General features: G+C 41.5%; 34 protein-coding genes and 1 long non-coding RNA gene across 81 annotated transcripts; 21 read left to right on the top strand and 14 right to left on the bottom strand.

Annotated features, from left to right (window-relative positions):
* The first annotated feature begins 66,025 nt into the window (after nt 1-66,025).
* LOC135942983 (eye-specific diacylglycerol kinase-like) lies at nt 66,026-178,970 on the top strand. 9 transcript variants are annotated; one of them, XM_065489363.1, is made up of 23 exons: nt 66,026-66,213; nt 86,853-86,927; nt 87,672-87,911; nt 155,228-155,378; nt 157,517-157,720; nt 161,499-161,628; nt 163,324-163,451; nt 163,511-163,686; nt 164,109-164,283; nt 164,598-164,801; nt 168,777-168,987; nt 169,281-169,473; nt 169,535-169,637; nt 170,148-170,338; nt 170,645-170,742; nt 170,811-170,942; nt 171,693-171,906; nt 172,283-172,489; nt 172,781-172,822; nt 173,091-173,154; nt 173,513-173,670; nt 173,734-173,897; nt 174,718-178,970. In XM_065489363.1, the coding sequence occupies exons 2-23, from the start codon at nt 86,923-86,925 to the stop codon at nt 174,765-174,767; spliced, it is 3,240 nt and encodes a 1,079-aa protein (XP_065345435.1). In that variant the 5' UTR covers nt 66,026-66,213; nt 86,853-86,922; the 3' UTR covers nt 174,768-178,970. The 9 variants fall into 9 exon arrangements, with proteins under 9 accessions (XP_065345435.1, XP_065345437.1, XP_065345430.1 ...); XM_065489358.1 differs by lacking the exons at nt 66,026-66,213; nt 86,853-86,927; nt 87,672-87,911 and adding exons at nt 128,643-128,775; nt 142,852-144,071; XM_065489357.1 differs by lacking the exons at nt 66,026-66,213; nt 86,853-86,927; nt 87,672-87,911 and adding exons at nt 128,643-128,775; nt 142,852-144,131.
* Nucleotides 164,903-168,598, bottom strand: LOC135942986 (uncharacterized). Its single transcript, XM_065489367.1, has 10 exons — nt 168,245-168,598; nt 168,015-168,095; nt 167,800-167,957; nt 167,532-167,745; nt 167,272-167,413; nt 166,394-167,209; nt 166,037-166,328; nt 165,766-165,979; nt 165,238-165,379; nt 164,903-165,182 (listed from the first exon to the last, which is right to left on the bottom strand). Exons 1-6 carry the CDS (start codon nt 168,502-168,504, stop codon nt 166,985-166,987), a joined length of 1,080 nt encoding a protein of 359 aa, XP_065345439.1. The 5' UTR covers nt 168,505-168,598; the 3' UTR covers nt 164,903-165,182; nt 165,238-165,379; nt 165,766-165,979; nt 166,037-166,328; nt 166,394-166,984.
* A 7-nt stretch (nt 178,971-178,977) lies between the features above and the next one.
* Nucleotides 178,978-180,546, bottom strand: LOC135942988 (uncharacterized). Its single transcript, XM_065489369.1, has 5 exons — nt 180,415-180,546; nt 180,142-180,359; nt 179,949-180,092; nt 179,787-179,889; nt 178,978-179,729 (listed from the first exon to the last, which is right to left on the bottom strand). The coding sequence occupies exons 1-5, from the start codon at nt 180,416-180,418 to the stop codon at nt 179,569-179,571; spliced, it is 630 nt and encodes a 209-aa protein (XP_065345441.1). The 5' UTR covers nt 180,419-180,546; the 3' UTR covers nt 178,978-179,568.
* A 215-nt stretch (nt 180,547-180,761) lies between these two features.
* Nucleotides 180,762-182,868, top strand: LOC135942984 (ribonucleoprotein PTB-binding 1-like). Its single transcript, XM_065489366.1, has 2 exons — nt 180,762-180,997; nt 181,227-182,868. The coding sequence occupies exon 2, from the start codon at nt 181,241-181,243 to the stop codon at nt 182,510-182,512; it is 1,272 nt and encodes a 423-aa protein (XP_065345438.1). The 5' UTR covers nt 180,762-180,997; nt 181,227-181,240; the 3' UTR covers nt 182,513-182,868.
* LOC135942987 (ADP-ribose glycohydrolase MACROD1-like) lies at nt 182,560-184,266 on the top strand. The gene is made up of 6 exons (XM_065489368.1): nt 182,560-182,868; nt 182,990-183,109; nt 183,163-183,291; nt 183,584-183,700; nt 183,753-183,868; nt 183,925-184,266. The coding sequence occupies exons 2-6, from the start codon at nt 183,004-183,006 to the stop codon at nt 184,141-184,143; spliced, it is 687 nt and encodes a 228-aa protein (XP_065345440.1). The 5' UTR covers nt 182,560-182,868; nt 182,990-183,003; the 3' UTR covers nt 184,144-184,266.
* Nucleotides 184,267-184,995: 729 nt separating this feature from the next.
* Nucleotides 184,996-215,186, bottom strand: LOC135944083 (serine/threonine-protein kinase MARK2-like). 20 transcript variants are annotated; one of them, XR_010575272.1, is made up of 19 exons: nt 215,052-215,186; nt 214,513-214,755; nt 202,350-202,794; nt 196,554-196,703; nt 196,395-196,497; nt 196,198-196,334; nt 195,955-196,147; nt 195,682-195,902; nt 195,143-195,347; nt 194,719-194,831; nt 194,102-194,354; nt 193,327-193,530; nt 192,717-192,951; nt 192,022-192,195; nt 190,441-190,668; nt 188,578-188,613; nt 188,163-188,277; nt 187,998-188,076; nt 187,139-187,279 (listed from the first exon to the last, which is right to left on the bottom strand). XR_010575272.1 is itself a non-coding variant. In XM_065490799.1 (18 exons), the coding sequence occupies exons 2-18, from the start codon at nt 214,536-214,538 to the stop codon at nt 187,061-187,063; spliced, it is 3,057 nt and encodes a 1,018-aa protein (XP_065346871.1). In that variant the 5' UTR covers nt 214,539-214,755; nt 215,052-215,186; the 3' UTR covers nt 184,996-187,060. The 20 variants fall into 20 exon arrangements, 18 of the variants coding, with proteins under 18 accessions (XP_065346871.1, XP_065346875.1, XP_065346876.1 ...); XM_065490799.1 differs by lacking the exon at nt 187,998-188,076 and having other exon boundaries at nt 184,996-187,279; XM_065490803.1 differs by lacking the exon at nt 187,998-188,076 and having other exon boundaries at nt 184,996-187,279; nt 190,441-190,614.
* Nucleotides 215,187-215,490: 304 nt separating this feature from the next.
* LOC135944088 (nuclear speckle splicing regulatory protein 1) lies at nt 215,491-217,082 on the bottom strand. The gene is made up of 5 exons (XM_065490823.1): nt 216,926-217,082; nt 216,676-216,811; nt 216,420-216,578; nt 216,158-216,365; nt 215,491-216,101 (listed from the first exon to the last, which is right to left on the bottom strand). Exons 1-5 carry the CDS (start codon nt 216,940-216,942, stop codon nt 215,578-215,580), a joined length of 1,044 nt encoding a protein of 347 aa, XP_065346895.1. The 5' UTR covers nt 216,943-217,082; the 3' UTR covers nt 215,491-215,577.
* Nucleotides 217,083-219,042: 1,960 nt separating this feature from the next.
* Nucleotides 219,043-222,203, top strand: LOC135944086 (organic cation transporter protein-like). Of its 2 annotated transcripts, XM_065490820.1 has the most exons (10): nt 219,046-219,686; nt 219,735-219,948; nt 220,033-220,139; nt 220,195-220,349; nt 220,405-220,573; nt 220,623-220,770; nt 220,831-220,934; nt 220,987-221,207; nt 221,562-221,743; nt 221,804-222,202. In XM_065490820.1, the coding sequence occupies exons 1-10, from the start codon at nt 219,532-219,534 to the stop codon at nt 222,011-222,013; spliced, it is 1,665 nt and encodes a 554-aa protein (XP_065346892.1). In that variant the 5' UTR covers nt 219,046-219,531; the 3' UTR covers nt 222,014-222,202. The 2 variants fall into 2 exon arrangements, with proteins under 2 accessions (XP_065346891.1, XP_065346892.1); XM_065490819.1 differs by having other exon boundaries at nt 219,043-219,948; nt 221,804-222,203.
* A 3,401-nt stretch (nt 222,204-225,604) lies between these two features.
* LOC135944087 (organic cation transporter protein-like) lies at nt 225,605-228,664 on the top strand. Its single transcript, XM_065490821.1, has 10 exons — nt 225,605-226,089; nt 226,217-226,433; nt 226,496-226,602; nt 226,694-226,848; nt 227,205-227,373; nt 227,433-227,580; nt 227,640-227,737; nt 227,791-228,011; nt 228,131-228,312; nt 228,410-228,664. Exons 1-10 carry the CDS (start codon nt 225,935-225,937, stop codon nt 228,614-228,616), a joined length of 1,659 nt encoding a protein of 552 aa, XP_065346893.1. The 5' UTR covers nt 225,605-225,934; the 3' UTR covers nt 228,617-228,664.
* A 559-nt stretch (nt 228,665-229,223) lies between these two features.
* Nucleotides 229,224-237,201, top strand: LOC135942346 (uncharacterized). Its single transcript, XM_065488414.1, has 20 exons — nt 229,224-229,428; nt 229,617-229,839; nt 229,889-229,995; nt 230,053-230,207; nt 230,422-230,590; nt 230,648-230,795; nt 230,854-230,951; nt 231,008-231,228; nt 231,406-231,584; nt 231,643-231,818; nt 233,810-234,016; nt 234,402-234,612; nt 234,664-234,770; nt 234,823-234,977; nt 235,040-235,208; nt 235,263-235,410; nt 235,459-235,562; nt 235,617-235,837; nt 236,632-236,813; nt 236,883-237,201. The coding sequence occupies exons 1-20, from the start codon at nt 229,274-229,276 to the stop codon at nt 237,072-237,074; spliced, it is 3,327 nt and encodes a 1,108-aa protein (XP_065344486.1). The 5' UTR covers nt 229,224-229,273; the 3' UTR covers nt 237,075-237,201.
* A 1,500-nt stretch (nt 237,202-238,701) lies between these two features.
* Nucleotides 238,702-242,319, top strand: LOC135944085 (organic cation transporter protein-like). The gene is made up of 10 exons (XM_065490818.1): nt 238,702-239,006; nt 240,028-240,250; nt 240,371-240,477; nt 240,543-240,697; nt 240,875-241,043; nt 241,107-241,254; nt 241,307-241,422; nt 241,482-241,702; nt 241,753-241,934; nt 241,987-242,319. The coding sequence occupies exons 1-10, from the start codon at nt 238,837-238,839 to the stop codon at nt 242,215-242,217; spliced, it is 1,722 nt and encodes a 573-aa protein (XP_065346890.1). The 5' UTR covers nt 238,702-238,836; the 3' UTR covers nt 242,218-242,319.
* A 4-nt stretch (nt 242,320-242,323) lies between these two features.
* LOC135944092 (uncharacterized) lies at nt 242,324-251,082 on the bottom strand. Of its 3 annotated transcripts, XM_065490831.1 has the most exons (6): nt 250,949-251,082; nt 249,340-249,397; nt 243,219-243,875; nt 243,122-243,159; nt 242,986-243,068; nt 242,324-242,660 (listed from the first exon to the last, which is right to left on the bottom strand). In XM_065490831.1, exons 3-6 carry the CDS (start codon nt 243,545-243,547, stop codon nt 242,481-242,483), a joined length of 630 nt encoding a protein of 209 aa, XP_065346903.1. In that variant the 5' UTR covers nt 243,548-243,875; nt 249,340-249,397; nt 250,949-251,082; the 3' UTR covers nt 242,324-242,480. The 3 variants fall into 3 exon arrangements, with proteins under 3 accessions (XP_065346903.1, XP_065346904.1, XP_065346902.1); XM_065490832.1 differs by lacking the exons at nt 249,340-249,397; nt 250,949-251,082 and having other exon boundaries at nt 243,219-243,405; nt 243,505-243,946; XM_065490830.1 differs by lacking the exons at nt 249,340-249,397; nt 250,949-251,082 and having other exon boundaries at nt 243,219-243,956.
* On the top strand, nt 245,266-249,136 carry LOC135944089 (uncharacterized). Of its 2 annotated transcripts, none has more exons than XM_065490824.1 (6): nt 245,266-245,368; nt 247,256-247,393; nt 247,768-247,944; nt 248,000-248,147; nt 248,389-248,506; nt 248,560-249,136. In XM_065490824.1, exons 1-6 carry the CDS (start codon nt 245,281-245,283, stop codon nt 248,782-248,784), a joined length of 894 nt encoding a protein of 297 aa, XP_065346896.1. In that variant the 5' UTR covers nt 245,266-245,280; the 3' UTR covers nt 248,785-249,136. The 2 variants fall into 2 exon arrangements, with proteins under 2 accessions (XP_065346896.1, XP_065346897.1); XM_065490825.1 differs by lacking the exon at nt 245,266-245,368 and adding an exon at nt 245,916-246,260.
* Nucleotides 251,083-251,161: 79 nt separating the features above from the next.
* LOC135944090 (L-aminoadipate-semialdehyde dehydrogenase-phosphopantetheinyl transferase) lies at nt 251,162-252,623 on the top strand. Of its 3 annotated transcripts, none has more exons than XM_065490826.1 (4): nt 251,162-251,421; nt 251,542-251,737; nt 251,798-252,026; nt 252,088-252,623. In XM_065490826.1, exons 2-4 carry the CDS (start codon nt 251,544-251,546, stop codon nt 252,484-252,486), a joined length of 822 nt encoding a protein of 273 aa, XP_065346898.1. In that variant the 5' UTR covers nt 251,162-251,421; nt 251,542-251,543; the 3' UTR covers nt 252,487-252,623. The 3 variants fall into 3 exon arrangements, with proteins under 3 accessions (XP_065346898.1, XP_065346899.1, XP_065346900.1); XM_065490827.1 differs by lacking the exon at nt 251,162-251,421 and adding an exon at nt 251,447-251,465; XM_065490828.1 differs by lacking the exon at nt 251,162-251,421 and having other exon boundaries at nt 251,494-251,737; nt 251,822-252,026.
* Nucleotides 252,624-252,945: 322 nt separating this feature from the next.
* Pdhb (Pyruvate dehydrogenase E1 beta subunit) lies at nt 252,946-254,500 on the bottom strand. Its single transcript, XM_065490829.1, has one exon. It carries the CDS (start codon nt 254,390-254,392, stop codon nt 253,307-253,309), a length of 1,086 nt encoding a protein of 361 aa, XP_065346901.1. The 5' UTR covers nt 254,393-254,500; the 3' UTR covers nt 252,946-253,306.
* A 12-nt stretch (nt 254,501-254,512) lies between these two features.
* On the top strand, nt 254,513-264,675 carry LOC135944082 (death-inducer obliterator 1-like). Of its 3 annotated transcripts, none has more exons than XM_065490797.1 (19): nt 254,513-254,665; nt 255,198-255,319; nt 255,377-255,682; nt 255,737-255,921; nt 255,982-256,491; nt 257,637-257,997; nt 258,052-258,308; nt 258,356-258,565; nt 258,614-258,804; nt 259,927-260,102; nt 260,159-260,561; nt 260,617-260,770; nt 260,826-260,940; nt 261,059-261,686; nt 261,738-261,834; nt 261,944-262,152; nt 262,207-262,729; nt 262,785-263,000; nt 263,591-264,675. In XM_065490797.1, the coding sequence occupies exons 2-19, from the start codon at nt 255,199-255,201 to the stop codon at nt 264,269-264,271; spliced, it is 5,343 nt and encodes a 1,780-aa protein (XP_065346869.1). In that variant the 5' UTR covers nt 254,513-254,665; nt 255,198; the 3' UTR covers nt 264,272-264,675. The 3 variants fall into 3 exon arrangements, with proteins under 3 accessions (XP_065346869.1, XP_065346867.1, XP_065346868.1); XM_065490795.1 differs by having other exon boundaries at nt 261,044-261,686; XM_065490796.1 differs by lacking the exon at nt 254,513-254,665 and adding an exon at nt 255,036-255,116 and having other exon boundaries at nt 261,044-261,686.
* Nucleotides 264,676-265,070: 395 nt separating this feature from the next.
* On the top strand, nt 265,071-270,011 carry NKAIN (Sodium/potassium-transporting ATPase subunit beta-1-interacting protein). The gene is made up of 6 exons (XM_065488933.1): nt 265,071-265,637; nt 265,695-265,832; nt 265,883-265,963; nt 266,019-266,222; nt 266,347-266,407; nt 267,563-270,011. The coding sequence occupies exons 1-6, from the start codon at nt 265,584-265,586 to the stop codon at nt 268,162-268,164; spliced, it is 1,140 nt and encodes a 379-aa protein (XP_065345005.1). The 5' UTR covers nt 265,071-265,583; the 3' UTR covers nt 268,165-270,011.
* A 593-nt stretch (nt 270,012-270,604) lies between these two features.
* On the top strand, nt 270,605-273,515 carry LOC135942945 (tRNA (guanine(37)-N1)-methyltransferase). Its single transcript, XM_065489303.1, has 2 exons — nt 270,605-270,789; nt 271,194-273,515. The coding sequence occupies exons 1-2, from the start codon at nt 270,785-270,787 to the stop codon at nt 273,238-273,240; spliced, it is 2,052 nt and encodes a 683-aa protein (XP_065345375.1). The 5' UTR covers nt 270,605-270,784; the 3' UTR covers nt 273,241-273,515.
* Nucleotides 273,516-273,900: 385 nt separating this feature from the next.
* Nucleotides 273,901-277,612, bottom strand: LOC135942946 (uncharacterized). Its single transcript, XM_065489304.1, has 9 exons — nt 277,418-277,612; nt 276,985-277,366; nt 276,817-276,927; nt 276,456-276,749; nt 275,758-276,052; nt 275,638-275,703; nt 275,382-275,582; nt 274,572-274,917; nt 273,901-274,245 (listed from the first exon to the last, which is right to left on the bottom strand). Exons 2-9 carry the CDS (start codon nt 277,353-277,355, stop codon nt 273,941-273,943), a joined length of 1,989 nt encoding a protein of 662 aa, XP_065345376.1. The 5' UTR covers nt 277,356-277,366; nt 277,418-277,612; the 3' UTR covers nt 273,901-273,940.
* Nucleotides 277,613-279,272: 1,660 nt separating this feature from the next.
* Nucleotides 279,273-286,927, top strand: LOC135943056 (G-protein coupled receptor Mth2-like). Its single transcript, XM_065489448.1, has 7 exons — nt 279,273-279,450; nt 280,030-280,520; nt 282,985-283,260; nt 284,206-284,284; nt 284,848-285,044; nt 285,110-285,272; nt 286,229-286,927. Exons 1-7 carry the CDS (start codon nt 279,389-279,391, stop codon nt 286,515-286,517), a joined length of 1,557 nt encoding a protein of 518 aa, XP_065345520.1. The 5' UTR covers nt 279,273-279,388; the 3' UTR covers nt 286,518-286,927.
* Nucleotides 286,928-288,498: 1,571 nt separating this feature from the next.
* LOC135942196 (chromatin complexes subunit BAP18) lies at nt 288,499-289,639 on the top strand. Its single transcript, XM_065488194.1, has 4 exons — nt 288,499-288,644; nt 288,716-288,807; nt 288,870-288,968; nt 289,049-289,639. The coding sequence occupies exons 1-4, from the start codon at nt 288,627-288,629 to the stop codon at nt 289,296-289,298; spliced, it is 459 nt and encodes a 152-aa protein (XP_065344266.1). The 5' UTR covers nt 288,499-288,626; the 3' UTR covers nt 289,299-289,639.
* Nucleotides 289,640-290,147: 508 nt separating this feature from the next.
* On the bottom strand, nt 290,148-332,780 carry LOC135943939 (ribosomal protein S6 kinase alpha-5-like). 2 transcript variants are annotated; one of them, XM_065490605.1, is made up of 12 exons: nt 332,478-332,780; nt 312,491-312,559; nt 304,271-304,489; nt 298,506-298,621; nt 296,303-296,413; nt 295,986-296,069; nt 294,297-294,400; nt 293,844-294,156; nt 293,240-293,731; nt 292,953-293,159; nt 292,220-292,682; nt 290,148-291,486 (listed from the first exon to the last, which is right to left on the bottom strand). In XM_065490605.1, exons 1-12 carry the CDS (start codon nt 332,647-332,649, stop codon nt 291,125-291,127), a joined length of 2,712 nt encoding a protein of 903 aa, XP_065346677.1. In that variant the 5' UTR covers nt 332,650-332,780; the 3' UTR covers nt 290,148-291,124. The 2 variants fall into 2 exon arrangements, with proteins under 2 accessions (XP_065346677.1, XP_065346679.1); XM_065490607.1 differs by lacking the exon at nt 332,478-332,780 and adding an exon at nt 317,530-317,847.
* Nucleotides 332,781-332,788: 8 nt separating this feature from the next.
* On the top strand, nt 332,789-338,576 carry LOC135943940 (PHD finger protein 14). Its single transcript, XM_065490608.1, has 15 exons — nt 332,789-332,980; nt 333,625-333,777; nt 333,834-334,082; nt 334,141-334,269; nt 334,384-334,621; nt 334,679-334,783; nt 334,834-335,000; nt 335,053-335,224; nt 335,278-335,410; nt 335,562-335,748; nt 335,803-335,986; nt 336,052-336,154; nt 336,212-336,673; nt 337,654-337,950; nt 338,012-338,576. The coding sequence occupies exons 1-15, from the start codon at nt 332,941-332,943 to the stop codon at nt 338,024-338,026; spliced, it is 2,634 nt and encodes an 877-aa protein (XP_065346680.1). The 5' UTR covers nt 332,789-332,940; the 3' UTR covers nt 338,027-338,576.
* Nucleotides 338,577-338,779: 203 nt separating this feature from the next.
* On the top strand, nt 338,780-361,119 carry LOC135942150 (FYVE, RhoGEF and PH domain-containing protein 4-like). 3 transcript variants are annotated; one of them, XM_065488128.1, is made up of 10 exons: nt 338,780-339,037; nt 349,874-350,029; nt 350,093-350,232; nt 357,475-357,620; nt 357,788-358,040; nt 358,479-358,728; nt 358,786-359,042; nt 359,104-359,227; nt 359,396-359,625; nt 360,781-361,119. In XM_065488128.1, the coding sequence occupies exons 1-10, from the start codon at nt 338,924-338,926 to the stop codon at nt 360,839-360,841; spliced, it is 1,731 nt and encodes a 576-aa protein (XP_065344200.1). In that variant the 5' UTR covers nt 338,780-338,923; the 3' UTR covers nt 360,842-361,119. The 3 variants fall into 3 exon arrangements, with proteins under 3 accessions (XP_065344200.1, XP_065344199.1, XP_065344198.1); XM_065488127.1 differs by having other exon boundaries at nt 359,396-359,680; XM_065488126.1 differs by lacking the exon at nt 360,781-361,119 and having other exon boundaries at nt 338,781-339,037; nt 359,396-360,298.
* Iyd (Iodotyrosine deiodinase) lies at nt 360,157-362,954 on the bottom strand. The gene is made up of 4 exons (XM_065488129.1): nt 362,750-362,954; nt 361,819-362,049; nt 361,416-361,732; nt 360,157-361,358 (listed from the first exon to the last, which is right to left on the bottom strand). The coding sequence occupies exons 1-4, from the start codon at nt 362,937-362,939 to the stop codon at nt 361,176-361,178; spliced, it is 921 nt and encodes a 306-aa protein (XP_065344201.1). The 5' UTR covers nt 362,940-362,954; the 3' UTR covers nt 360,157-361,175.
* Nucleotides 362,955-363,084: 130 nt separating this feature from the next.
* Nucleotides 363,085-367,858, bottom strand: LOC135943067 (mucolipin-3-like). 3 transcript variants are annotated; one of them, XM_065489465.1, is made up of 13 exons: nt 367,620-367,858; nt 367,331-367,545; nt 367,082-367,273; nt 366,880-367,030; nt 366,642-366,829; nt 366,409-366,505; nt 366,236-366,354; nt 366,030-366,185; nt 365,839-365,946; nt 365,654-365,776; nt 364,725-364,931; nt 364,514-364,659; nt 363,085-363,617 (listed from the first exon to the last, which is right to left on the bottom strand). In XM_065489465.1, exons 1-13 carry the CDS (start codon nt 367,756-367,758, stop codon nt 363,575-363,577), a joined length of 1,884 nt encoding a protein of 627 aa, XP_065345537.1. In that variant the 5' UTR covers nt 367,759-367,858; the 3' UTR covers nt 363,085-363,574. The 3 variants fall into 3 exon arrangements, with proteins under 3 accessions (XP_065345537.1, XP_065345538.1, XP_065345539.1); XM_065489466.1 differs by having other exon boundaries at nt 366,036-366,185; XM_065489467.1 differs by lacking the exon at nt 363,085-363,617 and having other exon boundaries at nt 364,510-364,659.
* Nucleotides 367,859-368,062: 204 nt separating this feature from the next.
* LOC135942477 (ribosomal RNA-processing protein 8) lies at nt 368,063-369,769 on the top strand. Of its 2 annotated transcripts, XM_065488602.1 has the most exons (5): nt 368,063-368,203; nt 368,308-368,596; nt 368,960-369,121; nt 369,175-369,411; nt 369,522-369,769. In XM_065488602.1, the coding sequence occupies exons 2-5, from the start codon at nt 368,328-368,330 to the stop codon at nt 369,739-369,741; spliced, it is 888 nt and encodes a 295-aa protein (XP_065344674.1). In that variant the 5' UTR covers nt 368,063-368,203; nt 368,308-368,327; the 3' UTR covers nt 369,742-369,769. The 2 variants fall into 2 exon arrangements, with proteins under 2 accessions (XP_065344674.1, XP_065344675.1); XM_065488603.1 differs by lacking the exon at nt 368,063-368,203 and having other exon boundaries at nt 368,294-368,596.
* Nucleotides 369,761-370,531, bottom strand: mRpS28 (mitochondrial ribosomal protein S28). The gene is made up of 3 exons (XM_065488605.1): nt 370,233-370,531; nt 370,055-370,176; nt 369,761-369,996 (listed from the first exon to the last, which is right to left on the bottom strand). The coding sequence occupies exons 1-3, from the start codon at nt 370,488-370,490 to the stop codon at nt 369,816-369,818; spliced, it is 561 nt and encodes a 186-aa protein (XP_065344677.1). The 5' UTR covers nt 370,491-370,531; the 3' UTR covers nt 369,761-369,815.
* A 21-nt stretch (nt 370,532-370,552) lies between these two features.
* On the top strand, nt 370,553-372,167 carry LOC135942480 (peptidyl-tRNA hydrolase 2, mitochondrial). Of its 2 annotated transcripts, none has more exons than XM_065488607.1 (4): nt 370,553-370,648; nt 371,326-371,515; nt 371,569-371,675; nt 371,904-372,167. In XM_065488607.1, exons 2-4 carry the CDS (start codon nt 371,446-371,448, stop codon nt 372,087-372,089), a joined length of 363 nt encoding a protein of 120 aa, XP_065344679.1. In that variant the 5' UTR covers nt 370,553-370,648; nt 371,326-371,445; the 3' UTR covers nt 372,090-372,167. The 2 variants fall into 2 exon arrangements, with proteins under 2 accessions (XP_065344679.1, XP_065344678.1); XM_065488606.1 differs by lacking the exon at nt 370,553-370,648 and adding an exon at nt 370,707-370,843.
* On the bottom strand, nt 372,165-374,934 carry LOC135942476 (epoxide hydrolase 4-like). Its single transcript, XM_065488601.1, has 6 exons — nt 374,637-374,934; nt 373,606-373,730; nt 373,439-373,551; nt 373,216-373,378; nt 372,602-372,759; nt 372,165-372,540 (listed from the first exon to the last, which is right to left on the bottom strand). Exons 1-6 carry the CDS (start codon nt 374,883-374,885, stop codon nt 372,269-372,271), a joined length of 1,080 nt encoding a protein of 359 aa, XP_065344673.1. The 5' UTR covers nt 374,886-374,934; the 3' UTR covers nt 372,165-372,268.
* Nucleotides 374,935-375,784: 850 nt separating this feature from the next.
* Nucleotides 375,785-382,278, bottom strand: LOC135942478 (leucine-rich repeat-containing protein 56-like). The gene is made up of 7 exons (XM_065488604.1): nt 382,223-382,278; nt 381,840-382,082; nt 379,703-379,851; nt 379,469-379,648; nt 378,893-379,062; nt 376,982-377,101; nt 375,785-376,569 (listed from the first exon to the last, which is right to left on the bottom strand). The coding sequence occupies exons 2-7, from the start codon at nt 382,020-382,022 to the stop codon at nt 376,529-376,531; spliced, it is 843 nt and encodes a 280-aa protein (XP_065344676.1). The 5' UTR covers nt 382,023-382,082; nt 382,223-382,278; the 3' UTR covers nt 375,785-376,528.
* On the top strand, nt 378,164-378,740 carry LOC135942482 (uncharacterized). The gene is made up of 3 exons (XR_010575097.1): nt 378,164-378,321; nt 378,384-378,542; nt 378,604-378,740. It is a non-coding gene; the product is annotated as an uncharacterized LOC135942482 (long non-coding RNA).
* Nucleotides 382,279-384,012: 1,734 nt separating the features above from the next.
* Ir76b (Ionotropic receptor 76b) lies at nt 384,013-385,950 on the top strand. The gene is made up of 6 exons (XM_065489997.1): nt 384,013-384,348; nt 384,405-384,588; nt 384,704-384,894; nt 384,949-385,051; nt 385,111-385,300; nt 385,359-385,950. Exons 1-6 carry the CDS (start codon nt 384,289-384,291, stop codon nt 385,756-385,758), a joined length of 1,128 nt encoding a protein of 375 aa, XP_065346069.1. The 5' UTR covers nt 384,013-384,288; the 3' UTR covers nt 385,759-385,950.
* LOC135943463 (uncharacterized) lies at nt 385,923-390,611 on the bottom strand. Of its 4 annotated transcripts, none has more exons than XM_065489999.1 (6): nt 390,294-390,611; nt 388,634-388,779; nt 387,517-388,573; nt 387,116-387,467; nt 386,236-386,635; nt 385,923-386,177 (listed from the first exon to the last, which is right to left on the bottom strand). In XM_065489999.1, the coding sequence occupies exons 4-6, from the start codon at nt 387,224-387,226 to the stop codon at nt 386,014-386,016; spliced, it is 675 nt and encodes a 224-aa protein (XP_065346071.1). In that variant the 5' UTR covers nt 387,227-387,467; nt 387,517-388,573; nt 388,634-388,779; nt 390,294-390,611; the 3' UTR covers nt 385,923-386,013. The 4 variants fall into 4 exon arrangements, with proteins under 4 accessions (XP_065346071.1, XP_065346073.1, XP_065346072.1 ...); XM_065490001.1 differs by having other exon boundaries at nt 387,116-388,196; nt 388,253-388,573; XM_065490000.1 differs by having other exon boundaries at nt 387,116-388,403; nt 388,462-388,573.
* Nucleotides 390,612-399,153: 8,542 nt separating this feature from the next.
* LOC135943561 (ras-related and estrogen-regulated growth inhibitor) lies at nt 399,154-405,980 on the top strand. Of its 2 annotated transcripts, none has more exons than XM_065490154.1 (7): nt 399,154-399,344; nt 400,058-400,224; nt 401,007-401,143; nt 401,290-401,448; nt 403,677-403,820; nt 404,371-404,492; nt 405,492-405,980. In XM_065490154.1, exons 2-7 carry the CDS (start codon nt 400,134-400,136, stop codon nt 405,724-405,726), a joined length of 888 nt encoding a protein of 295 aa, XP_065346226.1. In that variant the 5' UTR covers nt 399,154-399,344; nt 400,058-400,133; the 3' UTR covers nt 405,727-405,980. The 2 variants fall into 2 exon arrangements, with proteins under 2 accessions (XP_065346226.1, XP_065346227.1); XM_065490155.1 differs by having other exon boundaries at nt 399,160-399,344; nt 404,354-404,492.
* Nucleotides 405,981-408,319: the final 2,339 nt, after the last annotated feature.

Below are 408,319 nucleotides of genomic sequence, written 5' to 3'. Positions count from 1 at the left end.
AAACCGAACAACGAACCGTGAAGAGTAGCTGTATGTCGATGGTGAACAAACCACACGCTGAAAAAGAGACTTTTCTTGAACGGGCCAAGTCGGAAAAAGCTCTCAGCTGAAAATTCAATTGATATAGTGCAAATATATTCAACCGTCGTTTAGAAATGAGCACACCTCTTGAGTTGTTCGTATTTCTAGACTGTTCTTATACAACCGAGTCACCAGGTCGGAAGTTTTTCTCATCTGTGGAAAAGTAGCATTAATTGCCAAGTTGAAGAGTTTAGAAAAAAATTAAGGGTTAGATATGGCATTTAACTGTACTATATTGGATTTCTTTTTTTTTTTTTTTTTTTTTTTTTTTTTTAGAGAAATCATGGGAATTAGCTAAAATAGTGAAGATTTAACACGGTTTGAAATAAATTAGAAGAGATCGAGCCAATAAAATTTAACATATACTGACATGTACAGTAAATAAAAATGATTTATATTAATATTTCAAATAATTCTTCTAAAATATTATTTCAAAATATGTATCTACCTAACATAAAATTAAAAATTAAGCATGTAATTAAAACATATCAACAATGAAAAATAGCAAATTTCGAAGTTTTTTTCTTAAAAGTAGAGGTATAATTCAATAATTAATCAAATCGACATAGGTAGTTTTTAGATGAGTATAAGGAAACACATACCTCGTTTTGGAGCATTCCGCAGCTCACTACTATGGAGGAAAACCTGTAGGTCCCATCCAAAGCCATGTATAATGTTGAGTAACACAAGCCACTTGCCAAATCACCGACATTTTTGATCCAGCAATAATAACTGGAGTTCACAAATCCAGCGAGGACCAACATGAATAGTTCCGACACATCAAGAAGAAGAAAAAAGCCTGAAGTTGAAGACAGTTTCTGTTGACTTTCTAGCAAGGATCGAAAAACATTGTGCAGTTTTCTGGCACTGTCACTGTCCATTTGCAAATTGCGGATTCTCTCATTCAAAGCGTTGAATCTGATTCTCAATTCAGCGCAGATGAAGCACACAAACACTTCAGAGAGCAGAGTGTTGGAATAAGCTATTCTAGCTGGAATCACAAGTTTCAGCACGGATAAATCATCTGCTCTCATGATAGTTGATATCAAGCGAATGGCAATCTGAATAAATGCCAGCAAGCAGAAGAAATATGCTCGAAGGTCCGACAAAGAGGTTGCCAGAATTTTGTCCACAGCTCGGAGATTCCTCAAGATGAAATTCAAAGTTTTAAGGTTGCGCATGCAATTGAAAGCAATCGCACACACATTGAAAAAATCCAAAACAAAGAAAACGTCAATGATGGTTGACGAAACAATTTCTCTGACCTCAGGTCCTCTCCGTGACCTTTTTTCTAGCCTAGACTGAACAGTGTAAACGACATGGCAGGCAGCTCCGAGCGACTGTACAACCAGCGAGTAAAGACGAGACCACTTGGAAAAGCGAAGCTCGTAATTTTCAAGCTTGGAAAATGGTAATACGCCGAAAACCCGGCAAATGCTCAAAAACGGAACCATACCAAGGACTAGATCGACTCACTGACCGTCGCTAAACAATACACTCTTTTTCTTGTCAAATATTGCACTATAGTCTTAACGCTAAAATCGAACATTCGATTTGTAGATTACTGGTGCAGAGTGCGCCACTTAAACTTATACATATATAGAATTGTTTTTTGTAACCTCTGCTCAGCACTTCCCGTGGGCTATGAGCAGGTCCCAATAACACCGGTGATCGGATAACATGGGGCCTGAGTAGCCGCAGAGGAGCTTGCAATGAATTTTTATTTTAATAGTTCGTTGAATTTTTAAAAATGTAAATATAAGTAAAAATAAAAGCATTTGGAGAAAGGGCAACACTTATAGTTGACTGTAAGACCCTGTCCAAAGGGAGAAAGCCGATATTAATAATCCAGACTATATAAAACAAAGGCACACTTAACAAACTTGTTATTACATAATACGCCTTGCAAAAGGAGGGAAACTGTGCCGCCGAGCGATCTTTCAGTCCAGATAATAATATTGTTCTACTCTTTCTCCACACGAAAGACAAACACGTTTTCCCGAGTTTGGTGCAGACAGATGGCTGCTGCAACCTGAGATGCAGCGAAATGAAATATGAATCAAATAGAAATGATTTGGCCTCTTTCAAAGAAGAAAGTCAAGTGAATTTTTGCTACTTTTAGGTGTGTTTTGCGCTTCTATTGCGTACATGCATGATTTAAATTTAGAAAAAGAAGCGTACATACCTGGGGAATTGGATTATACATATTGTTCATAATTAAAAAAATAAATTAAGCTATAAAAACTCTTAACATTTTGTGGTTTTATTATCAATTATGCAGAAACAGACGCCTAAAATTAGACAGTGCTTCTCGAATTAGCCTGTTATTCTTGTGATTCTGGATTGGTTTGCAATTTTATAATAAATCTTAGAAATTTCTCTTAGGAATTTGACTTCAGATATTATTATTAAATTAAGCGTTCTTCATAGATCATAAGATTAAAATAACGTTAAAATCTTTTCATATGAATATTTGTGTCCTCAAATCCTTTAAAAATATCTGTATGAGTAAACTCTATTGGAAAATAAACTAAGTTAACAAAAATCTGGATTGAATTTGCCTTTTTTTCTTTAATTTATTGCTTCAGTTGAGAGAGAATGAAAATGTAGTTTAAGATAGCTCCACCAGCCTAAAAAAGGCGAAGATAAACTTTACGTCGATAGGTAAAAACAGGCCACTTCCCGACAGAATGGAAAAAGGCGATTTTGAAGCCTTTGCCAAAAGTGAGTCGCCCGGCCACCGCGAGCGACTATCGGCCAATTAGTATTCTTTGCACCGCGTCTAAAATCCTCGAAAAAGTCGTCCACGACCAAGTGACAAAGTATTTGAGTAGTTTTGACGTGATAGATTCATTCCAGTCTGGATTTCGGCGAAAGCACAGTACAACAACAGCGCTTTTGAAAATTACTGAAGACCTCCGGGTCTCGATTTTCAAAGGCGAGCTAACGTTGATGATATTTTTAGATTACTCCAAAGCTTTCGATCTAGTCGATCACTCACTTCTTCTGATTAAATTACAGCAGTTAAATTTTTCAAAATCGGCAATAAATTTTTTTCACAGTTTTCTCAGCGGGAGAATGCACGCGATCAGGGGAGAAGGCGGAAAATTTTCAAAGTGGGTTGAAATCGAGGCAGGTGTCCCACAGGGCTCGGTACTCGGCCCACTATTGTTTTCCGTATTCACGCATGACGTCGTGCATCTCTTTAAAGGGCGCTGCAATTATCACCTTTACGCTGACGACATACAGCTATACTTGAGCTGCAGGCCAGATGAGATTGAAAATTCTGTCGCAGCAATGAATACTATTCTAAATGATGTTGTCATTTGGTCTGAGCGGCACGGGCTTAAGCTGAACCCGCGGAAAACGCAAGTTCTGCTGGTCGGGTCTGAGCGAATTCACTCTAGACTCGACCTACGGAACTTGAGTAAGGTGCGCATGATGGAGACGGAATTGCCGTATCGCGACGAGGTGGACGTTGATTATGTCGAGTTTGATTTCAGCGACCGAGTTAAAAATTTAGGCATTGTGTTCGACCGATACCTGTCATGGGAAGGGCAAGTCTCGCGAATTTTTCAAAAAGTCTTTGGCACGTTAAAAACTTTGGAGAAGTTTAGGAATGTGACTCCAGAAAAAATCAGAATTAAACTAGTCAAAGCGTTAATACTACCCCATTTCGACTACTCTGATGTTGTGTTTTGTAACTTGAGCGCGGCGCAGATCAATAGGCTGCAAGTATTGCAAAATCATCTCATAAGGTATATTTTCGGAGTGAAACGTGGTCAGCGACTTTCCCCGTTGTATAAAAAATGCCAAATATTAAATGTCACTGATAGACGTAAACTGCATGTTCTAGTCCAGACTCACAAAATTTTGTATAATAATAGTCCCCAATATTTGCGCAATCTTGTAACAACAATGCATGATGTCGATTTTTTGGGTAGGTCACGGGCGCATCGAATGCGACTTCGGGCCCCCTTTGTCAGTGTAACAGTGCCTGAGCAGTGCTTCCAAGTCATTTGTTATCGCCTGTGGAACAACCTGTCGCCGAATCTGTGTATGAATGGGAACTCAAGTGCATTCAAACAAAAACTGAGCCAAACATTTCTTGCCAAATACTGATATGATAGACTGATTTTTACTATTCCCTCTGTTATCAAATACAAAAAAATGCTTTGTTATATTTTTTGTTAAGTTCTGGAAGTGGATGTATGGGGCACAGTTGCCCTGCTGATCCGTAATAAACAAAATTTGAATCTAAAACCGAACAACGTACCGTGAAGAGTAGCTGTATGTCGATGGTGAACAAACCACACGCTGAAAAAGAGGCTTTTCTTGAACGGGCCAAGTCGGAAAAAGCTCTCAGCTGAAAATTCAATTGATATAGTGCAAATATATCAGCTGTCGTTTAGAAATGAGCACACCTCTTGAGTTGCTCCTATTTCTAGGTTGTTCTTATACAATCGATTCACCAGGTCGGAAGTTTTTCTCATCTGTGGAAATCAACTAAAATAGTGAATGTTTAACACGGTTTGAAATAAATTAGGAGATCCAATAAAATTTAACACACACACTAAACTATATTTCATTAAATTTTTGTAAAATATTATTTAAAAATATGTTTCCATCCTACATAAAATTAAAAAATAAGCATATAATTGAACGCGTAACGGGTAGGGCGTTACGCGTAACGGGTTGGGCGTTACGCGTAACGGGTAGGGCGTTACGCGTAACGGGAAGGGCGTTACGCGTAACGGGTAGGGCGTTACGCGTAACGGGTTGGGCGTTACGCGTAACGGGTAGGGCGTTACAAGTAACGGGTAGGGCGTTACGCGTAACGGGTAGGGCGTTACGCGTAACGGGTAGGGCGTTACGGACTGATTTAATGTCAAAAAGTCTTAATGACGGATTTATTATGTTTAAAATCGATAAAATATTATGTATTTTTTCCATTTCTGAGCTTATTTTAATTAATTCTACTTGGTACTATGATGCGAATGACATGCGGTTAAATTTCTGATGAGATAAATATATTATTTGTTGCTTCTTGTAGCGAAATAATGGAAATTGAAGAAATTATTTACTTAACTATACTGCCATTTTTAATTCGGGTAGGGCGTTACGCGTAACGGGTGGGGCGTTACGCGTAACGGGTAGGGCGTTACGCGTAACGGGAAGGGCGTTACGCGTAACGGGTAGGGCGTTACGCGTAACGGGTAGGGCGTTACGCGTAACGGGTAGGGCGTTACGCGTATCGGGTAGGGCGTTACGCGTAACGGGTAGGGCGTTACGCGTAACGGGTGGGCCTTACGCGTAACGGGTAGGGCGTTCCGCGTAACGGGTAGGGCGTTCCGCGTAACGGGTAGGGCGTTACGGACTGATTGATGTCAAAAAGTCTTAATGACGGATTTATTATGTTTAAAATCGATAAAATATTATGTATTTTTTTCCATTTCTGATCTTATTTTAATTAATTCTACTTGGTAATATGATGCGAATGACATGCGGTTAAATTTCTGATGAGATAAATATATTATTTGTTGCTTCTTGTAGCGAAATAATGGAAATTTAAGAAATTATTTACTGAACTATACTGCCGTTTTTAATTCGGGTAGGGCGTTACGCATAACGGGTAGGGCGTTACGCGTAACGGGTTGGGCGTTACGCCGAACGGGTAGGGCGTTACGCGTAACGGAATGGGCGTTACGCGTAACGGGTAGGGCGTTACACGTAACGGGTAGGGCGTTACACGTAACGGGTAGGGCGTTACGGACTGATTTAATGTCAAAAAGTCTTAATGACGGATTTATTATGTTTAAAATCGATAAAATATTATGTATTTTTTCCATTTCTGGGTTTATTTTATTTAATTCTACTTGGTAATATTATGCGAATGACATGCGGTTAAATTTCTGATGAGATAAATATATTAGTTGTTGCTTCTTGTAGCGAAATAATGGAAATTGAAGATATTATTTACTTAACTATACTGCCATTTTTAATTCGGATAGGGCGTTACGCGTAACGGGTAGGGCGTTACGCGTAACGGGTAGGGCGTTACGCGTAACGGGTAGGGCGTTACGCGTAACGGGTAGGGCGTTACGCGTAACGGGTTGGGCGTTACGCGTAACGGGTAGGGCGTTACGCGTAACGGGTAGGGCGTTACGCGTAACGGGTAGGGCGTTACGCGTAACGGGTTGGGCGTTACGCGTAACGGGTAGGGCGTTACGCGTAACGGGTAGGGCGTTACGCGTAACGGGTAGGGCGTTACGGACTGATTTAATGTCAAAAAGTCTTAATGACGGATTTATTATGTTTAAAATCGATAAAATATTATGTATTTTTTCCATTTCTGGGTTTATTTTATTTAATTCTACTTGGTAATATTATGCGAATGACATGCGGTTAAATTTCTGATGAGATAAATATATTAGTTGTTGCTTCTTGTAGCGAAATAATGGAAATTGAAGATATTATTTACTTAACTATACTGCCATTTTTAATTCGGATAGGGCGTTACGCGTAACGGGTAGGGCGTTACGCGTAACGGGTAGGGCGTTACGCGTAACGGGAAGGGCGTTACGCGTAACGGGTAGGGCGTTACGCGTAACGGGTAGGGCGTTACGCGTAACGGGTAGGGCGTTACGCGTAACGGGTAGGGCGTTACGCGTAACGGGTTGGGCGTTACGCGTAACGGGTAGGGCGTTACGCGTAACGGGTAGGGCGTTACGCGTAACGGGTAGGGCGTTACGGACTGATTTAATGTCAAAAAGTCTTAATGACGGATTTATTCTGATTAAAATCGATAAAATATTATGTATTTTTTCCATTTCTGGGCTTATTTTATTTAATTCTACTTGGTAATATGATGCGAATGACATGCGGTTAAATTTCTGATGAGATAAATATATTATTTGTTGCTTCTTGTAGCGAAATAATGGAAATTGAAGAAATTATTTACTTAACTATACTGCCATTTTTAATTCGGGTAGGGCGTTACGCGTAACGGGTGGGGCGTTACGCGTTATGGGTAGGGCGTTACGCGTAACGGGTAGGGCGTTACGCGTAACGGGTAGGGCGTTACGCGTAACGGGTAGGGCGTTACGCGTAACGGGTAGGGCGTTACGCGTAACGGGTAGGGCATTACGCGTAACGGGTAGGGCGTTACGCGTAACGGGTAGGGCGTTACGCGTAACTGGTAGGGCGTTACGGACTGATTTAATGTCAAAAAGTCTTAATGACGGATTTATTATGTTTAAAATCGATAAAATATTATGTATTTTTTTCATTTCTGAGCTTATTTTAATTAATTCTACTTGGTAATATGATGCGAATGACATGCGGTTAAATTTCTGATGAGATAAATATATTATTTGTTGCTTCTTGTAGCGAAATAATGGAAATTGAAGAAATTATTTACTTAACTATACTGCCATTTTTAATTCGGGTAGGGCATTACGCGTAACGGGTAGGGCGTTACGCGTAACGGGTTGGGCGTTACGCGTAACGGGTTGGGCGTTACGCGTAACGGGTTGGGCGTTACGCATAACGTGTGGGGCGTTACGCGTAACGGGCTGGGCGTTACGCGTAACGGGTTGGGCGTTACGGACTGATTTAATGTCAAAAAGTCTTAATGACGGATTTATTCTGGTTAAAATCGATAAAATATTATGTATTTTTTCCCTTTCTGGGCTTATTTTATTTAATTTTACTTGGTAATATTATGCGAATGACATGCGGTTAAATTTCTAATGAGATAAATATATTAGTTGTTGCTTCTTGTAGCGAAATAATGGAAATTGAAGAAATTATTTACTTAACTATACTGTCATTTTTCATTCGGGTAGGGCGTTACGCGTAACGGGTAGGGCGTTACGCGTAACGGGTAGGGCGTTACGCGTAACGGGTAGGGCGTTACGGACTGATTTAATGTCAAAAAGTCTTAATGACGGATTTATTATGTTTAAAATCGATAAAATATTATGTATTTTTTCCATTTCTGAGCTTATTTTAATTAATTCTACTTGGTACTATGATGCGAATGACATGCGGTTAAATTTCTGATGAGATAAATATATTATTTGTTGCTTCTTGTAGCGAAATAATGGAAATTGAAGAAATTATTTACTTAACTATACTGCCATTTTTAATTCGGGTAGGGCGTTACGCGTAACGGGTGGGGCGTTACGCGTAACGGGTAGGGCGTTACGCGTAACGGGTAGGGCGTTACGCGTAACGGGTAGGGCGTTACGCGTAACGGGAAGGGCGTTACGCGTAACGGGTAGGGCGTTACGCGTAACGGGTAGGGCGTTACGCGTAACGGGTAGGGCGTTACGCGTAACGGGTAGGGCGTTACGCGTAACGGGTAGGGCGTTACGCGTAACGGGTAGGGCGTTACGCGTAACGGGTAGGGCGTTACGCGTAACGGGTAGAGCGTTACGCGTAACGGGTAGGGCGTTACGCGTAACGGGTAGGGCGTTACGGACTGATTTAATGTCAAAAAGTCTTAATGACGGATTTATTATGTTTAAAATCGATAAAATATTATGTATTTTTTCCATTTCTGGGCTAATTTTATTTAATTCTACTTGTTAATATGATGCGAATGACATGCGGTTAAATTTCTGATGAGATAAATATATTAGTTGTGCTTCTTGTAGCGAAATAATGGAAATTGAAGAAATTATTTACTTAACTATACTGCCATTTTTAATTCGGGTAGGGCGTTACGCGTAACGGGTAGGGCGTTACGCGTAACGGGTAGGGCGTTACGCGTAACGGGTAGGGTGTTACGCGTAACGGGTAGGGCGTTACGCGTAACGGGTAGGGCGTTACGGACTGATTTAATGTCAAATAGTCTTAATGACGGATTTATTCTGATTAAAATCGATAAAATATTATGTATTTTTTCCATTTCTGGGCTTATTTTATTTAATTCTACTTGGTAATATGATGCGAATGACATGCGGTTAAATTTCTGATGAGATAAATATATTATTTGTTGCTTCTTGTAGCGAAATAATGGAAATTGAAGAAATTATTTACTTAACTATACTGCCATTTTTAATTCGGGTAGGGCGTTACGCGTAACGGGTGGGGCGTTACGCGTTATGGGTAGGGCGTTACGCGTAACGGGTAGGGCGTTACGCGTAACGGGTAGGGCGTTACGCGTAACGGGTAGAGCGTTACGCGTAACGGGTAGGGCGTTACGCGTAACGGGTAGGGCATTACGCGTAACGGGTAGGGCGTTACGCGTAACGGGTAGGGCGTTACGCGTAACTGGTAGGGCGTTACGGACTGATTTAATGTCAAAAAGTCTTAATGACGGATTTATTATGTTTAAAATCGATAAAATATTATGTATTTTTTTCATTTCTGAGCTTATTTTAATTAATTCTACTTGGTAATATGATGCGAATGACATGCGGTTAAATTTCTGATGAGATAAATATATTATTTGTTGCTTCTTGTAGCGAAATAATGGAAATTGAAGAAATTATTTACTTAACTATACTGCCATTTTTAATTCGGGTAGGGCATTACGCGTAACGGGTAGGGCGTTACGCGTAACGGGTGGGGCGTTACGCGTAACGGGTTGGGCGTTGCGCGTAACGGGTTGGGCGTTACGCGTAACGGGTTGGGCGTTACGCATAACGTGTGGGGCGTTACGCGTAACGGGCTGGGCGTTACGCGTAACGGGTAGGGCGTTACGGACTGATTTAATGTCAAAAAGTCTTAATGACGGATTTATTCTGGTTAAAATCGATAAAATATTATGTATTTTTTCCCTTTCTGGGCTTATTTTATTTAATTTTACTTGGTAATATTATGCGAATGACATGCGGTTAAATTTCTGATGAGATAAATATATTAGTTGTTGCTTCTTGTAGCGAAATAATGGAAATTGAAGAAATTATTTACTTAACTATACTGTCATTTTTCATTCGGGTAGGGCGTTACGCGTAACGGGTAGGGCGTTACGCGTAACGGGTAGGGCGTTACGGACTGATTTAATGTCAAAAAGTCTTAATGACGGATTTATTATGTTTAAAATCGATAAAATATTATGTATTTTTTCCATTTCTGAGCTTATTTTAATTAATTCTACTTGGTACTATGATGCGAATGACATGCGGTTAAATTTCTGATGAGATAAATATATTATTTGTTGCTTCTTGTAGCGAAATAATGGAAATTGAAGAAATTATTTACTTAACTATACTGCCATTTTTAATTCGGGTAGGGCGTTACGCGTAACGGGTGGGGCGTTACGCGTAACGGGTAGGGCGTTACGCGTAACGGGTAGGGCGTTACGCGTAACGGGAAGGGCGTTACGCGTAACGGGTAAAGCGTTACGCGTAACGGGTAAAGCGTTACGCGTAACGGGTAGGGCGTTACGCGTAACGGGTAGGGCGTTACGCGTAACGGGTAGGGCGTTACGCGTAACGGGTAGGGCGTTACGCGTAACGGGTAGGGCGTTACGCGTAACGGGTAGGGCGTTACGGACTGATTTAATGTCAAAAAGTCTTAATGACGGATTTATTATGTTTAAAATCGATAAAATATTATGTATTTTTTCCATTTCTGGGCTAATTTTATTTAATTCTACTTGGTAATATGATGCGAATGACATGCGGTTAAATTTCTGATGAGATAAATATATTAGTTGTGCTTCTTGTAGCGAAATAATGGAAATTGAAGAAATTATTTACTTAACTATACTGCCATTTTTAATTCGGGTAGGGCGTTACGCGTAACGGGTAGGGCGTTACGCGTAACGGGTAGGGCGTTACGCGTAACGGGTAGGGTGTTACGCGTAACGTGTTGGGCGTTACGCGTAACGGGTAGGGCGTTACGGACTGATTTAATGTCAAAAAGTCTTAATGACGGATTTATTATGTTTAAAATCGATAAAATATTATGTATTTTTTCCATTTCTGGGCTAATTTTATTTAATTCTACTTGGTAATATAATGCGAATGACATGCGGTTAAATTTCTGATGAGATAAATATATTAGTTGTTGCTTCTTGTGGCGAAATAATGGAAATTGAAGAAATTATTTACTTAACTATACTGCCATTTTAAATTCGGGTAGGGCGTTACGCGTAACGGGTGGGGCGTTACGCGTAACGGGTAGGGCGTTACGCGTAACGGGTAGGGCGTTACGCGTAACGGGTAGGGCGTTACGCGTAACGGGTAGGGCGTTACGCGTAACGGGTAGGGCGTTACGCGTAACGGGTAGGGCGTTACGCGTAACGGGTAGGGCGTTACGCGTAACGGGTAGGGCGTTACGCGTAACGGGTAGGGCGTTACGCGTAACGGGTAGGGCGTTACGCGTAACGGGTAGGGCGTTACGCGTAACGGGTAGGGCGTTACGCGTAACGGGTAGGGCGTTACGCGTAAAGGGTAGGGCGTTACGCGTAACGGGTAGGGCGTTACGCGTAACGGGTTGGGCGTTACGGACTGATTTAATGTCAAAAAGTCTTAATGACGGATTTATTATGTTTAAAATCGATAAAATATTATGTATTTTTTCCATTTCTGAGCTTATTTTAATTAATTCTACTTGGTAATATGATGCGAATGACATGCGGTTAAATTTCTGATGAGATAAATATATTATTTGTTGCTTCTTGTAGTGAAATATTGGAAATTGAAGAAATTATTTACTTAACTATACTGCCATTTTCAATTCGGGTAGGGCGTTACGCGTAACGGGTAGGGCGTTACGCGTAACGGGCTGGGCGTTACGCGTAACGGGTAGGGCGTTACGGACTGATTTAATGTCAAAAAGTCTTAATGACGGATTTATTATGTTTAAAATCGATAAAATATTATGTATTTTTTCCATTTCTGGGCTAATTTTATTTAATTCTACTTGGTAATATAATGCGAATGACATGCGGTTAAATTTCTGATGAGATAAATATATTAGTTGTTGCTTCTTGTTGCGAAATAATGGAAATTGAAGAAATTATTTACTTAACTATACTGCCATTTTTAATTCGGGTAGGGCGTTACGCGTAACGGGTAGGGCGTTACGCGTAACGGGTTGGGCGTTACGCGTAACGGGTAGGGCGTTACGCGTAACGGGTAGGGCGTTACGCGTAACGGGTAGGGCGTTACGCGTAACGGGTTGGGCGTTCCGCGTAACGGGTAGGGCGTTACGGACTGATTTAATGTCAAAAAGTCTTAATGACGGATTTATTATGTTTAAAATCGATTAAATATTATGTATTTTTTCCATTTCTGAGCTTATTTTAATTATTCTACTTGGTAATATGATGCGAATGACATGCGGTTAAATTTCTGATGAGATAAATATATTATTTGTTGCTTCTTGTAGCGAAATAATGGAAATTGAAGAAATTATTTACTTAACTATACTGCCATTTTTAATTCGGGTAGGGCATTACGCGTAACGGGTAGGGCGTTACGCGTAACGGGTAGGGCGTTACGCGTAACGGGTAGGGCGTTACGCGTAACGGGTAGGGCGTTACGCGTAACGGGTAGGGCGTTACGCGTAACGGGTAGGGCGTTACGGACTGATTTAATGTCAAAAAGTCTTAATGACGGATTTATTATGTTTAAAATCGATAAAATATTATGTATTTTTTCCATTTCTGGGCTAATTTTATTTAATTCTACTTGGTAATATAATGCGAATGACATGCGGTTAAATTTCTGATGAGATAAATATATTAGTTGTTGCTTCTTGTTGCGAAATAATGGAAATTGAAGAAATTATTTACTTAACTATACTGCCATTTTTAATTCGGGTAGGGCGTTACGCGTAACGGGTAGGGCGTTACGCGTAACGGGTTGGGCGTTACGCGTAACGGGTAGGGCGTTACGCGTAACGGGTTGGGCGTTACGCGTAACGGGTAAGGCGTTACGCGTAACGGGTAGGGCGTTACGCGTAACGGGTAGGGCGTTACGGACTGATTAAATGTCAAAAAGTGTTAATGACGGATTTATTATGTTTAAAATCGATATAATATTATGTATTTTTTCCATTTCTGGGCTAATTTTATTTAATTCTACTTGGTAATATGATGCGAATGACATGCGGTTAAATTTCTGATGAGATAAATATATTAGTTGTTGCTTCTTGTAGCGAAATAATGGAAATTGAAGAAATTATTTACTTAACTATACTGCCATTTTTAATTCGGGTAGGGCGTTACGCGTAACGGGTTGGGCGTTACGCGTAACGGGTAGGGCGTTACGCGTAACAGGTAGGGCGTTACGCGTAACGGGTAGGGCGTTACGCGTAACGGGTAGGGCGTTACGCGTAACGGGTAGGGCGTTCCGCGTAACGGGTAGGGCTTTATGGACTGATTTAATGTCAAAAAGTCTTAATGACGGATTTATTATGTTTAAAATCGATAAAATATTATGTATTTTTTCCATTTCTGAGCTTATTTTAATTATTCTACTTGGTAATATATGATGCGAATGACATGCGGTTAAAATTCTGATGAGAAAAATATATTATTTGTTGCTTCTTGTAGCGAAATAATGGAAATTGAAGAAATTATTTACTTAACTATACTGCCATTTTTCATTCGGGTAGGGCGTTACGCGTAACGGGTGGGGCGTTACGCGTAACGGGTAGGGCGTTACGCGTAACGGGTAGGGCGTTACGCGTAACGGGTAGGGCGTTACGCGTAACGGGTAGGGCGTTACGCGTAACGGGTAGGGCGTTACGTGTAACGGGTAGGGCGTTACGCGTAACGGGTAGGGCGTTACGCGTAACGGGTAGGGCGTTACGCGTAACGGGTAGGGCGTTACGCGTAATGGGTAGGGCGTTACGCGTAACGGGTAGGGCGTTACGCGTAACGGGTAGGGCGTTACGCGTAACGGGTAGGGCGTTACGGACTGATTTAATGTCAAAAAGTCTTAATGACGGATTTATTATGTTTAAAATCGATAAAATATTATGTATTTTTTCCATTTCTGGGCTAATTTTATTTAATTCTACTTGGTAATATGATGCGAATGACATGCGGTTAAATTTCTGATGAGATAAATATATTAGTTGTTGCTTCTTGTAGCGAAATAATGGAAATTGAAGAAATTATTTACTTAACTATACTGCCATTTTTAATTCGGGTAGGGCGTTACGCGTAACGGGTAGGGCGTTACGCGTAACGGGAAGGGCGTTACGCGTAACGGGTAGGGCGTTACGCGTAACGGGTTGGGCGTTACGCGTAACGGGTAGGGCGTTACGGACTGATTTAATGTCAAAAAGTCTCAATGACGGATTTATTATGTTTAAAATCGATAAAATATTATGTATTTTTTCCATTTCTGGGCTAATTTTATTTAATTCTACTTGGTAATATAATGCGAATGACATGCGGTTAAATTTCTGATGAGATAAATATATTAGTTGTTGCTTCTTGTGGCGAAATAATGGAAATTGAAGAAATTATTTACTTAACTATACTGCCATTTTTAATTCGGGTAGGGCGTTACGCGTAACGGGTTGGGCGTTACGCGTAACGGGTGGGGCGTTACGCGTAACGGGTTGGGCGTTACGCGTAACGGGTTGGGCGTTACGCGTAGCGGGTGGGGCGTTACGCGTAACGGGCTGGGCGTTACGCGTAACGGGTAGGGCGTTACGCGTAACGGGTAGGGCGTTACGCGTAACGGGTAGGGCGTTACGGACTGATTTAATGTCAAAAAGTCTTAATGACGGATTTATTATGTTTAAAATCGATAAAATATTATGTATTTTTTCTATTTCTGGGCTAATTTTATTTAATTCTATTTGGTAATATAATGCGAATGACATGCGGTTAAATTTCTGATGAGATAAATATATTAGTTGTTGCTTCTTGTGGCGAAATAATGGAAATTGAAGAAATTATTTACTTAACTATACTGCCATTTTTAATTCGGGTAGGGCGTTACGCGTAACGGGTGGGGCGTTACGCGTAACGGGTTGGGCGTTACGCGTAACGGGTTGGGCGTTACGCGTAACGGGTTAGGCGTTACGCGTAACGGGTTGGGCGTTACGCGTAACGGGTGGGGCGTTACGCGTAACGGGCTGGGCGTTACGCGTAACGGGTAGGGCGTTACGCGTAACGGGTAGGGCGTTACGCGTAACGGGTAGGGCGTTACGGACTGATTTAATGTCAAAAAGTCTTAATGACGGTTTTATTATGTTTAAAATCGATAAAATACTATGTATTTTTTCCATTTCTGGGCTAATTTTATTTAAATCTACTTGGTAATATAATGCGAATGACATGCGGTTAAATTTCTGATGAGATAAATATATTAGTTGTTGCTCCTTGTGGCGAAATAATGGAAATTGGAGAAATTATTTACTTAACTATACTGCCATTTTTAATTCGGGTAGGGCGTTACGCGTAACGGGTTGGGCGTTACGCGTAACGGGTAGGGCGTTACGCGTAACGGGAAGGGCGTTACGCGTAACGGGTTGGGCGTTACGCGTAACGGGTGGGGCGTTACGCGTAACGGGTTGGGCGTTACGCGTAACGGGTGGGGCGTTACGCGTAACGGGTTGGGCGTTACGCGTAACGGGTTGGGCGTTACGCGTAACGGGAAGGGCGTTACGCGTAACGGGTTGGGCGTTACGCGTAACGGGTGGGGCGTTACGGACTGATTTAATGTCAAAAAGTCTTAATGACGGATTTATTATGTTTAAAATCGATAAAATACTATGTATTTTTTCCATTTCTGGGCTAATTTTATTTAATTCTACTTGGTAATATATTGCGAATGACATGCGGTTAAATTTCTGATGAGATAAATATATTAGTTGTTGCTCCTTGTGGCGAAATAATGGAAATTGGAGAAATTATTTACTTAACTATACTGCCATTTTTAATTCGGGTAGGGCGTTACGCGTAACGGGTTGGGCGTTACGCGTAACGGGTAGGGCGTTACGCGTAACGGGTAGGGCGTTACGCGTAACGGGTAGGGCGTTACGCGTAACGGGTAGGGCGTTACGCGTAACGGGTGGGGCGTTACGCGTTATGGGTAGGGCGTTACGCGTAACGGGTAGGGCGTTACGCGTAACGGGTAGGGCGTTACGCGTAACGGGTAGAGCGTTACGCGTAACGGGTAGGGCGTTACGCGTAACGGGTAGGGCATTACGCGTAACGTGTGGGGCGTTACGCGTAACGGGCTGGGCGTTACGCGTAACGGGTAGGGCGTTACGGACTGATTTAATGTCAAAAAGTCTTAATGACGGATTTATTATGTTTAAAATCGATAAAATACTATGTATTTTTTCCATTTCTGGGCTAATTTTATTTAATTCTACTTGGTAATATAATGCGAATGACATGCGGTTAAATTTCTGATGAGATAAATATATTAGTTGTTGCTCCTTGTGGCGAAATAATGGAAATTGGAGAAATTATTTACTTAACTATACTGCCATTTTTAATTCGGGTAGGGCGTTACGCGTAACGGGTTGGGCGTTACGCGTAACGGGTAGGGCGTTACGCGTAACGGGTAGGGCGTTACGCGTAACGGGTAGGGCGTTACGCGTAACGGGTAGGGCGTTACGCGTAACGGGTGGGGCGTTACGCGTTATGGGTAGGGCGTTACGCGTAACGGGTAGGGCGTTACGCGTAACGGGTAGGGCGTTACGCGTAACGGGTAGAGCGTTACGCGTAACGGGTAGGGCGTTACGCGTAACGGGTAGGGCATTACGCGTAACGGGTAGGGCGTTACGCGTAACGGGTAGGGCGTTACGCGTAACTGGTAGGGCGTTACGGACTGATTTAATGTCAAAAAGTCTTAATGACGGATTTATTATGTTTAAAATCGATAAAATATTATGTATTTTTTTCATTTCTGAGCTTATTTTAATTAATTCTACTTGGTAATATGATGCGAATGACATGCGGTTAAATTTCTGATGAGATAAATATATTATTTGTTGCTTCTTGTAGCGAAATAATGGAAATTGAAGAAATTATTTACTTAACTATACTGCCATTTTTAATTCGGGTAGGGCATTACGCGTAACGGGTAGGGCGTTACGCGTAACGGGTGGGGCGTTACGCGTAACGGGTTGGGCGTTACGCGTAACGGGTTGGGCGTTACGCGTAACGGGTTGGGCGTTACGCATAACGTGTGGGGCGTTACGCGTAACGGGCTGGGCGTTACGCGTAACGGGTAGGGCGTTACGGACTGATTTAATGTCAAAAAGTCTTAATGACGGATTTATTCTGGTTAAAATCGATAAAATATTATGTATTTTTTCCCTTTCTGGGCTTATTTTATTTAATTTTACTTGGTAATATTATGCGAATGACATGCGGTTAAATTTCTGATGAGATAAATATATTATTTGTTGCTTCTTGTAGCGAAATAATGGAAATTTAAGAAATTATTTACTGAACTATACTGCCATTTTTAATTCGGGTAGGGCGTTACGCGTAACGGGTGGAGCGTTACGCGTAACGGGTAGGGTGTTACGCGTAACGGGTAGGGCGTTACGCGTAACGGGTAGAGCGTTACGAGTAACGGGTAGGGCGTTACGCGTAACGGGTAGGGCGTTACGCGTAACGGGTAGGGCGTTACGCGTAACGGGTAGGGCGTTACGCGTAACGGGTAGGGCGTTACGCGTAACGGGTGGGGCGTTACGCGTTATGGGTAGGGCGTTACGCGTAACGGGTAGGGCGTTACGCGTAACGGGTAGGGCGTTACGCGTAACGGGTTGAGCGTTACGCGTAACGGGTAGGGCGTTACGCGTAACGGGTAGGGCATTACGCGTAACGGGTAGGGCGTTACGCGTAACGGGTAGGGCGTTACGCGTAACTGGTAGGGCGTTACGGACTGATTTAATGTCAAAAAGTCTTAATGACGGATTTATTATGTTTAAAATCGATAAAATATTATGTATTTTTTTCATTTCTGAGCTTATTTTAATTAATTCTACTTGGTAATATGATGCGAATGACATGCGGTTAAATTTCTGATGAGATAAATATATTATTTGTTGCTTCTTGTAGCGAAATAATGGAAATTGAAGAAATTATTTACTTAACTATACTGCCATTTTTAATTCGGGTAGGGCATTACGCGTAACGGGTAGGGCGTTACGCGTAACGGGTGGGGCGTTACGCGTAACGGGTTGGGCATTACGCGTAACGGGTTGGGCGTTACGCGTAACGGGTTGGGCGTTACGCATAACGTGTGGGGCGTTACGCGTAACGGGCTGGGCGTTACGCGTAACGGGTAGGGCGTTACGGACTGATTTAATGTCAAAAAGTCTTAATGACGGATTTATTATGTTTAAAATCGATAAAATATTATGTATTTTTTCCCTTTCTGGGCTTATTTTATTTAATTTTACTTGGTAATATTATGCGAATGACATGCGGTTAAATTTCTGATGAGATAAATATATTAGTTGTTGCTTCTTGTAGCGAAATAATGGAAATTGAAGAAATTATTTACTTAACTATACTGTCATTTTTCATTCGGGTAGGGCGTTACGCGTAACGGGTAGGGCGTTACGCGTAACGGGTAGGGCGTTACGGACTGATTTAATGTCAAAAAGTCTTAATGACGGATTTATTATGTTTAAAATCGATAAAATATTATGTATTTTTTCCATTTCTGAGCTTATTTTAATTAATTCTACTTGGTACTATGATGCGAATGACATGCGGTTAAATTTCTGATGAGATAAATATATTATTTGTTGCTTCTTGTAGCGAAATAATGGAAATTGAAGAAATTATTTACTTAACTATACTGCCATTTTTAATTCGGGTAGGGCGTTACGCGTAACGGGTGGGGCGTTACGCGTAACGGGTAGGGCGTTACGCGTAACGGGAAGGGCGTTACGCGTAACGGGTAGGGCGTTACGCGTAACGGGTAGGGCGTTACGCGTAACGGGTAGGGCGTTACGCGTAACGGGTAGGGCGTTACGCGTAACGGGTAGGGCGTTACGCGTAACGGGTAGGGCGTTACGCGTAACGGGTAGAGCGTTACGCGTAACGGGTAGGGCGTTACGCGTAACGGGTAGGGCGTTACGGACTGATTTAATGTCAAAAAGTCTTAATGACGGATTTATTATGTTTAAAATCGATAAAATATTATGTATTTTTTCCATTTCTGGGCTAATTTTATTTAATTCTACTTCCCGCACAGAAAAATATGTTCCAAAGTTAACCCTGGGCTATACCATCTTCACCAAAGATTAACCGCCAGGAATGACTTTTTTATGTCCGAAAGTTAACTAATGTCACGCTTTTTCTTGTTCAAGGTTAACCTTTTTGGTTAATCAGAAAAAATATTCCTGGAATAACCCAGGAATATCCTTGGAGAAGAATTATTTTCTGCCTCTTGGATTAACCCTGGGTTATTCTTGGAACAATATTTTGGTTAACCTTTCGATTATTCTTTGAACAACTTTAAGCGTGACCTAAGTTATCCCTGGATTATTTTTTTAAGTTAACCCTAGATTGTTCCTAGAGAATAACCCTGGAATATTATTTATTTTATTTTTATTTTTTTGCTTTTGTTTAGGATTGTTGATTTAAATAGCAAAAACTTTATTCTTTATTACTTAAAATATAGCATAATTTATTTTTATCCAAACAATTACATACATCTTACGAAAAATTATGGAAAAATTACAGTTTCCGCCGGGCTACACAACTCGCCAGTTCCTGCAAGACTCCCATAATACTTTTATGTTGGATTCTCATAAGAACTGGCGAGATGTGACAATGAAGTCCGGCAGAAACTGAAATTTTTCCATTTACAAAATTTTCTAACACGCCGGTATCGTTTATCTTGAGGCCTAACTCAAAACTGAGGATCGCGGCAGCCGTTGGCAAATAAGCGTCCGACGCGTCCTTGTCTAGCCGATCCATGCAATCCGTCCGAACCGCCGGCTGTCCGATTGTCCTTCACTATCACTTTTGGCGTCTAGCGATGTCCGATGTCCGTTAAAACACTTTGAACTTAAACTTTGAACGGCCGTTGACGACTCGCTTGCGCTTGACTCTTTCGTTAGACTAGGGAAGAGAGCGAAGCAGGAATTATGGAAGTGGAAGTCGCCTGCTTGTTCTTGCCTGTCTGTCCTGCTGCCCGTCGCCCCCTCCCCCGCTCCATAACACAGGCAGGCAGAAGGCATTCCATGCAAGCGCGTGCATGCTTGTGCAGCCGCCGCTACCGCGCGCAGAATAAAATCGTCCTTTTAACCCTTTTTTGTCCTTCGTCATGACCAGATCTGTATTTAAAGATTTGCCCGTTTGTCGCTATATTTAATTAGGAAAATTTATTTGGCTTTAGTGATAGTAAATAAGTTTATTTAAATGAATTTAAAGCAAAGTTTCAACTTTTGACTCTGGGGCTTCATAAATTTTAGTTAAATAATCAAAAAATTGTTTGGTCGTAATATTTTAATTAAATACAACATCAAAAAATTATAAATAAATATTTGCGAGAGTATTTTTTGCGCGTACAAGTTTGATAAATCTATAAAAACGTGGAATGCGTGTATTTAATTATTAATAATTAAGAACCGCTAGAAATATCTGGGGAAGTAGTTAATTATTCTAGTGGGCATCTTGAAGAAATATTCCTGGAATATTCATTTGGTTAATTTTTTAGGTTAACCCTTGAATGATCCAAAAGAATATTTCTGGAACATTTAATAAGATTAATTTTTTGGGTTAACCCTGGAATGATCCAAAAGAATATTCCTGGAATATTTATGCATGGTTAATACAATTTTCACCGCCAGGAATATTCTAGGGATATTCCTGATGATTAATTTTTAGGGTGAACTTTAAATAATCTGTGGCTAACCTGGAATAATCGTGGAATAATCTTGGATTAATTTTTCGGACAAAAATCGAATAGCCCAAGATTATTCCGGATATTTTTGGAATATAATTTTCTGTGCGGGTTGGTAATATGATGCGAATGACATGCGGTTAAATTTCTGATGAGATAAATATATTAGTTGTGCTTCTTGTAGCGAAATAATGGAAATTGAAGAAATTATTTACTTAACTATACTGCCATTTTTAATTCGGGTAGGGCGTTACGCGTAACGGGTAGGGCGTTACGCGTAACGGGTAGGGCGTTACGCGTAACGGGTAGGGTGTTACGCGTAACGGGTTGGGCGTTACGCGTAACGGGTAGGGCGTTACGGACTGATTTAATGTCAAAAAGTCTTAATGACGGATTTATTATGTTTAAAATCGATAAAATATTATGTATTTTTTCCATTTCTGGATTAATTTTATTTAATTCTACTTGGTAATATAATGCGAATGACATGCGGTTAAATTTCTGATGAGATAAATATATTAGTTGTTGCTTCTTGTGGCGAAATAATGGAAATTGAAGAAATTATTTACTTAACTATACTGCCATTTTAAATTCGGGTAGGGCGTTACGCGTAACGGGTGGGGCGTTACGCGTAACGGGTAGGGCGTTACGCGTAACGGGTAGGGCGTTACGCGTAACGGGTAGGGCGTTACGCGTAACGGGTAGGGCGTTACGCGTAACGGGTAGGGCGTTACGCGTAACGGGTAGGGCGTTACGCGTAACGGGTAGGGCGTTACGCGTAACGGGTAGGGCGTTACGCGTAACGGGTAGGGCGTTACGCGTAACGGGTAGGGCGTTACGCGTAACGGGTAGGGCGTTACGCGTAACGGGTAGGGCGTTACGCGTAACGGGTTGGGCGTTACGGACTGATTTAATGTCAAAAAGTCTTAATGACGGATTTATTATGTTTAAAATCGATAAAATATTATGTATTTTTTCCATTTCTGAGCTTATTTTAATTAATTCTACTTGGTAATATGATGCGAATGACATGCGGTTAAATTTCTGATGAGATAAATATATTATTTGTTGCTTCTTGTAGTGAAATATTGGAAATTGAAGAAATTATTTACTTAACTATACTGCCATTTTCAATTCGGGTAGGGCGTTACGCGTAACGGGTAGGGCGTTACGCGTAACGGGTAGGGCGTTACGCGTAACGGGTTGGGCGTTCCGCGTAACGGGTAGGGCGTTACGGACTGATTTAATGTCAAAAAGTCTTAATGACGGATTTATTATGTTTAAAATCGATTAAATATTATGTATTTTTTCCATTTCTGAGCTTATTTTAATTATTCTACTTGGTAATATGATGCGAATGACATGCGGTTAAATTTCTGATGAGATAAATATATTATTTGTTGCTTCTTGTAGCGAAATAATGGAAATTGAAGAAATTATTTACTTAACTATACTGCCATTTTTAATTCGGGTAGGGCATTACGCGTAACGGGTAGGGCGTTACGCGTAACGGGTAGGGCGTTACGCGTAACGGGTAGGGCGTTACGCGTAACGGGTAGGGCGTTACGCGTAACGGGTAGGGCGTTACGCGTAACGGGTAGGGCGTTACGCGTAACGGGTAGGGCGTTACGCGTAACGGGTAGGGCGTTACGCGTAACGGGCTGGGCGTTACGCGTAACGGGTAGGGCGTTACGGACTGATTTAATGTCAAAAAGTCTTAATGACGGATTTATTATGTTTAAAATCGATAAAATATTATGTATTTTTTCCATTTCTGGGCTAATTTTATTTAATTCTACTTGGTAATATAATGCGAATGACATGCGGTTAAATTTCTGATGAGATAAATATATTAGTTGTTGCTTCTTGTTGCGAAATAATGGAAATTGAAGAAATTATTTACTTAACTATACTGCCATTTTTAATTCGGGTAGGGCCTTACGCGTAACGGGTAGGGCGTTACGCGTAACGGGTTGGGCGTTACGCGTAACGGGTAGGAAGTTACGCGTAACGGGTTGGGCGTTACGCGTAACGGGTAAGGCGTTACGCGTAACGGGTAGGGCGTTACGCGTAACGGGTAGGGCGTTACGGACTGAGTAAATGTCAAAAAGTGTTAATGACGGATTTATTATGTTTAAAATCGATATAATATTATGTATTTTTTCCATTTCTGGGCTAATTTTATTTAATTCTACTTGGTAATATGATGCGAATGACATGCGGTTAAATTTCTGATGAGATAAATATATTAGTTGTTGCTTCTTGTAGCGAAATAATGGAAATTGAAGAAATTATTTACTTAACTATACTGCCATTTTTAATTCGGGTAGGGCATTACGCGTAACGGGTAGGGCGTTACGCGTAACGGGTGGGGCGTTACGCGTAACGGGTTGGGCGTTACGCGTAACGGGCTGGGCGTTACGCGTAACGGGTAGGGCGTTACGGACTGATTTAATGTCAAAAAGTCTTAATGACGGATTTATTCTGGTTAAAATCGATAAAATATTATGTATTTTTTCCATTTCTGGGCTTATTTTATTTAATTCTACTTGGTAATATTATGCGAATGACATGCGGTTAAATTTCTGATGAGATAAATATATTAGTTGTTGCTTCTTGTAGCGAAATAATGGAAATTGAAGAAATTATTTACTTAACTATACTGCCATTTTTCATTCGGGTAGGGCGTTACGCGTAACGGGTAGGGCGTTACGCGTAACGGGTAGGGCGTTACGGACTGATTTAATGTCAAAAAGTCTTAATGACGGATTTATTATGTTTAAAATCGATAAAATATTATGTATTTTTTCCATTTCCGAGCTTATTTTAATTAATTCTACTTGGTACTATGATGCGAATGACATGCGGTTAAATTTCTGATGAGATAAATATATTATTTGTTGCTTCTTGTAGCGAAATAATGGAAATTGAAGAAATTATTTACTTAACTATACTGCCATTTTTAATTCGGAAAGGGCGTTACGCGTAACGGGTGGGGCGTTACGCGTAACGGGTAGGGCGTTACGCGTAACGGGTAGGGCGTTACGCGTAACGGGTAGGGCGTTACGCGTAACGGGTAGGGCGTTACGCGTAACGGGTAGGGCGTTACGCGTAACGGGTAGGGCGTTACGCGTAACGGGTAGGGCGTTACGCGTAACGGGTAGGGCGTTACGCGTAACGGGTAGGGCGTTACGCGTAACGGGTAGGGCGTTACGCGTAATGGGTAGGGCGTTACGCGTAACGGGTAGGGCGTTACGCGTAACGGGTAGGGCGTTACGCGTAACGGGTAGGGCGTTACGGACTGATTTAATGTCAAAAAGTCTTAATGACGGATTTATTATGTTTCAAATCGATAAAATATTATGTATTTTTTCCATTTCTGGGCTAATTTTATTTAATTCTACTTGGTAATATGATGCGAATGACATGCGGTTAAATTTCTGATGAGATAAATATATTAGTTGTTGCTTCTTGTAGCGAAATAATGGAAATTGAAGAAATTATTTACTTAACTATACTGCCATTTTTAATTCGGGTAGGGCGTTACGCGTAACGGGTAGGGCGTTACGCGTAACGGGAAGGGCGTTACGCGTAACGGGTAGGGCGTTACGCGTAACGGGTTGGGCGTTACGCGTAACGGGTAGGGCGTTACGGACTGATTTAATGTCAAAAAGTCTCAATGACGGATTTATTATGTTTAAAATCGATAAAATATTATGTATTTTTTCCATTTCTGGGCTAATTTTATTTAATTCTACTTGGTAATATAATGCGAATGACATGCGGTTAAATTTCTGATGAGATAAACATATTAGTTGTTGCTTCTTGTGGCGAAATAATGGAAATTGAAGAAATTATTTACTTAACTATACTGCCATTTTTAATTCGGGTAGGGCGTTACGCGTAACGGGTTGGGCGTTACGCGTAACGGGTGGGGCGTTACGCGTAACGGGTTGGGCGTTACGCGTAACGGGTTGGGCGTTACGCGTAGCGGGTGGGGCGTTACGCGTAACGGGCTGGGCGTTACGCGTAACGGGTAGGGCGTTACGCGTAACGGGTAGGGCGTTACGCGTAACGGGTAGGGCGTTACGGACTGATTTAATGTCAAAAAGTCTTAATGACGGATTTATTATGTTTAAAATCGATAAAATATTATGTATTTTTTCCATTTCTGGGCTAATTTTATTTAATTCTATTTGGTAATATAATGCGAATGACATGCGGTTAAATTTCTGATGAGATAAATATATTAGTTGTTGCTTCTTGTGGCGAAATAATGGAAATTGAAGAAATTATTTACTTAACTATACTGCCATTTTTAATTCGGGTAGGGCGTTACGCGTAACGGGTTGGGCGTTACGCGTAACGGGTGGGGCGTTACGCGTAACGGGTTGGGCGTTACGCGTAACGGGTTGGGCGTTACGCGTAACGGGTTGGGCGTTACGCGTAACGGGTTGGGCGTTACGCGTAACGGGTGGGGCGTTACGCGTAACGGGCTGGGCGTTACGCGTAACGGGTAGGGCGTTACGCGTAACGGGTAGGGCGTTACGCGTAACGGGTAGGGCGTTACGCGTAACGGGTAGAGCGTTACGCGTAACGGGTAGGGCGTTACGCGTAACGGGTAGGGCGTTACGGACTGATTTAATGTCAAAAAGTCTTAATGACGGATTTATTATGTTTAAAATCGATAAAATATTATGTATTTTTTCCATTTCTGGGCTAATTTTATTTAATTCTACTTTTGGTAATATGATGCGAATGACATGCGGTTAAATTTCTGATGAGATAAATATATTAGTTGTGCTTCTTGTAGCGAAATAATGGAAATTGAAGAAATTATTTACTTAACTATACTGCCATTTTTAATTCGGGTAGGGCGTTACGCGTAACGGGTAGGGCGTTACGCGTAACGGGTAGGGCGTTACGCGTAACGGGTAGGGTTTTACGCGTAACGGGTTGGGCGTTACGCGTAACGGGTAGGGCGTTACGGACTGATTTAATGTCAAAAAGTCTTAATGACGGATTTATTATGTTTAAAATCGATAAAATATTATGTATTTTTTCCATTTCTGGGCTAATTTTATTTAATTCTACTTGGTAATATAATGCGAATGACATGCGGTTAAATTTCTGATGAGATAAATATATTAGTTGTTGCTTCTTGTGGCGAAATAATGGAAATTGAAGAAATTATTTACTTAACTATACTGCCATTTTAAATTCGGGTAGGGCGTTACGCGTAACGGGTGGGGCGTTACGCGTAACGGGTAGGGCGTTACGCGTAACGGGTAGGGCGTTACGCGTAACGGGTAGGGCGTTACGCGTAACGGGTAGGGCGTTACGCGTAACGGGTAGGGCGTTACGCGTAACGGGTAGGGCGTTACGCGTAACGGGTAGGGCGTTACGCGTAACGGGTAGGGCGTTACGCGTAACGGGTAGGGCGCTACGCGTAACGGGTAGGGCGTTAAGCGTAACGGGTAGGGCGTTACGCGTAACGGGTAGGGCGTTACGCGTAACGGGTAGGGCGTTACGCGTAACGGGTTGGGCGTTACGGACTGATTTAATGTCAAAAAGTCTTAATGACGGATTTATTATGTTTAAAATCGATAAAATATTATGTATTTTTTCCATTTCTGAGCTTATTTTAATTAATTCTACTTGGTAATATGATGCGAATGACATGCGGTTAAATTTCTGATGAGGTAAATATATTATTTGTTGCTTCTTGTAGTGAAATATTGGAAATTGAAGAAATTATTTACTTAACTATACTGCCATTTTCAATTCGGGTAGGGCGTTACGCGTAACGGGTAGGGCGTTACGCGTAACGGGCTGGGCGTTACGCGTAACGGGTAGGGCGTTACGGACTGATTTAATGTCAAAAAGTCTTAATGACGGATTTATTATGTTTAAAATCGATAAAATATTATGTATTTTTTCCATTTCTGGGCTAATTTTATTTAATTCTACTTGGTAATATAATGCGAATGACATGCGGTTAAATTTCTGATGAGATAAATATATTAGTTGTTGCTTCTTGTTGCGAAATAATGGAAATTGAAGAAATTATTTACTTAACTATACTGCCATTTTTAATTCGGGTAGGGCGTTACGCGTAACGGGTAGGGCGTTACGCGTAACGGGTTGGGCGATACGCGTAACGGGTAGGGCGTTACGCGTAACGGGTAGGGCGTTACGCGTAACGGGTAGGGCGTTACGCGTAACGGGTTGGGCGTTCCGCGTAACGGGTAGGGCGTTACGGACTGATTTAATGTCAAAAAGTCTTAATGACGGATTTATTATGTTTAAAATCGATTAAATATTATGTATTTTTTCCATTTCTGAGCTTATTTTAATTATTCTACTTGGTAATATGATGCGAATGACATGCGGTTAAATTTCTGATGAGATAAATATATTATTTGTTGCTTCTTGTAGCGAAATAATGGAAATTGAAGAAATTATTTACTTAACTATACTGCCATTTTTAATTCGGGTAGGGCATTACGCGTAACGGGTAGGGCGTTACGCGTAACGGGTAGGGCGTTACGCGTAACGGGTAGGGCGTTACGCGTAACGGGTAGGGCGTTACGCGTAACGGGTAGGGCGTTACGCGTAACGGGTAGGGCGTTACGCGTAACGGGTAGGGCGTTACGCGTAACGGGTAGGGCGTTACGCGTAACGGGCTGGGCGTTACGCGTAACGGGTAGGGCGTTACGGACTGATTTAATGTCAAAAAGTCTTAATGACGGATTTATTATGTTTAAAATCGATAAAATATTATGTATTTTTTCCATTTCTGGGCTAATTTTATTTAATTCTACTTGGTAATATAATGCGAATGACATGCGGTTAAATTTCTGATGAGATAAATATATTAGTTGTTGCTTCTTGTTGCGAAATAATGGAAATTGAAGAAATTATTTACTTAACTATACTGCCATTTTTAATTCGGGTAGGGCCTTACGCGTAACGGGTAGGGCGTTACGCGTAACGGGTTGGGCGTTACGCGTAACGGGTAGGAAGTTACGCGTAACGGGTTGGGCGTTACGCGTAACGGGTAAGGCGTTACGCGTAACGGGTAGGGCGTTACGCGTAACGGGTAGGGCGTTACGGACTGAGTAAATGTCAAAAAGTGTTAATGACGGATTTATTATGTTTAAAATCGATATAATATTATGTATTTTTTCCATTTCTGGGCTAATTTTATTTAATTCTACTTGGTAATATGATGCGAATGACATGCGGTTAAATTTCTGATGAGATAAATATATTAGTTGTTGCTTCTTGTAGCGAAATAATGGAAATTGAAGAAATTATTTACTTAACTATACTGCCATTTTTAATTCGGGTAGGGCGTTACGCGTAACGGGTTGGGCGTTACGCGTAACGGGTAGGGCGTTACGCGTAACAGGTAGGGCGTTACGCGTAACGGGTAGGGCGTTACGCGTAACGGGTAGGGCGTTACGCGTAACGGGTAGGGCGTTCCGCGTAACGGGTAGGGCTTTATGGACTGATTTAATGTCAAAAAGTCTTAATGACGGATTTATTATGTTTAAAATCGATAAAATATTATGTATTTTTTCCATTTCTGAGCTTATTTTAATTATTCTACTTGGTAATATATGATGCGAATGACATGCGGTTAAAATTCTGATGAGAAAAATATATTATTTGTTGCTTCTTGTAGCGAAATAATGGAAATTGAAGAAATTATTTACTTAACTATACTGCCATTTTTAATTCGGGTAGGGCATTACGCGTAACGGGTAGGGCGTTACGCGTAACGGGTGGGGCGTTACGCGTAACGGGTTGGGCGTTACGCGTAACGGGCTGGGCGTTACGCGTAACGGGTAGGGCGTTACGGACTGATTTAATGTCAAAAAGTCTTAATGACGGATTTATTATGTTTAAAATCGATAAAATATTATGTATTTTTTCCATTTCTGGGCTAATTTTATTTAATTCTACTTGGTAATATAATGCGAATGACATGCGGTTAAATTTCTGATGAGATAAATATATTATTTGTTGCTTCTTGTAGTGAAATATTGGAAATTGAAGAAATTATTTACTTAACTATACTGTCATTTTCAATTCGGGTAGGGCGTTACGCGTAACGGGTAGGGCGTTACGCGTAACGGGCTGGGCGTTACGCGTAACGGGTAGGGCGTTACGGACTGATTTAATGTCAAAAAGTCTTAATGACGGATTTATTATGTTTAAAATCGATAAAATATTATGTATTTTTTCCATTTCTGGGCTAATTTTATTTAATTCTACTTGGTAATATAATGCGAATGACATGCGGTTAAATTTCTGATGAGATAAATATATTAGTTGTTGCTTCTTGTTGCGAAATAATGGAAATTGAAGAAATTATTTACTTAACTATACTGCCATTTTTAATTCGGGTAGGGCGTTACGCGTAACGGGTAGGGCGTTACGCGTAACGGGTTGGGCGATACGCGTAACGGGTAGGGCGTTACGCGTAACGGGTAGGGCGTTACGCGTAACGGGTAGGGCGTTACGCGTAACGGGTTGGGCGTTCCGCGTAACGGGTAGGGCGTTACGGACTGATTTAATGTCAAAAAGTCTTAATGACGGATTTATTATGTTTAAAATCGATTAAATATTATGTATTTTTTCCATTTCTGAGCTTATTTTAATTATTCTACTTGGTAATATGATGCGAATGACATGCGGTTAAATTTCTGATGAGATAAATATATTATTTGTTGCTTCTTGTAGCGAAATAATGGAAATTGAAGAAATTATTTACTTAACTATACTGCCATTTTTAATTCGGGTAGGGCATTACGCGTAACGGGTAGGGCGTTACGCGTAACGGGTAGGGCGTTACGCGTAACGGGTAGGGCGTTACGCGTAACGGGTAGGGCGTTACGCGTAACGGGTAGGGCGTTACGCGTAACGGGTAGGGCGTTACGCGTAACGGGTAGGGCGTTACGCGTAACGGGTAGGGCGTTACGCGTAACGGGTAGGGCGTTACGCGTAACGGGCTGGGCGTTACGCGTAACGGGTAGGGCGTTACGGACTGATTTAATGTCAAAAAGTCTTAATGACGGATTTATTATGTTTAAAATCGATAAAATATTATGTATTTTTTCCATTTCTGGGCTAATTTTATTTAATTCTACTTGGTAATATAATGCGAATGACATGCGGTTAAATTTCTGATGAGATAAATATATTAGTTGTTGCTTCTTGTTGCGAAATAATGGAAATTGAAGAAATTATTTACTTAACTATACTGCCATTTTTAATTCGGGTAGGGCCTTACGCGTAACGGGTAGGGCGTTACGCGTAACGGGTTGGGCGTTACGCGTAACGGGTAGGAAGTTACGCGTAACGGGTTGGGCGTTACGCGTAACGGGTAAGGCGTTACGCGTAACGGGTAGGGCGTTACGCGTAACGGGTAGGGCGTTACGGACTGAGTAAATGTCAAAAAGTGTTAATGACGGATTTATTATGTTTAAAATCGATATAATATTATGTATTTTTTCCATTTCTGGGCTAATTTTATTTAATTCTACTTGGTAATATGATGCGAATGACATGCGGTTAAATTTCTGATGAGATAAATATATTAGTTGTTGCTTCTTGTAGCGAAATAATGGAAATTGAAGAAATTATTTACTTAACTATACTGCCATTTTTAATTCGGGTAGGGCGTTACGCGTAACGGGTTGGGCGTTACGCGTAACGGGTAGGGCATTACGCGTAACAGGTAGGGCGTTACGCGTAACGGGTAGGGCGTTCCGCGTAACGGGTAGGGCTTTATGGACTGATTTAATGTCAAAAAGTCTTAATGACGGATTTATTATGTTTAAAATCGATAAAATATTATGTATTTTTTCCATTTCTGAGCTTATTTTAATTATTCTACTTGGTAATATATGATGCGAATGACATGCGGTTAAAATTCTGATGAGAAAAATATATTATTTGTTGCTTCTTGTAGCGAAATAATGGAAATTGAAGAAATTATTTACTTAACTATACTGCCATTTTTAATTCGGGTAGGGCATTACGCGTAACGGGTAGGGCGTTACGCGTAACGGGTGGGGCGTTACGCGTAACGGGTTGGGCGTTACGCGTAACGGGCTGGGCGTTACGCGTAACGGGTAGGGCGTTACGGACTGATTTAATGTCAAAAAGTCTTAATGACGGATTTATTATGTTTAAAATCGATAAAATATTATGTATTTTTTCCATTTCTGAGCTTATTTTATTTAATTCTACTTGGTACTATGATGCGAATGACATGCGGTTAAATTTCTGATGAGATAAATATATTATTTGTTGCTTCTTGTAGCGAAATAATGGAAATTGAAGAAATTATTTACTTAACTATACTGCCATTTTTAATTCGGAAAGGGCGTTACGCGTAACGGGTGGGGCGTTACGCGTAACGGGTAGGGCGTTACGCGTAACGGGTAGGGCGTTACGCGTAACGGGTAGGGCGTTACGCGTAACGGGTAGGGCGTTACGCGTAACGGGTAGGGCGTTACGCGTAACGGGTAGGGCGTTACGCGTAACGGGTAGGGCGTTACGCGTAACGGGTAGGGCGTTACGCGTAACGGGTAGGGCGTTACGCGTAATGGGTAGGGCGTTACGCGTAACGGGTAGGGCGTTACGCGTAACGGGTAGGGCGTTACGCGTAACGGGTAGGGCGTTACGGACTGATTTAATGTCAAAAAGTCTTAATGACGGATTTATTATGTTTCAAATCGATAAAATATTATGTATTTTTTCCATTTCTGGGCTAATTTTATTTAATTCTACTTGGTAATTTTATGCGAATGACATGCGGTTAAATTTCTGATGAGATAAATATATTAGTTGTTGCTTCTTGTAGCGAAATAATGGAAATTGAAGAAATTATTTACTTAACTATACTGCCATTTTTAATTCGGGTAGGGCGTTACGCGTAACGGGTAGGGCGTTACGCGTAACGGGAAGGGCGTTACGCGTAACGGGTAGGGCGTTACGCGTAACGGGTTGGGCGTTACGCGTAACGGGTAGGGCGTTACGGACTGATTTAATGTCAAAAAGTCTCAATGACGGATTTATTATGTTTAAAATCGATAAAATATTATGTATTTTTTCCATTTCTGGGCTAATTTTATTTAATTCTACTTGGTAATATAATGCGAATGACATGCGGTTAAATTTCTGATGAGATAAACATATTAGTTGTTGCTTCTTGTGGCGAAATAATGGAAATTGAAGAAATTATTTACTTAACTATACTGCCATTTTTAATTCGGGTAGGGCGTTACGCGTAACGGGTTGGGCGTTACGCGTAACGGGTGGGGCGTTACGCGTAACGGGTTGGGCGTTACGCGTAACGGGTTGGGCGTTACGCGTAGCGGGTGGGGCGTTACGCGTAACGGGCTGGGCGTTACGCGTAACGGGTAGGGCGTTACGCGTAACGGGTAGGGCGTTACGCGTAACGGGTAGGGCGTTACGGACTGATTTAATGTCAAAAAGTCTTAATGACGGATTTATTATGTTTAAAATCGATAAAATATTATGTATTTTTTCCATTTCTGGGCTAATTTTATTTAATTCTATTTGGTAATATAATGCGAATGACATGCGGTTAAATTTCTGATGAGATAAATATATTAGTTGTTGCTTCTTGTGGCGAAATAATGGAAATTGAAGAAATTATTTACTTAACTATACTGCCATTTTTAATTCGGGTAGGGCGTTACGCGTAACGGGTTGGGCGTTACGCGTAACGGGTGGGGCGTTACGCGTAACGGGTAGGGCGTTACGCGTAACGGGTAGGGCGTTACGCGTAACGGGTAGGGCGTTACGCGTAACGGGTAGGGCGTTACGCGTAACGGGTAGGGCGTTACGGACTGATTTAATGTCAAAAAGTCTTAATGACGGTTTTATTATGTTTAAAATCGATAAAATACTATGTATTTTTTCCATTTCTGGGCTAATTTTATTTAAATCTACTTGGTAATATAATGCGAATGACATGCGGTTAAATTTCTGATGAGATAAATATATTAGTTGTTGCTCCTTGTGGCGAAATAATGGAAATTGGAGAAATTATTTACTTAACTATACTGCCATTTTTAATTCGGGTAGGGCGTTACGCGTAACGGGTTGGGCGTTACGCGTAACGGGTAGGGCGTTACGCGTAACGGGAAGGGCGTTACGCGTAACGGGTTGGGCGTTACGCGTAACGGGTGGGGCGTTACGCGTAACGGGTTGGGCGTTACGCGTAACGGGTTGGGCGTTACGCGTAACGGGTTGGGCGTTACGCGTAACGGGTGGGGCGTTACGCGTAACGGGCTGGGCGTTACGCGTAACGGGTAGGGCGTTACGCGTAACGGGTAGGGCGTTACGCGTAACGGGTAGGGCGTTACGCGTAACGGGTAGGACGTTACGCGTAACGGGTTGGGCGTTACGCGTAACGGGTAGGGCGTTACGCGTAACGGGTAGGGCGTTACGCGTAACGGGTAGGGCGTTACGCGTAACGGGTTGGGCGTTACGCGTAACGGGTGGGGCGTTACGCGTAACGGGTTGGGCGTTACGCGTAACGGGTTGGGCGTTACGCGTAACGGGTGGGGCGTTACGCGTAACGGGCTGGGCGTTACGCGTAACGGGTAGGGCGTTACGCGTAACGGGTAGGGCGTTACGCGTAACGGGTAGGGCGTTACGCGTAACGGGTAGGACGTTACGCGTAACGGGTTGGGCGTTACGCGTAACGGGTAGGGCGTTACGCGTAACGGGTTGGGCGTTACGCGTAACGGGTTGGGCGTTACGCGTAACGGGTGGGGCGTTACGCGTAACGGGTTGGGCGTTACGCGTAACGGGTAGGGCGTTACGCGTAACGGGTAGGGCGTTACGCGTAACGGGTAGGGCGTTACGCGTAACGGGTAGGACGTTACGCGTAACGGGTTGGGCGTTACGCGTAACGGGTAGGGCGTTACGCGTAACGGGTAGGGCGTTACGCGTAACGGGTAGGGCGTTACGCGTAACGGGTAGGGCGTTACGCGTAACGGGTTGGGCGTTACGCGTAACGGGTAGGGCGTTACGCGTAACGGGTAGGGCGTTACGCGTAACGGGTAGGGCGTTACGCGTAACGGGTGGGGCGTTACGCGTAACGGGCTGGGCGTTACGCGTAACGGGTAGGGCGTTACGCGTAACGGGTAGGGCGTTACGCGTAACGGGTAGGGCGTTACGCGTAACGGGTAGGGCGTTACGCGTAACGGGTAGGGCGTTACGGACTGATTTAATGTCAAAAAGTCTTAATGACGGATTTATTCTGATTAAAATCGATAAAATATTATGTATTTTTTCCATTTCTGGGCTTATTTTATTTAATTCTACTTGGTAATATATTGCGAATGACATGCGGTTAAATTTCTGATGAGATAAATATATTAGTTGTTGCTTCTTGTGGCGAAATAATGGAAATTGAAGAAATTCTTTACTTAACTATACTGCCATTTTTAATTCGGGTAGGGCGATACGCGTAACGGGTAGGGCGTTACGCGTAACGGGTTGGGCGTTACGCGTAACGGGTGGGGCGTTACGCGTAACGGGTAGGGCGTTACGCGTAACGGGTAGGGCGTTACGCGTAACGGGTAGGGCGTTACGCGTAACGGGTAGGGCGTTACGCGTATCGGGTAGGGCGTTACGCGTAACGGGTAGGGCGTTACGGACTGATTTAATGTCAAAAAGTCTTAATGACGGATTTATTCTGATTAAAATCGATAAAATATTATGTATTTTTTCCATTTCTGGGCTTATTTTATTTAATTCTGCTTGGTAATATTATGCGAATGACATGCGGTTAAATTTCTGATGAGATAAATATATTATTTGTTGCTTCTTGTAGCGAAATAATGGAAATTTAAGAAATTATTTACTGAACTATACTGCCATTTTTAATTCGGGTAGGGCGTTACGCGTAACAGGTGGGGCGTTACGCGTAACGGGTAGGGTGTTACGCGTAACGGGTAGGGCGTTACGCGTAACGGGTAGAGCGTTACGCGTAACGGGTAGAGCGTTACGCGTAACGGGTAGGGCGTTACGCGTAATGGGTAGAGCGTTACGCGTAACGGGTAGGGCGTTACGCGTAACGGGTAGGGCGTTACGCGTAACGGGTGGGCCTTACGCGTAACGGGTAGGGCGTTCCGCGTAACGGGTAGGGCGTTCCGCGTAACGGGTAGGGCGTTACGGACTGATTGATGTCAAAAAGTCTTAATGACGGATTTATTATGTTTAAAATCGATAAAATATTATGTATTTTTTTCCATTTCTGATCTTATTTTAATTAATTCTACTTGGTAATATGATGCGAATGACATGCGGTTAAATTTCTGATGAGATAAATATATTATTTGTTGCTTCTTGTAGCGAAATAATGGAAATTTAAGAAATTATTTACTGAACTATACTGCCGTTTTTAATTCGGGTAGGGCGTTACGCATAACGGGTAGGGCGTTACGCGTAACGGGTTGGGCGTTACGCCGAACGGGTAGGGCGTTACGCGTAACGGAATGGGCGTTACGCGTAACGGGTAGGGCGTTACACGTAACGGGTAGGGCGTTACGGACTGATTTAATGTCAAAAAGTCTTAATGACGGATTTATTATGTTTAAAATCGATAAAATATTATGTATTTTTTCCATTTCTGGGCTTATTTTATTTAATTCTACTTGGTAATATTATGCGAATGACATGCGGTTAAATTTCTGATGAGATAAATATATTAGTTGTTGCTTCTTGTAGCGAAATAATGGAAATTGAAGATATTATTTACTTAACTATACTGCCATTTTTAATTCGGATAGGGCGTTACGCGTAACGGGTAGGGCGTTACGCGTAACGGGTAGGGCGTTACGCGTAACGGGTAGGGCGTTACGCGTAACGGGTTGGGCGTTACGCGTAACGGGTAGGGCGTTACGCGTAACGGGTAGGGCGTTACGCGTAACGGGTAGGGCGTTACGCGTAACGGGTAGGGCGTTACGGACTGATTTAATGTCAAAAAGTCTTAATGACGGATTTATTCTGATTAAAATCGATAAAATATTATGTATTTTTTCCATTTCTGGGCTTATTTTATTTAATTCTACTTGGTAATATGATGCGAATGACATGCGGTTAAATTTCTGATGAGATAAATATATTATTTGTTGCTTCTTGTAGCGAAATAATGGAAATTGAAGAAATTATTTACTTAACTATACTGCCATTTTTAATTCGGGTAGGGCGTTACGCGTAACGGGTGGGGCGTTACGCGTTATGGGTAGGGCGTTACGCGTAACGGGTAGGGCGTTACGCGTAACGGGTAGGGCGTTACGCGTAACGGGTAGAGCGTTACGCGTAACGGGTAGGGCGTTACGCGTAACGGGTAGGGCATTACGCGTAACGGGTAGGGCGTTACGCGTAACGGGTAGGGCGTTACGCGTAACTGGTAGGGCGTTACGGACTGATTTAATGTCAAAAAGTCTTAATGACGGATTTATTATGTTTAAAATCGATAAAATATTATGTATTTTTTTCATTTCTGAGCTTATTTTAATTAATTCTACTTGGTAATATGATGCGAATGACATGCGGTTAAATTTCTGATGAGATAAATATATTATTTGTTGCTTCTTGTAGCGAAATAATGGAAATTGAAGAAATTATTTACTTAACTATACTGCCATTTTTAATTCGGGTAGGGCGTTACGCGTAACGGGTGGGGCGTTACGCGTAACGGGTAGGGCGTTACGCGTAACGGGTAGGGCGTTACGCGTAACGGGTAGGGCGTTACGCGTAACGGGTAGGGCGTTACGCGTATCGGGTAGGGCGTTACGCGTAACGGGTAGGGCGTTACGCGTAACGGGTAGGGCGTTACGGACTGATTTAATGTCAAAAAGTCTTAATGACGGATTTATTCTGATTAAAATCGATAAAATATTATGTATTTTTTCCATTTCTGGGCTTATTTTATTTAATTCTACTTGGTAATATGATGCGAATGACATGCGGTTAAATTTCTGATGAGATAAATATATTATTTGTTGCTTCTTGTAGCGAAATAATGGAAATTGAAGAAATTATTTACTTAACTATACTGCCATTTTTAATTCGGGTAGGGCGTTACGCGTAACGGGTGGGGCGTTACGCGTTATGGGTAGGGCGTTACGCGTAACGGGTAGGGCGTTACGCGTAACGGGTAGGGCGTTACGCGTAACGGGTAGAGCGTTACGCGTAACGGGTAGGGCGTTACGCGTAACGGGTAGGGCATTACGCGTAACGGGTAGGGCGTTACGCGTAACGGGTAGGGCGTTACGCGTAACTGGTAGGGCGTTACGGACTGATTTAATGTCAAAAAGTCTTAATGACGGATTTATTATGTTTAAAATCGATAAAATATTATGTATTTTTTCATTTCTGAGCTTATTTTAATTAATTCTACTTGGTAATATGATGCGAATGACATACGGTTAAATTTCTGATGAGATAAATATATTATTTGTTGCTTCTTGTAGCGAAATAATGGAAATTGAAGAAATTATTTACTTAACTATACTGCCATTTTTAATTCGGGTAGGGCGTTACGCGTAACGGGTGGGGCGTTACGCGTAACGGGTAGGGCGTTACGCGTAACGGGTAGGGCGTTACGCGTAACGGGTAGGGCGTTACGCGTAACGGGTAGGGCGTTACGCGTAACGGGTAGGGCGTTACGCGTAACGGGTAGGGCGTTACGCGTAACGGGTAGGGCGTTACGCGTATCGGGTAGGGCGTTACGCGTAACGGGTAGGGCGTTACGCGTAACAGGTAGGGCGTTACGGACTGATTTAATGTCAAAAAGTCTTAATGACGGATTTATTCTGATTAAAATCGATAAAATATTATGTATTTTTTCCATTTCTGATCTTATTTTAATTAATTCTACTTGGTAATATGATGCGAATGACATGCGGTTAAATTTCTGATGAGATAAATATATTATTTGTTGCTTCTTGTAGCGAAATAATGGAAATTTAAGAAATTATTTACTGAACTATACTGCCGTTTTTAATTCGGGTAGGGCGTTACGCGTAACGGGTAGGGCGTTACGCGTAACGGGTTGGGCGTTACGCCGAACGGGTAGGGCGTTACGCGTAACGGAATGGGCGTTACGCGTAACGGGTAGGGCGTTACACGTAACGGGTAGGGCGTTACGGACTGATTTAATGTCAAAAAGTCTTAATGACGGATTTATTATGTTTAAAATCGATAAAATATTATGTATTTTTTCCATTTCTGGGCTTATTTTATTTAATTCTACTTGGTAATATTATGCGAATGACATACGGTTAAATTTCTGATGAGATAAATATATTAGTTGTTGCTTCTTGTAGCGAAATAATGGAAATTGAAGATATTATTTACTTAACTATACTGCCATTTTTAATTCGGATAGGGCGTTACGCGTAACGGGTAGGGCGTTACGCGTAACGGGTAGGGCGTTACGCGTAACGGGTAGGGCGTTACGCGTAACGGGTAGGGCGTTACGCGTAACGGGTTGGGCGTTACGCGTAACGGGTAGGGCGTTACGCGTAACGGGTAGGGCTTTACGCGTAACGGGTAGGGCGTTACGCGTAACGGGTAGGGCGTTACGCGTAACGGGTAGGGCGTTACGGACTGATTTAATGTCAAAAAGTCTTAATGACGGATTTATTCTGATTAAAATCGATAAAATATTATGTATTTTTTCCATTTCTGGGCTTATTTTATTTAATTCTACTTGGTAATATGATGCGAATGACATGCGGTTAAATTTCTGATGAGATAAATATATTATTTGTTGCTTCTTGTAGCGAAATAATGGAAATTGAAGAAATTATTTACTTAACTATACTGCCATTTTTAATTCGGGTAGGGCGTTACGCGTAACGGGTGGGGCGTTACGCGTTATGGGTAGGGCGTTACGCGTAACGGGTAGGGCGTTACGCGTAACGGGTAGGGCGTTACGCGTAACGGGTAGAGCGTTACGCGTAACGGGTAGGGCGTTACGCGTAACGGGTAGGGCATTACGCGTAACGGGTAGGGCGTTACGCGTAACGGGTAGGGCGTTACGCGTAACTGGTAGGGCGTTACGGACTGATTTAATGTCAAAAAGTCTTAATGACGGATTTATTATGTTTAAAATCGATAAAATATTATGTATTTTTTTCATTTCTGAGCTTATTTTAATTAATTCTACTTGGTAATATGATGCGAATGACATGCGGTTAAATTTCTGATGAGATAAATATATTATTTGTTGCTTCTTGTAGCGAAATAATGGAAATTGAAGAAATTATTTACTTAACTATACTGCCATTTTTAATTCGGGTAGGGCGTTACGCGTAACGGGTGGGGCGTTACGCGTAACGGGTAGGGCGTTACGCGTAACGGGTAGGGCGTTACGCGTAACGGGTAGGGCGTTACGCGTAACGGGTAGGGCGTTACGCGTAACGGGTAGGGCGTTACGCGTAACGGGTGGGCCTTACGCGTAACGGGTAGGGCGTTCCGCGTAACGGGTAGGGCGTTCCGCGTAACGGGTAGGGCGTTACGGACTGATTGATGTCAAAAAGTCTTAATGACGGATTTATTATGTTTAAAATCGATAAAATATTATGTATTTTTTTCCATTTCTGATCTTATTTTAATTAATTCTACTTGGTAATATGATGCGAATGACATGCGGTTAAATTTCTGATGAGATAAATATATTATTTGTTGCTTCTTGTAGCGAAATAATGGAAATTTAAGAAATTATTTACTGAACTATACTGCCGTTTTTAATTCGGGTAGGGCGTTACGCATAACGGGTAGGGCGTTACGCGTAACGGGTTGGGCGTTACGCCGAACGGGTAGGGCGTTACGCGTAACGGAATGGGCGTTACGCGTAACGGGTAGGGCGTTACACGTAACGGGTAGGGCGTTACGGACTGATTTAATGTCAAAAAGTCTTAATGACGGATTTATTATGTTTAAAATCGATAAAATATTATGTATTTTTTTCCATTTCTGATCTTATTTTAATTAATTCTACTTGGTAATATGATGCGAATGACATGCGGTTAAATTTCTGATGAGATAAATATATTATTTGTTGCTTCTTGTAGCGAAATAATGGAAATTTAAGAAATTATTTACTGAACTATACTGCCATTTTTAATTCGGGTAGGGCGTTACGCGTAACGGGTAGGGCGTTACGCGTAACGGGTAGGGCGTTACGCGTAACGGGTAGGGCGTTACGCGTAACGGGTAGGGCGTTACGCGGAACGGGTAGGGCGTTACGCGTAACGGGTAGGGCGTTACGCGTAACGGGTAGGGCGTTACGCGTAACGGGTAGGGCGTTACGCGTAACGGGTAGGGCGTTACGCGTAACGGGTAGGGCGTTACGCGTAACGGGTAGGGCGTTACGCGTAACGGGTAGGGCGTTACGCGTAACGGGTAGGGCGTTACGCGTAACGGGTAGGGCGTTACGGACTGATTTAATGTCAAAAAGTCTTAATGACGGATTTATTATGTTTAAAATCGATAAAAGATTATGTATTTTTTCCATTTTTGGGCTAATTTTATTTAATTCTACTTGGTAATATAATGCGAATGACATGCGGTTAAATTTCTGATGAGATAAATATATTAGTTGTTGCTTCTTGTAGCGAAATAATGGAAATTGAAGATATTATTTACTTAACTATACTGCCATTTTTAATTCGGGTAGGGCGTTACGCGTAACGGGTAGGGCGTTACGCGTAACGGGTTGGGCGTTACGCGTAACGGGTGGGGCGTTACGCGTAACGGGTGGGGCGTTACGCGAAACGGGTTGGGCGTTACGCGTAACGGGCTGGGCGTTACTCGTAACGGGTAGGGCGTTACGCGTAACGGGTAGGGCGTTACGCGTAACGGGTAGGGCGTTACGCGTAACGGGTAGGGCGTTACGCGTAACGGGTAGGGCGTTACGCGTAACGGGTAGGGCGTTACGCGTAACGGGTAGGGCGTTACGCGTAACGGGTAGAGCGTTACGCGTAACGGGTAGGGCGTTACGCGTAACGGGTAGGGCGTTACGGACTGATTTAATGTCAAAAAGTCTTAATAACGGATTTATTATGTTTAAAATCGATAAAATATTATGTATTTTTTCTATTTCTGGGCTTATTTTATTTAATTCTACTTGGTAATATGATGCGAATGACATGCGGTTAAATTTCTGATGAGATAAATATATTAGTTGTTGCTTCTTGTAGCGAAATAATGGAAATTGAAGATATTTTTTACTTAACTATACTGCCATTTTTAATTCGGATAGGGCGTTACGCGTAACGGGTAGGGCGTTACGCGTAACGGGTAGGGCGTTACGCGTAACGGGTAGGGCGTTACGCGTAACGGGTAGGGCGTTACGCGTAACGGGTAGGGCGTTACGCGTAACGGGTAGGGCGTTACGCGTAACGGGTAGAGCGTTACGGACTGATTTAATGTCAAAAATTTTTAATGACGGATTTATTATGTTTAAAATCGATAAAATATTATGTATTTTTTCCATTTTTGGGCTAATTTTATTTAATTCTACTTGGTAATATAATGCGAATGACATGCGGTTAAATTTCTGATGAGATAAATATATTAGTTGTTGCTTCTTGTAGCGAAATAATGGAAATTGAAGATATTATTTACTTAACTATACTGCCATTTTTAATTCGGGTAGGGCGTTACGCGTAACGGGTAGGGCGTTACGCGTAACGGGTTGGGCGTTACGCGTAACGGGTGGGGCGTTACGCGTAACGGGTGGGGCGTTACGCGTAACGGGTTGGGCGTTACGCGTAACGGGCTGGGCGTTACTCGTAACGGGTAGGGCGTTACGCGTAACGGGTAGGGCGTTACGCGTAACGGGTAGGGCGTTACGCGTAACGGGTAGGGCGTTACGCGTAACGGGTAGGGCGTTACGCGTAACGGGTAGGGCGTTACGCGTAACGGGTAGGGCGTTACGCATAACGGGTAGGGCGTTACGCGTAACGGGTAGGGCGTTACGCGTAACGGGTAGGGCGTTACGCGTAACGGGTAGAGCGTTACGCGTAACGGGTAGGGCGTTACGCGTAACGGGTAGGGCGTTACGGACTGATTTAATGTCAAAAAGTCTTAATAACGGATTTATTATGTTTAAAATCGATAAAATATTATGTATTTTTTCCATTTCTGGGCTTATTTTATTTAATTCTACTTGGTAATATGATGCGAATGACATGCGGTTAAATTTCTGATGAGATAAATATATTAGTTGTTGCTTCTTGTAGCGAAATAATGGAAATTGAAGATATTTTTTACTTAACTATACTGCCATTTTTAATTCGGATAGGGCGTTACGCGTAACGGGTAGGGCGTTACGCGTAACGGGTAGGGCGTTACGCGTAACGGGTAGGGCGTTACGCGTAACGGGTAGGGCGTTACGGACTGATTTAATGTCAAAAAGTCTTAATGACGGATTTATTATGTTTAAAATCGATAAAATATTATGTATTTTTTCCATTTTTGGGCTAATTTTATTTAATTCTACTTGGTAATATAATGCGAATGACATGCGGTTAAATTTCTGATGAGATAAATATATTAGTTGTTGCTTCTTGTAGCGAAATAATGGAAATTGAAGATATTATTTACTTAACTATACTGCCATTTTTAATTCGGGTAGGGCGTTACGCGTAACGGGTAGGGCGTTACGCGTAACGGGTTGGGCGTTACGCGTAACGGGTGGGGCGTTACGCGTAACGGGTGGGGCGTTACGCGTAACGGGTTGGGCGTTACGCGTAACGGGCTGGGCGTTACTCGTAACGGGTAGGGCGTTACGCGTAACGGGTAGGGCGTTACGCGTAACGGGTAGGGCGTTACGCGTAACGGGTAGGGCGTTACGCGTAACGGGTAGGGCGTTACGCTTAACGGGTAGGGCGTTACGCGTAACGGGTAGGGCGTTACGCGTAACGGGTAGGGCGTTACGCGTAACGGGTAGAGCGTTACGCGTAACGGGTAGGGCGTTACGCGTAACGGGTAGGGCGTTACGGACTGATTTAATGTCAAAAAGTCTTAATAACGGATTTATTATGTTTAAAATCGATAAAATATTATGTATTTTTTCCATTTCTGGGCTTATTTTATTTAATTCTACTTGGTAATATGATGCGAATGACATGCGGTTAAATTTCTGATGAGATAAATATATTAGTTGTTGCTTCTTGTAGCGAAATAATGGAAATTGAAGATATTTTTTACTTAACTATACTGCCATTTTTAATTCGGATAGGGCGTTACGCGTAACGGGTAGGGCGTTACGCGTAACGGGTAGGGCGTTACGCGTAACGGGTAGGGCGTTACGCGTAACGGGTAGGGCGTTACGCGTAACGGGTAGGGCGTTACGCGTAACGGGTAGGGCGTTACGCGTAACGGGTAGGGCGTTACGCGTAACGGGTAGGGCGTTACGCGTAACGGGTAGGGCGTTACGCGTAACGGGTAGGGCGTTACGGACTGATTTTATGTCAAAAAGTCTTAATGACGGATTTATTATGTTTAAAATCGATAAAATACTATGTATTTTTTCCATTTCTGGGCTAATTTTATTTAATTCTACTTGGTAATATAATGCGAATGACATGCGGTTAAATTTCTGATGAGATAAATATATTAGTTGTTGCTCCTTGTGGCGAAATAATGGAAATTGGAGAAATTATTTACTTAACTATACTGCCATTTTTAATTCGGGTAGGGCGTTACGCGTAACGGGTTGGGCGTTACGCGTAACGGGTAGGGCGTTACGCGTAACGGGTAGGGCGTTACGGGTAACGGGTAGGGCGTTACGCGTAACGGGTTGGGCGTTACGCGTAACGGGTAGGGCGTTACAAGTAACGGGTAGGGCGTTACGCGTAACGGGTGGGGCGTTACGCGTAACGGGCTGGGCGTTACGCGTAACGGGTAGGGCGTTACGCGTAACGGGTAGGGCGTTACGCGTAACGGGTAGGGCGTTACGCGTAACGGGTAGGGCGTTACGCGTAACGGGTAGGGCGTAACGGACTGATTTAATGTCAAAAAGTCTTAATGACGGATTTATTCTGATTAAAATCGATAAAATATTATGTATTTTTTCCATTTCTGGGCTTATTTTATTTAATTCTACTTGGTAATATATTGCGAATGACATGCGGTTAAATTTCTGATGAGATAAATATATTATTTGTTGCTTCTTGAAGCGAAATAATGGAAATTGAAGAAATTATTTACTTAACTATACTGCCATTTTTAATTCGGGTAGGGCGTTACGCGTAACGGGTGGGGCGTTACGCGTAACGGGTAGGGCGTTACGCGTAACGGGTAGGGCGTTACGCGTAACGGGAAGGGCGTTACGCGTAACGGGTAGAGCGTTACGCGTAACGGGTAGGGCTTTACGCGTAACGGGTAGGGCGTTACGCGTAACGGGTAGGGCATTACGCGTAACGGGTAGGGCGTTACGCGTAACGGGTAGGGCGTTACGCGTAACGGGTAGGGCGTTACGCGTAACGGGTGGGGCGTTACGCGTAACGGGTTGGGCGTTACGCGTAACGGGTGGGGCGTTACGCGTAACGGGCTGGGCGTTACGCGTAACGGGTAGGGCGTTACGCGTAACGGGTAGGGCGTTACGCGTATCGGGTAGGGCGTTACGCGTAACGGGTAGGGCGTTACGGACTGATTTAATGTCAAAAAGTCTTAATGATGGATTTATTATGTTTAAAATCGATAAAATATTATGTATTTTTTCCATTTCTGGGCTTATTTTATTTAATTCTACTTGGTAATATTATGCGAATGACATGCGGTTAAATTTCTGATGAGATAAATATATTAGTTGTTGCTTCTTGTAGCGAAATAATGGAAATTGAAGATATTATTTACTTAACTATACTGCCATTTTTAATTCGGATAGGGCGTTACGCGTAACGGGTAGGGCGTTACGCGTAACGGGAAGGGCGTTACGCGTAACGGGTAGGGCGTTACGCGTAACGGGTAGGGCGTTACGCGTAACGGGTAGGGCGTTACGCGTAACGGGTTGGGCGTTACGCGTAACGGGTAGGGCGTTACGCGTAACGGGTAGGGCGTTACGCGTAACGGGTAGGGCGTTACGCGTAACGGGTAGGGCGTTACGGACTGATTTAATGTCAAAAAGTCTTAATGACGGATTTATTCTGATTAAAATCGATAAAATATTATGTATTTTTTCCATTTCTGGGCTTATTTTATTTAATTCTACTTGGTAATATTATGCGAATGACATGCGGTTAAATTTCTGATGAGATAAATATATTAGTTGTTGCTTCTTGTAGCGAAATAATGGAAATTGAAGAAATTATTTACTTAACTATACTGCCATTTTTCATTCGGGTAGGGCGTTACGCGTAACGGGTAGGGCGTTACGCGAAACGGGTAGGGCGTTACGGGCTGATTTAATGTCAAAAAGTCTTAATGACGGATTTATTATGTTTAAAATCGATAAAATATTATGTATTTTTTTCATTTCTGAGCTTATTTTAATTAATTCTACTTGGTAATATGATGCGAATGACATGCGGTTAAATTTCTGATGAGATAAATATATTATTTGTTGCTTCTTGTAGCGAAATAATGGAAATTGAAGAAATTATTTACTTAACTATACTGCCATTTTTAATTCGGGTAGGGCGTTACGCGTAACGGGTGGGGCGTTACGCGTAACGGGTAGGGCGTTACGCGTAACGGGTAGGGCGTTACGCGTAACGGATAGGGCGTTTCGCGTAACGGGTAGGGCGTTACGCGTATCGGGTAGGGCGTTACGCGTAACGGGTAGGGCGTTACGGACTGATTTAATGTCAAAAAGTCTTAATGACGGATTTATTCTGATTAAAATCGATAAAATATTATGTATTTTTTCCATTTCTGGGCTTATTTTATTTAATTCTACTTGGTAATATTATGCGAATGACATGCGGTTAAATTTCTGATGAGATAAATATATTATTTGTTGCTTCTTGTAGCGAAATAATGGAAATTTAAGAAATTATTTACTGAACTATACTGCCATTTTTAATTCGGGTAGGGCGTTACGCGTAACGGGTGGGCCTTACGCGTAACGGGTAGGGCGTTCCGCGTAACGGGTAGGGCGTTCCGCGTAACGGGTAGGGCGTTACGGACTGATTGATGTCAAAAAGTCTTAATGACGGATTTATTATGTTTAAAATCGATAAAATATTATGTATTTTTTTCCATTTCTGATCTTATTTTGATTAATTCTACTTGGTAATATGATGCGAATGACATGCGGTTAAATTTCTGATGAGATAAATATATTATTTGTTGCTTCTTGTAGCGAAATAATGGAAATTTAAGAAATTATTTACTGAACTATACTGCCGTTTTTAATTCGGGTAGGGCGTTACGCATAACGGGTAGGGCGTTACGCGTAACGGGTTGGGCGTTACGCCGAACGGGTAGGGCGTTACGCGTAACGGAATGGGCGTTACGCGTAACGGGTAGGGCGTTACACGTAACGGGTAGGGCGTTACGGACTGATTTAATGTCAAAAAGTCTTAATGACGGATTTATTATGTTTAAAATCGATAAAATATTATGTATTTTTTTCCATTTCTGATCTTATTTTAATTAATTCTACTTGGTAATATGATGCGAATGACATGCGGTTAAATTTCTGATGAGATAAATATATTATTTGTTGCTTCTTGTAGCGAAATAATGGAAATTTAAGAAATTATTTACTGAACTATACTGCCATTTTTAATTCGGGTAGGGCGTTACGCGTAACGGGTAGGGCGTTACGCGTAACGGGTAGGGCGTTACGCGTAACGGGTAGGGCGTTACGCGTAACGGGTAGGGCGTTACGCGTAACGGGTAGGGCGTTACGCGTAACGGGTAGGGCGTTACGCGTAACGGGTAGGGCGTTACGGACTGATTTAATGTCAAAAAGTCTTAATGACGGATTTATTATGTTTAAAATCGATAAAATATTATGTATTTTTTCCATTTTTGGGCTAATTTTATTTAATTCTACTTGGTAATATAATGCGAATGACATGCGGTTAAATTTCTGATGAGATAAATATATTAGTTGTTGCTTCTTGTAGCGAAATAATGGAAATTGAAGATATTATTTACTTAACTATACTGCCATTTTTAATTCGGGTAGGGCGTTACGCGTAACGGGTAGGGCGTTACGCGTAACGGGTTGGGCGTTACGCGTAACGGGTGGGGCGTTACGCGTAACGGGTGGGGCGTTACGCGAAACGGGTTGGGCGTTACGCGTAACGGGCTGGGCGTTACTCGTAACGGGTAGGGCGTTACGCGTAACGGGTAGGGCGTTACGCGTAACGGGTAGGGCATTACGCGTAACGGGTAGGGCGTTACGCGTAACGGGTAGGGCGTTACGCGTAACGGGTAGGGCGTTACGCGTAACGGGTAGGGCGTTACGCGTAACGGGTAGAGCGTTACGCGTAACGGGTAGGGCGTTACGCGTAACGGGTAGGGCGTTACGGACTGATTTAATGTCAAAAAGTCTTAATAACGGATTTATTATGTTTAAAATCGATAAAATATTATGTATTTTTTCCATTTCTGGGCTTATTTTATTTAATTCTACTTGGTAATATGATGCGAATGACATGCGGTTAAATTTCTGATGAGATAAATATATTAGTTGTTGCTTCTTGTAGCGAAATAATGGAAATTGAAGATATTTTTTACTTAACTATACTGCCATTTTTAATTCGGATAGGGCGTTACGCGTAACGGGTAGGGCGTTACGCGTAACGGGTAGGGCGTTACGGACTGATTTAATGTCAAAAAGTCTTAATGACGGATTTATTATGTTTAAAATCGATAAAATATTATGTATTTTTTCCATTTTTGGGCTAATTTTATTTAATTCTACTTGGTAATATAATGCGAATGACATGCGGTTAAATTTCTGATGAGATTTTAGCGGTACAACAACGCGGTCCTGCTTTTTGTTGGAAGCCAACAATTGTCGGCGGTTTGAATTATTGTAATTTTGCATTATTGTTTAACAGCAGAAAGATGATTTTAAAATAAGAATTCAGTTTTCGTCCGTCAGCCACACGGTGCTGACGTGATTCGTTTAATAGTGCAGAACCCGATTCAAAGGGGTGAGTCCAACCGTCAGTTAAACTAAAGAATTTGTAACTTATTATTGTAAACCATTTCAGTTCTTGTATTTGATTAAGCATCCGATCGGATTTGCAACTGTAACATAATACACCAACCAAATTCTTCATCATTCCAACCCTCTTAATTCTCCCAAAGATCCCTTTCAAATTTAAATGTCAAGTATTGATTTGACCGTTCCTTAATATGATTGCGCAATTTGATAAATTGAGTTTTGTTGGTTCTGTACTGTTTTCGTTCTCCTTATCTTGCGTGCAAATTTTAAAATGAATAACACTTAGTGTACATATATATTAAGGATACATGATTATCTACTATATGTACTCAAAAAATATTATTTCACCCCATAATGTGACTGAGTTGATATGTATTTGTGTTTAAACAATTCTTTTGCTGATAAAAGCCAGTAATTCAATTTTTTATTTAACTTGAAGCCTGTCACTGAACCTGCTGCCTAAAATCGTTTATTGTTAGGTGATGAAGGGAAACAAAGATTAATTTAATAAATTCCTTCCAGCGAATCATAGCAGTAGTAAATCAACGTTGAACAGGCCGCAAGAGCAGAAAAACGCCTTCCTAGATAGGGCCAATTTGAAATTCGCTTGAAGCTGATATTGTTTACTAAAATTAATTACTTTAGTCGGAGAACATTAAAAAAGCTCTCCTTTTGCATTGTTTTACGATCTTGCAAACAGCTCCTGGGCCGAAACAGCCGCTTTACAGTACATTCTGCAACCCTTCTCGTACGAGAAAGTGTAATTTTATTTTTTTTAACCTCCATTCAGCACTTCCTGTGGGCAATGAGCTCACCGAGGTCTCAATAAAACTGCCGAACGGATATCATGGAACAAGTGGCCCGAGTAGCCGCAGAGGAGCTTGGGCCCAAGGTGGGCACCCCGCACCGAGGACTTTTATTGAAACGCCAGACATTTTTGTCCCTAAAGCCGCTGGAAAGTGGCGAGCCAGCGCCGGCGAGTTATTTGAGCATTTTTTCTCACATAATTTTCCCATTTATTTTCCACATAGTATAGAGCAATTCAGTTTGTGTTTGTGTATTTCTTTCTTTGTCTTAAATAATTAATCAACTCAAAATTGATTTATGCATGTAAATTAGTCTTTATATATTTTGACAATGATACAAAAAGCTAATGAAAAATCATTTTTCACTTTTCATTTTAGTTGAGTTATCAAAAAAATATAGCCAGTCACCGAGCCAATTGCCTAGAATTGAGAATATACATCAAGACATGAATTTGTTTAAAATTAGTTCCTTACCGCAAAAAGCAGTTGCAAATCGACATTAAACAGGCCGCAAGCAGAGAAATGTGCTTTCCTTGATTTTGCCAAATCAAAAAATGCTTGGAGCTAATTATGACACATTCATTTTAGTCAGTTTGGTGACTTTATTACCGCTTACCTCTTGCGTGGTTTTCTGATCTTGGCCATGTCGGAATAGTCGGCCCACCAAATCGGTCGTTTTATCCGCCTAAAAAATTGCTGAATATAACAAATATATTTGTTTTGCCACATGCCATTGACTCGCCTCGATTCGCAGAGTACCACAATTTCTAACTAGCCAACAAAATCTCCAAGAGCAGTCGAGGGAAAAGACAAGATTGAAGCACCATTCATTCATATAGAAATCAACCGATCGTCCGATGCAGCTCATGAATCCGTTCAACAGCCCTGATACGATCAAAAGGAACGCCTGCGTCAAGTCCAACAAAAGGAAAACTTTCACCGCATTTGACAATCGCGAATGGCTGTAGAGAATCGCATTGAAGATGTTATGGTAAATCCGAATCTCTTGAATTTGAGGTGACAGTTCTTTCAAGGCGAGGTTTAATTTAACGAGTCTACTTTTCAGCTCTAAAATGGTCAAAGAGATGAGCTGCTCGGTGACCAGGATCATGCAGTAAATAAACCTGGATAGCAAAGCGCTGCATGTCACATTCCTCTGGTCGAAATAAACTGTTGCTACGGTGTTGCGAAAAATCATCAAAAAGCAGGTGCATAAAGTGAAAATTTCTGCACGAATGTTGCCCCCCTCGACTCCCAAGTGTCGGTCGGCCAGAGACACAGCGGCCAGAGTCACGTCCAATACGGGACACATCTGCTGTGATAGAACAATGATGGAAATGACGTTGAACTCATCAATAGTGAAGCCAGTCAGAGCAGTGCCGGCTGTCACCATGATTCGAAAATCTCTCGTGTTTTTCTGTTGAGAGTAAAACGAGTTCATGTAGTATTGTATTGCGTATGAGCTGAACGCAGTGAACGCTGACATCTGAACAGAAAAGGCGATCAGACGCATCCATGTGGTTGTCCGAATTCCGTGCCTGGAAACTGTGACGAAAGGCACGACGCCGAAAATACGCGCTAAGTGTAAAAATGGAACCATTCTGACGACCAATTGAAAAAGAAGAGCTTTTGAGAACAGCCGCAAGGGAATCAAATATGTGATCAATATGTGAAAGAAGGATCAATTTTATTACTAGCGAAATTGACAGAGTGAAGAAAAGGTGCACTACACGAGTATTAAAAAAGGTTGAAAAAACATACTTGCCTCGTTGTGAAGTCTGCCGCAGTTAATTGAAATAAAGGAGAATCTGCATGAGGCTTCTACAGCGGTGTATAGCGTGTAAAAGCACCAGCTCAGGGGCAAATCACGATCGCTGATATGTGACCAGCAAGTGAGGTGCGAATTCAGAAATCCACTTATAGTTAGCAAAAACAGCTGAGATAAGTCAAAAAGCAGGAAAAATCGCACCGTTTTTGACAGAATCTTTTGTCCAAGCATGATATCTTTGTAAACATAGCATAGTTTTATAATTTTACATTCATTTGCGCTGGAAGTAGGAAAATTTCGTATTTTTCCATTCAATGCCTTTAGTCGTAATCTTAATTCAGAACAAAGTAAGCACAACAACATTTCTGCGAGTAATTTTTGACAGTATACTAAGCGGGCGCCGATGAAGAAATGAAGAGGAACGAATTTCAACAGCGAAATGGATAAGGCGCATCGCAAAACAGTAGCCGCCAAGACTAAAATTGCCAAATTAAAGGCCATTAGACTTGAAGAGGTGGTATGCAAGGTTTTGTCTGCACTGCACAGACTTTTCAGGATTGACATCAAAATTTTCGGCATGCTTTGAGAAAGGTGGATAATAGCGAAGAGATTGCAAATGTCAATTGAGAAGTTGCAAATGGAAGTTGCAGCCGATACGACCACTCTCACGTCATAGTTCGAGACGCTGAGCAACTGGTCGATATTGTATTTGCCCTTTATGTATTCGCCTATGTAGCCTAGGTAGCATCCAGTCCCCACTGACTGCAACACAAATGAGTACAAACGAGAGTAATTAGACGCTGATATGTTGCTTTTCCTCAGTCTCGAAAACGGAACAACGCCGAGTATTTGACACACACGCAAAAAGAACAACATTTTATAATTCGACGTCCGTCTGAATATTTTAATAAAAACGTTTATAGCTATAGCTTCGAACGTGCGGCCCCGTAGACTCATTATATTAATCGATTTACTTCGTGGCATCCGTCGTGAGGTGAACATTATTGAATTTGTTTTGACCGACGTCTCTTGAAACACTCATGAAGATTGAAACCGCGACATTTTTACTCGCTCTTATCAATATTACAATTTAACTGTTTTCGATCGACGAACGACTGATATATTATTATCTAGACCTTGCAATGAGCAATGACAAAATTAAAGCATTAAGAATAAATATTTTTGTTTTATCCAAATTTACTATTTGTTTCTTTACCGCTGACGCCTTTGTCTAGCCTAAAGTGTCCTATCTTTGAACTATTTTTTGAAACAGCAAATTAAAAATAGATATAAATAACAAATAACAATCTTAAGATACAAGGTCTCCATATTAAAACTGCGGCCCAAATTTTCTCTTAAGAATTTTACTTCAGATATTATTATTAAAAATTAGGCGTTCTTCATTTATCGCAAGCTTTTAAAATTACGTTAAAATCTGTTCATATGAAAATTTATGTCCTCAAATCCTTTAACAATATCTGTAAATGAAAACTCTATTGGAAAATAAACTAAGTTAGCATCAATCTGAATTGTATTTGCCTTTTTTCTTTCAATTTTTACTTCAGTTGAGAGAGGATGAAAATGTAGTTTAAGATAGCTCCACCAGCCTACAAAAGTTGAAGATAAACTTTACGTCGATAGTTAAAACCGAACAACGAACCGTGAAGAGTAGCTGTATGTCGATGGTGAACAAACCACACGCTGAAAAAGAGACTTTTCTTGAACGGGCCAAGTCGGAAAAAGCTCTCAGCTGAAAATTCAATTGATATAGTGCAAATATATTCAACCGTCGTTTAGAAATGAGCACACCTCTTGAGTTGTTCGTATTTCTAGACTGTTCTTATACAACCGAGTCACCAGGTCGGAAGTTTTTCTCATCTGTGGAAAAGTAGCATTAATTGCCAAGTTGAAGAGTTTAGAAAAAAATTAAGGGTTAGATATGGCATTTAACTGTACTATATTGGATTTCTATTTTTTTTTTTTTTTTTTTTTTTTTTTTAGAGAAATCATGGGAATTAGCTAAAATAGTGAAGATTTAACACGGTTTGAAATAAATTAGAAGAGATCGAGCCAATAAAATTTAACATATACTGACATGTACAGTAAATAAAAATGATTTATATTAATATTTCAAATAATTCTTCTAAAATATTATTTCAAAATATGTATCTACCTAACATAAAATTAAAAATTAAGCATGTAATTAAAACATATCAACAATGAAAAATAGCAAATTTCGAAGTTTTTTTCTTAAAAGTAGAGGTATAATTCAATAATTAATCAAATCGACATAGGTAGTTTTTAGATGAGTATAAGGAAACACATACCTCGTTTTGGAGCATTCCGCAGCTCACTACTATGGAGGAAAACCTGTAGGTCCCATCCAAAGCCATGTATAATGTTGAGTAACACAAGCCACTTGCCAAATCACCGACATTTTTGATCCAGCAATAATAACTGGAGTTCACAAATCCAGCGAGGACCAACATGAATAGTTCCGACACATCAAGAAGAAGAAAAAAGCCTGAAGTTGAAGACAGTTTCTGTTGACTTTCTAGCAAGGATCGAAAAACATTGTGCAGTTTTCTGGCACTGTCACTGTCCATTTGCAAATTGCGGATTCTCTCATTCAAAGCGTTGAATCTGATTCTCAATTCAGCGCAGATGAAGCACACAAACACTTCAGAGAGCAGAGTGTTGGAATAAGCTATTCTAGCTGGAATCACAAGTTTCAGCACGGATAAATCATCTGCTCTCATGATAGTTGATATCAAGCGAATGGCAATCTGAATAAATGCCAGCAAGCAGAAGAAATATGCTCGAAGGTCCGACAAAGAGGTTGCCAGAATTTTGTCCACAGCTCGGAGATTCCTCAAGATGAAATTCAAAGTTTTAAGGTTGCGCATGCAATTGAAAGCAATCGCACACACATTGAAAAAATCCAAAACAAAGAAAACGTCAATGATGGTTGACGAAACAATTTCTCTGACCTCAGGTCCTCTCCGTGACCTTTTTTCTAGCCTAGACTGAACAGTGTAAACGACATGGCAGGCAGCTCCGAGCGACTGTACAACCAGCGAGTAAAGACGAGACCACTTGGAAAAGCGAAGCTCGTAATTTTCAAGCTTGGAAAATGGTAATACGCCGAAAACCCGGCAAATGCTCAAAAACGGAACCATACCAAGGACTAGATCGACTCACTGACCGTCGCTAAACAATACACTCTTTTTCTTGTCAAATATTGCACTATAGTCTTAACGCTAAAATCGAACATTCGATTTGTAGATTACTGGTGCAGAGTGCGCCACTTAAACTTATACATATATAGAATTGTTTTTTGTAACCTCTGCTCAGCACTTCCCGTGGGCTATGAGCAGGTCCCAATAACACCGGTGATCGGATAACATGGGGCCTGAGTAGCCGCAGAGGAGCTTGCAATGAATTTTTATTTTAATAGTTCGTTGAATTTTTAAAAATGTAAATATAAGTAAAAATAAAAGCATTTGGAGAAAGGGCAACACTTATAGTTGACTGTAAGACCCTGTCCAAAGGGAGAAAGCCGATATTAATAATCCAGACTATATAAAACAAAGGCACACTTAACAAACTTGTTATTACATAATACGCCTTGCAAAAGGAGGGAAACTGTGCCGCCGAGCGATCTTTCAGTCCAGATAATAATATTGTTCTACTCTTTCTCCACACGAAAGACAAACACGTTTTCCCGAGTTTGGTGCAGACAGATGGCTGCTGCAACCTGAGATGCAGCGAAATGAAATATGAATCAAATAGAAATGATTTGGCCTCTTTCAAAGAAGAAAGTCAAGTGAATTTTTGCTACTTTTAGGTGTGTTTTGCGCTTCTATTGCGTACATGCATGATTTAAATTTAGAAAAAGAAGCGTACATACCTGGGGAATTGGATTATACATATTGTTCATAATTAAAAAAATAAATTAAGCTATAAAAACTCTTAACATTTTGTGGTTTTATTATCAATTATGCAGAAACAGACGCCTAAAATTAGACAGTGCTTCTCGAATTAGCCTGTTATTCTTGTGATTCTGGATTGGTTTGCAATTTTATAATAAATCTTAGAAATTTCTCTTAGGAATTTGACTTCAGATATTATTATTAAATTAAGCGTTCTTCATAGATCATAAGATTAAAATAACGTTAAAATCTTTTCATATGAATATTTGTGTCCTCAAATCCTTTAAAAATATCTGTATGAGTAAACTCTATTGGAAAATAAACTAAGTTAACAAAAATCTGGATTGAATTTGCCTTTTTTTCTTTAATTTATTGCTTCAGTTGAGAGAGAATGAAAATGTAGTTTAAGATAGCTCCACCAGCCTAAAAAAGGCGAAGATAAACTTTACGTCGATAGGTAAAACCGAACAACGTACCGTGAAGAGTAGCTGTATGTCGATGGTGAACAAACCACACGCTGAAAAAGAGGCTTTTCTTGAACGGGCCAAGTCGGAAAAAGCTCTCAGCTGAAAATTCAATTGATATAGTGCAAATATATCAGCTGTCGTTTAGAAATGAGCACACCTCTTGAGTTGCTCCTATTTCTAGGTTGTTCTTATACAATCGATTCACCAGGTCGGAAGTTTTTCTCATCTGTGGAAATCAACTAAAATAGTGAATGTTTAACACGGTTTGAAATAAATTAGGAGATCCAATAAAATTTAACACACACACTAAACTATATTTCATTAAATTTTTGTAAAATATTATTTAAAAATATGTTTCCATCCTACATAAAATTAAAAAATAAGCATATAATTGAAAACATCTCAATCATGAATAATAGCAAATATTGAATATTTTTTATAGAGAGATAATTCATTAATTAATCAAATCGACATATATTGTTTTAGATGTGTATATGGAAGCACAAACCTCGTTTTGGAGCATTCCGCAGCTCACTACTATGGAGGAAAACCTGTAGGTCCCGTCCAAAGCCATGTATAATGTTAAATAACACAAACCACTTGCCAAATCACCGACATTTTTGATCCAGCAATAATAACTGGAGTTCACAAATCCAGCGAGGACCAACATGAATAGTTCCGACACATCAAGTAGAAGAAAAAAGCCTGAGGTTGAAGACAGTTTCTGTTGACTTTCCAACAAGGCTCGAAAAACATTGTGCAGTTTTCTGGCACTGTCACTATCCGTTTGCAAATTGCGGATTCTCTCATTCAGTGCGATGAATCTGATTCTCAATTCAGCGCAGATGAAGCACACATACATTTCAGATAGCAGAGCGATGCAAAAAGTTATTCTAGCTGGAATCACAAGTTTCAGCACGGATAAATCATCTGCTCTCATGATAGTTGATATCAAGCGAATGGCAATCTGAATAAATGCCAGCAAGCAGAAGAAATATGCTCGAAGATCCGAAAAAGAGGTTGCCAGAAATTCGTCCGCAGCTTGGAGATTCCTCAAGATGAACTTCAAAGTTATGAGGTTGCGCTTGCAATTGAAAACAATCGCACACACATTGAAAAAATCCAAAACAAAGAAAACGTCAATGATGGTTGACGAAACAATTTCTCTGACCTCAGGTCCTCTCCGTGACCTTTTTTCTAGCCTAGACTGAACAGTGTAAACGACATGGCAGGCAGCTCCGAGCGACTGTACAACCAGCGAGTAAAGACGAGACCACTTGGAAAAGCGAAGCTCGTAATTTTCAAGCTTGGAAAATGGTAATACGCCGAAAACCCGGCAAATGCTCAAAAACGGAACCATACCAAGGACTAGATCGACTCACTGACCGTCGCTAAACAATACACTCTTTTTCTTGTCAAATATTGCACTATAGTCTTAACGCTAAAATCGAACATTCGATTTGTAGATTACTGGTGCAGAGTGCGCCACTTAAACTTATACATATATAGAATTGTTTTTTGTAACCTCTGCTCAGCACTTCCCGTGGGCTATGAGCAGGTCCCAATAACACCGGTGATCGGATAACATGGGGCCTGAGTAGCCGCAGAGGAGCTTGCAATGAATTTTTATTTTAATAGTTCGTTGAATTTTTAAAAATGTAAATATAAGTAAAAATAAAAGCATTTGGAGAAAGGGCAACACTTATAGTTGACTGTAAGACCCTGTCCAAAGGGAGAAAGCCGATATTAATAATCCAGACTATATAAAACAAAGGCACACTTAACAAACTTGTTATTACATAATACGCCTTGCAAAAGGAGGGAAACTGTGCCGCCGAGCGATCTTTCAGTCCAGATAATAATATTGTTCTACTCTTTCTCCACACGAAAGACAAACACGTTTTCCCGAGTTTGGTGCAGACAGATGGCTGCTGCAACCTGAGATGCAGCGAAATGAAATATGAATCAAATAGAAATGATTTGGCCTCTTTCAAAGAAGAAAGTCAAGTGAATTTTTGCTACTTTTAGGTGTGTTTTGCGCTTCTATTGCGTACATGCATGATTTAAATTTAGAAAAAGAAGCGTACATACCTGGGGAATTGGATTATACATATTGTTCATAATTAAAAAAATAAATTAAGCTATAAAAACTCTTAACATTTTGTGGTTTTATTATCAATTATGCAGAAACAGACGCCTAAAATTAGACAGTGCTTCTCGAATTAGCCTGTTATTCTTGTGATTCTGGATTGGTTTGCAATTTTATAATAAATCTTAGAAATTTCTCTTAGGAATTTGACTTCAGATATTATTATTAAATTAAGCGTTCTTCATAGATCATAAGATTAAAATAACGTTAAAATCTTTTCATATGAATATTTGTGTCCTCAAATCCTTTAAAAATATCTGTATGAGTAAACTCTATTGGAAAATAAACTAAGTTAACAAAAATCTGGATTGAATTTGCCTTTTTTTCTTTAATTTATTGCTTCAGTTGAGAGAGAATGAAAATGTAGTTTAAGATAGCTCCACCAGCCTAAAAAAGGCGAAGATAAACTTTACGTCGATAGGTAAAACCGAACAACGTACCGTGAAGAGTAGCTGTATGTCGATGGTGAACAAACCACACGCTGAAAAAGAGGCTTTTCTTGAACGGGCCAAGTCGGAAAAAGCTCTCAGCTGAAAATTCAATTGATATAGTGCAAATATATCAGCTGTCGTTTAGAAATGAGCACACCTCTTGAGTTGCTCCTATTTCTAGGTTGTTCTTATACAATCGATTCACCAGGTCGGAAGTTTTTCTCATCTGTGGAAATCAACTAAAATAGTGAATGTTTAACACGGTTTGAAATAAATTAGGAGATCCAATAAAATTTAACACACACACTAAACTATATTTCATTAAATTTTTGTAAAATATTATTTAAAAATATGTTTCCATCCTACATAAAATTAAAAAATAAGCATATAATTGAAAACATCTCAATCATGAATAATAGCAAATATTGAATATTTTTTATAGAGAGATAATTCATTAATTAATCAAATCGACATATATTGTTTTAGATGTGTATATGGAAGCACAAACCTCGTTTTGGAGCATTCCGCAGCTCACTACTATGGAGGAAAACCTGTAGGTCCCGTCCAAAGCCATGTATAATGTTAAATAACACAAACCACTTGCCAAATCACCGACATTTTTGATCCAGCAATAATAACTGGAGTTCACAAATCCAGCGAGGACCAACATGAATAGTTCCGACACATCAAGTAGAAGAAAAAAGCCTGAGGTTGAAGACAGTTTCTGTTGACTTTCCAACAAGGCTCGAAAAACATTGTGCAGTTTTCTGGCACTGTCACTATCCGTTTGCAAATTGCGGATTCTCTCATTCAGTGCGATGAATCTGATTCTCAATTCAGCGCAGATGAAGCACACATACATTTCAGATAGCAGAGCGATGCAAAAAGTTATTCTAGCTGGAATCACAAGTTTCAGCACGGATAAATCATCTGCTCTCATGATAGTTGATATCAAGCGAATGGCAATCTGAATAAATGCCAGCAAGCAGAAGAAATATGCTCGAAGATCCGAAAAAGAGGTTGCCAGAAATTCGTCCGCAGCTTGGAGATTCCTCAAGATGAACTTCAAAGTTATGAGGTTGCGCTTGCAATTGAAAACAATCGCACACACATTGAAAAAATCCAAAACAAAGAAAACGTCAATGATGGTTGACGAAACAACTTCTCTGAACACAAGTTCCCTCCATGACCTTATTGCTAGCCTAGCCTGAATAGTGTAAAGGACATGGCAGGTAGCTCCGAGAGACTGTACAACCAGCGAGTAAAAACGGGTCCAATTGGAAAATTGAAGCTCGTAATTTTCAAGCTTGGAAAATGGTAATACGCCGAAAACCCGGCAAATGTGCAAAAACGGAACCATACCAAGGACTGATCGACTATTTGACCGTCGCTAAACAATACACTCTTTTTCTTGTCAAATATTGCACTATAGTCTTAACGCTAAAATCGAACAATCGATTTGTAGATTACTTGGGCCTAATTTGGCCAACTTTTTGCCTCCCAGCACCAAGGCATTTTATTGAAACGCAAGACATTTGTCACAAAAGCCACTGGAAAGGTGCGTAAATCAGGGAGAGGCGAGTCAGCGCCGGTGCATCTCCCAGCTTGTTGAGCTATTTGAACATTTCGAAATTTTTCGAAAGTTAATTGGTGCAATCAATTTACAAAAACTAAAATCACATTGGAATGATTTTTTCTTTTAATAATTCGTTGAATCTTTAAAAATGTAATTATAAGTAAAAATAAAAGCACTGGGAGAAAGGGCGACACTTCTAGTTGACTGTAAGACCCTGTCCAGAGGGACAAAGCCGATATTAGTCCAGACTATATAAAACAAAGGCACACTTATTAACAAACTTGTTATCACATAATACGCCTTGCAAAAGGAGGGAAACTGTGCCGCCGAGCGATCTTTCAGTGCGGATAATAATATTGTTCTTCTCTTTCTCCACACGAAAGTCAAACACGTTTTCCCGAGTTTGGTGCAGACAGATGGCTGCTGCAACCTGAGATGCAGCGAAATGAAATATGAATCAAATAGAAATGATTTGGCCTCTTTCTAAGCAGAAAGTCAAATGAATTTTACTACTTTAGGTGTATAACGTTTTGCACTTCTATTGCGTACATGCATGATTTAAATTTAGAAAAAGAAGCGTACATACCGGGGAATTGGATTACTACATATTGTTTATAATTTTAAAAAATTAATTAATCTATAAAAACTCTTAACACTCTGTGGTTTAATTATCAATTATGCAGAAATAGACGCCTAAAATTAGACAGCGCTTCACGAATTAGCCTGTTATTCTTGTGACTCAGGATAGGTGTGCAATTTTAAAATAAAACTTACACTTTTGGTATAGGATGAAAAGAGCGGGTTTATTTCGTTTCATATGCTGTGGTACTTGTGCAGACGCAATTGACGAAGGAACCAAATATGCAAATACAACAATATAATTATGTGAACGGGACCGAAACCACTTAGATCGTGTGTGATATTATTTTCTCTGTGCAATTATTTCACTCTGACAATTACCCACCAATTATTTTATTTCTAACATATTATGGGAGCATTCATTGAAAAAATATTTATAAATGTATATTTATATTTGCACCCTGAAATTCCAAGAGATATCGGTTTTACACGATTTGATTTGATAAACATTGCACGATCGAACGCAATGTTAATACATATTATAATCTTCCTAATCGATTGTGTTAGAGTTGCCTGTATTTGCCTGGGAGCTAGTAATTCAAATTATCGAATTCCATAAACTCATTTAAAATTCAATTTACTTGATATGACTTTAGAAGGTTTCATCCACTCATCAGTTCTACAAGCATAAATCTAATAAATATTTATTCCTTAGCTACTATTCTATTCTACTATTCAAAATCGAAAAAATGTAAATCTTTTCTGAAATATTGCAGACACCATATCTGTGAGATATTTGATGAATCCATTCCTCTTGTTTTAAGTCAGTTGTGTAATGAGGAGAATGTAACTAATGATAGCTCCAGTGCCCTTTAAAGATTATGATGAATTTCCATGATTGATAAGGTCAAAGAAAACTGACCGAAAATAGGAGCTGCAAATCGATGGTAAAAAAACCACACGCAGAAAATGAAGCTTTCCTTGAACGGGCTAAATCTAACAAAGCTCTCAACTGAAAGACCAATTAATATACCTTACATAATTAGTTGTTAACGTGGATATAGTTGGAATTGGTAACGTGCCTCTTGAGCTGTTTGCCTTTCTTGGCCGTGTTTCAATAGTCGATTCACAAAGTCGGCCGTTTTTTCAATCTGCGTGAATAATAAAAAAATCTAGTTAAATTATCATTTCAAGTATCGTCATTTATGTAAGCGTGATGTAACCATTGAGGGTAAAAATGAAATCATTATGAGAGCGAACGCTGAATTTAGTCTTAGCTGAATCAAACAAAATTTACAGTAAAATTAAAAAATAACATGATGTATATATACGCTCTTAAAAAATTAATAATTATTATTTAGTATTACATTTTTTTAATAAAAATTGATAGAATTAACTTATAATAGCTAAGATCAAATTTCACGGGTTCGTGCAAATTTTGTCCTTTGAACCGTAACATTCCGTTTAATGCAAATTAAAATTTTAAAGACTGGTGCTTATATCTATGATATAGCCTTTACCTCGCTTTGAAGCCCTCCGCAGCAAAATGTTACTAAGAACACTCTACAGGAACCATCCAGAGCGATATACAGTGTGAAAAGGCACCACCCCGCAGCAATATTTTCGATCCGGCAATTGAAACAGGAATGGAGAAATCCGACAAAGACCGATATAAATATCTGCAGCACGTCAAAAAAGAGGAAAACGCGCCATGTCACCGACAATTTCTTTTGGATTTCAAACACCAATCGAAAAATCTTGTGCAGCTTTCTTAATTCGTTTCTGTTGCTTATTTTGAAGTTGCAGATCCGCTTATTAATTTCATTGGATCTAATTCTTATTTCCGTGCACATGTAGCACGCGTACACTTCGGAAAGCACCGTGATGCAGTGAACAAGCTTGGCAAAAATGGCTATTCTGAAATTTGTTTTTGCAATATTGAAAAAGTAGTAAGTAAAAATTTGAGCAAAGAATTGTAAGCAGAATAAAATTGACCTAAGGGCGGAAAGGGAAGTCGACAGAGTTTTGTCCACGATTCGAAGGCTTCTTAAGACAAACTTTAAAGTCTCAGCCGTGCGTTGGCAAGTGAAGATAATTACAAACATAGTGAGAATTTCCAATCCAAAAAAGATATTGTTGATTACTTTAGATATGATTAACCTAATTTCAGAGTTTAATCCCTTAGGGGTTTTTTCTGATGCTCTCATCTGATAGATGTAGCTTACATAACAAGTGACTGCGATTGACTGTACTATCAACGAGTAAAGACGAGACCACTTGGAACAGCGAAGCTCGTAATTATCAAGCTTTGAGAACGGTACAACGCCGAAAACACGGCAAATTTGCAGCAAAACTAGAACCATATCTGCAGGAAAGGTGAAGCAACTGACTGCAGCAATTCATGTTGGATTTGTTTTACTGCAATTTGTGCTATTGATCAGCTGACAGTTGTTTTGTACAGCTCAAAAAGACAATGTATGAGGAAAAGGTGTATAATCAGCTTTTGGCTAGATCACGCAGATTGAAATTGCTCCCGCCCCCTCATGCCTAAGTAATAATGTCATGGCATATTCAACCTTGTCAATTAAATATCATAGCAAAATGACTCATGCTGTATGAATGTTTTTTAATGTTTTAAACTTAAAATTATCTTGAAACCCAGAGCCAAAGGATTGCTCTGTGGCCGGATTGCTTTGCAAAAAAAAAGCTTATGGCAAATTTACAGTGAACAATGGCTCCATGTGTCTGTAATTTCAATCTTTTCGGCAGTATTTTGTTTATTTATTTATAATCACCAATATTATACATTATTTATATTATTTATTTCAAATCTTTGATATTTTTTGTTTTGAATATTGCAAAATGAACAAATTAAATAATAAATGCATGCATGAGCAAACTACTGACTTTAATTATGTTTGTTTGATCGTAATGCTCTTGGACGCATAGGTTCCTTTTATGTAATTATCCAATTTACTTGAAAGTGCACATAGATCGATTTAGCTTGAGACTGCGCTGCAAAGGTGCTGATTATCGCGAAGAAATGTCATCAAGTTTATACATATAACGTTAACTTAATTTGGAGTACTGCATATGTCTTTCAATAACAATTTCTGTCCCGATAATCAGCGCGATAGTGTCGTCCAGTGTATCCAGCTACTAAAATCATTAAATTTTCATACAACACAAGGCTCCCATTTTTTTTAATATCAGCATTGAGTTCAGAAAAAGTGGTAGATAAAGTATCATCCACTAAGAGGCTCCTCAAGACTGACTTTAAAGTTTCAGGAATGCGTTGGCTTGTGTAAATGATTATATGCAATTCAATTTGTTTATTCCTACTGTCATTAATATTCAATAAATTAATAAATAGTATAAAATGGCAAATTGCAAATTTGTTATTGCATCAAGTAGATATTGTATTCGCAGATGTTTTAATTTATTAATGTGCGATTTAAGAGAGCTGAGTATTGATTGGGTGGTTACATTTATTGAAACTCATTAGTATTGCTAATTGTATATAATTTAAATATAATTCATAAATAATTTGCGTGTGGACCATCAAGCAATATCTATGGACCATATTTAAGTAGTTTTAGCCTCAAAAATAGTTTTCGTAACATGTGCGACAGTTCAAAACCAAATATTACAGTTTTTTATTGTTGGTCTTCATACAACATTAAATAAAGGATATGATAGGTATTATAAAACCACATAAAATAATGAACAAACAAGCTGGCCGTATCATTTATTTTCCAGCAAGCCAGGAGAAGCGTTAATTCCGCCACGGTCAATTTTCCAATTTGGCTAAAAGCCATAAATAATGAAAGTAAAAAGCACAAATTAAATTAAAGTGGTTTAATGATACGCAGGCACACATACCAACGCAGGCCTTTTGGCATAAGCTGCTAGGCGTCATCCAATTTAAATAAGAATGCTGCCGTTTATCTATTTTTGCCGGATATTTGGGATAGTGCCTTACTCAAAACTTGAAACGCACAATTTGGCGGTCAGCAAATGGGCACGGCTTTATTCGCTCACATTGGAAATACTCTCAGCCGTCTGTTATGCCAACTACGCATATTTGTACACCAAATTCAAATACTTTGGCCCGATGAAAGGGTCCAACTACGATGTCCGGTTGATAATCACAGCGGCTTCTTCAATCACCAACTTTGCCCTCGACTTTCTAAACATAATCGCTCTAATTCACATGTCGCAAAAAATGCCGAGCACAATGCGGAAAGTGCTGAAAATCCTGAGATCAGTGGACCAAACCCTGGCGACCAACTCGTCCAATCCCAGGGCGTATTTTTTCATCGCTCTGGCTTTGTCGGCTCTTGTTTTCCGCTACTCCTTGTCGTTGTCCGTCGTGAATTCTGCCTGGTTTTACTACCTCATCGGAGCCAGGGTTGTGTACTGCTCTTACATTTTTTCAGAGCTGCTCGTGTGCTTGGTATGCACCGAACTGAGAGTCAGATTGGAGACACTGAACGGAAAGATCCGAACCTTGCAAGATCATTGCAAAGGCGAAATCAGGAAATTGAGTGACGCCTTTTACGCCATCACCAAAATTCAAAAGGATCTGGCGTATTCTGTGCGATTTTTCCTCCTCTTCGACTTAGCTCAGCTCTTTATGTTGATTCTGAGCGGATTTTTAAATACTAGTCTTCGATGCTCAAATTTTAGCAACGGCAAGATGACAATGAACTGGTGTGTCTACACATTTGGCGTGGCCATGGATGGAACTTGGCGCTTTTCCGCTATTGCAGCAAACTGTGGGAAACTGCAAAGCGAGGTTGGTGTTGATCAAAATAATTTAATCATACAGGTTACTTTTAACAAAATTTAAAAACGTGACTCGCTCTTTTGTATTTTAAGGCTGAGAAGACTGCCGAACTGGTGAACCGGCATGTGATACACAATCAAAATTACAAAAGGAAACAAGAAGTAAGAGGTATTTTCGTGTCCATGGCAGAGATAACTCCTTGATTTGGAAATTTTAGCTTCGAATATTTTTTGAATTAGCTTCTTTTAGAAAAGCATCATTCTCTGCGTGTGGTTTATTCAACGTTGACCTTCAGCTACTCTTTGCAGTAAGTTGATGGCACTAAAATTAATATAAACTATTTCATTTTTCCCTTTTTTTTGGACAGGCTGTTGGAGCTATCACTGGCTACGTTTTCCTCATAACTCAGCTATAATAAGGCTGTGTTTCGTATATTTTTCCAAATCAAATCAATAGGATCATATGTATCTAAGGTGTTATCAATGTAACCTATTTTCTACCTATGAAGATATCTTCAGCAACTTAAACTGGTATTTTGGCCCTATATACCCCGTATGTGTCCACAACCTCGTCTTATTCTATACTTGTAATGTGTTCCAAAACATAAGATGAATTAAAGACTATAGAACAAGATGTTCTTAACATGCTTGTAAATTAAACCAACAATGTGCATAAATATTTCAGACATAATTTTGTTTTGTTAAGCCAGATTATTTACAGGGACGAGGCTTAAAAAATACACGCCAAAATTAGCCTTTAAGGCGGCTATATACACAAACGATCAAAGTACAAATAAATTCAACTAGGTCATATAATTGATGGCGTATAACAAGTTGCAGATTATTTAGGAGCGAAAGAGAGTTCCCTTTTTAACCTCTATCCTCAGTAGAGAGCTTAATAGGTGCCAATAACTGCGCGGATAACATGGGGCCCGAGTGGCCGCAGTGGCGCTTGGACCCAATGTGGCCATCTTCTCGCGTCCCCGCACCAAGGTCTTTTATTGAAACGCTAGACATTCGTCACTAACAATAAAGCCACTGGAAAGGTGCGAAAACCAGCAAGTGGGGAGTAGGCGCCGGTGCGCCTCCCAGCCCGTTGAGCTATTAGAGCATTTCGAGTCATCAAATTAACCCTCTTTTGCCATCTCTGACATCGGGCCACCAGTAAAAGATCCCCGAACAGCTCAAATATCTCCCATGGCTTTGACACTCCTGAGCATGCCTGAGCCTGAACAGTGCGAGCCAACGGGCTGGTTACGACATATTACTTCATTTGACAATAGGTAAAATTGTTTCGCGGGGACCTCGCGCGTTAAAATCGCCTGGCAGTGCCGGTCGCGCGGCACAGGTGGCGTTTGCATGAAAGGTCCGGGCACGAGGGGAACCTTGACGCGGGATGTAGGCATCCGGGAGCGTCGCGATCAACACCGCCGACCGACAAAGTCGCAGCACTCGCAGCTGAGCGGGAAACACACGCTCGCTCATGGTGCCAGTCGGTGGTCGGTCGGACTCGCGCAAGTGCCACAGGTGTGTCCCGAAATCCAGTGTGTGCAGTGTTTGGTGTTATTTCAGCGTCTTCGACGGGGCTAATGACACCCCTGAATGCTCCTCTGCCTGAGTCTTGGTGAGCTGCACCTCTTTTTGCCATTAATTCCATTTGACTCCATTTCGGTGCTTATCAAAATTAAAAACGTTTTCTGCGCTTGCCAGCTGACGAATCGCTCGCTTCCTGTGCTAAAAAACAGAACGAGTATAGTATAACTGTGTTTTTCGTATTTTTCTTGGGAGACACGCCCACCTAAAGGTGACACCTGATGGTGCTCACAGGTGGTGTTGATTAGAAAAAGCTTGCGTGAGGCTAGTAATTATCTAATATTTATTACGTTGCTAGAAAAGCTTCGGATGATACTATAATAATTATAGCTTCACCGGTATATTATACAGTTTGATAATTAAAAGAGATTCATGTTAGTTTTAGAGAAAGTAGAATTTACCAACATTTATTATAGTCAAATTTTATACTTCCTGGAAATTAAATTTTTGCTTTTCTCTTGGACCATAATATTTAACAATTAAATTTCACTTTTAAATTTTCACTCTGTCATTAACTATTCTTATTATGCTTATTATGTCAGGAGAGGTTATTATTATTTCTTGTTTATTCTCATCATGTCATAATACAAATACAGTGCAAATATAGTACATGTCAAAGTTACAAATTAACGATGAGTAAAAGGCAACAAAAAAAGTTGAAAATGAGGCAAAATTCAATTGGTAGTTATCTTCAGACGCTTCAATGCAAATTTCAATAATGATCGGACATGAATTCGGGATCCCAATTTACAATATTTAGAGCGTGAAATTAATTGCAAAACAAATTAAAGCGACGTGCATAAAAGCGCAGAGCTCACCACGAAGCAAATTATGAAACACCTGATTGATTTATTCCGCCGAATCGAGCGTTCAAACGTAGTGACCCAGCTGCGGAGGTGCCGGAGGTGAAGTGAAAGTAGTATGGAGTGTGTTGCGCGCCGAAAGGTAACGCACGGCCGGCTCGGCTCGTATGAGTTCATCGTCAGCGGTCCGTTTAAGGCCAAGGCCCCGCAACAACTCAGCTTATTGTTCCTGAGCCTTTGCGGCTGCTATTGCGGTAACAAAACGTACTCTGCCTCCATAGAATATGCGTTTGCTTCAATCAAACGTAGGTTAAGCAGTCTTGCGGTCACCAGTCCTTTCAAATAACAACGTCATACTATTTACGTCGTTATAGTGACACTTAATATTACATGTAGGATTGCTTGCAAGGACATTTGAAGTTTGTTTTAGAATGTGATTTAGTTTTACAGAGTTGGCAGAGCCCAAGGATGTCTAAGAACAGAGTCTACTTGCTCTGTTCCTCTTTTGGCAGTGCCGCAGGCCAAAGGCAGTGCTAATTTTTTTCTATTATGAAAAGTTAAAAAGGGCTCAAAATTGCCAAATTGCTATGCTATAAGTTTTTTTTTGTCATGACAGTGGCTGGAAGTGACAAATGGAAAATATTTTGTTGATTTGGAAAGTTCCATATTTAAATTATGAGTAACATTCATCTGCGTTGATTTAGTTAGATTTAATTTCAGAAATAATTCTAATTTACGTTAAGTTTTTTAATTTTGAATTTCACCATTTTGCATTATTTTAATTTTTCCGTCTTAAAATGCTGGTCGCACACTCAGAGTCAACTACTTTGATAGAGTTTCTTCCGTCGCAAGTTATTTCGGCACTCTTCATATTATAATTGTGCGGTTTTGTCTCGCGCTGAGAATAGTGAGTCAGCGACACGACTTTTTAGACTGTTAATGTGAAATTAACTTTAGTTATAAGTGACGTTGCATAAAATACAAATAATAGCAGTTATTTGGCTCGTACAGAAGCCGAAATTTGCGCAATACAGAGCCAGTCAGGTGGGATGAACTCGTCTCGCCAAGCCTTGATGGTTTAATTTCGCTCTCGGTGCAGCTTTGCTTGATGCTTCTTGCTGCAAATAGAATTGAAAAAGGAGAACAGGTGCACGGCCAGTATGACAGCACTACATGCACATGTGTCTGTCGCGCCAGCACAGCACAGAGAGATGCTGCGCTGCAGCTTCGCATCAGACGAACAACACTCTGCCTGCAACCATTATTAAGCGACACTCACTTGCTTTTTTTGCTGCTCCAATCCAACCACGCAAATCCTTGACTCACTCTGACTGAATTTCGCCTCTCTACGTTATTTTGATCCTCTGTGCTAAACGCTTTATTGCTTCACTTTAATATGTCTACGTCTGATATTAATTTTTAGAAGTACGCCTGATCCATTCTCAAGTCAAATCTATGAGTTTTTAATATATTGATTTTACTGTGATAGGATTCAACTTGAAATTAAACTAATCGCATAGTTCGGTAAATTTGACTCAGTTTCCAACAATTATATTTTTACACAGGCAAGAAATTTTATTAAAGATTTTCCTTCCAGCGGGGAATTCCATTTCTTAGAAAGAGGTAAATTATGCTCGTGTGCAGTTCGCCTTGCAAGTTGCAGCATTTGATTATTTTACTCGATAATTTCAAATAAACCAGTTACAAAATTCTGATTTCCGCCAGAAGCACGATAGTCCCGTGGGAATATGGCGATATGTTTGTTTCCTGCTGGCGTTAGCAGCCACCCGTGCTGATTGGTTTGCGGTTTCCCGATTTTTCTTGAGCGATCACGCCACACTGGCGCCTACCGCAGATAAAAGTAGCGCTGAATTTTTTTACTGCCGCTTAATTGAATGGCTGAATTAGATAATAAACGCATCCGCTGTTTGCTCCGCGCGGGCCTGCTGCTCTGCTGGGCGGATTCCATGTGTGCCAAAGCCGCGCGGTGTCGCGAGCACATATGGTTTTGCAACCACGCCTGACGTCGCACGCTTCTTTGCGGCTTTGCTGCGTTCTATGGAATTGGACTTCCTTCTGATAAACCTCGTCTACAAAGATAATGCTGCGCGGGGTGCCATTTGTTCCAGCTGACTGCAATGAGAGGATCTGGATATGCGTTAACTTATATTATTTTGCGAGTGCGTATTCAGTTAACTGCAAAGAGAACTAATAATGAAGACTTTTTATTAAAAATACAGCTTAATTATCTTGGTAAATGAATGTCATTATATTTTTATTTTAATTAATACTAAACAATTCGAACTGTACAAAAATTAATCCGGATGAAATCATTAAAGTATACAAGTCAATAGTCGTTTTGTTTCAAACAAGAAGTTGCAGGTACTGTATTTTCAGTGAGCTAGGAAACTTCAAATATCTGGCTAACGGCCTTATAGAACCGCACTTGCACGAACGCCCTTTTGCAAAATCCGCTCAAAGCGCGTTGCGGAGAGCCTACTTAGCTGCATTCAGTACATTCTACTGGAGCCAGCGAGCCGAGCAAAGCGGATTTTCAAAGTTAGGCTCTATTTCTGATGGCCGAGCAAAACAAGCTTTGGCATTTCATCAGCACACTTTGCATTAAAAACGAACAAACTTTTCAGCAAAATAGCAATTACGAAGTTTGTGACCTAAATTAATCAAAATTTAATACTCCTCATTTAACTCCAATGCATAGTATATTCAAATTTACCATTGACTTCTAAAACAGACCACTTCATCGCTTCAAAATGTGATTTATTTTATGTATGCATGATGTTTAACTGCTGTTTTAAAGAGCAACAAGCTGATCGGTTTGGCTCTTGGGTGGCTCAGATGAGTCATGTGCAGTGTTTTCAGTCAACGTCAATTACAGCTGAGCTTTGATCGCTGTGCGTTTGCCTGGGTGAAAAGCTTAGTACCTTAAAGGCTGATCATCCGCGGTGAGAACTAAAAATACAATTTTGGAACGCACACCGCTTTATTTTAGAGAGGAAGAAAGAAGAATTTGATTTTAAAGTGAGTAAAAAACAATTATATAAGAAAAAGTTGCAACATGCCGTGCGACGAAAGATGTTTTGGAACATCAGAACTATCTTTCGTTCATTTTATAGTGAAAACTGTAATTGGAAAGATAATTTGGCTTTGATTAGTTTTAATTACAATCCTTGCAGAATTCACTGAGTTCGATTGAGATTTTCTAAAAAGGATATTTAAACTAATAAAAAGAACATTTAAATTGAATACCGAATCAGTAAATTTAGTAATATAATGCTCGTTTGTTCCATCTAAAATTTCAAAAAGGAAGAATGTGAAAATGAAATGAAATGTGACAAATTTTGGTTTTGTTTTCTTTGAACGTCATTGCTTTAAAACTTAAAATACAAAAGAAACTATCATTGGTTAATTTTTTCGAACATCTTCCCTTAGAAATTCTCTTATCAAAAACTAATTAAATATTGTATTATGCGTGTCCAAATTAATATTATCTAGCCTTATTAAATGCGTTCATAAACTGAATTTTTCAATTTTAAAAGAAGATAGTTCAGAAAATGATTGTCGTCTGTTATAACTCATCGTAGCACTTGGCATGAAAGCTTTTGTAGATACTGCTTTATTTGCGCGTCTTGTTCGTGATCAAAAGCATAAGTGCGACAAGGGGACAACCCTTTGGCCGGCTGCCTCGTCTTTGACTTGGATGCAAATTCCCCACTGCAAGAAAAAAGCCGGGACTAAAAGTCGTGGTCTAAGGAAGCTTCCTTTATTTTTAGCCGCGGCTTGTCTGCTAGCATTTTCTCCAAATCCTCTGGTCGCGCGTCGGGCGGTCGGCGGACAAAAGCGAAAGCGACGCGGCATCTCCGTTTGTTGTTGAGCGCGCGCGTTCAGTACGCGCGGTGCTAATAGGAGCGGAGCCGCAGCGCCGCCGCCTCCACCAAAGTGCTTTTATTCTTGGCTTTCAGACTCTCGCGACTTATTTATAGGCGGTGTCGCTCGTCTTTCGCTCTGCTTCGTTACTAACACCTGTCGCAATCCCGCCGCTGTTATTGTAAATATTTTGCGCCGCTCAAAATCACACTCTTAAGGGACTCAAATTTTTGGCTAAATTGGCATTTCCTATAATAAATCAAACTTGAGGTAGAAAAATAAATAAAATAATGACTGTAATATTTGCGCCACACTGAACTGGATATTCTGTTTTAGTAATTTTTTAATATTTTTTTTGTTTTCATGTTTACCATTATATTATTTAAAAACTCAAACGTTTGTGTTTTTTACCCAAACTTATCTAGCGTCTCAACAAATTTTAAATAATTTTTTTAAGGTGCGCCTGGTAAAAAAAAAATCGGGCACTCCTCGCTCTCCTTACTATATTTTTCGAGACAGTGCAATTTTTCGGTTATTCCACGAACGATGTTTTTTGGGCATTCCAATATCTGATAAAACACGGGACACAGAAACTAAAGCTGGTTTTGCATGTAAAATTACGATAGTCACCAAGAACAATTTTCGTTGTGATTTATTTTTTAGCTCTGCGGTAAGCTAGTAGATGACTTGTATTGTAATCAGCTCTCAAGTGAGAAAAATAACTCAACTATAACAGCTACTGATCTCTTGGGCTTATTTTCTTCTAAAGTGTAGATGTTTACGGAAACCCATTGCACATTGCAATTGCACAGCACGTAGGTGGATTTTTGCGAATTTGCACTGTTTGTGGAAGGCACTAGCTCTCTTCACGTTGTTCCTTTAGTTTGGCCCTCTCACGTTCTTTATTTTGTGCTGCGTGTGTACCACCGCTGGTTTAATTATTTTACGCCCTGTTTTATGTCTTTTTTATGCATACACGTGACAGCAAAACAAACATCGCGGCGCACGAGAACCGCCGGTCGCTATTCATAGAGAATCTTGCTGCCGCCGCCGCCGCTGCCCGCGGTCTATGTACCCACCCTTATGTACACACACACACACATGCAGCATATTTACAAGTTACAAACGCGCGCGTACATGCGTGCCTATACTACAGTGGACTTCTTTTATGAACTGGCACCACGATAACTTCATAACATTACTGCTCATCTTGTTGTGTTATTGTCCTCCAACTCTTCGCTTACAAAATGATTTAAGTTTTGTGTAATTAGGTTGCCTTATTGACCAACACAGTGGCATAAATTCGATAACCACGAAATAATTATACTGATCGAATCTCTTTGCGTTGATGAGACCGGAGACCGTAATGTCTGTTGTGATTTTGCTTTGAATTTTTAAAGTCTTTTTGTATTATGTGTTAAGGTTTAAACTGTGGTACTAGAGGCAGATTTTCTATTCTTTTCCCTTAAATTTGAAGCTATAGGCTAGGTTATTTATTCTTGCCTGACGTCATATACCTGAAAACAGGAAATTTGATAAGAATACTTTTGGTAAAAATTTCAAAATGGAAGGCAAGCGAAATAATAGTTAAAAAATGAATGATCATGGCACAATTTAATTTCTCATCACACTGAGCCGGACAGTTTATTTTCAAATCGCAGTGGGAAAACCTTTCTACTGCATGTGGCTTTTTATTTATAAGTGCGTGGCCTTGACAGTTATGAGTTCATATTGTGGCGTACATTTCTTGTAACTGATACCATTTTTATTGTTCGTTATTCTCTGTTTGTATCAAGTTGGTGCTTTCTCATGTTACGTTTTCCCGTGATATACTGTAGAAAGGACTAGAAGAATCCTACGGAGATTTTGGATTCATACTTTCAAATCGGAATTTTTTTTTATTTAGTCGGGTACTTGGTAATACTGTTATAAGCTCCTCCTACAAAATATGAAAAGATTGGCTTCAGCCTAGAAGGTTCCTGGTTCAAATTCTTGCCTAAGGTGGGCCAACTTTGTGCGGGACTTGCATGTAATGAGGCAGGAAGACAATTAATTAGGCTCGGGCATCGCAAGTGGTTGACCCGTCTGACCGCCGCCCGCTCCATTGACCTCCGACCTTCTCGCCCTGTCGCTGACAAAGATGAAAGAGAAGCTCATCTTTACTGCGGACAAAAGAAGTCGCGAGAGAGTAAATAATGCACGAGGGGATGGCCGGTGCGCGGCACAAAGCGGCTCAAATTAACCAGCGCAGTCTTTTAATATTATTTTCGATCTCACTCGAAGTAAAATAATCCTAATCTCGTATTTTGTCACAGCAGCGGAAACAAGGATATCGACGGATGCTGATAATTTCACTCCAGAAGTTGCAACCGGATTTTCCCTTCTTACAGATTGCAAAACATTTTTAAATCTCAAACCGTGAACATAATGGTTCTTTCGACCAAAGACTAAAAAATTTAGTTCACCAAAGCGAAAGAACTCTTTATCATTGTTAATATTAGAAAACTCTCTGCTGGTAATAAGAAGCGCACGAGGCGTGCAACCTGATCTCGAGACAAACAAGTCAGAGTAACAACACAAAGCGGTCGATTCGCAGAGGTGGTTCTGCAAGTTCTGGCCGAGACAATATAAAAGATGTGAGGCGGAGTATCATTGTATACCCGAGCCTGCTGGGTAATTATTTATCGAAATTGCGCTATCATTACCTTCTCGCTCATCGTCGGAGCCGGATCGATGTAGACTGCAACTAAATCCCGGCATTTACTCTTATGTGCGGTGCACGAACATATTTGTGTGAGTGTGTGGGTAATAACGTGCTACAATATGTATAGCCTGCGCTGCACACCGGGCCACATACACGGCGACGGTGCACGGGGTGGAAAATAATACACCGGTCGGAGCAGCGGCGGCACAATGTGAGCGTGACGTCAACCGCATTATGAGAGAGAGAGAGAGAGAGAGAGAGAGAGAGAGAGAGAGAGAGAGAGAGAGAAGCCAAGGCCCGGATCTCTCTCTACCAGAGTAAATTATTCAGTTTCAATAATAATACATGGTGCAATTGCACATTGTTAGCTCCAGTTTGCTCCATCGCACCGACTGTTTGCCCGAGTGAAGAGCACCAGATCATTATTTAAGCCCGACTCAACCCGTCTTGTACAGTTATACGAGTTCTTCTGCACCGTTTAAGCAACTGCGAAGATAGAATCAAGTTGACTTTTGAACCGATTTATATTTCCGACCTTGACGACCCGCCAGATTACCTTCCAGCCGTGGCGACACAATGCACCAATTGAATTTGGAGAATACTTTCTTCACGTTTCTGCCTTGAATATCTAATACATTCAAAATCTGCAGGATTTGTTTTTCTAAAATTTATTTTTTAAGTATTATTCGGAGAATCCCCGTAAAATCTTTAATTGAACATGAAAGAGAGGCAAACTTTGTGCTTGAAAATCATGAAAGACCGATCAAGACTGAAACTTCTACAACGCACTTGAAGCTCCTGGCTTTGGTCGAATTGCTGCTGGCTGTTGCGCAAAAGTGGCTTGATGTTAATCTGCGAGCGGCTCTAAAAAGTCACCCTTGTCTTCCGTTAATTGGGCAGTGTTTGCCAATCCACGTGCTTTCTCTTTCTCTCTCGTCAGCACAGCTAGGCCAGTCTCTCTCCTCTCACTTAATTGTAAGTACACGCACACATTTGTAGTAGTGCGTGGTGTGTGTATGCTCAGCTTACGTTGCAAGTTGGTCGGAAAGGGCACTCCGCCAGCCGCCAGAAAGGCAGCTCACGCGAGAAAGAGCACACACAAAGAAAGACTGCTCGAAAAGGTGGCCGCAAATCTTTCCTCTCTAATTCGCACTGCGCCACTGGCAAGCCAATCTCGCAACCCCAAACAACTCTTACAAATTATGATTCTGCTCTGGATTGACAACAATCAACGTTATTTTTCCGTGGGGCGTGCTAACGAGCCACACCAATAATAAACTGATAGAAAATGTTCCGCGAAGAAAACTGATTTATCTTCATATGTTAGTTTGGTTCGTCTAAAAAGATCGGTAAGAAAGAAAAAAACAGCTCCGATTTTAATGCGAGAAATTGATTAATTTATGACAATTTTAGCTTTCCTTTCATATCATTAATCAGTTTTATTCGCTCATTTTTTCTGTTATAATTATATAGTAGAGCAATCGTTTATATCATCAATATTGACAGCCCTAAGTGAAGTTTATCAATTACATCTCGATTTTATAGCTGCAATTATCCCATTTGCGCATTTATGCACGATTAGGATCAAATTAGCAGGGCTGGAGGAGGTTGGCGAACGCGATCGCGTGCTCGAATCAAGTGAAATTATGCCCGGCCCAATTGATCCTGTTCAAGCAGCAAGCGTGTCTCAATACACACGGAGAAAAATAAAAGTTGCTCAAGCGGGTGATTTGTCACGGTTTGCGAGTCACGGCCTCGACAAGACGGGAGTGCGTATCACACCGCGGCAGGAACAAAGGGCGCTTTGGGCTAGCCGTAAACGATGCGATCTACGTCGACTGTAGCCCGTTGTCCTTGACCAAAATTTGGGTAATGCTTGCTAAATGACATGAATTATGTTAAAAATATTTCTCAGAATTTATATTCAAACGCGACACATGAAGCGTTTACCAAGGATTTTTATTTCAATTTAAAAAAAACGTTTAATACTTCATGTCTTTAAATTGATTTTTACCCATTCCCTCATACTTTTTACAAAATTGGCCTCTCGGCTGCCAATTTCACGAGCTGCTGATTCAATTTATTCGCAGACGGTTGCAGCCTGGTCGTTTTTGCATTTTCCCTTTAGCGAATTAGGCCGCCGGTAGAATCAATTAGGGCGTGAGTGAGCATTTCTGTGGCACATGTGTTGCTCTCGGCCGGTTGCCGTGTGCTCTGCTCTGCATCAACTGCCTCGCCCGAGCGAATTTCGCCTCGCAAGATCGATAGCGGCGCAAAGTTCACGCGATCACCATGCATGCGATGCACACTGGCTGCGCCTCGGCAAACTGCACACATCATTTTTTTGTGCATTGCCTGAATCTACTACACTTTGTACTGTTATATAAAGACGAACTTTAGTCTTAAGAAGGAAATTCGACCACGATGGATTGAAGTATGTTTAACTGAGTTGTTGGAAATAAAAAAATCATTTAAATTAAAATAAGCACAAAACGAAGTGACCACTAATAATCCAATCTGGAAAAACTGGACATTTTTTAAAATCACTTCTTGCCATATGGTTTTCCAGCGCATTTACATTCAGAGTGCCGCACCTACAAATGCAGCACAAAATAAAAAAATAATTTAGCACAGTCAGAAACATTAAAGTAATGTAAAATCAAACAGTGCCTAAAGAAAACAAAACGATTTTCAATATTGTTTTCCGCATCAAAAACTTCCCTTGCACTACTTTTGCTCAAAGAGAAAGGTGTAGGGAGTTTTAGATTGAACTCGTCGCTGCATATTGCATATTTCTGGGAAGTGTCCGTTCACCTATAGCTGCTCCCATCTCGGAATTGCTTGTTGCCAACTTTAGCACCGACATTAAATTATCCCGCCATCAGGCCCTATTACACACACCTGGCAGTGGCATTAACCCAAATTCCAAGAACACGCGGCTGTGTACATAATCAGATTTTTGCGGACCGCTGGATGCGAGCCTTCGCGGAAAATCGCTTTTCCCAAAGGGCGCGTAAACAACAGGATTGAAGGGCATACACTGCGTTTTTTTCACGAGCGGAACTAAATCAATAAATTCTCTCGGAAAACCAAGTTTTCCCATCTGACTGACTCATCCACGCAATATTATTGTTCCAGTGAGCTCACCTGCTCACTTGTCACGCTCTCCCTCGACTCACAATTCAAGGTACAAAATTGTTTTGAAGGAATGACAGCCTGATCTGTTTTATTTCCATACTAAAATCAATTGAATTTTATATTAAATTCAATTTTAAAGTCATGTTTCTACTTTTTGAATAGGTTTTCGGGCAGCCTCATTTCATTTTCATCTGCCTCTTTTGTTTGATGAATTTGTATAAAAATAAAATTTAGCTCTTTAAGGGATGCGGAGATAGAAAAATTTGTAACTACTCTTAAATTTAGCAATGCTTTGTATAGTATAATACAAATTTCATCTTTCCTCAGAAAGCTGAATATTACGCGCAAAACTGAGAGCACTGAGACTGGGTTGATGGAGATTTCGCCCCCATGCGGGGTGCATAAAATGCACACGCAGGGCAAAATAATGTGATTCCCTGGTGGCTGGTTTATGGGTCGCGTAATGAGGCCCTCTTCATCGCCTCTCTTCTCAGAACCGCCGCCGGAAAAGCAGCATTTTCCGCGAACAACATTTCATCGCCCATCACAAAACGCATTCCACCCTTACAACCCTTCGGCTGGTTCACAGAATTCCCCGCCACAATGCTGATTTATTCGACGTGCACCCTACACTAGATAATTACCCTGCCAGCAATGCTGCTGCATCGGAAATTAATGTGCCTCTGTTCTCTCAATCACGGTGAATTCAAATCACATGCAAGTAAATTAGTGAGGTAGGAATAATAATTGCACAAGCTGGCTTAATTGGATTCAATTAGCTTTCTTCGTTCGTCGACCCGGAAAGATTATTTAATGCCATATATCTTTAAATATGAATTAAACGTATAGAATTGTGAATCGGAATATATCTGAAATATCTAAAAAAAACAGTTGGAGAATACGTTCCAATTTGTATTAGCGAGTCAAGGTCACCCCAGTATAATACATATATACTGGAGACACGCCACCCTAGCCTTTTCTTTCCTCCATTCGTGGATTCCGCCGGTCGAATTCCTGCATGCATAGAGCTGATATCAATGCGGGAGACATGCCGCGTGTGTGTTTATCGAAAGTGCCAATTCAACAAGGCCGATAGAGGGTAAACAAAAGCTGAATTGCGGCGGCCGATTGTCCCTGAGAAGTCGACTTTGCAGCTAGGGAACAAAATGGTAAATAGTATTGATTTCTGACAAAGAGCAGTGAGGGAAAAATATGTATCTTTGAGGTGGAGCTTGAGAATCGAAGCCAACTTGGCTTTAAAATGAAGGTTGAACTTGATTGAGCTGTTTTTGACTTGACAGACCAAAATACCAATTTCGCCTAATTTTAGTGGCAGAATTGATCAATAAAAATCATTGTTATTACTGTCAGAATGAGGAACTTTCACTGTGGGCTGCACTAGAGTGTTGCAACGCGTTTCTTCTTTGATCTGCCGAACCGCAAAATTTAAAGCCTTAAATAATTTTGTAGCAGAACGAAACGTTTAGAGCAGTCGGCCTTAAAATAGTAAAAGTTTGACGACACCGGTAAAGTGCCATGTAAAGGAGCGTAGAGAGGTCGTTTGAATAAAACACGCGCGCACGGCCAATTCATATTGCAGCAGAGTTTTTAGTGCGCTTGAGAAATCATTGTTTATTTATATTCGGAGAATTAAAAGGCGCTGCGAAGGTCGAGCAATGGCCCGGGAAAATGCGATCATCGCAGAGAGCGTGAACTAAGCGCAAATTAAAAAGTGTAACCGTCGCGGTGGCCGAGTCCTAGAATCAGGTCGAGGTGATTCACCTGCGCTGTCTTCGCGGAGCACACGCCGATATTCAAAGCGCCGTGAATATTCATTACGAATCCTCGCATTTGTGCCACTTTTCTCTTTTCGTCTTTCGGCCAAAGCCAGTTGCGTGCGGCGCAGCTTATCGTCGAACGAGACTCAAGTGGGCATAAAGGCGGATCCAAGCTCGCGCTCGCGACGACAAATTCATGCATAATTCAACGTTCTCGCCGCCTTAATCTTGCAATTAACTGCTCTGATTGGCTTTTTAACCTGTGCCTAGTGGGTTTTCAATTTGAATAAAACTTGCACGTTAACTTTCTAATAATACGTTTTTAACAGTTAAAAAAACATTGCTATTTACTAATTACCTGTTTTAAATTCGAAATAATGCATCACTCTCAGAAGTAGCAGATGATTTCCCTGGTGTGATGCCTCGGTTGAATCCCTATATGGAATTTTATCTCACATCCCTCCCTGTGTTTGAATGAACACGACTGCTTTCAGTGGATCACGTAATCATTTCATCGTCCTCATAGACACCCACTCGTCTGCATTTTAATATCCACCCCCACCCACGGTGCGTGAGTGTGTATACCCAGAAAAAAGTGTCCCCGCATAACTAAAACGGGCGACGGCGCCCACGCTTTGCGACAACCTCTCTCTTCCTCTGTTGGATATTAAAATATGTACAAGGGGAGCCGTCTAGTGTCCGACCGAATGAAAAAGGTAAAACAAAAAGCTGCCTGCTTGGTCAAAGCACGCCGCATGAATGAAAGAGTAGTGCAATAGCTGTAAGTAAATGAGAAGCTACCTTGCTGTTGGGAACCAATTTTAATTTTTACAACGTAAAAGTTGAAGATTCACAGAGGCAGCAGAATATCCATGATTTGTTTTGCTACCTCATTTTGTCAAGATTTGCCATAACCGTCGCAATCCGAATTTTTAGGAGTCTTGGCTTTTTTTCTTGAGCTTATTAACGTCGATGAACAATTGAACAATTTTTAACTTCATTTATAACTTTTACTAACGCATCAAAGCTTACCTTGAAAATGTTTTAGATATCTGATCATCCGCGGAATAGCACTTCTTGGTGTTCTCATGTTAGTGTATCCTCTTTCACTTCCCTAACGAATGAATTAAAGCCAAAACACGCCAACGTAGCTAGTGTGACGTCCACCAATTAGCCCCAGCATGTAATGTAACCGGTCGGATTAACGTGTATATGTATGCGATCGCGGTGGTTGACGTGACAATTAGCGCACACCGTGGATTCAGAAGCCACCCACGCACTATACGCAGTGCCGCGTGCATGTCACGTCGCCAAAAGCCAAAATAAGACGCGGAACGAAGAGTGGAAATGAAGGCCGGATGATCCTTGCCCTGGCGTCCTTTTGCGTCGCAGCAGTCGAAAGGACTTTTGTGCAAATAGAATCTCGGCACTGATCAGGCAATCGATTCTCGGCTGCGGCCGGATGGTTTCCGACGCTGGAGCACTTCTTTGTTGCGCGCAGATATGTTCCGAGAATCCATTCGAATCTAGAACGGGAAGATATAGAAATTGATTCGAATTGATAGCATAGGAAAGATGGCACGATGGAGCTTCATATAACTGGACCATTTGAGTCTATATTGTTGGCTTCATCTTTTCTTCGGTAGAAAGATTGTAACTGAATATGACATAATGGCCCTTATTGCACATCTCGAACTTTTGATTAATGTCAATGAAAAAATTGCTCTATGGTGTGATTCATATTAAAACAAATTCAAATATTTTACAAACGAGACTGCTAGTCAAAAACAGATCAATATGATCTACGACAATCGCCACGTGACATACAGAAAATCATCAGCTGCGGCAAACAGAAATCGGCAAATTTACGTTCGCCGAAAGCGCAGTTTAATATCATTTTTACACCCTGCCATCAAATGGGCTATTTTTATGACGGGCGGAACTGGAGTTTCATTGCATCTACCCACACACACACGGCCATTCATTTCCCAGCGCCGCATGCGACGCGCGAGAGGGAGCACCCACCGGGGGATATGAAAAAAATGTATCTACAATTCCACTCAGCATATATATGTGTATACTTGGTAGATCAAAATGTGTCACGCGCTCGCCTGGTTTGTGTCTGTGCTTGGCGCGGGTGTGAATTTCGTCATGTGTCTGCGCGCTAAACGAACGGACAGGTGAAGCAAAAAGACCCGGCAACTCACGAATCACCCATTCAACGCCGAGCCGGTTTATCATAAATTCAACATTCCGTCACAATGAGCATACTCGCCATGGCAACCGACCGCGTATGTTATAGTGTCTGGCTTTAATTGTGCTGTCAAAGTGGCTCAAATTGAATGATCAAATAAGCTTGTCGCCAATGAGCAAACAAATTAACGCATGATTCTGCCTCCGTTCCGATTAATTGAAATTCAAACGGGTATTTAGAAACAATTCCATTTAAAATTAATCGAGTGGGAAAAATTGTTTTCGAAGCACTTTGCCCTAAAATCATCAGTCACGGCTTACAGATAATGAGATCAAACAATGTTGTTTTTTCTCTGGAAATGTTCTACATTCTTAAATTATATAGAATGAATTTTGGGGTGTTTCTGAATGCGTTTTTTACAAGATTCATCATTCGTTTCTTTATGATGGGTACAGTTGGTCGTTTTCATCGGCCAAACAGTCGTTGAGATTCCTGCTGGCCGGTCGAATAGGCCTCAAGGCTCCTGGTTGGTGGTGGTCCCACGGACCAAGCCTGCAGTGTGGACTGGCGCCCTGATCTCGCATTCGGAGTCGACCCCGGTTATTCTGATTTGTCTAAGCGCATTTCCCGACTTGGCCTCATCTTGTAGACCCGTCGGGTTATGTGTTCATTTTCCTTCAAAGAATATATAATTAAATAATAATCATAATCAATAATGTAAATCATGGATTTTAAGGTCTGTTTACCTTAAAATTGCTGACGAAAAACATCGAAACATCTGAATGTCACCGTGTGATATGGTCTTCCGCTTCAATATTTCACTCTTTGCACCGATTATTTTTTCAATCGAATGAATTTAATAATTAATTAAGAAAATTTTTTAAATGTAGCTTGAAAACTATAAAAGACTTATTCAAACTGCACACCCCTCCATAAAGGAAACTTTCTCAGATGGTGAAGATTTGCAATGTTAGACTCGCCATCATGCACTACTGCTGCTTAAGAACGTATACATATAATATATCCAAAATACGGACTTCCATTGCGACTGAGCAAAAATGTCATCTTTTTAAGCATAGAAATCGGACAGTAGTTATAACTTGCTTCACTCAACGATCCAAAATATAAATGACGAATTTAATGCTTCACTGAACAAATTCCAAGCTACAAGTCTGCGTCAAGTTCAAGCACGTGTAGCGCTAATTAACGCCCTTAGTTGAGTAGAAACACTAGGTTGTAGCAAAATCTATATAACGGGTGTTAATTAATGATGATCCCTCCTCGATGCTGGAGGCTGTTGGGGAGCGTTGCACAGCGTGGCTTAAAAATAGAAACGTGCGTCTGCGGACAGAGATTGTTGTTTAGTTGCGTCTTTTCGCAAGCAGTCAGAGACAGACTGCTCATGACGAGCGCGTCTGCTAAACGCGCAATTCGGCGCCGCGTGCTCGCAATCAGGATAATGGAAGCGAGCGAGCGAGCGAGGTGCACGCCCTCGAGGAACACGCACACAAAATACACTTTACTCGCATAAATGCTGCGTGTATAACTCATTCGTCTGCAAGTTCATCCCAGTGCCGACAGTTAATTATGATGAGCGCGCGCTAATGAAAATTAATTGGATGCAACCGGTGACTTTTCCTGGCTGCCTTAATTATGCGCAACTGAAATAAGTCACCCGGCTCCGTGGGGCAGAGAAGCTTTTTTTTCGGCTCACGTGCTCAAGAGTTAGCAATTCACGGCAAATGAGATGAAGGCGATAAATTGCACTTTCAAGAGTATTGTTTGCTCTTGTTTTATGTACGAGATTCTTATTCTAATCCTTGATTTGTGTGCTGCGTGAATTCTCAAATATCGCCTTGACTGAGATAAACTAGTAGTACTGAGAGATATTAATTTACTTTGAATAAATTTTGTGTGTTGTATGAGATTTCATTCAATTTGGCTCAACGCAGTTGTTCCTCAGTTTGGGGCTCCTTTCGCTAGTTGGTTAACTTTCTTATTCAACGAAACATGTAAAACGTCCTAAGATTTTTATCGTAACAATGGCCTGTAATGATTAACAAATAATATTGAACCAAAATAAAAGGCGAGTAATTGATAACAGGCATGAAAGCTAATAGCTCTGATCTTGTAAAACATCGTCCCATTTTTCAGAAGTGTAGGATGCTAAACTGGATTGGTACTGGGCAACAAAAAGGATGGTGCCTACCTTCCTTAGGCAACAATTGACAATAATTTGCAATGTTAACTTCAGCAAGCGGTCGTTTTAGTTGAATGTTTGAAAAGCGAATAATGTGCAATAATAAAAATTTATATACGAGTAAAGAACAACAGGAATAATGCAGATTGCGATGAATTGTATGGCAGATTTCTCTATACGATATCGAACCAACAGATAATTCCTCCTCATATCAGGATACGTCTTGCTTCAAAATAAAATAAAGATTCCTTGAAGCTAGCCATTTAAAAGACAGATGAATTTATGTGTGTACTTTTCTCTGCTTTTGCACTAGTTAGAGAGGGAGTTAACTTAGCTTTCCATTGATATTAATCTTTTAAACAGGGCAGACTTATCGTGTTGACATATAAAAGTATATCGGTACTCAATTCGGTAAATGGTAATGATACAGCTGCTTGTGACGTATCCTTTACAAATCTGTTTTATCCTTTCTTCTGCCCGTTATAACGCAAGTCGAAAGCGTGACCGGCGCGACAGGTCGCGTGCTGTGCGCGTTGCGGATGGGGTGCACGCGTTTTCTGCACACGTGGAGGCGCGGTTGTGTAGGAGGCGGAATATACCAAGCCTCCAAAAGATGGCTGTGTGCGGCGTGCGAATAGCGAATAAATTTCAATTTGCTAGCGGCAGGTCCAACTCGATTCGGTTTCATCTCCAGTAGCAAAAGCAGTCTGCTTTTATTGCTACTGCGGACAGGTGGAAAAAGCATTCAGGGCCCCAAGATAATTTGGTTCGGGAGACGCGATTTCGCCTTTTCTTGGCTGCGGTCGCAAGGGGCTCGTTTGTTCTCAGCTCTGTCGCTCGCTACCGTTGCAAACACGAGCAAACATAGCTCCCGCTAGCCGCCTTTTTTCTATAAATAATGGGCCGCAGTAAAATAAAGTTGAAGGTGTTTTCGAACGCGCGCTGAGAACCCAAATCGATAGCCTGCAGCTTCGTCGTGAATGTGGCCATGATTGCATTTTCGCAATTTTTCTGATGTGCCTCTAAAATGAAAATGTATGAATATTAGAAATTGAAACCAAATGGCTTCGCGCGCGTCCCTGCTATTTTGCCTAGAGCTGAAATACATAAAAGTATGAAAATCGATATTCTTATATTTGAATTCAGCATAGAACCACCTTTGCTGTCCAGAATGCGAAAAAATAATTTTTACTCAACTGAAGCTGAAAGATTTTTTAATGCCCAAATTGTGGTATTCTAATTAATTAAGTGCCTTGCTTCATTAAAGCGCTATAATTCTGTGAGTCGAGACGGTAGCGCCTCGACTGGCTATTAAACCAAAGCTGTGGAGGCTGGTTGGTATCATTTCTGATGCTGCATCTCTCACGTCACATATCCACGTCGCTAGAGGCGGCCGCCCCTGTTGGAGCTGAAAATTTTGGACTTTTTTAGGAATGACCACAACTGATTAAAGTGGAGCATCAAATCAATTAATCTCTTGGACAGCCTTACGATTTACTCAAGCAGCCCTTGCAGATAAGACACAAATAAACTTGAATCAGCATCAAATCTATTCCCCCTACTATTTCTTGAGAAAACTAGTTCAGGAACAATAATGCGAAGATGAAGGTGGAATTTTAAAATAATCTCTGGAAAAACAAACCGCGTGTTAAATTATTTTGAACAAACCTTTTAAATTTTATCTTATTTAAAACTTCTAACTCGTATGTACTGAGTAACCTTCTATGTACTATACCACTAGTTGCAAATCCAATTTGCATGATGGATTTTGCCTGCCTCGAAGGCAGAGGTTGGCCCAGTGTGGCGCAGCTAATCGACTTCGCCGCATCAAGAGTGCACGGCAAATTGAGTCAAGATTCAGGCCCAAATGCCGCGCCAGCTGCATCAGACACGTCGATCTGCTTTGCGCCCTCGGCGCGGGCGGTGGCGATTGATCAGGTGCCGCCTGAGTAAATAATTAATCCGTTCTAATGACGCGGCGCAAATGAGTCTCCAGCAGATTCGGAGGTGTCTCGTTAAAGACTTTCGGCCCCACGCACATTTACATTTATATTGGATAATATTGAGTTATTGCGCATTGTATTAAAAAGGGTAGAGGGCTGTAAAATATAGAGGGCTGTAAAATTTAGACCAAAGGCTTTCAGATAGGTATTTTTTTAACTGTTTTAGGTAATATTGATTCTGATCTTTATCAAGGAAGTTAGACACAGGAACTGACATTCCCATAGCTCGATTGTGTTAGATCCGATTGTTGTTCATTTTTCTGCTTGGCACATAAATGATTAATGCAGGCTACAAAAAAAAAAACTACAATGAGAATCGAGTAACAAGATCATAAAAGGAGACAACCAAAAATTGAATCGTAGAAAAAAGCGTACAACGTTTGGCGTCAGGACAGGAACGAGGAAAATTTCTTCTAGAAAAGTTTTGAGACCATTTGGATGCTGCGGCTTGCGACACACAAAACACAAAAGTCTCATTTAATTTCTCAGCGTGCCAAAGTGATTTAATCCCGGCAGAGACACGCTGCTCGCTTAAATGAAGCGACTTGAATTATGCAAATGCCAGGCGTCGCGGCGATGAAATGAGACGAGAAAACTGACTGAGTGAGGCTTGACCCCGCGTTTGACGTCACTACTGCAATGAATGGACGGTTGAGGCTAACTAGCTTACCGCGCCCCGGCAACACCACTGCTCGTTTGTACACGATCAAGGTACCCGCACCTAAATGTATGCATACACGTTCGCCAGGGGTGCATCCGTATCTCCTCTGCAATCTGCAAGCAGTGCGCCAGCGAAATTTGCATATGATTTCGATGACAGAAAGCCTACGTGCGAATAAATATATTTAGGGTGGGGTGTTTAAAATTTTTGTTAGTCTCATTTTATTTGATTTATTCATGACAAAAAATCACGCATCTCACATCAATGCTGTCTAAGCCTCAACAAATAATTTGTTATTTAAAGAGCTTATTTCAGCAGAAAACATCAGAATATTGGAAAATTTGCAAAATAATAAATCTTGTTAATATTTCAAAAGCGGAAAAACTGCAGTTATTATAAACAGGGTGCTGTAAGAGGCTAATTTAAAATGAATGTAAACATATATAATTGACCCTCTGCAGTCTGCGATTCACTCGCAGTTAGGAACACTAACAAATCGATCGGCTCCCGGCGAATTGGGTTAGCGAGCTCGGACGTAATTATATCCGATGCAATACGGCGAAATTAACGGTGATAATGCGCTCAGTGCATAATTATTCAACACTGGCGCCGCACATAACGAGCCAATCCAGTCTTCGAGAGGAAATCGATGCGCCGGCCGTGCCCTTTGCCGCCTCGGGAAATGCAAAAGCGGCTATACTTCACCATTTTCCGCGCCAACGACAGACGAAAAAGTTGTGTCGGCGTCTCGCTCCAAAAAGTCGCGGTGCGTGCGTGGCGTTACGCGACCTTGACATTCGCACATCCGCCTCCGAGTTTTGACAGGGTTATAAATATTTTTGGCCATATATGAAGCAAAAAAATACAAATTAGATAATTTTAAGTAGAAAAAATTGAGTTTCCCCAGATTTAAAATCAATCATAATAAACACGTTTTTTTAATGCTTGAAAATGGTGAAACAAACTAAAAATTGGTATTATTTTTATATCTATCAGAATTTTTATAGACGTGACTGAAATAAATTATTGATAAGGAAAGGAAAGGAAATAATATTTAGGTTAATGAATTTTTTAAGCAATCGTACTTAATAAATTCTCGAAGTCATTGTTTTTCTGAATATTATCACATTATTCCATGTAAATTAATTGTATATTGAATTCAACATTATTGTGCTTAGCTTGAAATAAATCTTTATTTTTTTTCCTTTTTTGTGAAATGCGAGCGACGTGCGCTCCTCGGACGCTTAACCGATACTGACATAGACTCTGACTCGACTGAATGGTGTTTGTTTGCATGTTTTCAGATGGCACCAGTTGGCTCGTGAGTGGTTGGTCGCGCCGTAGCCGCTTGGCGGAGCAGTGTGCAACAAAAGCATGCGGTGAGTCTACCGGCAGATGGAACGCACCGTTCTCCACAGAGCGGCTCGTTCTCCAAGTCACGAACAGACAGCGCCACTGGCACCAACATTTCTAAATTGCTAACAGCGGGCTCTTATTTCAAACTCACGGCAGACTGATAATATTAAAAAAAGACAAACTATTAACTAACCAAAAAATTATCAAATTGTAACGAAAGTAATGCCGCAAAAACGTAACGCTATTTAAAAATGACGACCCTGGCTTATTCTTTCTTGTTAATGATATTCCTGACCATACAAAAATTCTTAGTCAGGTTTTGAAGTAAATTAAACTGTGTTTTTGCTTCATTTTTGACAACTTTTTAAAATTAACGTGAAATTCGAAATTGTCATTGATTCTCCAATGAACAACAAGAGCGACACGTCACAAAATATAAACCAGCGCATTTTGTTTCTTAGGAAAAAAGCAACCAATTAATTTAGGACAAATTTTGATGCTCATTGCGAATAATATTTAGATCCACTTCGTTCTAAAATGTGACCTATAGCAATTTATTTTATTTCTGACATATTATAGGATTTAAATCTTTATTTGCTTTTGATATTTTCGAATGAAAATGCCTGGTCAAAACCGTCATAAACATACTAAACCAATTTTATCTGCGCCCAATCTGGAAAAGGCATTAAAAGGTTGAACTCAAAGTTTGACTTATTTTTAATTTCAGTATGAATTTATTTAAGGTTTAATTAAGAGTGTTTGTTCAGGACTCCACCCATCATGGCCGGAAGTGCCTTGGTGCCCGTCAAGATCAGGCGCGAAGAGCAGGGTGTGTGCGAGGAGGAAGCGGAGCACGGCGGCGGGGCGGTGTCCCTTGTGAAGGTGCGCAGCCTGGAGTTGCCGGCGCCGCTTGCCCTGCAAGAGGAGATCGTGGTGTGTGCCACCGCCATGGAAGCGCTGGCCCTGCCCCCGCCGGACCACCCGAGACTGCGGCACGACTCCTACAGGTAGGACCATTTTCGCGCTTTTCCCCCTCGACTCGCGCTTTCCCCACGAGATGGCGTCGTGCTCGGGAAATCACCATCGATGGAATTCATGATTGAAAGAAGCCGTCTGAATTCCTCCGAGTGCGAGCGCTGTTCGCAAGAATTTTCTAATAAAACTTTGCTCCATTTTCGTTCGTCGACCGACACTTTACTTATATATATGGGATTGCAATCCATTTTACGTAATATGCATGAGATTTGATCGATGATTCAGTAAAAATATAATTTTCAAGAGCAGATGTTACGAATAAAAACTAATAGAAAATTAAGATTGTTTATTTGCGCATAAAAATGAGGATGAACGTAAGCCATCTTGAAAGTTCTGAAGAAGAATGAGAAAGTAGCGTCATGGAGCAAAAACTTATTTTCTTGGGAAACTGTGTCGTCCAGCGTGGATATCTTTTTCTTTCTCTTGAGAGCATGTGGCAACATTCAGCCACTGAGAGGATATTTGAAATATTTTACCGAGCAGATTGTTTTTCCGCGAATCTGTTGCTCACGTTGCGAACCTTCCCACGCGCCGGAATCGGAAAAAGGCCCAGGCTTTTGTGCAGCAAACACACATACACTACAAATTAAGCCGCGAGCGCCCACATGGCTAGGCAGACCCGGCCGTCGCCCGAGCCGAGCAGGCTGCCTATACCCACCATCCATCACGCACAAGCGAAAAATTCATTCTTCATTTTCCGCTGTCGTGCGATTTATCAAGACGCCACCGCCACTGGCGGAGTGCTTGACTCGCCTCTCTTTTTTATCGTGCAAATATGTTCGGTTCTCTTTCCTTAGTCAGATTTTTCGTCCTGAGCATATTGAGAGCAGAGAAGACTATTATTGCACCAATCAATAATAATATATAAGTTTCTAAAAATTGGAAAGTTACACCTCTAGTGGCGAGAATGTGCTACATCAGACTCGTAGCAGCACTCATCATACTGCTCTTTTCTGTGTAGCAGCCGATAGAGGTGCCACCATCGAATATCTCACTTGTTCCGTTATAAAGCATATAGTAGTAACTCGATCTCAAGCAGAAATTCCGCTCCTTACATGTTTCGAGCTAAATAAGAGACGAAAATAGTTTATGATGGGCAACAAAATAAAATTTGCCGCAGCTTTGTTGACACTTTCATGTTCAAGAACAGCGCGGAGGCGATTTCCCTCACTTCGGGCCGAGTGCTTCTCTGTGAGAGAGCGTTGCGAGCGAAAAGAGAGCGACTGGCAGGTGCCATCGCCTAAGACGCGGCCGCAACTTTGGCACTCTCGGTCCCGCGTGCTGATGCATTTGCTGAAGATCACGCGGCCCAGCAGAGCGGAGGGCAAAATGCCGGCAAATCGGAGCCGAGAGCGAGGCGTAGATTTATTGACACTTTTTGACTGGCTTGAAAGAGCATTACTCTGCTGCCACTGCGAATAGAGAGAAAAACCATACGTCACCAGATTGGCGAAAGCAAGTGCGATGTTTTCATGTGCATTAGGTGACAGGCCATTTATTTGGCCGCTTTGAGAATAAAAAAATCTTCATGCCCGTTGTGTTCTGTTGTAAAACCACGAAAATACAAAAGAGGTCAATTCAGTTTTTGGGTTGCTTTTAGAGCAATCTCCTGCTCCCAACAGATTTATCAGGATTGCGCTCCCTCTGATGACAAAGTTGACAGGGGTCCTGCCAGAAAACACCACTTGGTCACGTTCCGTCTCAAAAGTTTTGACACTTTGCTCCTGGATGTGGTGGGAAATCGCACATCTTATTTGTTGTATTTTCTTCCTGCCACGCATCTGGCGTGAAGAGGAATGCCGCAGGTTCTAAAGGTGTTCATCGCTCAAAAATATCTGCTCAGGCAGCCAGAAAGTAAAAATTGACTGCAAATAAAGGGATCATAATGAAATTGGAAAAATAAACTCCGGAGTTTCAATTATATTTTTATGTAATTAATTTAAATAACACATCTCTTAACCTAAATAATGCCTAATTAAAAAATTAATTCCCAAATATTAACATTATCTTTATACATATAACTGATGAATCTAACCATAACTTTTTATGTGCTTGAACCGTTCACCTCGAATCATTAGAATCAAGCTTTCCGGGATCTAAAGGTTAACATAACTAAAGATCACAGGAAATTGGAAATAAAAACGATTTGCCTCGGAAGTGGGCATGTGGGCTGACTATAGTTTTTCGACCTCACCACAACATCAGAGAAAAGCGGCTAAGAGAAAGTCGAAAGTTCAAGGGGCAGCTGTTGGTCAGAGTCGGAATAATTCACGAGAGAGCGGCCCACACGTTCCAAGCCATTATCTTCAGAGCCCCTCGGACTTTGTTTAATGGTTCGTTTTTGGAAGTGGCCTGCGGTTGAATGGCCTGGCCGGCCGACGAGAAAGAGAGAGAGAGGGGCCCTATCAAATCGCAATTTAAGCCCCAGAACGACACGCCAGCTTATTTGCCCGAGCAGCCTTACAAGTAAGCCTTGCCAGGATTTGCAGTCGCATAAATTTGTGCCTCTCGAATCCACCATACACACCTATTGAATAGCTTCAAATTTGGAACGGACACTCGGCGCTTTGAAAGCTGTGAAAACTTTAAAATGTAAATTCGTAAGAATACTATTTGTCACTTCAGCAAACCACCAGTCAAAGAAAAAATATTTAAAAGGAAAATAAATAAAATCTATAGATGATATTTTTCACATATTATGGTGTTCGATTAGTTTGATGTGGACGGATTGGAACACTGCAATTCCCTGCGCTGCAGTTGACGAGCGTCATCAATTAATCATAGTTTGCATGGAATGCGTGGCGGAGGATGAATCTGGTGCCAAGTGCCTGCCTCTAAATCAATTTGCGCGGTGCTCGCGAGTCAAAATAATGAAATTTCACCCGGTACAGCGCGGCGTCAGGCTGTAGCTGCAGCTGCAGCGGGAAATTAGCGCGCTGATCGACTGTCAGGCAGCGCCGAACTGGGTCAATTGCATCAAAGCATGCATGTCAGTCGACGTCGTTATTTCAGGCTCCCGCTGCGGTTGCCGAGGTGCATCATACTGAAAAATGACAGCACGTTTAATTAAGAGAGCTGTAAAAAAATGTCGCTACTTTAAAAGCTCGTAAACCTGATGTTGCTGCTGCTGCGTGTACTGCGCGAGCGCGCGCGCGAATATTTTCAATCTTTTCTGCTTCACCTGAAGTGCGGCCTTGAATTATTGGTACAAAAATATAGACTGACTTTTATAGCCAGCTTCCGCGGTTGCGTGTCTCCGCTCCACCGACGAACGTGAGGAAGAGGAAAAGCTGTAAGGTAAACGACGACAGAATTCGATCCGGGCCAGGCTTGACAGCATTCTGATTATTCGAGATGTTTAGTGAGCCTGAATGTCCGAAGGAGAATATTTTTATTTTTAGGGTTTAACCAAGAATGGACCACAGATTTTATATAACATAATGATTCAATGTAATACATGTAATACAGGGAATTTGATATACCTGAGAAAAAAAAATCACTCAATGACTCTGTTCTGTGTGGGTTTAGAACTGGATTGGAAAGCTTTAAGTGAACAATTGTGATATAGAAAAGCAGCTGTATAGCACCAGATCATGCGAGACCATTTTTATCTTCAACTGTTACTTTAACCACCCGTCCTGGTTTAAACAGAACAGAGTCATTAAGCTCTAATTTTAGTGTTGATCCTCATAATTTTCCCTCTTGCAATTTTATTCTAATTTAAGTTCTTTTGAACTTCTCTACTCGCAAGAGTACATTTGTTTTAATCAAGAACCTATCTTTTTTGGGATGATTTTTAATAGAATTCTAAAAATATAGATTAAAAATACAAATATTTGATATACGTACAGCTTGTTGCCAAAATAAACAAATTAAGCTCGAATTGAATGCTGCACATGTATTTATTTACAACAATCCGCCCGACCAGAAGTGATTGGATGGACGTCAATTAGAGCACATTATAAACGGGAGCGCGATAACGCAGACTGACGTTCACATCAACCACGCTCGCCTTTTAATCAATACAACTTCCGTGCCATGTTAAATCTGTGCCAAGTTTTTAAATTCGATTTTAGCTTTCTTGTGCTAGAGGTGCCAGAATAATATGCAAGGCATGCAGTTCTTTTAATGCAGTTAGCGTGAAAGTTTATTCAGTGGACTGCCGCACATTCAAGTGCAACGTGATTTTTTGTAAAGCTGCCCGACAATTTTTCACATCCTTCGCAGAAAGGAAGGAGCAGCGAGCCACTTATGTTTTCCAGGCAAGCACTCCAAAGTGCAATTGCCTGTCAAAGCCCGGTAATTAGCGCGCTAATTGCTCTCGCTGCATTAGTCCTAATGGGCACACACACAAACACGTATATAGCCCGGCAGCTTTGCCTCGTTTGCGAGCTTTTCCGCGCAATACATGCACACGTAGAATAGGAAAGTACACTTTTCGCGTGGTGCAAAGTGCATCGGGCCAGTTGGTGAGGCGCACAGTTGGCTGTGAGGGCTGCTCTTTCACGATGTTACAGGATGACGTACGTGAACGCGGCGCGCGGTGGCGGCTCAATCAATATCCGCGCCCCCGCTGCGCCGCGCCTCGCCTGCCTACCTGCCCGCCTGCCTGCCTGCCTGCGGTGACCTCACTCGCTCACTCGGCTATACTCTAACCACACACTCATTATTTTCCATCTCGCTCGCTTCCATCTTTCGCTTATTAAATGCTCTCAATCTGGACCGCATCCAGCCGTCTCGTTTAATTCGCCCACCGCAGCAGTTGCTGAGCCCATTTCCGCTTTTAATTAGATTCGTACACTGAGCTGGATTTTAAATTTTTCTTTCAACTGAGGATCTGTCGGGTTTATTCAATGAGATCCCGAAGCCAGTTATTTTTTGCTACCACTGGGTTGCAATATGGTGGCAAGCCTGTGGAAATAGCTCGAGCTATGGAGCCTCAAAATTTAATACTGTCCATTTTTATAAATTAAGATGAAGCTGGTGGCACTGTCATTGCATAAAATGTTATTGCAAAATTCCTAATAAATGTTTGGAAATCAAGTTGCATAAATCTGAAATGTAAAAAATGCTGTACGTTGTTGTTTTTATATATAATTTCTGCCACTTTCTTCTAGAAAACTTGTTCAATTAATTTTTTATACAATTGTCAAATTGTCAGTTATGGACTTAAAAATTTTACAACGGCTATGGAGAAGAAAAATTAGAGGACGAAAATAGTGTTTCAAGTTTTAGCTTATCTTCATTAAATACAAAACGCATAAAAAATTGCTCAAGAAATTCTTTAGCTATTAAAATTTGAAGGGCAAATAATTGATTATTTCTTGAATTTCAATTGTAACACATTATTAAAAAAAATGATACAAAAAGAACAATAAAACCAGAAGAAAAAAATATTATTCGTTTGCGTTGTTATTGGGTGCACATGACTCACTTTTTAAAAAGAGCAAGGGCTGCCATTCTCTAACCGTTTTTTATATAAAAATACCCACATACAATTTTTAGCTTCCCCGGCTGGCGTTAAAAGTAATTCTTTTGGCTTCCTGATAATCTCAGTTGGCCGAGGGCCTTAACGTTCTCTTGTTATTGCATAGTAAATTGCAATTCTGGTTGAAAATGAATGCAGTAAAAGTTTTAATTACGTTCCTATTGCCTTGTGTGCAGCGCACTCCGTGTGTTCCGAGCTGTCCTTGCCGGCGGCTTGGTTGTTCCAATTTCCAGAACTCATTATCCGACGGACGGCTGCCGGAGTTCTTGGTCAGCGTTTTACTCGAGCGAGGAATTAGCATATCAAGAGGGAAGAAAGGCGAGTCCGCAGATGAAAATGAGCTCAGCAGCGAACAAAATGTTAAACGTTGAAAAATAACGGCGCTCCAGGGGTTGTGAAAGACATCAAAACTACGGAAAACGCACTGCCTATCCTTGTGATTATAATTATAAGTTCAATTAAAAAGCCATTTTCTGTGTTTTAATTTATTTCCTTCTCTCAGCGAAAGGCAGGAGTATTTTTTTTAATTACTCAGTAATGTTTGAAAGTAAAAACACACTTGCTAACGTACCTGGCTGTGGTGATCCACTTGTGACGATTTTTTTCCGTAGTAATGGAACGGCAGGGGATATGCAAATGCTCAGCCGAATTCTCCGCTCGCGGGGCCGACTCCTTTATCAACAACACGCTCCAATTTTCCTGAATAAATAGACGCAACGCGCAAAAGCTTTTCTCCGCCTCTGGTCTGCATTGATGAGAAGTAAATTAATTTTTAATTGCCACGGGCAGAAAAGAAAAAATGGAGCTTTAATTGGCTGCTTGCTTTTTCGAGAGGCCTTGAGCGGTGCACGGTGCGTTGGGCCGACCCCCGCCCGCTTTTTGTTGTTCTCCATTCGGCTAAGCAAATATACGCCCTGTGTTTTGTTCGCTGCGCCTCGCGTTTGCCTCAATTACGCGCCAACGCCAACCAACCCTCTAGCTCGCTCGCGGTTCTTACCGCAAAACCCGAATTAAATATGTTCATTCCCAAAGTCTTTCCTGCGAATTAAAACAGTAAAGCCTCTCTTCCAAGTTTATGAACTGTTAACAACGTAAGACTATCAGGCGAGAAACTTTGCATTATTGAGGCCATTTAAGCGTTGAAATGGTTGGAACGATTGTTAAAGGCTTTCGCAACAAATCAATGCGTTCAATATTTAACATGTTGGTTTGAATGACGCTTTCCTCGAAACTATTAACTTTAAGCTTTCTGTGTGGAAAAAGAGCTTTAGAAAATAATTTATTACATAGTCAGAAAAACACTTTCAGGGTGGGTTCAATTGCTACAATTTTATTTATGAGGAAATATATTGTAATAAAAACCAAAATGCATTTCAGTGGTAAAACTTCTTTTTCTGTGTAAAGCTGGTGGCGTATATTGCTGCGTACCGCACTTTCTTTCTCAAAGCACACTACTTGAGATTTTACACGCGGCGGGAAAAGCACCAAGGAAAACGTGCAAAGTGCGCGTTTACAGTTCGTTAAATTCGGTGTATGTGCTCACAGAGGGCACACACGCGAGCGAGTGAGCAAGCCTGGTTGGCGCACACGAGAGCGAAAATAAATAAATCCGCTGCGAGTGCCATTCCGCATATATGTATGTGTATATAGCGAGTGTGACACGCTGAAAAACGAGTGCTTTTGTGTCTGTGAAATGCCGGTGCGAGCGACAAATGTGACACAAAACTGCTGGCTGACGCCGAAAACAAGGCGCCCGTCCGCCGTAATCAGCGACAAATCGAAAATGAACCGTTCAGCCACACGGCAACGCTGCAATTGACGGCCTCGTCAGAAAAAAAGCAGCTTTTTGGGAGACAATGCCACATTCATTTTGGACTTTGGGTTATACATACTTTATTGAGACAGGGAACCAAATATTGTCAAGAGTTCAAACCAAACAAAACGCACTCGAATATTCACAATATTATTTTTCCCCCATTGCAGTTTCTTACTTTTTGAACCAAACTACTGTTTTCATTTAAATAGTCTCTTTGCAGGCGTCAAAATATTGTTTTAAATTAAGCCAAAGTTTTTTAAATTTGTGATATGTCTATGCTATTTTAGTGCAATCAAATAGTTAGTTAAATCGAAGGAAAACCAATAATAAACTAAACTCAATACTTGTGCAATGATAAATTTTGCTTGGCAAAACCAGAGATATGAAAAACACAGCTGGGTCAGCCAAAACATCTCCATAAAAAAGTATTTTCATCCAAAGACGCTTGTTTTTTGTTTTTAAGATAGAAAGTAAAAACAGACTGCCTGTGAATTACAAAGAACCGAATTAGACGCGCACATCTAGTTGTTTGTCTTAACAGCATAATAACACCAATGTAGATTTATGACCGACACTGGTAACAGGACACTGTGTACTGGAGAACAAAGTAGGACATTCATTAGTGAGTGAACCAATGAGTGCATCTTGAAAATAGCAAGACTCAACTGTTGGTTATTTAATTAACCAATCAAATTCAAAGGATTTCGGACGTGCAGGATAGAAGGTCGGCGTCCGAGAGGAAGACACAGGAGACTAAGAAGTCACATTATTTGTCTTCTTACAATTAGTCCGTCCAAGTGCAGTGAATGTGCAAACTGTGGCCAGAGACTGAGTAATGAGGCCCTATCAGCACCTGTAGTGAGAGTGAGTTCTGCTTTATGTGGGTTTCCCTGTGTCCGAGCCAAGCCAAATGGGCAGAACTACTTTTCCTGTACTACGCAGGAAAGGTGCATTAAAAGTGAATCAGACAAAAACTGTTTTCAACAATAAGCAACCACAAGAAAACTGCACCAAGAACAAGAGGTTACCAGCAGCACAGGTGAACAGCAAAGCAACACCATTAAGGTCCATTAATGACCAGATCAACAAGCCGTGAGTACAAAAGCAAGTGAAGAAACAAACTGAAAGACATACAAGTGAAAAGACTTGACAAGAATCTAAAGATTTGAGTGAATATTTGAATTGACATCATTTGTAAAATCAAATGCACACGTATTGAAATTTTCCTAATTAATTAATACACGTTAATTTACAAACTTAAACGTTGGCCTTGTATTATTCATGCAATATCCTGCTAATTCTGCTTTAATTAGTTCTTCAATAAAATTATTAATCGGTATTTGTCTCGATTTGTCAAGAACATCAGAGGAATAGCTAAGTTTGAAATTATTAATTTCACAGGTATTCTAGCAATCAATAGCGATCGTCACCTTTTAATTCTTACGGATATTTTATTTATCACCAAAAGAATCACCTCATGCTGAAAGAGACACGACAAATTGGTTTATTTTCGTTTAGAACAAAGAAAATTTTAATTTGCGTTAAGAGCTTGGAGACGGTGCAAGTACAATTGTTTAAGTGCGCAATGCGAACATAAAACAATTTCCACGTTAATGTAATTAAAAACAGCGTCACATGCATCTTTCTATAATTGTAAAATGTGTATCCCTGCGCAACCACGGGGAAACGCAAGCTAGCGGAATCACAAATGATATTTGTTCTGGAATGAGCGCACAACTTAAGTATGATTGGTGTTGTCGGTATATTGAAAATGCCAGCTGACAGAAAAAAGAGATGAAACCAAATACGCGAGTAACCACTGACAATGAGTTTCTATTTTTTCAAAAAGTTCGATGCTAAGGAAATTCGATAGTTTGAAAAAAATTTAAATTGGAAAAAACAAAATTTTTGTTTGAATTCAGACTTTATCTCTCATTTATACTATTTTTGTTTCGCCATGAATTTCATGGATTCTATTTTACATTTATTCATAAATGACAAATGAATGTGGCCCAATATTGAAATATTATCGTTTTGTTGTTTTCCCTCACTGATATGGAAAACATAAAAGCTTTTAAATTTAATTAACTATCCTGCTGGTTTCATATTGAAATATTGAAATCATATCAAATATCGATGACAGGTATAAATTAATTGAGAAGAAAGTGTGCGGAGAGACAATAAATGAGTAATTGCCCACGCAACACAACAACTGAGGCTTCTCCATAATTGATGTCAAATAATGCAAACGCAGACAGCAATTGAGTGATTTCGTGGGAAGACTGCACTCGTAGACCATACTGACAAAGGCTGTGTAAAATTTTGCATCGGGACGCGCCCCTCCCACGGACGCAAATTAGATTTGCGACGCGGACGGCGGCGGTGGCGGGCGATAAATTAAGTTAATAGGATGACGGCCACTTGTAATCCCCGAGAAAATGAAAGGTATCGCGAGTCGACGGCACACCGATCGTAACCGCCATGGGGGACAGCGACGAAGGGTGAGTACACACGACTCCCATTTCCTTTTCCTCCGTTTCCTTTGCCGCTGCGGTGCCAGGACGAAGGCTTTTCCAAGTGGCGGGTCGTGTGCGGCAACTTGATTTTTTTTCCCGTCGACTCCAGCTCTGTGCACATCTGCACTCGCGCGATGCGCTTCCTTTGAATAACGTATAATGCAGTGAGTGCTTTGAGGGAAAAGCTTTTGCAAAAGTGGGGTCTCGCATCGTTGTGACAAATTCTTTAAGTGCTGTTTTCCTTGTGAAGATGCTGATGGGATCGTTTTTAGGCTCTTTACAGGGATTATGGTGTCTTGCATAAATATTTAAAAGACTCGGATTCGTTGACTCATTCAATTGATTTTGATTGTATAACAAACAGGCGTATAAATTAGGATGAAAACTTGCAAGTTTTGTTGTTTAGAACTAGACTAATTAAAAAGAACAGATACCCCCAAAAGCTCTCCTTTTGACGCCGGCTGCTTAGCAAAGCAGCATCGGAAATTGAGTTTGGCCGCAAATCTCAGAAGAGCGATAAAAAGGTATTATTAGCTCTAGGTAGCAGGGTTGCTTTTTCCTAATTAATACTCAGCGTCCCTCGTTCAGTAACCAAGGGCCGTGTTTTTTTTCACTCGCCACAAAGGTACGACTAGCGTCCGTATAGTTTGCTGTTAGTTGCCTTGTGCACGCCCGGTTCGATCAATTAAAATATTCATTGGTTAGTTGAGCTGAATAATTAAAATTCCATTAACGCACCTATTGGTCCGATTTTTCGCGTCCAGACTGCGGGCAAATTTTCGCCAACGTTGCGAAAGGCTAATATGTGTGCATGTATGTCGACTCCACAAGTTATCACAATCGAGTTTGGACACGTGATGGAATGTGGGAAGTCCCCAAAGTGTGGTCGCAGCACGAGGGGCATTCACAGAAATATCGCACGTGAACTGCCGGTCGCGTTCACGCCACATCGAATTCGTGATTTTGCACCCGCGTCGCCGTTGGGATTCTTCCCCGTCGAATTACTCGAGGCTGATCAACAGGGACAGGACTTGAATTACAAAAATAACTATCCGGAACGTATAAAACATATTTTGACCAAAATAGGAAAGTGCTATATATAGGAGAATAATTAAAATAAAAAAATAATAAAAAAGTGCCTGTATGTTGTTACAACATCATTGGCATTATACAAATAAACATACACGTTTTGTCGCTAAACAAATGGTTTAAAATTACTGAAAACACGGTAATGAAAATAACATCTAAGGGAAGGGGATCAAGTTGAAATTTATTGCTATTTTTCCTTTTAACCCATAGACAAAATTAAGTTATCTGTTCTTTTATTATTTCTAATCCATCAAGTCACACAAGTTAATCCATTCTAGTCACATTTAGCTTTCGGAATATGATAGTGTGGGTACGTGGAAGCCGTGACAGAAATGCGTATTCTTCATAGTAGCAATTCGTCTTTTATTCAGGTCTCGTGGTTTAGTAATTAAGATCAAGACCAAGATCAGGAGCAAGATCAAGACTGTGAAATTACATAAATAATCAAAATCACAAATACAAACAGTAAAAATATCACATTCAAAATACAAACAATTATTACAACTTACCCCGTAGTTCGGGTCTAATATGAAATAGTTTTTTTTTGGAATTTTCTCGCACCAAATCTCATCCTAGCCGGAGAGAGTTCGTTTGCTGTGACTGCTTTGGTGCGAGTCTGATTGTGCAGTGGGGGATAAGGTGCAGTAAGGGTGCACTGCTTGTCGCACACCTTTGTACTACCACCTGGCGATACAGGTTAAATGAAAGGCAGTTATTAGTGGCGATAAGGCGCCACAATAGCTATTTTAAGAACGTAAGATCAACTACATTTAAATCTTTTTTATGGTTTCCTATAGAGTAATCGGAGTGAATTATCCAATCTGAAGCCAAAGCAACGCTATTATAAAGAGAATCCGACAGTGGGGACCCAATTTAACATCTCTTTGGTCTCATTTCTTATCCATTTTCATCGCTATTCAAAACAAAATAAATATAGCATGGTATAAAATGAGTTTAGGACACAAAAAGCTCTTTGCTAATCTCATTTGGTTAGAATCGAGAGAGAAAAAAGGAGGGCAGCAGAGAGAGTGAGTTTCGTTAATATAAAACTCGATTTGAGTGAGCCCGCATGCTGTGTCGGGAGTCAAAGCTGCAGATAATGATGTTACGTAACAGAATGACGCCGAAATTTTCGAAGAGACAATGCACAGACATATGAGACAGGGGAGAATTTTTTGCGCCGGCAAGTAATTGGACAATTTCGGGTGACCGAGTCCGAGCTGAGCGACACCTCCTGTTGAGCTTTATTGCCGTGTCACGCGGTAGCGACACAATAAAATGGCGATATCCGTGTTTTTTGCGCTCGCTCATGCGATTCGGAGCCCGTCAAATATCATTACCGGAGGTGGAGATGAAAAATGCGTCGCGTATATCCTTCTTTGGCGTTGTATGTTTCCATTTTGGAGAGCGGAATCAGCACACGCAACGTGTTGGATTTATTGCACTTGGTGTTTGAGTGAGACTTATGGTTCGCACGCGAGAATGAACCAAGTTCACCGAATGGAAATATGCCGCTGTGTGATAATTTAAACTTTTGTACATGGTTCGCGCTGGAGAAGCCGTAACTTTGCCGTGAGAGTTGGAAACAGCGGATTTATTCAGAGTTTGCCTTTTCACTGTTAAAAAGAGAATTATCAACTCGGAAAGGTGAAAACTTGCTAAGTAAGACGAAGGGAGCGTAAAAACGAATTTTCCTCGCTATGGTACCGGAAAATTTGTAATACTAAAATAAGTAGGCCACAAAAGCCTTCGATTGAATGATTCGATATTTCCATCCCATTTGTAATTTTTCGTCAAGACTAGTCTTTAGAAATCAATTGAATCCTGCATCGAGCATAAGAATTTAAACTCATTGGGCTTCCCTGCAGAATTGCGATTCAGCAAAGGAAGCATCTGGCGTGCCACATTCTTGTGCGTTAGAATCAAGAGTTTCTCGAGCGAGGAGACGTAACACGATTAGGTCTGAAGCGAACCAAATTAGGCTTCGGGATTTAGAATCGGCATTGCCTCCCGAAGTTGCGTCTGGCCACTTTTCGATTTGATTTCCCAGGTGAGCGTGAGGATGGCCACAGCGTCTCGGCCTTTGACAACTTTCCCGGCCAGACGTGTGCGGTCAATCAATAAAGGTAATTGTGTTTGCCAGCCGTTCTCCCGCCCTGCCTGCCGAATAAAATCATCTCCCGAGAGGCATTTATTCAGCATAATAATTGCGGCCTAATTATTCCACCTGGCAGCCGCGAGGGACGTATTGCGGTCGCTTTTAATTACAAGCGTGCTCAGCAGCAAAAACGCAATAATGTTTAAAACACCCCAGGTCACACGCACAAACTTGCTGCCATCTGCCATTAATGGAGGCCTCCAAATCGAAAATTAACTTGTCAATCCGTCAAATTTAAATTTTGTCATCATTAATTCTCAGCTAAATCTGGTGCAAGCTTGTACCTTTTCAAAACTCCCTTCCGCAACGTGGAAGTATAATGCCCGTCCACTTATTTTTTAAGTGCACCACAGTCAGAAACATTTTCAGCATATTAAACTAATGCTAATTTAATTGCTTCAACTGGAACTGTCGAAAATTCAACATTATTACAAGTTCAATTTAATGCTAATTCTGTATTAAATTGATTCAATAATGAAATGGAAGAGTGGCTTTAGTGGATTAAAGCACGTCGTTTCAACCGGTGGTATCTTCATTCCAGTCGCAAACACCGGGCGTGGGCCTCGATTTAGGAAAAGTTAGTGCCCCTTGTCGTATCTCTGTTCTGGGTCAGCGAGCAAAAACAAGCGGCCCCAGCGTGGACAGGCCTCGATCCCCCGGGGTGCTTGTGCAAGCGTCCGCATGATTATTTTTGCATTCGCTGTGCTCTTTTGTTTTTGTACTTTTCGTGTTTACCCTAGCGTTTCCAGCCGGCAAGACAAACAGCTGAAAACTGCATGGCAAATATTTGAGCTGGCCCTTTTGGCGAGCTGCTGTGTCACCTGCCCATAACACCACCTGAGGCCTGCTGCTTACTAATTTCTGCGGTCGGGATTACTCGCCTCCGCCTAACGGATGTGTGAATAGACTACCCTACTTGCATTCGGCATATGCTCTCGACCCTGTTTAATTTGTGTAATGGAAGCAGCGGCTCACACACTCACTCAACATGAGATGCAAACGATATTAGCGAACGTGCGCACCGAGTCAGAGACGCGAAGCCGAGCTCAGGGAGTCTCCACCGTGCCTTCCTACTGGTTTCCACTGCCTGGGGATGAAAGAAATTCTATATCTCGAGGGTTACCCTGGATGTATGCGCGTTTATTGTGGCGTAGGTAAAGGGGACACGTGCAAGGCCACCAAAGTGCGAATATACATTTATACAAATTCCTTTTGCCTCATTTGAATAAGCGCTCCAACGGTTTGGAACAGGTACAAACTAAATCGCGAAATTCACATTCTACTCACAATCAGTCAGAGATGTGTTTACAGAGTGAAATATAAAATTATTTTGCTAAAATAATCATATTTGCAAAAAATTTGAGATTAATGCTGAATATTTTGTGAACGCTTTTTAATGGTACTATTTGAATATGGTCAAATACTCTTTCAAGGCCATAAAATAAATCCGTTTGCCAAAATAGATTCGGTGGCTTTTCGTGTGTTTTAATTTCCATTAGTGGGCTAAAAGCCACCAATGAAGGAAAGCACAATTTTTGTAAAGTAAGCATTTTCCCAATCACAATAGCTGGGGAATAAACGTGCGTTAATGCAGATTTTAGCCATAAATGTACGTACACACGCGAAAAATCCGTCTCCCTTGTTAATCCAAAAAGCCGGGAAGAGGACCGCTTCATGTTTTATGCATGCGCCTCGCATGTCCATAATGGACCGCGGGTAAGCAACTCTGCATTATTCAAAAATGGGGAAGTAGCTCAGCCACCGAAAAATACAGTAAAAGAGCAAACACAAAATCCTTTCGTGTCGCGTTTCGGTAAAGTACCACCGCGTCCAGAAATAATGAAAAAGGTGGTCAACACGGAAAAATTCATAAGACTTCACGAAGCTGATCGAGTTATATTCGATGGCGTCCACTCATCTGATTAGCTTGTTCGAGCGTTGGAAATATTTAGTTGTTTTGCTTTAACGCAATGGAATATCGACAGGAAAATAGAAATTGCGAATTAGCCATGCCAGAACTGAATGCGACACACTGTTTTAATCGAGTTTAATTGAGTTATTGGAAATTCTCTGTGGCTCAAATAATTGGAATGCCAGTCATTCACTTTTCAATGAACAGATATAATTTTACCACTGCCAGCATCACATCATTTTAATTTTATAAGACCATTCGCAAATGTTTTCAAGCGGTATTAAATTTTGATTATTTTCTTGTTACCTGCGATCAAATAACCCGTTCACTATTTTACAAAACATGCAAAATATTCGGGTATTTCGACGAACAAAGTAGAGTCGAAAGGCGTTTCTTGCTCGGTGATGCGAACGCAATAAGCAGCAAAGTTGGAATTCGGACTGAAGAGCAGGAAAAACAGCTCTCACGGCACCAAAATGAAGCAAGCGTGCACTTAGCACTAAAAAATCCACTCTCTCTCGCGCGCGCAACCAGCTCTTGAAGCAGCGATTGATGTTGCTACACAAACACACTCGAAAATCACCTCACACACGAACGCTGAGCACTTTGGCAGCCAGTTTTTCCCTGCAGTCTAACACTTTTACAGGGCACGTCAGAGAGATCAAACACGCGCTTCTGTGATTTCTGCACCGAATTTTAATGCTGCTCCAGAAATTAAGCTTTGTGAAGGAACGTCGCTGCGCTCGACTAAGGGGAAAATTTCCTGCAATACTACGGAATAATATTTGCAAGTTTACAGCCCGCTGGCACCAGGTGCCGTTACTTCCGTGTGTGCTTGTTCTCATTATTCCACTCGACGTGCCAAATTTAAATTAAACATCCTCTTTCCAGAACACGCAAATTGTGCATTTTCGCTTTATGTAACCCGGGATCTGAGCTCTTTGAACGTGTATATTCACTATTTCCCTGAAAACTTTTTAAAATTCATTTTAAACATGTAAATAAATATGCCGTGCGTGGATGACAATTTTTTTTTAATTTTCACATGAAAGAGCTGAAAATAACACGAAAATATAAACCAAAACAACCCATCCCTGTAAAAATATACTCTTTTCATTTAATTTAGTTTGTTTATTATTATGGGCCAGCAGAACCACTTTTCAATGTAATTAACAAGTTGAATTACAGAATGCCTGACAATGAGTATAAGTTACACTGAATAAACAAACAAAAAGCAAACTTCCAAAGTATACAGAATTATTTCAAGGTTAGGAAACACATTTATTCCGCATTGTTGTTTACACTTGGACTCCATGACATCAAGTGTGTCACGCAAGTTTGCTTCATAGCTGGCGAGAGTTCCGAGCATCATGGAACTGTTTGATTAGTCTCTGAGGTTTTGGTACGATTTGCATTTTGAGCGAAACAGGCGGCTGACAAACACGGTCAAAGAGAGAGAGAGGGTGCTTAATTATTTGCGGCGACCAATATTGACCGAGCCTCTATCTCTGTTGACTTAGCTTGTTATTATTTAAAAAGTCGGAGCCACTTGAGCCTGCATTGCAGATGATGTGTACGGAACCATTCGAGCGTCGAGTCGAGACCCGAAAGACGACCATTAGAGGCATGGCTGCTCGTCTTGTGGGAATTGCAGAGCAAAAACTCGGCGCAAACATACGCTGAGCGTGCGGACGGACCAAGATTGGACGAAACGCTTCTACCAGAACATTCGTCCTCTCTCGCAGAGTTATACTGAAAAATTCAACGAAAGAAAAGCTCTGCAAAGGCGGCCAAAATGGTTTGCTTAAGATTAAACTGTAAACTTTGGGGGACCCTTTTTCGGCAGTGGTTGCTTCAAAAGTGAATTGTATAATCGGCTTAAATTTTCTCTCTCGCCAGCTGTGGGTGAGAATGGAAAGTATTGGAAAGTCATGGGATAGTTGGCAAAGCGCTCTAGATCCAATAGCAAGGCATTGAAAAAAGCGTCAGGGTCTTGCATTAATCGCCTGATTTGAACTTGAATAACTTATTGAACTTCTTGGATCTAAGACCAAAAATGTCATTTATAATATTATTTTAAAATTTCAATTTGGAGGCAGAGGCTTAAAATTGTGTTCTGTAATGTACAAAATAATCAATCATTTAAACTATGAATTATTTTTCAAATATTTATTTAAATTTGATTTCGTTTTATGGATAAAAATCAAAACTGGGATAAGCTTTTGATCACGTTGTTTTACCAACCCCAAATAGAACAGATTAATTTAGCTTTTTGCTGTTGCTCACGGAGGAGATAATATTGATTGGCTCTAGCTCTCTCTCGATATACACGGTGTACATTAAGCAGGAGCAGCCTTATTTATTTATGGCCGCGTGTGCATGTGCACCTGCGAGAGCTCGCAATTTCTGGAACGGGGATTAGAACGCGTGAATTATGACCTCATGAATAATAAATTCAACAGCTCGGCGAAAGTCAGTTTCAGCGCACGGCTAACGAGCCAAAGTTAATCCTCGCCGCTTCCCTTGCGAACTCGTGCGGCTCTTTATCAGTCTGTGTGTCGCTCACTCAGTCCGTCCAGCAGCTTTTTTAATTAGAGACACAAACAAACAAAACGAGAACGGCGAAGAAAGAAATTCGAAGTCCGATGAAAAGCTTTTGTTGCTGGGTCAATTCCAAGAAGGAAGAAATTCGATAAGAGGCTGTTGGAAGCATCAATTTTTTGTGTGCTCAAACAAAAGTGAGCCATCAATGCATCGCTAATTAGCCAAGGCGTTTCGATCGATTTTCGATCGGCACAAAGGGGGAAACAAGAGAGCAGCCATTAGCTTCGCGGGTAGACGCGGCAGCTTTCTCCCTTTCCGATGGCAAAGTTGTTATTTTCGCATCTTTGAAAGTCTCCAGTCTCCTTGATGTAATCAACAAACCAGCCATTCTTTGTTATCTGTTCTTTCCATTTAAAGATTTGCAAAAGGAAAAAAAATCATAACCATTATCAGGACCTCATATTTGAAAATTAATGGAACCTTCCTTTTAAATTGGAAATAAAAAAATCAAAACTGCACAATTTTCACTTGTGAATTCCACTGTATTTTTACCGAGAATGAGTTCAACTAGATGATAGTTGTTTTGGAATATTGTTTCAAACATTAAATAATGGTATGTAGAAAGTAAAATACTTCATATATGGTTTTAATTTATAACTGGACATGTTTATCATTTTCTGGTTGATTCGGTCAGAATAGTTAAAAATACAACGCGTTCAAACTGTGTTTACGCTTGGGTAATTTTGATTTGAACGAAATACCACAGCATTCGAAAGTTAGAGCCACAGAGGAAAACAAACAGGCCGGTAAACAACTAATTGAATGCCAAAGCCACAGCGAACGTTCGGATATGACGCACTTTTTCGTCTAATTCCGAACAAACACACATGGCTGCGGCAACGTGGGAAAGGCGCGCGGCAGGTATTAGGGTCGATATACTCATCAATTCGGGGCAAACGGGACCCAATTTGTCAGAGTGAGCGCGCCTGCCGCTCTCCAGCTTATACACGTCCGCGCAGCACAGATGGCCGACGCGTTGCCTACCCGTTTGCGTCTTTCTCTTCGGCCTCTCCTCTCTTCTAACGTATCACTTTTTGTTTTATTTGATAACTGCTCTGACAATGAGAGAATGAAATTCACGCATTTAAACGAAAAGTTTTACCTTTTGATCAAAACGGAAATTTCAGACGGAGAGAGGAAACGTCAAACACACATGACCTCCATTGCCTTGACGCTCGAGGCGGAATTATTTATTCATCAAAAGACCTCTGCATCTGATTGTTGGAAACACCTTAGTTGCTGTTTCGCTGTTGGCACTTTGTGTGCTCCAACTTGCTCAGAACTCAATCTCGCGGGGCGTGTTAGCCCGTGCAGTGCAGCTGTGTCGCGTGCGTGTTTGCCCATGCTGTCGGGGGAAAAAAGCCGACAAATGCCGCGCTGTGAGCCGCACGCTCCGCTCGAATCAATTTCGAATGCGCGTGCTTGTTTTGCAAAATGAAATGCGTCATGCAGAGTCGCATGGCATTCACGTCAAGTTTGAGACTTTTCTCCGGGCGGATTGCGACGCTCATGACACATTTCTGCTCCATACTTACGGTATAGTTCTCTTGAATTACAAGTCTCTTGAGTATTATGTGGAGGAAATGTCATGAAATATCTATTTTCATAGTCAAGATTGCTTAGGGATCTGCCTTTGGAACAGTGCAAATGGGAAAACGCGGCGCTTACGCCAAATATTTTAATTTATAATCTTAATCAGAATAATATTTATGGAATATTTTTCAAATTTGTGTCCTTTTTAACGACTGAAACAGACACATCAAAATTTCAACTATATACCCAAGTGGCAAATAAAAATAACGCATACTTTGCATCGTTTTACCCGTCGAAACCGAGAGTACTCGGAGGCAAATTGCATTTCTCACTGCGATGCCACGAAGCGAGTGTGTCGTGTATCGCAGCAGAGTGCAGAGGTTGAAACTGAGTGCAAAGTCTCGTGCAGGCTGGCACGTGCGGCCATTGAGCGAATCACGGGTGAATGGAGGCGACAGGAAGAAACACACTCACTCTGCGTCTTGAGCAGCGCGCGCGCTCGAAATAGAACCGCCGAAGTCTAAATTTAGCTGCGCCGCCTTCCGCCTGTCCGTCCGTCCGACTGCATAAAACGAGAGAGGCCCGACCTGTGACGTAAGCACTCACTTAACCCTCATCAGGGGCCGGCACGATGACGTCGTGGCCCGCAACAATCGACCGTGTTTGTCGCGTCGAATGCACTGTGATTCGCCGCCGGCTCCTTCCACGAAACGCCGCCACGCATAGTTTCCTGCCAGGCTCGTATATTCAATATTTTCCTCTTGTCTCCGCCAAAGGCAATTTTTCCGCTGCATTTTTGCTGGAGCACGATTTGAGGTCGTGGTTCTTCAATAACAAGAAAATATATTTCTTTTTCCCCGTTGAAAGCAAAAAAAGGTTGTGTTTTGTCAGAACAGATTCGCTACAGTGTTTGTTTTCCACTCTTTCTGCACTCTAATCGGAGGGATTTTTACGCTTGATTATTTAGACACACAAAAGATAGAGCTGACAAGGGTTCAGTTCTTTATTCGCATTGTTGGATTGCTTGCTAGACAGTGATTATTTTCCCTACCCAGTATTGTCACACAATAAGGATGTGCAATCAACAATACAATTTAACAGGAATGTCACAAAAATGATAAAAAGCGGCTTCGTCATTGTTGTTAACAATTACTTATCAGTCAAATAAATTCTGCCTTTTCCCGTTTGACAAGCCAGATTTGAAATGTTCCGATTTCTTGGAAGAATTCTGGGACTCAACGATGAAAATCAGCCCGGAGAAATTGATGAGGTTTGATGCTATATTTATCTTAAGAGGTGACTGAATTCTTCGTACTAGGTTGCTACCCCCAAAATGAGGCGCTCCAAACGCCTGTTGAAGCGCAGAACTTCGAGTTCTATGGAATCGTTGGGTATTGTTGGGGACGGAGAAGAGCGCTGGCGTGACATTGTGAACGAAAATATGGACAGGGTCGTCCGACTCGAGGCAGCTGACATAGCCATTGTGCCAAGGAGGAAGCGAGCCAGAAAGTCTAAATAAATCAAATATTAAAATACTCTCTGTTTTAAAAAGTTTAAATTCGACATGTAACACTTCTCCTAGTAAATCAACTAAAATATTTGCCCTCCAAGCTCTGTGAAAAGGAAAAGTGACTTCCACATGACTTTGAACGTATATTTTTTTTCTCCAGCCAAGAAGAGATCGCAGAGGGAGTAGGGCAAAAGTTCACGCATCCCAAAGTTCTCCCTGCTCGATCACAAAATAAACGAAGGTTGGCACGGAAATATAGCAGCAATTCCTCTGGGAAAATAATTTACCGCAGATTTCCGCACGTACGACCGATCGGAATCCCCAATGAAACAAAAACCGTGTGCGTGTTTTCCTGGGGCGAACTCACCCGCGCACAGATGCTCCCCCACTCACCTCTCTACCCGAGAGATGTGCTGACGTGCCGTGCAATGCTGAATGGACTGATCGCCGCGTTGCAAAAAGGAACGCAATTCAGCAGCTCCTCCATTTTCCACGAGTATAATATCGTGACCTCGTTCTGGCTTGAGCACTGCAAAAAAGAGAAACACCTTTGGTCTCATTTCTATAAACATCCACAGCCTGTTCACTCGTTTTTGCAGGCGCTGGAACACGATTTCCTAGTCTCATCTGAAATTCCTCATGATTCACTTCTCCTTGACGAACGAGGAGCCAAAAATTTCTGATAACACCTTTTTTGAACTAGTTTTTTTTACCTCTGCTCAGCACTTCTCGATGACTTTGAACTCACCGGGTCCCAGGTCCCAATGACACAACATAGCGGATAACATGGTACAAGTGGCCCGAATGGTCGCAGAGGAGCTTGGGCCCAATGTGGCCATCTGTTCGCCTCACCGCACCGAGGTCTTTAATTAAAACGTTAGACATTTGTCCCTACAGCTGCTGGAAAGGTTCGAAAACCAGCAAGTGGTGAGTCGGCGCCAGTGCACCCCCCAGCCCGTTGAGATATTCGAGTATATTTCGAGTCATTAAATTGCCATCTCTGGTATTGGGCAGTCAGTATTAGATCCCCGAACTGTTAAAATATCTAATCCCGGTCTGGTTTTTTTGCTGGAAAAATTGCAGAAGGAGGGTGTTTTTTTTTATTGCGTTGCACTCATTCATTTTCAGTAGACAGCCTGGTGCTCGCTCACGTTCGCCTGGCGTTGGTTTTTTTTCTGTTGCCAAAATGTTCGACACCGAATATTGTGCACCTGGCTACGCAATTTTTCACTGTCACCCGCGGTATTAATTCCCAGTCGTTCGGCCCGGCAGAAAAGAAAAGGAGCGCAGGGAATGCGTGCTGCGGAGCGGAGATTTTAATTATTCAACGGCGGCCGTAAATACTTGACGCCGCGTCTCATGAATAATGCACTCCGGAGCCTTCTGTGGCACACATTCGCGACGGAAGATCCAATATTAACTCACATTCCAAAAACATCGCGAGGGTTTTTGAAATTGAAATCGTTTTAGAAAGACTTTTTAAAACTATCGATGTTTGGGTTTGAGGACAGTTGAATTTTAAAAAAATGATCCAACAGTCTCACCTACTTAAGTTTCAATCGATTATACCACCACCCTTTGTACGAATCGCTCCGCATACAAAGAGCCAAGTTGCAACTAGAACCGTACAGTTTGCTTTGAGTTAGCTCGAACGCGTAGGGTAGTAGGAAGCAAAAATTCCGCACCACCGCAGAGTTATGATCAAACAGGCGGCTGGCTGCCTCAAAGACGTGTGCCTATTGATAGGCTAGCGCCGCGCGCACAATGCACATACACGCGAGCGAGCGTTTGAATGAATGAAGGCGCGCACACGTGTGTTTGTAGGTATGCAGTGAGGCAGAGAGGGAATGGCTAAAATATACACCTCGTATATTAATGAGAGACACTCGAAGCGAACAAATACAAAGCCGCTGCTTCTCGCGCCTCCATCCCGCACAAGCAGAGTGTGTGTGTGTTTCTGCGCGATTGTGGCCTGCTGCCTCCTCTGTGAGGCATCCCGCCCACCGCCCACGCACCTGCATCTTGTTTGTCAGTATTTTTCCGCGTTAATTTCACGCCTGACTCGACGCAGCGCTCGTTTTTCATTCGCACTGTAAAGGATTTATTTTCCAAAGGTTGAAAATATAAGTAAAATGTGGCTCACAATTCAACGTCCTATTTTTGTTGCTGAGAGTTTGGTCGGAACATAAAATAAAAATCCCAACATCATTTTGTTTTTTGGTTATAATTATATTTTTATATTATAAACTTTCAAAAAATTTCATTTCACCCATTGCGCTATTTCTTTTCATCCTCCGTGTAAATTTTGGCTGCAACGCCACTGCTATATTCGCGACAGTTTTTGTCCTGCTCGCTTGCCTGTCTGCAATATCGCGTGGTTTTCATAAGCACTTCATCAAGTCGTTGGTCGGCTCGACCGAGTGGTCGAAATCGGCCGTCAGAGCAATAAATCCTCTATGTGCGCTTTATTGGTCGACAGGAGTTATGCAGCCGCAGTTATAGAATATCTTTGGAATGGGAACGCTCTATTGCGACGCCTTCTTCAAGCACCATTTAGACGCAATTTTAAACAACTTTTTCGCGTGTTGATTCAGATACATTCAATATATTTTTTACGCTAATAAAGAAAACAAATTTTTAAATAAAACTAAAATATCAAAACACAATTTAAATTTTTTTTTAAAGAAACCAATATAATTTTAGGATATATGTTTTTAATTCTACATTATTTGTATTACCAAGTGAGTAAATTGAAAAATCGCATTTCAAAGAACACCTCTTCAATGGACATACCTGCTTAAAACTTGCTATTAAATTATCAATATGAATCTGTTGAGATAAATATATATGGTGATACATGACTTGCTACTTGGCTTAAGGTTTAAATTGATATATTTTGGTAGTGGAACAAATCCTGTTTTATGGATGTGTGAAAGAATTGCAAAAATTTGAACCATATCTTAATGAAATTTGGTTCCAGGTTCATGCTATTAGTTGGGTTTTCTATCAAAGGCCAACCAAATAAAGAATATTTGGCACCTCAAACTGCTGTATACTCTGCCATCCAAATTTTTGAGGGTTTGCAAATTCAGATGTATCAATTTCCACAATTAAAAAAATCGAGTTATTTACAGTCACTCGAAAGGTGAAAACTATTTTCACACTCAAGATAACTATCTAGAATTCATTATTTAATTAATTCAAAATCCACACCGCATTATTATTTGCAATTAATGATTAACAATTATTATTTACTCTGCATGTTGGTTTTTAGATTTTTTTGCTCTTTTTCATCCCTGTCCTCTCGGACCGGGAAGGGCGCGCACTGCACTAGCACGAATGCTGAAACCCGGGTCCCAATAACACCGCGAACGGATAACATGGGCGCACCAGGCCGCACAGGGACCCAGCCCACTCAAGGGCCACTTGCCTCCGCACCGAGGACTGCATTGAAACGCTAGACATTCGTCCCGTGAAGCCAAATCACGCATGCTGGAAAGGTGCAAACCAGCAAGTAGCGAGTCGGCGCCGGTGCGCCTCCCAGCCCGTTGAGCAATTTGAGCATTTCGAGTCACTAAACTAACCACTTTTTGCCATCTCTGACATTGGGTAGCCAGTATTAGATCTCTGAACTGCTCAAATACCTCCCATTGCTTTGACACTCCTGAGAGTGCCTTAACAATGCGAGCCAACGGGCTGGTAAATTTGTAATGCTCAAATTATCATCAATTATTTTTATAAATTAAAAATTTAAATTCACGGCAGCCGCAGGTTTTCAATTGATTAAAATATAAGCATTAGCCTTTGAATGGAACTAATTTCGTAGCTATGTAGTAGGATATTTCACTTATGCTTAATTCTTAAAGTAACAAAACTTCAGGAGTCAGCACTGTTGATTGTTTCGATTTTAATACAAATTGTTTATAGTGGCATATTTCATCGCAGAAGTTTGATTTGAGGGAATGAAATGGTTTAAAATGCAATTTTGTACCGTTTCCTGTAAAATCCGTTCGAGACAGCTCTATAGAGCTTGAATAATTAATTAAGCTTGCTGGTTATTGAGATGTATTCGCTAGCATTTAAATTACGAGCCGGGCTAGCATGTTTATTTGTTTGTCATCGGCAATAAGCGGCCGACTGGAGGCTAATATTGGCCGGAGAAAACGGCTTCTATTCGCGTGCATGCTGCTGCTGGATAAATATTTGCCCTTTATTTATGAACTCGCCGGCGCTTTGTACTCGGCTGCCCGACTGAGCCTCTTTTCCCAACGACACACATCATACTACAAACTCGGCCCTTTTCGCGAATTCCCTTTGCGCGCGTCCTGCCTGTGTGCATGCTCTGCGGAGACGAACGGCTTGAAAAGAGCGTTTCAGCAGCCTATTCACACCTCAGCAGCCTATTCACACCTCAGCAGCTTCCAGCCAAAAGATAAAATATGCACAGGGGAGACAGGGAAAAACAAGCAGCTAGAGTTGGCCATTTTTTCCCTACCCTCTGTGTAGATGCCTGAGTTTGTTGTGTATATGCTTCGAAATTACGGATTCTTGGGATTTTTATAGAGATAGAACATTTTTTGGAATGGTGATGTGAAAAATTTTGATATTTTTCGAGTTGCAATGGTGACATCAAGAACGCAGATGCTGCTGCTGCTGCTACCAACCTGTTCCTCATAATTCTTAACGGCTTTAGCAATACCTACCATCAAGTTATAGGATTAAAACTTCTTTAAAGGCTCAAACCTTTGTACCAGCACAGGCTTGGATTAATTTTCTGTTTCTTACGTTCAAGTAGGAGTCAGATTTTTTTATCTTTTACCAGAAATGAGGTTCTTAATTTAGGGAATAGCTGTTTTCATCTGAATTTTGCGGTGCTCCATTTTCGTACTGTGACGAATTGCGGCTCGGCTGTTGCCCTTGGCTTACACGCCATTTCGAAACAGCAGCGCTACACTGCGAAGCCACAATAACGTGTGCTGTTTGCTGTCACTTCTCATCGAGGTAAATGCAAATCAGCCCCCACATTAGCAACAGACACCGAATTCGGTCTGGCTGCCATGCATTTCGGAGCTGCCGGCAAATGGCTTCCGCGCGCACTGAAATTAGGATCCATTTGTTGCTTCCTTCCCGAGAACGCGTGCACGTAGAGTTGCAAAATTAGCATTTGCGGCACACGTCACGCGGAAAAATATAGCGCGATTCGAGCTGATTAATTCCAGCGAGACCCATGTGTGTTCGTGTGCCTGTGCGGCCTGCGCGTGTAGTCGAACGCCGTAAATAAGGTTTTATCGTTTTCTCGTCCCCCCCCCCTTGCAAGGCTCTGCCCGATTGTAAATTATTCTATTCTCGAGCCTCTCATTTCAGCGCCGTAAATTGCCGCAAGTGGACCGCCTCCGTTCTTTCCCAACAATTAAATCGAACCTATATGAACATGGACTTGAATATGTGCGTCAGTGGGACAAAACAGCCTTTTTTATTGTTGCAAAAACATTTCATGCTCGACCAATGACGTCATCAGCGCGCTTTTACGATGGTGGCCGGATTACTATTTTTTAAACACGAACTAATAAACTAACAAAGCCCAACTGAAATGTTTTACTGTCTAAATAAAGCTAATATCCCACCCTATCGTATTTTGGTTAAAAACTGTCACGGTATTACCCAATAAAATCATGTTAACTCTGTAGGTCGTTCATGAGTAGTCGCCAGTCAAGTGAAATAAACGGGGAGACTACCCTCCGCAGCGCCTGCGCGCGCCACACGAAACGCCGAGCATAAAATATCTTGTGCACTTGTTCACTCAATTGTCCTCCTACCAGAGATGAGACGAGTCAGATGCACCTTCTCCGCGGTGTACCTTCAATGCCGGGTCAAATGGTAAAGTGTATTAAAAACCAAATCCTTCACCGTCATTTCTTTACTTCCAACACTTCCAACCATTGAGATGAATAAATTGAAAAAGAAACCACAAAACAGCCAACAAACAAAACAAATTGAAAAGAAATTTATTTAATTTTGGATTTCTGCTCTGCGCCAAGCGTTTTATTAGGGAAAACTGTTTTTGGAACAATTTAACTCGCAAAAAATGATCAAATCCTCATCATGAAGGAAATCGATATTTGAACGCTGCGAGGTTCACAGCGGGAGGAAAATTGCCTTGAAAAGACGTCATCGCCGCAAAAGAAATAGTTCGTAGAAAAAATGTGCATTTCCGCGCCAGATAAACTTTCCAGGAGCAAAAACCCCTCCACACCGAGTGCTGCAAAAGAATCCCTGCCGAAAAAAACGCGCGCTCTCGTTCCTAGGTGAAATGCGAGTTATTACGATGGTTTGCGGCTGCCACGTTCCCGGCGGGGTTCATTTTAATGGATTTCCTTTCCTTGACGGTGCCGCCCCGGAGCAATAATAATGCTGGCGCGTCAGCCTACAAGCCACGCGAAAAACAAAGAGATCGTCAGGCCGCAGGCGTGAATCTTGTTTCGGCACACGCAGCACACCGACGAATAAAAACAAACACCAGCATCTTGCTCATTAGCTAATTAGAGCAAATCGGATTTTCGCCGCGGGAAGGGAATGTGAAAAAACGAGTCTTCTCAGCATAATACATAAGATATGCGCAAAACGTGATATTAATTGCGACAAATTTTCAGTTCTGTGAAAGTGAGAAAATATGAACGAGTTTTCTGTTTAAAACCTTTTCATTTTCCACTAAATATACGAGGTTATAGAATTTCCCACAGTCACTTCAGTTCCAAGAGTTGTTTATCTAGTTCTATCTTGCACGTAGTGTCCAGGAAAATGTTTTCCAGCTCAAATGCGTTCGCTGTAATGCATCGATAGCGTGCTTTTTGCAATTGGCCGTAAATTATTTGCGGAACACTTGCGTCTGTGCCAACAGTTGAATGGAGAAACCGTGGAAAAGTACACGTACCATTCTTGGTTTTTGCTTCAACGTCTACACAGTCTAAAGCGGTTTTTCCTTTGCATAAGAGCTTCTCCCTTGGGCCAATTCTGGCACAAGTCTTCGTTTAAAAACTACGAATTCGTAGCAATGTTTTAACAAAATGAAAGAAGATGCTTTTTGACATTTCATGCACTTGGCTCTCTCTGAAATAAAAACAGTTTGGGCTTCTCCGTCCCCGGCTCATTTTAAAGGGTAGTCAATTACAAGGGTGGCGCTATTTTCGTCTCCATTGAGAAGCAATAAGCGCTCTCCTGCAACGAATAAAATTTTGCACTCGGGGGGCGAGGTGAACTTTGAAGTCGCCAAGGCAAAGGGCGCTGAAATGAATCTCGCTCGACGTCACAGAGGACCAAACTAGAGCTGCATTGACGAGCTCGGCGCAAAGTGAGTGGGCGCGATCAAACGGCGGCAGGACAAAGACTGCGCGCGTATTCTCAATTTCCGATATGGCAAGGACGATCTGCCGCAAGGCTTCCGCATAATGAAATTCCAACGCTGGAGGTCGTTCATCGCACCTCCAGTGCATTCCTGCGGCTGCAGGTCCCAGAATAAAACTTTTTATGTCCAAGCTGTGGACAAAAATTTACCGTAGCCACGCAATGAATTTGGCAGATAAGCTACCGATAGTTTTTAATTAAAATGGAAAATTAATCGAGAGTAAAAATATATGTTGAAAAAGTTCATACAGCAAAGAAGATAAAATGACACGTCACAAACAACTTCAGTCTACAGCCTTCAAAACAGATTTTCCAGATTTTGTATTTATATCAACAATTTTGGTCTGAATAATAAACTTCGTTTGAAGTTTAGAGCCCTACCAAATCAGGAACCTACGGAAATTCGAAATATTTTCTTTGGATTTAAACTCTTCCTGTCCATGCCGAGTTTTATTATTAGCTCTTTGGTCCCTAATTACAGCTACCTTTCCGCTTGAAAACATCTAGAAATAAGAACATCTAGAAATAAGAACATCTAGAAATAGAAACCACCCGGATATCAGTTTTGCTCGTTATTTCAGCGCCTAGGGAAATGGTAGAAAATGAGACAGAGTCCCTGCAGATACACGCCAGACTGCTGTTAATTTAATTTCTGCGTACAGCAAAAACACAACAATCGCATCGATCGCGCAGATGAATATTTGATTGGCAACGCGGGTGGCCGGAAAAGTTGCGGATAATTTGGTGTGCGCAGCGCGAGCCTACCTGCCGGCATCATTACTGTATTGCCACCGCACTCACTTTTCTGCGTGAATAAGTGAAAATACACCGCGTGCGCATTGTCGGAGCGCGGGACGAGCCTCGGGCCTCTTTTCATCAACGTGAAAGCGGCGTAAAATTTGCTTCCACGCGCCACGCACCATTCATGCGCCGCCAAACTCAATTTGCGAAAATGTTTGCCCGACAAAAAATGCTATAGCTTGCGTGAGCATTCCTGCAATAACATTGTGATTTACCCACCCAGGGCAAACTGGTCTTAAATTTTTTATCTCATACCCCTGAATTTTCTGCGTGAGTATTAGACATCAAAATGGTTTTAGCAAAATTTGAAAAAATCTTATATGAATTTCAGGTCTTCAAAATTTCCGCACTGATTTAAAATTAAGGTATTTTGCAGCAGTCACGGCTGCTTCATTTCAACGCACGCCGAAAGCAATAATGATGTTGCGAAAAGAGGGAACTTGCCAAACAAATCCTTTTCACTTTTGTGCGCTTGCGTCTCCCTGCTTTCCATTGGGCCGTGTGTTGGGAAACTCCAATTTGCAATAAGAGCGTGCGTCTTCCCGACTTGTTAGGCCTGCTGGTAAGTAAGCGGACGTGATGGCTTGCTTGAAAGCAGCGCACTGTGAGTGAGTAATCTGCCAGTTGCCTCATCAACATGAGGCAAAAGCGCCGCGAGTCGCGCTCAATCGAAATAAACATCAAGTTGCCGGCGTCTTCCTCCCGTTTGGCGTTTTATTTCCTTCCGCACGCTCGATCTGCATCCGATAACATTTCTCTTTGCTCTCTCTCTCTCTCTTCTGTACATTCAGCCTCGCCTTGATCGGTTAATTTATCGGCCCTCGCAATAAAAGTCAGATTATTTGCCTCTGCTCTACCCAATTCGCCTGTGAGATATCCTGCGCTCAGCAGAGTATTCGGTTGAATTAACAGCCGTCAAACGGACATGTTTGAAATACTTATTGACAGCAAATAATGTATATAATGTTACTAGTGCACATTTTTTGTTGATTGCGGTTTCTGTCGATGTTTTCATTAAACATTATCTAAAAATTATGAAATTGTAGCAATGGTAAACACAGGACTGGTTGTTTGTTCTGGTTTTTGTCCAAAGGATATAATAAAAAGTGGAATGATACTGGGCAACAATTGAAAATTATATGAATTGTTGGAAGCCATAAACAATTGATCTATAAACAATTTGTTCAACAATGTGCAATAATAAAAAAGGACCTTCCTACAGTAAAAATTCAAATTTTGCCAATTTTCTCCAAAATTTACAGTGCTTGAACATATTTTCTTGGAATATTCCGATTCCTCTCGTCGAGATCTGCCCAATGGTATATGCCACTTATTGGTGAAACTCTTGGTTTTGAAATTAAATCGGATTTCAAGTAAGGAGACAGCCATTACCATTTGAAAAGCACGGTAACTTTCTAAAAAAATACAGCGCTTCTTAGGTCAATTAAGGCTTTAACGGAATCCTAAGGGGCGAGCTTATGCATTGGCAACAAGCATTTTCCAGGCTTTTGCAGTATCATTCCTCTTTAAGATGTTGTGGTAGATGGCGGAGTTAAATATTTTCGATTGTTGATTACCCCTTTGTTGACGATGTAATTTATAATTCCCTGTGCGAATAACTAACAATAAAATATTGTCAGATATGATATATCTAAGTTAACTCTCCCACGGTCATATCTGTCAGATTTTCCTTTGTTAATTATTCCAATCAATCCTATGACCTTCTGAATGATGAGAAAAAATTTATTTTCGTATTAACCAAAAATTGGTCTACAAGAGTCAGTTCTTCGTGTCTCTACTATTCCTAAATGAATTTGTAACTCACAATCTAACTCATCTATGATGTATTGTAAATTGTTCATTTTTAAGCTTAATTTGTTGCGTGAGTCTCAATTATATTGTTAAAAATTGATCGTTCAACAAGAGAGTAATCAAACAGTTTAATTTTAAATACATACAGTTTCACCTGAAAGAGGCAAAAGGATACTAAAAATTCTCTGCAAACATATTTCTCAATTCTGAGTATGCCACGTTTATTTGATTTCTTCTGGGAGTGGCTTTTCAATGCAGCCACCGCACAGGTGAATTAATTATTTGCTATTTTTCACTCGTGAATGCGAACTGTGTACAAAGCAGGACGATAAGTCGGAATCCGAGGAAGACGAGTGTGCGGAGCCGGAGGCCACGTTTTCCGAGTCGGGAGATGCGTTTCCAGAAGCGGAAAATGAAGAAGAGAGTGATGAAGTGTCGGAAACCGAGTGTGAGGAGGAGGAAGAGGATCAGATGAATGCGGAGTCGCTGAAACGGCCAAGTGGGCCTATTCATGACGAGGTGGAGAGCAAAAGAAGAAAAAATGAACAGTAGTGATATCAAAATCAAATGTGGCTTGTGGAAGGAAAATACATAAATTACAGTGTAATACGGTTTTACTTTTGCTTGCAGTGGCGCAGTGGAAACAATGGAAAATGCGAGTTAATTATTACTCCAGAGAGAGGGAGGGAGAGAGTGGGTTGCCAAGGTTGGCAGTTATTATGTATGCACCCTGCACAAGCAAACACTGGATGTTTTTCTAATTTAATTGAAGCAGTGCACCGCGGGTAGAGTGAATTTTATTTCACGCTTGGCTGAGCCTGGCGCACACAGCAGATGCTAATTAAAAAGTTCATTCACATCAAGGCGCGGGCCGGGAATGGAAAAGCGCAGGCCGCCGCGAGCAGGCTATTCAAATGCAGTTGTTCTAATCAAAAGTAACAAGCGGCGTTCATTCATGCCGCGCTCCAATTTTCCCGGCCGGCGAAAAGTCGTAAAGAGTGCTTGCTCATTCAAATGCAGATTTGCTCCTTATGCTCGAGGCGGAACCTCGCGTAAATTTGCTATCCAGACAGGATGATATGCAGCGTGCAACTGACTTAAACATGCATCAAGCTTGACATTTTCTCTGCAGGCATTAGGACACGCAGAGATTTTTTTGCAGTTTCTGATTAATGGGAAAGGAAACAATCCCTCTAAAGCAATATTTCAATTTATCGATTTTTTCGAAAATCCGTTTTGATGGCGTCAATCACGAAATATAATCTGACAGTAAAAATGAAGGTCTGCTTCTGCTAGCCGATAGAGCCGCCACCAGGGAAATTCGCACCTAAAATAGCGGAAGTTTCCAATTTCGAACTCTACCATAGCTGTTGCAAGTCACAACAAGTTCAGATAGCCTCGGATTGCAGTAGTGTGAAATTACAAACTGGAAAACAGAGAAATAAGGAAATAGCGTTCTATTGGATAAAGTCAGCAAAAGCAACGGATTTGCAAGCAGGACAATAATTAATCCGATTTTCAGAATTAAGTCGCAAGTGTCATTTTGGCTTAGTGTGAGTTAAATTTAACTCTGTCAAGCAGAGTTCCTGCGTTCAAACAAGCGCAGCAGTTTGCGCTTTAAAATAGCTCTGCAACCCTACATGCTCAAACAAACTTTGCTGATTTGCAAACACGCGCTGCGAATCGGCACACCTGCTGGTGCAATCAATTACTGCTTCCGAATGCACGCGTCCGTGCATCCTGCACAAAGACGCGTATTCGGTCCATTCGTAGGATCACGCTGGCGGCGACAACCACGGGCTTATTTGCTCATCGCTCGCTACCACTTTCATGATGCTACGAGAGCTGGCAGTCGCAGCTATTTGCCAGCCTCAATTTGATTATACATTCAAACGTGCAGGTGTGTGCTGCCGCTGCAGGTGAACACGCACCGAATTCTAATCAGGGCAAGGTCTGGAAATGTCAGCGTGTGTGCCAAATAATCTGTTTAGGCTAGGGATGTGATACAATGTCCTGATGTGGGATTATGGCTTTAGGCTGTCGTTAGTGGATAATAATTATAATAAATCATCGTGTCCATTTTCAAATTGCAATAAAATTCGGGCCGGATTCAACCGATAATCTAGATTTACCTCAGAAGATTTTGAAACTATGATGCCAGAAAAATATGAGAAACATTAACTTAACGAAAGCAGTGACAAATCCATAAATGTTGCTTATTTCCCTGCAGATAATTTACCATATCTTCTTGAGCTGTTTTTCAAGTCACTTTTCGCACACTCTAGAGTATTTTTCACACCCCGACTTATTGCTCAACGCATACAATGAAAACTAATTGCAAATGAAACGGAGCAAACGTGACGATGAGTATGCAAATAATTTCATTTTCGTGTGCTTGTTTCCTAATTCAACAACCTAAACATCCCATAAGAGTGACAGCGAGATATTATTTTGAATATTTGGGAAATCCGGTGCAAATTCCACAGAAGGTGCTCATGGGCTGAAACAAACATTATATTCTATTTTCGCTGACAAAAGGCGTGCCTTGCGAATTACGCAGATAACATCTGCCCTGGTGAATCTTAGACAATCATCTGCTCGGACTGGCACCAAGAGAGACAGAGGGAGAGGAATCCGCAATTTCGCCGTCTTTGTCGAGAGCCAGGAGCCAAATTCGGCGGCATCCAATTTCCTCGCCTTTTCGCAGCCGGCGTCGCTCCAGCCGTTTAAATAAAGGAGCGACAAAGGCGTGTTGCATGATATAAAAAGTTATTCGGCGCGCCGGCCGGCCAGCCGATAACATCTTCTCGCCCTTCATCTTCTCTCAACAACCCTTTTCTTGGCCTGGTGTCAAACAAACGACCGATGACGTCACTGGTGCCACGCCCCCGTCGAGGGGTGACGTCTCGTGAGAAAGGGAGCGTTGGAAATAGCCAGGCGATCTATTTCGGGCCGGAAGGCTATTCTGGTCATGCAAGCTCGAATTGTCTCCGCCCGCCGATTGTTTACCCCGCAGCAATTTTCATTACCAAAGCACACAAACAGCACACGCAGGCCGGCCTTCAGTTTAAATTCCTTTTCGTCTTACTCTCTTCTCTTGATGACCAGCAGGCCGAGTTTTATTAAAACCTACCTGGCCGTGTCCGAAGTGGAGGCTTAATTGCCCATCAAAAATATTGCCTCAATATTGGCCTCTCAGCGCAATATCGCTCCGCTGACTGTGACGCCTTAATGGATGTCGGTAATTAAATGTGCCCCGGGTTTTTCCACCTCTCAGCTTTCACTGTGCTCATGGAAAGTGCGACCGGTTGACTCTCGTTTTTGTGAGTTAACTAGTGGATTACAAGTTGATTGTTGTTGTTTTTTTCAATCAGTCATTCTTTTTTAATTTTATTTACAACGCTTTAAAAGAAGAAACAAGTAAATTGAATGGAAATCAATAGATCATTTTACGTTTTGGATAAGCGTGCCTATTTTTCATTCTTCTAATAGAATGGAGCGAGATTAAATTAATTTAATGTACGTTGCAAAGTTCATAAGCTACGCCTGAACTTCATGCTAAGATGATGAAACTTGAAGCCAGTGTAATTCCCTTGGGGGTGAGAGCTCTTTGAAACGTAATTCCAAGAGCGGAGAGCGAATTTTTCATCAATTTAATAATCGGGCTAATTTGAAAAAGAAAGTCTCTGGCAAAGAAGAAAGGTCGACCTCATTTCGCCGTAAAAACGCAAACGCAGGTTGGTCTAATTTGAAAAGAGAAATCTCAAAGATGAAATATGCTGCATAATAGTCTTGGTAATGAGCCTGTTAGTCCGCCAAGTCCGAACCTGCAGCAGCGAGACGCAACAATGGAAATCATTATTATAGTCCGTTTGACGTGCAGAGCAGCCGAGGACACACTGCCATACGTTTGCCGCAGGACAGTTTGCAAAGCAAACCTGTGTGCGTCTTCCGAGAACATGTGGCGACGACTACCAGCGCGCTCTCTCTCTCTCTCTCTCTCTCTCTCTCTCTCTCTCTCTCTCTCTCTCTCTCTCTCTCTCTCTCTCTCTCTCTGCGGCAATGGCTGGTCGATATCCAGCGTCGGATTCCTCTCTCTCTCACAGCCAGGTAAATACCTGTGCGAGTCGCCTGTGTGATGAATCCACGCCTGACTGCTGTCTGATTGTGAGTAGAAGTTTCTTCCAACCGTGAACGCAAAAGGAAAACAAAATCACGCTGCGCGCACTTAAAAGCTTTTGAGCGCGAGAAATCGGGCAAAATGACGGTGAGTCGACACTGAAAAGCTGGCTGGTGAGGCAGTGCGCTCGATAAAGAGATAGAGGCACCAGGTCTCAAATTAGGTGAGAAATAAGAGATAGCAGTGGAGCTTTTGGGAGACCTCGCAGAGCTAAGAGCGTGAAATTCACTTGAACAGAGGGCTGCCAGCGAGCAGGGTTGTTTGAACTGCAAATTACTTTGGGTCAGAATTATAATTGTTCTGCATTATTCAGCTAGATAGTTAGTACGCAATAATAGCTCTAGCAAACTTAACTTGAGCCCTAATTGAATGACGCCTTTGATGCTTCCCCTCAACTGTTAAAACACAACGGAGTTATGGCAATCATCCCCTCAACAAGTTTTGATTCCAGGAATTTTGGGTTCATATTCTAACATGTAAATTGAATCCTTGATAACTTGCTGCTTCTTTCAAAGCGCACACGGAAAGTATGAAAAACATTCAACAATCACGGCTGTCAAGTTGCGGTTTATACTTCGTAGAAATGCAAATGCTGCGAACATTTCTGGTTGACCTGGTTTTCTTCCAGCTGTGTGCACTTTTCCCGCAAAGTGCATTTTCTCTTCGGCAACAAGAAGAGGCAGCTTCTTTGGTAAGCCGCTTCCAATCAGAAAGGAAAACATCGACTCGTTTACACTTTTACAGCACGGCCTGTTCCCACGGCTCAGCGGGTGGCCTATCTCTGCAGGGGAATCGCTCATTTGGCCCGAGAAATAATTCATCGCGCCTGTTTGTCGGATTGCGTGTCGTTCGCCGCTTCCCTGTTGCTTGTACGTGACCCTGCTGTTTGAGAATTCAAATTAGGTGTGCCGAGTAATTGATGAAACGCATTTCCAAAAGTGTGGATATTAGTTGGCAAACTTGAGTGAAGGTAATGCGTGACGGAAATGAAAAAGAGTAAATTTGAGAAATATGGTATTTTTACATGTCAATAGGTCTAATGAAAATGATCGATAGAGAAACCTGCAACATGCATAATGCCAATGAAAAATAAATTTAACTGATTTTTCTGAGCAGTGAGCAGACCAGGACTGTTGTGAGTCTTGTGTATCTTTTTAGATAATTAGTTATATAAAAATTGCATAAAAAATCTATTTTTTCTTACTGCATAAAACTATAATCATTTTGTAGCGTCCGTTTCATCACTAGACTTATAATAATATTCGGACAGTTGGTGACAAAATCCACGTTTTACTTCTAACTCAATGCTATTTTAGGTTCATTTCAGGTCGTTCAGGTTCGATCACGTTTTGGTTCAGATGCTTGGCTTGCTTGCTCGTGACGTTATTAAAATGTAGACATATAAATTTAGTAAATCCATTAGTGATTTAATTTTATGTTTGACTGTGCAATTTCTACATTATTTATTACCTGAGCATTTAGGAACTTCAAGATTGAGCTGGAAACATCAAGTGAGTTCCATGGTCTCACTATTTTGTACATTTACCTTTAAATAATTTAAGGTTGTCTAGAGCAAGATTTTGTAAGCATGCGTTTTCAGGAAAAAAAAACTAAATGTCCTATTCTATTCTCCAAAACAACAATCGCATTTGTTAATCTTGAAAATATAAACATCAAATTTATAAGAAAAAGGGCATTGATTAGGGGAGCATTGCAAGTGGAAAACAAACTCAAAACATGTTACTTAAAAAAACGCAATTCGGAGAAGTGTTCTAAAAGCACAATAAAAATTATATGAGTGAGTCACAGAAGATACATGTATGTATGTGTATGGGCGGGGGACTGGAACCGAAAGATTTACGTTTTTCAAGTCCACGCGTCTCTTTGAAAGTTCTCTCAGCACAGGCTGATGAATCACACTGGCAGCAACAACAAACACACACCAGTGTGCCGTGGATTTCGCCACGATCGATGCCGGCTCACGGACAATGACGGAAATAAATAATGCGGCCGCCACTTTTAAAAGGAACGCGTGGCGAAACGTAAGGTGCTGCGTGCCAAAGCATTCTCCGTTGCTGGTTCACGTGCGAAACAAGGGATATCGTTCTATAGCTAAGCGGAATTGGGTTGTTTGCTGACACTCACGGCCCCGTTCTCTCCGTTTGATTTGTGTCACATTGAAGACTGCGAAAAGAGGCTATATGAAATGCAAACGATGATGGATGAGTCGAGTTTACAGCCGTTTGTTTCATTCATCTCTTTGTAGATCAAACAGGGGAGTGATTTCATGTGGAAAATCCCTCTCCAATTCCCGATCGGAATTTTTGATGAATTGCTGTGTGCGCCGTAAATTCAAAGCGGGTAAAAATGCAAGCCCGTGAAATGCTACCGTCGTATTGATTTCCAAACAGAGGTCAATGAGTTCTGCTTTCATTGAAGCCCATCAATTATTCAAACGGCGGCTTTAATTCGTGTTTACCCCGCATGCCCATTGAAAAGGTCGATCTGAATGCAACAATTAGCGACTTCAAACACGAAGCGTGACGGTAAATTCACTAGTTCCTCGTTGTTTGTTGTTTGAAGAGTGAAAATAAGTTATCGCACGCTTCTTGCACAGAGCCGTCTTATTACCGGCGAGCTGCTGCTTTAATCGAGTGTCTCGCGAGGCAGCAAACACGCTGCGAGTGAAAGGAGATGAGCCGAGACACGAGATAAGCTGGTGTTGTAACGTCAGCCGAGCAAACACAGCCAGCTCGCCGTATTTGTGATTAACTGCTGTGTATACATTTATACGCACGCTCATGATGGGGTGCCCGCTCGTGCACTTCAGGGCAGTGTACAACGAGGCTGTCGTCCTCCGCATCATCAGAAGGTAGCGACAATGGCAGACCTTTACCTGGAAGCTAACTTTGCTCGCTTCCAAATTTTTCAATATTCTTCACCACCTGCAATGTTTAATGATCTTCCTCTGAATAACATAATAAATAATTTTGAGGAGTTGCGCCTGGTGCCATACAATTCTTCGCCACTAGAAGCACCCCTGAGTTTTGTGTGCGGTATGACGCCTGCATTGTATGCTTTTTTCATTAAACATTAATTGCGCTCGTTGAAGCCCTTTATAAAAAATGCAAGATAATTGGGGAAGCGAAGCGTGCACGCGTGTATCCACTGCCCCACCTATATCCCGCGGGAGTGTGCTGTCTTTTTGCATCCGCCTTGTTTCGCCATGAGCAGCATGTAAACAAACAACGCAACGACAGTCCAAAATGCGTTTCGAGTTGCTATCTTTACTTGGGCGTGCCCTAAAATGCGCCCAGGGGTCAGGGACGCGTGTGCCGTGCACACAAAACAAAAATAATATTTTATACACACGGAACAATCAAGGAAAAAATCCTGTTGACTGTATAGTATGTTTGTTTTCGTCGAATCGCGAGCAAAAATTTACCATTGCGCTGGAAGCCTTCTACGAAGCAAATTTTGCTGTATTTATTTTGAACCCAATAACATTGTTTGCACTCCACCATTTTTTTATCGGATAAAAAGATATTTTTTCTGAATTCAATGGCCATTTGGTATTTGTTGAATTTCCCCTTCACTTATATTTTTTTCCAATTCCATTAGTGGAATTGAAGCCAATATTAGACGTTGAAAACAAACTTTGCGCGTTGAAGTTTGCTAAAGCTTGTAAACATACATTTTCAAGAGAGTTTGCGGGCCAACTCGAGAAAGTGCGACTGACCGCGCCAAAGTTGTTTCCGGGGCAACAGTGACGGACGGTCTGTGAAATTAATCGAGCCATTCTCGCGCGTCCCTTGAGCCGGGGCAATTATTCCGATTGCACGGAGCGCAAAACACCGCAATCATTTAGATTTGCAAACCCTCTTCGGTCGGCCTGACGTCTGCTGCATCGCAGAAAGCCGCAGAGCATCAGTTTCAGCTGGCAGAGCTCGGCGAAAGTTGAATAAAACATGTTTTCATTAGTGCCTGGCTCGCTCCCACTTGGCAAAAAGAGGACAAGAGTTGGAATTGTTCGCTTTCGTTTGCGCGCTTATGCAACCGGATTCGCCGACGTGGCGGGCAGGTTGCCTACGCGCCAATTCGTTTTCGGCTCCTTTTTGCTGTTTCCTCTGAATTTTCGACGCCTTTGATGTGACACACAGGCGTTTTTGTTTAGCGTGTCAAGCTAAAAGCGGTATGCGGCGGTCATCATCCACGCTTCTTTGTGCCTGGTTCGTACAAAGAATTTTCCTGTTCACCTTTTCAAAATTTATGCACGATCAAATTGATTTTTCGATACTTGTTAATTTTTATAGGTTATTCGCTCGAAAATACAGGTTTTATTTACTTATATGAAACCTATTCTACATGGCTATAATTATTTTTTCCAATACTGAATTTACACTAAAAATTAAGTTCAATGACATAAATGTAGTTTCGCCAGACACGTGATTTCCCTGGAGATGCCAGTCGTTTCTCGGCAGCCTTCAGTAAGCTCTGCGTATGTGGGCACATTTGCACGTTTGCAAACATTTCCTCACCCGCTCATTTGGAAGCCGCGGTGTTGCACCTGCGGCGTGCTCATGGGCATACCTGCAGGTTGTCTCGGCGCTGGGAATAAGACTGCGAGTGAGCAGTCTGCTGACTCGGGGTCTTTCGCCAAAGTGGATCACATTTGCAAGAACAAACACGGTGTTGACTCGACGATTTTCGCTGATCCGCTCATAATTCCTGCGGACCGGCACATACACACACTCACACGTCGTGTCCTTTTCCCCCTTTTTGCGGCCACTGCTGGCTCAGCACTATTTTCTTATCCATGGGACCCTATTTTTTACATGTTCTGCAAAATAGAGTCTCCGTGCATAATTTGCACGCATTGGCTCGAGATGAGGTCGTGGCTTGAGTTTGTTTTGGATTTGCTCTGACGGAGGATGGAATTAAGATCTGACAGCAGCACTTCCATCCTGATTCCGAGAAAGAGCAGGCTGCTTGGCATTGAAGCGGCAAGATTAATCAGCTTGCATTTCATTCATTTGAGCATGAATGAATTAAAATTTTCAATCGATTTTATTTTATTATCAATTTGAGCATATAATGACGTTGTTAGCTCTCTGTACAAATATCCGTTTTACAAGCGCAACATTCAATCGTTTGTCTCTAATTAGTCTCATTTCGTAACAATAGGCTCCGCACCATTCGATGATCCACTTCAAACGGCCTGATTTATTCATCACTTCCGAGTGACTCTATATTACGGCGTGGAATCAACCAGGCGAAAGAGAATATAAAACCTTTCGACGATAACTCGTACGACAGATAAAATGAGCGCGATAATGCACCAAATCTCCAGCTTTGGAAGTACGCAAACAGGCCAAAAAACGAGGTACGAACAATCCCTAGCCTGCACTGTTCCACGCTCATAACTCATCAGTGAACTAATCGTGATTTACCATGCCGCGAAGCAAATGCGGCTAAACCGGCCCGGATTTAGCGAAATTTATGAGGCTATGTGTGCAATTCTACTCGTATATTTTAATAAACATGAAGAGATATGAAAACAAAAGAGCGTCGGAAAAATTTAAACTTTCAGCTTTTGAGAAAAGTGAATTCAACAAAAAGACGGCTGGTGAGAAAAAAACACCACAGTTGAAACACCGTCTTTTTTGAACTGCCATGTCTTAATTGAAAGGCATAACTTTCTCGGGATAAGAGCACAGCGGCAAATCCAGGCAGAGGCGTTTTATCTACAAAACAAACGAGCCATTAGTGCCGATTTACCTGCCGAAAAGACGGGCGGCCAGGATTAGACGCAATTTACGAGTGGCGCTGGGTGCGTGGCGCTGGCGCCCCGCCGCTCCCGTGCCTCTCATCTCGGTGCGCGCGGTGCTCAGAGTTCAGTTCAGTCTTGCAGGAGCGGCGGCGCGAACCGCTCGCGAGCCTCTCCGCCGACCACACACTTCGTCACTGGCCAGGCCGCGTGTTTCTCGCCCGATTGCAGTGGCCGCCGAGAGCACAAGTAAGTGCCCAATCTGACCAGGCTTTGCCACAGGCTTCTCAAGCAGGTTATAAAAGAAACCATTCCATAAAAAATAGAATTGTATACATTTGCGAGCCATTTTTGTTGTTTATAATCGTACTTAACTCTTCCGGTTATAGTATACATTTTTTGTAAAATAAATAATAAAAATAGTAATAAAAACTAACGTAAGGTACGTAAAATTTTGTAAAGCTCTGTAACTTAAAATTAAATTTTTAAAAAAACTGCCTGAAAATCCTGTAAAGCCTGCCTGCAGGTTGTGTGTGATAAGCTGATGTTTTATGAACACACGTCCCCGACAGAGTCGACAGTTCCGCCCCAAGGCGCAAATTGAGATGAGAAACAAACTGTTTACAATTCGATCGAATAGATTAGCCTATCGGCTTCTGGGGGGGTGCAATCAAAAAGTCGTAAAACGCCGAAGTTCTTAATTTATCGCCTTTTTATCGTGTACACGCGCAGTGGAATCTCATATAGAATAGGATTAGTTCTAGGTGATAAAAATAATCTTCTTACGAGTTAATGAAATACTTTTCAGGGCGGGATTTGCATGATTGAGTTGTGCGCCGTGATTGAATACACCGAGAGTTAATTGAAAAAGGTTTATCGCCGATTTGTATTTCACCACCGCGTTAAATAGCAATTTGTCGTGAGCTATTCAATTTCAATGCGAAGTTACTTTAACGCTCACTGATTAAAAACACTATGAAAATAAAATTCTAAACACAGATTTCGCAACTAAAAATAAAAATTAAAAGTTAATCGCTATAAAGTTTTCGAAATGAAAAATTACGTCACTTGTAACGCTCTGCGGTCATTCCGGGTCAAGCAAACTTTTAAGTTCTCAAGAATTTTATTCAGATGACAACCGAGGCGACGAAAAGCTCATTATTCGGCGAGAAACGTCACTGCTCCGCTCTTTAAAATTCACGGGCATGTTGACAAGCCAGCTTCTCAGTCCGCCAGACGTCAGTCGGCCGTCAAAATAGTCGCGCTTTTGTAGGTGACCGACGGCATAGCGGAAAATTAAGTCGGCACAAGTGCGGTCGGAAAGTACACATTACACATTCGGCGAAATGTTCGTTGCCGTCGGGCAGGAAAAGTTTGTAGCGCAGTTGCTGCTGAATAAATTATTACACGACGGCACACAGACGGAAACACGCATTTTAATCAAAGTCTCCTTTGAAAGGGATCAAAAGTTGTCTCTGCCGAGTTGTTGCCTCCCCAAAAGCCAAAAAGCGCAGGCCAATTGAATCATTCTGCGAAATTACGAGGATCAGCAAACTCGGCGCTGGCAGTTTCCCATTTTGAAAACGCACACTTGCAAAGTTTGCTCTGAAGTTTTGTCTAAACTTTCGTCATTATTTGAATTTCAAAATGTACACCCCCAGGGCATATTTACTTTGAAACTTCGACAGTTTCTCGCAACTTGTTCTAAATTAAATTCAAATCCGTCTGGAAATTTGTTCTGGGTCAAACGCATCAACAAGTCTTAAATATTCGATTCGCTACTCGACACGTGTCAGTTGCTGAGCAAAGGGCGATCTCATTATCGAATCTCATAAAACTGTTCGATGCATTCAGCGTACTTGACACTCGCTGCAGCACGAGTGTCCTTGTAACCGTACTCTATAAAATTTATGTTGGACGGGAAAAATTTCCCATGGGAGCGCAATTTTGCAGAGATTGCAGCACGCGGAACAACAATGCGGAATATTCGACAGGTCAAAGGCTGCGAAAATGCAGAGGAATGCCACGGCAGGTGGAGTAGCGGCGAATAAAAAGGAATGCGACGGAGCATCTCCAATAAAATTGATTGAGAATTGATTTTGTAAAAGAGGGTGCAGAGGGGAGCCGAAAATGAGAGCATGGGCAAAAAACTAACGCGCGCGCGCTTGTTTTTCTTTTCCAATTTTCCGGCGAATATTTCCCTGCGGCGATGCATCTGTTCTCGTCTTCTTCTGTCGTGGACCAACTTTGTCCAAACTTTGCCACCTGGCTGGCCTTATCAGATTCTTCCGTCGTTGATCGATCTGTCAAGTTGTTTTTATGAGAGCTCTTCTCAAAATAACACTTCCCCTTTTTCAAAGCGCATATACATAGCGCAGATGAATTAATATTTAAATTCTGTTTCCCATCATCTATTTGCATCACCAATCAAATAATTATTGATTTTCCGTATGACATGTATCTCAGCTATTACGTGTGAATGTGACGATGTACGAGTAACTGTTATTTAAAAATAGTTTGAATGGCAATCTTTTCTTTCTTTCTTGCCTGCAGCTTTGTTGACATTCCAGCTTTTGAAAGCTCTTGGGAAATTCACGAGAGAAAGGAAAATGAAATGGAAGACAAACAATCTTTACTCCGTGAATATGATAAATTTGAGGAATTCCTTTGTGGTGGAGACCCGGCTTTGCAATCGATTCAAGCGCTCATTTTTCTTTCAAGCACATTCTTCCTGTGTTTCAAGCCGGGCCCGAAAACACATTCACGTCATGTTGAAAGGGACGGATGGGCGCGGAGAAGGGAAGATTTATAGCTACAATGAATTTGAAAGGTCGGCGTGATAAATTCACTGCAAAGCCATCGTATTAATTTTCGCATTTCCGGCAGATTCAGCGACACTGCGGCCTGATTTGCTTCAACGAGCAAAGAGCTGCTTTAATTTTTGCTATTCGCCGCAGTCGCTGCCGCGCTCACTCAATTACCAAAAATAACAGACGAGAGAGCGAGCGAGCGAACGAGCAGCGCAGTCCAAGCGCTGAATATGTATATATTTTTTAACGCTGCTTGGTTGCGGCTTTAAAGCTTGTTTGTGTCTGAACTCACGCTTCACTAGGCGCTGTAATATTTGCTAATAGAGTAAAGCCCCACACGAGCCGAGCCAGCCAGCCAGCGAGCAAACGCATTTTGCAAGCTTTTTCCTCTTTTTCGCCTCTTTCCACTTGGCGAGCCGAGTAAAGAAGAGCGAAAATTGCTCAGAATTTGCGTGTGAACACGTGCGCTCGCTTTGAAAAATTGGACCTTTCTTGTCGCGGTTCAATTGCGCACTCGTCTCTTTGCTCTCGCGCCCAATTCCAACTCGATTTATGCGTAACAGCCGTAAAAACGTAATTAAAATGAAATAATATGTTAGCAATTTCTTTCAAAGCATAGCCTCATTTTTAATTAGAAGATATTTTGTATTAAAAATACCCTCCATTTCCAATTTGACCATACCATAGATTAGCTAATTTAATAAGCTCCTAAACTTTGTGATTAACCCATAAATGTGAGCGTAGTCGTCGGACGCAATCTCTATCGTGTTGCGCGACTCGCACACCGTAATAAATCAAAGTTCCGCGTCGTAAGCACTTTGTCAAGTGCTAATCTGTCTCTGCTTCAAGGGCAAACTATAATTTTGGGTTAATTGATTTATTATGCATTGGCGAGCACGGCAATATCAAGATTGATCGCCACACAAGCAAGTGAGTCCTATTGGACTATGCAGTTGTCTCGCGTTTTCGATCGTGGGCAATATTTTATCCCAGCTGTCGCGCGGGTCATAACGTTGCTCCGGGTGCATTTACTTTAATTATTCGTCCGCGGCGCGCGTCTTCGTACCAATGGCGATGTATGTAAATCCGTGCCGTGTCATTAATCATCCGCGGGCGTAAACAGTGAGGCTCATACATTACATTGTGTCATTTGTTACGGCCGCGAAGCGAAAAATAGGCTGTGTACATTTTCTGTCACATCGTTATAATTTTTTTAAGTGTGTGTAGTGGAAAACATGAACATGTAAACCCATAAATTTAAAAGTTTAATATAAACATCAAGTAAGTTTCTACAGTAAGAAAAGTTAAAAATAATGAACGAATTGGTCCAAGTATATTCGGTGTTATTTGAATTTTATATCACAACGCCTATCACACAAATTTGACTCACTGAAATAATATTCCTTCTAATTTTAATTAGTTCTCATGTGATATGTGTAAGAAACTGATTGGTCAGACTCCGTCAGATGCCAAGAAGATCGGCGCGACTTAAAATAAGACTTTTATCAGATGGCTTGAACAACGGTTTCGGTGTTCAACACATTCTTACGTTTCATATTGCCCTGGCAGGCTGGCTTTCGGGCCGGTCTGCATCTTGCCGTCGGCGGGCCTCATACATAAAACATGCAGCTCGCTTTCCTACTCAATTAGGCCAACTGCGGCAACGGTGGCGGTGGCTAAATTCAATTTTCCACCACCTTGCTGCATCATGTTGCAATTCCTCTCGCGCGACCCACTTGCGAAAAGGGTGGCCGCCGGGCCCCGTGCAAATTACGCGTGTACTCACCGATTGAGGCCAACCTTGTTGCACCAACAACTCGACATTCCCGCCGGGCGCATCAACGCATTTTTCTAAGAGATTAAACTTCACTGCAACCGAGAGGCTGCCACACTAGCGTTGACTGACTCGCTTGTTTCCATATTAAAAACATTTTTATCCTCTAATTAAAAAATAAAAGAAAAAAATGCACGGTTCTCGCCTAGCTCGGCATCAGCACCTTTCGAAAATGCCTTTTTATTACTATTTGAAATTTTCAGTTTTCCTGATCAAGAAGATAGCCCTAGGCAATCTCGCTACTTGCTAGTTTGCACCTGTCCAGCACGCGTGATTTGGCATCACGGGACGGATGTCTAGCGTTTCAAAAAATCCTCGGTGCGGAGGCAAGTGGCCCTTCAGTGGGCTGCGTCCCTGCGTAAGTTATTTGTTTGCGGTGTTATTGGGACCCGAGTTTCAGCATTCGTGCTAGCAGAGTGCGCGCCCTTTCTGGTCCTCGGACAGGGATAAAAAGAAGAAAAAAATGATCGTGTCGATCGTGTTTAAATTGCATCAGTGCAAACAAATCGAATTCAATTGTTCGGTAATTCACGCCACAACTTGCTTTATTTTTTGCCACTTAAGCAATAAAAAGTGCTCTCTGCGGGGATCAAGGCGCGCGAGTTAAAAAGTTTGTGGACGTGCAGGAATGCAGTTTCTCGCCAGCGTCTCCATTAGTCGCTTAAATGGAGTGAGAGCGAGCTGCCGACAGTGCCGACACTGAGCCATATTCTCCTCCTGCTCGGCTCGGCTGTCGTAAAAGTGCAATTTCGCACCGCCTGCGAATTGCACTTTGATTAGCGAGCGAGCCGCACTCTTGAATTGAGTAACGTTCTCGGCCAGAAGCCAGGTGCTCTTCCTACACACTTGGGTATCTATTACCTACGCAATTTTCCGCCCTCGCACCTAACACCTAAATGGGAACAAAACGCTGTCCTGCTTTTCTAATGCACAATTTATGCATCATACAAATACCCTGAAAACGTTTTTTAACTAATTAAAATATATCAACTTCTTACTTCAAGGGGAGATAAAAATTTTCTTTTGTTTTTATATCAGGTTTCTTCTTTAAATTAATATGACCTATAAAGGTTAAATTAGAAATATGTGTGTGTCCTTGGGCCATTGTGTCATTATATCAAATTCGATCCGAATATTTATGAAAAAAATCATTAGGCTTTCTTAATATACAGTCACGCCTACCCGATTTCATCTCCAAATCTATAAGAAATATCATCAATTGGAAATTTTCTGATTTGGGACGAAAAGAAATTGATTTGTTTTTTAAATAAGCTTGCTAGTTTAGCTTCCCTCAATTATAATAAAAAATATAACGCTAAAAATTGTTTGTAATTATTTTTCATTTCCTTGAAACAAAGCGAGAATTCCTGCCGGGGAATTTTATTCATTAATGGTTTAACAGCTCAAGCTCTGCGTAATTAGACGCAAAAAAAATCACAACTTGGAATTCCATAAAGTTTAACATCGCAATTTGCTGCTGAGCGGATATATAAAATTAATTTTCCGTTTTTTCGCCTGTTTGTGCTGAGCAATGGAAACATGTTTGCGCAACCGAATCGCTCTCGTTTCTTTTTTGCGCTGTGAATGTAAACGAGAAAATTCATGCTTTGTCGAATGCGGCGCGCCAACCGACTTTTTGCCTGCTGACTCTGAAATTAACGATTTTGTTTAGATTACGCATGAAATATATGTGTGTGTGTGTTATGTCCGAGTCGTGGGCGGCTTCAACCCTGTGTTCGGTAACTTATTCAACACGCTGTGATAAAATCGCGCTCATTTTCACAGAATAAATTATTTTGATGTCGTGTTGCGTGCGCCGCGGCGGGCGAATGAATTATTTGTTCAAAACTCCATTTTGCGTCTGGCAAAGAAAATTAGAAGCTAAATGATTAACAAAACTTTCCGAGTCGGGAAATGAGTTAGACTCTTTCCATTAATTTCAATTTGAGGAAAAATTTTCATTCGTGAAAGTGATTAGACACTTATTTTAATATTATTGAATAACAAAGAAGCTGGGAAAAGTTTCAAAACAGGTCGGAAATATTTTGAAAGTCAAGAAGCATGACGTCCAATAATTTATTTTCGTTCCGTGCAGCTGAAAACAACAATATTCCATTTAGAAACATCGATCGGATGAAATTATATCAGGTTAGGTTTGATAGAAATAATAGCGGTTTTTTGGTTTATTAAAAGAGCGATGCCTAGATTCAACGTCTGTGTATTTAGTTCCAAATTGTCATGCCATTTAGCTCAATTCACTCTTTACGAGCCGCATGGAAACGGAGGAAAAGGGGCAAAGTCGGCTAATTAAGTCGGGCTCACAGGATTTCTGTGAACACGCACAAGTTTAACAACGTCATTTCGGGTCGTTGCTTTGATCGCTCGCGAGCAGCACACACACAGAACAGAAGGCAAGAAAGCTTGATCAATAATCAATCTCATCGAGCAAGCCCAAATGCCTTAAGTGGATTTGCTCGGCAACGCCGCGCGGCGCATTAATATTAATAACAATGACTCTCTGCATTCCAAGCGCATTTCGCCGTCAAGAAGTCCAATATACGCACCCGACTACTTAAACACATACCTGCGCTGCGTATCGAAAACCAAAATCCGCTACTCCGTCTGCACATATCGAGTGGGCGGAACGGAGGCAAATATTTGCTCTCGGATTACGTTTCTGGTCAAATTTAACGGTGGATCAAGGGATGAACACAAGAGTTATTTGCATATCTCTGGAGAAATCGCTTTCGAATCAGAATATCCGAAAACAGCTCATTGATCCCTGGAAAATATGGAATATATGTATCAGAGTTCATCAGTGGAGGCCAAACAGAATTTGAGCACCGAGGGAATTGCGAGGAAAACAAGGGCTGATTGCGTCGTGGTATTCCCTTTTGTTATTCAAGCCGTGCATGATTTGAGCCAAAGGTTCTTTATTCCCACTGGATGGGACTAATTTTGAAATAAAAAGCCGTGGGACCGGCCTTTAACGCCCGTCGAAAGCAGCAGCAGCAGCAGCAGCGAGAATAAAGAGCGAAAGCAATCCATCTTGCTCAGCCCGCGCTGGCCAGCTGGCGTTTTTTGCCCTCACGCGAGCGAGCCTTCTCCCTGCTCTAATATGTTTCAACATGCAAATCTTTTTTTAGCGTACACGCTGAAAGCAGCGTGGAGAGCGATCCGCATTGAAAAGTGCTGCGCCGCGCGAGGAATTCGCGTCCCGATGAGATGAGCCCCGTAAATTATCCGCCGCCGGCGCCAGAAATGACACTTGAACGGCTGGCGTGTGAGAGGTCGCACGTTCGCGTCGATTATTTCCTCGTTTGTGCCGCCGTCTTCCCGTTTAAAAGCTCAAGCTGCGACAGCTTTTGAATGTTGGGTGAGAGTGACTTAAATTCATACAGGAATTTTTTTAAATTTTTTACTGCCCGAAATTTTCCTGTAGGCTCAAAACTTAAAAAAAATAATGATAAAAAAATTGTCAGAGTCCAAAGCCACCAATTCAAAACAAAATTCTCCAATTGGAAAAATTTTGAGACTTGCCATCAAATCCTTTTTAATGTGGCTGCAAATCCAGCCCTCATTAAGGTAAACGGCTTTTCCTCTATATTATTCAAAGCGTACATTCACAGTAAGAGAGTAATGATTTTTATTGATCTAAACTTTGTAAGCAGTCGTTTCCAATGGCTCGTGATTCAGTCAATTCTGAGGCATATATTTTTTGTTTCACAGGTAAATTTTTATTGAATGAAGCATGAATTCAGTTCTCCTTAATTTTTACTTAGCCACCCTTCATGATAAACCACTTAAATAATTTTCTTCACTTACCAGAAGAGCAATCCAATTTCAAGAAAATCGCTATATTTAGCTTGATTAAAAAAGAGTCACTGTACGTAAAAATCAATTTCCTTGGATCACCTCCAGCAATATAATTTTTTTGTTTCTCTCTTGCTCTTGTGTGGAATAGACTTTTTGCGGCGCTTTTTATTTTCGTTGTTGTTTTCTCGAAAGCCTCTCGGCTCTCATTATTCAAGGGGCGCGTGTCTCAAATCTGAACAGCCCTCGTGCCGCGACGGCAAAAGGAGCAGGCATTTTGATGCACGACCTGCAGTCACACGTCCTCTTGCTTGACACACTTTTGCCCGTGGCATTAGCATTATAGCCGGCGGGCAGATCGATTTCGAATGCAATTCCACGTGCGATCACTACGACTACCTCTGGGCGCCGCACGGTAGCAACGCAAACAAAGAGCGGGCAAAAAGCAAACAGTCCACGCGTTGAGTCACCGACTGCAATCGAAATTATACCAGGGCAAATGCTATTGACGCACCGGGAAATGCTTTCTCGCGTTTCACGGCGGCTTATCACGATGGAAAAATTTTATAGTACCTACATAAACAACGAGCGTGGATGGAAACGGTGAATAACGAGAGCCGAGTGCATTTTGATATTTGAATATATATTACAGCAAAGCACGCGCGTGTCGGCAACTTTTTTCCATTTTATTAGCGGCCGGCATCATTTTTAATTACAGAAAGCATTTTGTTTCGCCACCTGTTTATGCCCATTATTCTGGAGCAAAATTTGCTGTGGGGTTTTTGTTTTTGCTGTCGAGGGCGGCCCCGTTGTTTTGTTCCGTGTGAAATTAAATTATTTTGGCGCGTGCTAATTGAAATTCGCTCAGTGCTGGAAGCAGAGTCGTGGAAGAATGGGCAGCGGGATGAATAATTCATTTATCGAACGGGCAGCACCTTCTTCCTCCTCCTCGTCCTGCTCTTCTTTCTCCCTGGTAGTAATGGCCCTCGACTGGAAGCGTGTGTTTCCCTCCTGTTTCCACGCCTTTGTCTCGCCAAGAACAAAATGGACGAATTTTAATTCGCTGAATAATTTCCGCTAGCGGAAAATTAGCATTCGGAACAATGCAGTGTGCGGCGGGCGTTAACTTTAATACATTTTTCTGCGGTGCCTACCTCCAAGGGAAATCAACCACACCACTCGTTCTCGGCGAAATTGCCGCCGCAAAAACGGCCAACACTCCAGTGTGCTTTTACCACGCAAAACTTACTTTTAAACATGATGCCACATTAAGAGTTTCCGCAATTCGCCTTCATTTTCAGGGCTGTGAAAAACAGCAAAAATAAAAATGGGGGCAGTTCAAATTACATTGCGCCGTTGCTAAAAATAAAAATAGAGCTGCGCCTACCACAGAATTAAAAAATAGTGTTAAGAGCCTCTCCGAAAACGCGAGATGTTATAATACTGTATCATAGATATTGCAGTTGACCGTCTCTGCTATAACTTCCCCTCACATTCAAAATTCCCAATTGATGGTTTGCGGAGTATCTGTCGCAACTTGTAAAAACAAGCATAAATTAAACCCCATTAGCCTCTCGAGGAAGAACAGTTTTGACGATCAAATATTATTTTTGATCTACATCAGAGAAAAACAATAGCTGTTCAGTTTTTCATTGATTTATCAAAGTTTTATTGGATGTTGCGTGCGTTAAAAGAGAGTAATATTTTATTCAGAGAATCCAAACATATGCAGGAGGCAATTTTTCGCATCCTTGGCCTCTAGTTATCGTTACAAGTGATCTGCAATATTATAGGATTATGCTCATTACGCCGAGTTAGTCGTCGTGTTCCTTTTTACGTCGCCTGCATAATTGGCTTCGAACTGCCGCTCTCTATCTAGTTAATGCTCGGTGGTGGCGTTTAATGAATGGGGACACGTCTCCCTATTGAGTTTTTGCGCGGATTCTGCGACGATTTATCGCAAAAGTAGGTCAGCAATAAATAACGCCACCAGTCGTTTACCCTGTAAATACATAAATTGAATCCAGGGTGCAATGCTGTGAAAACTCTGCGGCTTTCTAATGCGCAATTTTTTCCTCGCCTTTGATTAAATTACATTATATACATATATTACTCTACTCCAAGTATCTATTAAAAAGCAGACGCACACCAAGGGTCGTTTGAAGTTATAAAATCAATTGAATTGTGCGCTTGCCTGAAATGAAAGAGGAAAATTGTTTCCAGTGCGCATTTTGCTTGACCTAATTATACTAACAATTCCGTTTAGACTAAGCCCGACGCTTTGTGTGATACACTGGCATGTTTGATTTGCAAATCCTGTAAATATTAGTGGTGGAATTGCTCTGTTGTACAGAAAACTCAAAGCGCTTACCACCGTAATGAAGTTTATCCGGAGTAGCAAAATACTGAAGCATCATCGGAAGCACGGGACACGGCCGTAACCGCATAATGGACTAACTTGCTTCGTGCGTCTTGAAATTAGCCTAGCTGGAACGGAGCGGCAAATTCGAGTTTGCCAAGCCAACGCACGCTCGGGTAAACACGTTCTAATTACTATTGACATGAGTTTGTGGCAAACTTGCGAAAATTTCCAGTCTGGCAAGGTTTTGCTTTCTGACTCTTCTTGTCGCCGGGATTTGGGGCCGCTTTGTTGTGGCGGCCTCGCACGTGGCTGCCAAACTCATCCACTCCTCGTTTTATTGCCAGCAGGAGCTCTAAAAATATTATTACCCGCTCCCCAGTGCAGTACTCGCTCCTTTTTTACGCCCCGTACCACATTGATTGGTCGTATGGGGCCCAGCATATAGTCGGCACGAGCGGGCTGAGAATTCAATAGACGGTCAGAGCAATTTCGTTTTAATATCCATTTTTTCTTATTTAGCCTTGTCTTACCGATTGAAATTCGATAAAAATATATCTAAGGATGTTTTTACTCCGACCAACAAAATATGCTTTAGAAACGAAAATGAGCTTAATATTACAGGACTTTGACCGCAAGTCATGTAATGCCATTAATGTGGTTTGCCGGCGAGATCAGTCGCAGCAATTTGATGTGCAGATGACGATATTCAAACTCAAGACAAATTCCGTTTGATCCTCACTAAAGAACTTGCGAACTTGCTCTTTAAAGTTTCAGACGAACATATTCCTATTGCACGCACGACTGCCATTTGAATCAATATTTAATCAAGCACCTGCTCTATTTCGGTCTCGGTGGGGTTGAATGGACTAGATGAGGAGCACTCTTCTTCCTCCTCCTGCAGCAGCAACCCGCCGTGATGAAATAATTACTAACAGTGCAAGAGCGCTGATACAGCCGGAGAGCCGGCTGAAATCAGGAGATAGCGCGGCATTATGGCTTCATCAAAGTGATTTACCTGCTCCGCCATTAATTAGCCATTACGCCAGCCGGCTCTCATGGTCTGCCCTTGATTGCCGAACTGACGGTCAATCAGGCTGGCGGAATGTGCTGCTGACGCAGGTGCCTATCATTCTTTCCCACCCGACATTTTTGGTTCAGTGAAAATAATCTCATTAAGCGCGCGCTTGTGTCACCCGGGTGCATTCCGCTGCCCATGCGCCGGTGTTTATTTAATTACCATAGTTTGAATCCTACCCCTCAGCTTTGCTGTTTGAATATTAGAGGACAAAATCACGTTTGAGATTGGGCAGAAGAAAATGAAATAAACTTTTTGAAGTTTCTCTAGGAAATGTAAAAACCACCCACTTAGCCGTGCAGTGATTTTAAGCAGGAAATTGGGTGCATCAATCCAATTCTAGTCTGGATCTGGATGCCATTTGCGTGCGTGCCAAAAAAAGAGTAATTTGGAATTTGAGAGAGCATGTAAAAAGTGCCGAGGTTGGCTGGCTATGCCGGATCAACCCCCTTAACAAGATAAGAAAGCAAGATTTGGTCGGGACGCTGCTCGTTCGACGGCACACACAGATCGCATTTCACATCTCAGCGCGTATCAATGTCGGACCGCGCCCCCGCTCTCCATCCTCCCACGCACCCACGCGCAGGCCGGATCAAATTTTGCGAGTTGCGGGGCCGGCCCTCGCGTCGGCACTGATTGCTTTTTAATTAGGCCCGTATTCGGCTCGATCCGAGCGACAAAGGCGCCAAATGGAGGGTGACAGATACGCTTATACATATTTGTGCTGCCTATCTCTCGTATTGACACGCGCGCGCGGCAGGCACACTTTTGGCATCTGACAAACAAAGATATACGTGACGTCAGTATAAAATTCATTAAAACCGCCACAGCGACGACACAGACGACGCCGTATCTGACGAGTGAGTGAGAGCAATATCGATTGCGGACGGATTCTGTCTCTCATCAGAGCAGTGTGATATCGTATGGAACACATGATGACTGGCTTTGTTTGTGCGAAAGCTCCATCTGCCCGCTCGCTTTTTGTGTCGAGATGCACTCTGCGGCGATTGTTTTCATATCGGCTGTCACACGAGTGCAATTAATGAGCTGCTGTTGATGACACTCGCGCGCCCGTTTCACCGCCTTTCGTGAAATTCACTGCATTCGTTCGCCGCGAGCGGTTACATCGATCGGTGTCGAAATGATCTTGATTGGCGCGTCGGACCGGTGCATTGTGTTGACACAATTGTGGACCGCAGCGTGTCGTTCGAACACGAATCCAATTTGAAAATCAATTCATTATCAAATCAAAAGCTGTCAATCCCCCGTCCTTCCCGGGCTTCGAATGAAACACTATATTAGTGGCATTGAAAATATCCAAAACTGAAGGGTTAATTATGTTGTCTTTGCGAAGGGAAGTTTAGTATTTCAGTCGGGGCGCTAACAAGTTAATTATTAGGAATCCAACGATAAATTGCAAAGCTCTCTTGCGAAAATTAAGAGGCGCTGTTTACCGATACATTTCAGCGTGGCTGGAGGCAGCGCGCGCGTCAGCAGATAAAGTAGCGGGCGGGATAGAGACGGAAATATAGTGGAGGGCAGGCCCGAACAACAAACAACAGCTCCGAGTGGTGTGCCGCCGCTGAGGCAGGCGCTGTTATTATTACTCACACAGAAGGCCCCAGTCTGCTCCGCGTACATCTTTTCATTCTGGTCATAAATTGCGTCGAGAGCGCGACATTGCTGGGCCATAATCTAGCTCACCGCGCGTGCTAACAACTGCCGTGCGTAATGCGGCAAAAAGATGCTCCTTTCTTTTTCTCGTTTGAAAAATGGCCAGCTTTGTAATCAACAATGGGTCCTGGTGCATTCTGCCCATTCGAACCCCTGAAGTGACGCACAGCAAAAACCACTCGCGTTGCCATGCAAATGGATAAATTAATTTAGGCCGTTTGTCATCCCGGGGGCAAATGCTTTTGGTGGGAATGGAACATATTTTTCTCAGGTTTGAAGCGGACATGTGCAATATGCGGTCGAGCACATTGCATTAAGTCTACTTATTTATGCAAAACAAAGAAAAGAAGTCGTAAAAGCTGGACCATTTTCTCGGTTACCATGTATCATATGTTTGCGTTCGTCGAGCCCATTAGACGAGATGTAAATGGAAGCCATTACACATTTTACGGCACTCAAAGACACTACCGCGAACTAACTAAACAGCCTTGTGTGGGCAAATTAATATTACGTGAGATAGTTGAGTGCATAACATGCAAGCTTGAGTTCTCCGCATATCGAGCACGATAGTCGAATTCCGCGAGCGTCGGCAACCAAGGAAGCGAATATTTTGGGTATGTAGATCGTGTCAGGTTGTTTCTCATCTCAATTCCGGGTTGGGGTCGTAGGCGTTGCGCCGGAATCACAAAAACTGTCGACTCTGGTGGGCCCCTGCGGAGGCGACTAACTCTGACCTCGTGTGGTTGGCCTCTTTCAGCGAAAGGACGGACGATGGGCGTCGCCGCGTTGGTGCAGTCAGGCGTCGGCCACTGGACTTTGGGACAGGATGCCGGTAGCAGTAGCAGCAGCAGCAGCGACGACGCGAGCGAGCTGTGGTGATAGAAAACGCAGGATGAGCAGGCGGCACCGGGGTGGCCACCGAACGCCGCGGTGAGCCAGCCAGCAGACATTCCGCGCACCACGCAAGATGCAGAGACTGCGAACCACGTTCAAGCGATCTCGCACGCCGACCGGCGCCGACATGAAGCAGCAGAACAGCCTGGAGGTGCCGCGCCAGGTTCGGTCGGCGTCGTTTGACGAAATCCAGCTGGAGGCGGCCAAGCAGCAGCAAGCGGAGGCGCCGACGGCGGCCATCAGGCTGCAGCCGTCGGCGCTGCGGCTGCCGCTGCAGAGCATGAGCGCCCCGGCGGAGGCGCCGCCGCCGGGGGCCGACTCGTTCCTCAAGGTGCCCACCTTCAGCAGCCAGAGGTCCAAGAGCTTCGACTCGGGCTGCGGCGCCAACGCGAGCGGCTCCAGCGGCGACGAGTCGTACTACCTGGAGGTGCCGCGTTACTTCCAGAGGAGACGATCTTCTAGTGATAAATCCGCCTCTTTTTGTGTGCATTGCCAGTGTGTCGAGGAGTACGAGAGACTGAAAGCGTGTGCCGAGAGCACGTTGAATGCGGGTGTGCAACTGCGATGCGACTACTCAAGTCTTCCTTTAGGACTACCTTTCTCTTCGCCTTCGTCGTCATCCTCTTCTAGTGAGAGTGACCTGCCCTCGTGCGGCATCCGGGTCACCTTGGAGCCCGAAGACCTGGAGCTGCAGCGGCGCCGCCAGAGCCTGCTGGTGGCGACGCCTTCGTCGCCGCACAAGCTCTCCAGGCAGGAGGCCTTCTTCGTCGAGAACTCGCTAGAGCTCTCGCTGTCGGCCGAGAGCGACGACCCGGTCGTGGTCGCCGAAATCTTTCTCGAAGTTCCTGAGCTGCCGTACAACAAGCGCGACCGGGCCGCCAGCGTCGACTCTGGCTTCGCGCAGGCGGCCGCCGCCGAGGGCCACGGACCCACCAAAGAACAATTCGTGCTGCTCGAGCCCTCCAGCGGGGCCATCTCGCCGCTGACGGACGCTGAAGGCGGCTTCCTCGCGCCGCCACCCACCAACCCAACGCAGCGATCGCGTTCCGTCGACATCGTGCTGCCCACCACCGACCACGAACGGTACAAGGCCCTGGCCGCTGCCACTAACAATGCCGCACCCAAGCTCGATGTAAATAAGAAGTACGTGAGCACACCCTTTATTCTTCTTTTTCTTGTGCCTGCCACATTTTCAGCTTGCATGCTCCAATATTTACGTGTTTTCTCCTTTTTCGGCGCGCCGTGATTACGCTTCTTCCGTGTCTCTAATCACACATCGATTAAAGTGAAGAAATTCCGTCAGGAATTTGAGATAGGTTTCTTTCTTCTGAAAATAAAGAATGCAGATTATGTCAGATTGATAGCGTCGGATAAAAAAGATTAAAAAGCAACAAGTCTAAAGAAGAAATAATGTAAATGATAAGATTATTTCTAATGTACAAGGATTATGGAATCTGAAGATTATTCAAATTGTCTTCCTCCAATTCGCTACTGTGAAAATGGACGAACGTGTAAAAACAGCACTCGCTATCCTTAAAAGGCTTTTATTTGTACTATTATGAATGGGAACAAAACAATAATTCAAATGTCTTTACAAAAACATATCCTCGTCCATTTTAGGCATTTCCACGCTATTATTAACTTTTCCAATTTAGAAATTTGCCAGACGCAAAGTTTCCGTTTGTGTGAGCGCGCGCGGGTTTAAATAGACGCGCGGGTGCCCTGCGTCATAGGCACCCCAAAGTTCAGCCCGGAATAGTGCACCACACAATGTAACAACTGCCTGAAACACATCCACAATGCATGAACTCATATCTGGCTTCCCGCGGAACGAAACAGTATTATATTTTTGGATCGTCTCTTATACATACGCACCCATTCAGGATAAAATGATCTGGAACGGACATCGATGCGAACTCCCAGCGGACGTTTGCGATTGGCCGCGATTTCCGTTTCTGCCGGAATAGCACGATTCGCCCTTTATTGGCCGTAAAGCGCCAGCGGCGCCATCTTCTCATTTCTGTCCTGCCGATATATACGTAGATTAAAATAATTGGAATGACAGGTGATGCGGATTCCCACGCGCCACCTCCGCCTCGATCGCAGCAAATGTAGTGTGCAGGTGCTGGGAAATTCATTACTATCGCTCGGCAGCTCTTATTCTCCACTTCCGAGGCAGTGACCCAACGAATCCCAAGGCTATTCCCCCGGTGTTACGCGGTGCCGGCGCTGAATAATCAATTGGCCGAAAGCGGTCACGCGTGTCATTCTAATGGATTGCTGTTGGCTGTTGGTTCAGGCGAAACTGGATCAAATGCCCGGTTTGTCCAAGGACTGCTGGCGTTGAATCAAAACTTAATTACTGGCCGGAAGCGTGAAGAATCCAGTTATTTCCTGGATTAAATATTTGATCCTCGATTTTCACGCAAGCAAAGGCTTTATTCATTAAATAATGCCTCATTTCTAAATTTCCAAGCAGCTCTTTGTGTTCAAACAAAAAGTTCGCTCCTGTCATCGATGGGGGTGGCGAAAAAAGTTACCGGCGGCAGCCGATCGGCCGGACGCAATTGATACCTGTTGAGTTGCGGCGTGCGAAAAAGCTGCTCCTCTCGCGCCAGATTCACGCGTGCATGCGGCAGCGCTGACCGAGGGGCGCCGACGACAATGCGGTCCATAATTAGCTGCGGGGACAATTGCGCGCTCGTTCCTTGTTTGGGCCGTGACAATTGGCGGTGCGTGTGCGAGTCGGCGTGAGGTTGGGTGGATTTTTGCCGCTCCCGCCCGACCAGCGCGGTTGCCGAGGGTTGCTAAGTTACCGTGACGTCAGAAATTCAACCCGCCGCCAGCATCCATTCCTTGAAGCCTGGAGGACCATCGTCGTCATGCAGACTCGTCGCGCGGCGGGCGGGCGGGCGCGCGAGCGGGCGAGCATTACAGGAAAATAGCCGAAGAGAACGAGATAAAAGCAAAAAGAAAACACACAAGCCAGGTCTGGCTGGTTGTGGAGGCGAGATCGCGATAAATTACCCCGAGAATAAAGGCTAGCTGCGCTGGGAACTTGGCGGTTTGTGCCAGGTATAGAGCGGCCAGACAAGTTTCCCAGCTTGATTAAATCGCGTATATATAAATAAGGTCCGTTCTACACATCATTGCGCCGGCTGCTAGGGGTTTTAGCGTCTAAAAATATCCAAAGAACGTGTGGCCAAAATTTATTAAGCTTTTTAAGTTGGGTCTGCTCGTAAATTAATATTTAGGAAACAAATTATATATGACGTTATACTTTGTGTGATATAAATTAATGATAAGCGTCTGAAAATGAAATAGTTAAGAGAAAAAATATTTCCTACTGGACAGCTACTATTTTCGGCTCTTCATTCCTCATCAGCAATTCACTTGAAAACAAACATTTTGGCGCCACACTGTTAGCTGTAAGAAATTTTCAATAACTTCGGTCGTAGATTGTACATATTGTTGACTGCGCATGGTTAAATAGAGAAAGCAAATTACTGAAATTTCGTCAAACTCTGTCACTCTCCCTCCCTACAACTAATAGACCTTAGCCTGTATGTATTTTCATAAATGTGCATTTGATAAATATTTTTTATTTCCCGACAAAAAATCTAACGCCTCAAGTAATTCAAAACTCATCTTCTTATCACATAAAAATTATAGGTGAGAACAACCTTCACGTACCTAATAGAAGGTTGACCTGTACGTGCTCAAGATTTTTGACAAAGCAGTGCTGTGAAATTTCACATTTTATTTTAATATCATTGTTTCCGTTTAAATTACGTCACTCTTCTCATTACTTTCATTGGACGCTGATTTCAGTCATTGCACCAATTTAACATTTCAAATGAAAATGCAAGCCACGCACCAACTGAATGCAGGAGAAAATGCGCGTTGGTAATATTCGCTTTTAGCAGCTAGCAGTTTAAGGCTGACAAATTGCTCGCCGTCGCACCTGTCCTCCGACTGCGAGCTGCCGTGGGTGGCAATTTCAATTTCAGCCCGACTCGATTACACGACGATCAGCTCTCGCCTGCGAGAATAATTCATCATCATTAGCAGGCACTGAAACGAGCACGTATATGTGTGTTGCACACTGTCGGCACTGCACGTGCAGCAATAATGGCCGGCACATTTCCGAGAGGCGATATAGTTTCTTCCTTTCTTTATTTGTGTTTTTACTGCCTCATGAATTGGAAATTTATCTGCCGCGGCGGTCGTGCAACTCGCGAATTCGTCGCGCGAGAAAGAGAAAAGACAGAGGAAAGAATAAGAGAAATGCCACATTGTATTTTATGCTGCGCGTCTCGCCATGATATAAAAAGGCGCCGCACGTTTGGCGCGATGAGGCCGCCGTGAAATATTAAATGGAAAGATGCCTTTCTGAGAGAGTGAGCGAGCGTGCCCTTTTTCCCGCCGACGACAGCAAATAAACAAACACTACAAACACATTTTCCAGCGTGCTGAGCGGATAAATTAGATTTGCCCGCTTTTTGCCCTCGGTCGACAATTGCAACGCGTCCCTCCTGATTAAATTTGCCGAAAAAACATCATATTTAAAGCACATCTTGGTGTGTTCTGCTCGTCTTTTTAAATTCCCACATGTCCTTTGACGAATTTTTATGTTTCAAACATTAGAAAATTAATAAAATCATACATTTTGAAATCCATTCCAACCTTGTAAAACCCTAATCTATGCTGATCAAAAGTCCTAATTTTCGAAGTGCAATTCTATAAAAAAAATTGAAAAAATTAAGGCAAATTAGCACCAGTTCCGCAAACGACAGTGGCCGAGATGTTTTTTTATGCGCGAATATACATACACGGTTGGAGTCGACCTTATTAAAAGAGGCGGCGTAATCTGCAAGTGCTGTTTTCGTGGGTGACGCGCCGGCCGGGTTTGTTGTTATCTGCCGCTGACGCAATTTGTTTATTGTGCGCGTTCTCGGGTCGCAAGTGTGAGAGTGTAAATTCATGCACGCGCGGACACGTTTAATTATACGCACAAAAGTGGAGGAGTCAGTCTTGCGAGCTAATGAATTAATTAATTAGGAGACGCCTCGCGCAGGTGCCGCATATACGGATGTGTATACATAATAATTGTTCTCCGGCAGCGTTTGTTTTGCTCTCTCCTCTTTGAGCTGGCGCGCGTTTTTGCCTTGGTGCAATGAATTATTCGGAATATGCCGGCGCGCATAGCGGCGGAAAAGGCAGTCGACTGTTATTTCGGTTAAAAGGAGTGTAATCCCTCTTTTGTGCGCGACCAGCAGCGAACGCGTGTTTTTCTCTGTTGCGGTCTGACTCCATCCTATTTGCGGCCGAATTTACGTAACGCTTTTGATAATGAATTTCTGCCACACGACCGCCACCGCGCCAAGCGAATTCGTTTCTCAATTAAAAGCAAGCCAGCTTCTGTCTTTTCCTCCTCTCTGTCGAGTGACATTTTACTCCAGTTTCACTAGGCGGCGCGGCAACTGTTGATTCTCACTTCTCAAAGATAGTCAGCTACAATTTCACGTTTTCCATTTGCATTCCTTGCGCTTTGCTTTGCTTCTCCGCAAAGTGTTGCAACTACGGATGTTAATTTAGAGTCTGCTAGCTTCCACTTTAACCTTTGGTATTGTGTAGAAAATTGCCACTTTGTGGGATTACAGCAGATTAGAATGTCCGACAGCTACATTTGCAACTAAGGTGGCAGTCTGGCATTAGCTATCCTGTTATACATAGAGCACAATGTGTCATGGAGTAAACATAATGAGATGCTATTGTTTATCTATTTTTAGTTTTATAAGGAATGTTTTTTATGGTTCGGTACGGTAACTCAGTTCCACAAGAACAAACATCAAATACAAATTTACCAAGAAAATAGGGAAATTATATCCTAGGTGCAGCGAGAAGAGCGACAAAATTTATCATTAGGTGCAATCTCCAAACCATATCAGACGTCAGACACCATTATAAATAATTATACCACTGCTTGGTGCCAAGAAAACAAGGTACATTTTTTTCATTTACAGTGCTGCTCAATTTCTTCTATTTTTCCTTGCAAAAGATTTATTTTCAATTAATAATCATTATACCCCTAGTACAAAGTTGGTCCTGGCCCAAAAACGGAATTGAATTCACTCGAAAGAAGCTATTCGCAGCCTGATTAAATAATTGCTGGCAATAAACTCCGTTTGCAGTTTGCAGATATTGACGGGCAATTTGCATTTCTACCCCAATCCTTCCCGGCGTTAATGACTCATCGAGTTACTCGAAATCGGCAATCAAGACAATGGAATCTACCTGTGAGCTCACGTCAAGGAGCAGCAGATTTTCGAATTATCCGCCAGTTTATTCGTTCTTATAAAATTGAGTGCTCCGGCGAGAGAGATCGATAGGCAGACGCGTCCTTTGAAAACGCGCGCACAAAAAGCAGCGTGTGCTAGTGAAAGAGAGCGAGTGACTAGCAAAATACGCGCGCGCCTCTGCTCCGTCGGGAGCTCTTTATCAGATGTTCGAGTGCCCTTTATCAAAATGCACCGTCGTCCCAGAGGCGTAATTGAGCAGAAATTCGAAAGGGTCGAGTCTCTCGCAAAACATCCACTTAGTGTCCCCTAAAATTCACTAAACTGACACTTGCGGTCGGATCATTCGCGCAGGTTGACGGCACATAGGATCAAAATTGGGCGGTTTGCAAACAAGCATGAATCGGGAGGGAAGGGGAGCCGTCGGCCAACTTCTTATCTCTAACTACACGCCAGCAGCGAAATTAAACTTGAATCGGTGACGTGAGGCAGTCGTCACATATTTGCTCACCTCACCTGATGCTGTTGCGATGAATTACTCAGCCCAAGGTGATTTGTCGGCAATGCGTTTGTTTGTGGGGAAGAAAGTTGCGATGGTTGTGTGAGAGCGCGAACGCAATGTGGACGAAACATGCTGGAGAGAGGACCCGGCGCAGAGCGACGAAAGTACCGCGTATCCGAGGCGCAGTTCCACCTTTTCACTACACACTCCCCATGGCAGAAGTACTCTCCTTTGTAAGTTTCATCTCTCTGAGGTGTTAGCTCTGCATCTCCTTGTCAACAAACCCGCACTCTCGATTTCGTAGCCCCTTTTGCGTCGTGAATATTTATTTTAAAGTCATTTGCGCATTTTAAATTAAAAGATGAAAATTTTCACTTTAAAAACTGATTGTTTTACCACGTCGTAGCCAGTTAAGGACATAAGCGGGGATTGTTTTATTATTTCTGTAACGTTCTTTTCCCTCAAATTGTCAGAGTAAACTAGTTAAGTAGTTGAATCCTGTTGATCCACTGAAGCTAGATTAGTAAGACACCGCACGCGATTAATTCGTTCAAATCCCGAGAGAACAAATGTTTGTTTGGCTTCTGTCAGAAAATGAGACAACTGCGCAATAGCTGGCTCCACAGCCTTTCTCAGTCTCCCGCAGCTAATTGAGGAGATGCACCCTTTCCCGCCGCGGCTAATCTGCTCGCAGAGCAAGCCAAACTTCTGGTAATCACATTCACACGAGCAGCATCACGTCTCAGAAAGCACAGCAATATGAATTTGCATAATCCCCGGCATCATGTAAACCACTTATAATCATCAAGTGATCCAATCGGGAGGATGATTCTAAATCGAAATCAATTGTTTTATGTCTTAATAAAATTGAAAAACACTTTGGCTCTACTTTAGTTATTCTATGAAAAGTTCGTTCCGTTTCTTAAGATTTAAATTCGGAAATCCTAATGAAATAATAATTTTACACTCAAAATCCGACCTCTGGCGCAACCTATACAAACGAAGAGATAGGGGCCCAAGTGAAATAGACGCTATTGATGATCAGAATCGCCCACCCTGTTGTGGGTGACTGATGAGATAAGCAGTGAAACGAAAACAGTGGCTCAAATCGCCCGGCAAACTGTCAAATCCGTTTTTGCTCTCATATACACCTCGCAGGGGGCAAAACACACGTCGAGTGCGATCAAAGCAAAAGGGCACTGAAACAGCCGCTGGGCTCTGGTCGATGCGTGTCGACCTCTCGTTTCGTGTCAGGTGCTCTTTCTGAAAAAGACGACGCGCAGATTTTGACCACTTTTGCATCGAGAGCGGCATTAAATTAAATGCGAATTGCTCCCTGAGGGCTCGCCCGCCGAAAATAGCTCGCTGTGCGCTGCACGTGGTGATGAAATCGACCTGACAGTAACGGCGGTCGCTACATCTGCGCGTGCGAATCGGTCCAGGGAATATTAAAGCGGCCCGAAATATGCTGTACTAAAAACGGTTATTGTGTGCTTTTTGCTGCGGCACGGAGCGCATGGGGAAAAAGCCGTGCCTATGCGATAAAAATTTTAAAACAAGGCTGTGAAACTGGACCACGTTGGTGTGTGCATACGAGCACACAGCGCGGCGGTTTGTTTTTATTAGATTGATATCTACAGTGTGATCTCGGTGTAATTAATTGATATGATGTTATCAATCCAGCGTTCCATTTAGAAAACACTATTTTTAAATTAGTTTGAAAACATTGCTTTCTAATATTGTATTCCGAATTTTAATATAGGCTTTTATTGTTTTTATAACGGTGTGTCTCGATAAGAAAAAATACAAACGCCCTTTTTAGTATTGGCAGCGAGGGCAGCAGAAGTCCTAAAACGATGAAAGTGCTGGCTAAAAAAGCAGTGAAAAATTCATCCACTGGTGTAGCACTTCTTCACTCTGCTGAATGATAAATTATTTGCCTGTGCCCCATCTGAGGCAGCAGCTAAAATAGCAAGAAAGTAACAACAACGAAGGCATTGGCTGTATTATGTATGCATCGTAGCCGAGGTTTCCCAAGTGGGGATTCGTCCAAGTTGACTTCACCTCTCATCCCTCTAAGAAATTAATTAATCCCCAGCGAGAGTGAGGAAAGTCGGGATTTCTTTTCCTCCGTAATTATTTTCGCGTGAGGTTACGTTGAACATTATGCTGTTTCAGAAAATGGTCCACAGTCGCAAAAGTTTCTCCCTCGCTTCGCCAGGGTCGCAATATTGACTCTAAAGAGTTGATTCCGGCGGCAAGAGGAACGGCAAAGGGGTGCGAATCTTTTTCCTCGGCCCTTATAAATGGCGGAGTTGGGAACAAAAGAGGTTTATTCACTTTGTCTCGGGTAATTTCAAGTCTCTCTTTCTCTTGCTCTCGTCTTCCGCCCGTTCCTGTAATTTGAATTCCCAGCCGCCGTGAAAAGCAGCGACCAGATTTTTTTCGCCCGCACACCCTTGCAACTTCATTTCCAAGACTGCCGGCGGTAATTTCATTCTCCTCTACTTAACGACCCCGTCTTCTTTTTCGAAGCGTGCGTAAAAAGTGAGGTGAACTGCTCGTGCTGGATATTTTGCTTAAACTTTATTATATAATACTCCGCCGACGCACCTTTTTCGGAATGAGCAGCTGCTCCGCAGTGAAAATCCGATAATCGCACTGCAGTTTGTCACGCTAAAACCTGTTGGATTTCTGTTTTCATATATCTGATGTTAGTCATGTTTTCATCATTGAATTGCAAATATTTGTTGCGCTTGACTGCTACTGTCATTTTAACACGAATCAGAAAATAATGTCCTGTTTTTGGAATAATCACTTAGCTTGACACTAGAATGATTCAGCGATAAATTTATTTAATTTTTTTGTGGAGATAAATGAAACAGAAAATGTACCCATTATAGATGAAGTCATCTCGCTCAAAGAAAACCTCCACACTTCCACAGCCCTAATATGTATTAAAACTACTAACTTTATTTTGGTTCATATACGTTTTTAATATACAATAAAATAATTTAAAATTGAAGTAAGCAAAAATGTAACGTAAAATTATTTCTAAATTTGCCATTTTAAGTACCGACTGAAAAATGTGTTGTTTCTCAGGATTATGGCTATTATGGCTGCATTATTTATCAAATCCTTAGTTGAGTTAAATAAATCCTACAACGAGAAATGGCCAATTGTGTTTATTCATAGCAAAAATAAAGTTGATATATGTGTGTTTCAATTGATAATATTTTTGTCTGCATTCCCTTTTACTACTGTCATTTTGCTTTACTGTCCCTGTTAAAGCAGCAACTTCATCACATTCTCAATTAAGATCATTTTAATTGATATTGAGCTCGACGCTTGGCGAAATGCAATTCCTCGCCAGACTAGCACAATAAAAAAAGCGAAATAAAGCGCTCTCTCTATCTTGTTCCATCAACCAATTGCGAACAAACGATGCCAGGCAGACGGAGAAAAAAGGGTTGAATCGACAAAGGAAGAGAACTGCCTGGCAGCATACAAAAGCGCTAACCAGAAATTCGATTCCGGCCTAAACAAAGAAGTTTAGAATTAACCACGCCGCTAGAGGGAGGGCTATTTTCACCATTAAAAAGACAGTCCTTTGAGGCAGCGATAAATGAAGTCTGCTGTTTCTGCACCGAGACCAAACGAATTCCCGCGCTCCCTGCGATCGACTCAGCCGATCGTTTTTCTCTTCCTCTTGCAACCCTTCCCGACCCTCGACTTCATCATGCATATATACTTTTCGACATCGATTCGTCTATGCACGCACTCGAAAGCGGTGAACTCTTCGCTGGCACGACACATTTCGGAAGTTTTATATTTATGGAAAACCTGTAAATGACTTTTAAGTGTAAAAAGAGAGCTATGGGATTTAGGATTGCATAGTTAAAATATGATTTTTTTTTTGTTAAATAAACATTTCCCGACCTCCCGAAAATCTCTTTAAAATTGACCACTATAGATTTATTAGAAGTGTAGGTAGAGTAGGCAGACCATTAGCATCGCAGATCATTATTCATGTATTTCTATGTTACAAAAGCTGTATAGCGAATTGAGCTCTAAATTATTCAGACCGCTTGAAACCAAATGACGCCACCAACAATTTCCGCAAAACGTTAAAGCACTGTATTATAATTCATGCCATTAATGCAAGGATGATAAACAAATCCTACCAACACTAAAACTGCGTTACACACAAAATTTCACTTGACGTCAATTGTTTCCACAGTCCTACGCAAGTCCTCTCCAAAAATTGTGACTGCAAAATTACGAGGTGTGCGTGTCTTGTAAAATAATGCCACCACACTTGCACGGCCCATTTATTCACATCAAAGCTAAAATTTACCAACGAAGCCGCTCATATCCCATTCAGTATGGAAACACGGCCTTTTCCGCCCTGTGCCAAGTTGGCCACTCGCGCCGCATACAAAAGCGGTTTCGGGCCGGACGGACAGAGAGGGATGGATGCTGATTATTTGCGTGTCGGTGAAACTTGCATTCCCAGCTGAAAGCACCTGAATCGCAAGCAACATCATTACGCCATTAGTCCGTATTTTGGCTGCTCGCGTTAGAGGCGCTTTTTTGCGTCCGGTGAAAAGCCAAATTATAATTTAATAGGGTTTGAGGCAGCACGAAGTGACCCAGTAACATAGTCAAAGCTTTTTGCATGGAAAAGTTGAACGTAAACTCAGAAAATTTGCGCGATGCCATAAGTTAAGCCACGAAATCAACCGAGGAACCCAAATTTATTCGCGTCGGGGAGTTCCAGTTATAGCATCAAAATGATTCACTGAGAAAGTTAGTCTCCTCCGCTACGGGAACAGAGTTAAAAGTTTGTCGAAGTCGTGAGCACTGTGCCTTAATTTTATTCGTGAGTTTGTAATTGATTTAGGTCAATTTTCATGCCTGCTGGAAACGACGGTAAAAACATATTGTTTGGTGGACTGCAAAGATTGGCAATAAGTAGGAATAGGAATCCGTACAATTGGCTTACAGTAAAAGGAAACGAAGCTAAATATCGATTTGGTATTTTCGACGTTACCAGAAGGAAATGAATTCCTTTGGAAAGCTCCTGCTAACATTAATGAAACTGGATGTTGATATTATGTGGGAGTCAACCTTACGCTAGAAATGGAAACAGTTTCCTATCAGTTTTCTTATTTGTGTCGGATCCTGCGAGCAGTATTAAAGTTTGCGCGGCAGACGTGTATCCTGCGCTTTGCTCCCGCGGGCTCTCTCACTGCAGATTGCATTTCCGCCCTCGCGTCGTTTCCCATTGCAAACGACTTATCATATCTCTCGGCGGCCGCCATTACGCCCCTCGATTTTCTTTTGTATTTGTGTCTGGTTTTTGTGCTACGACGATAGCAATGCAGCTGCCTTTGATGCGAGTTTAACCGATTGTTGGTTTTCTCTTGTGATTGCAGAAAAGCTGTGCAAGGGGAGTCGGCACCTGCTGGCGAACGCCAACTGCGCTCCACACCCGACTGGGCCGAGGGCGCGATCAATGGGGACCATTTGTGGGTGCCGACCTCGGCGTCTGGTGACCTTTGCTACGTTGGAGATTCTGAATGTCAGGTGAGTTGTGCGGCCAACCTTTGCACCGTCGATTCTCCACACGTAATTTAGCCTGGAGCATTTCGATTTAGTGGACTCTTCTCAGAACATGCTGCCATTTGGAGAGCTTCTTCAATCTCCCTTCCCGGAAAGTTGATTTCTTATTAATTTGAATTTCATATTTAAAAACACTAGAGCAGAATTTTTTTAGGAACGAACATTGAATGTTTTATTTAAAGCTCTGACAAATCAGCACTTCGCGAAATATATTGCCAAACTTTTTGGAACGCTCCCAAGAAAGGGTGAAAGAACCCAAACAAAATGACATGAAGCTTTCTCAATACGCTACAGTTCTCTACCCTCTATGTTCTACACATTGAAAGTTCACCCTCGCAAATCCTTCCACTCACTACAACTGCACTGTTGATTTCCAATCGGCTGCTGCTAGTTGCCTGTCTGCTCGTGTCGTAAAAAATTTATGCGCCTAATGATGTCGCCCTTCGTGCACGGCTTGTATGCGAGTTTAAACGTTATTGCTCAACTTTTTACTGTCCTCCTCGGGAGAAGAATACATTTTCGTGTTTGTGTATCCGCGCGAGAGAAAGTTATTTTTTCTTTCGTCTTGGGCGCAACGCCAGCGCCGGCTGCACCAAAGAAGCGCTCCCCGCGGAGAGTGGCTCATAAAAAAGACACAGAATCTCTGTTACATACAGTGGATCCTTAAATTATGCCTTTATCTTTCTGCCAGAAATGCTTCAACAGCGCGTTTCGAAATTTTCAGCCCCGCCCCCTGATCGTAAAAGTGACACATAAATTATGCTTTATATATATGCACACTTCACCTTCACCCCACAAAATAAACGGCATAGAGTCTTTTTGAACTTAAATTGGCCATAAATATGCAGGTGAAGGCCAGGAAGTTTGAGTTTAAGCTACTTTACGTGTTAGCCTAAAGAGCAACAGTTGTAATTTTAATACGATTCAAACTCTGAAACAAAACTATTATTTTTCGTAAAGGGTCTAGGCAACTGTCATGAGTAACTTTCTTGGATAGGTCTAGTTTATATTTCCTGATCAAAACCTAAAACAATCAATAACCGGTCCATTTGGCATTTTATTGTAATCCCTTATTTACTCTGATTTCCATAAATATAAAAATAATGGAAATTCCTGGCCGGAAAATTTATTTTTGGTTCAACCCATTTTAAAATTTTCCAAGTAACTATTATTTGTGCAATTTTTGTATCAAATAATGTGTTCATCAATAATTAAATTGAGAGACTAGAATTTTCCAAATAAAATCCTCTGCTTTCATTGCCAGTGTCACAGTTGAAGGTTGTGAATTGAGACCGTCATCTTTCTCGATCAACCAATATTTTGTTAATGTAACAAGTTACTAGCATATAGAGCACATTCCTCTCTTTTAGACTTAATTAACCAAATATGCCAGTGATAATCGATTGCATTCATTTGACTCTCTTTTTCCCTGCCCATCCTTTAATGTGGAATTACAAACTTCGAAGATAGGTAATTTTCAATTGAATTAATCCTAATACCAGATATTTGTGTGCTGAAAAAGGCTGAATATGTTTAACGCTGAATAGCAGAGAAATTAATTTTAATTGAGTAAAAAAATTTATAATAGTAAATAATAAAAGCAAAACAAAATTTTAATGAAACAATTCCCAACAATAATATTTCTCTGAAGTAAAGAACAACACTATTAAAAGTTGAATGTAAGGGATGCAGCTAAATACAGCATACGATTTTTTTAGTTACTGCTCCTGTTGGCTGATATAATAGGTATCGTCATAAATTTCATTAATATAATTAAAAAAGAGAGTACCAAATTAATACATGAGTCACAAGAAAGAAACCCTCTAATGTCGAGATAAATGCTAGTTTTAGTAAGTGAGGTCATTGATAGGAATTATAATCTCATTCCGCATATGTGATTAAAACTGATTAAAAATAACATCATCGTCGTTTAATCGAGAAAACTCTAATCTCAATTTCAGATCTTTAGTCAAACACACGTTTTAAACTCTTGAACCTATCGAGCGCTAAAAAATTTCAATAACTTTCCCTGAAATGATAGTTATTACTTTGAAGATAGCAAATTTTAGATATTTTGACTGACTATTGTTGTTTTGTTGCAGCGGCATGGACCAAGACTCAAGTGTGCCGCGTGCCGGATCGTGGCCCACTCGGGCTGCATTTCGCAACTGCTCGACAGGCAGAACTTCACGTGCAAGCCGACCTTCCGAGACGTGGGCGTGCGGCAGTACCGCGAGCAGACCTCCATCCAGCACCATTGGGTCCACCGGCGCTCCCAGAAGGGCAAGTGCCGACAGTGCGGCAAGGTGAGTCGCTCGCTCCATCCCTTCCACCCTCTCTAACAAACTTTCCGCGGGCCTCGGGCGAGGAAAGAAGCCTTTAATTGCGAGAGCAAGAATGGGCCGCATTCTTTTGTGCTCTCAAAGGAATTTTAATTTGCAAAACGCCCGCGCGCGCGTCGTGCTGACGTCAATAATCGCCGTACGGTGAAATTAGTTTTTGTGCTAAGTGCTGCCTGGCGGTAAATCAAACTCGATTATTCTGCATATCAATTGCGAGTGAGAAGGACAAACTTTTTGACAGAAATGGGCCAAGCGACACACAGTGTCTCGCTCACTGTGTCAGCTCTTTCCGCTCTCTCGTAAATCACAGCGAAATAATTTATTTGAGGCTCCGCGTCTGTGCTACACAGCGGATACGTATGTTTGGCAATTCCGACGCAAAGGCTTGACGCGTCGAATGAAGAGAGCTGGAATAATTGGCAAGTGTTGCCAGAAATAAATTTCGCGTCGGAAAAATTGAATTTAGTCGGGAAATGGAGTCTATAAAATTTCAAATATACATTTTCTACGTGGAAATAAAAAAGATACTTTCTTTCTCATTTGCATTCGAAACGAAAAAAAGGCTGACCAAACACTTCATCAAAATTCCATAGCTTCATTAATTTCTTCTGATCACGCTACAATAAAGAATTAATTGTTTAAACTTTAGTGCTTTGATGTGCTCTAACCGTCTGGTTTGAGAACAAAGAAATTCTTTAGTAATTGTTTTATTTTAAATACTTTGTGGCGCTGATGGTTATTTATAATATAAAACTAATGTGGACATTTTTTGCGCATTTTATGTTTTACGACGCAGTGGGGAGCAAATACTCAGTAGGAGTACTTCGTTATGTACACTACAATGAACAGCTTTGAACAAAGAAACTCGTGTGTGCAATTCGCAAAGGTCGTGTTTGCCTTGATTCCAGCACCCCAAGTATATTATGCTTCTTTTTCTTCTTTGTGTTGCTAAACTAAATTTAAACCTTTCTTTAGCTCGTTTTTAAAGTAAATAAATAAATGTTAATACCATGGTAAATACAATCTTGAAACGTTCCTGGCTCTTTGTTTCTGATAAACCCAACAGCGCCCGTGTTTCACTAAAACGACACGGAATTTTGTTAAATCATGGTTGAAATTATATATCAAACGTAATCAACGTTAGTGTACTTGAGAGGAATCTAATTTCTTGAACAGATCTTGTATTCTCCACGTCCCTCGTGTTCAATTCAACTCGAATAAGTGGCATTACGTATCGGGCCAAGTTTGTGTCTCATTTCATCCTCGAGGAGTGTTGAGAAAGTTCGTCGGAGCGTCTCCAACCGACGTCGCCATTAATTAATTTGATTGATCTCCGCAGCCGAGTCGCAATTTCTCAATTATTCGTAGGTCGAAGTCGTCACTCCAGTTCAAATCCGCGGTACCTGCTGCGAAGAGCGTTAAAGCGCGGTCTCGTCATAACACACGCGCCGGGGAGACAAAGACAGAGCCTTTCGTCGTTGAAAGTTGGTACAAATTAAATCAAGATAGCAGAAAATGGCACGTGCACGTGCGACGACAAAGGGCCAATTTTCCGCTGTTCTTCCGGCTGGGCAAACAGGATTATTATGCTCGGCTCTGCCTACAGATTGATTGTCGCATTGTGCGAACGGAAAATCAGTAAATACGAAAAATAAATAGCCGCCGATGTTTGCTAAACACGGCGCGCGGCCGGCGACGTCTGCGGCAAAAATCGAACTCGCACTGCTCGGAATAAAAAAGAGACCCGCCATTTCCTACGTCGCAGATGAAAAGTTAAAGGGTCTGAGGACGGACGGACGGACGGCCGATTTCATTTCGCTATGGCATATATGTGTTTGAAGGTGCCATTTCTGGTTAAGTAAACGTGCGCGCGTTACATTTCATCAGCAGAACGGCCGACCGGCCTCAAAGAGCACTGACTCGGCGCTCGCTCGCTCGCATTCGCCCGCCGCGCAGAATCTCATTTCCACAATGCAATCCCGACGCTACATGATGAGCCAGAAAATCTCTCAAAGTGTCCTTTTCCAATATCTTACTCCGCCGACGCGACACTAATGCTTAAATTTAATCATCGTCCAAGGGTAGCTTTTCTGGTATAACGTTTCTGCTGACAATAAATTCCACCAATGATTCAGACCAAACCAAATCAAGAAATAGGCTTTGATGGAGTTATCAACCGATGTCCAAGTTATATTTTTTATTGATGATGAGGATAAATTCATTGAAAATCTTTGCAACTTTTGAGAACTGAAAAAAAACTTTTTCAATTGGATGGAAATTATCCTCGTATCGCAGGGATGGCGAGTGGCGGAGACTTTGATTGTGCTCAAGGCAATAGTTTTAAACGATTGGTGCTTTAGAATCATCTGCAGTTAAAATGTGGTAGATTTTGTTTTGCAAATGAAGTACTACTGCTGAGGCCTGTGCGGGAACGTAGGAAGCGTAGTTCTTTAATAAAAATTCCACGTGTTACTTGATGTTAATATCCACACAGAGTAGAGCCAATTTATCATCTCTCTTAGTTTTAGTGTTTGACCTGTTTAAAAATTGACCAGCTAATTCCTATAACCACGAATTTTTGTTAAATATTCTTTTTGCGTATGCTGATAGTAACCATAATTTTTTTATCAAATCAAGATGAATTTCCATAATTTCAAAGATTTTCTACGCAGTTAAGCGCCACTGAATACGCCTTGTGGATTGTGAAGCACGCAATTCTCACCCCCGCCCCTAAAACTCACCCCCTAATAATGAAGCAAGCAAGCAAGCTGCAATTTGGCGAGTTCGCAGGCACTTTTAGCTGGGAGTCGTGTCGCATCGAGTGGTTTATCTGGCGCAGCAGTTGGCCCCATTATTAATTCATAGCGCTCGCGCTCTCTCTCTCTCTTTATTTTGCGACTCGCAAATGAGCAGGAATAATGCGCCGAGCCAGAGAAGAAGAAGATCCGGCCGCCCGCTCGCGCCGCGTCGGATTCTCGAATTAATGAGACGCGCCAGCCGAGAGAGGATTATTCTCTCGCTGTATGAATTTTGTTTCGCAAATATTGCTTAATTTCCTCCTCGGCACACTGCGCGCGAAATTGAGCTTTGCACTTGAAGGCGAAAGTCAGCACTGACGGTCCAATTTTCAGAAGCTATTACTTCCTCCAAGCTGCTTTTCTCATGTGACCTTTTTATACTTTTATACTGAAATCATACTGGATGGAAATTATTTTAGGAAAATTTCTTGAAAATAGAGTTTAGTCATTTTCGTTACTTTTTGAAATTATTTTTTATTTATAAACTCAAATGTTTCATTTACTTCTTTCCCGGATTTGTTTTTATTTCATACACCAAAGTAATTTATTCCAGAGAGAACACATTTTGAGATAAAAAATTTATAGCATTATAAACGCAGCTACCCAGATATTTTACGAGTTCCCTTTTGAAAAAAACATCGTTTTACGATGTCACAACGATATCAGCATTTTTTAATGTTCTATTGTGAGCGCCGAACAAAAATTTGTCAGCGCTGCTGGCGAGCGATGCAATCTGGAAGCGAAAAAGGCGCCGTCAAAAGCACAGACATGAAAGGGGCCGTTCGCACAGGCCAACCGCTACCTTCGCACGGGAACGCCAGGCATGCAAATTTCGTTCTGTCGCTGCGTGAATCATAATGCATGCACATCAGGGGAAAATAAATGCATGCACGCCTTGGCCACAACCACGAAGCCACTAACCGCAGAACGCTCTTCTGTTCCAGTCGTTCCAGTCCAAGTTGTCGTTCAGTTCAAAGGATATTGTCGCCATCAGTTGTTCCTGGTGCAAGACGGCCTATCACAACAAAGACTCGTGTTTCAACCTGCAGAAGATAGGCGAGGAATGTGATTTAGGTGAGTAGAATTCAGTGAGCCCTATGAACATTGATTCTAAATTTGAAATCGGTGCTGCAAGATGCAATTTCCTTTTTTTTAAGAAACAAGCAACAAAAATGTTATATGGAATACTTTGAGATTTATGCACTTTTTTCTAGATGATTCCCTTTTTCTCGAGCACTTTCAATGCTCTGGGAGATATTTTGGGGCTGCTTCCACCAAACTGCTTTTTCTGACGTCCAATATAGGCGTGAAACTCGTTGCTTGAAGGAACTAGAACTTTCCCCGCTTGCATATCCAATTTTCCTTTAGCACCGCCTTTGAGAGGAAACTGCGCAAAAATGTTTAATTTTTCCTGACTTTAAATCTCTTGACTCTGTTGAGTCTGAAATCGATATTAATTTTGTCTGTGAGCTAGCGGCGGCACGCTGGGAAATCTTGCTCTCACCTGACAACATCTACGCGGATCTGATTTCAAGCTTAAACCCGACACTTTTGCTTCTTGCGCGCACCCAGGAGAGCCGTGATAGTCAAAATAAGCTTTGCGTGCTTCGACGAACTTTGAGTGTCTATAAAATCTCGATCGAAATCACTTTTTTAACGGATTTCCTATCCTCATCTTTTCTGCTGTGTTTCGTGAGACGAGGGGTTGAATTTCGTAGCAGAGAAAGACGCGTGATCTCAAAAATAGCACTTTGAATATATATATGAAACCAAAGCGCACCGTTTGAACGCCAATCGTGGGTGTTCGATTTCGCTCATTGAACCTAAATGCAAAGTTTTTTTTCCATTCCGTGGAGCGTAGTGTGAATTTTGCGCCGTAATTTCAGGGCTCACTTTTCTTTTACATGCGAGCAAATACTAAATTTCGACAAGCGCAAACAAAACGCCCTTTCGAGTGCTGTGTCATTAAAAGCGGCGTGGGAGGGCAGCAGGACCCGCCGGCGGCCTGCATGTTTCCACTGGGGGCACAATTTTGCTTTGCACAGACAACAATTAAGCAGATTAAATTGTTTTCAAGTAGAGAAACAAGGCTCGCTCCGCGCTGCTTTGTTTTGCTGAAAGCCTCCTGGCAGGCTCGGAAATTAATTACTCCTGCCTCCCTCTCGCGTTTTGTTTCTGTTTTCTGACCTAATTGCCAAAGTAAATAAAGCGCGCGATCGGCGAGTTTGGTGGCGGTGATGCTTGGCCCCGCTTGATCTCGTTTTAATAATGTTAATTAGAGCGGCGGCATCCGATCGCTGGAGGGAATGCAGACCGCACAACTGGAATTGTGTGGAAGTCAAAGTTGATTTAGTCGTTGTGTGTAGTTGTCATGCCCTTGTCCCTTGTTTTGAACGAGTATTTATCAGAGTTGATCTGCCGGGTCCATTTTTAGTTCATTTTTTGTAAAGTTCCTAATTTAATTGTAACGATTTTAACCTCAAAATTTATAAAAAAAATTGCTTCTCTATTCACCTGTTTAGATTTTGCAGCAAATATGAAAACTTAAAAGGAAAATCATTTCATATCACTCTTTTTCACAGCAATTTTGGTCCCCAATATTTATCTTCAAATTTTAGCTTAGCTACCCATCCTTTCTAAAGCTTATAAATTCAAATTAATTTAAATTACCGTGATGTCCCATGGGATATTTTCGTTCTAGTAGTTCGATTAATAGAATCTATTATTATTTAATTTTAATGAACTATTGTTGAAATGTAAATTTGGTAGGAGTTCACTCCAGCATTATTGTGCCTCCGTCATGGATTGTGAAACTGCCTCGCGGAGGGAGCTTCAAGTCGAGTCTCCGCAAATCTCCGAAAAAGAAGACCAACAGCAAAAAGAAGAGCAAAGACAAGGTAAGTGCCCTGCTCATTAACCGACTTATCTCCCTCTTACGCAATCCATCGCGTTTCAGCCGGATCAGCGAGCATTTGTGATCAAACCGATCCCGACGGTCACCGTAAAACCCGTGATAGTGTTCATCAACCCGAAGTCAGGCGGCAACCAGGGTGCCAAGCTGCTACAGAAGTTCCAATGGCTGCTCAATCCCAGACAGGTTTTCGACCTAACCCAAGGAGGACCCAAAATGGGGTGAGTGAAACCCTCAGTTTAGATTCCTATTACATTATTGCGGTTAAAACGAAAAGAAAATAAACGTGTTCAAACATCGTGAAACGTAATTTAATATTAATGTGAGCAGTGCTTTTATGTAAAACGATATTTTACAATTAAAATTAATTAACTTAAAATTCCCTTGGAAACAAGTATGTTTATATTATTACGACAATTTTGTAAATTATCACTTTCTGTCATTCTTATCGAAAATAATTTTGAATTTATACAGAACGCCTAGTAAGTTCGAATAAATTCAAATTTTTTTATTGTAAAAATAGATGAAATTCCCAAATCTGTTAGCTATTTTGGTGGATAGGCAACCGGTTGTGGATTAGTGTTGCACGGGCTGCATACGCTTTATCCTGCGACTCACTGACCTATTTCTTTTCTCGTTTCAGTCTGGAAATGTTCCGCAAGGTGCCGAATCTGAGGGTGCTTGCTTGCGGAGGCGACGGCACCGTCGGCTGGGTCTTGTCGATCCTCGACCAGCTTGAATTCTCGCCGCCGCCGGCCGTCGGCGTGCTGCCACTCGGCACTGGCAACGACCTCGCCAGAGCTCTCGGATGGGGAGGCGTGAGTATCCGATTTTACTTTGCGTGTGCGTACGCTTTCTCACAATCGTGATTGTGTCCTTTCGTTTCCCTTGCTTTTACTAACCAACTTTTTGATAATAATTGCAATGCACACGGAAGCATCTTTTTGACCAAAATAAAATTACCTGGGACATTTTATCAACTGCCAGGCGTACAATTCGCAGATTAGCAATTTAATTTTCCAATCAAATTCCTTCTACAAACGTTTCAATTCATATATTTTAAACTCGGATTGAACGTAATTTTTTTCTGAGACTGAAAAAAGACGCCGGTGGTTGTGGTGTTGTTTGCCAGGGGGACGAGCACAGTTGCGGGCGGCGTGAGAAGGCTTTCGTGTGCGGCACGTGTGCCTTGCTGGGCTTCCTGGCGACGCGCGTCCTGCCGCCGCCGGCCTCCCGCCAGCCGTCCACGGTGGCCCTTCTACTCCTGCTCGCACTTCTCTCTGTTATTCTCTTCCTCTCACTCCTTGGCTCGCCTGAGCACTGCGTCCCATGTCAGGTGCATTTCCGCATGCAAACTATTCTCTCTCTCAGTTCCACCTCAAAAGCTCGTTTACTTTGTGTTTGCAATAGTTTGCAGGTTTGAAAAAGATATCTAGGTTTTGTTGTTAGCTGTAGACAGTTTATTTCAATTGAAATGCCCATCATATTTGTTGCACTAACGGCGGAACTCAAAATATGCTGCCACTCAAGAGGTGAGCCCTAAAATACTCAGTTTTCCCTCTCGAAATATGTCTGTTGAGTCGAATACAAATTCGTAGATCTCGTTTTCGTTAGCATTTTGCATTTCTGTTTTCAAATAGCACAAGAAATCGTTAAGGAAGTTCAAGCACAAATATTTATTTGGTGGGCGAGTTTTCATATGAAATTCCCACGAGCTCTAAAGAAAATTAGTTAAAATCAAGCCGTTACGGTAAATGTCAATGTTCTCTCACCTCTAAATTTCTGTATATGTGTTCTGCATCGAGCGAATCCCAACTTTTCATTAACCCATCTTGCAACCGAATGTCGTAGTACCCAGCAATCAGTTTTCCTTGTGTAACAATGATTTTACTCCAAAAGTTGCTCCAAGTTTGCCTGAAATATAAGTCACTATAGTACATATTTAACTGTCAGAAGAATTAATTGTAGATTCCTCGGTTTGTACCGAGCTCTTTATTTTTCCATATTTCTACATAAAGTTCCTACTCTATTAATTTCGGCTGCTGGTTGAAGCCCCCAATTCATGAGCTTCTTGTCCCGTCTGCCGATAACTTGAGGACCATTCTGTAAAAATATGGATACATAAACAGCTCGCTACACTCCGAAAAAGCTTAATTTAATTCTTCTGACAATTGTTATGACAACTTCGTGTGCTTCTTTCTTCATTGGCATCCATCAAGACATAAATTTAAGTGAATTAAAAAGCATAAAATTCATTGAATTGGTGCTCTTGGCGTACAAAGCAATCACACTAGACTCACCAGCTAACATATTTTTCCGTTGCTCTTTGGAAGTATTTGAGGTGCGCGATGTTTTCACATTTTATGTTTGCCAGGTCAACGTCCTTATCAAATCCATCCACGAATGCGGGGTATAACATTTTGTGCTCACCCAAAGTGCTATAATACAGTACAAAAGTGTGTGATTCTCGGTTTTTAATTGGGCTGTTTCCATCTGGTTGAGCGTCTCTCGAAGCTGCCAAAATCGGTATAAGATTCAGTGCTTGGAAAATAAAATAGCATGGTATCTTACTAGATAGAAAGTTGTTCATGAACACGAATTTTTCTGCCTTTTGTTCTGGTGAATGTCGAATGATTAATTCGTCGATTGAGCTCTGAACGATGAAAAATTTCCCCTCCGATTTGGAAATGCGGAAGGAAAAGTATTTTAACCACTCTTTCCTTTATACCATTCGTGAAACTGTTAATGGATTCAATTGAAAAATGTATTAATATGTATTTACTCTGAATCAATCTTAAATGGTAGCTTCAGCAAGTCTGCAAGTGTCCAATCACTCTCAAATACAAACTCGACGTCTTGGTACCTGCAATTTAAAAATATTTTGTATCCCAGGTCTAAAAATAAAAATATGTATTTAGAAAAAAATACCTTTCGTTCTGATTTAGAAAATTTGCGCCCACCGTAGAGTTCGATTGTCCTTCATCCTCTGCACTAGCATCAAAATCATCTTCAGGGTGCTCTCTTTTAAGGTTGATAAGAACATCTTTTGACTCCGGTAGATGCAAAAACTTTAAACTCGACTCGTCTTTGCAAACTTCTCCGCTATTCCTAGTTTGCAGCCAGTCTTGAGGCGTTGCAATAAATTCCAGTCTTTTCAATTGGGAAGTTTCGTGGAAATCTCTACAGTCCGGTATCGATAAAGACATTTTCTCCAATCAGAGTAATGCCAAACAGTGACTTGATGCAAATTGAGCACATACTTTATATTGTCCATTTTCATATCATTTGACGCCTCCAGATATCACGATTACGCTAATTGCAAGTCAGATAAACCGACTTTGATGATAATTCTGAGATGTGTCATTAATTAATAAACCAAAAATGGTACGTAAAATTTTCAATATTTTATTGGACAGAAATTCGGAATGATTATTAATTTTTTCTACGGATGTAACAACAACAAGAGGGTTTTCTTGAAGATGACAGAAATTTTTTATTTAGCATCTCATAATTTCTGATTTACAAACTGCGGAAGTCGAACCACGCAGGAACTTCAGAGGTATATTCAAATAGACTCAATTTTCCTTCTCGAGCCGGGTCCGATGCGTCAAACTCAAATTCGTACACTTCATTTGCTTTTGCATCTTGCAGCTCGGTTTTTAAGAAGCTCAAGAAATCGTTGAGGAAATTTATGCCCAAAAATTTGCTAGGAGGGGGAGTCTTCTCATAAAACTCCCATGAGCTCTAAAAAATGAGTGAAAATGAAACGGTTGTGTCAAAAGTAATATTGATTAGTTATCATTTACCTCAACATTTTTGTACAATTGTTCTGCGTCGAGTATTTTCCAACTTTTCACTATTCCATCATTCAACTGAATGTTGTAGTATCCAGCTATCAGTTTTCCTTGAGCGACCATTAATTTTGCCCAATAATTAAGAGATGAACGCCTGAAAAATCAATTACAGCTTTAAATAAATACGATTATACTTTTTCGATTTCAACAAAAAAATCATAATTGCATAGCACATAAATAAATTTATTACGAAAATTTTTCCCAATACTCACCAGCCAACATAACTTCCATCTTTTTTTCTGAAGAACTTGAGCTGCGCAATTGTGTCACCCTTGATGCTTTCCAAGTCAACGTCTTTGTCGAATCCGTCCACGGATGCAGGATAAAACATTTTGTGTTCTCCCAAAGCGCTGTAGTATGTCACCAAAGTGCGAGTTTCTTGGTTTTTAATAGGGCTGCTCACGTCTGGTTCAATATCCCGAGAGGCTGCCACAATAATTAAGAGAGTCAGAGGATCAGGATCAATGGTCGATTACTTACAAGATAAAAAACTGTACATGAACCGTAATTTGTCACTAATTTTTCTCTCTGGGCGATACCCATATCCACTACTGGTCGATTCGTTGATAAAGCCTCGTATGTAAATTTTTCCATTTGATTTCGAAATGCGATAACGAATTTTTTGAAAATGTTCTGATCTACAATTAAATGGTCCAGAATTATGTCATCTTGCATTTCACTCTTTCAATAATTACACACTATCAAACATAAAAGGAAGCTTCAGCACGTCCGTAAGAGTCCAGTCACTGTCAAAAACAAACTCTGCGTCTTGAAATCTGCAATATTTAGTTTGTTGAAAAATATTTTTTTTCTAACCAACATATGCCTGGCTCTTAAAATTCATAAAATATGCCTCTTGGCATGCTACCATAAAAAAGAGCTTTTTTAAACTTACACTTGATTTAAAAATTTCAAAATACTCAACCTTTCATTTTGAGATGAGAAATAGGAGTCCAATTTTGAGTTCCATGGTCCTTCATTTTCGGCACAAGCATCAATTTCATCATCTGGGTGCTCTTTGTTGATGTCAATTCTGACCTTTTTTGACTTCGGCATGTGCAAAAACTGCACATTCGACTCGTCTTTACAAACTTCTCCACTTTTTCTGATTTGGAGCCAGTCTTGAGGTGTTGTGGTGAATTCTAAAGCTGGAAACTTCCTACAATCCGGTACTGATATAGACATTTTCAAGAACTGACAAGAGTCAATTCGCTTCTACATTCATGGTGGCTTTTGTGCGAAGCTTTTATATTTCTCATTTAATCCTTGACCATCAGATAGCACAAATTCTCTCATTTATGTCAGATAAAGCCTCATTTTTAATCCAGAGACGTCATTAAATTTGTATTTGTTTATGGAACCAAGGCTACGTCAAATTAACTATCCCTTAGCTGGGCCAATGAGGAACTATTTTGTGTTTTCGCACTCTCAATATATTTTGGGTTTTTTGCTTTCAGGGCTACACTGACGAGCCAATCTCTAAGATCCTGTCCAACATTGCCGACGGCGAGATCGTGATGCTGGACCGGTGGGACCTAAAGGTGGAGAAGAACCCAAACGCGGAACCCAACGAGGAAGGCAAGGAAAACCTGCCCCTAAACGTGGTCAACAACTACTTTTCGCTCGGCGTCGACGCTCATATCGCTTTGGAATTCCACGAGGCCAGAGGTATTATAATGATGACAATAAAATTACCACTGATAAACATTGTAAAAGAGAATGGGGAAACACTATAAAAAAAATTTGTTTGTAAAATACAAAATACGTAAGAAGATTTGCTTCCTTCAATCCCAAGCAATAGATATCCATGCTCTTACTATTTCTTCTAGAGTTGTATTTCTTCACAGTCCCAATTGAGATGTTCATTAATTTCCGAGTCAAGAGGTCATAAATTCCAGCAGAAATTCCTAGAAGAATAGTTCGTCGTCCGGCCGGAAATTAATTGTTCTTGCATTTCCCAGAGGCGCACCCGGAGAAATTCAATTCACGCCTCCGCAATAAAATGTTTTACGGGCAAGCGGGAGGAAAGGACTTGCTGCAGAGAAAGTGGAAGGACTTGGCCGACTTTGTCAAGCTCGAGTGCGATGGCAAAGACTTGACGCCGAAACTGAAAGAACACAAAGTCCACGCGATCGTCTTCCTCAACATCGCTAGGTCAGCATCTTTTTTCTTTGCATCTCATTTCGCATTCACTACCGTGAAATTGTATTTGCAGCTACGGCGGTGGCACTCGGCCTTGGAACAAGAGCGGCGCCGCTTACGAGCAGTCCACCGAGGACGGAATGATGGAAGTTATCGGCCTTACTACTTATCAGTTGGTAAATACCCTAAATTAAATTACGATCGATCTTTTGGTATTTGAAATAATGCAAAATACTATTTTGAATTTTACTATAAATTTTGAGTTTGCTTCAAGTTTTTTCTCGTTAAGTTTAAAAACCACCAATTTTATATCAAGACCTGGTAATTAGTTGCGTCAAATTTAATCTCGACTGATATCATTTTATCATTATTCGGCAATACAGAGAGTATAGAGGAGATGTGCAAAATATCTCGAAAGCGATGATCTTTGGTCTAAAGAATCCAAGTAGTAATTCAATGCATATTATTTAGTCTGGTACTTAACCGATTATTTTAGCTAAGAGAGTAATGTTGAAGCAGCAAGAAAAAATATATATGAAAATAGCTAATTCGTTACGTCTTATTCTTTCTCAATTTTATGACTCAAGTTATCTAAGAAATTCTGTCAAATTTTAAATATTACCGGATTTTATTTACCAAACTGTTTGAAGCAAAGATTTTTTTCTATTGTGAATAATTTTTTGCAGCCATTACTTCAGGCTGGTGGCCACGGCACGACGATAACGCAGTGCAAATCGGCATGCATCACGACGTCCAAGACGATTCCAATGCAGGTGGATGGCGAGGCGGCTAGACTGAACCCGTCCATCATCACGATGACGCACCTGAACAAGGCCAGCATGCTGGCCAAGCGCAGAGGCAGAAAGGGCAACAGCCAGTGAGTATTCCGTTTTTGCACCGTTTTAATCCTGTTTTTTCATGCCGTTTCCTTTTATGTTTCTGTGACAGATTTTATTTAGGTACCCCAATGCTTCCTAGTCCCGACAGTAAGCAACCTTCCGTTCCTCTGACTTGTTCACATGCGAAGTAACAACAGTTTTTAACTTGTTGTGCTTTGTTCGGTTTTCTACTAAACGGGAGTTGGATTGGCTATAAAACATTTAGAACGGTTTCTGGATCACAAACACCTGAATTATATTTGTTCCATCCCTCTACTCAAAAGATGCTGTTGTGATTTTTCCAGGCAAACCGCCCTCGAGCAACTCAAGGTCACCGTTAAGAAGATTTGCATGTCCGACTACGAGCAGCATCACTACGACAAGGATGTCCTGACCCAGAGAGGTGACTAAATTACAAAAGCGACCGTCAAGAAAGTGCATTGTAATTTATTTTTCTTTATAAATGCGCAGCCACCACTCTGGGCACGATCGACGTCAGTCCTTCCGCAGATTTGGAGCAGGTGCGCCAAATGATCGTCAAGCTGCAGGAGGATAACTCAGACCCTGCAGCCAGGTTGTCCGCAGACTGGTGCTTTGTTGACTGTGAGTGCTCTTTGAAAATTCATATGAGTATTTTCATTTTCATTTTTTAATCGCACCTGGCATGTTGATTCAATTCACAATGTGAAAATTGCAAAACGCAATATCTGTTAACTGTTTTAGAAAATCCTGAGCTTTAAATTCAAAGTCCTTATTGGAATTCAACCAGGACAATTTTAAAAAAAATAACCAGCTGGAAAAAACCCAAGGTTTTTGTTTTCAGTATTTTTTTCCGTTTTTACCACATATAAAATTCATTTCTTGAGCCAAAGAAGACAGCGATCGATTATACAAAACTTTCAAAAAGCTTTTGTTGTGAAACTAGTATTGTCTAAAAATTAATGTTTTAAAATTTATTTTTTGGTCAACCAACATAAAGTATTTTTCATCTGCTATACAAACGCAAGGAAATTTAACCCCTGACAGAATTAGTTTTTTCTATGCAGAGTGTGTTTTTACCGGAAAAAGGCGCACTCTTGCGAATCCTGGAAGCTATTATGCAGAACATTTTTCATTCAGCACCTTCATCGTTCAGTTCTCAGAGTCTTAAAATTAATCTTAAAATTGCATACTTTGCGAAATCAGACAGGCAGATTTTGAGTTGCAAAGCCAAGGGCATGGATTGCGGACTGGCGATCTGCTCGAATTGGTGCATTAAAACTTTGCGGACTGCACGACCGTCGTCCTACTCCCGTCTCAGTAAACGATATTGCGGCAAAAATTAACGTGTGGCAAACGGATTTGTTTGCTCAGGCTGCACTGCGGAGAGAGTCTTCCGGCTGGACAAGGCGCAGGAGCACCTGCACTACGTGATGGACGTGGCCAGCGACGAGCTGCTGGTGCTGGACACCGAGCTGCCCACCCTACCGCAGACACCCGAGGACGAGGGCATCGTGACGCCGACCGGCACCAACGGCGTCAGGCTGCGAATCTCATCGCCGGTGGACGGTGAATCGCCGCTCGACAGGTAAACTAAAATTCCAATTGCGCCGCCAAGTGTGTCAAAAATAAGTCTCTCTGTCTATCTCACTAACATTGTTCTCTCTATCTCTAACCATCTCGCTTTTGTTCTCTCTCCCCCACCAGCAAGTTGCTAACATGATTGGTTGAGTTTTTTCCCCCGAGAAAACCTTTTTGCGTGCGTTTACCCTTTTACCTAGCAGCGCGAGGCCGCTGAAGTTAGAGTGTGCGTGGCCTTCCACTTTTTGTTTGTGTTTTGCTTTTGTATGTGAGTGTTTTGTAAATACAACCCACGCGTGTACATTTTACAAATTAGCTGCTCTCTCGGCTGCGGTTAGAGAAAAAGCAAATTTCGAAATCGTAAGAAATCGTGGCGGAATCAGGGAGGGCGTGGCGGTGGTTGCCGCCGAACTGGACCAGGTGCTGCAGACCTTCGAGGAGCAGGAGGAGGAGCAGGAACAGCAGCATGCGGAGGAGGAGGAGCAGAACGGTGCCGAGCTCCAAGAGGAGCCGCCGGTGATCAGGAGGAACAGTTCGCCCATCAGGATCGAAGAGTGCTCTAAATTAAGGCTATCCCACACCTTCCCTAGGTAGGTCTCTCGAATGAACAGCAGCGAAACCTAGAGCGGCGTCTCGGCAAAATTGATTCCCCCTCCGCCCGAAGCGACGATTTTCAAATTTTTTGTCCGCCGTTCCGAGCTTTGCTTGTTTAGACTAGGAAGCCGGTTCATCTTGGGCTAGACGAAAACATTTCCCACCGATCATTGGCATAATCTTCTTTTTGATTTTTTCTTCCAAAACTTGTAAAACCTCTTGTCGACTTTTTCTAAACCAGTGTGCATGATTCTTACGTTCTGCGTGTTATGTTGCTTGCATGCCAGCATCTATGATCGGTTGTTTGGACTTGAATACTATAAATTAAGGTGAGTCTGACCTTTAGCCTAAGACACAAACAGATTTCGGCACAGATCGTCATCGCAGCAATCATTTTTGGACAGCTTCTGTACGGTTCATAATAATACCATCATTTGTAAAACCATATTTTAAGCGGATAAATGCAACGCTTTTAGAACAGTTTCGAGGCCACTTATTTTTCCATTTTATCATGTCAATTCTAGTGCACTCTTTGAACTAGCTCAATTCAGACCATTCCTCTATCAACCGCAGTCTTAGAATTTTCCTCTGTTGCAGCAACTTGCTGGAGAAGAATTCTGAGAGTGTTCTCAAAGCGGCCAAGACAGGTGATCTCAAAATGGTAAGCTGATTTTAAACCTAATTTGAAAATAATTTTCCCTGGGGTCTAGTTAATTTTTCATGTTATAATTTCCCAGAATTCATCGTATGTGCCACATTGAAAACTATGTTTCGCATCTTTTACTACTGCGCTGCTTCCCTTGTTCTTAACATTACATTTTATCATGCACGTCGATAGTAATTAGCCCCTTGGCAAAAAGAGCTCCGCGCCAATTTGCAACCATCATTTTCTGTTTCATCGAATTCATAACTAATAGTACCCCTGCCATATATTATAGTTGAAAAGCCTTGAGTGCTTCTGTCTTTGAATAATAATGTTTTTATTTAAAACCTATAAAGATTTTAAAACCATTCCACAGTTGAAGGACCTACATTCGATGGGCTTCTCGCTTCTCTCCATTGATACGTCAGGTCAGACAGCGCTGCATATCGGCGCTAAATACGGTCACAAAGACATCGTCAAGTTCCTCATCGCCACTGCCCCGCCAAGTATTCTCAACATGGTGGACAACGATAAGTGAGAGAGACCTCTGCTTTATTCAAGTCAACAAACTGAATTGACTTGGTTTTTTCCTTGCAGAGGACAAACTGCCCTCCACAAGGCCGCGGAGGCGAAGCAGCGCCGCATCTGCTGCATGCTCGTAGCCGGTGGAGTGTCCATTAGCATGCAAGACTCCCAGGGCACGACGGCACGAGACCTTGCCCAGCGCGTCCAGGACCCCGAGCTCGCGGCCTACCTCGAAAGTGAGTGAAAAATTAGCGATGTATGCAACCCGCGTGTCGCGCGTGCCGAGCGGAATGCATAGCCAGACCTCCAGGGGCACTTCATTTTCAAATTGGGTTGCACCTTTGGAATGATATACCTGTTTTCGGCTGAATTATAAAATTTATAATTTAGATTTGTTTTAAATACTTACGGTTTTTTGCAATGACAGTAAAATTAAACTTGGACTGGACATCTTAATTTTATTAGTATTTTGTGGGACTCAAAATTTTTCATTAATTGATTATATTAATTTAATAATTTAAATGGAAGTTTATATTAATTCACTCAGTTATTAGCGTTCAATCTCCAGTTTCAACGTTGCTGGCAGATAACGCCATAGTCAAATTGCAATTTTTAGGACACTAAACTTACATTTGATGATTTTTTGATTGAAGATTGTTTAAATTTTTTTTTAATTCATGACTTATTTTGGAGAAATAAACCGAAGTTAATCCCATATTCCCATGAGCTATATGTAATAGAAAAAATGTCAATACGATAATTTAAAACAATAGAAAGGACAGCAGTAATTGTTATAAAATTGTTTGCATCGTTTTTGCTGAGCTTATGATTGGTTTCGGCAGAAGAAACGGACACTTTGTACACTTAAAATGTTTAGCAATATGATTCAACCCGAAAAAGCTTACCAATTGACTATAGCAAATTATTTTGTATCAATCATCAACAATTCCAGAATGCTAACTTCTTTATTTTTGCATTCTTATTGAAAGATAAATTGCATATCAGCACTTTTTCCAGTGTTACTTGATTCAATATTTTGAATTCTGGTTCTCGCAGGTCAAGAGCATTTCCAGCAGGTAGCAGAGGACATGGAGACAGTGGTATGATGTCAGGCGATAATTGTGATGCCCCCGACGAGGTAGTGCCCCCGCCCGCCCCCTCGCAGCCCTCCCTGCGCCCCGTTTCTTGCGAGAAAGAAAGTCGAATGTTAGCCAAAAAAGCAATGTGAAGACAGCCGTTCCGATCTGTCGTCGGAACACCACAAGAATGAAGACAAAAATGCTCACTCACCCAATCGCTCTACAAAAAGCAAAAACGGACTAAAACTCACGCAAACGTTTAGCACTATGCATATAATTATAATATATTTAAAAGAGAAGACCAATCAGTAATAATTCTATTGTTACGTATACATATATTATATTGTACATTGTAATACACTTGAAACTAATCGATGGACTGAGAGATGAGGATGGAAATGTATTTTTCTGATACACTGTGCTCTGATATACTACTTAAGTGGTTCCTAAAAAGGATTGATTTCTACTTTCAACAATGAGAAGAAGGAATGTACGCGCCCATCGTATGTAAAATCGAAGAGAAAGAAATACCTCGGCAATAATGAAACAAACCAAAAGCAAAAATCAGATGTGAGAAAATTTTTAGATTGATGACCAAATTCGGGGAATGCAGTTGATTCTTCTCTTGTGCACGCTCGACTCGCTTTTGACGCAGCAGCCTTCATTTTTTGTCTGTATGATGACTAAAAAGAAAAACGATTTGGCCTACTGAGAGAAAGTGGGCCTACCACTCTGTCGCGCGAACAAGGGTGCTTAATTTGGTCAAGGCGGTTTTTCTTACGATTGATGATTTCCTCTAACGCGGCCACTAGATGCAGATGCTAGTTTCCTTCATTGCTTTGTCACTCGAAACGCTTCAAAGCATTCGTTTCCCTCGTCCGTACAATTGTTTGATTCTGGAGAGTGTGGGGAGCCTTGCCTGCCGCGTAGTCAATTATCAGGAGCGCCTGATTTAAAAATGATGCATGTTCACTTAATGTAGCAACACCAAAATCGGTCGGTTGGTGCCATTACAGTGCACACACACACACACTGTAAAAATTCAAGCTGCTGTTTTGTCACGCGAACGAACACTGGGTATTTCAAAGCAGTATGGCCTTTGCATGTTTCCCCCTCTTGTCGAACCAAGAACGCGCGATTTGAGCTTTATCCGCAAAAATGTGACTTCTTGGCAAAAATACACACATATATACACACACTATCGATCTAATTCACAGACTTATATAAAATAGTAAAGTTGTACATGTCTCAGAAATTGTATTAATTGTTGAATAAGAAATCTATTTTGGGCTCAAGCGCCACCGCTGCTGCTGCTGCTATTATGGGATCACTCACACAATTGAAATTGTAAAAAAACAAAAAAATCACACCCCCGCTCTTAATTCCCGTGTTTCAAAGGAACAGTTTTAAGCTAAACCGTAGGAGTTCATTCTTCACTTTTGGAGACAGACACAATTAATATCGTAGTAGAAATAACAATTAAACAAAACACGGATTTTGATGTGAGCAGCAGAGGAGTTAGCAGGTAATTTAAAATACACATAAGAGTAGAGTGTGTGTGTCGGCCAACTAAACTCGATCATCTTATGAATAAAGCTTTGGGAGATGCTTTAATTTTTCGTTGTAAAGAAAGTGGACAATGTTCTTGGAGGAATGTGCGTGTTTAATTGCTGTTCGCAGATTTTCAGTTCTAAGAGCAGATATGTTCTCTTTTGAAAAATACTGTTTCTATTCGAGCGTCTGTACCTTTATACAACGTAAAATATTTCTCACCTGTTAGTCGAACGAACGGGAGAAGCAGAGAGTGTGTGAAAGAGAATATTTCTAAACTTTCCATACACGCAAGTATTTTCTGAAAAGTACGCTCGTGGATACTTACATACGCTTACGATAAACTTAAAAATAATACGAATATCACACCCTATATTTATATTTTTGTGTCCGAATTTCGATCTGCTGCTTTGGATTCGCGACCCTGAATCTCTTTTCGCCGATCGGGATCAAAAGGAACGCGAGAAAAATGAATCAGCAATTACGTTGTTGCGATGACTACGATTTTAAGCTCGTGTTCCGAGGAGCGAGTGTTATTTATTCATTTATTTATTCTGAATACGCAAAATAGAGCTAGGACAACGTTTTATAGTTCTTTTGACTCTGTTATTGAATTATCTAGTCCCTATAAATTGTCATCGCCAAGTTAAGATCAAATCCCGCGTGTAGATTAATTGATTGATAATTCGCTCTGTTAAATATTTTTTATGTTGACTTTCCTCTCGCACTGCTTGTTCTGTAAGTTCGGCAATTTATGTACAACTAACACCGTGTATCATTGTTATTATGTAAAAATATTAGAAATGCTCAACTATGTGTCTTTGAAAGTGTGCTGGCTGGAAATAACGCATCGACGCGCAGCATTCTCTTGTTTCTCGTAACACGAATTTAGCGTGTTTGTAAATTTAATTGAAATCTACGTAAATAATCCTGTTGGGAACTGTGCGTGCAACAATACAATAACAGCCGGAGTACGAACCGAATTATTATTTTTTCGTCGAACGCGCGCCTCTCTCGATAATCCTCTCGGAATTGCATTTAGAAATTCAGCCCCTTTCCCCCCTCCGCCTTCCCCGATTTAAATGCTTGCAAAATGACATATCAGCAGCAAATCGAAATGTTGTAGAGAAGTATAAAAACATTGTGATCCTGGGCGAGTGTGACTTTTGTACTCGGAGCGAAAACGAACCCTGTCTGTCTGTCCTGCTGACAATCACATATCACGCATCTGGTTGTGTTTTCCAAGGAGTGAATGTGTCTTGTAGTGGTAATAATCAATTATATTACACACACTATCTTGTTTTTACCATAGTTGAGCTAATTTGTTGATTTCCTCGACCGTGGATCGACCGGGTATACTGGAGGCTGAACCCCGCAACCTTCAATCTCTGATCTAGAGTGAAAAATCGGAAAAATAAAAAATCTTTTATGTTCAAAGCCCAATTGATGGCGTCACTGTAACTTTGGAGATTTCAGGATTTTTTGCTCCGATGTATGATTTTATGAGATGAAATTTCATTTGAAGTAATTCCACGAGAAATATAAAATTCGAATATTTATTGCCACGATCAGATTCTTTATTTTGGAAAAGTAAATGAAATAAATTTTTACCTGTAAAATCAGAGCAGAAATCTTTTTAAAAACTTGCAAATGAACAGTGATGATAATGAGACGGCTTCAAACATAATTGCAAAACGCAAATAAAAAAATAGATTTTTGTTCTCATAATTGAAGTAATTGGAAGTTGCAGTGGTCAATCTCAATCAATTAATTTAAATAGTGAGTGTCGTTTCCCTGTGAAGCCCGCCGATCGTTGCGACTCAGCGAGTGGGGCGCTAGTTGTGTTGCGAAAATCCGCTTTCAAACACACACACACACGTGTACTATTCATTCCAGTGGTTGAATAAACTAAATAGCGATAGTTATATTGCGTTAAATTTGACGTAGTGCGTAGGTTTTACTACAGTATTGCAAATAAACGCGAGCACGCGTGTTTGGATTCGAGACGTGGCGAGAAAGAAATTTACCATAGTAGCTAGGCAAATATATTAAAAATTAATTATCTCACGATACGCGAGAGACTATTTCTATCGAAACTATATGAATAAACTCACTTACGGTATTGAATATACATGTATTTTACTGATCATGAAGTTTCCAAATTTTAAGAGCTCGTCAGTCGTTCGAAATGTGCTTTCTTTTCGGCTTCAGCTATCTCGACTCATCCGACGTTGAGTTTGCGTGTACTTAAATTATTCGAATCCGTCTCGCTTAACTGTTAAGAGTGTTCTTATGAATAAATAAATCAATAGACATGTATATTCTCAAAGCAGAACAAACTCTCACGCGCAGATTGTGTGCATCAAATTGATCTAGGCGAGTGCAAGACGTTCAATGAGGGAGCTGAGAGCAAATTGAAAGAAAGAAAAATTGTAACACCTGTCACTGTATAACACCATACATGCCCTTATTCCAAACTGATTGATATTCGACGAGTATATTTCGGACAAGCATGCTTTGATATTTTGCTTGTTACTCAGCCGCCATGGCGCGTCTTATATTATGATATAGGCCGTGGCCCATGCGGTGGAGCTCAAAAGAGGAAATTGTACATATTTGCAGTATATTATTACATACATGATAACAATAAATCATCTTGTATTTTCTCATCCAATGAAAGCGTCGCTTGTTTCATTTTCTAAATCACAAATGTTTATTTACGTCCAACATGCTAGCTACATTCAATGAAGCACGGAATTGAATCAACAATGATACAATTTAAGGCGAAAAACAAGATTGAACTTTAAAAATAATTCGTCGCATATTGCACCGGGTTACCTTAATAACATTACATTTCATTGTTCGCAATGGCGGGTGAATCATTAAATTATTTTGAGAATGAATAAAATTTAGCGCCAATGGGACTTGTGATATTGGGGGCCTGAAATTGATTACCTCCCTCCAGCTTTGTTGAAGAAAAGTCATTTTATTTTTAATGCCAGTTAATTATATGATACTTAAGGCTTCTTGAGGCCCCAGTATAGCCATTATTTTTAAAATGAAATGGAAAATTTCCCCATAGATTAGTCATAGAAAATATATCTAAATCAAGAGGTAAAAAGGTTCAATTTCTGCCTGATTGGTGCAACTAAAAACTCAGGAATAAATCACCGATCTTGGAAAGTTTAAGGCCCCGACAAATAATCTAGATGGAAAATTACGATAAAAAATACAAATTATATGAAGAGAACCTCCAAGGCCCTGAAGTTTTCGATTCTTAATTATCAGTTGGCTCACCGTAGACAGACGCCAGGGCAAAGTGGTTGACGAGAGATCGGAGTGCGCTGGACCATTCAACAGTGTCATGCCGCGCCACCAGACTTTTGGAAATCGCGCTCAGTGAGTCCTGGGCGCTTTTCGTGTCTTTCACCAGCAGAGCTGAATGTCAGGAGGGAACATTCACATGGTTCTGCGAGTTCATTCAGGGACATTTACCTTTAGACAGCCTCTGGATGGCCAAGCAGACATCGTCGTTAAGCTGCTCTTTTTCCCACATTGACTTGATGCTCTCTAGTTCCGCGTGGACAGTTGCCTTGCCCTAAATTAGTTGCAAAATTTATTCCTGGCCCTGGTGTGCAGCTTTAGTGACAAACTCACGCCAAATTTCGAAGTAGACTCCAAAACTCGCTCGAAATTTGCAAGCGTGGCGTTAAGATCTAAAGATTCATCCTGCTCAGAGTTCTCGGCAGAGGCGCCCTCGGCGTCGATAGCCTTGGGGGGCAGTGCAACTGTCGGGGGCATCTAGAATTTTAACTGTCAGATCTGTTTAAGCATTTCATTGTTATCATACTAGAGATGGAGCAGCCAGGTTCAACGGCGCCTTGTTTGGTGACTGGTTGGCGCTGCCAGACAAAGGGAAAGCGACCCTTTTGTTCAGGGTCCTGCCAGACTTCTTGATGGCACCAGTGCTGGGGCTCATTCCGTTGGCAGGCGGCAACAGAGGAGGGTCGTTCCAACCTCGCCCTGGACCTGGCGATGCATTGGAAGGTTGATCAGACGGCTTTTCCTCTGAAATTTGGATATTACAATGTTGAATGCAAAAATAGCGTGTTTGCAGACTAACCCATTGAGTGTAAGTGCCGTTTAAAATATCAAAGTGTGAATGTCAAGCTGGGAATTGTCTGAATCTGTTTTCTGTTTATCAACAAACATGCATCAGCTGATTTTGGAACTAAATTTATCGCGGGTGAAATAAAAAGCAGGCTGTGCGTGGTTGCCGTAAAATTAAATGAACTAAAATAGGATCAAAAAATCAATTAGTTAGAGCGATTTTATTGGTTTCCAAAAAAATGAATTTTTAAAGAAAAAAGGGAAATAATATTTCAGTAAAAATTAAAATTCAAAGCAAAAAAAATAATAATAAATAAGCTACGTGCAATTTCGTTGGCAGCACTGCTGAAGTGCGTTTTTTACGTTTTTTAGATAACCGGCTCGGCTAATCGGCGGCGGCAGCCGGCAGCGCAGAACGGTGGGAAGATAACGAACTTGTATGGCGCTTGTGAATCCGTTGCCGTTAGTGATCGGTTTTCGAAATTTATTAGCTGTTCGCTTGCTTAGAAGAGTTGCAATTCCAAATCCAAACGAGTACCTTTTCAAGCGAAACAAAAGCTTCGCCAAGGGCATCATGTCTTACCAGCAAGCAAAGGGTAAAAACTTGTTTTTGTGTCAGTAACATAATTTCACCCCTATGTATTATATGTATATAATATGTATTATATGTATATAATATATACATTACATAGAACTTAAACACCTAAAACACTAAACATCAAGCAAAAAATTTGTGTTGTCACTTTTCCTGTTCTTCCTCTTGTACTGTCCACTGTCCACGCGCGTCCTTCACATCCGTGTGTTGCAATTTTTCCTGTTTTGTAGCGCGTTAGACGACAATGAGTGACTCCAAGGAAGTGCAGCAGGCACTGCGGCGGGAGCTTCACCGCGGCCGCTTCCTCAGCATTAAGCACCTGCCACGGCAAGTGACCGAAGAGGACGTGCGAGAGCTGCTGTCCGACGTGGACGTCGCGTCCGTGCAGTTGGTGACGAGCGCAAGCGGGGCCAGCGCGGCGCAGGTGATACTGTCGGCGCCCGAGATTCTGGACGCGTGGGACCCTGACCGCGTGTTCCTGATGCGCGGGCAGCGCATCCCGGTGAAGCCGTCGCCGCAGCTGATGCTGCTGTGCGTGGCCAACCTGGCGCCGGGCCTCCCTGAGGAGCAGCTGCACGCCACCCTAGAGACGTTCGGCCCTCTGGTGCGTTGCTTCCAGATGCGATGCGCCGCGACGGGCGCCCCCAAACGCTACGCCGTGGCCGAGTTCGCGCTGTACGAGCACTGTTTACGCGCGCGAAAGGCGCTAATCGAGCGTGGCGCCACGTGCGACGTGCTCGATCTGAGCCTGCAGACCCTGGACGCGCTGCATTCCAAGTGCATGCTTGTCGAGAATTTGCCGGAAAACTTCCGCGACCTGAGCCGCCTGCGGCAGGTGTTCAGCCCCGTGACGTCGCCACCCTACTGCCAGCTGTGCCTGACGGGTCCCCGGAACTGGGGCCTCGTCGAGTTTCACTCGTGGCAGGATGCTGAGGCCACCTGGCTGGCCGTCGACGGCGCCGAGCTCAACGGCTGCCCGCTCAAGGTCTCGTTCTGTCCACCCGGCGTGCGGGCCATCAACCTGTTCCTGCAGCGGCAGGAGGAGGCCCGCTCGGCTGGAGGGCTGCTGCCTGACCCTCCGTCGCCGCTCGTCTACCGCCAGATGCAAAACCTGGCCAAGCAGAATCCCATCTTCGCCAAGAACCTCGAGGCCATCGTGATGACGGAGCAGATCAAGAAGACGCCGCCAGCGGTTCCGCCGCCTCCACCCAAAGCCGTACTGGCGTCCGTGCACAACCTGCCCTTCCCCCCCAGGTCGCAGCTATTGGTCCCCGCCGTGCCTATGTTCAACCCTGCCACCTGGCCGCCGCCCCTCCCGCCCCCGGAGCCCCAGCCCCCTCAAAATCAGTCGAAGCCCAAGTCGCCCGAGACGCCGCAGGGTCAGAAGCGCAAGATGAACCACATCCCACCTTCTCCTGAACCCAGCCCCGAAAACAACTACATCGGACAGCACTCGCAGGGCATCGGTGGACACTACGCCGACTCCTACTTCAAGCGCAAGAGGAAGGAGCTCTAAGTCAGACTCCAGTCCCCTTCCTTTCCTGTCTTTCCCATTATTTCACACATTATTTGTGCAATCCATACTGATTTCGGGTGGAATTTGAATTTAACAAAACTCAATCAAATACTTACTTTGTGTACATGACAAATGAGAAACCTATTTTTGTACTCTCATGTTTTTTTTACTATATTTTTGTACGAATTTTTGTGCCAATTCTAGTTCATAAGTGACTTGCAAGCTCTTTCTATTTTCATTCCTGTTGTAAATACGCCATTTGTCCCCACCTGTCATTATCAATGTCATCATCACTTTGCTCGGGAGAACTGAAACCGATCTCGAAGCAGCCAACCGAATGGAAGACGAGCGAAGATGTACGTATCATGTTTTCTCACTCGCCTTTGCCTCTTTCCTTCGCCTTTTGAATCTGTGTTTCTGTTCATTCTAATTACTCCCCCAAGTTTCTCAACATAAAATTGGTTTGGGTTGTTGCAGAAAAATACTTGACCATGCCACTCGACAAGAAGAGGCAGTATTACGACCAAGACCACGTGTCTCTTGAAAGTCTGCCAACCTGGCCCCAGTTCGCAGAAAAGGAGTCCTTGACCACCACAGGTACTAAGTTTGACATTCAACAAACTGAAAGCTCATTCTCGGGTCACTTGCAGACCAACCAAAGGTCAGAGTTGACGACGAAATCAACAGCAAAGTGTCGCTTTTTGAGGGCGACATCACTACCCTTGAGATTGACGCGATTGTCAACGCTGCCAACTGTTCCCTCTTCAGTGGAGGAGGAGGTACGCAATCCATGATTTTAAAACCCTTGCTTAAATACACCGCTGAAATGAAGATATAATAAGTAATGCGTTAGGAATGACTAAATGTCATTAGACTCTCCAGAGATTAGATTGATAATATTTCATGAAATTGGATTTAAATGGATAGCTTGCATTTTGGAGAAGAGTCACATCATGTTTGACTATGGCATAAAATAAATAAAGTTTGAATTTGAATTTGGAGGTGTGTAGCGATTGGATTGTAACTGATAAATAATGCAAGAAACTGGAAGTAATTAATGGTCGTTTGCAGTCTGCGGAGCGATCTTTAGAGCAGCAAGAGGCAAACTGGAAGATGAGTGTGATTCGCTGAACGGTTGCCCAGCGGGCCAAGCCAAGTTGACTGGCGGCTACAAGCTGCCAGCAAAGTGTGAGGCTCTTATTCCATGTCATTAATTGCAAATAATTTTTGAATTGGATAGACATCATTCACGCTGTTGGACCTCAAGACAAGGATCCCGTTGTCCTGAAGAACTGCTACATCAACTGCCTGGATCACATGCTGCAGACTGAAGGTTCTCCAGACCTTAGATCACTCGTAAGTGTTAATCTGGTAGTTTTCTAATGTGTAAATGAGCTGTATTGCTTTCTCAGGCCTTTCCCTGCATCGCCACAGGCATCTATGGATTCCCGAACGAGAAGGCTGCTGAAATAGCCATTTCAACCTGCAGGGAGTTTCTGGATAAGAACAAGGACCAAGTTGACAGAATCATATTTTGTCTCTTTGACAAAATCGACAAGAAACTCTACAGAAAATTCATGCAGATATACTTTCCCCTCAAATCCCCAGAGGAAACCACTAATGATCAATAATACTGTCGTGAATGCTCTTTTTTACTTAAGCTGTTGAAGATACTCGGTTTTCGTGTACATTTTCCTCTTTACGCACCTTTAGCAAATAAAAATGAAATAAAAACCCTCCGAGTTATTTAATCATTGTTGCCTCTCATTAGCTATGATTACGATAAGTTCATCAACCATGTCTCATGATATTTCTCATTTCAAGCGCTTTTGATTTGATTCTTCCAGATTTAAAAACGCGTGCGTTTAATACCAAGTTAATATCCTATCTAACATAAAAAGGTATGTGGCCCATTTTTAACACCCACTAATAGTCTTAATTGAAGGTATTTCATTCATGTATTTTCTTGACTTAAGAATGAGACCACTTGAACCAGGCTTAACTTGGGCAATATTTACAATTCATAAAATTTAAAATAATAGAATAGCAGAGCAAAAGTGGTTAGCCAAAAAAATATATGAGAAAAAGGATGATAAGGCTACCACACATACACCCTCATCAAAATTAGATTTATTTTGGTTGGCTTGAAGGCCATGAATCGTGCCTTAAAGGCACGCTCCTTTTTTGCTCTTTGCGCAATATTAGCTCTAACTAATACATTTATTTGTCCATGATACATAATTCCTCCAAGATAATTGAATTTAGTTTATAGAGTGAACACTTTTATATTCTTTATAACAAACTAATTTTTCATTTTCTCAATTCAAACAATCAGGAGCTTTGCCTTCGGAAAATCTTTTATTGCATTACATCTTACCGACTTTTAAAACCAGTTTTGGTACTTGGAAGGTTCTTGAGACAGTTTAGTTTACAACTCAAATTTTGCAAATAGCAATGATGGAAGAATGTAAAGAAGACTTGGCTTTGTTTTCGTAATAAGTATTATTTTCACTTTTATTATAAAGTCAACACTACAGTCATACTTTTCCCATGCTTTCACCAGAATGCTCTTCACAGCAATAATTATGATAATTAAAATACAGCGCGTTTTCCAGCAATAAAAGCAAGAAATGAATGAAATACGAGGAGTGTTTATTGAGGTCTACGATTTGAATTTTTCTCGTCTGCTAAAACAGTGGGGGGCGGGCGGTCGTGGAGGCGGGTGACGGTATGATACAAGTATCTACAAAGATATATATTATTATAACCATATTGAAACACTGAAATCATTTTTCAACAAGAAGCACTGTTGGTGTGTGTATTCCGTATGTGATTTTGTGAGTGTTGAATAGATTGTTGCATTTCCTCAAAAACTCGTCTTGTTAATCCCATTTTTACATAGTGCGTTTCAGAGTGACTTATATTCCAGGCCTAATCCGCGTACTTTCGTTCTCATTTTTCCCAGGATATGCGTCACAACTTAACGATAAAAACACTCCTGGCCGCATTTTCACAAAAAATGTACACATATCTACACTTTGAAATTATAATTTTGAATGCGTCCGCGAGAGCTGCAACCGCGCTGAGGCATTTTCCTCACTAGCCACGCAGCAGCTCCGGCGGCCTTGTTAATCAGGCGGTGACTAAAACAAGTTGTTGTTGTTGTTGTTGGACTTCTGTATGCAAATTCGCAGTCTTACAAGTCCAGAGCGGTACGAATAACGGATTCCGTCGTCAACATCGGTGTTTGCGAAAAACAGTCCATTTTCAATTACTTAAAATCTCTGCACGTACAAAACAAATAAAATGATAAACAGAAAAATAGAGAAGAGAGAGGATTCTGCATTTCGCAGATTTGCCAATTTTTCTACTCGTGATAGGCCTCGCAAATTTGGTATCAGACTTGTTGGCAAATCAGACAGAACACTGCAGTTGGTTCAAAAACGCTTTTTTTCTTTTTCGCGATCGGGGAGGGAGCTGTCAACTAATGCTCCGTGTGACAGTTGTCTCTCACAGTTAGGAAAACATTCAATTGCCTAGAAATGACGATTGCTGACATGAGATTTGTCGTCAAACTACCACTTTCAAATATAACAGTGACGATAATAATAATTAATAATCAATTATGGTTGCATCAAATCAAGTCGGCAATTATCCTTGCACTCGCGCACCCACGATTCAACTAACCATAATACTCTTCTATAGCGTTCGTTATATAGATAACTTCATTTCCAACTGGTTAAGTTTCTCTTCAAAATAAACTCACTTTTCGACGATTTTATTTTCATCTCGCTTTCTCTCCCTCTCTTGCTCAAAATCATATATATATTTTTTTGTATCACAAACACGCATCCTCTTCATGCTTCACCTGTGAGTGTGTGTTGCTGTTTACCGTGTCAATTTAAAATTAAAACGGTCTCGTGCCACAATGATTGTGAAACACCGTTGAAAAGAGCCATGAAACCAATCAATGCGACGAATGAAAAGTAAGCACATTGGCCCGATCACACTGTTCCGATTCCTAAGGTGAAGTGTGCATTATTTTTTATGTAACATTGTCTGGTGTTGAACAATGAGTTCTCTCTTCGTTTCGTAGTCGTAACATAATATTTCCACGGAGTTGTTATTTTTAGTGTGAGTGTGTTTAAGTAACAAACATTATCGCAACTGTCGCTGGAGCTGCGGATCCACGCCACTCCGAACTGGGGGCTCAACACGCACACGGCGAAAACGGAAAGAAAACGTCCGAATAAATAAAAAACGGGAGAGGACAGAACGGAGGGTTGAGCCTGGGGGCGTGGCGCGTGGATCCGGACCGAGATGCACAAATAAACGGACCCCTTCCGAGAATGCACTGCCGGGGGCCGTGGGGAGGCGGGGGCGAAGGGGGTGGGTTCATTTGTGAGGCTTGGAGGCGCGGCCACTGCTGCCGGCCTGATGAAAGCGGGCCGGCGGTGGCGCCGACGAGGTGGATGCCACGGAGAGGTCCTCGTCCTCTTCGTCGAGCTCCTCCTCGAGCTCCAAGCCCTCTCGGTCCAGCACTGGTAGTCACAGCTTGAGTTCGTTGGCGATCTTCGAGGCGATGTTCTTGAAGCCGATCGAGGTGCCGGAAATGCGCTTGAAGCGCACCCCGTTCAGCGACAGCCGCGGCAGCTTGCACACCTCGATTTCCCACTGCACCAGCGAGTCCGTGTTCGGGTCGCCGTGCACGCACAGCAGCAAGAACCGCTCGCGCTGCTCGTAGTCGCAGTTGTTGGCGTCCAGCACCTGCAATGGTCAGACCAAAATTTTTAACCTGCCTCAATACCGAGGGATAAATAGGAAAAAAACACTTCTAAGGCAGAACTTTAAAAATGGATATGATTTAATTTACTTTTCAAGTATTTTAATTAAAATATCTAGAATATTTGAGTGGAAAATTGTATAAGAGTAAGAGAAACTGCAATGCAAGAATATAAAGTTGATTGTGTTTTTTTCTTAATGAAGCGTGACTAGAAAAAGACGACAATCGTCTATTAGGACGATGTTTCAAATATAAGCCCAAATTATCCAAAGATATGGCTTGTTAGAATAATATAATAATTGACGAATTAAAACGAGGTGTCTCGTTCAAATAAAATAACAAAAAGAGCATGTTTTCAGCTATGTGTTATCAATTAATTGTAATTCCCAAATGGAAAACATATGCTTATTTTCTTGGATCAGTTTGGTGTTGCAGCAGATTTGGATGTTGTAGAATTTCAAAGCAATTTCGTTCATTGTAACGAAATCAGCAAACAATAGGTGTTTGTGGGGAAATACTTTCCCATATTCCTCCAGTAATGAGCGGCAACGCTTATAAATTTAGTTTAGGAGGTTGTGTTATCCTTCTAAGAGTAATAATTCTTTTGAAAGCTTTAGTGTTTTATTGCATTACAGCTTTTGCCCATCAAAAAGTTCCTTTGGAAGTTTTAGTAAAGTTATGTAATAACAAAATAGGAATTACCTCACGAAAAGAAAAGAATTGGGGCAGGGCCTTCTGCACTGCCAAAAATGGGCACAGACCGTCATGACTCGGTTTTGGTCTGACCCAAAAAAAGCGAAATTAACACACGGAAGAACAAGAAGACGTTGGAGATTGAAATAGAGTTGGGGGCTCAATTTTAATTACCTTTCTGATTTCTGCCATTATTTCGTTCGGATCCCGGGACGAAGTGGTCTTCATGCTCCACGTGAATCTAAGCGACCTCGGCTTGATCTGCTCCTCGTTGCCCACGGCAGCCGGGCTGAAATTTGAACCGGACGATGAGTGATCACAGTGGCAAAAAGAGGACAAAGGAATTTCAGAGAGATGGAGGAGTCGACTTATTGAAGTTAGCACTTTTGGTCACTACTAAACATTCAACAGCAGTGAGAAAAGGAAAGCTACTCAAGACACATCCAATTTCGCGTCTAGTTAGAGAAAATTGCGTCAGGGAGCGAAATGAAATGGGGGGCCAGGGGGCAGCGGCTGCGATTGGCGTTAATCGGCAGGCGCGTCTAGCTCTAGTGGAATGGAAAATAAAAGTCAAAACAAAACAACATACCTAACTACTGTTTTAGGGACGGTGCTCTCCAGGGGGCTGAAACGAAAACAAAATGTAGCAGCGGCTCATACACATCGATCAAGGCGAGAGGAAATAATAATTATATATATATATATATTATTTAGCATCAGCAGCGGCAAATTCAGCAGTACGAACATAACGGCCCAACCAAAACACAGCAAATCAATCAGTAACAGCCCAGAATGTCGAGAGAGTCGTCACCATGCACAATGTACAGTATAATGTATTAGAAAAAAAATGGAAATCCGTCCCACAAGCACGTCGTGTGTTTAAGTCCGTCCGTGTCTGACCACCACCACCACCGAAAGATTAGAGATTAGTCAGCGAGTGGTGTGTATTGTGTTTGGGTCTGTGCGGTTCGTACTCGTCAAAAACACGGGGCTTGGTTAATTGGGATCTTTGTACAGAAAGCTGACTGACATCACAGCAGGCCTAGAGGTGTCCATCTGGCGCGAGTTCAAATGTTAGTTAGTTTGGCCGCGCGAATCGCCACTAGCGTGTCTAACATGGTCAATCATCATCATCGGTTTGGTTTCGAGAGCCAACCACGTGTTAGTGGGCTATTTACAGTTGAGGCCAAGCTTCCCCGCCCCCACGTGTGTACCAGCTCGACGTCCAGGTCGGTGCTAACCACGAAACAAGACAGGACAGTAAAAATTTGGTTCGAAAAAAACCTGCAGGCTTTAAAGGCAGATTTTTCAAGTCTAAAACCATCAAACTCGAGGGTCTAAGGGATTGTAATAATCGCATTCACTAAAAGACAAGAAACTGCTCTTAAGAAGGAGTGCAAATTGTACGGTGCCGATTACCAATTAAAATAAAAACCTGCAGGTTAGACTTGATGCGAAACCTGGAGTAACAGTGAAAATGGACGGGGACAGCAGCTAACGGACAATCGAGTGGTACACGCGACACAGAAAATTGTCTAACATGAGTGAGAAGAAGGTAAAAAAGTTAAGATCACCTTTAGGCCTAGCTGTTGCCGGCGCGCGGACGCTCGTTCAATTTACAAGAGAGAAGAAGTAGCGCATCACACACAACTAGCGAGTTTGTTTCTCTCGACAACCGACTAGTTTTGCGTCTTCTTTCGTACTTTCGGTAAAGGCAAGGAAGGAAAAACGTCTCCAGTCACTTTTCATCAGTCGTTAATCCAATCGCACAAGATTGTTAAATTAGTAAGTACATTAGGCAGCACAAGAAGCGATTTTTTGTTCTTCGGGACAGTCAAATCAAAATGGGCATCGTTGATTATGAGTACTGCGTTCTTTATTCTTGTTAATAATGTGTATCGACAGCAAACAGATTTATTTTTCAGCCTGGCCGAGTGATTTCTCGGTCCGTCAAGAATACTTTCGAGTGGTATGTATATTATTACGTAAATATTTATAAAAATCAAAGCAAAATGTTATAATTCAACACAGAGATAGTCTGTGGCACAGCGCTGAAACCACGAGTGGTTTGGCATGCACACGCACACACTCGTGACCGCCCCTCGGACTCTCTTTGTCCGATTCAGAGTCACTTTCTTCAACAATCAATTTGCGCTCGACTCGACATTGGCGGCGGTCTGGACAAACATTCTCAAAAGCTGCGACGGTCCGTCAGAAGGAGAGAAAAGAAATAAAAAATGACACACTTTTAGAGAGAAAAAAATCAGCGAGCCGGCGCCCGAGAGGTTGGCGTCGGTGGAATACCCGAATTCGAAAACAGAGTATTCCGCGCATCTGCCTCTCGCGCCCGGCCGGCGGCTCTGCTGGAATTAAAACTACGAAAGCGGCAAACGTCAAAAAGGGTCCGAAACGGAGCACAAAATGTAAACAGTGGAATAATTGCAATGCTTACCGTTTGGAGAACCTCGACGAGAGTTTGGAGAAAAAAGAGGTGCGGGCCGAGTGGCTGATGGCCGACGTGTCCTGCGACTGGAGTGGCGTGCCCGGCGAGTAGCCACCGACCGTGGACGCGTGGTTGCGCTGCCGGTTCTGGCCTGAGTGGAAGGTCGAGCGGCTCGGCACATTCCTGGGGAACGGCTGGCGGTTACTGGCGGCGGGGGAGGCCGGGGTGCGGTTCGAGCTGTGAGACAACACGACAGAAAACACCAACATAATCAAAAGTGTCGCGCATGCAACAAGCTGGCTGACAAACTGACTGAGCACTGCTGAAGGTCCTCCCTCGTCACGCCGCGCCAAAAGCTACTCTCAACTACTTTGAATATGGCTACCGCTAAATAATGACAATAGCTTCTGTCGAAAAAGTGAGGGGCTCAAGCGAGAGAGAGCTTGCAAAAATTATCAGACTGACCAACAGAGTGCATTAGCCTAGTTCAAGGTATGATAATAATAGTTGTAATGTAAGAAGGTAGCGCTTGCTTCAGGAGGAAATCAATCATTCCAACGAGGGGTGAAAATATGTAAACGCAATCATGCCATTCGCGCATGCATCGCTTGGTTTCAAGCAACGAGTGCATGCCCAACGATCAAAGTTGTTAATATTCAAGAGGGCAGGGGAGAAGGAAAAGGCACGAAGAGGAGAAAAGTGAAACATAACAACCAAGAAAGACTATATAGATAATATTTAGAGAGAGACAGCTGCGTGGCAACACAAAACACGAAATCATAGGAGAAAGGTGTGTACGTAGAATCCTGCGATCGCAAATTTCGTACTCAAAACACTGAATATACACCTAATTACTGATGATTTAGTTACTCGATTTTAGAGAGCGGGCTGCACGCGGAAGGAGACCCGTGCACGGCGTCGTGTCACCCCCCCTGCGCGGGAGAAACGCAGGTCGAGGTGAGACGCGCGCCTATAGCCACGGTCAGTCCGACGCCGCATGCAGCCACTGCTCTTGCCTTGCACAGGGTACGCAGTGATAGTCACTTGAATCCATTTCGCACGCGGAAAGCCACAACACGAGCAGTGAGAAGCCGACTTGAAGCCTCAAGAGTGCTGACTGGTCAAAGTAATATTTTTGTTTTCTGCCAACGTTTGATCGCGATGCAAACTTTTATTTTTTATCGTCCCCAGTTAAATGAGTGGAAGTAGATAAATGCAAAATTGGAGCATTAAATTTTATCAAAGCATTTAACTCATTCTGCTCTATACTGAATGATAAAAGGATATCGACAATTTTTTAAGTTTAAATTTCCGGGATAAACAAAGGCAAGAAAAGACACTACATATGAATTGAGAATGAAAAAAATTGGGTTACCCTTAGGGAACAAAATAGAGTTGTTGGTCTCCATCAAATTTAAAAGTAATGCCTTTAGTTCCTCAAATTCTCCAGTGACGAATGACCATCAAGTGGATATGACTGCAGGATAGTGAAGTGGCGACGGGATTTTGGGTTCAGAGGGCGAGGCGTTCCCGCACGGTGAGCGGGAGTTGATTCTTTCTCGTTTAATGTGTGTTTGTGAGTGGTACTACCTTGACCTGAGGGGGTCTAGGGAAGAGTCTAGCTCGTTGGTGACGCGGCTTGCCAACGTAGAGGCGGGGCCCGTAGCACTTGCGGCGGTGGAAGAGGAAATCGAGGCAGACTTTGCGTGACCCCTAGAGGCCGACCTGCTCGGGGGTAAGGGGGGAGCAGACTCTGCCACCGCGCTGGCACAGAACAACAACAACAAACCATCAAATCCTACTCTCTTACTCTCTCTCTCTCTCTTTCTTTCTCGGCATAGGGCATTTCGCGATTGTTTGAGAGTGTGAGGTTTATGAGATTAGTGGAAGAAAATAAATGAATGAAATCAGAAAGGAAAAAGCGATAGAAAGAAACCAAGGCGTGGAAAATAAGATAACGTATGAGACGAGGTCTGTTACTCAAGAGGAGAGTTTTAATCAGTCAGGAGGTTAGTTATGATCCGTGGCATGACGATTTGAACCGGCCGCCGACTCATGTAAAACGCCTCCGCTTCACGAGAGTCACCAAAATAACTGAAACGCAACTCAAGGACGAAAGCGCAGGGGTCGTGCTGCACAACTATAGCGACGGGGTGTGCGCGCGCCGGCCGGAAGCAGGACACACACACTGCCACGCAGAGAGCACTTTACATGAGCGGCGGTTCCTCCCGATAAATTATTGAAAAAATGAGCAGGGGCAAAAATTTATTTGAGACGGGACTTACCTAGGGGTGTCTGCCAGACTACCGCCTACCGCGTTTGTCTTCTCAGTCGAGGCAGTCTTGGCTTCGTAGCTGATGGTGCTACGCCGGCCGACCGAACCGCCGGCCAGCGATCGGTTGCCAGTCATTGTGTTGGACTTGGTCACTCCTCGAGGTTTCGGGCTTGCAGAGTTGCCTGAAACCAAATGTGGCCCACATCTTAAAAATTTCTGTAGATAGAGGATTATTCTCGACCACGCTGAAAAACAAACCCAACTTTAATACCAGTCTTGGACAGTTTGGGAAAAATGATAAATGAAATTTTTAGGTTGATTTTTAAAATAACATCCTGTAATATAATTACTGGAAATTTATTTACATTGGTTGGGATTTTTATGATTTAAGTCATAAAAAAATGAATGTATGTTTGTATATTACCCCTCCATTTGGAATTAAAAATTCAAACTCATTGTGTTAGTAAAATTTATGCGCATGAAATAAAATTTACAGGTGTGACAGTTACAGGTGTGACAGTCTTGATCAATTAACCGACTCAAAATTGAAAGCAACTCATACGACTACACTACAAATCTAAGGTTCATGAGGCGATGGGGATAAATTTTCGTTTAGGTACCTGAAGTGTCCAGGCTTGGAATGTTGGACACAGTGCTCTTGGCAGCTGACGGTCTGCCTGCTCCCGAGGCGGCAGCCGACGCGGAGTTGATGCGCGCTGTGTTCTCCTTGATGGTAGCGGAGTCGACGGTGTTTTGTCGCTTGAAGTTGCTGCTTGTGACGGCAGAGTGGTTGTGGTTGGTGCCCGGGGTCAGCGCAGGAGCACCTGTGTCGCAAATCCAATAGCAAAGTTGAAAATTTTTAAGTAATCGCAGCCAGCGTCCAACAGAGACCAGATTGAAATTATATTTTCCTTTAAAGCATGCATCCTGAATTACTTGTTTAGCTAGTTACTATTTAAAATATTCATGCTGATTTTTTATCAAATAATGTCTAAGCTATTTATCAAAAACATTTTAACACCAACTCGGCTACTAAAATCAAACAGAGCCCTTATATCAGCAGGCACTGGCATGAATATATGATACGATCAGAGGCCAACGTCCGAGCGAAAAGAGAAAAACATCCAACAGATACACTGGCCTCACTCGAATCCAACTCAACAGCATCTGGCTCTTTACACGGAGCTCTATGAGAGTGTATCAAAATGTGTGACAAAAATGCACAGCACCATTCAAATTAGACACCAATAAAAAAAGCCTGAGTAACTAGCAGAAACTGTGAATATCAATCTGGCTTAGAATTATTGATAGTAAATTGTAATAGTTCCAAGGGAGACAAAAGACCAGGGCCTGCCGACCGGAGCGAAAATTGGAAAAAGAGAAAGGTCGGCCCACCACCAGAGGGTGTGGCTGCTGCAGCCGTGGAGTCCTTGGACCCTGCCGGGGACTCACGCAAGCTCTCGCCGCCTGACGAGGCACGGCGGCTGGGCTTCGAGTTGGTCGCCGAGATCGAGCGGTGCACCCCTCGGTGGCCGTGCGACGGTGACTGCGCGCTGTTGGCCGCTGCGCCAGTCGTTGAAGTCGCGCCCGCCGGCGGAATGTTGCGCAGCGACAGCGAGCTGCCAGATCTCGAACCATCACTCTCGGGCTGCATAGGAAAACAAGATTATTTAAGTGAAAAGATGTAAAATCTGGGAAAAACAAAGGGCACTATTAACATCAGTTGCTTCAGGCCTACAGCATGCAGATTTTAACAATAACCTTAAAATAAAAATAGTGTACTTCAAAAAAAAAATTTTTTTAATGAAAAATATGAGAGTAACAAAACATAGAAACCCTAATTAGTTTCTTGGGAACCCAAGAGACAATGTAAAATTTAAAGACTATCTTGTTTTAAAATGTTTTTGTTATTCCTCTTGGTTGGACAGGTATTTCTTTCAATGAGCTGCAGTTGTTTGTTAGTTTAGTATCACGGTCAAGTAGGCAAGATGGAGTAGGGCAATACTTCTTACATCAGTGGCTTTTCGGCCAAGGAGCAGGTACGTCGCAAATACATCATCGTATCGACAATTGGCCAAACTATCCTCGATTTCACTTCTGGAGTATCCCATATTCACTAGAGCCTCTGCAAAAGAAATCCAATATCAGTGACAGTCCAAGAAGGGGGTTGCAAATCAAAAGTGTTTTTCTACAGGCACACATTGTACTCATGCACACGTAAGACTAAACATTTTGCAAATTTTTCTGCATACACAAAATGATGTAAAAATCAATAGAATCGAAATAAAAAATAATCAAAATGATTGGCAACCACTAAGAGGATTCGATCCACCACTACGATGCACAAGAACCAAACTGAAAATTGAACCAAAGGTGTGTATAATACGTATGTATATATAATATAAAATGTAAGAAAGTAGAAAATTTGCAAATTGCCTCTAGCCTCCTCACTTGCTATTGCAGTCACACGCATTTTCTCGCATGCAGAGGTAGCCGAAGATGGCGTACCTATCCTCTTGATGTCCTTAAAGTCTGGCTCGGGCTCTGTGTATGGCTTCAGCTCGTCTTCCTCATAGCCCATGTTCATCCACTTGTCCTTCATGATGTTCTGTGGGGCCAGCAACAAGTCACCGCTTTTCCACTGCCCCCCGATTAATGTATAACAAAATAATGACCAATATTGCTTTGCGGGTTCCGCACGCATAAATTAAGTATCACAATTGCCAGTGCACACCCGGGGGAATTGTGAGATAATTCGGCAAAGAAATCTTTTACGTGAATATTCAAAAATGGAGCTCCTTGAATATCGCACACAATTTCTGAGCCAGATTTCAGTAAGTGCTTTTTAGATCCGGGATAGGGAAAATAAACCCCGAGATCGGTGGTGGGAAGCAGCAGGAAAGCATTATCGACACACACAAAAAACAGATTTTGGTGCACTTTTGAGGTGCGTGAGACGACTAATGTGAAATTACCTCAAGCGAGGCTCTCTTCGCTGGGTTGAGGACAAGGAACTTCTTAAGCAGGTTTTCACAGTCGGTTGACATGTAAAAGGGGATGCGATATTTGCCCCTTAGCACCCGCTCCCGCAACTCGCGCAGGGTTGAGCCGTCAAAAGGCAACGATCCACTCACCAGAGTGTACAAAATCACACCGAGAGACCACACGTCCACCTCTGGACCATCATATTTCTTGCCTGGGGAAATTTCAATTAATACTGAGACCCATGTCGCAAGGCGCACACATACCCTGGAAGAGCTCTGGTGCTGCGTAGGGAGGACTGCCACAGAAGGTGTCTAGTTTGCTTCCGGGCGTGAACTCGTTGCTGAAGCCAAAGTCGGCAATTTTAATGTTCATCTCACTGTCCAGCAGTAGATTCTCAGCTTTCAGATCCCTATGAATTATCTTCTTTTGATGGCAGTACTGCACAGCCGACACGATCTGCGAGTTGAGAGTTAATTTAACGAGTTTCTCGTTTAAGAAATACTCACTTGTCTAAACTTGGCGCGCGCCTCCTTTTCCTTCATCCTGCCGTGAAGCACCAAGTAGTCAAACACCTCTCCCCCACTGGCATATTCCATTACCAGGTACAGAGTCTTTTCTGTTTCAATCACTTGAAACAGTTTAACTGATAACAGATTAAGAGATGAGTGGACGGTACAACAAACAAAGAGACGAGAGCACTCACCAATATTTGGATGGTCCAGCATTTTCATTATTCTAACCTCTCTGAAGAGTTTTTGTAAACTACTAGGATTGAGCTGAGTTTTGTCTATGATTTTAATTGCAACCTGCGAAAACAAGAACCTTGTTATTTCATAAATTTGTTTCCAAGTTTTTGTGTCACCTCTTTGCCGGTGGGAACATGTTTGGCGAGCTTGACCTTAGCAAAGTTTCCCTTGCCAATGGTTTTGAGCAGCTTGTACTTGCCGATGTGTGGCTCGTCCGAGGTGCGGCTGCGAGAGGATGCGACGCGAGGCGTCGTGCTGTCCGCCGTCTGTAAAAACACACAAACTTGGTCAGACAAAAATCGAGAGTGGCGACAAAACAAAAAGTGGCACGCAAAAAATTTCAGAGGCTTGCTTGCATGTAGGTCGTGCCATTGCGTGAAAACCGAAGATGTGCGCTTTTTATCTCTGCCTACGAGATAACATCAAACGGACTGATTGACGAGTTGTCCGCAACGTTTGAACAACGAACGGGATCAAGGATGGTTGGGGTCGCGGCGCGTTTAATGAAGCTGCATGCTCATAGGACGATTTGCATGCGGAAACAAAACGGGCACGAACGGCAAGAAAATGTCATCGCGACAAAGGAAGAAACGCGCTCGTCTGACGTCGATTGCTCGTCAATTGCAGGAGGCGAGTGAGCGCATCTGCAGCACTTGAGCGGTAATTAGCCGGCTGCAGTGAGATAAATCGGTTTGTGGGCCAGCCCGCAGAATTCAAACTCCAGATGCAAATTTAATCTGAAACTTTGCCTGTATGATTTCAACAGATTTTTAATCAACTTTCAAAAAATCGTTTTGATATATTTTCAGGTGTTAAATTATTTAAAGAGGTAAATTTAGACCGCAACTGAAAGTTCTTAAACTACATACTAGCTTTGCATGTGAGGTTCAGTGCCTAGGGATTGTTGAAATTAATATTCGCACAGTCGAATGGGAGAATAGTGGATCCTGAGCGGTCCAACTTGGCACATTGGCCGCGCGGAGCCGTAGTGGCACCGTCTACGGGACAAACAGAGCATTATTTGAGTTATGGGGTCAGCCAGTCGCCGGGGACGCACTGCGATGATTGTGGTCGAGGAACCGCAAAGTGCCCTCTGCGTGCGTCCGGACAACAATCGGCCGGTTCTATTGCTACCGCAAAAGGTAAAAACGGCTTTCAGGCTTTCCAGGCGCGCGGCAACGGCAACCTACACACCCTAATTTCTACAGAATTAAAAATTGAAATCAAGCCGCCGCACACAAAATTGCGAATGTGAACAGCATCCGTAATATCTACTTGGCTTCCAGAATGGAAAGGACTAACGACTGCCGGGTTTGGTTGGAAACCCAAAATAAAAAAGTTGCGTTAACTCTCGAGTGGAACATATGCTATGTGCCGTGGAAAACGGTCAGTTGGTAGATGCGTTGATTTAAAAATGTTCGAGTCGCCAATTTTTCGCTGGGGACCACTAATGTGATGAAGCAGTGCCAGGTGCTCGTAGCAGAGTTAATTGTAATTTTATGTCAATTGTCGGCGATGGAGCCTTATCGCATGCAAATGATACCGCGAGTTGGCTCAGGTTGCTACGCACTCATTATCCTCGCACTGTGAAATCACGTTGCGAGATAAAGCTTTTAACGAGCGTTCTTCGCCACGCCAAAATGTGCGTTTGGGCGGCACGCGCGTATTTATTTTCGGATCGCGATGCAAACGGGCCCATGTTATCAATTTATGCGAGGCACGGGGCGTCGAAAATACGCCAGAAAATGCAGACGGCTGTGTGCAGGGGGCAGGGGACCGCAGCATTTGCATTCCAGCGTCGTGCACAGGAAGCGCCGCTTTGTTTCAGCTGCGACCTTGCCGCCGCAGGAGCAACAAAAAGCTCATCTGCATCTCTGCAGCCGCCACCGAGAGATAATCGGCCGATTAAATTACGCCATTACTAATTTGCATTTGCCATGGTGCAAAAAGGATTATCGGATGAAAAACGCTCAGCTTAATTAGAGTGGTCGCTATTGATTAAGTGTGTGTGAGAGAGAGAGTTGGGCGAGCGAACGACCTCCGACGCTGGTGCAGCCCAAAGCAGGTGCCGACGAAATAGGCATATAAAAAACCGACAACAAGGGTGAATGCAAAAGAGCCGCAATTTTCGGGGGGTTGGCACATAAGCTCCCCGACGGACACAAACGGTAGAAGTCCCATTACTCGCGAGTTAGGTGCCGTGAAGGCACAATTTGGTATTATGTATTTTTAACGTAAAATACCAGGTCTTGAAATGCGAACTAAATTTTACACTAGACCTGACAATGAGAGTGCTGCTGCCTGTTAATAAATTGTAGAACAGGATGCGGGCAACAATTCAGTAAATGTATTATACGAACGAAAGAGTTTCATGTGAGGAAATTTTAGCGTTTAGCGGATTCACAGCCCCGAAATAGTAGAAAATGAGTTTTCCGTTTAATAAATAATATCGTGGAAATCGAGTTTACGACCGATTACCAGTAGCACGAACCTGCCTGTCTACATGGAATACAAAGAGGTGGAGGTACATATACGTGCTGAAGATCGGGAGATGAGCAGTTGTTTATTTTCCACCTTCGGCAGGAAGGTCGCATTCATTACGAAAATGCCCGTGACAAGCGCTAATTGCACATTCCGGAATAATCGAGCGGAATGCCGACGGACGCGTTGTGCGCGCAAGTCGTGCAGTCGAAAAGCAGGCGGCGAATAATTGATCCCGCGGCAAGAGGCGGAATCTGATCAGCGGCAAGAGGGAAAATCTAATTGACCCCCTTTCGGCGGGGCGACCTTGGCGCGGCCAGCGGGGTACGGGGACCGGGGGCGTGACCGAGGAGGCTCACCAGACGGCCCCGGACAACGATGCGTCCCGGAGGGATGGCGGACGCGTGGTGGGCGCCGCTCCGCGAGGTGGTGGCCGTGCCCGAGAGCACCACCCCCCCGGCGGCCACCCCGCCGCGGGGGTGGTGCCTGGAAGGGCGGCCGGTGGTGGACGCCGTCTTGGTCTACCGCATCCAGCCGCTCGGACGGGCCGGACGGCGGCCCAAGGGCTGCTGCGGCTGGTGCCCCCTTCGGACGCCGAGGGCTGCGAGCGAGCGAGCGAACGAACGGATGGACGAGGGCGAGGTTCGATGCTGCTGCTGCTGCTCTGTGCTCACTGGCTCGGCTCGGCGCTGGAATCAATACGCGCGAGAGCAGCTCAAGGAGCAGCAGCAGCCGCTGCGCCCGCGCGCTACGCTCTACACACGACGGACGGACGGACGAGTCGGAACGAGGCGAACATGGGCAGCCGGCCGAATGCACTCGCTGCCACTCGACACGTGACGCCTGCAGCGCACGGTCAAAGGCTAAAGGTTAATCCGGCTGTCTGACTGATGGACTGAGTCAGGCGCGCGACCTTGCTCGGCCCGCACCGAGCGTGTTGCAACTCAAGCAGCTGCACACCCCGCGTTCCCTGCCGTGTGCGCACAGCTTCGGCCTTTCCGCGACGATTCGACACACTAGCAAAGCTGACAAGTGGTTTTTTGAGCGGTGCCCAGCTGACAAATCACCGCAAAACATGACGAGAATTTATAATCTAATCACGTTTCAGTTCTGTTTGAATTTACTACCATTTTAAGTAAATCAGTAATGAGTTGGAATAAAATAAATTTACGAATTAATTGAAACATTGTTATCGATAACCAAGGAGTGGCGCATTTGAAGAAAGAAACCAGGAAAAAGCGTTGCATGTTTCTAGGAATTCGCACCAACACGTTGTAAGCAGTGGCAACCCCAACCGCCTTGAAATTGAGCAATCCGTGTGTTTATCGAATCAGATTTTTTTGGGCAGCCAAATATTTGGCGATTAGCGCAGGCTTCCAGGTTGCAAGCACGCTCTGCAGCGTTCGTTTTGTGTGCTTGGCTTAGCTTGCTTATTATACACAAATGAGTCCGCAAATAGCTCCAGCTAGCGTAAACAGCGGCAGAATGAGAGTGACTGACGTTGAGTTGGCCGCTCTTTGTACGATAATATGGCGTACGCGGTGCGTTAGTTTCTACTTAAAGCAATTCGAAGCATGTTTGCGATGAAAATGAGAATAATCCAGTTGGCCAATTTGCTAAGTGGTCGATTTGAAAGACAAGACAATCGCAATGCGGAAACACTCATCCACGCGCGTGGCTTAAATGGAATTAGCAATTAATGCACGCATATCTGCGCGCCAATCTTTGCCTCGAATCTCTCACACATAAACGCTTTCGCCAAACAACAACAAATCGTGAATGAAATACTGGCTGAGGGAGAAAATGTTGATTCACTTTGATTGAGCGAAATCTTCTGAAAAATCCGAATGGCAACTTTAGCAGCCGATTGAATTTGTTAAAAAAAAGATTTATTAAGTGTGAATAACTGCTTCTATAAAAAAGCAGTCTTCAGCCGTAATTAATTTTAGTAAAATGAAATCAGCTTTGTTCACAACGAGGTATCATTGGGAACAAGAAGTCAACCTGTGCGCTTGAACTTTGATCGCCTGTGCTGGGCGACAAGTAGCGCTCCCAATTAAAAATTATATGCCTGTTTGCCCAACAATGACAAAGCCGCCTTGATGTCTTATTCATGGGCGGCCGAGGGCCTTTTTTCTCTATCCGGCACTTTTTCACACGGCGGTTGGCCGAGCGCGCGCATGTCGCATCCACTCGGTCAGGCCAATTCCGTCCGACTTTGATGAAAAGATGGAATAATAGGGAAGAATCAGCGGCCGGCCGGTCTCGGGCGAGTGACCGGTGGCGAAATTAATTAAACTCTCATTGAGCGCGAGCGCGTTCTTTGCAGAATTACTGGTGCATGCCCGCTTTTTCTCGGCGGCCGCGAGCGAGAGAACCAAGCAGCAGGCGAAACTGGGTCAAATAACCGCGCGCCATTTTGGAGAACGACGACGACGGCGACGGTAAAACGGACCCGGTGGGGCCAGGGGTTTGTTCGGTCGGGGTGGCAGCAACTTTTGGGGGCTTGGGCTGCGGTTACGCGACGGCGAGCATATGACCCTATCATTTTGGGCGGAATTCGCGAGAGGTCAACGCCCCCATCCACGAGAGACGCAAGATCGAAGCGACACGCGCAGGGAAACTTCTTTTCCAAGCGTTTGTCCGTGAATTGGGACGTAATTAAGCCATCTTTCTCTGCCACCCGGCTCATTATCTATCCTTATTTAATATATCTGCATACAATGATCGCGCCAGTTGCCGTATTAGGAGCCAATTACTCCGCCAAATCTAGCAAAACAAACAAGCCATTTAATCAGAGCGCGCGCGACACCGGCCGACCAGATAAAAAGAGAAGACTTATCATCGCGCCCACTTTTAGACTTGCCGCCAGCTGCACCGAGATCTCAGCAGCACGTAATCACCACTTAAAATGTGGTGCACCGTGTCCTTAATAAACCGACCGGCGGACGGACGGACTCCAGCAAGCGGCGCGCCAGCTGCTTCAACTAAACACATTGCTAGGCGAAAATATTGTTCCATAGCGTACTGAAGCCGAGTGGAGAGGAATATTTTTAAGGATAATTTAAGGAAGCGGCTCGGAAACCAAAAACCCAAATTGCAATTATTCGGTCGTCAAGGAAACGGGACTCTCAACTTATCAATTCTTATCGACTGCGTAAAAATGCGACAGCACGGTAATTGAACGGGAAAAGTCCACAGCAGGGGAGCACAAGCCATCCGCCGACTTTGATTTGAATGTGAGCACTTGGCCCGCAAACCGGTTCCGAACGCAATTCCGAGAAAAGTGCTTCGGTTTTCGGCTGGGAAGGTTCGCTCGCCAAACTTTCGCGTACTCGAAGGAACGAACAACGGGACACGACGACGTCGACGACACACACGGACACACACTGTGGGACAGCAACAACTGGAACGTCCACCTGCACACCGACCTGCTTGTCCTGCTGCTCGGCGGGATGTCTGGGCGGTAGGCCGAGGGGCGTGGCGCCGGTCGCGTTGGCGGGTGTCAGGGCCGCTGGTGGACTGTCCGACGGCGGCACTTCGCTGACGGACAACACCTTGCGAGCTGGTCTGGTCGGTGGCACGTCCGCATCGTGTCCGGAAAAGGTGGGGGTGCGTCTGGGCGCGGCCTTGACCCCTGCGGGTGCCACCACCGAGACGGGGGTAGCCTTGCGGCGGATCGCCACCGTCTGACTCTGGCGCTCCCGCTGCAGGTTGCGCACCCGCTGCTCCGTGTCTCGGGACAGCTGCCGCTTAGGCACCGTCCGGCCGCTGGCCGTCGACGAACTCATTCCGACCGACGATGACGAGTCAGCAAAGGAGGAAGCTGCTCCGAGCGCGAGAGCTGCATCGCGGCGACTGAAGAAGCAGACCGACCTGACGAAGAAGGTCCCGTAAGCTCGCCGCGGGCCACCAGGTCTGCCTGCCTGCCTCCTAGCTGGCTTGGCTGGCTGACTGGCTGGCTGGCTGGCGCAATGCAACAGGCAAGAGAGGAGAAGAAGCAGCCACAGACAGAATCGGACGGACGAAGCACAAGCACCGCACCTCGCTCGCACGCTTATCACTGATAAGATAAGTCGGCAACAGGCCTATTCACATCCCAAGAACGTTGGCGCAGACCCCTTATTTTCGGAGCCACCGAAATAGAGCCCAAAGACGAGATATAAAACCAGAAGCATAAAAAGATCACACCACGAGCCACTCCAGATGCAGTGGCCCCCGCACGAGAACCCGTTTCGGACGGCTCAAGCACCACGACACTACACGCACATATGGCACACACATATACACGCAAGCGTTTTCAAACCAAAAAGTGAGCATTCACAGTCGTATTTTGGCTGCGTTCCCAAGGAAAATATTACTCTATTTTTGAAAATATCTATCACTCTCTAGTAAATCAATAGCTGCGTAAGTGTTTTCGTATATTTTTCAGTCAATAACAGCGTCTCGTCGTGTCATCAAAACATTCCTATCTATGAATTCTAACCTTTAAAAAAAGCTGTTTTTATTTCAAGATAAAGCCTGGATTGCATTAGTTATGATTGGGATTTGTTGCGATATTGGAATCCAAACTCAAAAAGAAACTCCCATTTTTTTGCAAGCCGGCTGAAATGACTCTTGATTGGTGTGTGAAATTGCAGAGGGCTCTTTATCTGTACACTCGAAAGCGCAAGTCATATGATTGCTGCTAATTGCTTGACACCAGTGCCAATCAACCTGGCGAATTTTTATGCTTTCTTTGCTTCCAAGAACGGCCAATGGGTGTGCCGTATTTTAACTTGATTCGTTGACAAAGCTGAAATCTTGACTACGAGACGGTGTAACGCGAATTATGTCTATTGTCGTCTGGGAATTTTCTCAACGCAGATAAAGCAAGTCCCTCAACAGAGTTGCAAGGAGGTTTTCACAACTCTTTCCAGCAGTAAGCGCGTTAATTCGCGTGCCGTCTCGTGATTAACTCCCAAAATAGTCACTCGGGACACAACACTGTCGGCGGAGGCCTTTTGTTTCAGCTAACTTTTTGTGTTTGTTGAAGGCAAAAACGCACCAAAAACTGTGCTCCGCTACCACTGCGGTGATAGAGGAGAGAAGGAAAGAGAGAGAGAGAGAGAGAGAGAGAGAGAGAGAGAGAGAGAGAGAGAGAGAGAGAGAGAGAGAGAGAGAGCAAGAGAAAGAAGGCCAAGCGCAGTTTGGCGTGCATTCCAGCCTCAGTAGCGAGCGAGCGAGGTGGCATAACTGTACGGCTGGATCGAGCCATAAGCCACTAACGAACGCAGAGTGCATTCCCATGGCAGAGTTTACATTTTTCCGCGGCTCACCGCGCTAATAATCGACCGATTGTCTGTGTCCTACGAGAAAAAGTTACCTCGGGCGGTGCAGCGGCCATTAGTCATTCATCTATCCGCCAGCGGGAGAAATTTCTCCTCTCTCTTTCCAAACTGCATTGTTGGTCCCGGCATTATTATTAGTATTGCCACTTGAGGTATTCTAATTGCCACGAGACTAACGGGACCGGATGATTCGAGGCCGAAAGTCAATAAAAGCTAACGAATTTACGGGAGGACCTCTTGTGTGTTTCGTTTGATCCACATGTGAAGGCAGCGCGTCGAAACGAATGACACTTGGAGCGTGCAAAATGCAATTAAACCGCGCGCGCGGTTATTGACAGCTCGGCTCAACCAGCTAATTAACCTGCACTTTTCCCGAACGAGTTGAAATAAAACAAAACGGGTCGGCGGAAAAAGAGAAAAAGAAGGCTTCAGGCGCGTAAAGAAGCCACACAAAGGTTGGCAAGCACAGCTTTGTACGATTTCGCGCATGTATTGTTTGTTCGGCGGGCGATGCGTTTCTATGCGGAAACAAATTCGACAATTTCTGTTTTTTACCTGCTCGTCAGCTGACACTTCGTCTTTGCTGCCGAAAAATATCCAGCGCAGGGTCGAAAGCACTGACGGCAGTTTCAGACCGGCCGACTGCTCCTCAGACACGTTCATCACCCGCCCAAACTGATTGAGTGAGTTTCACCAACAGCGTTTGCACCCCGCGAGCAAGGGCTGCTAAATGGTGGGCCAGACTGCTGCCTTGACTATTATTTTCCCGATTATATAATCCACAACAAATGAGTGTGGAAAGTTTGACGAAAGACTGATCTCACAGCAATTTAATATTTCAAAACATTAAATTGTAAACAACGTGATAAAGTGATGACGAAATATCAATGGGATAAAAATTTAAACTACAAACTAGTCAAACTACTGAAGAATTTTACGCAGGTGTCGATCAAAATCATTGCATCAGAGATGGTTTAAAATAGTTGGTCTTTTGATTTAAACGATTGGCTTATGTTAGTCTTACAAGAAACAAACATTTGCCCTTATTAAGGTAATATATTTACTTATTTCATGATTCATGAGTCACAGATTCTATTACAAGGCGCAAGCAGAAATCTGTAAGAACAGAAATATTATTCGGCCGCACAATCCCAATTATTTCTCAATCAATGACTCAATATTATTTTCATAACCAATAAGTTATGTTGTCTTGAAATCTTAAGCTGTTTGCTCTCTACAAAGAAGAGTAAAATGTTAAATTCCTTGAGCCGCAGTGTGGATGCGAGATGAAATTATTTATTATATCACGTCATGAATGAGTAGGATGACAAGCGGTTACCCAAGTGGATTATATAACTTTAAATATCGAGCAGCAGGGCTGTGGGCAGTCAAGGATGCTGCTGGTATCAGTTTCACAGTGATTAAATTGACGGCATGTTCAACTTTCGCTATGCATGCATTGTTTATTTATTTATTCTCTTTTAAGGATATGCGCGCGTTTGGCACCGATTTCCGAAAGCGGAGCTATTTTTAGAGAATCCGCGAGCGAGTGTTTAGCATGCAGTCGGCCGGTTGACGTCAACAGCACACGCTCATTGCCAGCATCACAATTTGTCAAGTGGTCGTCGGCAAGCAAGGTCTCTCTCTGTTTCTCCCGGGTTCCAGAAAGCACCTTGCAAGGCCGCACGACGAGTCTTCTCAAATTTGGATGGACACTGACGCGAAAGGCTGGCTTCTCATTTTGGTTCAGGCCCAAATAAAGGAATGGCCACTGTTTTCCGCCGCTCGCGAATGTGGTGCGAGGTCACGCTCTCTGTGTTCTCGCCGGCCGGATATTGATCAGTCGGCTCGCACAAACACTCACCTTCCTTCAAACGTACAAATTTACCGCTCGCAAAGAGTTTATGGCGACAGCACCGACCGTTCGACGGCTGTTTTCCTAGCCACCTCTCACACCCACCCGCCCACCGAGGGTTGGTTCGCAATTTAACGCACCAAGACGAACAACTCGATTCTTGGCCACAGGAATGTCAAACAAAGGATCAGGTGTTTTTGAAACGAATCGATGGTGTTCTAACGACTGGCAATTATTCCAAGGACAGGCAAGCTATCTGGCAGACGCTCTGCGGGCTCTCCTCTCGTGTCTAATTGTCTACGCGGATTTGACTTTTATTTCAGACACTAATGTTTGAAAGACAAAATATTTGCACTATTGTACTTTTAATTAATTAGATTTTTTTGATATAGCAGAATGGGGTAAAAAAACTGAAAAAAAAATCATAAGTAGTGTCATCGTCACGCGTGTTTCCCGCCGAGGTTAACAGATTACTTGTTTTGTTTTTCATCAAACGAACCACATTGGAATCCACGAACGCAATTGCGGAATTTAATGAAGTTGTTTGCGTGAGTAATTATGAATCCGAAACGATCAGCGCACGATCTTGACACGAGCGAATCTACTGTGTCGTGTGCGTCATGACCCGCCACGGCCGCCACTCTGCAAATGCATCCACCCGCGCGATACGACAGGTTAAAGTCGAAAATTTGAAACATCTTTCTGTATGGGCATAACGTCAACATCGTTAAATCTATTATGATATCTAGAAATTGTCAATATAATGAAATTATGCAACTAAAATCATGTTTTGATTAACTACCTCATTGTCAATAATGAAGATAATATTTCAATAATTTAAAGCATTCTCTATTTTTACTTTCTACGCGCATTAGCAATTAAGAGCTTCTTAAGGACGACAACAATTCTAATTTAGGTTGACTACAAAATTTCTCAATGGTACTTGTAACGCAGACAATGTGAAATGAAGAGTAAAATGTGCTAATCTGGAGCGGTGGTGGGCGAGCGCGCGGAGCTTGTTGCCGAGCGTGCCCGTGTGATTGTGTATGTGCTCGATGCAGATATATTGTTGCCGCTGACGTCACTGACGAAATAAGCAGGGCGTCTCTCTGTTTCTAACTCGGCGCGGCTCTAATAATTTAATTTCACTGCACGAGGGCCGCCCATCTATGTTTCCCGAATCCAAGGGTGCGCATGCACACGTCCGCAGGGCGAGTGCAATCGCCCGTGCGATTTGATCACACAGGAATGACACAGTTATTTTCCCCCCAGCAGCTGCACTCAAGGGAAATTGCTGCCGATTATAGCAATTGTGCATGACAGCTCGCACTCGCACACATACAAAAGTTACTAGCGGAAACGCAGTCCCGATTTCTGCACGAGTTGAGCCTTACTAGCTGAGCGTTCGCGACAGTCAAAGTACTCAATAATTTCCATGGAAATGATTGTTTTCGCCTTGGTCTCGGGACTGTTTTATGACCGATTCCGCAGCGGCCGTTTTGTTCTTTTCACAAATGGTTGCCACTTCCGCCATCCGTATAGACCATCCGCGCGGGTGCTGTGAATATCAATTGTTCTATTAAAGCAGAAGGCAAAAGGGCTATTAATTGTTTTCCTGCTTATCACAGTTTGGATAAGTCGTTTGAAAAGCAAGCGCAATGCCAGCACTCGTATTGATTCACCTGGATCATATACGTTGCTTTGGCAGCAGAATGAGGTAGGGCAGTTAGTTGTTCATTTTCCTTATCGCTAAGAGGGCAGACTGAGCAACAAGGAAAATTTTAACAGTGACGCACGTTCATTTGCGGGATATTCAGTTAGCATGACATATATTATCTTCGCCTTTAAGCTTTGTACAACTCAATTTAGCTCAAGAGTTATATTCTCTGTACAGAATTTACACCCACGAATTCATGTTTTTCGTTACGATTACGACAGTCTCGACAATTTAGTGATTCACCGCCTGACGCCTGACCGAGAGCACTAGTTCGGTAGTTATAAGTAAACGCCGCCGGTCCGAGAACTGACCTGTTGCTTGGTCCTGGCGCGGCGTCGCTCCGAGGACAAGTACCTGGCGGAGCCGCCTGAGTCGGAGACGGTGGCCGCCCTGCGCCGGTGCGGCGGCTCCACCTGTTGGTCCTGCGCGGCGGCCGGTGTGGTCAGCATGGCCGGCTTGTCTGCTCTGAGCGAGTTGGTGGACGGCGAGGCAGTCCTCCTGGTGCTTTTGGTGCGCTGTAGCAGACGCAGCACCTGACCCTTGACCGAAGAGGCGAGCGGCACGATCGAGCTGTGGCGCCGCTTGGCGCCGCCACTGCCCGATGCCTCGGCCGCCGCCGGTTCCTCCTTGGGCAGCAACATCGGGGTGGCGTGACCGGACGCCGTCGACGACGCCACCTTGGCCAGCCGATGCGATTCCTCCTCGGCCGGCACCGCGAGCACACACACACGCAACACACGACACAAACGCCGCCGCTTGCTCTCTCTCGAAGCGAGCAAGGTAGGGGACCGACTGACTAAACTCGCTCCAACCCGTTCGTTCGGTCGGCCGGTCGGTCGAGGCGAGGAAGGGGCAACGCGCTCGTTGCTGCGTTCCAAGGGCGTCCACCACTGCCTTGGTGCCGATTGTCACTCTTTACCAGCACGCTCCTCAGCAGAGCCGTGCGAAAAGTGAAAGCCGATGCGTTGGCTAGCCCCTCGCGATTAGCCCGCGAGATGAGCCAGAGAAAACGATACTGATGCGTAGCTCTGTGATGATCATCACATGTTGATGTTTTCATCTCGCTTTGGAGGATCGCGCCGTAGCTTAATTTAGAACGAGGCTACACTTCCTTGAGCTCTCATAAAAGAGATTACTTATTTTTAGTACCAAACTTTTGTCGATTATGACACCGGATGAAGACCTATTTTTACTGCACTGATGTGGTTTCAGGTCGAATTATCGGACGAGTCTGAATAAGCTGTCCGATGACCCCGATTTGCTTAGCTATGTTTTCAGGAACTTGCAAACACAAAACAGATCGTTTCTAAATTGTAGCCTTTTCCTGGCAGCGTGTTTTGGCAACCGGCATTGAAATATATATTCACTTCCAACATTTTGCCTTATGTGGGTCAGGCCACCTTCTCCGCATTTTCGCGTGCGATCGGTCAATAATACACATTACACACACGTGCATTACGATTTAAGCTTTCTTGTGTGGCTTTCGGCACAACGCGTCTTTCTATTCCTAGCATAGAGGTTAAACAATCAGCGTTTTACTGCGCATCATAATTCCGTCCGCGTTATCAGTCCGTTTAAGCCTCGAATAAACAGCAGGGCAAATGGAAAATTCCTGCCTAACAATTGTTGTTGCAGAGTGGCTCGATGCAAAAGCTGAGTTTTTCTCTCGTTTAAAAGAGCTGCTGATGTTGGCGGCGGACATTTAACACCGCTCGGCCGGTTTTATACCAGCAGCGGCTTGTTATGTGCATATTGTGTTGCAAGCGGTTATTTTTTCTTCATTACACGAGTCAAGGACTCAGATGAATGGTTGGTTCAACGGGACACCTCACAATCGCGGATCGAATACACATATGAGTGAGTGTGCTTGCCTGCAAATTATTTGCTTTTCAGATTACTAATAAACCAAACCAAGTCTTTCATTAGTTCTCTCGTCATGTTGTGCGTGCGTAATTATTCACGCGATTGTTGGGAATAATGCGCTGCGCAGCGTCGATTCGAAGGCAAAGGGGCAATTTTCATTGCATGAGAAATTATGCCCGGCCGGCAGCAGCCTGCAAAGCTGGAAATTTATTTCAAGGCTGCGAGATGACTGACTCTCGCGATCGTAAATACCTTTTCTCGGTATTTAACAGGTTTGTTCCAATCGACAGCTTTAATTGGAAATCGTAGCCAGGTTAAACACACAAGAAATCTATAGGTGGCGCATTTTCAAGAAACAATCATTCAAGTCAAAGTTCTCTTCACAGGATTATTGAGTTCCTTATATATTTTGCGTCTATTTAAATTTCCGCCTTTGTTAGAAACATTCATGGAAGCAGATTGATTGTAATCTAGTTTGAGTCCGCGAGCGCAGGAAAGACTAAACAGAAACAGCGCTTTTCGTAGAACGTCGTAATCGACAAAAACAACAACAGAAATGTTTTTGATTGATATGTGATTTCGCAAACGCGCGACTGGAATCAAAGTGTTTACGATTGAATCAACCGGTTTGCGGACAGCGTCGAAATAAAAGAAAAATTCCAAGGCCTGCAACACCACCAGCTGAGCGGCTCATTTTCCAAGCCAGCGTGAACGACTGACTGACTGACTAATTGATTAATCCGGCAGCTTCGCAAGCAACCATGTGTGTGTGTGTGCGTGTGTGCGAGCGTGGCGCAAGGAATCGGCTGTTGTCTTTGCGAAAGGGTGATTCACGCACAAAGAGACCTATCTGACACGGACGCGCGCGCTTATCGCCAGGATGACGGCCTACTGATGGTTCAAGCGTCGAGCGAGTGGAAAAGGGTCTCGTTAGCCGCCCCCTTTGTTGACGTGGCACACTCATTTGAATTTTCCAGCAGCGATTCCCTGTTGCGCAACATAAAACTTGCACGTTGAATCTCTAAAGGTTGCAAGTCAATTTCAAAGCATTTAAGTGCTAATTTTAGAGATTGCTCATTGGATTTTCCAGAGCGAATGATAATTTTATTTCACGGTGCTTTGTCCATTCCTTCACTGCATTGAGTCACAGTGATAACTGATAACATTTATGAAGCTTAGTTCCAGGCATCCACAATCTTCAGATACGAAAGATTGCCGCAGATTTGAGCTTTAGTTTTGACTGGGGGCCTATAAAGCTTATTGTATCTGTTTCCCACCTGTCACATAGTCAAGGTGGCGTCAGCTAGTCGAACATGTTTTGACCATTGACTAAAAATTGATGTCCAAGACAAAAACTGCTACACAAAGTTGAAGCAGAGTAAAAATAAGAAACGAGGAAAAAATAAAATCTTTTTATCACTAGATTTGACCTCTGCACCGGAATGTCATGGCCTCCAGTATCTCAAGTCAGCTAGAACATTGAGTGTGATTTAATTTTTCGCACTATCAGAACACGTCTGATTATTTTTTCTCCGCAATAGTTTTGTGGAGAGAACACTTCTAAAAATTCAAACGATCGCTCAACGCATGTCCTTCGTTTTTCCGCCTTCCCTCTCGACAATTCGGTCGCGTCTCTATATCCAGCCACCGAGAGGAGCACGGCTCATTCCTTGCCAGGACAAAAATTCCTTGGATGGCCTTCATTGATTTGCCATCCGAGAAAATGAGCGTGCTCGCCGCGCGCAATCAACAAGTTCACGTCTTGCTGCAACTATGTTCGCGCGCATAACAATCCGAGAGCGCAGTTCAAGCGGCGGAAAGTAAGCGGCTTGCATAAATAATATCAGCCGCGAGCCCTTCACCGATGCACGGAGTCGTTATTTTTTCCCCGGCCCTGCGTCGTGCAATTGTGTCACTAGCTAAGTGGATTATTGTCTCTCTCACAGAGATATGGCCGACGAACGTGTGCAAGGGTTTCTTTCGCTTTATTGTCAGGTAACAAGATTGCTCACAGATTGCACCACGGATGGCGGCACTCGCCACTGGTAAATCGGGTAATATATAATCGGAAGAATTCGTCACTTATCACCGCATTCTTGTTTTTAAATAAATACTTCTTCAAAACAATATTAGGATCTTTATTATTGACATTAAAAAAATGACAATTTATAATTTTCGTTGAGCTAAATATAATCAAATATCTGATTGGATCCACTTTTCATGATAGCTGTCTGCGGCCAAATAAGAATTTCGATGGCATCGATTTAAAGTGCCGGCGGTAAGCTTTTTCTGCAACTCTCTTCACTTAGGGGCAGCCGAAAAGTCAAAACAAAAACAGGCAGAGGACGGCCTGAGGCGTGGACAGGCGCAGTAATTAGCGTAAGTGAAAGTCAGTGCTCCAGATCAGTGTGTCTTTTCCAACTCGGCGGTCGGCAATTTCTCCATCTGAGTGAGAGACGAAGCAAGAAACGAACGAAACGGAGAGGATGCTCGCTCGGAGCGAAAGTTTATTCGGCGCGATTTGCATAATGGGACGTATCATCCATCCGTCGGTTTGGTTCGCTCGGCGTCCGCTGTGGGCGCCTGCAGCTTGCCGCGCACCACGCCCAGATGGCAGCAGGCGGTTGACTGAGACACCTGCTCGATCGCAGACTCCACTCCCACGGAGCGATTAAATGCCCTATTAAGGGTCACGGAACCGACACCGCCGTCCGACCAGACCATACAAAATGGGCTGCAATCCTTGGCAAACGCTTGCCCCCGCTTGATTGCACACGTGGGCGACATTTTTTCTTTACACAAATTTTTTCTTTTTCTAATGATACAGCTAACTTCCGCATTGCCACTTCCTTTGTTCCTGTAGCAGACCGCTTCCTTTGGATAATCGTGCGGGATATTCACCGCACTAACTTATTTCTGAAGCATAATATTTCATTTAAGCGCCAGTTAAATTGTAAATTTTCATATTTATTTATAGAAGCATTTACATTAGATTTATGATTTTTATCATTTTGATTCTACTCGTGGACACTGGCGCGATACAATTTTAACCCAATTTACTTGAAACATGGAATATCTGTTACCACAATTATTAACAAAGTGTAATTTGATCGGCCCAGTGAATAGAGGCTTCAGCGCATTGTTCGATCGCATTGAGCGAGCTGCACTATCCCCAACAGATTGTTTGCAATGCACAACGAGCGATTCAATTTTTCAGCGGATGACAGATGCACTCGGCGAACGTATTTTATTGCTCATTCTGATCAGCGTCAGCAGCAGCGATTGGTGTTGATCGCCGCATGTATTTCCGCGAAGTGAACAGGGGCGATTCGTTCCTGGTATGTCGACGACAAAGCATAATTATGTTCAATGGATCACGCGCGGGTGGAAATGGGTTCTTTGATATTTAATGTAACGAAGCACTTTTGAGGCTTGTAGCGCAGGGAGATCGCAAATAGATGGCTTGAGAGGCGCCCCGCCGCCCTTGACCATTACGTTGGGACCTTAGTGTAATTTATGTTACATTATTTTCTACCTACGTAATTGTAACACTAGAAATTTGCATGGAAATTATTAGTACTGGTTTTATCAGACTGACAAAAAATATACTATAGAATAATGCCATCCAGGACATAACTTTTTTTAATAATGTAACAAAGTCAAAATCGTGACAGTGATAATATAGATTAGATAATTAAAAACCCTTGTGGTTTGACTGTTAATTTAAATTTGGGGGTAAGTGTCAGCAAATGTGTTGAAATTGAATTAAGGTGTATTTTAGCTGCGGAAAATGCATATTGATCAAAGTGGGAATCGGTGGGTAATCGCAGAATAATCGCCGTGCGCGAAATGCCGTGCACTTTGACACAACCGCATACCAGCCATTATTTTTCGCGCTGATGGCTACAAAGGGCGCTCCGTGTGCCATGCATGTGAGCGTAATAACAATAAAAGCGAATCGATAGGCGCGGTGACGCGGTGCTCGCTTGGCGTGCGTCGCCGAATTAAAAATTAAATCGGCCCTGCTTTTAATAAGAAAGTAAACGGAAAATTGCTTTGCTCAGTTCGCAGCAGCAGCAGCAGCAACATCGGCGGCGACAGGAGCGGGGGGGTCTTTGTCCTGAGAGAAGCCGCAAAGCAGCCTCGTTCGCCAGAGGATGACTCACTCGCGCTCACCTGAACCCCCTTCCTTCTCGTTTCACCTTCCTTTTTGCTTCATGCAGCCAGCCAGCTCGAAAGAAAGAAAGAAAGCAACAACCTGCGTCTCGTCACGCCAAAGCGAAAAACTGCCTTTTAAAATAAGCAAATTAAAGCAAGTTATTTATTATTTTCCTTATCCAAAATATAGTCACTTGAAAACACGTACTTGACAACTTAATTAGAAATTTCAAGCGTTTTGAGGCTTTCCTACGGATGATTTCGTATTATTCTTACTAGTCTCCAACTCAACAGTCGATTTTGTTATCCATCTCGTTTTGTTTGCTTCTTACACAACGCTGATAATTATCGAGTAGTGCGAAATCAAAACAGATCAAAGACCAGTTCTGCCCGGAGTAAATTGTAAACGTCCGTCGAGAAGCCTCTTTTGGCAGTACGACAGATGTCGTCACACATTGTCAGTTCCGGTCTGATTGATAATTACCGAATCGAGTACACGAAATATGGACTGCTGCTCTCGTACGGACAGAAGCAGACAAAAATGATTTGAGAGCGAATCGACGGAAAAATCAAACAAACAAATATGATTGTACACACGAGCCGAAGGTGGAATAGACGGACGGTAAGCTATCAGTAAGCGTATATGGACGGTGGAAGAGTGGAAAACAGACCTTGGTTGAGGACGAGTTGCTGACATGGTCGGCCGGGAGCGACTCGGGAACGGTCTGCAGGGTGGTCCTCATGCTTGTGGACATGGTTCCAAAAACTCAAACTGCTGCAGTCGGGTCTCAAAATGTCTGTGCTAAAGTGGTCAGAAAACCAGATGGGGGCTAGCTGCGGAGCCGCCTCGCCGCTTCGCTAGCACACATCGGACACCTGGTCGGCACCCGCGGGACGAATCGGCTCGCGCTGGCCTGGAAAACAAACAGGGCACCGTCAGAAGGGAGAACACCAGCATAGCAGGGCCCGCGGATGCCACGGGGTCGCGACGGCTCGAGTCCGGCACGCCCCTATCACACCGTCGGTGCCAGAATGGCCTTCCAGGGTGGAAAGGCGGCCGAAAGGGTCGGCCGGGCGAGGCCGACACGGGACGTCAGCCGAGACGGAGCGTTTGCGGCCGCTTCCCGGCCGCCGGAGGCTCCATCGGCGGCCGGTCGGCGTGCCGGCAGACACCTAGTTCGGCGCCGCGTCGACTAGCACCGAAACTCACCCATGAAAGTGGCGCAGATGCGGGAGATTCGGTCAGAGAATGTGACACAACCACCCTAAAACACTCATCACCGAGAGCAGTCCGTTCCAAGATGGCGGAGCACCGACTAGAATTGCGAGCCAAGTGTGCGCAGGTCTGTGGCCATCGTGCACTCCCATTGGCTCACTATTCTGACGTCACCACCGGCCGGCCGAGAACGGCCTTGTGTACCTTGCACACCTTTCAGAGGTCACGGTGTATGGAGTGGACCGCTTCGGCAGGTCGCACGCACACCGCCGAACCTTTATTGTCACCTTAATTGGACATTTATGGCCTGTCGCCCCCTCCGCTGTTATGACACTTCTCGCATTCCACATTCCACTTGACGCCCTTCCAAACTAATGAAACAAAATTATTCAGAGTCGAACCGGTGCGCGCAGGAAATAAATTATTTCATGTATACTGGGTCATAATCAATTTATTTAAGAAAAAACAAAAAATAGATTTCAATTCTCACTATGCATTGCAATAAATATAATCCAACTCATTAGGCTTCCCTGGTAGCCTTTCTCTGCAGATACTTCATCAGCGCAGCATCAAAAGCAGCACCTACAGTCCTCTTTTCCCAAATATTAACTTTAGGTTTCGGAGTTTCCTTGGGCTTTTCCTCCTTTTTCACCTCCTTCACATTCTCGACACTTTTGCTATCCTTGATCTCTACAATTTTCTTTTGCTTCGGCTCTTTCTCCTCAGTTTCAGAGTCACTGCTGCTGCTGCTACTGTCACCACTGGAACTGCTACTGCTGCTGCTGTTGCTGCTCCTTCTCACCACAGGCACAGTCTCAGGTTTTTCATTTCCACCCTCAGTCGGTTTGGGCTCATCCTCAGCCTCGTTCTCGCTGGAAGACTCCTTCCTCGTTCTGTACTTCCGTTCAGGCTTTGATGCCTCTATCTTTTCTTTAACCTGGTCCTCTTTTGACTCATCCTCATCATCCTTTTTAGTGTACTGGTCGCGGAACATCTTTCTGTAGAAACCGCTAAGGTCTTTCTGATGCGTGACGTCTGTCAGGGCTGCAAGCAATTGAATTTGAGATTAGAAAGTCAAAATAACCAGCTGAAACCCAAACCTTCCACGGCGTCTTCCATTCGCTCCTTCTCCTCCTGTTTCTTGAACTCCTCCAGCTTCGCCCGATATGAGGAAGTGACAAATTCTTCCTTGTCCTTGAACTCTTCACCCTCTTCCTCCCTCTCTTTCTGCACCTGTCTTTCAATTCTTCTTTCGTTTTCCATTTTTCTCCTTTCAGCCGTTTTCAACAGGTTTTCAATGTACTTTGGCTGCAATGCGCAAAAGGTTACCATCTGATTCCAATCTCAGGATCGATTACATACTTTTTTAGCTACGTCCTTCTTTTTTGAAGCCGTATCTGCCTTCTGCTGCTCCATGTCATCATAAACCTCGTCATATTGGAATACCGTGGGGTCCTCATCAAGAGCCCTTTTCAGCTGTTGTTGCGTCGCTCTCTTCTGGGTGCTTTTCTCACTTGCCCTCTACAATTCAAATTTTCCGTATTAAATTATTTATTTTAAAAGCGAAAAAATTAGTTATGAAAGAATTTAAAATAAAAACATCATTTTATTTGCGTACCAAAATGGCCTGGCCGACTTTCTTGCTCTCAGGCTCAGACTCGTCGCTGTCCTCTTCAAAGCATGACAGTCTAGGCTTCAAAGCTCCTCCAGTTTCCTCCGGCTCTGACTTCTTTTTAGGCACAGTTAGTCCGTACCTGCAGAAATGAATACGTTATCTGGTTTAGTTTTCTCAGGGTAAAATGAGAGAAAAGAGGATCAAAACAAAAAGGGAGATTATGAGAAATAAATTTCATATACATATGCCTTACTTTTTCTGAAATGCCATTTTCAGTTATTTCTAAATAAACTTCTACAATCGAAATTGAGACTTCCGAGATTTAGATTTCAGTCAATCTGGTTGTTGATGCGGCAAGAACAAAACGTTGGAGCTGCGAGTGTGAACCAAAACATTATGGGATGGGATTTAACTGGATTTAGCGCAGCATGTTGCCCTCTAGCCTCAGAAATATGAACTTCTTGACTGAATTTCATTACGCGTGGCGCGAAATCCACCATCGCTTGACATCCACTGACAAAAATGAGCAAATTTGTGCCAGGAAATTTTGAGCAGAAAACAATAAAGGTTAATTTTTTTAAATTAATTATGAAGACTATTATAAAAATTAGTATCTACGTGGGGCTTCGCTTTTGAATATATTTCCTTTAGAGTAAGGTCTAGCAATAAAAATGATCAAAAGACAGTTTTTTCACTAATAATTGTTCGACCAGCATTTTTAGCAAGTTTTTCCAATCTGGTTTGATGCTCCTAAACCCTTACCAACGAGTTTCCTATCATGGATTTTAAAATCGAAAATTTCATTAAACGTATTCTAGGTTTACAACACTAAAATTATTACACAGGTTCAGGTTTCGCACAATATTGAAGTCTTTTTTTTAGAAGCATGTTTATTGCGAGACACTTATTAAGTCAAGGATTGGGCCTAAATTTTCTAGCTGTTGATATGATTTTGAAATCAGCGCATCGCGATAACTACGGTCTGTTTTATCGGTTTTCCGCTAGCGTTGTAGCCTTTTTTCGTCTGTAAATACCTGACCTGTACATTATATTATGTATTTTTGACTTAGATGAAAATAAACAAGTATAATAATAAAAAATATAGGAAACTGTTACATAATATATTCAGTATTTAATTTACTAATACCATTAATACATTAAATAAACGGGCGTTACTTAATATAATACTGGTGTATAATCACTTCAATCGTCAAAAAAACAGAGTTGGTAGGAATAAGACTGGTCCTTGTTGACAATGGAGTCAATATTTCTGAGCCATTCCTCCAGTTCTGTCTCGTTTAAAAGAACATCATCCTCTTCTGGCCTACTTTCCGCCTGCTGCAGTTCGTGTTTAAAATTTGGCTTTTCACTCTGTCTGACAATGAGAGAATGAGACTCTGTGCTGATGAGGGAGGATTTACAGCAGTCACCACCTCCAAATGGCTGGCTCGATATAGTTGTTGCCTCGATTGACCCATCAAAAAAGTTCGTCCGGCACAGAAGGAATTGCTCCTTGGGTTTTGCGTACTTACGGCATCCAAAGCAGCTCTCACTGAATATCGAAAAGCGAATTTTAAAATTACACCATCACGAAAATGATTTTAACAAACATCATCTGGTTTACAGAGTGGCCAAAGAGATGGAAACCCGACCGGTACAACATCGTTCTTCCAGGGGAGGAAGATATTTAATGAAAAAAAATCAGAACAATTATTTTCTACCAACACAATACGATTTTTTGCTCTGTGTTGCGACCAAATTTATTGTTTGGTATTCAGAAAATTTGCAGATGATATTGTTTTTGTTCTGATTTTTTTGAAAATTGTTGGTCTGCTAGAAAAAGCGCGTCTTGATTGGATTGTTGAAAAATATCAATTTTTGGCTTTGCAGAAAGAGCAGCTCGGAACTTGCGTTATGGTCAGCCGTCTCTGGGCAATATTCACCGTCTTAACCCGCAAATATGGTTTTAAAATTTAAACACTCGTTAAAAAAACACACGTTTTTACCGGAGACAAAAATCTCGTGAAGGCAACAGATGGTTAATCGAGGCGGTGGAGGAAAAAACCAAGAGTCTTTCCACTGTTAGAAAAAGTGTACATGTTAAGAATAATATTTTGCCATCGTTTATAATAAACACAACAGAATTAAAACAAGTGCAAAGTCCCCCACATTTTTATAAGCAAAAAATTTTACTGATTTCATTTAAATCTTACCCAAACGGGTAAGATTTAGGTTTAGACTTAGGTAAGATTAAAGATTATTTCACTATACCCAAACGGGTATGGTGTTTAATGTCTATAAGCTGCAGCTCGGGAGAGTTGCTCAATCTTATAACAATTTCTCAAATTATCACGGTTTATAACTGTGCTCACGACTATATGTTAATTCAAGAGCTCGAGCAGCAAACAATCTAATTCATATAAAGGCACCATAAAATTTCAGTAAGTCTTTCTTATCTCTTAATATTTTTCTATCTTAAGTAGTTCATTGATAGCAATCGTGCCTTGATTTCATTTTGTAACAAGAATATTTTGCCTTGATTGGACTGTTCAATATCAAGGTTATCAATTTTCCCTTGAGCTATAGTTTTTTAATTATTTGAAAATGAGATTTCTGTCTGGTCTATTTTATCTCAGTTCTGGTTCAAATAAGCGACAAGTCCTGCTTTAATCTTAAAAAGATCTGCAACCAAACTTGAAAGTGATAGTAAACACGGCTTGATCGTGAGCAATTAAACCTATTTGGAGCGGTGGCTGATCAAGTCGACAAGTCGGTTGGCTCGCGTCGATCCGCGGCTCATGCTCTAGTCAAACTGCTCTGGGTCAGTGGCATTTATTTGCCGAGTTAATTCCGATCAGCATGGGAGTCAACGAGGATTTCGACGCAATGCTCCACGACATCGGAGCTTGCGGCCTTTACCAAATCCGACAGTACACCCTTGTCGCATTTGCCATAATGTTTAGCGCGGTCAGCAGCATCGGATTCGTCTTCACTGCCGCTATAGTGCCTCACAGGTACAATTTCATATTTTTCTTTGCTTCAATATTTCATTTGAGCGAAAGGTGCCTGATCGGAGCTTGCGGGGACGAGAGCGAAACGTCACCGTTTACGCCTGATTGGCTGTCTGAGGCTGTTCCTTTCAAATCGAACGGGCAGCCGGAATCGTGTCTTATGTTCCAAGGCTTGAACGCCACAATTTGTGAATTTGAGAGAAATGTCCAGGAGAGATGCTACTCTTGGGTTATGGATGGTCCAGAGCGCACTATACAGACTGAAGTACTAAAATTTTAATTTAATCTAAAAATATTTAAAAAAAAAAATAAATCCTAAAATTTAAGTAATTTTCATTTTCCCCCGCAGTTTTCATTGATGTGTCCTGAAAATGAATGGAAACTCGCATTAGTCGGCACACTGAACAATTTGGGTGTTTTGATCGGACTGCCCATTTCTGGATTTATTTCCGATCGGTGAGAGCACTCTAATCTTTCTTGATGTTTTTCTATTAAATTATATTTGTTGAAGGTATGGCAGGAAAACAGCGCTTGTGATTGCCCTGGTGTCTGCTGGAATTTTCGGCTTGCTCAAAACAGCAGCTACTTCTTACATATTTTTCGTGATCTTAGAAATGATGGAACCTATGTTTGGAGGAAATATCTACGGAATCAGTTTCATATTAGGTTCCAAGTCCAAACACGTTTCATTTCAATCTTTCCTAATAATAATTTATCGTAGCTCTCGAGATGGTCACTCCTAATAAAAGGGTAGTGGGAAACATGGTGATCGTTTTCGCTTATTCCGTAGGAAATGCACTCATGGGTCTCATCGCCTGGGCTGCCAGAGACTGGCGAGTGATTTTGTGGGCCACAAATGCACCCGCCTTACTTTTCGTCCTTTACATCTGGTGAGAGCCATCTCATCCCTCGCTCAAATATATCAGTTTAGGTCTGCAGGGTGCTGCCCGAGTCTGTGCGGTGGCTTATGTCGAGGGGAAGACTGGGGGACGCGAAAAAAGTGGTCGAATTCGCTGCAAAATTAAACAAGGCAGATCTTGATAAGGAGAGTATGAAAGACTGGCAGAACGGACAACTCGACAGAGTGGTATGAGCATTAATCGAGTTTACTTTGCACCACCTGTGAGTGAGAATTTTTTTTAAATAGGATACTGACGCCACAGGCAAGGGTGATAATCTCTGGTCTTCTTTGCGGCAGGTGACAAAAAGTGGTGTTTTGCTTCTCAGACTTGCCCTTTGCTCGTTTTGCTGGTACATTAATACTTTATTTGTTTTTAAAATTAATATTTTTAAACTTTTTCAGGGCGTCAGTGACGCTCGTTTATTACGGTTTGTCTCTCAACTCCGTCTCGCTGGGTGGGACGGAAAACCAGTACCTGAACTTCATTTTAACGAGCCTGGTGGAGGCACCCTCGTACTTGATCACATGGCAGTGCATGAACAGACTAGGTCGCAGGAGAACCTTGTGCCTCACGTTCGTCGCGAGCGGCATCGCGTGCTTCGTAAATCCGTTTGTGCCCGACAGTAAGTAAAGAAGCGGCACGCGCATTGTATATTAATTCGGTGCACGCACTTTCAAGGAAAGTCAGCCTACGTTTAAGTGTCATTGCCGCTAAAATTACACAACAATAGACAGGCTTCATTGATCAATAGTTAATTTAACATTTACCGTTTGCAATATCCGTAGGCAGTTGTTTCTTTCTATTTTGTAAAAAATATTGAAATTTTTAGAATCAACAAACATGTGTCAGCACATTTCATCTAGTGATGGCCACACTCATTTATTTGTAGATAAAGTCGATTTTTTACATTACTAGGATAAACAAAGATAAATAAAATTAATAATTAGATTGAAAAACTGAAGAACTTTAATTTTAGACGCAGGTGCAGCTCGATTGCCATTGTACCTGTTTGGCAAATTTGCAATAACCGGTGCATTTGACACGGTTTACGTTTTCACGGCCGAAATCTTCCCGACAAAGCTGCGAAACTCGCTGCTTGGCACGTGCTCGATGGTGGGCCGCATTGGTTCCATGCTGGCACCGCAGACACCTTTACTTGTAAAAAAACCTCCCATTACGAGAGGCAAAACAACTAACAATATCATGTGGTTTGCGCAGACGAAATTCTCCAAATTTTTGCCACTCGCTTTGTTTGGAGTGGTCGCCCTGGTTGCTGGCGCCCTGGCACTATTTCTGCCTGAAAGCAAGGGGACGTCGCTTCCGGTGACAATTAAGGAGGCAGAGGAGATATCCAAGCAGCGCAAAAAGCTGAGACAAAACCAAGAGGACATCCAATCGGACCAGGAAGCAACGAATCAAATAATTTAATCATTTGTTTTACTGACAAAACGTTGTTTTTTACCTTTCTGTACAAATTGGATTCCTTTCTTGCACTTTTTCATTTAGTCACATGCAACAAATTTTAAACTTTTAAGTGAATGATGCTGCCAGTGTACAATTTCCAAGGAATAAAAAAACTTATTTTGAGTACCATGAGAATTTCTTGCATTCATTATTTGGACCAGCATACGTTTAGGTGCCTTGTTAAAAAGTTGAAAATACTTAGATATTTTTACTTCAAACAGGCAACATAATATTAAAATAAAATAATAGTGCTTTTATATTTATGTCTAGCTCTAATGTCTAATATTCATACGATTAAGCTTTTCAGTGATCGAAAATGCACAGAGCATTTATTTGCATACAAAATGATTTGGTATATAAGCGTAGTCTCATCTCAAGCTCATTAAGTCAAGTTCTGTTAGGAGCGCTCATCGTATAGGAGAGAGTTTAACGGTTTTTGTTTTGAGAATGCAGAACCAGCTTAGCAGACAAAATTGTTTTTAAAACAAGTGTAACGCAAAATGAGTAGTATTAAACTTCCAGCTCTCGTCGATCTAAAGCGGATCATCAGAGGAGTAAAATCGATATCAACGAGGACATTGGCGCAATTCTCGGAAATTGGTGTCTTAGGGCTCTTGCAAATTATCCATTACTTTGCTATTAAGGTTTGCAATAGATTTCAGCTGTGTTAATTTTATTGGATTCGTCTTGACAGCTACCCGGGCTACACATCATGAATTTGGAAATAGGAGGAGAATTAGCTATAGGCGGAATAGCTATAGGAGAGCCCAGATTTTATAATATTTTCCTTTTAAAATAATTTATTAAAAGAAATAAAAATATTGGAACAGAAATGAGTCTTGACTGCAAATTGTATTGCAGTGGGAAACCCAACGTTGATAATTTATTTCCAAGCAAATAGCAATTTTTGTTTCTTGAGAAACAAAAATGTATTATCGTCGTAAGCCGATAGTGTCTAATAAACAATTAATTTTTAAACACCAAAAAAATTCCCGACTTCAAATAAACGCTTAAGTAAAGCTTGCGGAGACGAAAGCCAAAACCGTGCGCCAATTTTGAAAATTTCAATTTAACCAAAGCCAGCGTTTGCAGGTTCAACAGGAGCGTGTAAGAAATGTGCCATTCTTGGATTGCTGATGGACCAGAGCGGACTATTGAAACCCAGAATTATCGCGTGTTTATACAATGCGAGCTTTTATTGATCCAGATTTTTTCCGTTTTCGATGATGTGCTCATAAAACGAATGGAAACTGGCACGGGTAGGCACAATTCACGGGCTTGGGCCTTGATCGGACTGCCAATAGTTGACCTAATATCTGACAGGTGTTGATAAAAAATTGTGTTCTTTTCGTTTTCTTTTATTGAACGGAATTCGACTTGGTTGCAGAAAACAGCGCTGGTGATTGCTCTTTACATTTGGCTATGGCTTGGTCAAATAGATCTTTGGCCACAAATTACGAATTCTTCGTAGCCACCAAAGTGATGGAGGCAATATTTACGCAATCAGCTTTATTTTATGCATCAATTTAAGTATATCTAATATCCTTATACTTAAAAAAATGAATTCCATTAAAAAATGGATTTCTTCACAGGTCTTGAAATGGTCACTCCAAATAGGAAAGTTTTGGGGTATGATCGTGCTCGCTTTCGCCGTACGCAATGCTCTCGTTGGCGCTGTCGCCTGGACACTAATTGTCAGAGATTGGAGATTATGCGTTGGACATACACGTGTGGACCGGCGCTGCTCATCATAATTTATCCTATTTTTTTTTTTAAGAATACACACATCGTAAAACTATCTGTTTTATACTCATTTGCAAGATTTTACCAGAATCAGTCCAATGGCGATGGCTCATTGCCAGAGGAATATTGGACGGTGCGAGAAAAAAAAACAGATTCTGTCCGCGACAGAAATGAATAGTGTCACTCTGGAGGTTTTCTTGGATGAGGGCAAATGAACAAATTGGCCGAGTGGTTTGACAAAAACAGACTCACGTTTTGACTTTCAGACTAAGCTTCTTCAGCAAAAAGTGGGTGGCGGAGATTCAGCGCACCTGCAGCAAGTTAGCAAAAGCCCAATCTTGTAAGTCAGAAGGGCCGTCTGTTATTTTCTTGCTGGTGAACGAAATAATTTGTTTGGGGTAATTATATTTTGTTGAATACTTTTTTAATGGAGCTACATGTTTTCGAAAAAAAAAAATTGTTTTCAGGCAAAACGCAAGTTTATGTACATTGTTTTGCAGGGGGGGTTGTTGTGAGGAAATTTATAGCGAAATGGGGATTAAAAACACCTTGTAGAAGACGAATGCCCGCGAGAAATCGTGTCGTTGGTGGTGGAGGAGCAAACGGTAATCGGATATTTGTGAAGATGCGGTGTGACGGACGGCACGCTAGAAGAGGGCGAGTATTATGCGATTCTGGGGAAGGAGAGAGAGTGAGAGAGAGAGTGAGTGAGTAAGAGTATAAAAAGGGTCAGTGGGAGAGACTCGAGGAATGGCTGATTTTGAATTTTGGGATGTAATAATTCTGTCCATATTTTTGTGCCTCGCCTCACTTTTACACTTGTTTTCTAGCATTCAATTATTATCTCTTCACAAATCCGATCATCTGGCAGTGTATGAGCAGGGTAGGTCGTGGGAGGACCTTGTGCGGTGTCTTTCACGAGCAGCATTGACTGCTTCGCTATGCCTTTGTACCAGGCATTAAGACATAACGATTTAATTAATATAAAACTAATAATACAGTGTTATTTGTCTTACTTACAAATAAGGTTAATTTTGTAAAAGAAGCAAATCACAGGAGCGACCCGAGTGCTACTCTACCTTTTCGACAAATTCGCAATCACCTCGGCTGACGACACTGCGTACGTGTTCACCGTCGAGATTTTCCCAACCAAGCTTCGCAATAACTTTTTGCTCGGCACGCGTCCGATGGTGGGCCAAATTGGCGTGACACCGCAAACGCCTTTCTTGGTGAGCGCTGATTTGCATAAAACGAAAGTAGCCACCTAGCCATTTATATAATATATAAGTATATCTGTCGCAGACGCGCTTCTCTCAATGTCTGCTGTTCGGCGCCGTAGATCTGAACACAGTCACCATGGCCGTGCTCCTGTTCGAGACCAAAGGCACTTCACTTGCCTGTATCAATCAAGGTGTCCCAGCTGCTATAAAGCACCAGAAATTTCAAGTCTGTGATGTTCCACAAATCACAACTGAATTTAACGGGATTAATCAGTGATGGCGGAAAAATAGGACATATAGTTATGCGGAGATAAATAAAACACATTGTTATGGTTTACATGGCTAAAAAATAAGTGAATATAGAGTTTTTAACAATAAATTTTAATTTTATCAACATATTTACACAACATATATATTCACTTATATTAAAAACACGTTTTTTAACATTCGTTTTATTGCTGTTTCGCGCTGATAAAGATATATATATATATATATAGTTAGTTAGTTAGTTAGTAAGTAATAGTTGACGTTTCATTATAATCACAAGCAAATTGAAAACATATTATGAAAATGATCCACTTACAAGCTAGTAGTTCCCCTACAAATAGAAGTTGAAATTACTTTTGGAAACACATTACAAAACGTCGGACTACATACTGGTGACTTTTTCTATTGCTGCGTCGCGGTTGGAGGTGGTTTTGAAGGAGATTTTCTGTTGGCATTCCATTGCACCTGTCACGCAACTTTAAGTTGTTTGGTTCGTATTTCTCTTTGTGCGCCTAGTTAACGATTGAATCGAAGCGTCAAAAAACTGTTGACATTTTTATCAACAGCAGCGCAACAGTTATGTTTAAACAGCAGCCATAATTCATATTACACTGAGCTTTCTTTCCATTCAGACTGCTCACCAGACTGATTCAAAATGGGAATTAACGAGGAGTTCGATGAGATGCTACGAGAGATCGGCGGATTTGGCCGCTACCAGGTTCGCCAATACGTACTTTTCAGCCTGTGTATGATGTTTGGCTCCGTCAGCTTCATTGGATTCATATTCACTGCTGCTATTGTCCCGCACAGGTATACATTGCAATTAAATAATGTTAAGCAATTTTATGATTTTTATTCTGTCCAACGCATTTAAAATAGGCAATAATTAAATAAATTTTATGATGCCTGGAATTATTTTTGTTTCCAAATATTTTAGGTGTATGGTTGAAACTTGCGGGGAAACCAGCAAAAATTATACATTTCAAACTCCTTGGCTGAATCAGGCTGTGCCGTTTAATGACCACGGGGTGCCGCATTCGTGTCTCATGTACCAGTCTCTCAATGACTCCTCAAACACATGCAGTTTTAATAAGGACGTTGAGGAATGTAGCTCTTTGGTATACAACGGGGAGGAAAACACGATTCAAACTGAGGTAAAATTAATATGAAAATACAGTACATTAAAAATTACTAATCTCAATGAAAATTTGTACAGTTTGGGTTAGCGTGTCCAGATAATGAATGGAAGCTGGCACTGGTGGGAACAGCTCACGGTTTCGGAGCAATGATCGGACTGCCATTAGCTGGATTTTTTTCTGATAGGTGTGTATATCCTATTCAACAATTATTCGATATATTTTTAAGAAATCAACGGTATATTTCCGTAATTTAAAATTACTTTTCCAATTTTTAGATTCGGAAGGAAAACTACGCTGACGATAGTGCTCGTCATGTCAAGTGTATTGTGCTTGGTGAAAACCCTCGCCACTAATTACGGAACATTTATGTTTCTGGAAGCGTTAGAGGCTATTTTTGGTGGAAATATTTTTTCCATCTGTTTCATTTTAGGCAAGTTTATGAAATACCAATTAAATTAATGCGGTGACTCTCATGAAAATGTCGACACGCATTTTTGGTAGCGGACTTTATTGGTTAGATGCCTATTTTCATAGTTTTGCGCAACGTATGAGAAGATAACATAGAGTCCAGTCAAAACATCCTATTGACTATTATTATATTGCATGACCTTGGCAAATCTGTTTTTACCAACGGTTTATTTTTTTCAATGTTGCGTGATTTTTTTCCAATCGATATTTCTCCAACGAAGTTTTTTTTAGCAATGATAGCAAAAATGAAACATAAATAACTTTAATTGGAATCACTGACGAAAATTATGTGTAATTAATTTGACAATATTCTCTTAGCCTTTGAGATGGTCACTCCCAATAAGAGGATCCTAGGGTACATGGTGATCGTGATTTCATTCGCCATGGGCAATGCTATTGTCGGAGGTGTCGCCTGGGCTGTTAAGGACTGGAGATACATTTTATATACAACTTGCGCACCGGCACTGCTTTTTGTTTTTTACTATTGGTATATTAAAAAATAATGACGTGGAATTAATGGGCAGTTTTCAATGAGGGATTTTTTAGGCTCTTGCCAGAATCAGTGCGTTGGTTGATTGCCAGAGGAAGGCTGGGCGATGCCAAGAAACAGATTCTACACGCAGCTAAAGTGAACAAAGTCACGCTAGGAAAGGAGTGGATGAAGGACTGGCAAAATGGACAAATCTACCGAGTGGTAAGAATAAAAACTGTTCAATATAGATCTCCATTGGTTAATTTGGTTGAAAAATATAGGATAAGGAGAACAACGGAGACTCTCTGTGGAAGTCACTGAAGCAAGTCAGCAAAAGCCGCGTCTTGTTGGTCAGACTGGCAGTCTGCTCATTTTGCTGGTAAGCATTTAGCCACCTATACTTTCTTTGTTAATTAGTTCAAATTTCTAAAGGATCTCCGCGGATCTCATCTACTACGGATTGTCTTTGAATTCAGTTGAACACGCGGGGACGGCCAACAAATATGTGAACTTCATTCTAACAAGTATGGTGGAAGCTCCTTCGTACATTGTCACCTGGGTGAGCCTGAAAAAACTTGGGCGCAGGATGACTTTGTGCCTCACATTCCTGCTTTGCGGGGTAGCCTGCTTCGCCAGTCCGTTTGTGCCAGAAAGTAAGTGATTAGAACATGAACCCGTCACTCTTTTTACTGGCCTCAGTCAGAGGCGAAATGTGACGTATATTTGAAGAGGAAAAACTTGTAAATATCACCGACTCGTTTGGGATTTCCAGGTTACAGAGCAGTCCGTCTTCCCATATATCTTCTCGGCAAATTTGCAATCACATCCTCTTACGACACGCTCTACGTGTTCACCGCTGAAATTTACCCAACCAAGCTTCGAAACTCGCTTCTCGGCATTTGCAACATGATGGGCCGCTTCGGCACAATGATTGCTCCGCAAACGCCCCTTATGGTAAGCTGCTGATTAATAAAATAAGAAAAATTAAACTCGTGACAACTTTTTGAATTTTCTTAACATTATTTAAAATTTTTCTCATGAAAAATTGCAGAGCCGCTTGACACCGCTATTTCCACTTGTGTTTTTCGGTGCGCTGTCCACGGCTGCTGGATTCCTGGCACTTTTGCTGCCGGAGACCAGAGGAAAACCACTGCCAGTGACGATCAAAGAAGCCGAAGACCTGAATATGAAGACCGTACAGCCAAAATCAAAGGGAAAGCCCGTGGTCGAGAATCAAAGTGTCGTTACTAGGTTTTAATTATTATTATCAATACTTGATGTTTTTATAAGTGGTATAATATTGATGCATATACACATTTGTTTTAAATATTTGACGTAATGTTTTAAGGTAATGAGAGAGGTATGGCAAGACTCGTTTCATATATTTTACACCGTGAATATAAAACAATTAAAAGACCTCATCATTAATTTATGATATCATTTCAAGTGATCGTTTTAAGCCGAATTTGTGTAAAATGTTGTAAATGAATAAAATTTGCTATTTAATGAACCTTTGGTTGTCCCGAGACTTTTATTCGCATGAATATAGTCAAACCTAAGCTATATTTGTTTTCTCTTTACTTCATATCCTTGGTGTACGTTTTAGTTATCTAAAGAAACCACTTGATACATAAAGCAATAATGCTTGGACGAAACATTGAAAGAAATTCCCAATTTTGAGAGCTGCGCATTATGGCGAAAGATTTGCTGTTCCATTTTATTAAATTCCATGCTATGTGAGAACCCTCTTGTTTGCTTCATACATTGCGATGTGCAGTTTTAATTGAAGCGTTGTAAAAGTTGTTGACATATTTATCACTGCAGTAAACAAAGCAAAATTACTATTTAAACAGTCATATCACGTTGCGATTTTGTCCCCCATTCGGACAAAGGCGCCGTACCAGACTGGATCAAAATGGGCATCAACGAAGACTTTGACGAAATTTTGCGAAACATCGGCGGTTTTGGATATTTCCAAATGCGCCAATATTCGCTCTTAAGTCTTGCAATGATGTTTAGTTGTGTCAGTTTCATTGGATTCCTGTTCACTGCTGCTATCGTTCCGCACAGGTATGAAACAAATCAGATAGCACAAATACAGCGGAAATAGACTAAATATCGAGGCAGCAAAGTGCGATTTACCTACTAATTTTAAGTTCATTTTATACTTGATATATAGAGAACAGCTTCACTCGACTCTATTTGAAAAAAAATTGTTAAATACTAGAAGCTTACAATTTTTTTAAATTTTTTTCTAGATGCTTGATTCATTCGTGTGGAGACGAGAGTTTAAATTCACCGTTTTTGCCTCCCTGGCTACACGATGCCGTGCCTTTCAATAGGGACGGAACGCCCGAGTCGTGCGTCAAGTTTCTAAGTTTCAATTCAACCGCGGACAGCGTTTGTAGCTTCGACAGAAGCGCAAAGGAAAGATGCCAAACGTGGATTTTTGACGGGCCGGAACGATCAATTCAAACTGACGTAATTTGTTGATTAGACGTTGCACTTTATATGATTCAAAACAGAGCAGTTTTTGTTGACGTGCCCGGAAAATGAGTGGAAGCTGGCGCTAGTGGGAACAGTTCATGGTTTCGGGGCCATGATAGGAATGCCTTTGGCTGGAATTATTTCTGACAGGTGAATATACTTGACTGGAAAATATTCTTTCAAGGATTAATTCAAATGTATTGGCAGATATGGAAGGAAATCAACCCTGGCGTTGGTGCTCGTTATGTCCAGTGTGTTGTGCTTGATGAAAACTCTGACTAGCAGTTATAAACAATTTTTGCTCCTGGAATTTATGGAACCGATTTTTGGAGGAAATATATATTCGATCTGCTTTATTTTAGGCATGTTCATCTTCATCAAAGGACTCTTTTGAATGTATCATATATATAAATATGATAATATTTAAAAAAATATTTATTGGTCGATTGCACTGGTTTGTGAAGAATTCAAATCAAAACCAGATAATTAGATGATATGAAAATTTCAATTTTATAACCTTTTTTACAACAATATCTATGATTATTTTACAATTGATTTAATATATTTCATTTTCAGCCTTTGAAATGACTACGCCAAGCAAGCGGGTTTTAGCTTACATAATTATAGTCGTGTCGTTCGCCCTGGGAAATGCTGTCGTTGGCGCAGTCGCCTGGATTTTCAGAGACTGGAAATACATTTTGAGGGTTTTGTCCGGACCGGCTCTGCTATTTGTTTTATATTTCTGGTGAGATATTTTGACGATGCCATTCCCACCACAATTAATTTTATTTATATTCTTCAGGATAATGCCAGAGTCAGTAAGGTGGCTGATTTCCAGAGGGAGACTGGGCGATGCTAAAAAGCAGATTATGTGTGCGGCAAAAATGAACAAAATTAATCTAGGGGACGAGTGCATGAAGGACTGGGAGAACGGACAAATTGCTCGAGTGGTTCGAAAAAAGACAAGGCACACGTTGATTAAGGGTGATAATTTTTTACACGCTTCAGGACAGTGAGGAATGCGGAGATTCTGCACGGTCAGCAATGCAACAAGTAAGCAAAAGCCCAATCTTGTTGATCAGACTGGCTGTGTGTTCGTTTTGCTGGTAAGTATAATTTGCAAATCGAGAGAGAAAATATTGCAATTCCATTTTTTCTAAAGGGCTGCTGTGAATATCATCTACTACGGATTGTCTCTGAATTCAGTTTCCTACGCTGGGACAGAAAACAAATACCTAAATTTTATTCTGACAAGCTTGGTTGAAGCACCCTCATATGTGATTACTTGGTTCAGCTTGAAAATAATAGGCCGCAGGGAGACAATGTGCATAGCACTCGTTATATGCGGCGCAGCCTGCTTTGCAAGTCCATTTGCGCCCAAAAGTAAGTGCAGTTTGGCAAATCTTTTAAAAAAAATTAGCCATTTAAGTGGTAACGCTGCTTTCATCTTAAAAATTTTTCTAGGATAGCTTGATTTAATATTTACTGAACGCGCACCCCTAGATTATTCAGGATAGGAAGAAAGAGCAGCAGCTGTATATCCAATGCTCCTTTATTTAGGTGCCGCACTCCGTCTCCCTGCCTACCTTCTTGGCAAACTGGCAATTACCTCAGCTTATGATACGCTGTACATCTTTACTGCCGAAATTTTCCCCACAAAACTCCGCAACTCCTTGCTCGGCATTTGTAGCATGATCGGTAATTTTGGAACAATGATCGCACCGCAAACGCCCCTGATGGTTGGTTAGAAAGTAAAAAAAATTTGTCATATTATGCTTTTTACTTCAATTTTTTCAGAGCCGCGTGTCTACTCTGTTGCCACTTCATTTTTTCGCTGCTTTGTCTGTCACCGCAGGGGTTTTGGTGCTTTTGCTTCCTGAGACAAAAGGCAAGGCCCTGCCAGTTACAATCAAGGAGGCCGAAGAGCTATCAAATCAGCCCAAAATGCAAAAAGAAGATGCTTGCACAACGAAGTTTTAGTTACTCGTAGCTAATTAATAAAAATGCGTACTACCGATATAACTGGAAATAAAATTTATAAATATATTTTTAAAAGCTGAAGAAAAGTAAGAAAAATATCGATCTTATGTAGATGTATTAGATTTTCCAGTGGCGAGTAATACATTTTTGTATCTAAAGTACACGCTTTATCAATTTGTTAGATACACAAGAAAAAATTATTGTATAGACTTTTTAATTTATGTTAATATTTATATCTTGTCAGTAAAATAGAGGGCGGTTTACAATCAATTTACCTTGTTTTCCATATTAAAAACATTAAAAAGCATTTAACATTTCTGTCTACAGTTCACCTTTCACAAACTTGTAAGTTGTTTGTTGAACTGATAACAGGGATGGCGAAGATTGACGGCAGCGTGAAAAAAGTTTGATATGTTTACCGCAATATGACACTTCTTGCACTACAAAAAGCATTTAAATAGAAACTTCCGTGACATATATATTATACAGGACTGATCTTGTTCAAAATGGGGATCAATGAGGAGTTTGAAGAGATGCTGCGAAAGATCGGTAGATTTGGCATAACGTCGCTTGGACTCTAAAAGAATGGCGAAACATTTTTAATCAATATTAATCATATACTTTTTGTAACATTTCCGATTGGCTCTTTTATCAACTATTTTCGATCAAGGAAACCGCAGGCTTTTGCCGGAATCAGTGCGTTGGCTAATCTCAAGAGGAAGACTGGGCGATGCTAAAAATGATATTCTGTTCGCGGCTAAAATGAACGAAGTCACTCGAGGGGACGAGTGCTTAAAGAATTGGGAAAATTGTCAAATTGACCGATTGGTTAGAAAACTGCAATTTGAACATTAATCTTTATTAATCAACATAACTATTAGGCCCGCAGTGAACATTGTCTATCATGGTTTTTCTGTTGAATTCGGTATCGCACGCCGGCACAGAATACTTAATCCTGAAAGCTATTAGTGGAGGCGTCTTTGTACTTGATCACTTTTGGTTTGAGCTTGAATCAACTAGGTCACAGGAAGACCTTGTGCTTGGCGCGGCCTGCTTTGTTAGTCCATCATTATTTGTGCTCGCGACAGTAAGCATTGTAAATATATGCTATTAGGAAATATTAATTTAACTTGCAAAACTATTTCTATCAAAGCAACGCAAAAAAAGAGGGATGGAGGGACACTATATTTTTAAAAAAGGTCAATTTGCATCCCACTTTTCCATGCCCCATATATTAAAATAAACCACCGAGATATTATAAGACGGGGACGGTTCATTTTCTTTTTTTTTATATATTAATAATAATTTATGTGCGCTTTAAAATAATCTAGACGCTGCTCCTCATCTTCCTGTCAACCTTCTCGGAAAATTCATCATAAATTTGGATTATGATGTTCTGTACGTGTTCACCGCCGATATTTTCCCAGCAAAGCTTCGCATCTCTTTGCTCAGCATGTGCAGCATGATAGGCAATTTTGGCACGCTGGCTGCACCACAAACGCCAATGCTGGTGAATCGATTTCCACTTAAAAGCTGTCGTGCGTTTGGCCAGAGCTAGTGATTTTTATTATTTTTGTAGACTCTATCGTCACTGTTGCCACTTTATTTTTCGGCTCTTCAGCTGCGGTCGCAGGGGTTTTGGCCTGGAAAATCAATGAGCTGTATGATGAAAACATGTGCTATTAAATAATTGCGGAATAAATTGACGTAATAATCGTACAAAGAAAACTATAGTTTGTTTTAGATAGAGTTACATAACGGCTTACAATTCTCCACCCTATTTAATTTCACTTATTAATAGGATTATTTGTTGTTGTTTTAAATTAATTTTCTGCATAATAAAGTATTTACACGTTTTTGCATCTTGACGTTAATAAAGCAATGCAAAAGAAAGGAATGCGGCTTGCGTCGTTCCAGCGGTGGTATTTACTAACGCGCTTTGCATGGATATCGCACAAATAAAAGTTGGTAAACATTAAAATAGCGGCTCCTACCAAGGAAGAGCACATTCGTCTAAGTCGATTCGCCAGCCGAAGATGGGTGTCAATGAGGAGTTCGACGAGATGCTGCACGAAATCGGAGGGTGCGGCCTCTACCAAATCAGGCAATATATGCTCGTGAGCCTGGCCATCATATTCAGCGCCGTCGGAATGATGGGATACGTGTTCATAGCCGCCATTGTGCCTCACAGGTAATTCGCAATAATTGTTAGATATCTGGTGAGGAAAGCAAAACTTAATGAGTTTTATGACCACGTTCCAAACTCAAAAGATAGACGGCACAGAGAGGAAAATTAACAGTGATATGTATTTTTAACTCATAGCAACCCAAAATCAATTTTTAAAATGTTAAGTATTTCTTGTAAAAATTAAACCAATCGAGAACAATCCATTTTTGAAATTTTCAACTGAACTGCAATCTCAAGTAGTGTTGAAAAAAATTGAGAAACATTTTTAAACCAAAATTAATTATCCTTAAAGTTGATAAATTTATCTGTTTTAAAACACCAATACAAAAGTTTGCATTCTATATTTTAAGGTCATGAGGTTATTCAGGATTTGATTTTTAATCCACAGATGCCTGATCGAATCATGCGGTGACGCTAACGAATCGTCACCCTTTTCGCCTCCCTGGCTGAAAGACGCGGTCCCTTTTGAACGAAGCGGCAAGCCGGCGGCGTGCTATATGTTTTCTAACTCGAACGACTCTTGTGCGTTTGACAGGAGTACGCAAAGACGATGTAATGAGTGGGTTTTCAGTGGGCCAGAGAGGTCCATCCAACATGAGGTAATACTAAATATAGAATTGATCCGGGATAGATTGTCAATTCAATTTTAGTTTTTACTCACGTGCTCTGAAAATGAATGGAAACTCGCATTGGTTGGAACATTTCACAATTTCGGCTCAATGATTGGCATGCCCATCTCTGGATTCATATCAGACAAGTGAGTAATTTATTTTTCTTCGTGTTTCTTCATTGAGTAATGATTGGAGAAGGTACGGCCGAAAAACAGCACTTGTCCTGGCCCTTTTCCTGTCCGGAGTTTTCGGCATGATGAAAACCCTTGCAACCAGTTACGAAATTTTCGTGACTCTAGAAACGATCGAGGCCATTTTCGGTGGAAACATTTACTCAACTTGCTTCATTTTAGGTAGCAAAATAATTCAACAACCATGCAATTTTATTAAAGCATCACACAATACATTCTGACAGCTTTGGAAATGGTTACTCCAGGACACAGGGTTGTGGGATTCATGGTGATCGTGTTTGCGTACGCCTGCGGAAACGTGTTGGTCGGAGCCGCCGCGTGGTTTTTCAAAGATTGGAGCAGCATCTTATTAGTTTTGAACGCGCCTGCCCTGCTCTTCATCTTTTACATAAGGTATAGTACAGAGAAACAAAATTATGCTCCATGTTAATTGCGTCAAGTCAACAGGTTGGTTCCGGAGTCAGTCCGGTGGCTTTTATCCAGGGGCAGACTGGCTGACGCAAAGAAAGTGGTCAAATACGCCGCAAAACTCAACTGTGTCGAGCTCAGCGAGGAGCGGATGAAAGACTGGAAAAACGACCAAGCTAATCGAGTGGTACTAAAAATTAGTTGGATTGAATGATGTTCAAAACAGATTTTACAGGACGTGGAATATAGTGAAAACGGGGACTCATTATGGACATCGTTCGTGCAAGTGACAAAGAGCCGAATTTTGCTTCTCAGGCTCATTCTAACTTCCTACCTTTGGTATGAACCAAATTTTTGGGTCAATTTTTCACTTTTTAATTTTCAATTTATTAGGACTGCTTCCAACTTAGTATTTTACGGACTGTCCTTAAATTCTGTATCGCTGGCCGGCACGGAAAACCAGTACTTAAATTTCATCCTGACCGGCTTGGTCGAGGCGCCCTCGTACATTATCACTTGGCAGTGCATGAACAGACTAGGCCGGCGAAGGACTCTGTGTATCATGTTTGCGGCCAGCAGCTTTGCCTGTTTCGCAAACCCATTTATTCCCAAAGGTGCGTACAATATTCCTCAGCTAAAGCGGATTGAACTATATAAATAATCTGAGGGATCCAAAAATACATATTTTTGGTGCAGATGAAAAACTGATTTTGTCATATGGCACAGTTTGAAAAATATGCTACATATTTTAAGTGCTAAAGCGTACGGTCAGTCCTCACTTAGATATTGCAAGCTTTTTGTTATTGTTTTAGCCATGAATGTTATTAATTTCTTCACTGATCTCAGTGCCCCAAATGATTGGCTGGTTAGCTAGATTAAAATATGCACACATATATAAACGCACGCAGAGAAGAGGTCAGTTGGAACGTAAACTTTAAACTACAACAGAAAATTAGCGGAAACAAAGTAATTCTTTTGAGATAAGAATTTGTTTGGGGAAACTTTACTTAAAATTTAAAGTGGATGGAAATAGCTTAACCTAGATAAACCCTTTGTCCAGAGGTGTATTAACAGTAAAAATATTAATAGAACAGGACAAATCATAAACATTTTTAAGTATTTCATTTTTTCGTAAACAAGTAAATTAACTTAAAAATTTTAAAAGAAAATATTCACAGCAGTTTATGATAGACGGATAGATTTCTATGCATACACTCAGAAAAATTAAATCTGAATTTAACTTTTTGTTTCACATATCTTATCAGTTGAAAGTGGGACATTGCGTAATTTTTTCAATCAATAATTTTTAAATAAATGCCTACTGGGTTAGACGGTAATTTAATGGACAAAAAACTTTAAAATTATATTAACTGGTTTTGTGCTATAATTTGAAACTATCGAGTTGCAGAAGCGGGATCTGCTCGTTTGGGTGTGTACCTGTTCGGCAAGTTCGCAATAACCGGCGCCTACGACACCGTTTACATTTCAACAGCGGAGATTTTCCCGACGACGTTGCGGACGTCGCTGCTCGGCATCTGCCTAATGGTGGGTCGCAGCGGCGCCATGCTGGCTCCCCTGACACCGCTACTTGTAAGACCACGCGCTAAATTAGTGCGGTATCGCGTGACTCAATGCGTGATTTGTGTTTCTCTTTCGTAGTCGCAGTTCTCCAAATTCCTACCGCTGGCCCTTTTCGGCGCGGCTGCCCTGCTCGCCGCGGCCATGGCCTTGTTTCTGCCCGAGACAAAGGGTCTGGCGTTGCCCGTCTCGATCAAAGAGGCCGAAGATTTGTCCAGGCAAGCCGAGCAGACCGCTGGAATAGAGAAGAAGTCTGAGATGACGAAATGTTGACGCTTTCTCCTCCCCGCCGAGTATGTCACCATTTGAAACGAATGACTCATAAAAATCACCCTCTTGACTCTTGAAAATAATTTTAATTTGTTCTGAATTAAAGGCGAATACTATTGCAAAAAGTTGATTTGAACGTGGTTTTAAATTATTGAAATGCATTTATTTATTTACAAAGGGGAAATTATTTGGATTCTTTCATAGCTCTTTCTTATTGGAATTTTTGCAATAATTCACGTGTAAAAACCAATATTAAAAATCGTGCGAGGTCATGATTTGGTTGCTGCACGCAGAAGCGAAATGTTCCCATTCTGGCGCCTTTCCATAGTTTCGCAAAAGCGGCGAATGGGTTGTAAACGGCGCAAATTTCACCATTTCCACCCGCTGCGCAGTTTCATGCGAATCAATCGAAAGAGAGTGCCCAAAACGATTGGATACGCTCGCCGAAAAGAGTTTCAATCGTCTGCAAGCACGATAATCAAGTCTTTTCATGAGAGCGCGCGACTTAATGAAGCCATAAAACTTCTCTATATCATCTTCCACGAGCCAAGTAATAAAGTAATACGTTTGTCGCCACGCTAGATTCACAAGTTATAATTCCGTCGCCCTTGAGAGAGTAACCCCCTTGTTAACACACGCCGCTTGAGTCTTGAGAAGCAAATTTCCAGGGCAGTGATGAAAGCAGACAAAATAAGCCTTATTTTTATTACATTTGGGATGCTTTCATCGCCCAAATGATGCCAATATAATTTACGATAGTTACCGTTTCAACTGTAAATAAATAAATAAAAGTTATAATACTAGTTACTAAAGGGAATTGGAAAGCTTATCCTTTTAATTTATTTTAAGATAAATATTTTTAATTGATAATAATATGTTAACGGTGATATATTAATTATTATTCACATTAGATTTCATCAAAGTAAGTAATTTTTGAATAACCATTAATGATCGATTAAAGTAAGTAATTTATTTGTAAAGTAATGTGATTTTAAAGTGAGACTAGACTAACCGAAGTTTCAATAGTTTTAAAACTTCTTTCATATTTTGAGCAACACTTTTGAAATAAATCCGACGTTTCATTTCAATTGCATTAATTTTTAATGATATTATGTCGCAAGACGAGAACAAATAGTGATAATACAGAACTCTACAAACATTGAAACCATTTATGGTATTTAATTCTCAGAGCTATCCAATGTTTAGAATTTTCCTTGAAACTGCGCCGTGTTTTCAAAATAGACTCGGCAATGACACTACTTGAGAAATATTGAGCGCTTCTAACTAATTAAACTGACACTTAAAATCTAACACTTTAAACAATAAATTTTAACATTCGAACACTATCCAATTTTAATGGTTTGAAGTAAAGTGTAATTTGATTTGAAGCAAATTCCAACGAAGCCTAAAATTTAATGCAATATAAGCTGTTTGTCTGGTTTTTTGACACTGCCCGCTAATATCGTCAGCGTGGGGTCGTTTTGTAACAATTAGAATAAGAAAAGAAGCGAGTGCCATCGCACAAATGCTCAATTGAGCAGTGGGCCTTTGTGGGGCAACCGCTGCCCCTCCCTGCCGCACCGATGGACGATGCCTTCCTTCCACTGCTATACCGTCGTCGTCGCCGCCGCCGGTAGCAATTACGTGTTGACAACAATAAGTAGAGCCTTCGACCGTACGGACGCCGCAGTGTCCCTGGCGCCCGCTCGCATGCACCGCGTATGCGTGTACCTTTCGTCGTTCTCCCATCTGCACTTCAGATACCATGGTCAAACCCGCAAAAAAGCGTAACGAGGTGCTGGATGAAATCCTCGCCGAACTAGGCAGCTTCGGCAAATTTCAGGCGCGCAACTATGCTCTTATCTGCTGCGCTGTGCTCTTTTGCGCGGCTTACACCGTCACTTACATCTTCTCGGCAGGAATAGTGCATCACCGGTAAGTTAACTTGGTAAAGCTTTTACTAACTAATTTTAAGCGCAAACTGCACTCGTTGCGAGGTTTAAAAACAAATGGAACGCAGTGAACATTGAAGATGGTCATCACTGACTTTCTAAATGATTATACCAGTTATTTTCAGTGTACATACTTTGGAAAACAAACGTGAGCTTGTGGAACGAAAACAGAAGTGTGGATTTCCAATCTTTCAAAGCAATCATAGTGCTTGCTTTCTATTTGAATAACAAAATATTCAGCATGTTATCATTCTAGCATAAAATTAATACGAAGAAATAATATTTTGAAGAAACTAACAAAATAAACATACCTGATTGCTTCCATCAAATTCAAATATGATGTATCTGAATTTAATTTCCTGGTATAAATATTTGAAAAGATACTGGTTTTGCTCAAAATTGAAACGCAAGAAAGGCTAGTCTAATCAATATTTAAAAATAGGGTAAATTTTCAAACTGATATATGGTTGAAACGTCTCATTCAAATTCTGCAATTTTGGTTAACTAGAAAGCTTCAAAAAATTTAGATATGGAAACGAAATCAAGTCAGCGTGGCTGCTCCTTTTATAAATTCCTAAATAAAATAACCTAGCTATTAGATGTGCGACAAGACAATATCTGACACAAGAAGAATTCAAAGCTGGGTATTTCCTTTGGAATCCGTCTCAATTTTGCATAGTTGAAATTTTGAACTGTTGATTCCACTAGCCTATTGTAATCCACTGGTTGTTTTACTATCTTAACAGTTATTTTTACAACTGAAAAAGCCTTCTCCTTGACAGAAGCAACATCCATCCTAGCCATTTGTAGGAAAAATTGTGGAAATAGTTTTACTGAATTCATATTTAAATTAACAAATAAATAAATAAAAAAATGTGTGCAATACAATTTGTGTCTAGGCATTGAAATCAACCAGACGCGTTAAATCCTCAACTTATGATAACAGCTCAAATTCAACAACAATTTTGAAACATATCTACAGATATAAAAAAAATTGTTTCCAGGTGTTTGGTGCCCGAGTGTGGCGAAAGCGTTGACAACGCGACTTATGATACACCTTGGCTGCATGATGCTGTGCCTTTTGACAAAGAGACCAAGGTTCCCTCCTTCTGCAGAGCTTACGACTCGATTGAAAACGCGACTGACCAATGCAGTTTTGACTCGGAGTTGACGCACGAGTGCAGTGAGTTTGTTTTCAAAGGACCGCAAATCACAATCCAACAAGAAGTACGCAAATATTTGACTAATTTCAATCTATTTCAACAATATCTTAGCTTAAATTTTTACGTCTTAGTGTTTTTTATCTACAGAAAATACAATTATTAAATAATATTTTTATTCCCACAGTTTAACCTGACATGTCACAGAAACTCGTGGAAGCTGGCATTTGTAGGCAGCCTGAACAATGTCGGCCGTTTGGTTGGACTTCCGGTCCATGGATATATTTCAGACAGGTAATTAGTGCCGACCCAGTCCGAAACTAATAAATTAATGAGCACAATGATTAATTTTGTACCAGATTCGGGAGAAGAACGTCGCTTATAGTAACAATGGTTGGCTCTGGAATATTTGGAATTGTGCGGACTTTTGCGTGGAATTACGAGTCTTTCTTGACGTTCGAATTTCTTGAGGCCTTCTTCTCAGGAGGAATCTATGCCGTCGCTTTCATTCTAGGTTAGTATTGTCACCTCTTATTGACCTCCATGCCGCTGGAATAGCAAGGGCACCGAGATGCATATCATTTAATTACCCGACAAGTGCACCGCCTTTGACCGTAAAGCGAGTGTTATAAAATTGACACATTGATTGATACAATATAAAATTAATTTTATAATAATTAAATAATTGCAGCGATGGAAATGGTCGGCCCTGGCAAACGAGTGATGGGGGGTGCTGTGATCGTTTGGTCGTTCGCCCTGGGCCAGGTCTTTTTGGGCCTAATGGCCTGGTGGCTTCCGAACTGGAGGACAATGACTATGGCTATTTACACTCCGTCTCTTCTCTTCATATTTTACTTTTGGTAAACGTCTTTTTAGAAATGAAAACTGACATATAAATTTATTGACTTTCATGCGATTTAAAGGCTGATCCCTGAATCGCTAAGATGGTCAATGTCCAATGGCAAATACAGTGTGGTTCGGAGAGTTCTGGAAAAAGCAGCTAGCTTAAACAAAGTTAAGTTCAGTGAACCCTTGCTGACCGAAATTAATACCTGGGTTGATGGACAAAAGGTAGCAATAGAAACCTGAAATGTGCAATAAATGACTTAAAAAAATTAACCAGGAAGAAGATAACAACGGTGCAGAGGATGATAAACCACTGTCATTCATTGCTGCAATGAAAGAAGTGTTCACTTCAAAGGTGTTGGTCCTCCGTCTGCTCAACTGCTACCTCTGCTGGTAAAAAAAAATTTTAAAAAAACTCAACGCAGGGAAGTTTTCAATTTATTTCTCTTTAGGGTAACAAACACTCTGGTTTACTATGGTATGTCCCTCAATTCGGTGTCTTTGGCCGGCACCGACAACGAGTACATCAACTTCATCCTTGTCAGTGTGGTCGAAGCACCATCTTACATTTTCGCCTGGTATGGAATGAGCCGATTCGGCCGCAGAAAGTCTTTGTGCACCGCCCTGCTCCTCAGCGGAAGCTGCAGCTTCGGCAGCTATTTTATCCCAAAAGGTGAGTTGGCCTTGTGGTGAATTTTCCCAATTAAAGTACGATGTCTGCAGAGAGCAACGTGCTTCGAGTGATTTTGTACATGACCGGCAAATTCGCAATCACCGCCGCCTTTGACTCGCTCTACGTATTCACGGCGGAAATTTTCCCGACCAAGCTAAGGACCAGTCTGCTTTCGTCCTGCTCCATGGTCGGTCGCCTCGGCTCCATCATGGCCCCCCAAACACCACTTCTGGTAAGTCGACCAGTAAACGGCACGGATCCTGTGTTAAATTTTGTAATTTCAGGCGGAAATTTCACCGCTTCTGCCGCTGGGAATTTTCGGCGCGTTTGCTTTGACGTCCGGCGTGTTGACTTTGTTCCTGCCTGAAACGCTTGGGAAATCTCTACCCGATTCCATCGAAGAGTCAAAGAACATTGGCAAGGAAAATGGCAATTCTAACTGCAACGGTACGAACAAAGTCGTGCCCACGATTATCCTTTCGAGAGTAGAAGACGAGACCAATAAATCAAGCTAACACCGTTAAAATTGACTAATTATGTATATTTATATGAATATGTTGAAATTTCACAAATCATGTAAAAAGAGAAATAAAAAATGCGTCTATTTTTACAGAGGATGCGGTAAAAATTTATTTAATCAGTAAACTCACTTGAAAATAAATACCTGCCTTATAAATGCACGTCTATCGCAAAAATACATTTCGCAGAAAATAACAAATCTTTGGAGGAGTTTGACATGGCACAGTCCCGAGAGGCAAAAAATCTGTTGGGTCGAGTATCATTGGTATTGATTGAGCGCCGCGGCGGACGAGCTGCTGCCACTGCTGCCCGACGCGGCCATCTCGTCCAGTTTGTCAGAAAGGTAGTGCAGCTGTGTGGAGAGGTGCGAGATTTGCTTGTGCATTGCCTCATCTTTGCGAACCCTCAGCTGCGGAGCCTCTGCCTCAAGGCGATCCACCTGCAGTCGCGCAGATAGAATTACACTCACGAAAGAAAAAGTGTTTCTGCTCTCAAGTGTGAAAGCACTGTGCGTACAAAGAGCGGTTATGCAACCGGGTGCGCTTCACGCACCAACAGGTGGTCTAGCTTATAGGGGTTTACCGCTCGCTCGCTCTCACACCTCCTCCTATCCACGTATTCCACAAAGATAATTATTTTCTGCTTCAGAGCTCTCAAAAAATTTCTAAATTTTAAACTCAATGAAAAATTAAATTAAGAAATTTGACTTTGTTTTCCTAGTTTTTAAAAATTTTAAAACGGTACTGATTTCAGATGAAACTCACGCGTTTTTTCAGCCGCTCTTTGTACAAGTTGATGTTCTCAAGGGTTTCGCTCAGAAGGGCCCTTTCAGTCTCATTTACAGGAACTGAAATTAACAAAATTTGCAAGTTCCGCGTGCGCCATAGTGACCTGACTCACTGGTTTGATGAACATCGGTCACCTCGAGCTGATACTGGCTGTGAACGAAAATCGATGAGCAAAAAGATAAAAATATTGTTCGCGAAGAGTGGCTCACTCGTGTTGTTGGCACTGCTGCTGTAGCAGTTTCCTGAGCGGCAGTAGGGCGCCGTCCGCGGCCCGCAGCTTGAACACTTTTTTCCGCCAGTCTGCGATGTCGAGCGCCTCGGCCAGACAGCCCTTGAGCTGCTCCAGGTCGGCGTCGGCGGCGCAGAGGCGCACGTTTCGCGGCACCGCCTCGTCTTCTGCTTTCCGGATAGAGAAAGAGGGAGAGAGAGAGAGACAGAGAGTCGATTTGAGAGAGACAGAGCCGGTGGATCGATAGGGAAATCGTGCTTGCTCACCTCCGATGTCTGTCCTTTTGATTGCGATAGCCACGACCACCATTTCCTCGGCGTGCCGTTCGGCTGGCTAGCTGCCTTTTGAACTGTCAGGTGTTCGGAGAGAGCGGCGTGTGTTTATCAACACACAGCAATCTAACGGAGGTGTTTACTCTGCTCTCGGTGACGCACAAAAAGCATGCGTCGAGTGAATCTAGCTAGCTAGCTACCGACCTCCCGCTGAGCGGAGTAAAATGTGGCCGCGCGATGTTGGTGCTCACTCACTTATGGTCTCTCTTGCTCTCTCGCTCACTCCCCAGCACTTTTGCGCAAAAGCAGACTCTTGTCCTCGAATTGTTTCATTTACCTCCTCCTGTCTGCTTTCGCCGTGTCTTCTGTGGGGTAAAAATCAATTCGTCACATAATGTCAGTGCGGTGCAGCTATAGCCGAGGAAGCCTCGCGTGCACTCTCCTGCATGCACTCGGCACTCGAGGCGGATAGATTCGCAACCACTATGACGTAGGCAGGCGTATACGTGAAGGGAAATTCGCTTTTGATGCTTGCAATTATTGGCTATTATAAGTTGGTAAAAATTCGATTTGTATTGCGAATATAAAGTATTAGGTTATGTGATGCATGAATGAATGTTTATGAGAAACCTACATAGTGTACAGTACAGTACAACACATTAAAATTGCAACATTGCAATGTATGGGTTGCGTCGAAAAACTTGTTATATTTAGAGGCTAGGAATAACGTGGTACTTATTTTTTGAAATTCAGCAAATGACTACGAATTGGTGAATTCTTCATCAAAATCAATTAATATAAACAACTATTTCAGTGATTATTATAAATAGATTAAAGCGTGATCAATATATATCAGCTACAAATAATACTGCTCGTGCAAACTTTGACTAATGGTCAGGAAGGAAATTGTAAGTGGGTAAAAACGTGCAAACAAGGAATGATATAATATTAGTTTTAAACAATTAATTTACAAATAACCGCTGAGCTATATAAAGCAAGAGCTGTTCATTTCCTGAATGAAATGAATGCGCAACAAATGAGGTAATTAATGGTAATCAACAAGCATTTTATATTTAGCTTTTAATAAGTCCATAGCTGCTTGTAAAATGCCTAAAATATTATGAGTGGAAGTAGGAACAAAAAGTTCAAATTGCAAAAAAGAGGTGGAATCAACTTTTGTTGAATCTCAAATTAAAAAATTTGAGTTGAATCCCCGATGGCTTAAAAATGAAGCACAGAATTGCAATAATAAATTGAAAAAATTGTTGGTCCTTTAATTATTCGAAAGCAAGGTTGTATTTACCTTTTTTGTTTAGCAAGACCCTTACTAAGATATTTAAATTTAATAGTTTATAGCCCTAGAAATACTCATATTAGTAACTTTTTATCTGAGCAATTGTTGATGTCATGAGAAACATCACCCCAAATTGTTGGTGAAGTAAAAATTTTCTTATGAAATATAATGTATATAGAATAAAATTTATAACTAGAGTGGTACTTTCCATTAATTTTCATTTTTTGTTATCAAAGTCGGTTAGACGCGGATGGAGCGCATGGAGCGAGAAGTGTGGAGGGCCAGGTGTTTTTCGTCTGTCGTATCCTGGCTGCCCCTGCGAGTTAGGCCGGAGTGCACGCAGCGGACGCAGGCACGATTAATGGGGAGCGGGTGGGTGCGCTATGCCGCGGAGGGAGCTGCTTCTGGCAGCAGCTGTGTATTTTTATATCTCTCTTTCTCTCTCGCGCGCGCACGCCGGGGTTATTTCCCTCTCGATGCCGCCGTCACCGCTGCTGCTGGCCGGATTTTCTCTCGCGCCGCGTGTCTGTTTTCATGGATACCGACGCTGCCCACGGCCCAAATGTATGGATTTTAACACTTCATCATTCTCTGCTTTTGCAACTGCAGAAACAATGGACGCTTTTATTATAAAAGAGTGAATTAATTTTGTTCGAACAAAACGCTAACCGTCCCCCAGCATTTTATCGTGCTTCAATATAGAGCAACGCCGTCAGCTATAACAAACCAATTCTCCGTATTTTGCTAAAAATATATATTCCATGAAATCATTTTTTAATATCTCAAAATTCGTTTAAGCACACAGGGACATATGAAATATACTAAGCGGCATTTTAGCATCGAATCAAAGAGCTTCAAAATTATACCTTCTTTAATTTAATTATCAATTTGCTACATTATATTTCTAATCCATTTTTAAAAATTTCTGTATCGTCACCACTTTAATTCTATATCTTCAGATAATTTATATAAAACGCTCCAATTTTGTGGATGTCAACCCCCCTTTCTTTAACATAAGAATTCGGAAAGGAATCGCAAATTCAAGCGAACTCTCCATCAGATTTCGCATTCTGCGTGCCAAGATAGACTAGCATTCGAAATCTCATTGCTCCAAGGGTTGGCATGTTGAAGGACGACGTAATTAAAGGGGGTAAGAGCTTGCTTTGGCTCGCGGGCAGCGGGATTTGAGTGCGAGTGCGTGGTGACGTCGGTGCTGCATGCGTGACAGGGGTAAAAGTGAAGACTGGTAGTTCACTCTCCGCGGGAGAACACGAGAGGGGGAAGGTAAAGAGGGGCACAAACCATCTCTTTTTATTCAGCACGGGTGGTGTGTTCAGTTTCAGTGCATCTGGTCGACGCGCGGACGCAGAGGGTCGCTCGTTCGCTCGGCTGTGGGTCGAAGGGAAGCCTTAGGAAGCATCGCTCCAGAAAGCAGCATTTCCGCCGCCCAGATCAGGTTCGTGCAAATCGCCAGGGTACGTTGTAAAGGATCAAAGATTTGAGTTCGATTCGTGCACATCTGCGGCGAGCGTGTGCGGTGCAGCAAGAAGTATGAGCCGCCGAGAAGCTCAAGAACGCCAGAAATAAACAGTTGCTATTTTTATATATGGACCGGGAATGACTACCCTACGGTCTCACCGCAGCAAGCTCGACACGACCGCTGCCTACTAAACTGCTGAAACAGCAGCGGTCGCACAACAAATCTGGATAGAAACGCATTTAAATCAATTTGTTTGGTACATAGTTCGCGCACTTCTTGTTACGATATTTTGCCATTCGCAGCGCCTGTCATAATTTTGCTTAACTATGTTTGCTAAACATTAATGTATAGTATTGATCCAATCTGAAAATTGTCAACCCCGAAATTTTAACTGATGATTTTTTTCAAATCTTATTTCTTTAGTTTGAGTAGATTTGATTCCAGTTATTGAATCACGGCCGTGTAAACTTGCTCAGCGCTCTAACTTGGGCCAGCTTTTCCTTTTCCTGTCTGCTACCGTTCCCGTGAATACCTGCCAGCATATTGTTTGTATGGAGAGGAACAATATGATCGAGTAACCGAACACTGAAAGTGAATAGGCCCAGCTACCTCCCCCCGGGCGATCAGCTGCCCCTGAGCAGTATGCAAGGCGATAGCACTAGACCATTTTTTGTTCCTCCAAAAATGAAAAGGAAAAACATCGTCACACTGCCAGCGTGTTCCTTGAGCGGACGTTCAACTCCCTCCTCAAGTAACAAAAAAATACAACGTGATTCCCTCTGAATTTTATGAATCAGATTAATTTGTGTGTTGAGAGTTTAGCTTTTGATTTATCTGACGAGATAAAGTGACAAGAACCTTTTTTGTTTATTTCATCGACTTGTATATTTTTTACTTTTGCAACGAAATCGTCATATTTAGTTTTCATCTAGCTTATTTATTAGCTTTGACGCAATGCTTTTTTGTTTCAGACCAAACAGGGATGGCCAGTGCGATGGGCCGACGAGCGCATTTAGGCATGTCCCTTGTTTGTGGCAGTTGCAAGCAGAGGTTTCACTCAGTCCTGGACTTGCAGAGGCACAGGTCTTTTTCTCTCTGCACAGAAGCTGGTAAGACTAAAATGCTTAGAAGAATATCAGAATATTGTAATGAATTTATATCAAAGAGTTCTTGAAATTAGCATAAGTTATAAATTGTACGACAAATCAAATTTTTACTGTCGATTTCTTTTTCGAATTGGGAATTTAGCTTCTTTAATAATATGTGCTGACGATGAGCCAAAGAAGGAAATACTTTTAATTTATTTGTGCGGGAACCACTATAGTTACGTTGTGAAATTTGTATCAGTTTAAATATTTTGCACTAAACTGTGGAAGGCAATTCCACCTGGAATTATTAATTTTATGGATCCCATTCTTTCTTTACATTTTAGTTTGAGAATTCCAAAGGTTTTTTTTTAAAGATTAAATTTATCATTTTGCAGAGAGGTATGGCTGTCCACACTGCAGTCTGGATTTTGAAGTGCGGGAGGTGTTGCGGGAACACATGAAAACGCACGAAATACCGATCGCAGTTCCGCAGCCCATCAGGCCTTTCTCGGCGCCAGTCGAAAAGCCAGCTCCCGTGACGGAGAAGCAGCAGCCTTCTCCCACCAAACAAGGTAAATTAAGATGCACTATAGCGTGATTGAACCGTGATACTTAAGTGGGCTTAAGTTGCAGCGAAGAGAATTGGGTTCACTAAAATCCGCTTCGAGGATTGCAAGAGGTGCGACGAGTGCTCTTGCATCTATCTACACGAGAAGGACTACGAGAAGCACATGAGAAACTTCCACAGGAGAAAAGAACTACGAAAGAGCAAAAAGTAGGTTCTTCAAAATATAAAAATTGAAAAGATCTCAAAAGATTTTTTTTTAACTTTCGGATCTACTTGAACTGTGAATTTTTTTAGTATCTTTTAAGCACTTTTTTTAAATGAAATTTCAGTAAATATTCTTATATAACCTTGTCCCAAGAAATTACACGGAAAAAATTTCAATAATTGCTTGATTTTAAACTCTCGCCATTCATTCATATAAAACTTATCGGTTTGTGTCCGTCTGCAGGCTGAAAAAAGGCTGTAGGTCTTGCTGCAATCATTGCAACTGCAAAGATGACCACACAGCTCCAGTCACTGTCGAAACCGAGAGAGGAAACAAAAATCTGTTCCACTTCAATATCAAGGTAACTTTGCCGCACACAAATTGGAAATAATTAAACCTATAAATTTTGAACAGGATCGGTGGAGCAAGGTGGTTTCCAAGAGCATCGTGGAGGTGTGCAACGGAACCAAATTCGACGAGCAGATGACGGTTGTGAAAGATGAGCCACAAAATGATCTGGACCTGACGCACCTGCTCAGTCAGGTCGAAGTCAAAATAAAAACCGAGGTAGAAGACTTCATCGACCAAAATATGCCTGTGCCTCTGTCTCAAATCAAGACTGAGCCGCTTGAACCTTGATACTGAATTTTTAATATTTTGATCTTTTAAGTGAAACGACATTCTCAAAATGCTGTTGATGCAGGCGAGCTTGTTTTCTTTAAATGTCACGGTGAATTCGATGTGCCATTATTGACTTATATTTTGTTTAGTCATATTTTTTGTGTTGACAAATCGGCAGCGGTACTTAAAACTTCACACTAGTCACCAGATTGAATGAAATATGATTTGTAAAAATGTGGGTCCGATGTGTTAATTTATTCTGGTAGCCCTGCTGACGATTATTATTTGTGTTGTGTAGAATTTAGTCACTTAATTACCATGTATAACTGTGTTCACGCAACTACATTAAATTTTTGATAAATGACCAAAATTGAAATTTTTGCAACATTGGCCAATAACAGAAATATTATTCTTTAATGTAATATAATTTTGCAGCTAGCTGTTGCGGTGATTAAGGTGAATACATATATATGGGATTTACAAGAGAATCCTAAATCATGATTGCAAAACAGCCAAAAAAGCTTAAATACAGTAAGACACAGTCATGCTTTAAAAAGTAGAATATCTCCTTACCTGAAACCTGCGACACGTTACAAGGACAAGGGCAAACAAAGGGGCTTTCCTGCTGATTCTGAAATTATAGTAGTTCTATGAAAGTTGATAAACATTATTTTTTGGTAATAATTTTTTATATTAGCGCAAATCCTTAATTTAAATTACTTGTATTTGATTTTATTATATCGATGGTAGCGATCCTAAGGAGCTTAATTATCTTCCTTTATTATTTAAACACATTAATTGTAAGGTGCACCTAAATTTGGTGAGAGTAAGATAGAAAGAAGTCAGAGCGTATTCAAGAAAGGTTTTTCTGTTCCTGTCCTGACCTGTTCCGGGAAAAAAATTTCCTGTCCTGTCCTGTTCCTGTTCCAAAATTGGATTTCCGGTCCTGTCCTGTTCCTGTTTTTTCCTGTTTTTTTTTTTCTTAAATTTAATTCAAATTTACAAAATGGTCTTCTAATTCTTCCATATTAATATTTATACCCGTTTTTTGTTTGCTTTTAATTATTTGAAACTTCCATTTGACAGATTTTCTAAGTGTTTAAATTTAATAGAGAGTATAATTTCTAATTCATCTAATTCCCCTTTATGAACAAAACGGAAAAAATAATATGCACCCCGCACAGAATTTAGTATCCAACAAAAAGTATTTCAAATAGTGCTTAAAATGAAAAAGAATTGCAGAAAAACCCTAAAAAAATGTTAATTTTTGATACAGTTGATTGTTTCCGTAAAACGCTTGTTTTTTCGAACACCACTGACTATAATTAAAGAGTTGTGCATTTTAATTCAAGCTTTAGAGCAAAATTGTAAACACCGTCATAATTTTTAGGTTTTTTTGGAAAAATATTTATAGTTACATGAAAGAAAGTAAACATTGTAAGGCAGTATCAAAATGAGAAGTAATGCTGTCTATAAATGAGGTATATTTGATATAAAATAGACCAAGAATGGAATTGTTTTGAAACAAAATTCTTGTCTTGTCCTGTTCCTGAAAAATATTTTCCTGTCCTGCCGGAATTCCAGGAAAAAGCAGGAATTCTTGTTTCCTGTTTCAGTTTCCTGTCTTGGAATACGCTCTGGAAAGAACCCTGCATCCCCTATATTCGCAGCTTATTCGATAATGCTGGTCTATTAAGTCTTGAAATTCCGTAACATTTTTTCTAGGATATTGAGAAAATTGTCAAAATTTGGATTGTCTCCAGCCCCTATTTGCGCATAATATAAGTGCGAATAGTGATACCCTTTTTTAGTTGTACAGCTCAAATAATACCCCTCGCGAAAATGAGATAAAATTGCCTTAGCCAGGTATAACTCATTCAGAAAAAACATGAACTATGGAAATTTCATATCGTTTGACGAAATAATCATAAAATATTTATGGTGCTCATAAAAATTATTTAAATAGTGTGATTTTCAAGATAACTGCAATATTTAACAAAATAATAATTTAAGCCACTCCGTTTTCTCTCAGTGCGCCCATCTGCTCAGTTTAGAAAATTGAGAAAAATTGAAAATTCATACATACTCATCCATTTATCAACGAGACGAAGTTAAAAATGCAGCTAATTAAATAATTTTAAATTTATACAAAAAAGATATAGAACGGGAATTTCAATCTCACGTGAAATACGGCGTGCGATCTCAAAGGTGGAAGCTGGTGGTGTCTGGGTAAAAGCTACCCAAAACGCGTGGCAAATTAGCACTGAAGAGGAAGAGTTAGAGTAGCTCATGAAAATAAGGCGAGTATCATCTGTAGTCAGACATTTGTCAAACTGATCGGCTCATCGGCTGATCGCATCGCATTTTCACAACTTGCTTTTAACTCGTCTTGTCTTATTTTCTGTCCCCTAGTCTCCGCGCATGTAATTGCCAATTGAATCGTGATTGGTCAGCACGCAGGTCACGTGGCTTGAGCCTCATTCATTCCAAATCACATGTGTGTTCGACCTCTGTACAAAACAAACCCTTTAAACGCCTATAAAGCAAGCTTGGAAACAATAAGCTGACGACGGGCAAATCAGTTGAAAATAAGATTGGGGAAATAGGAAGCAGCAACATAAACATTACACAAAAACCAGAGGAAACCACGGAAAAGTAAGCTCGTTATTTAAATTTGCTGCATTCCTCGAACTGCGAGGGTAAATCATACATAATTGTTATGCTATGGATAAAATACATAACTCGTGTCAATTTTTAACAGTTATTTCATTTTAGGAATGAAAGTTTTTCGCTGGGCTGTGCGAGCTGGTCCTTGGCAGCCTACAGAGGCGGAATGGACGAAGGCTGCGTCATTGATACAACCTGAAGAAAAGGAGAGAATAGGAAAATTCGTTTTCAAAAAGGATGCGAAGTCTTCCATGCTAGGCCGACTCTTGATTAGGAAATTCCTCGTCCAAGAAACTGGCTGTCTGTAAGTCTATATGGTCTTTAATTTTTGTTTGGACTATTAAAATGGACAAAATTATTTTAGAAATTCAGACCTCTTGGTTGATAGGGACAAGCATGGGAAACCTGTGTACCCTGCAGACTTGTCTGTTATGTTCAACGTCTCTCATCAAGGTGACTTTGCTGTGTTGGCTGGAGCCTCAGGTTGTTTGCCTGGACACCAGCTTGGAGTCGACGTTATGAAACTTGAGTACACTGGAGGAAGAGATCTCAACGAGTTCTTTAGAATAATGACCAGGAATTTTTCTCCTAAGGTTTGTTCTTTAAAAATAAATTACAAGTCCACGTGATCATTAAAGTTAAATTGTCTCTCAGGAATGGACATTAATTAAGAGATTCCCAAACGAGAACAAGCAACTGAAGGAATTCTGTCGGCACTGGAGCTTGAAAGAGAGTTACGTAAAAGCAACTGGCACAGGCATCACCGTCAACTTGCAAAACCTCAGCTTCCACACGATTTCTACGCTAGACCCAGACTTAATAGTGACTGACACAGTGCTTTCCAGCAGTGGTGAAAAATTGACTGAGTGGTATTTTGAAGAGTCGTTGCTTGATGCAGAACATTGCGTCTCTTTGTGTAGAAATTTCAATGTTGCATCTGTGGAAAAATTCGAGCATCTTTCCATTAGTGATCTGTTTCTTGGGCTGGACCCAATGAACTCTGAGGATACCGATTACACTTTAGAATTTTTATCTAAAGATGAGCGACCATAGGTCTGTCTGATGATATTAATGTATGCTGATAATGCTTTATTATTTGGTTTTTAATGTTCTTAAACTGTTCTCTTTCAAATCGATTTCAATGATGATGCCTTTGAAACCGTTTGAAAAATAAAATAATTTTTAATGAGGATCTAGTAGTAATAATTTAATGCGCATCTACTCAAAATGATATATTATATAATATATTGATGTTTCAATTATTTAAGAAGGACACTATCCACACCTAATTTGAGTGAGAATAGGAACTGAAAGACCACTGCAATTTATACCATAATTAATAACTCATCTAATAGAAATTCAGGCTTCTCGTTCTTCATACTGTAATATCAAGAGAGACATTATACAATACTTCAGGCATACTGTGAATGTAAGACAAGAATTTGTTCTGAGCGCGTAGAAAATTTGATTAAGAGCAGGTTGAAAGAATTTTTAATTAAATTAAAAACGTGATTTTAACATATAACCAACATGTTGTGTTTCCATTTTATTGTAATCTAACATCACTTGTCTGTCTTCGCGCAAAAAAATTCAAGTAAATTTCCGACTTGTGTGTTGTACACTATCTACATAATGGCCTCTTTTAAGCATATGCAGGTGGCAAGGTCACTGTACAATTGCATTCTCCCCTTTCTAAATTAATTTTGACTAATGAGGTGAGGACAAACAGCTCTCGGAGCCAAAAATGAACCAATCATTCCAACAAATAAATATATAACAGGTTAGACAAGAAAAAATTGTAGCTGAGTTGAACGGAAATAAGAAAGATGAGAATTCACAATCAGTTTGTTCACAATGGTGACAGCTTGAGGCTTCACTTGAGGCCAAGCAGCTTCTTGGCAACACGAACCACATCTGGCGGCAGGGGAATGGCAGCGACTTCGAGGCTCTTGGTGTAGGGCATGGGGACGTCAGCGCCGGTGACGCGGACAGCTGGGGCGTCCAGCTGGAAAAAGACCTCTGACTCCATCACCCTGGCGCAGATCTCAGCGCCGATGCCGCTCTGGGGCCAGCCCTGTTCCACAGTGATCAGGCGGTGCGTCTTGGAGACTGACTTGAGCACCGTGTCCATGTCAAGCGGACGCAGGGACCGGAGGTTGATGACTTCGCACTCGACGCCTTCACTAGCCAGCAGCTTTGCCGCCTCAAGGCACGTGTCTACGGCCTTTGAGTGCGACACCAGCGTGAGGTGCTGTCCGGGACGCTCGATCTTGGCCTTGCCGATTGGCAGCACGAAGTCCTTGGACAGCGCTTCGTCAGACATTTCGAAGGGCGTGCCGTACAGCAGCTCATTCTCAAGGAAGACCACTGGGTCAGGGTCGCGGATGGCTGCCTTGAGCAGACCCCTTGCGTCCTCGCTGCTAAATGGCGAGATGACCTTGAGGCCCGGACAATGGCTGTACCAGGCGCCGAAACATTGCGAGTGCTGTGCGGCGACGCCGGCCGCGGCGCCGTTAGGACCTCTGAAAACGATGGGCACGTTCACCTCGCCGGCAGACATGTAGAAAGTCTTGCCCGCTGAGTTGATGACCTGGTCGATGGCCTGCATGCTGAAGTTGAAGGTCATGAACTCGCACACGGGCCGCAGACCGTTCATGGCGGCGCCGACGGCGATGCCAGCGAAACCCATCTCTGTGATCGGCGTGTCGATGACCCGTTTGTCACCATATTTTTTCCACAGGCCGCGGCTCACTTTGTAGGCGCCGTCATACATGGCAACTTCCTCGCCCAGAATAAACACTCGGTCATCTCGTTCCATCTCTTCGTCCAGGGCCGAGTTTAGGGCGTCCCTCACTGTCATCTGCTGTCCGGCCAGGGCACGCCCTGTCGAGAAACATCGTCGAGAGAGCAACTTTGTAGTCACTTTCAGCATATTTTTCGATGTTGATAAAGCTGCCATTTTTCTCGCAAGGTCGCGCAAGAGAGACAGCTTTACTGGTCTGACGAGAGCGGCTCTGCCGAATTCCAGCTCAAATTTCTGTTTCGAGGGCCGAGCACAGAGGGCAGTATCAGTCACTAAAGCCCAGCACACATGATAACAAAATGTAAAACTGAAATTCAAATGGAAATAAATGCATTCACTGGTCAACGCCGGCTACTTTTCTACTCAAATGACTGTTAAACCGACAGAATAATTACTCCTACGCAGATTCATCCATAAATCCAGCCTCAGGTACGTGTATTTTGCCCAAAATAAGTTATTAAAGTGCGGCTCGTTGCTGGAATGTTTTGATTCAACATGGCCGTCGTGCACTCGCCACTATTTTGCCCGTTTGTATCTAACGAAAGAGTTTCCCTGAAGAAATAAGCGCCTGCAATGAAGTTTTCCTACGCCAGTTTTCATCACAGTGTGAAATAACTTAAATCTTAAGGTGATGATCGCCTCCATCTAATCCCCACGCCTACACCTATAATTATTTACTTCCTATTTTGATTCTTTGTTATTATCCCCACCAAAAGAGCCTGGATTGTTTGTAAATAATCGAGTATATCTACAATTAAAATAATGCACGACACCACTTTAACTTAAATGCCAGTTTTGATAATTATTTGTGGAAAGACACCTCTCCTAATAAGACGATTTGATTTACAGATATATTGCAATAAATCGCTGTAAATAATGGGTAAAAAATATTTTAAGAGTCACGCCCCTTTCAACGCTATCAGATATAAAAACTTTATTAACTTGATTTGGAATTTTGCAGAATGTCTAGCTCATTTGTAGCAGACAACTCAGAGCAGAAGCCAGAGCAGGGCTCGGTGGTCATAGTTCTGAATGAAGATGGAACTGTTTCACTTGACGAGCAGACACTTCAGAAATTGCTTGGTTCGTCTCTGCCTCAATTATTACCCACTGGTTCCCAACCACCTTTTGTCCAAACAGCTGCGAAAAACCTGCAGCAGCAAGTGAGCGTCGTTCGCATGAGCCAAAGCGGTGAAGGTGGAGAAATGATGAGCGCGCCCATCACCCTGGACGATGTTGTCATCTCTGACGATGGCCAGCCAGAAGTGAATCTCACGGTTAACAACTTCTTCCCTAATGCTACACCCACGGACGGTGTGCCATCCTCTTCGGACAATATCGATCCTTTCATGCAAATGGATCCTGAGCAGCTGGAAAATTTGGAGAATGCTCTTCAGTCAGAGCATGCTAAGCAAATCCTCGGAGAAGGCGTCAGTGCCATGTTAGGTAAAGATTTTTAAATCAAATTGATTCTTTATTACCAAAACTTTTCTCTGATAGGCATGTTAACGCCCAAAGACGAAATGGGTGACGTGCCAAGCAAGAAAACCACCAGCATTCAGCTGGACCACTGTTATACCGGCAGTTCAAGAAAGAACTCTGATGAGTCTGCTGAAGAGACAGAGAGCGAGGAGGATGAGGAACTCGAGAGGAAAAGACGTATGCAGCATCAGCCAAGAGGAAGGGTGAGATTGGCAGAAGCAGCTAAATTCGGATGACAATTATTAATTATACTCTTTGTTCAGGGCCGAGGAGCGCGAGGTGGTAAAACCGTTCCTACAGGTGTGTCAAGGGGTAGAGTGGCAAAGGTTGCTGCCGTTCGCAAATCAACCAGAGCTGCGCCTCCTGTGGTGGTCCCACCTCCTGAGAGCACGCCGCCTGCCAACTTGACTAAGCTGGGTCAGACGCCAGCCAAAACCCTTTTGCGCGTGGCTAAAACGTCACCTGTCAAAGAGCCCCCTTTCGTTCCTGAGCGCAAAACCTATCCGCAAAGGACAAACCGCAAGCCGCCGGCGCATCTGGCTGATGCCTTCCCTCCTGGCCTGTCGGCTAGCGCTGAGAGTCAGAAAAAGTCTGTGGAACTGGTCAAAAGTGAACCTGTGCTGGAGGTGCTGCCAAAAGCAGAAGACATTCCAGCCTTCCCCATAGATATTAGCGCTGCTCAGGCGTTGCTTGAGCCAGAAGCGATTGAGGAGCTGCAGGCTGTCCTCAGTGACCTTGGACCTGAAGTGTTAAAACCACTGGAGGAGGCAAAGGTGAGATTAACTCATTTTGCTATTTATTTTCTTTGTATTTTGGCTTATTTTCTTTTCCTAAATAAATTATCATGTGGCCAGACTAGCTCTCGAGTTGGTGTTTTTGGTTGTTTGGCTTTTTAATGTTATGTACCAAGCTTCTAAAGTGTTAAGAATACGTTGATGGGAGGTAAAAAAAAACCAGTAATATAAATTTAAAATGTCCCATATCTGACCCTGATTCCTAAATTGTGAATCAAATTTTGAGAAGTTAAATTCCATATTTTAAACTAATTGCACAATAATATAGAAGCTGGATATTAAGCACTTCTGCCATTGAAGGCAAAAGGTGCATAAATTGAAATAACTGGGATTTTAAAATCTTAAACATGTACAGAAAAGTCAGCTTTGTCTAATTTATCTGTTATCTTATGATAGAAAAAATTCCAGTTAACTAATGTAGAGCTTGTCTGAAAAATATGTCAACAAATTTTCCAATACCATTGCTAAAATTCATAACATATTTCTCACATCGAAGAAAAATTCGCTAATCCTCTTTAAAGAGTTGTCGTTTTATCTGTGCATACTAAATTTGGCAGTCAACTGCAGCCCTATTCAATTCTGATTATATTTTAGATTATACAGTAAAATTTACACTGATTACAAACAACATTGGATTGTATGGGATTTATTGAAATACTTAGGCAAAATTTTTAACAGTAAGTTACCCATTTTGTGGCACAAATTTGCTCTGCTGGACTGGCGGGTGAAGGCAAAATATGACTTTTGGCACGCAGTCTCAAGCAACAATATCAAACATTTTAGGAATCTTTTTGACTCACATTTTCGTCCACGAATGAATCCTTGATCCAACGAAATATTACCGTCATTCTCACTTCTACTGATTTGTTTCAATGCAACATTGTATCACTACATTTTTTCATTAAAACAACCATCAGCTGACATGTGAATTAATCAAGCCAGCTAAAATTCTAGAAGTTATAGATTCATTCCTTATTTAGTAAATATTGAAATGAATCAGTTTATTAACAGGCTAAAAAGGGTTTCCACAAGTTAACCCTAAAGATAAAAAATAATTCATACTCCCGGATGTGGTTTGTGATTGTTTATTTCCTTTTCTTTTACGTGTGTGCAAACATTTTTAGGCCGAGATGGATAAAGCATTGCTAGAGGAGGCGCAGGAAGAGAAGCTGAAGGCGCAGGCAGTGGTGGCTAGGAGGAGAAGCTCGTCCGTCAAGGCGGAGGATGAGGCGGCCAAGGGTGGTCGGCCGGCCAGGAAGAGTGGCCTCAGCAAAGTCACGTCGGACGCTATCAAGGATATACAGGCGGACAGCGACGAAGAGGATGATGATGACGATGACGGCGACGAAGAGTGGGACTCTGAGGATGACCCAGACAAACTGTGGTGCATATGCCGCAAGCCACACAACAACAGATTCATGATATGCTGCGACAAGTGTGAAGATTGGTTCCATGGCAAGTGTGTGGGTATCACCAAAGCGATGGGTAAGGCTATTTTATTTTCTTGCAAATGGGTTTTTATTTTGCATCTGACGGCAGGGAAACAAATGGAGGCTCAAGGCAAAGAATGGACCTGTCCAAAATGTAAAAAATTACTCATGGCGAACGAAATCCCTCTGAAAGCTAATGAGCCAGGTGAAAAAATAGACCCTGAAGTCGAAGCTCCTGCTAAAGCCAGGAGGAGCTCATCGGCCTCCTCCGCCTCTTCATCCGCAACAAACAAGAAGAGTCCCAAAGCGCCACCAGTGGCGAAAACGCCAGAGAAACCTCAAAAGCTCTCATTGAAAAGGCCAGAGGTACGCTTTCAATTGCTCTCCATTCTGTTTTACAATTCAAAATACAGGCTAAAAAACTGGCTCCTCTGACCATTGAGCAACCTTCGCAACCCCCACCGCTAGTTCCGACTGCAGTGAAGAAAGTCTCGTGTATTGTGTGCAAGAAACCTGCTCGCACTTCAAGCATCTACTGCAGTGACGATTGCATCCTTGTTCACGCTCAGGACGCGCTAAACCTACTGAAAAAGGATAAGGTTCTAACACCTACAACTCCAAAGGTTTGATTCAAACTAATGTTGTAGCAACATTAACATAATCTTGCGCAGGTTTTTGACCCAACCAAGAGTCAAGAAACACCTCCGGCAGACACCTCTGAAAACAGAGTGTTAATGTATGAACAGAAGAGTGGTAGGATTCTGGCAGGAACTAATGCTCCAACTGAATCAAATTTGAACACTTGGCTCAAAGAGCATCCAACCTTCCAAGTTTGCAAACCAAACTTGGTGGCTAATATCAGGTGCTTATCAAGTCATGGGTAATCCTAGCTGTAAGCTAAACAACAGTTTCATTATGGAAATAATATAAAGATTATTTTTAAACATTATTTACTGAAAAATGTGTTTTTAAATTATTACTTAACTCCGCCAACCTCTTTAAGTTGAAGATGCAACACAGAGCTAATCCGATAATGAAATAATCAAACATATAATATATTCGTTCAATAAATAAACTATCTAAGTTAATTAAATTTGTGCCCAGAATTTATCAAATTCTTGTATGCAAGTTAATGTATAGTATTTATTTTGAAAACACCTTTGGTGATGGCAAAAAGGCGTGCTTGGACAGGTACCACTTCTTACTTTTCATTTTGATTATTCTGAAGTTAATTGAACCATCCATAGCTTAAGGGCAGCTCTTACTGGTAAAAGTAAACCAAAGACAGGTTTTATTTGTGTCCTGCCTGTAACAAGTATTAGTTAATTTGAGTAATGGATACTGGCTCACATGTAAAATGAGAAAAAAGTTAATATTAAAATAAAATAAAATTCGTATTATTTTCTCATTTTATGTGTGAGCCAGTATCTATTACTCAAATTAATTATTACTTGTTACATGCTATTCAATTAGCCATGATTCCAGCAGGCTTTATTTGTCTTGAGATACATTACCGTCATAAATTGATTCCTTTTGTGTAAAATGCAGAAGTAAAGAACAACCTGCTAGATCGCTTAATTTGGTGGTAGCTAAACAAATGGAGTGGCGTGTGAAATGGGATCCCATAAATTCAAAATAAATAAAACAATTCTGGACCCATAATGAGTTTGTTGTAGATGCTGTAAATTATGTTAATCTTAAAATGAAAAATTACTCAAATTGTGTTTCGAGTGGTTGGCTGTAAAAGGTTTGTATACTTCATCAGCTTTTCAGCAGGAGGATTCGCAGCCAGTTTTTCATCTAATTAAGTCTACGAGAGTAAAATCAAGTTTCATTTCAGCTCCGTAGTTGACTTTTATTTCTAGGGCATTGCTGTTAATGATATTTAAAAAAAAAATAAGAAACTTTCGCTGTTGTTTATCTTTCATAACAATCCAATCACAAATCCGTTTGCTCTATTGTTATACCTTCCTTAATTTTTCAGAGAAAAACTAAAAAAGCTGACTGGTGACAAGCAGCAAATTTACATCAAACCACAGCATCCAAAGCCTGAACCGTTAGCCATTCCTGTTCTGGGCCTTCCAATGAAAACGCCAAAAGCTCCTCACACGCCCGGTGGTAGAACAATTGTGATTCCATCACAGCGACTACCTGTAGCAGGTACTCTTTTTGTAATGAGTTATTTTTCAAAAGATATCTAACATTTTGGTCCATAGGGCAATCTCCTACTGTTGCTACAAAGTCCGTTCCCAAGGTGGAGGCTAAAAGCCAGAGCGTTCCTGGGGCCAGTGTGAAAGTAGCGTTGACTAAAAGCGCGACCAAGCCACCAAGTGTTGGATTGAAACCTATTGCTCCAAAAATAGTTAGCAAGGAGCAAAGTGCCAGTTCCTCAAGCAGCAAGGCCGAGCCAGCTCCTTCCACCAAGAAGCAGGGAAGTAGCGTGGAAGCAACAAGACTGAGCGTGCGGAACTCCCTGCAGGAGGTGTTCAAAGCGCGAATGGAGGAATGCAAGGATTTGAAGGTGAGCGAGAACGAGCTCAAAGGCATCGCCACGTCGATAGAAGAGGAACTCTTTGCCTACTTCAAGGATACTGGTGCGAAATACAAAGCAAAGTTCAGGTGAATATTCTATATTTTTATGCTTCTTGCATTTTAACTCAATGATTTTGTTCAGGAGCATTCATTTCAACGTCAAGGACCCAAAAAACTTATCCCTCTTCAAGAAAATTGTGTCTGGCGAGCACACGCCCCATCAACTTGTGCGCCTAAGCTCGGAAGACCTGGCTTCTAAAGAACTGGCGGAATGGAGAGAACAGGAGGAGAAACATGTAACTATTTCTGCTCGAAAGTTAAAGCCCGCTAAATTATATTTTTTTAAAACAGCAAATTGAAATGATTAAAAAAACCGAAATGGACCTTTTGCACCAAAATGTCACCTACATCAAGACTCACAAAGGCGAACAGATGATTGAAACTGATGATTCTCTCAAGCTTCAAGGTAAGTTAGCCTTTCATTAAATATGGGTTGCCTATTTAATTTCCTTTCAAGTCTAATTTTGTAAAAAAAAAAATTAACCTGAACAAATTTTTCCTATCTCCAGCTGATGCTGTTTTAGCGGAAACCACGGCTGAGCCTGTACCCGATTCGTCTACTGTGGAAGGGTCGGAGGAGGCAGCCACCATGCGGCCACCATCGTCGTCCTCGTCGCATGGTCGGAGCAAAAGCTCGTCCAAGGAAAAGGAGAGGAGCCACAGTAGCAGCAGCAGCAAACACCACCACCATCACAAGTCAAGCAAGAGCAGCAGGCACCACGACAGCAAGAAGCACTCAAGCAGCCACAAGTCCTCCTCTTCCTCTTCCTCCTCACACAGCAAAGAAAAATCTCACTCTAAAGACCCAAAAGACAGCAATAAGGAAAAGGAGTCAAAGATAAAAAGCGGGGACTCCCATTCAAAGAGCAGCAGCAGCAGCAGTCGACGACACTCGCGCCATAGCAGTTCAGACCTCAAAAGTAGAGAATCAGAAGAAAAATCGTCCAGGAGCAGCTCATCCCTGAGCAAATCTTCTGACTCAAAGTCCAGCAGCAAGGAGAAGAAGGCTGCTGTTGTCGAAGAATTGTCTGAGAGTGCAAAAGAAATTATGGAGAAGTTGGAAAAAATTAAATCTGCACCTACGCCAGCAGTTAGTGTGCCAGAAGAAGAAACTCTGTCTGATCGAGAACCCAGCTCTACTGTCATTATTAAGTAAGGAATTTAACTGAGAAATATTACAAGTCTAAACTGTTTGATTTCCAGAACTCCTGAGAGTGTTGTTGATGATGGGATTACATCAATTTGGAGGGGTTTGGTCACTACGCAAGACGTATCAAATTTCAGCATAGCAATCAGCGAGGTAAAGAGATGAGATTCTTTTTTTTTCAAATTTTTGTTTCAATTTAATTTTCATTTTTAAAATTCCAATTGCGTTGAAGCAATAAAATAATGATGCAATTTACTTGCAGGTATCTGGATCTGCGCCCAATTTCAATGCGGACTTCCCAAAAGTGTGTGACATAGTGGGCAGGATAGCCGCAGACACAGTGTGGGAGTACATCACAAAGGTGAAGAAAGTGGGCACAAAAGATATTATGGTGGTGAAGCTCACTGCTACTAGTCCTGATGACAAACACAGTTACATAACCTACTACAACTATCTGCTCAGCCGGAACAGGTGAATTAAACATTTTGATGTGAGTTATTTACACTGATTTGAATGTCTTGACAGATTTGGCGTGGTCGGCAAGAAAGGGCCCAAGCTCAAAGACTTTTACATTTTCCCCTTGCCAAGCAAGTCGCCAGTGCCGCAGGTGTTGCTGCCATTCAACGGTCCAGGGCTCGAGGATAACAGGCCAAACCTGCTGCTGGGCGTGATTGTGCAAATGCATAGGAAACGACCGGCAGCCGACTCGGCTAGTAGTGCAGCGGGTCCCAGCAAGGTGTCCAAGAGCAGCTCCAAGACGGAGGAGCGCAGCTACACACCGCCGCTGCCGGAAGTCAAGCGCTCATACACTCCGCCTGTGGCGACCACCATCGTGGAGCCATACTCGCCAACCCATACGGCCAAAGTGAAGGTGTCGCCTATCGAGGATGACGAACCATACAGTCCAACTGGGGGCCTGAACAGTCCTGAGGAGACGGAACCTCTGTCTAGCGAGCTTGAGGAGCTGAACCGCAAGATAGAGGAGGAGAAGCTGCGAATCAAGACCATCAGCAGTGAGCTTGTTTCCACCAAGGCTGAACCTGCACAGGTTGGTTCAATGCTCCTACAAAGTTGAGCTGAAATTAATCATTCTGATATTCCAGGTTTCGTCCTTCTTGTCATCAATTTCTACAGATAAAAGTTCAGCCAAAGCTACCAAGATACCCGGGTTATCTGAGTCGGTTGGGGGGGCCTCAGCAAAGCAAAATGATGATGATGAGGCCTACAGCCCGTCACGGTCATTTACTCCACCTCCGCAGGCCCAGTCCATACCGTTCCTGCGCGATACCTCGACTATTTCTCTTCCTTCGAATTTGCAGGTAATATAATATTTTTCATCCTCCATCAAAAGTTATTAAAATTTTAATATTGCTTATCTGCATCTATAAATAAAAGCCCAAAGGCGTTTAAAATCCAAGCAAAATTTTGAGCAATGGAGTCACACATAATGTCATTTTAAATATTAATATTTTATATTAGGAAAGTTTTTATTTTGAATTATTTTATTAATCAACTATGGGGAGGATAAAAGCGAATTGAAAATGTGGTACGTTTTGCTCTTTCTAACTGAAAATACCGCAACATTCCTTGAATACACGCTAATCTTGATAATTCGGCCTAATTTTAAAAATATTATTTTTAAGCAACATTTTTTTCTGTTTACCTCGAAATGTTAATTTTACTCTTTAGGTGTTTCGCAAGTTTTTTAAATTTATAAAAGAATTATATTTTTTACATCAGATATCTATTTTAACGTATTTCAAAACTACAAATTCATCATTGTATTTTGCTCCAATTTGAAGTAAGAGTGATTTAAAAAAGAAATAAAATGTTTCAGCACCTGATCACTAGCCCTTACGTCAAATCTGTTCAAAAATATCCAAATAATGAGTCCTATTGCTATTTTCAGGAGATCCTAGCGAGCATCCAGAAGAAGCCGTCAATGCCAGAGGCGTTGAGCATGGGCATGTCACTGGACTGCGACCCTATTGTGCGAGAGTACGCGGACGAAACGATTGAGGAACCTAGCACTCCCCCACTGGACTCGACGACCAAAGCGTTGATGGAGATCGAGCAATTTGAGGAGGACGTGAAGCACTTTTCAAAGGAGGTGCTGCCTGCACCACACAGGGACCCGCGGCAGAAGCAGGCGATGTCGACGCCTGAAAAGCAGTCAGCACTGAGCAAGCTGAGCGAGGAAGAGCTAATCGCCAAGGCCAATGAGATGCTGATGGCGCAGGACGTGCCCGTGGCAGTACCCGTTGCTGCCGTCATCCCACCCCAGATGAGTTTCCCGCCCCCGATGCACCTGCCGCCTCCGATACCCGCAATGGTGCCTTCGGTCTTTGACATTCCGCCGCCACCATGCACAGACTTCAAGGACCAGGACATGCGACAGTTGCAGCCGCAGCAGCAGCAACCGACAACCCCTGAGCGTAAGGGCATAATATCCTTCAAGGTGAACAAGAAGCCCAACCTGCCGAGGTGGGACAGGAAGAGACAGGACGACTGGGACACGGATGGTAGCGGTGCCTCTTACAGCAAGAGGTCGATGATGTCGCCGCCGCAGCAGCCGAGGGGCAAGGACTGAGCCGCCTATATTCGATTTGTTTGTCCATTCCTTTAGCTGCATTTATATCACACCATCTCGACTTTAGCTTTTGTTTGAGGAGTGCTTGCCTCTGTGTAAACTACTGATCGCAGATGTAATCTCGAGAGTACACGGTGTTATATTTTTGCCACACATCACTGATCAGCTGGCGTAAACGTTGACAATTTGTAATATTTTGCCCCTTTTTTGATGGAAGCTGTTTATGTACAAATTGCACAAGAATTTTGCAAAGCTCCGAAAACAGAGTGAGCTTTGCTATAAACTTGGTGTTAATCTTTTGTTGCTAAGGTTAAAATTACAATTAAATCCAATTAATTTTGTCTGAAACAACAATAAAAGATTAAAGGTGTAAGAGTACCATTGAAATAATAACTATCAAAAAATGGTTTTAATTTCACTACGAGGAGTAATAGTTTTGCTATTATGACACTAAGCTAGTTTTTTTCGTGATAATGAGCCCCGTTTCGCGGGTCGGTCTACCTCGCTGCTACTTCGTTGTCTTTTTGCTCCAGTCGCCTCATTAGAAATTTAGTGAAGCGTTGCCAACTACCGCACTCCATGGGTTTTTTTTATCAATGGTGTTAAAAGCGAATATAGCAGGCTCGAGGCGTCTTTTGCTTTGCTAGATGGAGCAAGTGCACAGCACACAGCAAGCAGAAACACTTTTTATGCAACCTGTGTTGCTACGTATTAGCCAATGAACAGTAGCGAAGCACCTGAGAATGAACGGAAGTATCCAATCACAGTGAGCGACAAGCGCCGCTGTTGGCAGAGTGGCCAGCCTGCTGAATTAGTTCTCCTGTTGTAGACAGAAATTCCTCAGCACACCTCCCTACCCTAGCACGCAAGAAAAGAAGCTCCGGCCAGGCACGCAGGCATTTATTTCTCCGCTGCTCCTCCGGTTCACCTTGCGAAGTGTGTGTTTACGCGTGTGAACGGAAGTACCTGGCGTGCCCATTGTTTTGAGTGAATTTCGGCCCCGCATCCCAGGGTTCGTCTTCATTACTTCGCCTGAGAAATGAAGGAGAAGGAAAAAGATAACCTGACTCGATTGTGAAATACTCCGTAAGCGTCTGATGGACCTAGAGGAATGGACCTGAGTGCATTCCTCACACCTGACTCAGCCCGTTGACCTGATCTGAAGGCTGAGCGACCTCGACCCTTGCGGCGCCTCCGTCATCTGCCCGGGCACAAAGTGGAGCAATTAGTCGGCGGCGAAATGTGATGAGAGACAAGAGCCAGAGGTTGTTTTTATCCCGCGCACCATGCTAGCAGTAAAAAATTGAACGCCATGGGGTGCTGTTCGAAAACGCGATTCCTCCAAACAGTGCTCGTCCTGCAGATTGTAATACAAACTCGCGCGCTTCTATTTCGGTGGATCCGCTAACCGCTCGTGTTTCAGGTGACGACAGCTCTGCGCCAGGTGTTTGACTTCCTTGGTTTTATGTGGGTTCCCATCCTGACCAACTTTTTCAACATCGTTTTCTGCATATTAGGCTATTTTGGCGCGCACGAGTACCGCTATCGCTACGTCCTCTCGGTAATTTATATTTTCAATTAAATGTCCTTTTTAACGACCCGATTTTGCAGTACTGCACGTGGACCGTCCTGTGGGTGGCCTGGAACCTATTTGTGATTTGCTTTTATTTCGAAATTGGTATCCTTGAGAAGGTATGAGAAATAAAAATTCAAACCGCAGCCTTGCTAATTGAATTCATTTGACTAGAATGGGGATGCGCTGAATATGGGCCTTGGCAGCTACAGCTGGTGGGAAGTGAACGGGCCTGGGTGCAGGCCCACCTTTCCTGTCAACATGACAGAGGAGGAGTTAATAGACAGCGAGCCTCTAAAGCCACTAAAGGTGACGGGCTGCTATGTGGCCTACGAAATCGTTGAAGCCTCTCAAGCTGCCGTCCAAGCTTTCCTGGGCGTAAGTTTAAATTTGCATATTTAGCGCGAGACTACCAAAGAAATATTTTCGACTGTTAATTTCCACTTGTCTTTTACGTTAATTTTGCTAGGCTTAAAATTTAGGTTCCTCTCATTTGTTGCAGCTCATCGGTGAAGTGATTGCCATCTTTGCAATACGCTCCATGCTGGATGAAGATGACAGCTGTGAGTATTTTAATTTTTGACTATAATTCAAGCTTTGAACACGTCTATTCACGTATCTGCTAACGATTCTTGGCTATAAATTAACGCACAAATTGGTATTATTGTGAATCACAGTCGATTTCATTGGAGGATTCGATCCCCAAAGCGTTTGGTGAGTCGGTGCAAACTCTTCTCCAGTAGTTGCGCCTGTGTCTGTTTTTTCTCTCTTCGCTCTCTCCGTTCCGCTCTTATTTTGTTCCAGTTGAATTCGTTGGAGACTTTTCTCCATCCGGGTACAGGAGAACTATTTCTCCAATACCCCATTTGGCTCTACGTGCTCTGTACGTGATTGTTTTCTGCGTGTGTGTGCAAGGGGTTTCCACTTTCCAGCATGCGTGTTTTATTGGCCCATAAAGCCTTCCTTTCTCAAAATAAAAACGGGGTTTAGTATTTAGTCATGCATTCACAGCAACTGCTTTTTTGTATCAAGTAGTTACGCTTTGGTTCATTTATCTTTTCCTGTGTGACGTCATTTTGCTTACAATTTAAATAGCATTCTATGGTAAAGCCGTTCCCTTTTCACTCACAATTCATTGGATATGCTCCTTCATTGTTTGAGTGTGTTTGCAAGGTAGAGTTTTTCCGTTCTCGAATAAGATTATGCAAACCCACTGACGAAAATGAACATGTTTGGGGGGGATATTCTTGTCTCAAAGAATTTTCATCTGACTTTAAATAACATATATCATATTTCAAAATTTCCACACTCACGTTATCAACAGCATGTTTTGTTTATAGCCCAGGAGATTCTTACAATATATGTTAATTTTGCTAATCTGAATTTTGAAGGATTAAAATGTTGTACGTAACTGTTGGCTGTTCTTAAAATAGCCTATATTTTAAGCTCTTAGCCAGCAGTGAAAAGTGATGAAATAAATTCAGCCTAGAAAATTTTTTCCTGCATTTTTATCCAGTAAATATTGACGAGGAACATGTTCAGTTTGTCATTTCAATTTTTCAGGTGTCATAGAAATTTGATTACAAATTATCCTGGAGTTTTATATTTGTATTAATAATTACCCTGTTGCTTCTTTATCTAATTCAATGTTATTACCCCAGCAAGCATGAGTCCTGTTGAAATTTAGAAAAGCAAAGATTAACTAAAATGCATTTCAGCTCAACTGGTGGGTAAGAAGAGCCGTCCGTCGTCCATCTACTCAATCGAGTACAGTCAGGAGAACGCTCGCAGCGCCACGCCGGACCGGGTGTCGTCTACGAGCCGAGCTAACGCCGTCGCGCACCACAACCGCGGTGCCGCACTCGACGATGACGACGATGATGTGGATGAGGCCGGCGGCGGAGGGCCGCACGCCAAGCCAATGACGCCGCGGCGGGTGAAGCGGCGCAGTGGCTCGCGAAACTCGACACGCTCGCGGCACGGCGGCAGCGGCCAGCAGCACTCGAATCCGGTGAACCGGCTGCTGGAGCAGCAGGAGCGGCGGCTCGCCGGTCACTCGAACCCCACGTACCAAAGTTCCTCGCAGCACTCGCTCGACAGGCCGCCGTCGAGCTTCTCCAACTACCACGGCCAGCGCAGTTTTGGCGCCGCGGCCGCCTCCGCCGCGGCCGTTTCGCACAATCCGGGTCCCTCAACGTCCGCTGGCGGCTACAGGAACAGCTATCGCCGCCACCAACACCACCAGCACCAGGCGCCGCCGCCCTACAACGGACATGTGCGTCCCCACTCGTCCTACACCAACTCGGAGACTGTGTTGTAGCCCTCAAATCTCTGAGACCCGGCTCGGCTAGTCGGTGAATTGGGTCTCGCTGACTGACCGCCAAAAGTGACAAAGATAGGATTTTTAGGTGCACAACGTTTGTGTTCACGTCCTTTCTAGGCTCGAGATTTTAATACTTACCTGATTGCTTCAAAGTCTTTTGTCCAAGTCGTCTAAAGCGAAACCATTTTATACTGTACCAGTGATTCAACAAATAACATTTTTCAATCGTTTTTTGCTATACTGCGTCACTGATTTGGTGTTTTTTTTTTTTTAAACTTGAATCTTGTAAAAAGTCATTTAGATCAGTGAAAAGCTTGTGAAAATTAAAACTCTTATTGTTTGAGTTATTTAGAAATGCAACAGATCAGTTCACATAAGATTATATTGATTCAAGATTTTCACAAATGTAAAATATCTAGTCCTCTGAGTCCATATTTTGGTGCCATTCATAAGGTAAGTATGTTTCCTTCCCTTTTTGAGCAGGTTTTGGTGATCAGAAGTTGCAGTGAAAAACTCGCCGCTTATTGGCCCAATTTTATTGATTTAGAGTAAAGATATTTTACCATATGTGAATTCAATATATAAAATTTGCCCGGCTTTGAGACCTGCTCGGAAGAAAAATTTTGGCAGCAATCAGAAAATCACAATGCTACAGGAGCTCTATATAATATATATCGCATTGTTGACTTTTATTGATTTTATCAAAGGCTTGGCAGTTATGACTGCACACTTTTGTCTTCCTTTTTTTATTCCTGGCGGTGTCGAACCGCACTGGAATGTGCCAAAATCGTGTTGAGTTTTACGAGTATCAAATCCATGCTTGGGCCTAGGGAGTCATGAACGTCCTTATTGTAAATTAACAACGTTAGCGCTTCTTGAGCTCAATTTTGAATTATTGCGTATTTGTTGGAAAACTTGTCTAAATTCACTGCCAATTCTGAACAAGTGTGAGGCTCTTTGGTTCAATTGAATTACGATCGAAACAATAAGGCTGAACTCGAACTCTCTACGAGGGTTAATGAAAACAATGATTATTTATCGACAATTTTGATTCTAAAACGTCCGTATTGTTTTTTCATGCGCTGAATTTAACCTTTTAAATATCTTTTAACGAATCTCACTTTTAAGTAATTTATACTATAATACATGATGAATCAATTTTAGTCGCTCTTTGTGGATCTCTATTTACTTTTAATTCGCAACATAATAATGTATGTACATACTTACAACCATCACATTGTGTACAGTGATACTACGAATGCAGCAATTTCGGCAGTTACTACTTATTAAGGAATGAATCTGTCCGCAGTAGAATAATCTCGTCGTCGTTGCCTTGGTGCTGACGAAAGTGCTTAAATTAACTTGTTCTTTTAATTTACATCTCTCATCTCAGGCTCAATACGTTGGATTGTAAGGAAAAAATGCACCAAAACTTTGTTGAACATTTTGAGGGAAAATCTGATCAATTGCTAAGTGGGCCTTAAAGTTTTAAATTTCAAGTTGATAATCGAATGAGAAAAATTGTTGTGTACCTAGTAATTTATTAAAAACACGATTTTAGAAGTGCGTGGTGCAATAGGTTTTACAGGAAACGTTTCTCAAATGAACAACGATTGCAAATTACGGAGTATTATATCTACCAAAGCTCATTTACATTAACATCGAATTCAAAATAAATTACGACTGTAAATCCAATTGATTATTGAATAAAGTTAACGCAGTTACAAAGTATTATAATATTGCTTAGTTAATAACAAACTCTGGCACTTTGTAAGATTGGAAAATTTGACTTGTATATTAAATGCTGTCTTTCAAAACAATAAAGTATTCATCTGAAAAATAAATGAAGTGTTAATTTTTAAGATAATCCTAAACATTTGTTTAAAAAGTAAAAAATTGATGAAAATTCCAATACTGCGTATTTCAAATTTTCTGTGCGTCTCTTTCGCAATTTTCGCTTATATTTTGATTTGGAATGTAATGCTTGGATTGGGATTTAAAATTCATGTGCTGAATATCAATAAATTACAAATATTTTTACATACCATATTTTTTACGCGTGATCTTTATTATTTCATTGCCTGTATTAATTCTAATCTTTGTGGAAATTATTAACTTCCAACCATCGAGAACTATTTAATCAGATTGCCTTATATTCTTCACCCATAAAAAATTTTGTTTGAAGAGTTTGGAGATTTGGAGATCATTGAATTTATTAAATTAAAGTTATAGACTGCATGATCATAAATTAATTATTATAAATTAATCATAAATTAATTATTTTAAATTTGTGCCTTGCACAAAAATGTGTGTCTGATAATAACATTTTGAAAAATACGAAGGAAATTATATTTCTTCGCGGTCTTTTTATTTGAACTAAAAAATCACGTGACTCGAGCTGAACTGCTCAACTGCTGGCTGCTGCGACCACATTGGGACCTAACATAACGTGTCGACGTCGACTTCGCTCTTCGTCTTGTGGTCGCTCGTTTTCAGTCCCAGATCCCAGCTGTGTTTCGGGGCTCTACAGCAATATTTTTTTGGGTCATGCAAAAGACCCCACGCTGAAGTACTGACAGAAGTTGTTCACTGAAGAATAAAAGAAGTACAATTATTCATGCGGTATGTACATATAATATATGTAATATTTATTTTGCTTCGTTTTAGAAATTATCCTGTTCAAAATGCGCATACATTATCTTAATACATATTATCTACATACAATTTCCACAATTTCACATTTTTTCTCGAGTGCCACTATTATAATTACATATTCCTATACTTACATTCATGACATAGGTAAAATACAGATTATGTATATGTAATCATTCTTTGCAGCTTACACCTTTTCTAAATATGTAGACTATGTATTATGTACTCTTATGGAATCTTTTACTTCATCCAGACCTACATTTATTCGCTCTCCTTTCTGAAAATCTCTTCTGGATTACAATTCGAAGGGGAATATTTATCCACCCATGGTATAAATCAAAGTATTTTATAAACTAAACTCTATATTTTTTCAGCCTGCTGCCCGTGCTGCTAAAAATGTCAACCGCAGCATCACCACTAAAACCGCCAACGGGTGTCCGGGGTATGCAAGTGCTAGACAGGGCAGCGTTTACCAAGAGTGTGACGGTGCCGTGCTTGATCATCCCCGCAAACGATATGAACAAGGTGAGGAAGACCATCAAACCGTACCTGCTGAAGCTTGAGAAGATGTCGTCTGTTGTCAACGGGTCCGATAGTACGTTCAAGAAGGTACTGCTCAGCCCAGATATGATCCAGACGTTGTGTGACCTGAAGGAAGCGGACCAGGAGACGCTGGAAAAGCTGGATGCCAAGTTCGAGACAACGGAAATCGAGGTTGGCTACAACAACTGGCGCAGTGAGCAGATCCTGCAAGCTGTGCTACCTGAGGACGAGGACGGCACTAAGGCCTTCACGGTCATCGGTCATATTCTGCACCTCAACCTGCACGAGCACCTGTTGCCTTACAAGGATCTGATTGGCCAAGTGCTGCTCGACAAGGTGAACGGCGTGACCACCGTGGTCAACAAGTCGGACCCCATCGACAACACGTACCGCAACTTCACCATGGAGGTGCTGGCTGGCGAAGATAACCTCGTGTCCAGCGTCAAGGAGAACAACTGCATCTTCCACCTTGACTTTGGCAAGGTCTACTGGAACTCGAGGCTGTCGACTGAGCACTTCAGAGTCGTCGACATGATTTCAAAAAATGACGTCGTGTACGACGTGTTTGCCGGCGTCGGACCATTCGCTATTCCAGCAGCCATTAGGGGAGCTCGCGTGCTCGCCAACGACCTCAATCCAGAGTCTTACAAGTGGCTCCAGGTCAATGTCAAAGAGAACAAGGTCACCAAAAATAATGGTAGTGTCGAATGCTTCAACATGGATGGCCGGGAATTCATCCAGACCGTGATCAAGAAAGACCTTGATGAGCTGTTCGCAGCTGACATCGACCCGAACACTAGATTGCACATCATCATGAACCTTCCATTGATCGCCACAACCTTCCTGAATGCCTTCAAGGGTCTCCTGGACTCCTCGTGCATATACACCTTACATCCTGTGCCCATCACGTTCCACGTCTACTGCTTTGCCAATTATTTTGAGCCGGAAAAACTCGCCCTTGAGTTGGTGGAAAAAGGCCTCGGATTCCAACTGAAAGAAGACTTAATAGAAACCAAACTGGTGCGGAAAGTGTCGCCGAGTAAGTTTATGGTTAGACTGACTTTCGAATATCCCCTAAACATTATTTGCAACGCCGCATCTGATGAATCTTTTAATACAATTGAGTCCACAGAGAGTGTTAATAATGAGAATGGCGGGGAAAATTCTGATGAGAATAACGAGTTTGTAGTAAAGAAACTCTGTCAGGGTACTCCAAATGTGCAAAACGAATCACTGACTGACACAACTGTGGACATTAGTGATTCGTCCAAGAGTTCCGAGGGTGGCAGTGACAAGTTCTCTGAGAATGATGAACCTGATGACTGTCAGGAAGGGAGCTCTCCAAATGTGCATAACGAATCACTTTTGGACGAACCTGTGGACAGTAGTGATTCGTCCGAGAGTTCGGAGGGTGGCAGTGACAAGTCCTCTGAGAATGATGAACCTGGGGATCTAGAAGGGAGCTCTCCAAATGTGAAAAACGAATCACTTTCAGATGAACCTGTGGACAGTAGTGATTTGTCCGAGAGTTCGGAGGGTGGCAGTGACAAGTCCTCTGAGAATGATGAACCTGGTGATTGCCTGGAAGGGAGCTCTCCAAATGTGCATAACGTATCACTTTCAGACGAACCTGTGGACATAAGTGATTCGTCTGAGAGTTCGGAGGGTGGCAGTGACAAGATCTCTGAGAATGATGAACCTGGGGATCTGGAAGGGAGCTCTCCAAATGTGCAAAACCAATCAATTTCGGATGAACCTGTGGACACGAATGATTCATCCGAGAATTCCGAGGTTGGCAGTGGCAAGTCCAGCGAGAATGATGAACCTGTGGTTAAGAAACTCTGTCTGGAAAAGAGCACCCCAAGTGTACAAAACTAATCGAAGGTGGCATAAATACATTGTACAAAGTGAAGATAGAGAACAATTTTCCCAGAAAAAAGGGTACCTTTTTGAGATAAATACAACTCAACTTGAACCCTTTTAAATGAGGTATCCATCTCATTATCATTTGCACACCAAATAAAAATGTTTAATAATACGACTTGAAATATTGAAAATCATATTAGTGAAATATGAAAAAAGAAGTTGCAATAAAAAACAATATAATAAATATGACGTGGTTCTATCCAACTGAAAACTTAAGTTAACCAGAACCAGGGGTTTTCCTTCAGAGCTAAAGGTTTTGGATGTGGCTCCTAACGTAGTGTAGTGCCTTAACCATTTTGTATGCCATGAAAAACAGCTTTCACTTCTGCATCACATGGTAAAAACGTGGCTGGGTCGACATCAAAGCTTGTGGATGGCTCCTCAGGGACAGCTGAACTGATTTTTGGAACTGGTAATGAGAATATTTTCCTCCAACTTTTATCGCGTTTAGCTGACCTGAATTGCGTTTGTATGGGTTTTTTAATTTGCAACAAACATTGGCCGTAATCATGACTATATGTCATGTGTTTGTATTAGACAAATCTACAAGTTACAATGCGCGATCATTGCCTTAAATTCTTTGTCATCATTATACCAATGATTAAAGGTGCGTTAAGGTTTTAAAGTTTGTTTATTAAAAAAATTTATTTCACTAGCTCGTTTTCCCGTCAATTGACACCTCTTCATTTGCAACTTCTTCAATCTGAATTCTGCAGGCATCTGTGAAAGATATGGTCTCTTCAGGCGTCAGGCCATGAATCACTGGCCGCTTGGACAAAGGTTCGAGAGCACTCAACGCGTCAATCTTTTCAGTTAGCACTTCATGTTCAATTTTCTTCACTCTCTCATCATAGGCCATTTGACACATGAACAAAAGGGTGTTCGAGTTAATTGGAATGTTGCTGATCTCGTTTGTGTAGCACTTGCAGCTGTCTCTCTCCACTGTCTGAAGGCACTCTGCGAGGGAAAGATCAAAATTAAATCCCGCACCAATATGACTTATCAACTTATGGGACTTAGTTTTGGATGTTTTTTTTTTATTATTATAAAACAGCGTCTCTCATTTCTGTTAAATTGGATAAATTTTAGAATAATATTTAAATTTCCTGGCCGTACTATCTTGAAAAAAATCTCATTTTTGCGATTTCACTTTAAAAATATACTGCCAGCCCAGGTTAATATTCCACTAACTCATTTGCGGATATAATATGGATTTAAATAAATTTATAAGATAAATAACTACATGAAAAAATAACAAAAATTAAAACATCACTTTTGCTTACTTATTATAGTCCAGACAGTTGGTTCTTTGGCGATTTTCAGGGCTGCGATGATTTTCTTGTGGAACTGGTTGACGAGCAAGTTGCTGCGGCCGTGATTTTCGTGCGTACTAAGATTCTGGTCACCGAACGTGTCCAGCCACGTTTCCTGTATGTAGCGGATGAGCAGCACCATCACTGGCGAGCACACCATCTCGTCGGGCAAGCTTTTCTCAAACTCAAGGAGCGCCAGCAGCATTTGGTCCGCTGGCAGGAACGGTAGGCAAATTAGCTGCTGGATCCAGAAGATGACATATTCCTGCTCCTGCAGGCCCATCAGGCCGATTTCGTGGGCTTGGCTCCAGATGTCCTGTAGGGATTAAAATATTTTTTGCACAATGAAGCACAGCCAATTTAGTTTACAGCAGCAACGAAAAGAAAAAAAATCATTTTTGTCTTTCTATCAGTCAAGATCATGATGTAAGCAGGAATTGTGTTAAAAACGAAATTATTTGATCAAAACTAAGAATGAAACAACTGTTCACCAATGAAATATGTTACCGATACTTCAGAAATGTCTAAACCTCGACACATTTTTTGTCTGCATTAGGGGTCCATTAATTGGAATTAAAAATTTTAATAAGAAAGGATATATGATGTCAGAACACACTACTTACATTATTTTTACAATTACTACAGGCAATTTATTCTTGTTTGTTTATTCTTGCTATTGTCAATATCGTCGCTTGCAAAAAACCCTCTGCATTTGTGTTTATCTTGCAGGGATTTTCAACCACTGAATATTTCTGTGGGCCAGGTTTGGAAAGCGCTTACCTTAGTGAAATAAATATAGGAGTGCTCAATAATTGAGCCTGGAAACTGTTCAGACAGCACAGAGTTAATTTGCCACTTCAAGTCGACATAGATCATGTCTGGCGCTGTGTTCTGCATCACCTCTTCCTTCAGGTACATGAGAAGCCCTTTTATCATCGATGATGACCGACTCGAGGTGAACGCAAAGACCGAGGGATAGAACTGAGGAGAGTGACAAAATTGTAAATCACCCAAAGTGCGTTTGAAACTTAGTTACCATTTTCTTTTTGACAAAATGAATGCTTAAAATGTACTTCATGTCATCAGGTACAGATGGCAAATCCTAACAAAGTTTGATTAGTTCTTGTGTATTTCCAGAAAAAAATTTAACAATTACGTTGAAACTACAGTCAATGTGCATTTCGTCCACGGGCCCGTTGAACCTTTCGCAGAGGAAAAGCGAGGCAAAGATAGCGGCAACCTCGCTGCCCTTGGCCTTGATGCACCCTATGAATAGCTCCCTTGGGAACTCCTCCAGGTTGCAGCCATACCTGTGCCTATACTGGTCACTCACAAGCAGATTGCTCAGACTTAGCAGACTTTCTGGAACTTCTGGTTCTGTCTGCAACCTCTTCTTTGACAAGGTTTTGACCAGAAATCCTTCACTCTTTCTGGTGATTACATCAGGATTTCTGCAATCAGGAAATTTTTACATGTTAATAACTAAATTGATCTAAAATATTGTTATGGCTATTTTTTGGCCTAAAATTTGTTCTAATATATTTTCACAAAAATTTGTTCAGGTTTCAATTTATTTGAAAAGCTTTTTCAGACCAAAACTTACAAAAATGGCATATTAATCCGAATTTCCAATTAATTTGTATTTACAAGCACTGAAATTGCACGAATCGCAGACTGTTCTTGTGGCAATGACGAAGATGAAAATATTCGTTACTTCCAATTGCATTAAATTGTTACATGATTTTTAAGTGATAGACATTTTGGTCTAAATGAAGGCTTCTCCCAATTAAATTTTCACTATTAAAATCACAATAGTTTTTGTGAAGCTTGTGAAGTAATTCTAATTCAACACACTTCTCTGCCTCTTCAGCAAATATTTGTTCGACAGGGATAGCCTCGCTGATGGCCCGCTCCTCCATTTTCTTCAAGCAGTCGTTCATCTTTTGGGACTCCTCAGTGGAGTCATGATTGTGCGCGACGACGATGATCACATTGTCGTCTTTATCCTCGATCGCCTGCCCTTTGCACTTTACGGTCTGGCATTTGAGAACAGCTTCACCGCCTTTCGGCGTTGTCCTGCGATAAATGAAGCCCTCGTGAACGACGACCTTCATCTTCATCGCTTTCTGCCTGGTCAATTTCACCTCTCTGTGCAAACAAACAAAACAAACATAATCAGGGGTTTGGGAAACTATTAACTTATGATTAGCCTTACTCTTGGCCCACAGGGTGATTATGCTCTCGCACCATTCTCATCACCTGCAAGCTCTGGCCGTCTGGAGTCATTTTGATGTGAAACAATGCAGGACAGCCAAGTTTCATCGATCTTGAAAATTCCTGGTTAATGAATGAACGAGAACTATTTAAAAATATTGATATTTACAGCTTGTTTCTGAGCCTATCCTTGTCTGGGATGGTCCTCCTATTATTCTTTCCTCGGACGCAGCAAGCCGTGAGCGAGAAGTACTTGATCTCAGGATTGGCGTGAGCGACCTTTTGAGGATTTTTGCCAGGTTTGCTGAACCAGGTGAGTAGCTTCGAGTCCATCAGCGAGAACCGCGTTCTCGTCACCCGCTCGTGCTCCTTGATTCGAGTTTTGTAGTGCTCGAAGCTACAGAACTTTTCACCGATTTTAATCATCAAGTTGCTCAGGTCATTGGCTTCTTCTGCCTCGTCGCCCTGTCCTTGAGACACGTTTAGATGGAAAACGCTGGCGGATGCCTCTTCCTCCATCGCCTCGTCTGCGTCTGACATGATTCTAAAATCTGTACACAAGTTAAGAATTTACCAAAACGTTTTATGTGTTTTCAACTTACAGTGGCAGGTCGAAAAGTTTGTTTTGTCCTTTTTAATTTACCAGATAGGCAATTATAAAAATCAAATGAGCGTGTGCAGCCGCAAATAAAGGGTTGAACCCATCACAAGAAATTTACATTCTCTTATGATTTAATGTAGATAACATTACAATTTAAAAAAGAGAATTAAAATAACACTTCTAAAGCATTCCCAAGCAGATTTTGTTGTTTAGGTCACGTGATCCCCACGTATAATGCTCAGCCAATGAGATTATAGCTTCAAAATTTTTGGCGGCATTTGACTGGAGAGTCAAGGCAAGGGGGCGTCGGAGCAAACCAAGATTTCACGCAGAAAGGAAGTATTAAAAAACAAACTTTAAAATGAATAGGATTGACACCATTATGAAAACATTTTATTTCAATTGAGAAATCTGAAAACTTTTAAAGTTCCAATTTTGCACTTCAATTAAAATATTTTTTCCAAAGTGCACCTATCAAAAATCATAATAAAAAATCAGAAATTAAGATAAAACTTACACCAATGTTAACAATTAACACGTATAATAAATTAAATTGTTTTCAACTAAAAAGAGCAAAAACATGAATAAATTAACCATCTTAAATATAACTTCGGTCACTGTCGTGACACTCTTTAGCCTGCCACTGACAAAAAGAGAGGCGCCATGACCAGGCGGACGGGCCCGTAAATCAAGTACCACGCGATGTACCGAAATTAGGACAATTCGTGCGCTGAGGGAGTGAAAACTACGTTAAACTTAAACATCGCTCGCCCCTCCCGCTTTCAAAAGAAAAGCCAATTTCGGTACATTCATCATTTCATCATCTTAGTCTGTTTTTACCTGGTCAATTTCACCTCATCTATGTGCTAAAAAAATCAATCAAGAAAATTTTGCACCATATTAAAAAGTACTTAATTAAAAAAATTGCTGTAAACTAGACATATTTGTAAATATTTTAATTCAAAATTAAACCATTTTGCACAACATTAAAATATAAGTAATTATGTCTCTAGATTGAAGTGCACCAATATTAATTGTTTCACTTGGTCGCCTAAATCGCTACAAAAATCAACGTTCGAATTGTCTAATTGTTTAAAGGAATTTTTTAATACCAGAAATGAATTTTTTGAAACTCGCATTCAGTTACAACTATAAAATTTTATTTGTTTATTTTCAAAGCAATCAGCGCCACCTGTTATACATCACACACCTACTCTTCCAAGTAAATTCCAATAATGCCAAAGGAAACAATCAGGCTCGTGGTTTGTCTTTCTCGTTTCCTTCAGCAAACTTTAGATTATGAATGAGAGTAGAGGAAGCGTAACATAAACTGACTCATCATCGCTATTTCCACATTTCTATGGAAATCTATGCTCTCATAATGCCATAATTAACAAAGGCTCGCGCGCGTGTTCCAAACCGCGAGGTTGAGCATTGAGCAACAATAAAAGACGAGAGCCTCTTCTCTGATCTCGCTGACTTCACTGCCTAAGTGTAAATGTCAAGATTGAGGAATGCGGCACGTCTCCGAAGATTCAACAATAAACAAAACACTACGAGAGCTAGCGCCGAAGTCAAATAATCACCCGATAATAACGGACGGCTCGGTGTGAGTGACGCAGAGGGCTGGATTTAGAGCCCCTTTCGGCCTGTAATTCCACTCATTTCTCATTTGTCACACGCGACGAGCTTTTTTTTCTCTGTCACTGGACGCCGAGAAGAAGCGTAAAATATAAAAATAAATAGCACTTTCACCCGCGGCCGGGGCGCCTGCTCCGTCTAGTGTGCGAGAAGCCGATCCCTTGATACGCCGCGTTATAGGTGATGTGTGTGCGGTTGGCGCGGCCGCGGGAGTGGGGTTTTCATTTCAGCAAAAGTCCCAAGACTGCATCATTCCATTCAGTCAGTCAGTCGGATGCTACGAACGAAGTGAAATGTGACTCACGATTAGTGTGCAATTTGAGGCATCGCAATGCTTGCAAATCCAAATGTAGCATTGCTACTGTTACTGCTGGCCGTTTTCCTCAATTCAGCGTAAGCACGGCTATTTTAAAATTTCCCTAGAACACTGGAATTATGTTTATATTCCAAATATTTGTGAAATTGCAGCACATCTCAATATTACTTACTCCATGATTTGGGCGTTTGGTCTCTCTGCTCAAATGATTTTATTTATAATACAAAGTCAACGCTTTTATTTTGCATTTACTTTGCTTTTTAAACCAAATAACATTTCTCTGAAAATGACGAGGCGTGTCATCCGAATAATTCACAAATTAAAGCCCATCCAGACTTAAATTATATCATAAAAAAACATTTCTTAGTATATCGCCACTCATGACGTTCGTATTTTTTTATTTCTCACAATCTTGGCAACCGTAATGGAAATTATCTTTTTTTATTGTACAGTTTTACAGAGTGCAAGTTGCGCGAAAATCTGTCCAGAGAGTTGGAGACCTTTGGTCATTTGCCTAGTCATTCCACAGAATTGATATGCTTTCAATTTTGGATTAACTTAAGCCAGCAAGTTTTGAGATGACGATTCAGATTTAAACTAATTGCACCAGCTACCTCATCTTCTTTTAAATTTACACGGGAAATATTTTTTTCCAGAGCCGGCAAAGCTAAAGATGACCGTCCGTGTCCGATGGAGGAGTCGATCCACATCACACGGTTTCAGATCTTCCCGAACAAGACGTTGTTAGACGAGGAGCGCAGCATCCGGTTCAGCCCTGACTTGTACTTTCGCGAGGGCAACGCCACCGTTCGTGGTTGCGTCTGCAGGGTGAAAAGCTGCGTACGCAAATGCTGCCCGCTGGACCACCACATCAAGGAGGTGACCGAGTGCGTCGAGGGTGGCAATGACAAGTTCCATGAGAATATCTTTAAAGAAAAGTTGCCCCTGGTCGGGAAAAAGGAGGACGTCTTCTTCCTGACCGGGCACCAAAATTGCAACAACGGCAAGTACAAGCTGGATCCGCGCGTCGAGCCTGAGGACAACTTCACCCTGCTGCCGACGGGCCTGCTGCAATTTTTTTACGAGAGCGAGATGGCTGCGAACGAGCCTGTCCACTTTTCGCAGTACTGCGTCGAATATTTCGGAGGTAGGAAATTATTTTAATCACAATTAGTCGTGAGAATTAGCCGCGGTTGGCGCGAGCGGAAGTATGGTTGCCACGCGCTGTCAGAGATTCCAGCGGCTATAGGAGAATTCAACCAGAAAAGTTTGAAGATGACTGACCGGGAATTCCCCTGCTTATCCTCAGTTAAATTATATTCACATTTCCTCGGATATCTTTAAAAAAACTATTCATTCAAACCTAGAAACAAAAGGTTTGGCAACCCTAACCACGTGGAAACGCGGCGCAGTTAATTATTGCGGCTGGAGGTCAGGGAAATCCACGCCTCGCTGTGGTTGCATTTTTTATGTCTCTCGTTGCGTTTCCACCAGATTGACGAGAAAATTGTCATCTGCGATTCTGCGATGACGTATGCAGCACTTGCAATTTCCCTTTTGCCGCTTCTTATCAGCCCAGCATTCGAACGGGTGCAATATAAATGTTGTTCAATTCTGGAGATATGGCCCCATTATCTCTTCACGTGTGCTCAAACGCAAAGGAGCTTCAACAAACCGATTATGAACCACGTCTCGAGCCGTTGATTTTGAAAAAAAAGCCAGAAACCTATAACGAAGTGTTGAAATTTGCATAGATAAAATAATTAAAACGATACCATAGAGTTTTTGGTGAATAGGATTATGTAAAAAGCTTAATTTTATCGATATTTAATAAATTCGCTTATTTTTTTTGTAATGAAAATAATACAAAATTATTTTTGGGCACTGCCTTCTGTGTACTGAAAAGGGCATGAACCGACAAAGTTTAACCGAAAAACAGTTCTGTTGTTAAAATAAAATCCGGACATTGTAAATCGTCGTTGTAAAAAGCGTCAGTTGTGGTTTCTCGAATTTTTTCAAGTAGCTTCTCATCGATAATAATTCTGTGCCTAAATAGTGTAGCTCTTCCACCAAATTCAATTTTTAAAATCAGTACAATTACAACATTGATTCATTATTTCGTCTCTCGTCGCATTGTGTGCAGTGCTTGCTTAATCATTTTCTTCATTATCATAATACCTACAAAATGCTCTACTTTTACAATATGAATAACAATAAAACATTATTCCCATTTTTCAACAAATTGATTGAAAAAGCGAACAGTGTTTTCAGTTTGTTTGTTAAAGGCGGGAGTGCTCTCGTAATGCAGTGAAATTTCTGCTGATGACAGCACGCAACCCGTCAGGCTATTATTCAAGCGAAAAAACGCAGACTTTAAGGGCTCGGGCACGAAATAATCAGTCAGCCTGCCAGCGAGGGAGGTAGGCTCCACCCTGGCCATTAGTGTTAAGAGGATTGTGAGGGCAGGGGGCGGGGGGGGGGAAGTAAAGACAATTGCACGCAACTCAATTAATCAAAAAAACGCCTAGCCTATTTATAACGCTCGAGCTGTCGCTGGAAATATTTAATCTGCTCGGCCTCTTTATATTAGATGGAGATAAACAGGTTTGTGTTACAAAAGATCAAGAGAGTGACGGAAATTCAGCTGTCACTCTGCAAATTAATTTTTTTGGCTCCATAACAAACGCGTTTCCTTGACTCAGAAGAAAAGCAGACTCCGTTTGATGAGCGCCAACCATGGCCGCTGCGCATGTAATAATTTTGACAAATAATATGTGACTCGCAGAATTCAAGTTAAAAAAGTGATGCTCAAGAGGTCACTGCTCAAAACAACAATTATAAATGTGGAGCTTAACAAGAAAGGCAGGCTCCAAATTAATTAGATAGGTGACCAAAAAAGGAATTCAGAAGATGGAAGTTTGACCTTAACCCATAATTTGTTTATTTATCATTGATAAATTAATCAGAGCTGTTTAGTTTTCTAAGTTTTTGTTTCCTATTTTTTGAGGCCGTAAATACGGTAAATTCGGCTCAATATGACACAACAGACTTTTTTTGCTCTTTTTATCCCTGTCCTCTTGGACCGGGAAGGGCGCGCACTGCACTAGCACGAATGCTGAAACCCGCGGGTCCCAATAACACCGCGAACGGATAACATGGGCGCACCAGGCCGCACAGGGACCTAGCCCACTGAAGGGCCACTTGCCTCCGCACCGAGGACTGCATTGAAACGCTAGACATTTGTTCCGTGAAGCCAAATCACGCATGCTGGAAAGGTGCAAACCAGCAAGTAGCGAGTCGGCGCCGGTGCGCCTCCCAGCCCGTTGAGCAATTTGAGCATTTCGAGTCACTAAATTAACCACTTTTTGCCATCTCTGACATTGGGTAGCCGAACTGCTCAAATAACTCCCATTGCTTTGACACTCCTGAGAATGCCTTCAGAATGCGAGCCAACGGGCTGGTTAATGAGAGAAAAATAAAACAGTGCAATTCGTAATTCTTATTTTACCATCACGTACCATACAAAGAATAAAAAAGAGCTAAACCCGACCTTTTGACAAGTTTCCAATTTGATTCAAATACATAATAGCATTATTGATATCTTTTGCCAGATCTGAACCTCATCTCAGCGTTAATATGCTTCCCGGAAGAGTCGATGGAAAATTCACCAAAAAACGTGCAGTACAGCATTTACTCGGTGGGCATGCTATTGTCCTCCGTATTCATGTTGCTGACCCTGGCGGTCTACGCCCTGCTACCCCAGCTGCGTAACCTGCACGGAAAGTGTCTCATGTGCCACGTGGGATGCCTGCTCTCCGCCTATATTTCGCTTTCGATCGTCCAGCTCGGCTCCGACTTGATACCTATGTGGTTATGCACGTTAATCCGTAAGTTTACGACCCTATTAGTTTTACTAGCAGCACCTCCTTATTTTAGGATCGCACGGCAGTTTGCAACGCAAGAACGTGTTATTTTTTTAATTGCGGCTCCACATCTGTTTAATATTGAAATCGTTTTTTTCTTGGCAGTGGTAAGTAGATAGGGGGTATTTTTGATATTCCACTATAGCTGCCAAGTTTCGTAAATTTGTTCTAAAAGTACTTTAAAATCTTAGGAAACATTCGATCCTTTTTTCTTTTGTTAACTTTTGCAATTTTTCTCCTCGTGCATGCTCGCGAATAAGTTTGACTCGACTGAAAGTTCGTACAAAGGATCGTTAATATCTGCCAAGACAGGTGAATGTGAGAGCAAAAGAACAAACGTATATGCATATTATTTCCCAATAGCTTAGAGCGGTTAAATTAGATTGTCGGGCTCATCTAACAAGTGCCGGCAATTTCTCTTTCCCATCAGCACACTTTTGCCAATTCAACTTTGTTTGTTGCCTGCCCACAGCGGGACGCTTGATTAGTTCATTCCGTTCCATACGCCCCGCTGCAAAAAGTGTTATTGTGTTATTCTAGCAATAGCAATGAAAGCTGCAGCCGTCTGCCAGCTCTTCCATATCACGTACACGCGAGGACACATGTACAAATTTGTGTTTTAGCCGACCGCCGGCTGCGGCACCAGCAGGATGTGCTGACTAACGCGATGACCTTTGCGAATTAATTGCAAGTGTCCGTGTCGCTGTTGACAAAAAGGATATAATGCACTTTGCACAATGTTAATGGATCCTACTTTTCCTGTTGATTGGATACACGTCATTTAAAGAGTATCAGTGAAGTAAATTATAGTTTTGACACTTGACATGTGTGTAGCCAAGTCTTGCATGAAATTTTGATTATGGATTTTTTAAACTTTGTTATTTTAAACACAGACTCTTCATTTTTCAGCGTTCGTGATTCAGTTTACTTTTTCCTCCGCCTTCTTCTGGCTCAACATCATGTGCTTCGACATCTGCTGGATGTTCAAGTGAGAAAATAAACAAATCAATATACTATAAATCATAATGGTAAATGGGAAATAAAAATGTGGGAGAGTTTTACGCATGCGGAACGTGTGTGAGATTTTACTGCTGCCAGTGTACACAATGCGGGTCCCACCGATAACGCAGTTTCCTCAATCTATAGGGTTGCCAAGCCTCTGTTTTGATATCGTGCACGTTTTTCAACTCAATGACACTGATTGTTCTAAAATTTAATAACGGCTTATTATACTACTCATGGCAAAAACGCGTCTAGAACAATTGAACTCTGTTGAAAGTAAAAATTAGTATTGTAAGCACAATTTCAGATTTTTTTAAATACTTTTTGTGCAATTCTTCTTCTCTAATATCTACCTGATATGCAATAATGTTCTGGTCGAATATTACATACTATTTATACAATACATAGAACCTCCCCGTAAAAATATCTATAATTTTACATCAGTTAAAACCCAATCTTTAAAAACCTTCAATTTAATCATGAGTTGATTTTAGCTCTCTTAATTGTTCGTAATATAATATGTTTGCTTATAACTTAATTTTGCCGTAGTCGAGTGCGTACCATCAGTGGCTCGAGTGCTGAGCGCGAGCGCAAGAAGCTCATTATTTACTCAAGCTACGCGTGGGGCTGCCCGCTGTTCCTGCTGATTATCTGCATCCTCACTAGTACCATAGAAAGTTTGCCGAGTTTCGTGCCCAGGCCAAAATTCGGAGAACAGTCATGCTGGTACAGCCCGAGACAAGAAGGTGCGGTGAAAATTACCGGCACGCAAGTGTGGCGTTTTCATGTGGTATTTTTTCTCGAATTTCAGACAGACTGGCGATAATTCTGTACTTTTTCGGACCGATCAGCGTGCTGATGATCATGAATCTCTTGTTTTTCGCGCGGACTGCTTACAGGGTAGTCACTCTGAGGAAAGGAACTGGCATGCTGAACAGGAGTGACAACCAGAGCAGCAATGACAAACAGAAAACGTAAGCTCTACACAAGAAAATATTTTTATAAACGTTATTTTATTATAATTTACTTAATTACTTCCTTTAATAAAAACTGTAATTATAGAATAGAGAACAAAATCAATGATCATAATTTTTATTATTCGAAAATAAAAATATACTGTTATTGATGAAATTGAAACCAAATTGAATAAAATTCCAAAAATTTTGCAATTAGAAATTGTTTTGAACGTGCACATCAGGGCGAAAACTTACAGTCTGATTAATCGGTTTTTTGTTAGCTTTGTATTACACCAACTATGAGAACATAAAATAAATTCTGGGTGGAGCTTCAGCTCTGAATCTAAATTTACATTTGGAAACAAGGAAATTACTTAAAATTTATTATTATTTACTATCTCTATAATATTGTATAGGCAAGCCAACCAGATTTCGCTTCCCAACCTAATGACTATTAATTGAAAGCAGAAACTTTCAAATTTTAAACATTTTTTTAGACTAGCTGGTTTTTCTTCATGTAAAAACAGTTTTCATTTTCTTAACTTCAGAAAGCTGTCTTTTTGTTTTAAATTTGTGCATTTTCACAAAAGAGCTATGATTTCTCATAAAAACGTTAATATAATTATGTTCTTTTCTGCATTTAAATTAATGGACAGTGACTATGGATGGCGAGTTCCTAATTTATAAATTTGACTAACCCCAGCATCAGGAGAGAAATATTGAAATTATTATATTTTGCTGTCTGTCAAAATTTTAAATTTAATTTTTGTTGACAAAACTCTTAAGGCATAAATAATTTTAAATTAAAAGCACTTTGCACGCTTCCAATTCTAGGGATTAACCTGCGTTCAAAGTGAATAAGACAAATTGCGCAACATCTGCGTTAACCCATTAGCTCGATAAATTTACATGCTCCACGACACGGGGTGTATTCTTGGAACGCCATCATTTCAAAAAAGCATAATTTGTTCCAGCTTCGTGCTGTATCTGAAGCTGTTTGTGGTGATGGGCCTGACGTGGATACTGGAGGTGGTGTCGTTCCTGGTGCAAGGGCCAACCTACATGTGGTTCGTGACGGATGTGTGCAACACTCTGCAGGGCCTGGCCATCTTCCTCATCTTCGTGTGGAAGCCCAAAGTGCGGCGGCTGCTGCGGGAGCGGATGGTGGCCAAGGAGCCGCAGACCGCCTCCACAGCCAGCGCCAAGATGCGCAAGATCAGCTCCAACACCAAGGTGGAGGAGCTGACTATGAGCCAAAATTAACGTGCGCGCATGCATGTCTATTTATCCATTTGCACTATTTGTGTGAGAAAGAGAAGTGAGTGAACGCTCGATATTACCCAAAGTATGTGTATATTAATTTCGAGAACATGCATCAATAAACGTGCCATTCGGGTTAAAACAAAACGTGTGTGCCCTTTGAGTTAATTTTAGTCACTACGCAATAGTGTTTGGTGAAATTTATTTTCCTGCTTGTAATAGTTGGGTACTCACAACAAGTGCTCTCGTAAACCTTGCTAAACCATAGCTTAAGCTTGTGCAGCTTAAATATTTCCCTGTAAAATGGCTCGTTTTGTAGTTGCAGCAATGAAATCTTTGGATCCGTCTTTGTGGAGGAGAGTGCTGGACTGTATTCCAATAAATGTTTTTAGTGCTACGTGAGGAAAACTGCATCCAACAAATTTTATTTTCTCAATCCTTTCCGTCATTTATGTTCAAGTTCCTGTTTTGCTATCACACGGACAAGCCGATGATATTGCTCAAAGAGGAAGCACGCTGGACGAGCCTGCTGTTGTAAAATCTCTCTAAAATTCTATTTGTGCCTCAAAATAAGAATTAATATCTTCAATTGAGTGCAGAGACTTTCCTTAGTGGAGATTTATGAGAGTAAGTTTCAAATTAAACAAATTGGATTTACCTCTTTTATAAACAGATACAAAACGACACAGCATTAAAACGCAAAAATGACCGGATAAGGAAAAATAAAATCTATGGATTGAAGTTTGCACCAGCCTCTCCGGTTATTTTTGTTCCTGAACCTTTTTTTAGAGGAATTTCAGTCTAATAATATTTTGGTATGGTAAAATTTAAATGCTGAAAACAACCTTGACTGAAGCGATACTGTGCCGCACCGCGAGCCACTTATGCGGGCCCTCTAACTTCTACTTTTTCAGTGTTACTAAATATCCTAAATATAAAAACAATAAAAATGTCTGAAATTTACCTATAAAAATATGTTCGCGCTTCTTTTCCAACACAGAAACCTTGAATATTTAAACACGATATCTTCATAAAAATTTTGAAGCAAGCACACGTCTTTTCTTTATTTCAGTCTTTTCACCATCATCTTTGGCAAACTGCGACACATTATGCTTAGCTGGGATCAGGTGATATGGTGAAATTTCAATCTAAGAAGTAATAATACATTTTTAACCGACGTCTTACTCATTTAATCTTATAAAATGAAGCTGAAACTATATAAATTAAACAAAAGATTTACTGCTTTAATTAAATGTATAATTACATTTACATGTTATGGAATTTCTACAACATCGAATGATGGCATTTTTCCAAATTAATCTGATTTTGACAAAAAATGCTTATTAATATTATGATATAAATCTCATGTGTCATACTGTATAAATCGTATTATATAAAATATCTAAAATTTCGAACACCAATCGATGCAAATTTTAAAAATTTCCCTTTGAACCATTAAATTTTAATTTTGAATTTACAAATGGATGCCTGCATTGTGGTGACGGCTTGAAACTAAGCTATTTTGTAGTGACACGCCATAAGTTAAATAAAGATGAATTGAATAGAATCTCAAAATTCTTAAACAAAATAATAAATAAAGTAATAAAAAAATGCCACAACTGCTCGTTATCAGTGCATAAGTTATGTATAACAAATGAAGCAGAGGTTATATGGATGAATCACACTTCTTGGTAGGGTAGGGCAAATACATTCCCGACAAACCGTGAAGTAAAAAGTGAGCGAAAAAAGTTTGAGCAGTCCACTACACTATATATGGCTGACAGTATTAGTATGGACTCTTACTCTTGAATCAAGCCTTTTTACAGGAAAATAACAAAATAGCTATCTTTTCACACTATTTAACTTAATTAATCTATTTCGTATGCAGTTACGGTATTTTTACCCTTTTTCATCCTACAACGCTACAAGCATGCTTAACGATGCTTCCCTGTGCGCCTTTCCATTTCAAATTTTCATTCGGCGCATGCGTATCAATAACTGCGTCAGTTCAGTTTGTTATTGTTTGTGTCCGGCCAGCTTCCTCTCTTTTGTAAGAGAGTGGACTAAAACCTGAATTAAATTAGACTGTCCCATCAGAAACTCGCTAAGGACATGAATTCAGCTTCCAAGGTAATTTATAGCTTATTATGAGCTTTTTCGCAACGACACAACTAAAAACAACTCTGCTTTCGGTCGGGCAGGTCGGCGAAATCTTCGCAGCAGCCGGTTCTGCGTTCAACAAACTGGGCGAACTGACCATGCAGCTGCACGCTTCGACGGACTCGGCAGCCGGGTACGTGTATTATTGTGTGCATCGTGTACATTCAGACCTTGCTGAGCGGTTGATCTTGTTAGGAAGTGGACTGAACAGGAGATAGAAATGTTGAGGGAATCGCTGCAAAGGTTCAGCGGAGACCTCAATGCTATTTCGGAAATCATCAAAGCCAGGACAGTGTAAGTGCAGTTCACTTTCGGCAGATCAACTGCGCCAATTGAGACCCTGTTTTTATCATGTCGGTCTCTCTTATTTGCAGGAACCAAATCCGAGCGACACTTAAGAAAAAGGCCTTTGAGGACGCAGGGATTCCGGTGCGGACGTCAGTGCAGCAGACGAACCAGACGCCGACGACACCCACCTCCATGCTGGCCAGCAGAGACGTTAATAAGCCTTCAGCAGAAGTCACCTTGAATGCTTTGAACGCTACAGTCGAATCCGAAGTGGACGTCGAGGGCCTGAACGAGGACAAACTGGAATTTGTTGCAACTGAGGAAGTCACATCCTGAGTTATGCTTTTTGATTAAATTATTTTTCTATAAAAGACCTTTGGCGTCACGAATCAGTGTGTATAGATAATTTAAGAGGAATTTTAAGCTTCAACAAGTGAATGAATCTGGACACCACTCTTAAATTCTATTAGGAATGTTAAATTGTATTGCTACAAGAAAAACTTTACAGGCCCTGTGGTGCCTGACACTCACATGCAATGCGCCATTCCATTCAAATCTGCTCTTTGCCTTTAGTGCAAACATCATTGTAGAAATTTCTAATATTTTTTAATGTTGATTATACGTAGTATGGTGCAGAATCGTGAAAAATAAACTGAAATAAGAAAATGTAATACAAAGTATAGTTTTAGTTAAGGTACCTTCGATTAACTCATAATTTCGTTCTAATGGCCAAAAAGAGCTATTAATTAAAACAGCTATAATTTAAAAAGGTCTCAAATTGAGGGTTTTACTCTTTATTTATCTGGGGCCTTGTCGCCCAATCTAGCTGTGATGACAAAACTGTTAAAAGCAACTCGGAGCTTAAAAATGGTTTCAAAGAAGCGCAATTTTTTGTGTTCGGAAAAAGTGAATACATACTAAAAGTGTAAAATTTTAATTGGCTTCATAAAATTGGCATGAAAATAGCCTGAGGATGAATTTACATCCGTTAATTTATTTCCATATCTACCATTTTGTTCAGATGACTCAAAAATATTTATTTTATGATTTATGCGGATGTCAGGATATTTCTCTTAAATATTTTTTGTATTATAAAATTTTTATTTTCATTGTTAAATTAATATGTTTGAAATCCTTTTCAGAATTATACGAAGTAGGGAACTGATCAAACTAGAAAGCCAGGAGTTATTGAAAATTATTTTTTATTTTCCCTTTAAATTATAAGTAACATAGTAGATATACACAATTAAAATTGATTGACAACAGTTTTCATTTGCTCAATAATAAATTCATTTTATACACATATATACAATTCTGCGTGAATGGTACACCTGGAAATTCAGCAACACAATGCACATACGAACTCTTCATCTTCTGTTACTCTCTATTTTATAAAATAATAATATTGTAAGTCAATGGGTTTAGTGTTATGTAAGTCTTTGGTGTCACTTAAGGCAATATGGAGGTCATGAATTCATAAATGCCTTTCATTGCAAACAAATTGCCTGTTTGGTCTGCCATGCGATTTAAGTATGCTACTGTCGAGTAGAGAAAGGCTTTGTGTCTCGAGTCTGGTGCAGATACACGATTCCAGGTGCAAATTCCAGCTTCTCCGGTATATAAATATCTTAGTCACAACAAAAGTTAAACAATTTTCTTCTAGACGACACAAACGATAAATATACATAATATATATTGTGTATTTGAGATAATAACATCAGAGTTAATCAACCGCACAGTGGAATACGATTCGTTCTTAACGCGCTGAACTTAACATTAAAGTATATCATTGATCGTATCCCACCTGCATGGAAAAGGCTCCTCACAGCGCCTCATTTTCAATTCACAGAGTGTACGAAACCATTTGACTGCTTTGATTTTAAGTATACGCTTCTTTCGTTAATTCCCTCTGGGCTCAAGCACAGCATTTCAAAACACACGTCGTTCCTGTCAGTGTCTGGTTGAAAATATTTCATATGACTAGATTCCAAGAAGAACCGGGTTGATAAGTGTGAGAGAAACTTTAGAGGAAACCTTGTTCAGAAAAAAACACCTGCAATCACCGCAGGTGCTTTGGTTGGAGGGCTTTTCTCAAAAAGTCAAATGGTTTTTCCGTCGAGCACAGCTAAGAGGTTCAAATTGTCTTTCACTAGAGCATTTCGTTACTCCAACACTATGGTTTTGGGCCTGTTTTGAGTCCTTTTGTGGCGTTTTCGGTGCTTGAGAGATGAGGAGAGCGACGCCGCCGATTCTTCGGCCGAACCGAGGTCATTCTGTTTGCGCTTGCGAGATCGGGTGACTGGGCCCAGCTCTGGGCTCTCGTGGCACGGCAGCTGCAGCAGGATGGGGCTCATGTCCTCATCGTTCGACCGCGACTCGTCCGAAAGGCTGGACAGGTACTCTTGCACACGGTTCTCGCTGAAGTTGAAGATGTTGTCCGTCGACTTGCCTGGAGACGGGCCCAGAGACGAGTTAGAGCTGGACTGCGTCGCCTTGCTTGGTGTTTGGACTATGGACAAAGTGCCTGTGAACAGAGAAAAGCGTGGTTAATTTATAACCAATCAACTGCACTAAAACTTAAAAATTAACTCGGCATTCAAATTTTGACGACAACTGCTAGAGACCAGAATCTCAAATCAAACGACGTTATTAACTTAAGATCTGATGAAATTAGCTCTCAAGGCGCACCGACAAACATGTTAGCAGAGTAAACAAAACTGCTTTGACATGAATGAACGGCTATGCAAATATTTGAGTAATAACGTATGCACTTTCTTTGCAAATGTTTTTATCCTTGGGTAATAGATTAATTTAAGCTACTTTGAGCGCGGAAAATAAATTGTTTTCAAAATGAAACTTTTGAGATTGTAAGCCATTTGAGTCCAAAAACGAGGTCATTAAGGAATAATAATTATGAAATTGAAAGCTCTTTGATACAGATAAGAAACATGTTTGGAGATGGGACTTTAAAAATGGTTTGGTTTGAGAGAGACAGTTTTTTCTGTTTCTTAAAATGAAAAAGGGATTTCACTGCAGGTTTAACTATATTCAAATTTGAAAAATTTAGAAACTTTGCAAAACTGGCAAAACTTGGGAGGAAATTAGATACTAAAATATTTCCCTCTTTAGTCAGAGTAAGCATCAGAGAAAAAAGACTTGATAAAAAAAATCTTTTAATTTACCTTACATCTTTTTCTTCTTTAAACATGCTTTCCAAAACCACAATAAAAAGCCAAAAGCTGTTTTTTGATTGGTACCTGAGGAACTAGAGGACGAGAAGCTGCTGGAGGTGGAACTACTCCTGTTGTCAGCCGACGACTTTTTCATGCGCCTCCGCTGCGCCAACTTGGCGTTGGACACCTCTTTCAGTCTGAATCCCTCTCTGTGGGCCTGGTGGAATGCAATGAACGTCTGCGCGACGCCGAGCTCAGCGGTGCGTGCGTTGGCGGCGCCGAGCACGCCGGGCGTCATCAGCGGGGTGGCAGGGAAGGGCGCCGTGCCCTTGACCCAATCGTTGGACAGCAGTGCCTCGATGGTCAGCCTCTTCTTCGGGTCGACGGTCAGCAGGCCACTCGTCACATACTTAGCCGGTAGCGACACGTGGTTCCATGCGTCCGCCGTGAACGAGAACTCGCCAGCCTTGATGCGGGCCATCACAGCCGCAGGACTGTCGTCCCTGCTGCGCGAGTGGAACGGCGCCTGACCAGACAGCATTGTGTACTGAAAATATTTTGTTTGTTAGTTAATTTGTGATACTTGAGGGTCTAAAGGTTTTATTTTGAACATCAATCAATTAGGGCTATTTCTCTGTGGCTACAAAATATTTAAAGCAGGGAAAGAAAAGTTAAATGGTTAAATTTTTTCACCACGTGAAGCTTCCGGCACAATTTAACTGTTATAATATCAAGGCATTCTCTCAAGTTTCAGCCTAATCATCCTGATTTTAAAACAAAAGCTGATATATTTATTCATTCGGGCAGAGAGACTCACCAAAATGACTCCCAAACTCCACAGATCACAGGTCTCATCGTAGCCTCCACTGCTCTTGCCAGCAGCCAAGTTCAGGACTTCAGGGGCCGCGTAGTACAACGTGCAGCAAGGCGTCATTATTGGCTCATTCTCTTGTGTCAGTCTTGCAAAGCCAAAATCAACGATCTTGATGTCCGCGTTGTCACTTGAGTCGGTGAATAACAGATTCTGCAAGCAAATAATTCCAAATTTAGTAACTTGTAAGGAAAAAATCCAGTCGTTTCATCTTTAGGAATTAAAAAACTCACCTCAGGTTTAAGATCCCGGTGAACAACCCTTCTTTTGTGCATGAAGCTGATGGCTGACGCGAGCTGCCTCATGATCCTGCTGACCTGGCTCTCGGTGAATTTGTGCTTGTTTCGGATGCGCTCTAGCAGCTCGCCACCCTTGAGCAGTTCCAGCACCAGGTATGTGTGCACCTCGTCGTGGAACACGTCCTCCAGTTTGACCACGTTTGGGTGGTCCTGGCAGGCGCGCAGCAGGTTCACCTCGCGGCTGCAGTCAAAGCGCTTCTTCACAATCTTCACGGCGTACTCGACGCCTGTTTGCCGGTTCTTGCATTTGCGGCAGATGGAGAAGGTACCGTCACCCAGGATCGGTCCGTCCAGGTCGAGGTCGTATTTCCTGAAGAACATGGACTCCATGCGTTTGTTCAGCGACCGCAGCTTGGCAGTGTCTGGCCGTTCGTCCGAAACGGCATTTGCGTGTAAGAGGATCGAAGGCGCAACATATGAATATCCCTGGAAACCAAAAATAATTCAAACGTGAATATTATTTTGATAATATATAAAACAACGGACAACAGTCAACAGTTTTATTGATTTAAAGGAAAAAATTTATTTTGGAACTTACCCTGAATATTTTATCGGAATTAGGAGGAACCACAGCCGGGGAATCTGTAGGAATCATTTTGGTGAATTCCTCGCTAAAGTTGCTAGTGTCTAGGTCATTGGTGAGCTGAGGGACGAATGGGGCTTTTATGGCCTTCTGAGCTAGCAGCGACCAGTCCAAACCCTCGAAAAAGGCGTGTTGTTTCAGTTCATCAGCGTCGGTGGGGCCGCCGCCGAGCCTCTTACGCGGATCTTTCACTAGCAGTTGGGCAATAAAATCACATGTGGCAGGCGAGAGATGCTTCGGGATCGGTGGCTCCGTTTTCAAGATTCGCCTACAAAGAATGCTGTGTTATAAAAGTCAGTAGCTAATTTGGATTAGTGTAAGCAAAGTTAACGCACAAATACTAGAGTTTGACGTGTTAATTGTGTTTGCACAGTCTCACTTAGGATTTTGCAGCGTTATACCACTTACTTTGAAATCTCGGGCTGCGTGTTCTTTTCACCTTCGACGGTGAAAGGAGAGGCACCAGTCAGCAGTTCGTAGGTCAGAACACCAACGCTCCACCAATCCACAGCCTAATTGAAACAAATTAGGATTTGTTAACATTTCAGCAAACAAATTGGAAAAAAATAATTACAACAGCTACATTTTGGTTTAAATAGTACTGTAATTATTCGTGATACTGTGTTTTGAATTTATTCACGTGTTGAATGGATTTACAAATACAAAATTTTTCATGGCTGTAATCTAATTAACGCTGCTGGTTATCGTAGGCAGAAACCAGATTGATTGTGCGCGTTGTGCGCGAGTGTGATTTTGAAACGATATAGAAAGTGGCCACGGAGAGATCAGCGGGCGGGCGGCCTGGCACTGGTTCCGCGCTCACGGGACGCGAAAGTGCCCCTGCTCCACGTGAATGTCAAAGTCACACGTGCGGGAGGGTGCGAAGTTCTAGCGAAAATAGCTGTTGCCGTGCCGTGCAGGGTTTGTGTGTGTGCATCTCCACACATACACACTTTTGGAGTCTCCCTGCTGTCGCCTTCTGCGCCGAACACACCGCGCTGATTGAGCTCCCACTGACGAGAACACAAAACGAGACCTGTTCACCTAATTAACTTAGGTTAAACGTGATCCCGTTCGAGCAGGTGTACTCAGACAATTGATCAACACGAGCAATTTGAACTTAAAGAGATTTCAAAATCATGTATTTACGTTTCGTGAGAGGTCGGTTGTTATATTTCAGAGGGAAAAATGTTTCAGAAACTGATGCAAATGGCGTCTTCGATTATTTACGTTCATCCCCTGCTTTGATGCCAGAGCTGCGGTGCATTCCCAACGGACGAAGAGTGTATTTAGAAGGCTATCACGAGTGACCCAATTCAATTTAATACCATCGTGTTTGTTGCAAAAATAATTCCGGAACTTCTCTTTAGTCTAGTGCTTTCCGAACTCTAAAATTACTCTTTCACACGTAACCCACCAAAAATAAGCTTCCTCCCAAGGGGAAGGACCGAGACAAAATTCACCCCTTGATTGCTTTGCTATACTCCTTTCCTGGAAAGTGAAAACTACCCCTTCCAGAGATTTCACAAGAGACTGATTTCCTTGACAGGAAAAGTGGAGATCCAGGAAGCGCGGTGCTGATCAGACGCTTTGTGTGCACTGCCGGTTGCATGCAAGCCGTACCACGATTGAATAATTGAACAAAGCAGCACGAGTGCACGCGGACCCACAAGTAGTTGCGCTATGGACATAGGGGCGCGTGTGTTCTCATTTCTGAGTGAGCATGCATCGATTCCCGTCTTCGGCGCCAAAAACAATAAACCCGTAGCGGTATATTGTAAATAAGCGGCGAATTTACACGGACAAGTGCATCCGTGGCGGCAGGAATTTGTACAGTAATACGCCGTTTGAAATTGTAAAACGCGCTGGCTGAGGCACTTGCCGCCGCCGCGCGCGGAATGTCGGTCACAGAAAGTGGGACACCGAGGAAACGGCAATACGCCGCAAACTACATCAATCCGCTCTATCTATCGTCTCTCTCTCTCACCACGCACGTGCACTTTCTCCATTCCATAACACGTTGTATCAATTATTATTTAACCAAAAATTCACCTGCTGCTGCTCTAAAGGGTTTGGTAACTTTTGAATTGTACTTACGATATCATGCCCGTCGCTTCCACCCTTCACAACCTCTGGAGCCATGTACTCGATGGTCCCGCAAAATGAGTACGCACGCTGATCCTGGAAGACGAATAAAATCAATTTTAGGCTGACGACAAATTTGACACGAGTGAAACTTATACTGTTATCTAGGTCACTTAGAACTGATATAATTTATTATAAAAATAAAAAAAGGAAAAGGCACAATATTCTTGATGTGTTTGTTTTTCTTTTTAATAAAAACATATTTTTTTATTATTTTCATTTTTAATGAAAATGGGCTGAGAAGAAAAATAAGAAAGCGTAACCATTACCTTGTCGTCGGGCAAAAATTCTTTGCTCAGTCCGAAATCGGTGAGCACGATGTGCCCGTCGCGGTCCAGTAGTATGTTCTCTAATTTTATATCACGGTATATGATGCCGAGCTGGAACAAAAGAGGAATACAATTTTAATTATTATATTACATTGCTAGATTAATGAATTACGGCGGCAAACTTTGAAATCAATTTATGCCAACAGCTTAGCTTTGTTCGAGAAAATGTGGGTCAGAATTCAGGCGGTGTTCTCATTGCGCACATTTTTTTAGATAAGGTGTATCGCCAAAATAGACACAGATAATAGCGATTTGCGAATGTTAGCGCCGAAAAATTTCACTTCTTCTCAAGGCCCTGGCCGTAGTTGTAAATGTTACAAAAGAGGGAGAAAGGATGCGGACGGATTCTGTAACGGCGCGCTACTCATCTTTTCCTTTCCTCCACCTAAATGAGAAACACGCTCAACACAATGAGCGCGAATTCGTTCTCTGCTTCCCAGTCCCACGCTCTACATAAAAAAAAGAACTATCCGCAGATTTTCCTCGGCCGAAACTTTCTTCTTTTACTTTTCGAGCCCGCCAACGCTATGGCAACATTTCAGCTCTGGGCCGATTTGTGCGCGTGTATTAATTTATTATTTCATTACTCTGCTTCTCGAGAGCAGGTCGGTCCCGGTGCGGCGTCGGTCGGAGCTTTAGCCAAACTAGTCACTTGCAAAATTTAACAGCGGGAAAGCTGCGGAATCAAGTTGCGGGGCAGCTCCGCCAAATCAAGCGCAAATGAGCCGGCTGGCATTGCGGCAGAAAATTCTTCAGATTTTACATTTTTATCGGTCCCGCATGCCCCTCTAAAAGTTTTAAATTTTAAGATTTAATAGGCTGTTGGCTAATTTAAGTCCACTTTGTCGTTCCCCAAAAGCAAATTTTAAAAATTACTGCGCCGGTGAATTCGCAAGAAATTTAATTGAGCATCACACGAGTTTGCTGGCGTAGAGAGGTCAGTGCTAATAGCAAACTGCGCGCAGACCGAGTGAGTTGGCACAATTCGCCCGTGTGTGCATCTGGTCGGCTGACGAGGACCTTGGCGGCGAATGCACCTCATTTGCCTGCACCTCCGTGCAGCAGTTCCGCGAGTGTTGTTATTTCCTGTTTGTATCTGGCTGCGGCCGACAATCGTCACAGCTCGCGTCTGTCAAGCATCACAGCATCGGCAAATACATATTGCTAATAGCTGACCCATATTGTGCTATCGGTGCGAATCTTTATCAGCTCGGTTTTGTCCGAGGCGTTGGCCAACTTGCGAAAATATTTTTGCACTAATAAAGCACACGTGTGAAATCTGGGTCGAGCGTCTTTTCACTTTTCTATACGTATTATTTACACGCGTTTCAAAAACTACCGATTGATAATTTATTGCTGTCCTAAGTCCCATTTTTGTTATGATGTTTGTTTCTTCTACCTCCCACGTAGCAGAGAAACCCCCTGGAAGTCAGGATGCTGCCTTAAAAATGATTTTTTTTCCTTTGTCGGAAGTCTGTTTTACCCTGACAAATATCCATTGATTGCGATTTTCCCTTTTAAGCCGCTTTGCTATGGATCTGTTAAAAAATTTCTCACGAAATATTTCTAAAAAAAAAAAACATAACTAACCCTAGGGACGGTAAAAGTGAAGATTTGAATTGATGTAGATTAAAAAAAGACAGATACATCAGGAGTATCGTGTTTACTAAAACATTTTTACCTCAAATTTGGCTCTTTCCCAACAAAGAGCGGATACTTAATTCATTTAAGAGGAAAAAGACGCAGACGATTCTCACAGCTTCGTTCGTACACCCAGGTCGGTGACGCCGACTCGACATTTTGCAATTATTGGGCTCGCGCCGCCGGGGGTGCCGATTCCGAAATACACTCATCAGTGCAAACTCGGGGCTGTTTTTGTCGGCAAATTGTTCTCTCTCAACCAGAGAGCGCCCCCGCGTGTGCGTGCGTCACAGCACTGAGCATTCTCCGTTATCAGAGGCAAAAATAGCAACGGCCGGATCAGAATGATGAGCCAATGTGCGCTGCTCTTATATAAAGTCAGACGGTGATGCGGGGGTTGTGATCACGTTCACCCCCCGTTGCGTAAACAACTCGAAATAAAAGGGACTGTGATAATTGAGTTTGTTATTTCGGATTCGGAAGTTTGACCGCAATCACTCACCTTATGCAAATGCTCGAGCGCCAGCACAATTTCTCCCACGTAGATGCGCACCTCTTCCTCTGTGAAATGCTCTCGCTTGTAGAGGTGTGTGAAAAGCTCACCTCCCGACACGTAGTCTGCAAAAAGAGAAGTAAACATTTTAAATAACGCACATGATTATGTTGTTTTAAAATGAAAGACAATTTACTCCTGCCAGCATTATTTGATTAGCAATATTATCTTCGGAGAATCAGATAAGAATGAAATATCAGTCAAGGAAATTATATTTGACTGGATTTTTCAATGAGGCAGACCTTCAATCGGATTGTGCCAAATCCAGCTGATAACCCTTTTATCCGAGGCAAAGTTCTGTTTGCAAGACAATAAAGGCCGCTTTTGCATTGTTGTTTAACTCGCGATAATAGGCTTGTTTGCGCTTAGCACTCAAGGTAAAATTCCAACGTTTGTTTTCATCGCAAGACCAAAAGCTGCATTGCAAGCAGGAATCGGCTGCTGTCTCCGCGTACTGTACTCAAGGCGTGTGGCGATTTCTGGGGCGTATCAAGTGGGTCTGAACTTCCTAGCGGACAGATTCCGTTGCACGCGCTGCTGCTGACGCTTTGAGTAAATTGATGCCAGCTAGCATACCGACTCAGTCAACGGTTACCCATAAATAATTATCAATTAAAATTTTCATATTTTCATAGCTCTAGTTGGAATGTTTTTTTTTCATTTTAAATTCCTCGAGAAATTTCGTTCGCTGCTGAGGACATAAAATCTGGAGATAGCAGTTCAGCGTGTTTTCCCTTAAGCAGGAAGAATATGAGAGGCGCTAAAATGTTCACAACACACCGCTTATGATGCAATTGTTGCATTCCTAAGCGAAAATCTTGCGTTATGTGCTTCGCTCCCCCAGCCTTTGTGCTCGTGAATAATACGCACACGGATAAGACGAATACCAAACTTAAATTTTAAAGAGCCTGCTTAGCAAGGGACGTGTATGAAATGGAGCTCACAGCTCAATGCTGAATTTCGGCCTTGAATATATATAAATACACAACAATTGCGCGGCCGCTTTGAAGTTTCGAAAGGCGCTCTCTCCACTATCTAGGATAAATAAATTCGCAAACTGCTGGTCAGTGCAGATTCTTCTTGTTTGTGCTTTGTGTGCAATTGGAAATAGGCAGTGGCGGCGAAAAGTGCCGATTGTTTACTCTTCTGCGACTGATAACAATGAATCGCAGTAGCAAATGTTGTCGAGCAGCTCAAATAATATTTTCCCGGCGAGTTTGTACACTCGTGTCCTTTCTATCAAATTGAGTATTTCATTTGCGAATGGTTCGGCCTTCATTTTCGATGCGCGTGTGTACAGTTATAGCTGGTCGTCTCCTTAAGAGAATCTCGTAATTAATTTCGAGCCTGCGCTAGCTGGAAAGAGAAAAGTGATTTTTGCAAAAAAGACTCCTTTCACTCGGTGTTTTGCGGATGATACCATCGAGCCTTCAGGCGCGTGCGAATGCTCTTAAGTCTGCATAATTAAACCTCGTTTCGAATTGAACAAGTGCAATTATCGTGTCACGAAGATACTGCAAGATGGATCATTACTCTTTCACAACGATATGGCATCAGTTGAAATGATTCCGAATTTGCACCGGCACACTGAAAGCGGATTTCGTTGCCGTAGCTAAAAAATGAGGGCGCATTTTTACCCTTTTAAAAGTTAAGGAAGTCGATTCTGACACGAAAAGTCTTCGTTTGCACCGCAAATAAGATTTAAAAGCGGATTTGCTGCACGCGCATAGTGTGCTTTTCCGTCAGCAGACTTATTCCATTTCCAAGCACGCCTGCAGGTATCAAATTTAACTTGTGAGAGGAAGAAAACACTCGCACACTATATAGACACGACGACAAGAGAGCAGGAGAAACGTGGGGTTTCATGCGGCGTGCATTCGCTTTATAAATCTGCTGAGTGGCGTCGTTCAGCTCGGCGACTTCCATCTATATCGTTTAATTCGCCAAATTACGGGTTGCAGGTTGCCGTTACAACGCGAATTTTCTGCTTTTTAGTCAGCGCATAACACTCTGAGAAATTAAAGAGGCATTTTTGCTGTCAGCGGGAGCTCAATTATCATTTCCATTCTGTTTGGTTATATGTATGCAAACCTTTTTTTGTCTATTTTGAAAATAAACAGATTTAATTTGATTTTCGCAGGGAACAATTTTACCGTTTAAATTTCGATTCCGCGTTTTGTTTCTCGGCAGGTATATGTGACGGAGATAAAATATAGCAATTTTCTGCCCTTCGAAATTCAACAAACAGCCAGGGCATCTGCTCGCGCTGGCATTTGTGAACCGTCCGATTTGCATGAATTCACCTAGAATGGAGATAAGAGTTTTGCAAGCAAAGTCACGACTCCATCGCTTGCATCCTCTCTAGGGTTGCGAAACGCGGCGGCGATCATTTTCATTTGCATGAAGGCGATTGAGGCGGCACGAACGGGTTTTGCACGTGAAAAAGGACAACCGGCAATTTCCTCGCCTAGACAACAGTCGAGTTTCCGTCCTTTAGTACAGCAGCAGCGGTCATCAGGCAGAAAAGAAGTGTTTGTGTGAGTGCACGCGGCTTGTCCTATGTCGCGAGGCCGCTGCGAAAGAAGCTAAAAGCTCGGCGTCAAGCCTTGAGAGCGCGCGCGCGTTGCATCAATATAAATACGAGGTGGCAAGGCCGCGCGAATGCTTGATATAATAGTGGCAGTGCACTTGTCGCCGCGGCGAGCAACAATAAGAAAAATGCACCACCGCCGCAGGGATAACAATGAAAAAAAGTGCACAAAGCGCGGATGTTGCAAAATCTTCCGCCGCCGCCGCGAGAGTGTGAGATGGTTTCCTTCTCTTCCATTTGCTGGCTTAATCGTATTAATAAAATCACCGGCGTGCGGTTTGATTTTTCAATAACAAAATGCGCGTCTAGTTCTGATCTTTGCGCAACCGATTGACAAACGATGTGTTTTCAGTGATATAACTATGGCTACATTTCAATGCGGTTTCGCATTATACAATCTTGTTTTTGCAATTCCAACATGGAAATTTTCCTCCAGGGGGATAAATTAAGAGGAAAGTCTGAGGTGATTCAACTTTATTTTCAATTTAATCCACGTGTAATTCCAGGTGCAAAGCTTTTCCTCTTGAGTCAGTCTTCGTCATTGCATCAGGCCGCGGCTGGTCTCACGCCAGTCTGCAGACAGCATATTATTTGCTTCTCTGCAGTAATTCGCAAACAGACATGACCCTCAAAATTTGCAAGTAAGTGGCGCACACAGGTGTATTTGTGCGTTTAATGGGAGGTAACGAGCGCGCCTCATTGAGGTGTAGAGCGCGCTGCCGCATGACGACCAAGGATAAGCAAGGACGCAGGACCAGAGGCGCAATCGTGTCTTTTCCCATGTCCGCCACCGCTGCTGCCGAGCAGTGAGACTTCACAGCCATTACTCCACTTTTTCGCTATTATTCTATCACACGCGTAAAGAGAGTCGTTGTAGCCGAGAGAGAGGAAACATCGCGTTGAAACTACTATTCAATATCGCAGCAGCGGCACTTGCTCTCCAATTACGGCGTGTTTGTGTTGAGAGTATTAATTAGTGCCCAAGGAGTTAATCAACATGGCCGCCGCCGGTTCAATGAGAAGTAAACATGTGGGGAAATTGCATTTTTTCGCTCGGGAAATTTTTAAAGGAAAGCCTACGCTGAAGAGTTCTCCGAAGTGAAGGACTTTAAAAGGGAAAGGAGTAAGGGGATTCGGCAGAGGCGCACGGCTAACTGTATAATCGCACACTTTTACGCGGAACACTCGACCTTGCTCCTTTCGGAACCTTCAAATACCGCGTGAGGCTCGCAACATGGGGGAGCAGTCAGCTGACTCCGACACCCAAGGGCGGTATCGATTTTGCAAAAATCGCTCCGCGGAAAAGGTGTATGGTGCCGCGCCGGTACCGCCGAGATGACATAACAGCCGCGCAGCATAATGTGGATAACATGCAAGAGAAGATTTCAACTATTCCGGGTTGCGTAAGAGAAAGATGAGAAAAGAAGGCGCAGAGAGCGAATGAGTGAGCCCTCCGCCTCCTCGGCTTGCAAACTCGAAACGAGGCTAACACATTCAGCCTTGAGCGCATTGCCGGCGCGGCAGAGCTCTCTCTCATCATCAACTAGTCGAGCAGACCTCGCTTTTGGCCTAGGTTAGGTTTGCAAAAACTAGGATTCATGCCAGGCCGCATTGAGCACATGATTTTCCTTTGGATGCCGTCAGCACAAAGAGGAGCAGCCTCTCACAATGGAGAGCAGTTCTCGAGTTTAGTTTCTAAGGAAGCCACTTCAAATATCAGAAGTCTGTACGGAATATATTGAAATTTTAAACTCGTTCAGAAACAACAATATAAATCTACAAATTTTTACCCAACAAATTGACACTTTAAAGCACTGTAATTTTAAATTCAAATAAATTTAGGGATAACGAACCCAGAAACTTGCTCTATCTTAAACATTTGCAGGCGAGAACTGTGCAGTCTAGCCTTTGTTTTGATCGGCGGATTTGGAGGGTGTATTAATGTGATTCGCGTGCGTGCGAAACGAGGTCGCACGGGGTGCGCGGCGCACAGTTGCCACCCGCAAAGAAATAATGCCCCTGCAGCGTAGACAGAGGGGCATGGCGACAGCCATTCGAGTCCTGCACCACCGTCCAACAGATTATTGAGACAAGCTTACAGTTAGTGCACTCGTGGCTCGTGGCTGTTACAGAAAAGAAAATTTCGCAACGATTCGCGGAAGGCGGCCGCCTTCTGAGAACCTTTCATCCGTCTGCGCAGTGCCCGATTATGGAACGGGTGGCGGAACGAGCCAGCCGACGTTCTCTGGGAAATGTCGAGAAGAGTTTGATTTGCAGAACGGCTTGTGTTCGCGGAAGTCGTCGTTCTGCGAATATTCCCTTCCAGTTTGCCAATTCCAGCAGCGCTTTCGCAGAACGATTTGCGTGTAACGTGAACAGTGAAGCCAATGCAAGAAAAAATTAGCACGATTTTAATCAATTCAATTTTTTAATGCGAATCGCCACATTAAAACGCAAAAAATCACCAAATAAACTGGGCGAATATATACTTTTTTTCCAAGTGGAGCGCAATGGTCATCGATTTTCCAGTGCCAGCGGCGGGCGCTTTTTATATTTTTAGCAGAGAAACGCGGCGACAACGGCATTGTGCCGTAAATAAGCCTTTATGAACGCATAAGTGATGTAATGTTTATGTACCGAGATGCGCGGGCGATTTATTAATAGAGGAACCTCCCACCTGACAGATTGGTTATTAATTTTCGCACAGAGCCTATATGAACTGCCGAAGAAGAGCAGTGCAGCAGTACTGCTCTGCTTGACCTGAATATCAAATTCCATTGTCATAATTCGCTCACACGGCAGAAAAACGCGGACTAGTGCAAATCCATGCCGCGAGTCGCGCTCGTTATATATTAAAATATAAAAGTAGAAAGTCAGCAGTAGCTACTCTCTGCAACAAGAGCGCTTAATTCCTTTTCTTGCACTTACTTTCTCCTTCCATCTATCTCCCTCTGCGTGCCAGCCGTGGCGAAAAATTTTACTTTCACTCAAATTCTGCATTCTGCGTCGGCTGATTTTCGACACGAACAATCGCGTTGCTCGTGCCGGCGCCGATTGCTTTTTGTCAAGCGCATGAAAAAAACTCGGAAACAGGAAAGTCGGGATCGAAAATTCTAGTACTTACCAAGGATGAGGTGCAATTTGGCCTCGGTTTGGAAGGCGTAGTGCAGAGTGACGAGGAAGGGCGATTGGCGCACCGCCTCCAGGACCTGCCTTTCGGTTTTGGTGTGCTCTGTCGTCTTCTTCTTCTGCACGATGGTCGCCTTCTTCAGTACTTTCATGGCGTAGAGGGAACCGCTGTCCTTGCCACCCACTTTGCGCACCAGGAACACTTTGCCGTAAGCTGGGGAAAAAATAAAGTTTAAATTAACACATTTGATAGAAATTTATTTTTGAAATTAACGCCGCATATAAAGAAATTGCGGAATTTTATTTGAACATGCCAATTTTTCCTTCTAAGGTGTGATATACTGGCTTCGCATTGGTCAGAATACTCTAGATTTTGAGCATGCCCCATGCGCCAGCGTTAAAGAGGCCATCCTAATCAGGAAAGAGAGGAAGAGAAACGTTTTGGCTTTGTAAAATTTACAACAGGAAGGGCAAATGAACTCGCGAATCCAACAATCCCGTTCGCAAATTTGCATATGCTTTAGTGATATGGCGATGCTTTACAGAAACTTCTTCCGTTTATAGCGCAGATTTTCGCAGGCCGGCGGCGAGCGTGTTGTTGTCCATATTGATTGCGGCACGTGTACAAAACGCTCAGTGATCGATACAGAACGTATGTGTATATAGTCGTGCCGTGCTGGCTGAGAGCAGCAGAGGCGGCGGCATGGCGGCCGCAACAACGTGTGTGAGTGCAGACGCCCATTTTCGCTGGCGAGTCGCAGTTAAATAGGCGCGATTCCAGTGCACTTGAATGCAATTTGAAAAGAGCTCGTCGTTTTGCGTGCTGGCTTAAAATAAACTCGCGCGAGTGAGCGAACGCAACTTTCTCTATTTTCATTTCCATCTGTGCACCATTTTAATTGCTAATGCACTGCAAGAGACAAACCTCTCTGAACAACAAAGAGGAAGAAGGAATATTATTAACAGGGAATCGGTTGGTTTGAAAGCTTTTCAAGCGTTTCACAGTTTTTCCGTCAAATAGGTTTAATGGACCAAAAATATTCATCCGCGGTCGATGATGAGCTGCGGTCCAGAGGAGCACATTTGGTTCAGCTACCTTGCCCGCAGCCAGCCCGTTAGCAGCGGCCTTGAACCCGTACCTTGGGATGCCCTGACCACGCCGGCTTCAGCTTCAGCCGCCTGGCGAATTTCCACCGCCGCCGGCTTTAGCTGCAGTTACGCTTGACGAACTTGCGGAATATAAAACGCGAGTGTCGGGGGGAGAAGCAGCTGCTTTTGCATTTTTTTACCAGCGAAATTGATGCCGGCGGTTTTATCACTCTGCCCGAGTACATACGAGACTGAATGTTCATATTTTTAAAGAAATATATATATAGCCATAACGTGCGGCGCGGCGGAGTCCACGATTTAAAAGTCGGATTATCACCAAGGTGCTTGGGAAACTTCCGAGAGCACGTTGCCGGACGCACCGCCCGTCCAAAATGGCCCCCGAAAGATATCGCATTAGGCTACGAGTACGTTTGAAAAATTGTGAGTGTAATTCCCGCACGCGTGTGCATTTTCATATTTCTATCCAAAAAGCAGCGGAGACCCCCATTTTTCGCCTGCATTACGGTGTACGATTGTGCTCTACAACAAAGTGTGCACGTCGGAGGCAAAGAGCTTCGGCCTTCTCCGTTATCCTGGCGGCGTCGGACATCGACCTCGAAGGGAAGCGCTCGCTCGCCGATCTCGCCGTCGTGCCAGCCGAGGCGTGTTCCGCAGGGTTGTCGCACCCTATCGCCGCCGACGTCTGCACGCCGGGGGACCGCAATGACCGGAGCTGATTAGGGGGTGGCTAGCCAAATTGCTCTGCATTCGACGTCCGATTGCGGAAGAGGACACCAAAAATGCCGTTTTGAATTCTTGCACTCCCGTCATGATACGGTTAATAAATTTGTCCGTTGTGGCACTTGATTTAAAGTCCCTCTCTGCCGAAACAAGAGATTAAATCGCGCATGTGTGCGAGTGTTTGTTTGAAATGCAGGAATACTTCATTTTAAATTACGTAAATGCATTGTCAACGTATTATCATATGCAAGTAGTAGCTTTTATTTAATGCTATATTTGCAGTTGATTTAAAGCGCAATAGAGTCAACTGACATGTACACACAAACACACTCGCTCAGTGACACCAGAAGACCAGATGAGGCGCAAAATTAGCAATTTAAATATCCGCCGCGCGCGACCACGTGACCGGTAAAGCGTTTGCATTTTAAATAATTCATTGAGCCGGAGCATTAGTGGCTCGCACTGCTAGAGAGCATTATTTGATCGAAAAATCACAGATCGAGTAATGATTGATTAATTATTGATTGATGGGTGCCGCGCACGACCTTAGCAAGTGATTTGGGCTGCCGAGTTGCGTTATGCTCCAAGGTGGAGGCCTTGTCTGACCCGCAGTGTGTGTATGTATTAAATAATCTGCTCGCTCTGAATTATGAAGAGGTCGCGCGCACTTAGCTCAAACGTGCCTCGCCAAAGGTGAGCGAAAGTTAAACTCTATCTCTTTCATATGTATACGTAGCTGCTACCTTGTTTGACGCATACGCACATTCAAAGATTGGACACATCACGTGTTTGTTATTGGAATCTGCGAGTGTGAGTGTGAGTTTCAAATCGCCAAGGTCTGCTGCTTTATTTTTTTAACCGATGGCAAGGGGAAAAATCGATGATTTCTGCCAGTGAAATAGGAGGATATTTATCCAAGGTTGCAGGACATGCGAATTCCACTTTGAACAAGCAAGCAATTAGTACTTTTTTCATTTGAAAAGCTCACAAAATTATGAGAAGCAATTGTCCCCACCAAGCGGCGGAATTGAAATCCTGACACGGAGCCATGGTCGACTTCCGCTGATAAATTTGTACTCTTGCACGCCGGCTAAAATTTATAATCATGCTGGGCCATCTGACAGAACGTGCGCAGAGTCGGAGTGTAAAGCTCTGAGCTCTGATAAAAAAATTTAAATCACCGCCCAGGTGGGCAGCACGTTGATTTTAGCATTGGCAAAAGTGTGCCCACCTCCTTGGGAGGCGAAAATTCGCTTGAGCACGTGGTGGAAGCGAGTTGATTTTCTCAATAATTGTATCCGGTGGCTCGTCGCTACGGCCGACAATACTACGAAGTGTGTGTGTATGAGCGAGCGGGGCAAAGACAAAAAGGCGAGCGTGCAAGCAAGGTGAATGGCCGCCGCCTCGCAACACAGACCTACATGCACCTGCAGCACTCTCAAGCTTATATTTTGAATTTTTATTTATTCTGATAGGCACAGTTCGCTTTCTGCGGCGGCCGTCTAGCTTTTTGATAAGAAGCCGTGCAGCGGGGACAAAACAGACCATTTGGGCATCGATCTGGCTGAAAATAGAGGGAGATGCACTCACTGGCCTCGCGCACGTGCCAATCCTTTCCCTTCGCTGGGGCCGCGCGCACTCGGGACAATCCAGGTGTCCATCCTCATCAATTGTGCATGCAGATTAATTTTAGCTTACTCGCATGCATGCGGCAGTCTTGTTCCTGGCTACGTCGATAACTTTTACTTATAGAAATAGACTCAGCTTATATTCAGCCGCAGACGCTCTCGCCTTTTTTGCCGGCTGTCTTTCCGGCTGGGGTTGAGAATTGTTATGTCACGAGCGGTCAAGAAAATTTCACTCGCGTTTCATTTGTGGCCTCTTTTTATTATTTACATTTAACAATTATTAGAAGCGAGGCTCCGCCTAGCAAAGAATGTGTAGATAACATTATGTGAGTGACAAAAGAAAGCACACCAAAGGAGCTGCGTAAACAGTTGGAAACAATGTGCTGGATGAGCCTGGCTGGTAAATAAACAACGAAAAAGCATCAAGTAGAGAGTTTTTCTATCCACTCACGGCGATTAAGCAATATGAAATTAATTTTAGAAAAACGGGGATTTCCCGGGGAAACAAGCATATAGCAAAAGCAAACCACAGGTGATAAGTTTTAAGCCAAGACAGGAAAGTTAAAATAACATCAGTCAAATGAACAGGCGCTCAAGTATAATCACGCGACATTATGTTATTTTGGTGGCCATTGCTCCTCTCAACTGGTTGTTAAATAACAAGAGGTGCCCTCGGTCGGGCCAACGCTGTGTATTTGGTGCGATAACAGCCTTTTAATTACACATACACACGGCCCCAGTAACGTAAACGGACTTTCCACAGCGGTGCAACTTGGTGAACAAAAGACCGCGTACGCTTCATTTGCTTTTAAATAATATTCCGCCGTCGTCAGATTTCCCAACTCTTCTTCTTGTCCGAAGAAGTGAAAGAGGTCCGATTTAAAAGTCAAATCGCATTTCTAATGCTCGTTCGGTTTCAACACCCTGACTAAACTGTCAGCTCCAATTACATAATCTGCATATGTTCAGAAACGAATTTTGGAAATCGTTGCAAACCCAGGAGAGTCTGATTAGATCGAGTGTCCCACATTATTCGACCCACCCCCACTATGAGTAATCTCGCTCATCAAGCAGCTCTCAGCTGCTTTGGTATAGACACCAGAAATAGATCAGGCGGCTCACTAGATTAGACTGCGAGGACCGCTAAAGCTGCATACCACACACTGCTTAAAAAACGCGTTCTGTCTCTTTTCTCCTGCAGCGTCTTGATTTTATTTACCACCTTGGCTGGAAGGTCCGATTCAAACGGAGTTGAGAATTTGTTGGGCGGCGAGACCTTGAAATTATGCGTGCAAGAGTTCCAAACAATTTGGCAAGAGGTGCTTTGGTTTTATTTTCGGCGCAACTCAGTTGCTAACGCGCGCGGCAATTTCTCAAGCTGAAAAAGCGTAAACGTCTCTATATAACGCCGGGGCCGGTTTGAATTTCTTGATTTTCTCCGCTCGGCTGACAAAGAGCAAACAAATCAAGTGTTATTCCTGAAATTACGTGTGCACGCGTAGCATGGAAAGTTAAACGTGCAATTGCTCACGACGCCTTTTGTGCACTTTTTAAGTCAAGTGCGAGCGAGAAGGCTGAGCGCGCGCGAGATGCCAAGGCACTTTGCGGCCGGTCATTGCCTGTGTACCAATATACCGGGGCGGATCGCACTGCGCTCTCTGGGTTAACCAACAAAGAGGCGATGGACGATGGACCAATCTGAAAATACGCGCCGCTGCTCGAATATGCACTTTTTCTCGCTAGACAATTGGGAAAGCGGTTCGCCTTGAAGTTGTCGCTACGCAAAAAATGCACCCTTGGAAGCTGGGCGTGACACTTGATTGAGATTTAGTAGTTTTAAATGGGCCTCGATCCGATCGCTTTTCGAGGGGACGCGACTAATGAAGCTAATGCCGCCTGGATTGAAATGGATTATCGACCCCGTTACGTAATAAAATTAATCTGTATATGCATTCATTGTGCCGAATATTTTTTTTTTCTGCACGTTGCAAGAGCTGGTGGGTCAACGCAAATAATTGTGATAAACCCACAGAGCTGTGCAAAGGCTATTTATAGAGTGAACGACTGCTGCCATTGTCTCTTCGGAGAAAGGTCAGCCGCGGCTCGATTAGTGTGTGTGTGTGTGTGTGTGTGTGTGAGCGCGAGCACTTCCGAAAAGGCCGTTGCGTTGGTTATTCTTTAACGCGATTTCCCCAGTTGCAGCAAGCAACTCAATGGTGCTCTGCAATTGCGAGAAGGCCGCGCGCGTGGAGCAGCAGCCGAGCGAGGTTATTGGTCTCACATCAGCTGCGATATCGCGCGCACGGCACCGCAGCCAGGCAGGCAGGCACAATCAGACTGATATTATTACCAACACACGCACTCTGTCGCTCGTTGGCGCTGCAGAACATTTCCACGATTGACCCTTGCCGATACGCCCGCGGCCGTCTTATCAGCAGCGCCGTGGCTCATTTGCCTGTGCCTGCCAATTTCTCTCATGCACAGCTAGGCTCCTTCCGCTTTTAATTTTTCGACTCCGCGCACCACGTGCAAGTGTAGCACGTATCGATCAATTTCACCGACAACGCCGCCGCCATGGCGGAGTGCAGTGCATCCAGAAGAATAAGGTATCGGGGCCAAGGATGCACGTGCGACCCGCGCCACGCCCCTCGCTGTATGCACTTTGTTCTGCACGTCTAATTGAAGCATTTCGGGGCTGGCTCTGAGTGGCGCCATACTTGACAGATATATGCACATGTGAATTGTCTTTCAAGGTTGTTTGACATCTCGCTTTATTGTGTTTGCAGCAAAACATCTGACTATGCTTAGCATTAGAGAAATATTAAACCGTGTTTTCCATCTGGGGAAAATTACAAGTAATTTTGAACCCGAGATGTTGTTTTAAGTTAATCTACTAAAAATATTTGAACACAAACAACTTATTATTACGGAGTTAAAAATGTCCCTTATCTACAACGGTTCCAATCTATTTCATGGCACTAAAATGGCGGAGCTCCGCGACAAAGGAATGAAATATTGTGTCATTAAACAAAGTTTTGTTATCTTAGTATCAATTTGAATTGTATTCTACTTGACATCAGAAAACAAGACCTATCCACTCCACTGTACATTAGAGGAAATAAAGACGCACTGATTCATCAAATTGAAACTGATTATAACACTCGCTGCCAGAAGCAGCAAAAAGTGCACATCTTGAATTCTAAACGCGCGGCAGATGCGATAAATGATGTATACTTCAGAATCAAAGCATAAACAGTTACACCGAATGGCGCCGCCAGCATGCACAAGACGCGGAAAAATTTCCACAAAGTCATCGTCATCCAGTCCGAACTCGAATTACTTTTCGCGGTTTGCTGAGCACACAAAGAGCATTGTCTCACTCATTCGGATTCACTGCAAAAATAAATCATGCCATCCAGCACGAACGTACGGGAGGAAAGAAACACTGCGAAAACTAATATAGGAGTGGAATTTTCTCTGTGCTGATCTTTCTTTTCTCGATCGGGTTGAAAGGTTAAAAGGGCGCGTGCAAGTGACACCGCGAGCCTGATAAATACAGCTCACGGACGTTTTCCCCGACTTGTGTACGCACCACGCGAGAAGCGAGAACGAAAAGGCGAAACAATTTCACTTTTCAACGGAAAAAATGGCGATCGTTAAGAATTCATTAAGAGCTTTCCACGGTGTGCACGGAGGAAGAAAAAGTGAAATTCGCTGCTCCACAACAATAGTGCACGCATGCACATTGTGTGCGCACAAAATTGTCTCGCTTTGCTCCAGTGCATCTGCACCTCGAGAGCTTTTTTACCGACTGGAGTGAATCCTTTTAACTTAATCTTTTCGCCAATAAACAAATCGGGGGTCCTTTCACCGTCGTCGCTGTCGCATCCTGTGTCTGGCGCACAGAAGCAGCAGGTGGCACGAACTGTGTGGCCCCTCAGCTGCCTATTTTCTGCAGGTGCTGATTCCTCGGGCGCGCGAGCCAGATTCTAAGGCAGGTCATACTGCACGCGCGCGCGGGTGCAACACACTGCCAGCACCTGTCCTTCCTTTAACAGGCTCTACTCACGCTCGCGGTAAAGATTTGCACCCAGGGCATTCAGCACCTGGTCGAACACCCCGAAACTGATTTTGTTGCCAAGCATGATTTGGACTTTTAAATTACGGATGAATCAAGCAGATAAAAATAACTTCCAAGAATGAGATATCTCGATTTTGTAGAGCTAGAGTGCTTCAACGGTTTGTTCACATTGTTGGTTGTTATTCTTTACAGTGATGTCTAATGTCAAGGAAAGTAGGGTTCGCAAAATGAATAACACGGAAGAAAACAAGCAACTGGCAGCTGTTGGTCATACCGGCTGCTTCTAAAATTAGCGAAAAATTCAATGAAAACGTCCCTCTTTGAACAAATCATTTTGTTGAAAGGTGGGACATGAAAGGACAACATGAATAAAGACTGCGAATGATAAATAATGCACCGGTTTGGGATTCCAAAATGCTTCCCTATGCAGGCCAATAATAGCGTTAAACTGCTTCATATCCAGCAATGTTGGACTGAGAACGGACCTTTTGACGTCTCAATAAACCAACGAAGGTAACGTTCTCTATAGTTAAATGTATTTTACCCTTCCTCTGTTGGTTACTATATTTTCCAATTTCCAACAAACCTTAACTAGCATTTATTATTTAGATTGATTCATTCCTCTACAGTAAAATTATGTGACGAAAACTATTATGCCGTAATTTCCAGGACTCACCTCCAGTTCCAAGTACTTTGAGGAGTTCAAAATCAGAAGGTCCCACGCGACCGCGGCCGGTGAGGTTGACTGCAACAGAGAAATTAATTATTAAAATAAGATTTGCATGTATGACATATCCGCTAACAGAGAAAGTCGAGTTGCGAAATAAACAGATTTTTTGTTCAATCTTTCTAGCTGACGAATTGAGTGCGCGGCATACCAATCGAGTGTGAATTTTGTCCTCATTTCAGCGAGCCACGTCGGGGCCAATTGAGGGAGAAAATAAAGCGTTGAAAGGGAAACCGCCAGGTTGGGAAATTTGCTGCTTTTGTTGGAAATTGTTATCACTTGTGAGGAAACACAGAATTCTCATTTGCTTTTTGCGTCAAGGATGTGCAGAGTGATGCACTGGATTGCACAACGAAAGACTCTCGGCGGCGCAAATAATAAGTGATGGACACTTCTAAAAAGCTATAAAACGCAAATGCATTGTACCCGCAGAATACTAATAAACGACAGCGAGAGATCTGAGGCAACCCGAGAGCGACAAAAAAGCGGTGAATTGCGCCACCAATATTTGTTCTGGGAATTTTGACGCCGTCCGAATTGGAAAGAGCCCAATGAGAACGTGCACGGCTACAATCCGGGCGGCCTTTAATGCAGATAATTAAAAGGCATTGAACGCGACACACGGCGATGGAGGCTCTCAGCGCAGTCAAGGTGTACCGTGAGCGATACGTACACCGAGCCAGCCGTCGCTTATCGCCTCTCTCGTGGCTCGAGACGGACGCTGCCGAATTTGGGGCACACGCGAGACGCTAGGAAGTAAAAATGAGAAGCTAGCTAGGCTAGGCGGCAGGTAGGTACATCTCGTCTTTGAATTCGAAAGGAGGAAAGTGCGCCTCCGGCTGGCACACGTCCGGAATGCCATTCACTTTGCCATTTTCGCCAAGCAGATGCGCCGGTTGCATAAGCGCAGGCGCCTCTCCGTGGCACTTTGTGTATTTACACTACAAATAATAATAATGAGATCTTTGCTCTTTTATCAGTGTCCTTTCTCGGCATTATAAATAGATGATTATTTATCAGTGCAACTCGGCAGACACTCAACCTTCGAATGTGTTTTATAAAGAATAAAATATTGGAGCAAGAAAGAGTAGAGAGAATTTAATTTGGAATATTGTAAATTAATGAAGTATAATTACGAATCTTAACTAAAAAAATTCAAGATAAATATAATCGTGAGTGCAATATGACCAAATGATAAACAAGTTGCTCAGTATTTATTGGTATTAAGTTCCTGCGTATTACAATGGTACACATAAAAACCTAATTTAGTTTTCTCAGAAATTTGCAAAGTATGATAAGATTTTAATTTGTTTGTTACCAACTTGAAAAACTCAAATGATTTCATAACTAGGACAATTTTTGGGGCACTTCTAAAAAGCCATGACTGTATTATTTGCTGACCTATTGACTATTGGGAACAAATTTCCATTTCTTCGGAACGAGAGGAAAGCGAACCGGTACACACGCGAGCTGCTCTATCAGCGCACAGGTGATGTAAAATAATGTAATAATTACAAGGTTGGGCATGTGGGAGGTATTGGGGTCAGTACTGGCAATGTCACGAGCCTATGGCGCAGCTACTAACATTCACTCACTCTCTCTCGCGCTTGCTGCTGCTCAATTTCCCAACCTCTCACTTGGCAAAAGAAAGAAAGAACATTATATTATTGGCCATACCGGGCCAAAAGTATCGCGGAATGGTGCAATACGCACTCATACACACACAAGCAGCAGTTTCTGCCGTGTACCGCTATAACAGTTAGCAAAGGATGGCATACTTTGTAATGCCAGCCAGCATTTGCCTGCCTGCCTGCTCTTGGAAACATTTCCCTAACAGTAAAAGCGGTCCGCCGCCTGATTTAAGTTCACAAACTGAAATTGGTGTGCAGCGGATATTTGGCTCGGTTCGTTAGGAGCACAAAACTGCTCTAGATGCCATCCGCGCCATAAAATTATGTCAAAGAATGCAACGCGGCTGCTTTCTCCTGAAAATTTCCTCCTCTGCTACCTGCGCCGCAAGTGGGTGAAAGGCTTGAGTGTTATACAACGCGCGATATTAGGTCACATGCGAATATCATTGAGAGACGCATCATCTTAGTCAGACGGGGAACGGAGGCGTTTTCATTCATGGAAATAGAAAACTATAGTGTCTGTCCAGCGGTGGTTTAATCTTGGGAAGTGCGGCTATTGATTGGGCGTGGAAAGTGGGTCTCCCGTCTCGCGGAATGAATAAAAAATGAGCAGAAATATCTGGGGCCCGATCTGAGCCGTTTTTCGTGAACTTGACAGCATTCATTCTAATTAATGAGGGTAAGACCGCAATGGGGAATTGAGTGGAAGCGCACAGCCAGTTCGGTAATGGTCTAACATTTCACTTGCGTTTCGTCATCCTGATAAAATTACGATTTCCCATTCCACTAGGTAATTTAAAATGAGCGACATATATTGACCAGCAACTCGCGTGATTCTAACGCCGAGTTACAATTTGCACATCCTGTTCCCTTTAATGGCCAACTTTTACACGTGATCATTATTCACGTTTTCAGTCTGATGCCCTTCAAATGAGAATTTTCAAAACAGCAAGTGAATAAGAATAAAAGTCAGAGTTTCCATTGAAGCGAGTTGCCAAAAAAGCAGTCAGATCGCCTTTCGATGGCGGAGTGTGCTGTGGGTATATATACACGAACGGTTGTTTCCCCATCAATTACACGCGCAGAGAGAAACAAAAACACAGTTATTTCCAAAGCAAGTGAGAAGTCGCGCGGCAGCATTGTGTTTTGTGCTCGGTTCGTGTTGAGCGGGCATACAGGTGATATAGCAGATTTAACGCATCACGGCGGAATAATTCGCTCGTAGAGTGCGCACCGCGGTCTACCAATAAAGCGAACGGCTGGCTTGGCTAGAGATTCTGCTGGTACCATTCACCGGCGGTGCCTGCATTGACCCATATAAACGCAAAATGGCTGGGAGAAAGTGAAAACTGCAACGCGCCACATACAGAAAGTGGAAACGACGAGCAGACACGGCGCACGTTTCAGCTGAAGGAGAGTGAATTAGAAAAAATTGCCAACGCCGCCTGCGTTTTCCCATATTATCGACCAGATTGGCTTGAAACGTACACGCTCACAACAGTGCAGCGCTCGCGGTTACTTCCGCTTCCACGCGTGCACCCGTGCCCAGCATGCACGTCGTCCCAGTAACACTGCGGCGAATGTGGGTCAAAGTTGTGTCTTGCGTAACCCCGATCGGCGTTTTGCATGCGTGCGTACATGCAGCCGCCGAAATCGCACCTATTGTACACATGTGCACCAATGGAATTCGCCGGCACTTTCCTCCGTGCATACCCAAGCTATGTAGGTCAGGACGAATACAGTGCCGCGTGACTGTGGCCACGGATGAATTCCGTGCAAGCAAAACTGGCCGCTGTTCGGAAGTGAAAAAAATGACTGAATTTGGAAACCGTCTAATTTTAGCGACTCCTTGATTTGTTGCCAAAGTCTTGCGTTTTCCTTTTTATTTAGTGTTTTCCAGCGATTTCTGGACTGAGCACTCGGCCAAATTTGCTTTTTTGGCACTTGAGTAGCGGGATTCCCAAAAGGAAAAATCCTTCAGATCGGCAGCAAGGTCGGGCCACACTCGCGAAAAGTGTGTTGTGGTATTGACGAATGAGTGATTCAAACTTTCTGCGCGCGGCCATAATGGAATTGCGTCAAACAAAAGTGTACATGACAGCCTACAGCTTGCAAAAAATAATAATAAAAGTTTGCCCTTTCATCAATGCTGCGTTCAGGTTTCAAGGCGATTGTTGATTAGGTAAGTTTCGCGACGCGTAATAGGCGGATCCTGCGCTCTAAAGGGAAGCCCCGCGACTTATTTCACACAGGGTTTTCATTATCAGGACTGATAATTTCGCGCGGAAAGGCAAAAAGCGAAGCACGCGGATGTAGCCTGCAGTATGTGTTCATGTTCATATTTAGGTTATTACCAAAAGGACGTTTGTCAGAACTAGGTCATGCGCCAAGCACGAAAGTAACACTGTTCGCTTACTCGCTCCGAGGATTATCGCAATTAAAGCGCAATGAGGGAAGAAAGTGGAGGCGAAATTTTTGTGTCCAGAGTAGTCCAGATTGTTGATTGGAATTTGCTCGGTGCACACGTGTGTGCACCGATAAGAGCAGTTACTTTGGCGTTTGATATACCTACAGTCAGCCCCGTGGCTCCGCGACCTAGTTTCGTTATGTTGCTGGTTACATCAGCTGCTGCGCGTTAGCCGCCGCCGCGCACAGAAACAGACCCACTTTAATACACACACATAGTGTAACACTAAGTAAGCCTCAGCTGGTGCAATGTGCGACCCGCATTATTTTCCTACATTATGATAATAGTATGCCGAATGAACGTGGAAAAATATATATCAGCCGATTCAATTGGGCCGCATGGGAAAGTGCTTTTAATATTATAAGTATATCAGTTGAGTGTGTAACTGAATAGAAAGCAAAACCGACCGACGCTGGCTGCAGAGAGAGGGAAAGAAAAAGTTGGAAGTCGGGATGAGAACCGGTGACGACCGGAAAAAATGGCTGGGAAAACCAGAGCCGCTGGGAAATTTGCGAATGATCGCACTAAGCGGAAATTTTGTTTGTCTTATCGGATTATCATTAATATTACCAACGATAAAAGAATATTGTGTTGTTGATTAGGATGGTAATAGTTAGTTTGCAAAATAGTCAACTTCCTGGTGACTTTTTCTTGGACCTAAATAAAATAAGTCTAAGGTCTTTGCGGAAATCAAGATAACATAACAGCAATTAAGTCCAATGTGGAAATTTTAAAAACAAGTTTGAGAAGCAAAATAAAAATAAAAACAACAAACAAGAGCTTCGGCAAGCAAGTAGTGCGGCATCAATTATTACTAAGAGCGCCCCCCATTAACCTAGATCGCGCTAATCTTTCGGACGGAAAAATAGGTCACAAAACGATGTCTTTACCTTTGGTTCGGTCATCACTGACCCTCCTGGACAACGGGTGTTGGTGGTGGCGTTCGTCTTCCGACAACTCCGAGTCGTCCTCAAAATAACCACTTTCGTGGTCTCCTTGCAAACCCATCTTAAACGATACAGTCAATGGGTCACAGGTGGTGCGAAAACGCAAACTTTTGCACCAATAAATCGTAGTGCGATATGCAAAATGTTATCTGTACAACGGCGAACACGAGTTCATGTGATGCACCGAGAAAAAACTGCACATAGTTGTCAGCGGAAAACTTAGAAAGGCACACGAAGGAGCGGCGTAGCGGAGCTCGTCTGTATGAATGCACGTTCAGCGCTCAACTGAGGACAGCACGCAAACAAGAGCCAGCTGAGAGCCAGCTGTAAAGAGGTATGTTGTGTGCGGCGGCGCGCTGGTGGGGGATCCAGCCGCGGCCTGCCTGCCCTTTACGCAACTATCTCTCTACAACCCCCTGGTCGCGCTTGCGCTAGGGCTGAAAATGTTTTAGTATTTTTGTAATCTAGCCTGTTATTTTTTCTTTTCAGCGGGGAAGTAGTAGTTTTTGGCTTGGCAGAAGTCTACAGCAAATAGGAAGTGGACATTTTACTGCGGAGCAAACCATACCTTCCACTATCACATTTATTGTGCACGTGGAAAAGTGGAACACCGACGTGAACAGCGGCTCGTAGTACTTCAATCTTGAGCGGACTCGCTTTTTAATTTCAAGCTCCACTTCGCTGTAGCAGCCAACGAATAAATTTTTCAACTCAAAATCTGCACTAGATTTGGTATTTAAAATATTTAACAATTATAACGGTACAGTATTTCATGAAAATACTCTTTTAGTTATTTTCCTATTGCTTGGACGTTAAAAAACGACAACAACTGACCAATATCACTTCTTTAAATAAATATATTTATAGCCAATATAGCCCTATTATTCGAACATTATATTGCAGATGTGATTAGGGGGCTTTTACTTGACTCTGTTTTAAGAAATGCGTTTGTATTTACACAAAATAATTTGGTAATTTTCAGTAATAACGATTCCTGTTTTTTTTAGAAATTGTATACATAAATAAATATAGGAAACGGAAAGTAAAACCAGGCATTTTAACTCTGATTGTGAGATTAAGAAACGGTATACATAACATTGAGTAATGTTACTCAGAATTATTTACAGCTGGATGCATTATTGAAAATTATTTACATTTTCAGAATTGTACTTAAGCATTTTAAAATATATTTTCTTATGGAGTTAACTAAAATGGGAGATTTAAAAAAATAGATTGGGTCAGCAAGAAAGACCTAGTTGGCACGCAGTTAGACTTTTTTTGTGCAATGGAGCGACGGCCTCATTAACTAAGTGCATCATTTTAGCCCTCTCAAAGTTAATTTGCGCCTGCTCTGGACAGCCACCCTCGACGTCAATTTTAATTTGTTCCGTGATTGATTTCGCCCAGTCGAGCAGTCTCGATGGCAACGACGACACTTTTATCATGAATGTCGGCAGCGTTTGGGTTTTTACGACTTGAGTTCGCCTCAAGTGGCGAACACAGCGCACTTTTTGCGTTTCATCCTACGTCGGGTTCGCAGTAAGTCCGTAATGCGCACGAGAGAGAAAAGCTGCTCCTCCTTGCCACCCAATAGTGCGCAGAGCGAAACTTGCCCGCCGCAGAAAATAATAACAACAAACACAACGCAGAGAGCGCACGTAAAAGCGAGAAAACAAGAGCGTTTCAGCACACCAGCCAGCCGCCGCAAACAATAATGCTGCCAGTGTAAATTCCACTTTTTATCTTATCAGCCATGAACAGGCCCCTAATGTCAAATTAAAAGCCGCTCCGATTCGCCCTTGATTTTCTGTCAACTACAGTAGAGATGTGCCAATTTTTTAAAATGGTGCCGCAGTATTTAAAAATAATAAATACAATTGGGAGTTAACCCCCTTGAGAAAGGAAAAAACGGAAGTTATCCCCAAGAAGGAAATATTTACTCAGACTGTAGCGGTTCCCGCACACACCGGCGTTAACTTAGTTTGTATCAATCTCAATCTTTACCTATTACCGATTGATAAGCTCCACGACTTGCTTCTAGACCAATTTTATGCTCAAGCTGTGTAATTTAACTGGAATATTCGAGAGCGCGCAATTCGGGCTTCGTCGCAAATTTAAGTTCAAGGCTGCAGTGATGATCACTCGAGGCAATTGCCACCATTATTTTCACTTGTCGTTCTAGTGCGTATTTGACTAAACTTTTCCTCGTCTAGGTCACCGATTTAAATGGCAAGAGAGGAAAATTTAAAGTGCAGCCGTGCCTCTTATCGCGAGAAACAAGCCAGCCTAACAGGAAATGGTAGCTCCAAATGTGCGATATGGGGTGTACCATTGTCGCGGTTTTTGTCAAGTTTGCCAAGCCGCCCCCTTTTGGTATGACATTTCCAAAAATTATCCCGTGGTTGCCAGAAAAAATAGTCTCTCAACACTCATCATAAGAGCAAAATGGCAATGAAAAGTGTCAAAAGCTTTGTTATCGTATTCCACAATTGGCTCCAAACAGACTGAAGTTACAAGGACGAGATAGACCTAACACAACAAAAACCTAGATTGAATGTCCGTCGCTTCCGGGCACATATATTGAGATATGAAAATTTGTGGTTACATTACACACATACAAACTAAATTAATTTTGAGTAAACGCGTTTGAGTATTAAAAAAGGCACTGAGCTTATCGATAAAGTAAACAACGCATAGAAAGAAGAGAAATATCGGTTTAATATAGTTGAAAATGACGGCACAATGAGCCCACGGTTAAAAATAACATTTGTTCCGACAATCACATAAACATGTTTACTTTTTTTTTGAGGAATCAACAAACACCCCCAACCCTCAACTAAGTGATTATTTGACTGTCCACTGAAGAGCTGCAGCGAGGTGTTTTCACTTTTTAGTCTCCTGACAAGCTACATGCTACTTAATTCATGCCTGCAAAGTCCCAGGGGACTAAGAGAAAACAATTTTATTTTTCCTGGTATATATTTTCAAACATTTCCGTTTAGATCTGAATCGATCAATACCCTTAATCGTTTTAAGCTCAAGGACAAGTGAGCCCCCAATTGGAATGTGCACTAATTGTGAATTGAGCATCAAAATATTACTTGACATGTGATGTCCATCCCATGCAAGTGACAGAAAACGAAGATGAAAGAAAAAGGGCAGATGAGATTTGAAGTCGCTGCCTCGCTCACAGGAACGAATTTTCGAGACGGACAACAAGGTCAAAAGTGCAATAATCACGCGCCGGCGTATTATATCTGCTCTCCTGCTCCGCCTGCTGGTTCTGGCTGCCCGTCGCAGCGATAAGATAATGCAGGACAGGAGTTTAAATACAAGTGGCAACAGCCTGAACGAGAAAAATGAATCCGATTTATTAAAACTCGTTCCTAATTTTGCTCAGGCGATACTTAAATCAAGCAGCTGTTTCAACTCGGCATTTCACTCCGCAGCAATTTTTTATCTCAACAAACACTGCTCAGCTGGTGCATGTTGATCAGAGACACAATCTGCAACAATGTTGGTGTTTCTTCGTACTCTTGTACGTGCTATCTCTCAGTTGCCTAATTTGAAGACTGTAAAGAGCTGCAAGGACATCGCGCAGAGTTAACATTGGCGCTCTGTATAAGGGCAAATATATATACCGGTGGAAAACCGTGCGTTATGACACAAGGTAAAGTTCGGGAATGATTGCGTAACACAGCAAAATTCCTACGACACTATTCATTGCAATCGATAATCAAAATTCTTATATGATCGTCAAGGCTCCGACCATTACATAAAAAGGTAGTGTTTAAATGTAGGCTGCTTTCCCCTGGCAGTGAAATTGTTCGCGAAAATAGTCGCTAAACTGTAACAGCACACCAGCAGGCTATTTTGTGAAGGTTTCCAAGCACGCCGCAGCAACGAAAGGTGAAAATTGAGCCGCAGTCACCTCCATTTTCACATCAAAGTGAGCGGGTGTTCGACTCTGATTTTGCGTGAGTCTGCTCGCAATCACGACAGCTGAAGCAGCTTGGCGTTCTACAAGCTAGATGGTGCTCTTTTATTACACCCCAGGTCTAAGGGCACCATTTTCGGAAGTCAAATTGATACCGTGCTGCGCGCTGATACCAAATTTAGAACCTGTTAGCGAGCGATAGAACTGAATAATAAATATAACACATAACACAGAGCCTAACAAAATGTGCTGTGTAAACAACAACAAAAAATTTTTGTACATACCCATTTCACTTAGAAGTTTGTCGATTATAATTTTATTAAATATATTAGACGAGGTTGTTTCTGAATCTAATTAATCTATAGCTGCGGATTTGTAGGAAAACATTTGCACCCTCCTCGTTCAAAACTAGTTAGACAAGCCAAGGAATTAAATGGTGAGTTTGATAAAGCAAAATTGAGAGCTGCACGGCTATGAGCTGTGAGGCCTAGTTCTCTCTCTCTCTCTCTTTCTCCAGCTTGCTCCTTTCGCCGAGAGAGAGATTAGATAATTGAACTGGTGCGCTGAAACCAACCGTGTATTTACATAATGCAATCGTTCGAAATAGAGTGATGGATATTTTATAGATGCCTTTATGTCACTCGTCCCTGTGCTTATAATGTGCTGGTTGTTTTTCAAGAGCGAGCTGAGCGACATATATTAGATTATGTAGAAAATAATGGTAACTGTTGAAGCAATAGAACCGTTAGAGATGAGCACAAGCAGCATAATTCGACTTTTGTGTGCATGGCACATGGAACTAAACCTGCTTCGCACTTGATTTATGGGCAGGCATACAAATTTGTGCAATAATTCATGGATTTATTGTTTTCTTGAGAATGAAAACTGATCAGATAAATTAGATCGATCGTAACATGAAAAACGGATTAAAATATGCTTACAAGACTTGCCTCTGCTATATCCAGGGTATATATGAAAATAAATTCAACTTAAACGTCTTTAATAAAATTTAATTTCGATAGTTTTTGAAAACTTGATTTTATCCCTTAGAAAAGAGTAGAAAGACGAGTTTGTTTTATTTTATTACCAGCCAGTTCAGCCTGGTTAGCTTTTATGGCTTTTATTTTAAAATTTTAGGCAAAATTGCCCTAGCCTGAGCGTTAATATTTTGTTATTAAGACATGTATGCGAACAATAATCTGAAATCAATATTAGCAGCCGTCGGTTTGTGTGCGTAAGGACAAAATGCTGTTGCTGCGCCTGCCAGTTTATTTATATTTCGGAGCGTTGCCGTGCCGTTCTATTCGCATCATCCAAAAAGCCCCTGTTGAACATAATTCACAAAACAAACTATTTGCTCAACGTTTATCACATTTATTCCACTTGCTAGAGAGTGAATTTATATTTTTTATTTGAATAAAGTTTTGCTCTTGGGCCGCGAGATAAAGCCAAGAGGTGCGTCTTTCTTCAGAGACTGTTTCCATCTCTCTCTCCGGTTTAAAATAACATTGTAATCTTTATTGTGCCGCCATCTTTATGGCTCCGTTTCACTCTGCTGGCGGAGCTGGTGGTGCTGCTGCCTGCGCCAATACTTTCGCAAAACTGCACGCCGCGCCAACTTAACAAACACAACACATTTTTCCACGCGGCGATTCTGAGAAGCAGAAGCAGCTATTATTTCTCACATTTTTAAACATCATTAGCAGGATTGCAGAAGATAACTCTTCTATGTGCCATACAGAGAACCAACACTTTTTACAATACAAATCTAAATCCCTGATAGTCAGTCATGAGCCTCAAATCGTTTCAGAAATAATATGTATTTGGCAAAGAGCGTTGTTTAGTGTGTTTTACACGGTGCTATTTACCTCGAATGGATAGTTTTCCTCGTTGTCACTGGACTATTAGGCTCTTTGCGCATACAATAAAAAATTGTAGCAAAAAATACCGTAGGCTAATTAATAGTTTCATAGTTCAACATAACATTGATGTTAATAATTAAAATATGGTAATTATATTAGCAGTATTTTTAGTTCTTTAAGAAAATAATCTAGTTGGTTAGCGTCAAAATGAAACGCCTTATGTCGACTTCCTTTTCCAAGATATATTGTATAGATAAATGTGACAATGTGACTAACTATTACTTTTCTTTGAACTGACAGGGGTGCACCGGACAGAACAGAACAAAAACACTGTCAAACCCAGGGGATTAAAAAGCCTTCTGACACGGAGTTGACAAACTATCAATAAGCTGCCCCATCCCCCTAAGAAGACTAAGCCTTTTCAGGAGGTCAATAGCCCATAAATATTTTGTCGTTGAGGCGGTGGAAATGTAAGGAACATATAGAGGTTCTCAGGGTATAATAGGCCACACAGCGCGGTATCCTCGTTTCCGTGAAATAGATGTCGGACAAAGTACCAATGAAACAACTTACAAATAAAAACCTTCACCCTGACTCATCTTGCATCATGACAAACTATGTGTCACACAGAGTAACAAAACATTTTGCACCCCCTTAACCACCCGCGTATTGAAATTTGAAAAAAATTAGTAATGCTTAGTTATTTGTCACATCACACGTATTTGAGTTTTAAAATTACTAATCACTGCATGTAGAAATTTATAAGTGTACCAGCACATAATATAAGTATATTTAATTATTATAGTAGTTGATCAAAATTTATTACGTAATAAATGTGCATAACGACACAAGCTTACATAATAAACAAGGCAATGAGTATATAAATGTGATAAGTAGAGAAATCATGTCCTATGCTGAATCAATATTTATATTTTGAGCTGTTACAACAGGAAATCTTTTGTTCCTGGAAAAGCAGTTGTGTTTTGGTATAAAAAATATATTCAGTGAGAAAAATTAAATAACTACTTTGAAAATGATCAGCAAAAGCGTCCTTGTGCTTATCGAACTATGGCTGTATTATGTGGAAAGAGAGTTTTGCTCTGCTGGAGAGAACAATACAAAAAACACAATCGAGCAAGCACGCCCTCGAAAAAAAAAAGAAAAGAAAGTATTATATTTTCAAGAGCATTGACACTGATTGACACTACTGTCAACTCAGCACAGTTGGCAACCAATAATTAAAATATCTCTTTGGCAAATCTGCAGCGAACAGTGCGAATAATGTTCGCAATTTGATGGGCCTTGACCTACTCGTTTTCGAACGAAAATTAACATGATCTGAGTTATACTATATACAAACATATTGAAGTAGCGCAATGGGTTAAGGTCACCATTTAATGCGAGCATGATGCCAAAGCCTTTATAATTGTTTTTAGCTAATTATTGGTTCGTGTATTTATCCCTTCATTTTGCAATATTCTCGATGGCGGAAAAGAGAACAAAGATAAAACGGATAAAACTATCAAATTTATCCGACGAGCAACGCCTTGTATTCATTATCTGAAGATGGCGATGAATCATTCGCATTTAAAACTATTTCATCTTGTCGTAGAGCAGCAGTAATCACACCTCAACACATCTGCCACGTTAATAATAACAAAGAGGCCGACCGCCCAGCCTGTGTATGTAATTTACACACACTTTGTTTTGCTCGAAAAGCCATAGGCACAGAAAGCTGGGCGCGAGATGGAGATCCACTGCGCTTTCTCGCTCGGCGCGGCTCCCTCTGGCCTGCCAGCAACAATGAGCGCGAGGATAAATTTTATGTAAATAGCATGGGGCAGTTGGCACGGCCCGCCCTCTCCTATGCTGCTGCTCACTCTGCCTCAAAATGGCCATCAAAACAAACTCCAACTGTTGAGCCAATTTGCATAAACCTGTCCGACCGCGGTGTGTGAAAAAACCTGAAATCTTTTCCAAATCAGCTCGACGACGCCGGTCGATGAATTTGTGTACTGTTTGGCGCTAGTGGCGTTCTTAATCATTTCTGTCACGCAGCCGACCGCCGTGGTCGGCCATTCTATCAGAATTTAGTTCAGGAGTTAATTTGGGAAACGCGGGTTGCACACACACTGCATTTTGACAATGCTTGATTGGCGGCGTGCAGTGAAAACACGCGCCTAGTGCTGCTAATTGCCAGCTATGTCAATCTGTTGTGAATTCAATAAAATTAATGACTTCTTGAAAGCCTTACATTTTTTCAATGAAAACTGAAAGCAAAGCAAGTAAACAGTTATTTTATCTCCAAGCAGCCCAACTGTTTATTTTAGTGGTTATTTTATATTCGAGCCTGATGTAATTGATTTATGATTGAATGAACGAATGTTCGGATATTTTGACTACCACAGTGTCTGTTAATTAAAAAATGCCACTTCTTACCAAAATCAAGTAAAGAGTTCCTGTATTTCTATAAATTAAACCCTTTCGGATTTCCAGCATTTTGCTTGGCATTTGCTGCTATGAGCGGCACTTGTTTTATTAATCTCTTCTGTTGGAAAAACGGAGCACCAAGCATCATAAGCTTGAGAGCACATTCTGTTCCTCCTTGACTTCCATAGCGGCTTAGCCATATTATCACAATCTCGCCTGCACCCTTGACCTCAAAAGACAAAATGGAAACAGACAAAAATAAGCAATATAAAGGCTGCACGCCGTGTAAGAGAATCCCACATTTTAAAAGCCCGGCTGGGCGACAAACTTTTTGATAGTGGAAACGAGTTGTCGAGACAGAATGTAATTTGACAATGGGAGAGAAACACACCCTGCGCTGAATATAGCGACGAGTAGGGATCAAATGAGGCGCCATGCAGCTCAAGTGAAACACTGAAACATATATAATACTTTTGCCAGTCTGTTGCTATATACATCTCGTTTCTCCTGATATAAACGTGTTGGATTTATTGTTGTTTGCCATTTTTTTCTTTCTTTCATTCTTAAAGCATTTGATACAGATATAAATCTAAATCCCTGCTATTCAGTTGTGAGCCTCAATTCGTTACAGATATAATAATGGGCAAAGAGTGTTGCGTCACTGAGTGTGTTGATATAGTGCTTCTTACCTCGAATGGAAAATTTTACTCGTTGTCACTGGACTTAAGGCTCTTTGCACATACAATTAAAAACAATAGCAAAAAAACGTAGGCTATAGTTAATAGATTAATAGTTCAGCATTATATTGATGATATTAATTCAAAGTTGGTAATTATATTAACAGTTTGTTGTTTTCTTTAAGAGAAATAGTCTGGTTGGTTACTGAAAATGAAACGCATTTTATGTTTCCTTTTTTTCGGAGAATAAAAGTTGAGAAATGTGACTAACTGATGCTTTTCTTTGAACGGTCAGGGTTTCAATTGGCAGAACAGAGCAAACCACACTGTCAAAACCAGGGGAGTGAAAAGCCTTTGGAAATGCAGCTGACAATCTATCAACTTAAGCTGGCCAGTGTCAGACCCCCTAAGGAGGCTAACCTTTTCAGGCCGTCAAAAGTCCATCAATAACATTGTTGTTGAATGGTGGAAAGGTCAGGAATATATAGAAGCTCTTCTGAAATAGCACGAACACAGAATAATAATTTTTTCACAAGATTGCCCAATAATAAAGAATCAAATAACATTTTGTAACGTTGAAGCCTGTAAAAATAGCAAGCCGCTTCAAAACATCTCATAATATTATGCTTATTAGCAAAATCCCTAGTTGAACAGGAGACTGAAATGCTTTTTACTTTATTTACATATTTTAAGTAAACAACATTTTCCAGTATTGTTTATATTTTTGTTGATAAACTTTATCGCTTCTTTTGTTTGCTTAGTTGTTATTTTGAAGACGCAAACATGAGCGATTAATCATCAAAGTTTTTAAGTAATTTGGATCATCAGGAAAACTGAAGATATTCTATAGAATAGCCCACCATAACAAGAGGGTCCATATAAAAAGATAATTATTTTCCGACTGTGAATAGATTCGCTGCACGAGTAAAGAGAAGCTGATCCGACATTTTAATTAATATGCCAATACAAGTTTAACACCATTTTATGTCGTCTTAAACTCGGTGTCAATACCAGTCTTCGTTGAGACTTGTATAAAAGAAAGATTGCAAAGCCACTTTTCTGAGAGGAAAAACGATACAATCTGCATCTGTGCTAAAGTTTTAGCGAGTTATTGCCCAGCGAAATAAATTCTGAGGAGGCGCACGTTGCTCTCTACATTATAAGCGGTAATAAAGTAATATACAAGGACTGAGGAAAATTACGATAGATTTAATCAGCAGCTAGAGCGACGGTGAGCGTATAAAGGCCTGCGTGAGAAGAGGTACGCGCGCGCGCGAGATGGAAATAAAAGACGAAATCAAAGTGGACTCGTCTACAGGTGGTTTATTGATTTTCTTCGACCTCATCTGCCGGAGGCCTCACGGCTCGGCACCGGCGAGTCACATATATTATATGGCATCTGCATAGCTCCAGGCAAAATTACGAGCGAAAAACTTAAGGCAATTAAAAAAAGCAATATTCTGGGAAAATGCTAATAGATCTCAAATCAAAGACGGTCAGAAATACTTGAAAGTTTTACAATCAATTATAAATTTAGATAAATATTAGATTGAGGATCACTAAAGTCGCACAAGGAGCTTCTTTTTTAAACTTTCTTATTAGAGTTTTCAGCAGCAACTTGTTACTAAACAAACGCAATTGAATTCTTTTGCCTTCTCTGTCAAAGCGTGTCGCAATTTTTTTTTAATAATGCTTTTTGAAACTAACAAAATAACATTTGAAAAGAAAAACTCTCCTGAGTTTGTCAAATCCCTGCGCATTTACCAAACACGCACGAAGAGCTTATTGTACTTTTCACCCTATACGGAGGTTAACAAATGGGGGCCTTTATTTTATTATCTTCCTTCAGGTGCTTTGTCCAGAACCAAGAACAATAAAACGCACACACCGGTCGCCTTGCTTTGTTCTCTCTTGGTGCGAATTCAAGCTGAGACCAAGACTGCAGTGAGAGAGAGAGAGAGAGAGAGAGAGAGAGAGAGAGAGAGAGAGAGAGAGAGAGAGAGAGAGAGAGAGAGAGAGAGAGAGAGAGAGAGAGAGAGAGAGAGAGAATTAAAGCGTTGAACCTTGTTGCTCTTTTACACCATCGCGTTGCTTTTTGTTACCGCACACTAATCGCGGACAAGTCACGTTCATGAATTGATAAAAAAAGCTTTAAAGAAATTTAATAAGTAATATTATTTTATAATTGTTTATAAAAAACGACAAACCATGTGCGAAACCATCTTCACTCTGAATTATCTCTTTAAGTTATAACAATAAGTTCGAATAATTTGATTTTATTGCAATTAAATTTAAAGGAAAAAATTAGAGCTAAAAATATTTTTTTCTTTATCCTCTATCAGCACTCTGAAGTGAAACTCCCCATCCGTTCATCAGTGCAGCTGTATTTACGGAAATTCACAAAAACCGCGATATTGCCAAGAATTATATTCCAACAAAAACCGCAAAAATGTCTCTGTAATTTCCCAGTGACATTTCATTTTGATAAAAAAAAATGTTAGGGAATGTTGGTTTGTATTGCTTTGAAGCTTAATAGAGCTTTGCTTTGCATTTTAGCAAAATATGCTGAGATTAACTGATTAATTACATATAAAATATATTATGTATTTTGTTTTCAACTCAAAGAGCCTAAGCCGAAAATCGAAATGTGCATTGATATAAAAAATATGAATAAACAAGGCGTAACTGATAAAAATTTCGTGCCAGTGTTTTCAGGCTCAGCAGGCATCTTGACCACTTCGTTTCTCAATTTGTCAGATGCAATTTGCCCGACAAAAACGTGATTGCAAACGATTCTAAAATGACGAGTCTGTGTTTCAGTCACCAGTGGTTAGACTTAAATCCAAATAATTCAGAGCTGTTAAGTAAATCACTTAATATGTGTCATATTAAAAAAAAAAACATTTTGGAATAAAGAAAGTGTGCGTTGAGCAACAAAAGTTTTCATTTCGTTTGGGAATTAATTATTAATTAATAAATTACCATTTTCATCATGATCGAAAATTTATGTATATAGATGTTGGAGTTACTTAGTCAAATATGACTAATTGGTCGGTCAAAATATTTCTTTCCCCGCTTCATTAAAATGGACCGATAAAGAAGAAAAGACTCATTTTACATGCTTTAATTTGTTTTCCTCTTATATCAATTTCGAAAAATCACGTGTTATTTTTATGTTTAATCTTTTTCTTGGGTAAACGAAAGTTGAATAGATTTTCAATTGAATTGATAACATATACATTCAATTAATTTGATTGGCTCCCTTAAGCCTTCTTATTTTATCTTAATTTAATTGTATTTTGAAGTTAGTAAGACACGTGTATTTCGTAAAGCCATGTAATAATTTTGAATCGTGAAAAAAACATTTACGACAAGACAATGGGGGAATAGGGAATAGGAAAAGCAGATTACAATTTTCGATGTATTTTTAGTGGCCTATAGAACTTTTTTTTACTTTCGTCGCATTTTCTGACTTGCCTTCCTTGTTTTAAAACAATATACAAAAAGCTATTCGAATTCATCATGCAAAATTTAAACAGAATAATCGATATTGCGTTACTAAAAGGTATTGGTTTTTAAAAAAGATCTTTTTCGATTGTGTTTACATCAGTTGGCACACAAACACAAAGGTTAAAAATATTTTCTAAGGATAACCGTGCAGCAATAATACTGCTGCAGAATAAACAGCGATAATGATTGTAACTCTAATACAAAACAAAAAACATCAAAACGCATTAAAACGAAAGGAAGCTCTAACTACTCCTATAGCTGTTGAACTTTTCACTGTGCCCAAATAATAAAGGAAAATAATAATGTGCAGTATGAAAAGAAAAAATGTGTTGTTGTCAAATATCTTGACTACTCTAATTGCCGAGTATAGGGTGATTGATTGATTTTGAAATAATCTTAATGAAATCGAGGTGCCTGTCATGAACATTCCTTCTCTTTCCCAGAGACAAGTTTTCCCACAGATTATCAACCACCCATTTGCGAATATTAATTTACGATGCATCGTCTTCAGGGGTGCGAAGGATAGAAGGTTGAGACGCTGCGAGGCTTTGCTCACTGAGTTTTCGTCTCACATGGTCAAATTGTTATTTGAACCTGCAGAAGAAAGAAAGAAAGAGAAAAGAAAGAATGAAAAAGGCCGCAGTGGCTAAAAGGCATGAATGGGTGGAGTGGCCTCTGCAGCACTCCCATTTCTTCCTCGCCCACCAGGCAACTGGAAGGAGAGCTCTCTTTATGAGGCGCACAGGCCCACGCACCGACGTGTAAAATGCAAATTGCCACGAGACTTGCTCGCTTATAACTACTTATGATATCGAATTTAAAGACAAGTAACAAGGGCTGGTGCAAGCATCTGCTAGCCTCTGCTCTTGCCCCTCGGTCGCTTCCGAGCGGCGACGTTTCACTCTCTGGCCTAGTGATCCCTTTTAGTTTTGAATAAACAGTCGGATTTTAAGGATTTGAACAACCCTGCGGCGGTTTTTGTGGCTGCACCGAAAACTCTATTCTCAATCGACTCGAGAGGGGTTTTATCGGCACAATGCAAACACCTGCTGTTGCAGCTTCTGTGCGCTAATGCCGAATTTTGCAACGCATGGCTTTATTCGCACATTTCAGATTGCAAAAGTAATAGAAAAGTGCGGTTTTCCTGGAGGTTGGACGAGTGGGTAACAAGGATTCGCGAGCAGGTGTTTCACGCCACTTCTTTTTGTCCGGGCTATTAATCATTGCATTCGTCTCCCGGCAACGACGGAATGGTTCTCTCCGAGAAAAGTATACATGACTCTAAAATCGGAATTTCTTATCTTGGGTTGCTATGGAGAGTTTAAAAAATGTTGCTCAATCTGCGCCGATTCCGCTGTTAAAAGCGAGCAGATTAGATAAAGATAATCAGGCAGTAAAGTAAAGCAAGAAGAAGTGTTGAATGCTAAGAAGATATGAAAAATTAAAACGAATGTTTGTTGATATAATTTGCAAAATAAGGATAAAAATTTAGCAATCAGAGCAAGATCCTTGAATTTAGTTCGTGCCGTCCATATTGAGCATACTGCAATTTTAGAATTTTAGAGCCTGTGCAATTTAATTAAAAATTAAAACTTAACCATCTTTTCGTATACCTAAAAACAAGTTATAATTAATTAATATTAAAGTAGAAAATTAAAAGAAAATTATTTTTTGCAGTGGTTTAGTTGAGCTAAAAACATTTGAAAAAAAAATACAATCAGCTCACAATGCGCTGACTCTTCTTCGCTGAACTTTTGAAATTTGCGGATGCTAAAATAATTCTTAATATATTTTTTACCTCCTTGACGCAACACAAGGAAAAGACGACACAAAAACAAGAAGTTCTCTTTAAACTACACACTTATCTTGGCAATACTCGGAATTATCAGCGAACAAATGAAAAAATTTGACTGGAGAAGATTAAATTAATTAACTCCTGATTACAAATCAATGATTTAAAATAACATAACATAAATTTTATCCATGAAAATTAAAAATGATATATATTTGAGATGGGAAAAAATAATTATTAAGGATCAACAACGTAGAGTATATTAAGAAACATGAAATATTCATACGCACGTAACTCATACGTGCGTATCGTAAGATACAAATATTTACGCATGAGCGTAAATGAAAGTAAATGAAAGTAAAAGTGCATAGTGCACGGCAGTGTTTATTCATTCCAATGCCAAGATCGTCTCGTGTCTCATTATTAACTCGCACGTACGCACTCAGGGGGTTAGGTGCGCAAATGTAACACTGTGTGCAGCCCACGGAGCGTTGCGAAAGGAAAGTGGAAAAGCGGCCACACCTGGGGCGCAGCGCGTGCGACCCAGCAAGGTGCATCCGCGGACGACCTTGAGCACCACTGAAGGCGCTCCGTTAAATACGCCGCGGGCAGCCGGGGGAAAGTTCACGAGGGGAGGGGCGCGGCGCGAAGTAAACACAAACACACATCGCTCGGGTACTCACCGTGCGTAATTTCGTGGGTGACCGTCTCCATTATCGCAGCGCCCGGCGGGCCCATGGTAGTTGCGGCCGTGCTGGTGCTCGGCGCTGGTTCCCGCAGGACCATTTCCTGCATCACGACCCTTCCGTGCCGCACCACGGAAACGGCGACGGAGCTGCTTGCCTCCGCGTCCATCGCCGAATTTACCGCAGCTTCAGTCAGTTCAGAACGGCTGTCATCGCTCCGGTATTCAGCAAATTGCGGTCCTGCGAACAGATCATCCGCCAGCGGTGCCCGTTTGGATCATTTTCTTCTCTCTCTTATCCCTCCGCCTCCAATGCCATCTTCCTGCCATTTTCGTACTTGCCGCCAAAATTCGAACGTGTCGACACCTAGCGCTGGTGGTCTCAAGTAGAGCCGGGTTCGCAGTGCCATCCACCGGTCGACCGGTGATACGGTCGATTTTCTGCACGCATTGCTCGCATCATGGAGTCTGGAAAAGTTAATTTTCTCATTAAAACTATGGGTAAGTAGGCCGAGATGTGGAATTCGGACAGACTCTGTCCACTCGTGAGCTGTCTGTCCAGCCATCGCGACGTCAGTCGTGACGCTGACCGCGAATTTTCGCGTGAAAACGCAGCGGAACCCCTCGCGATTGGCCGCTCACACCGCTCCTTGCATGGATCAGCCAGCCGGCACCCCTTGTCCTCGCACACTCGTCTGCACCGCATGTTATGAGCCATTGATTTTTAAAATGCGTAAAAACATGTTGGAAATTTTAAAATTTTGAATTTTTACCAGTAAGCACGTTAATTTACGCAATGCATTGCAACATTCTTCCATTCGAATTTTATGCGTGAATCACAATATTTATTAAATTTCCTGCTTATATTTAACATTATTTTGTTTCCGTCCCGGCCTATGCGTATTAATTCTGTCAAGGTGTTATTTTTTTATCTTCTTTTTTTCTGTCACGTAAAAGTGCCAAAGAATTTTCTCGATTTATCGTGGCATTTTGTATTAAAATAAATTTGTCGATATAAGTCTTCCTAAAATTCATGAAGTGGATGCGACTAAAAAATTGTTCAATTTTAAATAATGAGGAATCATGTACATTAAATTCATAATTTAGAGTTATAAGAAAATCTTGAATTTTTTTAATTGTTTCAGTCGAGAGGGACCCACAAAAACGAAAGGTCAAGCCTGTGCAAAATCCTTTGTTAGATTTCGATCTAGGAGAAAGCTCGGACGACAGCGACTTTCGTATTGAGGATCACAACGATTCTGGTGACGATTCGATCAATTCAAATGACGACGAAGATGGTAGTAGATTTAAAAATGAAAAGTAGTGGTGAATGCATAAAAAATGTTCTTTTTAGATGCAAATGAGTCCGAAGAAGAAAGTGACTCTGATGCCAAAGAAGGCGATGAAGCAGGTCTGGGCATCGACGGCAGCTTGGCTGAGAGCCCTCTCAGCGGTGCCCAACTGCTGGCCAAAGCGGAACAGCAAAAAGTTCCGTCAATGGACTACAAGAAAATCATGGTGTGTTGTGCGTGTCTCGGTGACAGAAGTGACAATGTGAACGAGATAGTTGAGTGCGACAGTTGCGGCGTTACGGTTCATGAAGGTGCAGTACTTGTCTTGCTGATAATTTATCCCGTCTCAAACCCTTTCTCCTTGCACAGCGTGCTATGGTGTGTCAGACACAAACAGTGTTTCCAGCACTGCCTCCTCCTGTTCTACGGAACCTTGGTTCTGTGAAGCGTGTAAAGCTGGCGTCACCGACCCTTGCTGCGAGTTGTGTCCCAACAGAGGTAAATACGTAGATGAACGCACATTTTATTGGAATATTTGTATTGTGTTAATATTTAATTTCAATTTACAAAAAATGCTTCTTCAGTTTTACTAATCTGTTGATGATTTTTCAGGTGGAATATTTAAAGAAACTGATGTAGGAAAGTGGGCTCACCTGGTCTGCGCGCTTTATGTGCCAGGGGTGGCTTTCGGCGAGGTCGACAAATTGTCGAATGTCACTTTGTTTGAGTTGGCCTACACAAAATGGGGTGCTAAATCATGCACTCTTTGCACAGACGAGCGGTTTGTGCGCACTGGAATTACCATAGGTTGTGACGCGGGCATGTGTCGTGAAAACTTCCATGTTACCTGGTGAGCTAAGTGGATTTTATTTGGAGCAAACTTATTTACATTTTTAATATTTCACAGTGCGCAGCGGGAAGGTCTCTTAGCTGAGGCTCATAGTGACGAGTTTGAGCACGCCGATCCCTTTTATGCACACTGCAAGCAGCACACAGACAAATTCCTCATGAGGTATGATATTCTTGAATGATTGGGATGCATTGAGAGCAAACTCTTTGCAGAAAGAGAAGGAGAAATTGGCTAGCGGTGCAGATGCGGATGAGGCAGCGACAGATGGACCTGGATAGCAGACCGGAGGAGACTGTGGAACAAAGGCGGATCAAGCGCAAGCTCTTAGGCCAGAGCCACAAGTACAAAGCTCATAAGAAGAACAGACCAGTTCCCTGGGGTGAGTTTCCTGCCGATATGTGTGCTAAGTGTCGTTAACGTTCTCTTTGCAGTGCCCACCCAAAAAATGAGCAGACTCATTACTACTAGTTTTTCGGCCTGCGTGGATTTGTCGCGGAAAAGCGAAAAGATGGGCATCAACGTTGAAGTCCAAGAGACAGAGGATTCTCAAATTTCTTCCATTCTAGATGCTAGGAAAAAGTGGAACATTACCCCCGCCTTTTCGTAAGAATTTCCCATTTACCGCGTTGCATCTCTCAATTGAAGTTCACTGGCAGTGTGGAATTTGTGGCCTACTACTTGGACAGAAACGCGCGATTGGCTGGATTACGAAGTCAACTTCAAGAACTGCTCAAAACCAATAGCCAGTACACCGTACAAGAACAAGACGTCCAAGCCAAATACAACAAAGTAATTAATGTTTTGAAATTTCTTATGATGCGATAAATTTTCAACAGATCTAAATCGTTTGCGTAAAAATTGACAGTTATTTTTTTGGTGTTTATGTCCTTAGAAAAGTCTGAAATTGAATCACTATAATTATGATCTTTTTGCATAACAGCTTGATTGTGATCGCCAAAACCTGGTGATTGAGAACGAGCAGCTTGTAGGAAACATCCGGGCTCTGCGCCAGGCAATTCTGAGCATATGCCCTGGCAAGAAACTACCTCCTGATCCATCAACCCTACTGGTCCAACCCCAGGTCCAACAGTCACCCATTCGGAAAGAACCAACCAAAGCAAAAACAGGCAAGGCTTGATGGAATTAAATTGTATTTATCCAACACTGCATCATTATTATAGTTATGGCACCTGCGCATCACAACGTGGCATCTTCATCTGTCGCATTGTTTGATTGCGGCGCGTGCCGCTCTACCAAGGACCAACACTTGCTGGCCAAATGTGATACTTGTAAGAAACATTACCACCTTGGCTGTCTCAATCCACCACTCACAAGAATGCCCAAAAAGACCAAACTCATGGGATGGTAAATATTAAATCTCATGTTTTACTAATTTATATAATAACAAATCGATTTCTTTGAATTTTCAGGCAGTGCACTGATTGTGATAAACTCAGTTCGGGTTCTGAGCAAGAATGCTTGGATCCAGAGGCACCTCGAAAGCTCCGCCACAGCCATGGAACGCCAATTAAGGTGCGTGTCATGATAAAATTTATTTGGAAAACAAATTAATTTCTCCGAACTCTGCAGGAGGAAAGCTTTAGCAAGCCCGTTACCAAGAAGAAGGCAGACCAACAAGTCTTTCTGGACAATCCAACTCCGCTAGCCGTCCCAAAAGTGAAAATCAACAAGAAACGCAAGCTGAAGCCTCACAAGCACAGAGAGCACGGGGAGAAGCAGCGGAAGGTGTCATTCACTGAGAACAATCACTTCCTCGAAGCTGATCCTCAGCCCATCATTCCGCCTCCAATGCTTGAGGAGCCAGTGAAAACTGAAAAATCGGTGGTTGGTGATGTTTGGTGCGAGCAGAATGAACACAAGGAGAAGCAGCCAAAGCACCACAAAGAGCACAGTGGCAAGAAAAGGCGGAACCGCGAAGAAAAACTGAAGCAGCGTAAAGAGAAGGGGGACAAACCGAAAAAGAAGCACCGCAAGAAGAAGCGACTGGATGGCGAAGTTGCTGGAGAAGATCAGCCCAGAATTAAAATCACGGTGGGTGCACTTTAAAGAAACCTTGTAGCTAGAATGTTGCACGCTCCATATTATGCCTTTTTGTGATTGAATGTGTTCCAATTGGAACGCCATCCTTGTGTTCTATATCACTGACCTTTTCTTAGCCCCTTTTGACCATGATTTCATTTGGGTTCTAATCATTTTGTTATCAGTTTTTTTATTGCTTTAACATCAGACCAGATTTGAAAGACTGGCCATGATATTTGCTCAAATTGTTTTTAGCTATTGTTTTCCCACCGTCTCAAATCAGGAATGGTACTTTTTCGTTTGTTTTTGCTTATTAGCTAATAAAATCTCAAGCTTACAATTCAATTTGGCTAACATAGCTTCCTTAAATAGACCCGCATTTTTATCCAGCAAACATAACATGGCTTCATACATAAATAACTATTTAAAAGTATTTTAAACCGCCTGGGATTTTGCAATAAATTTCTACTTATTTCGCATGAAATTCATGTTTTAAAGCTTATTTTCATTGTGCTTGCTAAAAGCTATCAAGGATTGGGAAAAATACACCAACAATGGCAATGAAGTTATAAGCCATTAATGTGGCAGTGATTTTGTTATTGGGACAGTCAACTTCTTTTTAAAGTCAGTGTTCCCAAGCTAAATTTGTCTCTACGAGATTGGTAAAAATGGAAAAAGTACATACCTCCTCATCAAATGTGTATTTCAACCCTGCTTGTTATTCTGTTGGGAGTCATTCTTTAAATAAGTTTGATGCCTTACCTCTTATTTTTGATTTTGTGCATGCTACTATAATATAAGTTTTTTGGTTTTATCATGCCTAAATAAATCAAGGCAGTTTTCATAGCATAGGTAATTGTTATTATTTTATGTTCAATATCAATAAATTTATTAATTGCATGTAAATCAGATTAAAATCCTGAAACTAAGCTAAAACGCTAACAGCTAGTCATGGGTTCTGGGAACTAACGCAAAAATTTTGGTCTGCTCAGATCAAACCAATCATGCCTGGCCAGTACACGGCGCAGCTAATGTCAACGCAGTTCGAGTCGACGTCGGACCCAAAGGTGGGCATGGAGAACCACAGTGGCAGTCGGCGGGCGAGCTTCAAGCCTGAGCCTGACTTGCTGACACAGTGCGACAAGTGCAGCGGCCCCGGCAACAACAACGACCTGGTGCGGTGCGACGAGTGCAGAAAGTGCTTCCACTTCCACTGCCTCGAGCCGCCGCTGAAAAAGTCGCCCAAGCGACGGGGCTACTCGTGGCACTGTGCTGATTGTGACCCTACGGTAGAATGATGCAAGTTTCACTCGCTGACCGCACACTCATCCTGTGATTTCTGTTTTTCAGGACCTGGAAAATTGACACAATGCCTAGTCCGCTGTTAATTCCGTGTCTATTGATATTGTCAAACAGGTATTCCACTGCTGATAATTGATGTTCAGTATTTCTTGATATTTGCCAAGAAGTGCGAGACTTCTCTCTTGTGGTTCTCACTTGATTCGGACGAACGGAAGCCAGAATATGAGGAATATTTCCATGTTGTTGCTCGGTTGCTCATTTACATTCTTTGATCATGTCATGCAAAGTGATAAAGATAAAACTGTTCTGAAAAATTGAATGTAATTTTCTATTTTTGGTGTTGTTAAGCATCATCTCGTCTACTTTTTTATAAATTTTTTTCGACACTTCTGCGAGTGCATTTTGTGTTTGTTTTGAGAAACCAACTCCTTGAATTTTATCAACAACTCACTTCTAGTTTGAAATAAATCTTTGCGCTGTGCATCTTACCATATGATCTGTACATAATGTAAGTACCTATGATTGTACAACTTTTGATTGCATTTTGTAGCTGTTGTCAAATTTGAATGATTAAGAGTAACAAGACTTAAATATAAGTTAAAACTCGAAAAATCTCGGCTTTTTTATTAAAACACGTCCCAGAACGAATTATTGTTAGCTATACATATTTAATGCGAGAGGACTCATTTTGAGTGCAAAGGGTCAGCTCGCGGCCGGGGCAGTAAAAATAAAAAGCAGCACCATTTCCTGCAGTTCGTCCGCCAGATGTCAGTTGCGCACCTGCTCTGCTCTCGGCGGCCAGCGGCGCGCTCATACAAGAGACAGGTAGCGGCCGCACATTCCTGCTGTTAGGCCCAGTGGAGTGCGAGCAAGCACCACTCGCGGCTGTTATTTATCTTTCCCTCTCGATGGAGCCGTGTGACCAATTTTGCTAGAGCGACGCTAACCAAAACCGAAGTCATGTCCAGCGAAGAAGACCTGGCTGGAGGGTTGAGCGACCTCGACGACGATTTAGACGAGGAAAATGATTTTGACGCCGAGGACCAACACATTTTCCAACAGCAAGTTAAAGAGGTGAGTCGATCACCTTTTATTTAATTTCCCATGAAAACTCTTAATTTGGAAATTTGAAAAAAAAATATTTTGAAGCGCATTTAAAAATATATGTGCTTATTAATATTTATAGTTTGTTTGCCTTGAGCCAGTGGCAAAATTGATAACAAATCATTTTTAAGTACTAGAGATATTTATATGGCATTGTTTTTTTTATGAAGAGGGAGTTCAATCATAATGTGGGATTTTATAACAATATTTTGAACAAGTTAAAATGAGCTTGCCAATACTGATTTTGCAATATCATAGTTTAATTTTTATGAGAACTTCATCACGATTTTCCCGGTTTGTGATGGAAGATAGAAGGCTGTATCTCTAAATTTTCTTAAAAGAGTTTATTGCCATGTCACGTGTAAATTGAAAGCACATGAAGGGGGCAAAGAAATATTGGCAATATTATTGCTATCCCGTACTCTCTCAAAAAGAACTTGCTTCTCATGCGCCTGCAAAAAATATTCCCTTCGTGATCTTGCAGACCTCGAAATTCAATCCTAAAAATCCGATCAGCTTAAATTTATTGGGAATTTCTCCTCGCAGTGCGTGCGGACTTATCGATGCAAACCTCTTGTTCTCATGTCAAAAATACAAGCCGCAATATTTTTCTTCACGTCCCCCTTGTGAATGTACGCGGCGTCGCCCAGAAAAAAAGCGGAAGAAACACCAGACGAGCTCAATGTTTGCTTACCCCCCGCCCTGCCATGCTGTCGGCTTAATTTCATTAAAAAAGGTTCGAGTGTTAGAAACTTAAAGGCGTACATGTTGAGAGAATATATCATATTTCGAGACAGAGATAAAGGGGAAAGATTCAACCACGTTATCCACGTATTAAAACTCGGAGCACAATCAATGAAATTTAAAAAAAAAACTTGGATTCACATGCAATGAATTACAAGGTCGCAATTTACGAAAATTGAATTATACACCTGATCTATTTTATTTATCAAGTTAATTATTATTAATTACGAGCTATTTCATATCATTTTATTATCTATGAATAGATAATTGGAATTCCAATTTAAAAATTGACGAAAACAAACTTTTTTAGTCATTTGAGGGAAATGATACTAAAATAACCGAAATTTCATCAATAGCTGTTCTCATACATTTTTATAATGAGACGAATTGTGCCAGGTTATTTATGAATATCAGTGCAAATCAAAGGTATTTCACGATGTTATTTTACTTAATAATACCGTGAAAAAATTATACCAAGAGCTTCACAAAGAAGCTTTCCATTATTTGCACTCACATTGAGCAGAAGCTTTTATGACATTGTAATGATTTCAATGGCCACGCAATTACGCTAACTTGGGTGTAATTTTCTCTACTATATCGAATCAAACCACACACATGGCGAGTATGATATTGAAACAAAATAATAATGGTCCAGCTCTAGCGGAATTCTCTGTGCCGCCGGCAACCTCCTCTCACTTAAGCACGATGATTCTGCAGGTCAATCATCCCGGCCGTAGAATTTAATTTGCAATTTCTCGTTAATTGTTTTCAATTGTTGCAATTACCGAGCAGGATTCTCTCGCGAAGGAAATCTCGTCCCCCGCGCGCTAACAGTCTGTAATTGAATTCATTCTCGGAAGTGTCGTGGCGATTCACAAAATAATCACGTAGCAAGAACACTCATTCAACACGCATCCCGGCAGTGATAATTTACTTTCGATCGCTTTTCGATTCGCCTGCCGCCGCACTTTTTCTGCAGTAAAAGTCATGCAAGCCGCCGGGTTCTCGCGGCACATGAGGCAACTTTCATATCATCTCATTAGCCAGCCGGCCAGCTATGCTAATCTCATGTGGGCCATCGTTCCTTTCCTTTTCATGTACGACTCGGCCCCGAATTGTGTGATTTGGCGAGCGGTCCATTGTTTTATCGCCAAGTATCCACGTCAGTTGTGAGAAGGGAATTGTTGAGTTTTTTCCCGATTGTTGAGCAACTTGTGTCAAATTATGAATTATTTAGTACATAATAAGTTAATTTAGTTTTTCGTGCAAAGTTTTCAGAAGACTTTAATAACTTCGCAATTCCGAGACTTCATTAAAGTTTAATTATTTTGTATAAAGTGAAATTTGAGCTCAAATTCACTCTTTAAAGTAAACTGGACTTTTCCAATTAATCAAATTTTAGCTTTTAAGTTTTCCCAAAGCTCAAGGTACGCAGCAAAATGTTACAGCAGTTATTTCCACTTGATGAAAAAGTGACGATCCAAGCAGCGTGACAGGTTTTTCTCCGTACTTAATAAAAACCAGGCGTCACTAAAGTATGATTCTTGGGAGTTCTTCCTCTTCTCCACTTCTTCCTCAACGCACCAATGGACTGCTTTTTAATCAAATGCGAGCATGCAGCGTGATGAGACGAGAGAGTGATTGCTTTTTCCTTCTCGCCTGCTCTTGAAGGCCATTGCACAAAAGGGTGCATTCCCAAAAACACAAAATGCGTGAACGCAAGACGACCGTGGAACCTTTTTGCAGAGGACTGCTTTCCCTGGAAGTGGTCGGCGTGGGTTGGACTCAGTCAATTGAGAAATTAACTCTATGATAAGAGTGAAAACGAGCTCTCAAGAAATTGACAGCTGCGTTGCTTGCCAATTTTGATTCGCTTCTGCTTGATGTGTTCATAAATAATTTTTGCACCAGAAAGCAAACACAATGGCAGAGCGAGCATATTCCATACTCGGTTGACCAGCAGTAAAAGGCGGTCAATTTGTTCGTTAAGTGCGCGGTGCAGGTGTTGCATACATTTGCCAACAGGTTGGCTTTCTTTCCGATTGTGTGTGTGTGTGTTTTATCCTGAGACCGCGGCCGCTTGGTCCATTCACCTGCAACTTCATCTTGGCCGGCCCGGCCACGGCCAGACTGATCGACCGACCGCTATATGAACAAGCCGCCCGTGCCAAGATGTCTCGTTGCAAGTATTTTTTTCTTCGTGGAACTCAACTAAAAACAGCTGACCACTGGTATTCACAGTTAGGCGCAGTTCGCGAACAAACACTTTATCGGTAGAAGTTTTTAGCCTGAAAAACGTCGAAATTTACAGATAAAGTGTTGTTTTGGAACGCTGGGAAAAGTTGATAATGAAGATAATGAATCGGAGAGTAAACTTTCCCAAAACGACATGGTGCCACAATATCCATTTTTTTTACTTCGCTACGTCAAGATTGTTGGCAACATATATATTTTAATCTCTCTGGGTGCAATTAAGTCACTTGGGTGATAGTTTACAAAATCTGACTCACATTTTATCTCTAATTTGAAATCTACGTTTAATTCATAGCCCAACTCGTAATTGAGTCACAGTTCCTCATTATATATAAACTAAGACTTCCACCTTTTTTTAAAAAAAAATAAAATAAATTCAGAGGCTGTTAGATATCTCGCAGGAAATGCACAAAATAATTAACAGCCTACGATTATATTTTATCAAATCAAGATGAAGAATTTCTTCTTGTTTCCTGCTGGCGTAGCTTTCAACTATTAATCATGTCTCCACAAACATAACACAATACATACTCTTTCCTCGCCCCCAGCATATTTATAACTTCGTGTTTTCCTGCGTGCTTGTAAAGTGGATGGGAACAATGGAGCATTCTTTAACTCGCAATCAGCAATAATGTACCTTCTGCTGCGTCCGAGGGTCCGAGGTTTGCACATAAATTCTAATCATAATTCAAGAAGCAGCCCAAAAATTTCCTTAGCATTGTCTTTCACGCATACTTCGGAAATAGGCTAGATAATTTCCACTTTCGTGTGAAACGGATCAAAAGCTTGAAACATAATATTGCTCAGCCGACGGAGGAACAAAAAATAGACTCGTCTGGTGCACTGAGCATGCAGGTATATTACGCTCTGGAGAAGTGTTTGAACGACAACAAAAAGCCACGAGACTCACGTCTGCAAAGGTGTCTGTCTGCGTCTGCTTTTGTTTCCAAAGTGTTTGTGCACTGAGTGAGCTGCTCGCATGAGTGCTCGGCGATATGAGATGTGCCATACTTCAAAAGTAAATCGCAACATGTTGAGCTTCCGAAGCTGCACTAAAGCATTTCATGATTGAAATTTATTGTTATTAATTATTTTGTTGTTTAAGACTCATTTGTAAATGCGCGGACAGAAATGGAGAAGCTTCGATTTTTGTACCGCTGTGTAATGCAAATAAAGGAAATTAAAAAAAAATGAAATTGCAATTTTATAAAGAAATGTGCGAGAAAAGGGATTTTCGCGCCGAGCGACTCTGGCGCGGAACCGAGAAGGTGTGAGATAAGCACGGCGGCCGTTGGCCAGTTCACGGCCACTGACAAACTCTGGAGACGTAACCGATTTGCCATGTGCTGCCGCTGGAACTGATTGTTTTTTGCTACATTAGTCATGGTGCAAGCTTTAGATGACCAAAATGCTCTGAGAGTTCATGATAAATCAATGCGGTACAGTGACGCAAAATTTTAAAATATATATTTTTCGAACCATATTAACACAAATGATTTAAGTATAATTTTTTCAATAAATAATGCTTAACTCAAATAAAGACAAAAGGTATAGAGCAGTGCATTCTGCACTGAAATATAGGATATACAGATCGACAAGGCTATTGGACAACTGCAGCATTTTAAGTGGTATAAAATCTTATTAATTATAATTGGATTTGGCAATAGAGTCGGTGCAAATATATATTTTCCGTAAGAGCTGTTATTCTTTCATTTTTATTTTCTGAACTTTCAGCACCAGAATTGATGCGAAAATCTTAATCGTTAATCTTGCACTCGACATGTAGGTCGACTATTGATACAAAAGAAGAGAGTCAATCTCGCGCATAAGTGTCTTTGTGCCCTTTGTAATGCACACAGAGACGCGACAGCTCTCCTCATTATTCGCGCAAGAATCAGGTCTTCACACGTAAAAAAGAGATGCAGCTTTGTTGCCCAAGCAAGTGTGGAAAGGAAAAGAAAAGGCTTGCACTACACACACGCTCACATTCTTTGAAATGGTTATTAAACTGTCAGAAAAAGAAAGGATCTCCTGACAAAGGCAGCAACACCTTCTGATGCTGCGCAGGACCAAAACAAATACCAGAGAACCTTCCTTTCACGTGGTGATTGGACAGGACAGCATATGAAAAGAACCATTGATTTCAGTCTAATTAATTGCCCACCCGCCGTCACACTCGAAATTCATCAAAACATTAAAACAGAAAGCATCCAGCTTTCTCCGACACATCCCACTGTTTTAACGAGGAATCGAATCAATTGAAGTGAAATTCAATAGAGAGAAATGTTCACTTAATAGAAAGACAAAAAGCTAGAACAATCAATTATCCGGCATGAACTTAAAGTGGACCAATATAAGTAAGTAGATTTTTTTTAGACACGTTGGCTACATGATGTCAAATTGAAAAAAAAATATTAAAAAATTGTAACTGGGACATTATTTATTTGTTTTCCGCCAGAGCATAACCTAACGAAATAAATTTGCATTTTACACTGTCCACTGCCTATATTTGAAAATGTACAAAAAATTACTGGTACGTGCTGTAAAGAATTTGAAAAGGAATCATATGAAACGTGATTTTTCCAATTTACTTTCTCTGAGTATTTATTGTTACGCGATTCTTGTTGTGTTTTGCTATCGTTTCATCTCGCAAAAAGGACTGTGACAACTTAATTCGACCCACATCAGTCCGAACACCAGACTAAGCTCATCTCTGGTTCGCAATCAGAGTCGACAACCATGGAGTTACGCTCGATGCAATTGTATATAAAAATGGAGTCTGCGTGCTTTTTACGCAAGAGGAACCGCCGGCGTGTTGGCGATGACTCACACTCTCGCACATTGAACACAAAAAGCGGTGAACCTTTTTGCTCCGCGTCCTCCCAGTCATGACCAGCTGCTATAACTGCCGTCAAATGAAACACAACAAAATCAAATCCGATTCCAACGACCTTTCGTGTTGTTGCGGCGTACGAATTTAGCGTGTCTGCCTGCGTGGAAAGCAGACCGGGGAACGGACGCCTCATTGGAAACACACCCTGCTTTGTGCTCGCTGCCGAGGAAAATCGAACGATTAGTTATTCGCCCCCGCCCACGCACAATTCAACAAGGAATAATAACGTTTGAGTGTGAATGATTAGCAGTTTTTGTCAAGTACTTTTTCGTCGCGTGGTGGTTTCCATCAAGGGCGAAGCAGACTTCCTGGTATCTTCAAGCTCAAGTAAAATGTTTGATAAAATTAAGCAGATAAAATATATACAATAACATATACAAAAAGATGATAAATATAATAACAACAAAAGAAACAAAATTAAAGTAATTGTTAACTTAATTGAGAAACACTTGAGCTATATCATAGTTGATTCACGTTAATTCTTCAAATAGAGCTTAATTTTTCATTTTTCTAATAAACATTTACTCGCCCTATATCTGTATTATCTTCAGTTTTCATTATTTACAAAAGATAAGAAAAAATTGAAATTTATTTAATGGTCTTCTAACAAGACTAGAAGAAGAGCATTCCAAACGTTTTACGATGTTTTTAATACCCATAATTAACGAAATTTAGAGCTTTCTGAAAAAGTGAATTGGTTTTTCACATCTTCACTTTCATTATTCAATGTTGGAGGTAAATTATACAATAATTAAACAAACAGCTCATTAATTCCCATGAAGCTAACTCGAAACATTAGAACGTAGCAGAGAAAGTTGAGCTTTGACAAGTGAAATGTAACGACGTGATTATTTAATCAAATTTATAATCAACCGTCAGCAATTGCAAAGCGGCTTTCAAAATTAATCAAAAACCGTATATAAATGATATTCGCCGCAAAAGCAATAAAAATCGTCTCTAGCGGAGTCGAACAATGAAAACGGCTTGTACGCAACGAGTGTGCCTTGACGCGTAAACGCAAAACAACGCAACAACAACAATGACCGCAGGTTGAAATTAGCTGTTGTTTTTGCGCTCTGCGATCATCAGACGGCGTCTATTTTTGAGTGCGCGGTTCCTTCTTACCTGAGCCAACCGCTCTTTTTATACCTGCTTGGACCGCTAACTTCACTTTTGTGCCTCTTTTGTTCCTCCTCTCGCGGATGAACCGAATTGAGCCAAAAAAGAAGTGTGCATAAATTATCCTCTGTTCGCTAGCTCGGGCGCATTGTTTACCTAACTTACTGTGTAAAACAAAACAGCTCTCTTTCCGCATTTCACTCAAATTATTTCAATGGAGCGACAGATGATCGTGATACTTTTTTTAAAGTGAAAATTAATTAAGCAAGGTGTGCTTTCAAACGCAGCGAGAGATTTTTTATTCCTTTCCGCAAAGTTTTGCATTGTAAAAATCCTCGAAAAAGTTGAGATAGTCAGAATTTGGGGACAAAAAGCAGCACATCACGTTGTTCACGGCCAAAATGACTGGTGACTTTTTTATATTAACAATCAAACATTGACACCGCAAAATATGATAACTAATTCGCGTGCGTGATGAATCTGTGTGCATTTGAGTTGCGTAGTCTGCAGATCCAGCCTTGCCCCAAGGACTGGTCGCGGTTTTACAACTCTCGTTCGAAAAAGTTAAGCGCTAAGCTAATGACCCCTCGCTTTTCACACAAAAAATGGAAATGCTTTACTAATTGGCAGCTTCCTCCTGACGGCTGAACTGGTTGGAATTTAAAACTATTTTCTGTCTTCTCAACTACCCATACACCTAATCTTGAACTGACAATGAGATCTCTTGATGCCTGTATTTTTTCAAATCTGGAAAAAGCGGCGTGTAGGAACGATTTCAGAAATATGCATCATTATCTGTGTGCACCAATCTTGAGCGAGAGTAATGATGTATAATTTTGATAAGTAGAACCAAGATCAGAGGGAGCAGCAGGACTGCTGCCAGTGTGTAATTACGGCTCTGGAGACATCACGATTATTCAGAGCCAAGAAAGCGAACCACCCCGCCCTGCTTGCCTCTGTGCCAGTTGGGGCGATCGTCGGAACATTCAAAATACGTAGTAGATAGCGGTGCTCTGCGAGCTGGCTTTGATTTTAATTTTACACGAAAGCAATAACGGTCGCACCGTGGGAAATTGGGCTGATTTAATGTGAGGGTATATATTGCCGTTAAAAGGAAGAGGCGCAAAAAAATTGAGCATGCTAATGTGATCACTTTTTTGTGTGGCTGAATTGATGAATCGGAATTTATTAGGATGTACGCTTGGGAGTGGCTTCAACGGGAAAAGTTATGAATGGCTGTAAGAAAAAGTTCCTCAATAGCTTTGAAGAGATGCAAATAGAACTTTGGAACACTTTTCATGTTTTAAAGTGGGTGTATAGATAATCAAAAAGCGAATATTACAATATTATTATTACAATTTTTAATTTGGCTCAAACTATAACCTTGCTAAGACTTAGAGTAAAATTAGAATGTTAGCAGTAAAAGCTGTTGACAATTCAATTACTAAATATAAACTTGAGTCGCATTAGGGCTTAAAATTTAGGAAATTTAAATCTGAATAATGTATTGAATTTATTTAAAGTACAAATTAAATCGGCACGGGAAAGAATATTCTAAAATTAAAATATTTTATTGGCAAAGGAGCAGTTGAACATACGTACATTATTATTAGCATGCAGCTTCACTTCCAATCTATTTGTTTATTTTTAACTCCCAAGTGCATTAAAGCGTATATTTGTTTGGAAACAAATCCGTTCGTTGAGTCCCTGGAAACGCAAAATACTCGTCGTACTTCCTACATTTTGTTGCTATGACGATGCGAGTGTACGCCCCAAACACGTGTCCCATATTTGCAAATAGAAATGCGGTGTTGATCAAAACAACGTTTTTCCGCCACGGTTCTGAATCAGCCGTTTGCTTGCTCGCAGAGAGTAATACGGCGAACGGCACATGGCAAAATAAACGCAATAAAAGTGCAGCGTGTCGAATCCAGACGGCAAACGGCAATCGTGCGAAGGGCAGGTGTGTCGGCAAATGGGTGTTTATCGTTGGGTGACGTCATTCGTGCGGTCGGTTAATGAATCGCACTTGTCGCTGATCCAGGCCTGATATTGTCTGTGTTTATTTAACTAGGCGTGTGTCGCCCGGCTGGCTCACATTGATAAAACATTATGAAGCCTCGCAATGCGGTGAAAATGCAAAGATTGCACTTGTGGTTTCAATTGAATATCGCAAAAATGAAGTGGTGTTGCGGAACGACGAGGAAATAAATAATTCACACGAGCTATTGTGAATTGCACGATAAACAATATTTGCTTTTGAGGTGACTTGATTTCACATTTGATATGTCAGATGTCTTCCAAATGAATATATATGAGGGGTAATGTTTCATTGAAGAAAACTGAAAATAAGGAGTTGAGTTTTAGGAATACAAAGTGTTAAAAAACGGGATGAGTTTGTATACGGATTTAATTAACAGTTTTACCAAAATTGAAAAAAATACAGTCTGCTTAATCGAAATTTAAATTATGGTGCCACTTGCAATTATAAGCGAATGTCTAATTCTTGAATGACGTATCCTTGCGAAATTGCATGGGATCTTTCTGCAGTTTGTTAAATTTGGTTGTACGAACCCTTAAAATGTGAATTTTTAATGAAGTAAAAGTAAACCAAATCGTGATAATTTTATTAGAATTGTTTGCATCAGTTTTAAAAATGGCTTCAAGTGCTTGAGCTGCAAATTTACTAGTTTCCCTGTGCAAGCGAACCTTAAACAAACACGTGCTTTTTCACGGCACTTTTATCGTTTTCCTCATTTCCACTAGTTTTGTTAAATTCAGATGCATTTTATTTTCCTGTTGGTTGCGTGATATTTTATGCTTTTTAGACATGAATGAAATGGTAACATATAAAAGTGCACACGAAAATCAGTTTTATTTTCATCCATATTGAGTTAAATAAAATTTTATAGATTTATTGATTTAATACAAAAATAAATTTAAACCCAGATTGTCATCTTTGCTCCTAAGAAATTATAGATTTTTTTATATTTTGCAAGGTTAAAAGGTAGCCTATCTCATTTTAATGTAGAAGAGTTTTTGAAAGCCCCCACACACATGCACGGGATATTATAATGATATTGTCTCACTCGAGCTGTCTTTCTATCTGTTGCGCAAAACAAAGAATAAAATGCCACGCTGGTGCTTTGGCGAGGAAGAGAAAGAATCGAATAGCGTGAGAACGAAGGAAAGGCGAAGTTCTGCAGTAATCCCGTGCGTGCACTCGAATGAGCCGCTTTCAGGCGTGAATTCAATCACACCTGCAACAATATCATTCATTTAGACTCCGTGGAATCGGCATGCCCGTGCAGTTTGTGTGGCTTTAATGTTGCTCAAATTAATTGAGAACTCGAACAAGTGTCGCGTTTCGCGAACGTCTAAAGACGCTTTCGGCCCTAATTGACGCTGACGTGCGGGTGGTGAGCGTTGAAAATGATGGACTCGCGCTTTGTTGTTGGCTCAATGCTTACACGCACGTATACTGTAGCAGCTGCTGTAAATAGAGTTCCTGTGGTGCACGGCTTGGTTACTTAAATAGATGCCATACTCGCAAGCCGCGAGCAGCCTTTGATTTTTTTATTAATGCTAAAAGTAAAATTGAATCCAAAATTCACGTAAATTATTCCAGCTCCCTTGTTGATCATTTCATTATGATGGGAAGTGGAAATTGGTAGATAAACACGTAAAAATTTATCAATCATTATAAATCAAGAGTAATATTTGTATTCTTCCACTTAAGCTTGGAACTATATAATAAAAAAGCAAATATTAATTCCGAATTTGTTGTATGATTACAGTTACAATGCGCAGTTGTGGAAATGAAAGGGGCCTTCGAGGCCGCCCTGGAGAAGTTGTCGCTGATCGATGACCACCGAAAAGACACTTCTAGTCCCACCGAGCCGAAGGACGACGGACAGCTAGCCGAGGCTCTTCGCTTGCTCATAACATACAAAGTAAGAGCAATTCGCTTTGTTCATTTAATCCAGGGCTCTGAAGAGATCGCTTTCCTTTGCCAGAATGAGCTAGACACGACGCAAGCTACGGTCCGCGCCCTGCAGGGTCAGGTCGACTCCTTGGAAATGACTGTTCGGACCCTGAGCGAGGAACGGGACACTTTGACGCACGAACTACTCCTCAGTGGAGCTTTACCGGCAAGGTAAGCTGACAATCTTACTTTGAATGTAATTTCCAAATTTTATATACTCCCGAGAGCTTCTCAAATCAAGTTCGCTTTTAGTCGATTAGAATATCGCAAGAAAAATGCGATTTCTTTTTCGCGCAGGTATTTTAAAAGTGTAATTTGAAACGCTCCAGAAACAAAAAGCCTGTTCGAATTCACGCGCCTGATGTTTTGCATATTTTTCAACGCACCACGGCAATATCGTTTTCTCCTGCCTCATTTGTCGGCGCGCTCTCATTTTCGTGGCAAATTTCATCGTCATGAGAAAGAAAGGAAGGCGTGCCCTCTGTAATATCACTTCAAGAGCGTTTATAAAATGCATCCAGGGCTGAATGCAGGAATCTGCTGCATAGTCACATATACACGCACACCTCGCGCGTTTCTCTTTGCTTCCCATGAGGTTTCACGCTTTAGATTCTAATTTAGCGAAGCCGTACAATTTAACACATTATGGTTTCTTTCTCGTTTCCTTTCGAGCGCCAGCTTGATCATCTGCGGGTGTGCGACAACGGGCTAATGCCACTCAATTTTGTTTATCGCCAAATGACATTCATCACACTTCCTCGTCCGTTTCTGCGCAAGGCTTCGTAATGCTCCCAGGAATTCGCCCAAATTTACACACCCGGCCGTCGATGTTCATCCGCGCCATCACGTGTAACAAGAACGCTGCTTTCAGAACAAAGCGAATTGCTTCACTGCAGTCGTAAATGCAACGCTTGATTCCATTCGTAATTAAAAAAAACTTGCTCAACTGAAATAAGAGCTAAATTTAAATGCAGTTATTCGCATAACAATGAGGCCAGACACTCTCCTTGAATTGTGAACCTTTATTTATTTCTCCAAAGAGCACAAATATCCTTTGGAAACGGCGCCGCTTTTTCGCTCAAAAGCCAATTTAGTTTGCACACGCCGCGCGCAAATTAAATTGTGAAGGAAGCAATCAACAGCCTGACTAATCTTAATTGAAAAGGCGTGTCACTGCGCGCGCGAGTGAAATTTGCTTCCAATTACCGCATTGTTGCACTTTTCGCCCGGACGCATGGAGTGATTTATCTCTGGGGATTCAATAACAAAATGTCACTCGCAGACAAGTGGCTAACTCGAATAACGGCGCCGTATAAAAAGAAGTGGATGGTTTATCGTCTAATCCCATCGCAATTTCATCCGCCCATGGCTGCAAGCAGCGCAAAACGAGCAACTTGAAGGAAACTTAACGGGCTGACGACCGTTGGCTTGGCTAGCACTCGCAGAGCCTCGCCTTCCCTCATTCATTACCTGTCTGCTCACTCACGAAATGATGGTAATCGTACAGCTGAACTACGTAAACGGGTAATACTCCACGTTTGGCTGCGGTTTGAACTTTTCGAATCAATATTCTTCGACTCAAGAGACTTTCCTTTGATTTAAAACCACCTGCTAGAGGTTTTTTTTATCGTTTTTGCTGTTTTCAAAGTTTTCCAGTGAATGTTTAATACTTGGTTACCACAGAGAGTGAAGAAAGTTAAAGTCTACAGCGATTAGAAATTTCGTGTGAAAATCCCCGGTTTACAAGAGTGGCAGTCATTAAGCTTCCCATCATAATCATGTAATTCCCAAATAATCGGGATTTTAAGCGAAAACCATTCAGCCGTTCCGGTCTGTTTTTTCTGGGCCACTCTGCATTTTAATTAGGTATTCATGTTAAATTAAATATGGCCAAAACACACATTAACAAGTCAAGGTGGGAGCAATTAATCCAAAATGCAGATGAGATTCAAATTTAGAAAGCACTTCACATGAGTGGCCGCCACTTTTTGTCGCACTTTCGCTCCCCTCGCGCGTATTTCGGCATGTAATTAATCCACCAGGCTGCTTTTCTCGAGAATTGCGCTGCCGCTCTAATTAAAATGCAGCTCAAGTGCTTTCCAACCGTTGCATCTCTTGCTTTTCGCTTTGAGCCGGAATTGCATGCTTAAGGTGCACTGAGTTTATTGATGCGGCGACGCCGCTTATTAGTCTGATTAACGTTGCGTCACCCACAATTGAGCTGGGAAAATGGGATGCTTATGATGAGAAGCAGTCTGTTGTTCCTCGGTGGGAAATAGGCGAAATCACGCCTCATTCATTTAGAGCGTTTTAGTTCGACCTTCCACACTCGAAAAAGCCATTGTGAATTGTTTCTAAATGCGGACAATGAGAGGTTTAATCTCTTCTTCCGAATATAATGATTACAAAAAGGCTCCACGCTCCATACAGTGTGCTCAACACAACCACTGTGCGCTTATTAACCCAGATTATCCGTTCGAGCATCAACAATTCAAATTGCTAAACAAAATCTACAAATAGTAACACGTTATCTTGAGAAGTCCTTCCATTCCTTTTTTGCTTTTTGGCAGTGGAAGTAGCTATTGCAAAATAAATAAATGTTAATACAAAATTAATATATTTATTATTATTGTTTTTTAGATTAATTTTTCCATTATAAACAAACTGTGCTTTAGAATAGGCTCTAAAATTGAAAACCCTAATAAGCTTTGGTTACTACAATATTACCAACATCTGCTGTATATTTTGTTCATAAATAAATAATGCAGAGTTTTTTCCTAATTTGGAATTTTCACAGAGCAAATGCAGATAGTTTTATTAGAGGCGTTCAAAGAACGATCTGATGCTCATAGAATTGATTATCCAAAGCCTCAAGCAATCCATTTTGAAATGTTGAGTTGAATATGCTGGACCAGCGGGACAATTATTGAAGCGCTATAAGAAATCCTTGAAACCCGGTTTAAGTCGTCTGTCGATTAATATAATACAAACCCTGGCCCGAAGGCAGAAAGCAGTTAGAAAGTATACTGCAGTGCGCTACATACAAAGTACAAACATTAATCTCGCTGTCGGTACTCCTACACCAATTTTCTGTCACAAATTACTAGCTATTTTTGTGTGACATGCTGCGCCAAGTTTACAAGCATGAGCAACTTTGATGAATGAATGAATTGACGCCTCGAAATGCAACGGCAGCAGCGAGTAATAGAGCCTGACCCAACCGCTCAGCCGTGTGAACGCTGCAGATGCTGCTCATTATCATCAAAAAGCATCTCAGTCAGTCAGTCGGTGCGCCAGTTTTCTATCTCGTGCCGCAATATAATTGTTCGCACCTTGCGGTTTGCATCCAAGGGTAGACGTAAGGCAAAGCTGCTCTTGTGGGTGCGGGGTTCCTTTTCATTCGATTGCCAATGGCGTATCAATCAGCAAAAGTGACCGCAGCAAGAGTTGTTTGGAAAAAGGTCGTGACCTCGGGGCCTGTTGTGCGGTTTTTCCAACAGTGGACGCTATCTTTTGTTTCCTGGTCCTTTCTAAGTGCACAGCTCGCATCATGTAATCGCGTCTAATAATCGTTTTGCGGTTGATTCAAAGTGGAACCAGGGCGGAACCTTTCCCTGTACTTTGAGCCTCAATTCAAAAGAATTTTTGGAACTAAACGAAGTCGTGATTTAAGGCCAGGAGAGGTTAAAGGGATTTCTTACCAAAATTAGGTGCAGTAATCATAACGTGCGGTTACTGTTTTTGAATTGTTCTTTTTTTCTCTGCGCTGGCACGAATTGAAAACACTGAATAGGAGAAATATGAACATAAAATTTATTTCTCGTCAGTTTAACAAAAGAAATTTTATGTGAACGTGTGTCACACTTTTTAAAGTGTTTACGTGCAATTTAACTGAAAAGAGTACAGCACTATTTGCAAATCGCTTCAGACATTTCATGCACTGTCTGCTTTTTGCTTGTTCAGTTTGGAAAGGAATGATGTAGGAGCATAATAATTCGCAGCTGTCAAGCAAGTCATTTTTGAAAGTGGGATCCATTTGTGATGCAGAATATTGAGTTGTCAGCGTGGCCATTTTTGCAATCGTGTCCATTCTTCTTTCTCCAGCTTTGCATCAATCAGCGTGTTGTGTTTTGATGAGATCTGCCACTCGCTGCTGTGTGTGAAATGTGCCGTGAAACCATCATTATTTTTGGCTCCACCAAAGATCTATTATCTAAATCTATTGGGACACTTCTCAAGCTGAATCAAATTGATCCGCTTCTTTTTTCCCCGTCGAATTGTATAGACCGCATGTCAATAGCCTTGTCGAAAATAGGCGTCTCAATAGAGCTCGGAAAATTGACTCATTTTCTGTCGTTTTTTTCTTGCGTGGAGAGTTCGATTGAAAACTGGCTTTTTTGCTTATTTCTGTATTAATTTTAATTTAGTTGTCAACCAAAATTATGTATATTGAGATCATGATGATCAAGACAGTTAAGACCTTGTAAAAATAAGTAGATTTGAGCCTATTGAATTCTATTGTGGCTATCTGCAAAAGGATTTTATTATATTATGCCCTTTGAAAGACTTCGATTGAAAATAAATCCAAGTGTTACGTCCACTGTATACCTTTATGTAAGGGGCAATCTTATTGTGTTTCACTTTTTATGAGACGCGCGGCTCGCGGTTGAAAGTGATTTCTCGAGGCGGCAGAAATCTGTCCTCCGGCGGCGGCGCCGGTCGTCCGGGCTAACGAACTTGCGACAATGGAACGTGCCCTGGCCGTGCAACCTCTCTCCTCATCTCACTCAGAAGTATGATCTCGTGATTCAGATAAATTGGAGCGTTTGAGATGAAAGGCTCTTTGCGCACAGTTTATACCATCAGAGTGGGCGGATGGCATTTTGCCATTAAATTAAAAGGCGTGCGCGCGAGAGTCTCTATTTGACCTGGAAATCGAGAGCCTTTTTAGGTTCGCAGAATAACTCGACACCTCACGAGCGAAAACAATCAGTCTGCCGACTTTCTGATTCATGCACGCGCGGCAGCAGAAGCAGACGGCCGACGTTTGCCTTTTGCAGCCAGGACCAGTTGTCGGCGGCGCAATTATCGTCCGGCGAGATCAAAAGCGTCAAGTCGCCGTCTCAGCTCCAAAATTGGACAAGAGTGAACCGAACTCACTTAATATACTCATTGTAATCTCAAATACACTGAACAGCTGCAGTGATTGGGAATTCAAAATCTAATTGAATTAATTTAAATGAATTCACGAGTATCTTGGCCTTTTATTTCCACTCAGATTGGAATGACGCACAAGTTGAAGTCGTGACACGGCCTCGAGTGAGTGGAGCAAGAAGTGATCTTGATTCCTTTGAACAAATACTGACAATGAGCGGTGAATTGATCGGGCCAGATCGCGCAGCAGGTGATTTTCCATTCAATTTTCGACTGGTCGAGTCACGTTTTCCACTGGAGCTGAAAAGTGTCACCAAAAAGTAATACAGCGAGAGCGCGTTTGCTCCGATTTTTTGCCACTTACAGCTCATTTCGGCGTGGTTTACCGTCCATCGCCTCTTCTCTCTGTTCACGTTCACACCTGATCGACTGGTGATCGTCGTTCCCCTATTTAGAGTGCTCGGCCGAATAGATAATAGGCGAAAAATTGCGATGGCTCCGTTTCTTATCCGCTCCTCGGAAGGAAAGTCTGCGATTTCTGTGCCGTCAGGTGGAAAAGCCACACAATTTGAGACGATCTGAGAGGTCCTTATCCTTCATTACGCAGCAATTCCGGCAAAATAATTTCTAGGCTTTGGTGTTAGGGTCACGCAAAACGGGTCTAATTTTCGTTTTCCTCTGACGTGCGAACATAAGAAACATTAGCCATAACCCGCGCGCCTTTTATCTAACTGTTCGTGCACATTTCCAATTCAGTGCTGTAACAGAGCGCGCTGACATTGATGTGAAAGGCGCATCATTATCTCAGTTGCCCGCATACAAAATTGCCTCTATATATGCCCTGCGCGCAGGATAAAAATCAGCTCGTGTTATACCTTGACTTACAAATAGTAAATATTCCCTGTTCAGAATAAATCTCCATTTAAATCAGGTACTAATCGAAAGCACTCGCATACTTGAATTTTACGAATTTAACTGTTTTTTTGGACGGAGTAAGTATAATTTTCAATGCCGTTATGTTTGTATAAAATGGTGATTATAAAAAGGTAAAAATGGAAATACAGCCAGGATGAAACAAAAAAGGACCAAGAGATTTTACCTACTTAAACAAATCGAAGGAAAAATGTCTGAATAAAGTTAAATATTTTTCACTGACTAACTTTGAGAAACTGTACTCTTTTCTCCTCGCAGAATAAAAACAGTTTCTGCGTAAAATTTTAGTGCATATAGTGTCGACGATATGCCCAACATGGTAAAGAGAATGGTGTGCGCTATGAAGAAGTCATTTGACCTTTTGAAAGAGAGAAAACGCTCTAGGTCAAGAGGGACAAATTCTCAAGCCATGAGCTAATCTTAATGAACAGTCAATATTTTCTGAAAGCGTAGGTGTCAGTTTCTTTACACACATGCTTCTTTGATTTCGATTGAATAATGAAAAAGTACTTCGCCGTTATGACACACGGTGGGTGCGATGAGATGATGATATTTAAGAGGAACGCACGAGACGTGCACCGTATATTCGAACAAAGGCGAGAAGGTAACCCGACGACCAGCGAGAGGAATTCTGAGCCAGGGCAACAACCTGAGTCATACCCTGATGCGCGGGGAGCATAATTTATTTTATCTGCGTGCAGCAATCATACTTCACGACTTTTACATTCTGACATCGGCAGACAAACAGGATCAGCGTGTCAGCAAGGCGCAGTTTAATGGGATCTTCTTGAAATTCCGCTATCTGTACTTGCTGCGGAATTTAAATGCGTACTCAGAGCTACTTTCGAAAAATTTCAGGGATCCATCAAACTGTCAATTAATCGATTGCACAGTAGGCAACAGTTTTTGGAATGCCTTTCGCGAGCTGCAATGCCGGTTCAGATGGAAAGGAGAAAAATTGCTTTCGTAAGATGCGAGCAAAAATTCCACATGATCGAAGAGCCGAAAGCAAAAGGCAGGCTTACACAACTGCACCGCTTTATTCGACAGCCTATATATAATGATAATGCACAAATTCCTTTGCACGCGATTGCTGGCACCGTAATATGAGCAATAATAATTGCAAGTTCGGCGAACTCTGCTTTTTACGACCGGCGAACCTATAGAGAAAGTGTTTCCCCCAATTTCCACATGCTCGCGGATTAGATGAACTATTTATTGGACTGATGCATATTATCTCGTCTTCCTTGTTTGGCGCAATGTTTTCCTATTTGTCGATCGCATCTCTAGATGAATCGGCTCTAATGATTGCCTCGTGATCCGCAGATTTCGAACCAACGGTTCAAGCGACGCACCGTCCAGCGACTCCGGGGTCGCTCTTCTTCTCGAAAGAGCCAACGCAGCCTTTAATTCAGCCCAGTCGAACGCGCAGGTCTCCAACCTCGTCCACGATTACGTCGCCACTCTAACAGGTAATTGCACATTGCACAATCGTGCCATCAAAATTAAAAAGATGTTAGAATTGGTAATATATTTTTATTTTTGCAACTGAGAGGATATAAATTATGAGAGGTTGTAAAAATTCCTCAAATTTAATTGCTTATCCCACGAGTAAAACTTTGGGCATTAATTTTTTTAGATTCTCCAGACGATGACTCGGAATGCTCTCTTTCTCTGGCAGCGGCAAAAAGCTTGAGTTTATGTACTTCGTTGGGCCAACAGTGCGGCCTGCAGCTCCTGGAAATGGACAGCACCTTTGTTACCCAGAGGCTACAAGTTGCCAAAGAACTCTTGGCCCTCGAGCAGGACTACTGTAGCACACTGCAGACGATGCAGGAAGCGTTCGCACAACCGCTCAAGGCGAGCGGCATTGTCCAGCAAACTGAACTCAAGTACGCGGCAGTTAACAGAATCATTTTTTTATCTGTTGCACTTGGAGATGTTTATAGTAAAATACTCATGCTGTGTAAAAAGGGAATTTTTGGTATGGCAACCATTCGAGGTCAATTTTTTTATTAACTTTGTTACATCTTTTGTTTAACTTCAAAAGCGCTGGGCCATGAAAAGTATGCTTCAACCCTGGAAAGATGACACAAGCGGAAGTTTAAATATTTCATTGATTTAAAAAAAAAATATTAGAGCCAGTGCGATGTTATATATAAAAGCGGGACTTTTTATAAAATAGTTTAACTTTTAACATTGCAGCAAAACCAGTTTAATTCCGCAACAAGATCCAAATTGTTAAGTTAATGTTGAAGCTAAAATTCAACAAATTTTAATTTTTAAGCTATAAGTTGTTCTCATACGTTATATATTTTAAAATTTTGTAGCACGCTATTCCCTGAGGAGGTTTGGCAGCTGCGGACAGAGCACAGTGCACTTCTAACCTCACTGAAAGCCAGGGTGAGCACCTGGGACCAACATTCCCAACTGGGGGACCTGCTTCAAAAGCTCCTGGCGGACCCCAACGGCTCTGACGTTCTGAGGCTGTACACCAGCTACGCCAACGCCTTTCCAGAGGTTGTGCAGACATTCCATCGACTTTGCAAAGCCTCGCCTGCCTTCACCAGGTTCCTAAAAGTAAGCAATTTGGCTCTGTTGTTGTTCTTACGGAAAATATAATCTCGCAAATCGCAGTCTTGCCTTCAACGACCGGCGTGCACGGGGCTCGACCTGGGCGCCCTTTTGCTGACCCCGGTGCAGCACATGCCGCGCTACGTGCTTCTGCTGCGCCAATTCCTGCAAGCCACGCCGCAGGCCTCGCCGGAGCACGCGGCTATTTCCACTTGCCTGCGCAGACTGAAAGACTTTTTGGCCCGACTTAATGACTCGATGGAACACTCGTTCCAGTTGGTCGCCTCCCAGGTTGAGGCGCCAAAACCTCAGCCAAGCAGGTAATGAGACGAACCAAGGAGAAAACCTCAGATTGTTAAAATAATTGGTTTGATGGTACAGAGGAGGGTGCAAACTCACCAGGATGAGAAGCAAGGACTCGAATGTGTCTTCAAGAAAAAGCCGGCCCAGCAGATCCTCCTCCGAGTGGGCCTTGACCAAACAGCATCGGAGTCACTCCAGCGAGGTAATTAGTAATTTAATCTTTTTTAAATTTATTTCAACAAATTTTTAGGATGAGTGCTACCCAAAGTCTTTATTTTCCAGTTGGGTAATCTTGTATTATTATAGCTAGCGATAAAAATTATAAAAATACTCTCTCTTGAAATTCCAAACTTTTTTAATTTGCTTTCAGAGCGAGCTTAGCTCAGAGGAGTGTGCAAGTCCCGCTAGCAGATTTTGCTCGACCAAGAGTGAACCGAGTCTGCTGTCCCCAGGCAAACAGGCGGTGGTCGTTCCAAACACAGGTGCCTCTTCAGTCGTGGTAACAGCCACGCCGAGCAAGTATGTAACCTTGTTTGACTCTTCGAACAAGCAGAAGAAGAAGTCGTTCTCCCTCAAGAACTTGCTAACCTTCCGCAAGAGGTGCGTGTCCACTAAAGACGTCTCCAAACTTCAGGCGGACAGTCTCAAGGGTTTGGTACAGCAAATTGGCCGCATGCCTGGTTACATTGAGCTTGTTGTGTACTGTCTGAGAGAGACCGCAGTCTAAAAACCACAGCACGCATTTTTCCAAAACACAATTTGCCTTTACTGCAGCTTCATTACTATTCAATCGACTGTCGGCAGATACTCATGTCTCAACATTTTTCACTACTTGTCGCATTTCACTTTAATCCTGGAACGATTTTTGGAAGATGATAAATTAGATGTCTGCGGTTCTTTGTCCTTCTCGATATCTGTTCACTGGGGTTTTCAAATAGTTCTGTGATTGTTACTTTCTTGCCAAAAATTCTTTTGATTTAGCATGCTGAACATATCAATAGGATGAATGTGTAAAAATTGCTTTAATTCGGAACTTTTTCAATGCGTTCTTGATTTGGCATCAAGAAAGGTTTTTGATTAGCTCCCCAATGTTTCCAACATTTGTTGTGTTTCTACATTTATAAATATATCTAGATTTTTCTACGAAGATTATCAATTTTTTATTTTCTGTAGTGTCTGACATTGCAATAAAATTGAAATGGGCTGTTGTTAACATTAATCTGCCTATTGTGTAAATACAACAATTAAATACTATATTCTTAATTAATCTAAACATGTTAATTTAACTCCACTGGCACTCCACCGAGCACTGCTCATTTACATAAATTATTCAATAAGTGCAAATTACACAGTCCACATTGCATACACACGTTACCATTTCTAAATGTTGCACTGGAAAAAAACACCGAATAATCGCTTTAATTAAAAAAAATATATTGTACAAGCATGTGCAACACACAAAGGCATTCCGCCAATAGCACACCAAAAATGTCGTCAAAAGGGCACTCTCCATTTCATTAATCTTGCTTCTGCTTCAAGGTAATTATGATCTATACCATAAAGTATTAAATATTAGCATTAAGTTTACACCAATCAATTAATAGCTGATTTCAAAATTTTCATTATTTACAAATTATTTGTTTGCCTGTAACGGTATAAGACCTTATTTATTTTAACCTTCCTGCTTTTTATTTGTTACAGTAGCTGTTACTATTTTGGAGCTTTTGAATCAAGTTTCTATGTTTACAATTTCAGGAACCATGGTGTACTGCTGAAGGATCGTGATGATCATCGACTCAACTCGTCACCCTGTTGATTATACAGAGGAAATCGCTCTGGCTACTGTCAAATGGAAAAACTGGAGTCACCACGAGTGCCCACGAATATTCAAGTGCAAAAATCCCGCTTGTTGTCATTATACTTGCTGTTTCTATTTAAAATTTACTCATTCCCTCGAAAAAAGGTTGGAGTAGCTTACATTGTAATATTTATGATGGTGAATGATAAAACGTGAATTTCACAAATGGCTAAATTTAATTAAGCAGATTGTAAGTGTCGGAAAACCGAAAAAAATATATTTCTTAAAACGCCAAAGTTTAAAATCTCATTTGATGCCAACCCAAAATTTTGTACCAGATGCACAATTAATTTTAAAAAAGAACCATAACGTCTTCGAGGCGCTTCCTTTCCAGGTCGGGAATAGTGGCGTCTTTGGCGGGGAACCCGACTGGACAGAGCAGCATCAGTTTTTCCGATGGAGGACGTTCCAGCAGGTTGCGAAGGGCAGGGCCGCAGTTAAGCGGGGTGCTAGTCAGACCGACAAGTCCAGCATTCTGAAATAATAATTAAAATTTTAATACTTATCCTCTTCTTGAAATTTGAATATATACCTGAACCGCTGTTAGGAAAATTCCGTAGGATATGGCCACGCTGATCTCGTTGTAGTAGTGAATTTTCTTGGTGTTGTCCTCTTTGAGGCTGAACATCTGCTTGAAGACGAGGATTAGGTACGGCGCGTCAGTCAAGTACTCTTTGATCCAGTTGGTCCTCAGCGGCTTCAGATCGGTCGTCCACTGCTGGCCCATGCGTTTCTTGTAGTTGATTTCTTCCTCATCCTCAATGATTTGGCGCACCTTGGCCTTGACATCTGGGTCTTGCACAACAACGTAGGTCCACGGCTCCGTGTGAGCACCGCTGGGTGAAGTGGCTGCGTGCGCACCACAAAAATAATTTGTTTTAATAGTCTAACAAAAAAAAACTACTCAGGTTTAAGATTTCAATGAAGCAATTTACCTGCGGCTTTGATGATATTTTTAATAACATCAATAGGAACTGGATCAGGACTGAAGAATCGTATCGTGCGCCTGCCGTTTACCATTTCGTAGTACTCCTGGGAGCGTTTGAGCATTTCGTTCTCGGTCGGTCTTTTGTATGCGAATGGGATGTGCTGCAAATCTTCAGGAAGGGCGCTGGTCAGTGTGTTTTGATAGTCCATCCAATCTTCTTCCTCCTTGATTTCAGCAGCTATTTGAGAATTGACAAGAATTTATTAAAACAAAATAAATTCCAAAATCTTAAGTGTTATGCAACTGCGTGCACACTTGCGACCGCCCGGTTGCATAATTTGCTATGTGCCAGGGGTTCAAACCAATTATTTAATTTTTAAAAAGTTAAATCAATTATTTTTTGTTTAAGTGACGATCAATTTATGTGAACTAAAATGTTTGAAAATCATGTGTATAAGCAAATGGTTTCTTAATCTTGAGCACACCCATGGCAATCAGGTCGGTGAAAGCGTTTGCTAAGAATGGTCACGGCCTTTTGCCCACGTCCATTTTACATATATGTATGTACTATCATGTAGATTCACAGCCATAAAGCGCATAAGAGAGGGGTAAAATCTTATCACTTTCTGTTTTGATGTTGCTGTGACTACTAGAGAACAAGTGTAACCTAAATTCCAAGATTATTGAAAATTAATAAAGATTTGAACTTTAAATTTAACTGTCACTGAAATAATATTTTGAACACTGGTTGACTCTGTTGTCAGCCTCAAAATCGATTCAAAAAATTAAAATGTATCATAACAAAAACAAAGCTCCAACCCAACAATAAAAAATATATTTTTAAGTCTATGAGTAGAGATATACGATATCTTCATAAATTTTAATCATCTAGCCATTTTTCCCCAATGAGACATGATTTGGAGACACTAAAGAATTACCTTGGTCAGGTGTCTGGTACTGCTTAGGGGCATCATTTTTCTCACCCTTACTGTCGTTCTTGCGCCACAAACCGGGCACAAAAAGGGCCGCTAAAAATGTGACAACGTAAGGCCAGTAAGCGGCCAGAAAAGGCATGTGCTCCAACATAGCGCCGGCTTGAGACTGAATACTCGCAACTGGGTCAGGCATCTATCGTACACACATGGTGACGGAGTGGAACATTGTTTTTTTGTTGTGATCATTTAAGACGATGCTATCAGCCAATTTGATTGCTCAAAAGATCCACCATTTAAAAAGTAGGTAGCATGAATAAAGAATTAAGAACAGGTCAAAGTTCAGGATGTAGGTTTGTTTATTATTAATATGTATCATTTGGCAAACAAGTAATAAAAATAGCAAATCAGCAGCACAATATTTTTAATTGAATAACATGAGGAATGTGAGTGGTTAATTATGTTTAACATTAGGCGCAATGAAATGATATCGTTGTATCTTTTTAATGATTGCACAACCTGATAAGATTTAAAACATAGGACTATTTAATGGAGACTAATATTCTGCTTACTTGCGTCATATGTAACAAATTTAAAAACGATTTAATATAACAGGATAAAAATTAGGAAAATAAAACATGACCAGCAAATGGAGTCTAGCATAACTTTTGTACACAACATGGATTGAGGATGCAGTCTCATTATATCTTGTCTAAAAAGTATGATGACACATGAAGACTGATTTCTCAGCATCAAAGCTGCGATCTGACTTTTGATTCTGTAGCACGAAGAGATCAAGTTGGGAATGGCAAGTTCCACAATAGTACCTCTTTACTGCAAGATTGGCTCGTCATCACCGTCAATCACAGGATTCCTGCAATGGGAAACAGTCAAAATTTGCACCACATGGTCATGAGTATGAAGATTTTTGAGGAAGTTTTGGGGGGAAATGCAGTCTAGATAATTCTTTTAACAACAATAAAATTACTATTTTTTCTTCAAGGGAATATTAGTCAAGGCCGGTGGCATACATTTAAAAAGGAAAATAAAATATCGACATTGAGTTAGATAGTTTTCCAAGATTGTAAGGCTAAGAAATTAAATATAATAATAAAATTATTGAAACTGTAGTTTAACTCTCTGACTTAAATGTATCCCATACTGCCACTCATGGCATAGAAGTTATTTAGCCGTACTTTAACATGAAATATGAGAATGAGTCAAAACACGATATTTAAAGAAGGTGCTGGCGATATCTAATTGTAAATACTGTAACAATGTGTTGTAGATTGTGCAATGTAGAATTAGCATTGAAATGTAAAATAAGGAAAATGGTTGATTTCTTCATTATTTTATATCCTATTGTCTTTTGACTCTGTAGAAAGTCGAGTCGTCTCGTGCACACTCGAATTTATCACAAACGTTATTTGTGGCAAATACGCGTTCCAATCTTTCTGGTTATAATTAACATGGCAGCGATACTACGTCAATATCGTGGACAGTGGGCTTAGTGTTGCACGCATTATTGCGTTTAATAAATTATTCATTCACAATAAATTAATAGTATCTCATTCTCATTAAGTTTTTAAATTATTTTCCTACTGTATAATGTCTTATTATATTTAGTTTGTTGGTGTGGACAAAGCTTGCCAAACTGGCAAATCAGAAAATTTTGATTAGTTTTGTGTAACCAAGCAAGTAAACTTCGGAACATGCATTGGAATCATTTGAGCAAAGAGCAAGAGAAATACAAAAATATTCTCTAGTTACCTTCGGCAGCACCAGAGCCATTTGAGCAGGTCAGTGAGATCATTGGTGAAGGAATCAGTTCGGAATCTGTTACTGGAGGGTGGCTCCGTGCACTGCGATACAAACTCCATCAAATCACTCTTTGGGAAACCTTCCTGGTAATAACACTGCGGTTGGAAGAAATTAACAATCAGTTGATTTTATCTCTTGCTCATTCTGATCGGATTCAGACCTTAATTGTCTCATAAGCGTCCATAATCAGCGAGATGAACAAGCTCAGCACTACGTAAATGAAGAGCGCGATGAATAGGTAGAGGTAGATTCGACTGAACCACCAAAGCATCATTGATTTTTCAGACATAATGGAGAAGGTGGCGAACATGTCATCACCGTTAATCAGTGAGAAGAGGCATTCAGAGGTCGTAGACAATGAGCGGAACTGAAAATATCAATTGATAAAATTAAATTTGATTAAATTAGTTGCTAGTTGATGAAAATTTATCTTAACCAATAATTGAGAAGTGTGAGCATGGGCTTGATTGCTTTTGAAATACCAGTATTAAATAATTCAAACCTGGAAATTTCCTGGGGAGTTAGGCTGAGTGCTTGTTTGAGGCAGTGATTTCAAAAAGACACATTTCTCAATTTTAAAACACAGGATTATTGGAATACTTATTGGAATACACTACAAATTGTTTTTTCACTAAGTATCTTTTGAAATATATTTGGAATTCTGATAATGCATTAACAGCAACAGTTAAGTGACATGTTTTATAACAACGGTATTGAATTCCAACCAACAACTCAGCAAGATTGCTCCCCACATGTTCTTGTCTTGGTTGCTTAATCATTCTTCAATTAAAACACTAACTTTTGGGTCACTTTAAGCGGTTGTCATGTATATATGTACTTAAAAATTTCAAAACGTAGCTGTCACTCCTCAATTTTTTTTTTATTCAATAAATCCTAAATATTTAAAGGGGATTTTGGAATATCTTTTTGATTTAAATTAGATTTCAATCACAAGCAGGGAAGCAAATAAGATGGATTTTAGCGATTTAAAAGTACAATATCCCAAATAAAAAAATACAACATAAAGGACAGAAAATCTACCCTTTTGAAAACGTTATCAACAATTTGTAATAAATTACAACAATTTACCTTCATGTGATACGGTCCTAAGATGAGCCACCCACAAAAAGTGAATCCAGCGTAAATTATAAGAGCGCACAAGGAAAACCTGGCCACTCGCGGTGCTGCTCTCTGGAGGGTCAAGATCAATACCTGAAAAAAGTAAATCAAAACTTTTTACACCCAAAGATTAATGATTTAATTCCAAAAGTTACATTATAAGTCTTGAAAAATCCCAGATAGCGGAGCACGCCAAACCAAACCAGAAGGTTTCCTGTTCCAAGAAGAAGGCTGCAGATATTCCACTGATCGCCGCCAAATTGCTGCAAGGTTCACAGTTAATTTCAAAGAAAAGTTTGACGAGTTTTGAGGCGCAAGTATTGTAAAGTCAATTAATTTTACCAACCCGTACTTTTCTCTCGATTTCTTCTTTGATCGCAGAACCAGAAATGATAAGAAGGTCATTCGCAATGATCATGATGTACCAGAAGTTGATGAATTCCATCTTGCCCTTGGAGCTAAGCTCTTTTCCGTAAGTGGTTTTGAAGAATCTCACTGTTTCCTGATTGATCACCAACATAAGAACAGCCAGAGTTTCACCCCACAGCTTACCCATTTCAGTTGCTGTGCTCTGATCAAAGCTCTGCTGCACAGGATTAGTGAAATGCTGCAAATTACAATGACTGTCACGTTCATCAAGGTGCGAAGAACTGACCCGACCATATTGTCAGCTGAATAGAAAATAATCAAGGGCGTGTTTGGAAATGGTTGTGAATTCAAATTACAATTATATTTGGCGACTCCATTGCAATAGAGGCGAGTTGCTTGTGCGTCCAATGAGAGCATCATTTGGCCATCATGATCTGAATTGTCAAAATCAATCTGGAATGATATATTGGAAATAGTTCATGAGATTAATTATTTATATTCATGATAATGTTCTTCAGCAGACATTTTTTTTTTAATTATTGAACTGTTAGCTCATCAAAATAACAAGTTGAATTTAACAGTCACTTACCTCTATATCAAATCTGTAGCAGTCAGGCGGGGAAATAGGTCCAGCTGATCTGAAATTCACTGTCTTGATCGCAAAGTTCAAGCTGGCAGAGACAAGCGCAGAAAAATTGATGCTGACATTCTTTTTGCTCAAGTATTCGGCACTTGAAAACTCAGTTGCGTTCACAGGAAAAGTCAAGTTGACACAGCCTTAAGACAAATTGTTAACCACTTCATTCAATGAGGACAGATAAAATTACTCTCAACAATTTCACTGTTGAAAACATAGCTTTCGTTGAAACCAAAAATGATGCCTTCTTTGTAGTTCCTCATGCAAAACTCCATAGGAGTGATAGTGTTGTCTATTGTAGGATAAAAGTAAGGCCCGATTGAATTCGTCAAGTTTGCATACTGTAAATCCATTGTTAATTAAACGTCACAGGAGAATTCGATGAAAATTACTCCAAGAGCGGCGAAATCGATTGTGTCGAAAAACTCGTCAATTTTGTAGAGAGCCATTGGACCTGTGGCAGGAGGATAGGTGTCCACCTCCCTCATTGGGTCCCAGTCCCGAAGGAAAAGGTGAGAAAAGGAAATTCGATTGTCCCAAGTGTAGTTGATGTGGCCGTATCGACCTTTGGCAAACCACCATAACTGCAAAATAAAGCCACTGAATCAGTATCATCAAAATTTGGGACAGTAATGCATTACTTGGGCTGTGACAAGGACAATCTTAATAAGCTGAACTATGAACTTAAAAGGGAATCTTCTCTTGGCTTGCCACTTTTCAATCGGATTCATGAAGAAGAAACGCAGCTTTCTCCGCATTTTCTCCTCAGCCTGAGAAACTGAGCTGCCGTGTTCGGTGACAGTGCTGTCGTTGATTAACAGGCGGTTGTTTCTCGCTAAGTTCATTGCCTCTAGTTCTGCGACAAAATAAGAGTATTATATAAAATCACATGTAACTGGTTAAGATATGGTAAAAAGTGCATCTACGCACCCTCCTCGCTCTCGTTGGCACCAGACCAAGATCCAGACCTGCGCCGCATCTCGGGCTGGCCTCCTTCCCGAAGGCTGAAGGGCCGATTGGGTTCTTCTGTGCTGTTGTGCATTAGTGCGCTTGTTCTTGCGACGTTCATTCTATTCGACGACGCTAGCTCCAATTTCTATACCTATAATTTGATCAAAATAGATCAGCTAAATATTGCAACTTGTGCAGCTGATCCATGTCTCGTATATTATCTTGTTTTCAGCCCGTTGCAATGTTGCCAACCATTGAAAAAACAACCATTCCAAAATAGCTGGACTGCTTGAAATAAATTTACTTAATAAAAATCTAATATAATGATTGTAATAAAATCAATACATAAATCTTAAAAAATTTTGAGTTTAAAAGCCAGAAATTAGAGTAAAATTATATTATTTTTTTTTTCAAATAAGGTTGGCTTCAGTGACTGGGCCAGCTGTGGGGCTGTGGTCATCACAAGTTTACTCACACTCACAACAAGCAAACTTTTGAGCATTAAACGCACGTGATTATTATTGTCTAAAGTGAAGAAATATCATAAACAGGACAATACATAAGTGAGTATAATTAACGCAATTGATCGATTGACATACATAAATAATCAAAGCATTATTTAGATACGCTCAAAATAATATAATAATCTTAAGCTCAAACATTTTAGGTTGTGGCTTCAGATACGACATGGGAAAAAACAGGAAGAGAAAAAATGCGAAAACTGTCCAAAAGACTGTTGGCAAGGAACAGAAGTTTAAAGTGGCGAATCACAAATTCCAAAATATGCTTAAAGAGAAAACAAAACCAGCAAAAACTAAAACTGCCAATAAAAAGATTGAAAAAGTTCAGGAGTGGGTCAACGAAACCAAAAAAAGTGAACTCACCTCAAAGAAAAATGAAGCTCCTACCAGTTTGCGTGAAAGAATGATGGAAAGGCTACACGGTGCTCATTTTAGGTAATAAGTTCATATTATTATTTCTTATTTCCCTTGTTTCTTAAAAAAATAAAAATTACGTTAATAGGTACCTCATGGAACTCACTAATACAAATAATCTACATAGTTAATAAAAGCAATAAGATTTTATGCAACAAGGATATTGAAACAAAAACTTACCAAATAATTATATTTCTATCTAAACATAATTTGTGTACGTGAATTGTAAAACCGTTATTTATTGCTGAGATAAAAAAAATGAACTCGTACAATTATTATCCATTTTTTGCTGACACAAAATGTGATAATGAAATCACTCTTTGAGAATAATTTAATTTTGTACTACCAATTTTTGTTGCGGGTTGATTAATAATCAGATTATAGGTTTTTAAACGAACAACTCTACACGGCAGAAGGATCAAAGTCCATTAAAATGTTTACCAAGAATCCTGAGGCGTTCACGGCCTATCACGAAGGATTTCAACAGCAAGTTCAGCAATGGGAATTCAATCCTTTGGACTTGATCATTGCCAACATAAAAAAGAAGTACATAATTTTTAGTACCACTAAATTTTGATTTATTGAAACAAATATTTCAGAGGCAGCGACTTGGTCATTGCAGACTTTGGGTGCGGGGACGCGCGCCTTTCTTTTAGTGTCCAGAACAAAGTCCATTCATTTGATCTGGTTGCCATGAACGAAAATGTCACCGTTTGTGATATGACACACACACCTTTGCCTAATTCCTCTGTAGACATCGCTGTCTTTTGTCTCTCTCTGATGGGAACAAACCTCTCCGAGTTCATCTTGGAGGCCAATCGAGTGCTCAAACCAGGGTAAATTAATTTACTAACAATTTTATTTTAGTTAGCAGAAACTTTCCCCGCTAAAGGGAGGGAAACTAATTGTCATCACAATTAATAATGTCTCTGATAATTTATTTCAGGGGAACTTTGAAAATTGCAGAGGTGGAGAGCAGATTTGACGGAGAAAAGGGTCTGAACAGCTTCATTTACGGAGTAACGAAACATGGCTTCAAGCTGGCTTCCAAGAATTTGACGAAAACCTACTTCTACTTCCTGGATTTCAAGAAGACACTTTCCATAGATGCGAAGAAAAAACTTCCACAGTTAAAGCTCAAACCTTGTATGTACAAGAGGAGATGAAAATAAAATATCTGGTTGATCCTTTACATTTGAGAAACATTTTATTTATATTTAATTTATGTACCTACAAAATATTACTGAACGGTTTTTGGCGCTGTAGCACCCGAATCCCTTGACTGTGCTGGCGAATAGACTAAACCGAGGAGTGTGCAATCTGCTTCTAAAAGAGTCATGTCCCTGTTTGATCCCAAAAATCTTGAAGACAGCTCCAGTTCGTTGATACGCAACCTCACTTTGGCGCCACGGACAAAGGCACTGAATTGGGGGAGTGGTTAATAGAGCATTAAATTAGAGAATCGTGACTATTTCTTACTCTCCATTTCTTGCTGGCCGAGTGCAAACACAAGGGAATTTGAAACCAAAGTCGATGTACAGATCATCTCCAACTATGTGGTAAATGTTTCCAACCACTACCTTGCCTTTTGGGTCTCCGAGCTAAAATTAAAAAATAAATAAACAAGCAACTTGATAAATAATGGATAAAATCCTACATCAACAAATTTGGAATTTCTCAGCAGATTCGCGAAAGAGACCACTTGCTCTGGCTCGAGCACACTCTTCTCGTCTTCGGTTTTGAACTGTCTTTGGAAAGATTTGGCGAATCCACTCAGTTTTTTATTATCGGTCGGTGCCTCGTGATCTTGACCAACGTTTGCCCCATCGGAACGGCACCTGTGGACAGCAACGCGGGCGAAAAAGGGCCGATTTGTGATAACCCGGCAGAACCCTCGTGCTGCGATGGCGGCCATGTTTGTTTATTATGATCTCTTCACTGCAGCTCGCTCAGCTCGCTGCAGCTGTTGGGCGAAAATAGCACCAAGAGCAGAGCAACTCTCGCAGCCGGCCGCACGTAAGCTGCTAATTTGCGGTCCTTGAAGGCCTCGTGGCGTCTTGTTTTACTGCAGGGGTGATTATTCCTTGTCTTTTCGATAAGATGTTGTGCAAATAACAAACTGTAGTCATAGGCATGGCGTTGAACTGAAGAATGAGCCCACCCTCTGTCAGTGTTCACCAAAAGTCAGCAGATCCGAGTGATGTGGATGACCCTGTTGAGGGCATGCTAAAGAAGACTGGTTGTATACAGCTTCATCATAAAATTCAGGTTGAAATACAAATTTAAAACTTATAAGTTTTCTCAATACATCTGATTTTATGAAATAAAATTTTATTTTTTGAATTAAAATTTTTTGGGACGATTTGACTTTCCTTGTCACTAGAATTGAAACTTTAAATTACCTAGGGGATTCTTCTCACTAGAATTAATTGAGCGATGATTTTATAAATACACTCAAAGTCAACCTTCAAATAAAATTTTCTGCTTTATTTAAATTTAAAAAAAACTAAAATAAAATATAATAACCCTTATATCCTTCTTTGAGTTACGTGATATTAAATAGCTTGTTTTCTGCATTACGTCTTGACACTCCTCTGCAATGATACTATAATATGGGTCACGACGTGATGCAACAAATCCCCCGCACTGACTTGTTTGCTATTCACACACAAGTACTTGTTACGTCATTACAATAAAATGAATGTATAATACGTATCGTTGCAAAAGTAACATGTCGTTTCTCGTTGCAGGACTGCATTGTTTTCAAGCAAGACTGGCGTCAGTGCCAGAAGGAAGTCCAAGAGTTCCGTGAGTGCATGGCCGAATACACCAAGAAGCAGCAGGAGCACAATAGCAAACAGGTGTAGAAGATGACCAAAATTTTCTTCCACGGGCTCAAGATGGCCCTTGTGGTCAGAACTGATTTGCAGATGAAAAAAGGTTGGTTTCAAAATTTGCACTGCTTCATGCAGTTATAGTAGCTGTTTGAACAGGAAAAATTGCTGCTCAGTGTTGCCATGCTGCTGTTGGATGCTACAGACAAGCTCTTCGTGACACTCCTGAGCTCCTAGCCAAATGGGAGATGGTTGGAGAACCAAAAGTATGTAAATAATTTAATCTTGATGCTGTTTAAGATGGGGACAAAAGAGTTATTTTATTTAAATTCTAACATTTCAATATTTTTGTCACCCGTCAAAGCTTCTTAAATTGTCTTATTATATTATGGCTTGAGTTTGAATAGTCCAGTTATCCAATTAATAAATGAAATGATGAAATAATGTCTGCTTCTGAGTAGTCTAAAAATTATTATCATTAAATTTTCTTGCAGATTGTGCTAAAGTGCGAGAGTGAACTTGACATGTTTGACCTGCATGCAAAAGCTATGACGCTGGGTTTCAACACAGTTTTGATTAGAGATGCCGGTCATACGCAAGTCGCGCCCGGAACCGTCACTGCCCTCGGGGTCGGCCCTGGGGAGGTGGAGTCGCTGGTGAAGGGACTGAAGCTGTTGTAGTGCCATAATGAGAAACTGTAAATATATCACCCAATTTTTTGTTACATATATTAAAGATAGAACAAACATGTTACATTATTTGACAACTCGTACACTTTATTGGACTGACACAGAATGTGGGGCGATTCATACATATTTATAGGAATGTGGAGACAGGATGAGTTGAACTGCTATGAAAACTAAAATGACTTCAAAAATTCGTGCATCGCGTCATTCACTGCGCCAGGCTCGTCTTGCTGGATGAAATGGTTTCCTCGTTTAAGGATTTTTGTCTGCAGTTTCGGGACAAACTTTTCAGTTAATTCTACGTTACGGACGTCAATATATTTATCTTCTGCCCCAAAGATTAGTAAACCGGGGGGCATGTACTTTGGTTTGGCATTCAATCCTTTCAGCCCATCTGTGTGGAATACATTGCTTCTATAATAGTTGATTGGCCCCGTGAGTGCCCCTGGAATTTGCAAAGTAGGTTAATTATATAAGCCTATTTTTGGTAACTGCTTAAATCATACCTGGTTTCCCAAAAGTATACTTGAAGGCCTCGATGTCCTCAGCCGTGACCTTTGAGTTTATTCCCTTTCCAGCCCTGAGCATTTTAGCAAACCCGTAGAAGTCATAGCTGCTTATATACAGCTCAGGCAAAAACGGAAGTTGGAAAAAGAACATGTACCTGGAATCGTACAATAAAATTAATATCTGCGGACTAAGCGCCAATAGCGCAAGTCTTTAGGGTTCTAAGTGGTAATCAACAGATAGGGCCACAAATTCATTTGAAAATTTAATGCCATTTTCAATAGTTTTCTGTTTCATTCTTCTTGCTGGTTTTTTTATATTTTTGAGGAAAAAAGTTGGTTTGACTTTCAAAATAATCTGTTTGGGAAATTTAATTTGATGACTGCAAAGATGAAATATAATTTGTTTCATTCCAACCGCGATCAGCGGGAATAGATTTTGATGTTCAGTATATAAAATACATATTTGCAAAAAAGAAAAGAAATAAAGAATAGACAGCGAAAGTCTTGTACTCAAAATCGGAGCATAAAAGCCTAAAATTTACAAATCCGTTTAAACTGTTAACAAAAACAGCTTTACACGCTTTACACTTAAACCGCACATGCTTACGTACCAGGACATGAAGAACTGTTTTATCGATGGATTCTTTCTGATAATTTCGGGATGAGGCAGGTTCATAATGACGTACTTGGACACGAGTTGCGGGTTAGTCATGACAAAGTACCATGAAATTACTGCGCCCCAATCATGAGAAACTAAAATGCAGTCCTTCTTTTCTGCAAAGCCAACAATATAGAATAAAAAATGAATATATATGAATTATGGATGAAGCGTACGGAGAGCCAAGATGAGTTGTCTCAGGTCATCAACGAGTGTGTTGAGCTTGTATGCGTCAAGGCCCCGAGGTTTTTCGGAATCGCCATAGCCTCGAAGGTCAACTGCCACAACCCTAAATTGGTTCAGAATCAGTTTCTTTTAATCCGTCCTGCAATTTGATAATTACCAGTAATCCTTGGAGAATTCCTTTATTTGGTTACGCCACGAGTACCAGAATTCTGGGAAGCCGTGCACGAAAAGCATGAGCTCCTTTGACTTGTCTCCCTTTTCCACATAGTGCAGCTTGACATCCTGAAATAAAAATCCTTTTTTTAATTCGTGATTCAGTTCCGCATTTTCTTTAATCTGTTTTTATACTAGCCAAAAATAGGTGGTTTGCTATTTCCTACTTGTATCAACATTCGTAGCATTTTTATTTCAAATTGCCTTTGGAATTCCCTTGAGCTTCGACCTATATGCTCATTTTTATCTTTGTTAAATTGTTCGGGCTCATTATCTTTTATACACATGATATTGTCGACTCACATCTATATTTGGGAAATTTAGAATTTTAATTAAAACTTGTCGACGTTGCCGGTAAAAATCGTAAAAATGATTATTTAGTCCATGTAAGTTATATGTGTGCCTATATCAATTCATGGCCAATCAAAAGGACAAAGGTGTCGTGTCTTTACTTTTGAAGATTTTAATTTTAAAAAATTATATAGTAAGATTGCTTGAATTTAAACCAAGCACTAAAACGAAACCAAAAAATTGAAAGACCGTGTTTTACTATCTAATACGGAAGTAAGTTACCGCAGAAAACAGAAAGCCGCAAGACGTCTCGACGAAGAGAAAACATCCCAATTGAATTTTATCCATCAGCGCGCGCGTGTGTTGGAATTAACCGTACAGCGGCCATAAAACTAACCTTGTACAACAGCCTTCGCCTAGAGTCTAACGCAATTTGACCTACTTGGCTAGGACTAAAAATCAAAACCATGGGCCTATATCTGAATGCAAGCTAGCTATTTAAAACTCCGTCGTGAAATATGTCTATCTGACCCAACAAAGGTGTGTCTATATGATTCTAACTTTCTTACGAAGAATGTATGACGATGATGACGCTTGGTCCCGCAGCATCGCGAGAACGCTGTTAAGATTTATCCCGGATTAATGCGAGTATTGATCTCGTTTGGAAGACTGGAACGCACGAACCTTAAGTTGCACGTACGCGTGCTGGCCGTACGCCGGGTCGGACAGGCAATCAGGAGGTGTCTCGCGGCGCTGCACGCGCCAGAACTTGACTCCGGGGTTGGTCACGTACTTCCACACGTAGAACAGGGCTAGCAGCCATGTGTAGAAAAGGGCGATCGCACGTACCACCAGCCAGGTGACGATCTTCTTCCACATTTCGTGCGACCACTGAGACGGCTTTTTCACAAATGCAGTGCAGCTCTCGTGCATCAAGGTCAGCAGCCGCCGCCGCAGCACCACCGGTCCCCACTATCTCGCGACTCACTCATCGAGATAGCTGGTGCTCAAAGGGCAATTTTGCGTCTCATTCAGCTTAACTCTCGCATCACGTGGGACACAGGTGCCGACGTGTGCACCTTACTCGGAATTTCCGCGTGCAGGCGTAACACAAGAACTTTATAATTACAATATTATTGCTCTTAAAGCTAGCAAAAAAACTGCAATCAGGGAATTTCTATTTACCTTCAAGGTTTTCCGCTGATCCTAGACATTTATTTAAATTATGAGATAGTTACTACGCTATTTGCATTTAACGTCTCCTTTAACGATTTAAACACCCTGCTGGTAAGCGATTAAATATATTTTATTTTATTAACACCGATAAATAATAAATAAAAGGGAAATCCTACGCTAACAGGCAAGGGAAAACTAGATCCTAGTGAATATTTTGTACAGTCAAAGATGGCATTCACTCATTTATCATCTCGGCCTTCTGCGCGCTTATTCAGCAAAAAATCATATAACGCAATTAAATTTCCGCTTTTTGGTCAAGTTTTCATGAAAGCAGCTGCCAGCAGAATTGCATCGCCGTGCGGTTGTTTCTTGTTGAAACCAACTGCATTTAGAACCGTTACCTGCAACGAAGCCTACTTATTTCATGATGCAGCGCATTTTGCTTCAATTGCAGCGAAGAGAAAGTGATGATGGAGGCAGATTTGAAATGATCGGATAGGAGTGAGACACGGAATATAATTCTCTACGCGCGTGCCGACATGCTGGAAAAGCAGTAGGTATATACGTCATTGAACTGGATTATTAGCATTTTAAAGCAAGAGTTTGAGCGGAACAAAGCATTCAAGTTTAGTGCTACTGGTCGTAGAATATTTTCAACCCTAATTTGTGTTTGAAGGAGTAGAACACCAGTGCTTTCAAAAACAAAATTAATTTTCATTTTTTCGAAAAAAATGTGGCCCATTATATAATCCATTTCATAAAATTTGATAATATTTCAAATTTTGTCATTGATGGAGAGAGGTTTGGGGCAGGTTTTCCCTGCCAGTTTGTTAATATAATTTTTAATACAATGGCAGACTAAGTAATACGAAGTGTAAAATAAAGAAATCACATGATAAAATAATTCACATGGACAGCATACGCGTGGATTCAATTGAAACATTTGCAACTGTCTTTTTATTAACCATTATTTGACCCCTGAATTAATCTGGAGCACCAATGGAGATCTCAATTGGCGAGCAAACTATTCAAATGGAATACATATGCCTTGCGCTTAAAGTCCGCATGTTTTATTAACGCTGCCGTGACGCACATTGTTATATGCTAATTCGAGTGGGGGGAGCCACACACTGCTTGTGACATCTCTCTCAATATTATTATTATGTGTCCTTTTTCTACGAGTGCAGGACAAATAATTTGCTCTCTCACGCGCCTCTCTAAACTTGTAAAAGGTCTTCTAGGCAAACACAGTTTTCTTACTAGACAGTTTTGAATGAAAGTCTCGTGGATATTTATTCTCACGTGCTACAGGCTGTCAGACCAAAATTTCAAGATGGTCCGGTGAAAAATCAGTTTTCCAGAATACCAACGTCTAATCCCCTACTTGACGAGAAGAGGACTCAATTGCTGGGCGGGTCGTCTACATCAGATCCGTCGTCATCTAGAAAATCATTCCATTACTCAGACAAAATCAAGCTAAATGTTCTCTCATGTATAAATAGCTCCACGAAAGAACAGATTTCTTTGCTCAAGGAAAGAATAAATATTACCCAGCCTGTAAACAGGCCAAAAAACAGCACTACTAGAGTGCAAGATAGCCCTTTAAACCTCGATTTCTTGCCCCTTCATTAATTAAAACTCCACCCACAAGTGGCATGGAAAAACAACACAAGTCTATAATTATCATTCTGGTGGATCTAAAAATGTTGGAAACAAACTTAATTAGCCGAAAAGGGCACAAAAACCGTATGCGTGCGCGGTAATTAGGAAAATAGGCACTCTCATCAATCTTGGTGAAATTCAAATTGGGCGTGAGAATCGAGAGAGCACCCTTGACTACATTTTCCTAATACCTGCGGACGTGACCCTCATGGAGGCAAGGTCAAGATCGTTCCTCCCTGGACCGGCGCGTGATGATTCACCTTCAGCCTCCCCCTCATTCTCGTCTCTGTCTGCGCTGCTGCCTCTCTGCCCTGAAACACGGTATCGGTCCAGTTTCTTTATGGTCAGACGACCTAACAGAGCAAGAATTGTTGCAGTTAAACGCATTTTCAGCATGGTTCGCAAGAATCGACTGAAAAATGAAATATATATCCTGCTTAGAATTAAGGAGCGCATTTAGGTCCATTTTAAAATGAATTATACTTCAATATTTTTTTATGGGAAAAATGCAACCCTAAAATAATACTGTAGAGCATAAATTAAAACCACGTTACTATGATAAAATGAACGCATTATTTAAGTAAGCAGAATGAACTAAACTATTAATAGTGATTAGAGCATATAGACTTTTACTATTTCTTATAAGCTGTGATAAATACAAAAGGAGTCTGACACAAGCTGTAAGCTGCAAAATGTCCAGCTTAGTAAATTGACCTGTGGTTTAATTATCATCTTCTGTTGTATACAAAATAGTGTTTAATAAAATGATTGATTGATTATTTAAGTAAAAAAAATAATAGTTGATATTTTCATATCTTACATCTCTATCACAGTCATGTACATTTAATAATTCAAGCGCTATATACTTTAAAAAAACAGGTTGTTTCTGTTGACGGCAGTGGATGCTTTTACCATATGGTTGAATTTAAGTCCACCATTAATATCCTTCATTAATTAGGGGCGCGCTATCATTGTTCTTTTTTACTCTCCCGACGCGGAATCTTTGATCTCCGACGTCTGTTTCGTTCGTCTCTTTTGTGCCTTACACTACATTGTTTTTCACTTTAAAGGCACTATAATTTAACACGGTACTTCCAACGAAAGAGCAGGTCTAGGAATTTCAAATCATGTGATAGCAAACGTTTTTCTTCAAACTAACTCTTGCGTTTTTTTATTATTTTAAAAATATGTATTCTAACGTTGATTTATTCCCAATTTTTACTAAAAATCAACGAATTCATTGACTTTATCTCAAGGCAAAGGGCAGCGCACTTTGAACCAAAAGGAGGAAAAAGATCAAAGTTCTAAGAAAAGAGTGAAAAAAATGCCTATCAGAAAGTATCGATAATATAACCTAAATGCCACGGTCAAAAATAGTATAAATATAAAGGAAACCAAAGCAAAGTATTCAGTTTGTGCAAAACATTCAAAGGACAAACAGCGCGTATAAACAGACCAGAAGAAAACATGAAATTCCCTATTCTTCTCAGCTTTGTCCTGATCGCTGTCGCTGTGGCGTTCGTTGCGCTAGGTAAGAGTTTGGTAAATTACAGATCCATTGTAAAATACTAAGCCAACTCTTAAAATCAATAGCAAATGCGGATCCAGTCAATACTATTCAGCCAAACTGCTATTCTCGCTGCTCTTGTGCCGGTAACTATCACAGAATAGTTGTCGCTCAACGTGTTGGAGGAACTGAACGAAGGAATTTCACTAATGAGTGCCTACTGGATTGCCACAACTGCAACAATCGTAATACACGCTATGCCACATTTGTTGTGAATCTAATTTAAACTCTTTTCAATATTTTCAGCGACACGCCAATATCAAAGATTACATTAAGAATTTGGAAGAAATATTGAATCGTATACAGTTGGGCCAAAGAGCTCAAATATCATTTCATATGATGGCTCTTTCTGCAATAAACTTCTCCAGAGTAAACCGAAACAAGTAGTTTGATTTTCGTGATTTTTAACCCTTAGAGACATAGCTGTTGTAGCTCTTTGTCAAAATATTATCAAAACAATTCAATAGTTTCTGCAGCTCCTCACTATGTAATGTCAAATAGGCAGTAGATTGATTTAAACAAAATTTTATTATACCTCGCGATGCAAATGGTTGCCCGTCCAAAGTCACCAAATCAGGCAGTTGTTTAGCAACCTCCTTCCTGTAGTTCACCATGCTGGCCGCCGGACTGCCGAACAGGCTCAGCGCCTTTAAATCAGTGCAGGCGCCCAGGAACCCAGTCTGCTTGGCATTCACAACTTTTGTACTGTAAGACACAATTTTTTTAAATAGCAATGAAAAAATTACTTTTTGTAAAAACTGGGGTTTAGCATTATTTTCTATATTAGGTTGATGTGGTAACTCTAATGAATTAATTTAAAGAACAAGAAAATTTTTCTATTAGCAATCATCATGTTTCATGTTAAAAGTGTAAATGTGTTAGATGTGTGGATTAAAAAGCAATGAGAAAGATGCCAGTACACAGCAATATTTTAAGATTTGAATTTTTTGGAAGACTAAACCCCAATTTTGCAGTGTACTTTTCTTTGCAGTTCAGTATTAAATTTATTCATATTATTTACTCTCCTTTTTTCTCTTAATCCCTTCAACTATTTTATGTAGATTCAACAATTCCATTTAGAGTAGAACTAAATAAAGAGGAAACATCATACTAGCTCAAGTCAAGAACTTTGAGGTTGGCCAATGCGGCGCAAGACCATATGTCGGCAACAGGGTTGTGAGGCGCGTGGAGCTCCTGAAGGTTGGCGAGGGCGCTGAGGCCGTCTAGAGAACGCAAAGAGCAGCTGGCAACCCTCAGTTCAATGAGCTGGCTCATTCCTGTTCCCAGTTCTCTGCAACGTAATGTGTTTCATAAATTGTATACAAGTAGGACTAGTTGAATTTACCGCAACGAGAGCAGAAAACTGCCATTCAGTATTAATTGCTGTAGGTTCGGTGTGATGAAACCGAGTCTCTGGAGACTCACGTCTTGCACCATTAGTTTCAACGAAAGCGACTTAACCGCGTTAAAATCGGTGCCATCATCCACTTGTTGCTGGAACAAAGGCATATTTTCTATAAATTGTATGGGAAACGAGGATCACTGTTTTTAGCGAGTAAGAAACAACATTAAAGTCTGCGTATATGCAACTGGTGAAGCGCGACTGCAGAGAAGTTGCATAACTACTGCAGAGGCATTAATGGTCCAGTCTGATGCTCTCTTATCAGAAAAGAAAAAATATTTTATTGATATTAATGCGTATCCACCACGCTGCGCTGACTTATTATGACCTCTAGCAAGTTTGTAAGCGCCTTCGTTATAGTAAATTATATTCGTCATCTGCATAAAACCAATCCCAAAATCTTGCTCATATATTTTACTGCTTCAAAAAGCCGAATTGGGAAAAAGAACCGGAGTAATTTTAACATTTTATTTGGATTTTAAATAAATATATCTGAGCAGTGAAACGTTGATTGCAACTGAGATCCAAATGTAACGCGCGTCTAAGGGTGACTTTGGCCGCAGAGCAGAAAATTCCTAAGAAAAAATTTGTTGAACTTAATTATTTAAAATCCTTTGGCTTTGTGCAGCAGCCACCTTTTGCCCACTATCACCTTACAATCACCTCCTCCCCGCTCGCTAGCGCACAGAGGGGTCGAGTTGAACATAAGGTGATAGTGGGGAAAAAGTGGCTGCTGCACAAACCCAAAGGCTTTTTAATTAAGTTCAACATTTTTTTTTAGGAATTTTCTGCTCTGAAGAGAAGAGTATATTTTGGGAACAGCTGTGAGGAAAATGAGTAATTCTATGTGATAAATGATTATTTTAGAAAATTCTTGCCTTTCATTTATAAACAATTAATCAATGATTTATTAAACGCAATATGCGTGCACACTAAATCTAAAATTTATCAATTTATGCATATTTTAGCTGCTTCTCTCAAAGCCAATATTCTTGCCGTAAACTTTTGAGTGTGATTTTTTTCACAAGTCTCGCCACAGAAATTACATCTACAATCGTTATTAAAAAATTAACTTCAAATAATAATTTTGTTGGAATCTAGGGGTATATTATTGTTTGACCGTTGCATTGAATCTCGAATAGGTTATCAATTTCCCGTAGCCTTATTTCATAAATTTAGACTAAAAATACGTCCTTTTGGCCATAAATCAGCGACGCACATTGGCCTAGATGAACTCTGTAGATTGGCCAGTCAGTAATTCAATTTTACATTTTCCTTGTTCTAGTATTAGAAAATGGGCAATTTTTTGCCAGTTTAGCTAAATTTTATTTTAAAAATTTATTCAGTATCATGATCTTCCAAAAATATAATATATATAAAGGAAAACAGAATAAAACCCTCCAAGGGAATTTTAATGAAGACTAAACAATAACGAAATGGCTCTATTCTGCGCAGAATTGACTAAGGATGGTATGCAAATGAGTGAAATTGGAAGAGAAAAACGGTCTCGCACGTTCTTGTATGCAGCAACCTGTTTCGGCCACGCAGACATAATTAGCAGTACTTCATATCAAAATTCATGCCACATGGTTAGTTGAAGAGACTTCTTAGTTGTCATATACCCCAAGAAATCATGAAGGTATTTTATCTATATGTGTGCGCGCAGAGAGTGCGTAGTGTGAAATAAATTAGTCTGTCTTTTCCCATGAAACAGTGAGGTTCATTCCATTCCTACCAGAGCGGCCACCCCGCAACGTATACATTTCATTAGTCGATAGACCAATTTCATTATCTCTTAGTTTTCATAAAGACGTAGTACTGCATCATTAATCATTTATCAACAAAGATAATCTCTTTGATTTAACCCCAAATTTAGCTAGCAAATTATTGAAACGAGTCGCATGATGAGAAAATATTATGAAATTTCCTTTCGATGTTGTTCAAACTAAATTTTACTAAGTCATCTTTATACCGATCCCGCATACCAGGGTGGAAACAAAATGTTTCTCGGATTCGGCCAATTAGTTGCATTTTACTGATCATTCTTAGGAGGGTGTGAGAACGGGCAGGCAATTGTTACCAAAAGGGCTGGCATGTCAAATCCAACGACGGCCGAGAAATGCGGGGGCGGGGGCAGCTCGACGGGCGCGATGGGAATATTGGGGTCGGCCTGGATGAGCGCCTCTGCCTCGAGGGCGTCGAGCAGTTGTGAGCCCTCGGGCGAGATGCACCGCCCTTTGGAGAATCCAGTGTAGGGTGCCATTAAAGGAGTAGACTTTTAATGGCTCAATAACGACCACCGACAAGAGCGTGGGTGTTCCCTCTGTGGGCGCGCAGGTAGAGAATTAAAAAAGAGCCGATGATGCTCTATCATTAGGTCCAGAGATAAAGTGAGAGTGCACGCGCGGTGCCCAAAGACTGATTTTTTGTTGTACAAACTGCGAGTGGAATTGATTGACTTACTCGACGTTTGCGGCCGATTTTCGGCCGCTGTCACTCCGGAACGCAACGTGTTTATACGGTTGCCTAGCGACCTGATTGTACTTGGATTCACAGGTCGGTCAGTCGGCGGGACAGTTCGTGGGAAACGACGGTCGTGAACCATTTTTATTGATAGCAATTAGTCTGTGCCACACACGTCGCGGTGTTGAATATTTCTCTGTGATCAGAATAAATATTTCTTTGTGCTTGTGAAAACAATCTCCACATTTTATTACGAGGACACGAACATATCTTTTAGGAAAAATATTATACTATACCGTCATACAAACTTTATTCTGTTAATTATTATTACTAATTAAATTTGTGCTAAAAAAATAGAAGTGAACCCAAACCGAATGATTGAATCTTATTCAAAACTGAATATTAACTTATCTCAATTCTATGTTGTCTACGTTTAGTTTCTGGAACGATATTGATCCGGATTTGATTTAAAATTTTAAAAGTGGCAAGTTCATTTCACGATGTATTGCTTGATGCCAATTTTTAACCATCTAAGTGATACCAAAAATTAAGTTATTCTTATATAAATCAATGCATGGCAAAAATTGCGCGTGGATTCTGATTTAATTTATAATATTTAAGGGAGGTACAGGAATTTTTGCATGATTTATCGAATGAATATTGCCACAAGAGCTAAATTTTGCCCTTGACATTAGCGGAGGAAACGACTATTTTGCGTGGTAGTGAACATTTTGACAGGCTCATTGTGTTTAGCTTGTTTGCTCTCCACTAATACCACAATCACCATGACATTTTCTTGTCAAAAGTGACGCTTGTCACAACAAATGCGGTCGAGGAAAATTTGCACCTTGAAAAAAAAGCCGTGCTATATTTTTCACTCGCTCAATCAAAAGAGAGAATAATGAGTCGAAGCGCCGAAGAACAAAGCATGACTCAGAATTCCCGCTTGAATTTCACTCGATAACAAAGGCTCTATAATAATACACCAGGCATTCCAAAACTTGATTTGGTAGCAAGACGTTTTGGTTACAAGACAACTCTTAATCATCGAAGACGCTGAACAAACACGAGTGCTCTTGACGTGGTCCATTAGAGGCGCTTTTTGTCATTAGTTCCAGTCAATCAAGCCGCTTTCTTGCTGTCTTGCTGCATGAATGCTAATGAGGCGATTGAACGAAAATGTGGCTCGTATTCCATAGCACACACGCATTAATGTTGCATCGCAAGAAGCGCCGGCGCAACAAATACATTATTTGTCCTTCACCCCGCCACACATTCACCCCCGCGACGCGTGTTCCTTTTTAAGCAACTTATTGGTAAGATGGAGGAGAAAATTGGCAATTCCCTCTCGGGAAAAATTCTCAGAGTTGCGACTATTGAGGTATAAAATAATTCATGATAGTTGGCCGTTGAATTTATTTTTTTGTTTAAAGGACATGCCCTTAAGCGGCACAGTGAAACTCAATGGAACGCTACATGGAGTAGGGATGGTGTTCGAAATTCTCAGCTTGCTTGAAAATATGCTAAACTTTTCGGTAAAAGTGGTTCCTAGTGCCAATCCTATCAACAGTGCTTACAAAGGGGTAAGAATCAATTTTATCTGGTTTAGAGATTTTAATAATTCACGTCACATATGACATTGCATTGAAACTAAAATAGAAAAAAGAACTGTTAAGAGTTCACACGTTTCCATGGGGGTAAATAAACAGGAGTTGTTGAAATTGTATGGATAATTTTGTATACAAAAGAGTTTAAATTTACAGCTTTACCCAATTTTTTGAAAACAACTTTGAGAGTTCATGAAAATCTTACTTTGACTTTTTATTTTAGCCTCAAAAGACATTCCAAATATTTTTCATTACTAACATGTCTAGTTCCTGTAGTTTATATTTTTCCCGGAAGCATTTTTACTTAAGGGAAAATTAAAACACAAAATTGCAGACCATATTCCTTTCTTTATTGCTTTTCAGGAAGTGGATCTGATAGCAGCTTTTCTGCCTGTACCCCGGCACCCTGACGGCCTGATATACTCTACCCCGGTGACGGCAGACAAGTGGGTTTTCCTAATGCAACGGCCGCGAAAGTCGCTGATCGGCACCAGCCTTTTGGAGCCGTTCACCCTCGAGGTTGGCAAATTGTTTATTCGTGCGAATTATAAGCACAATAATCCGCAACATAACAGGTGTGGATGCTGACTTTGTTCGCCTTGGTGCTGATGGGTCCGCTGATTTTCGCGATTATTAAGCTGCGCCAAAAGCTGGTCCACTCGAGTGGGCCCAAATCACGAGTGTACCGTCTGAACGAGTGCGTTTGGTTCACGTACGGCGCAATTATGAAGCAAGGCTCGCCGCTCGACCCGACAGACGGTGATTACTCCTCTTAATTGCCAATTTAGCAGTGTTCGAACGCGCTTTCCTAGAAATCATAGGCGAACGGCAGTGCCAATTTCGCCTAAGCTGCTAATTTAACCTGCTTTTGCAGACACAACGAGACTGCTATTCGCCACCTGGTGGATATTCATCACGATCCTCACGTCCTACTACACGGCCAACCTGACGGCCTTTCTGACCCTTTCGCGATTTTCTCTTCCTATCTCTCACCCTGAGGAGTTGGCTGAGAAAAACATAAAGTGGTTCGGCAAGAGCGGCGGAGCACTAGAACAGGCGATATCCGTTTGAATTTTTGAATTGTCTCTTGTTTTGTCATTCTAATTAAGTAAACTTTAGGGTGACGATGAAGAAATGCAGTATTTAAAGGACTCCCTGGACAGTGGGCAAGGGCAGCTAATAGAATGCACAAGTGAGGAGATCGTCAATCTAGTTTTGCAAAGTAAGAAGGAAACTCATATTATTCCGGATTTCTTACAAGCAAATTTTATTTTTCTTCAGATCACGTTTATTTGGGCGAATTGAGAAAAGTGCAGTCTTTGGTGTTCGAAAATTATATGAAAAACATTGACAGATTTGATGATGCTATCAGCCGCTGCCAAATGGTGAACACGTTGGAGCCGTTTCTTTTGAGGCCGATGGCAATAGCTTTTCGAGACAACAGCTCATACCATTCAATTTTCGATCCTGTGTAAACTTAAATTCGCTGTTTGATTGATTCTTAGATTTAACTAATAAATTCATTTCAGTTTGCGGACAATGGTGGAGGGCGGAGTTATCACTCACATCTTGAATTCCAATTCATCCCAGAGTGAAGTCTGCCCGCTAAATCTGGGAAACGCTGAAAAGCAACTGAAACTGGCTGACTTCACGAGCACTTATTTGGCAGTCACTTTTGGGTTTCTCGTAGCGATGCTTTCTTTTTTTGGCGAAAGATTTTCTTCAAAATTTTTCAAATCGAAGAGAAAGAGTAAAGTGAGTGGCATGCTTACTAAAAAAGCCTTTTACCCAAGAGAGTTTCTGCAAATTCAAAACTCTAATAACCCGGTGGCTCTCGATCCAAAATTATTCATTCTGAACCGAGTCGCTGGAAATACAAAACCGCAATGTTATCATTCTAAATCTCTCCACTTTCATTACTTGGATTGAATTTTGTAAGATACAAAATAAATGTATTAGATCGGCTATAGCTGTAAAATAAATGGCTTTTACTGCGAAAATCCTGAGAAGTATGCAGCCTGCTCGACGGCCGTGCTAAAATCTCTGCATATTTGCTTGTTAGAAATGCGTCAAATGAAAATAAATTGGGAAAATAATTTGAATATAAAAGTTTATTAATCCATAAAAATTATAAAGGAACAAAAACAACACTACGAGGTCATTAGTATTTTTGATTTGTTGCGATCACTGACCAAATCCAAAGCCATGGTGGTGTTGGTCGTGATGTTGCTCATCTTGGTGGTCATCGTGGTGGTAGTGATATTTGACGTACTTGAAGAGAGGGATCGTGTGTGTCTTGGGCTTGTGCACGTTGATGTGGCTGTATGCGAATCCCTTCAGGAGGTGGCCTGAAAATAAATTAATTAATATTTCTCAAGCAGATAATTTTAAATAACTTTTTGTTACCATGGTGGCCACCAAGTCCTTCAGTTCCACTGAATCCATTGGCACCGAAATCGGCGCCTTCGTTGCTGGAGTCTCCACCAAATCCACCTTCTCCTCCAAGGTCACCGGCGGCGCCAAAGCCTCCAGACGAGCCCCCAAATCCTACGGCTCCATTATTGCCATTGCCAGCGGCGCCGCTGTCCCCAAATCCAGCCCCAATGCCACCGAAACCCCCATTGCCGCCATCAAAACCACCCCCATTCCCAGCGAAATTGTTTCCTGAGAGCCCGCCTCCACCGCTGGCCAGGGCACCGAATCCTCCAGCTCCTCCACGGCCACCCCCGAAGCTTCCTCCGCTGGCAAATCTTCGGCCTCCACCCTGTGATGCAACCAGGGAGGTGCACAGGGCGAGAATGAAGCACTGCAACAATCACAATATTTTCATATAAAATTAAATCAAACATTTTAAGGAAACCGAAATTATGATAAATACAAAATGGCGTTGATCGTATTTTCCTGGTAGTTGTGTTTTATATAAGGGTTAATCATTTCACTACGAACCAAGGGAAAATACAATTATAAGTTTTCACAATTGTTTTGAAAAGTGTAGCTGAATGCACCGATAGAAAGAAAAGCGTGTGTAGATTTTAGTGTTGTGCGCCATGATGTTTTAATAAATCAAATTCTAAAAATAATTTTCTGTAGACAAGCGCTTGAGGGATTTCGATAAAACTAAATAATGCAAGGTTGTAGCAAATTAAGAAAAAATAAGACCCCTTGGGAGCTACAAATAACACGACCAGAGGTGATCTCCAGTTTCACATCAGCCAGCACCAGATGAAAAAAGACACCCTCGTGTCCCAATTATCTACCCCCTTGCTAACCAAATGCGGGTACTCACAGTTGAAATATTCATGACGGGTTGCTTGCAGGAACTAGAGGTAATGTGTGGCTGCGAAAGGTGTTGCGGCGCTTTTATAGTTGAGTTCCACTTGGTCCCGCGCGCGATCATGCATCTGCTCTCACATCCTTCCGCTGCACATTAATGATATTCGCCCAGTCGTGCTCGCGATATGGGGGCAATTAAGCGCGAAATGCCGTTTACACGCATATCACTTATTGAGGAAGAAAGTATTCCCATGCACCATTTCCCGAGATATTTTGCGTAACACATCCGAATCCGCGCCGGTCGATTGCCTCATTTTTCGCTCACTCGCACTCTTGTTAATGCATAATCCCCGATTATTTCCTTTCTAAATTGCACGGGGATTATTCGTGTGTGAATTAAGTAGTCTCCATTACCGACGGCTTTTCTCGTTTCCTATTCCTCTCGCATCGGCAATAATTGTGATAAATTCGAATCACGCTCGGCGCGCAATTGGATAGCCAATCATATTTTATTCTTCATGAATCGCTCCCGTAATTGTGGTTTATTGCCTCACGTGAGTACAAAAGAGTTGCTCGCAGAGAGAGATGCTGCGCTCAGTCTATTTATGTTCCTTAATTGAATAATAATAAAGTAAATCTTTTTATCACGCGCACAAATAGGGCGATAGGGAAAATTGCAAACGGCATGCAAATGAAAAGCATGCACGCCACAGCGATTTATTGATGCGTTAAAATTACTTTGTATAAACTTCCTCGTTCAAAAAGATATAAAAAATATTATAATTTTTAGAGCTTGGTTTTGAGAAAGGAAAAATGGCCGTGTAAAAAATCACTAAGCAAGACCATGAAATTAATATTGGAATTTAAAATATTTGAAGGTTCTAATAATAGTAAAAAATATTCACAAAAAGTAATAATTTATTTGTTGCACGGCATGCAACATTTTTAACCAGGGTCAGAACTGTAGCTCTTTTCACTTGAAAAAAAGAGGAAAAATTCACATTCTTTTTAAAGCAGGTCAAATGCTACTGATCATGCTCAGGTTGATGCCTGCTCACGCAATTATCCTTTTTGTAGACCTGCACTCTCACACGCTACGCAAACAGACGGATAAAAATTAATTTTGAAACGCATGTCAGGAACAATGCACCCTCAGAGGTTGAAATCAGTAGATCATGCGATGCTTGTAGCATAGTCGGTCGGCAGACAGTGAGAATAATTCACTCAGGGTGCTGGCGTGATACCCTGAGGCGACGCTCACAGGACGCTGAAGGAGCCTGCGTGTATTCCCGGCAGCTTCTCTGGTGAGAGAAATTTGAGCAATTTCAAAGTAAATATTTGTTACAGGCTTGTCGCTACGGCAAACGCTCCAAGTTGACCACCGGCTCAGGGTTGCGACTCACGTACAGAAGGCGGTTAGGGTGTCAAGCCGCAACAAACTCTCGCTCACTGGGAATCGAGTGGGAATGCTCTGAAATTTGCCAAACATATCATACTCTTTGGTGGATTCTTTCCCACAAATTTAATTCACCTGCAGGACGAGGAACATTTGCTGAAGTGTAGGTGGCACTTTTCTGACTGCTCCAGGTATTCCGTGAGATTCTATTCGAGAGGCAAAACCGCGTGCTCACGAAATGCCAAGAGAACCATGTGTTTGATTGACTGCCGTTGACTTAGCTGCAAACAAAAATTTATATCTTGAAACCCTCTGTTGCCAATCATTAGTTTTTTTTTTATCAGATCTCGTAGTTTTCAAAACGCTATTTGAATTGAGATTTTTCCGTGGGAAAATATTTTGTCAAGTAGATTTTTATTAATTAATTTAAACACAAATATTAGTGCTAAAAATCCTATAGAATCATAACTAATAATACACATACAGCTATGTTTTGTAAAAATAGATAGAAACTAATGAGTGTAGCATTTCTTGATGTCTGCCGATCGTGTTATCGAACTAGATGCCAAAAGGCCATTTAAATTGTAGCCGCGGCAGAAAAGTGCCAGCGCTAGAGATGCACTAAAAATTCACAGCCGCCCTTGAACTGGCGAGAGAGATCAATGATCATTAAATATAATGACCCTCTTCGCGTCCAGATCAGGCCTGACTTTGATATCTCCTCTTTCTTTCTCTCTCTCGAGAGAGAGATGAGGAGAAACGAGAAATAAAATATATAAAACGTTCCAGCAACCGAATCAAGCAGCGAGAGATGAATAGCGAAACACATAAAGCGGAATCGTGTTGTTTATCGTTGTTTTCCAATTCCAGCGCTGGGCAGTGCAGCGAGCGAACAGCGATCTGATTACGGGCCTAATTTGTATTTTAGTGCCAAAAACACACACAAACCAGCACTTTTGCTGATGCAGATAAAGCAGATGTTGAGCGGCGATAAAATTCCAATCAAATGTCAGCGGGGTATTTTATTTCTCTCTAGTCACGGTGCAGCTAGAGAGATTGGATGTCGCTTCCACATCGTGAATTAAATCGGGCGGAAAAGTGAGACGTGACGCCGAAGCCAAACATGCTAAATCGCAGGCTCGTTCACTTACCCCGAGCGAATTTCTCAGGCTCGGTTTACTCCACTTAAATTACAATTAGCTTAAGATGTTTCATCCTTGCTGCATTCAGCGTTGTTCACTTTATACAGAGTTTTAGCAGGTCATAATCCGCTTGAAAAACAAGCTAAATAACTTGATTATATGAATTTAAATTTTAAGTTTTTCATTGCACTGTTTAATGAAAACATTTTATTTTTAACTGAAGGTAGCACTCAAGGACTCATTCATGGAAGAATAAAAGTCATCGTTTTATTAATGGCTAGTAGTTAACTTCTGTCATGGAATAATAAAACGGAAATAAATTCATTCATTCATTACAATTTACATAAAATGCAACATTAAATTATTTATATTTTACCGAACTCTCCAAAAAACCACAAAAGCGCCGATCAATTTTACCCTACATGCATTTACAAAAGACATTCTCATTTAAAATTAAGTTGAAATCAATTACCAAGTAGACACAAAGAGATGAAAGTAAATAATGATTTAATCATCTTTTTAAGACCCAATAATGAACTCAATGAGAAACCTCAAACAAAATTTATTTCAAAATTTAGAGGCATAATATATTAATAACAACCTTACTGGTTGGAAAAGAAGCAAATAAAAACATAAAAATTTATGAATCCAACCTGCATCTGTGCAAAAATCGCTTCCAGAGTTGAAAGAACTTCGATAGGTATATGCGTCCACTGAGTCTGCAGGCACGGGACGACCTCGTCTGGATGCTGCGTGACCTTCTCGAGGTGGTTCCTGCCGATCACCTCCTTGATCAAGGGTCCCGCCCTGGACCTGAGCAGCATGTGCCGGTATCCTGATGCAGCTGCTGCCGGTGCAAATGACCTGCAGTCAAGTCTGCGTGATGCTGCTCAGCTCTCGCAGATCTGCTCGCGGCACTCGATTGCACCAATCATGTAAATTTGGTTGGCACTCTCGCACTCGAGCCTTATCTCCTTCAGTCGGATGCTGCGAGTCTGCTGGATATCTAATCAGTGCCGCAGAGACGCGCGCGTTTGTCGTTTATTTTGCTCTTTGAGTCACGCACGTCGACGACGCCTTCTCATGTCTGCAAACACTTTATTCAAACTGTTGGGAAAAATGCATACGAAATTGACTGAGACAGTTTGTAATGCAACCCAGAATATTATTGCTTAGCGACTAAACATGTGTTTAAATTTTTAAGATGCTAAATAGGAAAATAAAATGAGCATTTACCTAAATTGTACGGCCAAGATTTTAAATTTATTTAAAACTTAATTATTCTCATTATTCATTAAATTTTTGAATTATATTAGAGCTTGTGGCTGTACAATCTTAAAAAAAATATCTCATTATTCCATCTCGATACTTTATTTTCCTATTTAACATCGGAAATATTATGCTAACCTTGCGGAAAAAATCAGAACAGAGGATGTTAAACATTCTGGTAGAATAAAATTGGTGATTAGATTTTACTATTCAAATTTGAACAAATACACCTGCGTAGCCCAATTCAATCAGGAAAGTTTTTTCCAGCAAAGCATACTCCTACTTCTCCACAAATGGTCCCACGTGAAATGAAGAAGCGAGACAATAAATGAGAGCCTACACACACAAACAAACGCAGTGAGAGGCGCAAAAAAGTCTTTGTCCAGCATTCCCATAGAATTTCATTTCCCGCCAAAACTCCGCGTTGTGCTGGAGGCGTCAAGTGTTTTCACTTTACTATATACGCATCGAACGTGAAGACGTGCCTGGGTCGACGCATCTCAATTTTTAACGCACAAAAAAGATGCCCTATTTCTTACCTCAGTCAGCAGGAGAGGGTGACGTGCACCGCATGTGGTGATTTATTTAAGGTGGACGGTAAAAAGACTTTTATTCTGTCGCTGCCACAGAGCCGTCTTTTATAGTTATCCAATAGAGTCCTTCAGAGGAACTCATTGATATGTTCATTTTTTAGCATCTTGCTACTAGGAAAAACATTATTTCCCCCCTGATGGTAAAGTCGGTGAAATAAATAACTATTGGACGCATGACACACGTCACAAAGAGTCGCTGCTGGACGCTTACACCCAACAATATTAGCAACTAACTAGTCCTCTCAAGGGTTAAACCAAAAAGTGCTCTTGTTGGAATAAGAAGACATAATCTTTAAGGGAAAGACCTCGGCTTTATATATTATTTTTCAGTGTCACGCGTGTTTCCATTGTAGTATACTTCCAGTTTCTCATAAATCACAGCCGCCAGGAACATTAAATTTATTCCTCCAAATGGAAGAAAAACGAACACTTTTCGCTTCAGAGCATTATTGTGGTTAATATTGAGCTTAAGTTTCGCCAACTGCAACGTTATTTCAGGAGAATAATTATTATTGTCTCTTCTCTGGCTGACGATCATCTCAAAATTGCAATGTTTCTCCCAGCACTTTTCTATCACTATTTACTCAACTGTGAAAAAGCTTCTTTGCAAAATGAAACTGCCTTGTTAAATAATTCTCCGTTGCTATTGAGGAAAGCAACAAAAAACGGTGTTAATAACCGAAGAGTCTCCGGTAGCACTGAATCTTCCATTGTCAGCCTGTTGCCTGAGCGAAAAGCGTGACCGCCGATCAGCTCTCGTTATTTTTTTCCTGCGCCACACTCAAGCAGCCGCCGCTTGGCATCATAATTGCGGCGTTTACATCAATTAAGCAAGCACTGCTGGCCGTTTCGCTACACAGCGAAAAAATGAAAAGCACGAGGCGCACACCATACTATAATTCTCTCGATTGCACGCCTCTCTTGCCAAGTTCAATGCCACACGCGGCTTGAAACCATAATATTATTGTGTGCAGACAGACGCTTGGCCCGGCGTCCCATATGCAGCATTATACATTATTCTAAAGGACGGGATTTCTAGCCGAGTTTAAACTATTTAATATTTTGAAAAGTTTAAAGATCTTTATCTAGACTTCACAATAATTTATAATGATTGTAACAAAATATATTATCTTAACTAGTTAATTACTTTTACTTTATATTTTTTGCTTATTATAATGAGAAATATCTTGTTTGTTTATTTTATTTTAAAATTGTTATATGATGAATTGAATAAATCCTCATTTTGTAAAGTAATTAATTCAAATGAGTTTTTGCTTTAATTAATTATCACATTGTGAAATACGAAATGCATTGCGCCGCTTTACTGTTTTAATAAAATTAAGATTATTTGTAAGGAATAGTTGACTCTGGGATGGAGCTAAAAATCTCACCCCTAAACGAAGCAAGGCAGAGGTCGAGTGCTCCTCTCAAACAGATAATGAAAAATGTATTTATTTTATTTCGGCAGCGGGCTCTATCTACGATAAATATTGGGCTGGATATATATCTCGTCATTATGTGGTTGGTGTTTACTCGAGTGGTCTTTTGATGGCCTGTTTAAACAAAAAATCCCGAGCGATTTGTGTGCACAAAAGCCGATGAGTGCGCGTCTCTCTGTTTAATCAGTCCTTTTTATTTTTTTTTCGCTTTTCTCCTCTCAACAGCGAAATGTTCGGATCGCCGCGGCTGCTGCACATTCGCGAGAGAACGCACGACTCCGACCGTTGAAAGAAGAGCTCGCATTTAGTTTTGTGCGCGGCCGACGCGCTGTTATCTTATCAGCGGTGTTTGTTGCGGGGCGAGTTCATCTTCATCTCGCTTTGCAGCAGCAGCTTTGTCAACCGCCCATAATTTATAACCATCCACTGTGCGTATTGCAAGAAAATCCGCTGCTAGCACGCCGAAAATTCCTTTTCTTTATAGGATGATATGAAAATTAACTACAAAGCAACGATTCAAAATTATCTCTATTTCTGTACTTGTGAGACAGTAAAAACTATATTTATTTAGGTTAATGGCACTAAATCAATTTTAGACAGACGCGTTCTAACGAAGGTTAAATTAACATGCACTTAAACTGTTTCAAATTAATTTCCTAAGAGCAATTTTGTGAAAAATAGCGAACTCACCATTTTTTTATTAAACACTATCATGTGTACAACGAAGTAAATATTACAATTTGTCGTTTTATTAAGCTGCGCACTTTCCAGCTTCATCATTTTGTCAGACTCATCTTGTTTATCAATAGCGAACTAAGAATTATTTTTTTTTCGGCTCCAACGGCCATGTTGCGTAGCAAGCACGAACTGAATGCTATTGAATTGTACAAGCGTTGGGTGTAAAAATAAATCTTCTGTGCAGAATCGAAGCAAATAATTTGGATGAACATCAAGTGGCTGTTTATTTTCGATCCCTGGTTTTTTGCTCGTAACAAGATGCATAGTGAAAACAACGCCCCGTATTAGATAGCAGCGTGGCGAGAAATGTGAAAAGCTCCTAAAATAACAAACACGAGACAAAATATACGTTGGGAGATACGCAAGCGCTACCGCATTATCACCCCCGCGTGGTGCTGCTGCTCACCCCCTGGACCCTCATCTCGGGGGTCGGTTGCAGCAGCATCAGCAGCATCGTGTTATCAACCCTCATGCTTGGCTCAGGCCGCAGCCTCTCTCATCCGTCTCCGTCGTGTTCGAGGGAGAGCGCAGCAACAGGTGCTTGAAGATTAAATAACAGCGGCATCCTCTGCCAGCCGATTGCTTCTGGTAGGTCGCAGTGATAAAATCATGTATTACACATTAATAGGGTTCTCACAACGGCAAGTGTCTCACTTCAGACGCGCAGAGAATAGAGAAACTGTTGTTTTCGCACTCAGGGTATCGAGTGACCACTATGGGAGATCAGTCTGAATGGGAAAGCTCTATTAAGAATCAGGCAAACGTCAGAGAGATATTCTATATTTTTATTTTCTTTTAAATGACACCATGTGGGACGAATATTGACACCAAAATTTGATTTACTAGATAGTGATGATGCAAATAACTACTAGTTCTGTATCTACCCTCTTTGTCTTAATTGGATAATGAGGGGAAAATTAGATTTTTAACTTTTAAATTGAAAATTAAAGCACTAAATTGATGCAGTGTAATATGAAAAAGCTGAGAAAACAGTTTGAAGAGGAAAGGAACATACTCTCACAGTATACTAAGGGAAGAAATAAACACTCATTCCAATTTAAACTTGTATCTCAACAGAAATTCCCAGCAGACCATCTCAAACACATGTAGCGGGTAATTTTTTAAGTTCAACATAGTTCAGTAATTTGTAAGAGCACAGTAAATTTATGTTAAATGTTATTGAGGAGCAATTTTAAAAGTGGGGCCACGAGCAGCGGTCCCAAGACCGTATTGCTGTAGAAAGACGCCTCAATTAAGGGCAAGTTACAATTAGGCCCGCCAACCGCACAGCGTCGTTATCCAATTAGTGAGTGTGCTGGCTATTGTATACAGCCCGCCACCCAACGACTTTGAAGAATACGATATACCACCGAATTTGCTAGTTTTTCTTCAGCTGCGCACGCCAATTGAACAGTCAAATTTATTCAAAAATTCGTGGCGCATCCTGTTCCATAATTGATAAACCGAAAGCACTCTTCAGCCAACATTTAATTCTAATATTCCTTATAGTTCACTCTCAACCGATAAAAAATTTGTTTTCACGCCTCGTTTGGTCCTCCCAGGTCATGATATTAATTTGCCAATTGCTTTTAATTGCCTCACGTTTCGGAGCCACTGCATGGCACACGCGGATGTGCAAAATTAGCGAAACACCGATAGCTTCTCGCACGACATCTACATGCTGGGGAATACGGCGTGTAATTTCGACACGCCAACATCTTGCGGGGGAACGAGCGATTTTCTCACGAAAACGCAGCCGATCGGTGCGCGCGGCGAGGTCGTGAAATCGGCAGAAACAATGGCAACACGACTCTTGACAAGTGGTGCAGCAATTTGCCCATGCTGCGCGCTGCCCTTCGTCACACACGTGTGGGGGTGAAGAGAAAAGCTGACACGAGAACGCTGCTGAAAACAATGCTTTTTTGCAAATGATTCGTGAGCGGCGTGTCCGTGCTCTCAACAATAGTTCACCTCTAATTCGAGGAAATTGCATAGTTTGTAGCCAAAACGCATTAAGTGCGTGAAGACGAGTCGCTTTCAGAAGAAAATCTCGCACAAAACATCAAAGCGTTGAAAAATAATTAGGTAAAATTACTAGAGCAACTGATTAATATAGTTAAATTGGAAAAATTGCTGCTGCTCATCAGTCTGATTAATTGGTTAATTTTTTCTTTAAGGCAAAAATCAATATGTAGCAGGAAAAGATAATAATATTAGCGTTTATGTATTTGCCACAACTGACCTTGCTACATTTTTATTTTTATTTTTATAAATTTAATATAAATTCCCTTAATTGGCTGCACTTTAAACGTAAAATCATCATGAGAAAATTTAAAATAGAAAGTGCTCCCCTGGTTGAATTGACCGGATGCAATTAATTATTTAGTAGCAACAAAAACAATGATATGTCTCATTTGAGTTGGATTAGTATATAAATATGAAGGGCAGAACATTTTTGGTTTTACGGCCAGATAATGTGAGCAGTGCCGTGTTCGTTCTCACGCGCGTCATCTGCCCGGCTGCATTACCATATTGCGATGTTCCCTCTTCCCTCCAGCTGTTTTCGTGTGAGCAAAACGGCAGCAGCCAGCATCTCGGTCAGAAGAAATTGTAACACGACATAGAAACATGATACCGAATATCCTTGCCACCTGATACAAAATAATCGCACACAGTGGCTTAATCTGGCCCCTAGCTTAGAGCCTGCTCTGACTGCTTCCTGCCCTTTTCTTGTGATTTAATGTGAACGCTAATTCTGCAAAAACCAAAAATAACATATGTTCTGCAAAATAGTAAAAAATTAGATTAAAAATTTGTGCTCATTTAATTTCATAACATTTCCAGCTGATTTATTCTAAGCGAGGAAATGATGCATCGTTTATAATCTTCATATCAGCACATTTTAAACCAATTTCAGTGAAAAATAGCAAATTCCATTTAAAATATAGGTGATCTAATTTATTCAGTTGCGATAATTTTTTAGTGGTTTTATTTTAAATTCAAGCTGAAAAACCAGACCTGATATCCTAAGAAGTCATTGACCAAAATACACGTGCTGTTAATTATAACCGCTCTCTAGCTTCTAATGAGCCAACAAAAGTGAATATGTACAGTGTGTGCTCTAATTACTTTGTTCGCCTTATTTACGGCACCGAGCACACATGGCGACGGCGGCATCGGCCAAAATGAGCCGTTGAAAATAGATTCAAATTTGTGCGTCAGGGTCAGCAAACACAAACGCACTTTGAAATGGAAATATGCGGTGCCGCGCGCACCCACTCATTTGCCATTCAGAGCTCTCGATATAATGAATTTGACATCTCTCTCTCTTCCAACAACAACTTCAGCGGCGGCAGCGAGATATCGGCATCCATAATTCAATCCTGCAACGCGTCTATATTTATTTTTACTAGCCAAATAAGGCAGCCGCGAAGCGAGGCTTGTCCAATATATCCGAAGCCGGTGTGGATTATTTTTCATGTCGGGTGCTAAATGACTTTTTTATTGCAAATTTATTCCACTCTTACAAAGAGCAGCAGCACCGGCAGAGGAGAGCAGCCAGGGGTCAGGAGTGAAATTACTTTTTGTGTCTAGCAATAAATTCCCCGGTGATTCGGTCGAGGCGGTGGAATGACAGCGGCAATTAATGAAGAGACGCTACGGGGCAAACGTTAACACGCAGCCGAAGAGACAACTTTTAATGACTTTTGGCAGGTTTACTGTTATGCTGTCGTGCTTGCTTCAATTTTCAATCACTTTGAGCTCTTGAAGCGAAAAGGGTTCGTGCCAGAGAAAATGCAGCGGGAATGATTCACATTTAACAGTGAAAACGTGAGTCATTTCCAATGCGTTTGATCTTTTGTATTTCTGGAATAGGTGAAGGTGAGAACTCTTCGATTTCGGACGGGCAAAGATTTTATTTAACATGGTGATAGCCAAAATCCCATCCGATTTCATAGTTCATCAAAAAATAAGGGCACTGCAGAAAATAGAAATTCTTATTGCTATATTGCAAAAACCATTCCTTATAAAGACTTGACTTAAACATTTTGGGAAAAACTGTCTGTTTAATAAATGGCGAGCAGAGACTCCCTTCTTACTTTTATTTTTTATTAGAATAGATCTGCGCGTCAAGAAATCTCCTTTATGAAAAAATGGTAAAAGCTCTTTAAATTTTGGAGAGAATTGGCTAAATTTGACTTTGTTTTAAGGTTGGTCCTCTTTTGATTAATATGCACGATATAGAGTCTAAATGATTAATCAATCTATTTTGAATGAATTAATTATTAAACGCATATATGCGTGCGACACTAATCCTATATGTATACAATCAATTCTTACAAGTCTTTGCTGCTTCTCTTAAAGTCATTCTTTTTACTAAACATTTCAAGATATGATATTTTTCACACTGTTCCCCTCAAAATCTACATTTACAAATCTCTTGGTACATTTGAGTTGAACAGAACAAATAGTGATATCCATGGCATGCAAATCGAGTAAATACATGTATATCCTCAAAATGCGGCACCCTCGAAGAATTCCCATTCAACATTGTTTGATTTTCATAAAATGCATCACAAATCAAGCGTCTATTTATGACTAAATCAATTTAGACCATTTTTTGTTTAAATTTTAAATGCAGCTTTTTCGATGTATAATAGTGAGCTATCTATTTTCCTTATTTCTACCGAAATTTCCGGCTCAACTAAAGTTTCGGCTGCCGGTTGCAGCCCCTCATGAATTTCCTGTCCCGTCTGAGGGGAGGATAACTGCTATCTTCAGATCGGCTGGGAAGTTAAGAATTAGATTAGCAGGAAAATTCTGGAGAAATAGGAAAAAATAAACAGCTTGCTATACGCGCTGAGGAAGCTGCATTTATTTTCAACTGGAAAAAAAATAAAAACACCTTCGAGTTCTTCATTGGCATCTTCCTACCCAAGAAAGCCTTAAATGCAAATCTTTAATTCGTGCCAAGCATAAAATCACCTAAAAATGATCCTAAAAAGATAACAGTTGAATGTTTAAACGTCATATCAGTGTCTTAAATCTTAACACCAATAATATATAAGAAAAGACTGACTTTTCGATTTGAATAATATGAATGAATTTGAAATTTAAACCATCGCCAACCTCTTTTCTGTCTATTTCACCATGAAGAGAGAAAAATGTATGTGTCGAGATTTTAGATTAGAATAGAATAGTAAAAAAATAGATAAGTCGAGACCTGGGGAAGTAGCCCATTTTCTCCTAGAAGCCGCAAAACCCGAGAAGCAAGGCAGCAGAGAACCTTTCATTGCCCATGTCTGTGCAGGCAATGCGGTTTGGCCTGCTCTTGTTGCATGGAAAGAGTGAGACGACGCCGAGCGAATTATGATACTTATTTATCGAGGGGGCACGTCACCTGTCAGCGCAACAGCCATGAATTAATTTATTTACGCTGGCTGTCAGACACATGGGACAAAGTGTGTGTGTAACTAGCGAGGCCTCCACTTGGCCGCGCGCGGCTAATTAATGTGTCGCCTGCGAACTTAGATCAAATGGCTGAGAGCGGCAGCAGCGGCGGCGGCTCCCCCGGCTCCTCCACGGGCACCCGCCGGCACCGTCAGCCTCCGCAAAATAACAACTCGTCGTCGTCGGCGCACCACAACTCTGCCAACAACAATGGGTAACTAACTCATTTGCATTCTGTTTTCAAAACAAGCCACCGATCTTTTGCGCGAAAATTGTTTGTTAAACAATAGTATCGTTGGGTCACGGCTCGATTAATCTGTCACGGTTCACTTCTCCTTAAAGCCGCTTGTTTTCTCTGAACCTACGATTCGTGTAAACAAGAGCTGATCAGTCAGCTGGCTTCTAACAATACTGGCGATTAAGTGCTCGGCAGTTTTCTAACCGCAAAGAATTGTTAGGCGAATTAACGTCCGTTTGTAAATGGAGGTCAATGCAGGCCTTTAAGGTCAACTCACACAATCGAATTTATTCGGGGAGCAAGTTGAATGAAAATATAGCTTTATGGATATTTGCATTACGTAATTCTAAATATTTCCTAAATAAATCTTCTTGGCCTCATGAGAGTGTTTGTATTAACTGACACTAATTTGACTTCTTTTGACAAAGGAGAGCAAGAACTGTTGACTTTAAACTACAGTGCACACCTCTACAAATTAAAAGATGAAGATGTTTGAAGGAAACACACTAAAAATCTTGTTGAACACGTCTTGCAGTGACTCACGTCCGTCTGAGCGACGTCTGTTTGAAAAGCACTTGAATCGGTCGATGAAAAGCAAAACAAATGCTCACTTGAACAATCTGTCGAGTGCCTCTCATTATCCAGCGTGTAATATTTGACGGGGAAAATATTTCTGTCTCTTTTTTTAGGACGTGTGGAGAAAAGTGATGCTGGGAGGGCCACCAGCAGACGGCCGCCGCTGCTGCTGGCCTGATTCGACGCGCCATGACCGCGGCCAAGTCGCCCTTCGCCAGGTTGCGGGCGGCTAAGCCCCTCAGGATCATGGTACTCGGCCAGGGAGGCGTTGGAAAGTCTGGTGAGCTCGATTTCACGCTCTTTCTGCCCCATCGCGCTCTGAAGTGGCTGCATAGAAGACCAATTGTCAGAGATTTACAGCTTGTAGCACAATAAACGCGCATTTAATGGGCCTTCATCGCGCGGTGCGTGCCTATGAAGAATAGTTTGAAACGATCTGCGCTGATGAGGCCGGTGCTAAAACAAGAGACTTGGCACTGCTCTTGTTTTATTAGCAGATCCAAACGAGCGGCCTCTTTCATTCATGGCAGTTTAAATTTAGAGCAGCGCTAAGAAAAGAAAAGACTTCACGTCGTTCCCTCCGCACTGCTCCAACGCTCGAAAATCCGCGCATACGTGATGATTTTATTTTCATTTGATTGCGATATTAACGGCGGTAAAGTAGACAACATTCTTCAAATGTAGAATAAGCAGAAAATAAAATACTTTGTATGATGTAAATTTCTGGCGCGCATTCAAATAAAATAATCCTCTTAGAGTTCGCATAAATAGTTACTTAGCCTGTTATGCAAATTTGGTCAAATGTAATTGTTCCTGCTTCTTTTTCGATCAAATCATGGTACATGGTTATTTTAATTCGGGAATTCGCAGTGAAAAGATTTCATGTTCTAAATTATTTATTTCTTAAACAATAAAAAAAGCAAAGCGACAAAAACACGTTTACTCCCTATTGAGAGTACATTCTTTGCAATTTATTATTTCCTTTTTTTTCAACTCAATGGAAAGGTGTGGGGTCTAGCTCCAAACAAAATCTTGGGATTATAAAGTTTATTTAAATTGCAGCGTTGGTAGTGCGATTTTTGACGCGGCGCTTCATTGGCGAGTACGACCCTACTCTGGAGAAGATGTACACATTCAACAACACGATAGACAACGAAGTGGCCAACCTGGAAATTTTGGACACAGCCGGCCAGCCTCACGTGAGTGTCGGCTGCAAATTCCTCAAGAACAATTTTCTCTCGTTTTCCACGCAATTACAGCAAAGAGAAAAAACGCGAGCAACTTGATCTTGAGGAAATGGTCCATTATGCGTCGCCGTGTGTGATTTTTTATGTGTTTCCCAAAGGAAACGGAGTGTCCCGGCTTGGAAGCAAACATCAGGTGGGCGGATGTGTTTATTCTAATGTACTCCGTGACAGATAAGTGCTCCTTTGACGAGTGTTCGCGCCTCAAGTTCCTCATCAACTACAACAAAAGAAGGCGGCGACTCTCTTCTTCAGCCAGGGTCAGTTTCTCTCCAGCTCTCTTGTTTTTGCTTCTTGCATGTAATACGCCACTAATATAATAATAATAATACCATCACACACATACACACACACTCTCTCGCAGCAAAATGGCAAAACGGGTTCTGCTGCAGAGAATGGGAGATGCAGGAGCTGCCGTTTCGCTTTTATTTTATTTTACGCTGCCGCTGCCTACCGCGTGTATATGCATATATATACCGTAGCGAAAGTTAGCAGCAAGTTTCCGACCACCTGAGAGATATTAAAATGCTAATTTTCCTCACAACGCCATTTTTTGCATGACGAAAGAGAACATTCTTGCTCCTTTCTTTCGGACTTGTCAGAAAAATGTTTCTTCTTTTTTGTTCTTGACCATTTTTCGTTGCTGACCAAGTTGTCAGCTTTAATTTGCTGCTGATCATGCAAATGAGCTTTGCTTTTATTTTAACTCCGGGTTGATAACATCACTCGCTTTGAAAAATCCCACGGTCACATTTTTCCATAACGGATGTTGCAATGAACAATTAAAATTAACGGACAAAAACTTCATAACAGAGGCTGATAAATATATTAATTTTATTTCAAAAATTTCATAACTGTTCAACCCCGTATTTACTAGAGAAAAGCAAACTAAAGCCATCACAAGTAAAAAATGAATTTTGCAGTTTCAATTTTAAATTTAATTTTATTGCATCACAGCTAACGTCTTCAGTCTTTTTTGATGCAGATTTTTCACTCCTCTCTTTATCACTAAAGTTTGATTTAAAAGTAAGAAATAACATAACAGCTCGACTCTGGGTTTATCGCAAGGATGAATTGACTTTCTAGATAAGTTATGGTACTGCAGGTTTCGCTTAGGGAGTCAACTCTATACGAATTTAAAATAAACCACCCCGATGTAATCAATCCAGTAGCACTCCGCCGCTACGGTAATTAAAGGGCAGCTCCGTGAAATGCAACAACCGGATGAGCGACTCACTTAAGGCAATTTTAGAGAAAAATAAACGCAACTCTGCACCGACAAACCAGTATAAAACAACAACACTGCTGGAGCATAAAACATTTTATTGGCCAGTCCAAGTTGCAGCTTTTCCAGCGAAAATAATTGTATTTGCAGCGTTTGACAAGAGGCCAGACGAGTCCACTTTTGCTTAAGCCGTAAGTGCGATGATAAAATTTGCTGGCATCGCTGCTGCCGCGGATCAAGTTGGGCTAATTAAACGGGTGTATAATGTGGCCGAGCGTACGCAGCGGCCGGCGAGTGCGCGCTGCGCGAGATTTACGATTTATTTTACATCAGCAAACTTGGCTACTGTGCGTAAAAAGAGCCTCACACATACACTCTCTCAGAGATTCAGGCTTCTGTGCGCGAGCGAGCGAGCGACTAACTAACTAACCAACTAAACTAAGCGAGAGGGGCCTCTGTTTGCATTGTCTCTGGGTGAGTTATGGTTTTAATGACTAACACACGCTCCTTTTTGGTGAAAAATATGCGTGCACGCGTGTTGAAAATTCATATCACACGCACGGCAAGCAGCAGCTTCGCCTTCCTTGTTAGGGGGTCGTTTGGTGAAAATTATAGACGTGACGAGTGATTTATGTGAGAAACGGACCTTAAGCAGAGGAATCGAATTCAAAATCTCCATCCGCGAGTAATTGGAATCGTGCGCACAATTTCTATCAAATATCAAATAAATATTTATTGCCACATTATAGTCCGATAAATTGAATTTTAGAAACAGTTTTATTATTTTACAACATGAGATATTGATGGATTATAAATAATGCATAAAAACAAATGGATAAATTTTGTTAAACTAAATTTAACTAATGGCATTTCACTGGTTATTTAACAGGAAGGGCGGCTCCAAGTGAACAGTTAAAAAGAAAATTATCTCGCGCGACGTTTGTTCTTGAACTTAACTGCATCTTTTCGCCCATTAAGCCTCACAAACCGCTAAATCAAAAAATACACACTGCATGGAATTTTTAGTTACCAGCCTTTGAAAGCAATTTGCAGCCCTCATCTTTTTAACACTGCCCCCTACTTTTGTTAAGTATCAACATGGATTATTGCCATTTGTAAAATTTACTGTTAATTTGTTTCATGAAACTACATCTCATAAAAACAAAGCAAAAATGTCTTTCGAAACCCATCTGTCAATTTAAGGAGAAAATTAATAATTATGCATCACATCTTTTTCATTCAGTAATAGTATGCATGTTGCAGGTAGAGCCTCCTGTTTTGTTGGTGGGAAACAAGTCGGACCAAATCGCCGACCGGATGGTGACTTTTGAAGAAGGCCACAAACGAAGCGCAGACATCGGTTGTGTTTCCTTCCACGAGATCTCAGTGCGTGAAAACATCGAGGAGGTGAGATGACCACTGCTCTTATCCGGCTAAATTATGTCTTAATCGTGGATTAAATACATGAAAAGATTAATAAATTAACAACCGCAGCCGATTTTAATTTATGGGCGTCTTGCTTGCGTGGTGTATAATTTGCATTGAAAGCAGAAACGCCTGTCACAGATTAATGAATCCACTCACGTTATTGATGATTTTAACAATCCATCCCGCCGAGCTTGTCGCAAAGCTGTGTAAATGCACCAGGAGCCCATTATTCAAATCATATGCTTACGGTTTAGTATTTTTTTTATTTGCCAGAAATTTATTTATTATGCGCGTGTGTCGCGGCACTCCCAGCGGCTCTCGGCTGACCGCATTATTTATTTCAAATCGTACGCCGTTCTGGAGCAACATACGCGGCTAGAGAACGAGACAAAACATAAATATATCTCCCTCGACAACAAAACAACAAATAACATAAATATGCATACACTCATGCGGGCACACTTTGCAACGCTTGGGCGCATCTAGTGATACTCGGGCTGTGGATTTTTCAGGTGTGGGACGTTTTCAGGGACGCCGTGCGCAGGTGGCGGTCGCTGACCAAGTGTCCACGCCTCAAGAGGTCGAGCAGCGAGGTGCCCTCGCAGTCCAGCGTCTCCCCAAGCCCCAACATTCCATATCAACAGCAAACAGGTTTGCGTCATTTCTTAAACTGCTGCTCAAAATTATTTGTCATCAAGCCTAATTATTAATCGCTGCTGACATCCATTTTATTGCCTCGTGCCGAGAGAATAATAAAAAGACAGAGAAAGGAATGTCATCGAGATGTTTAATTGTTATTGCTCTCCTGCCCCATCAATATATTTTTTTTAAGAACGGGATATTTGGCTGCATTCACTTGACTTGCCTGAGACAATACCGAGCTTAAAATATATATATAACTTGATGGAATTGAACGGTTTCCACAGTATTTTTTCATTGAAACTGAAATCAATTAAAATTTAAAACAATTTTTATCATAAACAATGCAATTTTTAATATTTTAATGAACCTTCTGTTTACTACCCTCGTGTTTAGACACCCAAGATGATAATAATTATTAATTTAGAAACACACTTTTATATTTATTTGTGCAGTACAAGCGCAATGAAAAAATGCTATAATAAAGTAAAAATTTTATAATAATTTTTTAGTCACTGGGTAAAACATTCCTTATTTTCTAATAAATATACACGGAGTTTTTTATTTAGGATTTCAATCCATTGGCAAATCACCAGCTTTTTACAGAACCAACACAAAAAGTTGAAAAATAATCAAAATTACAAAATTCATTCGATTAGTCTCATTAATGAGAGGCTGCAAACTTAACTTCACAAAAATTGGACTAAAATTGCCCATTTTTTAAATATGAACATGGAAATCCCCATAAGGTCTAATACTAAGGTTTCCTTCCATAGCTCACCTATGATGCTATAGATAGAAACTCTTCTCATTAGTCATTTCTTCTAATATCATCAATGTCTACATGAGTAAAAACTTTTAACTTCAGTCGGTATTCAGGGAAACGTTTTATTAACTTTTTTAATAAATAGCAGATCAGTGACTTTGTTCGATATTAAAATAAAACACAAAATGCATTTGTTATGCTGTTGGTGAGACTAATTGCTTGCATTTTGGTTGCTGGATTGACAGGCGGGCGGCGGTGGGAGGAAGAGGCGCCGTTCCGGGACCGGGCCAGCACGGACGGCACCCTGCACTCCCGGCCCACTTGGCGCCAGCAGCAGCAGCAGCACCAGGCGGCCCCGCCGAGCCCCTCGGGGGCACCCCTGCTGGAGAGGCGCATGAGCATCTCGATGCGTGGCTCGCCCATCGACAATTAAAAACTCATCTTCCTGCACTCCCTGGTTTTTTTATTAATATCGTTTGAAGGGTTCGATTGCCCCTGGGCCGCCAGTCACATTTTCTGCAGTCTGATGAGTGGATGAAATGTAAAGACAAGGGTTTGGCTTAGCTTTCAATTTAAATATGCAGCACTCTATTTTTTAACGTAATCTTGTGATGATGGCTTTTGAATTAAGATTAAGGCTACTAACTTTTAATCGTGCAACTGATAATTTAAACACTCGATGTTCATTCTAAAAGAAACTATATCAAAATAAATACGAATATTAATTCCTTTCATCTGAACATTACTTTTAGTCTTATCCATCCATTTCTAAAAATATGAGGGTATAATTATATAATTCCGCATTCAACAGATTGTCGAACCATATAATTTTCTTGTTACGTTCTAATGGTTATAATTTCTATTGACATTTTCAATTCATCGACATTTTTCACTTTGTCGATCATCAGTTTTTTCATCAGCAGTCAGGGATTTCTACACCTGGAGCCACAGCTATAGCAACGTGATAAAAACTCAGCGTCGCAACCTGTTATGGAAATGAAAACAAACAATGCAAGGCGATTGAGAGCAGTGCAAATAAAATTTAGTGAGTGACAGAGCACCTCTCTCATATGTCAGCACAAGTTCCTTTTCTCGTTTTGTCTGCGTGCGTGTGCATCGGTTGCACAGCCCGGTCGGATTAAATTTGAAAAATTCGACCAGTCATGCCATTTAATTCAATATAAAAATTAATTAATACAATGCATCGCTTTTTCCGCCGATATCGACGATGGAAAGCTCCTCTCCAATTAATTAAGTGCCCCGGGGGCGCTTTACGTGATAGGAATTTAAATTTCGAGATCCTGCCTCTCGCATCAATCACGGTTCTGTGCTGCTCACGTGTGTGCCGTGTTTTGTTTTGCGGGCCAGCGGAGAACAATAACTACTTTTCTTCATTCTGCTGCCGCCAGAGCCTTATGTTGGTTCCTGCCAGACTGTTTTGGACGCGGCGCTATTGTGCCCGACGAAATCGTTTCCTGACTATATCCTTGTCGAGAAAAGTGGCGAGATATATTTTGATGGCCTCTAATGACTGCTAATTTAATCACATCAAACGAGGCACGCTGGATGTTTAGCAGTCAGTCGTACTATTTTCTCTATTTGTTAAAGACTATAATTATTAGAAGATTCAAATGTGGTAACAATGTGTGTGAAATTCAATCAAATCTTGTATTTAAAAGGAAAATCTGCTATAGCCCAACTTAAAAGATTTTAATTATTGTGGTGAGAAGGAACGATTATCCTTTTATATCAGTCAAATTTTTATAAAAATTTTGGTACTCCATATGATTGAAAGATTCACAAAATTAAGTATTTTATAAAATAATATTTTTATATTATATACAATTACACAAATAGTACCAGAATAAAATTAAAAGACATACAATTAAAGAAGATCGAGCTTTACAGGTCAAGAATTAAGAACGTTTTGCATTGTTGACCAAAGTAAATAGTTTGTAAAATTTAGCACCAGTTTATTTCTACTATGTGCAATACTGAAAACAGGACCTTGGAACAGTTAAATTTCAGATTTTGACAAATTTCTCGAAAAAATTTACGGCGATCTATCCGATGGTGTGCGAATTTTGGGGAAAAGTTCCCTAAATGGTGAAATAAATCATGGTTTTACAGGGAGACAGTGCTCGCTGCTAGACAAGCATAAAACCTTTTAGCTGATTTCCTCAAAATTTTAAACAGCAACCTGTGATTTTTAAAAGCTTTTCATAACTTTTAGATAAGTATTTCAAGTAAAGGTAAAAAGGATTTTTAACATTTTTTCAGTAAAGCGCTCCTTTAAATATAACAAAATTATATAACACCCTTAACACTGATATTCTCGGAAAAATTTACAATTTTAAGAAAGCTTTGTAACTAATTTTGCACTTGGTTCATCACACTAAATATTATTTTGCTTTCTGATTTCAACTGCTGAATAATTTTATAAGGAAAATAGATCAGAAAGAGAGTGAAGAACTCGGATTAAATTTCACGTTTGAAATTAGCATATTCACGGGGCAATCGTTAGTGCAGCAATAAATAAAACAGGCGCCGGGAAAGTTTTGACTGCACGCGCTCCACATTGGGCTCGGTTCGCGAGGAAAGAAGTCTCGCTCGGCGCCGTCCGCCCCGGCGTGTCCACCAACCACTGCTGCCCCCTGGCGTTCGCGAGTGTTTACCGCAGTTTTTTCCTCGACGCTCGACGCCGAGACCGCTTGTGCTTGCGAGCTGCGAGTCGGAGGAGAGGCAGCGGAGCCAACTCTCGCGGTTCCTTCGCCTCGCAGCCAGATGAAAAAGAAAGAGGACTTTTAAAAGCGACCTGTCAATCAAAGCCCACATAAAAAAAGAAATAAAAAAGTAAGAAAAACTTTACTCGCTGGTGCTGGTGCTGAGATGCTGCCTACATTATACATAAGGAGATCCAACCTTGGGGTTACAGCCGTTTTATTATTATTCTTATTTGAAAAGAAGAAGACAGCAGCAGCATGGCAGTAGCAGTCATCATCAAAATCTCCACGCACAAGTGAAGAAAATGGGTTTTTATATTCATTTCTGCCGGCGTCAAAGGACAAAGGCC

Source organism: Cloeon dipterum, chromosome 4 (genome assembly GCF_949628265.1).
Source record: "Cloeon dipterum chromosome 4, ieCloDipt1.1, whole genome shotgun sequence".
In the NCBI taxonomy this organism is placed as follows: domain Eukaryota; kingdom Metazoa; phylum Arthropoda; class Insecta; order Ephemeroptera; family Baetidae; genus Cloeon; species Cloeon dipterum.
This window is presented reverse-complemented; position numbering and strand designations above follow the sequence as displayed.

What these genes read in the sequence shown, in the direction of transcription:
- LOC135942983 (XM_065489357.1), top strand. Translation starts at nt 143,062, where the DNA reads ATGCAGAGACTGCGAACCACGTTCAAGCGATCTCGCACGCCGACCGGC. An exon ending in AGTGCCGACAGTGCGGCAAG is followed by an intron (nt 157,721 to 161,498) that starts GTGAGTCGCTCG and finishes CTTCTGTTCCAG; the next exon opens with TCGTTCCAGTCCAAGTTGTC. An exon ending in GGCAGAAAGGGCAACAGCCA is followed by an intron (nt 170,339 to 170,644) that starts GTGAGTATTCCG and finishes TGATTTTTCCAG; the next exon opens with GCAAACCGCCCTCGAGCAAC.
- LOC135942986 (XM_065489367.1), bottom strand. Translation starts at nt 168,504, where the DNA reads ATGTCTATATCAGTACCGGATTGTAGGAAGTTTCCAGCTTTAGAATTC. An exon ending in TTCTCATCTCAAAATGAAAG is followed by an intron (nt 168,096 to 168,244) that starts GTTGAGTATTTT and finishes TAAATATTGCAG; the next exon opens with ATTTCAAGACGCAGAGTTTG. An exon ending in AATTGTACAAAAATGTTGAG is followed by an intron (nt 167,210 to 167,271) that starts GTAAATGATAAC and finishes CTCATTTTTTAG; the next exon opens with AGCTCATGGGAGTTTTATGA.
- LOC135942988 (XM_065489369.1), bottom strand. An exon ending in ACCTGGCTGCTCCATCTCTA is followed by an intron (nt 180,093 to 180,141) that starts GTATGATAACAA and finishes TTAAAATTCTAG; the next exon opens with ATGCCCCCGACAGTTGCACT. An exon ending in CATCCAGAGGCTGTCTAAAG is followed by an intron (nt 179,730 to 179,786) that starts GTAAATGTCCCT and finishes CCTGACATTCAG; the next exon opens with CTCTGCTGGTGAAAGACACG.
- LOC135942984 (XM_065489366.1), top strand. Translation starts at nt 181,241, where the DNA reads ATGAGTGACTCCAAGGAAGTGCAGCAGGCACTGCGGCGGGAGCTTCAC.
- LOC135942987 (XM_065489368.1), top strand. Translation starts at nt 183,004, where the DNA reads ATGCCACTCGACAAGAAGAGGCAGTATTACGACCAAGACCACGTGTCT. An exon ending in GGAGTCCTTGACCACCACAG is followed by an intron (nt 183,110 to 183,162) that starts GTACTAAGTTTG and finishes GGTCACTTGCAG; the next exon opens with ACCAACCAAAGGTCAGAGTT. An exon ending in CCTCTTCAGTGGAGGAGGAG is followed by an intron (nt 183,292 to 183,583) that starts GTACGCAATCCA and finishes GGTCGTTTGCAG; the next exon opens with TCTGCGGAGCGATCTTTAGA.
- LOC135944083 (XM_065490799.1), bottom strand. Translation starts at nt 214,538, where the DNA reads ATGTCAGCAACTCGTCCTCAACCAAG. An exon ending in GCTGGACCATCCAAATATTG is followed by an intron (nt 196,335 to 196,394) that starts GTGAGTGCTCTC and finishes ATCTGTTATCAG; the next exon opens with TTAAACTGTTTCAAGTGATT. An exon ending in AGCAAGTGAGGAGGCTAGAG is followed by an intron (nt 194,832 to 195,142) that starts GCAATTTGCAAA and finishes TTTCTTTTGCAG; the next exon opens with AGGCTCTAGTGAATATGGGA.
- LOC135944088 (XM_065490823.1), bottom strand. An exon ending in AGAAGGACGTAGCTAAAAAA is followed by an intron (nt 216,366 to 216,419) that starts GTATGTAATCGA and finishes TGCGCATTGCAG; the next exon opens with CCAAAGTACATTGAAAACCT. An exon ending in AATGGAAGACGCCGTGGAAG is followed by an intron (nt 216,102 to 216,157) that starts GTTTGGGTTTCA and finishes AATTGCTTGCAG; the next exon opens with CCCTGACAGACGTCACGCAT.
- LOC135944086 (XM_065490819.1), top strand. Translation starts at nt 219,532, where the DNA reads ATGGGAGTCAACGAGGATTTCGACGCAATGCTCCACGACATCGGAGCT. An exon ending in CTTTTCGTCCTTTACATCTG is followed by an intron (nt 220,574 to 220,622) that starts GTGAGAGCCATC and finishes TTAGGTCTGCAG; the next exon opens with GGTGCTGCCCGAGTCTGTGC. An exon ending in GCCCTTTGCTCGTTTTGCTG is followed by an intron (nt 220,935 to 220,986) that starts GTACATTAATAC and finishes AAACTTTTTCAG; the next exon opens with GGCGTCAGTGACGCTCGTTT.
- LOC135944087 (XM_065490821.1), top strand. Translation starts at nt 225,935, where the DNA reads ATGGGAATTAACGAGGAGTTCGATGAGATGCTACGAGAGATCGGCGGA. An exon ending in TTCCATCTGTTTCATTTTAG is followed by an intron (nt 226,849 to 227,204) that starts GCAAGTTTATGA and finishes ATATTCTCTTAG; the next exon opens with CCTTTGAGATGGTCACTCCC. An exon ending in CTTTTTGTTTTTTACTATTG is followed by an intron (nt 227,374 to 227,432) that starts GTATATTAAAAA and finishes GGGATTTTTTAG; the next exon opens with GCTCTTGCCAGAATCAGTGC.
- LOC135942346 (XM_065488414.1), top strand. Translation starts at nt 229,274, where the DNA reads ATGGGCATCAACGAAGACTTTGACGAAATTTTGCGAAACATCGGCGGT. An exon ending in TTCGATCTGCTTTATTTTAG is followed by an intron (nt 230,208 to 230,421) that starts GCATGTTCATCT and finishes TTTCATTTTCAG; the next exon opens with CCTTTGAAATGACTACGCCA. An exon ending in GAAGATGCTTGCACAACGAA is followed by an intron (nt 231,819 to 233,809) that starts GTTTTAGTTACT and finishes ACATTAAAATAG; the next exon opens with CGGCTCCTACCAAGGAAGAG.
- LOC135944085 (XM_065490818.1), top strand. Translation starts at nt 238,837, where the DNA reads ATGGTCAAACCCGCAAAAAAGCGTAACGAGGTGCTGGATGAAATCCTC. An exon ending in GCAGGAATAGTGCATCACCG is followed by an intron (nt 239,007 to 240,027) that starts GTAAGTTAACTT and finishes AATTGTTTCCAG; the next exon opens with GTGTTTGGTGCCCGAGTGTG. An exon ending in AAATCACAATCCAACAAGAA is followed by an intron (nt 240,251 to 240,370) that starts GTACGCAAATAT and finishes TTATTCCCACAG; the next exon opens with TTTAACCTGACATGTCACAG.
- LOC135944092 (XM_065490831.1), bottom strand. Translation starts at nt 243,547, where the DNA reads ATGGTGGTCGTGGCTATCGCAATCAAAAGGACAGACATCGGAGGTGAG. An exon ending in GACCGATGTTCATCAAACCA is followed by an intron (nt 243,069 to 243,121) that starts GTGAGTCAGGTC and finishes TGTTAATTTCAG; the next exon opens with TTCCTGTAAATGAGACTGAA. An exon ending in AAGAGCGGCTGAAAAAACGC is followed by an intron (nt 242,661 to 242,985) that starts GTGAGTTTCATC and finishes GCGCGACTGCAG; the next exon opens with GTGGATCGCCTTGAGGCAGA.
- LOC135944089 (XM_065490824.1), top strand. Translation starts at nt 245,281, where the DNA reads ATGCCGCCGTCACCGCTGCTGCTGGCCGGATTTTCTCTCGCGCCGCGT. An exon ending in GCCTTCTCCCACCAAACAAG is followed by an intron (nt 247,945 to 247,999) that starts GTAAATTAAGAT and finishes AGTGGGCTTAAG; the next exon opens with TTGCAGCGAAGAGAATTGGG. An exon ending in TGTTCCACTTCAATATCAAG is followed by an intron (nt 248,507 to 248,559) that starts GTAACTTTGCCG and finishes AATTTTGAACAG; the next exon opens with GATCGGTGGAGCAAGGTGGT.
- LOC135944090 (XM_065490826.1), top strand. Translation starts at nt 251,544, where the DNA reads ATGAAAGTTTTTCGCTGGGCTGTGCGAGCTGGTCCTTGGCAGCCTACA. An exon ending in GTCCAAGAAACTGGCTGTCT is followed by an intron (nt 251,738 to 251,797) that starts GTAAGTCTATAT and finishes AAATTATTTTAG; the next exon opens with AAATTCAGACCTCTTGGTTG. An exon ending in CCAGGAATTTTTCTCCTAAG is followed by an intron (nt 252,027 to 252,087) that starts GTTTGTTCTTTA and finishes ATTGTCTCTCAG; the next exon opens with GAATGGACATTAATTAAGAG.
- Pdhb (XM_065490829.1), bottom strand. Translation starts at nt 254,392, where the DNA reads ATGGCAGCTTTATCAACATCGAAAAATATGCTGAAAGTGACTACAAAG.
- LOC135944082 (XM_065490795.1), top strand. Translation starts at nt 255,199, where the DNA reads ATGTCTAGCTCATTTGTAGCAGACAACTCAGAGCAGAAGCCAGAGCAG. An exon ending in AGCTCTACTGTCATTATTAA is followed by an intron (nt 261,687 to 261,737) that starts GTAAGGAATTTA and finishes TTTGATTTCCAG; the next exon opens with AACTCCTGAGAGTGTTGTTG. An exon ending in CCAAGGCTGAACCTGCACAG is followed by an intron (nt 262,730 to 262,784) that starts GTTGGTTCAATG and finishes CTGATATTCCAG; the next exon opens with GTTTCGTCCTTCTTGTCATC.
- NKAIN (XM_065488933.1), top strand. Translation starts at nt 265,584, where the DNA reads ATGGGGTGCTGTTCGAAAACGCGATTCCTCCAAACAGTGCTCGTCCTG. An exon ending in GCTATCGCTACGTCCTCTCG is followed by an intron (nt 265,833 to 265,882) that starts GTAATTTATATT and finishes CCGATTTTGCAG; the next exon opens with TACTGCACGTGGACCGTCCT. An exon ending in GCTGGATGAAGATGACAGCT is followed by an intron (nt 266,408 to 267,562) that starts GTGAGTATTTTA and finishes AATGCATTTCAG; the next exon opens with CTCAACTGGTGGGTAAGAAG.
- LOC135942946 (XM_065489304.1), bottom strand. Translation starts at nt 277,355, where the DNA reads ATGTCAGACGCAGACGAGGCGATGGAGGAAGAGGCATCCGCCAGCGTT. An exon ending in GATAGGCTCAGAAACAAGCT is followed by an intron (nt 276,928 to 276,984) that starts GTAAATATCAAT and finishes GGAATTTTCAAG; the next exon opens with ATCGATGAAACTTGGCTGTC. An exon ending in TTTGCTGAAGAGGCAGAGAA is followed by an intron (nt 276,053 to 276,455) that starts GTGTGTTGAATT and finishes TCCTGATTGCAG; the next exon opens with AAATCCTGATGTAATCACCA.
- LOC135943056 (XM_065489448.1), top strand. Translation starts at nt 279,389, where the DNA reads ATGCTTGCAAATCCAAATGTAGCATTGCTACTGTTACTGCTGGCCGTT. An exon ending in GTACAGCCCGAGACAAGAAG is followed by an intron (nt 285,045 to 285,109) that starts GTGCGGTGAAAA and finishes CTCGAATTTCAG; the next exon opens with ACAGACTGGCGATAATTCTG. An exon ending in AGCAATGACAAACAGAAAAC is followed by an intron (nt 285,273 to 286,228) that starts GTAAGCTCTACA and finishes AATTTGTTCCAG; the next exon opens with CTTCGTGCTGTATCTGAAGC.
- LOC135942196 (XM_065488194.1), top strand. An exon ending in TCGACGGACTCGGCAGCCGG is followed by an intron (nt 288,808 to 288,869) that starts GTACGTGTATTA and finishes TGATCTTGTTAG; the next exon opens with GAAGTGGACTGAACAGGAGA. An exon ending in ATCATCAAAGCCAGGACAGT is followed by an intron (nt 288,969 to 289,048) that starts GTAAGTGCAGTT and finishes TCTTATTTGCAG; the next exon opens with GAACCAAATCCGAGCGACAC.
- LOC135943939 (XM_065490605.1), bottom strand. Translation starts at nt 332,649, where the DNA reads ATGGACGCGGAGGCAAGCAGCTCCGTCGCCGTTTCCGTGGTGCGGCAC. An exon ending in GAAGCGACGGGCATGATATC is followed by an intron (nt 294,401 to 295,985) that starts GTAAGTACAATT and finishes TGTTTCAATTAG; the next exon opens with GCTGTGGATTGGTGGAGCGT. An exon ending in GGAGTTTGGGAGTCATTTTG is followed by an intron (nt 292,683 to 292,952) that starts GTGAGTCTCTCT and finishes AAATATTTTCAG; the next exon opens with TACACAATGCTGTCTGGTCA.
- LOC135943940 (XM_065490608.1), top strand. Translation starts at nt 332,941, where the DNA reads ATGGAGTCTGGAAAAGTTAATTTTCTCATTAAAACTATGG. An exon ending in CGGCGTTACGGTTCATGAAG is followed by an intron (nt 334,083 to 334,140) that starts GTGCAGTACTTG and finishes CTCCTTGCACAG; the next exon opens with CGTGCTATGGTGTGTCAGAC. An exon ending in AAGACCAAACTCATGGGATG is followed by an intron (nt 335,987 to 336,051) that starts GTAAATATTAAA and finishes TTGAATTTTCAG; the next exon opens with GCAGTGCACTGATTGTGATA.
- LOC135942150 (XM_065488126.1), top strand. Translation starts at nt 338,924, where the DNA reads ATGTCCAGCGAAGAAGACCTGGCTGGAGGGTTGAGCGACCTCGACGAC. An exon ending in TCCAACAGCAAGTTAAAGAG is followed by an intron (nt 339,038 to 349,873) that starts GTGAGTCGATCA and finishes GTATGATTACAG; the next exon opens with TTACAATGCGCAGTTGTGGA. An exon ending in AGTGGAGCTTTACCGGCAAG is followed by an intron (nt 350,233 to 357,474) that starts GTAAGCTGACAA and finishes CGTGATCCGCAG; the next exon opens with ATTTCGAACCAACGGTTCAA.
- Iyd (XM_065488129.1), bottom strand. Translation starts at nt 362,939, where the DNA reads ATGCCTGACCCAGTTGCGAGTATTCAGTCTCAAGCCGGCGCTATGTTG. An exon ending in AAATATCATCAAAGCCGCAG is followed by an intron (nt 361,733 to 361,818) that starts GTAAATTGCTTC and finishes GTGCGCACGCAG; the next exon opens with CCACTTCACCCAGCGGTGCT. An exon ending in TTTTCCTAACAGCGGTTCAG is followed by an intron (nt 361,359 to 361,415) that starts GTATATATTCAA and finishes TTATTATTTCAG; the next exon opens with AATGCTGGACTTGTCGGTCT.
- LOC135943067 (XM_065489465.1), bottom strand. Translation starts at nt 367,758, where the DNA reads ATGAACGTCGCAAGAACAAGCGCACTAATGCACAACAGCACAGAAGAA. An exon ending in GAGCACAGCAACTGAAATGG is followed by an intron (nt 366,186 to 366,235) that starts GTAAGCTGTGGG and finishes GTGATCAATCAG; the next exon opens with GAAACAGTGAGATTCTTCAA. An exon ending in TAGGACCGTATCACATGAAG is followed by an intron (nt 364,932 to 365,653) that starts GTAAATTGTTGT and finishes TGATATTTTCAG; the next exon opens with TTCCGCTCATTGTCTACGAC.
- LOC135942477 (XM_065488602.1), top strand. Translation starts at nt 368,328, where the DNA reads ATGGGAAAAAACAGGAAGAGAAAAAATGCGAAAACTGTCCAAAAGACT. An exon ending in CTACACGGTGCTCATTTTAG is followed by an intron (nt 368,597 to 368,959) that starts GTAATAAGTTCA and finishes ATCAGATTATAG; the next exon opens with GTTTTTAAACGAACAACTCT. An exon ending in AATCGAGTGCTCAAACCAGG is followed by an intron (nt 369,412 to 369,521) that starts GTAAATTAATTT and finishes AATTTATTTCAG; the next exon opens with GGGAACTTTGAAAATTGCAG.
- mRpS28 (XM_065488605.1), bottom strand. Translation starts at nt 370,490, where the DNA reads ATGGCCGCCATCGCAGCACGAGGGTTCTGCCGGGTTATCACAAATCGG. An exon ending in GAAATTCCAAATTTGTTGAT is followed by an intron (nt 370,177 to 370,232) that starts GTAGGATTTTAT and finishes TTTTAATTTTAG; the next exon opens with CTCGGAGACCCAAAAGGCAA. An exon ending in CGGCCAGCAAGAAATGGAGA is followed by an intron (nt 369,997 to 370,054) that starts GTAAGAAATAGT and finishes CCCCCAATTCAG; the next exon opens with TGCCTTTGTCCGTGGCGCCA.
- LOC135942480 (XM_065488607.1), top strand. Translation starts at nt 371,446, where the DNA reads ATGACCAAAATTTTCTTCCACGGGCTCAAGATGGCCCTTGTGGTCAGA. An exon ending in TGATTTGCAGATGAAAAAAG is followed by an intron (nt 371,516 to 371,568) that starts GTTGGTTTCAAA and finishes CTGTTTGAACAG; the next exon opens with GAAAAATTGCTGCTCAGTGT. An exon ending in AGATGGTTGGAGAACCAAAA is followed by an intron (nt 371,676 to 371,903) that starts GTATGTAAATAA and finishes ATTTTCTTGCAG; the next exon opens with ATTGTGCTAAAGTGCGAGAG.
- LOC135942476 (XM_065488601.1), bottom strand. Translation starts at nt 374,885, where the DNA reads ATGCACGAGAGCTGCACTGCATTTGTGAAAAAGCCGTCTCAGTGGTCG. An exon ending in ACGCGTACGTGCAACTTAAG is followed by an intron (nt 373,731 to 374,636) that starts GTTCGTGCGTTC and finishes TTTTTATTTCAG; the next exon opens with GATGTCAAGCTGCACTATGT. An exon ending in GTATACTTTTGGGAAACCAG is followed by an intron (nt 372,541 to 372,601) that starts GTATGATTTAAG and finishes TGCAAATTCCAG; the next exon opens with GGGCACTCACGGGGCCAATC.
- LOC135942478 (XM_065488604.1), bottom strand. Translation starts at nt 382,022, where the DNA reads ATGGCACCCTACACTGGATTCTCCAAAGGGCGGTGCATCTCGCCCGAG. An exon ending in AAAGTTCTTGACTTGAGCTA is followed by an intron (nt 379,063 to 379,468) that starts GTATGATGTTTC and finishes TGTGTCTTACAG; the next exon opens with TACAAAAGTTGTGAATGCCA. An exon ending in GCAACCATTTGCATCGCGAG is followed by an intron (nt 377,102 to 378,892) that starts GTATAATAAAAT and finishes ACCGTGTTTCAG; the next exon opens with GGCAGAGAGGCAGCAGCGCA.
- Ir76b (XM_065489997.1), top strand. Translation starts at nt 384,289, where the DNA reads ATGCAACGGCCGCGAAAGTCGCTGATCGGCACCAGCCTTTTGGAGCCG. An exon ending in TGGAGCCGTTCACCCTCGAG is followed by an intron (nt 384,349 to 384,404) that starts GTTGGCAAATTG and finishes GCAACATAACAG; the next exon opens with GTGTGGATGCTGACTTTGTT. An exon ending in CACTAGAACAGGCGATATCC is followed by an intron (nt 384,895 to 384,948) that starts GTTTGAATTTTT and finishes AGTAAACTTTAG; the next exon opens with GGTGACGATGAAGAAATGCA.
- LOC135943463 (XM_065489998.1), bottom strand. Translation starts at nt 387,226, where the DNA reads ATGATCGCGCGCGGGACCAAGTGGAACTCAACTATAAAAGCGCCGCAA. An exon ending in CCGTCATGAATATTTCAACT is followed by an intron (nt 386,636 to 387,115) that starts GTGAGTACCCGC and finishes TGATTGTTGCAG; the next exon opens with TGCTTCATTCTCGCCCTGTG. An exon ending in AGGACTTGGTGGCCACCATG is followed by an intron (nt 386,178 to 386,235) that starts GTAACAAAAAGT and finishes ATTTATTTTCAG; the next exon opens with GCCACCTCCTGAAGGGATTC.
- LOC135943561 (XM_065490154.1), top strand. Translation starts at nt 400,134, where the DNA reads ATGACCGCGGCCAAGTCGCCCTTCGCCAGGTTGCGGGCGGCTAAGCCC. An exon ending in GACTCTCTTCTTCAGCCAGG is followed by an intron (nt 401,449 to 403,676) that starts GTCAGTTTCTCT and finishes TGCATGTTGCAG; the next exon opens with GTAGAGCCTCCTGTTTTGTT. An exon ending in TGCGTGAAAACATCGAGGAG is followed by an intron (nt 403,821 to 404,370) that starts GTGAGATGACCA and finishes GGACGTTTTCAG; the next exon opens with GGACGCCGTGCGCAGGTGGC.